This window comes from Triturus cristatus, chromosome 4_1 (genome assembly GCF_964204655.1).
Source record: "Triturus cristatus chromosome 4_1, aTriCri1.1, whole genome shotgun sequence".
NCBI classification, from domain to species: Eukaryota; Metazoa; Chordata; class Amphibia; order Caudata; family Salamandridae; genus Triturus; species Triturus cristatus.
In genome coordinates, this window is record NC_140585.1 from 848,665,654 (window position 1) to 849,242,369 (window position 576,716).

The window sequence follows — 576,716 nt, forward strand, 5'->3', positions numbered from 1 at the left end:
GACTCAAACCCTTGTCCTGTGAGACCCTTTACAACCGTAGGCACAAGACTTACCTTTGAGCTATAGCTCCTGATGGTCTAAAGTGTTGCAGTAGTAACTATAAGCAACATATAGGCCCTGGTGTCATTGCCTGTGGCTTGTATTGCACATCAAAAGGATGACCATGCTATAGGGACGATTTGATATGCTTCTGACATGGAAACTGGTGTGGTCCAGTGGGTAAGTTCCTGACTTCCATCCAGAGAATCAGGGTTCAAATCCCGGGTTCGGCACCAGATGACCGATGGTGGCGCAGCAGAGGTAAATTGGAGGTGGGCTTAACAGGCCAATTGGTAAGTAAAATGTGTGTGTGTGAGTGTGTGTGTAGGGGGTGTGTCTGTGTGTCCTGTAAGAGTGGAGTCATGCCTGGCAAAGTGGGTGGAGTGAGAGCAAGGGTGTGGCAGTGGAAGGGATAGAGTGAAGAGGATGACTGATGGCAGTGCAGCAGAGGTAAGTTGGAGGTGGGCCTAACAGGCCAATTGGTAAGCAAAATGGGTGTGTCTGTGTGTCCTATAAGAGTGGAGTCATGCCTGGCAAAGTGGGTGGGGTGAGAATAGTGTGGCAGTGGAAGAGAAGGAGGGTAGTGTGAAGAGGAGGTATAGGAGGAGTGCAGGCAGAGTCGGTGGAGCCAGAGAGTCTGGAAAAGATGGATGTGGTCCCAGCGAGGAGGAAGGGGTCAAAGATGGAGGAGGGGGTCTGAACAGATTGGGGCCAAATGTGGGCACTCATGCAGTGTTTCCCTAGCTGACAGATCAGGTGATTACATCAGATGGGGCTTATGGTGAGGAAAACCAGCATTTGATTTTTAATGCACCGCTCTACACTCTCTGATTTAGGGGGGCAGTCAAATTTGGGGTAGCAGTATTAAAAGGGGTTTGGGGGTGCATTATAAAGGGTGAAGGGGTACAGAATGACATGGTTTCTGGGTAATTTTGGGGGGGCTACCCATAGTTTTTATTCCTCCCCTCTTCCATTATGGGGTGCACCCCAAAAAGATAGGGGCAACAGGGGAGCGAAGACATTCCTGACAGATTCTATTACCAACCACAAGGAGGCATCATACAATCTGACTGCGGTTAAGGCCTTAAAATGTACAACAAAGAGGATGTGTTGGTATTTTTCAGAGGGAGCTCCCCAAGATTTTACTGCCTCCTCTCCCCTCCATGCTGCATGTTATATGGACCCTTGGAAAATTTCTATTGAAAACAGTCGGTATAGAGATTCCCGCTATCAAATCTGAGAGCACTAACATTTGCTAAATAAAGGAGGGGGGGCAATGGAGCAGAAGAAAGAGGCAAGGAAAGGGTACCTGTGGCAACTGTTTGGATTGGTCATAGAGAAGATTCATGGCATGCAAACAGGCAGTCAGTCCATAGATTGGCAGTGTCTGTAGAAAGTTTGGCGTGCTCCTCAATTTATTTGTCCTCCTTTCGTTGGGTATGATCCACAGAGGAAAGGCCGGGCCTTACTGTTAGGTAGAACATGTATTTATGATTTAAAGAAGTGTAGTCTGGGTGTCCTGAGAGGAGCTGTAGAGAGCGGAAAGTGCCTGTCTACTAGAGCAATGTGCATTCAACTGGCCACTTGAGACTGAACAGTGACAGTAGCATTTAGGTTTAGTGACGGCATGTAAATGGAGGGCACTTAGGAAGGGTGTTTGTGGTCACGCAAAGGATTGAAACGTGGTTGGTGCGCTACCAAAGCTGGGGTACCAGGATGGAACATTTGAGGGGTAATGAGATGGTGGTATCCGGAGGTCATAAAAGGTGTCAGAGGCACGAGGTATGGGGATCCTGGTCCCAAAGTCAGGGGTTGTCAAAAGTCCCTACTAAAGATTTCTGTCCAACCGTGACCAAATGTTGTGCAGCCTAGCTCCCTCTGTAACTTTTGCCTAGTATCTTTCTTTCCGGCAGATGCCTGGAACAAGTGTCCCAAAGTTTTTCTTGGCTTCATACCCCCAGAGGTGTGCCTGACATTTATGGCCTAAGCACCCTCACAAAGAGTGCGCTACTGACATTCTGGGAAAACCTCATTAAAATTACACATTTATGCACCAAACGTGGCAAATCCTTATACCTGCAAAGCATCATATCGCACTTGTCAGCTTTGAGGAGGTGTGAGTGTTTTCATTTGAGGGAAATATTCATCTGTGCTTCCTCTCCCATCCGAGGACTATGGAGCTGCTGTTCCTCTCTCACGTGTCCCTTCATAGAGACAGGTGTCACACACTCAACCACTCAGCAAACATGTATGCTTTGATACATTCATCTTGCTGTTTACCTTCCAAACATTCCCTCTTCACCACAAATACAGGGCAGCCATTCCTCATGGCTCATTCACTCGGTCATCGCAGTCCTACACTCCGTAGGTCCTGCAAGACCAACATGAACAAGAGTTATGTCAGCAGGCGGAAAAAAAGCCTTGGGGGAAGATTTTTTTAAATGTCACGCAACGTAGCGCAGCACCCTGCGTGGCTGCGCTGCCTTACGTGACCGGGAATGAGCAGGAGAGCGACATATTTTTAAAGATTTGGCTCTCTCCTTGTCTTTCCCTTGCGCCGGCGCTGATTTCAGCTGCCGTGCGCCATGCACATAGCTTATCGCCGCAGCGCTAGGGTGTGTGCATGAGTGTAGCGTAGGTTTTGTACAGGAAGGGTACCTATCCTGTACAAAATACTATGCTAGGCACGATGCAAAGCTTTTCCCACCTTGCATACATGCTGCACAGTGAAGCACGCATGGAAAGCGAGAAAAGCACATAGAAATGAATGCATTTCTCCTGTTTGCACCTCCTTTGAAGGGGCGTTAACTTTTGGCGCAAAACCATGTTTAAAAATCTTTGTCAATATGGTTTTGCATCAAAAAGCATGGGTTGCTGCATGGAAACACCCATGTACCACCCATGTAATGCCCCCTTGGCGCAAAGTTACCCAAAGCAGTGCTTTGCGCTCCTTACAGGGCACTTTCCAGCGCAAAAGAAGTTTTGCGCTAGAAAGAAAATCATAAAAAAGAAAATTTGCGCTAGTTTGTGTCACTATTGTGGAGCTAAACTAGCGCGAAACATATGGAAACCTCCCCCTTGGTGTGCTCTTATGTTCATACTGCTGCCCTCTAGTAACGCTACACAGTAACTGCAGCATAATAGTGGGAATGGGAAGAAGGCTGTCCAATGCAAATATTGTTCTCCCAAGCTACCTTTCTTCTGAGATGGTCGGCGTCTTGTGCCTTGATACCACCTCACGCATATGGTCTTCAGTCAAATTCAAAAGCAGCCTACCTATCTTAGGCTAAGGAGTTTTCCACTCGAAGGCCGCACATGGGGACGTCACCCTCATTTAGCAGGGTCCCAAATTGCCTGCAGTCATCCTCTTTACAGAAGCTGGGCGTTCGTGGGCGTTTCTGGGTGTCCTTCAAAGGAAGGAAGGGGGTGTTTAAAGGCCCAGCCCAGCCCAGCCCAGCCCAGCCCAGCCCAGCCCAGCCCAGCCCAGCCCAGCCCAGCCCAGCCCAGCCCAGCCCAGCCCAGCCCAGCGCTTTGCTTTGCTTTGCTTTGCTTTGCTCTGCCCTGATGCTCCATCCATCCATTCACCTGCTGCAGCAGGCATGATGCAGACCTGCTGAAGCAAAGGGCTGACTCTAACCTTTTCTGTCTCTTGAAGAAAACAACCTTTCTACCTTCTTATTGCAACTAATAAAGGGAGTTTCACTTGCATCAAACTTTACCCATCATTTCATTAGCCACAGCTTATTACTGACCTTTATTCCTAGCCAACCTCATAGGCACCAAACCTCTGATTTGAGAGATTGGCTCACACCAAAAGGAAAAATAACCACCATCCTACCAATTTTCCTATCCGTGTAACACCTTCCTCGCATTCTTCTAATCTGTTAAAGCCCCAGAGGCCACATTTGCGCTCCACATAATACCATATTTAAAGGACAAATAATGAATGCATTGATAAAGAATGATAAGGCGTTGCCCCTATTGCACCTGCTTGAGATAAAGGGGGATTGTTAGAAAGTCATGAGGGAAAAGATTTGTAATTTTGAGGCGCACGTGCCAAAAAGAGTGGCCACTTTTCTCCTCTGTTTTTACAAGTGAAATTAAAATTAGGAAATGAAAATAAAAGATCAGTTTGAAATTTTGCCACCTTATGACACTTTGACAGCATTTGCGGGACTCAAACCCTTGTCCTGTGAGACCCTTTACAACCGTAGGCACAAGACTTACCTTTGAGCTATAGCTCCTGATGGTCTAAAGTGTTGCAGTAGTAACTATAAGCAACATATAGGCCCTGGTGTCATTGCCTGTGGCTTGTATTGCACATCAAAAGGATGACCATGCTATAGGGATGATTTGATATGCTTCTGACATGGAAACCGGTGTGGTCCAGTGGGTAAGTTCCTGACTTCCATCCAGAGAATCAGGGTTCAAATCCCGGGTTCGGCACCAGATGACCGATGGTGGCGCAGCAGAGGTAAATTGGAGGTGGGCTTAACAGGCCAATTGGTAAGTAAAATGTGTGTGAGTGTGTGTGTAGGGGGTGTGTCTGTGTGTCCTGTAAGAGTGAAGTCATGCCTGGCAAAGTGGGTGGAGTGAGAGCAAGGGTGTGGCAGTGGAAGGGATAGAGTGAAGAGGATGACTGATGGCAGTGCAGCAGAGGTAAGTTGGAGGTGGGCCTAACAGGCCAATTGGTAAGCAAAATGGGTGTGTCTGTGTGTCCTATAAGAGTGGAGTCATGCCTGGCAAAGTGGGTGGGGTGAGAATAGTGTGGCAGTGGAAGAGATGGAGGGTAGTGTGAAGAGGAGGTATAGGAGGAGTGCAGGCAGAGTCGGTGGAGCCAGAGAGTCTGGAAAAGATGGATGTGGTCCCAGCGAGGAGGAAGGGGTCAAAGATGGAGGAGGGGGTCTGAACAGATTGGGGCCAAATGTGGGCACTCATGCAGTGTTTCCCTAGCTGACAGATCAGGTGATTACATCAGATGGGGCTTATGGTGAGGAAAACCAGCATTTGATTTTTAATGCACCGCTCTACACTCTCTGATTTAGGGGGGCAGTCAAATTTGGGGTAGCAGTATTAAAAGGGGTTTGGGGGTGCATTATAAAGGGTGAAGGGGTACAGAATGACATGGTTTCTGGGTAATTTTGGGGGGGCTACCCATAGTTTTTATTCCTCCCCTCTTCCATTATGGGGTGCACCCCAAAAAGATAGGGGCAACAGGGGAGCGAAGACATTCCTGACAGATTCTATTACCAACCACAAGGAGGCATCATACAATCTGACTGCGGTTAAGGCCTTAAAATGTACAACAAAGAGGATGTGTTGGTATTTTTCAGAGGGAGCTCCCCAAGATTTTACTGCCTCCTCTCCCCTCCATGCTGCATGTTATATGGACCCTTGGAAAATTTCTATTGAAAACAGTCGGTATAGAGATTCCCGCTATCAAATCTGAGAGCACTAACATTTGCTAAATAAAGGAGGGGGGGCAATGGAGCAGAAGAAAGAGGCAAGGAAAGGGTACCTGTGGCAACTGTTTGGATTGGTCATAGAGAAGATTCATGGCATGCAAACAGGCAGTCAGTCCATAGATTGGCAGTGTCTGTAGAAAGTTTGGCGTGCTCCTCAATTTATTTGTCCTCCTTTCGTTGGGTATGATCCACAGAGGAAAGGCCGGGCCTTACTGTTAGGTAGAACATGTATTTATGATTTAAAGAAGTGTAGTCTGGGTGTCCTGAGAGGAGCTGTAGAGAGCGGAAAGTGCCTGTCTACTAGAGCAATGTGCATTCAACTGGCCACTTGAGACTGAACAGTGACAGTAGCATTTAGGTTTAGTGACGGCATGTAAATGGAGGGCACTTAGGAAGGGTGTTTGTGGTCACGCAAAGGATTGAAACGTGGTTGGTGCGCTACCAAAGCTGGGGTACCAGGATGGAACATTTGAGGGGTAATGAGATGGTGGTATCCGGAGGTCATAAAAGGTGTCAGAGGCACGAGGTATGGGGATCCTGGTCCCAAAGTCAGGGGTTGTCAAAAGTCCCTACTAAAGATTTCTGTCCAACCGTGACCAAATGTTGTGCAGCCTAGCTCCCTCTGTAACTTTTGCCTAGTATCTTTCTTTCCGGCAGATGCCTGGAACAAGTGTCCCAAAGTTTTTCTTGGCTTCATACCCCCAGAGGTGTGCCTGACATTTATGGCCTAAGCACCCTCACAAAGAGTGCGCTACTGACATTCTGGGAAAACCTCATTAAAATTACACATTTATGCACCAAACGTGGCAAATCCTTATACCTGCAAAGCATCATATCGCACTTGTCAGCTTTGAGGAGGTGTGAGTGTTTTCATTTGAGGGAAATATTCATCTGTGCTTCCTCTCCCATCCGAGGACTATGGAGCTGCTGTTCCTCTCTCACGTGTCCCTTCATAGAGACAGGTGTCACACACTCAACCACTCAGCAAACATGTATGCTTTGATACATTCATCTTGCTGTTTACCTTCCAAACATTCCCTCTTCACCACAAATACAGGGCAGCCATTCCTCATGGCTCATTCACTCGGTCATCGCAGTCCTACACTCCGTAGGTCCTGCAAGACCAACATGAACAAGAGTTATGTCAGCAGGCGGAAAAAAAGCCTTGGGGGAAGATTTTTTTAAATGTCACGCAACGTAGCGCTGCACCCTGCGTGGCTGCGCTGCCTTACGTGACCGGGAATGAGCAGGAGAGCGACATATTTTTAAAGATTTGGCTCTCTCCTTGTCTTTCCCTTGCGCCGGCGCTGATTTCAGCTGCCGTGCGCCATGCACATAGCTTATCGCCGCAGCGCTAGGGTGTGTGCATGAGTGTAGCGTAGGTTTTGTACAGGAAGGGTACCTTTCCTGTACAAAATACTATGCTAGGCACGATGCAAAGCTTTTCCCACCTTGCATACATGCTGCACAGTGAAGCACGCATGGAAAGCGAGAAAAGCACATAGAAATGAATGCATTTCTCCTGTTTGCACCTCCTTTGAAGGGGCGTTAACTTTTGGCGCAAAACCATGTTTAAAAATCTTTGTCAATATGGTTTTGCATCAAAAAGCATGGGTTGCTGCATGGAAACACCCATGTACCACCCATGTAATGCCCCCTTGGCGCAAAGTTACCCAAAGCAGTGCTTTGCGCTCCTTACAGGGCACTTTCCAGCGCAAAAGAAGTTTTGCGCTAGAAAGAAAATCATAAAAAAGAAAATTTGCGCTAGTTTGTGTCACTATTGTGGAGCTAAACTAGCGCGAAACATATGGAAACCTCCCCCTTGGTGTGCTCTTATGTTCATACTGCTGCCCTCTAGTAACGCTACACAGTAACTGCAGCATAATAGTGGGAATGGGAAGAAGGCTGTCCAATGCAAATATTGTTCTCCCAAGCTACCTTTCTTCTGAGATGGTCGGCGTCTTGTGCCTTGATACCACCTCACGCATATGGTCTTCAGTCAAATTCAAAAGCAGCCTACCTATCTTAGGCTAAGGAGTTTTCCACTCGAAGGCCGCACATGGGGACGTCACCCTCATTTAGCAGGGTCCCAAATTGCCTGCAGTCATCCTCTTTACAGAAGCTGGGCGTTCGTGGGCGTTTCTGGGTGTCCTTCAAAGGAAGGAAGGGGGTGTTTAAAGGCCCAGCCCAGCCCAGCCCAGCCCAGCCCAGCCCAGCCCAGCCCAGCCCAGCCCAGCCCAGCCCAGCCCAGCCCAGCCCAGCCCAGCCCAGCCCAGCCCAGCGCTTTGCTTTGCTTTGCTTTGCTTTGCTTTGCTCTGCCCTGATGCTCCATCCATCCATTCACCTGCTGCAGCAGGCATGATGCAGACCTGCTGAAGCAAAGGGCTGACTCTAACCTTTTCTGTCTCTTGAAGAAAACAACCTTTCTACCTTCTTATTGCAACTAATAAAGGGAGTTTCACTTGCATCAAACTTTACCCATCATTTCATTAGCCACAGCTTATTCCTGACCTTTATTCCTAGCCAACCTCATAGGCACCAAACCTCTGATTTGAGAGATTGGCTCACACCAAAAGGAAAAATAACCACCATCCTACCAATTTTCCTATCCGTGTAGCACCTTCCTCGCATTCTTCTAATCTGTTAAAGCCCCAGAGGCCACATTTGCGCTCCACATAATACCATATTTAAAGGACAAATAATGAATGCATTGATAAAGAATGATAAGGCGTTGCTCCTATTGCACCTGCTTGAGATAAAGGGGGATTGTTAGAAAGTCATGAGGGAAAAGATTTGTAATTTTGAGGCGCACGTGCCAAAAAGAGAGGCCACTTTTCTCCTCTGTTTTTACAAGTGAAATTAAAATTAGGAAATGAAAATAAAAGATCAGTTTGAAATTTTGCCACCTTATGACACTTTGACAGCATTTGCGGGACTCAAACCCTTGTCCTGTGAGACCCTTTACAACCATAGGCACAAGACTTACCTTTGAGCTATAGCTCCTGATGGTCTAAAGTGTTGCAGTAGTAACTATAAGCAACATATAGGCCCTGGTGTCATTGCCTGTGGCTTGTATTGCACATCAAAAGGATGACCATGCTATAGGGACGATTTGATATGCTTCTGACATGGAAACCGGTGTGGTCCAGTGGGTAAGTTCCTGACTTCCATCCAGAGAATCAGGGTTCAAATCCCGGGTTCGGCACCAGATGACCGATGGTGGCGCAGCAGAGGTAAATTGGAGGTGGGCTTAACAGGCCAATTGGTAAGTAAAATGTGTGTGTGTAGGGGGTGTGTCTGTGTGTCCTGTAAGAGTGGAGTCATGCCTGGCAAAGTGGGTGGAGTGAGAGCAAGGGTGTGGCAGTGGAAGGGATAGAGTGAAGAGGATGACTGATGGCAGTGCAGCAGAGATAAGTTGGAGGTGGGCCTAACAGGCCAATTGGTAAGCAAAATGGGTGTGTCTGTGTGTCCTATAAGAGTGGAGTCATGCCTGGCAAAGTGGGTGGGGTGAGAATAGTGTGGCAGTGGAAGAGATGGAGGGTAGTGTGAAGAGGAGGTATAGGAGGAGTGCAGGCAGAGTCGGTGGAGCCAGAGAGTCTGGAAAAGATGGATGTGGTCCCAGCGAGGAGGAAGGGGTCAAAGATGGAGGAGGGGGTCTGAACAGATTGGGGCCAAATGTGGGCACTCATGCAGTGTTTCCCTAGCTGACAGATCAGGTGATTACATCAGATGGGGCTTATGGTGAGGAAAACCAGCATTTGATTTTTAATGCACCGCTCTACACTCTCTGATTTAGGGGGGCAGTCAAATTTGGGGTAGCAGTATTAAAAGGGGTTTGGGGGTGCATTATAAAGGGTGAAGGGGTACAGAATGACATGGTTTCTGGGTAATTTTGGGGGGGCTACCCATAGTTTTTATTCCTCCCCTCTTCCATTATGGGGTGCACCCCAAAAAGATAGGGGCAACAGGGGAGCGAAGACATTCCTGACAGATTCTATTACCAACCACAAGGAGGCATCATACAATCTGACTGCGGTTAAGGCCTTAAAATGTACAACAAAGAGGATGTGTTGGTATTTTTCAGAGGGAGCTCCCCAAGATTTTACTGCCTCCTCTCCCCTCCATGCTGCATGTTATATGGACCCTTGGAAAATTTCTATTGAAAACAGTCGGTATAGAGATTCCCGCTATCAAATCTGAGAGCACTAACATTTGCTAAATAAAGGAGGGGGGGCAATGGAGCAGAAGAAAGAGGCAAGGAAAGGGTACCTGTGGCAACTGTTTGGATTGGTCATAGAGAAGATTCATGGCATGCAAACAGGCAGTCAGTCCATAGATTGGCAGTGTCTGTAGAAAGTTTGGCGTGCTCCTCAATTTATTTGTCCTCCTTTCGTTGGGTATGATCCACAGAGGAAAGGCCGGGCCTTACTGTTAGGTAGAACATGTATTTATGATTTAAAGAAGTGTAGTCTGGGTGTCCTGAGAGGAGCTGTAGAGAGCGGAAAGTGCCTGTCTACTAGAGCAATGTGCATTCAACTGGCCACTTGAGACTGAACAGTGACAGTAGCATTTAGGTTTAGTGACGGCATGTAAATGGAGGGCACTTAGGAAGGGTGTTTGTGGTCACGCAAAGGATTGAAACGTGGTTGGTGCGCTACCAAAGCTGGGGTACCAGGATGGAACATTTGAGGGGTAATGAGATGGTGGTATCCGGAGGTCATAAAAGGTGTCAGAGGCACGAGGTATGGGGATCCTGGTCCCAAAGTCAGGGGTTGTCAAAAGTCCCTACTAAAGATTTCTGTCCAACCGTGACCAAATGTTGTGCAGCCTAGCTCCCTCTGTAACTTTTGCCTAGTATCTTTCTTCCGGCAGATGCCTGGAACAAGTGTCCCAAAGTTTTTCTTGGCTTCATACCCCCAGAGGTGTGCCTGACATTTATGGCCTAAGCACCCTCACAAAGAGTGCGCTACTGACATTCTGGGAAAACCTCATTAAAATTACACATTTATGCACCAAACGTGGCAAATCCTTATACCTGCAAAGCATCATATCGCACTTGTCAGCTTTGAGGAGGTGTGAGTGTTTTCATTTGAGGGAAATATTCATCTGTGCTTCCTCTCCCATCCGAGGACTATGGAGCTGCTGTTCCTCTCTCACGTGTCCCTTCATAGAGACAGGTGTCACACACTCAACCACTCAGCAAACATGTATGCTTTGATACATTCATCTTGCTGTTTACCTTCCAAACATTCCCTCTTCACCACAAATACAGGGCAGCCATTCCTCATGGCTCATTCACTCGGTCATCGCAGTCCTACACTCCGTAGGTCCTGCAAGACCAACATGAACAAGAGTTATGTCAGCAGGCGGAAAAAAAGCCTTGGGGGAAGATTTTTTTAAATGTCACGCAACGTAGCGCGGCACCCTGCGTGGCTGCGCTGCCTTACGTGACCGGGAATGAGCAGGAGAGCGACATATTTTTAAAGATTTGGCTCTCTCCTTGTCTTTCCCTTGCGCCGGCGCTGATTTCAGCTGCCGTGCGCCATGCACATAGCTTATCGCCGCAGCGCTAGGGTGTGTGCATGAGTGTAGCGTAGGTTTTGTACAGGAAGGGTACCTTTCCTGTACAAAATACTATGCTAGGCACGATGCAAAGCTTTTCCCACCTTGCATACATGCTGCACAGTGAAGCACGCATGGAAAGCGAGAAAAGCACATAGAAATGAATGCATTTCTCCTGTTTGCACCTCCTTTGAAGGGGCGTTAACTTTTGGCGCAAAACCATGTTTAAAAATCTTTGTCAATATGGTTTTGCATCAAAAAGCATGGTGTTGCTGCATGGAAACACCCATGTACCACCCATGTAATGCCCCCTTGGCGCAAAGTTACCCAAAGCAGTGCTTTGCGCTCCTTACAGGGCACTTTCCAGCGCAAAAGAAGTTTTGCGCTAGAAAGAAAATCATAAAAAAGAAAATTTGCGCTAGTTTGTGTCACTATTGTGGAGCTAAACTAGCGCGAAACATATGGAAACCTCCCCCTTGGTGTGCTCTTATGTTCATACTGCTGCCCTCTAGTAACGCTACACAGTAACTGCAGCATAATAGTGGGAATGGGAAGAAGGCTGTCCAATGCAAATATTGTTCTCCCAAGCTACCTTTCTTCTGAGATGGTCGGCGTCTTGTGCCTTGATACCACCTCACGCATATGGTCTTCAGTCAAATTCAAAAGCAGCCTACCTATCTTAGGCTAAGGAGTTTTCCACTCGAAGGCCGCACATGGGGACGTCACCCTCATTTAGCAGGGTCCCAAATTGCCTGCAGTCATCCTCTTTACAGAAGCTGGGCGTTCGTGGGCGTTTCTGGGTGTCCTTCAAAGGAAGGAAGGGGGTGTTTAAAGGCCCAGCCCAGCCCAGCCCAGCCCAGCCCAGCCCAGCCCAGCCCAGCCCAGCCCAGCCCAGCCCAGCCCAGCCCAGCCCAGCCCAGCCCAGCCCAGCCCAGCCCAGCCCAGCCCAGCCCAGCCCAGTGCTTTGCTTTGCTTTGCTTTGCTTTGCTCTGCCCTGATGCTCCATCCATCCATTCACCTGCTGCAGCAGGCATGATGCAGACCTGCTGAAGCAAAGGGCTGACTCTAACCTTTTCTGTCTCTTGAAGAAAACAACCTTTCTACCTTCTTATTGCAACTAATAAAGGGAGTTTCACTTGCATCAAACTTTACCCATCATTTCATTAGCCACAGCTTATTCCTGACCTTTATTCCTAGCCAACCTCATAGGCACCAAACCTCTGATTTGAGAGATTGGCTCACACCAAAAGAAAAAATAACCACCATCCTACCAATTTTCCTATCCGTGTAACACCTTCCTCGCATTCTTCTAATCTGTTAAAGCCCCAGAGGCCACATTTGCGCTCCACATAATACCATATTTAAAGGACAAATAATGAATGCATTGATAAAGAATGATAAGGCGTTGCCCCTATTGCACCTGCTTGAGATAAAGGGGGATTGTTAGAAAGTCATGAGGGAAAAGATTTGTAATTTTGAGGCGCACGTGCCAAAAAGAGTGGCCACTTTTCTCCTCTGTTTTAACAAGTGAAATTAAAATTAGGAAATGAAAATAAAAGATCAGTTTGAAATTTTGCCACCTTATGACACTTTGACAGCATTTGCGGGACTCAAACCCTTGTCCTGTGAGACCCTTTACAACCGTAGACACAAGACTTACCTTTGAGCTATAGCTCCTGATGGTCTAAAGTGTTGCAGTAGTAACTATAAGCAACATATAGGCCCTGGTGTCATTGCCTGTGGCTTGTATTGCACATCAAAAGGATGACCATGCTATAGGGACGATTTGATATGCTTCTGACATGGAAACCGGTGTGGTCCAGTGGGTAAGTTCCTGACTTCCATCCAGAGAATCAGGGTTCAAATCCCGGGTTCGGCACCAGATGACCGATGGTGGCGCAGCAGAGGTAAATTGGAGGTGGGCTTAACAGGCCAATTGGTAAGTAAAATGTGTGTGTGTGAGTGTGTGTGTAGGGGATGTGTCTGTGTGTCCTGTAAGAGTGGAGTCATGCCTGGCAAAGTGGGTGGAGTGAGAGCAAGGGTGTGGCAGTGGAAGGGATAGAGTGAAGAGGATGACTGATGGCAGTGCAGCAGAGGTAAGTTGGAGGTGGGCCTAACAGGCCAATTGGTAAGCAAAATGGGTGTGTCTGTGTGTCCTATAAGAGTGGAGTCATGCCTGGCAAAGTGGGTGGGGTGAGAATAGTGTGGCAGTGGAAGAGATGGAGGGTAGTGTGAAGAGGAGGTATAGGAGGAGTGCAGGCAGAGTCGGTGGAGCCAGAGAGACTGGAAAAGATGGATGTGGTCCCAGCAAGGAGGAAGGGGTCAAAGATGGAGGAGGGGGTCTGAACAGATTGGGGCCAAATGTGGGCACTCATGCAGTGTTTCCCTAGCTGACAGATCAGGTGATTACATCAGATGGGGCTTATGGTGAGGAAAACCAGCATTTGATTTTTAATGCACCGCTCTACACTCTCTGATTTAGGGGGGCAGTCAAATTTGGGGTAGCAGTATTAAAAGGGGTTTGGGGGTGCATTATAAAGGGTGAAGGGGTACAGAATGACATGGTTTCTGGGTAATTTTGGGGGGGCTACCCATAGTTTTTATTCCTCCCCTCTTCCATTATGGGGTGCACCCCAAAAAGATAGGGGCAACAGGGGAGCGAAGACATTCCTGACAGATTCTATTACCAACCACAAGGAGGCATCATACAATCTGACTGCGGTTAAGGCCTTAAAATGTACAACAAAGAGGATGTGTTGGTATTTTTCAGAGGGAGCTCCCCAAGATTTTACTGCCTCCTCTCCCCTCCATGCTGCATGTTATATGGACCCTTGGAAAATTTCTATTGAAAACAGTCGGTATAGAGATTCCCGCTATCAAATCTGAGAGCACTAACATTTGCTAAATAAAGGAGGGGGGGCAATGGAGCAGAAGAAAGAGGCAAGGAAAGGGTACCTGTGGCAACTGTTTGGATTGGTCATAGAGAAGATTCATGGCATGCAAACAGGCAGTCAGTCCATAGATTGGCAGTGTCTGTAGAAAGTTTGGCGTGCTCCTCAATTTATTTGTCCTCCTTTCGTTGGGTATGATCCACAGAGGAAAGGCCGGGCCTTACTGTTAGGTAGAACATGTATTTATGATTTAAAGAAGTGTAGTCTGGGTGTCCTGAGAGGAGCTGTAGAGAGCGGAAAGTGCCTGTCTACTAGAGCAATGTGCATTCAACTGGCCACTTGAGACTGAACAGTGACAGTAGCATTTAGGTTTAGTGACGGCATGTAAATGGAGGGCACTTAGGAAGGGTGTTTGTGGTCACGCAAAGGATTGAAACGTGGTTGGTGCGCTACCAAAGCTGGGGTACCAGGATGGAACATTTGAGGGGTAATGAGATGGTGGTATCCGGAGGTCATAAAAGGTGTCAGAGGCACGAGGTATGGGGATCCTGGTCCCAAAGTCAGGGGTTGTCAAAAGTCCCTACTAAAGATTTCTGTCCAACCGTGACCAAATGTTGTGCAGCCTAGCTCCCTCTGTAACTTTTGCCTAGTATCTTTCTTTCCGGCAGATGCCTGGAACAAGTGTCCCAAAGTTTTTCTTGGCTTCATACCCCCAGAGGTGTGCCTGACATTTATGGCCTAAGCACCCTCACAAAGAGTGCGCTACTGACATTCTGGGAAAACCTCATTAAAATTACACATTTATGCACCAAACGTGGCAAATCCTTATACCTGCAAAGCATCATATCGCACTTGTCAGCTTTGAGGAGGTGTGAGTGTTTTCATTTGAGGGAAATATTCATCTGTGCTTCCTCTCCCATCCGAGGACTATGGAGCTGCTGTTCCTCTCTCACGTGTCCCTTCATAGAGACAGGTGTCACACACTCAACCACTCAGCAAACATGTATGCTTGAATACATTCATCTTGCTGTTTACCTTCCAAACATTCCCTCTTCACCACAAATACAGGGCAGCCATTCCTCATGGCTCATTCACTCGGTCATCGCAGTCCTACACTCCGTAGGTCCTGCAAGACCAACATGAACAAGAGTTATGTCAGCAGGCGGAAAAAAAGCCTTGGGGGAAGATTTTTTTAAATGTCACGCAACGTAGCGCAGCACCCTGCGTGGCTGCGCTGCCTTACGTGACCGGGAATGAGCAGGAGAGCGACATATTTTTAAAGATTTGGCTCTCTCCTTGTCTTTCCCTTGCGCCGGCGCTGATTTCAGCTGCCGTGCGCCATGCACATAGCTTATCGCCGCAGCGCTAGGGTGTGTGCATGAGTGTAGCGTAGGTTTTGTACAGGAAGGGTACCTATCCTGTACAAAATAAAATGCTAGGCACGATGCAAAGCTTTTCCCAGCTTGCATACATGCTGCACAGTGAAGCACGCATGGAAAGCGAGAAAAGCACATAGAAATGAATGCATTTCTCCTGTTTGCACCTCCTTTGAAGGGGCGTTAACTTTTGGCGCAAAACCATGTTTAAAAATCTTTGTCAATATGGTTTTGCATCAAAAAGCATGGGTTGCTGCATGGAAACACCCATGTACCACCCATGTAATGCCCCCTTGGCGCAAAGTTACCCAAAGCAGTGCTTTGCGCTCCTTACAGGGCACTTTCCAGCGCAAAAGAAGTTTTGCGCTAGAAAGAAAATCATAAAAAAGAAAATTTGTGCTAGTTTGTGTCACTATTGTGGAGCTAAACTAGCGCGAAACATATGGAAACCTCCCCCTTGGTGTGCTCTTATGTTCATACTGCTGCCCTCTAGTAACGCTACACAGTAACTGCAGCATAATAGTGGGAATGGGAAGAAGGCTGTCCAATGCAAATATTGTTCTCCCAAGCTACCTTTCTTCTGAGATGGTCGGCGTCTTGTGCCTTGATACCACCTCACGCATATGGTCTTCAGTCAAATTCAAAAGCAGCCTACCTATCTTAGGCTAAGGAGTTTTCCACTCGAAGGCCGCACATGGGGACGTCACCCTCATTTAGCAGGGTCCCAAATTGCCTGCAGTCATCCTCTTTACAGAAGCTGGGCGTTCGTGGGCGTTTCTGGGTGTCCTTCAAAGGAAGGAAGGGGGTGTTTAAAGGCCCAGCCCAGCCCAGCCCAGCCCAGCCCAGCCCAGCCCAGCCCAGCCCAGCCCAGCCCAGCCCAGCCCAGCCCAGCCCAGCCCAGCCCAGCGCTTTGCTTTGCTTTGCTTTGCTTTGCTTTGCTCTGCCCTGATGCTCCATCCATCCATTCACCTGCTGCAGCAGGCATGATGCAGACCTGCTGAAGCAAAGGGCTGACTCTAACCTTTTCTGTCTCTTGAAGAAAACAACCTTTCTACCTTCTTATTGCAACTAATAAAGGGAGTTTCACTTGCATCAAACTTTACCCATCATTTCATTAGCCACAGCTTATTCCTGACCTTTATTCCTAGCCAACCTCATAGGCACCAAACCTCTGATTTGAGAGATTGGCTCACACCAAAAGGAAAAATAACCACCATCCTACCAATTTTCCTATCCGTGTAACACCTTCCTCGCATTCTTCTAATCTGTTAAAGCCCCAGAGGCCACATTTGCGCTCCACATAATACCATATTTAAAGGACAAATAATGAATGCATTGATAAAGAATGATAAGGCGTTGCCCCTATTGCACCTGCTTGAGATAAAGGGGGATTGTTAGAAAGTCATGAGGGAAAAGATTTGTAATTTTGAGGCGCACGTGCCAAAAAGAGTGGCCACTTTTCTCCTCTGTTTTTACAAGTGAAATTAAAATTAGGAAATGAAAATAAAAGATCAGTTTGAAATTTTGCCACCTTATGACACTTTGACAGCATTTGCGGGACTCAAACCCTTGTCCTGTGAGACCCTTTACAACCGTAGGCACAAGACTTACCTTTGAGCTATAGCTCCTGATGGTCTAAAGTGTTGCAGTAGTAACTATAAGCAACATATAGGCCCTGGTGTCATTGCCTGTGGCTTGTATTGCACATCAAAAGGATGACCATGCTATAGGGATGATTTGATATGCTTCTGACATGGAAACCGGTGTGGTCCAGTGGGTAAGTTCCTGACTTCCATCCAGAGAATCAGGGTTCAAATCCCGGGTTCGGCACCAGATGACCGATGGTGGCGCAGCAGAGGTAAATTGGAGGTGGGCTTAACAGGCCAATTGGTAAGTAAAATGTGTGTGAGTGTGTGTGTAGGGGGTGTGTCTGTGTGTCCTGTAAGAGTGAAGTCATGCCTGGCAAAGTGGGTGGAGTGAGAGCAAGGGTGTGGCAGTGGAAGGGATAGAGTGAAGAAGATGACTGATGGCAGTGCAGCAGAGGTAAGTTGGAGGTGGGCCTAACAGGCCAATTGGTAAGCAAAATGGGTGTGTCTGTGTGTCCTATAAGAGTGGAGTCATGCCTGGCAAAGTGGGTGGGGTGAGAATAGTGTGGCAGTGGAAGAGATGGAGGGTAGTGTGAAGAGGAGGTATAGGAGGAGTGCAGGCAGAGTCGGTGGAGCCAGAGAGTCTGGAAAAGATGGATGTGGTCCCAGCGAGGAGGAAGGGGTCAAAGATGGAGGAGGGGGTCTGAACAGATTGGGGCCAAATGTGGGCACTCATGCAGTGTTTCCCTAGCTGACAGATCAGGTGATTACATCAGATGGGGCTTATGGTGAGGAAAACCAGCATTTGATTTTTAATGCACCGCTCTACACTCTCTGATTTAGGGGGGCAGTCAAATTTGGGGTAGCAGTATTAAAAGGGGTTTGGGGGTGCATTATAAAGGGTGAAGGGGTACAGAATGACATGGTTTCTGGGTAATTTTGGGGGGGCTACCCATAGTTTTTATTCCTCCCCTCTTCCATTATGGGGTGCACCCCAAAAAGATAGGGGCAACAGGGGAGCGAAGACATTCCTGACAGATTCTATTACCAACCACAAGGAGGCATCATACAATCTGACTGCGGTTAAGGCCTTAAAATGTACAACAAAGAGGATGTGTTGGTATTTTTCAGAGGGAGCTCCCCAAGATTTTACTGCCTCCTCTCCCCTCCATGCTGCATGTTATATGGACCCTTGGAAAATTTCTATTGAAAACAGTCGGTATAGAGATTCCCGCTATCAAATCTGAGAGCACTAACATTTGCTAAATAAAGGAGGGGGGGCAATGGAGCAGAAGAAAGAGGCAAGGAAAGGGTACCTGTGGCAACTGTTTGGATTGGTCATAGAGAAGATTCATGGCATGCAAACAGGCAGTCAGTCCATAGATTGGCAGTGTCTGTAGAAAGTTTGGCGTGCTCCTCAATTTATTTGTCCTCCTTTCGTTGGGTATGATCCACAGAGGAAAGGCCGGGCCTTACTGTTAGGTAGAACATGTATTTATGATTTAAAGAAGTGTAGTCTGGGTGTCCTGAGAGGAGCTGTAGAGAGCGGAAAGTGCCTGTCTACTAGAGCAATGTGCATTCAACTGGCCACTTGAGACTGAACAGTGACAGTAGCATTTAGGTTTAGTGACGGCATGTAAATGGAGGGCACTTAGGAAGGGTGTTTGTGGTCACGCAAAGGATTGAAACGTGGTTGGTGCGCTACCAAAGCTGGGGTACCAGGATGGAACATTTGAGGGGTAATGAGATGGTGGTATCCGGAGGTCATAAAAGGTGTCAGAGGCACGAGGTATGGGGATCCTGGTCCCAAAGTCAGGGGTTGTCAAAAGTCCCTACTAAAGATTTCTGTCCAACCGTGACCAAATGTTGTGCAGCCTAGCTCCCTCTGTAACTTTTGCCTAGTATCTTTCTTTCCGGCAGATGCCTGGAACAAGTGTCCCAAAGTTTTTCTTGGCTTCATACCCCCAGAGGTGTGCCTGACATTTATGGCCTAAGCACCCTCACAAAGAGTGCGCTACTGACATTCTGGGAAAACCTCATTAAAATTACACATTTATGCACCAAACGTGGCAAATCCTTATACCTGCAAAGCATCATATCGCACTTGTCAGCTTTGAGGAGGTGTGAGTGTTTTCATTTGAGGGAAATATTCATCTGTGCTTCCTCTCCCATCCGAGGACTATGGAGCTGCTGTTCCTCTCTCACGTGTCCCTTCATAGAGACAGGTGTCACACACTCAACCACTCAGCAAACATGTATGCTTTGATACATTCATCTTGCTGTTTACCTTCCAAACATTCCCTCTTCACCACAAATACAGGGCAGCCATTCCTCATGGCTCATTCACTCGGTCATCGCAGTCCTACACTCCGTAGGTCCTGCAAGACCAACATGAACAAGAGTTATGTCAGCAGGCGGAAAAAAAGCCTTGGGGGAAGATTTTTTTAAATGTCACGCAACGTAGCGCTGCACCCTGCGTGGCTGCGCTGCCTTACGTGACCGGGAATGAGCAGGAGAGCGACATATTTTTAAAGATTTGGCTCTCTCCTTGTCTTTCCCTTGCGCCGGCGCTGATTTCAGCTGCCGTGCGCCATGCACATAGCTTATCGCCGCAGCGCTAGGGTGTGTGCATGAGTGTAGCGTAGGTTTTGTACAGGAAGGGTACCTTTCCTGTACAAAATACTATGCTAGGCACGATGCAAAGCTTTTCCCACCTTGCATACATGCTGCACAGTGAAGCACGCATGGAAAGCGAGAAAAGCACATAGAAATGAATGCATTTCTCCTGTTTGCACCTCCTTTGAAGGGGCGTTAACTTTTGGCGCAAAACCATGTTTAAAAATCTTTGTCAATATGGTTTTGCATCAAAAAGCATGGGTTGCTGCATGGAAACACCCATGTACCACCCATGTAATGCCCCCTTGGCGCAAAGTTACCCAAAGCAGTGCTTTGCGCTCCTTACAGGGCACTTTCCAGCGCAAAAGAAGTTTTGCGCTAGAAAGAAAATCATAAAAAAGAAAATTTGCGCTAGTTTGTGTCACTATTGTGGAGCTAAACTAGCGCGAAACATATGGAAACCTCCCCCTTGGTGTGCTCTTATGTTCATACTGCTGCCCTCTAGTAACGCTACACAGTAACTGCAGCATAATAGTGGGAATGGGAAGAAGGCTGTCCAATGCAAATATTGTTCTCCCAAGCTACCTTTCTTCTGAGATGGTCGGCGTCTTGTGCCTTGATACCACCTCACGCATATGGTCTTCAGTCAAATTCAAAAGCAGCCTACCTATCTTAGGCTAAGGAGTTTTCCACTCGAAGGCCGCACATGGGGACGTCACCCTCATTTAGCAGGGTCCCAAATTGCCTGCAGTCATCCTCTTTACAGAAGCTGGGCGTTCGTGGGCGTTTCTGGGTGTCCTTCAAAGGAAGGAAGGGGGTGTTTAAAGGCCCAGCCCAGCCCAGCCCAGCCCAGCCCAGCCCAGCCCAGCCCAGCCCAGCCCAGCGCTTTGCTTTGCTTTGCTTTGCTTTGCTTTGCTTTGCTTTGCTCTGCCCTGATGCTCCATCCATCCATTCACCTGCTGCAGCAGGCATGATGCAGACCTGCTGAAGCAAAGGGCTGACTCTAACCTTTTCTGTCTCTTGAAGAAAACAACCTTTCTACCTTCTTATTGCAACTAATAAAGGGAGTTTCACTTGCATCAAACTTTACCCATCATTTCATTAGCCACAGCTTATTCCTGACCTTTATTCCTAGCCAACCTCATAGGCACCAAACCTCTGATTTGAGAGATTGGCTCACACCAAAAGGAAAAATAACCACCATCCTACCAATTTTCCTATCCGTGTAGCACCTTCCTCGCATTCTTCTAATCTGTTAAAGCCCCAGAGGCCACATTTGCGCTCCACATAATACCATATTTAAAGGACAAATAATGAATGCATTGATAAAGAATGATAAGGCGTTGCCCCTATTGCACCTGCTTGAGATAAAGGGGGATTGTTAGAAAGTCATGAGGGAAAAGATTTGTAATTTTGAGGCGCACGTGCCAAAAAGAGTGGCCACTTTTCTCCTCTGTTTTTACAAGTGAAATTAAAATTAGGAAATGAAAATAAAAGATCAGTTTGAAATTTTGCCACCTTATGACACTTTGACAGCATTTGCGGGACTCAAACCCTTGTCCTGTGAGACCCTTTACAACCGTAGGCACAAGACTTACCTTTGAGCTATAGCTCCTGATGGTCTAAAGTGTTGCAGTAGTAACTATAAGCAACATATAGGCCCTGGTGTCATTGCCTGTGGCTTGTATTGCACATCAAAAGGATGACCATGCTATAGGGACGATTTGATATGCTTCTGACATGGAAACCGGTGTGGTCCAGTGGGTAAGTTCCTGACTTCCATCCAGAGAATCAGGGTTCAAATCCCGGGTTCGGCACCAGATGACCGATGGTGGCGCAGCAGAGGTAAATTGGAGGTGGGCTTAACAGGCCAATTGGTAAGTAAAATGTGTGTGTGTAGGGGGTGTGTCTGTGTGTCCTGTAAGAGTGGAGTCATGCCTGGCAAAGTGGGTGGAGTGAGAGCAAGGGTGTGGCAGTGGAAGGGATAGAGTGAAGAGGATGACTGATGGCAGTGCAGCAGAGATAAGTTGGAGGTGGGCCTAACAGGCCAATTGGTAAGCAAAATGGGTGTGTCTGTGTGTCCTATAAGAGTGGAGTCATGCCTGGCAAAGTGGGTGGGGTGAGAATAGTGTGGCAGTGGAAGAGATGGAGGGTAGTGTGAAGAGGAGGTATAGGAGGAGTGCAGGCAGAGTCGGTGGAGCCAGAGAGTCTGGAAAAGATGGATGTGGTCCCAGCGAGGAGGAAGGGGTCAAAGATGGAGGAGGGGGTCTGAACAGATTGGGGCCAAATGTGGGCACTCATGCAGTGTTTCCCTAGCTGACAGATCAGGTGATTACATCAGATGGGGCTTATGGTGAGGAAAACCAGCATTTGATTTTTAATGCACCGCTCTACACTCTCTGATTTAGGGGGGCAGTCAAATTTGGGGTAGCAGTATTAAAAGGGGTTTGGGGGTGCATTATAAAGGGTGAAGGGGTACAGAATGACATGGTTTCTGGGTAATTTTGGGGGGGCTACCCATAGTTTTTATTCCTCCCCTCTTCCATTATGGGGTGCACCCCAAAAAGATAGGGGCAACAGGGGAGCGAAGACATTCCTGACAGATTCTATTACCAACCACAAGGAGGCATCATACAATCTGACTGCGGTTAAGGCCTTAAAATGTACAACAAAGAGGATGTGTTGGTATTTTTCAGAGGGAGCTCCCCAAGATTTTACTGCCTCCTCTCCCCTCCATGCTGCATGTTATATGGACCCTTGGAAAATTTCTATTGAAAACAGTCGGTATAGAGATTCCCGCTATCAAATCTGAGAGCACTAACATTTGCTAAATAAAGGAGGGGGGGCAATGGAGCAGAAGAAAGAGGCAAGGAAAGGGTACCTGTGGCAACTGTTTGGATTGGTCATAGAGAAGATTCATGGCATGCAAACAGGCAGTCAGTCCATAGATTGGCAGTGTCTGTAGAAAGTTTGGCGTGCTCCTCAATTTATTTGTCCTCCTTTCGTTGGGTATGATCCACAGAGGAAAGGCCGGGCCTTACTGTTAGGTAGAACATGTATTTATGATTTAAAGAAGTGTAGTCTGGGTGTCCTGAGAGGAGCTGTAGAGAGCGGAAAGTGCCTGTCTACTAGAGCAATGTGCATTCAACTGGCCACTTGAGACTGAACAGTGACAGTAGCATTTAGGTTTAGTGACGGCATGTAAATGGAGGGCACTTAGGAAGGGTGTTTGTGGTCACGCAAAGGATTGAAACGTGGTTGGTGCGCTACCAAAGCTGGGGTACCAGGATGGAACATTTGAGGGGTAATGAGATGGTGGTATCCGGAGGTCATAAAAGGTGTCAGAGGCACGAGGTATGGGGATCCTGGTCCCAAAGTCAGGGGTTGTCAAAAGTCCCTACTAAAGATTTCTGTCCAACCGTGACCAAATGTTGTGCAGCCTAGCTCCCTCTGTAACTTTTGCCTAGTATCTTTCTTTCCGGCAGATGCCTGGAACAAGTGTCCCAAAGTTTTTCTTGGCTTCATACCCCCAGAGGTGTGCCTGACATTTATGGCCTAAGCACCCTCACAAAGAGTGCGCTACTGACATTCTGGGAAAACCTCATTAAAATTACACATTTATGCACCAAACGTGGCAAATCCTTATACCTGCAAAGCATCATATCGCACTTGTCAGCTTTGAGGAGGTGTGAGTGTTTTCATTTGAGGGAAATATTCATCTGTGCTTCCTCTCCCATCCGAGGACTATGGAGCTGCTGTTCCTCTCTCACGTGTCCCTTCCTAGAGACAGGTGTCACACACTCAACCACTCAGCAAACATGTATGCTTTGATACATTCATCTTGCTGTTTACCTTCCAAACATTCCCTCTTCACCACAAATACAGGGCAGCCATTCCTCATGGCTCATTCACTCGGTCATCGCAGTCCTACACTCCGTAGGTCCTGCAAGACCAACATGAACAAGAGTTATGTCAGCAGGCGGAAAAAAAGCCTTGGGGGAAGATTTTTTTAAATGTCACGCAACGTAGCGCGGCACCCTGCGTGGCTGCGCTGCCTTACGTGACCGGGAATGAGCAGGAGAGCGACATATTTTTAAAGATTTGGCTCTCTCCTTGTCTTTCCCTTGCGCCGGCGCTGATTTCAGCTGCCGTGCGCCATGCACATAGCTTATCGCCGCAGCGCTAGGGTGTGTGCATGAGTGTAGCGTAGGTTTTGTACAGGAAGGGTACCTTTCCTGTACAAAATACTATGCTAGGCACGATGCAAAGCTTTTCCCACCTTGCATACATGCTGCACAGTGAAGCACGCATGGAAAGCGAGAAAAGCACATAGAAATGAATGCATTTCTCCTGTTTGCACCTCCTTTGAAGGGGCGTTAACTTTTGGCGCAAAACCATGTTTAAAAATCTTTGTCAATATGGTTTTGCATCAAAAAGCATGGGTTGCTGCATGGAAACACCCATGTACCACCCATGTAATGCCCCCTTGGCGCAAAGTTACCCAAAGCAGTGCTTTGCGCTCCTTACAGGGCACTTTCCAGCGCAAAAGAAGTTTTGCGCTAGAAAGAAAATCATAAAAAAGAAAATTTGCGCTAGTTTGTGTCACTATTGTGGAGCTAAACTAGCGCGAAACATATGGAAACCTCCCCCTTGGTGTGCTCTTATGTTCATACTGCTGCCCTCTAGTAACGCTACACAGTAACTGCAGCATAATAGTGGGAATGGGAAGAAGGCTGTCCAATGCAAATATTGTTCTCCCAAGCTACCTTTCTTCTGAGATGGTCGGCGTCTTGTGCCTTGATACCACCTCACGCATATGGTCTTCAGTCAAATTCAAAAGCAGCCTACCTATCTTAGGCTAAGGAGTTTTCCACTCGAAGGCCGCACATGGGGACGTCACCCTCATTTAGCAGGGTCCCAAATTGCCTGCAGTCATCCTCTTTACAGAAGCTGGGCGTTCGTGGGCGTTTCTGGGTGTCCTTCAAAGGAAGGAAGGGGGTGTTTAAAGGCCCAGCCCAGCCCAGCCCAGCCCAGCCCAGCCCAGCCCAGCCCAGCCCAGCCCAGCCCAGCCCAGCCCAGCCCAGCCCAGCCCAGCCCAGCGCTTTGCTTTGCTTTGCTTTGCTTTGCTTTGCTCTGCCCTGATGCTCCATCCATCCATTCACCTGCTGCAGCAGGCATGATGCAGACCTGCTGAAGCAAAGGGCTGACTCTAACCTTTTCTGTCTCTTGAAGAAAACAACCTTTCTACCTTCTTATTGCAACTAATAAAGGGAGTTTCACTTGCATCAAACTTTACCCATCATTTCATTAGCCACAGCTTATTCCTGACCTTTATTCCTAGCCAACCTCATAGGCACCAAACCTCTGATTTGAGAGATTGGCTCACACCAAAAGGAAAAATAACCACCATCCTACCAATTTTCCTATCCGTGTAACACCTTCCTCGCATTCTTCTAATCTGTTAAAGCCCCAGAGGCCACATTTGCGCTCCACATAATACCATATTTAAAGGACAAATAATGAATGCATTGATAAAGAATGATAAGGCGTTGCCCCTATTGCACCTGCTTGAGATAAAGGGGGATTGTTAGAAAGTCATGAGGGAAAAGATTTGTAATTTTGAGGCGCACGTGCCAAAAAGAGTGGCCACTTTTCTCCTCTGTTTTTACAAGTGAAATTAAAATTAGGAAATGAAAATAAAAGATCAGTTTGAAATTTTGCCACCTTATGACACTTTGACAGCATTTGCGGGACTCAAAACCTTGTCCTGTGAGACCCTTTACAACCGTAGGCACAAGACTTACCTTTGAGCTATAGCTCCTGATGGTCTAAAGTGTTGCAGTAGTAACTATAAGCAACATATAGGCCCTGGTGTCATTGCCTGTGGCTTGTATTGCACATCAAAAGGATGACCATGCTATAGGGACGATTTGATATGCTTCTGACATGGAAACCGGTGTGGTCCAGTGGGTAAGTTCCTGACTTCCATCCAGAGAATCAGGGTTCAAATCCCGGGTTCGGCACCAGATGACCGATGGTGGCGCAGCAGAGGTAAATTGGAGGTGGGCTTAACAGGCCAATTGGTAAGTAAAATGTGTGTGTGTGAGTGTGTGTGTAGGGGGTGTGTCTGTGTGTCCTGTAAGAGTGGAGTCATGCCTGGCAAAGTGGGTGGAGTGAGAGCAAGGGTGTGGCAGTGGAAGGGATAGAGTGAAGAGGATGACTGATGGCAGTGCAGCAGAGGTAAGTTGGAGGTGGGCCTAACAGGCCAATTGGTAAGCAAAATGGGTGTGTCTGTGTGTCCTATAAGAGTGGAGTCATGCTTGGCAAAGTGGGTGGGGTGAGAATAGTGTGGCAGTGGAAGAGATGGAGGGTAGTGTGAAGAGGAGGTATAGGAGGAGTGCAGGCAGAGTCGGTGGAGCCAGAGAGTCTGGAAAAGATGGATGTGGTCCCAGCGAGGAGGAAGGGGTCAAAGATGGAGGAGGGGGTCTGAACAGATTGGGGCCAAATGTGGGCACTCATGCAGTGTTTCCCTAGCTGACAGATCAGGTGATTACATCAGATGGGGCTTATGGTGAGGAAAACCAGCATTTGATTTTTAATGCACCGCTCTACACTCTCTGATTTAGGGGGGCAGTCAAATTTGGGGTAGCAGTATTAAAAGGGGTTTGGGGGTGCATTATAAAGGGTGAAGGGGTACAGAATGACATGGTTTCTGGGTAATTTTGGGGGGGCTACCCATAGTTTTTATTCCTCCCCTCTTCCATTATGGGGTGCACCCCAAAAAGATAGGGGCAACAGGGGAGCGAAGACATTCCTGACAGATTCTATTACCAACCACAAGGAGGCATCATACAATCTGACTGCGGTTAAGGCCTTAAAATGTACAACAAAGAGGATGTGTTGGTATTTTTCAGAGGGAGCTCCCCAAGATTTTACTGCCTCCTCTCCCCTCCATGCTGCATGTTATATGGACCCTTGGAAAATTTCTATTGAAAACAGTCGGTATAGAGATTCCCGCTATCAAATCTGAGAGCACTAACATTTGCTAAATAAAGGAGGGGGGGCAATGGAGCAGAAGAAAGAGGCAAGGAAAGGGTACCTGTGGCAACTGTTTGGATTGGTCATAGAGAAGATTCATGGCATGCAAACAGGCAGTCAGTCCATAGATTGGCAGTGTCTGTAGAAAGTTTGGCGTGCTCCTCAATTTATTTGTCCTCCTTTCGTTGGGTATGATCCACAGAGGAAAGGCCGGGCCTTACTGTTAGGTAGAACATGTATTTATGATTTAAAGAAGTGTAGTCTGGGTGTCCTGAGAGGAGCTGTAGAGAGCGGAAAGTGCCTGTCTACTAGAGCAATGTGCATTCAACTGGCCACTTGAGACTGAACAGTGACAGTAGCATTTAGGTTTAGTGACGGCATGTAAATGGAGGGCACTTAGGAAGGGTGTTTGTGGTCACGCAAAGGATTGAAACGTGGTTGGTGCGCTACCAAAGCTGGGGTACCAGGATGGAACATTTGAGGGGTAATGAGATGGTGGTATCCGGAGGTCATAAAAGGTGTCAGAGGCACGAGGTATGGGGATCCTGGTCCCAAAGTCAGGGGTTGTCAAAAGTCCCTACTAAAGATTTCTGTCCAACCGTGACCAAATGTTGTGCAGCCTAGCTCCCTCTGTAACTTTTGCCTAGTATCTTTCTTTCCGGCAGATGCCTGGAACAAGTGTCCCAAAGTTTTTCTTGGCTTCATACCCCCAGAGGTGTGCCTGACATTTATGGCCTAAGCACCCTCACAAAGAGTGCGCTACTGACATTCTGGGAAAACCTCATTAAAATTACACATTTATGCACCAAACGTGGCAAATCCTTATACCTGCAAAGCATCATATCGCACTTGTCAGCTTTGAGGAGGTGTGAGTGTTTTCATTTGAGGGAAATATTCATCTGTGCTTCCTCTCCCATCCGAGGACTATGGAGCTGCTGTTCCTCTCTCACGTGTCCCTTCATAGAGACAGGTGTCACACACTCAACCACTCAGCAAACATGTATGCTTTGATACATTCATCTTGCTGTTTACCTTCCAAACATTCCCTCTTCACCACAAATACAGGGCAGCCATTCCTCATGGCTCATTCACTCGGTCATCGCAGTCCTACACTCCGTAGGTCCTGCAAGACCAACATGAACAAGAGTTATGTCAGCAGGCGGAAAAAAAGCCTTGGGGGAAGATTTTTTTAAATGTCACGCAACGTAGCGCAGCACCCTGCGTGGCTGCGCTGCCTTACGTGACCGGGAATGAGCAGGAGAGCGACATATTTTTAAAGATTTGGCTCTCTCCTTGTCTTTCCCTTGCGCCGGCGCTGATTTCAGCTGCCGTGCGCCATGCACATAGCTTATCGCCGCAGCGCTAGGGTGTGTGCATGAGTGTAGCGTAGGTTTTGTACAGGAAGGGTACCTATCCTGTACAAAATACTATGCTAGGCACGATGCAAAGCTTTTCCCACCTTGCATACATGCTGCACAGTGAAGCACGCATGGAAAGCGAGAAAAGCACATAGAAATGAATGCATTTCTCCTGTTTGCACCTCCTTTGAAGGGGCGTTAACTTTTGGCGCAAAACCATGTTTAAAAATCTTTGTCAATATGGTTTTGCATCAAAAAGCATGGGTTGCTGCATGGAAACACCCATGTACCACCCATGTAATGCCCCCTTGGCGCAAAGTTACCCAAAGCAGTGCTTTGCGCTCCTTACAGGGCACTTTCCAGCGCAAAAGAAGTTTTGCGCTAGAAAGAAAATCATAAAAAAGAAAATTTGCGCTAGTTTGTGTCACTATTGTGGAGCTAAACTAGCGCGAAACATATGGAAACCTCCCCCTTGGTGTGCTCTTATGTTCATACTGCTGCCCTCTAGTAACGCTACACAGTAACTGCAGCATAATAGTGGGAATGGGAAGAAGGCTGTCCAATGCAAATATTGTTCTCCCAAGCTACCTTTCTTCTGAGATGGTCGGCGTCTTGTGCCTTGATACCACCTCACGCATATGGTCTTCAGTCAAATTCAAAAGCAGCCTACCTATCTTAGGCTAAGGAGTTTTCCACTCGAAGGCCGCACATGGGGACGTCACCCTCATTTAGCAGGGTCCCAAATTGCCTGCAGTCATCCTCTTTACAGAAGCTGGGCGTTCGTGGGCGTTTCTGGGTGTCCTTCAAAGGAAGGAAGGGGGTGTTTAAAGGCCCAGCCCAGCCCAGCCCAGCCCAGCCCAGCCCAGCCCAGCCCAGCCCAGCCCAGCCCAGCCCAGCCCAGCGCTTTGCTTTGCTTTGCTTTGCTTTGCTTTGCTCTGCCCTGATGCTCCATCCATCCATTCACCTGCTGCAGCAGGCATGATGCAGACCTGCTGAAGCAAAGGGCTGACTCTAACCTTTTCTGTCTCTTGAAGAAAACAACCTTTCTACCTTCTTATTGCAACTAATAAAGGGAGTTTCACTTGCATCAAACTTTACCCATCATTTCATTAGCCACAGCTTATTCCTGACCTTTATTCCTAGCCAACCTCATAGGCACCAAACCTCTGATTTGAGAGATTGGCTCACACCAAAAGGAAAAATAACCACCATCCTACCAATTTTCCTATCCGTGTAACACCTTCCTCGCATTCTTCTAATCTGTTAAAGCCCCAGAGGCCACATTTGCGCTCCACATAATACCATATTTAAAGGACAAATAATGAATGCATTGATAAAGAATGATAAGGCGTTGCCCCTATTGCACCTGCTTGAGATAAAGGGGGATTGTTAGAAAGTCATGAGGGAAAAGATTTGTAATTTTGAGGCGCACGTGCCAAAAAGAGTGGCCACTTTTCTCCTCTGTTTTTACAAGTGAAATTAAAATTAGGAAATGAAAATAAAAGATCAGTTTGAAATTTTGCCACCTTATGACACTTTGACAGCATTTGCGGGACTCAAACCCTTGTCCTGTGAGACCCTTTACAACCGTAGGCACAAGACTTACCTTTGAGCTATAGCTCCTGATGGTCTAAAGTGTTGCAGTAGTAACTATAAGCAACATATAGGCCCTGGTGTCATTGCCTGTGGCTTGTATTGCACATCAAAAGGATGACCATGCTATAGGGATGATTTGATATGCTTCTGACATGGAAACCGGTGTGGTCCAGTGGGTAAGTTCCTGACTTCCATCCAGAGAATCAGGGTTCAAATCCCGGGTTCGGCACCAGATGACCGATGGTGGCGCAGCAGAGGTAAATTGGAGGTGGGCTTAACAGGCCAATTGGTAAGTAAAATGTGTGTGAGTGTGTGTGTAGGGGGTGTGTCTGTGTGTCCTGTAAGAGTGAAGTCATGCCTGGCAAAGTGGGTGGAGTGAGAGCAAGGGTGTGGCAGTGGAAGGGATAGAGTGAAGAGGATGACTGATGGCAGTGCAGCAGAGGTAAGTTGGAGGTGGGCCTAACAGGCCAATTGGTAAGCAAAATGGGTGTGTCTGTGTGTCCTATAAGAGTGGAGTCATGCCTGGCAAAGTGGGTGGGGTGAGAATAGTGTGGCAGTGGAAGAGATGGAGGGTAGTGTGAAGAGGAGGTATAGGAGGAGTGCAGGCAGAGTCGGTGGAGCCAGAGAGTCTGGAAAAGATGGATGTGGTCCCAGCGAGGAGGAAGGGGTCAAAGATGGAGGAGGGGGTCTGAACAGATTGGGGCCAAATGTGGGCACTCATGCAGTGTTTCCCTAGCTGACAGATCAGGTGATTACATCAGATGGGGCTTATGGTGAGGAAAACCAGCATTTGATTTTTAATGCACCGCTCTACACTCTCTGATTTAGGGGGGCAGTCAAATTTGGGGTAGCAGTATTAAAAGGGGTTTGGGGGTGCATTATAAAGGGTGAAGGGGTACAGAATGACATGGTTTCTGGGTAATTTTGGGGGGGCTACCCATAGTTTTTATTCCTCCCCTCTTCCATTATGGGGTGCACCCCAAAAAGATAGGGGCAACAGGGGAGCGAAGACATTCCTGACAGATTCTATTACCAACCACAAGGAGGCATCATACAATCTGACTGCGGTTAAGGCCTTAAAATGTACAACAAAGAGGATGTGTTGGTATTTTTCAGAGGGAGCTCCCCAAGATTTTACTGCCTCCTCTCCCCTCCATGCTGCATGTTATATGGACCCTTGGAAAATTTCTATTGAAAACAGTCGGTATAGAGATTCCCGCTATCAAATCTGAGAGCACTAACATTTGCTAAATAAAGGAGGGGGGGCAATGGAGCAGAAGAAAGAGGCAAGGAAAGGGTACCTGTGGCAACTGTTTGGATTGGTCATAGAGAAGATTCATGGCATGCAAACAGGCAGTCAGTCCATAGATTGGCAGTGTCTGTAGAAAGTTTGGCGTGCTCCTCAATTTATTTGTCCTCCTTTCGTTGGGTATGATCCACAGAGGAAAGGCCGGGCCTTACTGTTAGGTAGAACATGTATTTATGATTTAAAGAAGTGTAGTCTGGGTGTCCTGAGAGGAGCTGTAGAGAGCGGAAAGTGCCTGTCTACTAGAGCAATGTGCATTCAACTGGCCACTTGAGACTGAACAGTGACAGTAGCATTTAGGTTTAGTGACGGCATGTAAATGGAGGGCACTTAGGAAGGGTGTTTGTGGTCACGCAAAGGATTGAAACGTGGTTGGTGCGCTACCAAAGCTGGGGTACCAGGATGGAACATTTGAGGGGTAATGAGATGGTGGTATCCGGAGGTCATAAAAGGTGTCAGAGGCACGAGGTATGGGGATCCTGGTCCCAAAGTCAGGGGTTGTCAAAAGTCCCTACTAAAGATTTCTGTCCAACCGTGACCAAATGTTGTGCAGCCTAGCTCCCTCTGTAACTTTTGCCTAGTATCTTTCTTTCCGGCAGATGCCTGGAACAAGTGTCCCAAAGTTTTTCTTGGCTTCATACCCCCAGAGGTGTGCCTGACATTTATGGCCTAAGCACCCTCACAAAGAGTGCGCTACTGACATTCTGGGAAAACCTCATTAAAATTACACATTTATGCACCAAACGTGGCAAATCCTTATACCTGCAAAGCATCATATCGCACTTGTCAGCTTTGAGGAGGTGTGAGTGTTTTCATTTGAGGGAAATATTCATCTGTGCTTCCTCTCCCATCCGAGGACTATGGAGCTGCTGTTCCTCTCTCACGTGTCCCTTCATAGAGACAGGTGTCACACACTCAACCACTCAGCAAACATGTATGCTTTGATACATTCATCTTGCTGTTTACCTTCCAAACATTCCCTCTTCACCACAAATACAGGGCAGCCATTCCTCATGGCTCATTCACTCGGTCATCGCAGTCCTACACTCCGTAGGTCCTGCAAGACCAACATGAACAAGAGTTATGTCAGCAGGCGGAAAAAAAGCCTTGGGGGAAGATTTTTTTAAATGTCACGCAACGTAGCGCAGCACCCTGCGTGGCTGCGCTGCCTTACGTGACCGGGAATGAGCAGGAGAGCGACATATTTTTAAAGATTTGGCTCTCTCCTTGTCTTTCCCTTGCGCCGGCGCTGATTTCAGCTGCCGTGCGCCATGCACATAGCTTATCGCCGCAGCGCTAGGGTGTGTGCATGAGTGTAGCGTAGGTTTTGTACAGGAAGGGTACCTTTCCTGTACAAAATACTATGCTAGGCACGATGCAAAGCTTTTCCCACCTTGCATACATGCTGCACAGTGAAGCACGCATGGAAAGCGAGAAAAGCACATAGAAATGAATGCATTTCTCCTGTTTGCACCTCCTTTGAAGGGGCGTTAACTTTTGGCGCAAAACCATGTTTAAAAATCTTTGTCAATATGGTTTTGCATCAAAAAGCATGGGTTGCTGCATGGAAACACCCATGTACCACCCATGTAATGCCCCCTTGGCGCAAAGTTACCCAAAGCAGTGCTTTGCGCTCCTTACAGGGCACTTTCCAGCGCAAAAGAAGTTTTGCGCTAGAAAGAAAATCATAAAAAAGAAAATTTGCGCTAGTTTGTGTCACTATTGTGGAGCTAAACTAGCGCGAAACATATGGAAACCTCCCCCTTGGTGTGCTCTTATGTTCATACTGCTGCCCTCTAGTAACGCTACACAGTAACTGCAGCATAATAGTGGGAATGGGAAGAAGGCTGTCCAATGCAAATATTGTTCTCCCAAGCTACCTTTCTTCTGAGATGGTCGGCGTCTTGTGCCTTGATACCACCTCACGCATATGGTCTTCAGTCAAATTCAAAAGCAGCCTACCTATCTTAGGCTAAGGAGTTTTCCACTCGAAGGCCGCACATGGGGACGTCACCCTCATTTAGCAGGGTCCCAAATTGCCTGCAGTCATCCTCTTTACAGAAGCTGGGCGTTCGTGGGCGTTTCTGGGTGTCCTTCAAAGGAAGGAAGGGGGTGTTTAAAGGCCCAGCCCAGCCCAGCCCAGCCCAGCCCAGCCCAGCCCAGCCCAGCCCAGCCCAGCCCAGCGCTTTGCTTTGCTTTGCTTTGCTTTGCTCTGCCCTGATGCTCCATCCATCCATTCACCTGCTGCAGCAGGCATGATGCAGACCTGCTGAAGCAAAGGGCTGACTCTAACCTTTTCTGTCTCTTGAAGAAAACAACCTTTCTACCTTCTTATTGCAACTAATAAAGGGAGTTTCACTTGCATCAAACTTTACCCATCATTTCATTAGCCACAGCTTATTCCTGACCTTTATTCCTAGCCAACCTCATAGGCACCAAACCTCTGATTTGAGAGATTGGCTCACACCAAAAGGAAAAATAACCACCATCCTACCAATTTTCCTATCCGTGTAACACCTTCCTCGCATTCTTCTAATCTGTTAAAGCCCCAGAGGCCACATTTGCGCTCCACATAATACCATATTTAAAGGACAAATAATGAATGCATTGATAAAGAATGATAAGGCGTTGCCCCTATTGCACCTGCTTGAGATAAAGGGGGATTGTTAGAAAGTCATGAGGGAAAAGATTTGTAATTTTGAGGCGCACGTGCCAAAAAGAGTGGCCACTTTTCTCCTCTGTTTTTACAAGTGAAATTAAAATTAGGAAATGAAAATAAAAGATCAGTTTGAAATTTTGCCACCTTATGACACTTTGACAGCATTTGCAGGACTCAAACCCTTGTCCTATGATACCCTTTACAACCGTAGGCACAAGACTTACCTTTGAGCTATAGCTCCTGATGGTCTAAAGTGTTGCAGTAGTAACTATAAGCAACATATAGGCCCTGGTGTCATTGCCTGTGGCTTGTATTGCACATCAAAAGGATGACCATGCTATAGGGACGATTTGATATGCTTCTGACATGGAAACCGGTGTGGTCCAGTGGGTAAGTTCCTGACTTCCATCCAGAGAATCAGGGTTCAAATCCCGGGTTTGGCACCAGATGTCCGATGGTGGCGCAGCAGAGGTAAATTGGAGGTGGGCTTAACAGGCCAATTGGTAAGTAAAATGTGTGTGTGTGAGTGTGTGTGTAGGGGGTGTGTCTGTGTGTCCTGTAAGAGTGGAGTCATGCCTGGCAAAGTGGGTGGAGTGAGAGCAAGGGTGTGGCAGTGGAAGGGATAGAGTGAAGAGGATGACTGATGGCAGTGCAGCAGAGGTAAGTTGGAGGTGGGCCTAACAGGCCAATTGGTAAGCAAAATGGGTGTGTCTGTGTGTCCTATAAGAGTGGAGTCATGCCTGGCAAAGTGGGTGGGGTGAGAATAGTGTGGCAGTGGAAGAGATGGAGGGTAGTGTGAAGAGGAGGTATAGGAGGAGTGCAGGCAGAGTCGGTGGAGCCAGAGAGTCTGGAAAAGATGGATGTGGTCCCAGCGAGGAGGAAGGGGTCAAAGATGGAGGAGGGGGTCTGAACAGATTGGGGCCAAATGTGGGCACTCATGCAGTGTTTCCCTAGCTGACAGATCAGGTGATTACATCAGATGGGGCTTATGGTGAGGAAAACCAGCATTTGATTTTTAATGCACCGCTCTACACTCTCTGATTTAGGGGGGCAGTCAAATTTGGGGTAGCAGTATTAAAAGAGGTTTGGGGGTGCATTATAAAGGGTGAAGGGGTACAGAATGACATGGTTTCTGGGTAATTTTGGGGGGGCTACCCATAGTTTTTATTCCTCCCCTCTTCCATTATGGGGTGCACCCCAAAAAGATAGGGGCAACAGGGGAGCGAAGACATTCCTGACAGATTCTATTACCAACCACAAGGAGGCATCATACAATCTGACTGCGGTTAAGGCCTTAAAATGTACAACAAAGAGGATGTGTTGGTATTTTTCAGAGGGAGCTCCCCAAGATTTTACTGCCTCCTCTCCCCTCCATGCTGCATGTTATATGGACCCTTGGAAAATTTCTATTGAAAACAGTCGGTATAGAGATTCCCGCTATCAAATCTGAGAGCACTAACATTTGCTAAATAAAGGAGGGGGGGCAATGGAGCAGAAGAAAGAGGCAAGGAAAGGGTACCTGTGGCAACTGTTTGGATTGGTCATAGAGAAGATTCATGGCATGCAAACAGGCAGTCAGTCCATAGATTGGCAGTGTCTGTAGAAAGTTTGGCGTGCTCCTCAATTTATTTGTCCTCCTTTCGTTGGGTATGATCCACAGAGGAAAGGCCGGGCCTTACTGTTAGGTAGAACATGTATTTATGATTTAAAGAAGTGTAGTCTGGGTGTCCTGAGAGGAGCTGTAGAGAGCGGAAAGTGCCTGTCTACTAGAGCAATGTGCATTCAACTGGCCACTTGAGACTGAACAGTGACAGTAGCATTTAGGTTTAGTGACGGCATGTAAATGGAGGGCACTTAGGAAGGGTGTTTGTGGTCACGCAAAGGATTGAAACGTGGTTGGTGCGCTACCAAAGCTGGGGTACCAGGATGGAACATTTGAGGGGTAATGAGATGGTGGTATCCGGAGGTCATAAAAGGTGTCAGAGGCACGAGGTATGGGGATCCTGGTCCCAAAGTCAGGGGTTGTCAAAAGTCCCTACTAAAGATTTCTGTCCAACCGTGACCAAATGTTGTGCAGCCTAGCTCCCTCTGTAACTTTTGCCTAGTATCTTTCTTTCCGGCAGATGCCTGGAACAAGTGTCCCAAAGTTTTTCTTGGCTTCATACCCCCAGAGGTGTGCCTGACATTTATGGCCTAAGCACCCTCACAAAGAGTGCGCTACTGACATTCTGGGAAAACCTCATTAAAATTACACATTTATGCACCAAACGTGGCAAATCCTTATACCTGCAAAGCATCATATCGCACTTGTCAGCTTTGAGGAGGTGTGAGTGTTTTCATTTGAGGGAAATATTCATCTGTGCTTCCTCTCCCATCCGAGGACTATGGAGCTGCTGTTCCTCTCTCACGTGTCCCTTCATAGAGACAGGTGTCACACACTCAACCACTCAGCAAACATGTATGCTTTGATACATTCATCTTGCTGTTTACCTTCCAAACATTCCCTCTTCACCACAAATACAGGGCAGCCATTCCTCATGGCTCATTCACTCGGTCATCGCAGTCCTACAAGACCAACATGAACAAGAGTTATGTCAGCAGGCGGAAAAAAAGCCTTGGGGGAAGATTTTTTTAAATGTCACGCAACGTAGCGCAGCACCCTGCGTGGCTGCGCTGCCTTACGTGACCGGGAATGAGCAGGAGAGCGACATATTTTTAAAGATTTGGCTCTCTCCTTGTCTTTCCCTTGCGCCGGCGCTGATTTCAGCTGCCGTGCGCCATGCACATAGCTTATCGCCGCAGCGCTAGGGTGTGTGCATGAGTGTAGCGTAGGTTTTGTACAGGAAGGGTACCTTTCCTGTACAAAATACTATGCTAGGCACGATGCAAAGCTTTTCCTACCTTGCATACATGCTGCACAGTGAAGCACGCATGGAAAGCGAGAAAAGCACATAGAAATGAATGCATTTCTCCTGTTTGCACCTCCTTTGAAGGGGCGTTAACTTTTGGCGCAAAACCATGTTTAAAAATCTTTGTCAATATGGTTTTGCATCAAAAAGCATGGGTTGCTGCATGGAAACACCCATGTACCACCCATGTAATGCCCCCTTGGCGCAAAGTTACCCAAAGCAGTGCTTTGCGCTCCTTACAGGGCACTTTCCAGCGCAAAAGAAGTTTTGCGCTAGAAAGAAAATCATAAAAAAGAAAATTTGCGCTAGTTTGTGTCACTATTGTGGAGCTAAACTAGCGCGAAACATATGGAAACCTCCCCCTTGGTGTGCTCTTATGTTCATACTGCTGCCCTCTAGTAACGCTACACAGTAACTGCAGCATAATAGTGGGAATGGGAAGAAGGCTGTCCAATGCAAATATTGTTCTCCCAAGCTACCTTTCTTCTGAGATGGTCGGCGTCTTGTGCCTTGATACCACCTCACGCATATGGTCTTCAGTCAAATTCAAAAGCAGCCTACCTATCTTAGGCTAAGGAGTTTTCCACTCGAAGGCCGCACATGGGGACGTCACCCTCATTTAGCAGGGTCCCAAATTGCCTGCAGTCATCCTCTTTACAGAAGCTGGGCGTTCGTGGGCGTTTGTGGGTGTCCTTCAAAGGAAGGAAGGGGGTGTTTAAAGGCCCAGCCCAGCCCAGCCCAGCCCAGCCCAGCCCAGCCCAGCCCAGCCCAGCCCAGCCCAGCGCTTTGCTTTGCTTTGCTTTGCTCTGCCCTGCTCTGATGCTCCATCCATCCATCCATTCACCTGCTGCAGCAGGCATGATGCAGACCTGCTGAAGCAAATGGCTGACTCTAACCTTTTCTGTCTCTTGAAGAAAACAACCTTTCTACCTTCTTATTGCAACTAATAACGGGAGTTTCACTTGCATCAAACTTTACCCATCATTTCATTAGCCACAGCTTATTCCTGACCTTTATTCCTAGCCAACCTCATAGGCACCAAACCTCTGATTTGAGAGATTGGCTCACACCAAAAGGAAAAATAACCACAATCCAACCAATTTTCCTATCCGTGTAGCACCTTCCTCGCATTCTTCTAATCTGTTAAAGCCCCAGAGGCCACATTTGCGCTCCACATAATACCATATTTAAAGGACAAATAATGAATGCATTGATAAAGAATGATAAGGCGTTGCCCCTATTGCACCTGCTTGAGATAAAGGGGGATTGGTGGAAAGTCATGAGGGAAAAGATTTGTAATTTTGAGGCGCACGTGCCAAAAAGAGTGGCCACTTTTCTCCTCTGTTTTTACAAGTGAAATTAAAATTAGGAAATGAAAATAAAAGATCGGATTGAAATTTTGCCACCTAATGACACTTTGACAGCATTTGCGGGACTCGAACCCTTGTCCTGTGAGACCCTTTACAACCGTAGGCACAAGACTTACCTTTGAGCTATAGCTCCTGGTGGTCTAAAGTGTTGCAGTAGTAACTATAAGCAACATATAGGCCCTGGTGTCATTGCCTGTGGCTTGTATTGCACATCAAAAGGATGACCATGCTATAGGGACGATTTGATATGCTTCTGACATGGAAACCGGTGTGGTCCAGTGGGTAAGTTCCTGACTTCCATCCAGAGAATCAGGGTTCAAATCCCGGGTTCGGCACCAGATGACCGATGGTGGCGCAGCAGAGGTAAATTGGAGGTGGGCCTAACAGGCCAATTGGTAAGTAAAATGTGTGAGTGTGTGTGTAGGGGGTGTGTCTGTGTGTCCTGTAAGAGTGGAGTCATGCCTGGCAAAGTGGGTGGAGTGAGAGCAAGGGTGTGGCAGTGGAAGGGATAGAGTGAAGAGGATGGCAGTGCAGCAGAGGTAAGTTGGAGGTGGGCCTAACAGGCCAATTGGTAAGCAAACTGGGTGTGTCTGTGTGTCCTATAAGAGTGGAGTCATGCATGGCAAAGTGGGTGGGGTGAGAATAGTGTGGCAGTGGAAGAGATGGAGGGTAGTGTGAAGAGGAGGTATAGGAGGAGTGCAGGCAGAGTGGGTGGAGCCAGAGAGTCTGGAAAAGATGGATGTGGTCCCAGCGAGGAGGAAGAGGTCAAAGATGGAGGAGGGGGTCTGAACAGATTGGGGCCAAATGTGGGCACTCATGCAGTGTTTCCCTAGCTGACAGATCAGGTGATTACATCAGATGGGGCTTATGGTGAGGAAAACCAGCATTTGATTTTTAATGCACCGCTCTACACTCTCTGATTTAGGGGGGCAGTCAAATTTGGGGTAGCAGTATTAAAAGGGGTTTGGGGGTGCATTATAAAGGGTGAAGGGGTACAGAATGACATGGTTTCTGGGTAATTTTGGGGGGGCTACCCATAGTTTTTATTCCTCCCCTCTTCCATTATGGGGTGCACCCCAAAAAGATAGGGGCAACAGGGGAGCGAAGACATTCCTGACAGATTCTATTACCAACCACAAGGAGGCATCATACAATCTGACTGCGGTTAAGGCCTTAAAATGTACAACAAAGAGGATGTGTTGGTATTTTTCAGAGGGAGCTCCCCAAGATTTTACTGCCTCCTCTCCCCTCCATGCTGCATGTTATATGGACCCTTGGAAAATTTCTATTGAAAACAGTCGGTATAGAGATTCCCGCTATCAAATCTGAGAGCACTAACATTTGCTAAATAAAGGAGGGGGGGGCAATGGAGCAGAAGAAAGAGGCAAGGAAAGGGTACCTGTGGCAACTGTTTGGATTGGTCATAGAGAAGATTCATGGCATGCAAACAGGCAGTCAGTCCATAGATTGGCAGTGTCTGTAGAAAGTTTGGCGTGCTCCTCAATTTATTTGTCCTCCTTTCGTTGGGTATGATCCACAGAGGAAAGGCCGGGCCTTACTGTTAGGTAGAACATGTATTTATGATTTAAAGAAGTGTAGTCTGGGTGTCCTGAGAGGAGCTGTAGAGAGCGGAAAGTGCCTGTCTACTAGAGCAATGTGCATTCAACTGGCCACTTGAGACTGAACAGTGACAGTAGCATTTAGGTTTAGTGACGGCATGTAAATGGAGGGCACTTAGGAAGGGTGTTTGTGGTCACGCAAAGGATTGAAACGTGGTTGGTGCGCTACCAAAGCTGGGGTACCAGGATGGAACATTTGAGGGGTAATGAGATGGTGGTATCCGGAGGTCATAAAAGGTGTCAGAGGCACGAGGTATGGGGATCCTGGTCCCAAAGTCAGGGGTTGTCAAAAGTCCCTACTAAAGATTTCTGTCCAACCGTGACCAAATGTTGTGCAGCCTAGCTCCCTCTGTAACTTTTGCCTAGTATCTTTCTTTCCGGCAGATGCCTGGAACAAGTGTCCCAAAGTTTTTCTTGGCTTCATACCCCCAGAGGTGTGCCTGACATTTATGGCCTAAGCACCCTCACAAAGAGTGCGCTACTGACATTCTGGGAAAACCTCATTAAAATTACACATTTATGCACCAAACGTGGCAAATCCTTATACCTGCAAAGCATCATATCGCACTTGTCAGCTTTGAGGAGGTGTGAGTGTTTCCATTTGAGGGAAATATTCATCTGTGCTTCCTCTCCCATCCGAGGACTATGGAGCTGCTGTTCCTCTCTCACGTGTCCCTTCATAGAGACAGGTGTCACACACTCAACCACTCAGCAAACATGTATGCTTTGATACATTCATCTTGCTGTTTACCTTCCAAACATTCCCTCTTCACCACAAATACAGGGCAGCCATTCCTCATGGCTCATTCACTCGGTCATCGCAGTCCTACAAGACCAACATGAACAAGAGTTATGTCAGCAGGCGGAAAAAAAGCCTTGGGGGAAGATTTTTTTAAATGTCACGCAACGTAGCGCAGCACCCTGCGTGGCTGCGCTGCCTTACGTGACCGGGAATGAGCAGGAGAGCGACATATTTTTAAAGATTTGGCTCTCTCCTTGTCTTTCCCTTGCGCCGGCGCTGATTTCAGCTGCCGTGCGCCATGCACATAGCTTATCGCCGCAGCGCTAGGGTGTGTGCATGAGTGTAGCGTAGGTTTTGTACAGGAAGGGTACCTTTCCTGTACAAAATACTATGCTAGGCACGATGCAAAGCTTTTCCCACCTTGCATACATGCTGCACAGTGAAGCACGCATGGAAAGCGAGAAAAGCACATAGAAATGAATGCATTTCTCCTGTTTGCACCTCCTTTGAAGGGGCGTTAACTTTTGGCGCAAAACCATGTTTAAAAATCTTTGTCAATATGGTTTTGCATCAAAAAGCATGGGTTGCTGCATGGAAACACCCATGTACCACCCATGTAATGCCCCCTTGGCGCAAAGTTACCCAAAGCAGTGCTTTGCGCTCCTTACAGGGCACTTTCCAGCGCAAAAGAAGTTTTGCGCTAGAAAGAAAATCATAAAAAAGAAAATTTGCGCTAGTTTGTGTCACTATTGTGGAGCTAAACTAGCGCGAAACATATGGAAACCTCCCCCTTGGTGTGCTCTTATGTTCATACTGCTGCCCTCTAGTAACGCTACACAGTAACTGCAGCATAATAGTGGGAATGGGAAGAAGGCTGTCCAATGCAAATATTGTTCTCCCAAGCTACCTTTCTTCTGAGATGGTCGGCGTCTTGTGCCTTGATACCACCTCACGCATATGGTCTTCAGTCAAATTCAAAAGCAGCCTACCTATATTAGGCTAAGGAGTTTTCCACTCGAAGGCCGCACATGGGGACGTCACCCTCATTTAGCAGGGTCCCAAATTGCCTGCAGTCATCCTCTTTACAGAAGCTGGGCGTTCGTGGGCGTTTCTGGGTGTCCTTCAAAGGAAGGAAGGGGGTGTTTAAAGGCCCAGCCCAGCCCAGCCCAGCCCAGCCCAGCCCAGCCCAGCCCAGCCCAGCCCAGCCCAGCCCAGCCCAGCCCAGCGCTTTGCTTTGCTTTGCTCTGCCCTGCTCTGATGCTCCATCCATCCATTCACCTGCTGCAGCAGGCATGATGCAGACCTGCTGAAGCAAATGGCTGACTCTAACCTTTTCTGTCTCTTGAAGAAAACAACCTTTCTACCTTCTTATTGCAACTAATAAAGGGAGTTTCACTTGCATCAAACTTTACCCATCATTTCATTAGCCACAGCTTATTCCTGACCTTTATTCCTAGCCAACCTCATAGGCACCAAACCTCTGATTTGAGAGATTGGCTCACACCAAAAGGAAAAATAACCACAATCCAACCAATTTTCCTATCCGTGTAGCACCTTCCTCGCATTCTTCTAATCTGTTAAAGCCCCAGAGGCCACATTTGCGCTCCACATAATACCATATTTAAAGGACAAATAATGAATGCATTGATAAAGAATGATAAGGCGTTGCCCCTATTGCACCTGCTTGAGATAAAGGGGGATTGGTGGAAAGTCATGAGGGAAAAGATTTGTAATTTTGAGGCGCACGTGCCAAAAAGAGTGGCCACTTTTCTCCTCTGTTTTTACAAGTGAAATTAAAATTAGGAAATGAAAATAAAAGATCAGATTGAAATTTTGCCACCTAATGACACTTTGACAGCATTTGCGGGACTCGAACCCTTGTCCTGTGAGACCCTTTACAACCGTAGGCACAAGACTTACCTTTGAGCTATAGCTCCTGGTGGTCTAAAGTGTTGCAGTAGTAACTATAAGCAACATATAGGCCCTGGTGTCATTGCCTGTGGCTTGTATTGCACATCAAAAGGATGACCATGCTATAGGGACGATTTGATATGCTTCTGACATGGAAACCGGTGTGGTCCAGTGGGTAAGTTCCTGACTTCCATCCAGAGAATCAGGGTTCAAATCCCGGGTTCGGCACCAGATGACCGATGGTGGCGCAGCAGAGGTAAATTGGAGGTGGGCCTAACAGGCCAATTGGTAAGTAAAATGTGTGAGTGTGTGTGTAGGGGGTGTGTCTGTGTGTCCTGTAAGAGTGGAGTCATGCCTGGCAAAGTGGGTGGAGTGAGAGCAAGGGTGTGGCAGTGGAAGGGATAGAGTGAAGAGGATGGCAGTGCAGCAGAGGTAAGTTGGAGGTGGGCCTAACAGGCCAATTGGTAAGCAAACTGGGTGTGTCTGTGTGTCCTATAAGAGTGGAGTCATGCATGGCAAAGTGGGTGGGGTGAGAATAGTGTGGCAGTGGAAGAGATGGAGGGTAGTGTGAAGAGGAGGTATAGGAGGAGTGCAGGCAGAGTGGGTGGAGCCAGAGAGTCTGGAAAAGATGGATGTGGTCCCAGCGAGGAGGAAGAGGTCAAAGATGGAGGAGGGGGTCTGAACAGATTGGGGCCAAATGTGGGCACTCATGCAGTGTTTCCCTAGCTGACAGATCAGGTGATTACATCAGATGGGGCTTATGGTGAGGAAAACCAGCATTTGATTTTTAATGCACCGCTCTACACTCTCTGATTTAGGGGGGCAGTCAAATTTGGGGTAGCAGTATTAAAAGGGGTTTGGGGGTGCATTATAAAGGGTGAAGGGGTACAGAATGACATGGTTTCTGGGTAATTTTGGGGGGGCTACCCATAGTTTTTATTCCTCCCCTCTTCCATTATGGGGTGCACCCCAAAAAGATAGGGGCAACAGGGGAGCGAAGACATTCCTGACAGATTCTATTACCAACCACAAGGAGGCATCATACAATCTGACTGCGGTTAAGGCCTTAAAATGTACAACAAAGAGGATGTGTTGGTATTTTTCAGAGGGAGCTCCCCAAGATTTTACTGCCTCCTCTCCCCTCCATGCTGCATGTTATATGGACCCTTGGAAAATTTCTATTGAAAACAGTCGGTATAGAGATTCCCGCTATCAAATCTGAGAGCACTAACATTTGCTAAATAAAGGAGGGGGGGCAATGGAGCAGAAGAAAGAGGCAAGGAAAGGGTACCTGTGGCAACTGTTTGGATTGGTCATAGAGAAGATTCATGGCATGCAAACAGGCAGTCAGTCCATAGATTGGCAGTGTCTGTAGAAAGTTTGGCGTGCTCCTCAATTTATTTGTCCTCCTTTCGTTGGGTATGATCCACAGAGGAAAGGCCGGGCCTTACTGTTAGGTAGAACATGTATTTATGATTTAAAGAAGTGTAGTCTGGGTGTCCTGAGAGGAGCTGTAGAGAGCGGAAAGTGCCTGTCTACTAGAGCAATGTGCATTCAACTGGCCACTTGAGACTGAACAGTGACAGTAGCATTTAGGTTTAGTGACGGCATGTAAATGGAGGGCACTTAGGAAGGGTGTTTGTGGTCACGCAAAGGATTGAAACGTGGTTGGTGCGCTACCAAAGCTGGGGTACCAGGATGGAACATTTGAGGGGTAATGAGATGGTGGTATCCGGAGGTCATAAAAGGTGTCAGAGGCACGAGGTATGGGGATCCTGGTCCCAAAGTCAGGGGTTGTCAAAAGTCCCTACTAAAGATTTCTGTCCAACCGTGACCAAATGTTGTGCAGCCTAGCTCCCTCTGTAACTTTTGCCTAGTATCTTTCTTTCCGGCAGATGCCTGGAACAAGTGTCCCAAAGTTTTTCTTGGCTTCATACCCCCAGAGGTGTGCCTGACATTTATGGCCTAAGCACCCTCACAAAGAGTGCGCTACTGACATTCTGGGAAAACCTCATTAAAATTACACATTTATGCACCAAACGTGGCAAATCCTTATACCTGCAAAGCATCATATCGCACTTGTCAGCTTTGAGGAGGTGTGAGTGTTTTCATTTGAGGGAAATATTCATCTGTGCTTCCTCTCCCATCCGAGGACTATGGAGCTGCTGTTCCTCTCTCACGTGTCCCTTCATAGAGACAGGTGTCACACACTCAACCACTCAGCAAACATGTATGCTTTGATACATTCATCTTGCTGTTTACCTTCCAAACATTCCCTCTTCACCACAAATACAGGGCAGCCATTCCTCATGGCTCATTCACTCGGTCATCGCAGTCCTACAAGACCAACATGAACAAGAGTTATGTCAGCAGGCGGAAAAAAAGCCTTGGGGGAAGATTTTTTTAAATGTCACGCAACGTAGCGCAGCACCCTGCGTGGCTGCGCTGCCTTACGTGACCGGGAATGAGCAGGAGAGCGACATATTTTTAAAGATTTGGCTCTCTCCTTGTCTTTCCCTTGCGCCGGCGCTGATTTCAGCTGCCGTGCGCCATGCACATAGCTTATCGCCGCAGCGCTAGGGTGTGTGCATGAGTGTAGCGTAGGTTTTGTACAGGAAGGGTACCTTTCCTGTACAAAATACTATGCTAGGCACGATGCAAAGCTTTTCCCACCTTGCATACATGCTGCACAGTGAAGCACGCATGGAAAGCGAGAAAAGCACATAGAAATGAATGCATTTCTCCTGTTTGCACCTCCTTTGAAGGGGCGTTAACTTTTGGCGCAAAACCATGTTTAAAAATCTTTGTCAATATGGTTTTGCATCAAAAAGCATGGGTTGCTGCATGGAAACACCCATGTACCACCCATGTAATGCCCCCTTGGCGCAAAGTTACCCAAAGCAGTGCTTTGCGCTCCTTACAGGGCACTTTCCAGCGCAAAAGAAGTTTTGCGCTAGAAAGAAAATCATAAAAAAGAAAATTTGCGCTAGTTTGTGTCACTATTGTGGAGCTAAACTAGCGCGAAACATATGGAAACCTCCCCCTTGGTGTGCTCTTATGTTCATACTGCTGCCCTCTAGTAACGCTACACAGTAACTGCAGCATAATAGTGGGAATGGGAAGAAGGCTGTCCAATGCAAATATTGTTCTCCCAAGCTACCTTTCTTCTGAGATGGTCGGCGTCTTGTGCCTTGATACCACCTCACGCATATGGTCTTCAGTCAAATTCAAAAGCAGCCTACCTATATTAGGCTAAGGAGTTTTCCACTCGAAGGCCGCACATGGGGACGTCACCCTCATTTAGCAGGGTCCCAAATTGCCTGCAGTCATCCTCTTTACAGAAGCTGGGCGTTCGTGGGCGTTTCTGGGTGTCCTTCAAAGGAAGGAAGGGGGTGTTTAAAGGCCCAGCCCAGCCCAGCCCAGCCCAGCCCAGCCCAGCCCAGCCCAGCCCAGCCCAGCCCAGCCCAGCCCAGCCCAGCCCAGCCCAGCCCAGCCCAGCGCTTTGCTTTGCTTTGCTTTGCTTTGCTTTGCTTTGCTTTGCTCTGCCCTGATGCTCCATCCATCCATTCACCTGCTGCAGCAGGCATGATGCAGACCTGCTGAAGCAAAGGGCTGACTCTAACCTTTTCTGTCTCTTGAAGAAAACAACCTTTCTACCTTCTTATTGCAACTAATAAAGGGAGTTTCACTTGCATCAAACTTTACCCATCATTTCATTAGCCACAGCTTATTCCTGACCTTTATTCCTAGCCAACCTCATAGGCACCAAACCTCTGATTTGAGAGATTGGCTCACACCAAAAGGAAAAATAACCACCATCCTACCAATTTTCCTATCCGTGTAGCACCTTCCTCGCATTCTTCTAATCTGTTAAAGCCCCAGAGGCCACATTTGCGCTCCACATAATACCATATTTAAAGGACAAATAATGAATGCATTGATAAAGAATGATAAGGCGTTGCCCCTATTGCACCTGCTTGAGATAAAGGGGGATTGTTAGAAAGTCATGAGGGAAAAGATTTGTAATTTTGAGGCGCACGTGCCAAAAAGAGTGGCCACTTTTCTCCTCTGTTTTTACAAGTGAAATTAAAATTAGGAAATGAAAATAAAAGATCAGTTTGAAATTTTGCCACTTTATGACACTTTGACAGCATTTGCGGGACTCAAACCCTGGTCCTGTGAGACCCTTTACAACCGTAGGCACAAGACTTACCTTTGAGCTATAGCTCCTGATGGTCTAAAGTGTTGCAGTAGTAACTATAAGCAACATATAGGCCCTGGTGTCATTGCCTGTGGCTTGTATTGCACATCAAAAGGATGACCATGCTATAGGGACGATTTGATATGCTTCTGACATGGAAACCGGTGTGGTCCAGTGGGTAAGTTCCTGACTTCCATCCAGAGAATCAGGGTTCAAATCCCGGGTTCGGCACCAGATGACCGATGGTGGCGCAGCAGAGGTAAATTGGAGGTGGGCTTAACAGGCCAATTGGTAAGTAAAATGTGTGTGTGTAGGGGGTGTGTCTGTGTGTCCTGTAAGAGTGGAGTCATGCCTGGCAAAGTGGGTGGAGTGAGAGCAAGGGTGTGGCAGTGGAAGGGATAGAGTGAAGAGGATGACTGATGGCAGTGCAGCAGAGATAAGTTGGAGGTGGGCCTAACAGGCCAATTGGTAAGCAAAATGGGTGTGTCTGTGTGTCCTATAAGAGTGGAGTCATGCCTGGCAAAGTGGGTGGGGTGAGAATAGTGTGGCAGTGGAAGAGATGGAGGGTAGTGTGAAGAGGAGGTATAGGAGGAGTGCAGGCAGAGTCGGTGGAGCCAGAGAGTCTGGAAAAGATGGATGTGGTCCCAGCGAGGAGGAAGGGGTCAAAGATGGAGGAGGGGGTCTGAACAGATTGGGGCCAAATGTGGGCACTCATGCAGTGTTTCCCTAGCTGACAGATCAGGTGATTACATCAGATGGGGCTTATGGTGAGGAAAACCAGCATTTGATTTTTAATGCACCGCTCTACACTCTCTGATTTAGGGGGGCAGTCAAATTTGGGGTAGCAGTATTAAAAGGGGTTTGGGGGTGCATTATAAAGGGTGAAGGGGTACAGAATGACATGGTTTCTGGGTAATTTTGGGGGGGCTACCCATAGTTTTTATTCCTCCCCTCTTCCATTATGGGGTGCACCCCAAAAAGATAGGGGCAACAGGGGAGCGAAGACATTCCTGACAGATTCTATTACCAACCACAAGGAGGCATCATACAATCTGACTGCGGTTAAGGCCTTAAAATGTACAACAAAGAGGATGTGTTGGTATTTTTCAGAGGGAGCTCCCCAAGATTTTACTGCCTCCTCTCCCCTCCATGCTGCATGTTATATGGACCCTTGGAAAATTTCTATTGAAAACAGTCGGTATAGAGATTCCCGCTATCAAATCTGAGAGCACTAACATTTGCTAAATAAAGGAGGGGGGGCAATGGAGCAGAAGAAAGAGGCAAGGAAAGGGTACCTGTGGCAACTGTTTGGATTGGTCATAGAGAAGATTCATGGCATGCAAACAGGCAGTCAGTCCATAGATTGGCAGTGTCTGTAGAAAGTTTGGCGTGCTCCTCAATTTATTTGTCCTCCTTTCGTTGGGTATGATCCACAGAGGAAAGGCCGGGCCTTACTGTTAGGTAGAACATGTATTTATGATTTAAAGAAGTGTAGTCTGGGTGTCCTGAGAGGAGCTGTAGAGAGCGGAAAGTGCCTGTCTACTAGAGCAATGTGCATTCAACTGGCCACTTGAGACTGAACAGTGACAGTAGCATTTAGGTTTAGTGACGACATGTAAATGGAGGGCACTTAGGAAGGGTGTTTGTGGTCACGCAAAGGATTGAAACGTGGTTGGTGCGCTACCAAAGCTGGGGTACCAGGATGGAACATTTGAGGGGTAATGAGATGGTGGTATCCGGAGGTCATAAAAGGTGTCAGAGGCACGAGGTATGGGGATCCTGGTCCCAAAGTCAGGGGTTGTCAAAAGTCCCTACTAAAGATTTCTGTCCAACCGTGACCAAATGTTGTGCAGCCTAGCTCCCTCTGTAACTTTTGCCTAGTATCTTTCTTTCCGGCAGATGCCTGGAACAAGTGTCCCAAAGTTTTTCTTGGCTTCATACCCCCAGAGGTGTGCCTGACATTTATGGCCTAAGCACCCTCACAAAGAGTGCGCTACTGACATTCTGGGAAAACCTCATTAAAATTACACATTTATGCACCAAACGTGGCAAATCCTTATACCTGCAAAGCATCATATCGCACTTGTCAGCTTTGAGGAGGTGTGAGTGTTTTCATTTGAGGGAAATATTCATCTGTGCTTCCTCTCCCATCCGAGGACTATGGAGCTGCTGTTCCTCTCTCACGTGTCCCTTCATAGAGACAGGTGTCACACACTCAACCACTCAGCAAACATGTATGCTTTGATACATTCATCTTGCTGTTTACCTTCCAAACATTCCCTCTTCACCACAAATACAGGGCAGCCATTCCTCATGGCTCATTCACTCGGTCATCGCAGTCCTACAAGACCAACATGAACAAGAGTTATGTCAGCAGGCGGAAAAAAAGCCTTGGGGGAAGATTTTTTTAAATGTCACGCAACGTAGCGCAGCACCCTGCGTGGCTGCGCTGCCTTACGTGACCGGGAATGAGCAGGAGAGCGACATATTTTTAAAGATTTGGCTCTCTCCTTGTCTTTCCCTTGCGCCGGCGCTGATTTCAGCTGCCGTGCGCCATGCACATAGCTTATCGCCGCAGCGCTAGGGTGTGTGCATGAGTGTAGCGTAGGTTTTGTACAGGAAGGGTACCTTTCCTGTACAAAATACTATGCTAGGCACGATGCAAAGCTTTTCCCACCTTGCATACATGCTGCACAGTGAAGCACGCATGGAAAGCGAGAAAAGCACATAGAAATGAATGCATTTCTCCTGTTTGCACCTCCTTTGAAGGGGCGTTAACTTTTGGCGCAAAACCATGTTTAAAAATCTTTGTCAATATGGTTTTGCATCAAAAAGCATGGGTTGCTGCATGGAAACACCCATGTACCACCCATGTAATGCCCCCTTGGCGCAAAGTTACCCAAAGCAGTGCTTTGCGCTCCTTACAGGGCACTTTCCAGCGCAAAAGAAGTTTTGCGCTAGAAAGAAAATCATAAAAAAGAAAATTTGCGCTAGTTTGTGTCACTATTGTGGAGCTAAACTAGCGCGAAACATATGGAAACCTCCCCCTTGGTGTGCTCTTATGTTCATACTGCTGCCCTCTAGTAACGCTACACAGTAACTGCAGCATAATAGTGGGAATGGGAAGAAGGCTGTCCAATGCAAATATTGTTCTCCCAAGCTACCTTTCTTCTGAGATGGTCGGCGTCTTGTGCCTTGATACCACCTCACGCATATGGTCTTCAGTCAAATTCAAAAGCAGCCTACCTATATTAGGCTAAGGAGTTTTCCACTCGAAGGCCGCACATGGGGACGTCACCCTCATTTAGCAGGGTCCCAAATTGCCTGCAGTCATCCTCTTTACAGAAGCTGGGCGTTCGTGGGCGTTTCTGGGTGTCCTTCAAAGGAAGGAAGGGGGTGTTTAAAGGCCCAGCCCAGCCCAGCCCAGCCCAGCCCAGCCCAGCCCAGCCCAGCCCAGCCCAGCCCAGCCCAGCCCAGCGCTTTGCTTTGCTTTGCTTTGCTTTGCTTTGCTTTGCTCTGCCCTGATGCTCCATCCATCCATTCACCTGCTGCAGCAGGCATGATGCAGACCTGCTGAAGCAAAGGGCTGACTCTAACCTTTTCTGTCTCTTGAAGAAAACAACCTTTCTACCTTCTTATTGCAACTAATAAAGGGAGTTTCACTTGCATCAAACTTTACCCATCATTTCATTAGCCACAGCTTATTCCTGACCTTTATTCCTAGCCAACCTCATAGGCACCAAACCTCTGATTTGAGAGATTGGCTCACACCAAAAGGAAAAATAACCACCATCCTACCAATTTTCCTATCCGTGTAGCACCTTCCTCGCATTCTTCTAATCTGTTAAAGCCCCAGAGGCCACATTTGCGCTCCACATAATACCATATTTAAAGGACAAATAATGAATGCATTGATAAAGAATGATAAGGCGTTGCCCCTATTGCACCTGCTTGAGATAAAGGGGGATTGTTAGAACGTCATGAGGGAAAAGATTTGTAATTTTGAGGCGCACGTGCCAAAAAGAGTGGCCACTTTTCTCCTCTGTTTTTACAAGTGAAATTAAAATTAGGAAATGAAAATAAAAGATCAGTTTGAAATTTTGCCACCTTATGACACTTTGACAGCATTTGCGGGACTCAAACCCTTGTCCTGTGAGACCCTTTACAACCGTAGGCACAAGACTTACCTTTGAGCTATAGCTCCTGATGGTCTAAAGTGTTGCAGTAGTAACTATAAGCAACATATAGGCCCTGGTGTCATTGCCTGTGGCTTGTATTGCACATCAAAAGGATGACCATGCTATAGGGACGATTTGATATGCTTCTGACATGGAAACCGGTGTGGTCCAGTGGGTAAGTTCCTGACTTCCATCCAGAGAATCAGGGTTCAAATCCCGGGTTCGGCACCAGATGACCGATGGTGGCGCAGCAGAGGTAAATTGGAGGTGGGCTTAACAGGCCAATTGGTAAGTAAAATGTGTGTGTGTAGGGGGTGTGTCTGTGTGTCCTGTAAGAGTGGAGTCATGCCTGGCAAAGTGGGTGGAGTGAGAGCAAGGGTGTGGCAGTGGAAGGGATAGAGTGAAGAGGATGACTGATGGCAGTGCAGCAGAGATAAGTTGGAGGTGGGCCTAACAGGCCAATTGGTAAGCAAAATGGGTGTGTCTGTGTGTCCTATAAGAGTGGAGTCATGCCTGGCAAAGTGGGTGGGGTGAGAATAGTGTGGCAGTGGAAGAGATGGAGGGTAGTGTGAAGAGGAGGTATAGGAGGAGTGCAGGCAGAGTCGGTGGAGCCAGAGAGTCTGGAAAAGATGGATGTGGTCCCAGCGAGGAGGAAGGGGTCAAAGATGGAGGAGGGGGTCTGAACAGATTGGGGCCAAATGTGGGCACTCATGCAGTGTTTCCCTAGCTGACAGATCAGGTGATTACATCAGATGGGGCTTATGGTGAGGAAAACCAGCATTTGATTTTTAATGCACCGCTCTACACTCTCTGATTTAGGGGGGCAGTCAAATTTGGGGTAGCAGTATTAAAAGGGGTTTGGGGGTGCATTATAAAGGGTGAAGGGGTACAGAATGACATGGTTTCTGGGTAATTTTGGGGGGGCTACCCATAGTTTTTATTCCTCCCCTCTTCCATTATGGGGTGCACCCCAAAAAGATAGGGGCAACAGGGGAGCGAAGACATTCCTGACAGATTCTATTACCAACCACAAGGAGGCATCATACAATCTGACTGCGGTTAAGGCCTTAAAATGTACAACAAAGAGGATGTGTTGGTATTTTTCAGAGGGAGCTCCCCAAGATTTTACTGCCTCCTCTCCCCTCCATGCTGCATGTTATATGGACCCTTGGAAAATTTCTATTGAAAACAGTCGGTATAGAGATTCCCGCTATCAAATCTGAGAGCACTAACATTTGCTAAATAAAGGAGGGGGGGCAATGGAGCAGAAGAAAGAGGCAAGGAAAGGGTACCTGTGGCAACTGTTTGGATTGGTCATAGAGAAGATTCATGGCATGCAAACAGGCAGTCAGTCCATAGATTGGCAGTGTCTGTAGAAAGTTTGGCGTGCTCCTCAATTTATTTGTCCTCCTTTCGTTGGGTATGATCCACAGAGGAAAGGCCGGGCCTTACTGTTAGGTAGAACATGTATTTATGATTTAAAGAAGTGTAGTCTGGGTGTCCTGAGAGGAGCTGTAGAGAGCGGAAAGTGCCTGTCTACTAGAGCAATGTGCATTCAACTGGCCACTTGAGACTGAACAGTGACAGTAGCATTTAGGTTTAGTGACGGCATGTAAATGGAGGGCACTTAGGAAGGGTGTTTGTGGTCACGCAAAGGATTGAAACGTGGTTGGTGCGCTACCAAAGCTGGGGTACCAGGATGGAACATTTGAGGGGTAATGAGATGGTGGTATCCGGAGGTCATAAAAGGTGTCAGAGGCACGAGGTATGGGGATCCTGGTCCCAAAGTCAGGGGTTGTCAAAAGTCCCTACTAAAGATTTCTGTCCAACCGTGACCAAATGTTGTGCAGCCTAGCTCCCTCTGTAACTTTTGCCTAGTATCTTTCTTTCCGGCAGATGCCTGGAACAAGTGTCCCAAAGTTTTTCTTGGCTTCATACCCCCAGAGGTGTGCCTGACATTTATGGCCTAAGCACCCTCACAAAGAGTGCGCTACTGACATTCTGGGAAAACCTCATTAAAATTACACATTTATGCACCAAACGTGGCAAATCCTTATACCTGCAAAGCATCATATCGCACTTGTCAGCTTTGAGGAGGTGTGAGTGTTTTCATTTGAGGGAAATATTCATCTGTGCTTCCTCTCCCATCCGAGGACTATGGAGCTGCTGTTCCTCTCTCACGTGTCCCTTCATAGAGACAGGTGTCACACACTCAACCACTCAGCAAACATGTATGCTTTGATACATTCATCTTGCTGTTTACCTTCCAAACATTCCCTCTTCACCACAAATACAGGGCAGCCATTCCTCATGGCTCATTCACTCGGTCATCGCAGTCCTACACTCCGTAGGTCCTGCAAGACCAACATGAACAAGAGTTATGTCAGCAGGCGGAAAAAAAGCCTTGGGGGAAGATTTTTTTAAATGTCACGCAACGTAGCGCGGCACCCTGCGTGGCTGCGCTGCCTTACGTGACCGGGAATGAGCAGGAGAGCGACATATTTTTAAAGATTTGGCTCTCTCCTTGTCTTTCCCTTGCGCCGGCGCTGATTTCAGCTGCCGTGCGCCATGCACATAGCTTATCGCCGCAGCGCTAGGGTGTGTGCATGAGTGTAGCGTAGGTTTTGTACAGGAAGGGTACCTTTCCTGTACAAAATACTATGCTAGGCACGATGCAAAGCTTTTCCCACCTTGCATACATGCTGCACAGTGAAGCACGCATGGAAAGCGAGAAAAGCACATAGAAATGAATGCATTTCTCCTGTTTGCACCTCCTTTGAAGGGGCGTTAACTTTTGGCGCAAAACCATGTTTAAAAATCTTTGTCAATATGGTTTTGCATCAAAAAGCATGGGTTGCTGCATGGAAACACCCATGTACCACCCATGTAATGCCCCCTTGGCGCAAAGTTACCCAAAGCAGTGCTTTGCGCTCCTTACAGGGCACTTTCCAGCGCAAAAGAAGTTTTGCGCTAGAAAGAAAATCATAAAAAAGAAAATTTGCGCTAGTTTGTGTCACTATTGTGGAGCTAAACTAGCGCGAAACATATGGAAACCTCCCCCTTGGTGTGCTCTTATGTTCATACTGCTGCCCTCTAGTAACGCTACACAGTAACTGCAGCATAATAGTGGGAATGGGAAGAAGGCTGTCCAATGCAAATATTGTTCTCCCAAGCTACCTTTCTTCTGAGATGGTCGGCGTCTTGTGCCTTGATACCACCTCACGCATATGGTCTTCAGTCAAATTCAAAAGCAGCCTACCTATCTTAGGCTAAGGAGTTTTCCACTCGAAGGCCGCACATGGGGACGTCACCCTCATTTAGCAGGGTCCCAAATTGCCTGCAGTCATCCTCTTTACAGAAGCTGGGCGTTCGTGGGCGTTTCTGGGTGTCCTTCAAAGGAAGGAAGGGGGTGTTTAAAGGCCCAGCCCAGCCCAGCCCAGCCCAGCCCAGCCCAGCCCAGCCCAGCCCAGCCCAGCCCAGCCCAGCCCAGCCCAGCGCTTTGCTTTGCTTTGCTTTGCTTTGCTTTGCTCTGCCCTGATGCTCCATCCATCCATTCACCTGCTGCAGCAGGCATGATGCAGACCTGCTGAAGCAAAGGGCTGACTCTAACCTTTTCTGTCTCTTGAAGAAAACAACCTTTCTACCTTCTTATTGCAACTAATAAAGGGAGTTTCACTTGCATCAAACTTTACCCATCATTTCATTAGCCACAGCTTATTCCTGACCTTTATTCCTAGCCAACCTCATAGGCACCAAACCTCTGATTTGAGAGATTGGCTCACACCAAAAGGAAAAATAACCACCATCCTACCAATTTTCCTATCCGTGTAACACCTTCCTCGCATTCTTCTAATCTGTTAAAGCCCCAGAGGCCACATTTGCGCTCCACATAATACCATATTTAAAGGACAAATAATGAATGCATTGATAAAGAATGATAAGGCGTTGCCCCTATTGCACCTGCTTGAGATAAAGGGGGATTGTTAGAAAGTCATGAGGGAAAAGATTTGTAATTTTGAGGCGCACGTGCCAAAAAGAGTGGCCACTTTTCTCCTCTGTTTTTACAAGTGAAATTAAAATTAGGAAATGAAAATAAAAGATCAGTTTGAAATTTTGCCACCTTATGACACTTTGACAGCATTTGCGGGACTCAAACCCTTGTCCTGTGAGACCCTTTACAACCGTAGGCACAAGACTTACCTTTGAGCTATAGCTCCTGATGGTCTAAAGTGTTGCAGTAGTAACTATAAGCAACATATAGGCCCTGGTGTCATTGCCTGTGGCTTGTATTGCACATCAAAAGGATGACCATGCTATAGGGATGATTTGATATGCTTCTGACATGGAAACCGGTGTGGTCCAGTGGGTAAGTTCCTGACTTCCATCCAGAGAATCAGGGTTCAAATCCCGGGTTCGGCACCAGATGACCGATGGTGGCGCAGCAGAGGTAAATTGGAGGTGGGCTTAACAGGCCAATTGGTAAGTAAAATGTGTGTGAGTGTGTGTGTAGGGGGTGTGTCTGTGTGTCCTGTAAGAGTGAAGTCATGCCTGGCAAAGTGGGTGGAGTGAGAGCAAGGGTGTGGCAGTGGAAGGGATAGAGTGAAGAGGATGACTGATGGCAGTGCAGCAGAGGTAAGTTGGAGGTGGGCCTAACAGGCCAATTGGTAAGCAAAATGGGTGTGTCTGTGTGTCCTATAAGAGTGGAGTCATGCCTGGCAAAGTGGGTGGGGTGAGAATAGTGTGGCAGTGGAAGAGATGGAGGGTAGTGTGAAGAGGAGGTATAGGAGGAGTGCAGGCAGAGTCGGTGGAGCCAGAGAGTCTGGAAAAGATGGATGTGGTCCCAGCGAGGAGGAAGGGGTCAAAGATGGAGGAGGGGGTCTGAACAGATTGGGGCCAAATGTGGGCACTCATGCAGTGTTTCCCTAGCTGACAGATCAGGTGATTACATCAGATGGGGCTTATGGTGAGGAAAACCAGCATTTGATTTTTAATGCACCGCTCTACACTCTCTGATTTAGGGGGGCAGTCAAATTTGGGGTAGCAGTATTAAAAGGGGTTTGGGGGTGCATTATAAAGGGTGAAGGGGTACAGAATGACATGGTTTCTGGGTAATTTTGGGGGGGCTACCCATAGTTTTTATTCCTCCCCTCTTCTATTATGGGGTGCACCCCAAAAAGATAGGGGCAACAGGGGAGCGAAGACATTCCTGACAGATTCTATTACCAACCACAAGGAGGCATCATACAATCTGACTGCGGTTAAGGCCTTAAAATGTACAACAAAGAGGATGTGTTGGTATTTTTCAGAGGGAGCTCCCCAAGATTTTACTGCCTCCTCTCCCCTCCATGCTGCATGTTATATGGACCCTTGGAAAATTTCTATTGAAAACAGTCGGTATAGAGATTCCCGCTATCAAATCTGAGAGCACTAACATTTGCTAAATAAAGGAGGGGGGGCAATGGAGCAGAAGAAAGAGGCAAGGAAAGGGTACCTGTGGCAACTGTTTGGATTGGTCATAGAGAAGATTCATGGCATGCAAACAGGCAGTCAGTCCATAGATTGGCAGTGTCTGTAGAAAGTTTGGCGTGCTCCTCAATTTATTTGTCCTCCTTTCGTTGGGTATGATCCACAGAGGAAAGGCCGGGCCTTACTGTTAGGTAGAACATGTATTTATGATTTAAAGAAGTGTAGTCTGGGTGTCCTGAGAGGAGCTGTAGAGAGCGGAAAGTGCCTGTCTACTAGAGCAATGTGCATTCAACTGGCCACTTGAGACTGAACAGTGACAGTAGCATTTAGGTTTAGTGACGGCATGTAAATGGAGGGCACTTAGGAAGGGTGTTTGTGGTCACGCAAAGGATTGAAACGTGGTTGGTGCGCTACCAAAGCTGGGGTACCAGGATGGAACATTTGAGGGGTAATGAGATGGTGGTATCCGGAGGTCATAAAAGGTGTCAGAGGCACGAGGTATGGGGATCCTGGTCCCAAAGTCAGGGGTTGTCAAAAGTCCCTACTAAAGATTTCTGTCCAACCGTGACCAAATGTTGTGCAGCCTAGCTCCCTCTGTAACTTTTGCCTAGTATCTTTCTTTCCGGCAGATGCCTGGAACAAGTGTCCCAAAGTTTTTCTTGGCTTCATACCCCCAGAGGTGTGCCTGACATTTATGGCCTAAGCACCCTCACAAAGAGTGCGCTACTGACATTCTGGGAAAACCTCATTAAAATTACACATTTATGCACCAAACGTGGCAAATCCTTATACCTGCAAAGCATCATATCGCACTTGTCAGCTTTGAGGAGGTGTGAGTGTTTTCATTTGAGGGAAATATTCATCTGTGCTTCCTCTCCCATCCGAGGACTATGGAGCTGCTGTTCCTCTCTCACGTGTCCCTTCATAGAGACAGGTGTCACACACTCAACCACTCAGCAAACATGTATGCTTTGATACATTCATCTTGCTGTTTACCTTCCAAACATTCCCTCTTCACCACAAATACAGGGCAGCCATTCCTCATGGCTCATTCACTCGGTCATCGCAGTCCTACACTCCGTAGGTCCTGCAAGACCAACATGAACAAGAGTTATGTCAGCAGGCGGAAAAAAAGCCTTGGGGGAAGATTTTTTTAAATGTCACGCAACGTAGCGCAGCACCCTGCGTGGCTGCGCTGCCTTACGTGACCGGGAATGAGCAGGAGAGCGACATATTTTTAAAGATTTGGCTCTCTCCTTGTCTTTCCCTTGCGCCGGCGCTGATTTCAGCTGCCGTGCGCCATGCACATAGCTTATCGCCGCAGCGCTAGGGTGTGTGCATGAGTGTAGCGTAGGTTTTGTACAGGAAGGGTACCTTTCCTGTACAAAATACTATGCTAGGCACGATGCAAAGCTTTTCCCACCTTGCATACATGCTGCACAGTGAAGCACGCATGGAAAGCGAGAAAAGCACATAGAAATGAATGCATTTCTCCTGTTTGCACCTCCTTTGAAGGGGCGTTAACTTTTGGCGCAAAACCATGTTTAAAAATCTTTGTCAATATGGTTTTGCATCAAAAAGCATGGGTTGCTGCATGGAAACACCCATGTACCACCCATGTAATGCCCCCTTGGCGCAAAGTTACCCAAAGCAGTGCTTTGCGCTCCTTACAGGGCACTTTCCAGCGCAAAAGAAGTTTTGCGCTAGAAAGAAAATCATAAAAAAGAAAATTTGCGCTAGTTTGTGTCACTATTGTGGAGCTAAACTAGCGCGAAACATATGGAAACCTCCCCCTTGGTGTGCTCTTATGTTCATACTGCTGCCCTCTAGTAACGCTACACAGTAACTGCAGCATAATAGTGGGAATGGGAAGAAGGCTGTCCAATGCAAATATTGTTCTCCCAAGCTACCTTTCTTCTGAGATGGTCGGCGTCTTGTGCCTTGATACCACCTCACGCATATGGTCTTCAGTCAAATTCAAAAGCAGCCTACCTATCTTAGGCTAAGGAGTTTTCCACTCGAAGGCCGCACATGGGGACGTCACCCTCATTTAGCAGGGTCCCAAATTGCCTGCAGTCATCCTCTTTACAGAAGCTGGGCGTTCGTGGGCGTTTCTGGGTGTCCTTCAAAGGAAGGAAGGGGGTGTTTAAAGGCCCAGCCCAGCCCAGCCCAGCCCAGCCCAGCCCAGCCCAGCCCAGCCCAGCCCAGCCCAGCGCTTTGCTTTGCTTTGCTTTGCTTTGCTCTGCCCTGATGCTCCATCCATCCATTCACCTGCTGCAGCAGGCATGATGCAGACCTGCTGAAGCAAAGGGCTGACTCTAACCTTTTCTGTCTCTTGAAGAAAACAACCTTTCTACCTTCTTATTGCAACTAATAAAGGGAGTTTCACTTGCATCAAACTTTACCCATCATTTCATTAGCCACAGCTTATTCCTGACCTTTATTCCTAGCCAACCTCATAGGCACCAAACCTCTGATTTGAGAGATTGGCTCACACCAAAAGGAAAAATAACCACCATCCTACCAATTTTCCTATCCGTGTAACACCTTCCTCGCATTCTTCTAATCTGTTAAAGCCCCAGAGGCCACATTTGCGCTCCACATAATACCATATTTAAAGGACAAATAATGAATGCATTGATAAAGAATGATAAGGCGTTGCCCCTATTGCACCTGCTTGAGATAAAGGGGGATTGTTAGAAAGTCATGAGGGAAAAGATTTGTAATTTTGAGGCGCACGTGCCAAAAAGAGTGGCCACTTTTCTCCTCTGTTTTTACAAGTGAAATTAAAATTAGGAAATGAAAATAAAAGATCAGTTTGAAATTTTGCCACCTTATGACACTTTGACAGCATTTGCGGGACTCAAACCCTTGTCCTATGATACCCTTTACAACCGTAGGCACAAGACTTACCTTTGAGCTATAGCTCCTGATGGTCTAAAGTGTTGCAGTAGTAACTATAAGCAACATATAGGCCCTGGTGTCATTGCCTGTGGCTTGTATTGCACATCAAAAGGATGACCATGCTATAGGGACGATTTGATATGCTTCTGACATGGAAACCGGTGTGGTCCAGTGGGTAAGTTCCTGACTTCCATCCAGAAAATCAGGGTTCAAATCCCGGGTTTGGCACCAGATGTCCGATGGTGGCGCAGCAGAGGTAAATTGGAGGTGGGCTTAACAGGCCAATTGGTAAGTAAAATGTGTGTGTGTGAGTGTGTGTGTAGGGGGTGTGTCTGTGTGTCCTGTAAGAGTGGAGTCATGCCTGGCAAAGTGGGTGGAGTGAGAGCAAGGGTGTGGCAGTGGAAGGGATAGAGTGAAGAGGATGACTGATGGCAGTGCAGCAGAGGTAAGTTGGAGGTGGGCCTAACAGGCCAATTGGTAAGCAAAATGGGTGTGTCTGTGTGTCCTATAAGAGTGGAGTCATGCCTGGCAAAGTGGGTGGGGTGAGAATAGTGTGGCAGTGGAAGAGATGGAGGGTAGTGTGAAGAGGAGGTATAGGAGGAGTGCAGGCAGAGTCGGTGGAGCCAGAGAGTCTGGAAAAGATGGATGTGGTCCCAGCGAGGAGGAAGGGGTCAAAGATGGAGGAGGGGGTCTGAACAGATTGGGGCCAAATGTGGGCACTCATGCAGTGTTTCCCTAGCTGACAGATCAGGTGATTACATCAGATGGGGCTTATGGTGAGGAAAACCAGCATTTGATTTTTAATGCACCGCTCTACACTCTCTGATTTAGGTGGGCAGTCAAATTTGGGGTAGCAGTATTAAAAGAGGTTTGGGGGTGCATTATAAAGGGTGAAGGGGTACAGAATGACATGGTTTCTGGGTAATTTTGGGGGGGCTACCCATAGTTTTTATTCCTCCCCTCTTCCATTATGGGGTGCACCCCAAAAAGATAGGGGCAACAGGGGAGCGAAGACATTCCTGACAGATTCTATTACCAACCACAAGGAGGCATCATACAATCTGACTGCGGTTAAGGCCTTAAAATGTACAACAAAGAGGATGTGTTGGTATTTTTCAGAGGGAGCTCCCCAAGATTTTACTGCCTCCTCTCCCCTCCATGCTGCATGTTATATGGACCCTTGGAAAATTTCTATTGAAAACAGTCGGTATAGAGATTCCCGCTATCAAATCTGAGAGCACTAACATTTGCTAAATAAAGGAGGGGGGGCAATGGAGCAGAAGAAAGAGGCAAGGAAAGGGTACCTGTGGCAACTGTTTGGATTGGTCATAGAGAAGATTCATGGCATGCAAACAGGCAGTCAGTCCATAGATTGGCAGTGTCTGTAGAAAGTTTGGCGTGCTCCTCAATTTATTTGTCCTCCTTTCGTTGGGTATGATCCACAGAGGAAAGGCCGGGCCTTACTGTTAGGTAGAACATGTATTTATGATTTAAAGAAGTGTAGTCTGGGTGTCCTGAGAGGAGCTGTAGAGAGCGGAAAGTGCCTGTCTACTAGAGCAATGTGCATTCAACTGGCCACTTGAGACTGAACAGTGACAGTAGCATTTAGGTTTAGTGACGGCATGTAAATGGAGGGCACTTAGGAAGGGTGTTTGTGGTCACGCAAAGGATTGAAACGTGGTTGGTGCGCTACCAAAGCTGGGGTACCAGGATGGAACATTTGAGGGGTAATGAGATGGTGGTATCCGGAGGTCATAAAAGGTGTCAGAGGCACGAGGTATGGGGATCCTGGTCCCAAAGTCAGGGGTTGTCAAAAGTCCCTACTAAAGATTTCTGTCCAACCGTGACCAAATGTTGTGCAGCCTAGCTCCCTCTGTAACTTTTGCCTAGTATCTTTCTTTCCGGCAGATGCCTGGAACAAGTGTCCCAAAGTTTTTCTTGGCTTCATACCCCCAGAGGTGTGCCTGACATTTATGGCCTAAGCACCCTCACAAAGAGTGCGCTACTGACATTCTGGGAAAACCTCATTAAAATTACACATTTATGCACCAAACGTGGCAAATCCTTATACCTGCAAAGCATCATATCGCACTTGTCAGCTTTGAGGAGGTGTGAGTGTTTTCATTTGAGGGAAATATTCATCTGTGCTTCCTCTCCCATCCGAGGACTATGGAGCTGCTGTTCCTCTCTCACGTGTCCCTTCATAGAGACAGGTGTCACACACTCAACCACTCAGCAAACATGTATGCTTTGATACATTCATCTTGCTGTTTACCTTCCAAACATTCCCTCTTCACCACAAATACAGGGCAGCCATTCCTCATGGCTCATTCACTCGGTCATCGCAGTCCTACAAGACCAACATGAACAAGAGTTATGTCAGCAGGCGGAAAAAAAGCCTTGGGGGAAGATTTTTTTAAATGTCACGCAACGTAGCGCAGCACCCTGCGTGGCTGCGCTGCCTTACGTGACCGGGAATGAGCAGGAGAGCGACATATTTTTAAAGATTTGGCTCTCTCCTTGTCTTTCCCTTGCGCCGGCGCTGATTTCAGCTGCCGTGCGCCATGCACATAGCTTATCGCCGCAGCGCTAGGGTGTGTGCATGAGTGTAGCGTAGGTTTTGTACAGGAAGGGTACCTTTCCTGTACAAAATACTATGCTAGGCACGATGCAAAGCTTTTCCTACCTTGCATACATGCTGCACAGTGAAGCACGCATGGAAAGCGAGAAAAGCACATAGAAATGAATGCATTTCTCCTGTTTGCACCTCCTTTGAAGGGGCGTTAACTTTTGGCGCAAAACCATGTTTAAAAATCTTTGTCAATATGGTTTTGCATCAAAAAGCATGGGTTGCTGCATGGAAACACCCATGTACCACCCATGTAATGCCCCCTTGGCGCAAAGTTACCCAAAGCAGTGCTTTGCGCTCCTTACAGGGCACTTTCCAGCGCAAAAGAAGTTTTGCGCTAGAAAGAAAATCATAAAAAAGAAAATTTGCGCTAGTTTGTGTCACTATTGTGGAGCTAAACTAGCGCGAAACATATGGAAACCTCCCCCTTGGTGTGCTCTTATGTTCATACTGCTGCCCTCTAGTAACGCTACACAGTAACTGCAGCATAATAGTGGGAATGGGAAGAAGGCTGTCCAATGCAAATATTGTTCTCCCAAGCTACCTTTCTTCTGAGATGGTCGGCGTCTTGTGCCTTGATACCACCTCACGCATATGGTCTTCAGTCAAATTCAAAAGCAGCCTACCTATATTAGGCTAAGGAGTTTTCCACTCGAAGGCCGCACATGGGGACGTCACCCTCATTTAGCAGGGTCCCAAATTGCCTGCAGTCATCCTCTTTACAGAAGCTGGGCGTTCGTGGGCGTTTCTGGGTGTCCTTCAAAGGAAGGAAGGGGGTGTTTAAAGGCCCAGCCCAGCCCAGCCCAGCCCAGCCCAGCCCAGCCCAGCCCAGCCCAGCCCAGCCCAGCCCAGCGCTTTGCTTTGCTTTGCTCTGCCCTGCTCTGATGCTCCATCCATCCATTCACCTGCTGCAGCAGGCATGATGCAGACCTGCTGAAGCAAATGGCTGACTCTAACCTTTTCTGTCTCTTGAAGAAAACAACCTTTCTACCTTCTTATTGCAACTAATAAAGGGAGTTTCACTTGCATCAAACTTTACCCATCATTTCATTAGCCACAGCTTATTCCTGACCTTTATTCCTAGCCAACCTCATAGGCACCAAACCTCTGATTTGAGAGATTGGCTCACACCAAAAGGAAAAATAACCACAATCCAACCAATTTTCCTATCCGTGTAGCACCTTCCTCGCATTCTTCTAATCTGTTAAAGCCCCAGAGGCCACATTTGCGCTCCACATAATACCATATTTAAAGGACAAATAATGAATGCATTGATAAAGAATGATAAGGCGTTGCCCCTATTGCACCTGCTTGAGATAAAGGGGGATTGGTGGAAAGTCATGAGGGAAAAGATTTGTAATTTTGAGGCGCACGTGCCAAAAAGAGTGGCCACTTTTCTCCTCTGTTTTTACAAGTGAAATTAAAATTAGGAAATGAAAATAAAAGATCAGATTGAAATTTTGCCACCTAATGACACTTTGACAGCATTTGCGGGACTCGAACCCTTGTCCTGTGAGACCCTTTACAACCGTAGGCACAAGACTTACCTTTGAGCTATAGCTCCTGGTGGTCTAAAGTGTTGCAGTAGTAACTATAAGCAACATATAGGCCCTGGTGTCATTGCCTGTGGCTTGTATTGCACATCAAAAGGATGACCATGCTATAGGGACGATTTGATATGCTTCTGACATGGAAACCGGTGTGGTCCAGTGGGTAAGTTCCTGACTTCCATCCAGAGAATCAGGGTTCAAATCCCGGGTTCGGCACCAGATGACCGATGGTGGCGCAGCAGAGGTAAATTGGAGGTGGGCCTAACAGGCCAATTGGTAAGTAAAATGTGTGAGTGTGTGTGTAGGGGGTGTGTCTGTGTGTCCTGTAAGAGTGGAGTCATGCCTGGCAAAGTGGGTGGAGTGAGAGCAAGGGTGTGGCAGTGGAAGGGATAGAGTGAAGAGGATGGCAGTGCAGCAGAGGTAAGTTGGAGGTGGGCCTAACAGGCCAATTGGTAAGCAAACTGGGTGTGTCTGTGTGTCCTATAAGAGTGGAGTCATGCATGGCAAAGTGGGTGGGGTGAGAATAGTGTGGCAGTGGAAGAGATGGAGGGTAGTGTGAAGAGGAGGTATAGGAGGAGTGCAGGCAGAGTGGGTGGAGCCAGAGAGTCTGGAAAAGATGGATGTGGTCCCAGCGAGGAGGAAGAGGTCAAAGATGGAGGAGGGGGTCTGAACAGATTGGGGCCAAATGTGGGCACTCATGCAGTGTTTCCCTAGCTGACAGATCAGGTGATTACATCAGATGGGGCTTATGGTGAGGAAAACCAGCATTTGATTTTTAATGCACCGCTCTACACTCTCTGATTTAGGGGGGCAGTCAAATTTGGGGTAGCAGTATTAAAAGGGGTTTGGGGGTGCATTATAAAGGGTGAAGGGGTACAGAATGACATGGTTTCTGGGTAATTTTGGGGGGGCTACCCATAGTTTTTATTCCTCCCCTCTTCCATTATGGGGTGCACCCCAAAAAGATAGGGGCAACAGGGGAGCGAAGACATTCCTGACAGATTCTATTACCAACCACAAGGAGGCATCATACAATCTGACTGCGGTTAAGGCCTTAAAATGTACAACAAAGAGGATGTGTTGGTATTTTTCAGAGGGAGCTCCCCAAGATTTTACTGCCTCCTCTCCCCTCCATGCTGCATGTTATATGGACCCTTGGAAAATTTCTATTGAAAACAGTCGGTATAGAGATTCCCGCTATCAAATCTGAGAGCACTAACATTTGCTAAATAAAGGAGGGGGGGCAATGGAGCAGAAGAAAGAGGCAAGGAAAGGGTACCTGTGGCAACTGTTTGGATTGGTCATAGAGAAGATTCATGGCATGCAAACAGGCAGTCAGTCCATAGATTGGCAGTGTCTGTAGAAAGTTTGGCGTGCTCCTCAATTTATTTGTCCTCCTTTCGTTGGGTATGATCCACAGAGGAAAGGCCGGGCCTTACTGTTAGGTAGAACATGTATTTATGATTTAAAGAAGTGTAGTCTGGGTGTCCTGAGAGGAGCTGTAGAGAGCGGAAAGTGCCTGTCTACTAGAGCAATGTGCATTCAACTGGCCACTTGAGACTGAACAGTGACAGTAGCATTTAGGTTTAGTGACGGCATGTAAATGGAGGGCACTTAGGAAGGGTGTTTGTGGTCACGCAAAGGATTGAAACGTGGTTGGTGCGCTACCAAAGCTGGGGTACCAGGATGGAACATTTGAGGGGTAATGAGATGGTGGTATCCGGAGGTCATAAAAGGTGTCAGAGGCACGAGGTATGGGGATCCTGGTCCCAAAGTCAGGGGTTGTCAAAAGTCCCTACTAAAGATTTCTGTCCAACCGTGACCAAATGTTGTGCAGCCTAGCTCCCTCTGTAACTTTTGCCTAGTATCTTTCTTTCCGGCAGATGCCTGGAACAAGTGTCCCAAAGTTTTTCTTGGCTTCATACCCCCAGAGGTGTGCCTGACATTTATGGCCTAAGCACCCTCACAAAGAGTGCGCTACTGACATTCTGGGAAAACCTCATTAAAATTACACATTTATGCACCAAACGTGGCAAATCCTTATACCTGCAAAGCATCATATCGCACTTGTCAGCTTTGAGGAGGTGTGAGTGTTTTCATTTGAGGGAAATATTCATCTGTGCTTCCTCTCCCATCCGAGGACTATGGAGCTGCTGTTCCTCTCTCACGTGTCCCTTCATAGAGACAGGTGTCACACACTCAACCACTCAGCAAACATGTATGCTTTGATACATTCATCTTGCTGTTTACCTTCCAAACATTCCCTCTTCACCACAAATACAGGGCAGCCATTCCTCATGGCTCATTCACTCGGTCATCGCAGTCCTACAAGACCAACATGAACAAGAGTTATGTCAGCAGGCGGAAAAAAAGCCTTGGGGGAAGATTTTTTTAAATGTCACGCAACGTAGCGCAGCACCCTGCGTGGCTGCGCTGCCTTACGTGACCGGGAATGAGCAGGAGAGCGACATATTTTTAAAGATTTGGCTCTCTCCTTGTCTTTCCCTTGCGCCGGCGCTGATTTCAGCTGCCGTGCGCCATGCACATAGCTTATCGCCGCAGCGCTAGGGTGTGTGCATGAGTGTAGCGTAGGTTTTGTACAGGAAGGGTACCTTTCCTGTACAAAATACTATGCTAGGCACGATGCAAAGCTTTTCCCACCTTGCATACATGCTGCACAGTGAAGCACGCATGGAAAGCGAGAAAAGCACATAGAAATGAATGCATTTCTCCTGTTTGCACCTCCTTTGAAGGGGCGTTAACTTTTGGCGCAAAACCATGTTTAAAAATCTTTGTCAATATGGTTTTGCATCAAAAAGCATGGGTTGCTGCATGGAAACACCCATGTACCACCCATGTAATGCCCCCTTGGCGCAAAGTTACCCAAAGCAGTGCTTTGCGCTCCTTACAGGGCACTTTCCAGCGCAAAAGAAGTTTTGCGCTAGAAAGAAAATCATAAAAAAGAAAATTTGCGCTAGTTTGTGTCACTATTGTGGAGCTAAACTAGCGCGAAACATATGGAAACCTCCCCCTTGGTGTGCTCTTATGTTCATACTGCTGCCCTCTAGTAACGCTACACAGTAACTGCAGCATAATAGTGGGAATGGGAAGAAGGCTGTCCAATGCAAATATTGTTCTCCCAAGCTACCTTTCTTCTGAGATGGTCGGCGTCTTGTGCCTTGATACCACCTCACGCATATGGTCTTCAGTCAAATTCAAAAGCAGCCTACCTATATTAGGCTAAGGAGTTTTCCACTCGAAGGCCGCACATGGGGACGTCACCCTCATTTAGCAGGGTCCCAAATTGCCTGCAGTCATCCTCTTTACAGAAGCTGGGCGTTCGTGGGCGTTTCTGGGTGTCCTTCAAAGGAAGGAAGGGGGTGTTTAAAGGCCCAGCCCAGCCCAGCCCAGCCCAGCCCAGCCCAGCCCAGCCCAGCCCAGCCCAGCCCAGCCCAGCCCAGCGCTTTGCTTTGCTTTGCTTTGCTTTGCTTTGCTCTGCCCTGATGCTCCATCCATCCATTCACCTGCTGCAGCAGGCATGATGCAGACCTGCTGAAGCAAAGGGCTGACTCTAACCTTTTCTGTCTCTTGAAGAAAACAACCTTTCTACCTTCTTATTGCAACTAATAAAGGGAGTTTCACTTGCATCAAACTTTACCCATCATTTCATTAGCCACAGCTTATTCCTGACCTTTATTCCTAGCCAACCTCATAGGCACCAAACCTCTGATTTGAGAGATTGGCTCACACCAAAAGGAAAAATAACCACCATCCTACCAATTTTCCTATCCGTGTAGCACCTTCCTCGCATTCTTCTAATCTGTTAAAGCCCCAGAGGCCACATTTGCGCTCCACATAATACCATATTTAAAGGACAAATAATGAATGCATTGATAAAGAATGATAAGGCGTTGCCCCTATTGCACCTGCTTGAGATAAAGGGGGATTGTTAGAAAGTCATGAGGGAAAAGATTTGTAATTTTGAGGCGCACGTGCCAAAAAGAGTGGCCACTTTTCTCCTCTGTTTTTACAAGTGAAATTAAAATTAGGAAATGAAAATAAAAGATCAGTTTGAAATTTTGCCACCTTATGACACTTTGACAGCATTTGCGGGACTCAAACCCTGGTCCTGTGAGACCCTTTACAACCGTAGGCACAAGACTTACCTTTGAGCTATAGCTCCTGATGGTCTAAAGTGTTGCAGTAGTAACTATAAGCAACATATAGGCCCTGGTGTCATTGCCTGTGGCTTGTATTGCACATCAAAAGGATGACCATGCTGTAGGGACGATTTGATATGCTTCTGACATGGAAACCGGTGTGGTCCAGTGGGTAAGTTCCTGACTTCCATCCAGAGAATCAGGGTTCAAATCCCGGGTTCGGCACCAGATGACCGATGGTGGCGCAGCAGAGGTAAATTGGAGGTGGGCTTAACAGGCCAATTGGTAAGTAAAATGTGTGTGTGTAGGGGGTGTGTCTGTGTGTCCTGTAAGAGTGGAGTCATGCCTGGCAAAGTGGGTGGAGTGAGAGCAAGGGTGTGGCAGTGGAAGGGATAGAGTGAAGAGGATGACTGATGGCAGTGCAGCAGAGATAAGTTGGAGGTGGGCCTAACAGGCCAATTGGTAAGCAAAATGGGTGTGTCTGTGTGTCCTATAAGAGTGGAGTCATGCCTGGCAAAGTGGGTGGGGTGAGAATAGTGTGGCAGTGGAAGAGATGGAGGGTAGTGTGAAGAGGAGGTATGGGAGGAGTGCAGGCAGAGTCGGTGGAGCCAGAGAGTCTGGAAAAGATGGATGTGGTCCCAGCGAGGAGGAAGGGGTCAAAGATGGAGGAGGGGGTCTGAACAGATTGGGGCCAAATGTGGGCACTCATGCAGTGTTTCCCTAGCTGACAGATCAGGTGATTACATCAGATGGGGCTTATGGTGAGGAAAACCAGCATTTGATTTTTAATGCACCGCTCTACACTCTCTGATTTAGGGGGGCAGTCAAATTTGGGGTAGCAGTATTAAAAGGGGTTTGGGGGTGCATTATAAAGGGTGAAGGGGTACAGAATGACATGGTTTCTGGGTAATTTTGGGGGGGCTACCCATAGTTTTTATTCCTCCCCTCTTCCATTATGGGGTGCACCCCAAAAAGATAGGGGCAACAGGGGAGCGAAGACATTCCTGACAGATTCTATTACCAACCACAAGGAGGCATCATACAATCTGACTGCGGTTAAGGCCTTAAAATGTACAACAAAGAGGATGTGTTGGTATTTTTCAGAGGGAGCTCCCCAAGATTTTACTGCCTCCTCTCCCCTCCATGCTGCATGTTATATGGACCCTTGGAAAATTTCTATTGAAAACAGTCGGTATAGAGATTCCCGCTATCAAATCTGAGAGCACTAACATTTGCTAAATAAAGGAGGGGGGGCAATGGAGCAGAAGAAAGAGGCAAGGAAAGGGTACCTGTGGCAACTGTTTGGATTGGTCATAGAGAAGATTCATGGCATGCAAACAGGCAGTCAGTCCATAGATTGGCAGTGTCTGTAGAAAGTTTGGCGTGCTCCTCAATTTATTTGTCCTCCTTTCGTTGGGTATGATCCACAGAGGAAAGGCCGGGCCTTACTGTTAGGTAGAACATGTATTTATGATTTAAAGAAGTGTAGTCTGGGTGTCCTGAGAGGAGCTGTAGAGAGCGGAAAGTGCCTGTCTACTAGAGCAATGTGCATTCAACTGGCCACTTGAGACTGAACAGTGACAGTAGCATTTAGGTTTAGTGACGACATGTAAATGGAGGGCACTTAGGAAGGGTGTTTGTGGTCACGCAAAGGATTGAAACGTGGTTGGTGCGCTACCAAAGCTGGGGTACCAGGATGGAACATTTGAGGGGTAATGAGATGGTGGTATCCGGAGGTCATAAAAGGTGTCAGAGGCACGAGGTATGGGGATCCTGGTCCCAAAGTCAGGGGTTGTCAAAAGTCCCTACTAAAGATTTCTGTCCAACCGTGACCAAATGTTGTGCAGCCTAGCTCCCTCTGTAACTTTTGCCTAGTATCTTTCTTTCCGGCAGATGCCTGGAACAAGTGTCCCAAAGTTTTTCTTGGCTTCATACCCCCAGAGGTGTGCCTGACATTTATGGCCTAAGCACCCTCACAAAGAGTGCGCTACTGACATTCTGGGAAAACCTCATTAAAATTACACATTTATGCACCAAACGTGGCAAATCCTTATACCTGCAAAGCATCATATCGCACTTGTCAGCTTTGAGGAGGTGTGAGTGTTTTCATTTGAGGGAAATATTCATCTGTGCTTCCTCTCCCATCCGAGGACTATGGAGCTGCTGTTCCTCTCTCACGTGTCCCTTCATAGAGACAGGTGTCACACACTCAACCACTCAGCAAACATGTATGCTTTGATACATTCATCTTGCTGTTTACCTTCCAAACATTCCCTCTTCACCACAAATACAGGGCAGCCATTCCTCATGGCTCATTCACTCGGTCATCGCAGTCCTACAAGACCAACATGAACAAGAGTTATGTCAGCAGGCGGAAAAAAAGCCTTGGGGGAAGATTTTTTTAAATGTCACGCAACGTAGCGCAGCACCCTGCGTGGCTGCGCTGCCTTACGTGACCGGGAATGAGCAGGAGAGCGACATATTTTTAAAGATTTGGCTCTCTCCTTGTCTTTCCCTTGCGCCGGCGCTGATTTCAGCTGCCGTGCGCCATGCACATAGCTTATCGCCGCAGCGCTAGGGTGTGTGCATGAGTGTAGCGTAGGTTTTGTACAGGAAGGGTACCTTTCCTGTACAAAATACTATGCTAGGCACGATGCAAAGCTTTTCCCACCTTGCATACATGCTGCACAGTGAAGCACGCATGGAAAGCGAGAAAAGCACATAGAAATGAATGCATTTCTCCTGTTTGCACCTCCTTTGAAGGGGCGTTAACTTTTGGCGCAAAACCATGTTTAAAAATCTTTGTCAATATGGTTTTGCATCAAAAAGCATGGGTTGCTGCATGGAAACACCCATGTACCACCCATGTAATGCCCCCTTGGCGCAAAGTTACCCAAAGCAGTGCTTTGCGCTCCTTACAGGGCACTTTCCAGCGCAAAAGAAGTTTTGCGCTAGAAAGAAAATCATAAAAAAGAAAATTTGCGCTAGTTTGTGTCACTATTGTGGAGCTAAACTAGCGCGAAACATATGGAAACCTCCCCCTTGGTGTGCTCTTATGTTCATACTGCTGCCCTCTAGTAACGCTACACAGTAACTGCAGCATAATAGTGGGAATGGGAAGAAGGCTGTCCAATGCAAATATTGTTCTCCCAAGCTACCTTTCTTCTGAGATGGTCGGCGTCTTGTGCCTTGATACCACCTCACGCATATGGTCTTCAGTCAAATTCAAAAGCAGCCTACCTATATTAGGCTAAGGAGTTTTCCACTCGAAGGCCGCACATGGGGACGTCACCCTCATTTAGCAGGGTCCCAAATTGCCTGCAGTCATCCTCTTTACAGAAGCTGGGCGTTCGTGGGCGTTTCTGGGTGTCCTTCAAAGGAAGGAAGGGGGTGTTTAAAGGCCCAGCCCAGCCCAGCCCAGCCCAGCCCAGCCCAGCCCAGCCCAGCCCAGCCCAGCCCAGCCCAGCCCAGCCCAGCCCAGCCCAGCCCAGCCCAGCCCAGCCCAGCCCAGCCCAGCGCTTTGCTTTGCTTTGCTTTGCTCTGCCCTGATGCTCCATCCATCCATTCACCTGCTGCAGCAGGCATGATGCAGACCTGCTGAAGCAAAGGGCTGACTCTAACCTTTTCTGTCTCTTGAAGAAAACAACCTTTCTACCTTCTTATTGCAACTAATAAAGGGAGTTTCACTTGCATCAAACTTTACCCATCATTTCATTAGCCACAGCTTATTCCTGACCTTTATTCCTAGCCAACCTCATAGGCACCAAACCTCTGATTTGAGAGATTGGCTCACACCAAAAGGAAAAATAACCACCATCCTACCAATTTTCCTATCCGTGTAGCACCTTCCTCGCATTCTTCTAATCTGTTAAAGCCCCAGAGGCCACATTTGCGCTCCACATAATACCATATTTAAAGGACAAATAATGAATGCATTGATAAAGAATGATAAGGCGTTGCCCCTATTGCACCTGCTTGAGATAAAGGGGGATTGTTAGAAAGTCATGAGGGAAAAGATTTGTAATTTTGAGGCGCACGTGCCAAAAAGAGTGGCCACTTTTCTCCTCTGTTTTTACAAGTGAAATTAAAATTAGGAAATGAAAATAAAAGATCAGTTTGAAATTTTGCCACCTTATGACACTTTGACAGCATTTGCGGGACTCAAACCCTGGTCCTGTGAGACCCTTTACAACCGTAGGCACAAGACTTACCTTTGAGCTATAGCTCCTGATGGTCTAAAGTGTTGCAGTAGTAACTATAAGCAACATATAGGCCCTGGTGTCATTGCCTGTGGCTTGTATTGCACATCAAAAGGATGACCATGCTATAGGGACGATTTGATATGCTTCTGACATGGAAACCGGTGTGGTCCAGTGGGTAAGTTCCTGACTTCCATCCAGAGAATCAGGGTTCAAATCCCGGGTTCGGCACCAGATGACCGATGGTGGCGCAGCAGAGGTAAATTGGAGGTGGGCTTAACAGGCCAATTGGTAAGTAAAATGTGTGTGTGTAGGGGGTGTGTCTGTGTGTCCTGTAAGAGTGGAGTCATGCCTGGCAAAGTGGGTGGAGTGAGAGCAAGGGTGTGGCAGTGGAAGGGATAGAGTGAAGAGGATGACTGATGGCAGTGCAGCAGAGGTAAGTTGGAGGTGGGCCTAACAGGCCAATTGGTAAGCAAAATGGGTGTGTCTGTGTGTCCTATAAGAGTGGAGTCATGCCTGGCAAAGTGGGTGGGGTGAGAATAGTGTGGCAGTGGAAGAGATGGAGGGTAGTGTGAAGAGGAGGTATAGGAGGAGTGCAGGCAGAGTCGGTGGAGCCAGAGAGTCTGGAAAAGATGGATGTGGTCCCAGCGAGGAGGAAGGGGTCAAAGATGGAGGAGGGGGTCTGAACAGATTGGGGCCAAATGTGGGCACTCATGCAGTGTTTCCCTAGCTGACAGATCAGGTGATTACATCAGATGGGGCTTATGGTGAGGAAAACCAGCATTTGATTTTTAATGCACCGCTCTACACTCTCTGATTTAGGGGGGCAGTCAAATTTGGGGTAGCAGTATTAAAAGGGGTTTGGGGGTGCATTATAAAGGGTGAAGGGGTACAGAATGACATGGTTTCTGGGTAATTTTGGGGGGGCTACCCATAGTTTTTATTCCTCCCCTCTTCCATTATGGGGTGCACCCCAAAAAGATAGGGGCAACAGGGGAGCGAAGACATTCCTGACAGATTCTATTACCAACCACAAGGAGGCATCATACAATCTGACTGCGGTTAAGGCCTTAAAATGTACAACAAAGAGGATGTGTTGGTATTTTTCAGAGGGAGCTCCCCAAGATTTTACTGCCTCCTCTCCCCTCCATGCTGCATGTTATATGGACCCTTGGAAAATTTCTATTGAAAACAGTCGGTATAGAGATTCCCGCTATCAAATCTGAGAGCACTAACATTTGCTAAATAAAGGAGGGGGGGCAATGGAGCAGAAGAAAGAGGCAAGGAAAGGGTACCTGTGGCAACTGTTTGGATTGGTCATAGAGAAGATTCATGGCATGCAAACAGGCAGTCAGTCCATAGATTGGCAGTGTCTGTAGAAAGTTTGGCGTGCTCCTCAATTTATTTGTCCTCCTTTCGTTGGGTATGATCCACAGAGGAAAGGCCGGGCCTTACTGTTAGGTAGAACATGTATTTATGATTTAAAGAAGTGTAGTCTGGGTGTCCTGAGAGGAGCTGTAGAGAGCGGAAAGTGCCTGTCTACTAGAGCAATGTGCATTCAACTGGCCACTTGAGACTGAACAGTGACAGTAGCATTTAGGTTTAGTGACGGCATGTAAATGGAGGGCACTTAGGAAGGGTGTTTGTGGTCACGCAAAGGATTGAAACGTGGTTGGTGCGCTACCAAAGCTGGGGTACCAGGATGGAACATTTGAGGGGTAATGAGATGGTGGTATCCGGAGGTCATAAAAGGTGTCAGAGGCACGAGGTATGGGGATCCTGGTCCCAAAGTCAGGGGTTGTCAAAAGTCCCTACTAAAGATTTCTGTCCAACCGTGACCAAATGTTGTGCAGCCTAGCTCCCTCTGTAACTTTTGCCTAGTATCTTTCTTTCCGGCAGATGCCTGGAACAAGTGTCCCAAAGTTTTTCTTGGCTTCATACCCCCAGAGGTGTGCCTGACATTTATGGCCTAAGCACCCTCACAAAGAGTGCGCTACTGACATTCTGGGAAAACCTCATTAAAATTACACATTTATGCACCAAACGTGGCAAATCCTTATACCTGCAAAGCATCATATCGCACTTGTCAGCTTTGAGGAGGTGTGAGTGTTTTCATTTGAGGGAAATATTCATCTGTGCTTCCTCTCCCATCCGAGGACTATGGAGCTGCTGTTCCTCTCTCACGTGTCCCTTCATAGAGACAGGTGTCACACACTCAACCACTCAGCAAACATGTATGCTTTGATACATTCATCTTGCTGTTTACCTTCCAAACATTCCCTCTTCACCACAAATACAGGGCAGCCATTCCTCATGGCTCATTCACTCGGTCATCGCAGTCCTACACTCCGTAGGTCCTGCAAGACCAACATGAACAAGAGTTATGTCAGCAGGCGGAAAAAAAGCCTTGGGGGAAGATTTTTTTAAATGTCACGCAACGTAGCGCAGCACCCTGCGTGGCTGCGCTGCCTTACGTGACCGGGAATGAGCAGGAGAGCGACATATTTTTAAAGATTTGGCTCTCTCCTTGTCTTTCCCTTGCGCCGGCGCTGATTTCAGCTGCCGTGCGCCATGCACATAGCTTATCGCCGCAGCGCTAGGGTGTGTGCATGAGTGTAGCGTAGGTTTTGTACAGGAAGGGTACCTATCCTGTACAAAATACTATGCTAGGCACGATGCAAAGCTTTTCCCACCTTGCATACATGCTGCACAGTGAAGCACGCATGGAAAGCGAGAAAAGCACATAGAAATGAATGCATTTCTCCTGTTTGCACCTCCTTTGAAGGGGCGTTAACTTTTGGCGCAAAACCATGTTTAAAAATCTTTGTCAATATGGTTTTGCATCAAAAAGCATGGGTTGCTGCATGGAAACACCCATGTACCACCCATGTAATGCCCCCTTGGCGCAAAGTTACCCAAAGCAGTGCTTTGCGCTCCTTACAGGGCACTTTCCAGCGCAAAAGAAGTTTTGCGCTAGAAAGAAAATCATAAAAAAGAAAATTTGCGCTAGTTTGTGTCACTATTGTGGAGCTAAACTAGCGCGAAACATATGGAAACCTCCCCCTTGGTGTGCTCTTATGTTCATACTGCTGCCCTCTAGTAACGCTACACAGTAACTGCAGCATAATAGTGGGAATGGGAAGAAGGCTGTCCAATGCAAATATTGTTCTCCCAAGCTACCTTTCTTCTGAGATGGTCGGCGTCTTGTGCCTTGATACCACCTCACGCATATGGTCTTCAGTCAAATTCAAAAGCAGCCTACCTATCTTAGGCTAAGGAGTTTTCCACTCGAAGGCCGCACATGGGGACGTCACCCTCATTTAGCAGGGTCCCAAATTGCCTGCAGTCATCCTCTTTACAGAAGCTGGGCGTTCGTGGGCGTTTCTGGGTGTCCTTCAAAGGAAGGAAGGGGGTGTTTAAAGGCCCAGCCCAGCCCAGCCCAGCCCAGCCCAGCCCAGCCCAGCCCAGCCCAGCCCAGCCCAGCCCAGCCCAGCCCAGCGCTTTGCTTTGCTTTGCTTTGCTTTGCTTTGCTCTGCCCTGATGCTCCATCCATCCATTCACCTGCTGCAGCAGGCATGATGCAGACCTGCTGAAGCAAAGGGCTGACTCTAACCTTTTCTGTCTCTTGAAGAAAACAACCTTTCTACCTTCTTATTGCAACTAATAAAGGGAGTTTCACTTGCATCAAACTTTACCCATCATTTCATTAGCCACAGCTTATTCCTGACCTTTATTCCTAGCCAACCTCATAGGCACCAAACCTCTGATTTGAGAGATTGGCTCACACCAAAAGGAAAAATAACCACCATCCTACCAATTTTCCTATCCGTGTAACACCTTCCTCGCATTCTTCTAATCTGTTAAAGCCCCAGAGGCCACATTTGCGCTCCACATAATACCATATTTAAAGGACAAATAATGAATGCATTGATAAAGAATGATAAGGCGTTGCCCCTATTGCACCTGCTTGAGATAAAGGGGGATTGTTAGAAAGTCATGAGGGAAAAGATTTGTAATTTTGAGGCGCACGTGCCAAAAAGAGTGGCCACTTTTCTCCTCTGTTTTTACAAGTGAAATTAAAATTAGGAAATGAAAATAAAAGATCAGTTTGAAATTTTGCCACCTTATGACACTTTGACAGCATTTGCGGGACTCAAACCCTTGTCCTGTGAGACCCTTTACAACCGTAGGAACAAGACTTACCTTTGAGCTATAGCTCCTGATGGTCTAAAGTGTTGCAGTAGTAACTATAAGCAACATATAGGCCCTGGTGTCATTGCCTGTGGCTTGTATTGCACATCAAAAGGATGACCATGCTATAGGGATGATTTGATATGCTTCTGACATGGAAATCGGTGTGGTCCAGTGGGTAAGTTCCTGACTTCCATCCAGAGAATCAGGGTTCAAATCCCGGGTTCGGCACCAGATGACCGATGGTGGCGCAGCAGAGGTAAATTGGAGGTGGGCTTAACAGGCCAATTGGTAAGTAAAATGTGTGTGAGTGTGTGTGTAGGGGGTGTGTCTGTGTGTCCTGTAAGAGTGAAGTCATGCCTGGCAAAGTGAGTGGAGTGAGAGCAAGGGTGTGGCAGTGGAAGGGATAGAGTGAAGAGGATGACTGATGGCAGTGCAGCAGAGGTAAGTTGGAGGTGGGCCTAACAGGCCAATTGGTAAGCAAAATGGGTGTGTCTGTGTGTCCTATAAGAGTGGAGTCATGCCTGGCAAAGTGGGTGGGGTGAGAATAGTGTGGCAGTGGAAGAGATGGAGGGTAGTGTGAAGAGGAGGAGTGCAGGCAGAGTCGGTGGAGCCAGAGAGTCTGGAAAAGATGGATGTGGTCCCAGCGAGGAGGAAGGGGTCAAAGATGGAGGAGGGGGTCTGAACAGATTGGGGCCAAATGTGGGCACTCATGCAGTGTTTCCCTAGCTGACAGATCAGGTGATTACATCAGATGGGGCTTATGGTGAGGAAAACCAGCATTTGATTTTTAATGCACCGCTCTACACTCTCTGATTTAGGGGGGCAGTCAAATTTGGGGTAGCAGTATTAAAAGGGGTTTGGGGGTGCATTATAAAGGGTGAAGGGGTACAGAATGACATGGTTTCTGGGTAATTTTGGGGGGGCTACCCATAGTTTTAATTCCTCCCCTCTTCCATTATGGGGTGCACCCCAAAAAGATAGGGGCAACAGGGGAGCGAAGACATTCCTGACAGATTCTATTACCAACCACAAGGAGGCATCATACAATCTGACTGCGGTTAAGGCCTTAAAATGTACAACAAAGAGGATGTGTTGGTATTTTTCAGAGGGAGCTCCCCAAGATTTTACTGCCTCCTCTCCCCTCCATGCTGCATGTTATATGGACCCTTGGAAAATTTCTATTGAAAACAGTCGGTATAGAGATTCCCGCTATCAAATCTGAGAGCACTAACATTTGCTAAATAAAGGAGGGGGGGCAATGGAGCAGAAGAAAGAGGCAAGGAAAGGGTACCTGTGGCAACTGTTTGGATTGGTCATAGAGAAGATTCATGGCATGCAAACAGGCAGTCAGTCCATAGATTGGCAGTGTCTGTAGAAAGTTTGGCGTGCTCCTCAATTTATTTGTCCTCCTTTCGTTGGGTATGATCCACAGAGGAAAGGCCGGGCCTTACTGTTAGGTAGAACATGTATTTATGATTTAAAGAAGTGTAGTCTGGGTGTCCTGAGAGGAGCTGTAGAGAGCGGAAAGTGCCTGTCTACTAGAGCAATGTGCATTCAACTGGCCACTTGAGACTGAACAGTGACAGTAGCATTTAGGTTTAGTGACGGCATGTAAATGGAGGGCACTTAGGAAGGGTGTTTGTGGTCACGCAAAGGATTGAAACGTGGTTGGTGCGCTACCAAAGCTGGGGTACCAGGATGGAACATTTGAGGGGTAATGAGATGGTGGTATCCGGAGGTCATAAAAGGTGTCAGAGGCACGAGGTATGGGGATCCTGGTCCCAAAGTCAGGGGTTGTCAAAAGTCCCTACTAAAGATTTCTGTCCAACCGTGACCAAATGTTGTGCAGCCTAGCTCCCTCTGTAACTTTTGCCTAGTATCTTTCTTTCCGGCAGATGCCTGGAACAAGTGTCCCAAAGTTTTTCTTGGCTTCATACCCCCAGAGGTGTGCCTGACATTTATGGCCTAAGCACCCTCACAAAGAGTGCGCTACTGACATTCTGGGAAAACCTCATTAAAATTACACATTTATGCACCAAACGTGGCAAATCCTTATACCTGCAAAGCATCATATCGCACTTGTCAGCTTTGAGGAGGTGTGAGTGTTTTCATTTGAGGGAAATATTCATCTGTGCTTCCTCTCCCATCCGAGGACTATGGAGCTGCTGTTCCTCTCTCACGTGTCCCTTCATAGAGACAGGTGTCACACACTCAACCACTCAGCAAACATGTATGCTTTGATACATTCATCTTGCTGTTTACCTTCCAAACATTCCCTCTTCACCACAAATACAGGGCAGCCATTCCTCATGGCTCATTCACTCGGTCATCGCAGTCCTACACTCCGTAGGTCCTGCAAGACCAACATGAACAAGAGTTATGTCAGCAGGCGGAAAAAAAGCCTTGGGGGAAGATTTTTTTAAATGTCACGCAACGTAGCGCTGCACCCTGCGTGGCTGCGCTGCCTTACGTGACCGGGAATGAGCAGGAGAGCGACATATTTTTAAAGATTTGGCTCTCTCCTTGTCTTTCCCTTGCGCCGGCGCTGATTTCAGCTGCCGTGCGCCATGCACATAGCTTATCGCCGCAGCGCTAGGGTGTGTGCATGAGTGTAGCGTAGGTTTTGTACAGGAAGGGTACCTTTCCTGTACAAAATACTATGCTAGGCACGATGCAAAGCTTTTCCCACCTTGCATACATGCTGCACAGTGAAGCACGCATGGAAAGCGAGAAAAGCACATAGAAATGAATGCATTTCTCCTGTTTGCACCTCCTTTGAAGGGGCGTTAACTTTTGGCGCAAAACCATGTTTAAAAATCTTTGTCAATATGGTTTTGCATCAAAAAGCATGGGTTGCTGCATGGAAACACCCATGTACCACCCATGTAATGCCCCCTTGGCGCAAAGTTACCCAAAGCAGTGCTTTGCGCTCCTTACAGGGCACTTTCCAGCGCAAAAGAAGTTTTGCGCTAGAAAGAAAATCATAAAAAAGAAAATTTGCGCTAGTTTGTGTCACTATTGTGGAGCTAAACTAGCGCGAAACATATGGAAACCTCCCCCTTGGTGTGCTCTTATGTTCATACTGCTGCCCTCTAGTAACGCTACACAGTAACTGCAGCATAATAGTGGGAATGGGAAGAAGGCTGTCCAATGCAAATATTGTTCTCCCAAGCTACCTTTCTTCTGAGATGGTCGGCGTCTTGTGCCTTGATACCACCTCACGCATATGGTCTTCAGTCAAATTCAAAAGCAGCCTACCTATCTTAGGCTAAGGAGTTTTCCACTCGAAGGCCGCACATGGGGACGTCACCCTCATTTAGCAGGGTCCCAAATTGCCTGCAGTCATCCTCTTTACAGAAGCTGGGCGTTCGTGGGCGTTTCTGGGTGTCCTTCAAAGGAAGGAAGGGGGTGTTTAAAGGCCCAGCCCAGCCCAGCCCAGCCCAGCCCAGCCCAGCCCAGCCCAGCCCAGCCCAGCCCAGCCCAGCCCAGCCCAGCCCAGCCCAGCGCTTTGCTTTGCTTTGCTTTGCTTTGCTTTGCTTTGCTTTGCTTTGCTCTGCCCTGATGCTCCATCCATCCATTCACCTGCTGCAGCAGGCATGATGCAGACCTGCTGAAGCAAAGGGCTGACTCTAACCTTTTCTGTCTCTTGAAGAAAACAACCTTTCTACCTTCTTATTGCAACTAATAAAGGGAGTTTCACTTGCATCAAACTTTACCCATCATTTCATTAGCCACAGCTTATTCCTGACCTTTATTCCTAGCCAACCTCATAGGCACCAAACCTCTGATTTGAGAGATTGGCTCACACCAAAAGGAAAAATAACCACCATCCTACCAATTTTCCTATCCGTGTAGCACCTTCCTCGCATTCTTCTAATCTGTTAAAGCCCCAGAGGCCACATTTGCGCTCCACATAATACCATATTTAAAGGACAAATAATGAATGCATTGATAAAGAATGATAAGGCGTTGCCCCTATTGCACCTGCTTGAGATAAAGGGGGATTGTTAGAAAGTCATGAGGGAAAAGATTTGTAATTTTGAGGCGCACGTGCCAAAAAGAGTGGCCACTTTTCTCCTCTGTTTTTAAAAGTGAAATTAAAATTAGGAAATGAAAATAAAAGATCAGTTTGAAATTTTGCCACCTTATGACACTTTGACAGCATTTGCGGGACTCAAACCCTTGTCCTGTGAGACCCTTTACAACCGTAGGCACAAGACTTACCTTTGAGCTATAGCTCCTGATGGTCTAAAGTGTTGCAGTAGTAACTATAAGCAACATATAGGCCCTGGTGTCATTGCCTGTGGCTTGTATTGCACATCAAAAGGATGACCATGCTATAGGGACGATTTGATATGCTTCTGACATGGAAACCGGTGTGGTCCAGTGGGTAAGTTCCTGACTTCCATCCAGAGAATCAGGGTTCAAATCCCGGGTTCGGCACCAGATGACCGATGGTGGCGCAGCAGAGGTAAATTGGAGGTGGGCTTAACAGGCCAATTGGTAAGTAAAATGTGTGTGTGTGTGTAGGTGGTGTGTCTGTGTGTCCTGTAAAATGGAGTCATGCCTGGCAAAGTGGGTGGAGTGAGAGCAAGGGTGTGGCAGTGGAAGGGATAGAGTGAAGAGGATGACTGATGGCAGTGCAGCAGAGATAAGTTGGAGGTGGGCCTAACAGGCCAATTGGTAAGCAAAATGGGTGTGTCTGTGTGTCCTATAAGAGTGGAGTCATGCCTGGCAAAGTGGGTGGGGTGAGAATAGTGTGGCAGTGGAAGAGATGGAGGGTAGTGTGAAGAGGAGGTATAGGAGGAGTGCAGGCAGAGTCGGTGGAGCCAGAGAGTCTGGAAAAGATGGATGTGGTCCCAGCGAGGAGGAAGGGGTCAAAGATGGAGGAGGGGGTCTGAACAGATTGGGGCCAAATGTGGGCACTCATGCAGTGTTTCCCTAGCTGACAGATCAGGTGATTACATCAGATGGGGCTTATGGTGAGGAAAACCAGCATTTGATTTTTAATGCACCGCTCTACACTCTCTGATTTAGGGGGGCAGTCAAATTTGGGGTAGCAGTATTAAAAGGGGTTTGGGGGTGCATTATAAAGGGTGAAGGGGTACAGAATGACATGGTTTCTGGGTAATTTTGGGGGGGCTACCCATAGTTTTTATTCCTCCCCTCTTCCATTATGGGGTGCACCCCAAAAAGATAGGGGCAACAGGGGAGCGAAGACATTCCTGACAGATTCTATTACCAACCACAAGGAGGCATCATACAATCTGACTGCGGTTAAGGCCTTAAAATGTACAACAAAGAGGATGTGTTGGTATTTTTCAGAGGGAGCTCCCCAAGATTTTACTGCCTCCTCTCCCCTCCATGCTGCATGTTATATGGACCCTTGGAAAATTTCTATTGAAAACAGTCGGTATAGAGATTCCCGCTATCAAATCTGAGAGCACTAACATTTGCTAAATAAAGGAGGGGGGGCAATGGAGCAGAAGAAAGAGGCAAGGAAAGGGTACCTGTGGCAACTGTTTGGATTGGTCATAGAGAAGATTCATGGCATGCAAACAGGCAGTCAGTCCATAGATTGGCAGTGTCTGTAGAAAGTTTGGCGTGCTCCTCAATTTATTTGTCCTCCTTTCGTTGGGTATGATCCACAGAGGAAAGGCCGGGCCTTACTGTTAGGTAGAACATGTATTTATGATTTAAAGAAGTGTAGTCTGGGTGTCCTGAGAGGAGCTGTAGAGAGCGGAAAGTGCCTGTCTACTAGAGCAATGTGCATTCAACTGGCCACTTGAGACTGAACAGTGACAGTAGCATTTAGGTTTAGTGACGGCATGTAAATGGAGGGCACTTAGGAAGGGTGTTTGTGGTCACGCAAAGGATTGAAACGTGGTTGGTGCGCTACCAAAGCTGGGGTACCAGGATGGAACATTTGAGGGGTAATGAGATGGTGGTATCCGGAGGTCATAAAAGGTGTCAGAGGCACGAGGTATGGGGATCCTGGTCCCAAAGTCAGGGGTTGTCAAAAGTCCCTACTAAAGATTTCTGTCCAACCGTGACCAAATGTTGTGCAGCCTAGCTCCCTCTGTAACTTTTGCCTAGTATCTTTCTTTCCGGCAGATGCCTGGAACAAGTGTCCCAAAGTTTTTCTTGGCTTCATACCCCCAGAGGTGTGCCTGACATTTATGGCCTAAGCACCCTCACAAAGAGTGCGCTACTGACATTCTGGGAAAACCTCATTAAAATTACACATTTATGCACCAAACGTGGCAAATCCTTATACCTGCAAAGCATCATATCGCACTTGTCAGCTTTGAGGAGGTGTGAGTGTTTTCATTTGAGGGAAATATTCATCTGTGCTTCCTCTCCCATCCGAGGACTATGGAGCTGCTGTTCCTCTCTCACGTGTCCCTTCATAGAGACAGGTGTCACACACTCAACCACTCAGCAAACATGTATGCTTTGATACATTCATCTTGCTGTTTACCTTCCAAACATTCCCTCTTCACCACAAATACAGGGCAGCCATTCCTCATGGCTCATTCACTCGGTCATCGCAGTCCTACACTCCGTAGGTCCTGCAAGACCAACATGAACAAGAGTTATGTCAGCAGGCGGAAAAAAAGCCTTGGGGGAAGATTTTTTTAAATGTCACGCAACGTAGCGCGGCACCCTGCGTGGCTGCGCTGCCTTACGTGACCGGGAATGAGCAGGAGAGCGACATATTTTTAAAGATTTGGCTCTCTCCTTGTCTTTCCCTTGCGCCGGCGCTGATTTCAGCTGCCGTGCGCCATGCACATAGCTTATCGCCGCAGCGCTAGGGTGTGTGCATGAGTGTAGCGTAGGTTTTGTACAGGAAGGGTACCTTTCCTGTACAAAATACTATGCTAGGCACGATGCAAAGCTTTTCCCACCTTGCATACATGCTGCACAGTGAAGCACGCATGGAAAGCGAGAAAAGCACATAGAAATGAATGCATTTCTCCTGTTTGCACCTCCTTTGAAGGGGCGTTAACTTTTGGCGCAAAACCATGTTTAAAAATCTTTGTCAATATGGTTTTGCATCAAAAAGCATGGGTTGCTGCATGGAAACACCCATGTACCACCCATGTAATGCCCCCTTGGCGCAAAGTTACCCAAAGCAGTGCTTTGCGCTCCTTACAGGGCACTTTCCAGCGCAAAAGAAGTTTTGCGCTAGAAAGAAAATCATAAAAAAGAAAATTTGCGCTAGTTTGTGTCACTATTGTGGAGCTAAACTAGCGCGAAACATATGGAAACCTCCCCCTTGGTGTGCTCTTATGTTCATACTGCTGCCCTCTAGTAACGCTACACAGTAACTGCAGCATAATAGTGGGAATGGGAAGAAGGCTGTCCAATGCAAATATTGTTCTCCCAAGCTACCTTTCTTCTGAGATGGTCGGCGTCTTGTGCCTTGATACCACCTCACGCATATGGTCTTCAGTCAAATTCAAAAGCAGCCTACCTATCTTAGGCTAAGGAGTTTTCCACTCGAAGGCCGCACATGGGGACGTCACCCTCATTTAGCAGGGTCCCAAATTGCCTGCAGTCATCCTCTTTACAGAAGCTGGGCGTTCGTGGGCGTTTCTGGGTGTCCTTCAAAGGAAGGAAGGGGGTGTTTAAAGGCCCAGCCCAGCCCAGCCCAGCCCAGCCCAGCCCAGCCCAGCCCAGCCCAGCCCAGCCCAGCCCAGCCCAGCCCAGCCCAGCCCAGCCCAGCGCTTTGCTTTGCTTTGCTCTGCCCTGATGCTCCATCCATCCATTCACCTGCTGCAGCAGGCATGATGCAGACCTGCTGAAGCAAAGGGCTGACTCTAACCTTTTCTGTCTCTTGAAGAAAACAACCTTTCTACCTTCTTATTGCAACTAATAAAGGGAGTTTCACTTGCATCAAACTTTACCCATCATTTCATTAGCCACAGCTTATTCCTGACCTTTATTCCTAGCCAACCTCATAGGCACCAAACCTCTGATTTGAGAGATTGGCTCACACCAAAAGGAAAAATAACCACCATCCTACCAATTTTCCTATCCGTGTAACACCTTCCTCGCATTCTTCTAATCTGTTAAAGCCCCAGAGGCCACATTTGCGCTCCACATAATACCATATTTAAAGGACAAATAATGAATGCATTGATAAAGAATGATAAGGCGTTGCCCCTATTGCACCTGCTTGAGATAAAGGGGGATTGTTAGAAAGTCATGAGGGAAAAGATTTGTAATTTTGAGGCGCACGTGCCAAAAAGAGTGGCCACTTTTCTCCTCTGTTTTTACAAGTGAAATTAAAATTAGGAAATGAAAATAAAAGATCAGTTTGAAATTTTGCCACCTTATGACACTTTGACAGCATTTGCGGGACTCAAAACCTTGTCCTGTGAGACCCTTTACAACCGTAGGCACAAGACTTACCTTTGAGCTATAGCTCCTGATGGTCTAAAGTGTTGCAGTAGTAACTATAAGCAACATATAGGCCCTGGTGTCATTGCCTGTGGCTTGTATTGCACATCAAAAGGATGACCATGCTATAGGGACGATTTGTTATGCTTCTGACATGGAAACCGGTGTGGTCCAGTGGGTAAGTTCCTGACTTCCATCCAGAGAATCAGGGTTCAAATCCCGGGTTCGGCACCAGATGACCGATGGTGGCGCAGCAGAGGTAAGTTGGAGGTGGGCCTAACAGGCCAATTGGTAAGCAAAATGGGTGTGTCTGTGTGTCCTATAAGAGTGGAGTCATGCCTGGCAAAGTGGGTGGGGTGAGAATAGTGTGGCAGTGGAAGAGATGGAGGGTAGTGTGAAGAGGAGGTATAGGAGGAGTGCAGGCAGAGTCGGTGGAGCCAGAGAGTCTGGAAAAGATGGATGTGGTCCCAGCGAGGAGGAAGGGGTCAAAGATGGAGGAGGGGGTCTGAACAGATTGGGGCCAAATGTGGGCACTCATGCAGTGTTTCCCTAGCTGACAGATCAGGTGATTACATCAGATGGGGCTTATGGTGAGGAAAACCAGCATTTGATTTTTAATGCACCGCTCTACACTCTCTGATTTAGGGGGGCAGTCAAATTTGGGGTAGCAGTATTAAAAGGGGTTTGGGGGTGCATTATAAAGGGTGAAGGGGTACAGAATGACATGGTTTCTGGGTAATTTTGGGGGGGCTACCCATAGTTTTTATTCCTCCCCTCTTCCATTATGGGGTGCACCCCAAAAAGATAGGGGCAACAGGGGAGCGAAGACATTCCTGACAGATTCTATTACCAACCACAAGGAGGCATCATACAATCTGACTGCGGTTAAGGCCTTAAAATGTACAACAAAGAGGATGTGTTGGTATTTTTCAGAGGGAGCTCCCCAAGATTTTACTGCCTCCTCTCCCCTCCATGCTGCATGTTATATGGACCCTTGGAAAATTTCTATTGAAAACAGTCGGTATAGAGATTCCCGCTATCAAATCTGAGAGCACTAACATTTGCTAAATAAAGGAGGGGGGGCAATGGAGCAGAAGAAAGAGGCAAGGAAAGGGTACCTGTGGCAACTGTTTGGATTGGTCATAGAGAAGATTCATGGCATGCAAACAGGCAGTCAGTCCATAGATTGGCAGTGTCTGTAGAAAGTTTGGCGTGCTCCTCAATTTATTTGTCCTCCTTTCGTTGGGTATGATCCACAGAGGAAAGGCCGGGCCTTACTGTTAGGTAGAACATGTATTTATGATTTAAAGAAGTGTAGTCTGGGTGTCCTGAGAGGAGCTGTAGAGAGCGGAAAGTGCCTGTCTACTAGAGCAATGTGCATTCAACTGGCCACTTGAGACTGAACAGTGACAGTAGCATTTAGGTTTAGTGACGGCATGTAAATGGAGGGCACTTAGGAAGGGTGTTTGTGGTCACGCAAAGGATTGAAACGTGGTTGGTGCGCTACCAAAGCTGGGGTACCAGGATGGAACATTTGAGGGGTAATGAGATGGTGGTATCCGGAGGTCATAAAAGGTGTCAGAGGCACGAGGTATGGGGATCCTGGTCCCAAAGTCAGGGGTTGTCAAAAGTCCCTACTAAAGATTTCTGTCCAACCGTGACCAAATGTTGTGCAGCCTAGCTCCCTCTGTAACTTTTGCCTAGTATCTTTCTTTCCGGCAGATGCCTGGAACAAGTGTCCCAAAGTTTTTCTTGGCTTCATACCCCCAGAGGTGTGCCTGACATTTATGGCCTAAGCACCCTCACAAAGAGTGCGCTACTGACATTCTGGGAAAACCTCATTAAAATTACACATTTATGCACCAAACGTGGCAAATCCTTATACCTGCAAAGCATCATATCGCACTTGTCAGCTTTGAGGAGGTGTGAGTGTTTTCATTTGAGGGAAATATTCATCTGTGCTTCCTCTCCCATCCGAGGACTATGGAGCTGCTGTTCCTCTCTCACGTGTCCCTTCATAGAGACAGGTGTCACACACTCAACCACTCAGCAAACATGTATGCTTTGATACATTCATCTTGCTGTTTACCTTCCAAACATTCCCTCTTCACCACAAATACAGGGCAGCCATTCCTCATGGCTCATTCACTCGGTCATCGCAGTCCTACACTCCGTAGGTCCTGCAAGACCAACATGAACAAGAGTTATGTCAGCAGGCGGAAAAAAAGCCTTGGGGGAAGATTTTTTTAAATGTCACGCAACGTAGCGCGGCACCCTGCGTGGCTGCGCTGCCTTACGTGACCGGGAATGAGCAGGAGAGCGACATATTTTTAAAGATTTGGCTCTCTCCTTGTCTTTCCCTTGCGCCGGCGCTGATTTCAGCTGCCGTGCGCCATGCACATAGCTTATCGCCGCAGCGCTAGGGTGTGTGCATGAGTGTAGCGTAGGTTTTGTACAGGAAGGGTACCTTTCCTGTACAAAATACTATGCTAGGCACGATGCAAAGCTTTTCCCACCTTGCATACATGCTGCACAGTGAAGCACGCATGGAAAGCGAGAAAAGCACATAGAAATGAATGCATTTCTCCTGTTTGCACCTCCTTTGAAGGGGCGTTAACTTTTGGCGCAAAACCATGTTTAAAAATCTTTGTCAATATGGTTTTGCATCAAAAAGCATGGGTTGCTGCATGGAAACACCCATGTACCACCCATGTAATGCCCCCTTGGCGCAAAGTTACCCAAAGCAGTGCTTTGCGCTCCTTACAGGGCACTTTCCAGCGCAAAAGAAGTTTTGCGCTAGAAAGAAAATCATAAAAAAGAAAATTTGCGCTAGTTTGTGTCACTATTGTGGAGCTAAACTAGCGCGAAACATATGGAAACCTCCCCCTTGGTGTGCTCTTATGTTCATACTGCTGCCCTCTAGTAACGCTACACAGTAACTGCAGCATAATAGTGGGAATGGGAAGAAGGCTGTCCAATGCAAATATTGTTCTCCCAAGCTACCTTTCTTCTGAGATGGTCGGCGTCTTGTGCCTTGATACCACCTCACGCATATGGTCTTCAGTCAAATTCAAAAGCAGCCTACCTATCTTAGGCTAAGGAGTTTTCCACTCGAAGGCCGCACATGGGGACGTCACCCTCATTTAGCAGGGTCCCAAATTGCCTGCAGTCATCCTCTTTACAGAAGCTGGGCGTTCGTGGGCGTTTCTGGGTGTCCTTCAAAGGAAGGAAGGGGGTGTTTAAAGGCCCAGCCCAGCCCAGCCCAGCCCAGCCCAGCCCAGCCCAGCCCAGCCCAGCCCAGCCCAGCCCAGCCCAGCCCAGCGCTTTGCTTTGCTTTGCTCTGCCCTGATGCTCCATCCATCCATTCACCTGCTGCAGCAGGCATGATGCAGACCTGCTGAAGCAAAGGGCTGACTCTAACCTTTTCTGTCTCTTGAAGAAAACAACCTTTCTACCTTCTTATTGCAACTAATAAAGGGAGTTTCACTTGCATCAAACTTTACCCATCATTTCATTAGCCACAGCTTATTCCTGACCTTTATTCCTAGCCAACCTCATAGGCACCAAACCTCTGATTTGAGAGATTGGCTCACACCAAAAGGAAAAATAACCACCATCCTACCAATTTTCCTATCCGTGTAACACCTTCCTCGCATTCTTCTAATCTGTTAAAGCCCCAGAGGCCACATTTGCGCTCCACATAATACCATATTTAAAGGACAAATAATGAATGCATTGATAAAGAATGATAAGGCGTTGCCCCTATTGCACCTGCTTGAGATAAAGGGGGATTGTTAGAAAGTCATGAGGGAAAAGATTTGTAATTTTGAGGCGCACGTGCCAAAAAGAGTGGCCACTTTTCTCCTCTGTTTTTACAAGTGAAATTAAAATTAGGAAATGAAAATAAAAGATCAGTTTGAAATTTTGCCACCTTATGACACTTTGACAGCATTTGCGGGACTCAAAACCTTGTCCTGTGAGACCCTTTACAACCGTAGGCACAAGACTTACCTTTGAGCTATAGCTCCTGATGGTCTAAAGTGTTGCAGTAGTAACTATAAGCAACATATAGGCCCTGGTGTCATTGCCTGTGGCTTGTATTGCACATCAAAAGGATGACCATGCTATAGGGACGATTTGTTATGCTTCTGACATGGAAACCGGTGTGGTCCAGTGGGTAAGTTCCTGACTTCCATCCAGAGAATCAGGGTTCAAATCCCGGGTTCGGCACCAGATGACCGATGGTGGCGCAGCAGAGGTAAGTTGGAGGTGGGCCTAACAGGCCAATTGGTAAGCAAAATGGGTGTGTCTGTGTGTCCTATAAGAGTGGAGTCATGCCTGGCAAAGTGGGTGGGGTGAGAATAGTGTGGCAGTGGAAGAGATGGAGGGTAGTGTGAAGAGGAGGTATAGGAGGAGTGCAGGCAGAGTCGGTGGAGCCAGAGAGTCTGGAAAAGATGGATGTGGTCCCAGCGAGGAGGAAGGGGTCAAAGATGGAGGAGGGGGTCTGAACAGATTGGGGCCAAATGTGGGCACTCATGCAGTGTTTCCCTAGCTGACAGATCAGGTGATTACATCAGATGGGGCTTATGGTGAGGAAAACCAGCATTTGATTTTTAATGCACCGCTCTACACTCTCTGATTTAGGGGGGCAGTCAAATTTGGGGTAGCAGTATTAAAAGGGGTTTGGGGGTGCATTATAAAGGGTGAAGGGGTACAGAATGACATGGTTTCTGGGTAATTTTGGGGGGGCTACCCATAGTTTTTATTCCTCCCCTCTTCCATTATGGGGTGCACCCCAAAAAGATAGGGGCAACAGGGGAGCGAAGACATTCCTGACAGATTCTATTACCAACCACAAGGAGGCATCATACAATCTGACTGCGGTTAAGGCCTTAAAATGTACAACAAAGAGGATGTGTTGGTATTTTTCAGAGGGAGCTCCCCAAGATTTTACTGCCTCCTCTCCCCTCCATGCTGCATGTTATATGGACCCTTGGAAAATTTCTATTGAAAACAGTCGGTATAGAGATTCCCGCTATCAAATCTGAGAGCACTAACATTTGCTAAATAAAGGAGGGGGGGCAATGGAGCAGAAGAAAGAGGCAAGGAAAGGGTACCTGTGGCAACTGTTTGGATTGGTCATAGAGAAGATTCATGGCATGCAAACAGGCAGTCAGTCCATAGATTGGCAGTGTCTGTAGAAAGTTTGGCGTGCTCCTCAATTTATTTGTCCTCCTTTCGTTGGGTATGATCCACAGAGGAAAGGCCGGGCCTTACTGTTAGGTAGAACATGTATTTATGATTTAAAGAAGTGTAGTCTGGGTGTCCTGAGAGGAGCTGTAGAGAGCGGAAAGTGCCTGTCTACTAGAGCAATGTGCATTCAACTGGCCACTTGAGACTGAACAGTGACAGTAGCATTTAGGTTTAGTGACGGCATGTAAATGGAGGGCACTTAGGAAGGGTGTTTGTGGTCACGCAAAGGATTGAAACGTGGTTGGTGCGCTACCAAAGCTGGGGTACCAGGATGGAACATTTGAGGGGTAATGAGATGGTGGTATCCGGAGTTCATAAAAGGTGTCAGAGGCACGAGGTATGGGGATCCTGGTCCCAAAGTCAGGGGTTGTCAAAAGTCCCTACTAAAGATTTCTGTCCAACCGTGACCAAATGTTGTGCAGCCTAGCTCCCTCTGTAACTTTTGCCTAGTATCTTTCTTTCCGGCAGATGCCTGGAACAAGTGTCCCAAAGTTTTTCTTGGCTTCATACCCCCAGAGGTGTGCCTGACATTTATGGCCTAAGCACCCTCACAAAGAGTGCGCTACTGACATTCTGGGAAAACCTCATTAAAATTACACATTTATGCACCAAACGTGGCAAATCCTTATACCTGCAAAGCATCATATCGCACTTGTCAGCTTTGAGGAGGTGTGAGTGTTTTCATTTGAGGGAAATATTCATCTGTGCTTCCTCTCCCATCCGAGGACTATGGAGCTGCTGTTCCTCTCTCACGTGTCCCTTCATAGAGACAGGTGTCACACACTCAACCACTCAGCAAACATGTATGCTTTGATACATTCATCTTGCTGTTTACCTTCCAAACATTCCCTCTTCACCACAAATACAGGGCAGCCATTCCTCATGGCTCATTCACTCGGTCATCGCAGTCCTACACTCCGTAGGTCCTGCAAGACCAACATGAACAAGAGTTATGTCAGCAGGCGGAAAAAAAGCCTTGGGGGAAGATTTTTTTAAATGTCACGCAACGTAGCGCAGCACCCTGCGTGGCTGCGCTGCCTTACGTGACCGGGAATGAGCAGGAGAGCGACATATTTTTAAAGATTTGGCTCTCTCCTTGTCTTTCCCTTGCGCCGGCGCTGATTTCAGCTGCCGTGCGCCATGCACATAGCTTATCGCCGCAGCGCTAGGGTGTGTGCATGAGTGTAGCGTAGGTTTTGTACAGGAAGGGTACCTATCCTGTACAAAATACTATGCTAGGCACGATGCAAAGCTTTTCCCACCTTGCATACATGCTGCACAGTGAAGCACGCATGGAAAGCGAGAAAAGCACATAGAAATGAATGCATTTCTCCTGTTTGCACCTCCTTTGAAGGGGCGTTAACTTTTGGCGCAAAACCATGTTTAAAAATCTTTGTCAATATGGTTTTGCATCAAAAAGCATGGGTTGCTGCATGGAAACACCCATGTACCACCCATGTAATGCCCCCTTGGCGCAAAGTTACCCAAAGCAGTGCTTTGCGCTCCTTACAGGGCACTTTCCAGCGCAAAAGAAGTTTTGCGCTAGAAAGAAAATCATAAAAAAGAAAATTTGCGCTAGTTTGTGTCACTATTGTGGAGCTAAACTAGCGCGAAACATATGGAAACCTCCCCCTTGGTGTGCTCTTATGTTCATACTGCTGCCCTCTAGTAACGCTACACAGTAACTGCAGCATAATAGTGGGAATGGGAAGAAGGCTGTCCAATGCAAATATTGTTCTCCCAAGCTACCTTTCTTCTGAGATGGTCGGCGTCTTGTGCCTTGATACCACCTCACGCATATGGTCTTCAGTCAAATTCAAAAGCAGCCTACCTATCTTAGGCTAAGGAGTTTTCCACTCGAAGGCCGCACATGGGGACGTCACCCTCATTTAGCAGGGTCCCAAATTGCCTGCAGTCATCCTCTTTACAGAAGCTGGGCGTTCGTGGGCGTTTCTGGGTGTCCTTCAAAGGAAGGAAGGGGGTGTTTAAAGGCCCAGCCCAGCCCAGCCCAGCCCAGCCCAGCCCAGCCCAGCCCAGCCCAGCCCAGCCCAGCCCAGCCCAGCCCAGCGCTTTGCTTTGCTTTGCTTTGCTTTGCTCTGCCCTGATGCTCCATCCATCCATTCACCTGCTGCAGCAGGCATGATGCAGACCTGCTGAAGCAAAGGGCTGACTCTAACCTTTTCTGTCTCTTGAAGAAAACAACCTTTCTACCTTCTTATTGCAACTAATAAAGGGAGTTTCACTTGCATCAAACTTTACCCATCATTTCATTAGCCACAGCTTATTCCTGACCTTTATTCCTAGCCAACCTCATAGGCACCAAACCTCTGATTTGAGAGATTGGCTCACACCAAAAGGAAAAATAACCACCATCCTACCAATTTTCCTATCCGTGTAACACCTTCCTCGCATTCTTCTAATCTGTTAAAGCCCCAGAGGCCACATTTGCGCTCCACATAATACCATATTTAAAGGACAAATAATGAATGCATTGATAAAGAATGATAAGGCGTTGCCCCTATTGCACCTGCTTGAGATAAAGGGGGATTGTTAGAAAGTCATGAGGGAAAAGATTTGTAATTTTGAGGCGCACGTGCCAAAAAGAGTGGCCACTTTTCTCCTCTGTTTTTACAAGTGAAATTAAAATTAGGAAATGAAAATAAAAGATCAGTTTGAAATTTTGCCACCTTATGACACTTTGACAGCATTTGCGGGACTCAAACCCTTGTCCTGTGAGACCCTTTACAACCGTAGGCACAAGACTTACCTTTGAGCTATAGCTCCTGATGGTCTAAAGTGTTGCAGTAGTAACTATAAGCAACATATAGGCCCTGGTGTCATTGCCTGTGGCTTGTATTGCACATCAAAAGGATGACCATGCTATAGGGACGATTTGATATGCTTCTGACATGGAAACCGGTGTGGTCCAGTGGGTAAGTTCCTGACTTCCATCCAGAGAATCAGGGTTCAAATCCCGGGTTCGGCACCAGATGACCGATGGTGGCGCAGCAGAGGTAAATTGGAGGTGGGCTTAACAGGCCAATTGGTAAGTAAAATGTGTGTGTGTGTGTAGGTGGTGTGTCTGTGTGTCCTGTAAAATGGAGTCATGCCTGGCAAAGTGGGTGGAGTGAGAGCAAGGGTGTGGCAGTGGAAGGGATAGAGTGAAGAGGATGACTGATGGCAGTGCAGCAGAGATAAGTTGGAGGTGGGCCTAACAGGCCAATTGGTAAGCAAAATGGGTGTGTCTGTGTGTCCTATAAGAGTGGAGTCATGCCTGGCAAAGTGGGTGGGGTGAGAATAGTGTGGCAGTGGAAGAGATGGAGGGTAGTGTGAAGAGGAGGTATAGGAGGAGTGCAGGCAGAGTCGGTGGAGCCAGAGAGTCTGGAAAAGATGGATGTGGTCCCAGCGAGGAGGAAGGGGTCAAAGATGGAGGAGGGGGTCTGAACAGATTGGGGCCAAATGTGGGCACTCATGCAGTGTTTCCCTAGCTGACAGATCAGGTGATTACATCAGATGGGGCTTATGGTGAGGAAAACCAGCATTTGATTTTTAATGCACCGCTCTACACTCTCTGATTTAGGGGGGCAGTCAAATTTGGGGTAGCAGTATTAAAAGGGGTTTGGGGGTGCATTATAAAGGGTGAAGGGGTACAGAATGACATGGTTTCTGGGTAATTTTGGGGGGGCTACCCATAGTTTTTATTCCTCCCCTCTTCCATTATGGGGTGCACCCCAAAAAGATAGGGGCAACAGGGGAGCGAAGACATTCCTGACAGATTCTATTACCAACCACAAGGAGGCATCATACAATCTGACTGCGGTTAAGGCCTTAAAATGTACAACAAAGAGGATGTGTTGGTATTTTTCAGAGGGAGCTCCCCAAGATTTTACTGCCTCCTCTCCCCTCCATGCTGCATGTTATATGGACCCTTGGAAAATTTCTATTGAAAACAGTCGGTATAGAGATTCCCGCTATCAAATCTGAGAGCACTAACATTTGCTAAATAAAGGAGGGGGGGCAATGGAGCAGAAGAAAGAGGCAAGGAAAGGGTACCTGTGGCAACTGTTTGGATTGGTCATAGAGAAGATTCATGGCATGCAAACAGGCAGTCAGTCCATAGATTGGCAGTGTCTGTAGAAAGTTTGGCGTGCTCCTCAATTTATTTGTCCTCCTTTCGTTGGGTATGATCCACAGAGGAAAGGCCGGGCCTTACTGTTAGGTAGAACATGTATTTATGATTTAAAGAAGTGTAGTCTGGGTGTCCTGAGAGGAGCTGTAGAGAGCGGAAAGTGCCTGTCTACTAGAGCAATGTGCATTCAACTGGCCACTTGAGACTGAACAGTGACAGTAGCATTTAGGTTTAGTGACGGCATGTAAATGGAGGGCACTTAGGAAGGGTGTTTGTGGTCACGCAAAGGATTGAAACGTGGTTGGTGCGCTACCAAAGCTGGGGTACCAGGATGGAACATTTGAGGGGTAATGAGATGGTGGTATCCGGAGGTCATAAAAGGTGTCAGAGGCACGAGGTATGGGGATCCTGGTCCCAAAGTCAGGGGTTGTCAAAAGTCCCTACTAAAGATTTCTGTCCAACCGTGACCAAATGTTGTGCAGCCTAGCTCCCTCTGTAACTTTTGCCTAGTATCTTTCTTTCCGGCAGATGCCTGGAACAAGTGTCCCAAAGTTTTTCTTGGCTTCATACCCCCAGAGGTGTGCCTGACATTTATGGCCTAAGCACCCTCACAAAGAGTGCGCTACTGACATTCTGGGAAAACCTCATTAAAATTACACATTTATGCACCAAACGTGGCAAATCCTTATACCTGCAAAGCATCATATCGCACTTGTCAGCTTTGAGGAGGTGTGAGTGTTTTCATTTGAGGGAAATATTCATCTGTGCTTCCTCTCCCATCCGAGGACTATGGAGCTGCTGTTCCTCTCTCACGTGTCCCTTCATAGAGACAGGTGTCACACACTCAACCACTCAGCAAACATGTATGCTTTGATACATTCATCTTGCTGTTTACCTTCCAAACATTCCCTCTTCACCACAAATACAGGGCAGCCATTCCTCATGGCTCATTCACTCGGTCATCGCAGTCCTACACTCCGTAGGTCCTGCAAGACCAACATGAACAAGAGTTATGTCAGCAGGCGGAAAAAAAGCCTTGGGGGAAGATTTTTTTAAATGTCACGCAACGTAGCGCGGCACCCTGCGTGGCTGCGCTGCCTTACGTGACCGGGAATGAGCAGGAGAGCGACATATTTTTAAAGATTTGGCTCTCTCCTTGTCTTTCCCTTGCGCCGGCGCTGATTTCAGCTGCCGTGCGCCATGCACATAGCTTATCGCCGCAGCGCTAGGGTGTGTGCATGAGTGTAGCGTAGGTTTTGTACAGGAAGGGTACCTTTCCTGTACAAAATACTATGCTAGGCACGATGCAAAGCTTTTCCCACCTTGCATACATGCTGCACAGTGAAGCACGCATGGAAAGCGAGAAAAGCACATAGAAATGAATGCATTTCTCCTGTTTGCACCTCCTTTGAAGGGGCGTTAACTTTTGGCGCAAAACCATGTTTAAAAATCTTTGTCAATATGGTTTTGCATCAAAAAGCATGGGTTGCTGCATGGAAACACCCATGTACCACCCATGTAATGCCCCCTTGGCGCAAAGTTACCCAAAGCAGTGCTTTGCGCTCCTTACAGGGCACTTTCCAGCGCAAAAGAAGTTTTGCGCTAGAAAGAAAATCATAAAAAAGAAAATTTGCGCTAGTTTGTGTCACTATTGTGGAGCTAAACTAGCGCGAAACATATGGAAACCTCCCCCTTGGTGTGCTCTTATGTTCATACTGCTGCCCTCTAGTAACGCTACACAGTAACTGCAGCATAATAGTGGGAATGGGAAGAAGGCTGTCCAATGCAAATATTGTTCTCCCAAGCTACCTTTCTTCTGAGATGGTCGGCGTCTTGTGCCTTGATACCACCTCACGCATATGGTCTTCAGTCAAATTCAAAAGCAGCCTACCTATCTTAGGCTAAGGAGTTTTCCACTCGAAGGCCGCACATGGGGACGTCACCCTCATTTAGCAGGGTCCCAAATTGCCTGCAGTCATCCTCTTTACAGAAGCTGGGCGTTCGTGGGCGTTTCTGGGTGTCCTTCAAAGGAAGGAAGGGGGTGTTTAAAGGCCCAGCCCAGCCCAGCCCAGCCCAGCCCAGCCCAGCCCAGCCCAGCCCAGCGCTTTGCTTTGCTTTGCTCTGCCCTGATGCTCCATCCATCCATTCACCTGCTGCAGCAGGCATGATGCAGACCTGCTGAAGCAAAGGGCTGACTCTAACCTTTTCTGTCTCTTGAAGAAAACAACCTTTCTACCTTCTTATTGCAACTAATAAAGGGAGTTTCACTTGCATCAAACTTTACCCATCATTTCATTAGCCACAGCTTATTCCTGACCTTTATTCCTAGCCAACCTCATAGGCACCAAACCTCTGATTTGAGAGATTGGCTCACACCAAAAGGAAAAATAACCACCATCCTACCAATTTTCCTATCCGTGTAACACCTTCCTCGCATTCTTCTAATCTGTTAAAGCCCCAGAGGCCACATTTGCGCTCCACATAATACCATATTTAAAGGACAAATAATGAATGCATTGATAAAGAATGATAAGGCGTTGCCCCTATTGCACCTGCTTGAGATAAAGGGGGATTGTTAGAAAGTCATGAGGGAAAAGATTTGTAATTTTGAGGCGCACGTGCCAAAAAGAGTGGCCACTTTTCTCCTCTGTTTTTACAAGTGAAATTAAAATTAGGAAATGAAAATAAAAGATCAGTTTGAAATTTTGCCACCTTATGACACTTTGACAGCATTTGCGGGACTCAAAACCTTGTCCTGTGAGACCCTTTACAACCGTAGGCACAAGACTTACCTTTGAGCTATAGCTCCTGATGGTCTAAAGTGTTGCAGTAGTAACTATAAGCAACATATAGGCCCTGGTGTCATTGCCTGTGGCTTGTATTGCACATCAAAAGGATGACCATGCTATAGGGACGATTTGTTATGCTTCTGACATGGAAACCGGTGTGGTCCAGTGGGTAAGTTCCTGACTTCCATCCAGAGAATCAGGGTTCAAATCCCGGGTTCGGCACCAGATGACCGATGGTGGCGCAGCAGAGGTAAGTTGGAGGTGGGCCTAACAGGCCAATTGGTAAGCAAAATGGGTGTGTCTGTGTGTCCTATAAGAGTGGAGTCATGCCTGGCAAAGTGGGTGGGGTGAGAATAGTGTGGCAGTGGAAGAGATGGAGGGTAGTGTGAAGAGGAGGTATAGGAGGAGTGCAGGCAGAGTCGGTGGAGCCAGAGAGTCTGGAAAAGATGGATGTGGTCCCAGCGAGGAGGAAGGGGTCAAAGATGGAGGAGGGGGTCTGAACAGATTGGGGCCAAATGTGGGCACTCATGCAGTGTTTCCCTAGCTGACAGATCAGGTGATTACATCAGATGGGGCTTATGGTGAGGAAAACCAGCATTTGATTTTTAATGCACCGCTCTACACTCTCTGATTTAGGGGGGCAGTCAAATTTGGGGTAGCAGTATTAAAAGGGGTTTGGGGGTGCATTATAAAGGGTGAAGGGGTACAGAATGACATGGTTTCTGGGTAATTTTGGGGGGGCTACCCATAGTTTTTATTCCTCCCCTCTTCCATTATGGGGTGCACCCCAAAAAGATAGGGGCAACAGGGGAGCGAAGACATTCCTGACAGATTCTATTACCAACCACAAGGAGGCATCATACAATCTGACTGCGGTTAAGGCCTTAAAATGTACAACAAAGAGGATGTGTTGGTATTTTTCAGAGGGAGCTCCCCAAGATTTTACTGCCTCCTCTCCCCTCCATGCTGCATGTTATATGGACCCTTGGAAAATTTCTATTGAAAACAGTCGGTATAGAGATTCCCGCTATCAAATCTGAGAGCACTAACATTTGCTAAATAAAGGAGGGGGGGCAATGGAGCAGAAGAAAGAGGCAAGGAAAGGGTACCTGTGGCAACTGTTTGGATTGGTCATAGAGAAGATTCATGGCATGCAAACAGGCAGTCAGTCCATAGATTGGCAGTGTCTGTAGAAAGTTTGGCGTGCTCCTCAATTTATTTGTCCTCCTTTCGTTGGGTATGATCCACAGAGGAAAGGCCGGGCCTTACTGTTAGGTAGAACATGTATTTATGATTTAAAGAAGTGTAGTCTGGGTGTCCTGAGAGGAGCTGTAGAGAGCGGAAAGTGCCTGTCTACTAGAGCAATGTGCATTCAACTGGCCACTTGAGACTGAACAGTGACAGTAGCATTTAGGTTTAGTGACGGCATGTAAATGGAGGGCACTTAGGAAGGGTGTTTGTGGTCACGCAAAGGATTGAAACGTGGTTGGTGCGCTACCAAAGCTGGGGTACCAGGATGGAACATTTGAGGGGTAATGAGATGGTGGTATCCGGAGTTCATAAAAGGTGTCAGAGGCACGAGGTATGGGGATCCTGGTCCCAAAGTCAGGGGTTGTCAAAAGTCCCTACTAAAGATTTCTGTCCAACCGTGACCAAATGTTGTGCAGCCTAGCTCCCTCTGTAACTTTTGCCTAGTATCTTTCTTTCCGGCAGATGCCTGGAACAAGTGTCCCAAAGTTTTTCTTGGCTTCATACCCCCAGAGGTGTGCCTGACATTTATGGCCTAAGCACCCTCACAAAGAGTGCGCTACTGACATTCTGGGAAAACCTCATTAAAATTACACATTTATGCACCAAACGTGGCAAATCCTTATACCTGCAAAGCATCATATCGCACTTGTCAGCTTTGAGGAGGTGTGAGTGTTTTCATTTGAGGGAAATATTCATCTGTGCTTCCTCTCCCATCCGAGGACTATGGAGCTGCTGTTCCTCTCTCACGTGTCCCTTCATAGAGACAGGTGTCACACACTCAACCACTCAGCAAACATGTATGCTTTGATACATTCATCTTGCTGTTTACCTTCCAAACATTCCCTCTTCACCACAAATACAGGGCAGCCATTCCTCATGGCTCATTCACTCGGTCATCGCAGTCCTACACTCCGTAGGTCCTGCAAGACCAACATGAACAAGAGTTATGTCAGCAGGCGGAAAAAAAGCCTTGGGGGAAGATTTTTTTAAATGTCACGCAACGTAGCGCAGCACCCTGCGTGGCTGCGCTGCCTTACGTGACCGGGAATGAGCAGGAGAGCGACATATTTTTAAAGATTTGGCTCTCTCCTTGTCTTTCCCTTGCGCCGGCGCTGATTTCAGCTGCCGTGCGCCATGCACATAGCTTATCGCCGCAGCGCTAGGGTGTGTGCATGAGTGTAGCGTAGGTTTTGTACAGGAAGGGTACCTATCCTGTACAAAATACTATGCTAGGCACGATGCAAAGCTTTTCCCACCTTGCATACATGCTGCACAGTGAAGCACGCATGGAAAGCGAGAAAAGCACATAGAAATGAATGCATTTCTCCTGTTTGCACCTCCTTTGAAGGGGCGTTAACTTTTGGCGCAAAACCATGTTTAAAAATCTTTGTCAATATGGTTTTGCATCAAAAAGCATGGGTTGCTGCATGGAAACACCCATGTACCACCCATGTAATGCCCCCTTGGCGCAAAGTTACCCAAAGCAGTGCTTTGCGCTCCTTACAGGGCACTTTCCAGCGCAAAAGAAGTTTTGCGCTAGAAAGAAAATCATAAAAAAGAAAATTTGCGCTAGTTTGTGTCACTATTGTGGAGCTAAACTAGCGCGAAACATATGGAAACCTCCCCCTTGGTGTGCTCTTATGTTCATACTGCTGCCCTCTAGTAACGCTACACAGTAACTGCAGCATAATAGTGGGAATGGGAAGAAGGCTGTCCAATGCAAATATTGTTCTCCCAAGCTACCTTTCTTCTGAGATGGTCGGCGTCTTGTGCCTTGATACCACCTCACGCATATGGTCTTCAGTCAAATTCAAAAGCAGCCTACCTATCTTAGGCTAAGGAGTTTTCCACTCGAAGGCCGCACATGGGGACGTCACCCTCATTTAGCAGGGTCCCAAATTGCCTGCAGTCATCCTCTTTACAGAAGCTGGGCGTTCGTGGGCGTTTCTGGGTGTCCTTCAAAGGAAGGAAGGGGGTGTTTAAAGGCCCAGCCCAGCCCAGCCCAGCCCAGCCCAGCCCAGCCCAGCCCAGCCCAGCCCAGCCCAGCCCAGCGCTTTGCTTTGCTTTGCTTTGCTTTGCTCTGCCCTGATGCTCCATCCATCCATTCACCTGCTGCAGCAGGCATGATGCAGACCTGCTGAAGCAAAGGGCTGACTCTAACCTTTTCTGTCTCTTGAAGAAAACAACCTTTCTACCTTCTTATTGCAACTAATAAAGGGAGTTTCACTTGCATCAAACTTTACCCATCATTTCATTAGCCACAGCTTATTCCTGACCTTTATTCCTAGCCAACCTCATAGGCACCAAACCTCTGATTTGAGAGATTGGCTCACACCAAAAGGAAAAATAACCACCATCCTACCAATTTTCCTATCCGTGTAACACCTTCCTCGCATTCTTCTAATCTGTTAAAGCCCCAGAGGCCACATTTGCGCTCCACATAATACCATATTTAAAGGACAAATAATGAATGCATTGATAAAGAATGATAAGGCGTTGCCCCTATTGCACCTGCTTGAGATAAAGGGGGATTGTTAGAAAGTCATGAGGGAAAAGATTTGTAATTTTGAGGCGCACGTGCCAAAAAGAGTGGCCACTTTTCTCCTCTGTTTTTACAAGTGAAATTAAAATTAGGAAATGAAAATAAAAGATCAGTTTGAAATTTTGCCACCTTATGACACTTTGACAGCATTTGCGGGACTCAAACCCTTGTCCTGTGATACCCTTTACAACCGTAGGCACAAGACTTACCTTTGAGCTATAGCTCCTGATGGTCTAAAGTGTTGCAGTAGTAACTATAAGCAACATATAGGCCCTGGTGTCATTGCCTGTGGCTTGTATTGCACATCAAAAGGATGACCATGCTATAGGGACGATTTGATATGCTTCTGACATGGAAACCGGTGTGGTCCAGTGGGTAAGTTCCTGACTTCCATCCAGAGAATCAGGGTTCAAATCCCGGGTTTGGCACCAGATGACCGATGGTGGCGCAGCAGAGGTAAATTGGAGGTGGGCTTAACAGGCCAATTGGTAAGTAAAATGTGTGTGTGTGAGTGTGTGTGTAGGGGGTGTGTCTGTGTGTCCTGTAAGAGTGGAGTCATGCCTGGCAAAGTGGGTGGAGTGAGAGCAAGGGTGTGGCAGTGGAAGGGATAGAGTGAAGAGGATGACTGATGGCAGTGCAGCAGAGGTAAGTTGGAGGTGGGCCTAACAGGCCAATTGGTAAGCAAAATGGGTGTGTCTGTGTGTCCTATAAGAGTGGAGTCATGCCTGGCAAAGTGGGTGGGGTGAGAATAGTGTGGCAGTGGAAGAGATGGAGGGTAGTGTGAAGAGGAGGTATAGGAGGAGTGCAGGCAGAGTCGGTGGAGCTAGAGAGTCTGGAAAAGATGGATGTGGTCCCAGCGAGGAGGAAGGGGTCAAAGATGGAGGAGGGGGTCTGAACAGATTGGGGCCAAATGTGGGCACTCATGCAGTGTTTCCCTAGCTGACAGATCAGGTGATTACATCAGATGGGGCTTATGGTGAGGAAAACCAGCATTTGATTTTTAATGCACCGCTCTACACTCTCTGATTTAGGGGGGCAGTCAAATTTGGGGTAGCAGTATTAAAAGGGGTTTGGGGGTGCATTATAAAGGGTGAAGGGGTACAGAATGACATGGTTTCTGGGTAATTTTGGGGGGGCTACCCATAGTTTTTATTCCTCCCCTCTTCCATTATGGGGTGCACCCCAAAAAGATAGGGGCAACAGGGGAGCGAAGACATTCCTGACAGATTCTATTACCAACCACAAGGAGGCATCATACAATCTGACTGCGGTTAAGGCCTTAAAATGTACAACAAAGAGGATGTGTTGGTATTTTTCAGAGGGAGCTCCCCAAGATTTTACTGCCTCCTCTCCCCTCCATGCTGCATGTTATATGGACCCTTGGAAAATTTCTATTGAAAACAGTCGGTATAGAGATTCCCGCTATCAAATCTGAGAGCACTAACATTTGCTAAATAAAGGAGGGGGGGCAATGGAGCAGAAGAAAGAGGCAAGGAAAGGGTACCTGTGGCAACTGTTTGGATTGGTCATAGAGAAGATTCATGGCATGCAAACAGGCAGTCAGTCCATAGATTGGCAGTGTCTGTAGAAAGTTTGGCGTGCTCCTCAATTTATTTGTCCTCCTTTCGTTGGGTATGATCCACAGAGGAAAGGCCGGGCCTTACTGTTAGGTAGAACATGTATTTATGATTTAAAGAAGTGTAGTCTGGGTGTCCTGAGAGGAGCTGTAGAGAGCGGAAAGTGCCTGTCTACTAGAGCAATGTGCATTCAACTGGCCACTTGAGACTGAACAGTGACAGTAGCATTTAGGTTTAGTGACGGCATGTAAATGGAGGGCACTTAGGAAGGGTGTTTGTGGTCACGCAAAGGATTGAAACGTGGTTGGTGCGCTACCAAAGCTGGGGTACCAGGATGGAACATTTGAGGGGTAATGAGATGGTGGTATCCGGAGGTCATAAAAGGTGTCAGAGGCACGAGGTATGGGGATCCTGGTCCCAAAGTCAGGGGTTGTCAAAAGTCCCTACTAAAGATTTCTGTCCAACCGTGACCAAATGTTGTGCAGCCTAGCTCCCTCTGTAACTTTTGCCTAGTATCTTTCTTTCCGGCAGATGCCTGGAACAAGTGTCCCAAAGTTTTTCTTGGCTTCATACCCCCAGAGGTGTGCCTGACATTTATGGCCTAAGCACCCTCACAAAGAGTGCGCTACTGACATTCTGGGAAAACCTCATTAAAATTACACATTTATGCACCAAACGTGGCAAATCCTTATACCTGCAAAGCATCATATCGCACTTGTCAGCTTTGAGGAGGTGTGAGTGTTTTCATTTGAGGGAAATATTCATCTGTGCTTCCTCTCCCATCCGAGGACTATGGAGCTGCTGTTCCTCTCTCACGTGTCCCTTCATAGAGACAGGTGTCACACACTCAACCACTCAGCAAACATGTATGCTTTGATACATTCATCTTGCTGTTTACCTTCCAAACATTCCCTCTTCACCACAAATACAGGGCAGCCATTCCTCATGGCTCATTCACTCGGTCATCGCAGTCCTACACTCCGTAGGTCCTGCAAGACCAACATGAACAAGAGTTATGTCAGCAGGCGGAAAAAAAGCCTTGGGGGAAGATTTTTTTAAATGTCACGCAACGTAGCGCGGCACCCTGCGTGGCTGCGCTGCCTTACGTGACCGGGAATGAGCAGGAGAGCGACATATTTTTAAAGATTTGGCTCTCTCCTTGTCTTTCCCTTGCGCCGGCGCTGATTTCAGCTGCCGTGCGCCATGCACATAGCTTATCGCCGCAGCGCTAGGGTGTGTGCATGAGTGTAGCGTAGGTTTTGTACAGGAAGGGTACCTTTCCTGTACAAAATACTATGCTAGGCACGATGCAAAGCTTTTCCCACCTTGCATACATGCTGCACAGTGAAGCACGCATGGAAAGCGAGAAAAGCACATAGAAATGAATGCATTTCTCCTGTTTGCACCTCCTTTGAAGGGGCGTTAACTTTTGGCGCAAAACCATGTTTAAAAATCTTTGTCAATATGGTTTTGCATCAAAAAGCATGGGTTGCTGCATGGAAACACCCATGTACCACCCATGTAATGCCCCCTTGGCGCAAAGTTACCCAAAGCAGTGCTTTGCGCTCCTTACAGGGCACTTTCCAGCGCAAAAGAAGTTTTGCGCTAGAAAGAAAATCATAAAAAAGAAAATTTGCGCTAGTTTGTGTCACTATTGTGGAGCTAAACTAGCGCGAAACATATGGAAACCTCCCCCTTGGTGTGCTCTTATGTTCATACTGCTGCCCTCTAGTAACGCTACACAGTAACTGCAGCATAATAGTGGGAATGGGAAGAAGGCTGTCCAATGCAAATATTGTTCTCCCAAGCTACCTTTCTTCTGAGATGGTCGGCGTCTTGTGCCTTGATACCACCTCACGCATATGGTCTTCAGTCAAATTCAAAAGCAGCCTACCTATCTTAGGCTAAGGAGTTTTCCACTCGAAGGCCGCACATGGGGACGTCACCCTCATTTAGCAGGGTCCCAAATTGCCTGCAGTCATCCTCTTTACAGAAGCTGGGCGTTCGTGGGCGTTTCTGGGTGTCCTTCAAAGGAAGGAAGGGGGTGTTTAAAGGCCCAGCCCAGCCCAGCCCAGCCCAGCCCAGCCCAGCCCAGCCCAGCCCAGCCCAGCGCTTTGCTTTGCTTTGCTCTGCCCTGATGCTCCATCCATCCATTCACCTGCTGCAGCAGGCATGATGCAGACCTGCTGAAGCAAAGGGCTGACTCTAACCTTTTCTGTCTCTTGAAGAAAACAACCTTTCTACCTTCTTATTGCAACTAATAAAGGGAGTTTCACTTGCATCAAACTTTACCCATCATTTCATTAGCCACAGCTTATTCCTGACCTTTATTCCTAGCCAACCTCATAGGCACCAAACCTCTGATTTGAGAGATTGGCTCACACCAAAAGGAAAAATAACCACCATCCTACCAATTTTCCTATCCGTGTAACACCTTCCTCGCATTCTTCTAATCTGTTAAAGCCCCAGAGGCCACATTTGCGCTCCACATAATACCATATTTAAAGGACAAATAATGAATGCATTGATAAAGAATGATAAGGCGTTGCCCCTATTGCACCTGCTTGAGATAAAGGGGGATTGTTAGAAAGTCATGAGGGAAAAGATTTGTAATTTTGAGGCGCACGTGCCAAAAAGAGTGGCCACTTTTCTCCTCTGTTTTTACAAGTGAAATTAAAATTAGGAAATGAAAATAAAAGATCAGTTTGAAATTTTGCCACCTTATGACACTTTGACAGCATTTGCGGGACTCAAAACCTTGTCCTGTGAGACCCTTTACAACCGTAGGCACAAGACTTACCTTTGAGCTATAGCTCCTGATGGTCTAAAGTGTTGCAGTAGTAACTATAAGCAACATATAGGCCCTGGTGTCATTGCCTGTGGCTTGTATTGCACATCAAAAGGATGACCATGCTATAGGGACGATTTGTTATGCTTCTGACATGGAAACCGGTGTGGTCCAGTGGGTAAGTTCCTGACTTCCATCCAGAGAATCAGGGTTCAAATCCCGGGTTCGGCACCAGATGACCGATGGTGGCGCAGCAGAGGTAAGTTGGAGGTGGGCCTAACAGGCCAATTGGTAAGCAAAATGGGTGTGTCTGTGTGTCCTATAAGAGTGGAGTCATGCCTGGCAAAGTGGGTGGGGTGAGAATAGTGTGGCAGTGGAAGAGATGGAGGGTAGTGTGAAGAGGAGGTATAGGAGGAGTGCAGGCAGAGTCGGTGGAGCCAGAGAGTCTGGAAAAGATGGATGTGGTCCCAGCGAGGAGGAAGGGGTCAAAGATGGAGGAGGGGGTCTGAACAGATTGGGGCCAAATGTGGGCACTCATGCAGTGTTTCCCTAGCTGACAGATCAGGTGATTACATCAGATGGGGCTTATGGTGAGGAAAACCAGCATTTGATTTTTAATGCACCGCTCTACACTCTCTGATTTAGGGGGGCAGTCAAATTTGGGGTAGCAGTATTAAAAGGGGTTTGGGGGTGCATTATAAAGGGTGAAGGGGTACAGAATGACATGGTTTCTGGGTAATTTTGGGGGGGCTACCCATAGTTTTTATTCCTCCCCTCTTCCATTATGGGGTGCACCCCAAAAAGATAGGGGCAACAGGGGAGCGAAGACATTCCTGACAGATTCTATTACCAACCACAAGGAGGCATCATACAATCTGACTGCGGTTAAGGCCTTAAAATGTACAACAAAGAGGATGTGTTGGTATTTTTCAGAGGGAGCTCCCCAAGATTTTACTGCCTCCTCTCCCCTCCATGCTGCATGTTATATGGACCCTTGGAAAATTTCTATTGAAAACAGTCGGTATAGAGATTCCCGCTATCAAATCTGAGAGCACTAACATTTGCTAAATAAAGGAGGGGGGGCAATGGAGCAGAAGAAAGAGGCAAGGAAAGGGTACCTGTGGCAACTGTTTGGATTGGTCATAGAGAAGATTCATGGCATGCAAACAGGCAGTCAGTCCATAGATTGGCAGTGTCTGTAGAAAGTTTGGCGTGCTCCTCAATTTATTTGTCCTCCTTTCGTTGGGTATGATCCACAGAGGAAAGGCCGGGCCTTACTGTTAGGTAGAACATGTATTTATGATTTAAAGAAGTGTAGTCTGGGTGTCCTGAGAGGAGCTGTAGAGAGCGGAAAGTGCCTGTCTACTAGAGCAATGTGCATTCAACTGGCCACTTGAGACTGAACAGTGACAGTAGCATTTAGGTTTAGTGACGGCATGTAAATGGAGGGCACTTAGGAAGGGTGTTTGTGGTCACGCAAAGGATTGAAACGTGGTTGGTGCGCTACCAAAGCTGGGGTACCAGGATGGAACATTTGAGGGGTAATGAGATGGTGGTATCCGGAGTTCATAAAAGGTGTCAGAGGCACGAGGTATGGGGATCCTGGTCCCAAAGTCAGGGGTTGTCAAAAGTCCCTACTAAAGATTTCTGTCCAACCGTGACCAAATGTTGTGCAGCCTAGCTCCCTCTGTAACTTTTGCCTAGTATCTTTCTTTCCGGCAGATGCCTGGAACAAGTGTCCCAAAGTTTTTCTTGGCTTCATACCCCCAGAGGTGTGCCTGACATTTATGGCCTAAGCACCCTCACAAAGAGTGCGCTACTGACATTCTGGGAAAACCTCATTAAAATTACACATTTATGCACCAAACGTGGCAAATCCTTATACCTGCAAAGCATCATATCGCACTTGTCAGCTTTGAGGAGGTGTGAGTGTTTTCATTTGAGGGAAATATTCATCTGTGCTTCCTCTCCCATCCGAGGACTATGGAGCTGCTGTTCCTCTCTCACGTGTCCCTTCATAGAGACAGGTGTCACACACTCAACCACTCAGCAAACATGTATGCTTTGATACATTCATCTTGCTGTTTACCTTCCAAACATTCCCTCTTCACCACAAATACAGGGCAGCCATTCCTCATGGCTCATTCACTCGGTCATCGCAGTCCTACACTCCGTAGGTCCTGCAAGACCAACATGAACAAGAGTTATGTCAGCAGGCGGAAAAAAAGCCTTGGGGGAAGATTTTTTTAAATGTCACGCAACGTAGCGCAGCACCCTGCGTGGCTGCGCTGCCTTACGTGACCGGGAATGAGCAGGAGAGCGACATATTTTTAAAGATTTGGCTCTCTCCTTGTCTTTCCCTTGCGCCGGCGCTGATTTCAGCTGCCGTGCGCCATGCACATAGCTTATCGCCGCAGCGCTAGGGTGTGTGCATGAGTGTAGCGTAGGTTTTGTACAGGAAGGGTACCTATCCTGTACAAAATACTATGCTAGGCACGATGCAAAGCTTTTCCCACCTTGCATACATGCTGCACAGTGAAGCACGCATGGAAAGCGAGAAAAGCACATAGAAATGAATGCATTTCTCCTGTTTGCACCTCCTTTGAAGGGGCGTTAACTTTTGGCGCAAAACCATGTTTAAAAATCTTTGTCAATATGGTTTTGCATCAAAAAGCATGGGTTGCTGCATGGAAACACCCATGTACCACCCATGTAATGCCCCCTTGGCGCAAAGTTACCCAAAGCAGTGCTTTGCGCTCCTTACAGGGCACTTTCCAGCGCAAAAGAAGTTTTGCGCTAGAAAGAAAATCATAAAAAAGAAAATTTGCGCTAGTTTGTGTCACTATTGTGGAGCTAAACTAGCGCGAAACATATGGAAACCTCCCCCTTGGTGTGCTCTTATGTTCATACTGCTGCCCTCTAGTAACGCTACACAGTAACTGCAGCATAATAGTGGGAATGGGAAGAAGGCTGTCCAATGCAAATATTGTTCTCCCAAGCTACCTTTCTTCTGAGATGGTCGGCGTCTTGTGCCTTGATACCACCTCACGCATATGGTCTTCAGTCAAATTCAAAAGCAGCCTACCTATCTTAGGCTAAGGAGTTTTCCACTCGAAGGCCGCACATGGGGACGTCACCCTCATTTAGCAGGGTCCCAAATTGCCTGCAGTCATCCTCTTTACAGAAGCTGGGCGTTCGTGGGCGTTTCTGGGTGTCCTTCAAAGGAAGGAAGGGGGTGTTTAAAGGCCCAGCCCAGCCCAGCCCAGCCCAGCCCAGCCCAGCCCAGCCCAGCCCAGCCCAGCCCAGCCCAGCCCAGCCCAGCGCTTTGCTTTGCTTTGCTTTGCTTTGCTCTGCCCTGATGCTCCATCCATCCATTCACCTGCTGCAGCAGGCATGATGCAGACCTGCTGAAGCAAAGGGCTGACTCTAACCTTTTCTGTCTCTTGAAGAAAACAACCTTTCTACCTTCTTATTGCAACTAATAAAGGGAGTTTCACTTGCATCAAACTTTACCCATCATTTCATTAGCCACAGCTTATTCCTGACCTTTATTCCTAGCCAACCTCATAGGCACCAAACCTCTGATTTGAGAGATTGGCTCACACCAAAAGGAAAAATAACCACCATCCTACCAATTTTCCTATCCGTGTAACACCTTCCTCGCATTCTTCTAATCTGTTAAAGCCCCAGAGGCCACATTTGCGCTCCACATAATACCATATTTAAAGGACAAATAATGAATGCATTGATAAAGAATGATAAGGCGTTGCCCCTATTGCACCTGCTTGAGATAAAGGGGGATTGTTAGAAAGTCATGAGGGAAAAGATTTGTAATTTTGAGGCGCACGTGCCAAAAAGAGTGGCCACTTTTCTCCTCTGTTTTTACAAGTGAAATTAAAATTAGGAAATGAAAATAAAAGATCAGTTTGAAATTTTGCCACCTTATGACACTTTGACAGCATTTGCGGGACTCAAACCCTTGTCCTGTGATACCCTTTACAACCGTAGGCACAAGACTTACCTTTGAGCTATAGCTCCTGATGGTCTAAAGTGTTGCAGTAGTAACTATAAGCAACATATAGGCCCTGGTGTCATTGCCTGTGGCTTGTATTGCACATCAAAAGGATGACCATGCTATAGGGACGATTTGATATGCTTCTGACATGGAAACCGGTGTGGTCCAGTGGGTAAGTTCCTGACTTCCATCCAGAGAATCAGGGTTCAAATCCCGGGTTTGGCACCAGATGACCGATGGTGGCGCAGCAGAGGTAAATTGGAGGTGGGCTTAACAGGCCAATTGGTAAGTAAAATGTGTGTGTGTGAGTGTGTGTGTAGGGGGTGTGTCTGTGTGTCCTGTAAGAGTGGAGTCATGCCTGGCAAAGTGGGTGGAGTGAGAGCAAGGGTGTGGCAGTGGAAGGGATAGAGTGAAGAGGATGACTGATGGCAGTGCAGCAGAGGTAAGTTGGAGGTGGGCCTAACAGGCCAATTGGTAAGCAAAATGGGTGTGTCTGTGTGTCCTATAAGAGTGGAGTCATGCCTGGCAAAGTGGGTGGGGTGAGAATAGTGTGGCAGTGGAAGAGATGGAGGGTAGTGTGAAGAGGAGGTATAGGAGGAGTGCAGGCAGAGTCGGTGGAGCTAGAGAGTCTGGAAAAGATGGATGTGGTCCCAGCGAGGAGGAAGGGGTCAAAGATGGAGGAGGGGGTCTGAACAGATTGGGGCCAAATGTGGGCACTCATGCAGTGTTTCCCTAGCTGACAGATCAGGTGATTACATCAGATGGGGCTTATGGTGAGGAAAACCAGCATTTGATTTTTAATGCACCGCTCTACACTCTCTGATTTAGGGGGGCAGTCAAATTTGGGGTAGCAGTATTAAAAGGGGTTTGGGGGTGCATTATAAAGGGTGAAGGGGTACAGAATGACATGGTTTCTGGGTAATTTTGGGGGGGCTACCCATAGTTTTTATTCCTCCCCTCTTCCATTATGGGGTGCACCCCAAAAAGATAGGGGCAACAGGGGAGCGAAGACATTCCTGACAGATTCTATTACCAACCACAAGGAGGCATCATACAATCTGACTGCGGTTAAGGCCTTAAAATGTACAACAAAGAGGATGTGTTGGTATTTTTCAGAGGGAGCTCCCCAAGATTTTACTGCCTCCTCTCCCCTCCATGCTGCATGTTATATGGACCCTTGGAAAATTTCTATTGAAAACAGTCGGTATAGAGATTCCCGCTATCAAATCTGAGAGCACTAACATTTGCTAAATAAAGGAGGGGGGGCAATGGAGCAGAAGAAAGAGGCAAGGAAAGGGTACCTGTGGCAACTGTTTGGATTGGTCATAGAGAAGATTCATGGCATGCAAACAGGCAGTCAGTCCATAGATTGGCAGTGTCTGTAGAAAGTTTGGCGTGCTCCTCAATTTATTTGTCCTCCTTTCGTTGGGTATGATCCACAGAGGAAAGGCCGGGCCTTACTGTTAGGTAGAACATGTATTTATGATTTAAAGAAGTGTAGTCTGGGTGTCCTGAGAGGAGCTGTAGAGAGCGGAAAGTGCCTGTCTACTAGAGCAATGTGCATTCAACTGGCCACTTGAGACTGAACAGTGACAGTAGCATTTAGGTTTAGTGACGGCATGTAAATGGAGGGCACTTAGGAAGGGTGTTTGTGGTCACGCAAAGGATTGAAACGTGGTTGGTGCGCTACCAAAGCTGGGGTACCAGGATGGAACATTTGAGGGGTAATGAGATGGTGGTATCCGGAGGTCATAAAAGGTGTCAGAGGCACGAGGTATGGGGATCCTGGTCCCAAAGTCAGGGGTTGTCAAAAGTCCCTACTAAAGATTTCTGTCCAACCGTGACCAAATGTTGTGCAGCCTAGCTCCCTCTGTAACTTTTGCCTAGTATCTTTCTTTCCGGCAGATGCCTGGAACAAGTGTCCCAAAGTTTTTCTTGGCTTCATACCCCCAGAGGTGTGCCTGACATTTATGGCCTAAGCACCCTCACAAAGAGTGCGCTACTGACATTCTGGGAAAACCTCATTAAAATTACACATTTATGCACCAAACGTGGCAAATCCTTATACCTGCAAAGCATCATATCGCACTTGTCAGCTTTGAGGAGGTGTGAGTGTTTTCATTTGAGGGAAATATTCATCTGTGCTTCCTCTCCCATCCGAGGACTATGGAGCTGCTGTTCCTCTCTCACGTGTCCCTTCATAGAGACAGGTGTCACACACTCAACCACTCAGCAAACATGTATGCTTTGATACATTCATCTTGCTGTTTACCTTCCAAACATTCCCTCTTCACCACAAATACAGGGCAGCCATTCCTCATGGCTCATTCACTCGGTCATCGCAGTCCTACACTCCGTAGGTCCTGCAAGACCAACATGAACAAGAGTTATGTCAGCAAGCGGAAAAAAAGCCTTGGGGGAAGATTTTTTTAAATGTCACGCAACGTAGCGCTGCACCCTGCGTGGCTGCGCTGCCTTACGTGACCGGGAATGAGCAGGAGAGCGACATATTTTTAAAGATTTGGCTCTCTCCTTGTCTTTCCCTTGCGCCGGCGCTGATTTCAGCTGCCGTGCGCCATGCACATAGCTTATCGCCGCAGCGCTAGGGTGTGTGCATGAGTGTAGCGTAGGTTTTGTACAGGAAGGGTACCTTTCCTGTACAAAATACTATGCTAGGCACGATGCAAAGCTTTTCCCACCTTGCATACATGCTGCACAGTGAAGCACGCATGGAAAGCGAGAAAAGCACATAGAAATGAATGCATTTCTCCTGTTTGCACCTCCTTTGAAGGGGCGTTAACTTTTGGCGCAAAACCATGTTTAAAAATCTTTGTCAATATGGTTTTGCATCAAAAAGCATGGGTTGCTGCATGGAAACACCCATGTACCACCCATGTAATGCCCCCTTGGCGCAAAGTTACCCAAAGCAGTGCTTTGCGCTCCTTACAGGGCACTTTCCAGCGCAAAAGAAGTTTTGCGCTAGAAAGAAAATCATAAAAAAGAAAATTTGCGCTAGTTTGTGTCACTATTGTGGAGCTAAACTAGCGCGAAACATATGGAAACCTCCCCCTTGGTGTGCTCTTATGTTCATACTGCTGCCCTCTAGTAACGCTACACAGTAACTGCAGCATAATAGTGGGAATGGGAAGAAGGCTGTCCAATGCAAATATTGTTCTCCCAAGCTACCTTTCTTCTGAGATGGTCGGCGTCTTGTGCCTTGATACCACCTCACGCATATGGTCTTCAGTCAAATTCAAAAGCAGCCTACCTATCTTAGGCTAAGGAGTTTTCCACTCGAAGGCCGCACATGGGGACGTCACCCTCATTTAGCAGGGTCCCAAATTGCCTGCAGTCATCCTCTTTACAGAAGCTGGGCGTTCGTGGGCGTTTCTGGGTGTCCTTCAAAGGAAGGAAGGGGGTGTTTAAAGGCCCAGCCCAGCCCAGCCCAGCCCAGCCCAGCCCAGCCCAGCCCAGCCCAGCCCAGCCCAGCCCAGCCCAGCCCAGCCCAGCGCTTTGCTTTGCTTTGCTTTGCTTTGCTTTGCTTTGCTTTGCTTTGCTCTGCCCTGATGCTCCATCCATCCATTCACCTGCTGCAGCAGGCATGATGCAGACCTGCTGAAGCAAAGGGCTGACTCTAACCTTTTCTGTCTCTTGAAGAAAACAACCTTTCTACCTTCTTATTGCAACTAATAAAGGGAGTTTCACTTGCATCAAACTTTACCCATCATTTCATTAGCCACAGCTTATTCCTGACCTTTATTCCTAGCCAACCTCATAGGCACCAAACCTCTGATTTGAGAGATTGGCTCACACCAAAAGGAAAAATAACCACCATCCTACCAATTTTCCTATCCGTGTAGCACCTTCCTCGCATTCTTCTAATCTGTTAAAGCCCCAGAGGCCACATTTGCGCTCCACATAATACCATATTTAAAGGACAAATAATGAATGCATTGATAAAGAATGATAAGGCGTTGCCCCTATTGCACCTGCTTGAGATAAAGGGGGATTGTTAGAAAGTCATGAGGGAAAAGATTTGTAATTTTGAGGCGCACGTGCCAAAAAGAGTGGCCACTTTTCTCCTCTGTTTTTAAAAGTGAAATTAAAATTAGGAAATGAAAATAAAAGATCAGTTTGAAATTTTGCCACCTTATGACACTTTGACAGCATTTGCTGGACTCAAACCCTTGTCCTGTGAGACCCTTTACAACCGTAGGCACAAGACTTACCTTTGAGCTATAGCTCCTGATGGTCTAAAGTGTTGCAGTAGTAACTATAAGCAACATATAGGCCCTGGTGTCATTGCCTGTGGCTTGTATTGCACATCAAAAGGATGACCATGCTATAGGGACGATTTGATATGCTTCTGACATGGAAACCGGTGTGGTCCAGTGGGTAAGTTCCTGACTTCCATCCAGAGAATCAGGGTTCAAATCCCGGGTTCGGCACCAGATGACCGATGGTGGCGCAGCAGAGGTAAATTGGAGGTGGGCTTAACAGGCCAATTGGTAAGTAAAATGTGTGTGTGTGTGTAGGTGGTGTGTCTGTGTGTCCTGTAAAATGGAGTCATGCCTGGCAAAGTGGGTGGAGTGAGAGCAAGGGTGTGGCAGTGGAAGGGATAGAGTGAAGAGGATGACTGATGGCAGTGCAGCAGAGATAAGTTGGAGGTGGGCCTAACAGGCCAATTGGTAAGCAAAATGGGTGTGTCTGTGTGTCCTATAAGAGTGGAGTCATGCCTGGCAAAGTGGGTGGGGTGAGAATAGTGTGGCAGTGGAAGAGATGGAGGGTAGTGTGAAGAGGAGGTATAGGAGGAGTGCAGGCAGAGTCGGTGGAGCCAGAGAGTCTGGAAAAGATGGATGTGGTCCCAGCGAGGAGGAAGGGGTCAAAGATGGAGGAGGGGGTCTGAACAGATTGGGGCCAAATGTGGGCACTCATGCAGTGTTTCCCTAGCTGACAGATCAGGTGATTACATCAGATGGGGCTTATGGTGAGGAAAACCAGCATTTGATTTTTAATGCACCGCTCTACACTCTCTGATTTAGGGGGGCAGTCAAATTTGGGGTAGCAGTATTAAAAGGGGTTTGGGGGTGCATTATAAAGGGTGAAGGGGTACAGAATGACATGGTTTCTGGGTAATTTTGGGGGGGCTACCCATAGTTTTTATTCCTCCCCTCTTCCATTATGGGGTGCACCCCAAAAAGATAGGGGCAACAGGGGAGCGAAGACATTCCTGACAGATTCTATTACCAACCACAAGGAGGCATCATACAATCTGACTGCGGTTAAGGCCTTAAAATGTACAACAAAGAGGATGTGTTGGTATTTTTCAGAGGGAGCTCCCCAAGATTTTACTGCCTCCTCTCCCCTCCATGCTGCATGTTATATGGACCCTTGGAAAATTTCTATTGAAAACAGTCGGTATAGAGATTCCCGCTATCAAATCTGAGAGCACTAACATTTGCTAAATAAAGGAGGGGGGGCAATGGAGCAGAAGAAAGAGGCAAGGAAAGGGTACCTGTGGCAACTGTTTGGATTGGTCATAGAGAAGATTCATGGCATGCAAACAGGCAGTCAGTCCATAGATTGGCAGTGTCTGTAGAAAGTTTGGCGTGCTCCTCAATTTATTTGTCCTCCTTTCGTTGGGTATGATCCACAGAGGAAAGGCCGGGCCTTACTGTTAGGTAGAACATGTATTTATGATTTAAAGAAGTGTAGTCTGGGTGTCCTGAGAGGAGCTGTAGAGAGCGGAAAGTGCCTGTCTACTAGAGCAATGTGCATTCAACTGGCCACTTGAGACTGAACAGTGACAGTAGCATTTAGGTTTAGTGACGGCATGTAAATGGAGGGCACTTAGGAAGGGTGTTTGTGGTCACGCAAAGGATTGAAACGTGGTTGGTGCGCTACCAAAGCTGGGGTACCAGGATGGAACATTTGAGGGGTAATGAGATGGTGGTATCCGGAGGTCATAAAAGGTGTCAGAGGCACGAGGTATGGGGATCCTGGTCCCAAAGTCAGGGGTTGTCAAAAGTCCCTACTAAAGATTTCTGTCCAACCGTGACCAAATGTTGTGCAGCCTAGCTCCCTCTGTAACTTTTGCCTAGTATCTTTCTTTCCGGCAGATGCCTGGAACAAGTGTCCCAAAGTTTTTCTTGGCTTCATACCCCCAGAGGTGTGCCTGACATTTATGGCCTAAGCACCCTCACAAAGAGTGCGCTACTGACATTCTGGGAAAACCTCATTAAAATTACACATTTATGCACCAAACGTGGCAAATCCTTATACCTGCAAAGCATCATATCGCACTTGTCAGCTTTGAGGAGGTGTGAGTGTTTTCATTTGAGGGAAATATTCATCTGTGCTTCCTCTCCCATCCGAGGACTATGGAGCTGCTGTTCCTCTCTCACGTGTCCCTTCATAGAGACAGGTGTCACACACTCAACCACTCAGCAAACATGTATGCTTTGATACATTCATCTTGCTGTTTACCTTCCAAACATTCCCTCTTCACCACAAATACAGGGCAGCCATTCCTCATGGCTCATTCACTCGGTCATCGCAGTCCTACACTCCGTAGGTCCTGCAAGACCAACATGAACAAGAGTTATGTCAGCAGGCGGAAAAAAAGCCTTGGGGGAAGATTTTTTTAAATGTCACGCAACGTAGCGCGGCACCCTGCGTGGCTGCGCTGCCTTACGTGACCGGGAATGAGCAGGAGAGCGACATATTTTTAAAGATTTGGCTCTCTCCTTGTCTTTCCCTTGCGCCGGCGCTGATTTCAGCTGCCGTGCGCCATGCACATAGCTTATCGCCGCAGCGCTAGGGTGTGTGCATGAGTGTAGCGTAGGTTTTGTACAGGAAGGGTACCTTTCCTGTACAAAATACTATGCTAGGCACGATGCAAAGCTTTTCCCACCTTGCATACATGCTGCACAGTGAAGCACGCATGGAAAGCGAGAAAAGCACATAGAAATGAATGCATTTCTCCTGTTTGCACCTCCTTTGAAGGGGCGTTAACTTTTGGCGCAAAACCATGTTTAAAAATCTTTGTCAATATGGTTTTGCATCAAAAAGCATGGGTTGCTGCATGGAAACACCCATGTACCACCCATGTAATGCCCCCTTGGCGCAAAGTTACCCAAAGCAGTGCTTTGCGCTCCTTACAGGGCACTTTCCAGCGCAAAAGAAGTTTTGCGCTAGAAAGAAAATCATAAAAAAGAAAATTTGCGCTAGTTTGTGTCACTATTGTGGAGCTAAACTAGCGCGAAACATATGGAAACCTCCCCCTTGGTGTGCTCTTATGTTCATACTGCTGCCCTCTAGTAACGCTACACAGTAACTGCAGCATAATAGTGGGAATGGGAAGAAGGCTGTCCAATGCAAATATTGTTCTCCCAAGCTACCTTTCTTCTGAGATGGTCGGCGTCTTGTGCCTTGATACCACCTCACGCATATGGTCTTCAGTCAAATTCAAAAGCAGCCTACCTATCTTAGGCTAAGGAGTTTTCCACTCGAAGGCCGCACATGGGGACGTCACCCTCATTTAGCAGGGTCCCAAATTGCCTGCAGTCATCCTCTTTACAGAAGCTGGGCGTTCGTGGGCGTTTCTGGGTGTCCTTCAAAGGAAGGAAGGGGGTGTTTAAAGGCCCAGCCCAGCCCAGCCCAGCCCAGCCCAGCCCAGCCCAGCCCAGCCCAGCCCAGCCCAGCCCAGCCCAGCCCAGCCCAGCCCAGCCCAGCCCAGCGCTTTGCTTTGCTTTGCTTTGCTTTGCTTTGCTCTGCCCTGATGCTCCATCCATCCATTCACCTGCTGCAGCAGGCATGATGCAGACCTGCTGAAGCAAAGGGCTGACTCTAACCTTTTCTGTCTCTTGAAGAAAACAACCTTTCTACCTTCTTATTGCAACTAATAAAGGGAGTTTCACTTGCATCAAACTTTACCCATCATTTCATTAGCCACAGCTTATTCCTGACCTTTATTCCTAGCCAACCTCATAGGCACCAAACCTCTGATTTGAGAGATTGGCTCACACCAAAAGGAAAAATAACCACCATCCTACCAATTTTCCTATCCGTGTAACACCTTCCTCGCATTCTTCTAATCTGTTAAAGCCCCAGAGGCCACATTTGCGCTCCACATAATACCATATTTAAAGGACAAATAATGAATGCATTGATAAAGAATGATAAGGCGTTGCCCCTATTGCACCTGCTTGAGATAAAGGGGGATTGTTAGAAAGTCATGAGGGAAAAGATTTGTAATTTTGAGGCGCACGTGCCAAAAAGAGTGGCCACTTTTCTCCTCTGTTTTTACAAGTGAAATTAAAATTAGGAAATGAAAATAAAAGATCAGTTTGAAATTTTGCCACCTTATGACACTTTGACAGCATTTGCGGGACTCAAACCCTTGTCCTGTGAGACCCTTTACAACCGTAGGCACAAGACTTACCTTTGAGCTATAGCTCCTGATGGTCTAAAGTGTTGCAGTAGTAACTATAAGCAACATATAGGCCCTGGTGTCATTGCCTGTGGCTTGTATTGCACATCAAAAGGATGACCATGCTATAGGGATGATTTGATATGCTTCTGACATGGAAACCGGTGTGGTCCAGTGGGTAAGTTCCTGACTTCCATCCAGAGAATCAGGGTTCAAATCCCGGGTTCGGCACCAGATGACCGATGGTGGCGCAGCAGAGGTAAATTGGAGGTGGGCTTAACAGGCCAATTGGTAAGTAAAATGTGTGTGTAGGGGGTGTGTCTGTGTGTCCTGTAAGAGTGAAGTCATGCCTGGCAAAGTGGGTGGAGTGAGAGCAAGGGTGTGGCAGTGGAAGGGATAGAGTGAAGAGGATGACTGATGGCAGTGCAGCAGAGGTAAGTTGGAGGTGGGCCTAACAGGCCAATTGGTAAGCAAAATGGGTGTGTCTGTGTGTCCTATAAGAGTGGAGTCATGCCTGGCAAAGTGGGTGGGGTGAGAATAGTGTGGCAGTGGAAGAGATGGAGGGTAGTGTGAAGAGGAGGTATAGGAGGAGTGCAGGCAGAGTCGGTGGAGCCAGAGAGTCTGGAAAAGATGGATGTGGTCCCAGCGAGGAGGAAGGGGTCAAAGATGGAGGAGGGGGTCTGAACAGATTGGGGCCAAATGTGGGCACTCATGCAGTGTTTCCCTAGCTGACAGATCAGGTGATTACATCAGATGGGGCTTATGGTGAGGAAAACCAGCATTTGATTTTTAATGCACCGCTCTACACTCTCTGATTTAGGGGGGCAGTCAAATTTGGGGTAGCAGTATTAAAAGGGGTTTGGGGGTGCATTATAAAGGGTGAAGGGGTACAGAATGACATGGTTTCTGGGTAATTTTGGGGGGGCTACCCATAGTTTTTATTCCTCCCCTCTTCCATTATGGGGTGCACCCCAAAAAGATAGGGGCAACAGGGGAGCGAAGACATTCCTGACAGATTCTATTACCAACCACAAGGAGGCATCATACAATCTGACTGCGGTTAAGGCCTTAAAATGTACAACAAAGAGGATGTGTTGGTATTTTTCAGAGGGAGCTCCCCAAGATTTTACTGCCTCCTCTCCCCTCCATGCTGCATGTTATATGGACCCTTGGAAAATTTCTATTGAAAACAGTCGGTATAGAGATTCCCGCTATCAAATCTGAGAGCACTAACATTTGCTAAATAAAGGAGGGGGGGCAATGGAGCAGAAGAAAGAGGCAAGGAAAGGGTACCTGTGGCAACTGTTTGGATTGGTCATAGAGAAGATTCATGGCATGCAAACAGGCAGTCAGTCCATAGATTGGCAGTGTCTGTAGAAAGTTTGGCGTGCTCCTCAATTTATTTGTCCTCCTTTCGTTGGGTATGATCCACAGAGGAAAGGCCGGGCCTTACTGTTAGGTAGAACATGTATTTATGATTTAAAGAAGTGTAGTCTGGGTGTCCTGAGAGGAGCTGTAGAGAGCGGAAAGTGCCTGTCTACTAGAGCAATGTGCATTCAACTGGCCACTTGAGACTGAACAGTGACAGTAGCATTTAGGTTTAGTGACGGCATGTAAATGGAGGGCACTTAGGAAGGGTGTTTGTGGTCACGCAAAGGATTGAAACGTGGTTGGTGCGCTACCAAAGCTGGGGTACCAGGATGGAACATTTGAGGGGTAATGAGATGGTGGTATCCGGAGGTCATAAAAGGTGTCAGAGGCACGAGGTATGGGGATCCTGGTCCCAAAGTCAGGGGTTGTCAAAAGTCCCTACTAAAGATTTCTGTCCAACCGTGACCAAATGTTGTGCAGCCTAGCTCCCTCTGTAACTTTTGCCTAGTATCTTTCTTTCCGGCAGATGCCTGGAACAAGTGTCCCAAAGTTTTTCTTGGCTTCATACCCCCAGAGGTGTGCCTGACATTTATGGCCTAAGCACCCTCACAAAGAGTGCGCTACTGACATTCTGGGAAAACCTCATTAAAATTACACATTTATGCACCAAACGTGGCAAATCCTTATACCTGCAAAGCATCATATCGCACTTGTCAGCTTTGAGGAGGTGTGAGTGTTTTCATTTGAGGGAAATATTCATCTGTGCTTCCTCTCCCATCCGAGGACTATGGAGCTGCTGTTCCTCTCTCACGTGTCCCTTCATAGAGACAGGTGTCACACACTCAACCACTCAGCAAACATGTATGCTTTGATACATTCATCTTGCTGTTTACCTTCCAAACATTCCCTCTTCACCACAAATACAGGGCAGCCATTCCTCATGGCTCATTCACTCGGTCATCGCAGTCCTACACTCCGTAGGTCCTGCAAGACCAACATGAACAAGAGTTATGTCAGCAGGCGGAAAAAAAGCCTTGGGGGAAGATTTTTTTAAATGTCACGCAACGTAGCGCAGCACCCTGCGTGGCTGCGCTGCCTTACGTGACCGGGAATGAGCAGGAGAGCGACATATTTTTAAAGATTTGGCTCTCTCCTTGTCTTTCCCTTGCGCCGGCGCTGATTTCAGCTGCCGTGCGCCATGCACATAGCTTATCGCCGCAGCGCTAGGGTGTGTGCATGAGTGTAGCGTAGGTTTTGTACAGGAAGGGTACCTATCCTGTACAAAATACTATGCTAGGCACGATGCAAAGCTTTTCCCACCTTGCATACATGCTGCACAGTGAAGCACGCATGGAAAGCGAGAAAAGCACATAGAAATGAATGCATTTCTCCTGTTTGCACCTCCTTTGAAGGGGCGTTAACTTTTGGCGCAAAACCATGTTTAAAAATCTTTGTCAATATGGTTTTGCATCAAAAAGCATGGGTTGCTGCATGGAAACACCCATGTACCACCCATGTAATGCCCCCTTGGCGCAAAGTTACCCAAAGCAGTGCTTTGCGCTCCTTACAGGGCACTTTCCAGCGCAAAAGAAGTTTTGCGCTAGAAAGAAAATCATAAAAAAGAAAATTTGCGCTAGTTTGTGTCACTATTGTGGAGCTAAACTAGCGCGAAACATATGGAAACCTCCCCCTTGGTGTGCTCTTATGTTCATACTGCTGCCCTCTAGTAACGCTACACAGTAACTGCAGCATAATAGTGGGAATGGGAAGAAGGCTGTCCAATGCAAATATTGTTCTCCCAAGCTACCTTTCTTCTGAGATGGTCGGCGTCTTGTGCCTTGATACCACCTCACGCATATGGTCTTCAGTCAAATTCAAAAGCAGCCTACCTATCTTAGGCTAAGGAGTTTTCCACTCGAAGGCCGCACATGGGGACGTCACCCTCATTTAGCAGGGTCCCAAATTGCCTGCAGTCATCCTCTTTACAGAAGCTGGGCGTTCGTGGGCGTTTCTGGGTGTCCTTCAAAGGAAGGAAGGGGGTGTTTAAAGGCCCAGCCCAGCCCAGCCCAGCCCAGCCCAGCCCAGCCCAGCCCAGCCCAGCCCAGCCCAGCCCAGCCCAGCCCAGCCCAGCCCAGCCCAGCCCAGCCCAGCCCAGCGCTTTGCTTTGCTTTGCTTTGCTTTGCTCTGCCCTGATGCTCCATCCATCCATTCACCTGCTGCAGCAGGCATGATGCAGACCTGCTGAAGCAAAGGGCTGACTCTAACCTTTTCTGTCTCTTGAAGAAAACAACCTTTCTACCTTCTTATTGCAACTAATAAAGGGAGTTTCACTTGCATCAAACTTTACCCATCATTTCATTAGCCACAGCTTATTCCTGACCTTTATTCCTAGCCAACCTCATAGGCACCAAACCTCTGATTTGAGAGATTGGCTCACACCAAAAGGAAAAATAACCACCATCCTACCAATTTTCCTATCCGTGTAACACCTTCCTCGCATTCTTCTAATCTGTTAAAGCCCCAGAGGCCACATTTGCGCTCCACATAATACCATATTTAAAGGACAAATAATGAATGCATTGATAAAGAATGATAAGGCGTTGCCCCTATTGCACCTGCTTGAGATAAAGGGGGATTGTTAGAAAGTCATGAGGGAAAAGATTTGTAATTTTGAGGCGCACGTGCCAAAAAGAGTGGCCACTTTTCTCCTCTGTTTTTACAAGTGAAATTAAAATTAGGAAATGAAAATAAAAGATCAGTTTGAAATTTTGCCACCTTATGACACTTTGACAGCATTTGCGGGACTCAAACCCTTGTCCTGTGATACCCTTTACAACCGTAGGCACAAGACTTACCTTTGAGCTATAGCTCCTGATGGTCTAAAGTGTTGCAGTAGTAACTATAAGCAACATATAGGCCCTGGTGTCATTGCCTGTGGCTTGTATTGCACATCAAAAGGATGACCATGCTATAGGGACGATTTGATATGCTTCTGACATGGAAACCGGTGTGGTCCAGTGGGTAAGTTCCTGACTTCCATCCAGAGAATCAGGGTTCAAATCCCGGGTTTGGCACCAGATGACCGATGGTGGCGCAGCAGAGGTAAATTGGAGGTGGGCTTAACAGGCCAATTGGTAAGTAAAATGTGTGTGTGTGAGTGTGTGTGTAGGGGGTGTGTCTGTGTGTCCTGTAAGAGTGGAGTCATGCCTGGCAAAGTGGGTGGAGTGAGAGCAAGGGTGTGGCAGTGGAAGGGATAGAGTGAAGAGGATGACTGATGGCAGTGCAGCAGAGGTAAGTTGGAGGTGGGCCTAACAGGCCAATTGGTAAGCAAAATGGGTGTGTCTGTGTGTCCTATAAGAGTGGAGTCATGCCTGGCAAAGTGGGTGGGGTGAGAATAGTGTGGCAGTGGAAGAGATGGAGGGTAGTGTGAAGAGGAGGTATAGGAGGAGTGCAGGCAGAGTCGGTGGAGCTAGAGAGTCTGGAAAAGATGGATGTGGTCCCAGCGAGGAGGAAGGGGTCAAAGATGGAGGAGGGGGTCTGAACAGATTGGGGCCAAATGTGGGCACTCATGCAGTGTTTCCCTAGCTGACAGATCAGGTGATTACATCAGATGGGGCTTATGGTGAGGAAAACCAGCATTTGATTTTTAATGCACCGCTCTACACTCTCTGATTTAGGGGGGCAGTCAAATTTGGGGTAGCAGTATTAAAAGGGGTTTGGGGGTGCATTATAAAGGGTGAAGGGGTACAGAATGACATGGTTTCTGGGTAATTTTGGGGGGGCTACCCATAGTTTTTATTCCTCCCCTCTTCCATTATGGGGTGCACCCCAAAAAGATAGGGGCAACAGGGGAGCGAAGACATTCCTGACAGATTCTATTACCAACCACAAGGAGGCATCATACAATCTGACTGCGGTTAAGGCCTTAAAATGTACAACAAAGAGGATGTGTTGGTATTTTTCAGAGGGAGCTCCCCAAGATTTTACTGCCTCCTCTCCCCTCCATGCTGCATGTTATATGGACCCTTGGAAAATTTCTATTGAAAACAGTCGGTATAGAGATTCCCGCTATCAAATCTGAGAGCACTAACATTTGCTAAATAAAGGAGGGGGGGCAATGGAGCAGAAGAAAGAGGCAAGGAAAGGGTACCTGTGGCAACTGTTTGGATTGGTCATAGAGAAGATTCATGGCATGCAAACAGGCAGTCAGTCCATAGATTGGCAGTGTCTGTAGAAAGTTTGGCGTGCTCCTCAATTTATTTGTCCTCCTTTCGTTGGGTATGATCCACAGAGGAAAGGCCGGGCCTTACTGTTAGGTAGAACATGTATTTATGATTTAAAGAAGTGTAGTCTGGGTGTCCTGAGAGGAGCTGTAGAGAGCGGAAAGTGCCTGTCTACTAGAGCAATGTGCATTCAACTGGCCACTTGAGACTGAACAGTGACAGTAGCATTTAGGTTTAGTGACGGCATGTAAATGGAGGGCACTTAGGAAGGGTGTTTGTGGTCACGCAAAGGATTGAAACGTGGTTGGTGCGCTACCAAAGCTGGGGTACCAGGATGGAACATTTGAGGGGTAATGAGATGGTGGTATCCGGAGGTCATAAAAGGTGTCAGAGGCACGAGGTATGGGGATCCTGGTCCCAAAGTCAGGGGTTGTCAAAAGTCCCTACTAAAGATTTCTGTCCAACCGTGACCAAATGTTGTGCAGCCTAGCTCCCTCTGTAACTTTTGCCTAGTATCTTTCTTTCCGGCAGATGCCTGGAACAAGTGTCCCAAAGTTTTTCTTGGCTTCATACCCCCAGAGGTGTGCCTGACATTTATGGCCTAAGCACCCTCACAAAGAGTGCGCTACTGACATTCTGGGAAAACCTCATTAAAATTACACATTTATGCACCAAACGTGGCAAATCCTTATACCTGCAAAGCATCATATCGCACTTGTCAGCTTTGAGGAGGTGTGAGTGTTTTCATTTGAGGGAAATATTCATCTGTGCTTCCTCTCCCATCCGAGGACTATGGAGCTGCTGTTCCTCTCTCACGTGTCCCTTCATAGAGACAGGTGTCACACACTCAACCACTCAGCAAACATGTATGCTTTGATACATTCATCTTGCTGTTTACCTTCCAAACATTCCCTCTTCACCACAAATACAGGGCAGCCATTCCTCATGGCTCATTCACTCGGTCATCGCAGTCCTACACTCCGTAGGTCCTGCAAGACCAACATGAACAAGAGTTATGTCAGCAGGCGGAAAAAAAGCCTTGGGGGAAGATTTTTTTAAATGTCACGCAACGTAGCGCTGCACCCTGCGTGGCTGCGCTGCCTTACGTGACCGGGAATGAGCAGGAGAGCGACATATTTTTAAAGATTTGGCTCTCTCCTTGTCTTTCCCTTGCGCCGGCGCTGATTTCAGCTGCCGTGCGCCATGCACATAGCTTATCGCCGCAGCGCTAGGGTGTGTGCATGAGTGTAGCGTAGGTTTTGTACAGGAAGGGTACCTTTCCTGTACAAAATACTATGCTAGGCACGATGCAAAGCTTTTCCCACCTTGCATACATGCTGCACAGTGAAGCACGCATGGAAAGCGAGAAAAGCACATAGAAATGAATGCATTTCTCCTGTTTGCACCTCCTTTGAAGGGGCGTTAACTTTTGGCGCAAAACCATGTTTAAAAATCTTTGTCAATATGGTTTTGCATCAAAAAGCATGGGTTGCTGCATGGAAACACCCATGTACCACCCATGTAATGCCCCCTTGGCGCAAAGTTACCCAAAGCAGTGCTTTGCGCTCCTTACAGGGCACTTTCCAGCGCAAAAGAAGTTTTGCGCTAGAAAGAAAATCATAAAAAAGAAAATTTGCGCTAGTTTGTGTCACTATTGTGGAGCTAAACTAGCGCGAAACATATGGAAACCTCCCCCTTGGTGTGCTCTTATGTTCATACTGCTGCCCTCTAGTAACGCTACACAGTAACTGCAGCATAATAGTGGGAATGGGAAGAAGGCTGTCCAATGCAAATATTGTTCTCCCAAGCTACCTTTCTTCTGAGATGGTCGGCGTCTTGTGCCTTGATACCACCTCACGCATATGGTCTTCAGTCAAATTCAAAAGCAGCCTACCTATCTTAGGCTAAGGAGTTTTCCACTCGAAGGCCGCACATGGGGACGTCACCCTCATTTAGCAGGGTCCCAAATTGCCTGCAGTCATCCTCTTTACAGAAGCTGGGCGTTCGTGGGCGTTTCTGGGTGTCCTTCAAAGGAAGGAAGGGGGTGTTTAAAGGCCCAGCCCAGCCCAGCCCAGCCCAGCCCAGCCCAGCCCAGCCCAGCCCAGCCCAGCCCAGCCCAGCCCAGCCCAGCCCAGCCCAGCCCAGCGCTTTGCTTTGCTTTGCTTTGCTTTGCTTTGCTTTGCTTTGCTCTGCCCTGATGCTCCATCCATCCATTCACCTGCTGCAGCAGGCATGATGCAGACCTGCTGAAGCAAAGGGCTGACTCTAACCTTTTCTGTCTCTTGAAGAAAACAACCTTTCTACCTTCTTATTGCAACTAATAAAGGGAGTTTCACTTGCATCAAACTTTACCCATCATTTCATTAGCCACAGCTTATTCCTGACCTTTATTCCTAGCCAACCTCATAGGCACCAAACCTCTGATTTGAGAGATTGGCTCACACCAAAAGGAAAAATAACCACCATCCTACCAATTTTCCTATCCGTGTAGCACCTTCCTCGCATTCTTCTAATCTGTTAAAGCCCCAGAGGCCACATTTGCGCTCCACATAATACCATATTTAAAGGACAAATAATGAATGCATTGATAAAGAATGATAAGGCGTTGCCCCTATTGCACCTGCTTGAGATAAAGGGGGATTGTTAGAAAGTCATGAGGGAAAAGATTTGTAATTTTGAGGCGCACGTGCCAAAAAGAGTGGCCACTTTTCTCCTCTGTTTTTAAAAGTGAAATTAAAATTAGGAAATGAAAATAAAAGATCAGTTTGAAATTTTGCCACCTTATGACACTTTGACAGCATTTGCGGGACTCAAACCCTTGTCCTGTGAGACCCTTTACAACCGTAGGCACAAGACTTACCTTTGAGCTATAGCTCCTGATGGTCTAAAGTGTTGCAGTAGTAACTATAAGCAACATATAGGCCCTGGTGTCATTGCCTGTGGCTTGTATTGCACATCAAAAGGATGACCATGCTATAGGGACGATTTGATATGCTTCTGACATGGAAACCGGTGTGGTCCAGTGGGTAAGTTCCTGACTTCCATCCAGAGAATCAGGGTTCAAATCCCGGGTTCGGCACCAGATGACCGATGGTGGCGCAGCAGAGGTAAATTGGAGGTGGGCTTAACAGGCCAATTGGTAAGTAAAATGTGTGTGTGTGTGTAGGTGGTGTGTCTGTGTGTCCTGTAAAATGGAGTCATGCCTGGCAAAGTGGGTGGAGTGAGAGCAAGGGTGTGGCAGTGGAAGGGATAGAGTGAAGAGGATGACTGATGGCAGTGCAGCAGAGATAAGTTGGAGGTGGGCCTAACAGGCCAATTGGTAAGCAAAATGGGTGTGTCTGTGTGTCCTATAAGAGTGGAGTCATGCCTGGCAAAGTGGGTGGGGTGAGAATAGTGTGGCAGTGGAAGAGATGGAGGGTAGTGTGAAGAGGAGGTATAGGAGGAGTGCAGGCAGAGTCGGTGGAGCCAGAGAGTCTGGAAAAGATGGATGTGGTCCCAGCGAGGAGGAAGGGGTCAAAGATGGAGGAGGGGGTCTGAACAGATTGGGGCCAAATGTGGGCACTCATGCAGTGTTTCCCTAGCTGACAGATCAGGTGATTACATCAGATGGGGCTTATGGTGAGGAAAACCAGCATTTGATTTTTAATGCACCGCTCTACACTCTCTGATTTAGGGGGGCAGTCAAATTTGGGGTAGCAGTATTAAAAGGGGTTTGGGGGTGCATTATAAAGGGTGAAGGGGTACAGAATGACATGGTTTCTGGGTAATTTTGGGGGGGCTACCCATAGTTTTTATTCCTCCCCTCTTCCATTATGGGGTGCACCCCAAAAAGATAGGGGCAACAGGGGAGCGAAGACATTCCTGACAGATTCTATTACCAACCACAAGGAGGCATCATACAATCTGACTGCGGTTAAGGCCTTAAAATGTACAACAAAGAGGATGTGTTGGTATTTTTCAGAGGGAGCTCCCCAAGATTTTACTGCCTCCTCTCCCCTCCATGCTGCATGTTATATGGACCCTTGGAAAATTTCTATTGAAAACAGTCGGTATAGAGATTCCCGCTATCAAATCTGAGAGCACTAACATTTGCTAAATAAAGGAGGGGGGGCAATGGAGCAGAAGAAAGAGGCAAGGAAAGGGTACCTGTGGCAACTGTTTGGATTGGTCATAGAGAAGATTCATGGCATGCAAACAGGCAGTCAGTCCATAGATTGGCAGTGTCTGTAGAAAGTTTGGCGTGCTCCTCAATTTATTTGTCCTCCTTTTCGTTGGGTATGATCCACAGAGGAAAGGCCGGGCCTTACTGTTAGGTAGAACATGTATTTATGATTTAAAGAAGTGTAGTCTGGGTGTCCTGAGAGGAGCTGTAGAGAGCGGAAAGTGCCTGTCTACTAGAGCAATGTGCATTCAACTGGCCACTTGAGACTGAACAGTGACAGTAGCATTTAGGTTTAGTGACGGCATGTAAATGGAGGGCACTTAGGAAGGGTGTTTGTGGTCACGCAAAGGATTGAAACGTGGTTGGTGCGCTACCAAAGCTGGGGTACCAGGATGGAACATTTGAGGGGTAATGAGATGGTGGTATCCGGAGGTCATAAAAGGTGTCAGAGGCACGAGGTATGGGGATCCTGGTCCCAAAGTCAGGGGTTGTCAAAAGTCCCTACTAAAGATTTCTGTCCAACCGTGACCAAATGTTGTGCAGCCTAGCTCCCTCTGTAACTTTTGCCTAGTATCTTTCTTTCCGGCAGATGCCTGGAACAAGTGTCCCAAAGTTTTTCTTGGCTTCATACCCCCAGAGGTGTGCCTGACATTTATGGCCTAAGCACCCTCACAAAGAGTGCGCTACTGACATTCTGGGAAAACCTCATTAAAATTACACATTTATGCACCAAACGTGGCAAATCCTTATACCTGCAAAGCATCATATCGCACTTGTCAGCTTTGAGGAGGTGTGAGTGTTTTCATTTGAGGGAAATATTCATCTGTGCTTCCTCTCCCATCCGAGGACTATGGAGCTGCTGTTCCTCTCTCACGTGTCCCTTCATAGAGACAGGTGTCACACACTCAACCACTCAGCAAACATGTATGCTTTGATACATTCATCTTGCTGTTTACCTTCCAAACATTCCCTCTTCACCACAAATACAGGGCAGCCATTCCTCATGGCTCATTCACTCGGTCATCGCAGTCCTACACTCCGTAGGTCCTGCAAGACCAACATGAACAAGAGTTATGTCAGCAGGCGGAAAAAAAGCCTTGGGGGAAGATTTTTTTAAATGTCACGCAACGTAGCGCGGCACCCTGCGTGGCTGCGCTGCCTTACGTGACCGGGAATGAGCAGGAGAGCGACATATTTTTAAAGATTTGGCTCTCTCCTTGTCTTTCCCTTGCGCCGGCGCTGATTTCAGCTGCCGTGCGCCATGCACATAGCTTATCGCCGCAGCGCTAGGGTGTGTGCATGAGTGTAGCGTAGGTTTTGTACAGGAAGGGTACCTTTCCTGTACAAAATACTATGCTAGGCACGATGCAAAGCTTTTCCCACCTTGCATACATGCTGCACAGTGAAGCACGCATGGAAAGCGAGAAAAGCACATAGAAATGAATGCATTTCTCCTGTTTGCACCTCCTTTGAAGGGGCGTTAACTTTTGGCGCAAAACCATGTTTAAAAATCTTTGTCAATATGGTTTTGCATCAAAAAGCATGGGTTGCTGCATGGAAACACCCATGTACCACCCATGTAATGCCCCCTTGGCGCAAAGTTACCCAAAGCAGTGCTTTGCGCTCCTTACAGGGCACTTTCCAGCGCAAAAGAAGTTTTGCGCTAGAAAGAAAATCATAAAAAAGAAAATTTGCGCTAGTTTGTGTCACTATTGTGGAGCTAAACTAGCGCGAAACATATGGAAACCTCCCCCTTGGTGTGCTCTTATGTTCATACTGCTGCCCTCTAGTAACGCTACACAGTAACTGCAGCATAATAGTGGGAATGGGAAGAAGGCTGTCCAATGCAAATATTGTTCTCCCAAGCTACCTTTCTTCTGAGATGGTCGGCGTCTTGTGCCTTGATACCACCTCACGCATATGGTCTTCAGTCAAATTCAAAAGCAGCCTACCTATCTTAGGCTAAGGAGTTTTCCACTCGAAGGCCGCACATGGGGACGTCACCCTCATTTAGCAGGGTCCCAAATTGCCTGCAGTCATCCTCTTTACAGAAGCTGGGCGTTCGTGGGCGTTTCTGGGTGTCCTTCAAAGGAAGGAAGGGGGTGTTTAAAGGCCCAGCCCAGCCCAGCCCAGCCCAGCCCAGCCCAGCCCAGCCCAGCCCAGCCCAGCCCAGCCCAGCCCAGCCCAGCCCAGCCCAGCGCTTTGCTTTGCTTTGCTTTGCTTTGCTTTGCTCTGCCCTGATGCTCCATCCATCCATTCACCTGCTGCAGCAGGCATGATGCAGACCTGCTGAAGCAAAGGGCTGACTCTAACCTTTTCTGTCTCTTGAAGAAAACAACCTTTCTACCTTCTTATTGCAACTAATAAAGGGAGTTTCACTTGCATCAAACTTTACCCATCATTTCATTAGCCACAGCTTATTCCTGACCTTTATTCCTAGCCAACCTCATAGGCACCAAACCTCTGATTTGAGAGATTGGCTCACACCAAAAGGAAAAATAACCACCATCCTACCAATTTTCCTATCCGTGTAACACCTTCCTCGCATTCTTCTAATCTGTTAAAGCCCCAGAGGCCACATTTGCGCTCCACATAATACCATATTTAAAGGACAAATAATGAATGCATTGATAAAGAATGATAAGGCGTTGCCCCTATTGCACCTGCTTGAGATAAAGGGGGATTGTTAGAAAGTCATGAGGGAAAAGATTTGTAATTTTGAGGCGCACGTGCCAAAAAGAGTGGCCACTTTTCTCCTCTGTTTTTACAAGTGAAATTAAAATTAGGAAATGAAAATAAAAGATCAGTTTGAAATTTTGCCACCTTATGACACTTTGACAGCATTTGCGGGACTCAAACCCTTGTCCTGTGAGACCCTTTACAACCGTAGGCACAAGACTTACCTTTGAGCTATAGCTCCTGATGGTCTAAAGTGTTGCAGTAGTAACTATAAGCAACATATAGGCCCTGGTGTCATTGCCTGTGGCTTGTATTGCACATCAAAAGGATGACCATGCTATAGGGATGATTTGATATGCTTCTGACATGGAAACCGGTGTGGTCCAGTGGGTAAGTTCCTGACTTCCATCCAGAGAATCAGGGTTCAAATCCCGGGTTCGGCACCAGATGACCGATGGTGGCGCAGCAGAGGTAAATTGGAGGTGGGCTTAACAGGCCAATTGGTAAGTAAAATGTGTGTAGGGGGTGTGTCTGTGTGTCCTGTAAGAGTGAAGTCATGCCTGGCAAAGTGGGTGGAGTGAGAGCAAGGGTGTGGCAGTGGAAGGGATAGAGTGAAGAGGATGACTGATGGCAGTGCAGCAGAGGTAAGTTGGAGGTGGGCCTAACAGGCCAATTGGTAAGCAAAATGGGTGTGTCTGTGTGTCCTATAAGAGTGGAGTCATGCCTGGCAAAGTGGGTGGGGTGAGAATAGTGTGGCAGTGGAAGAGATGGAGGGTAGTGTGAAGAGGAGGTATAGGAGGAGTGCAGGCAGAGTCGGTGGAGCCAGAGAGTCTGGAAAAGATGGATGTGGTCCCAGCGAGGAGGAAGGGGTCAAAGATGGAGGAGGGGGTCTGAACAGATTGGGGCCAAATGTGGGCACTCATGCAGTGTTTCCCTAGCTGACAGATCAGGTGATTACATCAGATGGGGCTTATGGTGAGGAAAACCAGCATTTGATTTTTAATGCACCGCTCTACACTCTCTGATTTAGGGGGGCAGTCAAATTTGGGGTAGCAGTATTAAAAGGGGTTTGGGGGTGCATTATAAAGGGTGAAGGGGTACAGAATGACATGGTTTCTGGGTAATTTTGGGGGGGCTACCCATAGTTTTTATTCCTCCCCTCTTCCATTATGGGGTGCACCCCAAAAAGATAGGGGCAACAGGGGAGCGAAGACATTCCTGACAGATTCTATTACCAACCACAAGGAGGCATCATACAATCTGACTGCGGTTAAGGCCTTAAAATGTACAACAAAGAGGATGTGTTGGTATTTTTCAGAGGGAGCTCCCCAAGATTTTACTGCCTCCTCTCCCCTCCATGCTGCATGTTATATGGACCCTTGGAAAATTTCTATTGAAAACAGTCGGTATAGAGATTCCCGCTATCAAATCTGAGAGCACTAACATTTGCTAAATAAAGGAGGGGGGGCAATGGAGCAGAAGAAAGAGGCAAGGAAAGGGTACCTGTGGCAACTGTTTGGATTGGTCATAGAGAAGATTCATGGCATGCAAACAGGCAGTCAGTCCATAGATTGGCAGTGTCTGTAGAAAGTTTGTCGTGCTCCTCAATTTATTTGTCCTCCTTTCGTTGGGTATGATCCACAGAGGAAAGGCCGGGCCTTACTGTTAGGTAGAACATGTATTTATGATTTAAAGAAGTGTAGTCTGGGTGTCCTGAGAGGAGCTGTAGAGAGCGGAAAGTGCCTGTCTACTAGAGCAATGTGCATTCAACTGGCCACTTGAGACTGAACAGTGACAGTAGCATTTAGGTTTAGTGACGGCATGTAAATGGAGGGCACTTAGGAAGGGTGTTTGTGGTCACGCAAAGGATTGAAACGTGGTTGGTGCGCTACCAAAGCTGGGGTACCAGGATGGAACATTTGAGGGGTAATGAGATGGTGGTATCCGGAGGTCATAAAAGGTGTCAGAGGCACGAGGTATGGGGATCCTGGTCCCAAAGTCAGGGGTTGTCAAAAGTCCCTACTAAAGATTTCTGTCCAACCGTGACCAAATGTTGTGCAGCCTAGCTCCCTCTGTAACTTTTGCCTAGTATCTTTCTTTCCGGCAGATGCCTGGAACAAGTGTCCCAAAGTTTTTCTTGGCTTCATACCCCCAGAGGTGTGCCTGACATTTATGGCCTAAGCACCCTCACAAAGAGTGCGCTACTGACATTCTGGGAAAACCTCATTAAAATTACACATTTATGCACCAAACGTGGCAAATCCTTATACCTGCAAAGCATCATATCGCACTTGTCAGCTTTGAGGAGGTGTGAGTGTTTTCATTTGAGGGAAATATTCATCTGTGCTTCCTCTCCCATCCGAGGACTATGGAGCTGCTGTTCCTCTCTCACGTGTCCCTTCATAGAGACAGGTGTCACACACTCAACCACTCAGCAAACATGTATGCTTTGATACATTCATCTTGCTGTTTACCTTCCAAACATTCCCTCTTCACCACAAATACAGGGCAGCCATTCCTCATGGCTCATTCACTCGGTCATCGCAGTCCTACACTCCGTAGGTCCTGCAAGACCAACATGAACAAGAGTTATGTCAGCAGGCGGAAAAAAAGCCTTGGGGGAAGATTTTTTTAAATGTCACGCAACGTAGCGCAGCACCCTGCGTGGCTGCGCTGCCTTACGTGACCGGGAATGAGCAGGAGAGCGACATATTTTTAAAGATTTGGCTCTCTCCTTGTCTTTCCCTTGCGCCGGCGCTGATTTCAGCTGCCGTGCGCCATGCACATAGCTTATCGCCGCAGCGCTAGGGTGTGTGCATGAGTGTAGCGTAGGTTTTGTACAGGAAGGGTACCTATCCTGTACAAAATACTATGCTAGGCACGATGCAAAGCTTTTCCCACCTTGCATACATGCTGCACAGTGAAGCACGCATGGAAAGCGAGAAAAGCACATAGAAATGAATGCATTTCTCCTGTTTGCACCTCCTTTGAAGGGGCGTTAACTTTTGGCGCAAAACCATGTTTAAAAATCTTTGTCAATATGGTTTTGCATCAAAAAGCATGGGTTGCTGCATGGAAACACCCATGTACCACCCATGTAATGCCCCCTTGGCGCAAAGTTACCCAAAGCAGTGCTTTGCGCTCCTTACAGGGCACTTTCCAGCGCAAAAGAAGTTTTGCGCTAGAAAGAAAATCATAAAAAAGAAAATTTGCGCTAGTTTGTGTCACTATTGTGGAGCTAAACTAGCGCGAAACATATGGAAACCTCCCCCTTGGTGTGCTCTTATGTTCATACTGCTGCCCTCTAGTAACGCTACACAGTAACTGCAGCATAATAGTGGGAATGGGAAGAAGGCTGTCCAATGCAAATATTGTTCTCCCAAGCTACCTTTCTTCTGAGATGGTCGGCGTCTTGTGCCTTGATACCACCTCACGCATATGGTCTTCAGTCAAATTCAAAAGCAGCCTACCTATCTTAGGCTAAGGAGTTTTCCACTCGAAGGCCGCACATGGGGACGTCACCCTCATTTAGCAGGGTCCCAAATTGCCTGCAGTCATCCTCTTTACAGAAGCTGGGCGTTCGTGGGCGTTTCTGGGTGTCCTTCAAAGGAAGGAAGGGGGTGTTTAAAGGCCCAGCCCAGCCCAGCCCAGCCCAGCCCAGCCCAGCCCAGCGCTTTGCTTTGCTTTGCTTTGCTTTGCTCTGCCCTGATGCTCCATCCATCCATTCACCTGCTGCAGCAGGCATGATGCAGACCTGCTGAAGCAAAGGGCTGACTCTAACCTTTTCTGTCTCTTGAAGAAAACAACCTTTCTACCTTCTTATTGCAACTAATAAAGGGAGTTTCACTTGCATCAAACTTTACCCATCATTTCATTAGCCACAGCTTATTCCTGACCTTTATTCCTAGCCAACCTCATAGGCACCAAACCTCTGATTTGAGAGATTGGCTCACACCAAAAGGAAAAATAACCACCATCCTACCAATTTTCCTATCCGTGTAACACCTTCCTCGCATTCTTCTAATCTGTTAAAGCCCCAGAGGCCACATTTGCGCTCCACATAATACCATATTTAAAGGACAAATAATGAATGCATTGATAAAGAATGATAAGGCGTTGCCCCTATTGCACCTGCTTGAGATAAAGGGGGATTGTTAGAAAGTCATGAGGGAAAAGATTTGTAATTTTGAGGCGCACGTGCCAAAAAGAGTGGCCACTTTTCTCCTCTGTTTTTACAAGTGAAATTAAAATTAGGAAATGAAAATAAAAGATCAGTTTGAAATTTTGCCACCTTATGACACTTTGACAGCATTTGCGGGACTCAAACCCTTGTCCTGTGATACCCTTTACAACCGTAGGCACAAGACTTACCTTTGAGCTATAGCTCCTGATGGTCTAAAGTGTTGCAGTAGTAACTATAAGCAACATATAGGCCCTGGTGTCATTGCCTGTGGCTTGTATTGCACATCAAAAGGATGACCATGCTATAGGGACGATTTGATATGCTTCTGACATGGAAACCGGTGTGGTCCAGTGGGTAAGTTCCTGACTTCCATCCAGAGAATCAGGGTTCAAATCCCGGGTTTGGCACCAGATGACCGATGGTGGCGCAGCAGAGGTAAATTGGAGGTGGGCTTAACAGGCCAATTGGTAAGTAAAATGTGAGTGTGTGTGTAGGGGGTGTGTCTGTGTGTCCTGTAAGAGTGGAGTCATGCCTGGCAAAGTGGGTGGAGTGAGAGCAAGGGTGTGGCAGTGGAAGGGATAGAGTGAAGAGGATGACTGATGGCAGTGCAGCAGAGGTAAGTTGGAGGTGGGCCTAACAGGCCAATTGGTAAGCAAAATGGGTGTGTCTGTGTGTCCTATAAGAGTGGAGTCATGCCTGGCAAAGTGGGTGGGGTGAGAATAGTGTGGCAGTGGAAGAGATGGAGGGTAGTGTGAAGAGGAGGTATAGGAGGAGTGCAGGCAGAGTCGGTGGAGCTAGAGAGTCTGGAAAAGATGGATGTGGTCCCAGCGAGGAGGAAGGGGTCAAAGATGGAGGAGGGGGTCTGAACAGATTGGGGCCAAATGTGGGCACTCATGCAGTGTTTCTCTAGCTGACAGATCAGGTGATTACATCAGATGGGGCTTATGGTGAGGAAAACCAGCATTTGATTTTTAATGCACCGCTCTACACTCTCTGATTTAGGGGGGCAGTCAAATTTGGGGTAGCAGTATTAAAAGGGGTTTGGGGGTGCATTATAAAGGGTGAAGGGGTACAGAATGACATGGTTTCTGGGTAATTTTGGGGGGGCTACCCATAGTTTTTATTCCTCCCCTCTTCCATTATGGGGTGCACCCCAAAAAGATAGGGGCAACAGGGGAGCGAAGACATTCCTGACAGATTCTATTACCAACCACAAGGAGGCATCATACAATCTGACTGCGGTTAAGGCCTTAAAATGTACAACAAAGAGGATGTGTTGGTATTTTTCAGAGGGAGCTCCCCAAGATTTTACTGCCTCCTCTCCCCTCCATGCTGCATGTTATATGGACCCTTGGAAAATTTCTATTGAAAACAGTCGGTATAGAGATTCCCGCTATCAAATCTGAGAGCACTAACATTTGCTAAATAAAGGAGGGGGGGCAATGGAGCAGAAGAAAGAGGCAAGGAAAGGGTACCTGTGGCAACTGTTTGGATTGGTCATAGAGAAGATTCATGGCATGCAAACAGGCAGTCAGTCCATAGATTGGCAGTGTCTGTAGAAAGTTTGGCGTGCTCCTCAATTTATTTGTCCTCCTTTCGTTGGGTATGATCCACAGAGGAAAGGCCGGGCCTTACTGTTAGGTAGAACATGTATTTATGATTTAAAGAAGTGTAGTCTGGGTGTCCTGAGAGGAGCTGTAGAGAGCGGAAAGTGCCTGTCTACTAGAGCAATGTGCATTCAACTGGCCACTTGAGACTGAACAGTGACAGTAGCATTTAGGTTTAGTGACGGCATGTAAATGGAGGGCACTTAGGAAGGGTGTTTGTGGTCACGCAAAGGATTGAAACGTGGTTGGTGCGCTACCAAAGCTGGGGTACCAGGATGGAACATTTGAGGGGTAATGAGATGGTGGTATCCGGAGGTCATAAAAGGTGTCAGAGGCACGAGGTATGGGGATCCTGGTCCCAAAGTCAGGGGTTGTCAAAAGTCCCTACTAAAGATTTCTGTCCAACCGTGACCAAATGTTGTGCAGCCTAGCTCCCTCTGTAACTTTTGCCTAGTATCTTTCTTTCCGGCAGATGCCTGGAACAAGTGTCCCAAAGTTTTTCTTGGCTTCATACCCCCAGAGGTGTGCCTGACATTTATGGCCTAAGCACCCTCACAAAGAGTGCGCTACTGACATTCTGGGAAAACCTCATTAAAATTACACATTTATGCACCAAACGTGGCAAATCCTTATACCTGCAAAGCATCATATCGCACTTGTCAGCTTTGAGGAGGTGTGAGTGTTTTCATTTGAGGGAAATATTCATCTGTGCTTCCTCTCCCATCCGAGGACTATGGAGCTGCTGTTCCTCTCTCACGTGTCCCTTCATAGAGACAGGTGTCACACACTCAACCACTCAGCAAACATGTATGCTTTGATACATTCATCTTGCTGTTTACCTTCCAAACATTCCCTCTTCACCACAAATACAGGGCAGCCATTCCTCATGGCTCATTCACTCGGTCATCGCAGTCCTACACTCCGTAGGTCCTGCAAGACCAACATGAACAAGAGTTATGTCAGCAGGCGGAAAAAAAGCCTTGGGGGAAGATTTTTTTAAATGTCACGCAACGTAGCGCTGCACCCTGCGTGGCTGCGCTGCCTTACGTGACCGGGAATGAGCAGGAGAGCGACATATTTTTAAAGATTTGGCTCTCTCCTTGTCTTTCCCTTGCGCCGGCGCTGATTTCAGCTGCCGTGCGCCATGCACATAGCTTATCGCCGCAGCGCTAGGGTGTGTGCATGAGTGTAGCGTAGGTTTTGTACAGGAAGGGTACCTTTCCTGTACAAAATACTATGCTAGGCACGATGCAAAGCTTTTCCCACCTTGCATACATGCTGCACAGTGAAGCACGCATGGAAAGCGAGAAAAGCACATAGAAATGAATGCATTTCTCCTGTTTGCACCTCCTTTGAAGGGGCGTTAACTTTTGGCGCAAAACCATGTTTAAAAATCTTTGTCAATATGGTTTTGCATCAAAAAGCATGGGTTGCTGCATGGAAACACCCATGTACCACCCATGTAATGCCCCCTTGGCGCAAAGTTACCCAAAGCAGTGCTTTGCGCTCCTTACAGGGCACTTTCCAGCGCAAAAGAAGTTTTGCGCTAGAAAGAAAATCATAAAAAAGAAAATTTGCGCTAGTTTGTGTCACTATTGTGGAGCTAAACTAGCGCGAAACATATGGAAACCTCCCCCTTGGTGTGCTCTTATGTTCATACTGCTGCCCTCTAGTAACGCTACACAGTAACTGCAGCATAATAGTGGGAATGGGAAGAAGGCTGTCCAATGCAAATATTGTTCTCCCAAGCTACCTTTCTTCTGAGATGGTCGGCGTCTTGTGCCTTGATACCACCTCACGCATATGGTCTTCAGTCAAATTCAAAAGCAGCCTACCTATCTTAGGCTAAGGAGTTTTCCACTCGAAGGCCGCACATGGGGACGTCACCCTCATTTAGCAGGGTCCCAAATTGCCTGCAGTCATCCTCTTTACAGAAGCTGGGCGTTCGTGGGCGTTTCTGGGTGTCCTTCAAAGGAAGGAAGGGGGTGTTTAAAGGCCCAGCCCAGCCCAGCCCAGCCCAGCCCAGCCCAGCCCAGCCCAGCCCAGCCCAGCCCAGCCCAGCCCAGCCCAGCCCAGCCCAGCCCAGCCCAGCGCTTTGCTTTGCTTTGCTTTGCTTTGCTTTGCTCTGCCCTGATGCTCCATCCATCCATTCACCTGCTGCAGCAGGCATGATGCAGACCTGCTGAAGCAAAGGGCTGACTCTAACCTTTTCTGTCTCTTGAAGAAAACAACCTTTCTACCTTCTTATTGCAACTAATAAAGGGAGTTTCACTTGCATCAAACTTTACCCATCATTTCATTAGCCACAGCTTATTCCTGACCTTTATTCCTAGCCAACCTCATAGGCACCAAACCTCTGATTTGAGAGATTGGCTCACACCAAAAGGAAAAATAACCACCATCCTACCAATTTTCCTATCCGTGTAGCACCTTCCTCGCATTCTTCTAATCTGTTAAAGCCCCAGAGGCCACATTTGCGCTCCACATAATACCATATTTAAAGGACAAATAATGAATGCATTGATAAAGAATGATAAGGCGTTGCCCCTATTGCACCTGCTTGAGATAAAGGGGGATTGTTAGAAAGTCATGAGGGAAAAGATTTGTAATTTTGAGGCGCACGTGCCAAAAAGAGTGGCCACTTTTCTCCTCTGTTTTTAAAAGTGAAATTAAAATTAGGAAATGAAAATAAAAGATCAGTTTGAAATTTTGCCACCTTATGACACTTTGACAGCATTTGCGGGACTCAAACCCTTGTCCTGTGAGACCCTTTACAACCGTAGGCACAAGACTTACCTTTGAGCTATAGCTCCTGATGGTCTAAAGTGTTGCAGTAGTAACTATAAGCAACATATAGGCCCTGGTGTCATTGCCTGTGGCTTGTATTGCACATCAAAAGGATGACCATGCTATAGGGACGATTTGATATGCTTCTGACATGGAAACCGGTGTGGTCCAGTGGGTAAGTTCCTGACTTCCATCCAGAGAATCAGGGTTCAAATCCCGGGTTCGGCACCAGATGACCGATGGTGGCGCAGCAGAGGTAAATTGGAGGTGGGCTTAACAGGCCAATTGGTAAGTAAAATGTGTGTGTAGGTGGTGTGTCTGTGTGTCCTGTAAAATGGAGTCATGCCTGGCAAAGTGGGTGGAGTGAGAGCAAGGGTGTGGCAGTGGAAGGGATAGAGTGAAGAGGATGACTGATGGCAGTGCAGCAGAGATAAGTTGGAGGTGGGCCTAACAGGCCAATTGGTAAGCAAAATGGGTGTGTCTGTGTGTCCTATAAGAGTGGAGTCATGCCTGGCAAAGTGGGTGGGGTGAGAATAGTGTGGCAGTGGAAGAGATGGAGGGTAGTGTGAAGAGGAGGTATAGGAGGAGTGCAGGCAGAGTCGGTGGAGCCAGAGAGTCTGGAAAAGATGGATGTGGTCCCAGCGAGGAGGAAGGGGTCAAAGATGGAGGAGGGGGTCTGAACAGATTGGGGCCAAATGTGGGCACTCATGCAGTGTTTCCCTAGCTGACAGATCAGGTGATTACATCAGATGGGGCTTATGGTGAGGAAAACCAGCATTTGATTTTTAATGCACCGCTCTACACTCTCTGATTTAGGGGGGCAGTCAAATTTGGGGTAGCAGTATTAAAAGGGGTTTGGGGGTGCATTATAAAGGGTGAAGGGGTACAGAATGACATGGTTTCTGGGTAATTTTGGGGGGGCTACCCATAGTTTTTATTCCTCCCCTCTTCCATTATGGGGTGCACCCCAAAAAGATAGGGGCAACAGGGGAGCGAAGACATTCCTGACAGATTCTATTACCAACCACAAGGAGGCATCATACAATCTGACTGCGGTTAAGGCCTTAAAATGTACAACAAAGAGGATGTGTTGGTATTTTTCAGAGGGAGCTCCCCAAGATTTTACTGCCTCCTCTCCCCTCCATGCTGCATGTTATATGGACCCTTGGAAAATTTCTATTGAAAACAGTCGGTATAGAGATTCCCGCTATCAAATCTGAGAGCACTAACATTTGCTAAATAAAGGAGGGGGGGCAATGGAGCAGAAGAAAGAGGCAAGGAAAGGGTACCTGTGGCAACTGTTTGGATTGGTCATAGAGAAGATTCATGGCATGCAAACAGGCAGTCAGTCCATAGATTGGCAGTGTCTGTAGAAAGTTTGGCGTGCTCCTCAATTTATTTGTCCTCCTTTCGTTGGGTATGATCCACAGAGGAAAGGCCGGGCCTTACTGTTAGGTAGAACATGTATTTATGATTTAAAGAAGTGTAGTCTGGGTGTCCTGAGAGGAGCTGTAGAGAGCGGAAAGTGCCTGTCTACTAGAGCAATGTGCATTCAACTGGCCACTTGAGACTGAACAGTGACAGTAGCATTTAGGTTTAGTGACGGCATGTAAATGGAGGGCACTTAGGAAGGGTGTTTGTGGTCACGCAAAGGATTGAAACGTGGTTGGTGCGCTACCAAAGCTGGGGTACCAGGATGGAACATTTGAGGGGTAATGAGATGGTGGTATCCGGAGGTCATAAAAGGTGTCAGAGGCACGAGGTATGGGGATCCTGGTCCCAAAGTCAGGGGTTGTCAAAAGTCCCTACTAAAGATTTCTGTCCAACCGTGACCAAATGTTGTGCAGCCTAGCTCCCTCTGTAACTTTTGCCTAGTATCTTTCTTTCCGGCAGATGCCTGGAACAAGTGTCCCAAAGTTTTTCTTGGCTTCATACCCCCAGAGGTGTGCCTGACATTTATGGCCTAAGCACCCTCACAAAGAGTGCGCTACTGACATTCTGGGAAAACCTCATTAAAATTACACATTTATGCACCAAACGTGGCAAATCCTTATACCTGCAAAGCATCATATCGCACTTGTCAGCTTTGAGGAGGTGTGAGTGTTTTCATTTGAGGGAAATATTCATCTGTGCTTCCTCTCCCATCCGAGGACTATGGAGCTGCTGTTCCTCTCTCACGTGTCCCTTCATAGAGACAGGTGTCACACACTCAACCACTCAGCAAACATGTATGCTTTGATACATTCATCTTGCTGTTTACCTTCCAAACATTCCCTCTTCACCACAAATACAGGGCAGCCATTCCTCATGGCTCATTCACTCGGTCATCGCAGTCCTACACTCCGTAGGTCCTGCAAGACCAACATGAACAAGAGTTATGTCAGCAGGCGGAAAAAAAGCCTTGGGGGAAGATTTTTTTAAATGTCACGCAACGTAGCGCGGCACCCTGCGTGGCTGCGCTGCCTTACGTGACCGGGAATGAGCAGGAGAGCGACATATTTTTAAAGATTTGGCTCTCTCCTTGTCTTTCCCTTGCGCCGGCGCTGATTTCAGCTGCCGTGCGCCATGCACATAGCTTATCGCCGCAGCGCTAGGGTGTGTGCATGAGTGTAGCGTAGGTTTTGTACAGGAAGGGTACCTTTCCTGTACAAAATACTATGCTAGGCACGATGCAAAGCTTTTCCCACCTTGCATACATGCTGCACAGTGAAGCACGCATGGAAAGCGAGAAAAGCACATAGAAATGAATGCATTTCTCCTGTTTGCACCTCCTTTGAAGGGGCGTTAACTTTTGGCGCAAAACCATGTTTAAAAATCTTTGTCAATATGGTTTTGCATCAAAAAGCATGGGTTGCTGCATGGAAACACCCATGTACCACCCATGTAATGCCCCCTTGGCGCAAAGTTACCCAAAGCAGTGCTTTGCGCTCCTTACAGGGCACTTTCCAGCGCAAAAGAAGTTTTGCGCTAGAAAGAAAATCATAAAAAAGAAAATTTGCGCTAGTTTGTGTCACTATTGTGGAGCTAAACTAGCGCGAAACATATGGAAACCTCCCCCTTGGTGTGCTCTTATGTTCATACTGCTGCCCTCTAGTAACGCTACACAGTAACTGCAGCATAATAGTGGGAATGGGAAGAAGGCTGTCCAATGCAAATATTGTTCTCCCAAGCTACCTTTCTTCTGAGATGGTCGGCGTCTTGTGCCTTGATACCACCTCACGCATATGGTCTTCAGTCAAATTCAAAAGCAGCCTACCTATCTTAGGCTAAGGAGTTTTCCACTCGAAGGCCGCACATGGGGACGTCACCCTCATTTAGCAGGGTCCCAAATTGCCTGCAGTCATCCTCTTTACAGAAGCTGGGCGTTCGTGGGCGTTTCTGGGTGTCCTTCAAAGGAAGGAAGGGGGTGTTTAAAGGCCCAGCCCAGCCCAGCCCAGCCCAGCCCAGCCCAGCCCAGCCCAGCCCAGCCCAGCCCAGCCCAGCCCAGCCCAGCCCAGCGCTTTGCTTTGCTTTGCTCTGCCCTGATGCTCCATCCATCCATTCACCTGCTGCAGCAGGCATGATGCAGACCTGCTGAAGCAAAGGGCTGACTCTAACCTTTTCTGTCTCTTGAAGAAAACAACCTTTCTACCTTCTTATTGCAACTAATAAAGGGAGTTTCACTTGCATCAAACTTTACCCATCATTTCATTAGCCACAGCTTATTCCTGACCTTTATTCCTAGCCAACCTCATAGGCACCAAACCTCTGATTTGAGAGATTGGCTCACACCAAAAGGAAAAATAACCACCATCCTACCAATTTTCCTATCCGTGTAACACCTTCCTCGCATTCTTCTAATCTGTTAAAGCCCCAGAGGCCACATTTGCGCTCCACATAATACCATATTTAAAGGACAAATAATGAATGCATTGATAAAGAATGATAAGGCGTTGCCCCTATTGCACCTGCTTGAGATAAAGGGGGATTGTTAGAAAGTCATGAGGGAAAAGATTTGTAATTTTGAGGCGCACGTGCCAAAAAGAGTGGCCACTTTTCTCCTCTGTTTTTACAAGTGAAATTAAAATTAGGAAATGAAAATAAAAGATCAGTTTGAAATTTTGCCACCTTATGACACTTTGACAGCATTTGCGGGACTCAAAACCTTGTCCTGTGAGACCCTTTACAACCGTAGGCACAAGACTTACCTTTGAGCTATAGCTCCTGATGGTCTAAAGTGTTGCAGTAGTAACTATAAGCAACATATAGGCCCTGGTGTCATTGCCTGTGGCTTGTATTGCACATCAAAAGGATGACCATGCTATAGGGACGATTTGTTATGCTTCTGACATGGAAACCGGTGTGGTCCAGTGGGTAAGTTCCTGACTTCCATCCAGAGAATCAGGGTTCAAATCCCGGGTTCGGCACCAGATGACCGATGGTGGCGCAGCAGAGGTAAATTGGAGGTGGGCTTAACAGGCCAATTGGTAAGTAAAATGTGTGTGTGTGAGTGTGTGTGTAGGGGGTGTGTCTGTGTGTCCTGTAAGAGTGGAGTCATGCCTGGCAAAGTGGGTGGAGTGAGAGCAAGGGTGTGGCAGTGGAAGGGATAGAGTGAAGAGGATGACTGATGGCAGTGCAGCAGAGGTAAGTTGGAGGTGGGCCTAACAGGCCAATTGGTAAGCAAAATGGGTGTGTCTGTGTGTCCTATAAGAGTGGAGTCATGCCTGGCAAAGTGGGTGGGGTGAGAATAGTGTGGCAGTGGAAGAGATGGAGGGTAGTGTGAAGAGGAGGTATAGGAGGAGTGCAGGCAGAGTCGGTGGAGCCAGAGAGTCTGGAAAAGATGGATGTGGTCCCAGCGAGGAGGAAGGGGTCAAAGATGGAGGAGGGGGTCTGAACAGATTGGGGCCAAATGTGGGCACTCATGCAGTGTTTCCCTAGCTGACAGATCAGGTGATTACATCAGATGGGGCTTATGGTGAGGAAAACCAGCATTTGATTTTTAATGCACCGCTCTACACTCTCTGATTTAGGGGGGCAGTCAAATTTGGGGTAGCAGTATTAAAAGGGGTTTGGGGGTGCATTATAAAGGGTGAAGGGGTACAGAATGACATGGTTTCTGGGTAATTTTGGGGGGGCTACCCATAGTTTTTATTCCTCCCCTCTTCCATTATGGGGTGCACCCCAAAAAGATAGGGGCAACAGGGGAGCGAAGACATTCCTGACAGATTCTATTACCAACCACAAGGAGGCATCATACAATCTGACTGCGGTTAAGGCCTTAAAATGTACAACAAAGAGGATGTGTTGGTATTTTTCAGAGGGAGCTCCCCAAGATTTTACTGCCTCCTCTCCCCTCCATGCTGCATGTTATATGGACCCTTGGAAAATTTCTATTGAAAACAGTCGGTATAGAGATTCCCGCTATCAAATCTGAGAGCACTAACATTTGCTAAATAAAGGAGGGGGGGCAATGGAGCAGAAGAAAGAGGCAAGGAAAGGGTACCTGTGGCAACTGTTTGGATTGGTCATAGAGAAGATTCATGGCATGCAAACAGGCAGTCAGTCCATAGATTGGCAGTGTCTGTAGAAAGTTTGGCGTGCTCCTCAATTTATTTGTCCTCCTTTCGTTGGGTATGATCCACAGAGGAAAGGCCGGGCCTTACTGTTAGGTAGAACATGTATTTATGATTTAAAGAAGTGTAGTCTGGGTGTCCTGAGAGGAGCTGTAGAGAGCGGAAAGTGCCTGTCTACTAGAGCAATGTGCATTCAACTGGCCACTTGAGACTGAACAGTGACAGTAGCATTTAGGTTTAGTGACGGCATGTAAATGGAGGGCACTTAGGAAGGGTGTTTGTGGTCACGCAAAGGATTGAAACGTGGTTGGTGCGCTACCAAAGCTGGGGTACCAGGATGGAACATTTGAGGGGTAATGAGATGGTGGTATCCGGAGGTCATAAAAGGTGTCAGAGGCACGAGGTATGGGGATCCTGGTCCCAAAGTCAGGGGTTGTCAAAAGTCCCTACTAAAGATTTCTGTCCAACCGTGACCAAATGTTGTGCAGCCTAGCTCCCTCTGTAACTTTTGCCTAGTATCTTTCTTTCCGGCAGATGCCTGGAACAAGTGTCCCAAAGTTTTTCTTGGCTTCATACCCCCAGAGGTGTGCCTGACATTTATGGCCTAAGCACCCTCACAAAGAGTGCGCTACTGACATTCTGGGAAAACCTCATTAAAATTACACATTTATGCACCAAACGTGGCAAATCCTTATACCTGCAAAGCATCATATCGCACTTGTCAGCTTTGAGGAGGTGTGAGTGTTTTCATTTGAGGGAAATATTCATCTGTGCTTCCTCTCCCATCCGAGGACTATGGAGCTGCTGTTCCTCTCTCACGTGTCCCTTCATAGAGACAGGTGTCACACACTCAACCACTCAGCAAACATGTATGCTTTGATACATTCATCTTGCTGTTTACCTTCCAAACATTCCCTCTTCACCACAAATACAGGGCAGCCATTCCTCATGGCTCATTCACTCGGTCATCGCAGTCCTACACTCCGTAGGTCCTGCAAGACCAACATGAACAAGAGTTATGTCAGCAGGCGGAAAAAAAGCCTTGGGGGAAGATTTTTTTAAATGTCACGCAACGTAGCGCGGCACCCTGCGTGGCTGCGCTGCCTTACGTGACCGGGAATGAGCAGGAGAGCGACATATTTTTAAAGATTTGGCTCTCTCCTTGTCTTTCCCTTGCGCCGGCGCTGATTTCAGCTGCCGTGCGCCATGCACATAGCTTATCGCCGCAGCGCTAGGGTGTGTGCATGAGTGTAGCGTAGGTTTTGTACAGGAAGGGTACCTTTCCTGTACAAAATACTATGCTAGGCACGATGCAAAGCTTTTCCCACCTTGCATACATGCTGCACAGTGAAGCACGCATGGAAAGCGAGAAAAGCACATAGAAATGAATGCATTTCTCCTGTTTGCACCTCCTTTGAAGGGGCGTTAACTTTTGGCGCAAAACCATGTTTAAAAATCTTTGTCAATATGGTTTTGCATCAAAAAGCATGGGTTGCTGCATGGAAACACCCATGTACCACCCATGTAATGCCCCCTTGGCGCAAAGTTACCCAAAGCAGTGCTTTGCGCTCCTTACAGGGCACTTTCCAGCGCAAAAGAAGTTTTGCGCTAGAAAGAAAATCATAAAAAAGAAAATTTGCGCTAGTTTGTGTCACTATTGTGGAGCTAAACTAGCGCGAAACATATGGAAACCTCCCCCTTGGTGTGCTCTTATGTTCATACTGCTGCCCTCTAGTAACGCTACACAGTAACTGCAGCATAATAGTGGGAATGGGAAGAAGGCTGTCCAATGCAAATATTGTTCTCCCAAGCTACCTTTCTTCTGAGATGGTCGGCGTCTTGTGCCTTGATACCACCTCACGCATATGGTCTTCAGTCAAATTCAAAAGCAGCCTACCTATCTTAGGCTAAGGAGTTTTCCACTCGAAGGCCGCACATGGGGACGTCACCCTCATTTAGCAGGGTCCCAAATTGCCTGCAGTCATCCTCTTTACAGAAGCTGGGCGTTCGTGGGCGTTTCTGGGTGTCCTTCAAAGGAAGGAAGGGGGTGTTTAAAGGCCCAGCCCAGCCCAGCCCAGCCCAGCCCAGCCCAGCCCAGCCCAGCCCAGCCCAGCCCAGCCCAGCCCAGCCCAGCGCTTTGCTTTGCTTTGCTCTGCCCTGATGCTCCATCCATCCATTCACCTGCTGCAGCAGGCATGATGCAGACCTGCTGAAGCAAAGGGCTGACTCTAACCTTTTCTGTCTCTTGAAGAAAACAACCTTTCTACCTTCTTATTGCAACTAATAAAGGGAGTTTCACTTGCATCAAACTTTACCCATCATTTCATTAGCCACAGCTTATTCCTGACCTTTATTCCTAGCCAACCTCATAGGCACCAAACCTCTGATTTGAGAGATTGGCTCACACCAAAAGGAAAAATAACCACCATCCTACCAATTTTCCTATCCGTGTAACACCTTCCTCGCATTCTTCTAATCTGTTAAAGCCCCAGAGGCCACATTTGCGCTCCACATAATACCATATTTAAAGGACAAATAATGAATGCATTGATAAAGAATGATAAGGCGTTGCCCCTATTGCACCTGCTTGAGATAAAGGGGGATTGTTAGAAAGTCATGAGGGAAAAGATTTGTAATTTTGAGGCGCACGTGCCAAAAAGAGTGGCCACTTTTCTCCTCTGTTTTTACAAGTGAAATTAAAATTAGGAAATGAAAATAAAAGATCAGTTTGAAATTTTGCCACCTTATGACACTTTGACAGCATTTGCGGGACTCAAAACCTTGTCCTGTGAGACCCTTTACAACCGTAGGCACAAGACTTACCTTTGAGCTATAGCTCCTGATGGTCTAAAGTGTTGCAGTAGTAACTATAAGCAACATATAGGCCCTGGTGTCATTGCCTGTGGCTTGTATTGCACATCAAAAGGATGACCATGCTATAGGGACGATTTGTTATGCTTCTGACATGGAAACCGGTGTGGTCCAGTGGGTAAGTTCCTGACTTCCATCCAGAGAATCAGGGTTCAAATCCCGGGTTCGGCACCAGATGACCGATGGTGGCGCAGCAGAGGTAAATTGGAGGTGGGCTTAACAGGCCAATTGGTAAGTAAAATGTGTGTGTGTGAGTGTGTGTGTAGGGGGTGTGTCTGTGTGTCCTGTAAGAGTGGAGTCATGCCTGGCAAAGTGGGTGGAGTGAGAGCAAGGGTGTGGCAGTGGAAGGGATAGAGTGAAGAGGATGACTGATGGCAGTGCAGCAGAGGTAAGTTGGAGGTGGGCCTAACAGGCCAATTGGTAAGCAAAATGGGTGTGTCTGTGTGTCCTATAAGAGTGGAGTCATGCCTGGCAAAGTGGGTGGGGTGAGAATAGTGTGGCAGTGGAAGAGATGGAGGGTAGTGTGAAGAGGAGGTATAGGAGGAGTGCAGGCAGAGTCGGTGGAGCCAGAGAGTCTGGAAAAGATGGATGTGGTCCCAGCGAGGAGGAAGGGGTCAAAGATGGAGGAGGGGGTCTGAACAGATTGGGGCCAAATGTGGGCACTCATGCAGTGTTTCCCTAGCTGACAGATCAGGTGATTACATCAGATGGGGCTTATGGTGAGGAAAACCAGCATTTGATTTTTAATGCACCGCTCTACACTCTCTGATTTAGGGGGGCAGTCAAATTTGGGGTAGCAGTATTAAAAGGGGTTTGGGGGTGCATTATAAAGGGTGAAGGGGTACAGAATGACATGGTTTCTGGGTAATTTTGGGGGGGCTACCCATAGTTTTTATTCCTCCCCTCTTCCATTATGGGGTGCACCCCAAAAAGATAGGGGCAACAGGGGAGCGAAGACATTCCTGACAGATTCTATTACCAACCACAAGGAGGCATCATACAATCTGACTGTGGTTAAGGCCTTAAAATGTACAACAAAGAGGATGTGTTGGTATTTTTCAGAGGGAGCTCCCCAAGATTTTACTGCCTCCTCTCCCCTCCATGCTGCATGTTATATGGACCCTTGGAAAATTTCTATTGAAAACAGTCGGTATAGAGATTCCCGCTATCAAATCTGAGAGCACTAACATTTGCTAAATAAAGGAGGGGGGGGCAATGGAGCAGAAGAAAGAGGCAAGGAAAGGGTACCTGTGGCAACTGTTTGGATTGGTCATAGAGAAGATTCATGGCATGCAAACAGGCAGTCAGTCCATAGATTGGCAGTGTCTGTAGAAAGTTTGGCGTGCTCCTCAATTTATTTGTCCTCCTTTCGTTGGGTATGATCCACAGAGGAAAGGCCGGGCCTTACTGTTAGGTAGAACATGTATTTATGATTTAAAGAAGTGTAGTCTGGGTGTCCTGAGAGGAGCTGTAGAGAGCGGAAAGTGCCTGTCTACTAGAGCAATGTGCATTCAACTGGCCACTTGAGACTGAACAGTGACAGTAGCATTTAGGTTTAGTGACGGCATGTAAATGGAGGGCACTTAGGAAGGGTGTTTGTGGTCACGCAAAGGATTGAAACGTGGTTGGTGCGCTACCAAAGCTGGGGTACCAGGATGGAACATTTGAGGGGTAATGAGATGGTGGTATCCGGAGGTCATAAAAGGTGTCAGAGGCACGAGGTATGGGGATCCTGGTCCCAAAGTCAGGGGTTGTCAAAAGTCCCTACTAAAGATTTCTGTCCAACCGTGACCAAATGTTGTGCAGCCTAGCTCCCTCTGTAACTTTTGCCTAGTATCTTTCTTTCCGGCAGATGCCTGGAACAAGTGTCCCAAAGTTTTTCTTGGCTTCATACCCCCAGAGGTGTGCCTGACATTTATGGCCTAAGCACCCTCACAAAGAGTGCGCTACTGACATTCTGGGAAAACCTCATTAAAATTACACATTTATGCACCAAACGTGGCAAATCCTTATACCTGCAAAGCATCATATCGCACTTGTCAGCTTTGAGGAGGTGTGAGTGTTTTCATTTGAGGGAAATATTCATCTGTGCTTCCTCTCCCATCCGAGGACTATGGAGCTGCTGTTCCTCTCTCACGTGTCCCTTCATAGAGACAGGTGTCACACACTCAACCACTCAGCAAACATGTATGCTTTGATACATTCATCTTGCTGTTTACCTTCCAAACATTCCCTCTTCACCACAAATACAGGGCAGCCATTCCTCATGGCTCATTCACTCGGTCATCGCAGTCCTACACTCCGTAGGTCCTGCAAGACCAACATGAACAAGAGTTATGTCAGCAGGCGGAAAAAAAGCCTTGGGGGAAGATTTTTTTAAATGTCACGCAACGTAGCGCAGCACCCTGCGTGGCTGCGCTGCCTTACGTGACCGGGAATGAGCAGGAGAGCGACATATTTTTAAAGATTTGGCTCTCTCCTTGTCTTTCCCTTGCGCCGGCGCTGATTTCAGCTGCCGTGCGCCATGCACATAGCTTATCGCCGCAGCGCTAGGGTGTGTGCATGAGTGTAGCGTAGGTTTTGTACAGGAAGGGTACCTATCCTGTACAAAATACTATGCTAGGCACGATGCAAAGCTTTTCCCACCTTGCATACATGCTGCACAGTGAAGCACGCATGGAAAGCGAGAAAAGCACATAGAAATGAATGCATTTCTCCTGTTTGCACCTCCTTTGAAGGGGCGTTAACTTTTGGCGCAAAACCATGTTTAAAAATCTTTGTCAATATGGTTTTGCATCAAAAAGCATGGGTTGCTGCATGGAAACACCCATGTACCACCCATGTAATGCCCCCTTGGCGCAAAGTTACCCAAAGCAGTGCTTTGCGCTCCTTACAGGGCACTTTCCAGCGCAAAAGAAGTTTTGCGCTAGAAAGAAAATCATAAAAAAGAAAATTTGCGCTAGTTTGTGTCACTATTGTGGAGCTAAACTAGCGCGAAACATATGGAAACCTCCCCCTTGGTGTGCTCTTATGTTCATACTGCTGCCCTCTAGTAACGCTACACAGTAACTGCAGCATAATAGTGGGAATGGGAAGAAGGCTGTCCAATGCAAATATTGTTCTCCCAAGCTACCTTTCTTCTGAGATGGTCGGCGTCTTGTGCCTTGATACCACCTCACGCATATGGTCTTCAGTCAAATTCAAAAGCAGCCTACCTATCTTAGGCTAAGGAGTTTTCCACTCGAAGGCCGCACATGGGGACGTCACCCTCATTTAGCAGGGTCCCAAATTGCCTGCAGTCATCCTCTTTACAGAAGCTGGGCGTTCGTGGGCGTTTCTGGGTGTCCTTCAAAGGAAGGAAGGGGGTGTTTAAAGGCCCAGCCCAGCCCAGCCCAGCCCAGCCCAGCCCAGCCCAGCCCAGCCCAGCCCAGCCCAGCCCAGCCCAGCCCAGCCCAGCCCAGCCCAGCCCAGCGCTTTGCTTTGCTTTGCTTTGCTTTGCTCTGCCCTGATGCTCCATCCATCCATTCACCTGCTGCAGCAGGCATGATGCAGACCTGCTGAAGCAAAGGGCTGACTCTAACCTTTTCTGTCTCTTGAAGAAAACAACCTTTCTACCTTCTTATTGCAACTAATAAAGGGAGTTTCACTTGCATCAAACTTTACCCATCATTTCATTAGCCACAGCTTATTCCTGACCTTTATTCCTAGCCAACCTCATAGGCACCAAACCTCTGATTTGAGAGATTGGCTCACACCAAAAGGAAAAATAACCACCATCCTACCAATTTTCCTATCCGTGTAACACCTTCCTCGCATTCTTCTAATCTGTTAAAGCCCCAGAGGCCACATTTGCGCTCCACATAATACCATATTTAAAGGACAAATAATGAATGCATTGATAAAGAATGATAAGGCGTTGCCCCTATTGCACCTGCTTGAGATAAAGGGGGATTGTTAGAAAGTCATGAGGGAAAAGATTTGTAATTTTGAGGCGCACGTGCCAAAAAGAGTGGCCACTTTTCTCCTCTGTTTTTACAAGTGAAATTAAAATTAGGAAATGAAAATAAAAGATCAGTTTGAAATTTTGCCACCTTATGACACTTTGACAGCATTTGCGGGACTCAAACCCTTGTCCTGTGATACCCTTTACAACCGTAGGCACAAGACTTACCTTTGAGCTATAGCTCCTGATGGTCTAAAGTGTTGCAGTAGTAACTATAAGCAACATATAGGCCCTGGTGTCATTGCCTGTGGCTTGTATTGCACATCAAAAGGATGACCATGCTATAGGGACGATTTGATATGCTTCTGACATGGAAACCGGTGTGGTCCAGTGGGTAAGTTCCTGACTTCCATCCAGAGAATCAGGGTTCAAATCCCGGGTTTGGCACCAGATGACCGATGGTGGCGCAGCAGAGGTAAATTGGAGGTGGGCTTAACAGGCCAATTGGTAAGTAAAATGTGTGTGTGTGAGTGTGTGTGTAGGGGGTGTGTCTGTGTGTCCTGTAAGAGTGGAGTCATGCCTGGCAAAGTGGGTGGAGTGAGAGCAAGGGTGTGGCAGTGGAAGGGATAGAGTGAAGAGGATGACTGATGGCAGTGCAGCAGAGGTAAGTTGGAGGTGGGCCTAACAGGCCAATTGGTAAGCAAAATGGGTGTGTCTGTGTGTCCTATAAGAGTGGAGTCATGCCTGGCAAAGTGGGTGGGGTGAGAATAGTGTGGCAGTGGAAGAGATGGAGGGTAGTGTGAAGAGGAGGTATAGGAGGAGTGCAGGCAGAGTCGGTGGAGCTAGAGAGTCTGGAAAAGATGGATGTGGTCCCAGCGAGGAGGAAGGGGTCAAAGATGGAGGAGGGGGTCTGAACAGATTGGGGCCAAATGTGGGCACTCATGCAGTGTTTCCCTAGCTGACAGATCAGGTGATTACATCAGATGGGGCTTATGGTGAGGAAAACCAGCATTTGATTTTTAATGCACCGCTCTACACTCTCTGATTTAGGGGGGCAGTCAAATTTGGGGTAGCAGTATTAAAAGGGGTTTGGGGGTGCATTATAAAGGGTGAAGGGGTACAGAATGACATGGTTTCTGGGTAATTTTGGGGGGGCTACCCATAGTTTTTATTCCTCCCCTCTTCCATTATGGGGTGCACCCCAAAAAGATAGGGGCAACAGGGGAGCGAAGACATTCCTGACAGATTCTATTACCAACCACAAGGAGGCATCATACAATCTGACTGCGGTTAAGGCCTTAAAATGTACAACAAAGAGGATGTGTTGGTATTTTTCAGAGGGAGCTCCCCAAGATTTTACTGCCTCCTCTCCCCTCCATGCTGCATGTTATATGGACCCTTGGAAAATTTCTATTGAAAACAGTCGGTATAGAGATTCCCGCTATCAAATCTGAGAGCACTAACATTTGCTAAATAAAGGAGGGGGGGCAATGGAGCAGAAGAAAGAGGCAAGGAAAGGGTACCTGTGGCAACTGTTTGGATTGGTCATAGAGAAGATTCATGGCATGCAAACAGGCAGTCAGTCCATAGATTGGCAGTGTCTGTAGAAAGTTTGGCGTGCTCCTCAATTTATTTGTCCTCCTTTCGTTGGGTATGATCCACAGAGGAAAGGCCGGGCCTTACTGTTAGGTAGAACATGTATTTATGATTTAAAGAAGTGTAGTCTGGGTGTCCTGAGAGGAGCTGTAGAGAGCGGAAAGTGCCTGTCTACTAGAGCAATGTGCATTCAACTGGCCACTTGAGACTGAACAGTGACAGTAGCATTTAGGTTTAGTGACGGCATGTAAATGGAGGGCACTTAGGAAGGGTGTTTGTGGTCACGCAAAGGATTGAAACGTGGTTGGTGCGCTACCAAAGCTGGGGTACCAGGATGGAACATTTGAGGGGTAATGAGATGGTGGTATCCGGAGGTCATAAAAGGTGTCAGAGGCACGAGGTATGGGGATCCTGGTCCCAAAGTCAGGGGTTGTCAAAAGTCCCTACTAAAGATTTCTGTCCAACCGTGACCAAATGTTGTGCAGCCTAGCTCCCTCTGTAACTTTTGCCTAGTATCTTTCTTTCCGGCAGATGCCTGGAACAAGTGTCCCAAAGTTTTTCTTGGCTTCATACCCCCAGAGGTGTGCCTGACATTTATGGCCTAAGCACCCTCACAAAGAGTGCGCTACTGACATTCTGGGAAAACCTCATTAAAATTACACATTTATGCACCAAACGTGGCAAATCCTTATACCTGCAAAGCATCATATCGCACTTGTCAGCTTTGAGGAGGTGTGAGTGTTTTCATTTGAGGGAAATATTCATCTGTGCTTCCTCTCCCATCCGAGGACTATGGAGCTGCTGTTCGTCTCTCACGTGTCCCTTCATAGAGACAGGTGTCACACACTCAACCACTCAGCAAACATGTATGCTTTGATACATTCATCTTGCTGTTTACCTTCCAAACATTCCCTCTTCACCACAAATACAGGGCAGCCATTCCTCATGGCTCATTCACTCGGTCATCGCAGTCCTACAAGACCAACATGAACAAGAGTTATGTCAGCAGGCGGAAAAAAAGCCTTGGGGGAAGATTTTTTTAAATGTCACGCAACGTAGCGCAGCACCCTGCGTGGCTGCGCTGCCTTACGTGACCGGGAATGAGCAGGAGAGCGACATATTTTTTAAGATTTGGCTCTCTCCTTGTCTTTCCCTTGCGCCGGCGCTGATTTCAGCTGCCGTGCGCCATGCACATAGCTTATCGCCGCAGCGCTAGGGTGTGTGCATGAGTGTAGCGTAGGTTTTGTACAGGAAGGGTACCTTTCCTGTACAAAATACTATGCTAGGCACGATGCAAAGCTTTTCCTACCTTGCATACATGCTGCACAGTGAAGCACGCATGGAAAGCGAGAAAAGCACATAGAAATGAATGCATTTCTCCTGTTTGCACCTCCTTTGAAGGGGCGTTAACTTTTGGCGCAAAACCATGTTTAAAAATCTTTGTCAATATGGTTTTGCATCAAAAAGCATGGGTTGCTGCATGGAAACACCCATGTACCACCCATGTAATGCCCCCTTGGCGCAAAGTTACCCAAAGCAGTGCTTTGCGCTCCTTACAGGGCACTTTCCTGCGCAAAACTAGTTTTGCGCTAGAAAGAAAATCATAAAAAAGAAAATTTGCGCTAGTTTGTGTCACTATTGTGGAGCTAAACTAGCGCGAAACATATGGAAACCTCCCCCTTGGTGTGCTCTTATGTTCATACTGCTGCCCTCTAGTAACGCTACACAGTAACTGCAGCATAATAGTGGGAATGGGAAGAAGGCTGTCCAATGCAAATATTGTTCTCCCAAGCTACCTTTCTTCTGAGATGGTCGGCGTCTTGTGCCTTGATACCACCTCACGCATATGGTCTTCAGTCAAATTCAAAAGCAGCCTACCTATCTTAGGCTAAGGAGTTTTCCACTCGAAGGCCGCACATGGGGACGTCACCCTCATTTAGCAGGGTCCCAAATTGCCTGCAGTCATCCTCTTTACAGAAGCTGGGCGTTCGTGGGCGTTTGTGGGTGTCCTTCAAAGGAAGGAAGGGGGTGTTTAAAGGCCCAGCCCAGCCCAGCCCAGCCCAGCCCAGCCCAGCCCAGCCCAGCCCAGCCCAGCCCAGCCCAGCCCAGCCCAGCCCAGCCCAGCCCAGCGCTTTGCTTTGCTTTGCTTTGCTCTGCCCTGCTCTGATGCTCCATCCATCCATTCACCTGCTGCAGCAGGCATGATGCAGACCTGCTGAAGCAAATGGCTGACTCTAACCTTTTCTGTCTCTTGAAGAAAACAACCTTTCTACCTTCTTATTGCAACTAATAAAGGGAGTTTCACTTGCATCAAACTTTACCCATCATTTCATTAGCCACAGCTTATTCCTGACCTTTATTCCTAGCCAACCTCATAGGCACCAAACCTCTGATTTGAGAGATTGGCTCACACCAAAAGGAAAAATAACCACAATCCAACCAATTTTCCTATCCGTGTAGCACCTTCCTCGCATTCTTCTAATCTGTTAAAGCCCCAGAGGCCACATTTGCGCTCCACATAATACCATATTTAAAGGACAAATAATGAATGCATTGATAAAGAATGATAAGGCGTTGCCCCTATTGCACCTGCTTGAGATAAAGGGGGATTGGTGGAAAGTCATGAGGGAAAAGATTTGTAATTTTGAGGCGCACGTGCCAAAAAGAGTGGCCACTTTTCTCCTCTGTTTTTACAAGTGAAATTAAAATTAGGAAATGAAAATAAAAGATCAGATTGAAATTTTGCCACCTAATGACACTTTGACAGCATTTGCAGGACTCGAACCCTTGTCCTGTGAGACCCTTTACAACCGTAGGCACAAGACTTACCTTTGAGCTATAGCTCCTGGTGGTCTAAAGTGTTGCAGTAGTAACTATAAGCAACATATAGGCCCTGGTGTCATTGCCTGTGGCTTGTATTGCACATCAAAAGGATGACCATGCTATAGGGACGATTTGATATGCTTCTGACATGGAAACCGGTGTGGTCCAGTGGGTAAGTTCCTGACTTCCATCCAGAGAATCAGGGTTCAAATCCCGGGTTCGGCACCAGATGACCGATGGTGGCGCAGCAGAGGTAAATTGGAGGTGGGCCTAACAGGCCAATTGGTAAGTAAAATGTGTGAGTGTGTGTGTAGGGGGTGTGTCTGTGTGTCCTGTAAGAGTGGAGTCATGCCTGGCAAAGTGGGTGGAGTGAGAGCAAGGGTGTGGCAGTGGAAGGGATAGAGTGAAGAGGATGGCAGTGCAGCAGAGGTAAGTTGGAGGTGGGCCTAACAGGCCAATTGGTAAGCAAACTGGGTGTGTCTGTGTGTCCTATAAGAGTGGAGTCATGCATGGCAAAGTGGGTGGGGTGAGAATAGTGTGGCAGTGGAAGAGATAGAGGGTAGTGTGAAGAGGAGGTATAGGAGGAGTGCAGGCAGAGTGGGTGGAGCCAGAGAGTCTGGAAAAGATGGATGTGGTCCCAGCGAGGAGGAAGAGGTCAAAGATGGAGGAGGGGGTCTGAACAGATTGGGGCCAAATGTGGTCACTCATGCAGTGTTTCCCTAGCTGACAGATCAGGTGATTACATCAGATGGGGCTTATGGTGAGGAAAACCAGCATTTGATTTTTAATGCACCGCTCTACACTCTCTGATTTAGGGGGGCAGTCAAATTTGGGGTAGCAGTATTAAAAGGGGTTTGGGGGTGCATTATAAAGGGTGAAGGGGTACAGAATGACATGGTTTCTGGGTAATTTTGGGGGGGCTACCCATAGTTTTTATTCCTCCCCTCTTCCATTATGGGGTGCACCCCAAAAAGATAGGGGCAACAGGGGAGCGAAGACATTCCTGACAGATTCTATTACCAACCACAAGGAGGCATCATACAATCTGACTGCGGTTAAGGCCTTAAAATGTACAACAAAGAGGATGTGTTGGTATTTTTCAGAGGGAGCTCCCCAAGATTTTACTGCCTCCTCTCCCCTCCATGCTGCATGTTATATGGACCCTTGGAAAATTTCTATTGAAAACAGTCGGTATAGAGATTCCCGCTATCAAATCTGAGAGCACTAACATTTGCTAAATAAAGGAGGGGGGGCAATGGAGCAGAAGAAAGAGGCAAGGAAAGGGTACCTGTGGCAACTGTTTGGATTGGTCATAGAGAAGATTCATGGCATGCAAACAGGCAGTCAGTCCATAGATTGGCAGTGTCTGTAGAAAGTTTGGCGTGCTCCTCAATTTATTTGTCCTCCTTTCGTTGGGTATGATCCACAGAGGAAAGGCCGGGCCTTACTGTTAGGTAGAACATGTATTTATGATTTAAAGAAGTGTAGTCTGGGTGTCCTGAGAGGAGCTGTAGAGAGCGGAAAGTGCCTGTCTACTAGAGCAATGTGCATTCAACTGGCCACTTGAGACTGAACAGTGACAGTAGCATTTAGGTTTAGTGACGGCATGTAAATGGAGGGCACTTAGGAAGGGTGTTTGTGGTCACGCAAAGGATTGAAACGTGGTTGGTGCGCTACCAAAGCTGGGGTACCAGGATGGAACATTTGAGGGGTAATGAGATGGTGGTATCCGGAGGTCATAAAAGGTGTCAGAGGCACGAGGTATGGGGATCCTGGTCCCAAAGTCAGGGGTTGTCAAAAGTCCCTACTAAAGATTTCTGTCCAACCGTGACCAAATGTTGTGCAGCCTAGCTCCCTCTGTAACTTTTGCCTAGTATCTTTCTTTCCGGCAGATGCCTGGAACAAGTGTCCCAAAGTTTTTCTTGGCTTCATACCCCCAGAGGTGTGCCTGACATTTATGGCCTAAGCACCCTCACAAAGAGTGCGCTACTGACATTCTGGGAAAACCTCATTAAAATTACACATTTATGCACCAAACGTGGCAAATCCTTATACCTGCAAAGCATCATATCGCACTTGTCAGCTTTGAGGAGGTGTGAGTGTTTTCATTTGAGGGAAATATTCATCTGTGCTTCCTCTCCCATCCGAGGACTATGGAGCTGCTGTTCCTCTCTCACGTGTCCCTTCATAGAGACAGGTGTCACACACTCAACCACTCAGCAAACATGTATGCTTTGATACATTCATCTTGCTGTTTACCTTCCAAACATTCCCTCTTCACCACAAATACAGGGCAGCCATTCCTCATGGCTCATTCACTCGGTCATCGCAGACCTACAAGACCAACATGAACAAGAGTTATGTCAGCAGGCGGAAAAAAAGCCTTGGGGGAAGATTTTTTTAAATGTCACGCAACGTAGCGCAGCACCCTGCGTGGCTGCGCTGCCTTACGTGACCGGGAATGAGCAGGAGAGCGACATATTTTTAAAGATTTGGCTCTCTCCTTGTCTTTCCCTTGCGCCGGCGCTGATTTCAGCTGCCGTGCGCCATGCACATAGCTTATCGCCGCAGCGCTAGGGTGTGTGCATGAGTGTAGCGTAGGTTTTGTACAGGAAGGGTACCTTTCCTGTACAAAATACTATGCTAGGCACGATGCAAAGCTTTTCCCACCTTGCATACATGCTGCACAGTGAAGCACGCATGGAAAGCGAGAAAAGCACATAGAAATGAATGCATTTCTCCTGTTTGCACCTCCTTTGAAGGGGCGTTAACTTTTGGCGCAAAACCATGTTTAAAAATCTTTGTCAATATGGTTTTGCATCAAAAAGCATGGGTTGCTGCATGGAAACACCCATGTACCACCCATGTAATGCCCCCTTGGCGCAAAGTTACCCAAAGCAGTGCTTTGCGCTCCTTACAGGGCACTTTCCAGCGCAAAAGAAGTTTTGCGCTAGAAAGAAAATCATAAAAAAGAAAATTTGCGCTAGTTTGTGTCACTATTGTGGAGCTAAACTAGCGCGAAACATATGGAAACCTCCCCCTTGGTGTGCTCTTATGTTCATACTGCTGCCCTCTAGTAACGCTACACAGTAACTGCAGCATAATAGTGGGAATGGGAAGAAGGCTGTCCAATGCAAATATTGTTCTCCCAAGCTACCTTTCTTCTGAGATGGTCGGCGTCTTGTGCCTTGATACCACCTCACGCATATGGTCTTCAGTCAAATTCAAAAGCAGCCTACCTATATTAGGCTAAGGAGTTTTCCACTCGAAGGCCGCACATGGGGACGTCACCCTCATTTAGCAGGGTCCCAAATTGCCTGCAGTCATCCTCTTTACAGAAGCTGGGCGTTCGTGGGCGTTTCTGGGTGTCCTTCAAAGGAAGGAAGGGGGTGTTTAAAGGCCCAGCCCAGCCCAGCCCAGCCCAGCCCAGCCCAGCCCAGCCCAGCCCAGCCCAGCCCAGCCCAGCCCAGCCCAGCCCAGCGCTTTGCTTTGCTTTGCTTTGCTCTGCCCTGCTCTGATGCTCCATCCATCCATTCACCTGCTGCAGCAGGCATGATGCAGACCTGCTGAAGCAAATGGCTGACTCTAACCTTTTCTGTCTCTTGAAGAAAACAACCTTTCTACCTTCTTATTGCAACTAATAAAGGGAGTTTCACTTGCATCAAACTTTACCCATCATTTCATTAGCCACAGCTTATTCCTGACCTTTATTCCTAGCCAACCTCATAGGCACCAAACCTCTGATTTGAGAGATTGGCTCACACCAAAAGGAAAAATAACCACAATCCAACCAATTTTCCTATCCGTGTAGCACCTTCCTCGCATTCTTCTAATCTGTTAAAGCCCCAGAGGCCACATTTGCGCTCCACATAATACCATATTTAAAGGACAAATAATGAATGCATTGATAAAGAATGATAAGGCGTTGCCCCTATTGCACCTGCTTGAGATAAAGGGGGATTGGTGGAAAGTCATGAGGGAAAAGATTTGTAATTTTGAGGCGCACGTGCCAAAAAGAGTGGCCACTTTTCTCCTCTGTTTTTACAAGTGAAATTAAAATTAGGAAATGAAAATAAAAGATCAGATTGAAATTTTGCCACCTAATGACACTTTGACAGCATTTGCGGGACTCGAACCCTTGTCCTGTGAGACCCTTTACAACCGTAGGCACAAGACTTACCTTTGAGCTATAGCTCCTGGTGGTCTAAAGTGTTGCAGTAGTAACTATAAGCAACATATAGGCCCTGGTGTCATTGCCTGTGGCTTGTATTGCACATCAAAAGGATGACCATGCTATAGGGACGATTTGATATGCTTCTGACATGGAAACCGGTGTGGTCCAGTGGGTAAGTTCCTGACTTCCATCCAGAGAATCAGGGTTCAAATCCCGGGTTCGGCCCCAGATGACCGATGGTGGCGCAGCAGAGGTAAATTGGAGGTGGGCCTAACAGGCCAATTGGTAAGTAAAATGTGTGAGTGTGTGTGTAGGGGGTGTGTCTGTGTGTCCTGTAAGAGTGGAGTCATGCCTGGCAAAGTGGGTGGAGTGAGAGCAAGGGTGTGGCAGTGGAAGGGATAGAGTGAAGAGGATGGCAGTGCAGCAGAGGTAAGTTGGAGGTGGGCCTAACAGGCCAATTGGTAAGCAAACTGGGTGTGTCTGTGTGTCCTATAAGAGTGGAGTCATGCATGGCAAAGTGGGTGGGGTGAGAATAGTGTGGCAGTGGAAGAGATGGAGGGTAGTGTGAAGAGGAGGTATAGGAGGAGTGCAGGCAGAGTGGGTGGAGCCAGAGAGTCTGGAAAAGATGGATGTGGTCCCAGCGAGGAGGAAGAGGTCAAAGATGGAGGAGGGGGTCTGAACAGATTGGGGCCAAATGTGGGCACTCATGCAGTGTTTCCCTAGCTGACAGATCAGGTGATTACATCAGATGGGGCTTATGGTGAGGAAAACCAGCATTTGATTTTTAATGCACCGCTCTACACTCTCTGATTTAGGGGGGCAGTCAAATTTGGGGTAGCAGTATTAAAAGGGGTTTGGGGGTGCATTATAAAGGGTGAAGGGGTACAGAATGACATGGTTTCTGGGTAATTTTTGGGGGGCTACCCATAGTTTTTATTCCTCCCCTCTTCCATTATGGGGTGCACCCCAAAAAGATAGGGGCAACAGGGGAGCGAAGACATTCCTGACAGATTCTATTACCAACCACAAGGAGGCATCATACAATCTGACTGCGGTTAAGGCCTTAAAATGTACAACAAAGAGGATGTGTTGGTATTTTTCAGAGGGAGCTCCCCAAGATTTTACTGCCTCCTCTCCCCTCCATGCTGCATGTTATATGGACCCTTGGAAAATTTCTATTGAAAACAGTCGGTATAGAGATTCCCGCTATCAAATCTGAGAGCACTAACATTTGCTAAATAAAGGAGGGGGGGCAATGGAGCAGAAGAAAGAGGCAAGGAAAGGGTACCTGTGGCAACTGTTTGGATTGGTCATAGAGAAGATTCATGGCATGCAAACAGGCAGTCAGTCCATAGATTGGCAGTGTCTGTAGAAAGTTTGGCGTGCTCCTCAATTTATTTGTCCTCCTTTCGTTGGGTATGATCCACAGAGGAAAGGCCGGGCCTTACTGTTAGGTAGAACATGTATTTATGATTTAAAGAAGTGTAGTCTGGGTGTCCTGAGAGGAGCTGTAGAGAGCGGAAAGTGCCTGTCTACTAGAGCAATGTGCATTCAACTGGCCACTTGAGACTGAACAGTGACAGTAGCATTTAGGTTTAGTGACGGCATGTAAATGGAGGGCACTTAGGAAGGGTGTTTGTGGTCACGCAAAGGATTGAAACGTGGTTGGTGCGCTACCAAAGCTGGGGTACCAGGATGGAACATTTGAGGGGTAATGAGATGGTGGTATCCGGAGGTCATAAAAGGTGTCAGAGGCACGAGGTATGGGGATCCTGGTCCCAAAGTCAGGGGTTGTCAAAAGTCCCTACTAAAGATTTCTGTCCAACCGTGACCAAATGTTGTGCAGCCTAGCTCCCTCTGTAACTTTTGCCTAGTATCTTTCTTTCCGGCAGATGCCTGGAACAAGTGTCCCAAAGTTTTTCTTGGCTTCATACCCCCAGAGGTGTGCCTGACATTTATGGCCTAAGCACCCTCACAAAGAGTGCGCTACTGACATTCTGGGAAAACCTCATTAAAATTACACATTTATGCACCAAACGTGGCAAATCCTTATACCTGCAAAGCATCATATCGCACTTGTCAGCTTTGAAGAGGTGTGAGTGTTTTCATTTGAGGGAAATATTCATCTGTGCTTCCTCTCCCATCCGAGGACTATGGAGCTGCTGTTCCTCTCTCACGTGTCCCTTCATAGAGACAGGTGTCACACACTCAACCACTCAGCAAACATGTATGCTTTGATACATTCATCTTGCTGTTTACCTTCCAAACATTCCCTCTTCACCACAAATACAGGGCAGCCATTCCTCATGGCTCATTCACTCGGTCATCGCAGTCCTACAAGACCAACATGAACAAGAGTTATGTCAGCAGGCGGAAAAAAAGCCTTGGGGGAAGATTTTTTTAAATGTCACGCAACGTAGCGCAGCACCCTGCGTGGCTGCGCTGCCTTACGTGACCGGGAATGAGCAGGAGAGCGACATATTTTTAAAGATTTGGCTCTCTCCTTGTCTTTCCCTTGCGCCGGCGCTGATTTCAGCTGCCGTGCGCCATGCACATAGCTTATCGCCGCAGCGCTAGGGTGTGTGCATGAGTGTAGCGTAGGTTTTGTACAGGAAGGGTACCTTTCCTGTACAAAATACTATGCTAGGCACGATGCAAAGCTTTTCCCACCTTGCATACATGCTGCACAGTGAAGCACGCATGGAAAGCGAGAAAAGCACATAGAAATGAATGCATTTCTCCTGTTTGCACCTCCTTTGAAGGGGCGTTAACTTTTGGCGCAAAACCATGTTTAAAAATCTTTGTCAATATGGTTTTGCATCAAAAAGCATGGGTTGCTGCATGGAAACACCCATGTACCACCCATGTAATGCCCCCTTGGCGCAAAGTTACCCAAAGCAGTGCTTTGCGCTCCTTACAGGGCACTTTCCAGCGCAAAAGAAGTTTTGCGCTAGAAAGAAAATCATAAAAAAGAAAATTTGCGCTAGTTTGTGTCACTATTGTGGAGCTAAACTAGCGCGAAACATATGGAAACCTCCCCCTTGGTGTGCTCTTATGTTCATACTGCTGCCCTCTAGTAACGCTACACAGTAACTGCAGCATAATAGTGGGAATGGGAAGAAGGCTGTCCAATGCAAATATTGTTCTCCCAAGCTACCTTTCTTCTGAGATGGTCGGCGTCTTGTGCCTTGATACCACCTCACGCATATGGTCTTCAGTCAAATTCAAAAGCAGCCTACCTATATTAGGCTAAGGAGTTTTCCACTCGAAGGCCGCACATGGGGACGTCACCCTCATTTAGCAGGGTCCCAAATTGCCTGCAGTCATCCTCTTTACAGAAGCTGGGCGTTCGTGGGCGTTTCTGGGTGTCCTTCAAAGGAAGGAAGGGGGTGTTTAAAGGCCCAGCCCAGCCCAGCCCAGCCCAGCCCAGCCCAGCCCAGCCCAGCCCAGCCCAGCCCAGCCCAGCCCAGCCCAGCCCAGCCCAGCCCAGCCCAGCCCAGCGCTTTGCTTTGCTTTGCTTTGCTTTGCTTTGCTCTGCCCTGATGCTCCATCCATCCATTCACCTGCTGCAGCAGGCATGATGCAGACCTGCTGAAGCAAAGGGCTGACTCTAACCTTTTCTGTCTCTTGAAGAAAACAACCTTTCTACCTTCTTATTGCAACTAATAAAGGGAGTTTCACTTGCATCAAACTTTACCCATCATTTCATTAGCCACAGCTTATTCCTGACCTTTATTCCTAGCCAACCTCATAGGCACCAAACCTCTGATTTGAGAGATTGGCTCACACCAAAAGGAAAAATAACCACCATCCTACCAATTTTCCTATCCGTGTAGCACCTTCCTCGCATTCTTCTAATCTGTTAAAGCCCCAGAGGCCACATTTGCGCTCCACATAATACCATATTTAAAGGACAAATAATGAATGCATTGATAAAGAATGATAAGGCGTTGCCCCTATTGCACCTGCTTGAGATAAAGGGGGATTGTTAGAAAGTCATGAGGGAAAAGATTTGTAATTTTGAGGCGCACGTGCCAAAAAGAGTGGCCACTTTTCTCCTCTGTTTTTACAAGTGAAATTAAAATTAGGAAATGAAAATAAAAGATCAGTTTGAAATTTTGCCACCTTATGACACTTTGACAGCATTTGCGGGACTCAAACCCTGGTCCTGTGAGACCCTTTACAACCGTAGGCACAAGACTTACCTTTGAGCTATAGCTCCTGATGGTCTAAAGTGTTGCAGTAGTAACTATAAGCAACATATAGGCCCTGGTGTCATTGCCTGTGGCTTGTATTGCACATCAAAAGGATGACCATGCTATAGGGACGATTTGATATGCTTCTGACATGGAAACCGGTGTGGTCCAGTGGGTAAGTTCCTGACTTCCATCCAGAGAATCAGGGTTCAAATCCCGGGTTCGGCACCAGATGACCGATGGTGGCGCAGCAGAGGTAAATTGGAGGTGGGCTTAACAGGCCAATTGGTAAGTAAAATGTGTGTGTGTAGGGGGTGTGTCTGTGTGTCCTGTAAGAGTGGAGTCATGCCTGGCAAAGTGGGTGGAGTGAGAGCAAGGGAGTGGCAGTGGAAGGGATAGAGTGAAGAGGATGACTGATGGCAGTGCAGCAGAGATAAGTTGGAGGTGGGCCTAACAGGCCAATTGGTAAGCAAAATGGGTGTGTCTGTGTGTCCTATAAGAGTGGAGTCATGCCTGGCAAAGTGGGTGGGGTGAGAATAGTGTGGCAGTGGAAGAGATGGAGGGTAGTGTGAAGAGGAGGTATAGGAGGAGTGCAGGCAGAGTCGGTGGAGCCAGAGAGTCTGGAAAAGATGGATGTGGTCCCAGCGAGGAGGAAGGGGTCAAAGATGGAGGAGGGGGTCTGAACAGATTGGGGCCAAATGTGGGCACTCATGCAGTGTTTCCCTAGCTGACAGATCAGGTGATTACATCAGATGGGGCTTATGGTGAGGAAAACCAGCATTTGATTTTTAATGCACCGCTCTACACTCTCTGATTTAGGGGGGCAGTCAAATTTGGGGTAGCAGTATTAAAAGGGGTTTGGGGGTGCATTATAAAGGGTGAAGGGGTACAGAATGACATGGTTTCTGGGTAATTTTGGGGGGGCTACCCATAGTTTTTATTCCTCCCCTCTTCCATTATGGGGTGCACCCCAAAAAGATAGGGGCAACAGGGGAGCGAAGACATTCCTGACAGATTCTATTACCAACCACAAGGAGGCATCATACAATCTGACTGCGGTTAAGGCCTTAAAATGTACAACAAAGAGGATGTGTTGGTATTTTTCAGAGGGAGCTCCCCAAGATTTTACTGCCTCCTCTCCCCTCCATGCTGCATGTTATATGTACCCTTGGAAAATTTCTATTGAAAACAGTCGGTATAGAGATTCCCGCTATCAAATCTGAGAGCACTAACATTTGCTAAATAAAGGAGGGGGGGCAATGGAGCAGAAGAAAGAGGCAAGGAAAGGGTACCTGTGGCAACTGTTTGGATTGGTCATAGAGAAGATTCATGGCATGCAAACAGGCAGTCAGTCCATAGATTGGCAGTGTCTGTAGAAAGTTTGGCGTGCTCCTCAATTTATTTGTCCTCCTTTCGTTGGGTATGATCCACAGAGGAAAGGCCGGGCCTTACTGTTAGGTAGAACATGTATTTATGATTTAAAGAAGTGTAGTCTGGGTGTCCTGAGAGGAGCTGTAGAGAGCGGAAAGTGCCTGTCTACTAGAGCAATGTGCATTCAACTGGCCACTTGAGACTGAACAGTGACAGTAGCATTTAGGTTTAGTGACGGCATGTAAATGGAGGGCACTTAGGAAGGGTGTTTGTGGTCACGCAAAGGATTGAAACGTGGTTGGTGCGCTACCAAAGCTGGGGTACCAGGATGGAACATTTGAGGGGTAATGAGATGGTGGTATCCGGAGGTCATAAAAGGTGTCAGAGGCACGAGGTATGGGGATCCTGGTCCCAAAGTCAGGGGTTGTCAAAAGTCCCTACTAAAGATTTCTGTCCAACCGTGACCAAATGTTGTGCAGCCTAGCTCCCTCTGTAACTTTTGCCTAGTATCTTTCTTTCCGGCAGATGCCTGGAACAAGTGTCCCAAAGTTTTTCTTGGCTTCATACCCCCAGAGGTGTGCCTGATATTTATGGCCTAAGCACCCTCAAAAAGAGTGCGCTACTGACATTCTGGGAAAACCTCATTAAAATTACACATTTATGCACCAAACGTGGCAAATCCTTATACCTGCAAAGCATCATATCGCACTTGTCAGCTTTAAGGAGGTGTGAGTGTTTTCATTTGAGGGAAATATTCATCTGTGCTTCCTCTCCCATCCGAGGACTATGGAGCTGCTGTTCCTCTCTCACGTGTCCCTTCATAGAGACAGGTGTCACACACTCAACCACTCAGCAAACATGTATGCTTTGATACATTCATCTTGCTGTTTACCTTCCAAACATTCCCTCTTCACCACAAATACAGGGCAGCCATTCCTCATGGCTCATTCACTCGGTCATCGCAGTCCTACACTCCGTAGGTCCTGCAAGACCAACATGAACAAGAGTTATGTCAGCAGGCGGAAAAAAAGCCTTGGGGGAAGATTTTTTTAAATGTCACGCAACGTAGCGCAGCACCCTGCGTGGCTGCGCTGCGTTACGTGACCGGGAATGAGCAGGAGAGAGACATATTTTTAAAGATTTGGCTCTCTCCTTGTCTTTCCCTTGCGCCGGCGCTGATTTCAGCTGCCGTGCGCCATGCACATAGCTTATCGCCGCAGCGCTAGGGTGTGTGCATGAGTGTAGCGTAGGTTTTGTACAGGAAGGGTACCTTTCCTGTACAAAATACTATGCTAGGCACGATGCAAAGCTTTTCCCAGCTTGCATACATGCTGCACAGTGAAGCACGCATGGAAAGCGAGAAAAGCACATAGAAATGAATGCATTTCTCCTGTTTGCACCTCCTTTGAAGGGGCGTTAACTTTTGGCGCAAAACCATGTTTAAAAATCTTTGTCAATATGGTTTTGCATCAAAAAGCATGGGTTGCTGCATGGAAACACCCATGTACCACCCATGTAATGCCCCCTTGGCGCAAAGTTACCCAAAGCAGTGCTTTGCGCTCCTTACAGGGCACTTTCCAGCGCAAAAGAAGTTTTGCGCTAGAAAGAAAATCATAAAAAAGAAAATTTGTGCTAGTTTGTGTCACTATTGTGGAGCTAAACTAGCGCGAAACATATGGAAACCTCCCCCTTGGTGTGCTCTTATGTTCATACTGCTGCCCTCTAGTAACGCTACACAGTAACTGCAGCATAATAGTGGGAATGGGAAGAAGGCTGTCCAATGCAAATATTGTTCTCCCAAGCTACCTTTCTTCTGAGATGGTCGGCGTCTTGTGCCTTGATACCACCTCACGCATATGGTCTTCAGTCAAATTCAAAAGCAGCCTACCTATCTTAGGCTAAGGAGTTTTCCACTCGAAGGCCGCACATGGGGACGTCACCCTCATTTAGCAGGGTCCCAAATTGCCTGCAGTCATCCTCTTTACAGAACCTGGGCGTTCGTGGGCGTTTCTGGGTGTCCTTCAAAGGAAGGAAGGGGGTGTTTAAAGGCCCAGCCCAGCCCAGCCCAGCCCAGCCCAGCCCAGCCCAGCCCAGCCCAGCCCAGCCCAGCCCAGCCCAGCCCAGCCCAGCCCAGCCCAGCCCAGCGCTTTGCTTTGCTTTGCTTTGCTTTGCTTTGCTTTGCTCTGCCCTGATGCTCCATCCATCCATTCACCTGCTGCAGCAGGCATGATGCAGACCTGCTGAAGCAAAGGGCTGACTCTAACCTTTTCTGTCTCTTGAAGAAAACAACCTTTCTACCTTCTTATTGCAACTAATAAAGGGAGTTTCACTTGCATCAAACTTTACCCATCATTTCATTAGCCACAGCTTATTCCTGACCTTTATTCCTAGCCAACCTCATAGGCACCAAACCTCTGATTTGAGAGATTGGCTCACACCAAAAGGAAAAATAACCACCATCCTACCAATTTCCCTATCCGTGTAGCACCTTCCTCGCATTCTTCTAATCTGTTAAAGCCCCAGAGGCCACATTTGCACTCCACATAATACCATATTTAAAGGACAAATAATGAATGCATTGATAAAGAATGATAAGGCGTTGCCCCTATTGCACCTGCTTGAGATAAAGGGGGATTGTTAGAAAGTCATGAGGGAAAAGATTTGTAATTTTGAGGCGCACGTGCCAAAAAGAGTGGCCACTTTTCTCCTCTGTTTTTACAAGTGAAATTAAAATTAGGAAATGAAAATAAAAGATCAGTTTGAAATTTTGCCACCTTATGACACTTTGACAGCATTTGCGGGACTCAAACCCTTGTCCTGTGAGACCCTTTACAACCGTAGGCACAAGACTTACCTTTGAGCTATAGCTCCTGATGGTCTAAAGTGTTGCAGTAGTAACTATAAGCAACATATAGGCCCTGGTGTCATTGCCTGTGGCTTGTATTGCACATCAAAAGGATGACCATGCTATAGGGACGATTTGATATGCTTCTGACATGGAAACCGGTGTGGTCCAGTGGGTAAGTTCCTGACTTCCATCCAGAGAATCAGGGTTCAAATCCCGGGTTCGGCACCAGATGACCGATGGTGGCGCAGCAGAGGTAAATTGGAGGTGGGCTTAACAGGCCAATTGGTAAGTAAAATGTGTGTGTGTAGGGGGTGTGTCTGTGTGTCCTGTAAGAGTGGAGTCATGCCTGGCAAAGTGGGTGGAGTGAGAGCAAGGGTGTGGCAGTGGAAGGGATAGAGTGAAGAGGATGACTGATGGCAGTGCAGCAGAGGTAAGTTGGAGGTGGGCCTAACAGGCCAATTGGTAAGCAAAATGGGTGTGTCTGTGTGTCCTATAAGAGTGGAGTCATGCCTGGCAAAGTGGGTGGGGTGAGAATAGTGTGGCAGTGGAAGAGATGGAGGGTAGTGTGAAGAGGAGGTATAGGAGGAGTGCAGGCAGAGTCGGTGGAGCCAGAGAGTCTGGAAAAGATGGATGTGGTCCCAGCGAGGAGGAAGGGGTCAAAGATGGAGGAGGGGGTCTGAACAGATTGGGGCCAAATGTGGGCACTCATGCAGTGTTTCCCTAGCTGACAGATCAGGTTATTACATCAGATGGGGCTTATGGTGAGGAAAACCAGCATTTGATTTTTAATGCACCGCTCTACACTCTCTGATTTAGGGGGGCAGTCAAATTTGGGGTAGCAGTATTAAAAGGGGTTTGGGGGTGCATTATAAAGGGTGAAGGGGTACAGAATGACATGGTTTCTGGGTAATTTTGGGGGGGCTACCCATAGTTTTTATTCCTCCCCTCTTCCATTATGGGGTGCACCCCAAAAAGATAGGGGCAACAGGGGAGCGAAGACATTCCTGACAGATTCTATTACCAACCACAAGGAGGCATCATACAATCTGACTGCGGTTAAGGCCTTAAAATGTACAACAAAGAGGATGTGTTGGTATTTTTCAGAGGGAGCTCCCCAAGATTTTACTGCCTCCTCTCCCCTCCATGCTGCATGTTATATGGACCCTTGGAAAATTTCTATTGAAAACAGTCGGTATAGAGATTCCCGCTATCAAATCTGAGAGCACTAACATTTGCTAAATAAAGGAGGGGGGGCAATGGAGCAGAAGAAAGAGGCAAGGAAAGGGTACCTGTGGCAACTGTTTGGATTGGTCATAGAGAAGATTCATGGCATGCAAACAGGCAGTCAGTCCATAGATTGGCAGTGTCTGTAGAAAGTTTGGCGTGCTCCTCAATTTATTTGTCCTCCTTTCGTTGGGTATGATCCACAGAGGAAAGGCCGGGCCTTACTGTTAGGTAGAACATGTATTTATGATTTAAAGAAGTGTAGTCTGGGTGTCCTGAGAGGAGCTGTAGAGAGCGGAAAGTGCCTGTCTACTAGAGCAATGTGCATTCAACTGGCCACTTGAGACTGAACAGTGACAGTAGCATTTAGGTTTAGTGACGGCATGTAAATGGAGGGCACTTAGGAAGGGTGTTTGTGGTCACGCAAAGGATTGAAACGTGGTTGGTGCGCTACCAAAGCTGGGGTACCAGGATGGAACATTTGAGGGGTAATGAGATGGTGGTATCCGGAGGTCATAAAAGGTGTCAGAGGCACGAGGTATGGGGATCCTGGTCCCAAAGTCAGGGGTTGTCAAAAGTCCCTACTAAAGATTTCTGTCCAACCGTGACCAAATGTTGTGCAGCCTAGCTCCCTCTGTAACTTTTGCCTAGTATCTTTCTTTCCGGCAGATGCCTGGAACAAGTGTCCCAAAGTTTTTCTTGGCTTCATACCCCCAGAGGTGTGCCTGACATTTATGGCCTAAGCACCCTCACAAAGAGTGCGCTACTGACATTCTGGGAAAACCTCATTAAAATTACACATTTATGCACCAAACGTGGCAAATCCTTATACCTGCAAAGCATCATATCGCACTTGTCAGCTTTGAGGAGATGTGAGTGTTTTCATTTGAGGGAAATATTCATCTGTGCTTCCTCTCCCATCCGAGGACTATGGAGCTGCTGTTCCTCTCTCACGTGTCCCTTCATAGAGACAGGTGTCACACACTCAACCACTCAGCAAACATGTATGCTTTGATACATTCATCTTGCTGTTTACCTTCCAAACATTCCCTCTTCACCACAAATACAGGGCAGCCATTCCTCATGGCTCATTCACTCGGTCATCGCAGTCCTACAAGACCAACATGAACAAGAGTTATGTCAGCAGGCGGAAAAAAAGCCTTGGGGGAAGATTTTTTTAAATGTCACGCAACGTAGCGCAGCACCCTGCGTGGCTGCGCTGCCTTACGTGACCGGGAATGAGCAGGAGAGCGACATATTTTTAAAGATTTGGCTCTCTCCTTGTCTTTCCCTTGCGCCGGCGCTGATTTCAGCTGCCGTGCGCCATGCACATAGCTTATCGCCGCAGCGCTAGGGTGTGTGCATGAGTGTAGCGTAGGTTTTGTACAGGAAGGGTACCTTTCCTGTACAAAATACTATGCTAGGCACGATGCAAAGCTTTTCCCACCTTGCATACATGCTGCACAGTGAAGCACGCATGGAAAGCGAGAAAAGCACATAGAAATGAATGCATTTCTCCTGTTTGCACCTCCTTTGAAGGGGCGTTAACTTTTGGCGCAAAACCATGTTTAAAAATCTTTGTCAATATGGTTTTGCATCAAAAAGCATGGGTTGCTGCATGGAAACACCCATGTACCACCCATGTAATGCCCCCTTGGCGCAAAGTTACCCAAAGCAGTGCTTTGCGCTCCTTACAGGGCACTTTCCTGCGCAAAACTAGTTTTGCGCTAGAAAGAAAATCATAAAAAAGAAAATTTGCGCTAGTTTGTGTCACTATTGTGGAGCTAAACTAGCGCGAAACATATGGAAACCTCCCCCTTGGTGTGCTCTTATGTTCATACTGCTGCCCTCTAGTAACGCTACACAGTAACTGCAGCATAATAGTGGGAATGGGAAGTAGGCTGTCCAATGCAAATATTGTTCTCCCAAGCTACCTTTCTTCTGAGATGGTCGGCGTCTTGTGCCTTGATACCACCTCACGCATATGGTCTTCAGTCAAATTCAAAAGCAGCCTACCTATCTTAGGCTAAGGAGTTTTCCACTCGAAGGCCGCACATGGGGACGTCACCCTCATTTAGCAGGGTCCCAAATTGCCTGCAGTCATCCTCTTTACAGAAGCTGGGCGTTCGTGGGCGTTTCTGGGTGTCCTTCAAAGGAAGGAAGGGGGTGTTTAAAGGCCCGGCACAGCCCAGCCCAGCCCAGCCCAGCCCAGCCCAGCCCAGCCCAGCCCAGCCCAGCCCAGCCCAGCCCAGCCCAGCCCAGCGCTTTGCTTTGCTTTGCTCTGCCCTGCTCTGATGCTCCATCCATCCATTCACCTGCTGCAGCAGGCATGATGCAGACCTGCTGAAGCAAATGGCTGACTCTAACCTTTTCTGTCTCTTGAAGAAAACAACCTTTCTACCTTCTTATTGCAACTAATAAAGGGAGTTTCACTTGCATCAAACTTTACCCATCATTTCATTAGCCACAGCTTATTCCTGACCTTTATTCCTAGCCAACCTCATAGGCACCAAACCTCTGATTTGAGAGATTGGCTCACACCAAAAGGAAAAATAACCACAATCCAACCAATTTTCCTATCCGTGTAGCACCTTCCTCGCATTCTTCTAATCTGTTAAAGCCCCAGAGGCCACATTTGCGCTCCACATAATACCATATTTAAAGGACAAATAATGAATGCATTGATAAAGAATGATAAGGCGTTGCCCCTATTGCACCTGCTTGAGATAAAGGGGGATTGGTGGAAAGTCATGAGGGAAAAGATTTGTAATTTTGAGGCGCACGTGCCAAAAAGAGTGGCCACTTTTCTCCTCTGTTTTTACAAGTGAAATTAAAATTAGGAAATGAAAATAAAAGATCAGATTGAAATTTTGCCACCTAATGACACTTTGACAGCATTTGCGGGACTCGAACCCTTGTCCTGTGAGACCCTTTACAACCGTAGGCACAAGACTTACCTTTGAGCTATAGCTCCTGGTGGTCTAAAGTGTTGCAGTAGTAACTATAAGCAACATATAGGCCCTGGTGTCATTGCCTGTGGCTTGTATTGCACATCAAAAGGATGACCATGCTATAGGGACGATTTGATATGCTTCTGACATGGAAACCGGTGTGGTCCAGTGGGTAAGTTCCTGACTTCCATCCAGAGAATCAGGGTTCAAATCCCGGGTTCGGCACCAGATGACCGATGGTGGCGCAGCAGAGGTAAATTGGAGGTGGGCCTAACAGGCCAATTGGTAAGTAAAAAGTGTGAGTGTGTGTGTAGGGGGTGTGTCTGTGTGTCCTGTAAGAGTGGAGTCATGCCTGGCAAAGTGGGTGGAGTGAGAGCAAGGGTGTGGCAGTGGAAGGGATAGAGTGAAGAGGATGGCAGTGCAGCAGAGGTAAGTTGGAGGTGGGCCTAACAGGCCAATTGGTAAGCAAACTGGGTGTGTCTGTGTGTCCTATAAGAGTGGAGTCATGCATGGCAAAGTGGGTGGGGTGAGAATAGTGTGGCAGTGGAAGAGATGGAGGGTAGTGTGAAGAGGAGGTATAGGAGGAGTGCAGGCAGAGTGGGTGGAGCCAGAGAGTTTGGAAAAGATGGATGTTGTCCCAGCGAGGAGGAAGGGGTCAAAGATGGAGGAGGGGGTCTGAACAGATTGGGGCCAAATGTGGGCACTCATGCAGTGTTTCCCTAGCTGACAGATCAGGTGATTACATCAGATGGGGCTTATGGTGAGGAAAACCAGCATTTGATTTTTAATGCACCGCTCTACACTCTCTGATTTAGGGGGGCAGTCAAATTTGGGGTAGCAGTATTAAAAGGGGTTTGGGGGTGCATTATAAAGGGTGAAGGGGTACAGAATGACATGGTTTCTGGGTAATTTTGGGGGGGCTACCCATAGTTTTTATTCCTCCCCTCTTCCATTATGGGGTGCACCCCAAAAAGATAGGGGCAACAGGGGAGCGAAGACATTCCTGACAGATTCTATTACCAACCACAAGGAGGCATCATACAATCTGACTGCGATTAAGGCCTTAAAATGTACAACAAAGAGGATGTGTTGGTATTTTTCAGAGGGAGCTCCCCAAGATTTTACTGCCTCCTCTCCCCTCCATGCTGCATGTTATATGGACCCTTGGAAAATTTCTATTGAAAACAGTCGGTATAGAGATTCCCGCTATCAAATCTGAGAGCACTAACATTTGCTAAATAAAGGAGGGGGGGCAATGGAGCAGAAGAAAGAGGCAAGGAAAGGGTACCTGTGGCAACTGTTTGGATTGGTCATAGAGAAGATTCATGGCATGCAAACAGGCAGTCAGTCCATAGATTGGCAGTGTCTGTAGAAAGTTTGGCGTGCTCCTCAATTTATTTGTCCTCCTTTCGTTGGGTATGATCCACAGAGGAAAGGCCGGGCCTTACTGTTAGGTAGAACATGTATTTATGATTTAAAGAAGTGTAGTCTGGGTGTCCTGAGAGGAGCTGTAGAGAGCGGAAAGTGCCTGTCTACTAGAGCAATGTGCATTCAACTGGCCACTTGAGACTGAACAGTGACAGTAGCATTTAGGTTTAGTGACGGCATGTAAATGGAGGGCACTTAGGAAGGGTGTTTGTGGTCACGCAAAGGATTGAAACGTGGTTGGTGCGCTACCAAAGCTGGGGTACCAGGATGGAACATTTGAGGGGTAATGAGATGGTGGTATCCGGAGGTCATAAAAGGTGTCAGAGGCACGAGGTATGGGGATCCTGGTCCCAAAGTCAGGGGTTGTCAAAAGTCCCTACTAAAGATTTCTGTCCAACCGTGACCAAATGTTGTGCAGCCTAGCTCCCTCTGTAACTTTTGCCTAGTATCTTTCTTTCCGGCAGATGCCTGGAACAAGTGTCCCAAAGTTTTTCTTGGCTTCATACCCCCAGAGGTGTGCCTGACATTTATGGCCTAAGCACCCTCACAAAGAGTGCGCTACTGACATTCTGGGAAAACCTCATTAAAATTACACATTTATGCACCATACGTGGCAAATCCTTATACCTGCAAAGCATCATATCGCACTTGTCAGCTTTGAGGAGGTGTGAGTGTTTTCATTTGAGGGAAATATTCATCTGTGCTTCCTCTCCCATCCGAGGACTATGGAGCTGCTGTTCCTCTCTCACGTGTCCCTTCATAGAGACAGGTGTCACACACTCAACCACTCAGCAAACATGTATGCTTTGATACATTCATCTTGCTGTTTACCTTCCAAACATTCCCTCTTCACCACAAATACAGGGCAGCCATTCCTCATGGCTCATTCACTCGGTCATCGCAGTCCTACAAGACCAACATGAACAAGAGTTATGTCAGCAGGCAGAAAAAAAGCCTTGGGGGAAGATTTTTTTAAATGTCACGCAACGTAGCGCAGCACCCTGCGTGGCTGCGCTGCCTTACGTGACCGGGAATGAGCAGGAGAGCGACATATTTTTAAAGATTTGGCTCTCTCCTTGTCTTTCCCTTGCGCCGGCGCTGATTTCAGCTGCCGTGCGCCATGCACATAGCTTATCGCCGCAGCGCTAGGGTGTGTGCATGAGTGTAGCGTAGGTTTTGTACAGGAAGGGTACCTTTCCTGTACAAAATACTATGCTAGGCACGATGCAAAGCTTTTCCCACCTTGCATACATGCTGCACAGTGAAGCACGCATGGAAAGCGAGAAAAGCACATAGAAATGAATGCATTTCTCCTGTTTGCACCTCCTTTGAAGGGGCGTTAACTTTTGGCGCAAAACCATGTTTAAAAATCTTTGTCAATATGGTTTTGCATCAAAAAGCATGGGTTGCTGCATGGAAACACCCATGTACCACCCATGTAATGCCCCCTTGGCGCAAAGTTACCCAAAGCAGTGCTTTGCGCTCCTTACAGGGCACTTTCCAGCGCAAAAGAAGTTTTGCGCTAGAAAGAAAATCATAAAAAAGAAAATTTGCGCTAGTTTGTGTCACTATTGTGGAGCTAAACTAGCGCGAAACATATGGAAACCTCCCCCTTGGTGTGCTCTTATGTTCATACTGCTGCCCTCTAGTAACGCTACACAGTAACTGCAGCATAATAGTGGGAATGGGAAGAAGGCTGTCCAATGCAAATATTGTTCTCCCAAGCTACCTTTCTTCTGAGATGGTCGGCGTCTTGTGCCTTGATACCACCTCACGCATATGGTCTTCAGTCAAATTCAAAAGCAGCCTACCTATATTAGGCTAAGGAGTTTTCCACTCGAAGGCCGCACATGGGGACGTCACCCTCATTTAGCAGGGTCCCAAATTGCCTGCAGTCATCCTCTTTACAGAAGCTGGGCGTTCGTGGGCGTTTCTGGGTGTCCTTCAAAGGAAGGAAGGGGGTGTTTAAAGGCCCAGCCCAGCCCAGCCCAGCCCAGCCCAGCCCAGCCCAGCCCAGCCCAGCCCAGCCCAGCCCAGCCCAGCCCAGCCCAGCCCAGCCCAGCCCAGCCCAGCGCTTTGCTTTGCTTTGCTTTGCTTTGCTTTGCTTTGCTTTGCTCTGCCCTGATGCTCCATCCATCCATTCACCTGCTGCAGCAGGCATGATGCAGACCTGCTGAAGCAAAGGGCTGACTCTAACCTTTTCTGTCTCTTGAAGAAAACAACCTTTCTACCTTCTTATTGCAACTAATAAAGGGAGTTTCACTTGCATCAAACTTTACCCATCATTTCATTAGCCACAGCTTATTCCTGACCTTTATTCCTAGCCAACCTCATAGGCACCAAACCTCTGATTTGAGAGATTGGCTCACACCAAAAGGAAAAATAACCACCATCCTACCAATTTTCCTATCCGTGTAGCACCTTCCTCGCATTCTTCTAATCTGTTAAAGCCCCAGAGGCCACATTTGCGCTCCACATAATACCATATTTAAAGGACAAATAATGAATGCATTGATAAAGAATGATAAGGCGTTGCCCCTATTGCACCTGCTTGAGATAAAGGGGGATTGTTAGAATGTCATGAGGGAAAAGATTTGTAATTTTGAGGCGCACGTGCCAAAAAGAGTGGCCACTTTTCTCCTCTGTTTTTACAAGTGAAATTAAAATTAGGAAATGAAAATAAAAGATCAGTTTGAAATTTTGCCACCTTATGACACTTTGACAGCATTTGCGGGACTCAAACCCTGGTCCTGTGAGACCCTTTACAACCGTAGGCACAAGACTTACCTTTGAGCTATAGCTCCTGATGGTCTAAAGTGTTGCAGTAGTAACTATAAGCAACATATAGGCCCTGGTGTCATTGCCTGTGGCTTGTATTGCACATCAAAAGGATGACCATGCTATAGGGACGATTTGATATGCTTCTGACATGGAAACCGGTGTGGTCCAGTGGGTAAGTTCCTGACTTCCATCCAGAGAATCAGGGTTCAAATCCCGGGTTCGGCACCAGATGACCGATGGTGGTGCAGCAGAGGTAAATTGGAGGTGGGCTTAACAGGCCAATTGGTAAGTAAAATGTGTGTGTGTAGGGGGTGTGTCTGTGTGTCCTGTAAGAGTGGAGTCATGCCTGGCAAAGTGGGTGGAGTGAGAGCAAGGGTGTGGCAGTGGAAGGGATAGAGTGAAGAGGATGACTGATGGCAGTGCAGCAGAGATAAGTTGGAGGTGGGCCTAACAGGCCAATTGGTAAGCAAAATGGGTGTGTCTGTGTGTCCTATAAGAGTGGAGTCATGCCTGGCAAAGTGGGTGGGGTGAGAATAGTGTGGCAGTGGAAGAGATGGAGGGTAGTGTGAAGAGGAGGTATAGGAGGAGTGCAGGCAGAGTCGGTGGAGCCAGAGAGTCTGGAAAAGATGGATGTGGTCCCAGCGAGGAGGAAGGGGTCAAAGATGGAGGAGGGGGTCTGAACAGATTGGGGCCAAATGTGGGCACTCATGCAGTGTTTCCCTAGCTGACAGATCAGGTGATTACATCAGATGGGGCTTATGGTGAGGAAAACCAGCATTTGATTTTTAATGCACCGCTCTACACTCTCTGATTTAGGGGGGCAGTCAAATTTGGGGTAGCAGTATTAAAAGGGGTTTGGGGGTGCATTATAAAGGGTGAAGGGGTACAGAATGACATGGTTTCTGGGTAATTTTGGGGGGGCTACCCATAGTTTTTATTCCTCCCCTCTTCCATTATGGGGTGCACCCCAAAAAGATAGGGGCAACAGGGGAGCGAAGACATTCCTGACAGATTCTATTACCAACCACAAGGAGGCATCATACAATCTGACTGCGGTTAAGGCCTTAAAATGTACAACAAAGAGGATGTGTTGGTATTTTTCAGAGGGAGCTCCCCAAGATTTTACTGCCTCCTCTCCCCTCCATGCTGCATGTTATATGGACCCTTGGAAAATTTCTATTGAAAACAGTCGGTATAGAGATTCCCGCTATCAAATCTGAGAGCACTAACATTTGCTAAATAAAGGAGGGGGGGCAATGGAGCAGAAGAAAGAGGCAAGGAAAGGGTACCTGTGGCAACTGTTTGGATTGGTCATAGAGAAGATTCATGGCATGCAAACAGGCAGTCAGTCCATAGATTGGCAGTGTCTGTAGAAAGTTTGGCATGCTCCTCAATTTATTTGTCCTCCTTTCGTTGGGTATGATCCACAGAGGAAAGGCCGGGCCTTACTGTTAGGTAGAACATGTATTTATGATTTAAAGAAGTGTAGTCTGGGTGTCCTGAGAGGAGCTGTAGAGAGCGGAAAGTGCCTGTCTACTAGAGCAATGTGCATTCAACTGGCCACTTGAGACTGAACAGTGACAGTAGCATTTAGGTTTAGTGACGGCATGTAAATGGAGGGCACTTAGGAAGGGTGTTTGTGGTCACGCAAAGGATTGAAACGTGGTTGGTGCGCTACCAAAGCTGGGGTACCAGGATGGAACATTTGAGGGGTAATGAGATGGTGGTATCCGGAGGTCATAAAAGGTGTCAGAGGCACGAGGTATGGGGATCCTGGTCCCAAAGTCAGGGGTTGTCAAAAGTCCCTACTAAAGATTTCTGTCCAACCGTGACCAAATGTTGTGCAGCCTAGCTCCCTCTGTAACTTTTGCCTAGTATCTTTCTTTCCGGCAGATGCCTGGAACAAGTGTCCCAAAGTTTTTCTTGGCTTCATACCCCCAGAGGTGTGCCTGACATTTATGGCCTAAGCACCCTCACAAAGAGTGCGCTACTGACATTCTGGGAAAACCTCATTAAAATTACACATTTATGCACCAAACGTGGCAAATCCTTATACCTGCAAAGCATCATATCGCACTTGTCAGCTTTAAGGAGGTGTGAGTGTTTTCATTTGAGGGAAATATTCATCTGTGCTTCCTCTCCCATCCGAGGACTATGGAGCTGCTGTTCCTCTCTCACGTGTCCCTTCATAGAGACAGGTGTCACACACTCAACCACTCAGCAAACATGTATGCTTTGATACATTCATCTTGCTGTTTACCTTCCAAACATTCCCTCTTCACCACAAATACAGGGCAGCCATTCCTCATGGCTCATTCACTCGGTCATCGCAGTCCTACACTCCGTAGGTCCTGCAAGACCAACATGAACAAGAGTTATGTCAGCAGGCGGAAAAAAAGCCTTGGGGGAAGATTTTTTTAAATGTCACGCAACGTAGCGCAGCACCCTGCGTGGCTGCGCTGCGTTACGTGACCGGGAATGAGCAGGAGAGCGACATATTTTTAAAGATTTGGCTCTCTCCTTGTCTTTCCCTTGCGCCGGCGCTGATTTCAGCTGCCGTGCGCCATGCACATAGCTTATCGCCGCAGCGCTAGGGTGTGTGCATGAGTGTAGCGTAGGTTTTGTACAGGAAGGGTACCTTTCCTGTACAAAATACTATGCTAGGCACGATGCAAAGCTTTTCCCACCTTGCATACATGCTGCACAGTGAAGCACGCATGGAAAGCGAGAAAAGCACATAGAAATGAATGCATTTCTCCTGTTTGCACCTCCTTTGAAGGGGCGTTAACTTTTGGCGCAAAACCATGTTTAAAAATCTTTGTCAATATGGTTTTGCATCAAAAAGCATGGGTTGCTGCATGGAAACACCCATGTACCACCCATGTAATGCCCCCTTGGCGCAAAGTTACCCAAAGCAGTGCTTTGCGCTCCTTACAGGGCACTTTCCAGCGCAAAAGAAGTTTTGCGCTAGAAAGAAAATCATAAAAAAGAAAATTTGCGCTAGTTTGTGTCACTATTGTGGAGCTAAACTAGCGCGAAACATATGGAAACCTCCCCCTTGGTGTGCTCTTATGTTCATACTGCTGCCCTCTAGTAACGCTACACAGTAACTGCAGCATAATAGTGGGAATGGGAAGAAGGCTGTCCAATGCAAATATTGTTCTCCCAAGCTACCTTTCTTCTGAGATGGTCGGCGTCTTGTGCCTTGATACCACCTCACGCATATGGTCTTCAGTCAAATTCAAAAGCAGCCTACCTATCTTAGGCTAAGGAGTTTTCCACTCGAAGGCCGCACATGGGGACGTCACCCTCATTTAGCAGGGTCCCAAATTGCCTGCAGTCATCCTCTTTACAGAAGCTGGGCGTTCGTGGGCGTTTCTGGGTGTCCTTCAAAGGAAGGAAGGGGGTGTTTAAAGGCCCAGCCCAGCCCAGCCCAGCCCAGCCCAGCCCAGCCCAGCCCAGCCCAGCCCAGCCCAGCCCAGCCCAGCCCAGCCCAGCGCTTTGCTTTGCTTTGCTTTGCTTTGCTTTGCTTTGCTTTGCTCTGCCCTGATGCTCCATCCATCCATTCACCTGCTGCAGCAGGCATGATGCAGACCTGCTGAAGCAAAGGGCTGACTCTAACCTTTTCTGTCTCTTGAAGAAAACAACCTTTCTACCTTCTTATTGCAACTAATAAAGGGAGTTTCACTTGCATCAAACTTTACCCATCATTTCATTAGCCACAGCTTATTCCTGACCTTTATTCCTAGCCAACCTCATAGGCACCAAACCTCTGATTTGAGAGATTGGCTCACACCAAAAGGAAAAATAACCACCATCCTACCAATTTCCCTATCCGTGTAGCACCTTCCTCGCATTCTTCTAATCTGTTAAAGCCCCAGAGGCCACATTTGCGCTCCACATAATACCATATTTAAAGGACAAATAATGAATGCATTGATAAAGAATGATAAGGCGTTGCCCCTATTGCACCTGCTTGAGATAAAGGGGGATTGTTAGAAAGTCATGAGGGAAAAGATTTGTAATTTTGAGGCGCACGTGCCAAAAAGAGTGGCCACTTTTCTCCTCTGTTTTTACAAGTGAAATTAAAATTAGGAAATGAAAATAAAAGATCAGTTTGAAAGTTTGCCACCTTATGACACTTTGACAGCATTTGCGGGACTCAAACCCTTGTCCTGTGAGACCCTTTACAACCGTGGGCACAAGACTTACCTTTGAGCTATAGCTCCTGATGGTCTAAAGTGTTGCAGTAGTAACTATAAGCAACATATAGGCCCTGGTGTCATTGCCTGTGGCTTGTATTGCACATCAAAAGGATGACCATGCTATAGGGACGATTTGATATGCTTCTGACATGGAAACCGGTGTGGTCCAGTGGGTAAGTTCCTGACTTCCATCCAGAGAATCAGGGTTCAAATCCCGGGTTCGGCACCAGATGACCGATGGTGGCGCAGCAGAGGTAAATTGGAGGTGGGCTTAACAGGCCAATTGGTAAGTAAAATGTGTGTGTGTAGGGGGTGTGTCTGTGTGTCCTGTAAGAGTGGAGTCATGCCTGGCAAAGTGGGTGGAGTGAGAGCAAGGGTGTGGCAGTGGAAGGGATAGAGTGAAGAGGATGACTGATGGCAGTGCAGCAGAGATAAGTTGGAGGTGGGCCTAACAGGCCAATTGGTAAGCAAAATGGGTGTGTCTGTGTGTCCTATAAGAGTGGAGTCATGCCTGGCAAAGTGGGTGGGGTGAGAATAGTGTGGCAGTGGAAGAGATGGAGGGTAGTGTGAAGAGGAGGTATAGGAGGAGTGCAGGCAGAGTCGGTGGAGCCAGAGAGTCTGGAAAAGATGGATGTGGTCCCAGCGAGGAGGAAGGGGTCAAAGATGGAGGAGGGGGTCTGAACAGATTGGGGCCAAATGTGGGCACTCATGCAGTGTTTCCCTAGCTGACAGATCAGGTGATTACATCAGATGGGGCTTATGGTGAGGAAAACCAGCATTTGATTTTTAATGCACCGCTCTACACTCTCTGATTTAGGGGGGCAGTCAAATTTGGGGTAGCAGTATTAAAAGGGGTTTGGGGGTGCATTATAAAGGGTGAAGGGGTACAGAATGACATGGTTTCTGGGTAATTTTGGGGGGGCTACCCATAGTTTTTATTCCTCCCCTCTTCCATTATGGGGTGCACCCCAAAAAGATAGGGGCAACAGGGGAGCGAAGACATTCCTGACAGATTCTATTACCAACCACAAGGAGGCATCATACAATCTGACTGCGGTTAAGGCCTTAAAATGTACAACAAAGAGGATGTGTTGGTATTTTTCAGAGGGAGCTCCCCAAGATTTTACTGCCTCCTCTCCCCTCCATGCTGCATGTTATATGGACCCTTGGAAAATTTCTATTGAAAACAGTCGGTATAGAGATTCCCGCTATCAAATCTGAGAGCACTAACATTTGCTAAATAAAGGAGGGGGGGCAATGGAGCAGAAGAAAGAGGCAAGGAAAGGGTACCTGTGGCAACTGTTTGGATTGGTCATAGAGAAGATTCATGGCATGCAAACAGGCAGTCAGTCCATAGATTGGCAGTGTCTGTAGAAAGTTTGGCGTGCTCCTCAATTTATTTGTCCTCCTTTCGTTGGGTATGATCCACAGAGGAAAGGCCGGGCCTTACTGTTAGGTAGAACATGTATTTATGATTTAAAGAAGTGTAGTCTGGGTGTCCTGAGAGGAGCTGTAGAGAGCGGAAAGTGCCTGTCTACTAGAGCAATGTGCATTCAACTGGCCACTTGAGACTGAACAGTGACAGTAGCATTTAGGTTTAGTGACGGCATGTAAATGGAGGGCACTTAGGAAGGGTGTTTGTGGTCACGCAAAGGATTGAAACGTGGTTGGTGCGCTACCAAAGCTGGGGTACCAGGATGGAACATTTGAGGGGTAATGAGATGGTGGTATCCGGAGGTCATAAAAGGTGTCAGAGGCACGAGGTATGGGGATCCTGGTCCCAAAGTCAGGGGTTGTCAAAAGTCCCTACTAAAGATTTCTGTCCAACCGTGACCAAATGTTGTGCAGCCTAGCTCCCTCTGTAACTTTTGCCTAGTATCTTTCTTTCCGGCAGATGCCTGGAACAAGTGTCCCAAAGTTTTTCTTGGCTTCATACCCCCAGAGGTGTGCCTGACATTTATGGCCTAAGCACCCTCACAAAGAGAGCGCTACTGACATTCTGGGAAAACCTCATTAAAATTACACATTTATGCACCAAACGTGGCAAATCCTTATACCTGCAAAGCATCATATCGCACTTGTCAGCTTTGAGGAGGTGTGAGTGTTTTCATTTGAGGGAAATATTCATCTGTGCTTCCTCTCCCATCCGAGGACTATGGAGCTGCTGTTCCTCTCTCACGTGTCCCTTCATAGAGACAGGTGTCACACACTCAACCACTCAGCAAACATGTATGCTTTGATACATTCATCTTGCTGTTTACCTTCCAAACATTCCCTCTTCACCACAAATACAGGGCAGCCATTCCTCATGGCTCATTCACTCGGTCATCGCAGTCCTACACTCCGTAGGTCCTGCAAGACCAACATGAACAAGAGTTATGTCAGCAGGCGGAAAAAAAGCCTTGGGGGAAGATTTTTTTAAATGTCACGCAACGTAGCGCAGCACCCTGCGTGGCTGCGCTGCCTTACGTGACCGGGAATGAGCAGGAGAGCGACATATTTTTAAAGATTTGGCTCTCTCCTTGTCTTTCCCTTGCGCCGGCGCTGATTTCAGCTGCCGTGCGCCATGCACATAGCTTATCGCCGCAGCGCTAGGGTGTTGCATGAGTGTAGCGTAGGTTTTGTACAGGAAGGGTACCTTTCCTGTACAAAATACTATGCTAGGCACGATGCAAAGCTTTTCCCACCTTGCATACATGCTGCACAGTGAAGCACGCATGGAAAGCGAGAAAAGCACATAGAAATGAATGCATTTCTCCTGTTTGCACCTCCTTTGAAGGGGCGTTAACTTTTGGCGCAAAACCATGTTTAAAAATCTTTGTCAATATGGTTTTGCATCAAAAAGCATGGGTTGCTGCATGGAAACACCCATGTACCACCCATGTAATGCCCCCTTGGCGCAAAGTTACCCAAAGCAGTGCTTTGCGCTCCTTACAGGGCACTTTCCAGCGCAAAAGAAGTTTTGCGCTAGAAAGAAAATCATAAAAAAGAAAATTTGCGCTAGTTTGTGTCACTATTGTGGAGCTAAACTAGCGCGAAACAAATGGAAACCTCCCCCTTGGTGTGCTCTTATGTTCATACTGCTGCCCTCTAGTAACGCTACACAGTAACTGCAGCATAATAGTGGGAATGGGAAGAAGGCTGTCCAATGCAAATATTGTTCTCCCAAGCTACCTTTCTTCTGAGATGGTCGGCGTCTTGTGCCTTGATACCACCTCACGCATATGGTCTTCAGTCAAATTCAAAAGCAGCCTACCTATCTTAGGCTAAGGAGTTTTCCACTCGAAGGCCGCACATGGGGACGTCACCCTCATTTAGCAGGGTCCCAAATTGCCTGCAGTCATCCTCTTTACAGAAGCTGGGCGTTCGTGGGCGTTTCTGGGTGTCCTTCAAAGGAAGGAAGGGGGTGTTTAAAGGCCCAGCCCAGCCCAGCCCAGCCCAGCCCAGCCCAGCCCAGCCCAGCCCAGCCCAGCCCAGCCCAGCCCAGCCCAGCCCAGCCCAGCGCTTTGCTTTGCTTTGCTTTGCTTTGCTCTGCCCTGATGCTCCATCCATCCATTCACCTGCTGCAGCAGGCATGATGCAGACCTGCTGAAGCAAAGGGCTGACTCTAACCTTTTCTGTCTCTTGAAGAAAACAACCTTTCTACCTTCTTATTGCAACTAATAAAGGGAGTTTCACTTGCATCAAACTTTACCCATCATTTCATTAGCCACAGCTTATTCCTGACCTTTATTCCTAGCCAACCTCATAGGCACCAAACCTCTGATTTGAGAGATTGGCTCACACCAAAAGGAAAAATAACCACCATCCTACCAATTTTCCTATCCGTGTAGCACCTTCCTCGCATTCTTCTAATCTGTTAAAGCCCCAGAGGCCACATTTGCGCTCCACATAATACCATATTTAAAGGACAAATAATGAATGCATTGATAAAGAATGATAAGGCGTTGCCCCTATTGCACCTGCTTGAGATAAAGGGGGATTGTTAGAAAGTCATGAGGGAAAAGATTTGTAATTTTGAGGCGCACGTGCCAAAAAGAGTGGCCACTTTTCTCCTCTGTTTTTACAAGTGAAATTAAAATTAGGAAATGAAAATAAAAGATCAGTTTGAAATTTTGCCACCTTATGACACTTTGACAGCATTTGCGGGACTCAAACCCTTGTCCTGTGAGACCCTTTACAACCGTAGGCACAAGACTTACCTTTGAGCTATAGCTCCTGATGGTCTAAAGTGTTGCAGTAGTAACTATAAGCAACATATAGGCCCTGGTGTCATTGCCTGTGGCTTGTATTGCACATCAAAAGGATGACCATGCTATAGGGACGATTTGATATGCTTCTGACATGGAAACCGGTGTGGTCCAGTGGGTAAGTTCCTGACTTCCATCCAGAGAATCAGGGTTCAAATCCCGGGTTCGGCACCAGATGACCGATGGTGGCGCAGCAGAGGTAAATTGGAGGTGGGCTTAACAGGCCAATTGGTAAGTAAAATGTGTGTGTGTGAGTGTGTGTGTAGGGGGTGTGTCTGTGTGTCCTGTAAGAGTGGAGTCATGCCTGGCAAAGTGGGTGGAGTGAGAGCAAGGGTGTGGCAGTGGAAGGGATAGAGTGAAGAGGATGACTGATGGCAGTGCAGCAGAGGTAAGTTGGAGGTGGGCCTAACAGGCCAATTGGTAAGCAAAATGGGTGTGTCTGTGTGCCCTATAAGAGTGGAGTCATGCCTGGCAAAGTGGGTGGGGTGAGAATAGTGTGGCAGTGGAAGAGATGGAGGGTAGTGTGAAGAGGAGGTATAGGAGGAGTGCAGGCAGAGTCGGTGGAGCCAGAGAGTCTGGAAAAGATGGATGTGGTCCCAGCGAGGAGGAAGGGGTCAAAGATGGAGGAGGGGGTCTGAACAGATTGGGGCCAAATGTGGGCACTCATGCAGTGTTTCCCTAGCTGACAGATCAGGTGATTACATCAGATGGGGCTTATGGTGAGGAAAACCAGCATTTGATTTTTAATGCACCGCTCTACACTCTCTGATTTAGGGGGGCAGTCAAATTTGGGGTAGCAGTATTAAAAGGGGTTTGGGGGTGCATTATAAAGGGTGAAGGGGTACAGAATGACATGGTTTCTGGGTAATTTTGGGGGGGCTACCCATAGTTTTTATTCCTCCCCTCTTCCATTATGGGGTGCACCCCAAAAAGATAGGGGCAACAGGGGAGCGAAGACATTCCTGACAGATTCTATTACCAACCACAAGGAGGCATCATACAATCTGACTGCGGTTAAGGCCTTAAAATGTACAACAAAGAGGATGTGTTGGTATTTTTCAGAGGGAGCTCCCCAAGATTTTACTGCCTCCTCTCCCCTCCATGCTGCATGTTATATGGACCCTTGGAAAATTTCTATTGAAAACAGTCGGTATAGAGATTCCCGCTATCAAATCTGAGAGCACTAACATTTGCTAAATAAAGGAGGGGGGCAATGGAGCAGAAGAAAGAGGCAAGGAAAGGGTACCTGTGGCAACTGTTTGGATTGGTCATAGAGAAGATTCATGGCATGCAAACAGGCAGTCAGTCCATAGATTGGCAGTGTCTGTAGAAAGTTTGGCGTGCTCCTCAATTTATTTGTCCTCCTTTCGTTGGGTATGATCCACAGAGGAAAGGCCGGGCCTTACTGTTAGGTAGAACATGTGTTTATGATTTAAAGAAGTGTAGTCTGGGTGTCCTGAGAGGAGCTGTAGAGAGCGGAAAGTGCCTGTCTACTAGAGCAATGTGCATTCAACTGGCCACTTGAGACTGAACAGTGACAGTAGCATTTAGGTTTAGTGACGGCATGTAAATGGAGGGCACTTAGGAAGGGTGTTTGTGGTCACGCAAAGGAAAGAAACGTGGTTGGTGCGCTACCAAAGCTGGGGTACCAGGATGGAACATTTGAGGGGTAATGAGATGGTGGTATCCGGAGGTCATAAAAGGTGTCAGAGGCACGAGGTATGGGGATCCTGGTCCCAAAGTCAGGGGTTGTCAAAAGTCCCTGCTAAAGATTTCTGTCCAACCGTGACCAAATGTTGTGCAGCCTAGCTCCCTCTGTAACTTTTGCCTAGTATCTTTCTTTCCGGCAGATGCCTGGAACAAGTGTCCCAAAGTTTTTCTTGGCTTCATACCCCCAGAGGTGTGCCTGACATTTATGGCCTAAGCACCCTCACAAAGAGTGCGCTACTGACATTCTGGGAAAACCTCATTAAAATTACACATTTATGCACCAAACGTGGCAAATCCTTATACCTGCAAAGCATCATATCGCACTTGTCAGCTTTGAGGAGGTGTGAGTGTTTTCATTTGAGGGAAATATTCATCTGTGCTTCCTCTCCCATCCGAGGACTATGGAGCTGCTGTTCCTCTCTCACGTGTCCCTTCATAGAGACAGGTGTCACACACTCAACCACTCAGCAAACATGTATGCTTTGATACATTCATCTTGCTGTTTACCTTCCAAACATTCCCTCTTCACCACAAATACAGGGCAGCCATTCCTCATGGCTCATTCACTCGGTCATCGCAGTCCTACAAGACCAACATGAACAAGAGTTATGTCAGCAGGCGGAAAAAAAGCCTTGGGGGAAGATTTTTTTAAATGTCACGCAACGTAGCGCAGCACCCTGCGTGGCTGCGCTGCGTTACGTGACCGGGAATGAGCAGGAGAGCGACATATTTTTAAAGATTTGGCTCTCTCCTTGTCTTTCCCTTGCGCCGGCGCTGATTTCAGCTGCCGTGCGCCATGCACATAGCTTATCGCCGCAGCGCTAGGGTGTGTGCATGAGTGTAGCGTAGGTTTTGTACAGGAAGGGTACCTTTCCTGTACAAAATACTATGCTAGGCACGATGCAAAGCTTTTCCCACCTTGCATACATGCTGCACAGTGAAGCACGCATGTAAAGCGAGAAAAGCACATAGAAATGAATGCATTTCTCCTGTTTGCACCTCCTTTGAAGGGGCGTTAACTTTTGGCGCAAAACCATGTTTAAAAATCTTTGTCAATATGGTTTTGCATCAAAAAGCATGGGTTGCTGCATGGAAACACCCATGTACCACCCATGTAATGCCCCCTTGGCGCAAAGTTACCCAAAGCAGTGCTTTGCGCTCCTTACAGGGCACTTTCCTGCGCAAAACTAGTTTTGCGCTAGAAAGAAAATCATAAAAAAGAAAATTTGCGCTAGTTTGTGTCACTATTGTGGAGCTAAACTAGCGCGAAACATATGGAAACCTCCCCCTTGGTGTGCTCTTATGTTCATACTGCTGCCCTCTAGTAACGCTACACAGTAACTGCAGCATAATAGTGGGAATGGGAAGAAGGCTGTCCAATGCAAATATTGTTCTCCCAAGCTACCTTTCTTCTGAGATGGTCGGCGTCTTGTGCCTTGATACCACCTCACGCATATGGTCTTCAGTCAAATTCAAAAGCAGCCTACCTATCTTAGGCTAAGGATTTTCCACTCGAAGGCCGCACATGGGGACGTCACCCTCATTTAGCAGGGTCCCAAATTGCCTGCAGTCATCCTCTTTACAGAAGCTGGGCGTTCGTGGGCGTTTCTGGGTGTCCTTCAAAGGAAGGAAGGGGGTGTTTAAAGGCCCAGCCCAGCCCAGCCCAGCCCAGCCCAGCCCAGCCCAGCCCAGCCCAGCCCAGCCCAGCCCAGCCCAGCCCAGCCCAGCCCAGCCCAGCCCAGCCCAGCGCTTTGCTTTGCTTTGCTTTGCTTTGCTCTGCCCTGCTCTGATGCTCCATCCATCCATTCACCTGCTGCAGCAGGCATGATGCAGACCTGCTGAAGCAAATGGCTGACTCTAACCTTTTCTGTCTCTTGAAGAAAACAACCTTTCTACCTTCTTATTGCAACTAATAAAGGGAGTTTCACTTGCATCAAACTTTACCCATCATTTCATTAGCCACAGCTTATTCCTGACCTTTATTCCTAGCCAACCTCATAGGCACCAAACCTCTGATTTGAGAGATTGGCTCACACCAAAAGGAAAAATAACCACCATCCAACCAATTTTCCTATCCGTGTAGCACCTTCCTCGCATTCTTCTAATCTGTTAAAGCCCCAGAGGCCACATTTGCGCTCCACATAATACCATATTTAAAGGACAAATAATGAATGCATTGATAAAGAATGATAAGGCGTTGCCCCTATTGCACCTGCTTGAGATAAAGGGGGATTGGTGGAAAGTCATGAGGGAAAAGATTTGTAATTTTGAGGCGCACGTGCCAAAAAGAGTGGCCACTTTTCTCCTCTGTTTTTACAAGTGAAATTAAAATTAGGAAATGAAAATAAAAGATCAGATTGAAATTTTGCCACCTAATGACACTTTGACAGCATTTGCGGGACTCGAACCCTTGTCCTGTGAGACCCTTTACAACCGTAGGCACAAGACTTACCTTTGAGCTATAGCTCCTGGTGGTCTAAAGTGTTGCAGTAGTAACTATAAGCAACATATAGGCCCTGGTGTCATTGCCTGTGGCTTGTATTGCACATCAAAAGGATGACCATGCTATAGGGACGATTTGATATGCTTCTGACATGGAAACCGGTGTGGTCCAGTGGGTAAGTTCCTGACTTCCATCTAGAGAATCAGGGTTCAAATCCCGGGTTCGGCACCAGATGACCGATGGTGGCGCAGCAGAGGTAAATTGGAGGTGGGCCTAACAGGCCAATTGGTAAGTAAAATGTGTGAGTGTGTGTGTAGGGGGTGTGTCTGTGTGTCCTGTAAGAGTGGAGTCATGCCTGGCAAAGTGGGTGGAGTGAGAGCAAGGGTGTGGCAGTGGAAGGGATAGAGTGAAGAGGATGGCAGTGCAGCAGAGGTAAGTTGGAGGTGGGCCTAACAGGCCAATTGGTAAGCAAACTGGGTGTGTCTGTGTGTCCTATAAGAGTGGAGTCATGCATGGCAAAGTGGGTGGGGTGAGAATAGTGTGGCAGTGGAATTGATGGAGGGTAGTGTGAAGAGGAGGTATAGGAGGAGTGTGGGTGGAGCCAGAGAGTCTGGAAAAGATGGATGTGGTCCCAGCGAGGAGGAAGGGGTCAAAGATGGAGGAGGGGGTCTGAACAGATTGGGGCCAAATGTGGGCACTCATGCAGTGTTTCCCTAGGTGATTACATCAGATGGGGCTTATGGTGAGGAAAACCAGCATTTGATTTTTAATGCACCGCTCTACACTCTCTGATTTAGAGGGGCAGTCAAATTTGGGGTAGCAGTATTAAAAGGGGTTTGGGGGTGCATTATAAAGGGTGAAGGGGTACAGAATGACATGGTTTCTGGGTAATTTTGGGGGGGCTACCCATAGTTTTTATTCCTCCCCTCTTCCATTATGGGGTGCACCCCAAAAAGATAGGGGCAACAGGGGAGCGAAGACATTCCTGACAGATTCTATTACCAACCACAAGGAGGCATCATACAATCTGACTGCGGTTAAGGCCTTAAAATGTACAACAAAGAGGATGTGTTGGTATTTTTCAGAGGGAGCTCCCCAAGATTTTACTGCCTCCTCTCCCCTCCATGCTGCATGTTATATGGACCCTTGGAAAATTTCTATTGAAAACAGTCGGTATAGAGATTCCCGCTATCAAATCTGAGAGCACTAACATTTGCTAAATAAAGGAGGGGGGGCAATGGAGCAGAAGAAAGAGGCAAGGAAAGGGTACCTGTGGCAACTGTTTGGATTGGTCATAGAGAAGATTCATGGCATGCAAACAGGCAGTCAGTCCATAGATTGGCAGTGTCTGTAGAAAGTTTGGCGTGCTCCTCAATTTATTTGTCCTCCTTTCGTTGGGTATGATCCACAGAGGAAAGGCCGGGCCTTACTGTTAGGTAGAACATGTATTTATGATTTAAAGAAGTGTAGTCTGGGTGTCCTGAGAGGAGCTGTAGAGAGCGGAAAGTGCCTGTCTACTAGAGCAATGTGCATTCAACTGGCCACTTGAGACTGAACAGTGACAGTAGCATTTAGGTTTAGTGACGGCATGTAAATGGAGGGCACTTAGGAAGGGTGTTTGTGGTCACGCAAAGGATTGAAACGTGGTTGGTGCGCTACCAAAGCTGGGGTACCAGGATGGAACATTTGAGGGGTAATGAGATGGTGGTATCCGGAGGTCATAAAAGGTGTCAGAGGCACGAGGTATGGGGATCCTGGTCCCAAAGTCAGGGGTTGTCAAAAGTCCCTACTAAAGATTTCTGTCCAACCGTGACCAAATGTTGTGCAGCCTAGCTCCCTCTGTAACTTTTGCCTAGTATCTTTCTTTCCGGCAGATGCCTGGAACAAGTGTCCCAAAGTTTTTCTTGGCTTCATACCCCCAGAGGTGTGCCTGACATTTATGGCCTAAGCACCCTCACAAAGAGTGCGCTACTGACATTCTGGGAAAACCTCATTAAAATTACACATTTATGCACCAAACGTGGCAAATCCTTATACCTGCAAAGCATCATATCGCACTTGTCAGCTTTAAGGAGGTGTGAGTGTTTTCATTTGAGGGAAATATTCATCTGTGCTTCCTCTCCCATCCGAGGACTATGGAGCTGCTGTTCCTCTCTCACGTGTCCCTTCATAGAGACAGGTGTCACACACTCAACCACTCAGCAAACATGTATGCTTTGATACATTCATCTTGCTGTTTACCTTCCAAACATTCCCTCTTCACCACAAATACAGGGCAGCCATTCCTCATGGCTCATTCACTCGGTCATCGGAGTCCTACACTCCGTAGGTCCTGCAAGACCAACATGAACAAGAGTTATGTCAGCAGGCGGAAAAAAAGCCTTGGGGGAAGATTTTTTTAAATGTCACGCAACGTAGCGCAGCACCCTGCGTGGCTGCGCTGCGTTACGTGACCGGGAATGAGCAGGAGAGCGACATATTTTTAAAGATTTGGCTCTCTCCTTGTCTTTCCCTTGCGCCGGCGCTGATTTCAGCTGCCGTGCGCCATGCACATAGCTTATCGCCGCAGCGCTAGGGTGTGTGCATGAGTGTAGCGTAGGTTTTGTACAGGAAGGGTACCTTTCCTGTACAAAATACTATGCTAGGCACGATGCAAAGCTTTTCCCACCTTGCATACATGCTGCACAGTGAAGCACGCATGGAAAGCGAGAAAAGCACATAGAAATGAATGCATTTCTCCTGTTTGCACCTCCTTTGAAGGGGCGTTAACTTTTGGCGCAAAACCATGTTTAAAAATCTTTGTCAATATGGTTTTGCATCAAAAAGCATGGGTTGCTGCATGGAAACACCCATGTACCACCCATGTAATGCCCCCTTGGCGCAAAGTTACCCAAAGCAGTGCTTTGCGCTCCTTACAGGGCACTTTCCAGCGCAAAAGAAGTTTTGCGCTAGAAAGAAAATCATAAAAAAGAAAATTTGCGCTAGTTTGTGTCACTATTGTGGAGCTAAACTAGCGCGAAACATATGGAAACCTCCCCCTTGGTGTGCTCTTATGTTCATACTGCTGCCCTCTAGTAACGCTACACAGTAACTGCAGCATAATAGTGGGAATGGGAAGAAGGCTGTCCAATGCAAATATTGTTCTCCCAAGCTACCTTTCTTCTGAGATGGTCGGCGTCTTGTGCCTTGATACCACCTCACGCATATGGTCTTCAGTCAAATTCAAAAGCAGCCTACCTATCTTAGGCTAAGGAGTTTTCCACTCGAAGGCCGCACATGGGGACGTCACCCTCATTTAGCAGGGTCCCAAATTGCCTGCAGTCATCCTCTTTACAGAAGCTGGGCGTTCGTGGGCGTTTCTGGGTGTCCTTCAAAGGAAGGAAGGGGGTGTTTAAAGGCCCAGCCCAGCCCAGCCCAGCGCTTTGCTTTGCTTTGCTTTGCTTTGCTTTGCTTTGCTTTGCTCTGCCCTGCTCTGATGCTCCATCCATCCATTCACCTGCTGCAGCAGGGATGATGCAGACCTGCTGAAGCAAAGGGCTGACTCTAACCTTTTCTGTCTCTTGAAGAAAACAACCTTTCTACCTTCTTATTGCAACTAATAAAGGGAGTTTCACTTGCATCAAACTTTACCCATCATTTCATTAGCCACAGCTTATTCCTGACCTTTATTCCTAGCCAACCTCATAGGCACCAAACCTCTGATTTGAGAGATTGGCTCACACCAAAAGGAAAAATAACCACCATCCAACCAATTTTCCTATCCGTGTAGCACCTTCCTCGCATTCTTCTAATCTGTTAAAGCCCCAGAGGCCACATTTGCGCTCCACATAATACCATATTTAAAGGACAAATAATGAATGCATTGATAAAGAATGATAAGGCGTTGCCCCTATTGCACCTGCTTGAGATAAAGGGGGATTGGTGGAAAGTCATGAGGGAAAAGATTTGTAATTTTGAGGCGCACGTGCCAAAAAGAGTGGCCACTTTTCTCCTCTGTTTTTACAAGTGAAATTAAAATTAGGAAATGAAAATAAAAGATCAGTTTGAAATTTTGCCACCTTATGACACTTTGACAGCATTTGCGGGACTCTAACCCTTGTCCTGTGAGACCCTTTACAACCGTAGGCACAAGACTTACCTTTGAGCTATAGCTCCTGGTGGTCTAAAGTGTTGCAGTAGTAACTATAAGCAACATATAGGCCCTGGTGTCATTGCCTGTGGCTTGTATTGCACATCAAAAGGATGACCATGCTATAGGGACGATTTGATATGTTTCTGACATGGAAACCGGTGTGGTCCAGTGGGTAAGTTCCTGACTTCCATCCAGAGAATCAGGGTTCAAATCCCGGGTTCGGCACCAGATGACCGATGGTGGCGCAGCAGAGGTAAATTGGAGGTGGGCCTAACAGGCCAATTGGTAAGTAAAATGTGTGTGTGTGAGTGTGTGTGTAGGGGGTGTGTCTGTGTGTCCTGTAAGAGTGGAGTCATGCCTGGCAAAGTGGGTGGAGTGAGAGCAAGGGTGTGGCAGTGGAAGGGATAGAGTGAAGAGGATGACTGATGGCAGTGCAGCAGAGATAAGTTGGAGGTGGGCCTAACAGGCCAATTGGTAAGCAAAATGGGTGTGTCTGTGTGTCCTATAAGAGTGGAGTCATGCCTGGCAAAGTGGGTGGGGTGAGAATAGTGTGGCAGTGGAAGAGATGGAGGGTAGTGTGAAGAGGAGGTATAGGAGGAGTGCAGGCAGAGTCGGTGGAGCCAGAGAGTCTGGAAAAGATGGATGTGGTCCCAGCGAGGAGGAAGGGGTCAAAGATGGAGGAGGGGGTCTGAACAGATTGGGGCCAAATGTGGGCACTCATGCAGTGTTTCCCTAGCTGACAGATCAGGTGATTACATCAGATGGGGCTTATGGTGAGGAAAACCAGCATTTGATTTTTAATGCACCGCTCTACACTCTCTGATTTAGGGGGGCAGTCAAATTTGGGGTAGCAGTATTAAAAGGGGTTTGGGGGTGCATTATAAAGGGTGAAGGGGTACAGAATGACATGGTTTCTGGGTAATTTTGGGGGGGCTACCCATAGTTTTTATTCCTCCCCTCTTCCATTATGGGGTGCACCCCAAAAAGATAGGGGCAACAGGGGAGCGAAGACATTCCTGACAGATTCTATTACCAACCACAAGGAGGCATCATACAATCTGACTGCGGTTAAGGCCTTAAAATGTACAACAAAGAGGATGTGTTGGTATTTTTCAGAGGGAGCTCCCCAAGATTTTACTGCCTCCTCTCCCCTCCATGCTGCATGTTATATGGACCCTTGGAAAATTTCTATTGAAAACAGTCGGTATAGAGATTCCCGCTATCAAATCTGAGAGCACTAACATTTGCTAAATAAAGGAGGGGGGGCAATGGAGCAGAAGAAAGAGGCAAGGAAAGGGTACCTGTGGCAACTGTTTGGATTGGTCATAGAGAAGATTCATGGCATGCAAACAGGCAGTCAGTCCATAGATTGGCAGTGTCTGTAGAAAGTTTGGCGTGCTCCTCAATTTATTTGTCCTCCTTTCGTTGGGTATGATCCACAGAGGAAAGGCCGGGCCTTACTGTTAGGTAGAACATGTATTTATGATTTAAAGAAGTGTAGTCTGGGTGTCCTGAGAGGAGCTGTAGAGAGCGGAAAGTGCCTGTCTACTAGAGCAATGTGCATTCAACTGGCCACTTGAGACTGAACAGTGACAGTAGCATTTAGGTTTAGTGACGGCATGTAAATGGAGGGCACTTAGGAAGGGTGTTTGTGGTCACGCAAAGGATTGAAACGTGGTTGGTGCGCTACCAAAGCTGGGGTACCAGGATGGAACATTTGAGGGGTAATGAGATGGTGGTATCCGGAGGTCATAAAAGGTGTCAGAGGCACGAGGTATGGGGATCCTGGTCCCAAAGTCAGGGGTTGTCAAAAGTCCCTACTAAAGATTTCTGTCCAACCGTGACCAAATGTTGTGCAGCCTAGCTCCCTCTGTAACTTTTGCCTAGTATCTTTCTTTCCGGCAGATGCCTGGAACAAGTGTCCCAAAGTTTTTCTTGGCTTCATACCCCCAGAGGTGTGCCTGACATTTATGGCCTAAGCACCCTCACAAAGAGTGCGCTACTGACATTCTGGGAAAACCTCATTAAAATTACACATTTATGCACCAAACGTGGCAAATCCTTATACCTGCAAAGCATCATATCGCACTTGTCAGCTTTGAGGAGGTGTGAGTGTTTTCATTTGAGGGAAATATTCATCTGTGCTTCCTCTCCCATCCGAGGACTATGGAGCTGCTGTTCCTCTCTCACGTGTCCCTTCATAGAGACAGGTGTCACACACTCAACCACTCAGCAAACATGTATGCTTTGATACATTCATCTTGCTGTTTACCTTCCAAACATTCCCTCTTCACCACAAATACAGGGCAGCCATTCCTCATGGCTCATTCACTCGGTCATCGCAGTCCTACACTCCGTAGGTCCTGCAAGACCAACATGAACAAGAGTTATGTCAGCAGGCGGAAAAAAAGCCTTGGGGGAAGATTTTTTTAAATGTCACGCAACGTAGCGCAGCACCCTGCGTGGCTGCGCTGCCTTACGTGACCGGGAATGAGCAGGAGAGCGACATATTTTTAAAGATTTGGCTCTCTCCTTGTCTTTCCCTTGCGCCGGCGCTGATTTCAGCTGCCGTGCGCCATGCACATAGCTTATCGCCGCAGCGCTAGGGTGTTGCATGAGTGTAGCGTAGGTTTTGTACAGGAAGGGTACCTTTCCTGTACAAAATACTATGCTAGGCACGATGCAAAGCTTTTCCCACCTTGCATACATGCTGCACAGTGAAGCACGCATGGAAAGCGAGAAAAGCACATAGAAATGAATGCATTTCTCCTGTTTGCACCTCCTTTGAAGGGGCGTTAACTTTTGGCGCAAAACCATGTTTAAAAATCTTTGTCAATATGGTTTTGCATCAAAAAGCATGGGTTGCTGCATGGAAACACCCATGTACCACCCATGTAATGCCCCCTTGGCGCAAAGTTACCCAAAGCAGTGCTTTGCGCTCCTTACAGGGCACTTTCCAGCGCAAAAGAAGTTTTGCGCTAGAAAGAAAATCATAAAAAAGAAAATTTGCGCTAGTTTGTGTCACTATTGTGGAGCTAAACTAGCGCGAAACAAATGGAAACCTCCCCCTTGGTGTGCTCTTATGTTCATACTGCTGCCCTCTAGTAACGCTACACAGTAACTGCAGCATAATAGTGGGAATGGGAAGAAGGCTGTCCAATGCAAATATTGTTCTCCCAAGCTACCTTTCTTCTGAGATGGTCGGCGTCTTGTGCCTTGATACCACCTCACGCATATGGTCTTCAGTCAAATTCAAAAGCAGCCTACCTATCTTAGGCTAAGGAGTTTTCCACTCGAAGGCCGCACATGGGGACGTCACCCTCATTTAGCAGGGTCCCAAATTGCCTGCAGTCATCCTCTTTACAGAAGCTGGGCGTTCGTGGGCGTTTCTGGGTGTCCTTCAAAGGAAGGAAGGGGGTGTTTAAAGGCCCAGCCCAGCCCAGCCCAGCCCAGCCCAGCCCAGCCCAGCCCAGCCCAGCCCAGCCCAGCCCAGCCCAGCCCAGCCCAGCGCTTTGCTTTGCTTTGCTTTGCTTTGCTTTGCTCTGCCCTGATGCTCCATCCATCCATTCACCTGCTGCAGCAGGCATGATGCAGACCTGCTGAAGCAAAGGGCTGACTCTAACCTTTTCTGTCTCTTGAAGAAAACAACCTTTCTACCTTCTTATTGCAACTAATAAAGGGAGTTTCACTTGCATCAAACTTTACCCATCATTTCATTAGCCACAGCTTATTCCTGACCTTTATTCCTAGCCAACCTCATAGGCACCAAACCTCTGATTTGAGAGATTGGCTCACACCAAAAGGAAAAATAACCACCATCCTACCAATTTTCCTATCCGTGTAGCACCTTCCTCGCATTCTTCTAATCTGTTAAAGCCCCAGAGGCCACATTTGCGCTCCACATAATTCCATATTTAAAGGACAAATAATGAATGCATTGATAAAGAATGATAAGGCGTTGCCCCTATTGCACCTGCTTGAGATAAAGGGGGATTGTTAGAAAGTCATGAGGGAAAAGATTTGTAATTTTGAGGCGCACGTGCCAAAAAGAGTGGCCACTTTTCTCCTCTGTTTTTACAAGTGAAATTAAAATTAGGAAATGAAAATAAAAGATCAGTTTGAAATTTTGCCACCTTATGACACTTTGACAGCATTTGCGGGACTCAAACCCTTGTCCTGTGAGACCCTTTACAACCGTAGGCACAAGACTTACCTTTGAGCTATAGCTCCTGATGGTCTAAAGTGTTGCAGTAGTAACTATAAGCAACATATAGGCCCTGGTGTCATTGCCTGTGGCTTGTATTGCACATCAAAAGGATGACCATGCTATAGGGACGATTTGATATGCTTCTGACATGGAAACCGGTGTGGTCCAGTGGGTAAGTTCCTGACTTCCATCCAGAGAATCAGGGTTCAAATCCCGGGTTCGGCACCAGATGACCGATGGTGGCGCAGCAGAGGTAAATTGGAGGTGGGCTTAACAGGCCAATTGGTAAGTAAAATGTGTGTGTGTGAGTGTGTGTGTAGGGGGTGTGTCTGTGTGTCCTGTAAGAGTGGAGTCATGCCTGGCAAAGTGGGTGGAGTGAGAGCAAGGGTGTGGCAGTGGAAGGGATAGAGTGAAGAGGATGACTGATGGCAGTGCAGCAGAGGTAAGTTGGAGGTGGGCCTAACAGGCCAATTGGTAAGCAAAATGGGTGTGTCTGTGTGTCCTATAAGAGTGGAGTCATGCCTGGCAAAGTGGGTGGGGTGAGAATAGTGTGGCAGTGGAAGAGATGGAGGGTAGTGTGAAGAGGAGGTATAGGAGGAGTGCAGGCAGAGTCGGTGGAGCCAGAGAGTCTGGAAAAGATGGATGTGGTCCCAGCGAGGAGGAAGGGGTCAAAGATGGAGGAGGGGGTCTGAACAGATTGGGGCCAAATGTGGGCACTCATGCAGTGTTTCCCTAGCTGACAGATCAGGTGATTACATCAGATGGGGCTTATGGTGAGGAAAACCAGCATTTGATTTTTAATGCACCGCTCTACACTCTCTGATTTAGGGGGGCAGTCAAATTTGGGGTAGCAGTATTAAAAGGGGTTTGGGGGTGCATTATAAAGGGTGAAGGGGTACAGAATGACATGGTTTCTGGGTAATTTTGGGGGGGCTACCCATAGTTTTTATTCCTCCCCTCTTCCATTATGGGGTGCACCCCAAAAAGATAGGGGCAACAGGGGAGCGAAGACATTCCTGACAGATTCTATTACCAACCACAAGGAGGCATCATACAATCTGACTGCGGTTAAGGCCTTAAAATGTACAACAAAGAGGATGTGTTGGTATTTTTCAGAGGGAGCTCCCCAAGATTTTACTGCCTCCTCTCCCCTCCATGCTGCATGTTATATGGACCCTTGGAAAATTTCTATTGAAAACAGTCGGTATAGAGATTCCCGCTATCAAATCTGAGAGCACTAACATTTGCTAAATAAAGGAGGGGGGCAATGGAGCAGAAGAAAGAGGCAAGGAAAGGGTACCTGTGGCAACTGTTTGGATTGGTCATAGAGAAGATTCATGGCATGCAAACAGGCAGTCAGTCCATAGATTGGCAGTGTCTGTAGAAAGTTTGGCGTGCTCCTCAATTTATTTGTCCTCCTTTCGTTGGGTATGATCCACAGAGGAAAGGCCGGGCCTTACTGTTAGGTAGAACATGTGTTTATGATTTAAAGAAGTGTAGTCTGGGTGTCCTGAGAGGAGCTGTAGAGAGCGGAAAGTGCCTGTCTACTAGAGCAATGTGCATTCAACTGGCCACTTGAGACTGAACAGTGACAGTAGCATTTAGGTTTAGTGACGGCATGTAAATGGAGGGCACTTAGGAAGGGTGTTTGTGGTCACGCAAAGGAAAGAAACGTGGTTGGTGCGCTACCAAAGCTGGGGTACCAGGATGGAACATTTGAGGGGTAATGAGATGGTGGTATCCGGAGGTCATAAAAGGTGTCAGAGGCACGAGGTATGGGGATCCTGGTCCCAAAGTCAGGGGTTGTCAAAAGTCCCTGCTAAAGATTTCTGTCCAACCGTGACCAAATGTTGTGCAGCCTAGCTCCCTCTGTAACTTTTGCCTAGTATCTTTCTTTCCGGCAGATGCCTGGAACAAGTGTCCCAAAGTTTTTCTTGGCTTCATACCCCCAGAGGTGTGCCTGACATTTATGGCCTAAGCACCCTCACAAAGAGTGCGCTACTGACATTCTGGGAAAACCTCATTAAAATTACACATTTATGCACCAAACGTGGCAAATCCTTATACCTGCAAAGCATCATATCGCACTTGTCAGCTTTGAGGAGGTGTGAGTGTTTTCATTTGAGGGAAATATTCATCTGTGCTTCCTCTCCCATCCGAGGACTATGGAGCTGCTGTTCCTCTCTCACGTGTCCCTTCATAGAGACAGGTGTCACACACTCAACCACTCAGCAAACATGTATGCTTTGATACATTCATCTTGCTGTTTACCTTCCAAACATTCCCTCTTCACCACAAATACAGGGCAGCCATTCCTCATGGCTCATTCACTCGGTCATCGCAGTCCTACAAGACCAACATGAACAAGAGTTATGTCAGCAGGCGGAAAAAAAGCCTTGGGGGAAGATTTTTTTAAATGTCACGCAACGTAGCGCAGCACCCTGCGTGGCTGCGCTGCGTTACGTGACCGGGAATGAGCAGGAGAGCGACATATTTTTAAAGATTTGGCTCTCTCCTTGTCTTTCCCTTGCGCCGGCGCTGATTTCAGCTGCCGTGCGCCATGCACATAGCTTATCGCCGCAGCGCTAGGGTGTGTGCATGAGTGTAGCGTAGGTTTTGTACAGGAAGGGTACCTTTCCTGTACAAAATACTATGCTAGGCACGATGCAAAGCTTTTCCCACCTTGCATACATGCTGCACAGTGAAGCACGCATGTAAAGCGAGAAAAGCACATAGAAATGAATGCATTTCTCCTGTTTGCACCTCCTTTGAAGGGGCGTTAACTTTTGGCGCAAAACCATGTTTAAAAATCTTTGTCAATATGGTTTTGCATCAAAAAGCATGGGTTGCTGCATGGAAACACCCATGTACCACCCATGTAATGCCCCCTTGGCGCAAAGTTACCCAAAGCAGTGCTTTGCGCTCCTTACAGGGCACTTTCCTGCGCAAAACTAGTTTTGCGCTAGAAAGAAAATCATAAAAAAGAAAATTTGCGCTAGTTTGTGTCACTATTGTGGAGCTAAACTAGCGCGAAACATATGGAAACCTCCCCCTTGGTGTGCTCTTATGTTCATACTGCTGCCCTCTAGTAACGCTACACAGTAACTGCAGCATAATAGTGGGAATGGGAAGAAGGCTGTCCAATGCAAATATTGTTCTCCCAAGCTACCTTTCTTCTGAGATGGTCGGCGTCTTGTGCCTTGATACCACCTCACGCATATGGTCTTCAGTCAAATTCAAAAGCAGCCTACCTATCTTAGGCTAAGGAGTTTTCCACTCGAAGGCCGCACATGGGGACGTCACCCTCATTTAGCAGGGTCCCAAATTGCCTGCAGTCATCCTCTTTACAGAAGCTGGGCGTTCGTGGGCGTTTCTGGGTGTCCTTCAAAGGAAGGAAGGGGGTGTTTAAAGGCCCAGCCCAGCCCAGCCCAGCCCAGCCCAGCCCAGCCCAGCCCAGCCCAGCCCAGCCCAGCCCAGCCCAGCCCAGCCCAGCCCAGCCCAGCCCAGCCCAGCGCTTTGCTTTGCTTTGCTTTGCTTTGCTCTGCCCTGCTCTGATGCTCCATCCATCCATTCACCTGCTGCAGCAGGCATGATGCAGACCTGCTGAAGCAAATGGCTGACTCTAACCTTTTCTGTCTCTTGAAGAAAACAACCTTTCTACCTTCTTATTGCAACTAATAAAGGGAGTTTCACTTGCATCAAACTTTACCCATCATTTCATTAGCCACAGCTTATTCCTGACCTTTATTCCTAGCCAACCTCATAGGCACCAAACCTCTGATTTGAGAGATTGGCTCACACCAAAAGGAAAAATAACCACCATCCAACCAATTTTCCTATCCGTGTAGCACCTTCCTCGCATTCTTCTAATCTGTTAAAGCCCCAGAGGCCACATTTGCGCTCCACATAATACCATATTTAAAGGACAAATAATGAATGCATTGATAAAGAATGATAAGGCGTTGCCCCTATTGCACCTGCTTGAGATAAAGGGGGATTGGTGGAAAGTCATGAGGGAAAAGATTTGTAATTTTGAGGCGCACGTGCCAAAAAGAGTGGCCACTTTTCTCCTCTGTTTTTACAAGTGAAATTAAAATTAGGAAATGAAAATAAAAGATCAGATTGAAATTTTGCCACCTAATGACACTTTGACAGCATTTGCGGGACTCGAACCCTTGTCCTGTGAGACCCTTTACAACCGTAGGCACAAGACTTACCTTTGAGCTATAGCTCCTGGTGGTCTAAAGTGTTGCAGTAGTAACTATAAGCAACATATAGGCCCTGGTGTCATTGCCTGTGGCTTGTATTGCACATCAAAAGGATGACCATGCTATAGGGACGATTTGATATGCTTCTGACATGGAAACCGGTGTGGTCCAGTGGGTAAGTTCCTGACTTCCATCCAGAGAATCAGGGTTCAAATCCCGGGTTCGGCACCAGATGACCGATGGTGGCGCAGCAGAGGTAAATTGGAGGTGGGCTTAACAGGCCAATTGGTAAGTAAAATGTGTGAGTGTGTGTGTAGGGGGTGTGTCTGTGTGTCCTGTAAGAGTGGAGTCATGCCTGGCAAAGTGGGTGGAGTGAGAGCAAGGGTGTGGCAGTGGAAGGGATAGAGTGAAGAGGATGGCAGTGCAGCAGAGGTAAGTTGGAGGTGGGCCTAACAGGCCAATTGGTAAGCAAACTGGGTGTGTCTGTGTGTCCTATAAGAGTGGAGTCATGCATGGCAAAGTGGGTGGGGTGAGAATAGTGTGGCAGTGGAATTGATGGAGGGTAGTGTGAAGAGGAGGTATAGGAGGAGTGTGGGTGGAGCCAGAGAGTCTGGAAAAGATGGATGTGGTCCCAGCGAGGAGGAAGGGGTCAAAGATGGAGGAGGGGGTCTGAACAGATTGGGGCCAAATGTGGGCACTCATGCAGTGTTTCCCTAGGTGATTACATCAGATGGGGCTTATGGTGAGGAAAACCAGCATTTGATTTTTAATGCACCGCTCTACACTCTCTGATTTAGAGGGGCAGTCAAATTTGGGGTAGCAGTATTAAAAGGGGTTTGGGGGTGCATTATAAAGGGTGAAGGGGTACAGAATGACATGGTTTCTGGGTAATTTTGGGGGGGCTACCCATAGTTTTTATTCCTCCCCTCTTCCATTATGGGGTGCACCCCAAAAAGATAGGGGCAACAGGGGAGCGAAGACATTCCTGACAGATTCTATTACCAACCACAAGGAGGCATCATACAATCTGACTGCGGTTAAGGCCTTAAAATGTACAACAAAGAGGATGTGTTGGTATTTTTCAGAGGGAGCTCCCCAAGATTTTACTGCCTCCTCTCCCCTCCATGCTGCATGTTATATGGACCCTTGGAAAATTTCTATTGAAAACAGTCGGTATAGAGATTCCCGCTATCAAATCTGAGAGCACTAACATTTGCTAAATAAAGGAGGGGGGGCAATGGAGCAGAAGAAAGAGGCAAGGAAAGGGTACCTGTGGCAACTGTTTGGATTGGTCATAGAGAAGATTCATGGCATGCAAACAGGCAGTCAGTCCATAGATTGGCAGTGTCTGTAGAAAGTTTGGCGTGCTCCTCAATTTATTTGTCCTCCTTTCGTTGGGTATGATCCACAGAGGAAAGGCCGGGCCTTACTGTTAGGTAGAACATGTATTTATGATTTAAAGAAGTGTAGTCTGGGTGTCCTGAGAGGAGCTGTAGAGAGCGGAAAGTGCCTGTCTACTAGAGCAATGTGCATTCAACTGGCCACTTGAGACTGAACAGTGACAGTAGCATTTAGGTTTAGTGACGGCATGTAAATGGAGGGCACTTAGGAAGGGTGTTTGTGGTCACGCAAAGGATTGAAACGTGGTTGGTGCGCTACCAAAGCTGGGGTACCAGGATGGAACATTTGAGGGGTAATGAGAAGGTGGTATCCGGAGGTCATAAAAGGTGTCAGAGGCACGAGGTATGGGGATCCTGGTCCCAAAGTCAGGGGTTGTCAAAAGTCCCTACTAAAGATTTCTGTCCAACCGTGACCAAATGTTGTGCAGCCTAGCTCCCTCTGTAACTTTTGCCTAGTATCTTTCTTTCCGGCAGATGCCTGGAACAAGTGTCCCAAAGTTTTTCTTGGCTTCATACCCCCAGAGGTGTGCCTGACATTTATGGCCTAAGCACCCTCACAAAGAGTGCGCTACTGACATTCTGGGAAAACCTCATTAAAATTACACATTTATGCACCAAACGTGGCAAATCCTTATACCTGCAAAGCATCATATCGCACTTGTCAGCTTTAAGGAGGTGTGAGTGTTTTCATTTGAGGGAAATATTCATCTGTGCTTCCTCTCCCATCCGAGGACTATGGAGCTGCTGTTCCTCTCTCACGTGTCCCTTCATAGAGACAGGTGTCACACACTCAACCACTCAGCAAACATGTATGCTTTGATACATTCATCTTGCTGTTTACCTTCCAAACATTCCCTCTTCACCACAAATACAGGGCAGCCATTCCTCATGGCTCATTCACTCGGTCATCGGAGTCCTACACTCCGTAGGTCCTGCAAGACCAACATGAACAAGAGTTATGTCAGCAGGCGGAAAAAAAGCCTTGGGGGAAGATTTTTTTAAATGTCACGCAACGTAGCGCAGCACCCTGCGTGGCTGCGCTGCGTTACGTGACCGGGAATGAGCAGGAGAGCGACATATTTTTAAAGATTTGGCTCTCTCCTTGTCTTTCCCTTGCGCCGGCGCTGATTTCAGCTGCCGTGCGCCATGCACATAGCTTATCGCCGCAGCGCTAGGGTGTGTGCATGAGTGTAGCGTAGGTTTTGTACAGGAAGGGTACCTTTCCTGTACAAAATACTATGCTAGGCACGATGCAAAGCTTTTCCCACCTTGCATACATGCTGCACAGTGAAGCACGCATGGAAAGCGAGAAAAGCACATAGAAATGAATGCATTTCTCCTGTTTGCACCTCCTTTGAAGGGGCGTTAACTTTTGGCGCAAAACCATGTTTAAAAATCTTTGTCAATATGGTTTTGCATCAAAAAGCATGGGTTGCTGCATGGAAACACCCATGTACCACCCATGTAATGCCCCCTTGGCGCAAAGTTACCCAAAGCAGTGCTTTGCGCTCCTTACAGGGCACTTTCCAGCGCAAAAGAAGTTTTGCGCTAGAAAGAAAATCATAAAAAAGAAAATTTGCGCTAGTTTGTGTCACTATTGTGGAGCTAAACTAGCGCGAAACATATGGAAACCTCCCCCTTGGTGTGCTCTTATGTTCATACTGCTGCCCTCTAGTAACGCTACACAGTAACTGCAGCATAATAGTGGGAATGGGAAGAAGGCTGTCCAATGCAAATATTGTTCTCCCAAGCTACCTTTCTTCTGAGATGGTCGGCGTCTTGTGCCTTGATACCACCTCACGCATATGGTCTTCAGTCAAATTCAAAAGCAGCCTACCTATCTTAGGCTAAGGAGTTTTCCACTCGAAGGCCGCACATGGGGACGTCACCCTCATTTAGCAGGGTCCCAAATTGCCTGCAGTCATCCTCTTTACAGAAGCTGGGCGTTCGTGGGCGTTTCTGGGTGTCCTTCAAAGGAAGGAAGGGGGTGTTTAAAGGCCCAGCCCAGCCCAGCGCTTTGCTTTGCTTTGCTTTGCTTTGCTTTGCTTTGCTTTGCTTTGCTTTGCTTTGCTTTGCTTTGCTTTGCTCTGCCCTGCTCTGATGCTCCATCCATCCATTCACCTGCTGCAGCAGGGATGATGCAGACCTGCTGAAGCAAAGGGCTGACTCTAACCTTTTCTGTCTCTTGAAGAAAACAACCTTTCTACCTTCTTATTGCAACTAATAAAGGGAGTTTCACTTGCATCAAACTTTACCCATCATTTCATTAGCCACAGCTTATTCCTGACCTTTATTCCTAGCCAACCTCATAGGCACCAAACCTCTGATTTGAGAGATTGGCTCACACCAAAAGGAAAAATAACCACCATCCAACCAATTTTCCTATCCGTGTAGCACCTTCCTCGCATTCTTCTAATCTGTTAAAGCCCCAGAGGCCACATTTGCGCTCCACATAATACCATATTTAAAGGACAAATAATGAATGCATTGATAAAGAATGATAAGGCGTTGCCCCTATTGCACCTGCTTGAGATAAAGGGGGATTGGTGGAAAGTCATGAGGGAAAAGATTTGTAATTTTGAGGCGCACGTGCCAAAAAGAGTGGCCACTTTTCTCCTCTGTTTTTACAAGTGAAATTAAAATTAGGAAATGAAAATAAAAGATCAGTTTGAAATTTTGCCACCTTATGACACTTTGACAGCATTTGCGGGACTCTAACCCTTGTCCTGTGAGACCCTTTACAACCGTAGGCACAAGACTTACCTTTGAGCTATAGCTCCTGGTGGTCTAAAGTGTTGCAGTAGTAACTATAAGCAACATATAGGCCCTGGTGTCATTGCCTGTGGCTTGTATTGCACATCAAAAGGATGACCATGCTATAGGGACGATTTGATATGTTTCTGACATGGAAACCGGTGTGGTCCAGTGGGTAAGTTCCTGACTTCCATCCAGAGAATCAGGGTTCAAATCCCGGGTTCGGCACCAGATGACCGATGGTGGCGCAGCAGAGGTAAATTGGAGGTGGGCCTAACAGGCCAATTGGTAAGTAAAATGTGTGTGTGTGAGTGTGTGTGTAGGGGGTGTGTCTGTGTGTCCTGTAAGAGTGGAGTCATGCCTGGCAAAGTGGGTGGAGTGAGAGCAAGGGTGTGGCAGTGGAAGGGATAGAGTGAAGAGGATGACTGATGGCAGTGCAGCAGAGATAAGTTGGAGGTGGGCCTAACAGGCCAATTGGTAAGCAAAATGGGTGTGTCTGTGTGTCCTATAAGAGTGGAGTCATGCCTGGCAAAGTGGGTGGGGTGAGAATAGTGTGGCAGTGGAAGAGATGGAGGGTAGTGTGAAGAGGAGGTATAGGAGGAGTGCAGGCAGAGTCGGTGGAGCCAGAGAGTCTGGAAAAGATGGATGTGGTCCCAGCGAGGAGGAAGGGGTCAAAGATGGAGGAGGGGGTCTGAACAGATTGGGGCCAAATGTGGGCACTCATGCAGTGTTTCCCTAGCTGACAGATCAGGTGATTACATCAGATGGGGCTTATGGTGAGGAAAACCAGCATTTGATTTTTAATGCACCGCTCTACACTCTCTGATTTAGGGGGGCAGTCAAATTTGGGGTAGCAGTATTAAAAGGGGTTTGGGGGTGCATTATAAAGGGTGAAGGGGTACAGAATGACATGGTTTCTGGGTAATTTTGGGGGGGCTACCCATAGTTTTTATTCCTCCCCTCTTCCATTATGGGGTGCACCCCAAAAAGATAGGGGCAACAGGGGAGCGAAGACATTCCTGACAGATTCTATTACCAACCACAAGGAGGCATCATACAATCTGACTGCGGTTAAGGCCTTAAAATGTACAACAAAGAGGATGTGTTGGTATTTTTCAGAGGGAGCTCCCCAAGATTTTACTGCCTCCTCTCCCCTCCATGCTGCATGTTATATGGACCCTTGGAAAATTTCTATTGAAAACAGTCGGTATAGAGATTCCCGCTATCAAATCTGAGAGCACTAACATTTGCTAAATAAAGGAGGGGCGGCAATGGAGCAGAAGAAAGAGGCAAGGAAAGGGTACCTGTGGCAACTGTTTGGATTGGTCATAGAGAAGATTCATGGCATGCAAACAGGCAGTCAGTCCATAGATTGGCAGTGTCTGTAGAAAGTTTGGCGTGCTCCTCAATTTATTTGTCCTCCTTTCGTTGGGTATGATCCACAGAGGAAAGGCCGGGCCTTACTGTTAGGTAGAACATGTATTTATGATTTAAAGAAGTGTAGTCTGGGTGTCCTGAGAGGAGCTGTAGAGAGCGGAAAGTGCCTGTCTACTAGAGCAATGTGCATTCAACTGGCCACTTGAGACTGAACAGTGACAGTAGCATTTAGGTTTAGTGACGGCATGTAAATGGAGGGCACTTAGGAAGGGTGTTTGTGGTCACGCAAAGGATTGAAACGTGGTTGGTGCGCTACCAAAGCTGGGGTACCAGGATGGAACATTTGAGGGGTAATGAGATGGTGGTATCCGGAGGTCATAAAAGGTGTCAGAGGCACGAGGTATGGGGATCCTGGTCCCAAAGTCAGGGGTTGTCAAAAGTCCCTACTAAAGATTTCTGTCCAACCGTGACCAAATGTTGTGCAGCCTAGCTCCCTCTGTAACTTTTGCCTAGTATCTTTCTTTCCGGCAGATGCCTGGAACAAGTGTCCCAAAGTTTTTCTTGGCTTCATACCCCCAGAGGTGTGCCTGACATTTATGGCCTAAGCACCCTCACAAAGAGTGCGCTACTGACATTCTGGGAAAACCTCATTAAAATTACACATTTATGCACCAAACGTGGCAAATCCTTATACCTGCAAAGCATCATATCGCACTTGTCAGCTTTGAGGAGGTGTGAGTGTTTTCATTTGAGGGAAATATTCATCTGTGCTTCCTCTCCCATCCGAGGACTATGGAGCTGCTGTTCCTCTCTCACGTGTCCCTTCATAGAGACAGGTGTCACACACTCAACCACTCAGCAAACATGTATGCTTTGATACATTCATCTTGCTGTTTACCTTCCAAACATTCCCTCTTCACCACAAATACAGGGCAGCCATTCCTCATGGCTCATTCACTCGGTCATCGCAGTCCTACACTCCGTAGGTCCTGCAAGACCAACATGAACAAGAGTTATGTCAGCAGGCGGAAAAAAAGCCTTGGGGGAAGATTTTTTTAAATGTCACGCAACGTAGCGCAGCACCCTGCGTGGCTGCGCTGCCTTACGTGACCGGGAATGAGCAGGAGAGCGACATATTTTTAAAGATTTGGCTCTCTCCTTGTCTTTCCCTTGCGCCGACGCTGATTTCAGCTGCCGTGCGCCATGCACATAGCTTATCGCCGCAGCGCTAGGGTGTTGCATGAGTGTAGCGTAGGTTTTGTACAGGAAGGGTACCTTTCCTGTACAAAATACTATGCTAGGCACGATGCAAAGCTTTTCCCACCTTGCATACATGCTGCACAGTGAAGCACGCATGGAAAGCGAGAAAAGCACATAGAAATGAATGCATTTCTCCTGTTTGCACCTCCTTTGAAGGGGCGTTAACTTTTGGCGCAAAACCATGTTTAAAAATCTTTGTCAATATGGTTTTGCATCAAAAAGCATGGGTTGCTGCATGGAAACACCCATGTACCACCCATGTAATGCCCCCTTGGCGCAAAGTTACCCAAAGCAGTGCTTTGCGCTCCTTACAGGGCACTTTCCAGCGCAAAAGAAGTTTTGCGCTAGAAAGAAAATCATAAAAAAGAAAATTTGCGCTAGTTTGTGTCACTATTGTGGAGCTAAACTAGCGCGAAACAAATGGAAACCTCCCCCTTGGTGTGCTCTTATGTTCATACTGCTGCCCTCTAGTAACGCTACACAGTAACTGCAGCATAATAGTGGGAATGGGAAGAAGGCTGTCCAATGCAAATATTGTTCTCCCAAGCTACCTTTCTTCTGAGATGGTCGGCGTCTTGTGCCTTGATACCACCTCACGCATATGGTCTTCAGTCAAATTCAAAAGCAGCCTACCTATCTTAGGCTAAGGAGTTTTCCACTCCAAGGCCGCACATGGGGACGTCACCCTCATTTAGCAGGGTCCCAAATTGCCTGCAGTCATCCTCTTTACAGAAGCTGGGCGTTCGTGGGCGTTTCTGGGTGTCCTTCAAAGGAAGGAAGGGGGTGTTTAAAGGCCCAGCCCAGCCCAGCCCAGCCCAGCCCAGCCCAGCCCAGCCCAGCCCAGCCCAGCCCAGCCCAGCCCAGCCCAGTGCTTTGCTTTGCTTTGCTTTGCTTTGCTTTGCTCTGCCCTGATGCTCCATCCATCCATTCACCTGCTGCAGCAGGCATGATGCAGACCTGCTGAAGCAAAGGGCTGACTCTAACCTTTTCTGTCTCTTGAAGAAAACAACCTTTCTACCTTCTTATTGCAACTAATAAAGGGAGTTTCACTTGCATCAAACTTTACCCATCATTTCATTAGCCACAGCTTATTCCTGACCTTTATTCCTAGCCAACCTCATAGGCACCAAACCTCTGATTTGAGAGATTGGCTCACACCAAAAGGAAAAATAACCACCATCCTACCAATTTTCCTATCCGTGTAGCACCTTCCTCGCATTCTTCTAATCTGTTAAAGCCCCAGAGGCCACATTTGCGCTCCACATAATTCCATATTTAAAGGACAAATAATGAATGCATTGATAAAGAATGATAAGGCGTTGCCCCTATTGCACCTGCTTGAGATAAAGGGGGATTGTTAGAAAGTCATGAGGGAAAAGATTTGTAATTTTGAGGCGCACGTGCCAAAAAGAGTGGCCACTTTTCTCCTCTGTTTTTACAAGTGAAATTAAAATTAGGAAATGAAAATAAAAGATCAGTTTGAAATTTTGCCACCTTATGACACTTTGACAGCATTTGCGGGACTCAAACCCTTGTCCTGTGAGACCCTTTACAACCGTAGGCACAAGACTTACCTTTGAGCTATAGCTCCTGATGGTCTAAAGTGTTGCAGTAGTAACTATAAGCAACATATAGGCCCTGGTGTCATTGCCTGTGGCTTGTATTGCACATCAAAAGGATGACCATGCTATAGGGACGATTTGATATGCTTCTGACATGGAAACCGGTGTGGTCCAGTGGGTAAGTTCCTGACTTCCATCCAGAGAATCAGGGTTCAAATCCCGGGTTCGGCACCAGATGACCGATGGTGGCGCAGCAGAGGTAAATTGGAGGTGGGCTTAACAGGCCAATTGGTAAGTAAAATGTGTGTGTGTGAGTGTGTGTGTAGGGGGTGTGTCTGTGTGTCCTGTAAGAGTGGAGTCATGCCTGGCAAAGTGGGTGGAGTGAGAGCAAGGGTGTGGCAGTGGAAGGGATAGAGTGAAGAGGATGACTGATGGCAGTGCAGCAGAGGTAAGTTGGAGGTGGGCCTAACAGGCCAATTGGTAAGCAAAATGGGTGTGTCTGTGTGTCCTATAAGAGTGGAGTCATGCCTGGCAAAGTGGGTGGGGTGAGAATAGTGTGGCAGTGGAAGAGATGGAGGGTAGTGTGAAGAGGAGGTATAGGAGGAGTGCAGGCAGAGTCGGTGGAGCCAGAGAGTCTGGAAAAGATGGATGTGGTCCCAGCGAGGAGGAAGGGGTCAAAGATGGAGGAGGGGGTCTGAACAGATTGGGGCCAAATGTGGGCACTCATGCAGTGTTTCCCTAGCTGACAGATCAGGTGATTACATCAGATGGGGCTTATGGTGAGGAAAACCAGCATTTGATTTTTAATGCACCGCTCTACACTCTCTGATTTAGGGGGGCAGTCAAATTTGGGGTAGCAGTATTAAAAGGGGTTTGGGGGTGCATTATAAAGGGTGAAGGGGTACAGAATGACATGGTTTCTGGGTAATTTTGGGGGGGCTACCCATAGTTTTTATTCCTCCCCTCTTCCATTATGGGGTGCACCCCAAAAAGATAGGGGCAACAGGGGAGCGAAGACATTCCTGACAGATTCTATTACCAACCACAAGGAGGCATCATACAATCTGACTGCGGTTAAGGCCTTAAAATGTACAACAAAGAGGATGTGTTGGTATTTTTCAGAGGGAGCTCCCCAAGATTTTACTGCCTCCTCTCCCCTCCATGCTGCATGTTATATGGACCCTTGGAAAATTTCTATTGAAAACAGTCGGTATAGAGATTCCCGCTATCAAATCTGAGAGCACTAACATTTGCTAAATAAAGGAGGGGGGCAATGGAGCAGAAGAAAGAGGCAAGGAAAGGGTACCTGTGGCAACTGTTTGGATTGGTCATAGAGAAGATTCATGGCATGCAAACAGGCAGTCAGTCCATAGATTGGCAGTGTCTGTAGAAAGTTTGGCGTGCTCCTCAATTTATTTGTCCTCCTTTCGTTGGGTATGATCCACAGAGGAAAGGCCGGGCCTTACTGTTAGGTAGAACATGTGTTTATGATTTAAAGAAGTGTAGTCTGGGTGTCCTGAGAGGAGCTGTAGAGAGCGGAAAGTGCCTGTCTACTAGAGCAATGTGCATTCAACTGGCCACTTGAGACTGAACAGTGACAGTAGCATTTAGGTTTAGTGACGGCATGTAAATGGAGGGCACTTAGGAAGGGTGTTTGTGGTCACGCAAAGGAAAGAAACGTGGTTGGTGCGCTACCAAAGCTGGGGTACCAGGATGGAACATTTGAGGGGTAATGAGATGGTGGTATCCGGAGGTCATAAAAGGTGTCAGAGGCACGAGGTATGGGGATCCTGGTCCCAAAGTCAGGGGTTGTCAAAAGTCCCTGCTAAAGATTTCTGTCCAACCGTGACCAAATGTTGTGCAGCCTAGCTCCCTCTGTAACTTTTGCCTAGTATCTTTCTTTCCGGCAGATGCCTGGAACAAGTGTCCCAAAGTTTTTCTTGGCTTCATACCCCCAGAGGTGTGCCTGACATTTATGGCCTAAGCACCCTCACAAAGAGTGCGCTACTGACATTCTGGGAAAACCTCATTAAAATTACACATTTATGCACCAAACGTGGCAAATCCTTATACCTGCAAAGCATCATATCGCACTTGTCAGCTTTGAGGAGGTGTGAGTGTTTTCATTTGAGGGAAATATTCATCTGTGCTTCCTCTCCCATCCGAGGACTATGGAGCTGCTGTTCCTCTCTCACGTGTCCCTTCATAGAGACAGGTGTCACACACTCAACCACTCAGCAAACATGTATGCTTTGATACATTCATCTTGCTGTTTACCTTCCAAACATTCCCTCTTCACCACAAATACAGGGCAGCCATTCCTCATGGCTCATTCACTCGGTCATCGCAGTCCTACAAGACCAACATGAACAAGAGTTATGTCAGCAGGCGGAAAAAAAGCCTTGGGGGAAGATTTTTTTAAATGTCACGCAACGTAGCGCAGCACCCTGCGTGGCTGCGCTGCGTTACGTGACCGGGAATGAGCAGGAGAGCGACATATTTTTAAAGATTTGGCTCTCTCCTTGTCTTTCCCTTGCGCCGGCGCTGATTTCAGCTGCCGTGCGCCATGCACATAGCTTATCGCCGCAGCGCTAGGGTGTGTGCATGAGTGTAGCGTAGGTTTTGTACAGGAAGGGTACCTTTCCTGTACAAAATACTATGCTAGGCACGATGCAAAGCTTTTCCCACCTTGCATACATGCTGCACAGTGAAGCACGCATGTAAAGCGAGAAAAGCACATAGAAATGAATGCATTTCTCCTGTTTGCACCTCCTTTGAAGGGGCGTTAACTTTTGGCGCAAAACCATGTTTAAAAATCTTTGTCAATATGGTTTTGCATCAAAAAGCATGGGTTGCTGCATGGAAACACCCATGTACCACCCATGTAATGCCCCCTTGGCGCAAAGTTACCCAAAGCAGTGCTTTGCGCTCCTTACAGGGCACTTTCCTGCGCAAAACTAGTTTTGCGCTAGAAAGAAAATCATAAAAAAGAAAATTTGCGCTAGTTTGTGTCACTATTGTGGAGCTAAACTAGCGCGAAACATATGGAAACCTCCCCCTTGGTGTGCTCTTATGTTCATACTGCTGCCCTCTAGTAACGCTACACAGTAACTGCAGCATAATAGTGGGAATGGGAAGAAGGCTGTCCAATGCAAATATTGTTCTCCCAAGCTACCTTTCTTCTGAGATGGTCGGCGTCTTGTGCCTTGATACCACCTCACGCATATGGTCTTCAGTCAAATTCAAAAGCAGCCTACCTATCTTAGGCTAAGGAGTTTTCCACTCGAAGGCCGCACATGGGGACGTCACCCTCATTTAGCAGGGTCCCAAATTGCCTGCAGTCATCCTCTTTACAGAAGCTGGGCGTTCGTGGGCGTTTCTGGGTGTCCTTCAAAGGAAGGAAGGGGGTGTTTAAAGGCCCAGCCCAGCCCAGCCCAGCCCAGCCCAGCCCAGCCCAGCCCAGCCCAGCCCAGCCCAGCCCAGCCCAGCCCAGCCCAGCCCAGCCCAGCCCAGCGCTTTGCTTTGCTTTGCTTTGCTTTGCTCTGCCCTGCTCTGATGCTCCATCCATCCATTCACCTGCTGCAGCAGGCATGATGCAGACCTGCTGAAGCAAATGGCTGACTCTAACCTTTTCTGTCTCTTGAAGAAAACAACCTTTCTACCTTCTTATTGCAACTAATAAAGGGAGTTTCACTTGCATCAAACTTTACCCATCATTTCATTAGCCACAGCTTATTCCTGACCTTTATTCCTAGCCAACCTCATAGGCACCAAACCTCTGATTTGAGAGATTGGCTCACACCAAAAGGAAAAATAACCACCATCCAACCAATTTTCCTATCCGTGTAGCACCTTCCTCGCATTCTTCTAATCTGTTAAAGCCCCAGAGGCCACATTTGCGCTCCACATAATACCATATTTAAAGGACAAATAATGAATGCATTGATAAAGAATGATAAGGCGTTGCCCCTATTGCACCTGCTTGAGATAAAGGGGGATTGGTGGAAAGTCATGAGGGAAAAGATTTGTAATTTTGAGGCGCACGTGCCAAAAAGAGTGGCCACTTTTCTCCTCTGTTTTTACAAGTGAAATTAAAATTAGGAAATGAAAATAAAAGATCAGATTGAAATTTTGCCACCTAATGACACTTTGACAGCATTTGCGGGACTCGAACCCTTGTCCTGTGAGACCCTTTACAACCGTAGGCACAAGACTTACCTTTGAGCTATAGCTCCTGGTGGTCTAAAGTGTTGCAGTAGTAACTATAAGCAACATATAGGCCCTGGTGTCATTGCCTGTGGCTTGTATTGCACATCAAAAGGATGACCATGCTATAGGGACGATTTGATATGCTTCTGACATGGAAACCGGTGTGGTCCAGTGGGTAAGTTCCTGACTTCCATCCAGAGAATCAGGGTTCAAATCCCGGGTTCGGCACCAGATGACCGATGGTGGCGCAGCAGAGGTAAATTGGAGGTGGGCTTAACAGGCCAATTGGTAAGTAAAATGTGTGAGTGTGTGTGTAGGGGGTGTGTCTGTGTGTCCTGTAAGAGTGGAGTCATGCCTGGCAAAGTGGGTGGAGTGAGAGCAAGGGTGTGGCAGTGGAAGGGATAGAGTGAAGAGGATGGCAGTGCAGCAGAGGTAAGTTGGAGGTGGGCCTAACAGGCCAATTGGTAAGCAAACTGGGTGTGTCTGTGTGTCCTATAAGAGTGGAGTCATGCATGGCAAAGTGGGTGGGGTGAGAATAGTGTGGCAGTGGAATTGATGGAGGGTAGTGTGAAGAGGAGGTATAGGAGGAGTGTGGGTGGAGCCAGAGAGTCTGGAAAAGATGGATGTGGTCCCAGCGAGGAGGAAGGGGTCAAAGATGGAGGAGGGGGTCTGAACAGATTGGGGCCAAATGTGGGCACTCATGCAGTGTTTCCCTAGGTGATTACATCAGATGGGGCTTATGGTGAGGAAAACCAGCATTTGATTTTTAATGCACCGCTCTACACTCTCTGATTTAGAGGGGCAGTCAAATTTGGGGTAGCAGTATTAAAAGGGGTTTGGGGGTGCATTATAAAGGGTGAAGGGGTACAGAATGACATGGTTTCTGGGTAATTTTGGGGGGGCTACCCATAGTTTTTATTCCTCCCCTCTTCCATTATGGGGTGCACCCCAAAAAGATAGGGGCAACAGGGGAGCGAAGACATTCCTGACAGATTCTATTACCAACCACAAGGAGGCATCATACAATCTGACTGCGGTTAAGGCCTTAAAATGTACAACAAAGAGGATGTGTTGGTATTTTTCAGAGGGAGCTCCCCAAGATTTTACTGCCTCCTCTCCCCTCCATGCTGCATGTTATATGGACCCTTGGAAAATTTCTATTGAAAACAGTCGGTATAGAGATTCCCGCTATCAAATCTGAGAGCACTAACATTTGCTAAATAAAGGAGGGGGGGCAATGGAGCAGAAGAAAGAGGCAAGGAAAGGGTACCTGTGGCAACTGTTTGGATTGGTCATAGAGAAGATTCATGGCATGCAAACAGGCAGTCAGTCCATAGATTGGCAGTGTCTGTAGAAAGTTTGGCGTGCTCCTCAATTTATTTGTCCTCCTTTCGTTGGGTATGATCCACAGAGGAAAGGCCGGGCCTTACTGTTAGGTAGAACATGTATTTATGATTTAAAGAAGTGTAGTCTGGGTGTCCTGAGAGGAGCTGTAGAGAGCGGAAAGTGCCTGTCTACTAGAGCAATGTGCATTCAACTGGCCACTTGAGACTGAACAGTGACAGTAGCATTTAGGTTTAGTGACGGCATGTAAATGGAGGGCACTTAGGAAGGGTGTTTGTGGTCACGCAAAGGATTGAAACGTGGTTGGTGCGCTACCAAAGCTGGGGTACCAGGATGGAACATTTGAGGGGTAATGAGAAGGTGGTATCCGGAGGTCATAAAAGGTGTCAGAGGCACGAGGTATGGGGATCCTGGTCCCAAAGTCAGGGGTTGTCAAAAGTCCCTACTAAAGATTTCTGTCCAACCGTGACCAAATGTTGTGCAGCCTAGCTCCCTCTGTAACTTTTGCCTAGTATCTTTCTTTCCGGCAGATGCCTGGAACAAGTGTCCCAAAGTTTTTCTTGGCTTCATACCCCCAGAGGTGTGCCTGACATTTATGGCCTAAGCACCCTCACAAAGAGTGCGCTACTGACATTCTGGGAAAACCTCATTAAAATTACACATTTATGCACCAAACGTGGCAAATCCTTATACCTGCAAAGCATCATATCGCACTTGTCAGCTTTAAGGAGGTGTGAGTGTTTTCATTTGAGGGAAATATTCATCTGTGCTTCCTCTCCCATCCGAGGACTATGGAGCTGCTGTTCCTCTCTCACGTGTCCCTTCATAGAGACAGGTGTCACACACTCAACCACTCAGCAAACATGTATGCTTTGATACATTCATCTTGCTGTTTACCTTCCAAACATTCCCTCTTCACCACAAATACAGGGCAGCCATTCCTCATGGCTCATTCACTCGGTCATCGGAGTCCTACACTCCGTAGGTCCTGCAAGACCAACATGAACAAGAGTTATGTCAGCAGGCGGAAAAAAAGCCTTGGGGGAAGATTTTTTTAAATGTCACGCAACGTAGCGCAGCACCCTGCGTGGCTGCGCTGCGTTACGTGACCGGGAATGAGCAGGAGAGCGACATATTTTTAAAGATTTGGCTCTCTCCTTGTCTTTCCCTTGCGCCGGCGCTGATTTCAGCTGCCGTGCGCCATGCACATAGCTTATCGCCGCAGCGCTAGGGTGTGTGCATGAGTGTAGCGTAGGTTTTGTACAGGAAGGGTACCTTTCCTGTACAAAATACTATGCTAGGCACGATGCAAAGCTTTTCCCACCTTGCATACATGCTGCACAGTGAAGCACGCATGGAAAGCGAGAAAAGCACATAGAAATGAATGCATTTCTCCTGTTTGCACCTCCTTTGAAGGGGCGTTAACTTTTGGCGCAAAACCATGTTTAAAAATCTTTGTCAATATGGTTTTGCATCAAAAAGCATGGGTTGCTGCATGGAAACACCCATGTACCACCCATGTAATGCCCCCTTGGCGCAAAGTTACCCAAAGCAGTGCTTTGCGCTCCTTACAGGGCACTTTCCAGCGCAAAAGAAGTTTTGCGCTAGAAAGAAAATCATAAAAAAGAAAATTTGCGCTAGTTTGTGTCACTATTGTGGAGCTAAACTAGCGCGAAACATATGGAAACCTCCCCCTTGGTGTGCTCTTATGTTCATACTGCTGCCCTCTAGTAACGCTACACAGTAACTGCAGCATAATAGTGGGAATGGGAAGAAGGCTGTCCAATGCAAATATTGTTCTCCCAAGCTACCTTTCTTCTGAGATGGTCGGCGTCTTGTGCCTTGATACCACCTCACGCATATGGTCTTCAGTCAAATTCAAAAGCAGCCTACCTATCTTAGGCTAAGGAGTTTTCCACTCGAAGGCCGCACATGGGGACGTCACCCTCATTTAGCAGGGTCCCAAATTGCCTGCAGTCATCCTCTTTACAGAAGCTGGGCGTTCGTGGGCGTTTCTGGGTGTCCTTCAAAGGAAGGAAGGGGGTGTTTAAAGGCCCAGCCCAGCCCAGCGCTTTGCTTTGCTTTGCTTTGCTTTGCTTTGCTTTGCTTTGCTTTGCTTTGCTTTGCTTTGCTCTGCCCTGCTCTGATGCTCCATCCATCCATTCACCTGCTGCAGCAGGGATGATGCAGACCTGCTGAAGCAAAGGGCTGACTCTAACCTTTTCTGTCTCTTGAAGAAAACAACCTTTCTACCTTCTTATTGCAACTAATAAAGGGAGTTTCACTTGCATCAAACTTTACCCATCATTTCATTAGCCACAGCTTATTCCTGACCTTTATTCCTAGCCAACCTCATAGGCACCAAACCTCTGATTTGAGAGATTGGCTCACACCAAAAGGAAAAATAACCACCATCCAACCAATTTTCCTATCCGTGTAGCACCTTCCTCGCATTCTTCTAATCTGTTAAAGCCCCAGAGGCCACATTTGCGCTCCACATAATACCATATTTAAAGGACAAATAATGAATGCATTGATAAAGAATGATAAGGCGTTGCCCCTATTGCACCTGCTTGAGATAAAGGGGGATTGGTGGAAAGTCATGAGGGAAAAGATTTGTAATTTTGAGGCGCACGTGCCAAAAAGAGTGGCCACTTTTCTCCTCTGTTTTTACAAGTGAAATTAAAATTAGGAAATGAAAATAAAAGATCAGTTTGAAATTTTGCCACCTTATGACACTTTGACAGCATTTGCGGGACTCTAACCCTTGTCCTGTGAGACCCTTTACAACCGTAGGCACAAGACTTACCTTTGAGCTATAGCTCCTGGTGGTCTAAAGTGTTGCAGTAGTAACTATAAGCAACATATAGGCCCTGGTGTCATTGCCTGTGGCTTGTATTGCACATCAAAAGGATGACCATGCTATAGGGACGATTTGATATGTTTCTGACATGGAAACCGGTGTGGTCCAGTGGGTAAGTTCCTGACTTCCATCCAGAGAATCAGGGTTCAAATCCCGGGTTCGGCACCAGATGACCGATGGTGGCGCAGCAGAGGTAAATTGGAGGTGGGCCTAACAGGCCAATTGGTAAGTAAAATGTGTGTGTGTGAGTGTGTGTGTAGGGGGTGTGTCTGTGTGTCCTGTAAGAGTGGAGTCATGCCTGGCAAAGTGGGTGGAGTGAGAGCAAGGGTGTGGCAGTGGAAGGGATAGAGTGAAGAGGATGACTGATGGCAGTGCAGCAGAGATAAGTTGGAGGTGGGCCTAACAGGCCAATTGGTAAGCAAAATGGGTGTGTCTGTGTGTCCTATAAGAGTGGAGTCATGCCTGGCAAAGTGGGTGGGGTGAGAATAGTGTGGCAGTGGAAGAGATGGAGGGTAGTGTGAAGAGGAGGTATAGGAGGAGTGCAGGCAGAGTCGGTGGAGCCAGAGAGTCTGGAAAAGATGGATGTGGTCCCAGCGAGGAGGAAGGGGTCAAAGATGGAGGAGGGGGTCTGAACAGATTGGGGCCAAATGTGGGCACTCATGCAGTGTTTCCCTAGCTGACAGATCAGGTGATTACATCAGATGGGGCTTATGGTGAGGAAAACCAGCATTTGATTTTTAATGCACCGCTCTACACTCTCTGATTTAGGGGGGCAGTCAAATTTGGGGTAGCAGTATTAAAAGGGGTTTGGGGGTGCATTATAAAGGGTGAAGGGGTACAGAATGACATGGTTTCTGGGTAATTTTGGGGGGGCTACCCATAGTTTTTATTCCTCCCCTCTTCCATTATGGGGTGCACCCCAAAAAGATAGGGGCAACAGGGGAGCGAAGACATTCCTGACAGATTCTATTACCAACCACAAGGAGGCATCATACAATCTGACTGCGGTTAAGGCCTTAAAATGTACAACAAAGAGGATGTGTTGGTATTTTTCAGAGGGAGCTCCCCAAGATTTTACTGCCTCCTCTCCCCTCCATGCTGCATGTTATATGGACCCTTGGAAAATTTCTATTGAAAACAGTCGGTATAGAGATTCCCGCTATCAAATCTGAGAGCACTAACATTTGCTAAATAAAGGAGGGGCGGCAATGGAGCAGAAGAAAGAGGCAAGGAAAGGGTACCTGTGGCAACTGTTTGGATTGGTCATAGAGAAGATTCATGGCATGCAAACAGGCAGTCAGTCCATAGATTGGCAGTGTCTGTAGAAAGTTTGGCGTGCTCCTCAATTTATTTGTCCTCCTTTCGTTGGGTATGATCCACAGAGGAAAGGCCGGGCCTTACTGTTAGGTAGAACATGTATTTATGATTTAAAGAAGTGTAGTCTGGGTGTCCTGAGAGGAGCTGTAGAGAGCGGAAAGTGCCTGTCTACTAGAGCAATGTGCATTCAACTGGCCACTTGAGACTGAACAGTGACAGTAGCATTTAGGTTTAGTGACGGCATGTAAATGGAGGGCACTTAGGAAGGGTGTTTGTGGTCACGCAAAGGATTGAAACGTGGTTGGTGCGCTACCAAAGCTGGGGTACCAGGATGGAACATTTGAGGGGTAATGAGATGGTGGTATCCGGAGGTCATAAAAGGTGTCAGAGGCACGAGGTATGGGGATCCTGGTCCCAAAGTCAGGGGTTGTCAAAAGTCCCTACTAAAGATTTCTGTCCAACCGTGACCAAATGTTGTGCAGCCTAGCTCCCTCTGTAACTTTTGCCTAGTATCTTTCTTTCCGGCAGATGCCTGGAACAAGTGTCCCAAAGTTTTTCTTGGCTTCATACCCCCAGAGGTGTGCCTGACATTTATGGCCTAAGCACCCTCACAAAGAGTGCGCTACTGACATTCTGGGAAAACCTCATTAAAATTACACATTTATGCACCAAACGTGGCAAATCCTTATACCTGCAAAGCATCATATCGCACTTGTCAGCTTTGAGGAGGTGTGAGTGTTTTCATTTGAGGGAAATATTCATCTGTGCTTCCTCTCCCATCCGAGGACTATGGAGCTGCTGTTCCTCTCTCACGTGTCCCTTCATAGAGACAGGTGTCACACACTCAACCACTCAGCAAACATGTATGCTTTGATACATTCATCTTGCTGTTTACCTTCCAAACATTCCCTCTTCACCACAAATACAGGGCAGCCATTCCTCATGGCTCATTCACTCGGTCATCGCAGTCCTACACTCCGTAGGTCCTGCAAGACCAACATGAACAAGAGTTATGTCAGCAGGCGGAAAAAAAGCCTTGGGGGAAGATTTTTTTAAATGTCACGCAACGTAGCGCAGCACCCTGCGTGGCTGCGCTGCCTTACGTGACCGGGAATGAGCAGGAGAGCGACATATTTTTAAAGATTTGGCTCTCTCCTTGTCTTTCCCTTGCGCCGACGCTGATTTCAGCTGCCGTGCGCCATGCACATAGCTTATCGCCGCAGCGCTAGGGTGTTGCATGAGTGTAGCGTAGGTTTTGTACAGGAAGGGTACCTTTCCTGTACAAAATACTATGCTAGGCACGATGCAAAGCTTTTCCCACCTTGCATACATGCTGCACAGTGAAGCACGCATGGAAAGCGAGAAAAGCACATAGAAATGAATGCATTTCTCCTGTTTGCACCTCCTTTGAAGGGGCGTTAACTTTTGGCGCAAAACCATGTTTAAAAATCTTTGTCAATATGGTTTTGCATCAAAAAGCATGGGTTGCTGCATGGAAACACCCATGTACCACCCATGTAATGCCCCCTTGGCGCAAAGTTACCCAAAGCAGTGCTTTGCGCTCCTTACAGGGCACTTTCCAGCGCAAAAGAAGTTTTGCGCTAGAAAGAAAATCATAAAAAAGAAAATTTGCGCTAGTTTGTGTCACTATTGTGGAGCTAAACTAGCGCGAAACAAATGGAAACCTCCCCCTTGGTGTGCTCTTATGTTCATACTGCTGCCCTCTAGTAACGCTACACAGTAACTGCAGCATAATAGTGGGAATGGGAAGAAGGCTGTCCAATGCAAATATTGTTCTCCCAAGCTACCTTTCTTCTGAGATGGTCGGCGTCTTGTGCCTTGATACCACCTCACGCATATGGTCTTCAGTCAAATTCAAAAGCAGCCTACCTATCTTAGGCTAAGGAGTTTTCCACTCCAAGGCCGCACATGGGGACGTCACCCTCATTTAGCAGGGTCCCAAATTGCCTGCAGTCATCCTCTTTACAGAAGCTGGGCGTTCGTGGGCGTTTCTGGGTGTCCTTCAAAGGAAGGAAGGGGGTGTTTAAAGGCCCAGCCCAGCCCAGCCCAGCCCAGCCCAGCCCAGCCCAGCCCAGCCCAGCCCAGCCCAGCCCAGCCCAGTGCTTTGCTTTGCTTTGCTTTGCTTTGCTTTGCTCTGCCCTGATGCTCCATCCATCCATTCACCTGCTGCAGCAGGCATGATGCAGACCTGCTGAAGCAAAGGGCTGACTCTAACCTTTTCTGTCTCTTGAAGAAAACAACCTTTCTACCTTCTTATTGCAACTAATAAAGGGAGTTTCACTTGCATCAAACTTTACCCATCATTTCATTAGCCACAGCTTATTCCTGACCTTTATTCCTAGCCAACCTCATAGGCACCAAACCTCTGATTTGAGAGATTGGCTCACACCAAAAGGAAAAATAACCACCATCCTACCAATTTTCCTATCCGTGTAGCACCTTCCTCGCATTCTTCTAATCTGTTAAAGCCCCAGAGGCCACATTTGCGCTCCACATAATTCCATATTTAAAGGACAAATAATGAATGCATTGATAAAGAATGATAAGGCGTTGCCCCTATTGCACCTGCTTGAGATAAAGGGGGATTGTTAGAAAGTCATGAGGGAAAAGATTTGTAATTTTGAGGCGCACGTGCCAAAAAGAGTGGCCACTTTTCTCCTCTGTTTTTACAAGTGAAATTAAAATTAGGAAATGAAAATAAAAGATCAGTTTGAAATTTTGCCACCTTATGACACTTTGACAGCATTTGCGGGACTCAAACCCTTGTCCTGTGAGACCCTTTACAACCGTAGGCACAAGACTTACCTTTGAGCTATAGCTCCTGATGGTCTAAAGTGTTGCAGTAGTAACTATAAGCAACATATAGGCCCTGGTGTCATTGCCTGTGGCTTGTATTGCACATCAAAAGGATGACCATGCTATAGGGACGATTTGATATGCTTCTGACATGGAAACCGGTGTGGTCCAGTGGGTAAGTTCCTGACTTCCATCCAGAGAATCAGGGTTCAAATCCCGGGTTCGGCACCAGATGACCGATGGTGGCGCAGCAGAGGTAAATTGGAGGTGGGCTTAACAGGCCAATTGGTAAGTAAAATGTGTGTGTGTGAGTGTGTGTGTAGGGGGTGTGTCTGTGTGTCCTGTAAGAGTGGAGTCATGCCTGGCAAAGTGGGTGGAGTGAGAGCAAGGGTGTGGCAGTGGAAGGGATAGAGTGAAGAGGATGACTGATGGCAGTGCAGCAGAGGTAAGTTGGAGGTGGGCCTAACAGGCCAATTGGTAAGCAAAATGGGTGTGTCTGTGTGTCCTATAAGAGTGGAGTCATGCCTGGCAAAGTGGGTGGGGTGAGAATAGTGTGGCAGTGGAAGAGATGGAGGGTAGTGTGAAGAGGAGGTATAGGAGGAGTGCAGGCAGAGTCGGTGGAGCCAGAGAGTCTGGAAAAGATGGATGTGGTCCCAGCGAGGAGGAAGGGGTCAAAGATGGAGGAGGGGGTCTGAACAGATTGGGGCCAAATGTGGGCACTCATGCAGTGTTTCCCTAGCTGACAGATCAGGTGATTACATCAGATGGGGCTTATGGTGAGGAAAACCAGCATTTGATTTTTAATGCACCGCTCTACACTCTCTGATTTAGGGGGGCAGTCAAATTTGGGGTAGCAGTATTAAAAGGGGTTTGGGGGTGCATTATAAAGGGTGAAGGGGTACAGAATGACATGGTTTCTGGGTAATTTTGGGGGGGCTACCCATAGTTTTTATTCCTCCCCTCTTCCATTATGGGGTGCACCCCAAAAAGATAGGGGCAACAGGGGAGCGAAGACATTCCTGACAGATTCTATTACCAACCACAAGGAGGCATCATACAATCTGACTGCGGTTAAGGCCTTAAAATGTACAACAAAGAGGATGTGTTGGTATTTTTCAGAGGGAGCTCCCCAAGATTTTACTGCCTCCTCTCCCCTCCATGCTGCATGTTATATGGACCCTTGGAAAATTTCTATTGAAAACAGTCGGTATAGAGATTCCCGCTATCAAATCTGAGAGCACTAACATTTGCTAAATAAAGGAGGGGGGCAATGGAGCAGAAGAAAGAGGCAAGGAAAGGGTACCTGTGGCAACTGTTTGGATTGGTCATAGAGAAGATTCATGGCATGCAAACAGGCAGTCAGTCCATAGATTGGCAGTGTCTGTAGAAAGTTTGGCGTGCTCCTCAATTTATTTGTCCTCCTTTCGTTGGGTATGATCCACAGAGGAAAGGCCGGGCCTTACTGTTAGGTAGAACATGTGTTTATGATTTAAAGAAGTGTAGTCTGGGTGTCCTGAGAGGAGCTGTAGAGAGCGGAAAGTGCCTGTCTACTAGAGCAATGTGCATTCAACTGGCCACTTGAGACTGAACAGTGACAGTAGCATTTAGGTTTAGTGACGGCATGTAAATGGAGGGCACTTAGGAAGGGTGTTTGTGGTCACGCAAAGGAAAGAAACGTGGTTGGTGCGCTACCAAAGCTGGGGTACCAGGATGGAACATTTGAGGGGTAATGAGATGGTGGTATCCGGAGGTCATAAAAGGTGTCAGAGGCACGAGGTATGGGGATCCTGGTCCCAAAGTCAGGGGTTGTCAAAAGTCCCTGCTAAAGATTTCTGTCCAACCGTGACCAAATGTTGTGCAGCCTAGCTCCCTCTGTAACTTTTGCCTAGTATCTTTCTTTCCGGCAGATGCCTGGAACAAGTGTCCCAAAGTTTTTCTTGGCTTCATACCCCCAGAGGTGTGCCTGACATTTATGGCCTAAGCACCCTCACAAAGAGTGCGCTACTGACATTCTGGGAAAACCTCATTAAAATTACACATTTATGCACCAAACGTGGCAAATCCTTATACCTGCAAAGCATCATATCGCACTTGTCAGCTTTGAGGAGGTGTGAGTGTTTTCATTTGAGGGAAATATTCATCTGTGCTTCCTCTCCCATCCGAGGACTATGGAGCTGCTGTTCCTCTCTCACGTGTCCCTTCATAGAGACAGGTGTCACACACTCAACCACTCAGCAAACATGTATGCTTTGATACATTCATCTTGCTGTTTACCTTCCAAACATTCCCTCTTCACCACAAATACAGGGCAGCCATTCCTCATGGCTCATTCACTCGGTCATCGCAGTCCTACAAGACCAACATGAACAAGAGTTATGTCAGCAGGCGGAAAAAAAGCCTTGGGGGAAGATTTTTTTAAATGTCACGCAACGTAGCGCAGCACCCTGCGTGGCTGCGCTGCGTTACGTGACCGGGAATGAGCAGGAGAGCGACATATTTTTAAAGATTTGGCTCTCTCCTTGTCTTTCCCTTGCGCCGGCGCTGATTTCAGCTGCCGTGCGCCATGCACATAGCTTATCGCCGCAGCGCTAGGGTGTGTGCATGAGTGTAGCGTAGGTTTTGTACAGGAAGGGTACCTTTCCTGTACAAAATACTATGCTAGGCACGATGCAAAGCTTTTCCCACCTTGCATACATGCTGCACAGTGAAGCACGCATGTAAAGCGAGAAAAGCACATAGAAATGAATGCATTTCTCCTGTTTGCACCTCCTTTGAAGGGGCGTTAACTTTTGGCGCAAAACCATGTTTAAAAATCTTTGTCAATATGGTTTTGCATCAAAAAGCATGGGTTGCTGCATGGAAACACCCATGTACCACCCATGTAATGCCCCCTTGGCGCAAAGTTACCCAAAGCAGTGCTTTGCGCTCCTTACAGGGCACTTTCCTGCGCAAAACTAGTTTTGCGCTAGAAAGAAAATCATAAAAAAGAAAATTTGCGCTAGTTTGTGTCACTATTGTGGAGCTAAACTAGCGCGAAACATATGGAAACCTCCCCCTTGGTGTGCTCTTATGTTCATACTGCTGCCCTCTAGTAACGCTACACAGTAACTGCAGCATAATAGTGGGAATGGGAAGAAGGCTGTCCAATGCAAATATTGTTCTCCCAAGCTACCTTTCTTCTGAGATGGTCGGCGTCTTGTGCCTTGATACCACCTCACGCATATGGTCTTCAGTCAAATTCAAAAGCAGCCTACCTATCTTAGGCTAAGGAGTTTTCCACTCGAAGGCCGCACATGGGGACGTCACCCTCATTTAGCAGGGTCCCAAATTGCCTGCAGTCATCCTCTTTACAGAAGCTGGGCGTTCGTGGGCGTTTCTGGGTGTCCTTCAAAGGAAGGAAGGGGGTGTTTAAAGGCCCAGCCCAGCCCAGCCCAGCCCAGCCCAGCCCAGCCCAGCCCAGCCCAGCCCAGCGCTTTGCTTTGCTTTGCTTTGCTTTGCTTTGCTCTGCCCTGCTCTGATGCTCCATCCATCCATTCACCTGCTGCAGCAGGCATGATGCAGACCTGCTGAAGCAAATGGCTGACTCTAACCTTTTCTGTCTCTTGAAGAAAACAACCTTTCTACCTTCTTATTGCAACTAATAAAGGGAGTTTCACTTGCATCAAACTTTACCCATCATTTCATTAGCCACAGCTTATTCCTGACCTTTATTCCTAGCCAACCTCATAGGCACCAAACCTCTGATTTGAGAGATTGGCTCACACCAAAAGGAAAAATAACCACCATCCAACCAATTTTCCTATCCGTGTAGCACCTTCCTCGCATTCTTCTAATCTGTTAAAGCCCCAGAGGCCACATTTGCGCTCCACATAATACCATATTTAAAGGACAAATAATGAATGCATTGATAAAGAATGATAAGGCGTTGCCCCTATTGCACCTGCTTGAGATAAAGGGGGATTGGTGGAAAGTCATGAGGGAAAAGATTTGTAATTTTGAGGCGCACGTGCCAAAAAGAGTGGCCACTTTTCTCCTCTGTTTTTACAAGTGAAATTAAAATTAGGAAATGAAAATAAAAGATCAGATTGAAATTTTGCCACCTAATGACACTTTGACAGCATTTGCGGGACTCGAACCCTTGTCCTGTGAGACCCTTTACAACCGTAGGCACAAGACTTACCTTTGAGCTATAGCTCCTGGTGGTCTAAAGTGTTGCAGTAGTAACTATAAGCAACATATAGGCGCTGGTGTCATTGCCTGTGGCTTGTATTGCACATCAAAAGGATGACCATGCTATAGGGACGATTTGATATGCTTCTGACATGGAAACCGGTGTGGTCCAGTGGGTAAGTTCCTGACTTCCATCCAGAGAATCAGGGTTCAAATCCCGGGTTCGGCACCAGATGACCGATGGTGGCGCAGCAGAGGTAAATTGGAGGTGGGCCTAACAGGCCAATTGGTAAGTAAAATGTGTGAGTGTGTGTGTAGGGGGTGTGTCTGTGTGTCCTGTAAGAGTGGAGTCATGCCTGGCAAAGTGGGTGGAGTGAGAGCAAGGGTGTGGCAGTGGAAGGGATAGAGTGAAGAGGATGGCAGTGCAGCAGAGGTAAGTTGGAGGTGGGCCTAACAGGCCAATTGGTAAGCAAACTGGGTGTGTCTGTGTGTCCTATAAGAGTGGAGTCATGCATGGCAAAGTGGGTGGGGTGAGAATAGTGTGGCAGTGGAATTGATGGAGGGTAGTGTGAAGAGGAGGTATAGGAGGAGTGTGGGTGGAGCCAGAGAGTCTGGAAAAGATGGATGTGGTCCCAGCGAGGAGGAAGGGGTCAAAGATGGAGGAGGGGGTCTGAACAGATTGGGGCCAAATGTGGGCACTCATGCAGTGTTTCCCTAGGTGATTACATCAGATGGGGCTTATGGTGAGGAAAACCAGCATTTGATTTTTAATGCACCGCTCTACACTCTCTGATTTAGAGGGGCAGTCAAATTTGGGGTAGCAGTATTAAAAGGGGTTTGGGGGTGCATTATAAAGGGTGAAGGGGTACAGAATGACATGGTTTCTGGGTAATTTTGGGGGGGCTACCCATAGTTTTTATTCCTCCCCTCTTCCATTATGGGGTGCACCCCAAAAAGATAGGGGCAACAGGGGAGCGAAGACATTCCTGACAGATTCTATTACCAACCACAAGGAGGCATCATACAATCTGACTGCGGTTAAGGCCTTAAAATGTACAACAAAGAGGATGTGTTGGTATTTTTCAGAGGGAGCTCCCCAAGATTTTACTGCCTCCTCTCCCCTCCATGCTGCATGTTATATGGACCCTTGGAAAATTTCTATTGAAAACAGTCGGTATAGAGATTCCCGCTATCAAATCTGAGAGCACTAACATTTGCTAAATAAAGGAGGGGGGGCAATGGAGCAGAAGAAAGAGGCAAGGAAAGGGTACCTGTGGCAACTGTTTGGATTGGTCATAGAGAAGATTCATGGCATGCAAACAGGCAGTCAGTCCATAGATTGGCAGTGTCTGTAGAAAGTTTGGCGTGCTCCTCAATTTATTTGTCCTCCTTTCGTTGGGTATGATCCACAGAGGAAAGGCCGGGCCTTACTGTTAGGTAGAACATGTATTTATGATTTAAAGAAGTGTAGTCTGGGTGTCCTGAGAGGAGCTGTAGAGAGCGGAAAGTGCCTGTCTACTAGAGCAATGTGCATTCAACTGGCCACTTGAGACTGAACAGTGACAGTAGCATTTAGGTTTAGTGACGGCATGTAAATGGAGGGCACTTAGGAAGGGTGTTTGTGGTCACGCAAAGGATTGAAACGTGGTTGGTGCGCTACCAAAGCTGGGGTACCAGGATGGAACATTTGAGGGGTAATGAGAAGGTGGTATCCGGAGGTCATAAAAGGTGTCAGAGGCACGAGGTATGGGGATCCTGGTCCCAAAGTCAGGGGTTGTCAAAAGTCCCTACTAAAGATTTCTGTCCAACCGTGACCAAATGTTGTGCAGCCTAGCTCCCTCTGTAACTTTTGCCTAGTATCTTTCTTTCCGGCAGATGCCTGGAACAAGTGTCCCAAAGTTTTTCTTGGCTTCATACCCCCAGAGGTGTGCCTGACATTTATGGCCTAAGCACCCTCACAAAGAGTGCGCTACTGACATTCTGGGAAAACCTCATTAAAATTACACATTTATGCACCAAACGTGGCAAATCCTTATACCTGCAAAGCATCATATCGCACTTGTCAGCTTTAAGGAGGTGTGAGTGTTTTCATTTGAGGGAAATATTCATCTGTGCTTCCTCTCCCATCCGAGGACTATGGAGCTGCTGTTCCTCTCTCACGTGTCCCTTCATAGAGACAGGTGTCACACACTCAACCACTCAGCAAACATGTATGCTTTGATACATTCATCTTGCTGTTTACCTTCCAAACATTCCCTCTTCACCACAAATACAGGGCAGCCATTCCTCATGGCTCATTCACTCGGTCATCGGAGTCCTACACTCCGTAGGTCCTGCAAGACCAACATGAACAAGAGTTATGTCAGCAGGCGGAAAAAAAGCCTTGGGGGAAGATTTTTTTAAATGTCACGCAACGTAGCGCAGCACCCTGCGTGGCTGCGCTGCGTTACGTGACCGGGAATGAGCAGGAGAGCGACATATTTTTAAAGATTTGGCTCTCTCCTTGTCTTTCCCTTGCGCCGGCGCTGATTTCAGCTGCCGTGCGCCATGCACATAGCTTATCGCCGCAGCGCTAGGGTGTGTGCATGAGTGTAGCGTAGGTTTTGTACAGGAAGGGTACCTTTCCTGTACAAAATACTATGCTAGGCACGATGCAAAGCTTTTCCCACCTTGCATACATGCTGCACAGTGAAGCACGCATGGAAAGCGAGAAAAGCACATAGAAATGAATGCATTTCTCCTGTTTGCACCTCCTTTGAAGGGGCGTTAACTTTTGGCGCAAAACCATGTTTAAAAATCTTTGTCAATATGGTTTTGCATCAAAAAGCATGGGTTGCTGCATGGAAACACCCATGTACCACCCATGTAATGCCCCCTTGGCGCAAAGTTACCCAAAGCAGTGCTTTGCGCTCCTTACAGGGCACTTTCCAGCGCAAAAGAAGTTTTGCGCTAGAAAGAAAATCATAAAAAAGAAAATTTGCGCTAGTTTGTGTCACTATTGTGGAGCTAAACTAGCGCGAAACATATGGAAACCTCCCCCTTGGTGTGCTCTTATGTTCATACTGCTGCCCTCTAGTAACGCTACACAGTAACTGCAGCATAATAGTGGGAATGGGAAGAAGGCTGTCCAATGCAAATATTGTTCTCCCAAGCTACCTTTCTTCTGAGATGGTCGGCGTCTTGTGCCTTGATACCACCTCACGCATATGGTCTTCAGTCAAATTCAAAAGCAGCCTACCTATCTTAGGCTAAGGAGTTTTCCACTCGAAGGCCGCACATGGGGACGTCACCCTCATTTAGCAGGGTCCCAAATTGCCTGCAGTCATCCTCTTTACAGAAGCTGGGCGTTCGTGGGCGTTTCTGGGTGTCCTTCAAAGGAAGGAAGGGGGTGTTTAAAGGCCCAGCCCAGCCCAGCGCTTTGCTTTGCTTTGCTTTGCTTTGCTTTGCTTTGCTTTGCTTTGCTTTGCTTTGCTTTGCTTTGCTTTGCTCTGCCCTGCTCTGATGCTCCATCCATCCATTCACCTGCTGCAGCAGGGATGATGCAGACCTGCTGAAGCAAAGGGCTGACTCTAACCTTTTCTGTCTCTTGAAGAAAACAACCTTTCTACCTTCTTATTGCAACTAATAAAGGGAGTTTCACTTGCATCAAACTTTACCCATCATTTCATTAGCCACAGCTTATTCCTGACCTTTATTCCTAGCCAACCTCATAGGCACCAAACCTCTGATTTGAGAGATTGGCTCACACCAAAAGGAAAAATAACCACCATCCAACCAATTTTCCTATCCGTGTAGCACCTTCCTCGCATTCTTCTAATCTGTTAAAGCCCCAGAGGCCACATTTGCGCTCCACATAATACCATATTTAAAGGACAAATAATGAATGCATTGATAAAGAATGATAAGGCGTTGCCCCTATTGCACCTGCTTGAGATAAAGGGGGATTGGTGGAAAGTCATGAGGGAAAAGATTTGTAATTTTGAGGCGCACGTGCCAAAAAGAGTGGCCACTTTTCTCCTCTGTTTTTACAAGTGAAATTAAAATTAGGAAATGAAAATAAAAGATCAGTTTGAAATTTTGCCACCTTATGACACTTTGACAGCATTTGCGGGACTCTAACCCTTGTCCTGTGAGACCCTTTACAACCGTAGGCACAAGACTTACCTTTGAGCTATAGCTCCTGGTGGTCTAAAGTGTTGCAGTAGTAACTATAAGCAACATATAGGCCCTGGTGTCATTGCCTGTGGCTTGTATTGCACATCAAAAGGATGACCATGCTATAGGGACGATTTGATATGTTTCTGACATGGAAACCGGTGTGGTCCAGTGGGTAAGTTCCTGACTTCCATCCAGAGAATCAGGGTTCAAATCCCGGGTTCGGCACCAGATGACCGATGGTGGCGCAGCAGAGGTAAATTGGAGGTGGGCCTAACAGGCCAATTGGTAAGTAAAATGTGTGTGTGTGAGTGTGTGTGTAGGGGGTGTGTCTGTGTGTCCTGTAAGAGTGGAGTCATGCCTGGCAAAGTGGGTGGAGTGAGAGCAAGGGTGTGGCAGTGGAAGGGATAGAGTGAAGAGGATGACTGATGGCAGTGCAGCAGAGATAAGTTGGAGGTGGGCCTAACAGGCCAATTGGTAAGCAAAATGGGTGTGTCTGTGTGTCCTATAAGAGTGGAGTCATGCCTGGCAAAGTGGGTGGGGTGAGAATAGTGTGGCAGTGGAAGAGATGGAGGGTAGTGTGAAGAGGAGGTATAGGAGGAGTGCAGGCAGAGTCGGTGGAGCCAGAGAGTCTGGAAAAGATGGATGTGGTCCCAGCGAGGAGGAAGGGGTCAAAGATGGAGGAGGGGGTCTGAACAGATTGGGGCCAAATGTGGGCACTCATGCAGTGTTTCCCTAGCTGACAGATCAGGTGATTACATCAGATGGGGCTTATGGTGAGGAAAACCAGCATTTGATTTTTAATGCACCGCTCTACACTCTCTGATTTAGGGGGGCAGTCAAATTTGGGGTAGCAGTATTAAAAGGGGTTTGGGGGTGCATTATAAAGGGTGAAGGGGTACAGAATGACATGGTTTCTGGGTAATTTTGGGGGGGCTACCCATAGTTTTTATTCCTCCCCTCTTCCATTATGGGGTGCACCCCAAAAAGATAGGGGCAACAGGGGAGCGAAGACATTCCTGACAGATTCTATTACCAACCACAAGGAGGCATCATACAATCTGACTGCGGTTAAGGCCTTAAAATGTACAACAAAGAGGATGTGTTGGTATTTTTCAGAGGGAGCTCCCCAAGATTTTACTGCCTCCTCTCCCCTCCATGCTGCATGTTATATGGACCCTTGGAAAATTTCTATTGAAAACAGTCGGTATAGAGATTCCCGCTATCAAATCTGAGAGCACTAACATTTGCTAAATAAAGGAGGGGCGGCAATGGAGCAGAAGAAAGAGGCAAGGAAAGGGTACCTGTGGCAACTGTTTGGATTGGTCATAGAGAAGATTCATGGCATGCAAACAGGCAGTCAGTCCATAGATTGGCAGTGTCTGTAGAAAGTTTGGCGTGCTCCTCAATTTATTTGTCCTCCTTTCGTTGGGTATGATCCACAGAGGAAAGGCCGGGCCTTACTGTTAGGTAGAACATGTATTTATGATTTAAAGAAGTGTAGTCTGGGTGTCCTGAGAGGAGCTGTAGAGAGCGGAAAGTGCCTGTCTACTAGAGCAATGTGCATTCAACTGGCCACTTGAGACTGAACAGTGACAGTAGCATTTAGGTTTAGTGACGGCATGTAAATGGAGGGCACTTAGGAAGGGTGTTTGTGGTCACGCAAAGGATTGAAACGTGGTTGGTGCGCTACCAAAGCTGGGGTACCAGGATGGAACATTTGAGGGGTAATGAGATGGTGGTATCCGGAGGTCATAAAAGGTGTCAGAGGCACGAGGTATGGGGATCCTGGTCCCAAAGTCAGGGGTTGTCAAAAGTCCCTACTAAAGATTTCTGTCCAACCGTGACCAAATGTTGTGCAGCCTAGCTCCCTCTGTAACTTTTGCCTAGTATCTTTCTTTCCGGCAGATGCCTGGAACAAGTGTCCCAAAGTTTTTCTTGGCTTCATACCCCCAGAGGTGTGCCTGACATTTATGGCCTAAGCACCCTCACAAAGAGTGCGCTACTGACATTCTGGGAAAACCTCATTAAAATTACACATTTATGCACCAAACGTGGCAAATCCTTATACCTGCAAAGCATCATATCGCACTTGTCAGCTTTGAGGAGGTGTGAGTGTTTTCATTTGAGGGAAATATTCATCTGTGCTTCCTCTCCCATCCGAGGACTATGGAGCTGCTGTTCCTCTCTCACGTGTCCCTTCATAGAGACAGGTGTCACACACTCAACCACTCAGCAAACATGTATGCTTTGATACATTCATCTTGCTGTTTACCTTCCAAACATTCCCTCTTCACCACAAATACAGGGCAGCCATTCCTCATGGCTCATTCACTCGGTCATCGCAGTCCTACACTCCGTAGGTCCTGCAAGACCAACATGAACAAGAGTTATGTCAGCAGGCGGAAAAAAAGCCTTGGGGGAAGATTTTTTTAAATGTCACGCAACGTAGCGCAGCACCCTGCGTGGCTGCGCTGCCTTACGTGACCGGGAATGAGCAGGAGAGCGACATATTTTTAAAGATTTGGCTCTCTCCTTGTCTTTCCCTTGCGCCGACGCTGATTTCAGCTGCCGTGCGCCATGCACATAGCTTATCGCCGCAGCGCTAGGGTGTTGCATGAGTGTAGCGTAGGTTTTGTACAGGAAGGGTACCTTTCCTGTACAAAATACTATGCTAGGCACGATGCAAAGCTTTTCCCACCTTGCATACATGCTGCACAGTGAAGCACGCATGGAAAGCGAGAAAAGCACATAGAAATGAATGCATTTCTCCTGTTTGCACCTCCTTTGAAGGGGCGTTAACTTTTGGCGCAAAACCATGTTTAAAAATCTTTGTCAATATGGTTTTGCATCAAAAAGCATGGGTTGCTGCATGGAAACACCCATGTACCACCCATGTAATGCCCCCTTGGCGCAAAGTTACCCAAAGCAGTGCTTTGCGCTCCTTACAGGGCACTTTCCAGCGCAAAAGAAGTTTTGCGCTAGAAAGAAAATCATAAAAAAGAAAATTTGCGCTAGTTTGTGTCACTATTGTGGAGCTAAACTAGCGCGAAACAAATGGAAACCTCCCCCTTGGTGTGCTCTTATGTTCATACTGCTGCCCTCTAGTAACGCTACACAGTAACTGCAGCATAATAGTGGGAATGGGAAGAAGGCTGTCCAATGCAAATATTGTTCTCCCAAGCTACCTTTCTTCTGAGATGGTCGGCGTCTTGTGCCTTGATACCACCTCACGCATATGGTCTTCAGTCAAATTCAAAAGCAGCCTACCTATCTTAGGCTAAGGAGTTTTCCACTCCAAGGCCGCACATGGGGACGTCACCCTCATTTAGCAGGGTCCCAAATTGCCTGCAGTCATCCTCTTTACAGAAGCTGGGCGTTCGTGGGCGTTTCTGGGTGTCCTTCAAAGGAAGGAAGGGGGTGTTTAAAGGCCCAGCCCAGCCCAGCCCAGCCCAGCCCAGCCCAGCCCAGCCCAGCCCAGCCCAGCCCAGCCCAGCCCAGTGCTTTGCTTTGCTTTGCTTTGCTTTGCTTTGCTCTGCCCTGATGCTCCATCCATCCATTCACCTGCTGCAGCAGGCATGATGCAGACCTGCTGAAGCAAAGGGCTGACTCTAACCTTTTCTGTCTCTTGAAGAAAACAACCTTTCTACCTTCTTATTGCAACTAATAAAGGGAGTTTCACTTGCATCAAACTTTACCCATCATTTCATTAGCCACAGCTTATTCCTGACCTTTATTCCTAGCCAACCTCATAGGCACCAAACCTCTGATTTGAGAGATTGGCTCACACCAAAAGGAAAAATAACCACCATCCTACCAATTTTCCTATCCGTGTAGCACCTTCCTCGCATTCTTCTAATCTGTTAAAGCCCCAGAGGCCACATTTGCGCTCCACATAATTCCATATTTAAAGGACAAATAATGAATGCATTGATAAAGAATGATAAGGCGTTGCCCCTATTGCACCTGCTTGAGATAAAGGGGGATTGTTAGAAAGTCATGAGGGAAAAGATTTGTAATTTTGAGGCGCACGTGCCAAAAAGAGTGGCCACTTTTCTCCTCTGTTTTTACAAGTGAAATTAAAATTAGGAAATGAAAATAAAAGATCAGTTTGAAATTTTGCCACCTTATGACACTTTGACAGCATTTGCGGGACTCAAACCCTTGTCCTGTGAGACCCTTTACAACCGTAGGCACAAGACTTACCTTTGAGCTATAGCTCCTGATGGTCTAAAGTGTTGCAGTAGTAACTATAAGCAACATATAGGCCCTGGTGTCATTGCCTGTGGCTTGTATTGCACATCAAAAGGATGACCATGCTATAGGGACGATTTGATATGCTTCTGACATGGAAACCGGTGTGGTCCAGTGGGTAAGTTCCTGACTTCCATCCAGAGAATCAGGGTTCAAATCCCGGGTTCGGCACCAGATGACCGATGGTGGCGCAGCAGAGGTAAATTGGAGGTGGGCTTAACAGGCCAATTGGTAAGTAAAATGTGTGTGTGTGAGTGTGTGTGTAGGGGGTGTGTCTGTGTGTCCTGTAAGAGTGGAGTCATGCCTGGCAAAGTGGGTGGAGTGAGAGCAAGGGTGTGGCAGTGGAAGGGATAGAGTGAAGAGGATGACTGATGGCAGTGCAGCAGAGGTAAGTTGGAGGTGGGCCTAACAGGCCAATTGGTAAGCAAAATGGGTGTGTCTGTGTGTCCTATAAGAGTGGAGTCATGCCTGGCAAAGTGGGTGGGGTGAGAATAGTGTGGCAGTGGAAGAGATGGAGGGTAGTGTGAAGAGGAGGTATAGGAGGAGTGCAGGCAGAGTCGGTGGAGCCAGAGAGTCTGGAAAAGATGGATGTGGTCCCAGCGAGGAGGAAGGGGTCAAAGATGGAGGAGGGGGTCTGAACAGATTGGGGCCAAATGTGGGCACTCATGCAGTGTTTCCCTAGCTGACAGATCAGGTGATTACATCAGATGGGGCTTATGGTGAGGAAAACCAGCATTTGATTTTTAATGCACCGCTCTACACTCTCTGATTTAGGGGGGCAGTCAAATTTGGGGTAGCAGTATTAAAAGGGGTTTGGGGGTGCATTATAAAGGGTGAAGGGGTACAGAATGACATGGTTTCTGGGTAATTTTGGGGGGGCTACCCATAGTTTTTATTCCTCCCCTCTTCCATTATGGGGTGCACCCCAAAAAGATAGGGGCAACAGGGGAGCGAAGACATTCCTGACAGATTCTATTACCAACCACAAGGAGGCATCATACAATCTGACTGCGGTTAAGGCCTTAAAATGTACAACAAAGAGGATGTGTTGGTATTTTTCAGAGGGAGCTCCCCAAGATTTTACTGCCTCCTCTCCCCTCCATGCTGCATGTTATATGGACCCTTGGAAAATTTCTATTGAAAACAGTCGGTATAGAGATTCCCGCTATCAAATCTGAGAGCACTAACATTTGCTAAATAAAGGAGGGGGGCAATGGAGCAGAAGAAAGAGGCAAGGAAAGGGTACCTGTGGCAACTGTTTGGATTGGTCATAGAGAAGATTCATGGCATGCAAACAGGCAGTCAGTCCATAGATTGGCAGTGTCTGTAGAAAGTTTGGCGTGCTCCTCAATTTATTTGTCCTCCTTTCGTTGGGTATGATCCACAGAGGAAAGGCCGGGCCTTACTGTTAGGTAGAACATGTGTTTATGATTTAAAGAAGTGTAGTCTGGGTGTCCTGAGAGGAGCTGTAGAGAGCGGAAAGTGCCTGTCTACTAGAGCAATGTGCATTCAACTGGCCACTTGAGACTGAACAGTGACAGTAGCATTTAGGTTTAGTGACGGCATGTAAATGGAGGGCACTTAGGAAGGGTGTTTGTGGTCACGCAAAGGAAAGAAACGTGGTTGGTGCGCTACCAAAGCTGGGGTACCAGGATGGAACATTTGAGGGGTAATGAGATGGTGGTATCCGGAGGTCATAAAAGGTGTCAGAGGCACGAGGTATGGGGATCCTGGTCCCAAAGTCAGGGGTTGTCAAAAGTCCCTGCTAAAGATTTCTGTCCAACCGTGACCAAATGTTGTGCAGCCTAGCTCCCTCTGTAACTTTTGCCTAGTATCTTTCTTTCCGGCAGATGCCTGGAACAAGTGTCCCAAAGTTTTTCTTGGCTTCATACCCCCAGAGGTGTGCCTGACATTTATGGCCTAAGCACCCTCACAAAGAGTGCGCTACTGACATTCTGGGAAAACCTCATTAAAATTACACATTTATGCACCAAACGTGGCAAATCCTTATACCTGCAAAGCATCATATCGCACTTGTCAGCTTTGAGGAGGTGTGAGTGTTTTCATTTGAGGGAAATATTCATCTGTGCTTCCTCTCCCATCCGAGGACTATGGAGCTGCTGTTCCTCTCTCACGTGTCCCTTCATAGAGACAGGTGTCACACACTCAACCACTCAGCAAACATGTATGCTTTGATACATTCATCTTGCTGTTTACCTTCCAAACATTCCCTCTTCACCACAAATACAGGGCAGCCATTCCTCATGGCTCATTCACTCGGTCATCGCAGTCCTACAAGACCAACATGAACAAGAGTTATGTCAGCAGGCGGAAAAAAAGCCTTGGGGGAAGATTTTTTTAAATGTCACGCAACGTAGCGCAGCACCCTGCGTGGCTGCGCTGCGTTACGTGACCGGGAATGAGCAGGAGAGCGACATATTTTTAAAGATTTGGCTCTCTCCTTGTCTTTCCCTTGCGCCGGCGCTGATTTCAGCTGCCGTGCGCCATGCACATAGCTTATCGCCGCAGCGCTAGGGTGTGTGCATGAGTGTAGCGTAGGTTTTGTACAGGAAGGGTACCTTTCCTGTACAAAATACTATGCTAGGCACGATGCAAAGCTTTTCCCACCTTGCATACATGCTGCACAGTGAAGCACGCATGTAAAGCGAGAAAAGCACATAGAAATGAATGCATTTCTCCTGTTTGCACCTCCTTTGAAGGGGCGTTAACTTTTGGCGCAAAACCATGTTTAAAAATCTTTGTCAATATGGTTTTGCATCAAAAAGCATGGGTTGCTGCATGGAAACACCCATGTACCACCCATGTAATGCCCCCTTGGCGCAAAGTTACCCAAAGCAGTGCTTTGCGCTCCTTACAGGGCACTTTCCTGCGCAAAACTAGTTTTGCGCTAGAAAGAAAATCATAAAAAAGAAAATTTGCGCTAGTTTGTGTCACTATTGTGGAGCTAAACTAGCGCGAAACATATGGAAACCTCCCCCTTGGTGTGCTCTTATGTTCATACTGCTGCCCTCTAGTAACGCTACACAGTAACTGCAGCATAATAGTGGGAATGGGAAGAAGGCTGTCCAATGCAAATATTGTTCTCCCAAGCTACCTTTCTTCTGAGATGGTCGGCGTCTTGTGCCTTGATACCACCTCACGCATATGGTCTTCAGTCAAATTCAAAAGCAGCCTACCTATCTTAGGCTAAGGAGTTTTCCACTCGAAGGCCGCACATGGGGACGTCACCCTCATTTAGCAGGGTCCCAAATTGCCTGCAGTCATCCTCTTTACAGAAGCTGGGCGTTCGTGGGCGTTTCTGGGTGTCCTTCAAAGGAAGGAAGGGGGTGTTTAAAGGCCCAGCCCAGCCCAGCCCAGCCCAGCCCAGCCCAGCCCAGCCCAGCCCAGCCCAGCCCAGCGCTTTGCTTTGCTTTGCTTTGCTCTGCCCTGCTCTGATGCTCCATCCATCCATTCACCTGCTGCAGCAGGCATGATGCAGACCTGCTGAAGCAAATGGCTGACTCTAACCTTTTCTGTCTCTTGAAGAAAACAACCTTTCTACCTTCTTATTGCAACTAATAAAGGGAGTTTCACTTGCATCAAACTTTACCCATCATTTCATTAGCCACAGCTTATTCCTGACCTTTATTCCTAGCCAACCTCATAGGCACCAAACCTCTGATTTGAGAGATTGGCTCACACCAAAAGGAAAAATAACCACCATCCAACCAATTTTCCTATCCGTGTAGCACCTTCCTCGCATTCTTCTAATCTGTTAAAGCCCCAGAGGCCACATTTGCGCTCCACATAATACCATATTTAAAGGACAAATAATGAATGCATTGATAAAGAATGATAAGGCGTTGCCCCTATTGCACCTGCTTGAGATAAAGGGGGATTGGTGGAAAGTCATGAGGGAAAAGATTTGTAATTTTGAGGCGCACGTGCCAAAAAGAGTGGCCACTTTTCTCCTCTGTTTTTACAAGTGAAATTAAAATTAGGAAATGAAAATAAAAGATCAGATTGAAATTTTGCCACCTAATGACACTTTGACAGCATTTGCGGGACTCGAACCCTTGTCCTGTGAGACCCTTTACAACCGTAGGCACAAGACTTACCTTTGAGCTATAGCTCCTGGTGGTCTAAAGTGTTGCAGTAGTAACTATAAGCAACATATAGGCGCTGGTGTCATTGCCTGTGGCTTGTATTGCACATCAAAAGGATGACCATGCTATAGGGACGATTTGATATGCTTCTGACATGGAAACCGGTGTGGTCCAGTGGGTAAGTTCCTGACTTCCATCCAGAGAATCAGGGTTCAAATCCCGGGTTCGGCACCAGATGACCGATGGTGGCGCAGCAGAGGTAAATTGGAGGTGGGCCTAACAGGCCAATTGGTAAGTAAAATGTGTGAGTGTGTGTGTAGGGGGTGTGTCTGTGTGTCCTGTAAGAGTGGAGTCATGCCTGGCAAAGTGGGTGGAGTGAGAGCAAGGGTGTGGCAGTGGAAGGGATAGAGTGAAGAGGATGGCAGTGCAGCAGAGGTAAGTTGGAGGTGGGCCTAACAGGCCAATTGGTAAGCAAACTGGGTGTGTCTGTGTGTCCTATAAGAGTGGAGTCATGCATGGCAAAGTGGGTGGGGTGAGAATAGTGTGGCAGTGGAATTGATGGAGGGTAGTGTGAAGAGGAGGTATAGGAGGAGTGTGGGTGGAGCCAGAGAGTCTGGAAAAGATGGATGTGGTCCCAGCGAGGAGGAAGGGGTCAAAGATGGAGGAGGGGGTCTGAACAGATTGGGGCCAAATGTGGGCACTCATGCAGTGTTTCCCTAGGTGATTACATCAGATGGGGCTTATGGTGAGGAAAACCAGCATTTGATTTTTAATGCACCGCTCTACACTCTCTGATTTAGAGGGGCAGTCAAATTTGGGGTAGCAGTATTAAAAGGGGTTTGGGGGTGCATTATAAAGGGTGAAGGGGTACAGAATGACATGGTTTCTGGGTAATTTTGGGGGGGCTACCCATAGTTTTTATTCCTCCCCTCTTCCATTATGGGGTGCACCCCAAAAAGATAGGGGCAACAGGGGAGCGAAGACATTCCTGACAGATTCTATTACCAACCACAAGGAGGCATCATACAATCTGACTGCGGTTAAGGCCTTAAAATGTACAACAAAGAGGATGTGTTGGTATTTTTCAGAGGGAGCTCCCCAAGATTTTACTGCCTCCTCTCCCCTCCATGCTGCATGTTATATGGACCCTTGGAAAATTTCTATTGAAAACAGTCGGTATAGAGATTCCCGCTATCAAATCTGAGAGCACTAACATTTGCTAAATAAAGGAGGGGGGGCAATGGAGCAGAAGAAAGAGGCAAGGAAAGGGTACCTGTGGCAACTGTTTGGATTGGTCATAGAGAAGATTCATGGCATGCAAACAAGCAGTCAGTCCATAGATTGGCAGTGTCTGTAGAAAGTTTGGCGTGCTCCTCAATTTATTTGTCCTCCTTTCGTTGGATATGATCCACAGAGGAAAGGCCGGGCCTTACTGTTAGGTAGAACATGTATTTATGATTTAAAGAAGTGTAGTCTGGGTGTGCTGAGAGGAGCTGTAGAGAGCGGAAAGTGCCTGTCTACTAGAGCAATGTGCATTCAACTGGCCACTTGAGACTGAACAGTGACAGTAGCATTTAGGTTTAGTGACGGCATGTAAATGGAGGGCACTTAGGAAGGGTGTTTGTGGTCACGCAAAGGAAAGAAACGTGGTTGGTGCGCTACCAAAGCTGGGGTACCAGGATGGAACATTTGAGGGGTAATGAGATGGTGGTATCCGGAGGTCATAAAAGGTGTCAGAGGCACGAGGTATGGGGATCCTGGTCCCAAAGTCAGGGGTTGTCAAAAGTCCCTGCTAAAGATTTCTGTCCAACCGTGACCAAATGTTGTGCAGCCTAGCTCCCTCTGTAACTTTTGCCTAGTATCTTTCTTTCCGGCAGATGCCTGGAACAAGTGTCCCAAAGTTTTTCTTGGCTTCATACCCCCAGAGGTGTGCCTGACATTTATGGCCTAAGCACCCTCACAAAGAGTGCGCTACTGACATTCTGGGAAAACCTCATTAAAATTACACATTTATGCACCAAACGTGGCAAATCCTTATACCTGCAAAGCATCATATCGCACTTGTCAGCTTTGAGGAGGTGTGAGTGTTTTCATTTGAGGGAAATATTCATCTGTGCTTCCTCTCCCATCCGAGGACTATGGAGCTGCTGTTCCTCTCTCACGTGTCCCTTCATAGAGACAGGTGTCACACACTCAACCACTCAGCAAACATGTATGCTTTGATACATTCATCTTGCTGTTTACCTTCCAAACATTCCCTCTTCACCACAAATACAGGGCAGCCATTCCTCATGGCTCATTCACTCGGTCATCGCAGTCCTACAAGACCAACATGAACAAGAGTTATGTCAGCAGGCGGAAAAAAAGCCTTGGGGGAAGATTTTTTTAAATGTCACGCAACGTAGCGCAGCACCCTGCGTGGCTGCGCTGCGTTACGTGACCGGGAATGAGCAGGAGAGCGACATATTTTTAAAGATTTGGCTCTCTCCTTGTCTTTCCCTTGCGCCGGCGCTGATTTCAGCTGCCGTGCGCCATGCACATAGCTTATCGCCGCAGCGCTAGGGTGTGTGCATGAGTGTAGCGTAGGTTTTGTACAGGAAGGGTACCTTTCCTGTACAAAATACTATGCTAGGCACGATGCAAAGCTTTTCCCACCTTGCATACATGCTGCACAGTGAAGCACGCATGTAAAGCGAGAAAAGCACATAGAAATGAATGCATTTCTCCTGTTTGCACCTCCTTTGAAGGGGCGTTAACTTTTGGCGCAAAACCATGTTTAAAAATCTTTGTCAATATGGTTTTGCATCAAAAAGCATGGGTTGCTGCATGGAAACACCCATGTACCACCCATGTAATGCCCCCTTGGCGCAAAGTTACCCAAAGCAGTGCTTTGCGCTCCTTACAGGGCACTTTCCTGCGCAAAACTAGTTTTGCGCTAGAAAGAAAATCATAAAAAAGAAAATTTGCGCTAGTTTGTGTCACTATTGTGGAGCTAAACTAGCGCGAAACATATGGAAACCTCCCCCTTGGTGTGCTCTTATGTTCATACTGCTGCCCTCTAGTAACGCTACACAGTAACTGCAGCATAATAGTGGGAATGGGAAGAAGGCTGTCCAATGCAAATATTGTTCTCCCAAGCTACCTTTCTTCTGAGATGGTCGGCGTCTTGTGCCTTGATACCACCTCACGCATATGGTCTTCAGTCAAATTCAAAAGCAGCCTACCTATCTTAGGCTAAGGAGTTTTCCACTCGAAGGCCGCACATGGGGACGTCACCCTCATTTAGCAGGGTCCCAAATTGCCTGCAGTCATCCTCTTTACAGAAGCTGGGCGTTCGTGGGCGTTTCTGGGTGTCCTTCAAAGGAAGGAAGGGGGTGTTTAAAGGCCCAGCCCAGCCCAGCCCAGCCCAGCCCAGCCCAGCCCAGCCCAGCCCAGCCCAGCCCAGCCCAGCGCTTTGCTTTGCTTTGCTTTGCTCTGCCCTGCTCTGATGCTCCATCCATCCATTCACCTGCTGCAGCAGGCATGATGCAGACCTGCTGAAGCAAATGGCTGACTCTAACCTTTTCTGTCTCTTGAAGAAAACAACCTTTCTACCTTCTTATTGCAACTAATAAAGGGAGTTTCACTTGCATCAAACTTTACCCATCATTTCATTAGCCACAGCTTATTCCTGACCTTTATTCCTAGCCAACCTCATAGGCACCAAACCTCTGATTTGAGAGATTGGCTCACACCAAAAGGAAAAATAACCACCATCCAACCAATTTTCCTATCCGTGTAGCACCTTCCTCGCATTCTTCTAATCTGTTAAAGCCCCAGAGGCCACATTTGCGCTCCACATAATACCATATTTAAAGGACAAATAATGAATGCATTGATAAAGAATGATAAGGCGTTGCCCCTATTGCACCTGCTTGAGATAAAGGGGGATTGGTGGAAAGTCATGAGGGAAAAGATTTGTAATTTTGAGGCGCACGTGCCAAAAAGAGTGGCCACTTTTCTCCTCTGTTTTTACAAGTGAAATTAAAATTAGGAAATGAAAATAAAAGATCAGATTGAAATTTTGCCACCTAATGACACTTTGACAGCATTTGCGGGACTCGAACCCTTGTCCTGTGAGACCCTTTACAACCGTAGGCACAAGACTTACCTTTGAGCTATAGCTCCTGGTGGTCTAAAGTGTTGCAGTAGTAACTATAAGCAACATATAGGCGCTGGTGTCATTGCCTGTGGCTTGTATTGCACATCAAAAGGATGACCATGCTATAGGGACGATTTGATATGCTTCTGACATGGAAACCGGTGTGGTCCAGTGGGTAAGTTCCTGACTTCCATCCAGAGAATCAGGGTTCAAATCCCGGGTTCGGCACCAGATGACCGATGGTGGCGCAGCAGAGGTAAATTGGAGGTGGGCCTAACAGGCCAATTGGTAAGTAAAATGTGTGAGTGTGTGTGTAGGGGGTGTGTCTGTGTGTCCTGTAAGAGTGGAGTCATGCCTGGCAAAGTGGGTGGAGTGAGAGCAAGGGTGTGGCAGTGGAAGGGATAGAGTGAAGAGGATGGCAGTGCAGCAGAGGTAAGTTGGAGGTGGGCCTAACAGGCCAATTGGTAAGCAAACTGGGTGTGTCTGTGTGTCCTATAAGAGTGGAGTCATGCATGGCAAAGTGGGTGGGGTGAGAATAGTGTGGCAGTGGAATTGATGGAGGGTAGTGTGAAGAGGAGGTATAGGAGGAGTGTGGGTGGAGCCAGAGAGTCTGGAAAAGATGGATGTGGTCCCAGCGAGGAGGAAGGGGTCAAAGATGGAGGAGGGGGTCTGAACAGATTGGGGCCAAATGTGGGCACTCATGCAGTGTTTCCCTAGGTGATTACATCAGATGGGGCTTATGGTGAGGAAAACCAGCATTTGATTTTTAATGCACCGCTCTACACTCTCTGATTTAGAGGGGCAGTCAAATTTGGGGTAGCAGTATTAAAAGGGGTTTGGGGGTGCATTATAAAGGGTGAAGGGGTACAGAATGACATGGTTTCTGGGTAATTTTGGGGGGGCTACCCATAGTTTTTATTCCTCCCCTCTTCCATTATGGGGTGCACCCCAAAAAGATAGGGGCAACAGGGGAGCGAAGACATTCCTGACAGATTCTATTACCAACCACAAGGAGGCATCATACAATCTGACTGCGGTTAAGGCCTTAAAATGTACAACAAAGAGGATGTGTTGGTATTTTTCAGAGGGAGCTCCCCAAGATTTTACTGCCTCCTCTCCCCTCCATGCTGCATGTTATATGGACCCTTGGAAAATTTCTATTGAAAACAGTCGGTATAGAGATTCCCGCTATCAAATCTGAGAGCACTAACATTTGCTAAATAAAGGAGGGGGGGCAATGGAGCAGAAGAAAGAGGCAAGGAAAGGGTACCTGTGGCAACTGTTTGGATTGGTCATAGAGAAGATTCATGGCATGCAAACAGGCAGTCAGTCCATAGATTGGCAGTGTCTGTAGAAAGTTTGGCGTGCTCCTCAATTTATTTGTCCTCCTTTCGTTGGGTATGATCCACAGAGGAAAGGCCGGGCCTTACTGTTAGGTAGAACATGTATTTATGATTTAAAGAAGTGTAGTCTGGGTGTCCTGAGAGGAGCTGTAGAGAGCGGAAAGTGCCTGTCTACTAGAGCAATGTGCATTCAACTGGCCACTTGAGACTGAACAGTGACAGTAGCATTTAGGTTTAGTGACGGCATGTAAATGGAGGGCACTTAGGAAGGGTGTTTGTGGTCACGCAAAGGATTGAAACGTGGTTGGTGCGCTACCAAAGCTGGGGTACCAGGATGGAACATTTGAGGGGTAATGAGATGGTGGTATCCGGAGGTCATAAAAGGTGTCAGAGGCACGAGGTATGGGGATCCTGGTCCCAAAGTCAGGGGTTGTCAAAAGTCCCTACAAAAGATTTCTGTCCAACCGTGACCAAATGTTGTGCAGCCTAGCTCCCTCTGTAACTTTTGCCTAGTATCTTTCTTTCCGGCAGATGCCTGGAACAAGTGTCCCAAAGTTTTTCTTGGCTTCATACCCCCAGAGGTGTGCCTGACATTTATGGCCTAAGCACCCTCACAAAGAGTGCGCTACTGACATTCTGGGAAAACCTCATTAAAATTACACATTTATGCACCAAACGTGGCAAATCCTTATACCTGCAAAGCATCATATCGCACTTGTCAGCTTTAAGGAGGTGTGAGTGTTTTCATTTGAGGGAAATATTCATCTGTGCTTCCTCTCCCATCCGAGGACTATGGAGCTGCTGTTCCTCTCTCACGTGTCCCTTCATAGAGACAGGTGTCACACACTCAACCACTCAGCAAACATGTATGCTTTGATACATTCATCTTGCTGTTTACCTTCCAAACATTCCCTCTTCACCACAAATACAGGGCAGCCATTCCTCATGGCTCATTCACTCGGTCATCGGAGTCCTACACTCCGTAGGTCCTGCAAGACCAACATGAACAAGAGTTATGTCAGCAGGCGGAAAAAAAGCCTTGGGGGAAGATTTTTTTAAATGTCACGCAACGTAGCGCAGCACCCTGCGTGGCTGCGCTGCGTTACGTGACCGGGAATGAGCAGGAGAGCGACATATTTTTAAAGATTTGGCTCTCTCCTTGTCTTTCCCTTGCGCCGGCGCTGATTTCAGCTGCCGTGCGCCATGCACATAGCTTATCGCCGCAGCGCTAGGGTGTGTGCATGAGTGTAGCGTAGGTTTTGTACAGGAAGGGTACCTTTCCTGTACAAAATACTATGCTAGGCACGATGCAAAGCTTTTCCCACCTTGCATACATGCTGCACAGTGAAGCACGCATGGAAAGCGAGAAAAGCACATAGAAATGAATGCATTTCTCCTGTTTGCACCTCCTTTGAAGGGGCGTTAACTTTTGGCGCAAAACCATGTTTAAAAATCTTTGTCAATATGGTTTTGCATCAAAAAGCATGGGTTGCTGCATGGAAACACCCATGTACCACCCATGTAATGCCCCCTTGGCGCAAAGTTACCCAAAGCAGTGCTTTGCGCTCCTTACAGGGCACTTTCCAGCGCAAAAGAAGTTTTGCGCTAGAAAGAAAATCATAAAAAAGAAAATTTGCGCTAGTTTGTGTCACTATTGTGGAGCTAAACTAGCGCGAAACATATGGAAACCTCCCCCTTGGTGTGCTCTTATGTTCATACTGCTGCCCTCTAGTAACGCTACACAGTAACTGCAGCATAATAGTGGGAATGGGAAGAAGGCTGTCCAATGCAAATATTGTTCTCCCAAGCTACCTTTCTTCTGAGATGGTCGGCGTCTTGTGCCTTGATACCACCTCACGCATATGGTCTTCAGTCAAATTCAAAAGCAGCCTACCTATCTTAGGCTAAGGAGTTTTCCACTCGAAGGCCGCACATGGGGACGTCACCCTCATTTAGCAGGGTCCCAAATTGCCTGCAGTCATCCTCTTTACAGAAGCTGGGCGTTCGTGGGCGTTTCTGGGTGTCCTTCAAAGGAAGGAAGGGGGTGTTTAAAGGCCCAGCCCAGCCCAGCCCAGCGCTTTGCTTTGCTTTGCTTTGCTTTGCTTTGCTTTGCTCTGCCCTGCTCTGATGCTCCATCCATCCATTCACCTGCTGCAGCAGGGATGATGCAGACCTGCTGAAGCAAAGGGCTGACTCTAACCTTTTCTGTCTCTTGAAGAAAACAACCTTTCTACCTTCTTATTGCAACTAATAAAGGGAGTTTCACTTGCATCAAACTTTACCCATCATTTCATTAGCCACAGCTTATTCCTGACCTTTATTCCTAGCCAACCTCATAGGCACCAAACCTCTGATTTGAGAGATTGGCTCACACCAAAAGGAAAAATAACCACCATCCAACCAATTTTCCTATCCGTGTAGCACCTTCCTCGCATTCTTCTAATCTGTTAAAGCCCCAGAGGCCACATTTGCGCTCCACATAATACCATATTTAAAGGACAAATAATGAATGCATTGATAAAGAATGATAAGGCGTTGCCCCTATTGCACCTGCTTGAGATAAAGGGGGATTGGTGGAAAGTCATGAGGGAAAAGATTTGTAATTTTGAGGCGCACGTGCCAAAAAGAGTGGCCACTTTTCTCCTCTGTTTTTACAAGTGAAATTAAAATTAGGAAATGAAAATAAAAGATCAGTTTGAAATTTTGCCACCTTATGACACTTTGACAGCATTTGCGGGACTCTAACCCTTGTCCTGTGAGACCCTTTACAACCGTAGGCACAAGACTTACCTTTGAGCTATAGCTCCTGGTGGTCTAAAGTGTTGCAGTAGTAACTATAAGCAACATATAGGCCCTGGTGTCATTGCCTGTGGCTTGTATTGCACATCAAAAGGATGACCATGCTATAGGGACGATTTGATATGTTTCTGACATGGAAACCGGTGTGGTCCAGTGGGTAAGTTCCTGACTTCCATCCAGAGAATCAGGGTTCAAATCCCGGGTTCGGCACCAGATGACCGATGGTGGCGCAGCAGAGGTAAATTGGAGGTGGGCCTAACAGGCCAATTGGTAAGTAAAATGTGTGTGTGTGAGTGTGTGTGTAGGGCGTGTGTCTGTGTGTCCTGTAAGAGTGGAGTCATGCCTGGCAAAGTGGGTGGAGTGAGAGCAAGGGTGTGGCAGTGGAAGGGATAGAGTGAAGAGGATGGCAGTGCAGCAGAGGTAAGTTGGAGGTGGGCCTAACAGGCCAATTGGTAAGCAAAATGGGTGTGTCTGTGTGTCCTATAAGAGTGGAGTCATGCCTGGCAAAGTGGGTGGGGTGAGAATAGTGTGGCAGTGGAAGAGATGGAGGGTAGTGTGAAGAGGAGGTATAGGAGGAGTGCAGGCAGAGTGGGTGGAGCCAGAGAGTCTGGAAAAGATGGATGTGGTCCCAGCGAGGAGGAAGGGGTCGAAGATGGAGGAGGGGGTCTGAACAGATTGGGGCCTAATGTGGGCACTCATGCAGTGTTTCCCTAGCTGACAGATCAGGTGATTACATCAGATGGGGCTTATGGTGAGGAAAACCAGCATTTGATTTTTAATGCACCGCTCTACACTATCTGATTTAGGGGGGCAGTCAAATTTGGGGTAGCAGTATTAAAAGGGGTTTGGGGGTGCATTATAAAGGGTGAAGGGGTACAGAATGACATGGTTTCTGGGTAATTTTGGGGGGGCTACCCATAGTTTTTATTCCTCCCCTCTTCCATTATGGGGTGCACCCCACAAAGATAGGGGCAACAGGGGAGCGAAGACATTCCTGACAGATTCTATTACCAACCACAAGGAGGCATCATACAATCTGACTGCGGTTAAGGCCTTAAAATGTACAACAAAGAGGATGTGTTGGTATTTTTCAGAGGGAGCTCCCCAAGATTTTACTGCCTCCTCTCCCCTCCATGCTGCATGTTATATGGACCCTTGGAAAATTTCTATTGAAAACAGTCGGTATAGAGATTCCCGCTATCAAATCTGAGAGCACTAACATTTGCTAAATAAAGGAGGGGGGGCAATGGAGCAGAAGAAAGAGGCAAGGAAAGGGTACCTGTGGCAACTGTTTGGATTGGTCATAGAGAAGATTCATGGCATGCAAACAGGCAGTCAGTCCATAGATTGGCAGTGTCTGTAGAAAGTTTGGCGTGCTCCTCAATTTATTTGTCCTCCTTTCGTTGGGTATGATCCACAGAGGAAAGGCCGGGCCTTACTGTTAGGTAGAACATGTATTTATGATTTAAAGAAGTGTAGTCTGGGTGTGCTGAGAGGAGCTGTAGAGAGCGGAAAGTGCCTGTCCACTAGAGCAATGTGCATTCAACTGGCCACTTGAGACTGAACAGTGACAGTAGCATTTAGGTTTAGTGACGGCATGTAAATGGAGGGCACTTAGGAAGGGTGTTTGTGGTCACGCAAAGGATTGAAACGTGGTTGGTGCGCTACCAAAGCTGGGGTACCAGGATGGAACATTTGAGGGGTAATGAGATGATGGTATCCAGAGGTCATAAAAGGTGTCAGAGGCACGAGGTATGGGGATCCTGGTCCCAAAGTCAGGGGTTGTCAAAAGTCCCTACTAAAGATTTCTGTCCAACCGTGACCAAATGTTGTGCAGCCTAGCTCCCTCTGTAACTTTTGCCTAGTATCTTTCTTTCCGGCAGATGCCTGGAACAAGCGTCCCAAAGTTTTTCTTGGCTTCATACCCCCAGAGGTGTGCCTGACATTTATGGCCTAAGCACCCTCACAAAGAGTGCGCTACTGACATTCTGGGAAAACCTCATTAAAATTACACATTTATGCACCAAACGTGGCAAATCCTTATACCTGCAAAGCATCATATCGCACTTGTCAGCTTTGAGGAGGTGTGAGTGTTTTCATTTGAGGGAAATATTCATCTGTGCTTCCTCTCCCATCCGAGGACTATGGAGCTGCTGTTCCTCTCTCACGTGTCCCTTCATAGAGACAGGTGTCACACACTCAACCACTCAGCAAACATGTATGCTTTGATACATTCATCTTGCTGTTTACCTTCCAAACATTCCCTCTTCACCACAAATACAGGGCAGCCATTCCTCATGGCTCATTCACTCGGTCATCGCAGTCCTACACTCCGTAGGTCCTGCAAGACCAACATGAACAAGAGTTATGTCAGCAGGCGGAAAAAAAGCCTTGGGGGAAGATTTTTTTAAATGTCACGCAACGTAGCGCAGCACCCTGCGTGGCTGCGCTGCGTTACGTGACCGGGAATGAGCAGGAGAGCGCCATATTTTTAAAGATTTGGCTCTCTCCTTGTCTTTCCCTTGCGCCGGCGCTGATTTCAGCTGCCGTGCGCCATGCACATAGCTTATCGCCGCAGCGCTAGGGTGTGTGCATGAGTGTAGCGTAGGTTTTGTACAGGAAGGGTACCTTTCCTGTACAAAATACTATGCTAGGCACGATGCAAAGCTTTTCCCACCTTGCATACATGCTGCACAGTGAAGCACGCATGGAAAGCGAGAAAAGCACATAGAAATGAATGCATTTCTCCTGTTTGCACCTCCTTTGAAGGGGCGTTAACTTTTGGCGCAAAACCATGTTTAAAAATCTTTGTCAATATGGTTTTGCATCAAAAAGCATGGGTTGCTGCATGGAAACACCCATGTACCACCCATGTAATGCCCCCTTGGCGCAAAGTTACCCAAAGCAGTGCTTTGCGCTCCTTACAGGGCACTTTCCAGCGCAAAAGAAGTTTTGCGCTAGAAAGAAAATCATAAAAAAGAAAATTTGCGCTAGTTTGTGTCACTATTGTGGAGCTAAACTAGCGCGAAACATATGGAAACCTCCCCCTTGGTGTGCTCTTATGTTCATACTGCTGCCCTCTAGTAACGCTACACAGTAACTGCAGCATAATAGTGGGAATGGGAAGAAGGCTGTCCAATGCAAATATTGTTCTCCCAAGCTACCTTTCTTCTGAGATGGTCGGCGTCTTGTGCCTTGATACCACCTCACGCATATGGTCTTCAGTCAAATTCAAAAGCAGCCTACCTATCTTAGGCTAAGGAGTTTTCCACTCGAAGGCCGCACATGGGGACGTCACCCTCATTTAGCAGGGTCCCAAATTGCCTGCAGTCATCCTCTTTACAGAAGCTGGGCGTTCGTGGGCGTTTCTGGGTGTCCTTCAAAGGAAGGAAGGGGGTGTTTAAAGGCCCAGCCCAGCCCAGCCCAGCCCAGCGCTTTGCTTTGCTTTGCTTTGCTTTGCTTTGCCCTGCCCTGCTCTGATGCTCCATCCATCCATTCACCTGCTGCAGCAGGCATTTACATGCCGTCACTAAACCTAAATGCTACTGTCACTGTTCAGTCTCAAGTGGCCAGTTGAATGCACATTGCTCTAGTGGACAGGCACTTTCCGCTCTCTACAGCTCCTCTCAGCACACCCAGACTACACTTCTTTAAATCATAATAACATGTTCTACCTAACAGTAAGGCCCGGCCTTTCCTCTGTGGATCATACCCAACGAAAGGAGGACAAATAAATTGAGGAGCACGCCAAACTTTCTACAGACACTGCCAATCTATGGACTGACTGCCTGTTTGCATGCCATGAATCTTCTCTATGACCAATCCAAACAGTTGCCACAGGTACCCTTTCCTTGCCTCTTTCTTCTGCTCCATTGCCCCCCCTCCTTTATTTAGCAAATGTTAGTGCTCTCAGATTTGATAGCGGGAATCTCTATACCGACTGTTTTCAATAGAAATTTTCCAAGGGTCCATATAACATGCAGCATGGAGGGGAGAGGAGGCAGTAAAATCTTGGGGAGCTCCCTCTGAAAAATACCAACACATCCTCTTTGTTGTACATTTTAAGGCCTTAACCGCAGTCAGATTGTATGATGCCTCCTTGTGGTTGGTAATAGAATCTGTCAGGAATGTCTTCGCTCCCCTGTTGCCCCTATCTTTTTGGGGAGCACCCCATAATGGAAGAGGGGAGGAATAAAAACTATGGGTAGCCCCCCCAAAATTACCCAGAAACCATGTCATTCTGTACCCCTTCACCCTTTATAATGCACCCCAAACCCCTTTTAATACTGCTACCCCAAATTTGACTGCCCCCCTAAATCAGAGAGTGTAGAGCGGTGCATTAAAAATCAAATGCTGGTTTTCCTCACCATAAGCCCCATCTGATGTAATCACCTGATCTGTCAGCTAGGGAAACACTGCATGAGTGCCCACATTTGGCCCCAATCTGTTCAGACCCCCCTCCTCCATCTTTGACCCCTTCCTCCTCGCTGGGACCACATCCATCTTTTCCAGACTCTCTGGCTCCACCCACTCTGCATGCACTCCTCCTATACCTCCTCTTCACACTACCCTCCATCTCTTCCACTGCCACACTATTCTCACCCCACCCACTTTGCCAGGCATGACTCCACTCTTATAGGACACACAGACACACCCCCACAAGTTTTACTTACCAATTGGCCTGTTAGGCCCACCTCCAACTTACCTCTGCTGCACTGCCATCAGTCATCCTCTTCACTCTATCCCTTCCACTGCCACACCCTTGCTCTCACTCCACCCACTTTGCCAGGCATGACTCCACTCTTACAGGACACACAGACACACCCCCACACGTTTTACTTACCAATTGGCCTGTTAGGCCCACCTCCAACTTACCTCTGCTGCACTGCCATCAGTCATCCTCTTCACTCTATCCCTTCCACTGCCACACCCCTTTCTCTCACTCCACCCACTTTGCCAGGCATGACTTCAATCTTACAGGACACACAGACACACCCCCTACACACACAGACACACCCGCACACGTTTTACTTACCAATTGGCCTGTAAGGCCCACTTCCAACTTACCTCTGCTGCGCCACCATCGGTCATCTGGTGCCGAACCCGGGATTTGAACCCTGATTCTCTGGATGGAAGTCAGGAACTTACCCACTGGACCACACCGGTTTCCATGTCAGAAGCATATCAAATCGTCCCTATAGCATGGTCATCCTTTTGATGTGCAATACAAGCCACAGGCAATGACACCAGGGCCTATATGTTGCTTATAGTTACTACTGCAACACTTTAAACCACCAGGAGCTATAGCTCAAAGGTAAGTCTTGTGCCTACGGTTGTAAAAGGTCTCACAGGACAAGGGTTCGAGTCCTGCAAATGCTGTCAAAGTGTCATAAGGTGGTAAAATTTCAATCTGATCTTTTATTTTCATTTCCTAATTTTAATTTCCCTTGTAAAAACAGAGGAGAAAAGTGGCCACTCTTTTTGGCACGTGCGCCTCAAAATTACAAATCTTTTCCCTCATGACTTTCCACCAATCCCCCTTTATCTCAAGCAGGTGCAATAGGGGCAACGCCTTATCATTCTTTATCAATGCATTCATTATTTGTCCTTTAAATATGGTATTATGTGGAGCGCAAATGTGGCCTCTGGGGCTTTAACAGATTAGAAGAATGCGAGGAAGGTGCTACACGGATAGGAAAATTGGTTGGATGGTGGTTATTTTTCCTTTTGGTGTGAGCCAATCTCTCAAATCAGAGGTTTGGTGCCTATGAGGTTGGCTAGGAATAAAGGTCAGGAATGAGCTGTGGCTAATGAAATGATGGGTAAAGTTTGATGCAAGTGAAACTCCCTTTATTAGTTGCAATAAGAAGGTAGAAAGGTTGTTTTCTTCAAGAGACAGAAAAGGTTAGAGTCAGCCCTTTGCTTCAGCAGGTCTTCATCATGCCTGCTGCAGCAGGTGAATGGATGGATGGAGCATCAGAGCAGGGCAGAGCAAAGCAAAGCAAAGCAAAGCAAAGCAAAGCGCTGGGCTGGGCTGGGCTGGGCCTTTAAACACCCCCTTCCTTCCTTTGAAGGACACCCAGAAACGCCCACGAACGCCCAGCTTCTGTAAAGAGGATGACTGCAGGCAATTTGGGACCCTGCTAAATGAGGGTGACGTCCCCATGTGCGGCCTTCGCGTGGAAAACTCCTTAGCCTAAGATAGGTAGGCTGCTTTTGAATTTGACTGAAGACCATATGCGTGAGGTGGTATCAAGGCACAAGACGCCGACCATCTCAGAAGAAAGGTAGCTTGGGAGAACAATATTTGCATTGGACAGCCTTCTTCCCATTCCCACTATTATGCTGCAGTTACTGTGTAGCGTTACTAGAGGGCAGCAGTATGAACATAAGAGCACACCAAGGGGGAGGTTTCCATATGTTTCGCGCTAGTTTAGCTCCACAATAGTGACACAAACTAGCGCAAATTTTCTTTTTTATGATTTTCTTTCTAGCGCAAAACTTCTTTTGCGCTGGAAAGTGCCCTGTAAGGAGCGCAAAGCACTGCTTTGGGTAACTTTGCGCCAAGGGGGCATTACATGGGTGGTACATGGGTGTTTCCATGCAGCAATCCATGCTTTTTGATGCAAAACCATATTGACAAAGATTTTTAAACATGGTTTTGCGCCAAAAGTTAACGCCCCTTCAAAGGAGGTGCAAACAGGAGAAATGCATTCATTTCTATGTGCTTTTCTCGCTTTCCATGCGTGCTTCACTGTGCAGCATGTATGCAAGGTGGGAAAAGCTTTGCATCGTGCCTAGCATAGTATTTTGTACAGGAAAGGTACCCTTCCTGTACAAAACCTACGCTACACTCATGCACACACCCTAGCGCTGCGGCGATAAGCTATGTGCATGGCGCACGGCAGCTGAAATCAGCGCCGGCGCAAGGGAAAGATAAGGAGAGAGCCAAATCTTTAAAAATATGTCGCTCTCCTGCTCATTCCCGGTCACGTAACGCAGCGCAGCCACGCAGGGTGCTGCGCTACGTTGCGTGACATTTAAAAAAATCTTCCCCCAAGGCTTTTTTTCCGCCTGCTGACATAACTCTTGTTCATGTTGGTCTTGCAGGACCTACGGAGTGTAGGACTGCGATGACCGAGTGAATGAGCCATGAGGAATGGCTGCCCTGTATTTGTGGTGAAGAGGGAATGTTTAGAAGGTAAACAGCAAGATGAATGTATCAAAGCATACATGTTTGCTGAGTGGTTGAGTGTGTGACACCTGTCTCTATGAAGGGACACGTGAGAGAGGAACAGCAGCTCCATAGTCCTCGGATGGGAGAGGAAGCACAGATGAATATTTCCCTGAAATGAAAACACTCACACCTCCTCAAAGCTGACAAGTGCGATATGATGCTTTGCAGGTATAAGGATTTGCCACGTTTGGTGCATAAATGTGTAATTTTAATGAGGTTTTCCCAGAATGTCAGTAGCGCACTCTTTGTGAGGGTGCTTAGGCCATAAATGTCAGGCACACCTCTGGGGGTATGAAGCCAAGAAAAACTTTGGGACACTTGTTCCAGGCATCTGCCGGAAAGAAAGATACTAGGCAAAAGTTACAGAGGGAGCTAGGCTGCACAACATTTGGTCACGGTTGGACAGAAATCTTTAGTAGGGACTTTTGACAACCCCTGACTTTGGGACCAGGATCCCCATACCTCGTGCCTCTGACACCTTTTATGACCTCCGGATACCACCATCTCATTACCCCTCAAATTTTCCATCTTGGTACCCCAGCTTTGGTAGCGCACCAACCACGTTTCAATCCTTTGCGTGACCACAAACACCCTTCCTAAGTGCCCTCCATTTACATGCCGTCACTAAACCTAAATGCTACTGTCACTGTTCAGTCTCAAGTGGCCAGTTGAATGCACATTGCTCTAGTAGACAGGCACTTTCCGCTCTCTACAGCTCCTCTCAGGACACCCAGACTACACTTCTTTAAATCATAAATACATGTTCTACCTAACAGTAAGGCCCGGCCTTTCCTCTGTGGATCATACCCAACGAAAGGAGGACAAATACATTGAGGAGCACGCCAAACTTTCTACAGACACTGCCAATCTATGGACTGACTGCCTGTTTGCATGCCATGAATCTTCTCTATGACCAATCCAAACAGTTGCCACAGGTACCCTTTCCTTGCCTCTTTCTTCTGCTCCATTGCCCCCCCTCCTTTATTTAGCAAATGTTAGTGCTCTCAGATTTGATAGCGGGAATCTCTATACCGACTGTTTTCAATCTAAATTTTCCAAGGGTCCATATAACATGCAGCATGGAGGGGAGAGGAGGCAGTAAAATCTTGGGGAGCTCCCTCTGAAAAATACCAACACATCCTCTTTGTTGTACATTTTAAGGCCTTAACCGCAGTCAGATTGTATGATGCCTCCTTGTGGTTGGTAATAGAATCTGTTAGGAATGTCTTCGCTCCCCTGTTGCCCCTATCTTTTTGGGGTGCACCCCATAATGGAAGAGGGGAGGAATAAAAACTATGGGTAGCCCCCCCCAAAATTACCCAGAAACCATGTCATTCTGTACCCCTTCACCCTTTATAATGCACCCCCAAACCCCTTTTAATACTGCTACCCCAAATTTGACTGCCCCCCTAAATCAGAGAGTGTAGAGCGGTGCATTAAAAATCAAATGCTGGTTTTCCTCACCATAAGCCCCATCTGATGTAATCACCTGATCTGTCAGCTAGGGAAACACTGCATGAGTGCCCACATTTGGCCCCAATCTGTTCAGACCCCCTCCTCCATCTTTGACCCCTTCCTCCTCGCTGGGACCACATCCATCTTTTCCAGACTCTCTGGCTCCACCCACTCTGCCTGCACTCCTCCTATACCTCCTCTTCACACTACCCTCCATCTCTTCCACTGCCACACTATTCTCACCCCACCCACTTTGCCAGGCATGACTCCACTCTTATAGGACACACAGACACACCCATTTTGCTTACCAATTGGCCTGTTAGGCCCACCTCCAACTTACCTCTGCTGCACTGCCATCAGTCATCCTCTTCACTCTATCCCTTCCACTGCCACACCCTTGCTCTCACTCCACCCACTTTGCCAGGCATGACTCCACTCTTACAGGACACCCAGACACACCCACACACGTTTTACTTACCAATTGGCCTGTTAGGCCCACTTCCAACTTACCTCTGCTGCGCCACCATCGGTCATCTGGTGCCGAACCCGGGATTTGAACCCTGATTCTCTGGATGGAAGTCAGGAACTTACCCACTGGACCACACCGGTTTCCATGTCAGAAGCATATCAAATCGTCCCTATAGCATGGTCATCCTTTTGATGTGCAATACAAGCCACAGGCAATGACACCAGGGCCTATATGTTGCTTATAGTTACTACTGCAACACTTTAGACCACCAGGAGCTATAGCTCAAAGGTAAGTCTTGTGCCTACGGTTGTAAAGGGTCTCACAGGACAAGGGTTCGAGTCCCGCAAATGCTGTCAAAGTGTCATAAGGTGGCAAAATTTCAAACTTATCTTTTATTTTCATTTCCTAATTTTAATTTCACTTGTAAAAACAGAGGAGAAAAGTGGCCACTCTTTTTGGCACGTGCGCCTCAAAATTACAAATCTTTTCCCTCATGACTTTCCACCAATCCCCATTTATCTCAAGCAGGTGCAATAGGGGCAACGCCTTATCATTCTTTATCAATGCATTCATTATTTGTCCTTTAAATATGGTATTATGTGGAGCGCAAATGTGGCCTCTGGGGCTTTAACAGATTAGAAGAATGCGAGGAAGGTGCTACACGGATAGGAAAATTGGTTGGATGGTGGTTATTTTTCCTTTTGGTGTGAGCCAATCTCTCAAATCAGAGGTTTGGTGCCTATGAGGTTGGCTAGGAATAAAGGCAGGAATGAACTGTGGCTAATGAAATGATGGGTAAAGTTTGATGCAAGTGAAACTCCCTTTATTAGTTGCAATAAGAAGGTAGAAAGGTTGTTTTCTTCAAGAGACAGAAAAGGTTAGAGTCAGCCCTTTGCTTCAGCAGGTCTGCATCATGCCTGCTGCAGCAGGTGAATGGATGGATGGAGCATCAGAGCAGGGCAGAGCAAAGCAAAGCAAAGCAAAGCAAAGCAAAGCAAAGCAAAGCAAAGCAAAGCGCTGGGCTGGGCTGGGCTGGGCTGGGCTGGGCTGGGCTGGGCTGGGCTGGGCTGGGCTGGGCTGGGCTGGGCTGGGCCTTTAAACACCCCCTTCCTTCCTTTGAAGGACACCCAGAAACGCCCACGAACGCCCAGCTTCTGTAAAGAGGATGACTGCAGGCAATTTGGGACCCTGCTAAATGAGGGTGACGTCCCCATGTGCGGCCTTCGAGTGGAAAACTCCTTAGCCTTAGATAGGTAGGCTGCTTTTGAATTTGACTGAAGACCATATGCGTGAGATGGTATCAAGGCACAAGACGCCGACCATCTCAGAAGAAAGGTAGCTTGGGAGAACAATATTTGCATTGGACAGCCTTCTTCCCATTCCCACTATTATGCTGCAGTTACTGTGTAGCGTTACTAGAGGGCAGCAGTATGAACATAAGAGCACACCAAGGGGGAGGTTTCCATATGTTTCGCGCTAGGTTAGCTCCACAATAGTGACACAAACTAGCGCAAATTTTCTTTTTTATGATTTTCTTTCTAGCGCAAAACTTCTTTTGCGCTGGAAAGTGCCCTGTAAGGAGCGCAAAGCACTGCTTTGGGTAACTTTGCGCCAAGGGGGCATTACATGGGTGGTACATGGGTGTTTCCATGCAGCAACCCATGCTTTTTGATGCAAAACCATATTGACAAAGATTTTTAAACATGGTTTTGCGCCAAAAGTTAACGCCCCTTCAAAGGAGGTGCAAACAGGAGAAATGCATTCATTTCTATGTGCTTTTCTCGCTTTCCATGCGTGCTTCACTGTGCAGCATGTATGCAAGGTGGGAAAAGCTTTGCATCGTGCCTAGCATAGTATTTTGTACAGGAAAGGTACCCTTCCTGTACAAAACCTACGCTACACTCATGCACACACCCTAGCGCTGCGGCGATAAGCTATGTGCATGGCGCACGGCAGCTGAAATCAGCGCCGGCGCAAGGGAAAGACAAGGAGAGAGCCAAATCTTTAAAAATATGTCGCTCTCCTGCTCATTCCCGGTCACGTAACGCAGCGCAGCCACGCAGGGTGCTGCGCTACGTTGCGTGACATTTAAAAAAATCTTCCCCCAAGGCTTTTTTTCCGCCTGCTGACATAACTCTTGTTCATGTTGGTCTTGCAGGACCTACGGAGTGTAGGACTGCGATGACCGAGTGAATGAGCCATGAGGAATGGCTGCCCTGTATTTGTGGTGAAGAGGGAATGTTTGGAAGGTAAACAGCAAGATGAATGTATCAAAGCATACATGTTTGCTGAGTGGTTGAGTGTGTGACACCTGTCTCTATGAAGGGACACGTGAGAGAGGAACAGCAGCTCCATAGTCCTCGGATGGGAGAGGAAGCACAGATGAATATTTCCCTCAAATGAAAACACTCACACCTCCTCAAAGCTGACAAGTGCGATATGATGCTTTGCAGGTATAAGGATTTGCCACGTTTGGTGCATAAATGTGTAATTTTAATGAGGTTTTCCCAGAATGTCCGTAGCGCACTCTTTGTGAGGGTGCTTAGGCCATAAATGTCAGGCACACCTCTGGGGGTATGAAGCCAAGAAAAACTTTGGGACACTTGTTCCAGGCATCTGCCGGAAAGAAAGATACTAGGCAAAAGTTACAGAGGGAGCTAGGCTGCACAACATTTGGTCACGGTTGGACAGAAATCTTTAGTAGGGACTTTTGACAACCCCTGACTTTGGGACCAGGATCCCCATACCTCGTGCCTCTGACACCTTTTATGACCTCCGGATACCACCATCTCATTACCCCTCAAATGTTCCATCCTGGTACCCCAGCTTTGGTAGCGCACCAACCACGTTTCAATCCTTTGCGTGACCACAAACACCCTTCCTAAGTGCCCTCCATTTACATGCCGTCACTAAACCTAAATGCTACTGTCACTGTTCAGTCTCAAGTGGCCAGTTGAATGCACATTGCTCTAGTAGACAGGCACTTTCCGCTCTCTACAGCTCCTCTCAGGACACCCAGACTACACTTCTTTAAATCATAAATACATGTTCTACCTAACAGTAAGGCCCGGCCTTTCCTCTATGGATCATACCCAACGAAAGGAGGACAAATAAATTGAGGAGCACGCCAAACTTTCTACAGACACTGCCAATCTATGGACTGACTGCCTGTTTGCATGCCATGAATCTTCTCTATGACCAATCCAAACAGTTGCCACAGGTACCCTTTCCTTGCCTCTTTCTTCTGCTCCATTGCCCCCCCTCCTTTATTTAGCAAATGTTAGTGCTCTCAGATTTGATAGCGGGAATCTCTATACCGACGGTTTTCAATAGAAATTTTCCAAGGGTCCATATAACATGCAGCATGGAGGGGAGAGGAGGCAGTAAAATCTTGGGGAGCTCCCTCTGAAAAATACCAACACATCCTCTTTGTTGTACATTTTAAGGCCTTAACCGCAGTCAGATTGTATGATGCCTCCTTGTGGTTGGTAATAGAATCTGTCAGGAATGTCTTCGCTCCCCTGTTGCCCCTATCTTTTTGGGGTGCACCCCATAATGGAAGAGGGGAGGAATAAAAACTATGGGTAGCCCCCCCAAAATTACCCAGAAACCATGTCATTCTGTACCCCTTCACCCTTTATAATGCACCCCCAAACCCCTTTTAATACTGCTACCCCAAATTTGACTGCCCCCCTAAATCAGAGAGTGTAGAGCGGTGCATTAAAAATCAAATGCTGGTTTTCCTCACCATAAGCCCCATCTGATGTAATCACCTGATCTGTCAGCTAGGGAAACACTGCATGAGTGCCCACATTTGGCCCCAATCTGTTCAGACCCCCTCCTCCATCTTTGACCCCTTCCTCCTCGCTGGGACCACATCCATCTTTTCCAGACTCTCTGGCTCCACCGACTCTGCCTGCACTCCTCCTATACCTCCTCTTCACACTACCCTCCATCTCTTCCACTGCCACACTATTCTCACCCCACCCACTTTGCCAGGCATGACTCCACTCTTATAGGACACACAGACACACCCATTTTGCTTACCAATTGGCCTGTTAGGCCCACCTCCAACTTACCTCTGCTGCACTGCCATCAGTCATCCTCTTCACTCTATCCCTTCCACTGCCACACCCTTGCTCTCACTCCACCCACTTTGCCAGGCATGACCCCACTCTTACAGGACACACAGACACACCCGCACACATTTTACTTACCAATTGGCCTGTTAGGCCCACTTCCAACTTACCTCTGCTGCGCCACCATCGGTCATCTGGTGCCGAACCCGGGATTTGAACCCTGATTCTCTGGATGGAAGTCAGGAACTTACCCACTGGACCACACCGGTTTCCATGTCAGAAGCATATCAAATCGTCCCTATAGCATGGTCATCCTTTTGATGTGCAATACAAGCCACAGGCAATGACACCAGGGCCTATATGTTGCTTATAGTTACTACTGCAACACTTTAGACCACCAGGAGCTATAGCTCAAAGGTTAGTCTTGTGCCTACGGTTGTAAAGGGTCTCACAGGACAAGGGTTCGAGTCCCGCAAATGCTGTCAAAGTGTCATAAGGTGGCAAAATTTCAAACTTATCTTTTATTTTCATTTCCTAATTTTAATTTCACTTGTAAAAACAGAGGAGAAAAGTGGCCACTCTTTTTGGCACGTGCGCCTCAAAATTACAAATCTTTTCCCTCATGACTTTCCACCAATCCCCCTTTATCTCAAGCAGGTGCAATAGGGGCAACGCCTTATCATTCTTTATCAATGCATTCATTATTTGTCCTTTAAATATGGTATTATGTGGAGCGCAAATGTGGCCTCTGGGGCTTTAACAGATTAGAAGAATGCGAGGAAGGTGCTACACGGATAGGAAAATTGGTTGGATGGTTGTTATTTTTCCTTTTGGTGTGAGCCAATCTCTCAAATCAGAGGTTTGGTGCCTATGAGGTTGGCTAGGAATAAAGGCAGGAATGAGCTGTGGCTAATGAAATGATGGGTAAAGTTTGATGCAAGTGAAACTCCCTTTATTAGTTGCAATAAGAAGGTAGAAAGGTTGTTTTCTTCAAGAGACAGAAAAGGTTAGAGTCAGCCCTTTGCTTCAGCAGGTCTGCATCATGCCTGCTGCAGCAGGTGAATGGATGGATGGAGCATCAGAGCAGGGCAGAGCAAAGCAAAGCAAAGCAAAGCAAAGCAAAGCGCTGGGCTGGGCTGGGCTGGGCTGGGCTGGGCTGGGCTGGGCTGGGCTGGGCTGGGCTGGGCTGGGCTGGGCTGGGCTGGGCTGGGCCTTTAAACACCCCCTTCCTTCCTTTGAAGGACACCCAGAAACGCCCACGAACGCCCAGCTTCTGTAAAGAGGATGACTGCAGGCAATTTGGGACCCTGCTAAATGAGGGTGACGTCCCCATGTGCGGCCTTCGAGTGGAAAACTCCTTAGCCTTAGATAGGTAGGCTGCTTTTGAATTTGACTGAAGACCATATGCGTGAGGTGGTATCAAGGCACAAGACGCCGACCATCTCAGAAGAAAGGTAGCTTGGGAGAACAATATTTGCATTGGACAGCCTTCTTCCCATTCCCACTATTATGCTGCAGTTACTGTGTAGCGTTACTAGAGGGCAGCAGTATGAACATAAGAGCACACCAAGGGGGAGGTTTCCATATGTTTCGCGCTAGTTTAGCTCCACAATAGTGACACAAACTAGCGCAAATTTTCTTTTTTATGATTTTCTTTCTAGCGCAAAACTTCTTTTGCGCTGGAAAGTGCCCTGTAAGGAGCGCAAAGCACTGCTTTGGGTAACTTTGCGCCAAGGGGGCATTACATGGGTGGTACATGGGTGTTTCCATGCAGCAACCCATGCTTTTTGATGCAAAACCATATTGACAAAGATTTTTAAACATGGTTTTGCGCCAAAAGTTAACGCCCCTTCAAAGGAGGTGCAAACAGGAGAAATGCATTCATTTCTATGTGCTTTTCTCGCTTTCCATGCGTGCTTCACTGTGCAGCATGTATGCAAGGTGGGAAAAGCTTTGCATCGTGCCTAGCATAGTATTTTGTACAGGAAAGGTACCCTTCCTGTACAAAACCTACGCTACACTCATGCACACACCCTAGCGCTGCGGCGATAAGCTATGTGCATGGCGCACGGCAGCTGAAATCAGCGCCGGCGCAAGGGAAAGACAAGGAGAGAGCCAAATCTTTAAAAATATGTCGCTCTCCTGCTCATTCCCGGTCACGTAACGCAGCGCAGCCACGCAGGGTGCTGCGCTACGTTGCGTGACATTTAAAAAAATCTTCCCCCAAGGCTTTTTTTCCGCCTGCTGACATAACTCTTGTTCATGTTGGTCTTGCAGGACCTACGGAGTGTAGGACTGCGTTGACCGAGTGAATGAGCCATGAGGAATGGCTGCCCTGTATTTGTGGTGAAGAGGGAATGTTTGGAAGGTAAACAGCAAGATGAATGTATCAAAGCATACATGTTTGCTGAGTGGTTGAGTGTGTGACACCTGTCTCTATGAAGGGACACGTGAGAGAGGAACAGCAGCTCCATAGTCCTCGGATGGGAGAGGAAGCACAGATGAATATTTCCCTCAAATGAAAACACTCACACCTCCTCAAAGCTGACAAGTGCGATATGATGCTTTGCAGGTATAAGGATTTGCCACGTTTGGTGCATAAATGTGTAATTTTAATGAGGTTTTCCCAGAATGTCCGTAGCGCACTCTTTGTGAGGGTGCTTAGGCCATAAATGTCAGGCACACCTCTGGGGGTATGAAGCCAAGAAAAACTTTGGGACACTTGTTCCAGGCATCTGCCGGAAAGAAAGATACTAGGCAAAAGTTACAGAGGGAGCTAGGCTGCACAACATTTGGTCACGGTTGGACAGAAATCTTTAGTAGGGACTTTTGACAACCCCTGACTTTGGGACCAGGATCCCCATACCTCGTGCCTCTGACACCTTTTATGACCTCCGGATACCACCATCTCATTACCCCTCAAATGTTCCATCCTGGTACCCCAGCTTTGGTAGCGCACCAACCACGTTTCAATCCTTTGCGTGACCACAAACACCCTTCCTAAGTGCCCTCCATTTACATGCCGTCACTAAACCTAAATGCTACTGTCACTGTTCAGTCTCAAGTGGCCAGTTGAATGCACATTGCTCTAGTAGACAGGCACTTTCCGCTCTCTACAGCTCCTCTCAGGACACCCAGACTACACTTCTTTAAATCATAAATACATGTTCTACCTAACAGTAAGGCCCGGCCTTTCCTCTGTGGATCATACCCAACGAAAGGAGGACAAATAAATTGAGGAGCACGCCAAACTTTCTACAGACACTGCCAATCTATGGACTGACTGCCTGTTTGCATGCCATGAATCTTCTCTATGACCAATCCAAACAGTTGCCACAGGTACCCTTTCCTTGCCTCTTTCTTCTGCTCCATTGCCCCCCCTCCTTTATTTAGCAAATGTTAGTGCTCTCAGATTTGATAGCGGGAATCTCTATACCGACTGTTTTCAATTGAAATTTTCCAAGGGTCCATATAACATGCAGCATGGAGGGGAGAGGAGGCAGTAAAATCTTGGGGAGCTCCCTCTGAAAAATACCAACACATCCTCTTTGTTGTACATTTTAAGGCCTTAACCGCAGTCAGATTGTATGATGCCTCCTTGTGGTTGGTAATAGAATCTGTCAGGAATGTCTTCGCTCCCCTGTTGCCCCTATCTTTTTGGGGTGCACCCCATAATGGAAGAGGGGAGGAATAAAAACTATGGGTAGCCCCCCCAAAATTACCCAGAAACCATGTCATTCTGTACCCCTTCACCCTTTATAATGCACCCCCAAACCCCTTTTAATACTGCTACCCCAAATTTGACTGCCCCCCTAAATCAGAGAGTGTAGAGCGGTGCATTAAAAATCAAATGCTGGTTTTCCTCACCATAAGCCCCATCTGATGTAATCACCTGATCTGTCAGCTAGGGAAACACTGCATGAGTGCCCACATTTGGCCCCAATCTGTTCAGACCCCCTCCTCCATCTTTGACCCCTTCCTCCTCGCTGGGACCACATCCATCTTTTCCAGACTCTCTGGCTCCACCCACTCTGCCTGCACTCCTCCTATAACTCCTCTTCACACTACCCTCCATCTCTTCCACTGCCACACTATTCTCACCCCACCCACTTTGCCAGGCATGACTCCACTCTTATAGGACACACAGACACACCCATTTTGCTTACCAATTGGCCTGTTAGGCCCACCTCCAACTTACCTCTGCTGCACTGCCATCAGTCATCCTCTTCACTCTATCCCTTCCACTGCCACACCCTTGCTCTCACTCCACCCACTTTGCCAGGCATGACTCCACTCTTACAGGACACACAGACACACCCGCACACGTTTTACTTACCAATTGGCCTGTTAGGCCCACTTCCAACTTACCTCTGCTGCGCCACCATCGGTCATCTGGTGCCGAACCCGGGATTTGAACCCTGATTCTCTGGATGGAAGTCAGGAACTTACCCACTGGACCACACCGGTTTCCATGTCAGAAGCATATCAAATCGTCCCTATAGCATGGTCATCCTTTTGATGTGCAATACAAGCCACAGGCAATGACACCAGGGCCTATATGTTGCTTATAGTTACTACTGCAACACTTTAGACCACCAGGAGCTAAAGCTCAAAGGTAAGTCTTGTGCCTACGGTTGTAAAGGGTCTCACAGGACAAGGGTTCGAGTCCCGCAAATGCTGTCAAAGTGTCATAAGGTGGCAAAATTTCAAACTTATCTTTTATTTTCATTTCCTAATTTTAATTTCACTTGTAAAAACAGAGGAGAAAAGTGGCCACTCTTTTTGGCACGTGCGCCTCAAAATTACAAATCTTTTCCCTCATGACTTTCCACCAATCCCCCTTTATCTCAAGCAGGTGCAATAGGGGCAACGCCTTATCATTCTTTATCAATGCATTCATTATTTGTCCTTTAAATATGGTATTATGTGGAGCGCAAATGTGGCCTCTGGGGCTTTAACAGATTAGAAGAATGCGAGGAAGGTGCTACACGGATAGGAAAATTGGTTGGATGGTGGTTATTTTTCCTTTTGGTGTGAGCCAATCTCTCAAATCAGAGGTTTGGTGCCTATGAGGTTGGCTAGGAATAAAGGTCAGGAATGAGCTGTGGCTAATGAAATGATGGGTAAAGTTTGATGCAAGTGAAACTCCCTTTATTAGTTGCAATAAGAAGGTAGAAAGGTTGTTTTCTTCAAGAGACAGAAAAGGTTAGAGTCAGCCCTTTGCTTCAGCAGGTCTGCATCATGCCTGCTGCAGCAGGTGAATGGATGGATGGAGCATCAGAGCAGGGCAGGGCAGGGCAAAGCAAAGCAAAGCAAAGCGCTGGGCTGGGCTGGGCTGGGCTGGGCTGGGCTGGGCTGGGCTGGGCTGGGCTGGGCTGGGCTGGGCTGGGCTGGGCTGGGCTGGGCCTTTAAACACCCCCTTCCTTCCTTTGAAGGACACCCAGAAACGCCCACGAACGCCCAGCTTCTGTAAAGAGGATGACTGCAGGCAATTTGGGACCCTGCTAAATGAGGGTGACGTCCCCATGTGCGGCCTTCGAGTGGAAAACTCCTTATCCTAAGATAGGTAGGCTGCTTTTGAATTTGACTGAAGACCATATGCGTGAGGTGGTATCAAGGCACAAGACGCCGACCATCTCAGAAGAAAGGTAGCTTGGGAGAACAATATTTGCATTGGACAGCCTTCTTCCCATTCCCACTATTATGCTGCAGTTACTGTGTAGCGTTACTAAGGGCAGCAGTATGAACATAAGAGCACACCAAGGGGGAGGTTTCCATATGTTTCGCGCTAGTTTAGCTCCACAATAGTGACACAAACTAGCGCAAATTTTCTTTTTTATGATTTTCTTTCTAGCGCAAAACTTCTTTTGCGCTGGAAAGTGCCCTGTAAGGAGCGCAAAGCACTGCTTTGGGTAACTTTGCGCCAAGGGGGCATTACATGGGTGGTACATGGGTGTTTCCATGCAGCAACCCATGCTTTTTGATGCAAAACCATATTGACAAAGATTTTTAAACATGGTTTTGCGCCAAAAGTTAACGCCCCTTCAAAGGAGGTGCAAACAGGAGAAATGCATTCATTTCTATGTGCTTTTCTCGCTTTCCATGCGTGCTTCACTGTGCAGCATGTATGCAAGGTGGGAAAAGCTTTGCATCGTGCCTAGCATAGTATTTTGTACAGGAAAGGTACCCTTCCTGTACAAAACCTACGCTACACTCATGCACACACCCTAGCGCTGCGGCGATAAGCTATGTGCATGGCGCACGGCAGCTGAAATCAGCGCCGGCGCAAGGGAAAGACAAGGAGAGAGCCAAATCTTTAAAAATATGTCGCTCTCCTGCTCATTCCCGGTCACGTAACGCAGCGCAGCCACGCAGGGTGCTGCGCTACGTTGCGTGACATTTAAAAAAATCTTCCCCCAAGGCTTTTTTTCCGCCTGCTGACATAACTCTTGTTCATGTTGGTCTTGCAGGACCTACGGAGTGTAGGACTGCGATGACCGAGTGAATGAGCCATGAGGAATGGCTGCCCTGTATTTGTGGTGAAGAGGGAATGTTTGGAAGGTAAACAGCAAGATGAATGTATCAAAGCATACATGTTTGCTGAGTGGTTGAGTGTGTGACACCTGTCTCTATGAAGGGACACGTGAGAGAGGAACAGCAGCTCCATAGTCCTCGGATGGGAGAGGAAGCACAGATGAATATTTCCCTCAAATGAAAACACTCACACCTCCTCAAAGCTGACAAGTGCGATATGATGCTTTGCAGGTATAAGGATTTGCCACGTTTGGTGCATAAATGTGTAATTTTAATGAGGTTTTCCCAGAATGTCAGTAGCGCACTCTTTGTGAGGGTGCTTAGGCCATAAATGTCAGGCACACCTCTGGGGGTATGAAGCCAAGAAAAACTTTGGGACACTTGTTCCAGGCATCTGCCGGAAAGAAAGATACTAGGCAAAAGTTACAGAGGGAGCTAGGCTGCACAACATTTGGTCACGGTTGGACAGAAATCTTTAGTAGGGACTTTTGACAACCCCTGACTTTGGGACCAGGATCCCCATACCTCGTGCCTCTGACACCTTTTATGACCTCCGGATACCACCATCTCATTACCCCTCAAATGTTCCATCCTGGTACCCCAGCTTTGGTAGCGCACCAACCACGTTTCAATCCTTTGCGTGACCACAAACACCCTTCCTAAGTGCCCTCCATTTACATGCCGTCACTAAACCTAAATGCTACTGTCACTGTTCAGTCTCAAGTGGCCAGTTGAATGCACATTGCTCTAGTAGACAGGCACTTTCCGCTCTCTACAGCTCCTCTCAGGACACCCAGACTACACTTCTTTAAATCATAAACACATGTTCTACCTAACAGTAAGGCCCGGCCTTTCCTCTGTGGATCATACCCAACGAAAGGAGGACAAATAAATTGAGGAGCACGCCAAACTTTCTACAGACACTGCCAATCTATGGACTGACTGCCTGTTTGCATGCCATGAATCTTCTCTATGACCAATCCAAACAGTTGCCACAGGTACCCTTTCCTTGCCTCTTTCTTCTGCTCCATTGCCCCCCCTCCTTTATTTAGCAAATGTTAGTGCTCTCAGATTTGATAGCGGGAATCTCTATACCGACTGTTTTCAATAGAAATTTTCCAAGGGTCCATATAACATGCAGCATGGAGGGGAGAGGAGGCAGTAAAATCTTGGGGAGCTCCCTCTGAAAAATACCAACACATCCTCTTTGTTGTACATTTTAAGGCCTTAACCGCAGTCAGATTGTATGATGCCTCCTTGTGGTTGGTAATAGAATCTGTCAGGAATGTCTTCGCTCCCCTGTTGCCCCTATCTTTTTGGGGTGCACCCCATAATGGAAGAGGGGAGGAATAAAAACTATGGGTAGCCCCCCCAAAATTACCCAGAAACCATGTCATTCTGTACCCCTTCACCCTTTATAATGCACCCCCAAACCCCTTTTAATACTGCTACCCCAAATTTGACTGCCCCCCTAAATCAGAGAGTGTAGAGCGGTGCATTAAAAATCAAATGCTGGTTTTCCTCACCATAAGCCCCATCTGATGTAATCACCTGATCTGTCAGCTAGGGAAACACTGCATGAGTGCCCACATTTGGCCCCAATCTGTTCAGACCCCCTCCTCCATCTTTGACCCCTTCCTCCTCGCTGGGACCACATCCATCTTTTCCAGACTCTCTGGCTCCACCGACTCTGCCTGCACTCCTCCTATACCTCCTCTTCACACTACCCTCCATCTCTTCCACTGCCACACTATTCTCACCCCACCCACTTTGCCAGGCATGACTCCACTCTTATAGGACACACAGACACACCCATTTTGCTTACCAATTGGCCTGTTAGGCCACCTCCAACTTACCTCTGCTGCACTGCCATCAGTCATCCTCTTCACTCTATCCCTTCCACTGCCACACCCTTGCTCTCACTCCACCCACTTTGCCAGGCATGACCCCACTCTTACAGGACACACAGACACACCCGCACACATTTTACTTACCAATTGGCCTGTTAGGCCCACTTCCAACTTACCTCTGCTGCGCCACCATCGGTCATCTCGTGCCGAACCCGGGATTTGAACCCTGATTCTCTGGATGGAAGTCAGGAACTTACCCACTGGACCACACCGGTTTCCATGTCAGAAGCATATCAAATCGTCCCTATAGCATGGTCATCCTTTTGATGTGCAATACAAGCCACAGGCAATGACACCAGGGCCTATATGTTGCTTATAGTTACTACTGCAACACTTTAGACCACCAGGAGCTATAGCTCAAAGGTTAGTCTTGTGCCTACGGTTGTAAAGGGTCTCACAGGACAAGGGTTCGAGTCCCGCAAATGCTGTCAAAGTGTCATAAGGTGGCAAAATTTCAAACTTATCTTTTATTTTAATTTCACTTGTAAAAACAGAGGAGAAAAGTGGCCACTCTTTTTGGCACGTGCGCCTCAAAATTACAAATCTTTTCCCTCATGACTTTCCACCAATCCCCCTTTATCTCAAGCAGGTGCAATAGGGGCAACGCCTTATCATTCTTTATCAATGCATTCATTATTTGTCCTTTAAATATGGTATTATGTGGAGCGCAAATGTGGCCTCTGGGGCTTTAACAGATTAGAAGAATGCGAGGAAGGTGCTACACGGATAGGAAAATTGGTTGGATGGTGGTTATTTTTCCTTTTGGTGTGAGCCAATCTCTCAAATCAGAGGTTTGGTGCCTATGAGGTTGGCTAGGAATAAAGGCAGGAATGAGCTGTGGCTAATGAAATGATGGGTAAAGTTTGATGCAAGTGAAACTCCCTTTATTAGTTGCAATAAGAAGGTAGAAAGGTTGTTTTCTTCAAGAGACAGAAAAGGTTAGAGTCAGCCCTTTGCTTCAGCAGGTCTGCATCATGCCTGCTGCAGCAGGTGAATGGATGGATGGAGCATCAGAGCAGGGCAGAGCAAAGCAAAGCAAAGCAAAGCAAAGCAAAGCGCTGGGCTGGGCTGGGCTGGGCTGGGCTGGGCTGGGCTGGGCTGGGCTGGGCTGGGCCTTTAAACACCCCCTTCCTTCCTTTGAAGGACACCCAGAAACGCCCACGAACGCCCAGCTTCTGTAAAGAGGATGACTGCAGGCAATTTGGGACCCTGCTAAATGAGGGTGACGTCCCCATGTGCGGCCTTCGAGTGGAAAACTCCTTAGCCTTAGATAGGTAGGCTGCTTTTGAATTTGACTGAAGACCATATGCGTGAGGTGGTATCAAGGCACAAGACGCCGACCATCTCAGAAGAAAGGTAGCTTGGGAGAACAATATTTGCATTGGACAGCCTTCTTCCCATTCCCACTATTATGCTGCAGTTACTGTGTAGCGTTACTAGAGGGCAGCAGTATGAACATAAGAGCACACCAAGGGGGAGGTTTCCATATGTTTCGCGCTAGTTTAGCTCCACAATAGTGACACAAACTAGCGCAAATTTTCTTTTTTATGATTTTCTTTCTAGCGCAAAACTTCTTTTGCGCTGGAAAGTGCCCTGTAAGGAGCGCAAAGCACTGCTTTGGGTAACTTTGCGCCAAGGGGGCATTACATGGGTGGTACATGGGTGTTTCCATGCAGCAACCCATGCTTTTTGATGCAAAACCATATTGACAAAGATTTTTAAACATGGTTTTGCGCCAAAAGTTAACGCCCCTTCAAAGGAGGTGCAAACAGGAGAAATGCATTCATTTCTATGTGCTTTTCTCGCTTTCCATGCGTGCTTCACTGTGCAGCATGTATGCAAGGTGGGAAAAGCTTTGCATCGTGCCTAGCATAGTATTTTGTACAGGAAAGGTACCCTTCCTGTACAAAACCTACGCTACACTCATGCACACACCCTAGCGCTGCGGCGATAAGCTATGTGCATGGCGCACGGCAGCTGAAATCAGCGCCGGCGCAAGGGAAAGACAAGGAGAGAGCCAAATCTTTAAAAATATGTCGCTCTCCTGCTCATTCCCGGTCACGTAACGCAGCGCAGCCACGCAGGGTGCTGCGCTACGTTGCGTGACATTTAAAAAAATCTTCCCCCAAGGCTTTTTTTCCGCCTGCTGACATAACTCTTGTTCATGTTGGTCTTGCAGGACCTACGGAGTGTAGGACTGCGTTGACCGAGTGAATGAGCCATGAGGAATGGCTGCCCTGTATTTGTGGTGAAGAGGGAATGTTTGGAAGGTAAACAGCAAGATGAATGTATCAAAGCATACATGTTTGCTGAGTGGTTGAGTGTGTGACACCTGTCTCTATGAAGGGACACGTGAGAGAGGAACAGCAGCTCCATAGTCCTCGGATGGGAGAGGAAGCACAGATGAATATTTCCCTCAAATGAAAACACTCACACCTCCTCAAAGCTGACAAGTGCGATATGATGCTTTGCAGGTATAAGGATTTGCCACGTTTGGTGCATAAATGTGTAATTTTAATGAGGTTTTCCCAGAATGTCCGTAGCGCACTCTTTGTGAGGGTGCTTAGGCCATAAATGTCAGGCACACCTCTGGGGGTATGAAGCCAAGAAAAACTTTGGGACACTTGTTCCAGGCATCTGCCGGAAAGAAAGATACTAGGCAAAAGTTACAGAGGGAGCTAGGCTGCACAACATTTGGTCACGGTTGGACAGAAATCTTTAGTAGGGACTTTTGACAACCCCTGACTTTGGGACCAGGATCCCCATACCTCGTGCCTCTGACACCTTTTATGACCTCCGGATACCACCATCTCATTACCCCTCAAATGTTCCATCCTGGTACCCCAGCTTTGGTAGCGCACCAACCACGTTTCAATCCTTTGCGTGACCACAAACACCCTTCCTAAGTGCCCTCCATTTACATGCCGTCACTAAACCTAAATGCTACTGTCACTGTTCAGTCTCAAGTGGCCAGTTGAATGCACATTGCTCTAGTAGACAGGCACTTTCCGCTCTCTACAGCTCCTCTCAGGACACCCAGACTACACTTCTTTAAATCATAAATACATGTTCTACCTAACAGTAAGGCCCGGCCTTTCCTCTGTGGATCATACCCAACGAAAGGAGGACAAATAAATTGAGGAGCACGCCAAACTTTCTACAGACACTGCCAATCTATGGACTGACTGCCTGTTTGCATGCCATGAATCTTCTCTATGACCAATCCAAACAGTTGCCACAGGTACCCTTTCCTTGCCTCTTTCTTCTGCTCCATTGCCCCCCCTCCTTTATTTAGCAAATGTTAGTGCTCTCAGATTTGATAGCGGGAATCTCTATACCGACTGTTTTCAATTGAAATTTTCCAAGGGTCCATATAACATGCAGCATGGAGGGGAGAGGAGGCAGTAAAATCTTGGGGAGCTCCCTCTGAAAAATACCAACACATCCTCTTTGTTGTACATTTTAAGGCCTTAACCGCAGTCAGATTGTATGATGCCTCCTTGTGGTTGGTAATAGAATCTGTCAGGAATGTCTTCGCTCCCCTGTTGCCCCTATCTTTTTGGGGTGCACCCCATAATGGAAGAGGGGAGGAATAAAAACTATGGGTAGCCCCCCCAAAATTACCCAGAAACCATGTCATTCTGTACCCCTTCACCCTTTATAATGCACCCCCAAACCCCTTTTAATACTGCTACCCCAAATTTGACTGCCCCCCTAAATCAGAGAGTGTAGAGCGGTGCATTAAAAATCAAATGCTGGTTTTCCTCACCATAAGCCCCATCTGATGTAATCACCTGATCTGTCAGCTAGGGAAACACTGCATGAGTGCCCACATTTGGCCCCAATCTGTTCAGACCCCCTCCTCCATCTTTGACCCCTTCCTCCTCGCTGGGACCACATCCATCTTTTCCAGACTCTCTGGCTCCACCCACTCTGCCTGCACTCCTCCTATAACTCCTCTTCACACTACCCTCCATCTCTTCCACTGCCACACTATTCTCACCCCACCCACTTTGCCAGGCATGACTCCACTCTTATAGGACACACAGACACACCCATTTTGCTTACCAATTGGCCTGTTAGGCCCACCTCCAACTTACCTCTGCTGCACTGCCATCAGTCATCCTCTTCACTCTATCCCTTCCACTGCCACACCCTTGCTCTCACTCCACCCACTTTGCCAGGCATGACTCCACTCTTACAGGACACACAGACACACCCGCACACGTTTTACTTACCAATTGGCCTGTTAGGCCCACTTCCAACTTACCTCTGCTGCGCCACCATCGGTCATCTGGTGCCGAACCCGGGATTTGAACCCTGATTCTCTGGATGGAAGTCAGGAACTTACCCACTGGACCACACCGGTTTCCATGTCAGAAGCATATCAAATCGTCCCTATAGCATGGTCATCCTTTTGATGTGCAATACAAGCCACAGGCAATGACACCAGGGCCTATATGTTGCTTATAGTTACTACTGCAACACTTTAGACCACCAGGAGCTAAAGCTCAAAGGTAAGTCTTGTGCCTACGGTTGTAAAGGGTCTCACAGGACAAGGGTTCGAGTCCCGCAAATGCTGTCAAAGTGTCATAAGGTGGCAAAATTTCAAACTTATCTTTTATTTTCATTTCCTAATTTTAATTTCACTTGTAAAAACAGAGGAGAAAAGTGGCCACTCTTTTTGGCACGTGCGCCTCAAAATTACAAATCTTTTCCCTCATGACTTTCCACCAATCCCCCTTTATCTCAAGCAGGTGCAATAGGGGCAACGCCTTATCATTCTTTATCAATGCATTCATTATTTGTCCTTTAAATATGGTATTATGTGGAGCGCAAATGTGGCCTCTGGGGCTTTAACAGATTAGAAGAATGCGAGGAAGGTGCTACACGGATAGGAAAATTGGTTGGATGGTGGTTATTTTTCCTTTTGGTGTGAGCCAATCTCTCAAATCAGAGGTTTGGTGCCTATGAGGTTGGCTAGGAATAAAGGTCAGGAATGAGCTGTGGCTAATGAAATGATGGGTAAAGTTTGATGCAAGTGAAACTCCCTTTATTAGTTGCAATAAGAAGGTAGAAAGGTTGTTTTCTTCAAGAGACAGAAAAGGTTAGAGTCAGCCCTTTGCTTCAGCAGGTCTGCATCATGCCTGCTGCAGCAGGTGAATGGATGGATGGAGCATCAGAGCAGGGCAGGGCAGGGCAAAGCAAAGCAAAGCAAAGCAAAGCGCTGGGCTGGGCTGGGCTGGGCTGGGCTGGGCTGGGCTGGGCTGGGCTGGGCCTTTAAACACCCCCTTCCTTCCTTTGAAGGACACCCAGAAACGCCCACGAACGCCCAGCTTCTGTAAAGAGGATGACTGCAGGCAATTTGGGACCCTGCTAAATGAGGGTGACGTCCCCATGTGCGGCCTTCGAGTGGAAAACTCCTTATCCTAAGATAGGTAGGCTGCTTTTGAATTTGACTGAAGACCATATGCGTGAGGTGGTATCAAGGCACAAGACGCCGACCATCTCAGAAGAAAGGTAGCTTGGGAGAACAATATTTGCATTGGACAGCCTTCTTCCCATTCCCACTATTATGCTGCAGTTACTGTGTAGCGTTACTAAGGGCAGCAGTATGAACATAAGAGCACACCAAGGGGGAGGTTTCCATATGTTTCGCGCTAGTTTAGCTCCACAATAGTGACACAAACTAGCGCAAATTTTCTTTTTTATGATTTTCTTTCTAGCGCAAAACTTCTTTTGCGCTGGAAAGTGCCCTGTAAGGAGCGCAAAGCACTGCTTTGGGTAACTTTGCGCCAAGGGGGCATTACATGGGTGGTACATGGGTGTTTCCATGCAGCAACCCATGCTTTTTGATGCAAAACCATATTGACAAAGATTTTTAAACATGGTTTTGCGCCAAAAGTTAACGCCCCTTCAAAGGAGGTGCAAACAGGAGAAATGCATTCATTTCTATGTGCTTTTCTCGCTTTCCATGCGTGCTTCACTGTGCAGCATGTATGCAAGGTGGGAAAAGCTTTGCATCGTGCCTAGCATAGTATTTTGTACAGGAAAGGTACCCTTCCTGTACAAAACCTACGCTACACTCATGCACACACCCTAGCGCTGCGGCGATAAGCTATGTGCATGGCGCACGGCAGCTGAAATCAGCGCCGGCGCAAGGGAAAGACAAGGAGAGAGCCAAATCTTTAAAAATATGTCGCTCTCCTGCTCATTCCCGGTCACGTAACGCAGCGCAGCCACGCAGGGTGCTGCGCTACGTTGCGTGACATTTAAAAAAATCTTCCCCCAAGGCTTTTTTTCCGCCTGCTGACATAACTCTTGTTCATGTTGGTCTTGCAGGACCTACGGAGTGTAGGACTGCGATGACCGAGTGAATGAGCCATGAGGAATGGCTGCCCTGTATTTGTGGTGAAGAGGGAATGTTTGGAAGGTAAACAGCAAGATGAATGTATCAAAGCATACATGTTTGCTGAGTGGTTGAGTGTGTGACACCTGTCTCTATGAAGGGACACGTGAGAGAGGAACAGCAGCTCCATAGTCCTCGGATGGGAGAGGAAGCACAGATGAATATTTCCCTCAAATGAAAACACTCACACCTCCTCAAAGCTGACAAGTGCGATATGATGCTTTGCAGGTATAAGGATTTGCCACGTTTGGTGCATAAATGTGTAATTTTAATGAGGTTTTCCCAGAATGTCAGTAGCGCACTCTTTGTGAGGGTGCTTAGGCCATAAATGTCAGGCACACCTCTGGGGGTATGAAGCCAAGAAAAACTTTGGGACACTTGTTCCAGGCATCTGCCGGAAAGAAAGATACTAGGCAAAAGTTACAGAGGGAGCTAGGCTGCACAACATTTGGTCACGGTTGGACAGAAATCTTTAGTAGGGACTTTTGACAACCCCTGACTTTGGGACCAGGATCCCCATACCTCGTGCCTCTGACACCTTTTATGACCTCCGGATACCACCATCTCATTACCCCTCAAATGTTCCATCCTGGTACCCCAGCTTTGGTAGCGCACCAACCACGTTTCAATCCTTTGCGTGACCACAAACACCCTTCCTAAGTGCCCTCCATTTACATGCCGTCACTAAACCTAAATGCTACTGTCACTGTTCAGTCTCAAGTGGCCAGTTGAATGCACATTGCTCTCGTAGACAGGCACTTTCCGCTCTCTACAGCTCCTCTCAGGACACCCAGACTACACTTCTTTAAATCATAAACACATGTTCTACCTAACAGTAAGGCCCGGCCTTTCCTCTGTGGATCATACCCAACGAAAGGAGGACAAATAAATTGAGGAGCACGCCAAACTTTCTACAGACACTGCCAATCTATGGACTGACTGCCTGTTTGCATGCCATGAATCTTCTCTATGACCAATCCAAACAGTTGCCACAGGTACCCTTTCCTTGCCTCTTTCTTCTGCTCCATTGCCCCCCCTCCTTTATTTAGCAAATGTTAGTGCTCTCAGATTTGATAGCGGGAATCTCTATACCGACTGTTTTCAATAGAAATTTTCCAAGGGTCCATATAACATGCAGCATGGAGGGGAGAGGAGGCAGTAAAATCTTGGGGAGCTCCCTCTGAAAAATACCAACACATCCTCTTTGTTGTACATTTTAAGGCCTTAACCGCAGTCAGATTGTATGATGCCTCCTTGTGGTTGGTAATAGAATCTGTCAGGAATGTCTTCGCTCCCCTGTTGCCCCTATCTTTTTGGGGTGCACCCCATAATGGAAGAGGGGAGGAATAAAAACTATGGGTAGCCCCCCCAAAATTACCCAGAAACCATGTCATTCTGTACCCCTTCACCCTTTATAATGCACCCCCAAACCCCTTTTAATACTGCTACCCCACATTTGACTGCCCCCCTAAATCAGAGAGTGTAGAGCGGTGCATTAAAAATCAAATGCTGGTTTTCCTCACCATAAGCCCCATCTGATGTAATCACCTGATCTGTCAGCTAGGGAAACACTGCATGAGGGTCCACATTTGGCCCCAATCTGTTCAGACCCCCTCCTCCATCTTTGACCCCTTCCTCCTCGCTGGGACCACATCCATCTTTTCCAGACTCTGTGGCTCCACCCACTGTGCCTGCACTCCTCCTATACCTCCTCTTCACACTACCCTCCATCTCTTCCACTGCCACACTATTCTCACCCCACCCACTTTGCCAGGCATGACTCCACTCTTATAGGACACACAGACACACCCATTTTGCTTACCAATTGGCCTGTTAGGCCCACCTCCAACTTACCTCTGCTGCACTGCCATCAGTCATCCTCTTCACTCTATCCCTTCCACTGCCACACCCTTGCTCTCACTCCACCCACTTTGCCAGGCATGACTCCACTTTTACAGGACACACAGACACACCCGCACACGTTTTACTTACCAATTGGCCTGTTAGGCCCACTTCCAACTTACCTCTGCTGCGCCACCATCGGTCATCTGGTGCCGAACCCGGGATTTGAACCCTGATTCTCTGGATGGAAGTCAGGAACTTACCCACTGGACCACACCGGTTTCCATGTCAGAAGCATATCAAATCGTCCCTATAGCATGGTCATCCTTTTGATGTGCAATACAAGCCACAGGCAATGACACCAGGGCCTATATGTTGCTTATAGTTACTACTGCAACACTTTAGACCACCAGGAGCTATAGCTCAAAGGTAAGTCTTGTGCCTACAGTTGTAAAGGGTCTCACAGGACAAGGGTTCGAGTCCCGCAAATGCTGTCAAAGTGTCATAAGGTGGCAAAATTTCAAACTTATCTTTTATTTTCATTTCCTAATTTTAATTTCACTTGTAAAAACAGAGGAGAAAAGTGGCCACTCTTTTTGGCACGTGCGCCTCAAAATTACAAATCTTTTCCCTCATGACTTTCCACCAATCCCCCTTTATCTCAAGCAGGTGCAATAGGGGCAACGCCTTATCATTCTTTATCAATGCATTCATTATTTGTCCTTTAAATATGGTATTATGTGGAGCGCAAATGTGGCCTCTGGGGCTTTAACAGATTAGAAGAATGCGAGGAAGGTGCTACACGGATAGGAAAATTGGTTGGATGGTGGTTATTTTTCCTTTTGGTGTGAGCCAATCTCTCAAATCAGAGGTTTGGTGCCTATGAGGTTGACTAGGAATAAAGGTCAGGAATGAGCTGTGGCTAATGAAATGATGGGTAAAGTTTGATGCAAGTGAAACTCCCTTTATTAGTTGCAATAAGAAGGTAGAAAGGTTGTTTTCTTCAAGAGACAGAAAAGGTTAGAGTCAGCCCTTTGCTTCAGCAGGTCTGCATCATGCCTGCTGCAGCAGGTGAATGGATGGATGGAGCATCAGAGCAGGGCAGAGCAAAGCAAAGCAAAGCAAAGCAAAGCAAAGCAAAGCAAAGCGCTGGGCTGGGCTGGGCTGGGCTGGGCTGGGCTGGGCTGGGCTGGGCTGGGCTGGGCTGGGCTGGGCTGGGCTGGGCTGGGCTGGGCTGGGCTGGGCTGGGCCTTTAAACACCCCCTTCCTTCCTTTGAAGGACACCCAGAAACGCCCACGAACGCCCAGCTTCTGTAAAGAGGATGACTGCAGGCAATTTGGGACCCTGCTAAATGAGGGTGACGTCCCCATGTGCGGCCTTCGAGTGGAAAACTCCTTAGCCTTAGATAGGTAGGCTGCTTTTGAATTTGACTGAAGACCATATGCGTGAGGTGGTATCAAGGCACAAGACGCCGACCATCTCAGAAGAAAGGTAGCTTGGGAGAACAATATTTGCATTGGACAGCCTTCTTCCCATTCCCACTATTATGCTGCAGTTACTGTGTAGCGTTACTAGAGGGCAGCAGTATGAACATAAGAGCACACCAAGGGGGAGGTTTCCATATGTTTCGCGCTAGTTTAGCTCCACAATAGTGACACAAACTAGCGCAAATTTTCTTTTTTATGATTTTCTTTCTAGCGCAAAACTTCTTTTGCGCTGGAAAGTGCCCTGTAAGGAGCGCAAAGCACTGCTTTGGGTAACTTTGCGCCAAGGGGGCATTACATGGGTGGTACATGGGTGTTTCCATGCAGCAACCCATGCTTTTTGATGCAAAACCATATTGACAAAGATTTTTAAACATGGTTTTGCGCCAAAAGTTAACGCCCCTTCAAAGGAGGTGCAAACAGGAGAAATGCATTCATTTCTATGTGCTTTTCTCGCTTTCCATGCGTGCTTCACTGTGCAGCATGTATGCAAGGTGGGAAAAGCTTTGCATCGTGCCTAGCATAGTATTTTGTACAGGAAAGGTACCCTTCCTGTACAAAACCTACGCTACACTCATGCACACACCCTAGCGCTGCGGCGATAAGCTATGTGCATGGCGCACGGCAGCTGAAATCAGCGCCGGCGCAAGGGAAAGACAAGGAGAGAGCCAAATCTTTAAAAATATGTCGCTCTCCTGCTCATTCCCGGTCACGTAAGGCAGCGCAGCCACGCAGGGTGCTGCGCTACGTTGCGTGACATTTAAAAAAATCTTCCCCCAAGGCTTTTTTTCCGCCTGCTGACATAACTCTTGTTCATGTTGGTCTTGCAGGACCTACGGAGTGTAGGACTGCGATGACCGAGTGAATGAGCCATGAGGAATGGCTGCCCTGTATTTGTGGTGAAGAGGGAATGTTTGGAAGGTAAACAGCAAGATGAATGTATCAAAGCATACATGTTTGCTGAGTGGTTGAGTGTGTGACACCTGTCTCTATGAAGGGACACGTGAGAGAGGAACAGCAGCTCCATAGTCCTCGGATGGGAGAGGAAGCACAGATGAATATTTCCCTCAAATGAAAACACTCACACCTCCTCAAAGCTGACAAGTGCGATATGATGCTTTGCAGGTATAAGGATTTGCCACGTTTGGTGCATAAATGTGTAATTTTAATGAGGTTTTCCCAGAATGTCAGTAGCGCACTCTTTGTGAGGGTGCTTAGGCCATAAATGTCAGGCACACCTCTGGGGGTATGAAGCCAAGAAAAACTTTGGGACACTTGTTCCAGGCATCTGCCGGAAAGAAAGATACTAGGCAAAAGTTACAGAGGGAGCTAGGCTGCACAACATTTGGTCACGGTTGGACAGAAATCTTTAGTAGGGACTTTTGACAACCCCTGACTTTGGGACCAGGATCCCCATACCTCGTGCCTCTGACACCTTTTATGACCTCCGGATACCACCATCTCATTACCCCTCAAATGTTCCATCCTGGTACCCCAGCTTTGGTAGCGCACCAACCACGTTTCAATCCTTTGCGTGACCACAAACACCCTTCCTAAGTGCCCTCCATTTACATGCCGTCACTAAACCTAAATGCTACTGTCACTGTTCAGTCTCAAGTGGCCAGTTGAATGCACATTGCTCTAGTAGACAGGCACTTTCCGCTCTCTACAGCTCCTCTCAGGACACCCAGACTACACTTCTTTAAATCATAAACACATGTTCTACCTAACAGTAAGGCCCGGCCTTTCCTCTGTGGATCATACCCAACGAAAGGAGGACAAATAAATTGAGGAGCACGCCAAACTTTCTACAGACACTGCCAATCTATGGACTGACTGCCTGTTTGCATGCCATGAATCTTCTCTATGACCAATCCAAACAGTTGCCACAGGTACCCTTTCCTTGCCTCTTTCTTCTGCTCCATTGCCCCCCCTCCTTTATTTAGCAAATGTTAGTGCTCTCAGATTTGATAGCGGGAATCTCTATACCGACTGTTTTCAATAGAAATTTTCCAAGGGTCCATATAACATGCAGCATGGAGGGGAGAGGAGGCAGTAAAATCTTGGGGAGCTCCATCTGAAAAATACCAACACATCCTCTTTGTTGTACATTTTAAGGCCTTAACCGCAGTCAGATTGTATGATGCCTCCTTGTGGTTGGTAATAGAATCTGTCAGGAATGTCTTCGCTCCCCTGTTGCCCCTATCTTTTTGGGGTGCACCCCATAATGGAAGAGGGGAGGAATAAAAACTATGGGTAGCCCCCCCAAAATTACCCAGAAACCATGTCATTCTGTACCCCTTCACCCTTTATAATGCACCCCCAAACCCCTTTTAATACTGCTACCCCAAATTTGACTGCCCCCCTAAATCAGAGAGTGTAGAGCGGTGCATTAAAAATCAAATGCTGGTTTTCCTCACCATAAGCCCCATCTGATGTAATCACCTGATCTGTCAGCTAGGGAAACACTGCATGAGTGCCCACATTTGGCCCCAATCTGTTCAGACCCCCTCCTCCATCTTTGACCCCTTCCTCCTCGCTGGGACCACATCCATCTTTTCCAGACTCTGTGGCTCCACCCACTGTGCCTGCACTCCTCCTATACCTCCTCTTCACACTACCCTCCATCTCTTCCACTGCCACACTATTCTCACCCCACCCACTTTGCCAGGCATGACTCCACTCTTATAGGACACACAGACACACCCATTTTGCTTACCAATTGGCCTGTTAGGCCCACCTCCAACTTACCTCTGCTGCACTGCCATCAGTCATCCTCTTCACTCTATCCCTTCCACTGCCACACCCTTGCTCTCACTCCACCCACTTTGCCAGGCATGACTCCACTCTTACAGGACACACAGACACACCCTCACACGTTTTACTTACCAATCGGCCTGTTAGGCCCACTTCCAACTTACCTCTGCTGCGCCACCATCGGTCATCTGGTGCCGAACCCGGGATTTGAACCCTGATTCTCTGGATGGAAGTCAGGAACTTACCCACTGGACCACACCGGTTTCCATGTCAGAAGCATATCAAATCGTCCCTATAGCATGGTCATCCTTTTGATGTGCAATACAAGCCACAGGCAATGACACCAGGGCCTATATGTTGCTTATAGTTACTACTGCAACACTTTAGACCACCAGGAGCTATAGCTCAAAGGTAAGTCTTGTGCCTACAGTTGTAAAGGGTCTCACAGGACAAGGGTTCGAGTCCCGCAAATGCTGTCAAAGTGTCATAAGGTGGCAAAATTTCAAACTTATCTTTTATTTTCATTTCCTAATTTTAATTTCACTTGTAAAAACAGAGGAGAAAAGTGGCCACTCTTTTTGGCACGTGCGCCTCAAAATTACAAATCTTTTCCCTCATGACTTTCCACCAATCCCCCTTTATCTCAAGCAGGTGCAATAGGGGCAACGCCTTATCATTCTTTATCAATGCATTCATTATTTGTCCTTTAAATATGGTATTATGTGGAGCGCAAATGTGGCCTCTGGGGCTTTAACAGATTAGAAGAATGCGAGGAAGGTGCTACACGGATAGGAAAATTGGTTGGATGGTGGTTATTTTTCCTTTTGGTGTGAGCCAATCTCTCAAATCAGAGGTTTGGTGCCTATGAGGTTGACTAGGAATAAAGGTCAGGAATGAGCTGTGGCTAATGAAATGATGGGTAAAGTTTGATGCAAGTGAAACTCCCTTTATTAGTTGCAATAAGAAGGTAGAAAGGTTGTTTTCTTCAAGAGACAGAAAAGGTTAGAGTCAGCCCTTTGCTTCAGCAGGTCTGCATCATGCCTGCTGCAGCAGGTGAATGGATGGATGGAGCATCAGAGCAGGGCAGAGCAAAGCAAAGCAAAGCAAAGCAAAGCAAAGCGCAGCGCAGCGCTGGGCTGGGCTGGGCTGGGCTGGGCTGGGCTGGGCTGGGCTGGGCTGGGCTGGGCTGGGCTGGGCTGGGCTGGGCTGGGCTGGGCTGGGCTGGGCTGGGCTGGGCCTTTAAACACCCCCTTCCTTCCTTTGAAGGACACCCAGAAACGCCCACGAACGCCCAGCTTCTGTAAAGAGGATGACTGCAGGCAATTTGGGACCCTGCTAAATGAGGGTGACGTCCCCATGTGCGGCCTTCGAGAGGAAAACTCCTTAGCCTTAGATAGGTAGGCTGCTTTTGAATTTGACTGAAGACCATATGCGTGAGGTGGTATCAAGGCACAAGACGCCGACCATCTCAGAAGAAAGGTAGCTTGGGAGAACAATATTTGCATTGGACAGCCTTCTTCCCATTCCCACTATTATGCTGCAGTTACTGTGTAGCGTTACTAGAGGGCAGCAGTATGAACATAAGAGCACACCAAGGGGGAGGTTTCCATATGTTTCGCGCTAGTTTAGCTCCACAATAGTGACACAAACTAGCGCAAATTTTCTTTTTTATGATTTTCGTTCTAGCGCAAAACTTCTTTTGCGCTGGAAAGTGCCCTGTAAGGAGCGCAAAGCACTGCTTTGGGTAACTTTGCGCCAAGGGGGCATTACATGGGTGGTACATGGGTGTTTCCATGCAGCAACCCATGCTTTTTGATGCAAAACCATATTGACAAAGATTTTTAAACATGGTTTTGCGCCAAAAGTTAACGCCCCTTCAAAGGAGGTGCAAACAGGAGAAATGCATTCATTTCTATGTGCTTTTCTCGCTTTCCATGCGTGCTTCACTGTGCAGCATGTATGCAAGGTGAGAAAAGCTTTGCATCGTGCCTAGCATAGTATTTTGTACAGGAAAGGTACCCTTCCTGTACAAAACCTACGCTACACTCATGCACACACCCTAGCGCTGCGGCGATAAGCTATGTGCATGGCGCACGGCAGCTGAAATCAGCGCCGGCGCAAGGGAAAGACAAGGAGAGAGCCAAATCTTTAAAAATATGTCGCTCTCCTGCTCATTCCCGGTCACGTAACGCAGCGCAGCCACGCAGGGTGCTGCGCTACGTTGCGTGACATTTAAAAAAATCTTCCCCCAAGGCTTTTTTTCCGCCTGCTGACATAACTCTTGTTCATGTTGGTCTTGCAGGACCTACGGAGTGTAGGACTGCGATGACCGAGTGAATGAGCCATGAGGAATGGCTGCCCTGTATTTGTGGTGAAGAGGGAATGTTTGGAAGGTAAACAGCAAGATGAATGTATCAAAGCATACATGTTTGCTGAGTGGTTGAGTGTGTGACACCTGTCTCTATGAAGGGACACGTGAGAGAGGAACAGCAGCTCCATAGTCCTCGGATGGGAGAGGAAGCACAGATGAATATTTCCCTCAAATGAAAACACTCACACCTCCTCAAAGCTGACAAGTGCGATATGATGCTTTGCAGGTATAAGGATTTGCCACGTTTGGTGCATAAATGTGTAATTTTAATGAGGTTTTCCCAGAATGTCCGTAGCGCACTCTTTGTGAGGGTGCTTAGGCCATAAATGTCAGGCACACCTCTGGGGGTATGAAGCCAAGAAAAACTTTGGGACACTTGTTCCAGGCATCTGCCGGAAAGAAAGATACTAGGCAAAAGTTACAGAGGGAGCTAGGCTGCACAACATTTGGTCACGGTTGGACAGAAATCTTTAGTAGGGACTTTTGACAACCCCTGACTTTGGGACCAGGATCCCCATACCTCGTGCCTCTGACACCTTTTATGACCTCCGGATACCACCATCTCATTACCCCTCAAATGTTCCATCCTGGTACCCCAGCTTTGGTAGCGCACCAACCACGTTTCAATCCTTTGCGTGACCACAAACACCCTTCCTAAGTGCCCTCCATTTACATGCCGTCACTAAACCTAAATGCTACTGTCACTGTTCAGTCTCAAGTGGCCAGTTGAATGCACATTGCTCTAGTAGACAGGCACTTTCCGCTCTCTACAGCTCCTCTCAGGACACCCAGACTACACTTCTTTAAATCATAAATACATGTTCTACCTAACAGTAAGGCCCGGCCTTTCCTCTGTGGATCATACCCAACGAAAGGAGGACAAATAAATTGAGGAGCACGCCAAACTTTCTACAGACACTGCCAATCTATGGACTGACTGCCTGTTTGCATGCCATGAATCTTCTCTATGACCAATCCAAACAGTTGCCACAGGTACCCTTTCCTTGCCTCTTTCTTCTGCTCCATTGCCCCCCCTCCTTTATTTAGCAAATGTTAGTGCTCTCAGATTTGATAGCGGGAATCTCTATACCGACTGTTTTCAATTGAAATTTTCCAAGGGTCCATATAACATGCAGCATGGAGGGGAGAGGAGGCAGTAAAATCTTGGGGAGCTCCCTCTGAAAAATACCAACACATCCTCTTTGTTGTACATTTTAAGGCCTTAACCGCAGTCAGATTGTATGATGCCTCCTTGCGGTTGGTAATAGAATCTGTCAGGAATGTCTTCGCTCCCCTGTTGCCCCTATCTTTTTGGGGTGCACCCCATAATGGAAGAGGGGAGGAATAAAAACTATGGGTAGCCCCCCCAAAATTACCCAGAAACCATGTCATTCTGTACCCCTTCACCCTTTATAATGCACCCCCAAACCCCTTTTAATACTGCTACCCCAAATTTGACTGCCCCCCTAAATCAGATAGTGTAGAGCGGTGCATTAAAAATCAAATGCTGGTTTTCCTCACCATAAGCCCCATCTGATGTAATCACCTGATCTGTCAGCTAGGGAAACACTGCATGAGTGCCCACATTTGGCCCCAATCTGTTCAGACCCCCTCCTCCATCTTTGACCCCTTCCTCCTCGCTGGGACCACATCCATCTTTTCCAGACTCTCTGGCTCCACCGACTCTGCCTGCACTCCTCCTATACCTCCTCTTCACACTACCCTCCATCTCTTCCACTGACACACTATTCTCACCCCACCCACTTTGCCAGGCGTGACTCCACTCTTATAGGACACACAGACACACCCATTTTGCTTACCAATTCGCCTGTTAGGCCCACCTCCAACTTACCTCTGCTGCACTGCCATCAGTCATCCTCTTCACTCTATCCCTTCCACTGCCACACCCTTGCTCTCACTCCACCCACTTTGCCAGGCATGACTCCACTCTTACAGGACACACAGACACACCCGCACACGTTTTACTTACCAATTGGCCTGTTAGGCCCACTTCCAACTTACCTCTGCTGCGCCACCATCGGTCATCTGGTGCTGAACCCGGGATTTGAACCCTGATTCTCTGGATGGAAGTCAGGAACTTACCCACTGGACCACACCGGTTTCCATGTCAGAAGCACATCAAATCGTCCCTATAGCATGGTCATCCTTTTGATGTGCAATACAAGCCACAGGCAATGACACCAGGGCCTATATGTTGCTTATAGTTACTACTGCAACACTTTAGACCACCAGGAGCTATAGCTCAAAGGTAAGTCTTGTGCCTACGGTTGTAAAGGGTCTCACAGGACAAGGGTTCGAGTCCCGCAAATGCTGTCAAAGTGTCATAAGGTGGCAAAATTTCAAACTTATCTTTTATTTTCATTTCCTAATTTTAATTTCACTTGTAAAAACAGAGGAGAAAAGTGGCCACTCTTTTTGGCATGTGCGCCTCAAAATTACAAATCTTTTCCCTCATGACTTTCCACCAATCCCCCTTTATCTCAAGCAGGTGCAATAGGGGCAACGCCTTATCATTCTTTATCAATGCATTCATTATTTGTCCTTTAAATATGGTATTATGTGGAGCGCAAATGTGGCCTCTGGGGCTTTAACAGATTAGAAGAATGCGAGGAAGGTGCTACACGGATAGGAAAATTGGTTGGATGGTGGTTATTTTTCCTTTTGGTGTGAGCCAATCTCTCAAATCAGAGGTTTGGTGCCTATGAGGTTGGCTAGGAATAAAGGTCAGGAATGAGCTGTGGCTAATGAAATGATGGGTAAAGTTTGATGCAAGTGAAACTCACTTTATTAGTTGCAATAAGAAGGTAGAAAGGTTGTTTTCTTCAAGAGACAGAAAAGGTTAGAGTCAGCCCTTTGCTTCAGCAGGTCTGCATCATGCCTGCTGCAGCAGGTGAATGGATGGATGGAGCATCAGAGCAGGGCAGGGCAGAGCAAAGCAAAGCAAAGCAAAGCAAAGCGCTGGGCTGGGCTGGGCTGGGCTGGGCTGGGCTGGGCTGGGCTGGGCTGGGCTGGGCTGGGCTGGGCCTTTAAACACCCCCTTCCTTCCTTTGAAGGACACCCAGAAACGCCCACGAACGCCCAGCTTCTGTAAAGAGGATGACTGCAGGCAATTTGGGACCCTGCTAAATGAGGGTGACGTCCCCATGTGCGGCCTTCGAGTGGAAAACTCCTTAGCCTAAGATAGGTAGGCTGCTTTTGAATTTGACTGAAGACCATATGCGTGAGGTGGTATCAAGGCACAAGACGCCGACCATCTCAGAAGAAAGGTAGCTTGGGAGAACAATATTTGCATTGGACAGCCTTCTTCCCATTCCCACTATTATGCTGCAGTTACTGTGTAGCGTTACTAGAGGGCAGCAGTATGAACATAAGAGCACACCAAGGGGGAGGTTTCCATATGTTTCGCGCTAGTTTAGCTCCACAATAGTGACACAAACTAGCGCAAATTTTCTTTTTTATGATTTTCTTTCTAGCGCAAAACTTCTTTTGCGCTGGAAAGTGCCCTGTAAGGAGCGCAAAGCACTGCTTTGGGTAACTTTGCGGCAAGGGGGCATTACATGGGTGGTACATGGGTGTTTCCATGCAGCAACCCATGCTTTTTGATGCAAAACCATATTGACAAAGATTTTTAAACATGGTTTTGCGCCAAAAGTTAACGCCCCTTCAAAGGAGGTGCAAACAGGAGAAATGCATTCATTTCTATGTGCTTTTCTCACTTTCCATGCGTGCTTCACTGTGCAGCATGTATGCAAGGTGGGAAAAGCTTTGCATCGTGCCTAGCATAGTATTTTGTACAGGAAAGGTACCCTTCCTGTACAAAACCTACGCTACACTCATGCACACACCCTAGCGCTGCGGCGATAAGCTATATGCATGGCGCACGGCAGCTGAAATCAGCGCCGGCGCAAGGGAAAGACAAGGAGAGAGCCAAATCTTTAAAAATATGGCGCTCTCCTGCTCATTCCCGGTCACGTAACGCAGCGCAGCCACGCAGGGTGCTGCGCTACGTTGCGTGACATTTAAAAAAATCTTCCCCCAAGGCTTTTTTTCCGCCTGCTGACATAACTCTTGTTCATGTTGGTCTTGCAGGACCTACGGAGTGTAGGACTGCGATGACCGAGTGAATGAGCCATGAGGAATGGCTGCCCTGTATTTGTGGTGAAGAGGTAATGTTTGGAAGGTAAACAGCAAGATGAATGTATCAAAGCATACATGTTTGCTGAGTGGTTGAGTGTGTGACACCTGTCTCTATGAAGGGACACGTGAGAGAGGAACAGCAGCTCCATAGTCCTCGGATGGGAGAGGAAGCACAGATGAATATTTCCCTCAAATGAAAACACTCACACCTCCTCAAAGCTGACAAGTGCGATATGACGCTTTGCAGGTATAAGGATTTGCCACGTTTGGTGCATAAATTTGTAATTTTAATGAGGTTTTCCCAGAATGTCAGTAGCGCACTCTTTGTGAGGGTGCTTAGGCCATAAATGTCAGGCACACCTCTGGGGGTATGAAGCCAAGAAAAACTTTGGGACGCTTGTTCCAGGCATCTGCCGGAAAGAAAGATACTAGGCAAAAGTTACAGAGGGAGCTAGGCTGCACAACATTTGGTCACGGTTGGACAGAAATCTTTAGTGGGGACTTTTGACAACCCCTGACTTTGGGACCAGGATCCCCATACCTCGTGCATCTGACACCTTTTATGACCTCCGGATACCACCATCTCATTACCCCTCAAATGTTCCATCCTGGTACCCCAGCTTTGGTAGCGCACCAACCACGTTTCAATCCTTTGCGTGACCACAAACACCCTTCCTAAGTGCCCTCCATTTACATGCCGTCACTAAACCTAAATGCTACTGTCACTGTTCAGTCTCAAGTGGCCAGTTGAATGCACATTGCTCTAGTAGACAGGCACTTTCCGCTCTCTACAGCTCCTCTCAGGACACCCAGACTACACTTCTTTAAATCATAAATACATGTTCTACCTAACAGTAAGGCCCGGCCTTTCCTCTGTGGATCATACCCAACGAAAGGAGGACAAATAAATTGAGGAGCACGCCAAACTTTCTACAGACACTGCCAATCTATGGACTGACTGCCTGTTTGCATGCCATGAATCTTCTCTATGACCAATCCAAACAGTTGCCACAGGTACCCTTTCCTTGCCTCTTTCTTCTGCTCCATTGCCCCCCCTCCTTTATTTAGCAAATGTTAGTGCTCTCAGATTTGATAGCGGGAATCTCTATACCGACTGTTTTCAATAGAAATTTTCCAAGGGTCCATATAACATGCAGCATGGAGGGGAGAGGAGGCAGTAAAATCTTGGGGAGCTCCCTCTGAAAAATACCAACACATCCTCTTTGTTGTACATTTTAAGGCCTTAACCGCAGTCAGATTGTATGATGCCTCCTTGTGGTTGGTAATAGAATCTGTCAGGAATGTCTTCGCTCCCCTGTTGCCCCTATCTTTTTGGGGTGCACCCCATAATGGAAGAGGGGAGGAATAAAAACTATGGGTAGCCCCCCCAAAATTACCGAGAAACCATGTCATTCTGTACCCCTTCACCCTTTATAATGCACCCCCAAACCCCTTTTAATACTACTACCCCAAATTTGACTGCCCCCCTAAATCAGATAGTGTAGAGCGGTGCATTAAAAATCAAATGCTGGTTTTCCTCACCATAAGCCCCATCTGATCTGTCAGCTAGGGAAACACTGCATGAGTGCCCACATTTGGCCCCAATCTGTTCAGACCCCCTCCTCCATCTTTGACCCCTTCCTCCTCCCTGGGACCACATCCATCTTTTCCAGACTCTCTGGCTCCACCGACTCTGCCTGCACTCCTCCTATACCTCCTCTTCACACTACCCTCCATCTCTTCCACTGCCACACTATTCTCACCCCACCCACTTTGCCAGGCATGACTCCACTCTTATAGGACACACAGACACACCCATTTTGCTTACCAATTGGCCTGTTAGGCCCACCTCCAACTTACCTCTGCTGCACTGCCATCAGTCATCCTCTTCACTCTATCCCTTCCACTGCCACACCCTTGCTCTCACTCCACCCACTTTGCCAGGCATGACTCCACTCTTACAGGACACACAGACACACCCCCACACGTTTTACTTACCAATTGGCCTGTTAGGCCCACTTCCAACTTACATCTGCTGCGCCACCATCGGTCATCTGGTGCCGAACCCGGGATTTGAACCCTGATTCTCTGGATGGAAGTCAGGAACTTACCCACTGGACCACACCGGTTTCCATGTCAGAAGCATATCAAATCGTCCCTATAGCATGGTCATCCTTTTGATGTGCAATACAAGCCACAGGCAATGACACCAGGGCCTATATGTTGCTTATAGTTACTACTGCAACACTTTAGACCGCCAGGAGCTATAGCTCAAAGGTAAGTCTTGTGCCTACGGTTGTAAAGGGTCTCACAGGACAAGGGTTTGAGTCCCGCAAATGCTGTCAAAGTGTCATAAGGTGGCAAAATTTCAATCTTATCTTTTATTTTCATTTCCTAATTTTAATTTCACTTGTAAAAACAGAGGAGAAAAGTGGCCACTCTTTTTGGCACGTGCGCCTCAAAATTACAAATCTTTTCCCTCATGACTTTCCACCAATCCCCCTTTATCTCAAGCAGGTGCAATAGGGGCAACGCCTTATCATTCTTTATCAATGCATTCATTATTTGTCCTTTAAATATGGTATTATGTGGAGCGCAAATGTGGCCTCTGGGGCTTTAACAGATTAGAAGAATGCGAGGAAGGTGCTACACGGATAGGAAAATTGGTTGGATGGTGGTTATTTTTCCTTTTGGTGTGAGCCAATCTCTCAAATCAGAGGTTTGGTGCCTATGAGGTTGGCTAGGAATAAAGGTCAGGAATGAGCTGTGGCTAATGAAATGATGGGTAAAGTTTGATGCAAGTGAAACTCCCTTTATTAGTTGCAATAAGAAGGTAGAAAGGTTGTTTTCTTCAAGAGACAGAAAAGGTTAGAGTCAGCCCTTTGCTTCAGCAGGTCTGCATCATGCCTGCTGCAGCAGGTGAATGGATGGATGGAGCATCAGAGCAGGGCAAAGCAAAGCAAAGCGCTGGGCTGGGCTGGGCTGGGCTGGGCTGGGCTGGGCTGGGCTGGGCTGGGCTGGGCTGGGCTGGGCTGGGCTGAGCTGGGCTGGGCCTTTAAACACCCCCTTCCTTCCTTTGAAGGACACCCAGAAACGCCCACGAACGCCCAGCTTCTGTAAAGAGGATGACTGCAGGCAATTTGGGACCCTGCTAAATGAGGGTGACGTCCCCATGTGCTGCCTTCGAGTGGAAAACTCCTTAGCCTAAGATAGGTAGGCTGCTTTTGAATTTGACTGAAGACCATATGCGTGAGGTGGTATCAAGGCACAAGACGCCGACCATCTCAGAAGAAAGGTAGCTTGGGAGAACAATATTTGCATTGGACAGCCTTCTTCCCATTCTCACTATTATGCTGCAGTTACTGTGTAGCGTTACTAGAGGGCAGCAGTATGAACATAAGAGCACACCAAGGGGGAGGTTTCCATATGTTTCGGGCTAGTTTAGCTCCACAATAGTGACACAAACTTGCGCAAATTTTCTTTTTTATGATTTTCTTTCTAGCGCAAAACTTCGTTTGCGCTGGAAAGTGCCCTGTAAGGAGCGCAAAGCACTGCTTTGGGTAACTTTGCGCCAAGGGGGCATTACATGGGTGGTACATGGGTGTTTCCATGCAGCAACCCATGCTTTTTGATGCAAAACCATATTGACAAAGATTTTTAAACATGGTTTTGCGCCAAAAGTTAACGCCCCTTCAAAGGAGGTGCAAACAGGAGAAATGCATTCATTTCTATGTGCTTTTCTCACTTTCCATGCGTGCTTCACTGTGCAGCATGTATGCAAGGTGGGAAAAGCTTTGCATCGTGCCTAGCATAGTATTTTGTACAGGAAAGGTACCCTTCCTGTACAAAACCTACGCTACACTCATGCACACACCCTAGCGCTGCGGCGATAAGCTATATGCATGGCGCACGGCAGCTGAAATCAGCGCCGGCGCAAGGGAAAGACAAGGAGAGAGCCAAATCTTTAAAAATATGGCGCTCTCCTGCTCATTCCCGGTCACGTAACGCAGCGCAGCCACGCAGGGTGCTGCGCTACGTTGCGTGACATTTAAAAAAATCTTCCCCCAAGGCTTTTTTTCCGCCTGCTGACATAACTCTTGTTCATGTTGGTCTTGCAGGACCTACGGAGTGTAGGACTGCGATGACCGAGTGAATGAGCCATGAGGAATGGCTGCCCTGTATTTGTGGTGAAGAGGTAATGTTTGGAAGGTAAACAGCAAGATGAATGTATCAAAGCATACATGTTTGCTGAGTGGTTGAGTGTGTGACACCTGTCTCTATGAAGGGACACGTGAGAGAGGAACAGCAGCTCCATAGTCCTCGGATGGGAGAGGAAGCACAGATGAATATTTCCCTCAAATGAAAACACTCACACCTCCTCAAAGCTGACAAGTGCGATATGATGCTTTGCAGGTATAAGGATTTGCCACGTTTGGTGCATAAATTTGTAATTTTAATGAGGTTTTCCCAGAATGTCAGTAGCGCACTCTTTGTGAGGGTGCTTAGGCCATAAATGTCAGGCACACCTCTGGGGGTATGAAGCCAAGAAAAACTTTGGGACGCTTGTTCCAGGCATCTGCCTGAAAGAAAGATACTAGGCAAAAGTTACAGAGGGAGCTAGGCTGCACAACATTTGGTCACGGTTGGACAGAAATATTTAGTGGGGACTTTTGACAACCCCTGACTTTGGGACCAGGATCCCCATACCTCGTGCCTCTGACACCTTTTATGAACTCCGGATACCACCATCTCATTACCCCTCAAATGTTCCATCCTGGTACCCCAGCTTTGGTAGCGCACCAACCACGTTTCAATCCTTTGCGTGACCACAAACACCCTTCCTAAGTGCCCTCCATTTACATGCCGTCACTAAACCTAAATGCTACTGTCACTGTTCAGTCTCAAGTGGCCAGTTGAATGCACATTGCTCTAGTAGACAGGCACTTTCCGCTCTCTACAGCTCCTCTCAGGACACCCAGACTACACTTCTTTAAATCATAAATACATGTTCTACCTAACAGTAAGGCCCGGCCTTTCCTCTGTGGATCATACCCAACGAAAGGAGGACAAATAAATTGAGGAGCACGCCAAACTTTCTACAGACACTGCCAATCTATGGACTGACTGCCTGTTTGCATGCCATGAATCTTCTCTATGACCAATCCAAACAGTTGCCACAGGTACCCTTTCCTTGCCTCTTTCTTCTGCTCCATTGCCCCCCCTCCTTTATTTAGCAAATGTTAGTGCTCTCAGATTTGATAGCGGGAATCTCTATACCGACTGTTTTCAATAGAAATTTTCCAAGGGTCCATATAACATGCAGCATGGAGGGGAGAGGAGGCAGTAAAATCTTGGGGAGCTCCCTCTGAAAAATACCAACACATCCTCTTTGTTGTACATTTTAAGGCCTTAACCGCAGTCAGATTGTATGATGCCTCCTTGTGGTTGGTAATAGAATCTGTCAGGAATGTCTTCGCTCCCCTGTTGCCCCTATCTTTTTGGGGTGCACCCCATAATGGAAGAGGGGAGGAATAAAAACTATGGGTAGCCCCCCCAAAATTACCCAGAAACCATGTCATTCTGTACCCCTTCACCCTTTATAATGCACCCCCAAACCCCTTTTAATACTGCTACCCCAAATTTGACTGCCCCCCTAAATCAGAGAGTGTAGAGCGGTGCATTAAAAATCAAATGCTGGTTTTCCTCACCATAAGCCCCATCTGATGTAATCACCTGATCTGTCAGCTAGGGAAACACTGCATGAGTGCCCACATTTGGCCCCAATCTGTTCAGACCCCCTCCTCCATCTTTGACCCCTTCCTCCTCGCTGGGACCACATCCATCTTTTCCAGACTCTATGGCTCCACCGATTCTGCCTGCACTCCTCCTCTTCACACTACCCTCCATCTCTTCCACTGACACACTATTCTCACCCCACCCACTTTGCCAGGCATGACTCCACTCTTATAGGATACACAGACACACCCATTTTGCTTACCAATTGGCCTGTTAGGCCCACCTCCAACTTACCTCTGCTGCACTGCCATCAGTCATCCTCTTCACTCTATCCCTTCCACTGCCACACCCTTGCTCTCACTCCACCCACTTTGCCAGGCATGACTCCACTCTTACAGGACACATAGACACACCCGCACACGTTTTACTTACCAATTGGCCTGTTAGGCCCACTTCCAACTTACCTCTGCTGCGCCACCATCGGTCATCTGGTGCTGAACCCGGGATTTGAACCCTGATTCTCTAGATGGAAGTCAGGAACTTACCCACTGGACCACACCGGTTTCCATGTCAGAAGCATATCAAATCGTCCCTATAGCATGGTCATCCTTTTGATGTGCAATACAAGCCACAGGCAATGACACCAGGGCCTATATGCTGCTTATAGTTACTACTGCAACACTTTCGCCCACCAGGAGCTATAGCTCAAAGGTAAGTCTTGTGCCTACGGTTGTAAAGGGTCTCACAGGACAAGGGTTCGAGTCCCGCAAATGCTGTCAAAGTGTCATAAGGTGGCAAAATTTCAAACTTATCTTTTATTTTCATTTCCTAATTTTAATTTCACTTGTAAAAACAGAGGAGAAAAGTGGCCACTCTTTTTGGCACGTGCGCCTCAAAATTACAAATCTTTTCCCTCATGACTTTCCACCAATCCCCCTTTATCTCAAGCAGGTGCAATAGGGGCAACGCCTTATCATTCTTTATCAATGCATTCATTATTTGTCCTTTAAATATGGTATTATGTGGAGCGCAAATGTGGCCTCTGGGGCTTTAACAGATTAGAAGAATGCGAGGAAGGTGCTACACGGATAGGAAAATTGGTTGGATGGTGGTTATTTTTCCTTTTGGTGTGAGCCAATCTCTCAAATCAGAGGTTTGGTGCCTATGAGGTTGGCTAGGAACAAAGGTCAGGAATGAGCTGAGGCTAATGAAATGATGGGTAAAGTTTGATGCAAGTGAAACTCCCTTTATTAGTTGCAATAAGAAGGTAGAAAGGTTGTTTTCTTCAAGAGACAGAAAAGGTTAGAGTCAGCCCTTTGCTTCAGCAGGTCTGCATCATGCCTGCTGCAGCAGGTGAATGGATGGATGGAGCATCAGAGCAGGGCAGAGCAAAGCAAAGCAAAGCAAAGCAAAGCAAAGCAAAGCGCTGGGCTGGGCTGGGCAGGGCTGGGCTGGGCAGGGCTGGGCTGGGCTGGGCTGGGCTGGGCTGGGCTGGGCTGGGCTGGGCTGGGCTGGGCCTTTAAACACCCCCTTCCTTCCTTTGAAGGACACCCAGAAACGCCCACGAACGCCCAGCTTCTGTAAAGAGGATGACTGCAGGCAATTTCGGACCCTGCTAAATGAGGGTGACGTCCCCATGTGCGGCCTTCGAGTGGAAAACTCCTTAGCCTAAGATAGGTAGGCTGCTTTTGAATTTGACTGAAGACCATATGCGTGAGGTGGTATCAAGGCACAAGACGCCGACCATCTCAGAAGAAAGGTAGCTTGGGAGAACAATATTTGCATTGGACAGCCTTCTTCCCATTCCCACTATTATGCTGCAGTTACTGTGTAGCGTTACTAGAGGGCAGCAGTATGAACATAAGAGCACACCAAGGGGGAGGTTTCCATATGTTTCGGGCTAGTTTAGCTCCACAATAGTGACACAAACTAGCGCAAATTTTCTTTTTTATGATTTTCTTTCTAGCGCAAAACTTCTTTTGCGCTGGAAAGTGCCCTGTAAGGAGCGCAAAGCACTGCTTTGGGTAACTTTGCGCCAAGGGGGCATTACATGGGTGGTACATGGGTGTTTCCATGCAGCAACCCATGCTTTTTGATGCAAAACCATATTGACAAAGATTTTTAAACATGGTTTTGCGCCAAAAGTTAACGCCCCTTCAAAGGAGGTGCAAACAGGAGAAATGCATTCATTTCTATGTGCTTTTCTCACTTTCCATGCGTGCTTCACTGTGCAGCATGTATGCAAGGTGGGAAAAGCTTTGCATCGTGCCTAGCATAGTATTTTGTACAGGAAAGGTACCCTTCCTGTACAAAACCTACGCTACACTCATGCACACACCCTAGCGCTGCGGCGATAAGCTATATGCATGGCGCACGGCAGCTGAAATCAGCGCCGGCGCAAGGGAAAGACAAGGAGAGAGCCAAATCTTTAAAAATATGGCGCTCTCCTGCTCATTCCCGGTCACGTAACGCAGCGCAGCCACGCAGGGTGCTGCGCTACGTTGCGTGACATTTAAAAAAATCTTCCCCCAAGGCTTTTTTTCCGCCTGCTGACATAACTCTTGTTCATGTTGGTCTTGCAGGACCTACGGAGTGTAGGACTGCGATGACCGAGTGAATGAGCCATGAGGAATGGCTGCCCTGTATTTGTGGTGAAGAGGTAATGTTTGGAAGGTAAACAGCAAGATGAATGTATCAAAGCATACATGTTTGCTGAGTGGTTGAGTGTGTGACACCTGTCTCTATGAAGGGACACGTGAGAGAGGAACAGCAGCTCCATAGTCCTCGGATGGGAGAGGAAGCACAGATGAATATTTCCCTCAAATGAAAACACTCACACCTCCTCAAAGCTGACAAGTGCGATATGACGCTTTGCAGGTATAAGGATTTGCCACGTTTGGTGCATAAATTTGTAATTTTAATGAGGTTTTCCCAGAATGTCAGTAGCGCACTCTTTGTGAGGGTGCTTAGGCCATAAATGTCAGGCACACCTCTGGGGGTATGAAGCCAAGAAAAACTTTGGGACGCTTGTTCCAGGCATCTGCCGGAAAGAAAGATACTAGGCAAAAGTTACAGAGGGAGCTAGGCTGCACAACATTTGGTCACGGTTGGACAGAAATCTTTAGTGGGGACTTTTGACAACCCCTGACTTTGGGACCAGGATCCCCATACCTCGTGCCTCTGACACCTTTTATGACCTCCGGATACCACCATCTCATTACCCCTCAAATGTTCCATCCTGGTACCCCAGCTTTGGTAGCGCACCAACCACGTTTCAATCCTTTGCGTGACCACAAACACCCTTCCTAAGTGCCCTCCATTTACATGCCGTCACTAAACCTAAATGCTACTGTCACTGTTCAGTCTCAAGTGGCCAGTTGAATGCACATTGCTCTAGTAGACAGGCACTTTCCGCTCTCTACAGCTCCTCTCAGGACACCCAGACTACACTTCTTTAAATCATAAATACATGTTCTACCTAACAGTAAGGCCCGGCCTTTCCTCTGTGGATCATACCCAACGAAAGGAGGACAAATAAATTGAGGAGCACGCCAAACTTTCTACAGACACTGCCAATCTATGGACTGACTGCCTGTTTGCATGCCATGAATCTTCTCTATGACCAATCCAAACAGTTGCCACAGGTACCCTTTCCTTGCCTCTTTCTTCTGCTCCATTGCCCCCCCTCCTTTATTTAGCAAATGTTAGTGCTCTCAGATTTGATAGCGGGAATCTCTATACCGACTGTTTTCAATAGAAATTTTCCAAGGGTCCATATAACATGCAGCATGGAGGGGAGAGGAGGCAGTAAAATCTTGGGGAGCTCCCTCTGAAAAATACCAACACATCCTCTTTGTTGTACATTTTAAGGCCTTAACCGCAGTCAGATTGTATGATGCCTCCTTGTGGTTGGTAATAGAATCTGTCAGGAATGTCTTCGCTCCCCTGTTGCCCCTATCTTTTTGGGGTGCACCCCATAATGGAAGAGGGGAGGAATAAAAACTATGGGTAGCCCCCCCAAAATTACCGAGAAACCATGTCATTCTGTACCCCTTCACCCTTTATAATGCACCCCCAAACCCCTTTTAATACTACTACCCCAAATTTGACTGCCCCCCTAAATCAGATAGTGTAGAGCGGTGCATTAAAAATCAAATGCTGGTTTTCCTCACCATAAGCCCCATCTGATCTGTCAGCTAGGGAAACACTGCATGAGTGCCCACATTTGGCCCCAATCTGTTCAGACCCCCTCCTCCATCTTTGACCCCTTCCTCCTCCCTGGGACCACATCCATCTTTTCCAGACTCTCTGGCTCCACCGACTCTGCCTGCACTCCTCCTATACCTCCTCTTCACACTACCCTCCATCTCTTCCACTGCCACACTATTCTCACCCCACCCACTTTGCCAGGCATGACTCCACTCTTATAGGACACACAGACACACCCATTTTGCTTACCAATTGGCCTGTTAGGCCCACCTCCAACTTACCTCTGCTGCACTGCCATCAGTCATCCTCTTCACTCTATCCCTTCCACTGCCACACCCTTGCTCTCACTCCACCCACTTTGCCAGGCATGACTCCACTCTTACAGGACACACAGACACACCCCCACACGTTTTACTTACCAATTGGCCTGTTAGGCCCACTTCCAACTTACATCTGCTGCGCCACCATCGGTCATCTGGTGCCGAACCCGGGATTTGAACCCTGATTCTCTGGATGGAAGTCAGGAACTTACCCACTGGACCACACCGGTTTCCATGTCAGAAGCATATCAAATCGTCCCTATAGCATGGTCATCCTTTTGATATGCAATACAAGCCACAGGCAATGACACCAGGGCCTATATGTTGCTTATAGTTACTACTGCAACACTTTAGACCGCCAGGAGCTATAGCTCAAAGGTAAGTCTTGTGCCTACGGTTGTAAAGGGTCTCACAGGACAAGGGTTCGAGTCCCGCAAATGCTGTCAAAGTGTCATAAGGTGGCAAAATTTCAAACTTATCTTTTATTTTCATTTCCTAATTTTAATTTCACTTGTAAAAACAGAGGAGAAAAGTGGCCACTCTTTTTGGCACGTGCGCCTCAAAATTACAAATCTTTTCCCTCATGACTTTCCACCAATCCCCCTTTATCTCAAGCAGGTGCAATAGGGGCAACGCCTTATCATTCTTTATCAATGCATTCATTATTTGTCCTTTAAATATGGTATTATGTGGAGCGCAAATGTGGCCTCTGGGGCTTTAACAGATTAGAAGAATGCGAGGAAGGTGCTACACGGATAGGAAAATTGGTTGGATGGTGGTTATTTTTCCTTTTGGTGTGAGCCAATCTCTCAAATCAGAGGTTTGGTGCCTATGAGGTTGGCTAGGAATAAAGGTCAGGAATGAGCTGTGGCTAATGAAATGATGGGTAAAGTTTGATGCAAGTGAAACTCCCTTAATTAGTTGCAATAAGAAGGTAGAAAGGTTGTTTTCTTCAAGAGACAGAAAAGGTTAGAGTCAGCCCTTTGCTTCAGCAGGTCTGCATCATGCCTGCTGCAGCAGGTGAATGGATGGATGGAGCATCAGAGCAGGGCAAAGCAAAGCAAAGCAAAGCAAAGCGCTGGGCTGGGCTGGGCTGGGCTGGGCTGGGCTGGGCTGGGCTGGGCTGGGCTGGGCTGGGCTGGGCTGGGCTGGGCTGGGCTGGGCCTTTAAACACCCCCTTCCTTCCTTTGAAGGACACCCAGAAACGCCCACGAACGCCCAGCTTCTGTAAAGAGGATGACTGCAGGCAATTTGGGACCCTGCTAAATGAGGGTGACGTCCCCATGTGCTGCCTTCGAGTGGAAAACTCCTTAGCCTAAGATAGGTAGGCTGCTTTTGAATTTGACTGAAGACCATATGCGTGAGGTGGTATCAAGGCACAAGACGCCGACCATCTCAGAAGAAAGGTAGCTTGGGAGAACAATATTTGCATTGGACAGCCTTCTTCCCATTCTCACTATTATGCTGCAGTTACTGTGTAGCGTTACTAGAGGGCAGCAGTATGAACATAAGAGCACACCAAGGGGGAGGTTTCCATATGTTTCGGGCTAGTTTAGCTCCACAATAGTGACACAAACTTGCGCAAATTTTCTTTTTTATGATTTTCTTTCTAGCGCAAAACTTCGTTTGCGCTGGAAAGTGCCCTGTAAGGAGCGCAAAGCACTGCTTTGGGTAACTTTGCGCCAAGGGGGCATTACATGGGTGGTACATGGGTGTTTCCATGCAGCAACCCATGCTTTTTGATGCAAAACCATATTGACAAAGATTTTTAAACATGGTTTTGCGCCAAAAGTTAACGCCCCTTCAAAGGAGGTGCAAACAGGAGAAATGCATTCATTTCTATGTGCTTTTCTCACTTTCCATGCGTGCTTCACTGTGCAGCATGTATGCAAGGTGGGAAAAGCTTTGCATCGTGCCTAGCATAGTATTTTGTACAGGAAAGGTACCCTTCCTGTACAAATCCTACGCTACACTCATGCACACACCCTAGCGCTGCGGCGATAAGCTATATGCATGGCGCACGGCAGCTGAAATCAGCGCCGGCGCAAGGGAAAGACAAGGAGAGAGCCAAATCTTTAAAAATATGGCGCTCTCCTGCTCATTCCCGGTCACGTAACGCAGCGCAGCCACGCAGGGTGCTGCGCTACGTTGCGTGACATTTAAAAAAATCTTCCCCCAAGGCTTTTTTTCCGCCTGCTGACATAACTCTTGTTCATGTTGGTCTTGCAGGACCTACGGAGTGTAGGACTGCGATGACCGAGTGAATGAGCCATGAGGAATGGCTGCCCTGTATTTGTGGTGAAGAGGTAATGTTTGGAAGGTAAACAGCAAGATGAATGTATCAAAGCATACATGTTTGCTGAGTGGTTGAGTGTGTGACACCTGTCTCTATGAAGGGACACGTGAGAGAGGAACAGCAGCTCCATAGTCCTCGGATGGGAGAGGAAGCACAGATGAATATTTCCCTCAAATGAAAACACTCACACCTCCTCAAAGCTGACAAGTGCGATATGATGCTTTGCAGGTATAAGGATTTGCCACGTTTGGTGCATAAATTTGTAATTTTAATGAGGTTTTCCCAGAATGTCAGTAGCGCACTCTTTGTGAGGGTGCTTAGGCCATAAATGTCAGGCACACCTCTGGGGGTATGAAGCCAAGAAAAACTTTGGGACGCTTGTTCCAGGCATCTGCCTGAAAGAAAGATACTAGGCAAAAGTTACAGAGGGAGCTAGGCTGCACAACATTTGGTCACGGTTGGACAGAAATCTTTAGTGGGGACTTTTGACAACCCCTGACTTTGGGACCAGGATCCCCATACCTCGTGCCTCTGACACCTTTTATGAACTCCGGATACCACCATCTCATTACCCCTCAAATGTTCCATCCTGGTACCCCAGCTTTGGTAGCGCACCAACCACGTTTCAATCCTTTGCGTGACCACAAACACCCTTCCTAAGTGCCCTCCATTTACATGCCGTCACTAAACCTAAATGCTACTGTCACTGTTCAGTCTCAAGTGGCCAGTTGAATGCACATTGCTCTAGTAGACAGGCACTTTCCGCTCTCTACAGCTCCTCTCAGGACACCCAGACTACACTTCTTTAAATCATAAATACATGTTCTACCTAACAGTAAGGCCCGGCCTTTCCTCTGTGGATCATACCCAACGAAAGGAGGACAAATAAATTGAGGAGCACGCCAAACTTTCTACAGACACTGCCAATCTATGGACTGACTGCCTGTTTGCATGCCATGAATCTTCTCTATGACCAATCCAAACAGTTGCCACAGGTACCCTTTCCTTGCCTCTTTCTTCTGCTCCATTGCCCCCCCTCCTTTATTTAGCAAATGTTAGTGCTCTCAGATTTGATAGCGGGAATCTCTATACCGACTGTTTTCAATAGAAATTTTCCAAGGGTCCATATAACATGCAGCATGGAGGGGAGAGGAGGCAGTAAAATCTTGGGGAGCTCCCTCTGAAAAATACCAACACATCCTCTTTGTTGTACATTTTAAGGCCTTAACCGCAGTCAGATTGTATGATGCCTCCTTGTGGTTGGTAATAGAATCTGTCAGGAATGTCTTCGCTCCCCTGTTGCCCCTATCTTTTTGGGGTGCACCCCATAATGGAAGAGGGGAGGAATAAAAACTATGGGTAGCCCCCCCAAAATTACCCAGAAACCATGTCATTCTGTACCCCTTCACCCTTTATAATGCACCCCCAAACCCCTTTTAATACTGCTACCCCAAATTTGACTGCCCCCCTAAATCAGAGAGTGTAGAGCGGTGCATTAAAAATCAAATGCTGGTTTTCCTCACCATAAGCCCCATCTGATGTAATCACCTGATCTGTCAGCTAGGGAAACACTGCATGAGTGCCCACATTTGGCCCCAATCTGTTCAGAATCCCTCCTCCATCTTTGACCCCTTCCTCCTCGCTGGGACCACATCCATCTTTTCCAGACTCAAGGCTCCACCGACTCTGCCTGCACTCCTCCTATACCTCCTCTTCACACTACCCTCCATCTCTTCCACTGCCACACTATTCTCACCCCACCCACTTTGCCAGGCATGACTCCACTCTTATAGGACACACCCATTTTGCTTACCAATTGGCCTGTTAGGCCCACCTCCAACTTACCTCTGCTGCACTGCCATCAGTCATCCTCTTCACTCTATCCCTTCCACTGCCACACCCTTGCTCTCACTCCACCCACTTTGCCAGGCATGACTCCACTCTTACAGGACACACAGACACACCCGCACACGTTTTACTTACCAATTGGCCTTATAGGCCCACCTCCAACTTACCTCTGCTGCACTGCCATCAGTCATCCTCTTCACTCTATCCCTTCCACTGCCACACCCCTGTCTCTCACTCCACCCACTTTGCCAGGCATGACTCCACTCTTACAGGACACACACTCACACACACACGTTTTACTTACCAATTGGTCTGTTAGGCCCACCTCCAACTTACCTCTGCTGCGCCACCATCGGTCATCTGGTGCCAAACCCGGGATTTGAACCCTGATTCTCTGGATGGAAGTCAGGAACTTACCCACTGGACTACACCGGTTTCCATGTCAGAAGCATATCAAATCGTCCCTATAGCATGGTCATCCTTTTGATGTGCAATACAAGCCACAGGCAATGACACCAGGGCCTATATGTTGCTTATAGTTACTACTGCAACACTTTAGACCACCAGGAGCTATAGCTCAAAGGTAAGTCTTGTGCTTATGGTTGTAAAGGGTCTCACAGGACAAGGGTTCGAGTCCTGCAAATGCTGTCAAAGTGTCATAAGGTGGCAAAATTTCAAACTTATCTTTTATTTTCATTTCCTAATTTTAATTTCACTTGTAAAAACAGAGGAGAAAAGTGGCCACTCTTTTTGGCACGTGCGATTCAAAATTACAAATCTTTTCCCTCATGACTTTCCACCAATCCCCCTTTATCTCAAGCAGGTGCAATAGGGGCAACGTCTTATCATTCTTTATCAATGCATTCATTATTTGTCCTTTAAATATGGTATTATGTGGAGCGCAAATGTGGCCTCTGGGGCTTTAACAGATTAGAAGAATGCGAGGAAGGTGCTACACGGATAGGAAAATTGGTTGGATGGTGGTTATTTTTCCTTTTGGTGTGAGCCAATCTCTCAAATCAGAGGTTTGGTGCCTATGAGGTTGGCTAGGAATAAAGGTCAGGAATGAGCTGTGGCTAATGAAATGATGGGTAAAGTTTGATGCAAGTGAAACTCCCTTTATTAGTTGCAATAAGAAGGTAGAAAGGTTGTTTTCTTCAAGAGACAGAAAAGGTTAGAGTCAGTCCTTTGCTTCAGCAGGTCTGCATCATGCCTGCTGCAGCAGGTGAATGGATGGATGGAGCATCAGAGCAGGGCAGAGCAAAGCAAAGCAAAGCAAAGCAAAGCAAAGCAAAGCAAAGCGCTGGGCTGGGCTGGGCTGGGCTGGGCTGGGCTGGGCTGGGCTGGGCTGGGCTGGGCTGGGCCGGGCATTTAAACACCCCCTTCCTTCCTTTGAAGGACACCCAGAAACGCCCACGAACGCCCAGCTTCTGTAAAGAGGATGACTGCAGGCTATTTGGGACCCTGCTAAATGAGGGTGACGTCCCCATGTGCGGCCTTCGAGTGGAAAACTCCTTAGCCTAAGATAGGTAGGCTGCTTTTGAATTTGACTGAAGACCATATGCGTGAGGTGGTATCAAGGCACAAGACGCCGACCATCTCAGAAGAAAGGTAGCTTGGGAGAACAATATTTGCATTGGACAGCCTTCTTCCCATTCCCACTATTATGCTGCAGTTACTGTGTAGCGTTACTAGAAGGCAGCAGTATGAACATAAGAGCACACCAGGGGGGAGGTTTCCATATGTTTCGCGCTAGTTTAGCTCCACAATAGTGACACAAACTAGCGCAAATTTTCTTTTTTATGATTTTCTTTCTAGCGCAAAACTTCTTTTGCGCTGGAAAGTGCCCTGTAAGGAGCGCAAAGCACTGCTTTGGGTAACTTTGCGCCAAGGGGGCATTACATGGGTGGTACATGGGTGTTTCCATGCAGCAACCCATGCTTTTTGATGCAAAACCATATTGACAAAGACTTTTAAACATGGTTTTGCGCCAAAAGTTAACGCCCCTTCAAAGGAGGTGCAAACAGGAGAAATGCATTCATTTCTATGTGCTTTTCTCGCTTTCCATGCGTGCTTCACTGTGCAGCATGTATGCAAGGTGGGAAAAGCTTTGCATCGTGCCTAGCATAGTATTTTGTACAGGAAAGGTACCCTTCCTGTACAAAACCTACGCTACACTCATGCACACACCCTAGCGCTGCGGCGATAAGCTATATGCATGGCGCACGGCAGCTGAAATCAGCGCCGGCGCAAGGGAAAGACAAGGAGAGAGCCAAATCTTTAAAAATATGGCGCTCTCCTGCTCATTCCCGGTCACGTAACGCAGCGCAGCCACGCAGGGTGCTGCGCTACGTTGCGTGACATTTAAAAAAATCTTCCCCCAAGGCTTTTTTTCCGCCTGCTGACATAACTCTTGTTCATGTTGGTCTTGCAGGACCTACGGAGTGTAGGACTGCGATGACCGAGTGAATGAGCCATGAGGAATGGCTGCCCTGTATTTGTGGTGAAGAGGGAATGTTTGGAAGGTAAACAGCAAGATGAATGTATCAAAGCATACATGTTTGCTGAGTGGTTGAGTGTGTGACACCTGTCTCTATGAAGGGACACGTGAGAGAGGAACAGCAGCTCCATAGTCCTCGGATGGGAGAGGAAGCACAGATGAATATTTCCCTCAAATGAAAACACTCACACCTCCTCAAAGCTGACAAGTGCGATATGATGCTTTGCAGGTATAAGGATTTGCCACGTTTGGTGCATAAATGTGTAATTTTAATGAGGTTTTCCCAGAATGTCAGTAGCGCACTCTTTGTGAGGGTGCTTAGGCCATAAATGTCAGGCACACCTCTGGGGGTATGAAGCCAATAAAAACTTTGGGACGCTTGTTCCAGGCATCTGCCGGAAAGAAAGATACTAGGCAAAAGTTACAGAGGGAGCTAGGCTGCACAACATTTGGTCACGGTTGGACAGAAATCTTTAGTAGGGACTTTTGACAACCCTTGACTGTGGGACCAGGATCCCCATACCTCGTGCCTCTGACACCTTTTATGACCTCTGGATACCACCATCTCATTACCCCTCAAATGTTCCATCCTGGTACCCCAGCTTTGGTAGCGCACCAACCACGTTTCAATCCTTTGAGTGACCACAAACACCCTTTCTAAGTGCCCTCCATTTACATGCCGTCACTAAACCTAAATGCTACTGTCACTGTTCAGTCTCAAGTGGCCAGTTGAATGCACATTGCTCTAGTGGACAGGCACTTTCCGCTCTCTACAGCTCCTCTCAGCACACCCAGACTACACTTCTTTAAATCATAAATACATGTTCTACCTAACAGTAAGGCCCGGCCTTTCCTCTGTGGATCATACCCAACGAAAGGAGGACAAATAAATTGAGGAGCAAGCCAAACTTTCTACAGACACTGCCAATCTATGGACTGACTGCCTGTTTGCATGCCATGAATCTTCTCTATGACCAATCCAAACAGTTGCCACAGGTACCCTTTCCTTGCCTCTTTCTTCTGCTCCATTGCCCCCCCTCCTTTATTTAGCAAATGTTAGTGCTCTCAGATTTGATAGCGGGAATCTCTATACCGACTGTTTTCAATAGAAATTTTCCAAGGGTCCATATAACATGCAGCATGGAGGGGAGAGGAGGCAGTAAAATCTTGGGGAGCTCCCTCTGAAAAATACCAACACATCCTCTTTGTTGTACATTTTAAGGCCTTAACCGCAGTCAGATTGTATGATGCCTCCTTGTGGTTGGTAATAGAATCTGTCAGCAATGTCTTCGCTCCCCTGTTGCCCCTATCTTTGTGGGGTGCACCCCATAATGGAAGAGGGGAGGAATAAAAACTATGGGTAGCCCCCCCAAAATTACCCAGAAACCATGTCATTCTGTACCCCTTCACCCTTTATAATGCACCCCCAAACCCCTTTTAATACTGCTACCCCAAATTTGACTGCCCCCCTAAATCAGAGAGTGTAGAGCGGTGCATTAAAAATCAAATGCTGGTTTTCCTCACCATAAGCCCCATCTGATGTAATCACCTGATCTGTCAGCTAGGGAAACACTGCATGAGTGCCCACATTTGGCCCCAATCTGTTCAGACCCCCTCCTCCATCTTTGACCCCTTCCTCCTCGCTGGGACCACATCCATCTTTTCCAGACTCTCTGGCTCCACCCACTCTGCCTGCACTCCTCCTATACCTCCTCTTCACACTACCCTCCATCTCTTCCACTGCCACACTATTCTCACCCCACCCACTTTGCCAGGCATGACTCCACTCTTATAGGACACACAGACACACCCATTTTACTTACCAATTGGCCTGTTAGGCCCACCTCCAACTTACCTCTGCTGCACTGCCATCAGTCATCCTCTTCACTCTATCCCTTCCACTGCCACACCCCTGTCTCTCACTCCACCCACTTTGCCAGGCATGACTCCACTCTTACAGGACACACACTCACGTTTTACTTACCAATTGGTCTGTTAGGCCCACCTCCAACTTACCTCTGCTGCGCCACCATCGGTCATCTGGTGCCGAACCCGGGATTTGAACCCTGATTCTCTGGATGGAAGTCAGGAACTTACCCACTGGACCACACCGGTTTCCATGTCAGAAGCATATCAAATCGTCCCTATAGCATGGTCATCCTTTTGATGTGCAACACAAGCCACAGGCAATGACACCAGGGCCTATATGTTGCTTATAGTTACTACTGCAACACTTTAGACCACCAGGAGCTATAGCTCAAAGGTAAGTCTTGTGCCTACGGTTGTAAAGGGTCTCACAGGACAAGGGTTCGAGTCCCGCAAATGCTGTCAAAGTGTCATAAGGTGGCAAAATTTCAAACGTATCTTTTATTTTCATTTCCTAATTTTAATTTCACTTGTAAAAACAGAGGAGAAAAGTGGCCACTCTTTTTGGCACATGCGATTCAAAATTACAAATCTTTTCCCTCATGACTTTCCACCAATCCCCCTTTATCTCAAGCAGGTGCAATAGGGGCAACGCCTTATCATTCTTTATCAATGCATTCATTATTTGTCCTTTAAATATGGTATTATGTGGAGCGCAAATGTGGCCTCTGGGGCTTTAACAGATTAGAAGAATGCGAGGAAGGTGCTACACGGATAGGAAAATTGGTTGGATGGTGGTTATTTTTCCTTTTGGTGTGAGCCAATCTCTCAAATCAGAGGTTTGGTGCCTATGAGGTTGGCTAGGAATAAAGGTCAGGAATGAGCTGTGGCTAATGAAATGATGGGTAAAGTTTGATGCAAGTGAAACTCCCTTTATTAGTTGCAATAAGAAGGTAGAAAGGTTGTTTTCTTCAAGAGACAGAAAAGGTTAGAGTCAGCCCTTTGCTTCAGCAGGTCTGCATCATGCCTGCTGCAGCAGGTGAATGGATGGATGGAGCATCAGAGCAGGGCAGAGCAAAGCAAAGCAAAGCAAAGCAAAGCAAAGCAAAGCAAAGGGCTGGGCTGGGCTGGGCTGGGCTGGGCTGGGCTGGGCTGGGCTGGGCTGGGCTGGGCTGGGCCTTTAAACACCCCCTTCCTTCCTTTGAAGGACACCCAGAAATGCCCACGAACGCCCAGCTTCTGTAAAGAGGATGACTGCAGGCAATTTGGGACCCTGCTAAATGAGGGTGACGTCCCCATGTGCGGCCTTCGAGTGGAAAACTCCTTAGCCCAAGATAGGTAGGCTGCTTTTGAATTTGACTGAAGACCATATGCGTGAGGTGGTATCAAGGCACAAGACGCCGACCATCTCAGAAGAAAGGTCGCTTGGGAGAACAATATTTGCATTGGACAGCCTTCTTCCCATTCCCACTATTATGCTGCAGTTACTGTGTAGCGTTACTAGAGGGCAGCAGTATGAACATAAGAGCACACCAAGGGGGAGGTTTCCATATGTTTCGCGCTAGTTTAGCTCCACAATAGTGACACAAACTAGCGCAAATTTTCTTTTTTATGATTTTCTTTCCAGCGCAAAACTTCTTTTGCGCTGGAAAGTGCCCTGTAAGGAGCGCAAAGCACTGCTTTGGGTAACTTTGCGCCAAGGGGGCATTACATGGGTGGTACATGGGTGTTTCCATGCAGCAACCCATGCTTTTTGATGCAAAACCATATTGACAAAGATTTTTAAACATGGTTTTGCGCCAAAAGTTAACGCCCCTTCAAAGGAGGTGCAAACAGGAGAAATGCATTCATTTCTATGTGCTTTTCTCGCTTTCCATGCGTGCTTCACTGTGCAGCATGTATGCAAGGTGGGAAAAGCTTTGCATCGTGCCTAGCATAGTATTTTGTACAGGAAAGGTACCCTTCCTGTACAAAACCTACGCTACACTCATGCACACACCCTAGCGCTGCGGCGATAAGCTATATGCATGGCGCACGGCAGCTGAAATCAGCGCCGGCGCAAGGGAAAGACAAGGAGAGAGCCAAATCTTTAAAAATATGGCGCTCTCCTGCTCATTCCCGGTCACGTAACGCAGCGCAGCCACGCAGGGTGTTGCGCTACGTTGCGTGACATTTAAAAAAATCTTCCCCCAAGGCTTTTTTTCCGCCTGCTGACATAACTCTTGTTCATGTTGGTCTTGCAGGACCTACGGAGTGTAGGACTGCGATGACCGAGTGAATGAGCCATGAGGAATGGCTGCCCTGTATTTGTGGTGAAGAGGGAATGTTTGGAAGGTAAACAGCAAGATGAATGTATCAAAGCATACATGTTTGCTGAGTGGTTGAGTGTGTGACACCTGTCTCTATGAAGGGACACGTGAGAGAGGAACAGCAGCTCCATAGTCCTCGGATGGGAGAGGAAGCACAGATGAATATTTCCCTCAAATGAAAACACTCACACCTCCTCAAAGCTGACAAGTGCGATATGATGCTTTGCAGGTATAAGGATTTGCCACGTTTGGTGCATAAATGTGTAATTTTAATGAGGTTTTCCCAGAATGTCAGTAGCGCACTCTTTGTGAGGGTGCTTAGGCCATAAATGTCAGGCACACCTCTGGGGGTATGAAGCCAAGAAAAACTTTGGGACGCTTGTTCCAGGCATCTGCCGGAAAGAAAGATACTAGGCAAAAGTTACAGAGGGAGCTAGGCTGCACAACATTTGGTCACGGTTGGACAGAAATCTTTAGTAGGGACTTTTGACAACCCCTGACTGTGGGACCAGGATCCCCATACCTCGTGCCTCTGACACCTTTTATGACCTCTGGATACCACCATCTCATTACCCCTCAAATGTTCCATCCTGGTACCCCAGCTTTGGTAGCGCACCAACCACGTTTCAATCCTTTGAGTGACCACAAACACCCTTTCTAAGTGCCCTCCATTTACATGCCGTCACTAAACCTAAATGCTACTGTCACTGTTCAGTCTCAAGTGGCCAGTTGAATGCACATTGCTCTAGTGACAGGCACTTTCCGCTCTCTACAGCTCCTCTCAGCACACCCAGACTACACTTCTTTAAATCATAAATACATGTTCTACCTAACAGTAAGGCCCGGCCTTTCCTCTGTGGATCATACCCAACGAAAGGAGGACAAATAAATTGAGGAGCACGCCAAACTTTCTACAGACACTGCCAATCTATGGACTGACTGCCTGTTTGCATGCCATGAATCTTCTCTATGACCAATCCAAACAGTTGCCACAGGTACCCTTTCCTTGCCTCTTTCTTCTGCTCCATTGCCCCCCCTCCTTTATTTAGCAAATGTTAGTGCTCTCAGATTTGATAGCGGGAATCTCTATACCGACTGTTTTCAATAGAAATTTTCCAAGGGTCCATATAACATGCAGCATGGAGGGGAGAGGAGGCAGTAAAATCTTGGGGAGCTCCCTCTGAAAAATACCAACACATCCTCTTTGTTGTACATTTTAAGGCCTTAACCGCAGTCAGATTGTATGATGCCTCCTTGTGGTTGGTAATAGAATCTGTCAGGAATGTCTTCGCTCCCCTGTTGCCCCTATCTTTTTGGGGTGCACCCCATAATGGAAGAGGGGAGGAATAAAAACTATGGGTAGCCCCCCCAAAATTACCCAGAAACCATGTCATTCTGTACCCCTTCACCCTTTATAATGCACCCCCAAACCCCTTTTAATACTGCTACCCCAAATTTGACTGCCCCCCTAAATCAGAGAGTGTAGAGCGGTGCATTAAAAATCAAATGCTGGTTTTCCTCACCATAAGCCCCATCTGATGTAATCACCTGATCTGTCAGCTAGGGAAACACTGCATGAGTGCCCACATTTGGCCCCAATCTGTTCAGACCCCCTCCTCCATCTTTGACCCCTTCCTCCTCGCTGGGACCACATCCATCTTTTCCAGACTCTCTGCCTGCACTCCTCCTATACCTCCTCTTCACACTACCCTCCATCTCTTCCACTGCCACACTATTCTCACCCCACCCACTTTGCCAGGCATGACTCCACTCTTACAGGACACACACTCACGTTTTACTTACCAATTGGTCTGTTAGGCCCACCTCCAACTTACCTCTGCTGCGCCACCATCGGTCATCTGGTGCCGAACCCGGGATTTGAACCCTGATTCTCTGGATGGAAGTCAGGAACTTACCCACTGGACCACACCGGTTTCCATGTCAGAAGCATATCAAATCGTCCCTATAGCATGGTCATCCTTTTGATGTGCAACACAAGCCACAGGCAATGACACCAGGGCCTATATGTTGCTTATAGTTACTACTGCAACATTTTAGACCACCAGGAGCTATAGCTCAAAGGTAAGTTTTGTGCCTACGGTTGTAAAGGGTCTCACAGGACAAGGGTTCGAGTCCCGCAAATGCTGTCAAAGTGTCATAAGGTGGCAAAATTTCGAACGTATCTTTTATTTTCATTTCCTAATTTTAATTTCACTTGTAAAAACAGAGGAGAAAAGTGGCCACTCTTTTTGGCACATGCGATTCAAAATTACAAATCTTTTCCCTCATGACTTTCCACCAATCCCCCTTTATCTCAAGCAGGTGCAATAGGGGCAACGCCTTATCATTCTTTATCAATGCATTCATTATTTGTCCTTTAAATATGGTATTATGTGGAGCGCAAATGTGGCCTCTGGAGCTTTAACAGATTAGAAGAATGCGAGGAAGGTGCTACACGGATAGGAAAATTGGTTGGATGGTGGTTATTTTTCCTTTTGGTGTGAGCCAATCTCTCAAATCAGAGGTTTGGTGCCTATGAGGTTGGCTAGGAATAAAGGTCAGGAATGAGCTGTGGCTAATGAAATGATGGGTAAAGTTTGATGCAAGTGAAACTCCCTTTATTAGTTGCAATAAGAAGGTAGAAAGGTTGTTTTCTTCAAGAGACAGAAAAGGTTAGAGTCAGCCCTTTGCTTCAGCAGGTCTGCATCATGCCTGCTGCAGCAGGTGAATGGATGGATGGAGCATCAGAGCAGGGCATAGCAAAGCAAAGCAAAGCAAAGCGCTGGGCTGGGCTGGGCTGGGCTGGGCTGGGCTGGGCTGGGCTGGGCTGGGCTGGGCTGGGCTGGGCTGGGCTGGGCTGGGCTGGGACTTTAAACACCCCCTTCCTTCCTTTGAAGGACACCCAGAAACGCCCACGAACGCCCAGCTTCTGTAAAGAGGATGACTGCAGGCAATTTGGGACCCTGCTAAATGAGGGTGACGTCCCCATGTGCGGCCTTCGAGTGGAAAACTCCTTAGCCTAAGATAGGTAGGCTGCTTTTGAATTTGACTGAAGACCATATGCGTGAGGTGGTATCAAGGCACAAGACGCTGACCATCTCAGAAGAAAGGTAGCTTGGGAGAACAATATTTGCATTGGACAGCCTTCTTCCCATTCCCACTATTATGCTGCAGTTACTGTGTAGCGTTACTAGAGGGCAGCAGTATGAACATAAGAGCACACCAAGGGGGAGGTTTCCATATGTTTCGCGCTAGTTTAGCTCCACAATAGTGACACAAACTAGCGCAAATTTTCTTTTTTATGATTTTCTTTCTAGCGCAAAACTTCTTTTGCGCTGGAAAGTGCCCTGTAAGGAGCGCAAAGCACTGCTTTGGGTAACTTTGCGCCAAGGGGGCATTACAGGGGTGGTACATGGGTGTTTCCATGCAGCAACCCATGCTTTTTGATGCAAAACCATATTGACAAAGATTTTTAAACATGGTTTTGCGCCAAAAGTTAACGCCCCTTCAAAGGAGGTGCAAACAGGAGAAATGCATTCATTTCTATGTGCTTTTCTCGCTTTCCATGCGTGCTTCACTGTGCAGCATGAATGCAAGGTGGGAAAAGCTTTGCATCGTGCCTAGCATAGTATTTTGTACAGGAAAGGTACCCTTCCTGTACAAAACCTACGCTACACTCATGCACACACCCTAGCGCTGCGGCGATAAGCTATGTGCATGGCGCACGGCAGCTGAAATCAGCGCCGGCGCAAGGGAAAGACAAGGAGAGAGCCAAATCTTTAAAAATATGTCGCTCTCCTGCTCATTCCCGGTCACGTAACGCAGCGCAGCCACGCAGGGTGCTGCGCTACGTTGCGTGACATTTAAAAAAATCTTCCCCCAAGGCTTTTTTTCCGCCTGCTGACATAACTCTTGTTCATGTTGGTCTTGCAGGACCTACGGAGTGTAGGACTGCGATGACCGAGTGAATGAGCCATGAGGAATGGCTGCCCTGTATTTGTGGTGAAGAGGGAATGTTTGGAAGGTAAACAGCAAGATGAATGTATCAAAGCATACATGTTTGCTGAGTGGTTGAGTGTGTGACACCTGTCTCTATGAAGGGACACGTGAGAGAGGAACAGCAGCTCCATAGTCCTCGGATGGGAGAGGAAGCACAGATGAATATTTCCCTCAAATGAAAACACTCACACCTCCTCAAAGCTGACAAGTGCGATATGATGCTTTGCAGGTATAAGGATTTGCCACGTTTGGTGCATAAATGTGTAATTTTAATGAGGTTTTCCCAGAATGTCAGTAGCGCACTCTTTGTGAGGGTGCTTAGGCCATAAATGTCAGGCACACCTCTGGGGGTATGAAGCCAAGAAAAACTTTGGGACGCTTGTTCCAGGCATCTGCCGGAAAGAAAGATACTAGGCAAAAGTTACAGAGGGAGCTAGGCTGCACAACATTTGGTCACGGTTGGACAGAAATCTTTAGTAGGGACTTTTGACAACCCCTGACTTTGGGACCAGGATCCCCATACCTCGTGCCTCTGACACCTTTTATGACCTCCGGATACCACCATCTCATTACCCCTCAAATGTTCCATCCTGGTACCCCAGCTTTGGTAGCGCACCAACCACGTTTCAATCCTTTGCGTGACCACAAACACCCTTCCTAAGTGCCCTCCATTTACATGCCGTCACTAAACCTAAATGCTACTGTCACTGTTCAGTCTCAAGTGGCCAGTTGAATGCACATTGCTCTAGTAGACAGGCACTTTCCGCTCTCTACAGCTCCTCTCAGGACACCCAGACTACACTTCTTTAAATCATAAATACATGTTCTACCTAACAGTAAGGCCCGGCCTTTCCTCTGTGGATCATACCCAACGAAAGGAGGACAAATAAATTGAGGAGCACGCCAAACTTTCTACAGACACTGCCAATCTATGGACTGACTGCCTGTTTGCATGCCATGAATCTTCTCTATGACCAATCCAAACAGTTGCCACAGGTACCCTTTCCTTGCCTCTTTCTTCTGCTCCATTGCCCCCCCTCCTTTATTTAGCAAATGTTAGTGCTCTCAGATTTGATAGCGGGAATCTCTATACCGACTGTTTTCAATAGAAATTTTCCAAGGGTCCATATAACATGCAGCATGGAGGGGAGAGGAGGCAGTAAAATCTTGGGGAGCTCCCTCTGAAAAATACCAACACATCCTCTTTGTTGTACATTTTAAGGCCTTAACCGCAGTCAGATTGTATGATGCCTCCTTGTGGTTGGTAATAGAATCTGTCAGGAATGTCTTCGCTCCCCTGTTGCCCCTATCTTTTTGGGGTGCACCCCATAATGGAAGAGGGGAGGAATAAAAACTATGGGTAGCCCCCACAAAATTACCCAGAAACCATGTCATTCTGTACCCCTTCACCCTTTATAATGCACCCCCAAACCCCTTTTAATACTGCTACCCCAAATTTGACTGCCCCCCTAAATCAGAGAGTGTAGAGCGGTGCATTAAAAATCAAATGCTGGTTTTCCTCACCATAAGCCCCATCTGATGTAATCACCTGATCTGTCAGCTAGGGAAACACTGCATGAGTGCCCAAATTTGGCCCCAATCTGTTCAGACCCCCTCCTCCATCTTTGACCCCTTCCTCCTCGCTGGGACCACATCCATCTTTTCCAGACTCTCTGCCTGCACTCCTCCTATACCTCCTCTTCACACTACCCTCCATCTCTTCCACTGCCACACTATTCTCACCCCACCCACTTTGCCAGGCATGACTCCACTCTTACAGGACACACACTCACGTTTTACTTACCAATTGGTCTGTTAGGCCCACCTCCAACTTACCTCTGCTGCGCCACCATCGGTCATCTGGTGCCGAACCCGGGATTTGAACCCTGATTCTCTGGATGGAAGTCAGGAACTTACCCACTGGACCACACCGGTTTCCATGTCAGAAGCATATCAAATCGTCCCTATAGCATGGTCATCCTTTTGATGTGCAACACAAGCCACAGGCAATGACACCAGGGCCTATATGTTGCTTATAGTTACTACTGCAACATTTTAGACCACCAGGAGCTATAGCTCAAAGGTAAGTTTTGTGCCTACGGTTGTAAAGGGTCTCACAGGACAAGGGTTCGAGTCCCGCAAATGCTGTCAAAGTGTCATAAGGTGGCAAAATTTCGAACGTATCTTTTATTTTCATTTCCTAATTTTAATTTCACTTGTAAAAACAGAGGAGAAAAGTGGCCACTCTTTTTGGCACATGCGATTCAAAATTACAAATCTTTTCCCTCATGACTTTCCACCAATCCCCCTTTATCTCAAGCAGGTGCAATAGGGGCAACGCCTTATCATTCTTTATCAATGCATTCATTATTTGTCCTTTAAATATGGTATTATGTGGAGCGCAAATGTGGCCTCTGGAGCTTTAACAGATTAGAAGAATGCGAGGAAGGTGCTACACGGATAGGAAAATTGGTTGGATGGTGGTTATTTTTCCTTTTGGTGTGAGCCAATCTCTCAAATCAGAGGTTTGGTGCCTATGAGGTTGGCTAGGAATAAAGGTCAGGAATGAGCTGTGGCTAATGAAATGATGGGTAAAGTTTGATGCAAGTGAAACTCCCTTTATTAGTTGCAATAAGAAGGTAGAAAGGTTGTTTTCTTCAAGAGACAGAAAAGGTTAGAGTCAGCCCTTTGCTTCAGCAGGTCTGCATCATGCCTGCTGCAGCAGGTGAATGGATGGATGGAGCATCAGAGCAGGGCATAGCAAAGCAAAGCAAAGCAAAGCGCTGGGCTGGGCTGGGCTGGGCTGGGCTGGGCTGGGCTGGGCTGGGCTGGGCTGGGCTGGGCTGGGCTGGGACTTTAAACACCCCCTTCCTTCCTTTGAAGGACACCCAGAAACGCCCACGAACGCCCAGCTTCTGTAAAGAGGATGACTGCAGGCAATTTGGGACCCTGCTAAATGAGGGTGACGTCCCCATGTGCGGCCTTCGAGTGGAAAACTCCTTAGCCTAAGATAGGTAGGCTGCTTTTGAATTTGACTGAAGACCATATGCGTGAGGTGGTATCAAGGCACAAGACGCTGACCATCTCAGAAGAAAGGTAGCTTGGGAGAACAATATTTGCATTGGACAGCCTTCTTCCCATTCCCACTATTATGCTGCAGTTACTGTGTAGCGTTACTAGAGGGCAGCAGTATGAACATAAGAGCACACCAAGGGGGAGGTTTCCATATGTTTCGCGCTAGTTTAGCTCCACAATAGTGACACAAACTAGCGCAAATTTTCTTTTTTATGATTTTCTTTCTAGCGCAAAACTTCTTTTGCGCTGGAAAGTGCCCTGTAAGGAGCGCAAAGCACTGCTTTGGGTAACTTTGCGCCAAGGGGGCATTACAGGGGTGGTACATGGGTGTTTCCATGCAGCAACCCATGCTTTTTGATGCAAAACCATATTGACAAAGATTTTTAAACATGGTTTTGCGCCAAAAGTTAACGCCCCTTCAAAGGAGGTGCAAACAGGAGAAATGCATTCATTTCTATGTGCTTTTCTCGCTTTCCATGCGTGCTTCACTGTGCAGCATGAATGCAAGGTGGGAAAAGCTTTGCATCGTGCCTAGCATAGTATTTTGTACAGGAAAGGTACCCTTCCTGTACAAAACCTACGCTACACTCATGCACACACCCTAGCGCTGCGGCGATAAGCTATGTGCATGGCGCACGGCAGCTGAAATCAGCGCCGGCGCAAGGGAAAGACAAGGAGAGAGCCAAATCTTTAAAAATATGTCGCTCTCCTGCTCATTCCCGGTCACGTAACGCAGCGCAGCCACGCAGGGTGCTGCGCTACGTTGCGTGACATTTAAAAAAATCTTCCCCCAAGGCTTTTTTTCCGCCTGCTGACATAACTCTTGTTCATGTTGGTCTTGCAGGACCTACGGAGTGTAGGACTGCGATGACCGAGTGAATGAGCCATGAGGAATGGCTGCCCTGTATTTGTGGTGAAGAGGGAATGTTTGGAAGGTAAACAGCAAGATGAATGTATCAAAGCATACATGTTTGCTGAGTGGTTGAGTGTGTGACACCTGTCTCTATGAAGGGACACGTGAGAGAGGAACAGCAGCTCCATAGTCCTCGGATGGGAGAGGAAGCACAGATGAATATTTCCCTCAAATGAAAACACTCACACCTCCTCAAAGCTGACAAGTGCGATATGATGCTTTGCAGGTATAAGGATTTGCCACGTTTGGTGCATAAATGTGTAATTTTAATGAGGTTTTCCCAGAATGTCAGTAGCGCACTCTTTGTGAGGGTGCTTAGGCCATAAATGTCAGGCACACCTCTGGGGGTATGAAGCCAAGAAAAACTTTGGGACGCTTGTTTCAGGCATCTGCCGGAAAGAAAGATACTAGGCAAAAGTTACAGAGGGAGCTAGGCTGCACAACATTTGGTCACGGTTGGACAGAAATCTTTAGTAGGGACTTTTGACAACCCCTGACTTTGGGACCAGGATCCCCATACCTCGTGCCTCTGACACCTTTTATGACCTCCGGATACCACCATCTCATTACCCCTCAAATGTTCCATCCTGGTACCCCAGCTTTGGTAGCGCACCAACCACGTTTCAATCCTTTGCGTGACCACAAACACCCTTCCTAAGTGCCCTCCATTTACATGCCGTCACTAAACCTAAATGCTACTGTCACTGTTCAGTCTCAAGTGGCCAGTTGAATGCACATTGCTCTAGTAGACAGGCACTTTCCGCTCTCTACAGCTCCTCTCAGGACACCCAGACTACACTTCTTTAAATCATAAATACATGTTCTACCTAACAGTAAGGCCCGGCCTTTCCTCTGTGGATCATACCCAACGAAAGGAGGACAAATAAATTGAGGAGCACGCCAAACTTTCTACAGACACTGCCAATCTATGGACTGACTGCCTGTTTGCATGCCATGAATCTTCTCTATGACCAATCCAAACAGTTGCCACAGGTACCCTTTCCTTGCCTCTTTCTTCTGCTCCATTGCCCCCCCTCCTTTATTTAGCAAATGTTAGTGCTCTCAGATTTGATAGCGGGAATCTCTATACCGACTGTTTTCAATAGAAATTTTCCAAGGGTCCATATAACATGCAGCATGGAGGGGAGAGGAGGCAGTAAAATCTTGGGGAGCTCCCTCTGAAAAATACCAACACATCCTCTTTGTTGTACATTTTAAGGCCTTAACCGCAGTCAGATTGTATGATGCCTCCTTGTGGTTGGTAATAGAATCTGTCAGGAATGTCTTCGCTCCCCTGTTGCCCCTATCTTTTTGGGGTGCACCCCATAATGGAAGAGGGGAGGAATAAAAACTATGGGTAGCCCCCCCAAAATTACCCAGAAACCATGTCATTCTGTACCCCTTCACCCTTTATAATGCACCCCCAAACCCCTTTTAATACTGCTACCCCAAATTTGACTGCCCCCCTAAATCAGAGAGTGTAGAGCGGTGCATTAAAAATCAAATGCTGGTTTTCCTCACCATAAGCCCCATCTGATGTAATCACCTGATCTGTCAGCTAGGGAAACACTGCATGAGTGCCCACATTTGGCCCCAATCTGTTCAGACCCCCTCCTCCATCTTTGACCCCTTCCTCCTCGCTGGGACCACATCCATCTTTTCCAGACTCTCTGGCTCCACCCACTCTGCCTGCACTCCTCCTATACCTCCTCTTCACACTACCCTCCATCTCTTCCACTGCCACACTATTCTCACCCCACCCACTTTGCCAGGCATGACTCCACTCTTACAGGACACACACTCACGTTTTACTTACCAATTGGTCTGTTAGGCCCACCTCCAACTTACCTCTGCTGCGCCACCATCGGTCATCTGGTGCCGAACCCGGGATTTGAACCCTGATTCTCTGGATGGAAGTCAGGAACTTACCCACTGGACCACACCGGTTTCCATGTCAGAAGCATATCAAATCGTCCCTATAGCATGGTCATCCTTTTGATGTGCAACACAAGCCACAGGCAATGACACCAGGGCCTATATGTTGCTTATAGTTACTACTGCAACACTTTAGACCACCAGGAGCTATAGCTCAAAGGTAAGTCTTGTGCCTACGGTTGTAAAGGGTCTCACAGGACAAGGGTTCGAGTCCCGCAAATGCTGTCAAAGTGTCATAAGGTGGCAAAATTTCGAACGTATCTTTTATTTTCATTTCCTAATTTTAATTTCACTTGTAAAAACAGAGGAGAAAAGTGGCCACTCTTTTTGGCACATGCGATTCAAAATTACAAATCTTTTCCCTCATGACTTTCCACCAATCCCCCTTTATCTCAAGCAGGTGCAATAGGGGCAACGCCTTATCATTCTTTATCAATGCATTCATTATTTGTCCTTTAAATATGGTATTATGTGGAGCGCAAATGTGGCCTCTGGAGCTTTAACAGATTAGAAGAATGCAAGGAAGGTGCTACACGGATAGGAAAATTGGTTGGATGGTGGTTATTTTTCCTTTTGGTGTGAGCCAATCTCTCAAATCAGAGGTTTGGTGCCTATGAGGTTGGCTAGGAATAAAGGTCAGGAATGAGCTGTGGCTAATGAAATGATGGGTAAAGTTTGATGCAAGTGAAACTCCCTTTATTAGTTGCAATAAGAAGGTAGAAAGGTTGTTTTCTTCAAGAGACAGAAAAGGTTAGAGTCAGCCCTTTGCTTCAGCAGGTCTGCATCATGCCTGCTGCAGCAGGTGAATGGATGGATGGAGCATCAGAGCAGGGCATAGCAAAGCAAAGCAAAGCAAAGCAAAGCAAAGCAAAGCGCTCGGCTGGGCTGGGCTGGGCTGGGCTGGGCTGGGCTGGGCTGGGCTGGGCTGGGCCTTTAAACACCCCCTTCCTTCCTTTGAAGGACACCCAGAAACGCCCACGAACGCCCAGCTTCTGTAAAGAGGATGACTGCAGGCAATTTGGGACCCTGCTAAATGAGGGTGACGTCCCCATGTGCGGCCTTCGAGTGGAAAACTCCTTAGCCTAAGATAGGTAGGCTGCTTTTGAATTTGACTGAAGACCATATGCGTGAGGTGGTATCAAGGCACAAGACGCTGACCATCTCAGAAGAAAGGTAGCTTGGGAGAACAATATTTGCATTGGACAGCCTTCTTCCCATTCCCACTATTATGCTGCAGTTACTGTGTAGCGTTACTAGAGGGCAGCAGTATGAACATAAGAGCACACCAAGGGGGAGGTTTCCATATGTTTCGCGCTAGTTTAGCTCCACAATAGTGACACAAACTAGCGCAAATTTTCTTTTTTATGATTTTCTTTCTAGCGCAAAACTTCTTTTGCGCTGGAAAGTGCCCTGTAAGGAGCGCAAAGCACTGCTTTGGGTAACTTTGCGCCAAGGGGGCATTACAGGGGTGGTACATGGGTGTTTCCATGCAGCAACCCATGCTTTTTGATGCAAAACCATATTGACAAAGATTTTTAAACATGGTTTTGCGCCAAAAGTTAACGCCCCTTCAAAGGAGGTGCAAACAGGAGAAATGCATTCATTTCTATGTGCTTTTCTCGCTTTCCATGCGTGCTTCACTGTGCAGCATGAATGCAAGGTGGGAAAAGCTTTGCATCGTGCCTAGCATAGTATTTTGTACAGGAAAGGTACCCTTCCTGTACAAAACCTACGCTACACTCATGCACACACCCTAGCGCTGCGGCGATAAGCTATGTGCATGGCGCACGGCAGCTGAAATCAGCGCCGGCGCAAGGGAAAGACAAGGAGAGAGCCAAATCTTTAAAAATATGTCGCTCTCCTGCTCATTCCCGGTCACGTAACGCAGCGCAGCCACGCAGGGTGCTGCGCTACGTTGCGTGACATTTAAAAAAATCTTCCCCCAAGGCTTTTTTTCCGCCTGCTGACATAACTCTTGTTCATGTTGGTCTTGCAGGACCTACGGAGTGTAGGACTGCGATGACCGAGTGAATGAGCCATGAGGAATGGCTGCCCTGTATTTGTGGTGAAGAGGGAATGTTTGGAAGGTAAACAGCAAGATGAATGTATCAAAGCATACATGTTTGCTGAGTGGTTGAGTGTGTGACACCTGTCTCTATGAAGGGACACGTGAGAGAGGAACAGCAGCTCCATAGTCCTCGGATGGGAGAGGAAGCACAGATGAATATTTCCCTCAAATGAAAACACTCACACCTCCTCAAAGCTGACAAGTGCGATATGATGCTTTGCAGGTATAAGGATTTGCCACGTTTGGTGCATAAATGTGTAATTTTAATGAGGTTTTCCCAGAATGTCAGTAGCGCACTCTTTGTGAGGGTGCTTAGGCCATAAATGTCAGGCACACCTCTGGGGGTATGAAGCCAAGAAAAACTTTGGGACGCTTGTTCCAGGCATCTGCCGGAAAGAAAGATACTAGGCAAAAGTTACAGAGGGAGCTAGGCTGCACAACATTTGGTCACGGTTGGACAGAAATCTTTAGTAGGGACTTTTGACAACCCCTGACTTTGGGACCAGGATCCCCATACCTCGTGCCTCTGACACCTTTTATGACCTCCGGATACCACCATCTCATTACCCCTCAAATGTTCCATCCTGGTACCCCAGCTTTGGTAGCGCACCAACCACGTTTCAATCCTTTGCGTGACCACAAACACCCTTCCTAAGTGCCCTCCATTTACATGCCGTCACTAAACCTAAATGCTACTGTCACTGTTCAGTCTCAAGTGGCCAGTTGAATGCACATTGCTCTAGTAGACAGGCACTTTCCGCTCTCTACAGCTCCTCTCAGGACACCCAGACTACACTTCTTTAAATCATAAATACATGTTCTACCTAACAGTAAGGCCCGGCCTTTCCTCTGTGGATCATACCCAACGAAAGGAGGACAAATAAATTGAGGAGCACGCCAAACTTTCTACAGACACTGCCAATCTATGGACTGACTGCCTGTTTGCATGCCATGAATCTTCTCTATGACCAATCCAAACAGTTGCCACAGGTACCCTTTCCTTGCCTCTTTCTTCTGCTCCATTGCCCCCCCTCCTTTATTTAGCAAATGTTAGTGCTCTCAGATTTGATAGCGGGAATCTCTATACCGACTGTTTTCAATAGAAATTTTCCAAGGGTCCATATAACATGCAGCATGGAGGGGAGAGGAGGCAGTAAAATCTTGGGGAGCTCCCTCTGAAAAATACCAACACATCCTCTTTGTTGTACATTTTAAGGCCTTAACCGCAGTCAGATTGTATGATGCCTCCTTGTGGTTGGTAATAGAATCTGTCAGGAATGTCTTCGCTCCCCTGTTGCCCCTATCTTTTTGGGGTGCACCCCATAATGGAAGAGGGGAGGAATAAAAACTATGGGTAGCCCCCCCAAAATTACCCAGAAACCATGTCATTCTGTACCCCTTCACCCTTTATAATGCACCCCCAAACCCCTTTTAATACTGCTACCCCAAATTTGACTGCCCCCCTAAATCAGAGAGTGTAGAGCGGTGCATTAAAAATCAAATGCTGGTTTTCCTCACCATAAGCCCCATCTGATGTAATCACCTGATCTGTCAGCTAGGGAAACACTGCATGAGTGCCCACATTTGGCCCCAATCTGTTCAGACCCCCTCCTCCATCTTTGACCCCTTCCTCCTCGCTGGGACCACATCCATCTTTTCCAGACTCTCTGGCTCCACCCACTCTGCCTGCACTCCTCCTATACCTCCTCTTCACACTATCCTCCATCTCTTCCACTGCCACACTATTCTCACCCCTCCCACTTTGCCAGGCATGACTCCACTCTTATAGGACACACAGACACACCCATTTTGCTTACCAATTGGCCTGTTAGGCCCCACCTCCAACTTACCTCTGCTGCACTGCCATCAGTCATCCTCTTCACTCTATCCCTTCCACTGCCACACCCTTGCTCTCACTCCACCCACTTTGCCAGGCATGACTCCACTCTTACAGGACACACAGACACACCCCCACACGTTTTACTTACCAATTGGCCTGTTAGGCCCACCTCCAACTTACCTCTGCTGCACTGCCATCAGTCATCCTCTTCACTCTATCCCTTCCACTGCCACACCCCTGTCTCTCACTCCACCCACTTTGCCAGGCATGACTCCACTCTTACAGGACACACACACACACGTTTTACTTACCAATTGGTCTGTTAGGCCCACCTCCAACTTACCTCTGCTGCGCCACCATCGGTCATCTGGTGCCGAACCCGGGATTTGAATCCTGATTCTCTGGATGGAAGTCAGGAACTTACCCACTGGACCACACCGGTTTCCATGTCAGAAGCATATCAAATCGTCCCTATAGCATGGTCATCCTTTTGATGTGCAATACAAGCCACAGGCAATGACACCAGGGCCTATATGTTGCTTATAGTTACTACTGCAACACTTTAGACCACCAGGAGCTATAGCTCAAAGGTAAGTCTTGTGCCTACGGTTGTAAAGGGTCTCACAGGACAAGGGTTCGAGTCCCGCAAATGCTGTCAAAGTGTCATAAGGTGGCAAAATTTCAAACTTATCTTTTATTTTCATTTCCTAATTTTAATTTCACTTGTAAAAACAGAGGAGAAAAGTGGCCACTCTTTTTGGCACGTGCGATTCAAAATTACAAATCTTTTCCCTCATGACTTTCCACCAATCCCCCTTTATCTCAAGCAGGTGCAATAGGAGCAACGCCTTATCATTCTTTATCAATGCATTCATTATTTGTCCTTTAAATATGGTATTATGTGGAGCGCAAATGTGGCCTCTGGGGCTTTAACAGATTAGAAGAATGCGAGGAAGGTGCTGCATGGATAGGAAAATTGGATGGATGGTGGTTATTTTTCCTTTTGGTGTGAGCCAATCTCTCAAATCAGAGGTTTGGTGCCTATGAGGTTGGCTAGGAATAAAGGTCAGGAATGAGCTGTGGCTAATGAAATGATGGGTAAAGTTTGATGCAAGTGAAACTCCCTTTATTAGTTGCAATAAGAAGGTAGAAAGGTTGTTTTCTTCAAGAGACAGAAAAGGTTAGAGTCAGCCTTTTGCTTCAGCAGGTCTGCATCATGCCTGCTGCAGCAGGTGAATGGATGGATGGAGCATCAGAGCAGGGCAAAGCAAAGCAAAGCAAAGCAAAGCAAAGCAAAGCAAAGCGCTGGGCTGGGCTGGGCTGGGCTGGGCTGGGCTGGGCTGGGCTGGGCTGGGCTGGGCTGGGCTGGGCCTTTAAACACCCCCTTCCTTCCTTTGAAGGACACCCAGAAACGCCCACGAACGCCCAGCTTCTGTAAAGAGGATGACTGCAGGCAATTTGGGACCCTGCTAAATGAGGGTGACGTCCCCATGTGCGGCCTTCGAGTGGAAAACTCCTTAGCCTAAGATAGGTAGGCTGCTTTTGAATTTGACTGAAGACCATATGCGTGAGGTGGTATCAAGGCACAAGACGCCGACCATCTCAGAAGAAAGGTAGCTTGGGAGAACAATATTTGCATTGGACAGCCTTCTTCCCATTCCCACTATTATGCTGCAGTTACTGTGTAGCGTTACTAGAGGGCAGCAGTATGAACATAAGAGCACACCAAGGGGGAGGTTTCCATATGTTTCGCGCTAGTTTAGCTCCACAATAGTGACACAAACTAGCGCAAATTTTCTTTTTTATGATTTTCTTTCTAGCGCAAAACTTCTTTTGCGCTGGAAAGTGCCCTGTAAGGAGCGCAAAGCACTGCTTTGGGTAACTTTGCGCCAAGGGGGCATTACATGGGTGGTACATGGGTGTTTCCATGCAGCAACCCATGCTTTTTGATGCAAAACCATATTGACAAAGATTTTTAAACATGGTTTTGCGCCAAAAGTTAACGCCCCTTCAAAGGAGGTGCAAACAGGAGAAATGCATTCATTTCTATGTGCTTTTCTCGCTTTCCATGCGTGCTTCACTGTGCAGCATGTATGCAAGGTGGGAAAAGCTTTGCATCGTGCCTAGCATAGTATTTTGTACAGGAAAGGTACCCTTCCTGTACAAAACCTACGCTACACTCATGCACACACCCTAGCGCTGCGGCGATAAGCTATATGCATGGCGCACGGCAGCTGAAATCAGCGCCGGCGCAAGGGAAAGACAAGGAGAGAGTCAAATCTTTAAAAATATGTCGCTCTCCTGCTCATTCCCGGTCACGTAACGCAGCGCAGCCACGCAGGGTGCTGCGCTACGTTGCGTGACATTTAAAAAAATCTTCCCCCAAGGCTTTTTTTCCGCCTGCTGACATAACTCTTGTTCATGTTGGTCTTGCAGGACCTACGGAGTGTAGGACTGCGATGACCGAGTGAATGAGCCATGAGGAATGGCTGCCCTGTATTTGTGGTGAAGAGGGAATGTTTGGAAGGTAAACAGCAAGATGAATGTATCAAAGCATACATGTTTGCTGAGTGGTTGAGTGTGTGACACCTGTCTCTATGAAGGGACACGTGAGAGAGGAACAGCAGCTCCATAGTCCTCGGATGGGAGAGGAAGCACAGATGAATATTTCCCTCAAATGAAAACACTCACACCTCCTCAAAGCTGACAAGTGCGATATGATGCTTTGCAGGTATAAGGATTTGCCACGTTTGGTGCATAAATGTGTAATTTTAATGAGGTTTTCCCAGAATGTCAGTAGCGCACTCTTTGTGAGGGTGCTTAGGCCATAAATGTCAGGCACACCTCTGGGGGTATGAAGCCAAGAAAAACTTTGGGACGCTTGTTCCAGGCATCTGCCGGAAAGAAAGATACTAGGCAAAAGTTACAGAGGGAGCTAGGCTGCACAACATTTGGTCACGGTTGGACAGAAATCTTTAGTAGGGACTTTTGACAACCCCTGACTGTGGGACCAGGATCCCCATACCTCGTGCCTCTGACACCTTTTATGACCTCTGGATACCACCATCTCATTACCCCTCAAATGTTCCATCCTGGTACCCCAGCTTTGGTAGCGCACCAACCACGTTTCAATCCTTTGAGTGACCACAAACACCCTTTCTAAGTGCCCTCCATTTACATGCCGTCACTAAACCTAAATGCTACTGTCACTGTTCAGTCTCAAGTGGCCAGTTGAATGCACATTGCTCTAGTGGACAGGCACTTTCCGCTCTCTACAGCTCCTCTCAGCACACCCAGACTACACTTCTTTAAATCATAAATACATGTTCTACCCAACAGTAAGGCCCGGCCTTTCCTCTGTGGATCATACCCAACGAAAGGAGGACAAATAAATTGAGGAGCACGCCAAACTTTCTACAGACACTGCCAATCTATGGACTGACTGCCTGTTTGCATGCCATGAATCTTCTCTATGACCAATCCAAACAGTTGCCACAGGTACCCTTTCCTTGCCTCTTTCTTCTGCTCCATTGCCCCCCCTCCTTTATTTAGCAAATGTTAGTGCTCTCAGATTTGATAGCGGGAATCTCTATACCGACTGTTTTCAATAGAAATTTTCCAAGGGTCCATATAACATGCAGCATGGAGGGGAGAGGAGGCAGTAAAATCTTGGGGAGCTCCCTCTGAAAAATACCAACACATCGTCTTTGTTGTACATTTTAAGGCCTTAACCGCAGTCAGATTGTATGATGCCTCCTTGTGGTTGGTAATAGAATCTGTCAGGAATGTCTTCGCTCCCCTGTTGCCCCTATCTTTTTGGGGTGCACCCCATAATGGAAGAGGGGAGGAATAAAAACTATGGGTAGCCCCCCCAAAATTACCCAGAAACCATGTCATTCTGTACCCCTTCACCCTTTATAATGCACCCCCAAACCCCTTTTAATACTGCCACCCCAAATTTGACTGCCCCCCTAAATCAGAGAGTGTAGAGCGGTGCATTAAAAATCAAATGCTGGTTTTCCTCACCATAAGCCCCATCTGATGTAATCACCTGATCTGTCAGCTAGGGAAACACTGCATGAGTGCTGAGGAAATATGAATTTTGTGATCAGTTATGTCCCCTATCGTAGACCCCAACGGCTCCATGTACATGCTATAAGTACATGTATGTTCCCTCCTGCTCCAGTTTTGAAGACGCAAATATATGTGCGTCCACCGTCAACATGTCCTCTTTCAGACCCGCCATGAATGGGTCAGATATTCCATTCCTAAGTATGAAAGGCCACCGACTTTATATGGTTCACTTTCCACATTTTACAGATTCAGGCGAGTAGGCCCGAATTCTGTCATCAAGCCTTTTCCTGCCTTCTGCCTCTGAAAGCTCCAGTCTGAGCCTGCATCTGTATCCATGAACTTTGTCCTACTCCCTGCGCGGCTAACGGTGCCTGATCCAGCCTGTTCCCTGCCAAAAACTGTATTTCACCTTCAAGATTATCTGCTTTGCTCCCCATCCGATGCATTCCTGTCTAGTAGTTTAGGTAAACATTCCTCCAGCTACCGTGCAAAGGGGCCAGGCCTCGCTGTCCTCATGCAAGTAATTCATAGCCCCGTTACCATGGAATATTCCTACCCCTTCGCATCTAGTGTAGACACTTAGACGCTTGTACACGCACTAACAGTCAGTATAGAATAGATTCTATCCTAGAGACCTTTCCTTTTGGATAACACAGTTCTTTAAACATAGGATATTAGATATGATTTGGGATTAGGTTGACATAACCCCAGACTTCTGTCTCCACATGTAGAGCTAAATGTCAAGTCCCCTTCACCCTCTAGTTGCACGTCAAACACACGTCATGCGGCTGCGCGCGCATCTCTGCCAAATATTTCTGCTGACATTGCAGGATTCTTCTATGGATCCACCCATTTGTGACATCATGTTTAATGACGTATTTTAGTTACACCCATGTTTACGCCTCTATTGATTACGTATGCACAGTTTATCTGTATTATCAGCTGTTACGCCTCTTGCATCTGTTTCACTGTAATGCATTTTCTATAAAACTGCTCATCTGTCAATAATATATGCTCCCTTCCTTCCTGAACTTTCGTGGTGATGGAATAGAAGGCCCACAATTCGAATTGTGTTCCTTTGTATAGGAATAAAGCTTTTTAAAACCTCTAATACCACGGATTCTGCCTCTTATATTTACTGAGTTATTCTTAATAGACTTTACCGCATAAAAAATAGTACCGGTAACGAAATATTTACCACATAAATTGGCGCCCGAACAGGGACACTTTCTCATCTCACGCGCCGGCGGTGCGTTGCAGGCCCGGTCTCCTGCCACAGCTGAACGGACAAAAACGCGTACCTGCAGGATTTCCTGTATCTCCCTCCGGCCAAGCGGGGGAAACTGAGGCTGCGATCAACACCCAGACGAGGCGGTGAGAAGTGCGAAGTATCCCGACCAGAGCCTAGCTGAGAGAGCAAGATCCGAGGTATACAGAGGCCCACCAGGTTCCGAAGTTCCGAGTCCAGTCGAGTCCAGTCCGGTCCAGTTTCAGTTCCGTTCCGAGGCCTTCCGTTCCGAGCTACCCGGTGAGTACCATTACCGGGGAGGCATTTTACGTGCACATAGTCTGTGCCGGTCAAGACGGGTTTGGGTACACAAATCCGGTCTGCACTGTTTCAGCAGTGTATCTGTACTGTTTAGCAGTATATATAGTATGTCTTGCATATAAATAAGTATTACCTAGTGTCAGTATTATGTCAGTAACTAGTTTTCTATTAGTTATCATTATCCGTTAAAAACTGTTAAATGTTAAATGTTTAAATACGTTCTATACATTGTGGTATGAATGACTGTTCATTGTTGTGTTTACTGTATTAAGTGTGTTCTAATAATAAGATCTAAAAATGCCGCTCTTTTCGAAACTAAGACAGATCAAAACCAGAAAAGGGGTACTCGAAGAAGCTGTTCCCATTCCACCTAGGGATACTCCAGGATACTTTATGTATCATAAGCATGGTCTAGATGCCGTATTATTTCTTGATTTATGGGTGGACTACACCAAAGAATTACCAGAGAGTCAGAGATGGCCCGCAGCGGGGACCTGGGATGCAGATTGCATCATGAGAGTAGAAGAAGAATTATGGAAAAAGAAAGCCAGACAGTCACAGAAAGATGCCATTGAATTATGGCGTAAAGAATCATACAGACGTACAGAAAAAGCACACAGACAGGAAGAGAAAGGTAGAGAGAATTCAAATAAAACTCGAGAAAATCTATTACTTGAGGAAGGTACCCGAGTAAACTCAGAACAAGTAGATAGACAAAGAAACACTCTTATGAATGGTATGTATCCTCTTCTGGCCGAAGGGTTACCTAAGGCTACCCCGGAAATACCAAAAGATTTAACTCCTCCATTACTCCCGATAAAAGCACATCCCAAAACACATCCCAAAACAGCAAAGGACGTTTTCCTTTCCTCCTATTTAGATGACGTAGCTCCCGAGTATGCTAATGCCATACCGCACATACCGCTTGCCGATGGTGTTCAACACCAAGAGCATCCGTCTGTATCCCCGCAACTATCCGTCCGTTCCTACAGTTTTTCCCGCATCCACAATTTCTATCCTACGTCCAACGAATCCTTTCGTGCCTAGCGCCTCAGATGGTGCTACAGGAGGTACGACAGACATGTTTGCCACCCCGCCGCGAAATAAACAGACCCTTAGAGATTTAGCACTCCAACGTACACCCCAATTAGCGACATCCGACATGTTTAAAGAACAGCTTGTGGATTGTAGATACGACCCAGTGCCAGGCAGACAGGATAAATTGCTCATATCATCACTACGTATAAGACGAGCTACATTATATTTAATGACAATACCAGGAATGGGTGAACACCTAGACGAAATATATCGCTTTGTCCACACAGGGCGAGGTCCAGAAAGTATTAACGAAGCTATGGAATATCAGAAAGTGGATGTCCAAAGACAGCTACTACGTTTTTTCATAAATTGTGTAATTAGGAATCAGGACAGGCCCGGGGCAGATCACGATACCATGCAAAGACTTGTCAAATGGGGTCAGAACATATCAGAAGAGAAACACGATAGACAGGCGTGTATAATCGCCATGAGTCGAAAGATCCGCAAGGAAGTAGAACGAATACATAAAGAAAGACGAGAAACAGACAGAGTAGAATCAGAAGAGGAGGAGGAGCAAGAATCAGAACAAGTCGAAACAATAGCTTATGTAGGTAGAGGAAGACCCCATAATAATACTAGAGACTTTAACGACCCGATACGTCCAATACGTCCAGGATATAATAGACATTTTCCAAATCCTATGTTAAATACAAAATCCCCTGAACACCTATTCCAAGCCGTTGATAAATTACTCCGAGATCGAAGAGGGTACCATATGCTCGATTCCATGGACGAACAAGAATTAGCTAGGTCAGCAGTACAATGGGCTGACAGTCCCAGCGAATACAATGATGATGTACTTGCACACACGTTTCTGAATCTTGACCCATACGAACAGCGTTTAGCTAGTATATACATGATTCAACACCTCCTTATATTATATAAAAGCCAACACTCCGATCCAGGACCCTTACCTGACATATTGACAGAACTACTCACGAACATATGGAGAGGGTCAAGTACTGATTTGATTAAAGAAATTCTAGAATTCCGAAACCAATATTTAAATTTCGTATGCCCAGAACACGTTCCAGTTCCCATCATGGGAAGAAAAATGTATCACATAGATAGACAGAACCCGTTACGCGAAGTACACCCAATCAGAGGTGACGGTAATAACTTTACACGCGTGTTTGTGTACACGCCTATAACTAAACTAGAATTATTAGAAATGAAGAAAGTAGTACCCAGCCATGACAAGGACCCAGCAGGTTTCCACCGTGAAATAAAGGACATGTTACTCATGGGAGAGTATACCTACCCCGATATTATGAAAATATTAAAAGTCCTATTACCCTCCGGTGTTTATGAGAAACTTAAAGAAAAAGAATGGGAGGTGGGAGACCAAAAGATAGATTGGACAGCATTAGAAAACGAAGAGAAGGCCCGAGCTGCAGGATCAGGGCTTGGGGAAAAGACTACAGCCCTAGCAGGACTACTAGTGCAGGTACTGCCACGTTTATTAACTACGAAAAAGGAGGACTGGGGTGCAATCTCAGCCTGTAAACAAAAGCCAGATGAAGACACTAGTGATTTCTATTCCCGATTTGAAAAATGTTTTGGTATAAATAGTGGCATAAAAGCCAGTAGTGAGTCATATCCACATCTGTTTGTGACAAAATTAGTTGAAAATTCTCTGCTACAAGTCAAGAATAGAGTATTGAAATTTGAAAGTACCTGGCAAGGTAATACCCCATCACAGATGTTACAGATGTTACAATATCACCACAATAGAATTAAAGAAGAACAAGAACACGAACAAAGACGTATGAAAGATACAAAAATGAAAATGCTTGTTGCTCAGTCAGTTCCAGCCGATGGTCATCAAAAGGGTAATTCCGCAGGTCCTACGAAAGGGACATGTAACTATTGTAAACAACAAGGTCATTATATACACGATTGTCCAGTCCTGAAACATAATATTGCTACAGGTAGAACGCAGGAGAGACCACGTCCACCTAGACAGGATCAGAATCAACAACAAATCCCTCAGCATGCACAACCTAGGTTAGCTCCGCAACAACTAGCTCCGCAACAGGGAGCTCCACAACAGATCGTAGCACCACCACAAGCGCAGCCTATTGCTGCAACACAAGCAACAACACAACAAATGTATCAGTATGCACAAGCAGATTATCCCGATTATTAGCGATATACATGACATAGCCTAGAGAGGGAAGTTGGCTTACCCCTTATTGAGGTTCCTGTAGACCAAGAGGGACCTTATGTACATAGTGAACTATTAGGGGAAGACAGAAAGTTTTTACTTAATACAGGGGCAAGCAGAACAACTATAAGACGCAGTGAAGTTCCAGGGGCACCCCTCTCAGGCTCACAAAATATTTCCCTTGGATTCTCAGGAAAACCTATAATAAATGACGTAACACAACCTCTTCCACTTACGATTGGTCCATTGACACGTACTACAGATTTATTGCTTACTAAATCATGTCCAGAAAATTTGTTAGGTATAAAAACATTGAAAGCTCTAGGAGCTATAATATGTTGTTCTCCGGAAGGAGTACGACTATTTTTACGTGACTTTAAAGGTCACTACGTGTCCAGAGACATGGATCACCGACTGCACAATTTACCTACACATTTATGGGCACGAGGCCCCACTGATGTTGGTTGCATGAATATTACACCATATCGTGTCACACTAAAAACAGGAGTAATACTACCACGAATACGACAATACAAATTACCACCCGATGCTGTTGTGGCTTTACTGCAAATCACTGACGAGCTCATTACACAAGGAGTGGTTGTCGAAACCGACTCCAATGTATGTAATTCCCCGATAATACCGATTCTTAAAAGAACGGATCCAAAAGCACCACCAGTATATCGATTAGTTATTGACCTGCGCGAATTAAATAAATGTATTGTACCACAATACCCTGTGGTCCCAGATATCTCGTCATTACTAACAGCTATTGATTCAGAAGCAACGTTCTTCACTGTAATTGATCTCAAGAATGCTTTCTTTAGCGTCCCAATCGATCCGGAAAGTCAATACTTGTTCGGGTTCAGTTTAAATGGACGAAGTTTTAAATTCACACGCGCACCTCAAGGATTTACAGAAAGCCCTAGCATCTATAGCCAAGCACTGAAACGAGAACTTGACAGTATCCACATGCCAGTTAACACTGCCTTGCTTCAATATGTCGATGATCTGCTGATCACCGCCCGAAGCGAACCTGAATGTGAAACAGCGTCACTGACGGTTTTACAATTTCTGGCCGACAAGGGGCACAAGGTGTCCCCTTCTAAGCTGCAATTCTGTGTCCAGCGAGTTGTTTACCTTGGGCACTCGCTGTCCAAGGAGGGAAGGCAGCTTACACCCGACCGCATCCAGTTAATCGCTAACATGCCACCACCCAAGACACAAAAAGAGGTACGGGCTTTTATAGGCCTCACTTCATACTGTAGGCAGTGGATCCCTCAATATGCATTTCTAGCAAAACCACTCATCCAGTTAACAACACAGGAGGCAGCCACATCGACTGTCCTCCCTTGGACTCAAGAACATACACATGCCTTTGAAAGCTTAAAGAAAGCTTTATGCCAAGCACCTGTTTTAGCAGCACCATGTTACAGTAAGCCTTTTACACTCTTTGTTACAGAACGCGAAGGTACTGCCTTATCAGTACTCGCTCAGGAACAAGCAGGATCACACAAACCATGTGCTTATTTCTCTAGTACATTAGATCCAGTAGCTCAGGCTCTTCCTGCGTGCCTGAAATCAGTGGCAGCAACAGCTTTAGCTATCAGACAAAGCGATGCCATAGTGTTAGGACATCAATTGACAGTACAAGTACCACATGCAGAAGAGGTTCTCTTGAACCGCACACAAACACAACACTTGACTATAGCGAGACTCACTGGTTACGAACTAACATTGTTTCAGCCACACATAGAAATCAGACGTTGTAATACGTTAAATCCTGCCACACTGTTACCAGTGGGCGGAACAGATCCATTGGCACATGATTGTGTCGAAATTATTACTATCACGACGAAACCCAGACAAGACTTGACAGATATCCCTTTGTCAGATCCAGACTTGACATTGTATGTAGATGGGTCATGTATGAGAACAAGTACAGGAGAGTTAGTGGCCGCTTACGCAGTCACAACAGACACTGAAGTCATTGAAACAAATCGTATTAACACTTTGTCAGCTCAAGCAGCAGAGCTCATCGCTCTGACACAAGCCTGTATTCAAGCCGAAGATAAGAAAGTCAACATATACACAGATTCACGTTATGCATTCGGAGTCGTCCATGACTTCGGCGTACTGTGGCGAGAGAGAGGTTATTTAACTTCTCACGGTGCCCACATCCAGCACGGACCCCTCATTCAAACCCTATTAGACGCGATTCATCTACCTACTGCAATATCGATTATGAAATGCAAGGCCCACACAAAAGTTACCGATATCATTTCTCAGGGTAATGACCTAGCTGACAGAACAGCTAAACAGACTGCTCAGAATCAGACTTTCACAACTGACATGACAAAGACAATAGTTCCGACACTAACACATTGCATGACAGTTAAGGATCCCGCCCTTGATGTAATTGACATACAGAAACATGCTACACCAGAAGAAATAAAGAAATGGACTGAATTAGGAGGGATCCAAACGGATCAAGGATGGATGACGAAGGAAAAATCTATATGGTTTCTTCCCGACTCTATGGTCCAAGTCATCATTAACACAATACATAGTCCAGCGCACCTAGGAGAGAAAGCTATGCTAGACAGCATTCAACACATTTGGTTCAACAAACACTTACGAGCAGCAGCTAAACAAAAGGTTTGTACCTGTATGATATGTTGTCAGTTTAATCCAGGTAAAAGCATCCCCGTAGAGCAGGGTGGATTTCAACTTCCCGATCATGCTTTTGAGGTCCTCCAGATGGATTATATCCAGATGGAACGATGTCGAGGATTCAAATATGTTCTCGTAGTTGTCTGTGCTCTTTCCCGTTGGACAGAAGCATACCAGGTTTCAGATTACACTGCTCCGACTACTGCCAAACAGTTAGTTCGAGAATTCTTCCCACGGTACGGTTTACCACGTGTTGTCTACTCAGATAACGGCCAGCCGTTCTCATCCGAACTAATGAAACACGTTTCCCTTTTGTTAGGCTATCAATGGAAATTCCACTGTGTCCGGCATCCCGAGGCCGCAGGTCTCGTGGAACGCCATAATCAAACTCTGAAAATTAGATTGTCCAAAATATGTAGGGAAAAAGGTGTCGACTGGATAGTAGCCTTACCAGTTGCGCTCTTTTACATGAGAATGGTAGCACATTCTCGAACAGGGCTATCCCCGTATGAGGTGATCTTCGGTAGACCACCAAATATGTGGGGGACGCCTATACCTCGCAAAATAACTGATGTTGACTGTAATATGCTGACAGATTACCTGGCTTCCTTGATGTCTGCACTACAATCTTGTCGTTCACAGGTAGCCGCAGCTTTTCCCGATAATACTGAGGTGAAGCCCCATGACGTGGTTCCTGGTGACCTGGTTTTGGTCAGGAATTTCGACCGGAAGACCCAACTGGATCCTAGGTGGAAGTCGCCTAAGTTGGTTCTACTGACTACAAGGACTGCCGTGAAGATTGAGGGTCGCAAAGGGTGGTTGCACTCGAGTCATATCAAGAAATTTTATGGACTACCATCCAGTGTCAATACTGAACCCTGTATTCCCTCACAGACAGACTCAAAGCTCCCCTTGGTTGAAAAATCAAAACCAGAACTTTATAAACTAAAATTGAGGTCTAGCAAGTCAGACAATTTGATTGTTTAAGTCCTCTCCAAGGTGAATCGGTTGAATTTGTCTCTGACATGTATCCTCTAGACCGGAATAGAGAAAGAAATCATCAGATGCAGCTGAAAAAGCATGCGTATTGTAAATCACTTCGTAGTCACTGCACAGTAACATTATTAATTTTGTTTTTTCTAAGTCTTCTGATCATCGTTTTCAGCGTACTATTGCATATGTATTATCCTATTTCTAAACGTGCTTACAATGTAACCGCAGAACATTCTTTTAGTGAATTTCCTCCGCATGAGTTGTCCTATAGATTTGCGCTGCGCAACAACACATTCATTAGTATGTTACATCATTCCCATCAGACCAGCAATGCTACAAATTGTTGGATATGTGGCCGACTCCCTCCTTATCAGAACTATAAGGGAGTTTTGCCCATCTTTCCATATCCGTTCACACACAATGGCTCCTGTGGAGCATGGTTTAGTTTGATTAATTCCTTAGATTCAAATTCCGCAGTTTACCAAGACAACTGGGTATGGGGAAACCTGAACCTAGTTTTACTTAAAGTCTGCTACCCTAACAAGGAGGGACTCCCCAAAAGAACAGGAACTGATCTAGAAAATGAAGTATATGGATTAGGTAATTTTACACTTAACCTCATGATCCTGAACGTTGAATCTGAAGCTACACCAATGTTGCCCGCCATGTCAGTATTCCCAGTAAAAGGGGAATTATGTGTAAAAAAGAATGGTTCCATACACATGGGCCATAGTAAATGCACCACTGTAATAAAATTCAGTGATCAAGGCAAGTCTACATTTAGAGCTTCCCATCATTCCTACTTCATATGTGGCCAGACCGCATATATATGTCTACCTTTAGATTGGGATGGTACCTGTTACATAGCATTCCTTCTGCCACCTGTTTTCCTAGCCCCGCCTGATTATCACAGAAATACCCATTTAGTACACAATAGACAACAGAGAGATCTCCCAATTGTCGATTACACTGAAACAGCATGGGAAAAATACACAGATTTCAATAAAGGATTCTTTCCCTATATAGGTACAGTCACTAATAGTAAGCTGATACGTAGATTAACCAGAACCCTTGAAGCAGTAGTGAACAAAACTATTTCCGCCTTAGGCAATTTAACAGAAGAGCAGTCTGCTATGCGGATTGTTGTGCTTCAAAATCGTCTTGTCCTTGACGTCATCCTGGCCGATAGGGGCGGAGCTTGTAGGGTCATCGGATCAAGTTGTTGCATTTTCATACCAGAAAATTCACCGTCAGTATATAAAGCCATAACTCGCCTTCATAAGATTATAAGCCAGATACACCAGAGTCCAGGCACATGGACTTGGTCCGGTTGGTTCTGGGGCGTGTTGTCAGCCTGGGGATGGAGAATCCTATCCTTCCTAGGTATTGGCTTTCTCGTACTATTCAGTTGCTGCTTATGTCTACAATGTGGGCCAGCGATTTGTGGTCTGTGTGCCACATCGTGTATCCCACCTCCAAGTTTTCATTCAAAATCTCGGAAGAAGAAAGAAGAACAAATGATGCTATATGAACAGATCGATGGATTGATGAAGATCGATATCTCCTGAGGGTCCGTAGGGGACAAGGAGGGAATGAGGAAATATGAATTTTGTGATCAGTTATGTCCCCTATCGTAGACCCCAACGGCTCCATGTACATGCTATAAGTACATGTATGTTCCCTCCTGCTCCAGTTTTGAAGACGCAAATATATGTGCGTCCACCGTCAACATGTCCTCTTTCAGACCCGCCATGAATGGGTCAGATATTCCATTCCTAAGTATGAAAGGCCACCGACTTTATATGGTTCACTTTCCACATTTTACAGATTGAGGCGAGTAGGCCCGAATTCTGTCATCAAGCCTTTTCCTGCCTTCTGCCTCTGAAAGCTCCAGTCTGAGCCTGCATCTGTATCCATGAACTTTGTCCTACTCCCTGCGCGGCTAACGGTGCCTGATCCAGCCTGTTCCCTGCCAAAAACTGTATTTCACCTTCAAGATTATCTGCTTTGCTCCCCATCCGATGCATTCCTGTCTAGTAGTTTAGGTAAACATTCCTCCAGCTACCGTGCAAAGGGGCCAGGCCTCGCTGTCCTCATGCAAGTAATTCATAGCCCCGTTACCATGGAATATTCCTACCCCTTCGCATCTAGTGTAGACACTTAGACGCTTGTACACGCACTAACAGTCAGTATAGAATAGATTCTATCCTAGAGACCTTTCCTTTTGGATAACACAGTTCTTTAAACATAGGATATTAGATATGATTTGGGATTAGGTTGACATAACCCCAGACTTCTGTCTCCACATGTAGAGCTAAATGTCAAGTCCCCTTCACCCTCTAGTTGCACGTCAAACACACGTCATGCGGCTGCGCGCGCATCTCTGCCAAATATTTCTGCTGACATTGCAGGATTCTTCTATGGATCCACCCATTTGTGACATCATGTTTAATGACGTATTTTAGTTACACCCATGTTTACGCCTCTATTGATTACGTATGCACAGTTTATCTGTATTATCAGCTGTTACGCCTCTTGCATCTGTTTCACTGTAATGCATTTTCTATAAAACTGCTCATCTGTCAATAATATATGCTCCCTTCCTTCCTGAACTTTCGTGGTGATGGAATAGAAGGCCCACAATTCGAATTGTGTTCCTTTGTATAGGAATAAAGCTTTTTAAAACCTCTAATACCACGGATTCTGCCTCTTATATTTACTGAGTTATTCTTAATAGACTTTACCGCATAAAAAATAGTACCGGTAACGAAATATTTACCACAGTGCCCACATTTGGCCCCAATCTGTTCAGACCCCCTCCTCCATCTTTGACCCCTTCCTCCTCGCTGGGACCACATCCATCTTTTCCAGACTCTCTGGCTCCACCCACTCTGCCTGCACTCCTCCTATACCTCCTCTTCACACTACCCTCCATCTCTTCCACTGCCACACTATTCTCACCCCACCCACTTTGCCAGGCATGACTCCACTCTTATAGGACACACAGACACACCCATTTTGCTTACAAATTGGCCTGTTAGGCCCCACCTCCAACTTACCTCTGCTGCACTGCCTTCAGTCATCCTCTTCACTCTATCCCTTCCACTGCCACACCCTTGCTCTCACTCCACCCACTTTGCCAGGCATGACTCCACTCTTACAGGACACACAGACACACCCCCACACGTTTTACTTACCAATTGGCCTGTTAGGCCCACCTCCAACTTACCTCTGCTGCACTGCCATCAGTCATCCTCTTCACTCTATCCCTTCCACTGCCACACCCCTGTCTCTCACTCCACCCACTTTGCCAGGCATGACTCCACTCTTACAGGACACACACTCACACACACACACACACGTTTAACTTACCAATTGGTCTGTTAGGCCCACCTCCAACTTACCTCTGCTGCGCCACCATCGGTCATCTGGTGCCGAACCCGGGATTTGAATCCTGATTCTCTGGATGGAAGTCAGGAACTTACCCACTGGACCACACCGGTTTCCATGTCAGAAGCATATCAAATCGTCCCTATAGCATGGTCATCCTTTTGATGTGCAATACAAGCCACAGGCAATGACACCAGGGCCTATATGTTGCTTATAGTTACTACTGCAACACTTTAGACCACCAGGAGCTATAGCTCAAAGGTAAGTCTTCTGCCTACGGTTGTAAAGGGACTCACAGGACAAGGGTTCAAGTCGTGCAAATGCTGTCAAAGTGTCATAAGGTGGCAAAATTTCAAACTTATCTTTTATTTTCATTTCCTAATTTTAATTTCACTTGTAAAAACAGAGGAGAAAAGTGGCCACTCTTTTTGGCACGTGCGATTCAAAATTACAAATCTTTTCCCTCATGACTTTCCACCAATCCCCCTTTATCTCAAGCAGGTGCAATAGGGGCAACGCCTTATCATTCTTTATCAATGCATTCATTATTTGTCCTTTAAATATGGTATTATGTGGAGCGCAAATGTGGCCTCTGGGGCTTTAACAGATTAGAAGAATGCGAGGAAGGTGCTACACGGATAGGAAAATTGGTTGGATGGTGGTTATTTTTCCTTTTGGTGTGAGCCAATCTCTCAAATCAGAGGTTTGGTGCCTATGAGGTTGGCTAGGAATAAAGGCAGGAATGAGCTGTGGCTAATGAAATGATGGGTAAAGTTTGATGCAAGTGAAACTCCCTTTATTAGTTGCAATAAGAAGGTAGAAAGGTTGTTTTCTTCAAGAGACAGAAAAGGTTAGAGTCAGCCCTTTGCTTCAGCAGGTCTGCATCATGCCTGCTGCAGCAGGTGAATGGATGGATGGAGCATCAGAGCAGGGCAGAGCAGAGCAAAGCAAAGCAAAGCAAAGCAAAGCGCTGGGCTGGGCTGGGCTGGGCTGGGCTGGGCTGGGCTGGGCTGGGCTGGGCTGGGCCTTTAAACACCCCCTTCCTTCCTTTGAAGGACACCCAGAAACGCCCACGAACGCCCAGCTTCTGTAAAGAGGATGACTGCAGGCAATTTGGGACCCTGCTAAATGAGGGTGACGTCCCCATGTGCGGCCTTCGAGTGGAAAACTCCTTAGCCTAAGATAGGTAGGCTGCTTTTGAATTTGACTGAAGACCATATGCGTGAGGTGGTATCAAGGCACAAGACGCCGACCATCTCAGAAGAAAGGTAGCTTGGGAGAACAATATTTGCATTGGACAGCCTTCTTCCCATTCCCACTATTATGCTGCAGTTACTGTGTAGCGTTACTAGAGGGCAGCAGTATGAACATAAGAGCACACCAAGGGGGAGGTTTCCATATGTTTCGCGCTAGTTTAGTTCCACAATAGTGACATAAACTAGCGCAAATTTTCTTTTTTATGATTTTCTTTCTAGCGCAAAACTTCTTTTGCGCTGGAAAGTGCCCTGTAAGGAGCGCAAAGCACTGCTTTGGGTAACTTTGCGCCAAGGGGGCATTACATGGGTGGTACATGGGTGTTTCAATGCAGCAACCCAGGCTTTTTGATGCAAAACCATATTGACAAAGATTTTTAAACATGGTTTTGCGCCAAAAGTTAACGCCCCTTCAAAGGAGGTGCAAACAGGAGAAATGCATTCATTTCTATGTGCTTTTCTCGCTTTCCATGCGTGCTTTACTGTGCAGCATGTATGCAAGGTGGGAAAAGCTTTGCATCGTGCCTAGCATAGTATTTTGTACAGGAAAGGTACCCTTCCTGTACAAAACCTACGCTACACTCATGCACACACCCTAGCGCTGCGGCGATAAGCTATGTGCATGGCGCACGGCAGCTGAAATCAGCGCCGGCGCAAGGGAAAGACAAGGAGAGAGCCAAATCTTTAAAAATATGTCGCTCTCCCGCTCATTCCCGGTCACGTAACGCAGCGCAGCCACGCAGGGTGCTGCGCTACGTTGCGTGACATTTAAAAAAATCTTCCCCCAAGGCTTTTTTTCCGCCTGCTGACATAACTCTTGTTCATGTTGGTCTTGCAGGACCTACGGAGTGTAGGACTGCGATGACCGAGTGAATGAGCCATGAGGAATGGCTGCCCTGTATTTGTGGTGAAGAGGGAATGTTTGGAAGGTAAACAGCAAGATGAATGTATCAAAGCATACATGTTTGCTGAGTGGTTGAGTGTGTGACACCTGTCTCTATGAAGGGACACGTGAGAGAGGAACAGCAGCTCCATAGTCCTCAGATGGGAGAGGAAGCACAGATGAATATTTCCCTCAAATGAAAACACTCACACCTCCTCAAAGCTGACAAGTGCGATATGATGCTTTGCAGGTATAAGGATTTGACAAAGATTTTTAAACATGGTTTTGCGCCAAAAGTTAACGCCCCTTCAAAGGAGGTGCAAACAGGAGAAATGCATTCATTTCTATGTGCTTTTCTCGCTTTCCATGCGTGCTTCACTGTGCAGCATGTATGCAAGGTGGGAAAAGCTTTGCATCGTGCCTAGCATAGTATTTTGTACAGGAAAGGTACCCTTCCTGTACAAAACCTACGCTACACTCATGCACACACCCTAGCGCTGCGGCGATAAGCTATGTGCATGGCGCACGGCAGCTGAAATCAGCGCCGGCGCAAGGGAAAGACAAGGAGAGAGCCAAATCTTTAAAAATATGTCGCTCTCCTGCTCATTCCCGGTCACGTAACGCAGCGCAGCCACGCAGGGTGCTGCGCTACGTTGCGTGACATTTAAAAAAATCTTCCCCCAAGGCTTTTTTTCGCCTGCTGACATAACTCTTGTTCATGTTGGTCTTGCAGGACCTACGGAGTGTAGGACTGCGATGACCGAGTGAATGAGCCATGAGGAATGGCTGCCCTGTATTTGTGGTGAAGAGGGAATGTTTGGAAGGTAAACAGCAAGATGAATGTATCAAAGCATACATGTTTGCTGAGTGGTTGAGTGTGTGACACCTGTCTCTATGAAGGGACACGTGAGAGAGGAACAGCAGCTCCATAGTCCTCAGATGGGAGAGGAAGCACAGATGAATATTTCCCTCAAATGAAAACACTCACACCTCCTCAAAGCTGACAAGTGCGATATGATGCTTTGCAGGTATAAGGATTTGCCACGTTTGGTGCATAAATGTGTAATTTTAATGAGGTTTTCCCAGAATGTCAGTAGCGCACACTTTGTGAGGGTGCTTAGGCCATAAATGTCAGGCACACCTCTGGGGGTATGAAGCCAAGAAAAACTTTGGGACGCTTGTTCCAGGCATCTGCCGGAAAGAAAGATACTAGGCAAAAGTTACAGAGGGAGCTAGGCTGCACAACATTTGGTCACGGTTGGACAGAAATCTTTAGTAGGGACTTTTGACAACCCCTGACTGTGGGACCAGGATCCCCATACCTCGTGCCTCTGACACCTTTTATGACCTCTGGATACCACCATCTCATTACCCCTCAAATGTTCCATCCTGGTACCCCAGCTTTGGTAGCGCACCAACCACGTTTCAATCCTTTGAGTGACCACAAACACCCTTTCTAAGTGCCCTCCATTTACATGCCGTCACTAAACCTAAATGCTACTGTCACTGTTCAGTCTCAAGTGGCCAGTTGAATGCACATTGCTCTAGTGGACAGGCACTTTCCGCTCTCTACAGCTCCTCTCAGCACACCCAGACTACACTTCTTTAAATCATAAATACATGTTCTACCTACCAGTAAGGCCCGGCCTTTCCTCTGTGGATCATACCCAACGAAAGGAGGACAAATAAATTGAGGAGCACGCCAAACTTTCTACAGACACTGCCAATCTATGGACTGACTGCGTGTTTGCATGCCATGAATCTTCTCTATGACCAATCCAAACAGTTGCCACAGGTACCCTTTCCTTGGCTCTTTCTTCTGCTCCATTGCCCCCCCTCCTTTATTTAGCAAATGTTAGTGCTCTCAGATTTGATAGCGGGAATCTCTATACCGACTGTTTTCAATAGAAATTTTCCAAGGGTCCATATAACATGCAGCATGGAGGGGAGAGGAGGCAGTAAAATCTTGGGGAGCTCCCTCTGAAAAATACCAACACATCCTCTTTGTTGTACATTTTAAGGCCTTAACCGCAGTCAGATTGTATGATGCCTCCTTGTGGTTGGTAATAGAATCTGTCAGGAATGTCTTCGCTCCCCTGTTGCCCCTATCTTTGTGGGGTGCACCCCATAATGGAAGAGGGGAGGAATAAAAACTATGGGTAGCCCCCCCAAAATTACCCAGAAACCATGTCATTCTGTACCCCTTCACCCTTTATAATGCACCCCCAAACCCCTTTTAATACTGCTACCCCAAATTTGACTGCCCCCCTAAATCAGAGAGTGTAGAGCGGTGCATTAAAAATCAAATGCTGGTTTTCCTCACCATAAGCCCCATCTGATGTAATCACCTGATCTGTCAGCTAGGGAAACACTGCATGAGTGCCCACATTTGGCCATAATCTGTTCAGACCCCCTCCTCCATCTTTGACCCCTTCCTCCTCGCTGGGACCACATCCATCTTTTCCAGACTCTCTGGCTCCACCCACTCTGCCTGCACTCCTCCTAACCTCCTCTTCACACTACCCTCCATCTCTTCCACTGCCACACAATTCTCACCCCACCCACTTTGCCAGGCATGACTCCACTCTTATAGGACACACAGACACACCCATTTTGCTTACCAATTGGCCTGTTAGGCCCACCTCCAACTTACCTCTGCTGCACTGCCATCAGTCATCCTCTTCACTCTATCCCTTCCACTGCCACACCCCTGTCTCTCACTCCACCAGGCATGACTCCACTCTTACAGGACACACACTCACACACACACACACGTTTTACTTACCAATTGGTCTGTTAGGCCCACCTCCAACTTAACTCTGCTGCGCCACCATCGGTCATCTGGTGCCGAACCCGGGATTTGAACCCTGATTCTCTGGATGGAAGTCAGGAACTTACCCACTGGACCACACCGGTTTCCATGTCAGAAGCATATCAAATCGTCCCTATAGCATGGTCATCCTTTTGATGTGCAATACAAGCCACAGGCAATGATACCAGAGCCTATATGTTGCTTATAGTTACTACTGCAACACTTTAGACCACCAGGAGCTATAGCTCAAAGGTAAGTCTTGTGCCTACGGTTGTAAAGGGTCTCACAGGACAAGGGTTCGAGTCCCGCAAATGCTGTCAAAGTGTCATAAGGTGGCAAAATTTCGAACTTATCTTTTATTTTCATTTCCTAATTTTAATTTCACTTGTAAAAACAGAGGAGAAAAGTGGCCACTCTTTTTGGCACGTGCGATTCAAAATTACAAATATTTTCCCTCATGACTTTCCACCAATCCCCCTTTATCTCAAGCAGGTGCAATAGGGGCAACGCCTTATCATTCTTTATCAATGCATTCATTGTTTGTCCTTTAAATATGGTATTATGTGGAGCGCAAATGTGGCCTCTGGGGCTTTAACAGATTAGAAGAATGCGAGGAAGGTGCTACACGGATAGGAAAATTGGTTGGATGGTGGTTATTTTTCCTCTTGGTGTGAGCCAATCTCTCAAATCAGAGGTTTGGTGCCTATGAGGTTGGCTAGGAATAAAGGTCAGGAATGAGCTGTGGCTAATGAAATGATGGGTAAAGTTTGATGCAAGTGAAACTCCCTTTATTAGTTGCAATAAGAAGGTAGAAAGGTTGTTTTCTTCAAGAGACAGAAAAGGTTAGAGTCAGCCCTTTGCTTCAGCAGGTCTGCATCATGCCTGCTGCAGCAGGTGAATGGATGGATGGATCATCAGAGCAGGGCAGAGCAAAGCAAAGCAAAGCAAAGCAAAGCAAAGCGCTGGGCTGGGCTGGGCTGGGCTGGGCTGGGCTGGGCTGGGCCTTTAAACACCCCCTTCCTTTCTTTGAAGGACACCCAGAAACGCCCACAAACACCCAGCTTCTGTAAAGAGGATGACTGCAGGCAATTTGGGACCCTGCTAAATGAGGGTGACGTCCCCATGTGCGGCCTTCGAGTGGAAAACTCCTTAGCCTAAGATAGGTAGGCTGCTTTTGAATTTGACTGAAGACCATATGCGTGAGGTGGTATCAAGGCACAAGACGCCGACCATCTCAGAAGAAAGGTAGCTTGGGAGAACAATATTTGCATTGGACAGCCTTCTTCCCATTCCCACTATTATGCTGCAGTTACTGTGTAGCGTTACTAGAGGGCAGCAGTATGAACATAAGAGCACACCAAGGGGGAGGTTTCCATATGTTGCGCGCTAGTTTAGCTCCACAATAGTGACACAAACTAGCGCAAATTTTCTTTTTTATGATTTTCTTTCTAGCGCAAAACTTCTTTTGCGCTGGAAAGTGCCCTGTAAGGAGCGCAAAGCACTGCTTTGGGTAACTTTGCGCCAAGGGGGCATTACATGGGTGGTACATGGGTGTTTCCATGCAGCAACCCATGCTTTTTGATGCAAAACCATATTGACAAAGATTTTTAAACATGGTTTTGCGCCAAAAGTTAACGCCCCTTCAAAGGAGGTGCAAACAGGAGAAATGCATTCATTTCTATGTGCTTTTCTCGCTTTCCATGCGTGCTTCACTGTGCAGCATGTATGCAAGGTGGGAAAAGCTTTGCATCGTGCCTAGCATAGTATTTTGTACAGGAAAGGTACCCTTCCTGTACAAAACCTACGCTACACTCATGCACACACCCTAGCGCTGCGGCGATAAGCTATGTGCATGGCGCACGGCAGCTGAAATCAGCACCGGCGCAAGGGAAAGACAAGGAGAGAGCCAAATCTTTAAAAATATGGCGCTCTCCTGCTCATTCCCGGTCACGTAACGCAGCGCAGCCACGCAGGGTGCTGCGCTACGTTGCGTGACATTTAAAAAAATCTTCCCCCAAGGCTTTTTTTCCGCCTGCTGACATAACTCTTGTTCATGTTGGTCTTGCAGGACCTACGGAGTGTAGGACTGCGATGACCGAGTGAATGAGCCATGAGGAATGGCTGCCCTGTATTTGTGGTGAAGAGGGAATGTTTGGAAGGTAAACAGCAAGATGAATGTATCAAAGCATACATGTTTGCTGAGTGGTTGAGTGTGTGACACCTGTCTCTATGAAGGGACACGTGAGAGAGGAACAGCAGCTCCATAGTCCTCGGATGGGAGAGGAAGCACAGATGAATATTTCCCTCAAATGAAAACACTCACACCTCCTCAAAGCTGACAAGTGCGATATGATGCTTTGCAGGTATAAGGATTTGCCACGTTTGGTGCATAAATGTGTAATTTTAATGAGGTTTTCCCAGAATGTCAGTAGCGCACTCTTTGTGAGGGTGCTTAGGCCATAAATGTCAGGCACACCTCTGGGGGTATGAAGCCAAGAAAAACTTTGGGACGCTTGTTCCAGGCATCTGCCGGAAAGAAAGATACTAGGCAAAAGTTACAGAGGGAGCTAGGCTGCACAACATTTGGTCACGGTTGGACAGAAATCTTTAGTAGGGACTTTTGACAACCCCTGACTGTGGGACCAGGATCCCCATACCTCGTGCCTCTGACACCTTTTATGACCTCTGGATACCACCATCTCATTACCCCTCAAATGTTCCATCCTGGTACCCCAGCTTTGGTAGCGCACCAACCACGTTTCAATCCTTTGCGTGACCACAAACACCCTTCCTAAGTGCCCTCCATTTACATGCCGTCACTAAACCTAAATGCTACTGTCACTGTTCAGTCTCAAGTGGCCAGTTGAATGCACATTGCTCTAGTGGACAGGCACTTTCCGCTCTCTACAGCTCCTCTCAGCACACCCAGACTACACTTCTTTAAATCATAAATACATGTTCTACCTAACAGTAAGGCCCGGCCTTTCCTCTGTGGATCATATCCAACGAAAGGAGGACAAATAAATTGAGGAGCACGCCAAACTTTCTACAGACACTGCCAATCTATGGACTGACTGCTTGTTTGCATGCCATGAATCTTCTCTATGACCAATCCAAACAGTTGCCACAGGTACCCTTTCCTTGCCTCTTTCTTCTGCTCCATTGCCCCCCCTCCTTTATTTAGCAAATGTTAGTGCTCTCAGATTTGATAGCGGGAATCTCTATACCGACTGTTTTCAATAGAAATTTTCCAAGGGTCCATATAACATGCAGCATGGAGGGGAGAGGAGGCGGTAAAATCTTGGGGAGCTCCCTCTGAAAAATACCAACACATCCTCTTTGTTGTACATTTTAAGGCCTTAACCGCAGTCAGATTGTATGATGCCTCCTTGTGGTTGGTAATAGAATCTGTCAGGAATGTCTTCGCTCCCCTGTTGCCCCTATCTTTGTGGGGTGCACCCCATAATGGAAGAGGGGAGGAATAAAAACTATGGGTAGCCCCCCCAAAATTACCCAGAAACCATGTCATTCTGTACCCCTTCACCCTTTATAATGCACCCCCAAACCCCTTTTAATACTGCTACCCCAAATTTGACTGCCCCCCTAAATCAGAGAGTGTAGAGCGGTGCATTAAAAATCAAATGCTGGTTTTCCTCACCATAAGCCCCATCTGATGTAATCACCTGATCTGTCAGCTAGGGAAACACTGCATGAGTGCCCACATTTGGCCCCAATCTGTTCAGACCCCCTCCTCCATCTTTGACCCCTTCCTCCTCGCTGGGACCACATCCATCTTTTCCAGACTCTCTGGCTCCACCCACTGTGCCTGCACTCCTCCTATACCTCCTCTTCACACTACCCTCCATCTCTTCCACTGCCACACTATTCTCACCCCACCCACTTTGCCAGGCATGACTCCACTCTTATAGGACACACAGACACACCCATTTTGCTTACCAATTGGCCTGTTAGGCCCACCTCCAACTTACCTCTGCTGCACTGCCACCAGTCATCCTCTTCACTCTATCCCTTCCACTGCCACACCCCTGTCTCTCACTCCACCCACTTTGCCAGGCATGACTCCACTCTTACAGGACACACAGACACACCCCCACAAGTTTTACTTACCAATTGGTCTGTTAGGCCCACCTCCAACTTACCTCTGCTGCGCCACCATCGGTCATCTGGTGCCGAACCCGGGATTTGAACCCTGATTCTCTGGATGGAAGTCAGGAACTTACCCACTGGACCACACCGGTTTCTATGTCAGAAGCATATCAAATCGTCCCTATAGCATGGTCATCCTTTTGATGTGCAATACAAGCCACAGGCAATGACACCAGGGCCTATATGTTGCTTATAGTTACTACTGCAACACTTTAGACCACCAGGAGCTATAGCTCAAAGGTAAGTCTTGTGCCTTCGGTTGTAAAGGGTCTCACAGGACAAGGGTTTGAGTCCCGCAAATGCTGTCAAAGTGTCATAAGGTGGCAAAATTTCAAACGTATTTTTCATTTCCTAATTTTAATTTCACTTGTAAAAACAGAGGAGAAAAGTGGCCACTCTTTTTGGCACGTGCGCCTCAAAATTACAAATCTTTTCCCTCATGACTTTCCACCAATCCCCCTTTATCTCAAGCAGGTGCAATAGGGGCAACGCCTTATCATTCTTTATCAATGCATTCATTATTTGTCCTTTAAATATGGTATTATGTGGAGCGCAAATGTGGCCTCTGGGGCTTTAACAGATTAGAAGAATGCGAGGAAGGTGCTACACGGATAGGAAAATTGGTTGGATGGTGGTTATTTTTCCTTTTGGTGTGAGCCAATCTCTCAAATCAGAGGTTTGGTGCCTATGAGGTTGGCTAGGAATAAAGGTCAGGAATGAGCTTTGGCTAATGAAATGATGGGTAAAGTTTGATGCAAGTGAAACTCCCTTTATTAGTTGCAATAAGAAGGTAGAAAGGTTGTTTTCTTCAAGAGACAGAAAAGGTTAGAGTCAGCCCTTTGCTTCAGCAGGTCTGCATCATGCCTGCTGCAGCAGGTGAATGGATGGATGGAGCATCAGAGCAGGGCAGAGCAAAGCAAAGCAAAGCAAAGCAAAGCAAAGCAAAGCAAAGCAAAGCGCTGGGCTGGGCTGGGCTGGGCTGGGCTGGGCTGGGCTGGGCTGGGCTGGGCTGGGCTGGGCTGGGCTGGGCCTTTAAACACCCCCTTCCTTCCTTTGAAGGACACCCAGAAACGCCCACAAACGCCAAGCTTCTGTAAAGAGGATGACTGCAGGCAATTTGGGACCCTGCTAAATGAGGGTGACGTCCCCATGTGCGGCCTTCGAGTGGAAAACTCCTTAGCCTAAGATAGGTAGGCTGCTTTTGAATTTGACTGAAGACCATATGCGTGAGGTGGTATCAAGGCACAAGACGCCGACCATCTCAGAAGAAAGGTAGCTTGGGAGAACAATATTTGCATTGGACAGCCTTCTTCCCATTCCCACTATTATGCTGCAGTTACTGTGTGGCGTTACTAGAGGGCAGCAGTATGAACATAAGAGCACACCAAGGGGGAGGTTTCCATATGTTTCGCACTAGTTTAGCTCCACAATAGTGACACAAACTAGCGCAAATTTTCTTTTTTATGATTTTCTTTCTAGCGCAAAACTTCTTTTGCGCTGGAAAGTGCCCTGTAAGGAGCGCAAAGCACTGCTTTGGGTAACTTTGCGCCAAGGGGGCATTACATGGGTGGTACATGGGTGTTTCCATGCAGCAACCCATGCTTTTTGATGCAAAACCATATTGACAAAGATTTTTAAACATGGTTTTGCGCCAAAAGTTAACGCCCCTTCAAAGGAGGTGCAAACAGGAGAAATGCATTCATTTCTATGTGCTTTTCTCGCTTTCCATGCGTGCTTCACTGTGCAGCATGTATGCAAGGTGGGAAAAGCTTTGCATCGTGCCTAGCATAGTATTTTGTACAGGAAAGGTACCCTTCCTGTACAAAACCTACGCTACACTCATGCACACACCCTAGCGCTGCGGCGATAAGCTATGTGCATGGCGCACGGCAGCTGAAATCAGCGCCGGCGCAAGGGAAAGACAAGGAGAGAGCCAAATCTTTAAAAATATGGCGCTCTCCTGCTCATTCCCGGTCACGTAACGCAGCGCAGCCACGCAGGGTGCTGCGCTACGTTGCGTGACATTTAAAAAAATCTTCCCCCAAGGCTTTTTTTCCGCCTGCTGACATAACTCTTGTTCATGTTGGTCTTGCAGGACCTACGGAGTGTAGGACTGCGATGACCGAGTGAATGAGCCATGAGGAATGGCTGCCCTGTATTTGTGGTGAAGAGGGAATGTTTGGAAGGTAAACAGCAAGATGAATGTATCAAAGCATACATGTTTGCTGAGTGGTTGAGTGTGTGACACCTGTCTCTATGAAGGGACACGTGAGAGAGGAACAGCAGCTCCATAGTCCTCGGATGGGAGAGGAAGCACAGATGAATATTTCCCTCAAATGAAAACACTCACACCTCCTCAAAGCTGACAAGTGCGATATGATGCTTTGCAGGTATAAGGATTTGCCACGTTTGGTGCATAAATGTGTAATTTTAATGAGGTTTTCCCAGAATGTCAGTAGCGCACTCTTTGTGAGGGTGCTTAGGCCATAAATGTCAGGCACACCTCTGGGGGTATGAAGCCAAGAAAAACTTTGGGACGCTTGTTCCAGGCATCTGCCGGAAAGAAAGATACTAGGCAAAAGTTACAGAGGGAGCTAGGCTGCACAACATTTGGTCACGGTTGGACAGAAATCTTTAGTAGGGACTTTTGACAACCCCTGACTGTGGGACCAGGATCCCCATACCTCGTGCCTCTGACACCTTTTATGACCTCTGGATACCACCATCTCATTACCCCTCAAATGTTCCATCCTGGTACCCCAGCTTTGGTAGCGCACCAACCACGTTTCAATCCTTTGCGTGACCACAAACACCCTTCCTAAGTGCCCTCCATTTACATGCCGTCACTAAACCTAAATGCTACTGTCACTGTTCAGTCTCAAGTGGCCAGTTGAATGCACATTGCTCTAGTGGACAGGCACTTTCCGCTCTCTACAGCTCCTCTCAGCACACCCAGACTACACTTCTTTAAATCATAAATACATGTTCTACCTAACAGTAAGGCCCGGCCTTTCCTCTGTGGATCATACCCAACGAAAGGAGGACAAATAAATTGAGGAGCACGCCAAACTTTCTACAGACACTGCCAATCTATGGACTGACTGCCTGTTTGCATGCCATGAATCTTCTCTATGACCAATCCAAACAGTTGCCACAGGTACCCTTTCCTTGCCTCTTTCTTCTGCTCCATTGCCCCCCCTCCTTTATTTAGCAAATGTTAGTGCTCTCAGATTTGATAGCGGGAATCTCTATACCGACTGTTTTCAATAGAAATTTTCCAAGGGTCCATATAACATGCAGCATGGAGGGGAGAGGAGGCAGTAAAATCTTGGGGAGCTCCCTCTGAAAAATACCAACACATCCTCTTTGTTGTACATTTTAAGGCCTTAACCGCAGTCAGATTGTATGATGCCTCCTTGTGGTTGGTAATAGAATCTGTCAGGAATGTCTTCGCTCCCCTGTTGCCCCTATCTTTGTGGGGTGCACCCCATAATGGAAGAGGGGAGGAATAAAAACTATGGGTAGCCCCCCCAAAATTACCCAGAAACCATGTCATTCTGTACCCCTTCACCCTTTATAATGCACCCCCAAACCCCTTTTAATACTGCTACCCCAAATTTGACTGCCCCCCTAAATCAGAGAGTGTAGAGCGGTGCATTAAAAATCAAATGCTGGTTTTCCTCACCATAAGCCCCATCTGATGTAATCACCTGATCTGTCAGCTAGGGAAACACTGCATGAGTGCCCACATTTGGCCCCAATCTGTTCAGACCCCCTCCTCCATCTTTGACCCCTTCCTCCTCGCTGGGACCACATCCATCTTTTCCAGACTCTCTGGCTCCACCCACTCTGCCTGCACTCCTCCTATACCTCCTCTTCACACTACCCTCCATCTCTTCCACTGCCACACTATTCTCACCCCACCCACTTTGCCAGGCATGACTCCACTCTTATAGGACACACAGACACACCCATTTTGCTTACCAATTGGCCTGTTAGGCCCACCTCCAACTTACCTCTGCTGCACTGCCATCAGTCATCCTCTTCACTCTTTCCCTTCCACTGCCACACCCCTTGCTCTCACTCCACCCACTTTGCCAGGCATGACTCCACTCTTACAGGACACACAGACACACCCCCACACGTTTTACTTACCAATTGGCCTGTTAGGCCCACCTCCAACTTACCTCTGCTGCACTGCCATCAGTCATCCTCTTCACTCTATCCCTTCCACTGCCACACCCCTGTCTCTCACTCCAGCCACTTTGCCAGGCATGACTCCACTCTTACAGGACACACACATACGTTTTACTTACCAATTGGTCTGTTAGGCCCACCTCCAAATTACCTCTGCTGCGCCACCATCGGTCATCTGGTGCCAAACCCGGGATTTGAATCCTGATTCTCTGGATGGAAGTCAGGAACTTACCCACTGGACCACACCGGTTTCCATGTCAGAAGCATATCAAATCGTCCCTATAGCATGGTCATCCTTTTGATGTGCAATACAAGCCACAGGCAATGACACCAGGGCCTATATGTTGCTTATAGTTACTACTGCAACACTTTAGACCACCAGGAGCTATAGCTCAAAGGTAAGTCTTGTGCCTACGGTTGTAAAGGGTCTCACAGGACAAGGGTTCGAGTCCTGCAAATGCTGTCAAAGTGTCATAAGGTGGCAAAATTTCGAACTTATCTTTTATTTTCATTTCCTAATTTTAATTTCACTTGTAAAAACAGAGGAGAAAAGTGGCCACTCTTTTTGGCACGTGCGATTCAAAATTACAAATCTTTTCCCTCATGACTTTCCACCAATCCCCCTTTATCTCAAGCAGGTGCAATAGGGGCAACGCCTTATCATTCTTTATCAATGCATTCATTATTTGTCCTTTAAATATGGTATTATGTGGAGCGCAAATGTGGCCTCTGGGGCTTTAACAGATTAGAAGAATGCGAGGAAGGTGCTACACGGATAGGAAAATTGGTTGGATGGTGGTTATTTTTCCTTTTGGTGTGAGCCAATCTCTCAAATCAGAGGTTTGGTGCCTATGAGGTTGGCTAGGAATAAAGGTCAGGAATGAGCTTTGGCTAATGAAATGATGGGTAAAGTTTGATGCAAGTGAAACTCCCTTTATTAGTTGCAATAAGAAGGTAGAAAGGTTGTTTTCTTCAAGAGACAGAAAAGGTTAGAGTCAGCCCTTTGCTTCAGCAGGTCTGCATCATGCCTGCTGCAGCAGGTGAATGGATGGATGGAGCATCAGAGCAGGGCAGAGCAAAGCAAAGCAAAGCAAAGCGCTGGGCTGGGCTGGGCTGGGCTGGGCTGGGCTGGGCTGGGCTGGGCTGGGCTGGGCTGGGCTGGGCTGGGCTGGGCTGGGCTGGGCTGGGCTGGGCCTTTAAACACCCCCTTCCTTCCTTTGAAGGACACCCAGAAACGCCCACGAACGCCCAGCTTCTGTAAAGAGGATGACTGCAGGCAATTTGGGACCCTGCTAAATGAGGGTGACGTCCCCATGTGCGGCCTTCGAGTGGAAAACTCCTTAGCCTAAGATAGGTAGGCTGCTTTTGAATTTGACTGAAGACCATATGCGTGAGGTGGTATCAAGGCACAAGACGCCGACCATCTCAGAAGAAAGGTAGCTTGGGAGAACAATATTTGCATTGGACAGCCTTCTTCCCATTCCCACTATTATGCTGCAGTTACTGTGTAGCGTTACTAGAGGGCAGCAGTATGAACATAAGAGCACACCAAGGGGGAGATTTCCATATGTTTCGCGCTAGTTTAGCTCCACAATAGTGACATAAACTAGCGCAAATTTTCTTTTTTATGATTTTCTTTCTAGCGCAAAACTTCTTTTGCGCTGGAAAGTGCCCTGTAAGGAGCGCAAAGCACTGCTTTGGGTAACTTTGCGCCAAGGGGGCATTACATGGGTGGTACATGGGTGTTTCCATGCAGCAACCCATGCTTTTTGATGCAAAACCATATTGACAAAGATTTTTAAACATGGTTTTGCGCCAAAAGTTAACGCCCCTTCAAAGGAGGTGCAAACAGGAGAAATGCATTCATTTCTATGTGCTTTTCTCGCTTTCCATGCGTGCTTCACTGTGCAGCATGTATGCAAGGTGGGAAAAGCTTTGCATCGTGCCTAGCATAGTATTTTGTACAGGAAAGGTACCCTTCCTGTACAAAACCTACGCTACACTCATGCACACACCCTAGCGCTGCGGCGATAAGCTATGTGCATGGCGCACGGCAGCTGAAATCAGCGCCGGCGCAAGGGAAAGACAAGGAGAGAGCCAAACCTTTAAAAATATGGCGCTCTCCTGCTCATTCCCGGTCACGTAACGCAGCGCAGCCACGCAGGGTGCTGCGCTACGTTGCGTGACATTTAAAAAAATCTTCCCCCAAGGCTTTTTTTCCGCCTGCTGACATAACTCTTGTTCATGTTGGTCTTGCAGGACCTACGGAGTGTAGGACTGCGATGACCGAGTGAATGAGCCATGAGGAATGGCTGCCCTGTATTTGTGGTGAAGAGGGAATGTTTGGAAGGTAAACAGCAAGATGAATGTATCAAAGCATACATGTTTGCTGAGTGGTTGAGTGTGTGACACCTGTCTCTATGAAGGGACACGTGAGAGAGGAACAGCAGCTCCATAGTCCTCGGATGGGAGAGGAAGCACAGATGAATATTTCCCTCAAATGAAAACACTCACACCTCCTCAAAGCTGACAAGTGCGATATGATGCTTTGCAGGTATAAGGATTTGCCACGTTTGGTGCATAAATGTGTAATTTTAAAGAGGTTTTCCCAGAATGTCAGTAGCGCACTCTTTGTGAGGGTGCTTAGGCCATAAATGTCAGGCACACCTCTGGGGGTATGAAGCCAAGAAAAACTTTGGGACGCTTGTTCCAGGCATCTGCCGGAAAGAAAGATACTAGGCAAAAGTTACAGAGGGAGCTAGGCTGCACAACATTTGGTCACGGTTGGACAGAAATCTTTAGTAGGGACTTTTGACAACCCCTGACTGTGGGACCAGGATCCCCATACCTCGTGCCTCTGACACCTTTTATGACCTCTGGATACCACCATCTCATTACCCCTCAAATGTTCCATCCTGGTACCCCAGCTTTGGTAGCGCACCAACCACGTTTCAATCCTTTGCGTGACCACAAACACCCTTCCTAAGTGCCCTCCATTTACATGCCGTCACTAAACCTAAATGCTACTGTCACTGTTCAGTCTCAAGTGGCCAGTTGAATGCACATTGCTCTAGTAGACAGGCACTTTCCGCTCTCTACAGCTCCTCTCAGCACACCCAGACTACACTTCTTTAAATCATAAATACATGTTCTACCTAACAGTAAGGCCCGGCCTTTCCTCTGTGGATCATATCCAACGAAAGGAGGACAAATAAATTGAGGAGCACGCCAAACTTTCTACAGACACTGCCAATCTATGGACTGACTGCTTGTTTGCATGCCATGAATCTTCTCTATGACCAATCCAAACAGTTGCCACAGGTACCCTTTCCTTGCCTCTTTCTTCTGCTCCATTGCCCCCCCTCCTTTATTTAGCAAATGTTAGTGCTCTCAGATTTGATAGCGGGGATCTCTATACCGACTGTTTTCAATAGAAATTTTCCAAGGGTCCATATAACATGCAGCATGGAGGGGAGAGGAGGCAGTAAAATCTTGGGGAGCTCCCTCTGAAAAATACCAACACATCCTCTTTGTTGTACATTTTAAGGCCTTAACCGCAGTCAGATTGTATGATGCCTCCTTGTGGTTGGTAATAGAATCTGTCAGGAATGTCTTCGCTCCCCTGTTGCCCCTATCTTTTTGGGGTGCACCCCATAATGGAAGAGGGGAGGAATAAAAACTATGGGTAGCCCCCCCAAAATTACCCAGAAACCATGTCATTCTGTACCCCTTCACCCTTTATAATGCACCCCCAAACCCCTTTTAATACTGCTACCCCAAATTTGACTGCCCCCCTAAATCAGAGAGTGTAGAGCGGTGCATTAAAAATCAAATGCTGGTTTTCCTCACCAGAAGCCCCATCTGATGTAATCACCTGATCTGTCAGCTAGGGAAACACTGCATGAGTGCCCACATTTGGCCCCAATCTGTTCAGACCCCCTCCTCCATCTTTGACCCCTTCCTCCTCGCTGGGACCACATCCATCTTTTCCAGACTCTCTGGCTCCACCCACTCTGCCTGCACTCCTCCTATACCTCCTTTTCACACTACCCTCCATCTCTTCCACTGCCACACTATTCTCACCCCACCCACTTTGCCAGGCATGACTCCACTCTTATAGGACACACAGACACACCCATTTTGCTTACCAATTGGCCTTTTATGCCCACCTCCAACTTACCTCTGCTGCACTGCCATCAGTCATCCTCTTCACTCTATCCCTTCCACTGCCACACCCCTGTGTCTCACTCCACCCACTTTGCCAGGCATGACTCCACTCTTACAGGACACACACTCACGTTTTACTTACCAATTGGTCTGTTAGGCCCACCTCCAACTTACCTCTGCTGCGCCACCATCGGTCATCTGGTGCCGAACCCGGGATTTGAACCCTGATTCTCTGGATGGAAGTCAGGAACTTACCCACTGGACCACACCGGTTTCCATGTCAGAAGCATATCAAATCGTCCCTATAGCATGGTCATCCTTTTGATGTGCAATACAAGCCACAGGCAATGACACCAGGGCCTATATGTTGCTTATAGTTACTACTGCAACACTTTAGACCACCAGGAGCTATAGCTCAAAGGTAAGTCTTGTGCCTACGGTTGTAAAGGGTCTCACAGGACAAGGGTTTGAGTCCCGCAAATGCTGTCAAAGTGTCATAAGGTGGCAAAATTTCAAACTTATCTTTTATTTTCATTTCCTAATTTTAATTTCACTTGTAAAAACAGAGGAGAAAAGTGGCCACTCTTTTTGGCACGTGCGATTGAAAATTCCAAATCTTTTCCCTCATGACTTTCCACCAATCCCCCTTTATCTCAAGCAGGTGCAATAGGGGCAACGCCTTATCATTCTTTATCAATGAATTCATTGTTTGTCCTTTAAATATGGTATTATGTGGAGCGCAAATGTGGCCTCTGGGGCTTTAACAGATTAGAAGAATGCGAGGAAGGTGCTACACGGATAGGAAAATTGGTTGGATGGTGGTTATTTTTCCTTTTGGTGTGAGCCAATCTCTCAAATCAGAGGTTTGGTGCCTATGAGGTTGGCTAGGAATAAAGGTCAGGAATGAGCTGTGGCTAATGAAATGATGGGTAAAGTTTGATGCAAGTGAAACTCCCTTTATTAGTTGCAATAAGAAGGTAGAAAGGTTGTTTTCTTCAAGAGACAGAAAAGGTTAGAGTCAGCCCTTTGCTTCAGCAGGTCTGCATCATGCCTGCTGCAGCAGGTGAATGGATGGATGGAGCATCAGAGCAGGGCAGAGCAAAGCAAAGCAAAGCAAAGCAAAGCAAAGCAAAGCAAAGCAAAGCGCTGGGCTGGGCTGGGCTGGGCTGGGCTGGGCTGGGCCTTTAAACACCCCCTTCCTTCCTTTGAAGGACACCCAGAAACGCCCAGAAACGCCCAGCTTCTGTAAAGAGGATGACTGCAGGCAATTTGGGACCCTGCTAAATGAGGGTGACGTCCCCATGTGCGGCCTTCGAGTGGAAAACTCCTTAGCCTAAGATAGGTAGGCTGCTTTTGAATTTGACTGAAGACCATATGCGTGAGGTGGTATCAAGGCACAAGACGCCGACCATCTCAGAAGAAAGGTAGCTTGGGAGAACAATATTTGCATTGGACAGCCTTCTTCCCATTCCCACTATTATGCTGCAGTTACTGTGTAGCGTTACTAGAGGGCAGCAGTATGAACATAAGAGCACACCAAGGGGGAGGTTTCCATATGTTTCGCACTAGTTTAGCTCCACAATAGTGACACAAACTAGCGCAAATTTTCTTTTTTATGATTTTCTTTCTAGCGCAAAACTTCTTTTGCGCTGGAAAGTGCCCTGTAAGGAGCGCAAAGCACTGCTTTGGGTAACTTTGCGCCAAGGGGGCATTACATGGGTGGTACATGGGTGTTTCCATGCAGCAACCCATGCTTTTTGATGCAAAACCATATTGACAAAGATTTTTAAACATGGTTTTGCGCCAAAAGTTAACGCCCCTTCAAAGGAGGTGCAAACAGGAGAAATGCATTCATTTCTATGTGCTTTTCTCGCTTTCCATGCGTGCTTCACTGTGCAGCATGTATGCAAGGTGGGAAAAGCTTTGCATCGTGCCTAGCATAGTATTTTGTACAGGAAAGGTACCCTTCCTGTACAAAACCTACGCTACACTCATGCACACACCCTAGCGCTGCGGCGATAAGCTATGTGCATGGCGCACGGCAGCTGAAATCAGCGCCGGCGCAAGGGAAAGACAAGGAGAGAGCCAAATCTTTAAAAATATGGCGCTCTCCTGCTCATTCCCGGTCACGTAACGCAGCGCAGCCACGCAGGGTGCTGCGCTACGTTGCGTGACATTTAAAAAAATCTTCCCCCAAGGCTTTTTTTCCGCCTGCTGACATAACTCTTGTTCATGTTGGTCTTGCAGGACCTACGGAGTGTAGGACTGCGATGACCGAGTGAATGAGCCATGAGGAATGGCTGCCCTGTATTTGTGGTGAAGAGGGAATGTTTGGAAGGTAAACAGCAAGATGAATGTATCAAAGCATACATGTTTGCTGAGTGGTTGAGTGTGTGACACCTGTCTCTATGAAGGGACACGTGAGAGAGGAACAGCAGCTCCATAGTCCTCGGATGGGAGAGGAAGCACAGATGAATATTTCCCTCAAATGAAAACACTCACACCTCCTCAAAGCTGACAAGTGCGATATGATGCTTTGCAGGTATAAGGATTTGCCACGTTTGGTGCATAAATGTGTAATTTTAATGAGGTTTTCCCAGAATGTCAGTAGCGCACTCTTTGTGAGGGTGCTTAGGCCATAAATGTCAGGCACACCTCTGGGGGTATGAAGCCAAGAAAAACTTTGGGACGCTTGTTCCAGGCATCTGCCGGAAAGAAAGATACTAGGCAAAAGTTACAGAGGGAGCTAGGCTGCACAACATTTGGTCACGGTTGGACAGAAATCTTTAGTAGGGACTTTTGACAACCCCTGACTGTGGGACCAGGATCCCCATACCTCGTGCCTCTGACACCTTTTATGACCTCTGGATACCACCATCTCATTACCCCTCAAATGTTCCATCCTGGTACCCCAGCTTTGGTAGCGCACCAACCACGTTTCAATCCTTTGCGTGACCACAAACACCCTTCCTAAGTGCCCTCCATTTACATGCCGTCACTAAACCTAAATGCTACTGTCACTGTTCAGTCTCAAGTGGCCAGTTGAATGCACATTGCTCTAGTGGACAGGCACTTTCCGCTCTCTACAGCTCCTCTCAGCACACCCAGACTACACTTCTTTAAATCATAAATACATGTTCTACCTAACAGTAAGGCCCGGCCTTTCCTCTGTGGATCATACCCAACGAAAGGAGGACAAATAAATTGAGGAGCACGCCAAACTTTCTACAGACACTGCCAATCTATGGACTGACTGCCTGTTTGCATGCCATGAATCTTCTCTATGACCAATCCAAACAGTTGCCACAGGTACCCTTTCCTTGCCTCTTTCTTCTGCTCCATTGCCCCCCCTCCTTTATTTAGCAAATGTTAGTGCTGTCAGATTTGATAGCGAGAATCTCTATACCGACTGTTTTCAATAGAAATTTTCCAAGGGTCCATATAACATGCAGCATGGAGGGGAGAGGAGGCAGTAAAATCTTGGGGAGCTCCCTCTGAAAAATACCAACACATCCTCTTTGTTGTACATTTTAAGGCCTTAACCGCAGTCAGATTGTATGATGCCTCCTTGTGGTTGGTAATAGAATCTGTCAGGAATGTCTTCGCTCCCCTGTTGCCCCTATCTTTGTGGGGTGCATCCCATAATGGAAGAGGGGAGGAATAAAAACAATGGGTAGCCCCCCCAAAATTACCCAGAAACCATGTCATTCTGTACCCCTTCACCCTTTATAATGCACCCCCAAACCCCTTTTAATACTGCTACCCCAAATTTGACTGCCCCCCTAAATCAGAGAGTGTAGAGCGGTGCATTAAAAATCAAATGCTGGTTTTCCTCACCATAAGCCCCATCTGATGTAATCACCTGATCTGTCAGCTAGGGAAACACTGCATGAGTGCCCACATTTGGCCCCAATCTGTTCAGACCCCCTCCTCCATCTTTGACCCCTTCCTCCTCGCTGGGACCACATCCATCTTTTCCAGACTCTCTGGCTCCACCCACTCTGCCTGCACTCCTCCTATACCTCCTCTTCACACTACCCTCCATCTCTTCCACTGCCACACTATTCTTACCCCACCCACTTTGCCAGGCATGACTCCACTCTTATAGGACACACAGACACACCCATTTTGCTTACCAATTGGCCTGTTAGGCCCACCTCCAACTTACCTCTGCTGCACTGCCATCAGTTATCCTCTTCACTCTATCCCTTCCACTGCCACACCCCTGTGTCTCACTCCACCCACTTTGCCAGGCATGACTCCACTCTTACAGGACACACACTCACACACGTTTTACTTACCAATTGGTCTGTTAGGCCCACCTCCAACTTACCTCTGCTGCGCCACCATCGGTCATCTGGTGCCGAACCCGGGATTTGAACCCTGATTCTCTGGATGGAAGTCAGGAACTTACCCACTGGACCACACCGGTTTCCATGTCAGAAGCATATCAAATCGTCCCTATAGCATGGTCATCCTTTTGATGTGCAATACAAGCCACAGGCAATGACACCAGGGCCTATATGTTGCTTATAGTTACTACTGCAACACTTTAGACCACCAGGAGCTATAGCTCAAAGGTAAGTCTTGTGCCTACGGTTGGAAAGGGTCTCACAGGACAAGGGTTCGAGTCCCGCAAATGCTGTCAAAGTGTCATAAGGTGGCAAAATTTCAAACTTATCTTTTATTTTCATTTCCTAATTTTAATTTCACTTGTAAAAACAGAGGAGAAAAGTGGCCACTCTTTTTGGCACGTGCGCCTCAAAATTACAAATCTTTTCCCTCATGACTTTCCACCAATCCCCCTTTATCTCAAGCAGGTGCAATAGGGGCAACGCCTTATCATTCTTTATCAATGCATTCATTATTTGTCCTTTAAATATGGTATTATGTGGAGCGCAAATGTGGCCTCTGGGGCTTTAACAGATTAGAAGAATGCGAGGAAGGTGCTACACGGATAGGAAAATTGGTTGGATGGTGGTTATTTTTCCTTTTGGTGTGAGCCAATCTCTCAAATCAGAGGTTTGGTGCCTATGAGGTTGGCTAGGAATAAAGGTCAGGAATGAGCTGTGGCTAATGAAATGATGGGTAAAGTTTGATGCAAGTGAAACTCCCTTTATTAGTTGCAATAAGAAGGTAGAAAGGTTGTTTTCTTCAAGAGACAGAAAAGGTTAGAGTCAACCCTTTGCTTCAGCAGGTCTGCATCATGCCTGCTGCAGCAGGTGAATGGATGGATGGAGCATCAGAGCAGAGCAAAGCAAAGCAAAGCAAAGCAAAGCAAAGCAAAGCAAAGCGCTGGGGTGGGCTGGGCTGGGCTGGGCTGGGCTGGGCTGGGCTGGGCTGGGCTGGGCTGGGCTGGGCTGGGCTGGGCTGGGCTGGGCTGGGCTGGGCTGGGCTGGGCTGGGCTGGGCTGGGCTGGGCCTTTAAACACCCCCTTCCTTCCTTTGAAGGACACCCAGAAACGCCCACGAACGCCCAGCTTCTGTAAATAGGATGACTGCAGGCAATTTGGGACCCTGCTAAATGAGGGTGACGTCCCCATGTGCGGCCTTCGAGTGGAAAACTCCTTAGCCTAAGATAGGTAGGCTGCTTTTGAATTTGACTGAAGACCATATGCGTGAGGTGGTATCAAGGCACAAGACGCCGACCATCTCAGAAGAAAGGTAGCTTGGGAGAACAATATTTGCATTGGACAGCCTTCTTCCCATTCCCACTATTATGCTGCAGTTACTGTGTAGCGTTACTAGAGGGCAGCAGTATGAACATAAGAGCACACCAAGGGGGAGGTTTCCATATGTTTCGCGCTAGTTTAGCTCCACAATAGTGACACAAACTAGCGCAAATTTTCTTTTTTATGATTTTCTTTCTAGCGCAAAACTTCTTTTGCGCTGGAAAGTGCCCTGTAAGGAGCGCAAAGCACTGCTTTGGTTAACTTTGCGCCAAGGGGGCATTACATGGGTGGTACATGGGTGTTTCCATGCAGCAACCCATGCTTTTTGATGCAAAACCATATTGACAAAGATTTTTAAACATGGTTTTGCGCCAAAAGTTAACGCCCCTTCAAAGGAGGTGCAAACAGGAGAAATGCATTCATTTCTATGTGCTTTTCTCGCTTTCCATGCGTGCTTCACTGTGCAGCATGTATGCAAGGTGGGAAAAGCTTTGCATCGTGCCTAGCATAGTATTTTGTACAGGAAAGGTACCCTTCCTGTACAAAACCTACGCTACACTCATGCACACACCCTTGCGCTGCGGCGATAAGCTATGTGCATGGCGCACGGCAGCTGAAATCAGCGCCGGCGCAAGGGAAAGACAAGGAGAGAGCCAAATCTTTAAAAATATGGCGCTCTCCTGCTCATTCCCGGTCACGTAACGCAGCGCAGCCACGCAGGGTGCTGCGCTACGTTGCGTGACATTTAAAAAAATCTTCCCCCAAGGCTTTTTTTCCGCCTGCTGACATAACTCTTGTTCATGTTGGTCTTGCAGGACCTACGGAGTGTAGGACTGCGATGACCGAGTGAATGAGCCATGAGGAATGGCTGCCCTGTATTTGTGGTGAAGAGGGAATGTTTGGAAGGTAAACAGCAAGATGAATATATCAAAGCATACATGTTTGCTGAGTGGTTGAGTGTGTGACACCTGTCTCTATGAAGGGACACGTGAGAGAGGAACAGCAGCTCCATAGTCCTCGGATGGGAGAGGAAGCACAGATGAATATTTCCCTCAAATGAAAACACTCACACCTCCTCAAAGCTGACAAGTGCGATATGATGCTTTGCAGGTATAAGGATTTGCCACGTTTGGTGCATAAATGTGTAATTTTAATGAGGTTTTCCCAGAATGTCAGTAGCGCACTCTTTGTGAGGGTGCTTAGGCCATAAATGTCAGGCACACCTCTGGGGGTATGAAGCCAAGAAAAACTTTGGGACGCTTGTTCCAGGCATCTGCCGGAAAGAAAGATACTAGGCAAAAGTTACAGAGGGAGCTAGGCTGCACAACATTTGGTCACGGTTGGACAGAAATCTTTAGTAGGGACTTTTGACAACCCCTGACTGTGGGACCAGGATCCCCATACCTCGTGCCTCTGACACCTTTTATGACCTCTGGATACCACCATCTCATTACCCCTCAAATGTTCCATCCTGGTACCCCAGCTTTGGTAGCGCACCAACCACGTTTCAATCCTTTGCGTGACCACAAACACCCTTCCTAAGTGCCCTCCATTTACATGCCGTCACTAAACCTAAATGCTACTGTCACTGTTCAGTCTCAAGTGGCCAGTTGAATGCACATTGCTCTAGTGGACAGGCACTTTCCGCTCTCTACAGCTCCTCTCAGCACACCCAGACTACACTTCTTTAAATCATAAATACATGTTCTACCTAACAGTAAGGCCCGGCCTTTCCTCTGTGGATCATACCCAACGAAAGGAGGACAAATAAATTGAGGAGCACGCCAAACTTTCTACAGACACTGCCAATCTATGGACTGACTGCCTGTTTGCATGCCATGAATCTTCTCTATGACCAATCCAAACAGTTGCCACAGGTACCCTTTCCTTGCCTCTTTCTTCTGCTCCATTGCCCCCCCTCCTTTATTTAGCAAATGTTAGTGCTCTCAGATTTGATAGCGGGAATCTCTATACCGACTGTTTTCAATAGAAATTTTCCAAGGGTCCATATAACATGCAGCATGGAGGGGAGAGGAGGCAGTAAAATCTTGGGGAGCTCCCTCTGAAAAATACCAACACATCCTCTTTGTTGTACATTTTAAGGCCTTAACCGCAGTCAGATTGTATGATGCCTCCTTGTGGTTGGTAATAGAATCTGTCAGGAATGTCTTCGCTCCCCTGTTGCCCCTATCTTTGTGGGGTGCACCCCATAATGGAAGAGGGGAGGAATAAAAACTATGGGTAGCCCCCCCAAAATTACCCAGAAACCATGTCATTCTGTACCCCTTCACCCTTTATAATGCACCCCCAAACCCCTTTTAATACTGCTACCCCAAATTTGACTGCCCCCCTAAATCAGAGAGTGTAGAGCGGTGCATTAAAAATCAAATGCTGGTTTTCCTCACCATAAGCCCCATCTGATGTAATCACCTGATCTGTCAGCTAGGGAAACACTGCATGAGTGCCCACATTTGGCCCCAATCTGTTCAGACCCCCTCCTCCATCTTTGACCCCTTCCTCCTCGCTGGGACCACATCCATCTTTTCCAGACTCTCTGGCTCCACCCACTCTGCCTGCACTCCTCCTATACCTCCTCTTCACACTACCCTCCATCTCTTCCACTGCCACACTATTCTTACCCCACCCACTTTGCCAGGCATGACTCCACTCTTATAGGACACACAGAGTCACAGACACACCCATTTTGCTTACCAATTGGCCTGTTAGGCCCACCTCCAACTTACCTCTGCTGCACTGCCATCAGTTATCCTCTTCACTCTATCCCTTCCACTGCCACACCCCTGTCTCTCACTCCACCCACTTTGCCAGGCATGACTCCACTCTTACAGGACACACACTCACACACACACGTTTTACTTACCAATTGGTCTGTTAGGCCCACCTCCAACTTACCTCTGCTGCGCCACCATCGGTCATCTGGTGCCGAACCCGGGATTTGAACCCTGATTCTCTGGATGGAAGTCAGGAACTTACCCACTGGACCACACCGGTTTCCATGTCAGAAGCATATCAAATCGTCCCTATAGCATGGTCATCCTTTTGATGTGCAATACAAGCCACAGGCAATGACACCAGGGCCTATATGTTGCTTATAGTTACTACTGCAACACTTTAGACCACCAGGAGCTATAGCTCAAAGGTAAGTCTTGTGCCTACGGTTATAAAGGGTCTCACAGGACAAGGGTTCGAGTCCCGCAAATGCTGTCAAAGTGTCATAAGGTGGCAAAATTTCAAACTTATCTTTTATTTTCATTTCCTAATTTTAATTTCACTTGTAAAAACAGAGGAGAAAAGTGGCCACTCTTTTTGGCACGTGCGATTCAAAATTACAAATCTTTTCCCTCATGACTTTCCACCAATCCCCCTTTATCTCAAGCAGGTGCAATAGGGGCAACGCCTTATCATTCTTTATCAATGCATTCATTATTAGTCCTTTAAATATGGTATTATGTGGAGCGCAAATGTGGCCTCTGGGGCTTTAACAGATTAGAAGAATGCGAGGAAGGTGCTACACGGATAGGAAAATTGGTTGGATGGTGGTTATTTTTCCTTTTGGTGTGAGCCAATCTCTCAAATCAGAGGTTTGGTGCCTATGAGGTTGGCTAGGAATAAAGGTCAGGAATGAGCTGTGGCTAATGAAATGATGGGTAAAGTTTGATGCAAGTGAAACTCCCTTTATTAGTTGCAATAAGAAGGTAGAAAGGTTGTTTTCTTCAAGAGACAGAAAAGGTTAGAGTCAGCCCTTTGCTTCAGCAGGTCTGCATCATGCCTGCTGCAGCAGGTGAATGGATGGATGGAGCATCAGAGCAGAGCAAAGCAAAGCAAAGCAAAGCAAAGCAAAGCAAAGCAAAGCAAAGCAAAGCAAAGCAAAGCGCTGGGGTGGGCTGGGCTGGGCTGGGCTGGGCTGGGCTGGGCTGGGCTGGGCTGGGCTGGGCTGGGCTGGGCTGGGCTGGGCTGGGCTGGGCTGGGCCTTTAAACACCCCCTTCCTTCCTTTGAAGGACACCCAGAAACGCCCACGAACGCCCAGCTTCTGTAAATAGGATGACTGCAGGCAATTTGGGACCCTGCTAAATGAGGGTGACGTCCCCATGTGCGGCCTTCGAGTGGAAAACTCCTTAGCCTAAGATAGGTAGGCTGCTTTTGAATTTGACTGAAGACCATATGCGTGAGGTGGTATCAAGGCACAAGACGCCGACCATCTCAGAAGAAAGGTAGCTTGGGAGAACAATATTTGCATTGGACAGCCTTCTTCCCATTCCCACTATTATGCTGCAGTTACTGTGTAGCGTTACTAGAGGGCAGCAGTATGAACATAAGAGCACACCAAGGGGGAGGTTTCCATATGTTTCGCGCTAGTTTAGCTCCACAATAGTGACACAAACTAGCGCAAATTTTCTTTTTTATGATTTTCTTTCTAGCGCAAAACTTCTTTTGCGCTGGAAAGTGCCCTGTAAGGAGCGCAAAGCACTGCTTTGGGTAACTTTGCGCCAAGGGGGCATTACATGGGTGGTACATGGGTGTTTCCATGCAGCAACCCATGCTTTTTGATGCAAAACCATATTGACAAAGATTTTTAAACATGGTTTTGCGCCAAAAGTTAACGCCCCTTCAAAGGAGGTGCAAACAGGAGAAATGCATTCATTTCTATGTGCTTTTCTCGCTTTCCATGCGTGCTTCACTGTGCAGCGTGTATGCAAGGTGGGAAAAGCTTTGCATCGTGCCTAGCATAGTATTTTGTACAGGAAAGGTACCCTTCCTGTACAAAACCTACGCTACACTCATGCACACACCCTTGCGCTGCGGCGATAAGCTATGTGCATGGCGCACGGCAGCTGAAATCAGCGCCGGCGCAAGGGAAAGACAAGGAGAGAGCCAAATCTTTAAAAATATGGCGCTCTCCTGCTCATTCCCGGTCACGTAACGCAGCGCAGCCACGCAGGGTGCTGCGCTACGTTGCGTGACATTTAAAAAAATCTTCCCCCAAGGCTTTTTTTCCGCCTGCTGACATAACTCTTGTTCATGTTGGTCTTGCAGGACCTACGGAGTGTAGGACTGCGATGACCGAGTGAATGAGCCATGAGGAATGGCTGCCCTGTATTTGTGGTGAAGAGGGAATGTTTGGAAGGTAAACAGCAAGATGAATGTATCAAAGCATACATGTTTGCTGAGTGGTTGAGTGTGTGACACCTTTCTCTATGAAGGGACACGTGAGAGAGGAACAGCAGCTCCATAGTCCTCGGATGGGAGAGGAAGCACAGATGAATATTTCCCTCAAATGAAAACACTCACACCTCCTCAAAGCTGACAAGTGCGATATGATGCTTTGCAGGTATAAGGATTTGCCACGTTTGGTGCATAAATGTGTAATTTTAATGAGGTTTTCCCAGAATGTCAGTAGCGCACTCTTTGTGAGGGTGCTTAGGCCATAAATGTCAGGCACACCTCTGGGGGTATGAAGCCAAGAAAAACTTTGGGACGCTTGTTCCAGGCATCTGCCGGAAAGAAAGATACTAGGCAAAAGTTACAGAGGGAGCTAGGCTGCACAACATTTGGTCACGGTTGGACAGAAATCTTTAGTAGGGACTTTTGACAACCCCTGACTTTGGGACCAGGATCCCCATACCTCGTGCCTCTGACACCTTTTATGACCTCTGGATACCACCATCTCATTACCCCTCAAATGTTCCATCCTGGTACCCCAGCTTTGGTAGCGCACCAACCACGTTTCAATCCTTTGAGTGACCACAAACACCCTTCCTAAGTGCCCTCCATTTACATGCCGTCACTAAACCTAAATGCTACTGTCACTGTTCAGTCTCAAGTGGCCAGTTGAATGCACATTGCTCTAGTGGACAGGCACTTTCCGCTCTCTACAGCTCCTCTCAGCACACCCAGACTACACTTCTTTAAATCATAAATACATGTTCTACCTAACAGTAAGGCCCGGCCTTTCCTCTGTGGATCATACCCAACGAAAGGAGGACAAATAAATTGAGGAGCACGCCAAACTTTCTACAGACACTGCCAATCTATGGACTGACTGCCTGTTTGCATGCCATGAATCTTCTCTATGACCAATCCAAACAGTTGCCACAGGTACCCTTTCCTTGCCTCTTTCTTCTGCTCCATTGCCCCCCCTCCTTTATTTAGCAAATGTTAGTGCTCTCAGATTTGATAGCGGGAATCTCTATACCGACTGTTTTCAATAGAAATTTTCCAAGGGTCCATATAACATGCAGCATGGAGGGGAAAGGAGGTAGTAAAATCTTGGGGAGCTCCCTCTGAAAAATACCAACACATCCTCTTTGTTGTACATTTTAAGGCCTTAACCGCAGTCAGATTGTATGATGCCTCCTTGTGGTTGGTAATAGAATCTGTCAGGAATGTCTTCGCTCCCCTGTTGCCCCTATCTTTGTGGGGTGCACCCCATAATGGAAGAGGGGAGGAATAAAAACTATGGGTAGCCCCCCCCAAAATTACCCAGAAACCATGTCATTCTGTACCCCTTCACCCTTTATAATGCACCCCCAAACCCCTTTTAATACTGCTACCCCAAATTTGACTGCCCCCCTAAATCAGAGAGTGTAGAGCGGTGCATTAAAAATCAAATGCTGGTTTTCCTCACCATAAGCCCCATCTGATGTAATCACCTGATCTGTCAGCTAGGGAAACACTGCATGAGTGCCCACATTTGGCCCCAATCTGTTCAGACCCCCTCCTCCATCTTTGACCCCTTCCTCCTCGCTGGGACCACATCCATCTTTTCCAGACTCTCTGGCTCCACCCACTCTGCCTGCACTCCTCTTCACACTACCCTCCATCTCTTCCACTGCCAAACTATTCTCACCCCACCCACTTTGCCAGGCATGACTCCATTCTTATAGGACACACAGACACACCCATTTTGCTTACCAATTGGCCTGTTAGGCCCACCTCCAACTTACCTCTGCTATCAGTCATCCTCTTCACTCTATCCCTTCCACTGCCACACCCTTGCTCTCACTCCACCCACTTTGCCAGGCATGACTCCACTCTTACAGGACACACACTCACACACGTTTTACTTACCAATTGGCCTGTTGGCCCACCTCCAATTTACCTCTGCTGCGCCACCATCGGTCATCTGGTGCCAAACCCGGGATTTGAACCCTGATTCTCTGGATGGAAGTCAGGAACTTACCCACTGGACCACACCGGTTTCCATGTCAGAAGCATATCAAATCGTCCCTATAGCATGGTCATCCTTTTGATGTGCAATACACGCCACAGGCAATGACACCAGGGCCTATATGTTGCTTATAGTTACTGCTGCAACACTTTAGACCACCAGGAGCTATAGCTCGAAGGTAAGTCTTGTGCCTACGGTTGTAAAGGGTCTCACAGGACAAGGGTTCGAGTCCCGCAAATGCTGTCAAAGTGTCATAAGGTGGCAAAATTTCAAATTTATCTTTTATTTTCATTTCCTAATTTTAATTTCACTTGTAAAAACAGAGGAGAAAAGTGGCCACTCTTTTTGGCACGTGCGCCTCAAAATTACAAATCTTTTCCCTCATGACTTTCCACCAATCCCCCTTTATCTCAAGCAGGTGCAATAGGGGCAACGCCTTATCATTCTTTATCAATGCATTCATTATTTGTCCTTTAAATATGGTATTATGTGGAGCGCAAATGTGGCCTCTGGGGCTTTAACAGATTAGAAGAATGCGAGGAAGGTGCTACACGGATAGGAAAATTGGTTGGATGGTGGTTATTTTTCCTTTTGGTGTGAGCCAATCTCTCAAATCAGAGGTTTGGTGCCTATGAGGTTGGCTAGGAATAAAGGTCAGGAATGAGCTGTGGCTAATGAAATGATGGGTAAAGTTTGATGCAAGTGAAACTCCCTTTATTAGTTGCAATAAGAAGGTAGAAAGGTTGTTTTCTTCAAGAGACAGAAAAGGTTAGAGTCAGCCCTTTGCTTCAGCAGGTCTGCATCATGCCTGCTGCAGCAGGTGAATGGATGGATGGAGCATCAGAGCAGGGCAGAGAAAAGCAAAGCAAAGCGCTGGGCTGGGCTGGGCTGGGCTGGGCTGGGCTGGGCTGGGCTGGGCTGGGCTGGGCTGGGCTGGGCTGGGCTGGGCTGGGCTGGGCTGGGCTGGGCTGGGCTGGGCCTTTAAACACCCCCCTTCCTTCCTTTGAAGGACACCCAGAAACGCCCACGAACGCCCAGGTTCTGTAAAGAGGATGACTGCAGGCAATTTGGGACCCTGCTAAATGAGGGTGACGTCCCCATGTGCAGCCTTCGAGTGGAAAACTCCTTAGCCTAAGATAGGTAGGCTGCTTTTGAATTGTACTGAAGACCATATGCGTGACGTGGTATCAAGGCACAAGACGCCGACCATCTCAGAAGAAAGGTAGCTTGGGAGAACAATATTTGCATTGGACAGCCTTCTTCCCATTCCCACTATTATGCTGCAGTTACTGTGTAGCGTTACTAGAGGGCAGCAGTATGAACATAAGAGCACACCAAGGGGGAGGTTTCCATATGTTTCGCGCTAGTTTAGCTCCACAATAGTGACACAAACTAGCGCAAATTTTCTTTTTTATGATTTTCTATCTAGCGCAAAACTTCTTTTGCGCTGGAAAGTGCCCTGTAAGGAGCGCAAAGCACTGCTTTGGGTAACTTTGCGCCAAGGGGGCATTACATGGGTGGTACATGGGTGTTTCCATGCAGCAACCCATGCTTTTTGATGCAAAACCATATTAACAAAGATTTTTAAACATGGTTTTGCGCCAAAAGTTAACGCCCCTTCAAAGGAGGTGCAAACAGGAGAAATGCATTCATTTCTATGTGCTTTTCTCGCTTTCCATGCGTGCTTCACTGTGCAGCATGTATGCAAGGTGGGAAAAGCTTTGCATCGTGCCTAGCATAGTATTTTGTACAGGAAAGGTACCCTTCCTGTACAAAACCTACGCTACACTCATGCACACACCCTAGCGCTGCGGCGATAAGCTATGTGCATGGCGCACGGCAGCTGAAATCAGCGCCGGCGCAAGGGAAAGACAAGGAGAGAGCCAAATCTTTAAAAATATGGCGCTCTCCTGCTCATTCCCGGTCACGTAACGCAGCGCAGCCACGCAGGGTGCTGCGCTACGTTGCGTGACATTTAAAAAAATCTTCCCCCAAGGCTTTTTTTCCGCCTGCTGACATAACTCTTGTTCATGTTGGTCTTGCAGGACCTACGGAGTGTAGGACTGCGATGACCGAGTGAATGAGCCATGAGGAATGGCTGCCCTGTATTTGTGGTGAAGAGGGAATGTTTGGAAGGTAAACAGCAAGATGAATGTATCAAAGCATACATGTTTGCTGAGTGGTTGAGTGTGTGACACCTTTCTCTATGAAGGGACACGTGAGAGAGGAACAGCAGCTCCATAGTCCTCGGATGGGAGAGGAAGCACAGATGAATATTTCCCTCAAATGAAAACACTCACACCTCCTCAAAGCTGACAAGTGCGATATGATGCTTTGCAGGTATAAGGATTTGCCACGTTTGGTGCATAAATGTGTAATTTTAATGAGGTTTTCCCAGAATGTCAGTAGCGCACTCTTTGTGAGGGTGCTTAGGCCATAAATGTCAGGCACACCTCTGGGGGTATGAAGCCAAGAAAAACTTTGGGACGCTTGTTCCAGGCATCTGCCGGAAAGAAAGATACTAGGCAAAAGTTACAGAGGGAGCTAGGCTGCACAACATTTGGTCACGGTTGGACAGAAATCTTTAGTAGGGACTTTTGACAACCCCTGACTTTGGGACCAGGATCCCCATACCTCGTGCCTCTGACACCTTTTATGACCTCTGGATACCACCATCTCATTACCCCTCAAATGTTCCATCCTGGTACCCCAGCTTTGGTAGCGCACCAACCACGTTTCAATCCTTTGAGTGACCACAAACACCCTTCCTAAGTGCCCTCCATTTACATGCCGTCACTAAACCTAAATGCTACTGTCACTGTTCAGTCTCAAGTGGCCAGTTGAATGCACATTGCTCTAGTGGACAGGCACTTTCCGCTCTCTACAGCTCCTCTCAGCACACCCAGACTACACTTCTTTAAATCATAAATACATGTTCTACCTAACAGTAAGGCCCGGCCTTTCCTCTGTGGATCATACCCAACGAAAGGAGGACAAATAAATTGAGGAGCACGCCAAACTTTCTACAGACACTGCCAATCTATGGATTGACTGCCTGTTTGCATGCCATGAATCTTCTCTATGACCAATCCAAACAGTTGCCACAGGTACCCTTTCCTTGCCTCTTTCTTCTGCTCCATTGCCCCCCCTCCTTTATTTAGCAAATGTTAGTGCTCTCAGATTTGATAGCGGGAATCTCTATACCGACTGTTTTCAATAGAAATTTTCCAAGGGTCCATATAACATGCAGCATGGAGGGGAAAGGAGGCAGTAAAATCTTGGGGAGCTCCCTCTGAAAAATACCAACACATCCTCTTTGTTGTACATTTTAAGGCCTTAACCGCAGTCAGATTGTATGATGCCTCCTTGTGGTTGGTAATAGAATCTGTCAGGAATGTCTTCGCTCCCCTGTTGCCCCAATCTTTTTGGGGTGCACCCCATAATGGAAGAGGGGAGGAATAAAAACTATGGGTAGCCCCCCCAAAATTACCCCGAAACCATGTCATTCTGTACCCCTTCACCCTTTATAATGCACCCCCAAACCCCTTTTAATACTGCTACCCCAAATTTGACTGCCCCCCTAAATCAGAGAGTGTAGAGCGGTGCATTAAAAATCAAATGCTGGTTTTCCTGACCATAAGCCCCATCTGATGTAATCACCTGATCTGTCAGCTAGGGAAACACTGCATGAGTGCCCACATTTGGCCCCAATCTGTTCAGACCCCCTCCTCCATCTTTGACCCCTTCCTCCTCGCTGGGACCACATCCATCTTTTCCAGACTCTCTGGCTCCACCCACTCTGCCTGCACTCCTCTTCACACTACCCTCCATCTCTTCCACTGCCAAACTATTCTCACCCCACCCACTTTGCCAGGCATGACTCCATTCTTATAGGACACACAGACACACCCATTTTGCTTACCAATTGGCCTGTTAGGCCCACCTCCAACTTACCTCTGCTATCAGTCATCCTCTTCACTCTATCCCTTCCACTGCCACACCCTTGCTCTCACTCCACCCACTTTGCCAGGCATGACTCCACTCTTACAGGACACACACTCACACACGTTTTACTTACCAATTGGCCTGTTAGGCCCACCTCCAATTTACCTCTGCTGCGCCACCATCGGTCATCTGGTGCCAAAACCGGGATTTGAACCCTGATTCTCTGGATGGAAGTCAGGAACTTACCCACTGGACCACACCGGTTTCCATGTCAGAAGCATATCAAATCGTCCCTATAGCATGGTCATCCTTTTGATGTGCAATACACGCCACAGGCAATGACACCAGGGCCTATGTGTTGCTTATAGTTACTGCTGCAACACTTTAGACCACCAGGAGCTATAGCTCGAAGGTAAGTCTTGTGCCTACGGTTGTAACGGGTCTCACAGGACAAGGGTTCGAGTCCCGCAAATGCTGTCAAAGTGTCATAAGGTGGCAAAATTTCAAATTTATCTTTTATTTTCATTTCCTAATTTTAATTTCACTTGTAAAAACAGAGGAGAAAAGTGGCCACTCTTTTTGGCACGTGCGCCTCAAAATTACAAATCTTTTCCCTCATGACTTTCCACCAATCCCCCTTTATCTCAAGCAGGTGCAATAGGGGCAACGCCTTATCATTCTTTATCAATGCATTCATTATTTGTCCTTTAAATATGGTATTATGTGGAGCGCAAATGTGGCCTCTGGGGCTTTAACAGATTAGAAGAATGCGAGGAAGGTGCTACACGGATAGGAAAATTGGTTGGATGGTGGTTATTTTTCCTTTTGGTGTGAGCCAATCTCTCAAATCAGAGGTTTGGTGCCTATGAGGTTGGCTAGGAATAAAGGTCAGGAATGAGCTGTGGCTAATGAAATGATGGGTAAAGTTTGATGCAAGTGAAACTCCCTTTATTAGTTGCAATAAGAAGGTAGAAAGGTTGTTTTCTTCAAGAGACAGAAAAGGTTAGAGTCAGCCCTTTGCTTCAGCAGGTCTGCATCATGCCTGCTGCAGCAGGTGAATGGATGGATGGAGCATCAGAGCAGGGCAGAGCAAAGCAAAGCAAAGCAAAGCAAAGCGCTGGGCTGGGCTGGGCTGGGCTGGGCTGGGCTGGGCTGGGCTGGGCTGGGCTGGGCTGGGCTGGGCTGGGCTGGGCTGGGCCTTTAAACACCCCCTTCCTTCCTTTGAAGGACACCCAGAAACGCCCACGAACGCCCAGCTTCTGTAAAGAGGATGACTGCAGGCAATTTGGGACCCTGCTAAATGAGGGTGACGTCCCCATGTGCGGCCTTCGAGTGGAAAACTCCTTAGCCTAAGATAGGTTGGCTGCTTTTGAATTTGACTGAAGACCATATGCGTGAGGTGGTATCAAGGCACAAGACGCCGACCATCTCAGAAGAAAGGTAGCTTGGGAGAACAATATTTGCATTGGACAGCCTTCTTCCCATTCCCACTATTATGCTGCAGTTACTGTGTAGCGTTACTAGAGGGCAGCAGTATGAACATAAGAGCACACCAAGGGGGAGGTTTCCATATGTTTCGCGCTAGTTTAGCTCCACAATAGTGACACAAACTAGCGCAAATTTTCTTTTTTATGATTTTCTTTCTAGCGCAAAACTTCTTTTGCGCTGGAAAGTGCCCTGTAAGGAGCGCAAAGCACTGCTTTGGGTAACTTTGCGCCAAGGGGGCATTACATGGGTGGTACATGGGTGTTTCCATGCAGCAACCCATGCTTTTTGATGCAAAACCATATTGACAAAGATTTTTAAACATGGTTTTGCGCCAAAAGTTAACGCCCCTTCAAAGGAGGTGCAAACAGGAGAAATGCATTCATTTCTATGTGCTTTTCTCGCTTTCCATGCGTGCTTCACTGTGCAGCATGTATGCAAGGTGGGAAAAGCTTTGCATCGTGCCTAGCATAGTATTTTGTACAGGAAAGGTACCCTTCCTGTACAAAACCTACGCTACACTCATGCACACACCCTAGCGCTGCGGCGATAAGCTATGTGCATGGCGCACGGCAGCTGAAATCAGCGCCGGCGCAAGGGAAAGACAAGGAGAGAGCCAAATCTTTAAAAATATGGCGCTCTCCTGCTCATTCCCGGTCACGTAACGCAGCGCAGCCACGCAGGGTGCTGCGCTACGTTGCGTGACATTTAAAAAAATCTTCCCCCAAGGCTTTTTTTCCGCCTGCTGACATAACTCTTGTTCATGTTGGTCTTGCAGGACCTACGGAGTGTAGGACTGCGATGACCGAGTGAATGAGCCATGAGGAATGGCTGCCCTGTATTTGTGGTGAAGAGGGAATGTTTGGAAGGTAAACAGCAAGATGAATGTATCAAAGCATACATGTTTGCTGAGTGGTTGAGTGTGTGACACCTTTCTCTATGAAGGGACACGTGAGAGAGGAACAGCAGCTCCATAGTCCTCGGATGGGAGAGGAAGCACAGATGAATATTTCCCTCAAATGAAAACACTCACACCTCCTCAAAGCTGACAAGTGCGATATGATGCTTTGCAGGTATAAGGATTTGCCACGTTTGGTGCATAAATGTGTAATTTTAATGAGGTTTTCCCAGAATGTCAGTAGCGCACTCTTTGTGAGGGTGCTTAGGCCATAAATGTCAGGCACACCTCTGGGGGTATGAAGCCAAGAAAAACTTTGGGACGCTTGTTCCAGGCATCTGCCGGAAAGAAAGATACTAGGCAAAAGTTACAGAGGGAGCTAGGCTGCACAACATTTGGTCACGGTTGGACAGAAATCTTTAGTAGGGACTTTTGACAACCCCTGACTTTGGGACCAGGATCCCCATACCTCGTGCCTCTGACACCTTTTATGACCTCTGGATACCACCATCTCATTACCCCTCAAATGTTCCATCCTGGTACCCCAGCTTTGGTAGCGCACCAACCACGTTTCAATCCTTTGAGTGACCACAAACACCCTTCCTAAGTGCCCTCCATTTACATGCCGTCACTAAACCTAAATGCTACTGTCACTGTTCAGTCTCAAGTGGCCAGTTGAATGCACATTGCTCTAGTGGACAGGCACTTTCCGCTCTCTACAGCTCCTCTCAGCACACCCAGACTACACTTCTTTAAATCATAAATACATGTTCTACCTAACAGTAAGGCCCGGCCTTTCCTCTGTGGATCATACCCAACGAAAGGAGGACAAATAAATTGAGGAGCACGCCAAACTTTCTACAGACACTGCCAATCTATGGACTGACTGCCTGTTTGCATGCCATGAATCTTCTCTATGACCAATCCAAACAGTTGCCACAGGTACCCTTTCCTTGCCTCTTTCTTCTGCTCCATTGCCCCCCCTCCTTTATTTAGCAAATGTTAGTGCTCTCAGATTTGATAGCGGGAATCTCTATACCGACTGTTTTCAATAGAAATTTTCCAAGGGTCCATATAACATGCAGCATGGAGGGGAAAGGAGGCAGTAAAATCTTGGGGAGCTCCCTCTGAAAAATACCAACACATCCTCTTTGTTGTACATTTTAAGGCCTTAACCGCAGTCAGATTGTATGATGCCTCCTTGTGGTTGGTAATAGAATCTGTCAGGAATGTCTTCGCTCCCCTGTTGCCCCAATCTTTTTGGGGTGCACCCCATAATGGAAGAGGGGAGGAATAAAAACTATGGGTAGCCCCCCCAAAATTACCCCGAAACCATGTCATTCTGTACCCCTTCACCCTTTATAATGCACCCCCAAACCCCTTTTAATACTGCTACCCCAAATTTGACTGCCCCCCTAAATCAGAGAGTGTAGAGCGGTGCATTAAAAATCAAATGCTGGTTTTCCTGACCATAAGCCCCATCTGATGTAATCACCTGATCTGTCAGCTAGGGAAACACTGCATGAGTGCCCACATTTGGCCCCAATCTGTTCAGACCCCCTCCTCCATCTTTGACCCCTTCCTCCTCGCTGGGACCACATCCATCTTTTCCAGACTCTCTGGCTCCACCCACTCTGCCTGCACTCCTCTTCACACTACCCTCCATCTCTTCCACTGCCAAACTATTCTCACCCCACCCACTTTGCCAGGCATGACTCCATTCTTATAGGACACACAGACACACCCATTTTGCTTACCAATTGGCCTGTTAGGCCCACCTCCAACTTACCTCTGCTATCAGTCATCCTCTTCACTCTATCCCTTCCACTGCCACACCCTTGCTCTCACTCCATCCACTTTGCCAGGCATGACTCCACTCTTACAGGACACACACTCACACACGTTTTACTTACCAATTGGCCTGTTAGGCCCACCTCCAATTTACCTCTGCTGCGCCACCATCGGTCATCTGGTGCCAAACCCGGGATTTGAACCCTGATTCTCTGGATGGAAGTCAGGAACTTACCCACTGGACCACACCGGTTTCCATGTCCGAAGCATATCAAATCGTCCCTATAGCATGGTCATCCTTTTGATGTGCAATACACGCCACAGGCAATGACACCAGGGCCTATATGTTGCTTATAGTTACTGCTGCAACACTTTAGACCACCAGGAGCTATAGCTCGAAGGTAAGTCTTGTGCCTACGGTTGTAAAGGGTCTCACAGGACAAGGGTTCGAGTCCCGCAAATGCTGTCAAAGTGTCATAAGGTGGCAAAATTTCAAATTTATCTTTTATTTTCATTTCCTAATTTTAATTTCACTTGTAAAAACAGAGGAGAAAAGTGGCCACTCTTTTTGGCACGTGCGCCTCAAAATTACAAATCTTTTCCCTCATGACTTTCCACCAATCCCCCTTTATCTCAAGCAGGTGCAATAGGGGCAACGCCTTATCATTCTTTATCAATGCATTCATTATTTGTCCTTTAAATATGGTATTATGTGGAGCGCAAATGTGGCCTCTGGGGCTTTAACAGATTAGAAGAATGCGAGGAAGGTGCTACACGGATAGGAAAATTGGTTGGATGGTGGTTATTTTTCCTTTTGGTGTGAGCCAATCTCTCAAATCAGAGGTTTGGTGCCTATGAGGTTGGCTAGGAATAAAGGTCAGGAATGAGCTGTGGCTAATGAAATGATGGGTAAAGTTTGATGCAAGTGAAACTCCCTTTATTAGTTGCAATAAGAAGGTAGAAAGGTTGTTTTCTTCAAGAGACAGAAAAGGTTAGAGTCAGCCCTTTGCTTCAGCAGGTCTGCATCATGCCTGCTGCAGCAGGTGAATGGATGGATGGAGCATCAGAGCAGGGCAGAGCAAAGCAAAGCAAAGCAAAGCAAAGCAAAGCGCTGGGCTGGGCTGGGCTGGGCTGGGCTGGGCTGGGCTGGGCTGGGCTGGGCTGGGCTGGGCTGGGCTGGGCTGGGCTGGGCTGGGCTGGGCCTTTAAACACCCCCTTCCTTCCTTTGAAGGACACCCAGAAACGCCCACGAACGCCCAGCTTCTGTAAAGAGGATGACTGCAGGCAATTTGGGACCCTGCTAAATGAGGGTGACGTCCCCATGTGCGGCCTTCGAGTGGAAAACTCCTTAGCCTAAGATAGGTTGGCTGCTTTTGAATTTGACTGAAGACCATATGCGTGAGGTGGTATCAAGGCACAAGACGCCGACCATCTCAGAAGAAAGGTAGCTTGGGAGAACAATATTTGCATTGGACAGCCTTCTTCCCATTCCCACTATTATGCTGCAGTTACTGTGTAGCGTTACTAGAGGGCAGCAGTATGAACATAAGAGCACACCAAGGGGGAGGTTTCCATATGTTTCGCGCTAGTTTAGCTCCACAATAGTGACACAAACTAGCGCAAATTTTCTTTTTTATGATTTTCTTTCTAGCGCAAAACTTCTTTTGCGCTGGAAAGTGCCCTGTAAGGAGCGCAAAGCACTGCTTTGGGTAACTTTGCGCCAAGGGGGCATTACATGGGTGGTACATGGGTGTTTCCATGCAGCAACCCATGCTTTTTGATGCAAAACCATATTGACAAAGATTTTTAAACATGGTTTTGCGCCAAAAGTTAACGCCCCTTCAAAGGAGGTGCAAACAGGAGAAATGCATTCATTTCTATGTGCTTTTCTCGCTTTCCATGCGTGCTTCACTGTGCAGCATGTATGCAAGGTGGGAAAAGCTTTGCATCGTGCCTAGCATAGTATTTTGTACAGGAAAGGTACCCTTCCTGTACAAAACCTACGCTACACTCATGCACACACCCTAGCGCTGCGGCGATAAGCTATGTGCATGGCGCACGGCAGCTGAAATCAGCGCCGGCGCAAGGGAAAGACAAGGAGAGAGCCAAATCTTTAAAAATATGGCGCTCTCCTGCTCATTCCCGGTCACGTAACGCAGCGCAGCCACGCAGGGTGCTGCGCTACGTTGCGTGACATTTAAAAAAATCTTCCCCCAAGGCTTTTTTTCCGCCTGCTGACATAACTCTTGTTCATGTTGGTCTTGCAGGACCTACGGAGTGTAGGACTGCGATGACCGAGTGAATGAGCCATGAGGAATGGCTGCCCTGTATTTGTGGTGAAGAGGGAATGTTTGGAAGGTAAACAGCAAGATGAATGTATCAAAGCATACATGTTTGCTGAGTGGTTGAGTGTGTGACACCTTTCTCTATGAAGGGACACGTGAGAGAGGAACAGCAGCTCCATAGTCCTCGGATGGGAGAGGAAGCACAGATGAATATTTCCCTCAAATGAAAACACTCACACCTCCTCAAAGCTGACAAGTGCGATATGATGCTTTGCAGGTATAAGGATTTGCCACGTTTGGTGCATAAATGTGTAATTTTAATGAGGTTTTCCCAGAATGTCAGTAGCGCACTCTTTGTGAGGGTGCTTAGGCCATAAATGTCAGGCACACCTCTGGGGGTATGAAGCCAAGAAAAACTTTGGGACGCTTGTTCCAGGCATCTGCCGGAAAGAAAGATACTAGGCAAAAGTTACAGAGGGAGCTAGGCTGCACAACATTTGGTCACGGTTGGACAGAAATCTTTAGTAGGGACTTTTGACAACCCCTGACTTTGGGACCAGGATCCCCATACCTCGTGCCTCTGACACCTTTTATGACCTCTGGATACCACCATCTCATTACCCCTCAAATGTTCCATCCTGGTACCCCAGCTTTGGTAGCGCACCAACCACGTTTCAATCCTTTGAGTGACCACAAACACCCTTCCTAAGTGCCCTCCATTTACATGCCGTCACTAAACCTAAATGCTACTGTCACTGTTCAGTCTCAAGTGGCCAGTTGAATGCACATTGCTCTAGTGGACAGGCACTTTCTGCTCTCTACAGCTCCTCTCAGCACACCCAGACTACACTTCTTTAAATCATAAATACATGTTCTACCTAACAGTAAGGCCCGGCCTTTCCTCTGTGGATCATACCCAACGAAAGGAGGACAAATAAATTGAGGAGCACGCCAAACTTTCTACAGACACTGCCAATCTATGGACTGACTGCCTGTTTGCATGCCATGAATCTTCTCTATGACCAATCCAAACAGTTGCCACAGGTACCCTTTCCTTGCCTCTTTCTTCTGCTCCATTGCCCCCCCTCCTTTATTTAGCAAATGTTAGTGCTCTCAGATTTGATAGCGGGAATCTCTATACCGACTGTTTTCAATAGAAATTTTCCAAGGGTCCATATTACATGCAGCATGGAGGGGAAAGGAGGCAGTAAAATCTTGGGGAGCTCCCTCTGAAAAATACCAACACATCCTCTTTGTTGTACATTTTAAGGCCTTAACCGCAGTCAGATTGTATGATGCCTCCTTGTGGTTGGTAATAGAATCTGTCAGGAATGTCTTCGCTCCCCTGTTGCCCCAATCTTTTTGGGGTGCACCCCATAATGGAAGAGGGGAGGAATAAAAACTATGGGTAGCCCCCCCAAAATTACCCCGAAACCATGTCATTCTGTACCCCTTCACCCTTTATAATGCACCCCCAAACCCCTTTTAATACTGCTACCCCAAATTTGACTGCCCCCCTAAATCAGAGAGTGTAGAGCGGTGCATTAAAAACTCAAATGCTGGTTTTCCTGACCATAAGCCCCATCTGATGTAATCACCTGATCTGTCAGCTAGGGAAACACTGCATGAGTGCCCACATTTGGCCCCAATCTGTTCAGACCCCCTCCTCCATCTTTGACCCCTTCCTCCTCGCTGGGACCACATCCATCTTTTCCAGACTCTCTGGCTCCACCCACTCTGCCTGCACTCCTCTTCACACTACCCTCCATCTCTTCCACTGCCAAACTATTCTCACCCCACCCACTTTGCCAGGCATGACTCCATTCTTATAGGACACACAGACACACCCATTTTGCTTACCAATTGGCCTGTTAGGCCCACCTCCAACTTACCTCTGCTATCAGTCATCCTCTTCACTCTATCCCTTCCACTGCCACACCCTTGCTCTCACTCCACCCACTTTGCCAGGCATGACTCCACTCTTACAGGACACACACTCACACACGTTTTACTTACCAATTGGCCTGTTAGGCCCACCTCCAATTTACCTCTGCTGCGCCACCATCGGTCATCTGGTGCCAAACCCGGGATTTGAACCCTGATTCTCTGGATGGAAGTCAGGAACTTACCCACTGGACCACACCGGTTTCCATGTCAGAAGCATATCAAATCGTCCCTATAGCATGGTCATCCTTTTGATGTGCAATACACGCCACAGGCAATGACACCAGGGCCTATATGTTGCTTATAGTTACTGCTGCAACACTTTAGACCACCAGGAGCTATAGCTCGAAGGTAAGTCTTGTGCCTACGGTTGTAAAGGGTCTCACAGGACAAGGGTTCGAGTCCCACAAATGCTGTCAAAGTGTCATAAGGTGGCAAAATTTCAAATTTATCTTTTATTTTCATTTCCTAATTTTAATTTCACTTGTAAAAACAGAGGAGAAAAGTGGCCACTCTTTTTGGCACGTGCGCCTCAAAATTACAAATCTTTTCCCTCATGACTTTCCACCAATCCCCCTTTATCTCAAGCAGGTGCAATAGGGGCAACGCCTTATCATTCTTTATCAATGCATTCATTATTTGTCCTTTAAATATGGTATTATGTGGAGCGCAAATGTGGCCTCTGGGGCTTTAACAGATTAGAAGAATGCGAGGAAGGTGCTACACGGATAGGAAAATTGGTTGGATGGTGGTTATTTTTCCTTTTGGTGTGAGCCAATCTCTCAAATCAGAGGTTTGGTGCCTATGAGGTTGGCTAGGAATAAAGGTCAGGAATGAGCTGTGGCTAATGAAATGATGGGTAAAGTTTGATGCAAGTGAAACTCCCTTTATTAGTTGCAATAAGAAGGTAGAAAGGTTGTTTTCTTCAAGAGACAGAAAAGGTTAGAGTCAGCCCTTTGCTTCAGCAGGTCTGCATCATGCCTGCTGCAGCAGGTGAATGGATGGATGGAGCATCAGAGCAGGGCAGAGCAAAGCAAAGCAAAGCAAAGCAAAGCAAAGCGCTGGGCTGGGCTGGGCTGGGCTGGGCTGGGCTGGGCTGGGCTGGGCTGGGCTGGGCTGGGCTGGGCCTTTAAACACCCCCTTCCTTCCTTTGAAGGACACCCAGAAACGCCCACGAACGCCCAGCTTCTGTAAAGAGGATGACTGCACGCAATTTGGGACCCTGCTAAATGAGGGTGACGTCCCCATGTGCGGCCTTCGAGTGGAAAACTCCTTAGCCTAAGATAGGTTGGCTGCTTTTGAATTTGACTGAAGACCATATACGTGAGGTGGTATCAAGGCACAAGACGCCGACCATCTCAGAAGAAAGGTAGCTTGGGAGAACAATATTTGCATTGGACAGCCTTCTTCCCATTCCCACTATTATGCTGCAGTTACTGTGTAGCGTTACTAGAGGGCAGCAGTATGAACATAAGAGCACACCAAGGGGGAGGTTTCCATATGTTTCGCACTAGTTTAGCTCCACAATAGTGACACAAACTAGCGCAAATTTTCTTTTTTATGATTTTCTTTCTAGCGCAAAACTTCTTTTGCGCTGGAAAGTGCCCTGTAAGGAGCGCAAAGCACTGCTTTGGGTAACTTTGCGCCAAGGGGGCATTACATGGGTGGTACATGGGTGTTTCCATGCAGCAACCCATGCTTTTTGATGCAAAACCATATTGACAAAGATTTTTAAACATGGTTTTGCGCCAAAAGTTAACGCCCCTTCAAAGGAGGTGCAAACAGGAGAAATGCATTCATTTCTATGTTCTTTTCTCGCTTTCCATGCGTGCTTCACTGTGCAGCATGTATGCAAGGTGGGAAAAGCTTTGCATCGTGCCTAGCATAGTATTTTGTACAGGAAAGGTACCCTTCCTGTACAAAACCTACGCTACACTCATGCACACACCCTAGCGCTGCGGCGATAAGCTATGTGCATGGCGCACGGCAGCTGAAATCAGCGCCGGCGCAAGGGAAAGACAAGGAGAGAGCCAAATCTTTAAAAATATGGCGCTCTCCTGCTCATTCCCGGTCACGTAACGCAGCGTGCTGCGCCACGTTGCGTGACATTTAAAAAAATCTTCCCCCAAGGCTTTTTTTCCGCCTGCTGACATAACTCTTGTTCATGTTGGTCTTGCAGGACCTACGGAGTGTAGGACTGCGATGACCGAGTGAATGAGCCATGAGGAATGGCTGCCCTGTATTTGTGGTGAAGAGGGAATGTTTGGAAGGTAAACAGCAAGATGAATGTATCAAAGCATACATGTTTGCTGAGTGGTTGAGTGTGTGACACCTGTCTCTATGAAGGGACACGTGAGAGAGGAACAGCAGCTCCATAGTCCTCGGATGGGAGAGGAAGCATAGATGAATATTTCCCTCAAATGAAAACACTCACACCTCCTCAAAGCTGACAAGTGCGATATGATGCTTTGCAGGTATAAGGATTTGCCACGTTTGGTGCATAAATGTGTAATTTTAATGAGGTTTTCCCAGAATGTCAGTAGCGCACTCTTTGTGAGGGTGCTTAGGCCATAAATGTCAGGCACACCTCTGGGGGTATGAAGCCAAGAAAAACTTTGGGACGCTTGTTCCAGGCATCTACCGGAAAGAAAGATACTAGGCAAAAGTTACAGAGGGAGCTAGGCTGCACAACATTTGGTCACGGTTGGACAGAAATCTTTAGTAGGGACTTTTGACAACCCCTGACTTTGGGACCAGGATCCCCATACCTCGTGCCTCTGACACCTTTTATGACCTCTGGATACCACCATCTCATTACCCCTCAAATGTTCCATCCTGGTACCCCAGCTTTGGTAGCGCACCAACCACGTTTCAATCCTTTGAGTGACCACAAACACCCTTCCTAAGTGCCCTCCATTTACATGCCGTCACTAAACCTAAATGCTACTGTCACTGTTCAGTCTCAAGTGGCCAGTTGAATGCACATTGCTCTAGTGGACAGGCACTTTCCGCTCTCTACAGCTCCTCTCAGCACACCCAGACTACACTTCTTTAAATCATAAATACATGTTCTACCTAACAGTAAGGCCCGGCCTTTCCTCTGTGGATCATACCCAACGAAAGGAGGACAAATAAATTGAGGAGCACGCCAAACTTTCTACAGACACTGCCAATCTATGGACTGACTGCCTGTTTGCATGCCATGAATCTTCTCTATGACCAATCCAAACAGTTGCCACAGGTACCCTTTCCTTGCCTCTTTCTTCTGCTCCATTGCCCCCCCTCCTTTATTTAGCAAATGTTAGTGCTCTCAGATTTGATAGCGGGAATCTCTATACCGACTGTTTTCAATAGAAATTTTCCAAGGGTCCATATAACATGCAGCATGGAGGGGAGAGGAGGCAGTAAAATCTTGGGGAGCTCCCTCTGAAAAATACCAACACATCCTCTTTGTTGTACATTTTAAGGCCTTAACCGCAGTCAGATTGTATGATGCCTCCTTGTGGTTGGTAATAGAATCTGTCAGGAATGTCTTCGCTCCCCTGTTGCCCCAATCTTTTTGGGGTGCACCCCATAATGGAAGAGGGGAGGAATAAAAACTATGGGTAGCCCCCCCAAAATTACCCAGAAACCATGTCATTCTGTACCCCTTCACCCTTTATAATGCACCCCCAAACCCCTTTTAATACTGCTACCCCAAATTTGACTGCCCCCCTAAATCAGAGAGTGTAGAGCGGTGCATTAAAAATCAAATGCTGGTTTTCCTCACCATAAGCCCCATCTGATGTAATCACCTGATCTGTCAGCTAGGGAAACACTGCATGAGTGCCCACATTTGGCCCCAATCTGTTCAGACCCCCTCCTCCATCTTTGACCCCTTCCTCCTCGCTGGGAACACATCCATCTTTTCCAGACTCTCTGGCTCCATCCACTCTGCATGCACTCCTCCTATACCTCCTCTTCACACTACCCTCCATCTCTTCCACTGCCACACTATTCTCACCTCACCCACTTTGCCAGGCATGACTCCACTCTTATAGGACACACAGACACACCCATTTTGCTTACCAATTGGCCTGTTAGGCCCACCTCCAACTTACCTCTGCTGCACTGCCATCAGTCATCAGTCATCCTCTTCACTCTATCCCTTCCACTGCCACACCCTTGCTCTCACTCCACCCACTATGCCAGGCATGACTCCACTCTTACAGGACACACAGACACACCCCCACAAGTTTTACTTACCAATTGGCCTGTTAGGCCCACCTCCAACTTACCTCTGCTGCGCCACCATCGGTCATCTGGTGCCGAACCCGGGATTTGAACCCTGATTCTCTGGATGGAAGTCAGGAACTTACCCACTGGACCACACCGGTTTCCATGTCAGAAGCATATCAAATCGTCCCTATAGCATGGTCATCCTTTTGATGTGCATTACAAGCCACAGGCAATGACACCAGGGCCTATATGTTGCTTATAGTTACTACTGCAACACTTTAGACCACCAGGAGCTGTAGCTCAAAGGTAAGTCTTGTGCCTACGGTTGTAAAGGGTCTCACAGGACAAGGGTTCGAGTCCCGCAAATGCTGTCAAAGTGTCATAAGGTGGCAAAATTTCAAACTTATCTTTTATTTTCATTTCCTAATTTTAATTTCACTTGTAAAAACAGAGGAGAAAAGTGGCCACTCTTTTTGGCACGTGCGCCTCAAAATTACAAATCTTTTCCCTCATGACTTTCCACCAATCCCCCTTTATCTCAAGCAGGTGCAATAGGGGCAACGCCATATCATTCTTTATCAATGCATTCATTATTTGTCCTTTAAATATGGTATTATGTGGAGCGCAAATGTGGCCTCTGGGGCTTTAACAGATTAGAAGAATGCGAGGAAGGTGCTACACGGATAGGAAAATTGGTTGGATGGTGGTTATTTTTCCTTTTGGTGTGAGCCAATCTCTCAAATCAGAGGTTTGGTGCCTATGAGGTTGGCTAGGAATAAAGGTCAGGAATGAGCTGTGGCTAATGAAATGATGGGTAAAGTTTGATGCAAGTGAAACTCCCTTTATTAGTTGCAATAAGAAGGTAGAAAGGTTGTTTTCTTCAAGAGACAGAAAAGGTTAGAGTCAGCCCTTTGCTTCAGCAGGTCTGCATCATGCCTGCTGCAGCAGGTGAATGGATGGATGGAGCATCAGAGCAGGGCAAAGCAAAGCAAAGCAAAGCAAAGCGCTGGGCTGGGCTGGGCTGGGCTGGGCTGGGCTGGGCTGGGCTGGGCTGGGCTGGGCTGGGCTGGGCTGGGCTGGGCTGGGCTGGGCTGGGCTGGGCTGGGCTGGGCTGGGCTGGGCCTTTAAACACCCCCCTTACCTCCTTTGAAGGACACCCAGAAACGCCCACGAACGCCCAGGTTCTGTAAAGAGGATGACTGGAGGCAATTTGGGACCCTGCTAAATGAGGGTGACGTCCCCATGTGCGGCCTTCGAGTGGAAAACTCCTTAGCCTAAGATAGGTAGGCTGCTTTTGAATTGTACTGAAGACCATATGCGTGAGGTGGTATCAAGGCACAAGACGCCGATCATCTCAGAAGAAAGGTAGCTTGGGAGAACAATATTTGCATTGGACAGCCTTCTTCCCATTCCCACTATTATGCTGCAGTTACTGTGTAGCGTTACTAGAGGGCAGCAGTATGAACATAAGAGCACACCAAGGGGGAGGTTTCCATATGTTTCGCGCTAGTTTAGCTCCACAATAGTGAAACAAACTAGCGCAAATTTTCTTTTTTATGATTTTCTTTCTAGCGCAAAACTTCTTTTGCGCTGGAAAGTGCCCTGTAAGGAGCGCAAAGCACTGCTTTGGGTAACTTTGCGCCAAGGGGGCATTACATGGGTGGTACATGGGTGTTTCCATGCAGCAACCCATGCTTTTTGATGCAAAACCATATTAACAAAGATTTTTAAACATGGTTTTGCGCCAAAAGTTAACGCCCCTTCAAAGGAGGTGCAAACAGGAGAAATGCATTCATTTCTATGTGCTTTTCTCGCTTTCCATGCGTGCTTCACTGTGCAGCATGTATGCAAGGTGGGAAAAGCTTTGCATCGTGCCTAGCATAGTATTTTGTACAGGAAAGGTACCCTTCCTGTACAAAACCTACGCTACACTCATGCACACACCCTAGCGCTGCGGCGATAAGCTATGTGCATGGCGCACGGCAGCTGAAATCAGCGCCGGCGCAAGGGAAAGACAAGGAGAGAGCCAAATCTTTAAAAATATGGCGCTCTCCTGCTCATTCCCGGTCACGTAACGCAGCGCAGCCACGCAGGGTGCTGCGCTACGTTGCGTGACATTTAAAAAAATCTTCCCCCAAGGCTTTTTTTCCGCCTGCTGACATAACTCTTGTTCATGTTGGTCTTGCAGGACCTACGGAGTGTAGGACTGCGATGACCGAGTGAATGAGCCATGAGGAATGGCTGCCCTGTATTTGTGGTGAAGAGGGAATGTTTGGAAGGTAAACAGCAAGATGAATGTATCAAAGCATACATGTTTGCTGAGTGGTTGAGTGTGTGACACCTTTCTCTATGAAGGGACACGTGAGAGAGGAACAGCAGCTCCATAGTCCTCGGATGGGAGAGGAAGCACAGATGAATATTTCCCTCAAATGAAAACACTCACACCTCCTCAAAGCTGACAAGTGCGATATGATGCTTTGCAGGTATAAGGATTTGCCACGTTTGGTGCATAAATGTGTAATTTTAATGAGGTTTTCCCAGAATGTCAGTAGCGCACTCTTTGTGAGGGTGCTTAGGCCATAAATGTCAGGCACACCTCTGGGGGTATGAAGCCAAGAAAAACTTTGGGACGCTTGTTCCAGGCATCTGCCGGAAAGAAAGATACTAGGCAAAAGTTACAGAGGGAGCTAGGCTGCACAACATTTGGTCACGGTTGGACAGAAATCTTTAGTAGGGACTTTTGACAACCCCTGACTTTGGGACCAGGATCCCCATACCTCGTGCCTCTGACACCTTTTATGACCTCTGGATACCACCATCTCATTACCCCTCAAATGTTCCATCCTGGTACCCCAGCTTTGGTAGCGCACCAACCACGTTTCAATCCTTTGAGTGACCACAAACACCCTTCCTAAGTGCCCTCCATTTACATGCCGTCACTAAACCTAAATGCTACTGTCACTGTTCAGTCTCAAGTGGCCAGTTGAATGCACATTGCTCTAGTGGACAGGCACTTTCCGCTCTCTACAGCTCCTCTCAGCACACCCAGACTACACTTCTTTAAATCATAAATACATGTTCTACCTAACAGTAAGGCCCGGCCTTTCCTCTGTGGATCATACCCAACGAAAGGAGGACAAATGAATTGAGGAGCACGCCAAACTTTCTACAGACACTGCCAATCTATGGACTGACTGCCTGTTTGCATGCCATGAATCTTCTCTATGACCAATCCAAACAGTTGCCACAGGTACCCTTTCCTTGCCTCTTTCTTCTGCTCCATTGCCCCCCCATCCTTTATTTAGCAAATGTTAGTGCTCTCAGATTTGATAGCGGGAATCTCTATACCGACTGTTTTCAATAGAAATTTTCCAAGGGTCCATATAACATGCAGCATGGAGGGGAAAGGAGGCAGTAAAATCTTGGGGAGCTCCCTCTGAAAAATACCAACACATCCTCTTTGTTGTACATTTTAAGGCCTTAACCGCAGTCAGATTGTATGATGCCTCCTTGTGGTTGGTAATAGAATCTGTCAGGAATGTCTTCGCTCCCCTGTTGCCCCAATCTTTTTGGGGTGCACCCCATAATGGAAGAGGGGAGGAATAAAAACTATGGGTAGCCCCCCCAAAATTACCCAGAAACCATGTCATTCTGTACCCCTTCACCCTTTATAATGCACCCCCAAACCCCTTTTAATACTGCTACCCCAAATTTGACTGCCCCCCTAAATCAGAGAGTGTAGAGCGGTGCATTAAAAATCAAATGCTGGTTTTCCTGACCATAAGCCCCATCTGATGTAATCACCTGATCTGTCAGCTAGGGAAACACTGCATGAGTGCCCACATTTGGCCCCAATCTGTTCAGACCCCCTCCTCCATCTTTGACCCCTTCCTCCTCGCTGGGACCACATCCATCTTTTCCAGACTCTCTGGCTCCACCCACTCTGCCTGCACTCCTCTTCACACTACCCTCCATCTCTTCCACTGCCAAACTATTCTCACCCCACCCACTTTGCCAGGTATGACTCCATTCTTATAGGACACACAGACACACCCATTTTGCTTACCAATTGGCCTGTTAGGCCCACCTCCAACTTACCTCTGCTATCAGTCATCCTCTTCACTCTATCCCTTCCACTGCCACACCCTTGCTCTCACTCCACCCACTTTGCCAGGCATGACTCCACTCTTACAGGACACACACTCACACACGTTTTACTTACCAATTGGCCTGTTAGGCCCACCTCCAATTTACCTCTGCTGCGCCACCATCGGTCATCTGGTGCCAAACCCGGGATTTGAACCCTGATTCTCTGGATGGAAGTCAGGAACTTACTACTGGACCACACCGGTTTCCATGTCAGAAGCATATCAAATCGTCCCTATAGCATGGTCATCCTTTTGATGTGCAATACACGCCACAGGCAATGACACCAGGGCCTATATGTTGCTTATAGTTACTGCTGCAACACTTTAGACCACCAGGAGCTATAGCTCGAAGGTAAGTCTTGTGCCTACGGTTGTAAAGGGTCTCACAGGACAAGGGTTCGAGTCCCGCAAATGCTGTCAAAGTGTCATAAGGTGGCAAAATTTAAAATTTATCTTTTATTTTCATTTCCTAATTTTAATTTCACTTGTAAAAACAGAGGAGAAAAGTGGCCACTCTTTTTGGCACGTGCGCCTCAAAATTACAAATCTTTTCCCTCATGACTTTCCACCAATCCCCCTTTATCTCAAGCAGGTGCAATAGGGGCAACGCCTTATCATTCTTTATCAATGCATTCATTATTTGTCCTTTAAATATGGTATTATGTGGAGCGCAAATGTGGCCTCTGGGGCTTTAACAGATTAGAAGAATGCGAGGAAGGTGCTACACGGATAGGAAAATTGGTTGGATGGTGGTTATTTTTCCTTTTGGTGTGAGCCAATCTCTCAAATCAGAGGTTTGGTGCCTATGAGGTTGGCTAGGAATAAAGGTCAGGAATGAGCTGTGGCTAATGAAATGATGGGTAAAGTTTGATGCAAGTGAAACTCCCTTTATTAGTTGCAATAAGAAGGTAGAAAGGTTGTTTTCTTCAAGAGACAGAAAAGGTTAGAGTCAGCCCTTTGCTTCAGCAGGTCTGCATCATGCCTGCTGCAGCAGGTGAATGGATGGATGGAGCATCAGAGCAGGGCAGAGCAAAGCAAAGCAAAGCAAAGCAAAGCAAAGCAAAGCGCTGGGCTGGGCTGGGCTGGGCTGGGCTGGGCTGGGCTGGGCTGGGCTGGGCTGGGCTGGGCTGGGCTGGGCTGGGCCTTTAAACACCCCCCTTCCTTCCTTTGAAGGACACCCAGAAACGCCCACGAACGCCCAGGTTCTGTAAAGAGGATGACTGCAGGCAATTTGGGACCCTGCTAAATGAGGGTGACGTCCCCATGTGCGGCCTTCGAGTGGAAAACTCCTTAGCCTAAGATAGGTAGGCTGCTTTTGAATTGTACTGAAGACCATATGCGTGAGGTGGTATCAAGGCACAAGACGCCGACCATCTCAGAAGAAAGGTAGCTTGGGAGAACAATATTTGCATTGGACAGCCTTCTTCCCATTCCCACTATTATGCTGCAGTTACTGTGTAGCGTTACTAGAGGGCAGCAGTATGAACATAAGAGCACACCAAGGGGGAGGTTTCCATATGTTTCGCGCTAGTTTAGCTCCACAATAGTGACACAAACTAGCGCAAATTTTCTTTTTTATGATTTTCTTTCTAGCGCAAAACTTCTTTTGCGCTGGAAAGTGCCCTGTAAGGAGCGCAAAGCACTGCTTTGGGTAACTTTGCGCCAAGGGGGCATTACATGGGTGGTACATGGGTGTTTCCATGCAGCAACCCATGCTTTTTGATGCAAAACCATATTAACAAAGATTTTTAAACATGGTTTTGCGCCAAAAGTTAACGCCCCTTCAAAGGAGGTGCAAACAGGAGAAATGCATTCATTTCTATGTGCTTTTCTCGCTTTCCATGCGTGCTTCACTGTGCAGCATGTATGCAAGGTGGGAAAAGCTTTGCATCGTGCCTAGCATAGTATTTTGTACAGGAAAGGTACCCTTCCTGTACAAAACCTACGCTACACTCATGCACACACCCTAGCGCTGCGGCGATAAGCTATGTGCATGGCGCACGGCAGCTGAAATCAGCGCCGGCGCAAGGGAAAGACAAGGAGAGAGCCAAATCTTTAAAAATATGGCGCTCTCCTGCTCATTCCCGGTCACGTAACGCAGCGCAGCCACGCAGGGTGCTGCGCTACGTTGCGTGACATTTAAAAAAATCTTCCCCCAAGGCTTTTTTTCCGCCTGCTGACATAACTCTTGTTCATGTTGGTCTTGCAGGACCTACGGAGTGTAGGACTGCGATGACCGAGTGAATGAGCCATGAGGAATGGCTGCCCTGTATTTGTGGTGAAGAGGGAATGTTTGGAAGGTAAACAGCAAGATGAATGTATCAAAGCATACATGTTTGCTGAGTGGTTGAGTGTGTGACACCTTTCTCTATGAAGGGACACGTGAGAGAGGAACAGCAGCTCCATAGTCCTCGGATGGGAGAGGAAGCACAGATGAATATTTCCCTCAAATGAAAACACTCACACCTCCTCAAAGCTGACAAGTGCGATATGATGCTTTGCAGGTATAAGGATTTGCCACGTTTGGTGCATAAATGTGTAATTTTAATGAGGTTTTCCCAGAATGTCAGTAGCGCACTCTTTGTGAGGGTGCTTAGGCCATAAATGTCAGGCACACCTCTGGGGGTATGAAGCCAAGAAAAACTTTGGGACGCTTGTTCCAGGCATCTGCCGGAAAGAAAGATACTAGGCAAAAGTTACAGAGGGAGCTAGGCTGCACAACATTTGGTCACGGTTGGACAGAAATCTTTAGTAGGGACTTTTGACAACCCCTGACTTTGGGACCAGGATCCCCATACCTCGTGCCTCTGACACCTTTTATGACCTCTGGATACCACCATCTCATTACCCCTCAAATGTTCCATCCTGGTACCCCAGCTTTGGTAGCGCACCAACCACGTTTCAATCCTTTGAGTGACCACAAACACCCTTCCTAAGTGCCCTCCATTTACATGCCGTCACTAAACCTAAATGCTACTGTCACTGTTCAGTCTCAAGTGGCCAGTTGAATGCACATTGCTCTAGTGGACAGGCACTTTCCGCTCTCTACAGCTCCTCTCAGCACACCCAGACTACACTTCTTTAAATCATAAATACATGTTCTACCTAACAGTAAGGCCCGGCCTTTCCTCTGTGGATCATACCCAACGAAAGGAGGACAAATGAATTGAGGAGCACGCCAAACTTTCTACAGACACTGCCAATCTATGGACTGACTGCCTGTTTGCATGCCATGAATCTTCTCTATGACCAATCCAAACAGTTGCCACAGGTACCCTTTCCTTGCCTCTTTCTTCTGCTCCATTGCCCCCCCATCCTTTATTTAGCAAATGTTAGTGCTCTCAGATTTGATAGCGGGAATCTCTATACCGACTGTTTTCAATAGAAATTTTCCAAGGGTCCATATAACATGCAGCATGGAGGGGAAAGGAGGCAGTAAAATCTTGGGGAGCTCCCTCTGAAAAATACCAACACATCCTCTTTGTTGTACATTTTAAGGCCTTAACCGCAGTCAGATTGTATGATGCCTCCTTGTGGTTGGTAATAGAATCTGTCAGGAATGTCTTCGCTCCCCTGTTGCCCCAATCTTTTTGGGGTGCACCCCATAATGGAAGAGGGGAGGAATAAAAACTATGGGTAGCCCCCCCAAAATTACCCAGAAACCATGTCATTCTGTACCCCTTCACCCTTTATAATGCACCCCCAAACCCCTTTTAATACTGCTACCCCAAATTTGACTGCCCCCCTAAATCAGAGAGTGTAGAGCGGTGCATTAAAAATCAAATGCTGGTTTTCCTGACCATAAGCCCCATCTGATGTAATCACCTGATCTGTCAGCTAGGGAAACACTGCATGAGTGCCCACATTTGGCCCCAATCTGTTCAGACCCCCTCCTCCATCTTTGACCCCTTCCTCCTCGCTGGGACCACATCCATCTTTTCCAGACTCTCTGGCTCCACCCACTCTGCCTGCACTCCTCTTCACACTACCCTCCATCTCTTCCACTGCCAAACTATTCTCACCCCACCCACTTTGCCAGGTATGACTCCATTCTTATAGGACACACAGACACACCCATTTTGCTTACCAATTGGCCTGTTAGGCCCACCTCCAACTTACCTCTGCTATCAGTCATCCTCTTCACTCTATCCCTTCCACTGCCACACCCTTGCTCTCACTCCACCCACTTTGCCAGGCATGACTCCACTCTTACAGGACACACACTCACACACGTTTTACTTACCAATTGGCCTGTTAGGCCCACCTCCAATTTACCTCTGCTGCGCCACCATCGGTCATCTGGTGCCAAACCCGGGATTTGAACCCTGATTCTCTGGATGGAAGTCAGGAACTTACTACTGGACCACACCGGTTTCCATGTCAGAAGCATATCAAATCGTCCCTATAGCATGGTCATCCTTTTGATGTGCAATACACGCCACAGGCAATGACACCAGGGCCTATATGTTGCTTATAGTTACTGCTGCAACACTTTAGACCACCAGGAGCTATAGCTCGAAGGTAAGTCTTGTGCCTACGGTTGTAAAGGGTCTCACAGGACAAGGGTTCGAGTCCCGCAAATGCTGTCAAAGTGTCATAAGGTGGCAAAATTTAAAATTTATCTTTTATTTTCATTTCCTAATTTTAATTTCACTTGTAAAAACAGAGGAGAAAAGTGGCCACTCTTTTTGGCACGTGCGCCTCAAAATTACAAATCTTTTCCCTCATGACTTTCCACCAATCCCCCTTTATCTCAAGCAGGTGCAATAGGGGCAACGCCTTATCATTCTTTATCAATGCATTCATTATTTGTCCTTTAAATATGGTATTATGTGGAGCGCAAATGTGGCCTCTGGGGCTTTAACAGATTAGAAGAATGCGAGGAAGGTGCTACACGGATAGGAAAATTGGTTGGATGGTGGTTATTTTTCCTTTTGGTGTGAGCCAATCTCTCAAATCAGAGGTTTGGTGCCTATGAGGTTGGCTAGGAATAAAGGTCAGGAATGAGCTGTGGCTAATGAAATGATGGGTAAAGTTTGATGCAAGTGAAACTCCCTTTATTAGTTGCAATAAGAAGGTAGAAAGGTTGTTTTCTTCAAGAGACAGAAAAGGTTAGAGTCAGCCCTTTGCTTCAGCAGGTCTGCATCATGCCTGCTGCAGCAGGTGAATGGATGGATGGAGCATCAGAGCAGGGCAGAGCAAAGCAAAGCAAAGCAAAGCAAAGCAAAGCAAAGCGCTGGGCTGGGCTGGGCTGGGCTGGGCTGGGCTGGGCTGGGCTGGGCTGGGCTGGGCTGGGCTGGGCTGGGCTGGGCTGGGCCTTTAAACACCCCCCTTCCTTCCTTTGAAGGACACCCAGAAACGCCCACGAACGCCCAGGTTCTGTAAAGAGGATGACTGCAGGCAATTTGGGACCCTGCTAAATGAGGGTGACGTCCCCATGTGCGGCCTTCGAGTGGAAAACTCCTTAGCCTAAGATAGGTAGGCTGCTTTTGAATTGTACTGAAGACCATATGCGTGAGGTGGTATCAAGGCACAAGACGCCGACCATCTCAGAAGAAAGGTAGCTTGGGAGAACAATATTTGCATTGGACAGCCTTCTTCCCATTCCCACTATTATGCTGCAGTTACTGTGTAGCGTTACTAGAGGGCAGCAGTATGAACATAAGAGCACACCAAGGGGGAGGTTTCCATATGTTTCGCGCTAGTTTAGCTCCACAATAGTGACACAAACTAGCGCAAATTTTCTTTTTTATGATTTTCTTTCTAGCGCAAAACTTCTTTTGCGCTGGAAAGTGCCCTGTAAGGAGCGCAAAGCACTGCTTTGGGTAACTTTGCGCCAAGGGGGCATTACATGGGTGGTACATGGGTGTTTCCATGCAGCAACCCATGCTTTTTGATGCAAAACCATATTAACAAAGATTTTTAAACATGGTTTTGCGCCAAAAGTTAACGCCCCTTCAAAGGAGGTGCAAACAGGAGAAATGCATTCATTTCTATGTGCTTTTCTCGCTTTCCATGCGTGCTTCACTGTGCAGCATGTATGCAAGGTGGGAAAAGCTTTGCATCGTGCCTAGCATAGTATTTTGTACAGGAAAGGTACCCTTCCTGTACAAAACCTACGCTACACTCATGCACACACCCTAGCGCTGCGGCGATAAGCTATGTGCATGGCGCACGGCAGCTGAAATCAGCGCCGGCGCAAGGGAAAGACAAGGAGAGAGCCAAATCTTTAAAAATATGGCGCTCTCCTGCTCATTCCCGGTCACGTAACGCAGCGCAGCCACGCAGGGTGCTGCGCTACGTTGCGTGACATTTAAAAAAATCTTCCCCCAAGGCTTTTTTTCCGCCTGCTGACATAACTCTTGTTCATGTTGGTCTTGCAGGACCTACGGAGTGTAGGACTGCGATGACCGAGTGAATGAGCCATGAGGAATGGCTGCCCTGTATTTGTGGTGAAGAGGGAATGTTTGGAAGGTAAACAGCAAGATGAATGTATCAAAGCATACATGTTTGCTGAGTGGTTGAGTGTGTGACACCTTTCTCTATGAAGGGACACGTGAGAGAGGAACAGCAGCTCCATAGTCCTCGGATGGGAGAGGAAGCACAGATGAATATTTCCCTCAAATGAAAACACTCACACCTCCTCAAAGCTGACAAGTGCGATATGATGCTTTGCAGGTATAAGGATTTGCCACGTTTGGTGCATAAATGTGTAATTTTAATGAGGTTTTCCCAGAATGTCAGTAGCGCACTCTTTGTGAGGGTGCTTAGGCCATAAATGTCAGGCACACCTCTGGGGGTATGAAGCCAAGAAAAACTTTGGGACGCTTGTTCCAGGCATCTGCCGGAAAGAAAGATACTAGGCAAAAGTTACAGAGGGAGCTAGGCTGCACAACATTTGGTCACGGTTGGACAGAAATCTTTAGTAGGGACTTTTGACAACCCCTGACTTTGGGACCAGGATCCCCATACCTCGTGCCTCTGACACCTTTTATGACCTCTGGATACCACCATCTCATTACCCCTCAAATGTTCCATCCTGGTACCCCAGCTTTGGTAGCGCACCAACCACGTTTCAATCCTTTGAGTGACCACAAACACCCTTCCTAAGTGCCCTCCATTTACATGCCGTCACTAAACCTAAATGCTACTGTCACTGTTCAGTCTCAAGTGGCCAGTTGAATGCACATTGCTCTAGTGGACAGGCACTTTCCGCTCTCTACAGCTCCTCTCAGCACACCCAGACTACACTTCTTTAAATCATAAATACATGTTCTACCTAACAGTAAGGCCCGGCCTTTCCTCTGTGGATCATACCCAACGAAAGGAGGACAAATAAATTGAGGAGCACGCCAAACTTTCTACAGACACTGCCAATCTATGGACTGACTGCCTGTTTGCATGCCATGAATCTTCTCTATGACCAATCCAAACAGTTGCCACAGGTACCCTTTCCTTGCCTCTTTCTTCTGCTCCATTGCCCCCCCTCCTTTATTTAGCAAATGTTAGTGCTCTCAGATTTGATAGCGGGAATCTCTATACCGACTGTTTTCAATAGAAATTTTCCAAGGGTCCATATAACATGCAGCATGGAGGGGAAAGGAGGCAGTAAAATCTTGGGGAGCTCCCTCTGAAAAATACCAACACATCCTCTTTGTTGTACATTTTAAGGCCTTAACCGCAGTCAGATTGTATGATGCCTCCTTGTGGTTGGTAATAGAATCTGTCAGGAATGTCTTCGCTCCCCTGTTGCCCCAATCTTTTTGGGGTGCACCCCATAATGGAAGAGGGGAGGAATAAAAACTATGGGTAGCCCCCCCAAAATTACCCAGAAACCATGTCATTCTGTACCCCTTCACCCTTTATAATGCACCCCCAAACCCCTTTTAATACTGCTACCCCAAATTTGACTGCCCCCCCTAAATCAGAGAGTGTAGAGCGGTGCATTAAAAATCAAATGCTGGTTTTCCTCACCATAAGCCCCATCTGATGTAATCACCTGATCTGTCAGGTAGGGAAACACTGCATGAGTGCCCACATTTGGCCCCAATCTGTTCAGACCCCCTCCTCCATCTTTGACCCCTTCCTCTTCGCTGGGACCACATCCATCTTTTCCAGACTCTCTGGCTCCACCCACTCTGCACTCCTCCTATACCTCCTCTTCACACTACCCTCCATCTCTTCCACTGCTACACTATTCTCACCCCACCCACTTTGCCGGGCATGACTCCACTCTTATAGGACACACTGACACACCAATTTTGCTTACCAATTGGCCTGTTAGGCCCACCTCCAACTTACCTCTGCTGCACTGCCATCAGTCATCCTCTTCACTCTATCCCTTCCACTGCCACACCCTTGCTCTCACTCCACCCACTTTGCCAGGCATGACTCCACTCTTATAGGACACACTGACACACCAATTTTACTTACCAATTGGCCTGTTAGGCCCACCTCCAACTTACCTCTGCTGCGCGACCATCGGTCATCTGGTGCCGAACCCGGGATTTGAACCCTGATTCTCTGGATGGAAGTCAGGAACTTACCCACTGGACCACACCGGTTTCCATGGCAGAAGCATATCAAATCGTCCCTATAGCATGGTCATCCTTTTGATGTGCAATACAAGCCACAGGCAATGACACCAGGGCGTATATGTTGCTTATAGTTACTACTGCAACACTTTAGACCACCAGGAGCTGTAGCTCAAAGGTAAGTCTTGTGCCTACGGTTGTAAAGGGTCTCACAGGACAAGGGTTCGTAGTCCTGCAAATGCTGTCAAAGTGTCATAAGTTGGCAAAATTTCAAACTTATCTTTTATTTTCATTTCCTAATTTTAATTTCACTTGTAAAAACAGAGGAGAAAAGTGGCCACTCTTTTTGGCACGTGCGCCTCAAAATTACAAATCTTTTCCCTCATGACTTTCCACCAATCCCCCTTTATCTCAAGCAGGTGCACTAGGGGCAACGCCTTATCATTCTTTATCAATGCATTCATTATTTGTCCTTTAAATATGGTATTATGTGGAGCGCAAATGTGGCCTCTGGGGCTTTAACAGATTAGAAGAATGCGAGGAAGGTGCTACACGGATAGGAAAATTGGTTGGATGGTGGTTATTTTTCCTTTTGGTGTGAGCCAATCTCTCAAATCAGAGGTTTGGTGCCTATGAGGTTGGCTAGGAATAAAGGTCAGGAATGAGCTGTGGCTAATGAAATGATGGGTAAAGTTTGATGCAAGTGAAACTCCCTTTATTAGTTGCAATAAGAAGGTAGAAAGGTTGTTTTCTTCAAGAGACAGAAAAGGTTAGAGTCAGCCCTTTGCTTCAGCAGGTCTGCGTCATGCCTGCTGCAGCAGGTGAATGGATGGATGGAGCATCAGAGCAGAGCAAAGCAAAGCAAAGCAAAGCGCTGGGCTGGGCTGGGCTGGGCTGGGCTGGGCTGGGCTGGGCTGGGCTGGGCCTTTAAACACCCCCTTCCTTCCTTTGAAGGACACCCAGAAACGCCCACGAACACCCAGCTTCTGTAAAGAGGATGACTGCAGGCAATTTGGGACCCTGCTAAATGAGGGTGACGTCCCCATGTGCGGCCTTCGAGTGGAAAATTCCTTAGCCTAAGATAGGTAGGCTGCTTTTGAATTTGACTGAAGACCATATGCGTGAGGTGGTATCAAGGCACAAGACGCCGACCATCTCAGAAGAAAGGTAGCTTGGGAGAACAATAATTGCATTGGACAGCCTTCTTCCCATTCCCACTATTATGCTGCAGTTACTGTGTAGCGTTACTAGAGGGCAGCAGTATGAACATAAGAGCACACCAAGGGGGAGGTTTCCATATGTTTCGCGCTAGTTTAGCTCCACAATATTGACACAAACTAGCGCAAATTTTCTTTTTTATGATTTTCTTTCTAGCGCAAAACTTCTTTTGCGCTGGAAAGTGCCCTGTAAGGAGCGCAAAGCACTGCTTTGGGTAACTTTGCGCCAAGGGGGCATTACATGGGTGGTACATGGGTGTTTCCATGCAGCAACCCATGCTTTTTGATGCAAAACCATATTGACAAAGATTTTTAAACATGGTTTTGCGCCAAAAGTTAACGCCCCTTCAAAGGAGGTGCAAACAGGAGAAATGCATTCATTTCTATGTGCTTTTCTCGCTTTCCATGCGTGCTTCACTGTGCAGCATGTATGCAAGGTGGGAAAAGCTTTGCATCGTGCCTAGCATAGTATTTTGTACAGGAAAGGTACCCTTCCTGTACAAAACCTACGCTACACTCATGCACACACCCTAGTGCTGCGGCGATAAGCTATGTGCATGGCGCACGGCAGCTGAAATCAGCGCCGGCGCAAGGGAAAGACAAGGAGAGAGCCAAATCTTTAAAAATATGGCGCTCTCCTGCTCATTCCCGGTCACGTAACGCAGCGCAGCCACGCAGGGTGCTGCGCCACGTTGCGTGACATTTAAAAAAATCTTCCCCCAAGGCTTTTTTTCCGCCTGCTGACATAACTCTTGTTCATGTTGGTCTTGCAGGACCTACGGAGTGTAGGACTGCGATGACCGAGTGAATGAGCCATGAGGAATGGCTGCCCTGTATTTGTGGTGAAGAGGGAATGTTTGGAAGGTAAACAGCAAGATGAATGTATCAAAGCATACATGTTTGCTGAGTGGTTGAGTGTGTGACACCTGTCTCTATGAAGGGACACGTGAGAGAGGAACAGCAGCTCCATAGTCCTCGGATGGGAGAGGAAGCACAGATGAATATTTCCCTCAAATGAAAACACTCACACCTCCTCAAAGCTGACAAGTGCGATATGATGCTTTGCAGGTATAAGGATTTGCCACGTTTGGTGCATAAATGTGTAATTTTAATGAGGTTTTCCCAGAATGTCAGTAGCGCACTCTTTGTGAGGGTGCTTAGGCCATAAATGTCAGGCACACCTCTGGGGGTATGAAGCCAAGAAAAACTTTGGGACGCTTGTTCCAGGCATCTGCCGGAAAGAAAGATACTAGGCAAAAGTTACAGAGGGAGCTAGGCTGCACAACATTTGGTCACGGTTGGACAGAAATCTTTAGTAGGGACTTTTGACAACCCCTGACTTGGGGACCAGGATCCCCATACCTCGTGCCTCTGACACCTTTTATGACCTCTGGATACCACCATCTCATTACCCCTCAAATGTTCCATCCTGGTACCCCAGCTTTGGTAGCGCACCAACCACGTTTCAATCCTTTGAGTGACCACAAACACCCTTCCTAAGTGCCCTCCATTTACATGCCGTCACTAAACCTAAATGCTACTGTCACTGTTCAGTCTCAAGTGGCCAGTTGAATGCACATTGCTCTAGTGGACAGGCACTTTCCGCTCTCTACAGCTCCTCTCAGCACACCCAGACTACACTTCTTTAAATCATAAATACATGTTCTACCTAACAGTAAGGCCCGGCCTTTCCTCTGTGGATCATACCCAACGAAAGGAGGACAAATAAATTGAGGAGCACGCCAAACTTTCTACAGACACTGCCAATCTATGGACTGACTGCCTGTTTGCATGCCATGAAACTTCTCTATGACCAATCCAAACAGTTGCCACAGGTACCCTTTCCTTGCCTCTTTCTTCTGCTCCATTGCCCCCCCTCCTTTATTTAGCAAATGTTAGTGCTCTCAGATTTGATAGCGGGAATCTCTATACCGACTGTTTTCAATAGAAATTTTCCAAGGGTCCATATAACATGCAGCATGGAGGGGAGAGGAGGCAGTAAAATCTTGGGGAGCTCCCTCTGAAAAATACCAACACATCCTCTTTGTTGTACATTTTAAGGCCTTAACCGCAGTCAGATTGTATGATGCCTCCTTGTGGTTGGTAATAGAATCTGTCAGGAATGTCTTCGCTCCCCTGTTGCCCCTATCTTTTTGGGGTGCACCCCATAATGGAAGAGGGGAGGAATAAAAACTATGGGTAGCCCCCCCAAAATTACCCAGAAACCATGTCATTCTGTACCCCTTCACCCTTTATAATGCACCCCAAACCCCTTTTAATACTGCTACCCCAAATTTGACTGCCCCCCCTAAATCAGAGAGTGTAGAGCGGTGCATTAAAAATCAAATGCTGGTTTTCCTCACCATAAGCCCCATCTGATGTAATCACCTGATCTGTCAGCTAGGGAAACACTGCATGAGTGCCCACATTTGGCCCCAATCTGTTTAGACCCCCTCCTCCATCTTTGACCCCTTCCTCTTCGCTGGGACCACATCCATCTTTTCCAGACTCTCTGGCTCCACCCACTCTGCCTGCACTCCTCCTATACCTCCTCTTCACACTACCCTCCATCTCTTCCACTGCCACACTATTCTCACCCCACCCACTTTGCCAGGCATGACTCCACTCTTATAGGACACACAGACACACCAATTTTGCTTACCAATTGGCCTGTTAGGCCCACCTCCAACTTACCTCTGCAGCGCCACCATCGGTCATCTGGTGCCAAACCCGGGATTTGAACCCTGATTCTCTGGATGGAAGTCAGGAACTTACCCACTGGCCCACACCGGTTTCCATGTCAGAAGCATATCAAATCGTCCCTATAGCATGGTCATCCTTTTGATGTGCAATACAAGCCACAGGCAATGACACCAGGGCCTATATGTTGCTTATAGTTACTACTGCAACACTTGAGACCGCCAGGAGCTGTAGCTCACAGGTAAGTCTTGTGCCTACCGTTGTAAAGGGTCTCACAGGACAAGGGTTCGAGTCCCGCAAATGCTGTCAAAGTGTCAGAAGGTGGCAAAATTTCAATCTTATCTTTTATTTTCATTTCCTAATTTTAATTTCACTTGTAAAAACAGAGGAGAAAAGTGGCCACTCTTTTTGGCACGTGCGCCTCAAAATTACAAATCTTTTCCCTCATGACTTTCCACCAATCCCCCTTTATCTCAAGCAGGTGCAATAGGGGCAACGCCTTATCATTCTTTATCAATGCATTCATTATTTGTCCTTTAAATATGGTATTATGTGGAGCGCAAATGTGGCCTCTGGGGCTTTAACAGATTAGAAGAATGCGAGGAAGGTGCTACACGGATAGGAAAATTGGTTGGATGGTGGTTATTTTTCCTTTTTGTGTGAGCCAATCTCTCAAATCAGAGGTTTGGTGCCTATGAGGTTGGCTAGGAATAAAGGTCAGGAATGAGCTGTGGCTAATGAAATGATGGTTAAAGTTTGATGCAAGTGAAACTCCCTTCATTAGTTGCAATAAGAAGGTAGAAAGGTTGTTTTCTTCAAGAGACAGAAAAGGTTAGAGTCAGCCCTTTGCTTCAGCAGGTCTGCATCATGCCTTCTGCAGCAGGTGAATGGATGGATGGAGCATCAGAGCAGGGCAGAGCAAAGCAAAGCAAAGCAAAGGGCTGGGCTGGGCTGGGCTGGGCTGGGCTGGGCTGGGCTGGGCTGGGCTGGGCCGGGCCGGGCCGGGCCGGGCCGGGCCGGGCCAGGCCGGGCCGGGCTGGGCCTTTAAACACCCCCTTCCTTCCTTTGAAGGACACCCAGAAACGCCCACGAACGCCCAGCTTCTGTAAAGAGGATGACTGCAGGCAATTTGGGACCCTGCTAAATGAGGGTGACGTCCCCATGTGCGGCCTTCGAGTGGAAAACTCCTTAGCCTAAGATAGGTAGGCTGCTTTTGAATTTGACTGAAGACCATATGCGTGAGGTGGTATCAAGGCACAAGACTCCGACCATCTCAGAAGAAAGGTAGCTTGGGAGAACAATATTTGCATTGGACAGCCTTCTTCCCATTCCCACTATTATGCTGCAGTTACTGTGTAGCGTTACTAGAGGGCAGCAGTATGAACATAAGAGCACACCAAGGGGGAGGTTTCCATATGTTTCGCGCTAGTTTAGCTCCACAATAGTGACACAAACTAGCGCAAATTTTCTTTTTTATGATTTTCTTTCTAGCACAAAACTTCTTTTGCGCTGGAAAGTGCCCTGTAAGGAGCGCAAAGCACTGCTTTGGGTAACTTTGCGCCAAGGGGGCATTACATGGGTGGTACATGGGTGTTTCCATGCAGCAACCCATGCTTTTTGATGCAAAACCATATTGACAAAGATTTTTAAACATGGTTTTGCGCCAAAAGTTAACGCCCCTTCAAAGGAGGTGCAAACAGGAGAAATGCATTCATTTCTATGTGCTTTTCTCGCTTTCCATGCGTGCTTCACTGTGCAGCATGTATGCAAGGTGGGAAAAGCTTTGCATCGTGCCTAGCATAGTATTTTGTACAGGAAAGGTACCCTTCCTGTACAAAACCTACGCTACACTCATGCACACACCCTAGCGCTGCGGCGATAAGCTAAGTGCATGGCGCACGGCAGCTGAAATCAGCGCCGGCGCAAGGGAAAGACAAGGAGAGAGCCAAATCTTTAAAAATATGGCGCTCTCCTGCTCATTCCCGGTCACGTAACGCAGCGCAGCCACGCAGGGTGCTGCGCTACGTTGCGTGACATTTAAAAAAATCTTCCCCCAAGGCTTTTTTTCCGCCTGCTGACATAACTCTTGTTCATGTTGGTCTTGCAGGACCTACGGAGTGTAGGACTGCGATGACCGAGTGAATGAGCCATGAGGAATGGCTGCCCTGTATTTGTGGTGAAGAGGGAATGTTTGGAAGGTAAACAGCAAGATGAATGTATCAAAGCATACATGTTTGCTGAGTGGTTGAGTGTGTGACACCTGTCTCTATGAAGGGACACGTGAGAGAGGAACAGCAGCTCCATAGTCCTCGGATGGGAGAGGAAGCACAGATGAATATTTCCCTCAAATGAAAACACTCACACCTCCTCAAAGCTGACAAGTGCGATATGATGCTTTGCAGGTATAAGGATTTGCCACGTTTGCTGCATAAATGTGTAATTTTAATGAGGTTTTCCCAGAATGTCAGTAGCGCACTCTTTGTGAGGGTGCTTAGGCCATAAATGTCAGGCACACCTCTGGGGGTATGAAGCCAAGAAAAACTTTGGGACGCTTGTTCCAGGCATCTGCCGGAAAGAAAGATACTAGGCAAAAGTTACAGAGGGAGCTAGGCTGCACAACATTTGGTCACGGTTGGACAGAAATCTTTAGTAGGGACTTTTGACAACCTCTGACTTTGGGACCAGGATCCCCATACCTCGTGCCTCTGACACCTTTTATGACCTCTGGATACCACCATCTCATTACCCCTCAAATGTTCCATCCTGGTACCCCAGCTTTGGTAGCGCACCAACCACGTTTCAATCCTTTGAGTGACCACAAACACCCTTCCTAAGTGCCCTCCATTTACATGCCGTCACTAAACCTAAATGCTACTGTCACTGTTCAGTCTCAAGTGGCCAGTTGAATGCACATTTCTCTAGTGGACAGGCACTTCTCGCTCTCTACAGCTCCTCTCAGCACACCCAGACTACACTTCTTTAAATCATAAATACATGTTCTACCTAACAGTAAGGCCCGGCCTTTCCTCTGTGGATCATACCCAACGAAAGGAGGACAAATAAATTGAGGAGCACGCCAAACTTTCTACAGACACTGCCAATCTATGGACTGACTGCCTGTTTGCATGCCATGAATCTTCTCTATGACCAATCCAAACAGTTGCCACAGGTACCCTTTCCTTGCCTCTTTCTTCTGCTCCATTGCCCCCCCTCCTTTATTTAGCAAATGTTAGTGCTCTCAGATTTGATAGCGGGAATCTCTATACCGACTGTTTTCAATAGAAATTTTCCAAGGGTCCATATAACATGCAGCATGGAGGGGAGAGGAGGCAGTAAAATCTTGGGGAGCTCCCTCTGAAAAATACCAACACATCCTCTTTGTTGTGCATTTTAAGGCCTTAACCGCAGTCAGATTGTATGATGCCTCCTTGTGGTTGGTAATAGAATCTGTCAGGAATGTCTTCGCTCCCCTGTTGCCCCTATCTTTTTGGGGTGCACCCCATGAAGGAAGAGGGGAGGAATAAAAACTATGGGTAGCCCCCCCAAAATTACCCAGAAACCATGTCATTCTGTACCCCTTCACCCTTTATAATGCACCCCCAAACCCCTTTTAATACTGCTACCCCAAATTTGACTGCCCCCCTAAATCAGAGAGTGTAGAGCGGTGCATTAAAAATCAAATGCTGGTTTTCCTCACCATAAGCCCCATCTGATGTAATCACCTGATCTGTCAGCTAGGGAAACACTGCATGAGTGCCCACATTTGGCCCCAATCTGTTCAGACCCCCTCCTCCATCTTTGACCCCTTCCTCCTCGCTGGGACCACATCCATCTTTTCCAGACTCTCTGGCTCCACCCACTCTTCCTATACCTCCTCTTCACACTACCCTCCATCTCTTCCACCGCCACACTATTCTCACCCCACCCACTTTGCCAGGCATGACTCCACTCTTATAGGACACACAGACACACCCATTTTGCTTACCAATTGGCCTGCTACGCCCACCTCCAACTTACCTCTGCTGCACTGCCATCAGTCATCCTCTTCACTCTATCCCTTCCACTGCCACACCCTTGCTCTCACTCCACCCACTTTGCCAGGCATGACTCCACTCTTACAGGACACACAGACACACCCCCACACGTTTTACTTACCAATTGGCCTGTTAGGCCCACCTCCACCTTACCTCTGCTGCCCCACCATCGGTCATCTGGTGCCGAACCCGGGATTTGAACACTGATTCTCTGGATGGAAGTCAGGAACTTACCCACTGGACCACACCGGTTTCCATGTCAGAAGCATATCAAATCGTCCCTATAGCATGGTCATCCTTTTGATGTGCAATACAAGCCACAGGCAATGACACCAGGGCCTATATGTTGCTTATAGTTACTACTGCAACACTTTAGACCACCAGGAGCTGTAGCTCAAAGGTAAGTCTTGTGCCTATGGTTGTAAAAGGTCTCACAGGACAAGGGTTCGAGTCCCGCAAATGCTGTCAAAGTGTCATAAGGTGGCAAAATTTCAAACTTATCTTTTATTTTCATTTCCTAATTTTAATTTCACTTGTAAAAACAGAGGAGAAAAGTGGCCACTCTTTTTGGCACGTGCGCCTCAAAATTACAAATCTTTTCCCTCATGACTTTCCACCAATCCCCCTTTATCTCAAGCAGGTGCAATAGGGGCAACGCCTTATCATTCTTTATCAATGCATTCATTATTTGTCCTTTAAATATGGTATTATGTGGAGCGCAAATGTGGCCTCTGGGGCTTTAACAGATTAGAAGAATGCGAGGAAGGTGCTACACGGATAGGAAAATTGGTTGGATGGTGGTTATTTTTCCTTTTGGTGTGAGCCAATCTCTCAAATCAGAGGTTTGGTGCCTATGAGGTTGGCTAGGAATAAAGGTCAGGAATGAGCTGTGGCTAATGAAATGATGGGTAAAGTTTGATGCAAGTGAAACTCCCTTTATTAGTTGCAATAAGAAGGTAGAAAGGTTGTTTTCTTCAAGAGACAGAAAAGGTTAGAGTCAGCCCTTTGCTTCAGCAGGTCTGCATCATGCCTGCTGCAGCAGGTGAATGGATGGATGGAGCATCAGAGCAGAGCAGAGCAGAGCAGAGCAGAGCAGAGCAAAGCGCTGGGCTGGGCTGGGCTGGGCTGGGCTGGGCTGGGCTGGGCTGGGCTGGGCTGGGCTGGGCTGGGCTGGGCTGGGCTGGGCTGGGCCTTTAAACACCCCCTTCCTTCCTTTGAAGGACACCCAGAAACGCCCACGAACGCCCAGCTTCTGTAAAGAGGATGACTGCAGGCAATTTGGGACCCTGCTAAATGAGGGTGACGTCCCCATGTGCGGCCTTCGAGTGGAAAACTCCTTAGCCTAAGATAGGTAGGCTGCTTTTGAATTTGACTGAAGACCATATGCGTGAGGTGGTATCAAGGCACAAGACGCCGACCATCTCAGAAGAAAGGTAGCTTGGGAGAACAATATTTGCATTGGACAGCCTTCTTCCCATTCCCACTATTATGCTGCAGTTACTGTGTAGCGTTACTAGAGGGCAGCAGTATGAACATAAGAGCACACCAAGGGGGAGGTTTCCATATGTTTCGCGCTAGTTTAGCTCCACAATAGTGACACAAACTAGCGCAAATTTTCTTTTTTATGATTTTCTTTCTAGCGCAAAACTTCTTTTGCGCTGGAAAGTGCCCTGTAAGGAGCGCAAAGCACTGCTTTGGGTAACTTTGCGCCAAGGGGGCATTACATGGGTGGTACATGGGTGTTTCCATGCAGCAACCCATGCTTTTTGATGCAAAACCATATTGACAAAGATTTTTAAACATGGTTTTGCGCCAAAAGTTAACGCCCCTTCAAAGGAGGTGCAAACAGGAGAAATGCATTCATTTCTATGTGCTTTTCTCGCTTTCCATGCGTGCTTCACTGTGCAGCATGTAGGCAAGGTGGGAAAAGCTTTGCATCGTGCCTAGCATAGTATTTTGTACAGGAAAGGTACCCTTCCTGTACAAAACCTACGCTACACTCATGCACACACCCTAGCGCTGCGGCGATAAGCTATATGCATGGCGCACGGCAGCTGAAATCAGCGCCGGCGCAAGGGAAAGACAAGGAGAGAGCCAAATCTTTAAAAATATGGCGCTCTCCTGCTCATTCCCGGTCACGTAACGCAGCGCAGCCACGCAGGGTGCTGCGCTACGTTGCGTGACATTTAAAAAAATCTTCCCCCAAGGCTTTTTTTCCGCCTGCTGACATAACTCTTGTTCATGTTGGTCTTGCAGGACCTACGGAGTGTAGGACTGCGATGACCGAGTGAATGAGCCATGAGGAATGGCTGCCCTGTATTTGTGGTGAAGAGGGAATGTTTGGAAGGTAAACAGCAAGATGAATGTATCAAAGCATACATGTTTGCTGAGTGGTTGAGTGTGTGACACCTGTCTCTATGAAGGGACACGTGAGAGAGGAACAGCAGCTCCATAGTCCTCGGATGGGAGAGGAAGCACAGATGAATATTTCCCTCAAATGAAAACACTCACACCTCCTCAAAGCTGACAAGTGCGATATGATGCTTTGCAGGTATAAGGATTTGCCACGTTTGGTGCATAAATGTGTAATTTTAATGAGGTTTTCCCAGAATGTCAGTAGCGCACTCTTTGTGAGGGTGCTTAGGCCATAAATGTCAGGCACACCTCTGGGGGTATGAAGCCAAGAAAAACTTTGGGACGCTTGTTCCAGGCATCTGCCGGAAAGAAAGATACTAGGCAAAAGTTACAGAGGGAGCTAGGCTGCACAACATTTGGTCACGGTTGGACAGAAATCTTTAGTAGGGACTTTTGACAACCCCTGACTGTGGGACCAGGATCCCCATACCTCGTGCCTCTGACACCTTTTATGACCTCTGGATACCACCATCTCATTACCCCTCAAATGTTCCATCCTGGTACCCCAGCTTTGGTAGCGCACCAACCACGTTTCAATCCTTTGAGTGACCACAAACACCCTTTCTAAGTGCCCTCCATTTACATGCCGTCACTAAACCTAAATGCTACTGTCACTGTTCAGTCTCAAGTGGCCAGTTGAATGCACATTGCTCTAGTGGACAGGCACTTTCCGCTCTCTACAGCTCCTCTCAGCACACCCAGACTACACTTCTTTAAATCATAAATACATGTTCTACCTAACAGTAAGGCCCGGCCTTTCCTCTGTGGATCATACCCAACGAAAGGAGGACAAATAAATTGAGGAGCACGCCAAACTTTCTACAGACACTGCCAATCTATGGACTGACTGCCTGTTTGCATGCCATGAATCTTCTCTATGACCAATCCAAACAGTTGCCACAGGTACCCTTTCCTTGCCTCTTTCTTCTGCTCCATTGCCCCCCCTCCTTTATTTAGAAAATGTTAGTGCTCTCAGATTTGATAGCGGGAATCTCTATACCGACTGTTTTCAATAGAAATTTTCCAAGGGTCCATATAACATGCAGCATGGAGGGGAGAGGAGGCAGTAAAATCTTGGGGAGCTCCCTCTGAAAAATACCAACACATCCTCTTTGTTGTACATTTTAAGGCCTTAACCGCAGTCAGATTGTATGATGCCTCCTTGTGGTTGGTAATAGAATCTGTCAGGAATGTCTTCGCTCCCCTGTTGCCCCTATCTTTGTGGGGTGCACCCCATAATGGAAGAGGGGAGGGATAAAAACTATGGGTAGCCCCCCCAAAATTACCCAGAAACCATGTCATTCTGTACCCCTTCACCCTTTATAATGCACCCCAAACCCCTTTTAATACTGCTACCCCAAATTTGACTGCCCCCCTAAATCAGATAGTGTAGAGCGGTGCATTAAAAATCAAATGCTGGTTTTCCTCACCATAAGCCCCATCTGATGTAATCACCTGATCTGTCAGCTAGGGAAACACTGCATGAGTGCCCACATTTGGCCCCAATCTGTTCAGAACCCCTCCTCCATCTTTGACCCCTTCCTCCTCGCTGGGACCACATCCATCTTTTCCAGACTCTCTGGCTCCACCCACTCTGCCTGCACTCCTCCTATACCTCCTCTTCACACTACCCTCCATCTCTTCCACTGCCACACTATTCTCACCCCACCCACTTTGCCAGGCATGACTCCACTCTTATAGGACACACAGACACACCCATTTTGCTTACCAATTGGCCTGTTAGGCCCACCTCCAACTTACCTCTGCTGCACTGCCATCAGTCATCCTCTTCACTCTATCCCTTCCACTGCCACACCCTTGCTCTCACTCCACCCACTTTGCCAGGCATGACTCCACTCTTACAGGACACACAGACACACCCCCTCACACACGTTTTACTTACCAATTGGCCTGTTAGGCCCACCTCCAATTTACCTCTGCTGCGCCACCATCGGTCATCTGGTGCCGAACCCGGGATTTGAACCCTGATTCTCTGGATGGAAGTCAGGAACTTACCCACTGGACCACACCGGTTTCCATGTCAGAAGCATATCAAATCGTCCCTATAGCATGGTCATCCTTTTGATGTGCAATACAAGCCACAGGCAATGACACCAGGGCCTATATGTTGCTTATAGTTACTACTGCAACACTGTAGACCACCAGAGGCTATAGCTCAAAGGTAAGTCTTGTGCCTACGGTTGTAAAGGGTTTCACAGGACAAGGGTTCGAGTCCCGCAAATGCTGTCAAAGTGTCATAAGGTGGCAAAATTTCAAACTTATCTTTTATTTTCATTTCCTAATTTTAATTTCACTTGTAAAAACAGAGGAGAAAAGTGGCCACTCTTTTTGGCACGTGCGCCTCAAAATTACAAATATTTTCCCTCATGACTTTCCACCAATCCCCCTTTATCTCAAGCAGGTGCAATAGGGGCAACGCCTTATCATTCTTTATCAATGCATTCATTATTTGTCCTTTAAATATGGTATTATGTGGAGCGCAAATGTGGCCCCTGGGGCTTTAACAGATTAGAAGAATGCGAGGAAGGTGCTACACGGATAGGAAAATTGGTTGGATGGTGGTTATTTTTCCTTTTGGTGTGAGCCAATCTCTCAAATCAGAGGTTTGGTGCCTATGAGGTTGGCTAGGAATAAAGGTCAGGAATAAGCTGTGGCTAATGAAATGATGGGTAAAGTTTGATGCAAGTGAAACTCCCTTTATTAGTTGCAATAAGAAGGTAGAAAGGTTGTTTTCTTCAAGAGACAGAAAAGGTTAGAGTCAGCCCTTTGCTTCAGCAGGTCTGCATCATGCCTGCTGCAGCAGGTGAATGGATGGATGGAGCATCAGAGCAGGGCAGAGCAAAGCAAAGCACAGCAAAGCGCTGGGCTGGGCTGGGCTGGGCTGGGCTGGGCTGGGCTGGGCTGGGCTGGGCTGGGCTGGGCTGGGCTGGGCTGGGCTGGGCTGGGCTGGGCATTTAAACACCCCCTTCCTTCCTTTGAAGGACACCCAGAAACGCCCACGAACGCCCAGCTTCTGTAAAGAGGATGACTGCAGGCAATTTGGGACCCTGCTAAATGAGGGTGACGTCCCCATGTGCGGCCTTCGAGTGGAAAACTCCTTAGCCTAAGATAGGTAGGCTGCTTTTGAATTTGACTGAAGACCATATGCGTGAGGTGGTATCAAGGCACAAGACGCCGACCATCTCAGAAGAAAGGTAGCTTGGGAGAACAATATTTGCATTGGACAGCCTTCTTCCCATTCCCACTATTATGCTGCAGTTACTGTGTAGCGTTACTAGAGGGCAGCAGTATGAACATAAGAGCACACCAAGGGGGAGGTTTCCATATGTTTCGCGCTAGTTTAGCTCCACAATAGTGACACAAACCAGCGCAAATTTTCTTTTTTATGATTTTCTTTCTAGCGCAAAACTTCTTTTGCGCTGGAAAGTGCCCTGTAAGGAGCGCAAAGCACTGCTTTGGGTAACTTTGCGCCAAGGGGGCATTACATGGGTGGTACATGGGTGTTTCCATGCAGCAACCCATGCTTTTTGATGCAAAACCATATTGACAAAGATTTTTAAACATGGTTTTGCGCCAAAAGTTAACGCCCCTTCAAAGGAGGTGCAAACAGGAGAAATGCATTCATTTCTATGTGCTTTTCTCGCTTTCCATGCGTGCTTCACTGTGCAGCATGTATGCAAGGTGGGAAAAGCTTTGCATCGTGCCTAGCATAGTATTTTGTACAGGAAAGGTACCCTTCCTGTACAAGACCTACGCTACACTCATGCACACACCCTAGCGCTGCGGCGATAAGCTATGTGCATGGCGCACGGCAGCTGAAATCAGCGCCGGCGCAAGGGAAAGACAAGGAGAGAGCCAAATCTTTAAAAATATGTCGCTCTCCTGCTCATTCCCGGTCACGTAATGCAGCGCAGCCACGCAGGGTGCTGCGCTACGTTGCGTGACATTTAAAAAAATCTTCCCCCAAGGCTTTTTTTCCGCCTGCTGACATAACTCTTGTTCATGTTGGTCTTGCAGGACCTACGGAGTGTAGGACTGCGATGACCGAGTGAATGAGCCATGAGGAATGGCTGCCCTGTATTTGTGGTGAAGAGGGAATGTTTGGAAGGTAAACAGCAAGATGAATGTATCAAAGCATACATGTTTGCTTAGTGGTTGAGTGTGTGACACCTGTCTCTATGAAGGGACACGTGAGAGAGGAACAGCAGCTCCATAGTCCTCGGATGGGAGAGGAAGCACAGATGAATATTTCCCTCAAATGAAAACACTCACACCTCCTCAAAGCTGACAAGTGCGATATGATGCTTTGCAGGTATAAGGATTTGCCACGTTTGGTGCATAAATGTGTAATTTTAATGAGGTTTTCCCAGAATGTCAGTAGCGCACTCTTTGTGAGGGTGCTTAGGCCATAAATGTCAGGCACACCTCTGGGGGTATGAAGCCAAGAAAAACTTTGGGACGCTTGTTCCAGGCATCTGCCGGAAAGAAAGATACTAGGCAAAAGTTACAGAGGGAGCTAGGCTGCACAACATTTGGTCACGGTTGGACAGAAATCTTTAGTAGGGACTTTTGACAACCCCTGACTTTGGGACCAGGATCCCCATACCTCGTGCCTCTGACACCTTTTATGACCTCCGGATACCACCATCTCATTACCCCTCAAATGTTCCATCCTGGTACCCCAGCTTTGGTAGCGCACCAACCACGTTTCAATCCTTTGCGTGACCACAAACACCCTTCCTAAGTGCCCTCCATTTACATGCCGTCACTAAACCTAAATGCTACTGTCACTGTTCAGTCTCAAGTGGCCAGTTGAATGCACATTGCTCTAGTGGACAGGCACTTTCCGCTCTCTACAGCTCCTCTCAGCACACCCAGACTACACTTCTTTAAATCATAAATACATGTTCTACCTAACAGTAAGGCCCGGCCTTTCCTCTGTGGATCATACCCAACGAAAGGAGGACAAATAAATTGAGGAGCACGCCAAACTTTCTACAGACACTGCCAATCTATGGACTGACTGCCTGTTTGCATGCCATGAATCTTCTCTATGACCAATCCAAACAGTTGCCACAGGTACCCTTTCCTTGCCTCTTTCTTCTGCTCCATTGCCCCCCCTCCTTTATTTAGCAAATGTTAGTGCTCTCAGATTTGATAGCGGGAATCTCTATACCGACTGTTTTCAATAGAAATTTTCCAAGGGTCCATATAACATGCAGCATGGAGGGGAGAGGAGGCAGTAAAATCTTGGGCTGCTCCCTCTGAAAAATACCAACACATCCTCTTTGTTGTACATTTTAAGGCCTTAACCGCAGTCAGATTGTATGATGCCTCCTTGTGGTTGGTAATAGAATCTGTCAGGAATGTCTTCGCTCCCCTGTTGCCCCTATCTTTTTGGGGTGCACCCCATAATGGAAGAGGGGAGGAATAAAAACTATGGGTAGCCCCCCCAAAATTACCCAGAAACCATGTCATTCTGTACCCCTTCACCCTTTATAATGCACCCCCAAACCCCTTTTAATACTGCTACCCCAAATTTGACTGCCCCCCTAAATCAGAGAGTGTAGAGCGGTGCATTAAAAATCAAATGCTGGTTTTCCTCACCATAAGCCCCATCTGATGTAATCACCTGATCTGTCAGCTAGGGAAACACTGCATGAGTGCCCACAATCTGTTCCGACCCCCTCCTCCATCTTTGACCCCTTCCTCCTCGCTGGGACCACATCCATCTTTTCCAGACTCTCTGGCTGCACCCACTCTGCCTGCACTCCTCCTATACCTCCTCTTCACACTACCCTCCATCTCTTCCACTGCCACACTATTCTCACCCCACCCACTTTGCCAGGCATGACTCCACTCTTATAGGACACACAGACACACCCATTTTGCTTACCAATTGGCCTGTTAGGCCCACCTCCAACTTACCTCTGCTGCACTGCCATCAGTCATCCTCTTCACTCTATCCCTTCCACTGCCACACCCCTGTCTCTCACTCCACCCACTTTGCCAGGCATGACTCCACTCTTACAGGACACACACTCACACACGTTTTACTTACCAATTAGTCTGTTAGGCCCACCTCCAACTTACCTCTGCTGCGCCACCATCGGTCATCTGGTGCCGAACCCGGGATTTGAACCCTGATTCTCTGGATGGAAGTCAGGAACTTACCCACTGGACCACACCGGTTTCCATGTCAGAAGCATATCAAATCGTCCCTATAGCATGGTCATCCTTTTGATGTGCAATACAAGCCACAGGCAATGACACCAGGGCCTATATGTTGCTTATAGTTACTACTGCAACACTTTAGACCACCAGGAGCTATAGCTCAAAGGTAAGTCTTGTGCCTACGGTTGTAAAGGGTCTCACAGGACAAGGGCTCGAGTCCCGCAAATGCTGTCAAAGTGTCATAAGGTGGCAAAATTTCAAACTTATCTTTTATTTTCATTTCCTAATTTTAATTTCACTTGTAAAAACAGAGGAGAAAAGTGGCCACTCTTTTTGGCACGTGCGATTCAAAATTACAAATCTTTTCCCTCATGACTTTCCACCAATCCCCCTTTATCTCAAGCAGGTGCAATAGGGGCAACGCCTTATCATTCTTTATCAATGCATTCATTATTTGTCCTTTAAATATGGTATTATGTGGAGCGCAAATGTGGCCTCTGGGGCTTTAACAGATTAGAAGAATGCGAGGAAGGTGCTACACGGATAGGAAAATTGGTTGGATGGTGGTTATTTTTCCTTTTGGTGTGAGCCAATCTCTCAAATCAGAGGTTTGGTGCCTATGAGGTTGGCTAGGAATAAAGGTCAGGAATGAGCTGTGGCTAATGAAATGATGGGTAAAGTTTGATGCAAGTGAAACTCCCTTTATTAGTTGCAATAAGAAGGTAGAAAGGTTGTTTTCTTCAAGAGACAGAAAAGGTTAGAGTCAGCCCTTTGCTTCAGCAGGTCTGCATCATGCCTGCTGCAGCAGGTGAATGAATGGATGGATGGAGCATCAGAGCAGGGCAGAGCAAAGCAAAGCAAAGCAAAGCAAAGCAAAGCAAAGCAAAGCGCTGGGCTGGGCTGGGCTGGGCTGGGCTGGGCTGGGCTGGGCTGGGCTGGGCTGGGCTGGGCTGGGCTGGGCTGGGCTGGGCTGGGCTGGGCTGGGCTGGGCTGGGCTGGGCCTTTAAACACCCCCTTCATTCCTTTGAAGGACACCCAGAAACGCCCACGAACGCCCAGCTTCTGTAAAGAGGATGACTGCAGGCAATTTGGGACCCTGCTAAATGAGGGTGACGTCCCCATGTGCGGCCTTCGAGTGGAAAACTCCTTAGCCTAAGATAGGTAGGCTGCTTTTGAATTTGACTGAAGACCATATGCGTGAGGTGGTATCAAGGCACAAGACGCCGACCATCTCAGAAGAAAGGTAGCTTGGGAGAACAATATTTGCATTGGACAGCCTTCTTCCCATTCCCACTATTATGCTGCAGTTACTGTGTAGCGTTACTAGAGGGCAGCAGTATGAACATAAGAGCACACCAAGGGGGAGGTTTCCATATGTTTCGCGCTAGTTTAGTTCCACAATAGTGACATAAACTAGCGCAAATTTTCTTTTTTATGATTTTCTTTCTAGCGCAAAACTTCTTTTGCGCTGGAAAGTGCCCTGTAAGGAGCGCAAAGCACTGCTTTGGGTAACTTTGCGCCAAGGGGGCATTACATGGGTGGTACATGGGTGTTTCAATGCAGCAACCCATGCTTTTTGATGCAAAACCATATTGACAAAGATTTTTAAACATGGTTTTGCGCCAAAAGTTAACGCCCCTTCAAAGGAGGTGCAAACAGGAGAAATGCATTCATTTCTATGTGCTTTTCTCGCTTTCCATGCGTGCTTCACTGTGCAGCATGTATGCAAGGTGGGAAAAGCTTTGCATCGTGCCTAGCATAGTATTTTGTACAGGAAAGGTACCCTTCCTGTACAAAACCTACGCTACACTCATGCACACACCCTAGCGCTGCGGCGATAAGCTATGTGCATGGCGCACGGCAGCTGAAATCAGCGCCGGCGCAAGGGAAAGACAAGGAGAGAGCCAAATCTTTAAAAATATGGCGCTCTCCTGCTCATTCCCGGTCACGTAACGCAGCGCAGCCACGCAGGGTGCTGCGCTACGTTGCGTGACATTTAAAAAAATCTTCCCCCAAGGCTTTTTTTCCGCCTGCTGACATAACTCTTGTTCATGTTGGTCTTGCAGGACCTACGGAGTGTAGGACTGCGATGACCGAGTGAATGAGCCATGAGGAATGGCTGCCCTGTATTTGTGGTGAAGAGGGAATGTTTGGAAGGTAAACAGCAAGATGAATGTATCAAAGCATACATGTTTGCTGAGTGGTTGAGTGTGTGACACCTGTCTCTATGAAGGGACACGTGAGAGAGGAACAGCAGCTCCATAGTCCTCGGATGGGAGAGGAAGCACAGATGAATATTTCCCTCAAATGAAAACACTCACACCTCCTCAAAGCTGACAAGTGCGATATGATGCTTTGCAGGTATAAGGATTTGCCACGTTTGGTGCATAAATGTGTAATTTTAATGAGGTTTTCCCAGAATGTCAGTAGCGCACTCTTTGTGAGGGTGCTTAGGCCATAAATGTCAGGCACACCTCTGGGGGTATGAAGCCAAGAAAAACTTTGGGACGCTTGTTCCAGGCATCTGCCGGAAAGAAAGATACTAGGCAAAAGTTACAGAGGGAGCTAGGCTGCACAACATTTGGTCACGGTTGGACAGAAATCTTTAGTAGGGACTTTTGACAACCCCTGACTGTGGGACCAGGATCCCCATACCTCGTGCCTCTGACACCTTTTATGACCTCTGGATACCACCATCTCATTACCCCTCAAATGTTCCATCCTGGTACCCCAGCTTTGGTAGCGCACCAACCACGTTTCAATCCTTTGAGTGACCACAAACACCCTTTCTAAGTGCCCTCCATTTACATGCCGTCACTAAACCTAAATGCTACTGTCACTGTTCAGTCTCAAGTGGCCAGTTGAATGCACATTGCTCTAGTGGACAGGCACTTTCCGCTCTCTACAGCTCCTCTCAGCACACCCAGACTACACTTCTTTAAATCATAAATACATGTTCTACCTAACAGTAAGGCCCGGCCTTTCCTCTGTGGATCATACCCAACGAAAGGAGGACAAATAAATTGAGGAGCACGCCAAACTTTCTACAGACACTGCCAATCTATGGACTGACTGCCTGTTTGCATGCCATGAATCTTCTCTATGACCAATCCAAACAGTTGCCACAGGTACCCTTTCCTTGCCTCTTTCTTCTGCTCCATTGCCCCCCCTCCTTTATTTAGCAAATGTTAGTGCTCTCAGATTTGATAGCGGGAATCTCTATACCGACTGTTTTCAATAGAAATTTTCCAAGGGTCCATATAACATGCAGCATGGAGGGGAGAGGAGGCAGTAAAATCTTGGGGAGCTCCCTCTGAAAAATACCAACACATCCTCTTTGTTGTACATTTTAAGGCCTTAACCGCAGTCAGATTGTATGATGCCTTCTTGTGGTTGGTAATAGAATCTGTCAGGAATGTCTTCGCTCCCCTGTTGCCCCTATCTTTTTGGGGTGCACCCCATAATGGAAGAGGGGAGGAATAAAAACTATGGGTAGCCCCCCCAAAATTACCCAGAAACCATGTCATTCTGTACCCCTTCACCCTTTATAATGCACCCCCAAACCCCTTTTAATACTGCTACCCCAAATTTGACTGCCCCCCTAAATCAGAGAGTGTAGAGCGGTGCATTAAAAATCAAATGCTGGTTTTCCTCACCATAAGCCCCATCTGATGTAATCACCTGATCTGTCAGCTAGGGAAACACTGCATGAGTGCCCACATTTGGCCCCAATCTGTTCAGACCCCCTCCTCCATCTTTGACCCCTTCCTCCTCGCTGGGACCACATCCATCTTTTCCAGACTCTCTGGCTCCACCGACTCTGCCTGCACTCCTCCTATACCTCCTCTTCACACTACCCTCCATCTCTTCCACTGCCACACTATTCTCACCCCACCCACTTTGCCAGGCATGACTCCACTCTTATAGGACACACAGACACACCCATTTTGCTTACCAATTGGCCTGTTAGGCCCACCTCCAACTTACCTCTGCTGCACTGCCATCAGTCATCCTCTTCACTCTATCCCTTCCACTGCCACACCCTTGCTCTCACTCCACCCACTTTGCCAGGCATGACTCCACTCTTACAGGACACACAGACACACCCCCACACGTTTTACTTACCAATTGGCCTGTTAGGCCCACCTCCAACTTACCTCTGCTGCGCCACCATCGGTCATCTGGTGCCGAACCCGGGATTTGAACGCTGATTCTCTGGATGGAAGTCAGGAACTTACCCACTGGACCACACCGGTTTCCATGTCAGAAGCATATCAAATCGTCCCTATAGCATGGTCATCCTTTTGATGTGCAATACAAGCCACAGGCAATGACACCAGGGCCTATATGTTGCTTATAGTTACTACTGCAACACTTTAGATCACCAGGAGCTATAGCTCAAAGGTAAGTCTTGTGCCTATGGTTGTAAAGGGTCTCACAGGACAAGGGTTTGAGTCCCGCAAATGCTGTCAAAGTGTCATAAGGTGGCAAAATTTCAAACGTATCTTTTATTTTCATTTCCTAATTTTAATTTCACTTGTAAAAACAGAGGAGAAAAGTGGCCACTCTTTTTGGCACGTGCGCCTCAAAATTACAAATCTTTTCCCTCATGACTTTCCACCAATCACCCTTTATCTCAAGCAGGTGCAATAGGGGCAACGCCTTATCATTCTTTATCAATGCATTCATTATTTGTCCTTTAAATATGGTATTATGTGGAGCGCAAATGTGGCCTCTAGGGCTTTAACAGATTAGAAGAATGCGAGGAAGGTGCTACACGGATAGGAAAATTGGTTGGATGGTGGTTATTTTTCCTTTTGGTGTGAGCCAATCTCTAAAATCAGAGGTTTGGTGCCTATGAGGTTGGCTAGGAATAAAGGTCAGGAATGAGCTGTGGCGAATGAAATGATGGATAAAGTTTGATGCAAGTGAAACTCCCTTTATTAGTTGCAATAAGAAGGTAGAAAGGTTGTTTTCTTCAAGAGACAGAAAAGGTTAGAGTCAGCCCTTTGCTTCAGCAGGTCTGCATCATGCCTGCTGCAGCAGGTGAATGGATGGATGGAGCATCAGAGCAGAGCAGGGCAGAGCAAAGCAAAGCAAAGCAAAGCAAAGCAAAGGGCTGGGCTGGGCTGGGCTGGGCTGGGCTGGGCTGGGCTGGGCTGGGCTGGGCTGGGCTGGGCTGGGCTGGGCTGGGCTGGGCTGGGCTGGGCTGGGCCTTTAAACACCCCCTTCCTTCCTTTGAAGGACACCCAGAAACGCCCACGAACGCCCAGCTTCTGTAAAGAGGATGACTGCAGGCAATTTGGGACCCTGCTAAATGAGGGTGACGTCCCCATGTGCGGCCTTCGAGTGGAAAACTCCTTAGCCTAAGATAGGTAGGCTGCTTTTGAATTTGACTGAAGACCATATGCGTGAGGTGGTATCAAGGCACAAGACGCCGACCATCTCAGAAGAAAGGTAGCTTGGGAGAACAATATTTGCATTGGACAGCCTTCTTCCCATTCCCACTATTATGCTGCAGTTACTGTGTAGCGTTACTAGAGGGCAGCAGTATGAACATAAGAGCACACCAAGGGGGAGGTTTCCATATGTTTCGCGCTAGTTTAGCTCCACAATAGTGACACAAACTAGCGCAAATTTTCTTTTTTATGATTTTCTTTCTAGCGCAAAACTTCTTTTGCGCTGGAAAGTGCCCTGTAAGGAGCGCAAAGCACTGCTTTGGGTATCTTTGCGCCAAGGGGGCATTACATGGGTGGTACATGGGTGTTTCCATGCAGCAACCCATGCTTTTTGATGCAAAACCATATTGACAAAGATTTTTAAACATGGTTTTGCGCCAAAAGTTAACGCCCCTTCAAAGGAGGTGCAAACAGGAGAAATGCATTCATTTCTATGTGCTTTTCTCGCTTTCCATGCGTGCTTCACTGTGCAGCATGTAGGCAAGGTGGGAAAAGCTTTGCATCGTGCCTAGCATAGTATTTTGTACAGGAAAGGTACCCTTCCTGTACAAAACCTACGCTACACTCATGCACACACCCTAGCGCTGCGGCGATAAGCTATATGCATGGCGCACGGCAGCTGAAATCAGCGCCGGCGCAAGGGAAAGACAAGGAGAGAGCCAAATCTTTAAAAATATGGCGCTCTCCTGCTCATTCCCGGTCACGTAACGCAGCGCAGCCACGCAGGGTGCTGCGCTACGTTGCGTGACATTTAAAAAAATCTTCCCCCAAGGCTTTTTTTCCGCCTGCTGACATAACTCTTGTTCATGTTGGTCTTGCAGGACCTACGGAGTGTAGGACTGCGATGACCGAGTGAATGAGCCATGAGGAATGGCTGCCCTGTATTTGTGGTGAAGAGGGAATGTTTGGAAGGTAAACAGCAAGATGATTGTATCAAAGCATACATGTTTGCTGAGTGGTTGAGTGTGTGACACCTGTCTCTATGAAGGGACACGTGAGAGAGGAACAGCAGCTCCATAGTCCTCGGATGGGAGAGGAAGCACAGATGAATATTTCCCTCAAATGAAAACACTCACACCTCCTCAAAGCTGACAAGTGCGATATGATGCTTTGCAGGTATAAGGATTTGCCACGTTTGGTGCATAAATGTGTAATTTTAATGAGGTTTTCCCAGAATGTCAGTAGCGCACTCTTTGTGAGGGTGCTTAGGCCATAAATGTCAGGCACACTCTGGGGGTATGAAGCCAAGAAAAACTTTGGGACGCTTGTTCCAGGCATCTGCCGGAAAGAAAGATACTAGGCAAAAGTTACAGAGGGAGCTAGGCTGCACAACATTTGGTCACGGTTGGACAGAAATCTTTAGTAGGGACTTTTGACAACCCCTGACTGTGGGACCAGGATCCCCATACCTCGTGCCTCTGACACCTTTTATGACCTCTGGATACCACCATCTCATTACCCCTCAAATGTTCCATCCTGGTACCCCAGCTTTGGTAGCGCACCAACCACGTTTCAATCCTTTGAGTGACCACAAACACCCTTTCTAAGTGCCCTCCATTTACATGCCGTCACTAAACCTAAATGCTACTGTCACTGTTCAGTCTCAAGTGGCCAGTTGAATGCACATTGCTCTAGTGGACAGGCACTTTCCGCTCTCTACAGCTCCTCTCAGCACACCCAGACTACACTTCTTTAAATCATAAATACATGTTCTACCTAACAGTAAGGCCCGGCCTTTCCTCTGTGGATCATACCCAACGAAAGGAGGACAAATAAATTGAGGAGCACGCCAAACTTTCTACAGACACTGCCAATCTATGGACTGACTGCCTGTTTGCATGCCATGAATCTTCTCTATGACCAATCCAAACAGTTGCCACAGGTACCCTTTCCTTGCCTCTTTCTTCTGCTCCATTGCCCCCCCTCCTTTATTTAGCAAATGTTAGTGCTCTCAGATTTGATAGCGGGAATCTCTATACCGACTGTTTTCAATAGAAATTTTCCAAGGGTCCATATAACATGCAGCATGGAGGGGAGAGGAGGCAGTAAAATCTTGGGGAGCTCCCTCTGAAAAATACCAACACATCCTCTTTGTTGTACATTTTAAGGCCTTAACCGCAGTCAGATTGTATGATGCCTCCTTGTGGTTGGTAATAGAATCTGTCAGGAATGTCTTCGCTCCCCTGTTGCCCCTATCTTTTTGGGGTGCACCCCATAATGGAAGAGGGGAGGAATAAAAACTATGGGTAGCCCCCCCAAAATTACCCAGAAACCATGTCATTCTGTACCCCTTCACCCTTTATAATGCACCCCCAAACCCCTTTTAATACTGCTACCCCAAATTTGACTGCCCCCCTAAATCAGAGAGTGTAGAGCGGTGCATTAAAAATCAAATGCTGGTTTTCCTCACCATAAGCCCCATCTGATGTAATCACCTGATCTGTCAGCTAGGGAAACACTGCATGAGTGCCCACATTTGGCCCCAATCTGTTCAGACCCCCTCCTCCATCTTTGACCCCTTCCTCCTCGCTGGGACCACATCCATCTTTTCCAGACTCTCTGGCTCCACCGACTCTGCCTGCACTCCTCCTATACCTCCTCTTCACACTACCCTCCATCTCTTCCACTGCCACACTATTCTCACCCCACCCACTTTGCCAGGCATGACTCCACTCTTATAGGACACACAGACACACCCATTTTGTTTACCAATTGGCCTGTTAGGCCCACCTCCAACTTACCTCTGCTGCACTGCCATCAGTCATCCTCTTCACTCTATCCCTTCCACTGCCACACCCTTGCTCTCACTCCACCCACTTTGCCAGGCATGACTCCACTCTTACAGGACACACAGACACACCCCCACACGTTTTACTTACCAATTGGCCTGTTAGGCCCACCTCCAACTTACCTCTGCTGCGCCACCATCGGTCATCTGGTGCCGAACCCGGGATTTGAACGCTGATTCTCTGGATGGAAGTCAGGAACTTACCCACTGGACCACACCGGTTTCCATGTCAGAAGCATATCAAATCGTCCCTATAGCATGGTCATCCTTTTGATGTGCAATACAAGCCACAGGCAATGACACCAGGGCCTATATGTTGCTTATAGTTACTACTGCAACACTTTAGATCACCAGGAGCTATAGCTCAAAGGTAAGTCTTGTGCCTATGGTTGTAAAGGGTCTCACAGGACAAGGGTTTGAGTCCCGCAAATGCTGTCAAAGTGTCATAAGGTGGCAAAATATCAAACGTATCTTTTATTTTCATTTCCTAATTTTAATTTCACTTGTAAAAACAGAGGAGAAAAGTGGCCACTCTTTTTGGCACGTGCGCCTCAAAATTACAAATCTTTTCCCTCATGACTTTCCACCAATCCCCCTTTATCTCAAGCAGGTGCAATAGGGGCAACGCCTTATCATTCTTTATCAATGCATTCATTATTTGTCCTTTAAATATGGTATTATGTGGAGCGCAAATGTGGCCTCTGGGGCTTTAACAGATTAGAAGAATGCGAGGAAGGTGCTACACGGATAGGAAAATTGGTTGGATGGTGGTTATTTTTCCTTTTGGTGTGAGCCAATCTCTAAAATCAGAGGTTTGGTGCCTATGAGGTTGGCTAGGAATAAAGGTCAGGAATGAGCTGTGGCGAATGAAATGATGGATAAAGTTTGATGCAAGTGAAACTCCCTTTATTAGTTGCAATAAGAAGGTAGAAAGGTTGTTTTCTTCAAGAGACAGAAAAGGTTAGAGTCAGCCCTTTGCTTCAGCAGGTCTGCATCATGCCTGCTGCAGCAGGTGAATGGATGGATGGAGCATCAGAGCAGAGCAGGGCAGAGCAAAGCAAAGCAAAGCAAAGCAAAGCAAAGGGCTGGGCTGGGCTGGGCTGGGCTGGGCTGGGCTGGGCTGGGCTGGGCTGGGCTGGGCTGGGCTGGGCTGGGCTGGGCTGGGCTGGGCTGGGCTGGGCTGGGCTGGGCTGGGCTGGGCTGGGCCTTTAAACACCCCCTTCCTTCCTTTGAAGGACACCCAGAAACGCCCACGAACGCCCAGCTTCTGTAAAGAGGATGACTGCAGGCAATTTGGGACCCTGCTAAATGAGGGTGACGTCCCCATGTGCGGCCTTCGAGTGGAAAACTCCTTAGCCTAAGATAGGTAGGCTGCTTTTGAATTTGACTGAAGACCATATGCGTGAGGTGGTATCAAGGCACAAGACGCCGACCATCTCAGAAGAAAGGTAGCTTGGGAGAACAATATTTGCATTGGACAGCCTTCTTCCCATTCCCACTATTATGCTGCAGTTACTGTGTAGCGTTACTAGAGGGCAGCAGTATGAACATAAGAGCACACCAAGGGGGAGGTTTCCATATGTTTCGCGCTAGTTTAGCTCCACAATAGTGACACAAACTAGCGCAAATTTTCTTTTTTATGATTTTCTTTCTAGCGCAAAACTTCTTTTGCGCTGGAAAGTGCCCTGTAAGGAGCGCAAAGCACTGCTTTGGGTAACTTTGCGCCAAGGGGGCATTACATGGGTGGTACATGGGTGTTTCCATGCAGCAACCCATGCTTTTTGATGCAAAACCATATTGACAAAGATTTTTAAACATGGTTTTGCGCCAAAAGTTAACGCCCCTTCAAAGGAGGTGCAAACAGGAGAAATGCATTCATTTCTATGTGCTTTTCTCGCTTTCCATGCGTGCTTCACTGTGCAGCATGTAGGCAAGGTGGGAAAAGCTTTGCATCGTGCCTAGCATAGTATTTTGTACAGGAAAGGTACCCTTCCTGTACAAAACCTACGCTACACTCATGCACACACCCTAGCGCTGCGGCGATAAGCTATATGCATGGCGCACGGCAGCTGAAATCAGCGCCGGCGCAAGGGAAAGACAAGGAGAGAGCCAAATCTTTAAAAATATGGCGCTCTCCTGCTCATTCCCGGTCACGTAACGCAGCGCAGCCACGCAGGGTGCTGCGCTACGTTGCGTGATATTTAAAAAAATCTTCCCCCAAGGCTTTTTTTCCGCCTGCTGACATAACTCTTGTTCATGTTGGTCTTGCAGGACCTACGGAGTGTAGGACTGCGATGACCGAGTGAATGAGCCATGAGGAATGGCTGCCCTGTATTTGTGGTGAAGAGGGAATGTTTGGAAGGTAAACAGCAAGATGAATGTATCAAAGCATACATGTTTGCTGAGTGGTTGAGTGTGTGACACCTGTCTCTATGAAGGGACACGTGAGAGAGGAACAGCAGCTCCATAGTCCTCGGATGGGAGAGGAAGCACAGATGAATATTTCCCTCAAATGAAAACACTCACACCTCCTCAAAGCTGACAAGTGCGATATGATGCTTTGCAGGTATAAGGATTTGCCACGTTTGGTGCATAAATGTGTAATTTTAATGAGGTTTTCCCAGAATGTCAGTAGCGCACTCTTTGTGAGGGTGCTTAGGCCATAAATGTCAGGCACACCTCTGGGGGTATGAAGCCAAGAAAAACTTTGGGACGCTTGTTCCAGGCATCTGCCGGAAAGAAAGATACTAGGCAAAAGTTACAGAGGGAGCTAGGCTGCACAACATTTGGTCACGGTTGGACAGAAATCTTTAGTAGGGACTTTTGACAACCCCTGACTGTGGGACCAGGATCCCCATACCTCGTGCCTCTGACACCTTTTATGACCTCTGGATACCACCATCTCATTACCCCTCAAATGTTCCATCCTGGTACCCCAGCTTTGGTAGCGCACCAACCACGTTTCAATCCTTTGAGTGACCACAAACACCCTTTCTAAGTGCCCTCCATTTACATGCCGTCACTAAACCTAAATGCTACTGTCACTGTTCAGTCTCAAGTGGCCAGTTGAATGCACATTGCTCTAGTGGACAGGCACTTTCCGCTCTCTACAGCTCCTCTCAGCACACCCAGACTACACTTCTTTAAATCATAAATACATGTTCTACCTAACAGTAAGGCCCGGCCTTTCCTCTGTGGATCATACCCAACGAAAGGAGGACAAATAAATTGAGGAGCACGCCAAACTTTCTACAGACACTGCCAATCTATGGACTGACTGCCTGTTTGCATGCCATGAATCTTCTCTATGACCAATCCAAACAGTTGCCACAGGTACCCTTTCCTTGCCTCTTTCTTCTGCTCCATTGCCCCCCCTCCTTTATTTAGCAAATGTTAGTGCTCTCAGATTTGATAGCGGGAATCTCTATACCGACTGTTTTCAATAGAAATTTTCCAAGGGTCCATATAACATGCAGCATGGAGGGGAGAGGAGGCAGTAAAATCTTGGGGAGCTCCCTCTGAAAAATACCAACACATCCTCTTTGTTGTACATTTTAAGGCCTTAACCGCAGTCAGATTGTATGATGCCTCCTTGTGGTTGGTAATAGAATCTGTCAGGAATGTCTTCGCTCCCCTGTTGCCCCTATCTTTTTGGGGTGCACCCCATAATGGAAGAGGGGAGGAATAAAAACTATGGGTAGCCCCCCCAAAATTACCCAGAAACCATGTCATTCTGTACCCCTTCACCCTTTATAATGCACCCCCAAACCCCTTTTAATACTGCTACCCCAAATTTGACTGCCCCCCTAAATCAGATAGTGTAGAGCGGTGCATTAAAAATCAAATGCTGGTTTTCCTCACCATAAGCCCCATCTGATGTAATCACCTGATCTGTCAGCTAGGGAAACACTGCATGAGTGCCCACATTTGGCCCCAATCTGTTCAGACCCCCTCCTCCATCTTTGACCCCTTCCTCCTTGCTGGGACCACATCCATCTTTTCCAGACTCTCTGGCTCCACCCACTCTGCCTGCACTCCTCCTATACCTCCTCTTCACACTACCCTCCATCTCTTCCACTGCCACACTATTCTCACCCCACCCACTTTGCCAGGCATGACTCCACTCTTACAGGACACACAGACACACCCCCTACACACGCACATTTTACTTACCAATTGGCCTGTTAGGCCCACCTCCAATTTACCTCTGCTGCGCCACCATCGGTCATCTGGTGCCGAACCCGGGATTTGAACCCTGATTCTCTGGATGGAAGTCAGGAACTTACCCACTGGACCACACCGGTTTCCATGTCAGAAGCATATCAAATCGTCCCTATAGCATGGTCATCCTTTTGATGTGCAATACAAGCCACAGGCAATGACACCAGGGCCTATATGTTGCTTATAGTTACTACTGCAACACTTTAGACCACCAGGAGCTATAGCTCAAAGGTAAGTCTTGTGCCTACGGTTGTAAAGGGTCTCACAGGACAAGGGCTCGAGTCCCGCAAATGCTGTCAAAGTGTCATAAGGTGGCAAAATTTCAAACTTATCTTTTATTTTCATTTCCTAATTTTAATTTCACTTGTAAAAACAGAGGAGAAAAGTGGCCACTCTTTTTGGCACGTGCGATTCAAAATTACAAATCTTTTCCCTCATGACTTTCCACCAATCCCCCTTTATCTCAAGCAGGTGCAATAGGGGCAACGCCTTATCATTCTTTATCAATGCATTCATTATTTGTCCTTTAAATATGGTATTATGTGGAGCGCAAATGTGGCCTCTGGGGCTTTAACAGATTAGAAGAATGCGAGGAAGGTGCTACACGGATAGGAAAATTGGTTGGATGGTGGTTATTTTTCCTTTTGGTGTGAGCCAATCTCTCAAATCAGAGGTTTGGTGCCTATGAGGTTGGCTAGGAATAAAGGTCAGGAATGAGCTGTGGCTAATGAAATGATGGGTAAAATTTGATGCAAGTGAAACTCCCTTTATTAGTTGCAATAAGAAGGTAGAAAGGTTGTTTTCTTCAAGAGACAGAAAAGGTTAGAGTCAGCCCTTTGCTTCAGCAGGTCTGCATCATGCCTGCTGCAGCAGGTGAATGGATGGATGGAGCATCAGAGCAGAGCAGAGCAGAGCAAAGCAAAGCAAAGCGCTGGGCTGGGCTGGGCTGGGCTGGGCTGGGCTGGGCTGGGCTGGGCTGGGCTGGGCTGGGCTGGGCTGGGCTGGGCTGGGCTGGGCTGGGCTGGGCTGGGCTGGGCCTTTAAACACCCCCTTCATTCCTTTGAAGGACACCCAGAAACGCCCACGAACGCCCAGCTTCTGTAAAGAGGATGACTGCAGGCAATTTGGGACCCTGCTAAATGAGGGTGACGTCCCCATGTGCGGCCTTCGAGTGGAAAACTCCTTAGCCTAAGATAGGTAGGCTGCTTTTGAATTTGACTGAAGACCATATGCGTGAGGTGGTATCAAGGCACAAGACGCCGACCATCTCAGAAGAAAGGTAGCTTGGGAGAACAATATTTGCATTGGACAGCCTTCTTCCCATTCCCACTATTATGCTGCAGTTACTGTGTAGCGTTACTAGAGGGCAGCAGTATGAACATAAGAGCACACCAAGGGGGAGGTTTCCATATGTTTCGCGCTAGTTTAGTTCCACAATAGTGACATAAACTAGCGCAAATTTTCTTTTTTATGATTTTCTTTCTAGCGCAAAACTTCTTTTGCGCTGGAAAGTGCCCTGTAAGGAGCGCAAAGCACTGCTTTGGGTAACTTTGCGCCAAGGGGGCATTACATGGGTGGTACATGGGTGTTTCAATGCAGCAACCCATGCTTTTTGATGCAAAACCATATTGACAAAGATTTTTAAACATGGTTTTGCGCCAAAAGTTAACGCCCCTTCAAAGGAGGTGCAAACAGGAGAAATGCATTCATTTCTATGTGCTTTTCTCGCTTTCCATGCGTGCTTCACTGTGCAGCATGTATGCAAGGTGGGAAAAGCTTTGCATCGTGCCTAGCATAGTATTTTGTACAGGAAAGGTACCCTTCCTGTACAAAACCTACGCTACACTCATGCACACACCCTAGCGCTGCGGCGATAAGCTATGTGCATGGCGCACGGCAGCTGAAATCAGCGCCGGCGCAAGGGAAAGACAAGGAGAGAGCCAAATCTTTAAAAATATGGCGCTCTCCTGCTCATTCCCGGTCACGTAACGCAGCGCAGCCACGCAGGGTGCTGCGCTACGTTGCGTGACATTTAAAAAAATCTTCCCCCAAGGCTTTTTTTCCGCCTGCTGACATAACTCTTGTTCATGTTGGTCTTGCAGGACCTACGGAGTGTAGGACTGCGATGACCGAGTGAATGAGCCATGAGGAATGGCTGCCCTGTATTTGTGGTGAAGAGGGAATGTTTGGAAGGTAAACAGCAAGATGAATGTATCAAAGCATACATGTTTGCTGAGTGGTTGAGTGTGTGACACCTGTCTCTATGAAGGGACACGTGAGAGAGGAACAGCAGCTCCATAGTCCTCGGATGGGAGAGGAAGCACAGATGAATATTTCCCTCAAATGAAAACACTCACACCTCCTCAAAGCTGACAAGTGCGATATGATGCTTTGCAGGTATAAGGATTTGCCACGTTTGGTGCATAAATGTGTAATTTTAATGAGGTTTTCCCAGAATGTCAGTAGCGCACTCTTTGTGAGGGTGCTTAGGCCATAAATGTCAGGCACACCTCTGGGGGTATGAAGCCAAGAAAAACTTTGGGACGCTTGTTCCAGGCATCTGCCGGAAAGAAAGATACTAGGCAAAAGTTTCAGAGGGAGCTAGGCTGCACAACATTTGGTCACGGTTGGACAGAAATCTTTAGTAGGGACTTTTGACAACCCCTGACTGTGGGACCAGGATCCCCATACCTCGTGCCTCTGACACCTTTTATGACCTCTGGATACCACCATCTCATTACCCCTCAAATGTTCCATCCTGGTACCCCAGCTTTGGTAGCGCACCAACCACGTTTCAATCCTTTGAGTGACCACAAACACCCTTTCTAAGTGCCCTCCATTTACATGCCGTCACTAAACCTAAATGCTACTGTCACTGTTCAGTCTCAAGTGGCCAGTTGAATGCACATTGCTCTAGTGGACAGGCACTTTCCGCTCTCTACAGCTCCTCTCAGCACACCCAGACTACACTTCTTTAAATCATAAATACATGTTCTACCTAACAGTAAGGCCCGGCCTTTCCTCTGTGGATCATACCCAACGAAAGGAGGACAAATAAATTGAGGAGCACGCCAAACTTTCTACAGACACTGCCAATCTATGGACTGACTGCCTGTTTGCATGCCATGAATCTTCTCTATGACCAATCCAAACAGTTGCCACAGGTACCCTTTCCTTGCCTCTTTCTTCTGCTCCATTGCCCCCCCTCCTTTATTTAGCAAATGTTAGTGCTCTCAGATTTGATAGCGGGAATCTCTATACCGACTGTTTTCAATAGAAATTTTCCAAGGGTCCATATAACATGCAGCATGGAGGGGAGAGGAGGCAGTAAAATCTTGGGGAGCTCCCTCTGAAAAATACCAACACATCCTCTTTGTTGTACATTTTAAGGCCTTAACCGCAGTCAGATTGTATGATGCCTCCTTGTGGTTGGTAATAGAATCTGTCAGGAATGTCTTCGCTCCCCTGTTGCCCCTATCTTTTTGGGGTGCACCCCATAATGGAAGAGGGGAGGAATAAAAACTATGGGTAGCCCCCCCAAAATTACCCAGAAACCATGTCATTCTGTACCCCTTCACCCTTTATAATGCACCCCCAAACCCCTTTTAATACTGCTACCCCAAATTTGACTGCCCCCCTAAATCAGAGAGTGTAGAGCGGTGCATTAAAAATCAAATGCTGGTTTTCCTCACCATAAGCCCCATCTGATGTAATCACCTGATCTGTCAGCTAGGGAAACACTGCATGAGTGCCCACATTTGGCCCCAATCTGTTCAGACCCCCTCCTCCATCTTTGACCCTTTCCTCCTCGCTGGGACCACATCCATCTTTTCCAGACTCTCTGGCTCCACCGACTCTGCCTGCACTCCTCCTATACCTCCTCTTCACACTACCCTCCATCTCTTCCACTGCCACACTATTCTCACCCCACCCACTTTGCCAGGCATGACTCCACTCTTATAGGACACACAGACACACCCATTTTGCTTACCAATTGGCCTGTTAGGCCCACCTCCAACTTACCTCTGCTGCACTGCCATCAGTCATCCTCTTCACTCTATCCCTTCCACTGCCACACCCTTGCTCTCACTCCACCCACTTTGCCAGGCATGACTCCACTCTTACAGGACACACAGACACACCCCCACACGTTTTACTTACCAATTGGCCTGTTAGGCCCACCTCCAACTTACCTCTGCTGCGCCACCATCGGTCATCTGGTGCCGAACCCGGGATTTGAACGCTGATTCTCTGGATGGAAGTCAGGAACTTACCCACTGGACCACACCGGTTTCCATGTCAGAAGCATATCAAATCGTCCCTATAGCATGGTCATCCTTTTGATGTGCAATACAAGCCACAGGCAATGACACCAGGGCCTATATGTTGCTTATAGTTACTACTGCAACACTTTAGATCACCAGGAGCTATAGCTCAAAGGTAAGTCTTGTGCCTACGGTTGTAAAGGGTCTCACAGGACAAGGGTTTGAGTCCCGCAAATGCTGTCAAAGTGTCATAAGGTGGCAAAATTTCAAACGTATCTTTTATTTTCATTTCCTAATTTTAATTTCACTTGTAAAAACAGAGGAGAAAAGTGGCCACTCTTTTTGGCACGTGCGCCTCAAAATTACAAATCTTTTCCCTCATGACTTTCCACCAATCCCCCTTTATCTCAAGCAGGTGCAATAGGGGCAACGCCTTATCATTCTTTATCAATGCATTCATTATTTGTCCTTTAAATATGGTATTATGTGGAGCGCAAATGTGGCCTCTGGGGCTTTAACAGATTAGAAGAATGCGAGGAAGGTGCTACACGGATAGGAAAATTGGTTGGATGGTGGTTATTTTTCCTTTTGGTGTGAGCCAATCTCTCAAATCAGAGGTTTGGTGCCTATGAGGTTGGCTAGGAATAAAGGTCAGGAATGAGCTGTGGCGAATGAAATGATGGATAAAGTTTGATGCAAGTGAAACTCCCTTTATTAGTTGCAATAAGAAGGTAGAAAGGTTGTTTTCTTCAAGAGACAGAAAAGGTTAGAGCCAGCCCTTTGCTTCAGCAGGTCTGCATCATGCCTGCTGCAGCAGGTGAATGGATGGATGGAGCATCAGAGCAGAGCAGGGCAGAGCAAAGCAAAGCAAAGCAAAGCAAAGCAAAGCAATGGGCTGGGCTGGGCTGGGCTGGGCTGGGCTGGGCTGGGCTGGGCTGGGCTGGGCTGGGCTGGGCTGGGCTGGGCTGGGCTGGGCTGGGCTGGGCTGGGCCTTTAAACACCCCCTTCCTTCCTTTGAAGGACACCCAGAAACGCCCACGAACGCCCAGCTTCTGTAAAGAGGATGACTGCAGGCAATTTGGGACCCTGCTAAATGAGGGTGACGTCCCCATGTGCGGCCTTCGAGTGGAAAACTCCTTAGCCTAAGATAGGTAGGCTGCTTTTGAATTTGACTGAAGACCATATGCGTGAGGTGGTATCAAGGCACAAGACGCCGACCATCTCAGAAGAAAGGTAGCTTGGGAGAACAATATTTGCATTGGACAGCCTTCTTCCCATTCCCACTATTATGCTGCAGTTACTGTGTAGCGTTACTAGAGGGCAGCAGTATGAACATAAGAGCACACCAAGGGGGAGGTTTCCATATGTTTCGCGCTAGTTTAGCTCCACAATAGTGACACAAACTAGCGCAAATTTTCTTTTTTATGATTTTCTTTCTAGCGCAAAACTTCTTTTGCGCTGGAAAGTGCCCTGTAAGGAGCGCAAAGCACTGCTTTGGGTAACTTTGCGCCAAGGGGGCATTACATGGGTGGTACATGGGTGTTTCCATGCAGCAACCCATGCTTTTTGATGCAAAACCATATTGACAAAGATTTTTAAACATGGTTTTGCGCCAAAAGTTAACGCCCCTTCAAAGGAGGTGCAAACAGGAGAAATGCATTCATTTCTATGTGCTTTTCTCGCTTTCCATGCGTGCTTCACTGTGCAGCATGTAGGCAAGGTGGGAAAAGCTTTGCATCGTGCCTAGCATAGTATTTTGTACAGGAAAGGTACCCTTCCTGTACAAAACCTACGCTACACTCATGCACACACCCTAGCGCTGCGGCGATAAGCTATATGCATGGCGCACGGCAGCTGAAATCAGCGCCGGCGCAAGGGAAAGACAAGGAGAGAGCCAAATCTTTAAAAATATGGCGCTCTCCTGCTCATTCCCGGTCACGTAACGCAGCGCAGCCACGCAGGGTGCTGCGCTACGTTGCGTGATATTTAAAAAAATCTTCCCCCAAGGCTTTTTTTCCGCCTGCTGACATAACTCTTGTTCATGTTGGTCTTGCAGGACCTACGGAGTGTAGGACTGCGATGACCGAGTGAATGAGCCATGAGGAATGGCTGCCCTGTATTTGTGGTGAAGAGGGAATGTTTGGAAGGTAAACAGCAAGATGAATGTATCAAAGCATACATGTTTGCTGAGTGGTTGAGTGTGTGACACCTGTCTCTATGAAGGGACACGTGAGAGAGGAACAGCAGCTCCATAGTCCTCGGATGGGAGAGGAAGCACAGATGAATATTTCCCTCAAATGAAAACACTCACACCTCCTCAAAGCTGACAAGTGCGATATGATGCTTTGCAGGTATAAGGATTTGCCACGTTTGGTGCATAAATGTGTAATTTTAATGAGGTTTTCCCAGAATGTCAGTAGCGCACTCTTTGTGAGGGTGCTTAGGCCATAAATGTCAGGCACACCTCTGGGGGTATGAAGCCAAGAAAAACTTTGGGACGCTTGTTCCAGGCATCTGCCGGAAAGAAAGATACTAGGCAAAAGTTACAGAGGGAGCTAGGCTGCACAACATTTGGTCACGGTTGGACAGAAATCTTTAGTAGGGACTTTTGACAACCCCTGACCGTGGGACCAGGATCCCCATACCTCGTGCCTCTGACACCTTTTATGACCTCTGGATACCACCATCTCGTTACCCCTCAAATGTTCCATCCTGGTACCCCAGCTTTGGTAGCGCACCAACCACGTTTCAATCCTTTGAGTGACCACAAACACCCTTTCTAAGTGCCCTCCATTTACATGCCGTCACTAAACCTAAATGCTACTGTCACTGTTCAGTCTCAAGTGGCCAGTTGAATGCACATTGCTCTAGTGGACAGGCACTTTCCGCTCTCTACAGCTCCTCTCAGCACACCCAGACTACACTTCTTTAAATCATAAATACATGTTCTACCTAACAGTAAGGCCCGGCCTTTCCTCTGTGGATCATACCCAACGAAAGGAGGACAAATAAATTGAGGAGCACGCCAAACTTTCTACAGACACTGCCAATCTATGGACTGACTGCCTGTTTGCATGCCATGAATCTTCTCTATGACCAATCCAAACAGTTGCCACAGGTACCCTTTCCTTGACTCTTTCTTCTGCTCCATTGCCCCCCCTCCTTTATTTAGCAAATGTTAGTGCTCTCAGATTTGATAGCGGGAATCTCTATACCGACTGTTTTCAATAGAAATTTTCCAAGGGTCCATATAACATGCAGCATGGAGGGGAGAGGAGGCAGTAAAATCTTGGGGAGCTCCCTCTGAAAAATACCAACAGATCCTCTTTGTTGTACATTTTAAGGCCTTAACCGCAGTCAGATTGTATGATGCCTCCTTGTGGTTGGTAATAGAATCTGTCAGGAATGTCTTCGCTCCCCTGTTGCCCCTATCTTTTTGGGGTGCACCCCATAATGGAAGAGGGGAGGAATAAAAACTATGGGTAGCCCCCCCAAAATTACCCAGAAACCATGTCATTCTGTACCCCTTCACCCTTTATAATGCACCCCCAAACCCCTTTTAATACTGCTACCCCAAATTTGACTGCCCCCCTAAATCAGAGAGTGTAGAGCGGTGCATTAAAAATCAAATGCTGGTTTTCCTCACCATAAGCCCCATCTGATGTAATCACCTGATCTGTCAGCTAGGGAAACACTGCATGAGTGCCTACATTTGGCCCCAATCTGTTCAGACCCCCTCCTCCATCTTTGACCCCTTCCTCCTCGCTGGGACCACATCCATCTTTTCCAGACTCTCTGGCTCCACCGACTCTGCCTGCACTCCTCCTATACCTCCTCTTCACACTACCCTCCATCTCTTCCACTGCCACACTATTCTCACCCCACCCACTTTGCCAGGCATGACTCCACTCTTATAGGACACACAGACACACCCATTTTGCTTACCAATTGGCCTGTTAGGCCCACGTCCAACTTACCTCTGCTGCACTGCCATCAGTCATCCTCTTCACTCTATCCCTTCCACTGCCACACCCTTGCTCTCACTCCACCCACTTTGCCAGGCATGACTCCACTCTTACAGGACACACAGACACACCCCCTACACACACACTCACACACGTTTTACTTACCAATTGGCCTGTTAGGCCCACCTCCAATTTACCTCTGCTGTGCCACCATCAGTCATCTGGTGCCGAACCCGGGATTTGAACCCTGATTCTCTGGATGGAAGTCAGGAACTTACCCACTGGACCACACCGGTTTCCATGTCAGAAGCATATCAAATCGTCCCTATAGCATGGTCATCCTTTTGATGTGCAATACAAGCCACAGGCAATGACACCAGGGCCTATATGTTGCTTATAGTTACTACTGCAACACTTTAGACCACCAGGAGCTATAGCTCAAAGGTAAGTCTTGTGCCTACGGTTGTAAAGGGTCTCACAGGACAAGGGTTCGAGTCCCGCAAATGCTGTCAAAGTGTCATAAGGTGGCAAAATTTCAAACTGATCTTTTATTTTCATTTCCTAATTTTAATTTCACTTGTAAAAACAGAGGAGAAAAGTGGCCACTCTTTTTGGCACGTGCGCCTCAAAATTACAAATCTTTTCCCTCATGACTTTCCACCAATCCCCCTTTATCTCAAGCAGGTGCAATAGGGGCAACGCCTTATCATTCTTTATCAATGCATTCATTATTTGTCCTTTAAATATGGTATTATGTGGAGCGCAAATGTGGCCTCTGGGGCTTTAACAGATTAGAAGAATGCGAGGAAGGTGCTACACGGATAGGAAAATTGGTTGGATGGTGGTTATTTTTCCTTTTGGTGTGAGCCAATCTCTCAAATCAGAGGTTTGGTGCCTATGAGGTTGGCTAGGAATAAAGGTCAGGAATAAGCTGTGGCTAATGAAATGATGGGTAAAGTTTGATGCAAGTGAAACTCCCTTTATTAGTTGCAATAAGAAGGTAGAAAGGTTGTTTTCTTCAAGAGACAGAAAAGGTTAGAGTCAGCCCTTTGCTTCAGCAGGTCTGCATCATGCCTGCTGCAGCAGGTGAATGGATGGATGGAGCATCAGAGCAGGGCAGAGCAAAGCAAAGCAAAGCAAAGCAAAGCAAAGCGCTGGGCTGGGCTGGGCTGGGCTGGGCTGGGCTGGGCTGGGCTGGGCTGGGCTGGGCTGGGCTGGGCCTTTAAACACCCCCTTCCTTCCTTTGAAGGACACCCAGAAACGCCCACGAACGCCCAGCTTCTGTAAAGAGGATGACTGCAGGCAATTTGGGACCCTGCTAAATGAGGGTGACGTCCCCATGTGCGGCCTTCGAGTGGAAAACTCCTTAGCCTAAGATAGGTAGGCTGCTTTTGAATTTGACTGAAGACCATATGCGTGAGGTGGTATCAAGGCACAAGACGCCGACCATCTCAGAAGAAAGGTAGCTTGGGAGAACAATATTTGCATTGGACAGCCTTCTTCCCATTCCCACTATTATGCTGCAGTTACTGTGTAGCGTTACTAGAGGGCAGCAGTATGAACATAAGAGCACACCAAGGGGGAGGTTTCCATATGTTTCGCGCTAGTTTAGCTCCACAATAGTGACACAAACTAGCGCAAATTTTCTTTTTTATGATTTTCTTTCTAGCGCAAAACTTCTTTTGCGCTGGAAAGTGCCCTGTAAGGAGCGCAAAGCACTGCTTTGGGTAACTTTGCGCCAAGGGGGCATTACATGGGTGGTACATGGGTGTTTCCATGCAGCAACCCATGCTTTTTGATGCAAAACCATATTGACAAAGATTTTTAAACATGGTTTTGCGCCAAAAGTTAACGCCCCTTCAAAGGAGGTGCAAACAGGAGAAATGCATTCATTTCTATGTGCTTTTCTCGCTTTCCATGCGTGCTTCACTGTGCAGCATGTATGCAAGGTGGGAAAAGCTTTGCATCGTGCCTAGCATAGTATTTTGTAAAGGAAAGGTACCCTTCCTGTACAAAACCTACGCTACACTCATGCGCACACCCTAGCGCTGCGGCGATAAGCTATATGCATGGCGCACGGCAGCTGAAATCAGCGCCGGCGCAAGGGAAAGACAAGGAGAGAGCCAAATCTTTAAAAATATGGCGCTCTCCTGCTCATTCCCGGTCACGTAACGCAGCGCAGCCACGCAGGGTGCTGCGCTACATTGCGTGACATTTAAAAAAATCTTCCCCCAAGGCTTTTTTTCCGCCTGCTGACATAACTCTTGTTCATGTTGGTCTTGCAGGACCTACGGAGTGTAGGACTGCGATGACCGAGTGAATGAGCCATGAGGAATGGCTGCCCTGTATTTGTGGTGAAGAGGGAATGTTTGGAAGGTAAACAGCAAGATGAATGTATCAAAGCATACATGTTTGCTGAGTGGTTGAGTGTGTGACACCTGTCTCTATGAAGGGACACGTGAGAGAGGAACAGCAGCTCCATAGTCCTCGGATGGGAGAGGAAGCACAGATGAATATTTCCCTCAAATGAAAACACTCACACCTCCTCAAAGCTGACAAGTGCGATATGATGCTTTGCAGGTATAAGGATTTGCCACGTTTGGTGCATAAATGTGTAATTTTAATGAGGTTTTCCCAGAATGTCAGTAGCGCACTCTTTGTGAGGGTGCTTAGGCCATAAATGTCAGGCACACCTCTGGGGGTATGAAGCCAAGAAAAACTTTGGGACGCTTGTTCCAGGCATCTGCCGGAAAGAAAGATACTAGGCAAAAGTTACAGAGGGAGCTAGGCTGCACAACATTAGGTCACGGTTGGACAGAAATCTTTAGTAGGGACTTTTGACAACCCCTGACTTTGGGACCAGGATCCCCATACCTCGTGCCTCTGACACCTTTTATGACCTCCAGATACCACCATCTCATTACCCCTCAAATGTTCCATCCTGGTACCCCAGCTTTGGTAGCGCACCAACCACGTTTCAATCCTTTGCGTGACCACAAACACCCTTCCTAAGTGCCCTCCATTTACATGCCGTCACTAAACCTAAATGCTACTGTCACTGTTCAGTCTCAAGTGGCCAGTTGAATGCACATTGCTGTAGTGGACAGGCACTTTCCGCTCTCTACAGCTCCTCTCAGCACACCCAGACTACACTTCTTTAAATCATAAATATATGTTCTACCTAACAGTAAGGCCCGGCCTTTCCTCTGTGGATCATACCCAACGAAAGGAGGACAAATAAATTGAGGAGCACGCCAAACTTTCTACAGACACTGCCAATCTATGGACTGACTGCCTGTTTGCATTCCATGAATCTTCTCTATGACCAATCCAAACAGTTGCCACAGGTACCCTTTCCTTGCCTCTTTCTTCTGCTCCATTGCCCCCCTCCTTTATTTAGCAAATGTTAGTGCTCTCAGATTTGATAGCGGGAATCTCTATACCGACTGTTTTCAATAGAAATTTTCCAAGGGTCCATATAACATGCAGCATGGAGGGGAGAGGAGGCAGTAAAATCTTGGGGAGCTCCCTCTGAAAAATACCAACACATCCTCTTTGTTGTACATTTTAAGGCCTTAACCGCAGTCAGATTGTATGATGCCTCCTTGTGGTTGGTAATAGAATCTGTCAGGAATGTCTTCGCTCCCCTGTTGCCCCTATCTTTGTGGGGTGCACCCCATAATGGAAGAGGGGAGGGATAAAAACTATGGGTAGCCCCCCCAAAATTACCCAGAAACCATGTCATTCTGTACCCCTTCACCCTTTATAATGCACCCCCAAACCCCTTTTAATACTGCTACCCCAAATTTGACTGCCCCCCTAAATCAGATAGTGTAGAGCGGTGCATTAAAAATCAAATGCTGGTTTTCCTCACCATAAGCCCCATCTGATGTAATCACCTGATCTGTCAGCTAGGGAAACACTGCATGAGTGCCCACATTTGGCCCCAATCTGTTCAGAACCCCTCCTCCATCTTTGACCCCTTCCTCCTCGCTGGGACCACATCCATCTTTTCCAGACTCTCTGGCTCCACCCACTCTGCCTGCACTCCTCCTATACCTCCTCTTCACACTACCCTCCATCTCTTCCACTGCCACACTATTCTCACCCCACCCACTTTGCCAGGCAAGACTCCACTCTTATAGGACACACAGACACACCCTTTTTGCTTACCAATTGGCCTGTTAGGCCCACCTCCAACTTACCTCTGCTGCACTGCCATCAGTCATCCTCTTCACTCTATCCCTTCCACTGCCACACCCTTGCTCTCACTCCACCCACTTTGCCAGGCATGACTCCACTCTTACAGGACACACAGACACACCCCCTACACACGCACTCACACACACACACATTTTACTTACCAATTGGCCTGTTAGGCCAACCTCCAATTTACCTCTGCTGCGCCACCATCGGTCATCTGGTGCCGAACCCGGGATTTGAACGCTGATTCTCTGGATGGAAGTCAGGAACTTACCCACTGGACCACACCGGTTTCCATGTCAGAAGCATATCAAATCGTCCCTATAGCATGGTCATCCTTTTGATGTGCAATACAAGCCACAGGCAATGACACCAGGGCCTATATGTTGCTCATAGTTACTACTGCAACACTTTAGACCACCAGGAGCTATAGCTCAAAGGTAAGTCTTGTGCCTACGGTTGTAAAGGGTCTCACAGGACAAGGGTTCGAGTCCCGCAAATGCTGTCAAAGTGTCATAAGGTGGCAAAATTTCAAACTGATCTTTTATTTTCATTTCCTAATTTTAATTTCACTTGTAAAAACAGAGGAGAAAAGTGGCCACTCTTTTTGCACGTGCGCCTCAAAATTACAAATCTTATCCCTCATGACTTTCCACCAATCCCCCTTTATCTCAAGCAGGTGCAATAGGGGCAACGCCTTATCATTCTTTATCAATGCATTCATTATTTGTCCTTTAAATATGGTATTATGTGGAGCGCAAATGTGGCCTCTGGGGCTTTAACAGATTAGAAGAATGCGAGGAAGGTGCTACACGGATAGGAAAATTGGTTGGATGGTGGTTATTTTTCCTTTTGGTGTGAGCCAATCTCTCAAATCAGAGGTTTGGTGCCTATGAGGTTGGCTAGGAATAAAGGTCAGGAATAAGCTGTGGCTAATGAAATGATGGGTAAAGTTTGATGCAAGTGAAACTCCCTTTATTAGTTGCAATAAGAAGGTAGAAAGGTTGTTTTCTTCAAGAGACAGAAAAGGTTAGAGTCAGCCCTTTGCTTCAGCAGGTCTGCATCATGCCTGCTGCAGCAGGTGAATGGATGGATGGAGCATCAGAGCAGGGCAGAGCAAAGCAAAGCAAAGCAAAGCGCTGGGCTGGGCTGGGCTGGGCTGGGCTGGGCTGGGCTGGGCTGGGCTGGGCTGGGCTGGGCTGGGCTGGGCTGGGCTGGGCTGGGCTGGGCTGGGCTGGGCTGGGCTGGGCCTTTAAACACCCCCTTCCTTCCTTTGAAGGACACCCAGAAACGCCCACGAACGCCCAGCTTCTGTAAAGAGGATGACTGCAGGCAATTTGGGACCCTGCTAAATGAGGGTGACGTCCCCATGTGCGGCCTTCGAGTGGAAAACTCCTTAGCCTAAGATAGGTAGGCTGCTTTTGAATTTGACTGAAGACCATATGCGTGAGGTGGTATCAAGGCACAAGACGCCGACCATCTCAGAAGAAAGGTAGCTTGGGAGAACAATATTTGCATTGGACAGCCTTCTTCCCATTCCCACTATTATGCTGCAGTTACTGTGTAGCGTTACTAGAGGGCAGCAGTATGAACATAAGAGCACACCAAGGGGGAGGTTTCCATATGTTTCGCGCTAGTTTAGCTCCACAATAGTGACACAAACTAGCGCAAATTTTCTTTTTTATGATTTTCTTTCTAGCGCAAAACTTCTTTTGCGCTGGAAAGTGCCCTGTAAGGAGCGCAAAGCACTGCTTTGGGTAACTTTGCGCCAAGGGGGCATTACATGGGTGGTACATGGGTGTTTCCATGCAGCAACCCATGCTTTTTCATGCAAAACCATATTGACAAAGATTTTTAAACATGGTTTTGCGCCAAAAGTTAACGCCCCTTCAAAGGAGGTGCAAACAGGAGAAATGCATTCATTTCTATGTGCTTTTCTCGCTTTCCATGCGTGCTTCACTGTGCAGCATGTATGCAAGGTGGGAAAAGCTTTGCATCGTGCCTAGCATAGTATTTTGTAAAGGAAAGGTACCCTTCCTGTACAAAACCTACGCTACACTCATGCGCACACCCTAGCGCTGCGGCGATAAGCTATATGCATGGCGCACGGCAGCTGAAATCAGCGCCGGCGCAAGGGAAAGACAAGGAGAGAGCCAAATCTTTAAAAATATGGCGCTCTCCTGCTCATTCCCGGTCACGTAACGCAGCGCAGCCACGCAGGGTGCTGCGCTACATTGCGTGACATTTAAAAAAATCTTCCCCCAAGGCTTTTTTTCCGCCTGCTGACATAACTCTTGTTCATGTTGGTCTTGCAGGACCTACGGAGTGTAGGACTGCGATGACCGAGTGAATGAGCCATGAGGAATGGCTGCCCTGTATTTGTGGTGAAGAGGGAATGTTTGGAAGGTAAACAGCAAGATGAATGTATCAAAGCATACATGTTTGCTGAGTGGTTGAGTGTGTGACACCTGTCTCTATGAAGGGACACGTGAGAGAGGAACAGCAGCTCCATAGTCCTCGGATGGGAGAGGAAGCACAGATGAATATTTCCCTCAAATGAAAACACTCACACCTCCTCAAAGCTGACAAGTGCGATATGATGCTTTGCAGGTATAAGGATTTGCCACCTTTGGTGCATAAATGTGTAATTTTAATGAGGTTTTCCCAGAATGTCAGTAGCGCACTCTTTGTGAGGGTGCTTAGGCCATAAATGTCAGGCACACCTCTGGGGGTATGAAGCCAAGAAAAACTTTGGGACGCTTGTTCCAGGCATCTGCCGGAAAGAAAGATACTAGGCAAAAGTTACAGAGGGAGCTAGGCTGCACAACATTAGGTCACGGTTGGACAGAAATCTTTAGTAGGGACTTTTGACAACCCCTGACTTTGGGACCAGGATCCCCATACCTCGTGCCTCTGACACCTTTTATGACCTCCAGATACCACCATCTCATTACCCCTCAAATGTTCCATCCTGGTACCCCAGCTTTGGTAGCGCACCAACCACGTTTCAATCCTTTGCGTGACCACAAACACCCTTCCTAAGTGCCCTCCATTTACATGCCGTCACTAAACCTAAATGCTACTGTCACTGTTCAGTCTCAAGTGGCCAGTTGAATGCACATTGCTGTAGTGGACAGGCACTTTCCGCTCTCTACAGCTCCTCTCAGCACACCCAGACTACACTTCTTTAAATCATAAATATATGTTCTACCTAACAGTAAGGCCCGGCCTTTCCTCTGTGGATCATACCCAACGAAAGGAGGACAAATAAATTGAGGAGCACGCCAAACTTTCTACAGACACTGCCAATCTATGGACTGACTGCCTGTTTGCATTCCATGAATCTTCTCTATGACCAATCCAAACAGTTGCCACAGGTACCCTTTCCTTGCCTCTTTCTTCTGCTCCATTGCCCCTCCTCCTTTATTTAGCAAATGTTAGTGCTCTCAGATTTGATAGCGGGAATCTCTATACCGACTGTTTTCAATAGAAATTTTCCAAGGGTCCATATAACATGCAGCATGGAGGGGAGAGGAGGCAGTAAAATCTTGGGGAGCTCCCTCTGAAAAATACCAACACATCCTCTTTGTTGTACATTTTAAGGCCTTAACCGCAGTCAGATTGTATGATGCCTCCTTGTGGTTGGTAATAGAATCTGTCAGGAATGTCTTCGCTCCCCTGTTGCCCCTATCTTTGTGGGGTGCACCCCATAATGGAAGAGGGGAGGGATAAAAACTATGGGTAGCCCCCCCAAAATTACCCAGAAACCATGTCATTCTGTACCCCTTCACCCTTTATAATGCACCCCCAAACCCCTTTTAATACTGCTACCCCAAATTTGACTGCCCCCCTAAATCAGATAGTGTAGAGCGGTGCATTAAAAATCAAATGCTGGTTTTCCTCACCATAAGCCCCATCTGATGTAATCACCTGATCTGTCAGCTAGGGAAACACTGCATGAGTGCCCACATTTGGCCCCAATCTGTTCAGAACCCCTCCTCCATCTTTGACCCCTTCCTCCTCGCTGGGACCACATCCATCTTTTCCAGACTCTCTGGCTCCACCCACTCTGCCTGCACTCCTCCTATACCTCCTCTTCACACTACCCTCCATCTCTTCCACTGCCACACTATTCTCACCCCACCCACTTTGCCAGGCATGACTCCACTCTTATAGGACACACAGACACACCCTTTTTGCTTACCAATTGGCCTGTTAGGCCCACCTCCAACTTACCTCTGCTGCACTGCCATCAGTCATCCTCTTCACTCTATCCCTTCCACTGCCACACCCTTGCTCTCACTCCACCCACTTTGCCAGGCATGACTCCACTCTTACAGGACACACAGACACACCCCCTACACACGCACTCACACACACACACATTTTACTTACCAATTGGCCTGTTAGGCCAACCTCCAATTTACCTCTGCTGCGCCACCATCGGTCATCTGGTGCCGAACCCGGGATTTGAACGCTGATTCTCTGGATGGAAGTCAGGAACTTACCCACTGGACCACACCTGTTTCCATGTCAGAAGCATATCAAATCGTCCCTATAGCATGGTCATCCTTTTGATGTGCAATACAAGCCACAGGCAATGACACCAGGGCCTATATGTTGCTCATAGTTACTACTGCAACACTTTAGACCACCAGGAGCTATAGCTCAAAGGTAAGTCTTGTGCCTACGGTTGTAAAGGGTCTCACAGGACAAGGGTTCGAGTCCCGCAAATGCTATCAAAGTGTCATAAGGTGGCAAAATTTCAAACTGATCTTTTATTTTCATTTCCTAATTTTAATTTCACTTGTAAAAACAGAGGAGAAAAGTGGCCACTCTTTTTGCACGTGCGCCTCAAAATTACAAATCTTATCCCTCATGACTTTCCACCAATCCCCCTTTATCTCAAGCAGGTGCAATAGGGGCAACGCCTTATCATTCTTTATCAATGCATTCATTATTTGTCCTTTAAATATGGTATTATGTGGAGCGCAAATGTGGCCTCTGGGGCTTTAACAGATTAGAAGAATGCGAGGAAGGTGCTACACGGATAGGAAAATTGGTTGGATGGTGGTTATTTTTCCTTTTGGTGTGAGCCAATCTCTCAAATCAGAGGTTTGGTGCCTATGAGGTTGGCTAGGAATAAAGGTCAGGAATAAGCTGTGGCTAATGAAATGATGGGTAAAGTTTGATGCAAGTGAAACTCCCTTTATTAGTTGCAATAAGAAGGTAGAAAGGTTGTTTTCTTCAAGAGACAGAAAAGGTTAGAGTCAGCCCTTTGCTTCAGCAGGTCTGCATCATGCCTGCTGCAGCAGGTGAATGGATGGATGGAGCATCAGAGCAGGGCAGAGCAAAGCAAAGCAAAGCAAAGCGCTGGGCTGGGCTGGGCTGGGCTGGGCTGGGCTGGGCTGGGCTGGGCTGGGCTGGGCTGGGCTGGGCTGGGCTGGGCTGGGCTGGGCTGGGCTGGGCCTTTAAACACCCCCTTCCTTCCTTTGAAGGACACCCAGAAACGCCCACGAACGCCCAGCTTCTGTAAAGAGGATGACTGCAGGCAATTTGGGACCCTGCTAAATGAGGGTGACGTCCCCATGTGCGGCCTTCGAGTGGAAAACTCCTTAGCCTAAGATAGGTAGGCTGCTTTTGAATTTGACTGAAGACCATATGCGTGAGGTGGTATCAAGGCACAAGACGCCGACCATCTCAGAAGAAAGGTAGCTTGGGAGAACAATATTTGCATTGGACAGCCTTCTTCCCATTCCCACTATTATGCTGCAGTTACTGTGTAGCGTTACTAGAGGGCAGCAGTATGAACATAAGAGCACACCAAGGGGGAGGTTTCCATATGTTTCGCGCTAGTTTAGCTCCACAATAGTGACACAAACCAGCGCAAATTTTCTTTTTTATGATTTTCTTTCTAGCGCAAAACTTCTTTTGCGCTGGAAAGTGCCCTGTAAGGAGCGCAAAGCACTGCTTTGGGTAACTTTGCGCCAAGGGGGCATTACATGGGTGGTACATGGGTGTTTCCATGCAGCAACCCATGCTTTTTGATGCAAAACCATATTGACAAAGATTTTTAAACATGGTTTTGCGCCAAAAGTTAACGCCCCTTCAAAGGAGGTGCAAACAGGAGAAATGCATTCATTTCTATGTGCTTTTCTCGCTTTCCATGCGTGCTTCACTGTGCAGCATGTATGCAAGGTGGGAAAAGCTTTGCATCGTGCCTAGCATAGTATTTTGTACAGGAAAGGTACCCTTCCTGTACAAAACCTACGCTACACTCATGCACACACCCTAGCGCTGCGGCGATAAGCTATGTGCATGGCGCACGGCAGCTGAAATCAGCGCCGGCGCAAGGGAAAGACAAGGAGAGAGCCAAATCTTTAAAAATATGTCGCTCTCCTGCTCATTCCCGGTCACGTAATGCAGCGCAGCCACGCAGGGTGCTGCGCTACGTTGCGTGACATTTAAAAAAATCTTCCCCCAAGGCTTTTTTTCCGCCTGCTGACATAACTCTTGTTCATGTTGGTCTTGCAGGACCTACGGAGTGTAGGACTGCGATGACCGAGTGAATGAGCCATGAGGAATGGCTGCCCTGTATTTGTGGTGAAGAGGGAATGTTTGGAAGGTAAACAGCAAGATGAATGTATCAAAGCATACATGTTTGCTTAGTGGTTGAGTGTGTGACACCTGTCTCTATGAAGGGACACGTGAGAGAGGAACAGCAGCTCCATAGTCCTCGGATGGGAGAGGAAGCACAGATGAATATTTCCCTCAAATGAAAACACTCACACCTCCTCAAAGCTGACAAGTGCGATATGATGCTTTGCAGGTATAAGGATTTGCCACGTTTGGTGCATAAATGTGTAATTTTAATGAGGTTTTCCCAGAATGTCAGTAGCGCACTCTTTGTGAGGGTGCTTAGGCCATAAATGTCAGGCACACCTCTGGGGGTATGAAGCCAAGAAAAACTTTGGGACGCTTGTTCCAGGCATCTGCCGGAAAGAAAGATACTAGGCAAAAGTTACAGAGGGAGCTAGGCTGCACAACATTTGGTCACGGTTGGACAGAAATCTTTAGTAGGGACTTTTGACAACCCCTGACTTTGGGACCAGGATCCCCATACCTCGTGCCTCTGACACCTTTTATGACCTGCGGATACCACCATCTCATTACCCCTCAAATGTTCCATCCTGGTACCCCAGCTTTGGTAGCGCACCAACCACGTTTCAATCCTTTGCGTGACCACAAACACCCTTCCTAAGTGCCCTCCATTTACATGCCGTCACTAAACCTAAATGCTACTGTCACTGTTCAGTCTCAAGTGGCCAGTTGAATGCACATTGCTCTAGTGGACAGGCACTTTCCGCTCTCTACAGCTCCTCTCAGCACACCCAGACTACACTTCTTTAAATCATAAATACATGTTCTACCTAACAGTAAGGCCCGGCCTTTCCTCTGTGGATCATACCCAACGAAAGGAGGACAAATAAATTGAGGAGCACGCCAAACTTTCTACAGACACTGCCAATCTATGGACTGACTGCCTGTTTGCATGCCATGAATCTTCTCTATGACCAATCCAAACAGTTGCCACAGGTACCCTTTCCTTGCCTCTTTCTTCTGCTCCATTGCCCCCCCTCCTTTATTTAGCAAATGTTAGTGCTCTCAGATTTGATAGCGGGAATCTCTATACCGACTGTTTTCAATAGAAATTTTCCAAGGGTCCATATAACATGCAGCATGGAGGGGAGAGGAGGCAGTAAAATCTTGGGGAGCTCCCTCTGAAAAATACCAACACATCCTCTTTGTTGTACATTTTAAGGCCTTAACCGCAGTCAGATTGTATGATGCCTCCTTGTGGTTGGTAATAGAATCTGTCAGGAATGTCTTCGCTCCCCTGTTGCCCCTATCTTTTTGGGGTGCACCCCATAATGGAAGAGGGGAGGAATAAAAACTATGGGTAGCCCCCCCAAAATTACCCAGAAACCATGTCATTCTGTACCCCTTCACCCTTTATAATGCACCCCCAAACCCCTTTTAATACTGCTACCCCAAATTTGACTGCCCCCCTAAATCAGATAGTGTAGAGCGGTGCATTAAAAATCAAATGCTGGTTTTCCTCACCATAAGCCCCATCTGATGTAATCACCTGATCTGTCAGCTAGGGAAACACTGCATGAGTGCCCACATTTGGCCCCAATCTGTTCAGACCCCCTCCTCCATCTTTGACCCTTTCCTCCTCGCTGGGACCACATCCATCTTTTCCAGACTCTCTGGCTCCACCGACTCTGCCTGCACTCCTCCTATACCTCCTCTTCACACTACCCTCCATCTCTTCCACTGCCACACTATTCTCACCCCACCCACTTTGCCAGGCATGACTCCACTCTTATAGGACACACAGACACACCCATTTTGCTTACCAATTGGCCTGTTAGGCCCACGTCCAACTTACCTCTGCTGCACTGCCATCAGTCATCCTCTTCACTCTATCCCTTCCACTGCCACACCCTTGCTCTCACTCCACCCACTTTGCCAGGCATGACTCCACTCTTACAGGACACACAGACACACCCCCTACACACACACTCACACACGTTTTACTTACCAATTGGCCTGTTAGGCCCACCTCCAATTTACCTCTGCTGCGCCACCATCGGTCATCTGGTGCCGAACCCGGGATTTGAACCCTGATTCTCTGGATGGAAGTCAGGAACTTACCCACTGGACCACACCGGTTTCCATGTCAGAAGCATATCAAATCGTCCCTATAGCATGGTCATCCTTTTGATGTGCAATACAAGCCACAGGCAATGACACCAGGGCCTATATGTTGCTTATAGTTACTACTGCAACACTGTAGACCACCAGAGGCTATAGCTCAAAGGTAAGTCTTGTGCCTACGGTTGTAAAGGGTTTCACAGGACAAGGGTTCGAGTCCCGCAAATGCTGTCAAAGTGTCATAAGGTGGCAAAATTTCAAACTTATCTTTTATTTTCATTTCCTAATTTTAATTTCACTTGTAAAAACAGAGGAGAAAAGTGGCCACTCTTTTTGGCACGTGCGCCTCAAAATTACAAATCTTTTCCCTCATGACTTTCCACCAATCCCCCTTTATCTCAAGCAGGTGCAATAGGGGCAACGCCGTATCATTCTTTATCAATGCATTCATTATTTGTCCTTTAAATATGGTATTATGTGGAGCGCAAATGTGGCCTCTGGGGCTTTAACAGATTAGAAGAATGCGAGGAAGGTGCTACACGGATAGGAAAATTGGTTGGATGGTGGTTATTTTTCCTTTTGGTGTGAGCCAATCTCTCAAATCAGAGGTTTGGTGCCTATGAGGTTGGCTAGGAATAAAGGTCAGGAATAAGCTGTGGCTAATGAAATGATGGGTAAAGTTTGATGCAAGTGAAACTCCCTTTATTAGTTGCAATAAGAAGGTAGAAAGGTTGTTTTCTTCAAGAGACAGAAAAGGTTAGAGTCAGCCCTTTGCTTCAGCAGGTCTGCATCATGCCTGCTGCAGCAGGTGAATGGATGGATGGAGCATCAGAGCAGGGCAGAGCAGGGCAGAGCAAAGCAAAGCAAAGCAAAGCAAAGCGCTGGGCTGGGCTGGGCTGGGCTGGGCTGGGCTGGGCTGGGCTGGGCTGGGCTGGGCTGGGCCTTTAAACACCCCCTTCCTTCCTTTGAAGGACACCCAGAAACGCCCACGAACGCCCAGCTTCTGTAAAGAGGATGACTGCAGGCAATTTGGGACCCTGCTAAATGAGGGTGACGTCCCCATGTGCGGCCTTCGAGTGGAAAACTCCTTAGCCTAAGATAGGTAGGCTGCTTTTGAATTTGACTGAAGACCATATGCGTGAGGTGGTATCAAGGCACAAGACGCCGACCATCTCAGAAGAAAGGTAGCTTGGGAGAACAATATTTGCATTGGACAGCCTTCTTCCCATTCCCACTATTATGCTGCAGTTACTGTGTAGCGTTACTAGAGGGCAGCAGTATGAACATAAGAGCACACCAAGGGGGAGGTTTCCATATGTTTCGCGCTAGTTTAGCTCCACAATAGTGACACAAACTAGCGCAAATTTTCTTTTTTATGATTTTCTTTCTAGCGCAAAACTTCTTTTGCGCTGGAAAGTGCCCTGTAAGGAGCGCAAAGCACTGCTTTGGGTAACTTTGCGCCAAGGGGGCATTACATGGGTGGTACATGGGTGTTTCCATGCAGCAACCCATGCTTTTTGATGCAAAACCATATTGACAAAGATTTTTAAACATGGTTTTGCGCCAAAAGTTAACGCCCCTTCAAAGGAGGTGCAAACAGGAGAAATGCATTCATTTCTATGTGCTTTTCTCGCTTTCCATGCGTGCTTCACTGTGCAGCATGTATGCAAGGTGGGAAAAGCTTTGCATCGTGCCTAGCATAGTATTTTGTAAAGGAAAGGTACCCTTCCTGTACAAAACCTACGCTACACTCATGCGCACACCCTAGCGCTGCGGCGATAAGCTATATGCATGGCGCACGGCAGCTGAAATCAGCGCCGGCGCAAGGGAAAGACAAGGAGAGAGCCAAATCTTTAAAAATATGGCGCTCTCCTGCTCATTCCCGGTCACGTAACGCAGCGCAGCCACGCAGGGTGCTGCGCTACATTGCGTGACATTTAAAAAAATCTTCCCCCAAGGCTTTTTTTCCGCCTGCTGACATAACTCTTGTTCATGTTGGTCTTGCAGGACCTACGGAGTGTAGGACTGCGATGACCGAGTGAATGAGCCATGAGGAATGGCTGCCCTGTATTTGTGGTGAAGAGGGAATGTTTGGAAGGTAAACAGCAAGATGAATGTATCAAAGCATACATGTTTGCTGAGTGGTTGAGTGTGTGACACCTGTCTCTATGAAGGGACACGTGAGAGAGGAACAGCAGCTCCATAGTCCTCGGATGGGAGAGGAAGCACAGATGAATATTTCCCTCAAATGAAAACACTCACACCTCCTCAAAGCTGACAAGTGCGATATGATGCTTTGCAGGTATAAGGATTTGCCACGTTTGGTGCATAAATGTGTAATTTTAATGAGGTTTTCCCAGAATGTCAGTAGCGCACTCTTTGTGAGGGTGCTTAGGCCATAAATGTCAGGCACACCTCTGGGGGTATGAAGCCAAGAAAAACTTTGGGACGCTTGTTCCAGGCATCTGCCGGAAAGAAAGATACTAGGCAAAAGTTACAGAGGGAGCTAGGCTGCACAACATTAGGTCACGGTTGGACAGAAATCTTTAGTAGGGACTTTTGACAACCCCTGACTTTGGGACCAGGATCCCCATACCTCGTGCCTCTGACACCTTTTATGACCTCCAGATACCACCATCTCATTACCCCTCAAATGTTCCATCCTGGTACCCCAGCTTTGGTAGCGCACCAACCACGTTTCAATCCTTTGCGTGACCACAAACACCCTTCCTAAGTGCCCTCCATTTACATGCCGTCACTAAACCTAAATGCTACTGTCACTGTTCAGTCTCAAGTGGCCAGTTGAATGCACATTGCTGTAGTGGACAGGCACTTTCCGCTCTCTACAGCTCCTCTCAGCACACCCAGACTACACTTCTTTAAATCATAAATATATGTTCTACCTAACAGTAAGGCCCGGCCTTTCCTCTGTGGATCATACCCAACGAAAGGAGGACAAATAAATTGAGGAGCACGCCAAACTTTCTACAGACACTGCCAATCTATGGACTGACTGCCTGTTTGCATTCCATGAATCTTCTCTATGACCAATCCAAACAGTTGCCACAGGTACCCTTTCCTTGCCTCTTTCTTCTGCTCCATTGCCCCCCCTCCTTTATTTAGCAAATGTTAGTGCTCTCAGATTTGATAGCGGGAATCTCTATACCGACTGTTTTCAATAGAAATTTTCCAAGGGTCCATATAACATGCAGCATGGAGGGGAGAGGAGGCAGTAAAATCTTGGGGAGCTCCCTCTGAAAAATACCAACACATCCTCTTTGTTGTACATTTTAAGGCCTTAACCGCAGTCAGATTGTATGATGCCTCCTTGTGGTTGGTAATAGAATCTGTCAGGAATGTCTTCGCTCCCCTGTTGCCCCTATCTTTGTGGGGTGCACCCCATAATGGAAGAGGGGAGGGATAAAAACTATGGGTAGCCCCCCCAAAATTACCCAGAAACCATGTCATTCTGTACCCCTTCACCCTTTATAATGCACCCCCAAACCCCTTTTAATACTGCTACCCCAAATTTGACTGCCCCCCTAAATCAGATAGTGTAGAGCGGTGCATTAAAAATCAAATGCTGGTTTTCCTCACCATAAGCCCCATCTGATGTAATCACCTGATCTGTCAGCTAGGGAAACACTGCATGAGTGCCCACATTTGGCCCCAATCTGTTCAGAACCCCTCCTCCATCTTTGACCCCTTCCTCCTCGCTGGGACCACATCCATCTTTTCCAGACTCTCTGGCTCCACCCACTCTGCCTGCTCTCCTCCTATACCTCCTCTTCACACTACCCTCCATCTCTTCCACTGCCACACTATTCTCACCCCACCCACTTTGCCAGGCATGACTCCACTCTTATAGGACACACAGACACACCCTTTTTGCTTACCAATTGGCCTGTTAGGCCCACCTCCAACTTACCTCTGCTGCACTGCCATCAGTCATCCTCTTCACTCTATCCCTTCCACTGCCACACCCTTGCTCTCACTCCACCCACTTTGCCAGGCATGACTCCACTCTTACAGGACACACAGACACACCCCCTACACACGCACTCACATTTTACTTACCAATTGGCCTGTTAGGCCAACCTCCAATTTACCTCTGCTGCGCCACCATCGGTCATCTGGTGCCGAACCCGGGATTTGAACGCTGATTCTCTGGATGGAAGTCAGGAACTTACCCACTGGACCACACCGGTTTCCATGTCAGAAGCATATCAAATCGTCCCTATAGCATGGTCATCCTTTTGATGTGCAATACAAGCCACAGGCAATGACACCAGGGCCTATATGTTGCTCATAGTTACTACTGCAACACTTTAGACCACCAGGAGCTATAGCTCAAAGGTAAGTCTTGTGCCTAAGGTTGTAAAGGGTCTCACAGGACAAGGGTTCGAGTCCCGCAAATGCTGTCAAAGTGTCATAAGGTGGCAAAATTTCAAACTGATCTTTTATTTTCATTTCCTAATTTTAATTTCACTTGTAAAAACAGAGGAGAAAAGTGGCCACTCTTTTTGCACGTGCGCCTCAAAATTACAAATCTTATCCCTCATGACTTTCCACCAATCCCCCTTTATCTCAAGCAGGTGCAATAGGGGCAACGCCTTATCATTCTTTATCAATGCATTCATTATTTGTCCTTTAAATATGGTATTATGTGGAGCGCAAATGTGGCCTCTGGGGCTTTAACAGATTAGAAGAATGCGAGGAAGGTGCTACACGGATAGGAAAATTGGTTGGATGGTGGTTATTTTTCCTTTTGGTGTGAGCCAATCTCTCAAATCAGAGGTTTGGTGCCTATGAGGTTGGCTAGGAATAAAGGTCAGGAATAAGCTGTGGCTAATGAAATGATGGGTAAAGTTTGATGCAAGTGAAACTCCCTTTATTAGTTGCAATAAGAAGGTAGAAAGGTTGTTTTCTTCAAGAGACAGAAAAGGTTAGAGTCAGCCCTTTGCTTCAGCAGGTCTGCATCATGCCTGCTGCAGCAGGTGAATGGATGGATGGAGCATCAGAGCAGGGCAGAGCAAAGCAAAGCAAAGCAAAGCGCTGGGCTGGGCTGGGCTGGGCTGGGCTGGGCTGGGCTGGGCTGGGCTGGGCTGGGCTGGGCTGGGCTGGGCTGGGCTGGGCCTTTAAACACCCCCTTCCTTCCTTTGAAGGACACCCAGAAACGCCCACGAACGCCCAGCTTCTGTAAAGAGGATGACTGCAGGCAATTTGGGACCCTGCTAAATGAGGGTGACGTCCCCATGTGCGGCCTTCGAGTGGAAAACTCCTTAGCCTAAGATAGGTAGGCTGCTTTTGAATTTGACTGAAGACCATATGCGTGAGGTGGTATCAAGGCACAAGACGCCGACCATCTCAGAAGAAAGGTAGCTTGGGAGAACAATATTTGCATTGGACAGCCTTCTTCCCATTCCCACTATTATGCTGCAGTTACTGTGTAGCGTTACTAGAGGGCAGCAGTATGAACATAAGAGCACACCAAGGGGGAGGTTTCCATATGTTTCGCGCTAGTTTAGCTCCACAATAGTGACACAAACCAGCGCAAATTTTCTTTTTTATGATTTTCTTTCTAGCGCAAAACTTCTTTTGCGCTGGAAAGTGCCCTGTAAGGAGCGCAAAGCACTGCTTTGGGTAACTTTGCGCCAAGGGGGCATTACATGGGTGGTACATGGGTGTTTCCATGCAGCAACCCATGCTTTTTGATGCAAAACCATATTGACAAAGATTTTTAAACATGGTTTTGCGCCAAAAGTTAACGCCCCTTCAAAGGAGGTGCAAACAGGAGAAATGCATTCATTTCTATGTGCTTTTCTCGCTTTCCATGCGTGCTTCACTGTGCAGCATGTATGCAAGGTGGGAAAAGCTTTGCATCGTGCCTAGCATAGTATTTTGTACAGGAAAGGTACCCTTCCTGTACAAAACCTACGCTACACTCATGCACACACCCTAGCGCTGCGGCGATAAGCTATGTGCATGGCGCACGGCAGCTGAAATCAGCGCCGGCGCAAGGGAAAGACAAGGAGAGAGCCAAATCTTTAAAAATATGTCGCTCTCCTGCTCATTCCCGGTCACGTAATGCAGCGCAGCCACGCAGGGTGCTGCGCTACGTTGCGTGACATTTAAAAAAATCTTCCCCCAAGGCTTTTTTTCCGCCTGCTGACATAACTCTTGTTCATGTTGGTCTTGCAGGACCTACGGAGTGTAGGACTGCGATGACCGAGTGAATGAGCCATGAGGAATGGCTGCCCTGTATTTGTGGTGAAGAGGGAATGTTTGGAAGGTAAACAGCAAGATGAATGTATCAAAGCATACATGTTTGCTTAGTGGTTGAGTGTGTGACACCTGTCTCTATGAAGGGACACGTGAGAGAGGAACAGCAGCTCCATAGTCCTCGGATGGGAGAGGAAGCACAGATGAATATTTCCCTCAAATGAAAACACTCACACCTCCTCAAAGCTGACAAGTGCGATATGATGCTTTGCAGGTATAAGGATTTGCCACGTTTGGTGCATAAATGTGTAATTTTAATGAGGTTTTCCCAGAATGTCAGTAGCGCACTCTTTGTGAGGGTGCTTAGGCCATAAATGTCAGGCACACCTCTGGGGGTGTGAAGCCAAGAAAAACTTTGGGACGCTTGTTCCAGGCATCTGCCGGAAAGAAAGATACTAGGCAAAAGTTACAGAGGGAGCTAGGCTGCACAACATTTGGTCACGGTTGGACAGAAATCTTTAGTAGGGACTTTTGACAACCCCTGACTTTGGGACCAGGATCCCCATACCTCGTGCCTCTGACACCTTTTATGACCTCCGGATACCACCATCTCATTACCCCTCAAATGTTCCATCCTGGTACCCCAGCTTTGGTAGCGCACCAACCACGTTTCAATCCTTTGCGTGACCACAAACACCCTTCCTAAGTGCCCTCCATTTACATGCCGTCACTAAACCTAAATGCTACTGTCACTGTTCAGTCTCAAGTGGCCAGTTGAATGCACATTGCTCTAGTGGACAGGCACTTTCCGCTCTCTACAGCTCCTCTCAGCACACCCAGACTACACTTCTTTAAATCATAAATACATGTTCTACCTAACAGTAAGGCCCGGCCTTTCCTCTGTGGATCATACCCAACGAAAGGAGGACAAATAAATTGAGGAGCACGCCAAACTTTCTACAGACACTGCCAATCTATGGACTGACTGCCTGTTTGCATGCCATGAATCTTCTCTATGACCAATCCAAACAGTTGCCACAGGTACCCTTTCCTTGCCTCTTTCTTCTGCTCCATTGCCCCCCCTCCTTTATTTAGCAAATGTTAGTGCTCTCAGATTTGATAGCGGGAATCTCTATACCGACTGTTTTCAATAGAAATTTTCCAAGGGTCCATATAACATGCAGCATGGAGGGGAGAGGAGGCAGTAAAATCTTGGGGAGCTCCCTCTGAAAAATACCAACACATCCTCTTTGTTGTACATTTTAAGGCCTTAACCGCAGTCAGATTGTATGATGCCTCCTTGTGGTTGGTAATAGAATCTGTCAGGAATGTCTTCGCTCCCCTGTTGCCCCTATCTTTTTGGGGTGCACCCCATAATGGAAGAGGGGAGGAATAAAAACTATGGGTAGCCCCCCCAAAATTACCCAGAAACCATGTCATTCTGTACCCCTTCACCCTTTATAATGCACCCCCAAACCCCTTTTAATACTGCTACCCCAAATTTGACTGCCCCCCTAAATCAGAGAGTGTAGAGCGGTGCATTAAAAATCAAATGCTGGTTTTCCTCACCATAAGCCCCATCTGATGTAATCACCTGATCTGTCAGCTAGGGAAACACTGCATGAGTGCCCACATTTGGCCCCAATCTGTTCCGACCCCCTCCTCCATCTTTGACCCCTTCCTCCTCGCTGGGACCACATCCATCTTTTCCAGACTCTCTGGCTCCACCCACTCTGCCTGCACTCCTCCTATACCTCCTCTTCACACTACCCTCCATCTCTTCCACTGCCACACTATTCTCACCCCACCCACTTTGCCAGGCATGACTCCACTCTTATAGGACACACAGACACACCCATTTTGCTTACCAATTGGCCTGTTAGGCCCACCTCCAACTTACCTCTGCTGCACTGCCATCAGTCATCCTCTTCACTCTATCCCTTCCACTGCCACACCCTTGCTCTCACTCCACCCACTTTGCCAGGCATGACTCCACTCTTACAGGACACACAGACACACCCCCACACGTTTTACTTACCAATTGGCCTGTTAGGCCCACCTCCAACTTACCTCTGCTGCGCCACCATCGGTCATCTGGTGCCGAACCCGGGATTTGAACGCTGATTCTCTGGATGGAAGTCAGGAACTTACCCACTGGACCACACCGGTTTCCATGTCAGAAGCATATCAAATCGTCCCTATAGCATGGTCATCCTTTTGATGTGCAATACAAGCCACAGGCAATGACACCAGGGCCTATATGTTGCTTATAGTTACTACTGCAACACGTTAGATCACCAGGAGCTATAGCTCAAAGGTAAGTCTTGTACCTGCGGTTGTAAAGGGTCTCACAGGACAAGGGTTTGAGTCCCGCAAATGCTGTCAAAGTGTCATAAGGTGGCAAAATTTCAAACGTATCTTTTATTTTCATTTCCTAATTTTAATTTCACTTGTAAAAACAGAGGAGAAAAGTGGCCACTCTTTTTGGCACGTGTGCCTCAAAATTACAAATCTTTTCCCTCATGACTTTCCACCAATCCCCCTTTATCTCAAGCAGGTGCAATAGGGGCAACGCCTTATCATTCTTTATCAATGCATTCATTATTTGTCCTTTAAATATGGTATTATGTGGAGCGCAAATGTGGCCTCTGGGGCTTTAACAGATTAGAAGAATGCGAGGAAGGTGCTACACGGATAGGAAAATTGGTTGGATGGTGGTTATTTTTCCTTTTGGTGTGAGCCAATCTCTCAAATCAGAGGTTTGGTGCCTATGAGGTTGGCTAGGAATAAAGGTCAGGAATGAGCTGTGGCTAATGAAATGATGGGTAAAGTTTGATGCAAGTGAAACTCCCTTTATTAGTTGCAATAAGAAGGTAGAAAGGTTGTTTTCTTCAAGAGACAGAAAAGGTTAGAGTCAGCCCTTTGCTTCAGCAGGTCTGCATCATGCCTGCTGCAGCAGGTGAATGGATGGATGGAGCATCAGAGCAGAGCAGGGCAGAGCAAAGCAAAGCAAAGCAAAGCAAAGCAAAGCAAAGCAAAGCAAAGCAAAGCAAAGCAAAGCAAAGGGCTGGGCTGGGCTGGGCTGGGCTGGGCTGGGCTGGGCTGGGCTGGGCTGGGCCTTTAAACACCCCCTTCCTTCCTTTGAAGGACACCCAGAAACGCCCACGAACGCCCAGCTTCTGTAAAGAGGATGACTGCAGGCAATTTGGGACCCTGCTAAATGAGGGTGACGTCCCCATGTGCGGCCTTCGAGTGGAAAACTCCTTAGCCTAAGATAGGTAGGCTGCTTTTGAATTTGACTGAAGACCATATGCGTGAGGTGGTATCAAGGCACAAGACGCCGACCATCTCAGAAGAAAGGTAGCTTGGGAGAACAATATTTGCATTGGACAGCCTTCTTCCCATTCCCACTATTATGCTGCAGTTACTGTGTAGCGTTACTAGAGGGCAGCAGTATGAACATAAGAGCACACCAAGGGGGAGGTTTCCATATGTTTCGCGCTAGTTTAGCTCCACAATAGTGACACAAACTAGCGCAAATTTTCTTTTTTATGATTTTCTTTCTAGCGCAAAACTTCTTTTGCGCTGGAAAGTGCCCTGTAAGGAGCGCAAAGCACTGCTTTGGGTAACTTTGCGCCAAGGGGGCATTACATGGGTGGTACATGGGTGTTTCCATGCAGCAACCCATGCTTTTTGATGCAAAACCATATTGACAAAGATTTTTAAACATGGTTTTGCGCCAAAAGTTAACGCCCCTTCAAAGGAGGTGCAAACAGGAGAAATGCATTCATTTCTATGTGCTTTTCTCGCTTTCCATGCGTGCTTCACTGTGCAGCATGTAGGCAAGGTGGGAAAAGCTTTGCATCGTGCCTAGCATAGTATTTTGTACAGGAAAGGTACCCTTCCTGTACAAAACCTACGCTACACTCATGCACACACCCTAGCGCTGCGGCGATAAGCTATATGCATGGCGCACGGCAGCTGAAATCAGCGCCGGCGCAAGGGAAAGACAAGGAGAGAGCCAAATCTTTAAAAATATGGCGCTCTCCTGCTCATTCCCGGTCACGTAACGCAGCGCAGCCACGCAGGGTGCTGCGCTACGTTGCGTGACATTTAAAAAAATCTTCCCCCAAGGCTTTTTTTCCGCCTGCTGACATAACTCTTGTTCATGTTGGTCTTGCAGGACCTACGGAGTGTAGGACTGCGATGACCGAGTGAATGAGCCATGAGGAATGGCTGCCCTGTATTTGTGGTGAAGAGGGAATGTTTGGAAGGTAAACAGCAAGATGAATGTATCAAAGCATACATGTTTGCTGAGTGGTTGAGTGTGTGACACCTGTCTCTATGAAGGGACACGTGAGAGAGGAACAGCAGCTCCATAGTCCTCGGATGGGAGAGGAAGCACAGATGAATATTTCCCTCAAATGAAAACACTCACACCTCCTCAAAGCTGACAAGTGCGATATGATGCTTTGCAGGTATAAGGATTTGCCACGTTTGGTGCATAAATGTGTAATTTTAATGAGGTTTTCCCAGAATGTCAGTAGCGCACTCTTTGTGAGGGTGCTTAGGCCATAAATGTCAGGCACACCTCTGGGGGTATGAAGCCAAGAAAAACTTTGGGACGCTTGTTCCAGGCATCTGCCGGAAAGAAAGATACTAGGCAAAAGTTACAGAGGGAGCTAGGCTGCACAACATTTGGTCACGGTTGGACAGAAATCTTTAGTAGGGACTTTTGACAACCCCTGACTGTGGGACCAGGATCCCCATACCTCGTGCCTCTGACACCTTTTATGACCTCTGGATACCACCATCTCATTACCCCTCAAATGTTCCATCCTGGTACCCCAGCTTTGGTAGCGCACCAACCACGTTTCAATCCTTTGAGTGACCACAAACACCCTTTCTAAGTGCCCTCCATTTACATGCCGTCACTAAACCTAAATGCTACTGTCACTGTTCAGTCTCAAGTGGCCAGTTGAATGCACATTGCTCTAGTGGACAGGCACTTTCCGCTCTCTACAGCTCCTCTCAGCACACCCAGACTACACTTCTTTAAATCATAAATACATGTTCTACCTAACAGTAAGGCCCGGCCTTTCCTCTGTGGATCATACCCAACGAAAGGAGGACAAATAAATTGAGGAGCACGCCAAACTTTCTACAGACACTGCCAATCTATGGACTGACTGCCTGTTTGCATGCCATGAATCTTCTCTATGACCAATCCAAACAGTTGCCACAGGTACCCTTTCCTTGCCTCTTTCTTCTGCTCCATTGCCCCCCCTCCTTTATTTAGCAAATGTTAGTGCTCTCAGATTTGATAGCGGGAATCTCTATACCGACTGTTTTCAATAGAAATTTTCCAAGGGTCCATATAACATGCAGCATGGAGGGGAGAGGAGGCAGTAAAATCTTGGGGAGCTCCCTCTGAAAAATACCAACACATCCTCTTTGTTGTACATTTTAAGGCCTTAACCGCAGTCAGATTGTATGATGCCTCCTTGTGGTTGGTAATAGAATCTGTCAGGAATGTCTTCGCTCCCCTGTTGCCCCTATCTTTTTGGGGTGCACCCCATAATGGAAGAGGGGAGGAATAAAAACTATGGGTAGCCCCCCCAAAATTACCCAGAAACCATGTCATTCTGTACCCCTTCACCCTTTATAATGCACCCCCAAACCCCTTTTAATACTGCTACCCCAAATTTGACTGCCCCCCTAAATCAGAGAGTGTAGAGCGGTGCATTAAAAGTCAAATGCTGGTTTTCCTCACCATAAGCCCCATCTGATGTAATCACCTGATCTGTCAGCTAGGGAAACACTGCATGAGTGCCCACATTTGGCCCCAATCTGTTCAGACCCCCTCCTCCATCTTTGACCCCTTCCTCCTCGCTGGGACCACATCCATCTTTTCCAGACTCTCTGGCTCCACCGACTCTGCCTGCACTCCTCCTATACCTCCTCTTCACACTACCCTCCATCTCTTCCACTGCCACACTATTCTCACCCCACCCACTTTGCCAGGCATGACTCCACTCTTATAGGACACACAGACACACCCATTTTGCTTACCAATTGGCCTGTTAGGCCCACCTCCAACTTACCTCTGCTGCACTGCCATCAGTCATCCTCTTCACTCTATCCCTTCCACTGCCACACCCTTGCTCTCACTCCACCCACTTTGCCAGGCATGACTCCACTCTTACAGGACACACAGACACCCCCCCACACGTTTTACTTACCAATTGGCCTGTTAGGCCCACCTCCAACTTACCTCTGCTGCACTGCCATCAGTCATCCTCTTCACTCTATCCCTTCCACTGCCACACCCCTGTCTCTCACTCCACCCACTTTGCCAGGCATGACTCCACTCTTACAGGACACACACTCATACACACACACACGTTTTACTTACCAATTAGTCTGTTAGGCCCACCTCCAACTTACCTCTGCTGCGCCACCATCGGTCATCTGGTGCCGAACCCGGGATTTGAACCCTGATTCTCTGGATGGAAGTCAGGAACTTACCCACTGGACCATACCGGTTTCCATGTCAGAAGCATATCAAATCGTCCCTATAGCATGGTCATCCTTTTGATGTGCAATACAAGCCACAGGCAATGACACCAGGGCCTATATGTTGCTTATAGTTACTACTGCAACACGTTAGACCACCAGGAGCTATAGCTCAAAGGTAAGTCTTGTGCCTACGGTTGTAAAGGGTCTCACAGGACAAGGGTTCGAGTCCCACAAATGCTGTCAAAGTGTCATAAGGTGGCCAAATTTCAAACTTATCTTTTATTTTCATTTCCTAATTTTAATTTCACTTGTAAAAACAGAGGAGAAAAGTGGCCACTCTTTTTGGCACGTGCGATTCAAAATTACAAATCTTTTCCCTCATGACTTTCCACCAATCCCCCTTTATCTCAAGCAGGTGCAATAGGGGCAACGCCTTATCATTCTTTATCAATGCATTCATTATTTGTCCTTTAAATATGGTATTATGTGGAGCGCAAATGTGGCCTCTGGGGCTTTAACAGATTAGAAGAATGCGAGGAAGGTGCTACACGGATAGGAAAATTGGTTGGATGGTGGTTATTTTTCCTTTTGGTGTGAGCCAATCTCTCAATTCAGAGGTTTGGTGCCTATGAGGTTGGCTAGGAATAAAGGTCAGGAATGAGCTGTGGCTAATGAAATGATGGGTAAAGTTTGATGCAAGTGAAACTCCCTTTATTAGTTGCAATAAGAAGGTAGAAAGGTTGTTTTCTTCAAGAGACAGAAAAGGTTAGAGTCAGCCCTTTGCTTCAGCAGGTCTGCATCATGCCTGCTGCAGCAGGTGAATGGATGGATGGAGCATCAGAGCAGAGCAAAGCAAAGCAAAGCAAAGCAAAGCGCTGGGCTGGGCTGGGCTGGGCTGGGCTGGGCTGGGCTGGGCTGGGCTGGGCTGGGCTGGGCTGGGCTGGGCTGGGCTGGGCTGGGCTGGGCTGGGCTGGGCCTTTAAACACCCCCTTCCTTCCTTTGAAGGACACCCAGAAACGCCCACGAACGCCCAGCTTCTGTAAAGAGGATGACTGCAGGCAATTTGGGACCCTGCTAAATGAGGGTGACGTCCCCATGTGCGGCCTTCGAGTGGAAAACTCCTTAGCCTAAGATAGGTAGGCTGCTTTTGAATTTGACTGAAGACCATATGCGTGAGGTGGTATCAAGGCACAAGACGCCGACCATCTCAGAAGAAAGGTAGCTTGGGAGAACAATATTTGCATTGGACAGCCTTCTTCCCATTCCCACTATTATGCTGCAGTTACTGTGTAGCGTTACTAGAGGGCAGCAGTATGAACATAAGAGCACACCAAGGGGGAGGTTTCCATATGTTTCGCGCTAGTTTAGTTCCACAATAGTGACATAAACTAGCGCAAATTTTCTTTTTTATGATTTTCTTTCTAGCGCAAAACTTCTTTTGCGCTGGAAAGTGCCCTGTAAGGAGCGCAAAGCACTGCTTTGGGTAACTTTGCGCCAAGGGGGCATTACATGGGTGGTACATGGGTGTTTCAATGCAGCAACCCATGCTTTTTGATGCAAAACCATATTGACAAAGATTTTTAAACATGGTTTTGCGCCAAAAGTTAACGCCCCTTCAAAGGAGGTGCAAACAGGAGAAATGCATTCATTTCTATGTGCTTTTCTCGCTTTCCATGCGTGCTTCACTGTGCAGCATGTATGCAAGGTGGGAAAAGCTTTGCATCGTGCCTAGCATAGTATTTTGTACAGGAAAGGTACCCTTCCTGTACAAAACCTACGCTACACTCATGCACACACCCTAGCGCTGCGGCGATAAGCTATGTGCATGGCGCACGGCAGCTGAAATCAGCGCCGGCGCAAGGGAAAGACAAGGAGAGAGCCAAATCTTTAAAAATGTGGCGCTCTCCTGCTCATTCCCTGTCACGTAACGCAGCGCAGCCACGCAGGGTGCTGCGCTACGTTGCGTGACATTTAAAAAAATCTTCCCCCAAGGCTTTTTTTCCGCCTGCTGACATAACTCTTGTTCATGTTGGTCTTGCAGGACCTACGGAGTGTAGGACTGCGATGACCGAGTGAATGAGCCATGAGGAATGGCTGCCCTGTATTTGTGGTGAAGAGGGAATGTTTGGAAGGTAAACAGCAAGATGAATGTATCAAAGCATACATGTTTGCTGAGTGGTTGAGTGTGTGACACCTGTCTCTATGAAGGGACACGTGAGAGAGGAACAGCAGCTCCATAGTCCTCGGATGGGAGAGGAAGCACAGATGAATATTTCCCTCAAATGAAAACACTCACACCTCCTCAAAGCTGACAAGTGCGATATGATGCTTTGCAGGTATAAGGATTTGCCACGTTTGGTGCATAAATGTGTAATTGTAATGAGGTTTTCCCAGAATGTCAGTAGCGCATTCTTTGTGAGGGTGCTTAGGCCATAAATGTCAGGCACACCTCTGGGGGTATGAAGCCAAGAAAAACTTTGGGACGCTTGTTCCAGGCATCTGCCGGAAAGAAAGATACTAGGCAAAAGTTACAGAGGGAGCTAGGCTGCACAACATTTGGTCACGGTTGGACAGAAATCTTTAGTAGGGACTTTTGACAACCCCTGACTGTGGGACCAGGATCCCCGTACCTCGTGCCTCTGACACCTTTTATGACCTCTGGATACCACCATCTCATTACCCCTCAAATGTTCCATCCTGGTACCCCAGCTTTGGTAGCGCACCAACCACGTTTCAATCCTTTGCATGACCACAAACACCCTTCCTAAGTGCCCTCCATTTACATGCCGTCACTAAACCTAAATGCTACTGTCACTGTTCAGTCTCAAGTGGCCAGTTGAATGCACATTGCTCTAGTGGACAGGCACTTTCCGCTCTCTACAGCTCCTCTCAGCACACCCAGACTACACTTCTTTAAATCATAAATACATGTTCTACCTAACAGTAAGGCCCGGCCTTTCCTCTGTGGATCATACCCAACGAAAGGAGGACAAATAAATTGAGGAGCACGCCAAACTTTCTACAGACACTGCCAATCTATGGACTGACTGCTTGTTTGCATGCCATGAATCTTCTCTATGACCAATCCAAACAGTTGCCACAGGTACCCTTTCCTTGCCTCTTTCTTCTGCTCCATTGCCCCCCCTCCTTTATTTAGCAAATGTTAGTGCTCTCAGATTTGATAGCGGGAATCTCTATACCGACTGTTTTCAATAGAAATTTTCCAAGGGTCCATATAACATGCAGCATGGAGGGGAGAGGAGGCAGTAAAATCTTGGGGAGCTCCCTCTGAAAAATACCAACACATCCTCTTTGTTGTACATTTTAAGGCCTTAACCGCAGTCAGATTGTATGATGCCTCCTTGTGGTTGGTAATAGAATCTGTCAGGAATGTCTTCGCTCCCCTGTTGCCCCTATCTTTGTGGGGTGCACCCCATAATGGAAGAGGGGAGGAATAAAAACTATGGGTAGCCCCCCCAAAATTACCCAGAAACCATGTCATTCTGTACCCCTTCACCCTTTATAATGCACCCCCAAACCCCTTTTAATACTGCTACCCCAAATTTGACTGCCCCCCTAAATCAGAGAGTGTAGAGCGGTGCATTAAAAATCAAATGCTGGTTTTCCTCACCATAAGCCCCATCTGATGTAATCACCTGATCTGTCAGCTAGGGAAACACTGCATGAGTGCCCACATTTGGCCCCAATCTGTTCAGACCCCCTCCTCCATCTTTGACCCCTTCCTCCTCGCTGGGAACACATCCATCTTTTCCAGACTCTCTGGCTCCACCCACACTCCTCTTCACACTACCCTCCATCTCTTCCACTGCCACACTATTCTCACCCCACCCACTTTGCCAGGCATGACTCCACTCTTACAGGACACACAGACACACCCCCACACGTTTTACTTACCAATTGGCCTGTTAGGCCCACCTCCAACTTACCTCTGCTGCACTGCCATCAGTCATCCTCTTCACTCATTCCCTTCCACTGCCACACCCCTGTCTGTCACTCCACCCACTTTGCCAGGCATGACTCCACTCTTACAAGACACACACACACACACACACACACACACGTTTTACTTACCAATTGGTCTGTTAGGCCCACCTCCAACTTACCTCTGCTGCGCCACCATCGGTCATCTGGTGCCGAACCCGGGATTTGAACCCTGATTCTCTGGATGGAAGTCAGGAACTTACCCACTGGACCACACCGGTTTCCATGTCAGAAGCATATCAAATCGTCCCTATAGCATGGTCATCCTTTTGATGTGCAATACAAGCCACAGGCAATGACACCAGGGCCTATATGTTGCTTATAGTTACTACTGCAACACTTTAGACCACCAGGAGCTATAGCTCAAAGGTAAGTCTTGTGCCTACGGTTGTAAAGGGTCTCACAGGACAAGGGTTCGAGTCCCACAAATGCTGTCAAAGTGTCATTAGGTGGCAAAATTTCGAACTTATCTTTTATTTTCATTTCCTAATTTTAATTTCACTTGTAAAAACAGAGGAGAAAAGCGGCCACTCTTTTTGGCACGTGCGATTCAAAATTACAAATCTTTTCCCTCATGACTTTCCACCAATCCCCCTTTATCTCAAGCAGGTGCAATCGGGGCAACGCCTTATCATTCTTTATCAATGCATTCATTATTTGTCCTTTAAATATGGTATTATGTGGAGCGCAAATGTGGCCTCTGGGGCTTTAACAGATTAGAAGAATGCGAGGAAGGTGCTACACGGATAGGAAAATTGGTTGGATGGTGGTTATTTTTCCTTTTGGTGTGAGCCAATCTCTCAAATCAGAGGTTTGTTGCCTATGAGGTTGGCTAGGAATAAAGGTCAGGAATGAGCTGTGGCTAATGAAATGATGGGTAAAGTTTGATGCAAGTGAAACTCCCTTTATTAGTTGCAATAATAAGGTAGAAAGGTTGATTTCTTCAAGAGACAGAAAAGGTTAGAGTCAGCCCTTTGCTGCAGCAGGTGAATGGATGGATGGAGCATCAGAGCAGGGCAGAGCAAAGCACAGCAAAGCAAAGCAAAGCAAAGCAAAGCAAAGGAAAGCAAAGCAAAGCGCTGGGCTGGGCTGGGCTGGGCTGGGCTGGGCTGGGCTGGGCTGGGCTGGGCTGGGCTGGGCTGGGCTGGGCTGGGATGGGCTGGGCCTTTAAACACCCCCTTCCTTCCTTTGAAGGACACCCAGAAACGCCCACGAACGCCCAGCTTCTGTAAAGAGGATGACTGCAGGCAATTTGGGACCCTGCTAAATGAGGGTGACGTCCCCATGTGCGGCCTTCGAGTGGAAAACTCCTTAGCCTAAGATAGGTAGGCTGCTTTTGAATTTGACTGAAGACCATATGCGTGAGGTGGTATCAAGGCACAAGACGCCGACCATCTCAGAAGAAAGGTAGCTTGGGAGAACAATATTTGCATTGGACAGCCTTCTTCCCATTCCCACTATTATGCTGCAGTTACTGTGTAGCGTTACTAGAGGGCAGCAGTATGAACATAAGAGCACACCAAGGGGGAGGTTTCCATATGTTTCGCGCTAGTTTAGCTCCACAATAGTGACACAAACGAGCGCAAATTTTCTTTTTTATGATTTTCTTTCTAGCGCAAAACTTCTTTTGCGCTGGAAAGTGCCCTGTAAGGAGCGCAAAGCACTGCTTTGGGTAACTTTGCGCCAAGGGGGCATTACATGGGTGGTACATGGGTGTTTCCATGCAGCAACCCATGCTTTTTGATGCAAAACCATATTGACAAAGATTTTTAAACATGGTTTTGCGCCAAAAGTTAATGCCCCTTCAAAGGAGGTGCAAACAGGAGAAATGCATTCATTTCTATGTGCTTTTCTCGCTTTCCATGCGTGCTTCACTGTGCAGCATGTATGCAAGGTGGGAAAAGCTTTGCATCGTGCCTAGCATAGTATTTTGTACAGGAAAGGTACCCTTCCTGTACAAAACCTACGCTACACTCATGCACACACCCTAGCGCTGCGGCGATAAGCTATGTGCATGGCGCACGGCAGCTGAAATCAGCGCCGGCGCAAGGGAAAGACAAGGAGAGAGCCAAATCTTTAAAAATATGGCGCTCTCCTGCTCATTCCCGGTCTCGTAACGCAGCGCAGCCACGCTGGGTGCTGCGCTACGTTGCGTGACATTTAAAAAAATCTTCCCCCAAGGCTTTTTTTCCGCCTGCTGACATAACTCTTGTTCATGTTGGTCTTGCAGGACCTACGGAGTGTAGGACTGCGATGACCGAGTGAATGAGCCATGAGGAATGGCTGCCCTGTATTTGTGGTGAAGAGGGAATGTTTGGACGGTAAACAGCAAGATGAATGTATCAAAGCATACATGTTTGCTGAGTGGTTGAGTGTGTGACACCTGTCTCTATGAAGGGACACGTGAGAGAGGAACAGCAGCTCCATAGTCCTCGGATGGGAGAGGAAGCACAGGTGAATATTTCCCTCAAATGAAAACACTCACACCTCCTCAAAGCTGACAAGTGCGATATGATGCTTTGCAGGTATAAGGATTTGCCACGTTTGGTGCATAAATGTGTAATTTTAATGAGGTTTTCCCAGAATGTCAGTAGCGCACTCTTTGTGAGGGTGCTTAGGCCATAAATGTCAGGCACACCTCTGGGGGTATGAAGCCAAGAAAATCTTTGGGACGCTTGTTCCAGGCATCTGTCGGAAAGAAAGATACTAGGCAAAAGTTACAGAGGGAGCTAGGCTGCACAACATTTGGTCACGGTTGGACAGAAATCTTTAGTAGGGACTTTTGACAACCCCTGACTGTGGGACCAGGATCCCCATACCTCGTGCCTCTGACACCTTTTATGACCTCTGGATACCACCATCTCATTACCCCTCAAATGTTCCATCCTGGTACCCCAGCTTTGGTAGCGCACCAACCACGTTTCAATCCTTTGAGTGACCACAAACACCCTTCCTAAGTGCCCTCCATTTACATGCCGTCAATAAACCTAAATGCTACTGTCACTGTTCAGTCTCAAGTGGCCAGTTGAATGCACATTGCTCTAGTGGACAGGCACTTTCCGCTCTCTACAGCTCCTCTCAGCACACCCAGACTACACTTCTTTAAATCATAAATACATGTTCTACCTAACAGTAAGGCCCGGCCTTTCCTCTGTGGATCATACCCAACGAAAGGAGGACAAATAAATTGAGGAGCACGCCAAACTTTCTACAGACACTGCCAATCTATGGACTGACTGCCTGTTTGCATGCCATGAATCTTCTCTATGACCAATTCAAACAGTTGCCACAGGTACCCTTTCCTTGCCTCTTTCTTCTGCTCCATTGCCCCCCCTCCTTTATTTAGCAAATGTTAGTGCTCTCAGATTTGATAGCGGGAATCTCTATACCGACTGTTTTCAATAGAAATTTTCCAAGGGTCCATATAACATGCAGCATGGAGGGGAGAGGAGGCAGTAAAATCTTGGGGAGCTCCCTCTGAAAAATACCAACACATCCTCTTTGTTGTACATTTTAAGGCCTTAACCGCAGTCAGATTGTATGATGCCTCCTTGTGGTTGGTAATAGAATCTGTCAGGAATGTCTTCGCTCCCCTGTTGCCCCAATCTTTGTGGGGTGCACCCCATAATGGAAGAGGGGAGGAATAAAAACTACGGCTAGCCCCCCCAAAATTACCCAGAAACCATGTCATTCTGTACCCCTTCACCCTTTATAATGCACCCCCAAACCCCTTTTAATACTGCTACCCCAAATTTGACTGCCCCCCTAAATCAGAGAGTGTAGAGCGGTGCATTAAAAATCAAATGCTGGTTTTCCTCACCATAAGCCCCATCTGATGTAATCACCTGATCTGTCAGCTAGGGAAACACTGCATGAGTGCCCACATTTGGCCCCAATCTGTTCAGACCCCCTCCTCCATCTTTGACCCCTTCCTCCTCGCTGGGACCACATCCATCTTTTCCAGACTCTCTGGCTCCACCCACACTCCTCCTATACCTCCTCTTCACACTACCCTCCATCTCTTCCACTGCCACACTATTCTCACCCCACCCACTTTGCCAGGCATGACTCCACTCTTATAGGACACACAGACACACCCATTTTGCTTACCAATTGGCCTGTTAGGCCCACCTCCAACTTACCTCTGCTGCACTGCCATCAGTCATCCTCTTCACTCTATCCCTTCCACTGCCACACCCTTGCTCTCACTCCACCCACTTTGCCAGGCATGACTCCACTCTTACAGGACACACAGACACACCCGCACACGTTTTAATTACCAATTGGCCTGTTAGACCCACTTCCAACTTACCTCTGCTGCGCCACCATCGGTCATCTGGTGCCGAACCCGGGATTTGAACCCTGATTCTCTGGATGGAAGTCAGGAACTTACCCACTGGACCACACCGGTTTCCATGTCAGAAGCATATCAAATCGTCCCTATAGCATGGTCATCCTTTTGATGTGCAATACAAGCCACAGGCAATGACACCAGGGCCTATATGTTGCTTATAGTTACTACTGCACCACTTTAGACCACCAGGAGCTATAGCTCAAAGGTAAGTCTTGTGCCTAGGGTTGTAAAGGGTCTCACAGGACAAGGGTTCGAGTCCCGCAAATGCTGTCAAAGTGTCATAAGGTGGCAAAATTTCAAACTTATCTTTTATTTTCATTTCCTAATTTTAATTTCACTTGTAAAAACAGAGGAGAAAAGTGGCCACTCTTTTTGGCACGTGCGCCTCAAAATTACAAATCTTTTCCCTCATGACTTTCCACCAATCCCCCTTTATCTCAAGCAGGTGCAATAGGGGCAACGCCTTATCATTCTTTATCAATGCATTCATTATTTGTCCTTTAAATATGGTATTATGTGGAGCGCAAATGTGGCCTCTGGGGCTTTAACAGATTAGAAGAATGCGAGGAAGGTGCTACACGGATAGGAAAATTGGTTGGATGGTGGTTATTTTTCCTTTTGGTGTGAGCCAATCTCTCAAATCAGAGGTTTGGTGCCTATGAGGTTGGCTAGGAATAAAGGTCAGGAATGAGCTGTGGCTAATGAAATGATGGGTAAAGTTTGATGCAAGTGAAACTCCCTTTATTAGTTGCAATAAGAAGGTAGAAAGGTTGTTTTCTTCAAGAGACAGAAAAGGTTAGAGTCAGCCCTTTGCTTCAGCAGGTCTGCATCATGCCTGCTGCAGCAGGTGAATGGATGGATGGAGCATCAGAGCAGGGCAGAGCAAAGCAGAGCAAAGCAAAGCAAAGCAAAGCAAAGCAAAGCGCTGGGCTGGGCTGGGCTGGGCTGGGCTGGGCTGGGCTGGGCTGGGCTGGGCTGGGCTGGGCTGGGCTGGGCTGGGCTGGGCTGGGCTGGGCTGGGCTGGGCCTTTAAACACCCCCTTCCTTCCTTTGAAGGACACCCAGAAACGCCCACGAACGCCCAGCTTCTGTAAAGAGGATGACTGCAGGCAATTTGGGACCCTGCTAAATGAGGGTGACGTCCCCATGTGCGGCCTTCGAGTGGAAAACTCCTTAGCCTAAGATAGGTAGGCTGCTTTTGAATTTGACTGAAGACCATATGCGTGAGGTGGTATCAAGGCACAAGACGCCGACCATCTCAGAAGAAAGGTAGCTTGGGAGAACAATATTTGCATTGGACAGCCTTCTTCCCATTCCCACTATTATGCTGCAGTTACTGTGTAGCGTTACTAGAGGGCAGCAGTATGAACATAAGAGCACACCAAGGGGGAGGTTTCCATATGTTTCGCGCTAGTTTAGTTCCACAATAGTGACATAAACTAGCGCAAATTTTATTTTTTATGATTTTCTTTCTAGCGCAAAACTTCTTTTGCGCTGGAAAGTGCCCTGTAAGGAGCGCAAAGCACTGCTTTGGGTAACTTTGCGCCAAGGGGGCATTACATGGGTGGTACATGGGTGTTTCAATGCAGCAACCCATGCTTTTTGATGCAAAACCATATTGACAAAGATTTTTAAACATGGTTTTGCGCCAAAAGTTAACGCCCCTTCAAAGGAGGTGCAAACAGGAGAAATGCATTCATTTCTATGTGCTTTTCTCGCTTTCCATGCGTGCTTCACTGTGCAGCATGTATGCAAGGTGGGAAAAGCTTTGCATCGTGCCTAGCATAGTATTTTGTACAGGAAAGGTACCCTTCCTGTACAAAACCTACGCTACACTCATGCACACACCCTAGCGCTGCGGCGATAAGCTATGTGCATGGCGCACGGCAGCTGAAATCAGCGCCGGCGCAAGGGAAAGACAAGGAGAGAGCCAAATCTTTAAAAATGTGGCGCTCTCCTGCTCATTCCCTGTCACGTAACGCAGCGCAGCCACGCAGGGTGCTGCGCTACGTTGCGTGACATTTAAAAAAATCTTCCCCCAAGGCTTTTTTTCCGCCTGCTGACATAACTCTTGTTCATGTTGGTCTTGCAGGACCTACGGAGTGTAGGACTGCGATGACCGAGTGAATGAGCCATGAGGAATGGCTGCCCTGTATTTGTGGTGAAGAGGGAATGTTTGGAAGGTAAACAGCAAGATGAATGTATCAAAGCATACATGTTTGCTGAGTGGTTGAGTGTGTGACACCTGTCTCTATGAAGGGACACGTGAGAGAGGAACAGCAGCTCCATAGTCCTCGGATGGGAGAGGAAGCACAGATGAATATTTCCCTCAAATGAAAACACTCACACCTCCTCAAAGCTGACAAGTGCGATATGATGCTTTGCAGGTATAAGGATTTGCCACGTTTGGTGCATAAATGTGTAATTTTAATGAGGTTTTCCCAGAATGTCAGTAGCGCACTCTTTGTGAGGGTGCTTAGGCCATAAATGCCAGGCACACCTCTGGGGGTATGAAGCCAAGAAAAACTTTGGGACGCTTGTTCCAGGCATCTGCCGGAAAGAAAGATACTAGGCAAAAGTTACAGAGGGAGCTAGGCTGCACAACATTTGGTCACGGTTGGACAGAAATCTTTAGTAGGGACTTTTGACAACCCCTGACTGTGGGACCAGGATCCCCGTACCTCGTGCCTCTGACACCTTTTATGACCTCTGGATACCACCATCTCATTACCCCTCAAATGTTCCATCCTGGTACCCCAGCTTTGGTAGCGCACCAACCACGTTTCAATCCTTTGCATGACCACAAACACCCTTCCTAAGTGCCCTCCATTTACATGCCGTCACTAAACCTAAATGCTACTGTCACTGTTCAGTCTCAAGTGGCCAGTTGAATGCACATTGCTCTAGTGGACAGGCACTTTCCGCTCTCTACAGCTCCTCTCAGCACACCCAGACTACACTTCTTTAAATCATAAATACATGTTCTACCTAACAGTAAGGCCCGGCCTTTCCTCTGTGGATCATACCCAACGAAAGGAGGACAAATAAATTGAGGAGCACGCCAAACTTTCTACAGACACTGCCAATCTATGGACTGACTGCTTGTTTGCATGCCATGAATCTTCTCTATGACCAATCCAAACAGTTGCCACAGGTACCCTTTCCTTGCCTCTTTCTTCTGCTCCATTGCCCCCCCTCCTTTATTTAGCAAATGTTAGTGCTCTCAGATTTGATAGCGGGAATCTCTATACCGACTGTTTTCAATAGAAATTTTCCAAGGGTCCATATAACATGCAGCATGGAGGGGAGAGGAGGCAGTAAAATCTTGGGGAGCTCCCTCTGAAAAATACCAACACATCCTCTTTGTTGTACATTTTAAGGCCTTAACCGCAGTCAGATTGTATGATGCCTCCTTGTGGTTGGTAATAGAATCTGTCAGGAATGTCTTCGCTCCCCTGTTGCCCCTATCTTTGTGGGGTGCACCCCATAATGGAAGAGGGGAGGAATAAAAACTATGGGTAGCCCCCCCAAAATTACCCAGAAACCATGTCATTCTGTACCCCTTCACCCTTTATAATGCACCCCCAAACCCCTTTTAATACTGCTACCCCAAATTTGACTGCCCCCCTAAATCAGAGAGTGTAGAGCGGTGCATTAAAAATCAAATGCTGGTTTTCCTCACCATAAGCCCCATCTGATGTAATCACCTGATCTGTCAGCTAGGGAAACACTGCATGAGTGCCCACATTTGGCCCCAATCTGTTCAGACCCCCTCCTCCATCTTTGACCCCTTCCTCCTCGCTGGGAACACATCCATCTTTTCCAGACTCTCTGGCTCCACCCACTCTGCCTGCACTCCTCCTATACCTCCTCTTCACACTACCCTCCATCTCTTCCACTGCCACACTATTCTCAACCCACCCACTTTGCCAGGCATGACTCCACTCTTACAGGACACACAGACACACCCCCACACGTTTTACTTACCAATTGGCCTGTTAGGCCCACCTCCAACTTACCTCTGCTGCACTGCCATCAGTCATCCTCTTCACTCATTCCCTTCCACTGCCACACCCCTGTCTGTCACTCCACCCACTTTGCCAGGCATGACTCCACTCTTACAGGACACACACACACACACACTCACACGTTTTACTTACCAATTGGTCTGTTAGGCCCACCTCCAACTTACCTCTGCTGCGCCACCATCGGTCATCTGGTGCCGAACCCGGGATTTGAACCCTGATTCTCTGGATGGAAGTCAGGAACTTACCCACTGGACCACACCGGTTTCCATGTCAGAAGCATATCAAATCGTCCCTATAGCATGGTCATCCTTTTGATGTGCAATACAAGCCACAGGCAATGACACCAGGGCCTATATGTTGCTTATAGTTACTACTGCAACACTTTAGACCACCAGGAGCTATAGCTCAAAGGTAAGTCTTGTGCCTACGGTTGTAAAGGGTCTCACAGGACAAGGGTTCGAGTCCCACAAATGCTGTCAAAGTGTCATTAGGTGGCAAAATTTCGAACTTATCTTTTATTTTCATTTCCTAATTTTAATTTCACTTGTAAAAACAGAGGAGAAAAGTGGCCACTCTTTTTGGCACGTGCGATTCAAAATTACAAATCTTTTCCCTCATGACTTTCCACCAATCCCCCTTTATCTCAAGCAGGTGCAATCGGGGCAACGCCTTATCATTCTTTATCAATGCATTCATTATTTGTCCTTTAAATATGGTATTATGTGGAGCGCAAATGTGGCCTCTGGGGCTTTAACAGATTAGAAGAATGCGAGGAAGGTGCTACACGGATAGGAAAATTGGTTGGATGGTGGTTATTTTTCCTTTTGGTGTGAGCCAATCTCTCAAATCAGAGGTTTGTTGCCTATGAGGTTGGCTAGGAATAAAGGTCAGGAATGAGCTGTGGCTAATGAAATGATGGGTAAAGTTTGATGCAAGTGAAACTCCCTTTATTAGTTGCAATAATAAGGTAGAAAGGTTGATTTCTTCAAGAGACAGAAAAGGTTAGAGTCAGCCCTTTGCTGCAGCAGGTGAATGGATGGATGGAGCATCAGAGCAGGGCAGAGCAAAGCACAGCAAAGCAAAGCAAAGCAAAGCAAAGCAAAGGAAAGCAAAGTAAAGCGCTGGGCTGGGCTGGGCTGGGCTGGGCTGGGCTGGGCTGGGCTGGGCTGGGCTGGGCTGGGCTGGGCTGGGCTGGGCTGGGCTGGGCTGGGCTGGGCTGGGCTGGGCTGGGCTGGGCTGGGCTGGGCTGGGCTGGGCTGGGCTGGGCTGGGATGGGCTGGGCCTTTAAACACCCCCTTCCTTCCTTTGAAGGACACCCAGAAACGCCCACGAACGCCCAGCTTCTGTAAAGAGGATGACTGCAGGCAATTTGGGACCCTGCTAAATGAGGGTGACGTCCCCATGTGCGGCCTTCGAGTGGAAAACTCCTTAGCCTAAGATAGGTAGGCTGCTTTTGAATTTGACTGAAGACCATATGCGTGAGGTGGTATCAAGGCACAAGACGCCGACCATCTCAGAAGAAAGGTAGCTTGGGAGAACAATATTTGCATTGGACAGCCTTCTTCCCATTCCCACTATTATGCTGCAGTTACTGTGTAGCGTTACTAGAGGGCAGCAGTATGAACATAAGAGCACACCAAGGGGGAGGTTTCCATATGTTTCGCGCTAGTTTAGCTCCACAATAGTGACACAAACGAGCGCAAATTTTCTTTTTTATGATTTTCTTTCTAGCGCAAAACTTCTTTTGCGCTGGAAAGTGCCCTGTAAGGAGCGCAAAGCACTGCTTTGGGTAACTTTGCGCCAAGGGGGCATTACATGGGTGGTACATGGGTGTTTCCATGCAGCAACCCATGCTTTTTGATGCAAAACCATATTGACAAAGATTTTTAAACATGGTTTTGCGCCAAAAGTTAATGCCCCTTCAAAGGAGGTGCAAACAGGAGAAATGCATTCATTTCTATGTGCTTTTCTCGCTTTCCATGCGTGCTTCACTGTGCAGCATGTATGCAAGGTGGGAAAAGCTTTGCATCGTGCCTAGCATAGTATTTTGTACAGGAAAGGTACCCTTCCTGTACAAAACCTACGCTACACTCATGCACACACCCTAGCGCTGCGGCGATAAGCTATGTGCATGGCGCACGGCAGCTGAAATCAGCGCCGGCGCAAGGGAAAGACAAGGAGAGAGCCAAATCTTTAAAAATATGGCGCTCTCCTGCTCATTCCCGGTCTCGTAACGCAGCGCAGCCACGCAGGGTGCTGCGCTACGTTGCGTGACATTTAAAAAAATCTTCCCCCAAGGCTTTTTTTCCGCCTGCTGACATAACTCTTGTTCATGTTGGTCTTGCAGGACCTACGGAGTGTAGGACTGCGATGACCGAGTGAATGAGCCATGAGGAATGGCTGCCCTGTATTTGTGGTGAAGAGGGAATGTTTGGACGGTAAACAGCAAGATGAATGTATCAAAGCATACATGTTTGCTGAGTGGTTGAGTGTGTGACACCTGTCTCTATGAAGGGACACGTGAGAGAGGAACAGCAGCTCCATAGTCCTCGGATGGGAGAGGAAGCACAGGTGAATATTTCCCTCAAATGAAAACACTCACACCTCCTCAAAGCTGACAAGTGCGATATGATGCTTTGCAGGTATAAGGATTTGCCACGTTTGGTGCATAAATGTGTAATTTTAATGAGGTTTTCCCAGAATGTCAGTAGCGCACTCTTTGTGAGGGTGCTTAGGCCATAAATGTCAGGCACACCTCTGGGGGTATGAAGCCAAGAAAATCTTTGGGACGCTTGTTCCAGGCATCTGTCGGAAAGAAAGATACTAGGCAAAAGTTACAGAGGGAGCTAGGCTGCACAACATTTGGTCACGGTTGGACAGAAATCTTTAGTAGGGACTTTTGACAACCCCTGACTGTGGGACCAGGATCCCCATACCTCGTGCCTCTGACACCTTTTATGACCTCTGGATACCACCATCTCATTACCCCTCAAATGTTCCATCCTGGTACCCCAGCTTTGGTAGCGCACCAACCACGTTTCAATCCTTTGAGTGACCACAAACACCCTTCCTAAGTGCCCTCCATTTACATGCCGTCAATAAACCTAAATGCTACTGTCACTGTTCAGTCTCAAGTGGCCAGTTGAATGCACATTGCTCTAGTGGACAGGCACTTTCCGCTCTCTACAGCTCCTCTCAGCACACCCAGACTACACTTCTTTAAATCATAAATACATGTTCTACCTAACAGTAAGGCCCGGCCTTTCCTCTGTGGATCATACCCAACGAAAGGAGGACAAATAAATTGAGGAGCACGCCAAACTTTCTACAGACACTGCCAATCTATGGACTGACTGCCTGTTTGCATGCCATGAATCTTCTCTATGACCAATTCAAACAGTTGCCACAGGTACCCTTTCCTTGCCTCTTTCTTCTGCTCCATTGCCCCCCCTCCTTTATTTAGCAAATGTTAGTGCTCTCAGATTTGATAGCGGGAATCTCTATACCGACTGTTTTCAATAGAAATTTTCCAAGGGTCCATATAACATGCAGCATGGAGGGGAGAGGAGGCAGTAAAATCTTGGGGAGCTCCCTCTGAAAAATACCAACACATCCTCTTTGTTGTACATTTTAAGGCCTTAACCGCAGTCAGATTGTATGATGCCTCCTTGTGGTTGGTAATAGAATCTGTCAGGAATGTCTTCGCTCCCCTGTTGCCCCAATCTTTGTGGGGTGCACCCCATAATGGAAGAGGGGAGGAATAAAAACTACGGCTAGCCCCCCCAAAATTACCCAGAAACCATGTCATTCTGTACCCCTTCACCCTTTATAATGCACCCCCAAACCCCTTTTAATACTGCTACCCCAAATTTGACTGCCCCCCTAAATCAGAGAGTGTAGAGCGGTGCATTAAAAATCAAATGCTGGTTTTCCTCACCATAAGCCCCATCTGATGTAATCACCTGATCTGTCAGCTAGGGAAACACTGCATGAGTGCCCACATTTGGCCCCAATCTGTTCAGACCCCCTCCTCCATCTTTGACCCCTTCCTCCTCGCTGGGACCACATCCATCTTTTCCAGACTCTCTGGCTCCACCCACACTCCTCCTATACCTCCTCTTCACACTACCCTCCATCTCTTCCACTGCCACACTATTCTCACCCCACCCACTTTGCCAGGCATGACTCCACTCTTATAGGACACACAGACACACCCATTTTGCTTACCAATTGGCCTGTTAGGCCCACCTCCAACTTACCTCTGCTGCACTGCCATCAGTCATCCTCTTCACTCTATCCCTTCCACTGCCACACCCTTGCTCTCACTCCACCCACTTTGCCAGGCATGACTCCACTCTTACAGGACACACAGACACACCCGCACACGTTTTAATTACCAATTGGCCTGTTAGACCCACTTCCAACTTACCTCTGCTGCGCCACCATCGGTCATCTGGTGCCGAACCCGGGATTTGAACCCTGATTCTCTGGATGGAAGTCAGGAACTTACCCACTGGACCACACCGGTTTCCATGTCAGAAGCATATCAAATCGTCCCTATAGCATGGTCATCCTTTTGATGTGCAATACAAGCCACAGGCAATGTCACCAGGGCCTATATGTTGCTTATAGTTACTACTGCACCACTTTAGACCACCAGGAGCTATAGCTCAAAGGTAAGTCTTGTGCCCAGGGTTGTAAAGGGTCTCACAGGACAAGGGTTCGAGTCCCGCAAATGCTGTCAAAGTGTCATAAGGTGGCAAAATTTCAAACTTATCTTTTATTTTCATTTCCTAATTTTAATTTCACTTGTAAAAACAGAGGAGAAAAGTGGCCACTCTTTTTGGCACGTGCGCCTCAAAATTACAAATCTTTTCCCTCATGACTTTCCACCAATCCCCCTTTATCTCAAGCAGGTGCAATAGGGGCAACGCCTTATCATTCTTTATCAATGCATTCATTATTTGTCCTTTAAATATGGTATTATGTGGAGCGCAAATGTGGCCTCTGGGGCTTTAACAGATTAGAAGAATGCGAGGAAGGTGCTACACGGATAGGAAAATTGGTTGGATGGTGGTTATTTTTCCTTTTGGTGTGAGCCAATCTCTCAAATCAGAGGTTTGGTGCCTATGAGGTTGGCTAGGAATAAAGGTCAGGAATGAGCTGTGGCTAATGAAATGATGGGTAAAGTTTGATGCAAGTGAAACTCCCTTTATTAGTTGCAATAAGAAGGTAGAAAGGTTGTTTTCTTCAAGAGACAGAAAAGGTTAGAGTCAGCCCTTTGCTTCAGCAGGTCTGCATCATGCCTGCTGCAGCAGGTGAATGGATGGATGGAGCATCAGAGCAGGGCAGAGCAAAGCAGAGCAAAGCAAAGCAAAGCAAAGCGCTGGGCTGGGCTGGGCTGGGCTGGGCTGGGCTGGGCTGGGCTGGGCTGGGCTGGGCTGGGCTGGGCTGGGCTGGGCTGGGCTGGGCTGGGCTGGGCTGGGCTGGGCTGGGCCTTTAAACACCCCCTTCCTTCCTTTGAAGGACACCCAGAAACGCCCACGAACGCCCAGCTTCTGTAAAGAGGATGACTGCAGGCAATTTGGGACCCTGCTAAATGAGGGTGACGTCCCCATGTGCGGCCTTCGAGTGGAAAACTCATTAGCCTAAGATAGGTAGGCTGCTTTTGAATTTGACTGAAGACCATATGCGTGAGGTGGTATCAAGGCACAAGACGCCGACCATCTCAGAAGAAAGGTAGCTTGGGAGAACAATATTTGCATTGGACAGCCTTCTTCCCATTCCCACTATTATGCTGCAGTTACTGTGTAGCGTTATTAGAGGGCAGCAGTATGAACATAAGAGCACACCAAGGGGGAGGTTTCCATATGTTTCGCGCTAGTTTAGCTCCACAATAGTGACACAAACTAGCGCAAATTTTCTTTTTTATGGTTTTCTTTCTAGCGCAAAACTTCTTTTGCGCTGGAAAGTGCCCTGTAAGGAGCGCAAAGCACTGCTTTGGGTAACTTTGCGCCAAGGGGGCATTACATGGGTGGTACATGGGTGTTTCCATGCAGCAACCCATGCTTTTTGATGCAAAACCATATTGACAAAGATTTTTAAACATGGTTTTGCGCCAAAAGTTAACGCCCCTTCAAAGGAGGTGCAAACAGGAGAAATGCATTCATTTCTATGTGCTTTTCTCGCTTTCCATGCGTGCTTCACTGTGCAGCATGTATGCAAGGTGGGAAAAGCTTTGCATCGTGACTAGCATAGTATTTTGTACAGGAAAGGTACCCTTCCTGTACAAAACCTACGCTACACTCATGCACACACCCTAGCGCTGCGGCGATAAGCTATGTGCATGGCGCACGGCAGCTGAAATCAGCGCCGGCACAAGGGAAAGACAAGGAGAGAGCCAAATCTTTAAAAATATGGCGCTCTCCTGCTCATTCCCGGTCACGTAACGCAGCGCAGCCACGCAGGGTGCTGCGCTACGTTGCGTGACATTTAAAAAAATCTTCCCCCAAGGCTTTTTTTCCGCCTGCTGACATAACTCTTGTTCATGTTGGTCTTGCAGGACCTACGGAGTGTAGGACTGCGATGACCGAGTGAATGAGCCATGAGGAATGGCTGCCCTGTATTTGTTGTGAAGAGGGAATGTTTGGAAGGTAAACAGCAAGATGAATGTATCAAAGCACACATGTTTGCTGAGTGGTTGAGTGTGTGACACCTGTCTCTATGAAGGGACACGTGAGAGAGGAACAGCAGCTCCATAGTCCTCGGATGGGAGAGGAAGCACAGATGAATATTTCCCTCAAATGAAAACACTCACACCTCCTCAAAGCTGACAAGTGCGATATGATGCTTTGCAGGTATAAGGATTTGCCACGTTTGGTGCATAAATGTGTAATTTTAATGAGGTTTTCCCAGAATGTCAGTAGCGCACTCTTTGTGAGGGTGCTTAGGCCATAAATGTCAGGCACACCTCTGGGGGTATGAAGCCAAGAAAAACTTTGGGACGCTTGTTCCAGGCATCTGCCGGAAAGAAAGATACTAGGCAAAAGTTACAGAGGGAGCTAGGCTGCACAACATTTGGTCACGGTTGGACAGAAATCTTTAGTAGGGACTTTTGACAACCCCTGACTTTGGGACCAGGATCCCCATACCTCGTGCCTCTGACACCTTTTATGACCTCTGGATACCACCATCTCATTACCCCTCAAATGTTCCATCCTGGTACCCCAGCTTTGGTAGCGCACCAACCACGTTTCAATCCTTTGAGTGACCACAAACACCCTTCCTAAGTGCCCTCCATTTACATGCCGTCACTAAACCTAAATGCTACTGTCACTGTTCAGTCTCAAGTGGCCAGTTGAATGCACATTGCTCTAGTGGACAGGCACTTTCCGCTCTCTACAGCTCCTCTCAGCACACCCAGACTACACTTCTTTAAATCATAAATACATGTTCTACCTAACAGTAAGGCCCGGCCTTTCCTCTGTGGATCATACCCAACGAAAGGAGGACAAATAAATTGAGGAGCACGCCAAACTTTCTACAGACACTGCCAATCTATGGACTGACTGCCTGTTTGCATGCCATGAACCTTCTCTATGACCAATCCAAACAGTTGCCACAGGTACCCTTTCCTTGCCTCTTTCTTCTGCTCCATTGCCCCCCCTCCTTTATTTAGCAAATGTTAGTGCTCTCAGATTTGATAGCGGGAATCTCTATACCGACTGTTTTCAATAGAAATTTTCCAAGGGTCCATATAACATGCAGCATGGAGGGGAGAGGAGGCAGTAAAATCTTGGGGAGCTCCCTCTGAAAAATACCAACACATCCTCTTTGTTGTACATTTTAAGGCCTTAACCGCAGTCAGATTGTATGATGCCTCCTTGTGGTTGGTAATAGAATCTGTCAGGAATGTCTTCGCTCCCCTGTTGCCCCTATCTTTTTGGGGTGCACCCCATAATGGAAGAAGGGAGGAATAAAAACTATGGGTAGCCCCCCCAAAATTACCCAGAAACCATGTCATTCTGTACCCCTTCACCCTTTATAATGCACCCCCAAACCCCTTTTAATACTGCTACCCCAAATTTGACTGCCCCCCTAAATCAGAGAGTGTAGAGCGGTGCATTAAAAATCAAATGCTGGTTTTCCTCACCATAAGCCCCATCTGATGTAATCACCTGATCTGTCAGCTAGGGAAACACTGCATGATTGCCCACATTTGGCCCCAATCTGTTCAGACCCCCTCCTCCATCTTTGACCCCTTCCTCCTTGCTGGGACCACATCCATCTTTTCCAGACTCTCTGGCTCCACCCACTCTGCACTCCTCCTATACCTCCTCTTCACACTACCCTCCATCTCTTCCACTGCCTCACTATTCTCACCCCACCCACTTTGCCAGGCATGACTCCACTCTTATAGGACACACAGACACACCCACCTCCAACTTACCTCTGCTGCACTGCCATCAGTCATCCTCTTCACTCTATCCCTTCCACTGCCACACCCTTGCTCTCACTCCACCCACTTTGCCAGGCATGACTCCACTCTTACAGGACACACAGACACACCCCCTACACACACACTCACGTTTTACTTACCAATTGGTCTGTTAGGCCCACCTCCAATTTACCTCTGCTGCGCCACCATCGGTCATCTGGTGCCAAACCCGGGATTTGAACCCTGATTCTCTGGATGGAAGTCAGGAACTTACCCACTGGACCACACCGGTTTCCATGTCAGAAGCATATCAAATCGTCCCTATAGCATGGTCATCCTTTTGATGTGCAATACAAGCCACAAGCAATGACACCAGGGCCTATATGTTGCTTATAGTTACTACTGCAACACTTCAGACCACCAAGAGCTATAGCATCTAAGGTAAGTCTTGTGCCTACGATTGTAAAGGGTCTCACAGGGCAAGGGTTCGAGTCCCGCAAATGCTGTCAAAGTGTCATAAGGTGGCAAAATTTCAAACTTATCTTTTATTTTCATTTCCTAATTTTGATTTCACTTGTAAAAACAGAGGAGAAAAGTGGCCACTCTTTTTGGCACGTGCGCCTCAAAATTACAAATCTTTTCCCTCATGACTTTCCACCAATCCCCCTTTATCTCAAGCAGGTGCAATAGGGGCAACGCCTTATCATTCTTTATCAATGCATTCATTATTTGTCCTTTAAATATGGTATTATGTGGAGCGCAAATGTGGCCTCTGGGGCTTTAACAGATTAGAAGAATGCGAGGAAGGTGCTACACGGATAGGAAAATTGGTTGGATGGTGGTTATTTTTCCTTTTGGTGTGAGCCAATCTCTCAAATCAGAGGTTTGGTGCCTATGAGGTTGGCTAGGAATAAAGGTCAGGAATGAGCTGTGGCTAATGAAATGATGGGTAAAGTTTGATGCAAGTGAAACTCCCTTTATTAGTTGCAATAAGAAGGTAGAAAGGTGTGGGCGGGTATGCTCAGACGTGAGTCCCTTGCTCATTGCACCATCAGGATTCAGGCAAGCTGGGCCGACGAAGGCTGTGATGCCAGAAACCGGTCCCCGGAAGCTTGTTTCCTTCCCAGTATAAGAATTGGCTTGGTAGTTTGGTTTGCCCTGTTCCCATCATGCACTGGGACAGGTACAGACTAATTTGCATGTAGCCAGGTTCTGAGCTGGGATGGTGCAGTGAGCTAAAAAACGGTGATGGATTAAAACCATGATCTCTTGACTTGGTAAGAGTATTCTGCATCATTCAGAAACTCTGTCCATCACCACCCCCTTTTTCCCAAATCGTTTTTAACCACACTCAGTGTGGGAGGGTATGCTCAGACGTGAGTCCCTTGCTCATTGCACCATTAGGATTCAGGCAAGCTGGGCCGACGAAGGCGGTGATGCCAGAAACCGGTCCCCGGAAGCTTGTTTCCTTCCCAGTATAAGAATTGGCTTGGTAGTTTGGTTTGCCCTGTTCCCATCATGCACTGGGACAGGTACAGACTAATTTGCATGTAGCCAGGTTCTGAGCTGGGATGGTGCAGTGAGCTAAAAAACGGTGATGGATTAAAACCATGATCTCTTGACTTGGTAAGAGTATTCTGCATCATTCAGAAACTCTGTCCATCACCACCCCCTTTTCCCCAAATCGTTTTTAACCACACTCAGTGTGGGAGGGTATGCTCAGACGTGAGTCCCTTGCTCATTGCACCATCAGGATTCAGGCAAGCTGGGCCGACGAAGGCTGTGATGCCAGAAACCGGTCCCCGGAAGCTTGTTTCCTTCCCAGTATAAGAATTGGCTTGGTAGTTTGGTTTGCCCTGTTCCCATCATGCACTGGGACAGGTACAGACTAATTTGCATGTAGCCAGGTTCTGAGCTGGGATGGTGCAGTGAGCTAAAAAACGGTGATGGATTAAAACCATGATCTCTTGACTTGGTAAGAGTATTCTGCATCATTCAGAAACTCTGTCCATCACCACCCCCTTTTTCCCAAATCGTTTTTAACCACTCTCAGTGTGGGAGGGTATGCTCAGACGTGAGTCCCTTGCTCATTGCACCATCAGGATTCAGGCAAGCTGGGCCGACGAAGGCTGTGATGCCAGAAACCGGTCCCCGGAAGCTTGTTTCCTTCCCAGTATAAGAATTGGCTTGGTAGTTTGGTTTGCCCTGTTCCCATCATGCACTGGGACAGGTACGGACTAATTTGCATGTAGCCAGGTACTGAGCTGGGATGGTGCAGTGAGCTAAAAAACGGTGATGGATTAAAACCATGATCTCTTGACTTGGTAAGAGTATTCTGAATCATTCAGAAACTCTGTCCATCACCACCCCCTTTTTCCCAAATCGTTTTTAACCACACTCAGTGTGGGAGGGTATGCTCAGACGTGAGTCCCTTGCTCATTGCACCATCAGGATTCAGGCAAGCTGGGCCGACGAAGGCTGTGATGCCAGAAACCGGTCCCCGGAAGCTTGTTTCCTTCCCAGTATAAGAATTGGCTTGGTAGTTTGGTTTGCCCTGTTCCCATCATGCACTGGGACAGGTACAGACTAATTTGCATTTAGCCAGGTTCTGAGCTGGGATGGTGCAGTGAGCTAAAAAACGGTGATGGATTAAAACCATGATCTCTTGACTTGGTAAGAGTATTCTGCATCATTCAGAAACTCTGTCCATCACCACCCCCTTTTTCCAAAATCGTTTTTAACCACACTCAGTGTGGGAGGGTATGCTCAGACGTGAGTCCCTTGCTCATTGCACCATCAGGATTCAGGCAAGCTGGGCCGACGAAGGCTGTGATGCCAGAAACCGGTCCCCGGAAGCTTGTTTCCTTCCCAGTATAAGAATTGGCTTGGTAGTTTGGTTTGCCCTGTTCCCATCATGCACTGGGACAGGTACAGACTAATTTGCATGTAGCCAGGTTCTGAGCTGGGATGGTGCAGTGAGCTAAAAAACGGTGATGGATTAAAACCATGATCTCTTGACTTGGTAAGAGTATTCTGCATCATTCAGAAACTCTGTCCATCACCACCCCCTTTTTCCCAAATCGTTTTTAACCACACTCAGTGTGGGAGGGTATGCTCAGACGTGAGTCCCTTGCTCATTGCACCATCAGGATTCAGGCAAGCTGGGCCGACGAAGGCTGTGATGCCAGAAACCGGTCCCCGGAAGCTTGTTTCCTTCCCAGTATAAGAATTGGCTTGGTAGTTTGGTTTGCCCTGTTCCCATCATGCACTGGGACAGGTACAGACTAATTTGCATGTAGCCAGGTTCTGAGCTGGGATGGTGCAGTGAGCTAAAAAACGGTGATGGATTAAAACCATGATCTCTTGACTTGGTAAGAGTATTCTGCATCATTCAGAAACTCTGTCCATCACCACCCCCTTTTTCCCAAATCGTTTTTAACCACACTCAGTGTGGGAGGGTATGCTCAGACGTGAATCCCTTGCTCATTGCACCATCAGGATTCAGGCAAGCTGGGCCGACGAAGGCTGTGATGCCAGAAACCGGTCCCCGGAAGCTTGTTTCCTTCCCAGTATAAGAATTGGCTTGGTAGTTTGGTTTGCCCTGTTCCCATCATGCACTGGGACAGGTACAGACTAATTTGCATGTAGCCAGGTTCTGAGCTGGGATGGTGCAGTGAGCTAAAAAACGGTGATGGATTAAAACCATGATCTCTTGACTTGGTAAGAGTATTCTGCATCATTCAGAAACTCTGTCCATCACCACCCCCTTTTTCCCAAATCGTTTTTAACCACACTCAGTGTGGGAGGGTATGCTCAGACGTGAGTCCCTTGCTCTTTGCACCATCAGGATTCAGGCAAGCTGGGCCGACGAAGGCTGTGATGCCAGAAACCGGTCCCCGGAAGCTTGTTTCCTTCCCAGTATAAGAATTGGCTTGGTAGTTTGGTTTGCCCTGTTCCCATCATGCACTGGGACAGGTACAGACTAATTTGCATGTAGCCAGGTTCTGAGCTGGGATGGTGCAGTGAGCTAAAAAACGGTGATGGATTAAAACCATGATCTCTTGACTTGGTAAGAGTATTCTGCATCATTCAGAAACTCTGTCCATCACCACCCCCTTTTTCCCAAATCGTTTTTAACCACACTCAGTGTGGGAGGGTATGCTCAGACGTGAGTCCCTTGCTCATTGCACCATCAGGATTCAGGCAAGCTGGGCCGACGAAGGCTGTGATGCCAGAAAATGGTCCCCGGAAGCTTGTTTCCTTCCCAGTATAAGAATTGGCTTGGTAGTTTGGTTTGCCCTGTTCCCATCATGCACTGGGACAGGTACAGACTAATTTGCATGTAGCCAGGTTCTGAGCTGGGATGGTGCAGTGAGCTAAAAAACGGTGATGGATTAAAACCATGATCTCTTGACTTGGTAAGAGTATTCTGCATCATTCAGAAACTCTGTCCATCACCACCCCCTTTTTCCCAAATCGTAATCACCTGATCTGTCAGCTAGGGAAATACTGCATGAGTGCCCACATTTGGCCCCAATCTGTTCAGACCCCCTCCTCCATCTTTGACCCCTTCCTCCTCGCTGGGACCACATCCATCTTTTCCAGACTCTCTGGCTCCACCCACACTCCTCCTATACCTCCTCTTCACACTACCCTCCATCTCTTCCACTGCCACACTAGTCTCACCCCACCCACTTTGCCAGGCATGACTCCACTCTTACAGGACACACAGACACACCCCCACACGTTTTAATTACCAATTGGCCTGTTAGGCCCACCTCCAACTTACCTCTGCTGCACTGCCATCAGTCATCCTCTTCACTCTATCCCTTCTACTGCCACACCCCTTTCTCTCACTCCACCCACTTTGCCAGGCATGACTCCACTGTTAAAGGACACACAGACACACCCCTACACACACACTCACACACACACGTTTTACTTACCAATTGGCCTGTTAGGCCCACCTCCAATTTACCTCTGCTGCGCCACCATCAGTCATCTGGTGCCGAACCCGAGATTTGAACCCTGATTCACTGGATGGAAGTCAGGAATTTACCCACTGGACCACACCGGTTTCCATGTCAGAAGCATATCAAATCGTCCCTATAGCATGGTCATCCTTTTGATGTGCAATACAAGCCACAGGCAATGACACCAGGGCCTATATGTTGCTTATAGTTACTAGTGCAACACTTTAACCACCAGGAGCTATAGCTCAAAGGTAAGTCTTGTGCCTACGGTTGTAAAGGGTCTCACAGGACAAGGGTTTGAATCCCGCAAACGCTGTCGAATTGTCATAAGGTGGCAACATTTCAAACGTATCTATTATTTTCATTTCCTAATTTTAATTTCACTTGTAAAAACAGAGGAGAAAAGTGGCCACTCTTTTTGGCACGTGCGCCTCAAAATTACAAATCTTTTCCCTCATGACTTTCCACCAATCCCCCTTTATCTCAAGCAGGTGCAATAGGGGCAACGCCTTATCATCCTTTATCAATGCATTCATTATTTGTCCTTTAAATTTGGTATTATGTGGAGCGCAAATGTGGCCTCTGGGGCTTTAACAGATTAGAAGAATGCGAGGAAGGTGCTACACGGATAGAAAAATTGGTTGGATGGTGGTTATTTTTCATTTTGGTGTGAGCCAATCTCTCAAATCAGAGGTTTGGTGCCTATGAGGTTGGCTAGGAATAAAGGTCAGGAATGAGCTGTGGCTAATGAAATTATGGGTAAAGTTTGATGCAGGTGAAACTCCCTTTATTAGTTGCAATAAGAAGGTAGAAAGGTTGTTTTCTTCAAGAGACAGAAAAGGTTAGAGTCGGCCCTTTGCTTCAGCAGGTCTGCATCATGCCTGCTGCAGCAGGTGAATGGATGGATGGAGCATCAGAGCAGGGCAGAGCAAAGCAAAGCAAAGCACTGGGCTGGGCTGGGCTGGGCTGGGCTGGGCTGGGCTGGGCTGGGCTGGGCTGGGCTGGGCTGGGCTGGGCTGGGCTGGGCTGGGCTGGGCTGGGCTGGGCCTTTAAACACCCCCTTCCTTCCTTTGAAGGACACCCAGAAACGCCCACGAACGCCCAGCTTCTGTAAAGAGGATGACTGCAGGCAATTTGGGACCCTGCTAAATGAGGGTGACGTCCCCATGTGCGGCCTTCGAGTGGAAAACTCCTTAGCCTAAGATAGGTAGGCTGCTTTTGAATTTGACTGAAGACCATATGCGTGAGGTGGTATCAAGGCACAAGACGCCGACCATCTCAGAAGAAAGGTAGCTTGGGAGAACAATATTTGCATTGGACAGCCTTCTTCCCATTCCCACTATTATGCTGCAGTTAGTGTGTAGCGTTACTAGAGGGCAGCAGTATGAACATAAGAGCACACCAAGGGGGAGGTTTCCATATGTTTCGCGCTAGTTTAGCTCCACAATAGTGACACAAACTAGCGCAAATTTTCTTTTTTATGATTTTCTTTCTAGCGCAAAACTTCTTTTGCGCTGGAAAGTGCCCTGTAAGGAGCGCAAAGCACTGCTTTGGGTAACTTTGCGCCAAGGGGGCATTACATGGGTGGTACATGGGTGTTTCCATGCAGCAACCCATGCTTTTTGATGCAAAACCATATTGACAAAGATTTTTAAACATGGTTTTGCGCCAAAAGTTAACGCCCCTTCAAAGGAGGTGCAAACAGGAGAAATGCATTCATTTCTATGTGCTTTTCTCGCTTTCCATGCGTGCTTCACTGTGCAGCATGTATGCAAGGTGGGAAAAGCTTTGCATCGTGCCTAGCATAGTATTTTGTACAGGAAAGGTACCCTTCCTGTACAAAACCTACGCTACACTCATGCACACACCCTAGCGCTGCGGCGATAAGCTATGTGCATGGCGCACGGCAGCTGAAATCAGCGCCGGCGCAAGGGAAAGACAAGGAGAGAGCCAAATCTTTAAAAATATGGCGCTCTCCTGCTCATTCCCGGTCACGTAACGCAGCGCAGCCACGCAGGGTGCTGCGCTACGTTGCGTGACATTTAAAAAAATCTTCCCCCAAGGCTTTTTTTCCGCCTGCTGACATAACTCTTGTTCATGTTGGTCTTGCAGGACCTACGGAGTGTAGGACTGCGATGACCGAGTGAATGAGCCATGAGGAATGGCTGCCCTGTATTTGTGGTGAAGAGGGAATGTTTGGAAGGTAAACAGCAAGATGAATGTATCAAAGCATACATGTTTGCTGAGTGGTTGAGTGTGTGACACCTGTCTCTATGAAGGGACACGTGAGAGAGGAACAGCAGCTCCATAGTCCTCGGATGGGAGAGGAAGCACAGATGATTATTTCCCTCAAATGAAAACACTCACACCTCCTCAAAGCTGACAAGTGCGATATGATGCTTTGCAGGTATAAGGATTTGCCACGTGTTGGACAGGCCACATGAAGGGCTTGCTCCCTCCCCGCATGACAGGGCCCGAGCCCCGGCCCTCCAGGTGTTACCCACAGAAACAACCCGCACCCCGTCTCCAGACGGGACTCCTGCCCCCGGACATCTCTGTATCATGGGGCCGAACCACTACCGGCTCCCTCGCCCGGCCCGGCCGCCATCTTGGACACTGCACCACGAGGCCGCGTGGCCTCAGCTCGACCCTAACCCTGGGCCTGGCCAGGCCCCGACATCCCGGCACCACCATCCACCCAGGAGGTGAACGGACCACTTGGCAGGTCGATGGGAGGAAGAAGTGTCGATGGCTCTCCCCCGCCAGGTGCCGATCGCCCCCCAGCTCCCCCGGGCGCTGGCTCCACCCCCTTGCTGGGTGTCTGGACTCCCTCAGCCCGGACCTCCCGACCTCCAAGTGCGAGGGTCCGGACATCAAAGGGCGCCAGACCTATAACTGGGGCAGCTCCAGAGCAGGAAGGCAGTTGTATCCTGGAGTCGAGAGACACCGAGAAGAACTCATCCTTGACGGACTACCGGCGCTGCCGTAGCCCTGCCTTGTGAACTATCATCCTGCCTGCTGGCGCTGCCGCGGCCTTCTGCATCCTCCATCCTCGTCGGGACCTGCTGGCGCTGCCGCGGACCGTTGTAACTACCACCTTCATTGGGACCTGCTGGCGCTGCCGCGGACCGTTGTAACTACCACCTTCATTGGGACCTGCTGGCGCTGCCGCGGACCGTTGTAACTACCACCTTCGTTGGGACCTGCTGGCGCTGCCGCGGACCGTTGTAACCACCACCTTCATCGGGACCTGCTGGCGCTGCCGCGGACCGTGTAACGACCACCTTCACCGGGACCTGCTGGCGCTGCCGCGGCCCGTCCAGCTAGAACACCGAGCTCGAGGATTGGGAGCTATCCATCATATCATCGCATCTACCAGATTGGTAACAAGACTGTCCCGCTACCCCCTTTCCCAACCAAGAGACTAGAATCGAGGGGACCCCTGAGTCCTGACCTCCTTGTACCATTCTATCGTACCTAAAGATTGCTTATAAAGAACGTTAAACCTTATCTTTGTGTGGTGTACATCTGTGGGGGGGGAGTTACTCGTCTCTACGATCGCTGGAGACGGCTCTCCCCGGAGACCTCTCCCCTTGTCCTCGGCCGACCCCCCCGGTCCGTCTAACACCACGTTTGGTGCATAAATGTGTAATTTTAATGAGGTTTTCCCAGAATGTCAGTAGCGCACTCTTTGTGAGGGTGCTTAGGCCATAAATGTCAGGCACACCTCTGGGGGTATGAAGCCAAGAAAAACTTTGGGACGCTTGTTTCAGGCATCTGCCGGAAAGAAAGATACTAGGCAAAAGTTACAGAGGGAGCTAGGCTGCACAACATTTGGTCACGGTTGGACAGAAATCTTTAGTAGGGACTTTTGACAACCCCTGACTGTGGGACCAGGATCCCCATACCTCGTGCCTCTGACACCTTTTATGACCTCTGGATACCACCATCTCATTACCCCTCAAATGTTCCATCCTGGTACCCCAGCTTTGGTAGCGCACCAACCACGTTTCAATCCTTTGAGTGACCACAAACACTCTTCCTAAGTGCCCTCCATTTACATGCCGTCACTAAACCTAAATGCTACTGTCAATCAATCAATCAATCAATCAGTGACACTTGTAAAGCGCGCTACATACCCGTAGGGTCTCAAGGCACTGGGGGGGGGCAGGGGGGGGTGCCGCTACTGCTCGAACAGCCAGGTCTTCAGCTTCTTCCTGAAGGAGAGGTGGTCTTGGGTCAGGCGCAGGTCGGTCGGGAGGGAGTTCCAGGTCTTGGCGGCCAGGTAGGAGAAGGACCTTCCTCCTGTAGTCGCTCTTCGGATGCGGGGGACGGCGGCGAGGGCGTGGTTGGCTGATCGGAGGTGGCGTTTGGGAGCGTGGAAGTTGACTCGGCTGTTGAGGTAGCTCGGGCCTTGGTCGTGTAGGGCTTTGTGTGCGTGGGTGAGGAGGCGGAAGGTGATTCTTTTGTTGACGGGGAGCCAGTGAAGGTCTCTCAGATGTCCGGAGATGTGGCTGGTTCGTGGGATGTCGAGGATGAGTCTGGCTGAGGCGTTCTGGATCCGCTGGAGTCTCTTCTGGAGCTTGGCGGTGGTACCGGCGTAGAGGGCGTTGCCGTAGTCCAGTCGGCTGGTGACGAGGGCCTGGGTGACGGTCTTCCTGGTCTCGGTGGGGATCCACCAGAAGATCTTCCGTAGCATGCGTAGGATGTTGAAGCACGCCGAGGAGACGTTGTTGACTTGCCTGGTCATGGAGAGGGAGGAGTCCAGGAGGAAGCCCAGGTTGCGTGCATGGTCTGTCGGTTTGGGTGCGGTGCCCAGGGCGGGAGGCCACCAGGAGTCGTCCCAGGCGGAGGGTGAGGAGCCCAGGATGAGGACCTCCGTCTTGTCCGAGTTCAGTTTCAGGCGGCTGGTCGTCATCCACTCGGCTACCTCTTTCATCCCTTCGTGCAGGTTGGATCTGGCGGCGGCGGGGTCGTTGGTCAGGGAGAGGATCAGTTGGGTGTCGTCGGCGTAGGAGATTATGCTGAGGTTGTGTTTGCGTACGATGGCCGCGAGGGGGCTCATGTAGACGTTGAAGAGGGTGGGGCTCAGAGATGATCCTTGAGGGACGCCGCAGGTGACTTCGGAGGCCTCTGACGTGTACGGTGGTAGGCGGACTCTCTGTGTTCTTCCGTCGAGGAAGGAGATGATCCAGTTTAGCGCCTTGTCCTGGATTCCGATGTTGCTGAGGCGCCGTACTAGGGTGCGGTGGCAGACCGTGTCGAATGCCGCAGAGAGGTCTAGGAGGATGAGGGCCGCTGTTTCTCCATTGTCCATCAGGGCTCGGATGTCATCGGTGGCGGCGATGAGGGCGGTCTCGGTGCTGTGATTGGCTCGGAAGCCGGACTGTGAGGGGTCGAGGGATCCGTTTGTCTCGAGGAAGGCGGCCATCTGCTTGTTGACGGTCTTCTCGATGACTTTGGCTGGAAACGGGAGGAGCGAGATGGGGCGGTAATTCTTGAGGTCGGTGGGGTCCGCTGTAGGTTTCTTTAGTAGGGCGCTGAGTTCGGCGTGCTTCCAGCTCTCAGGGAAGATGGTGGTGTCGAAGGAAGAGTTGATGATGTCTCGCAGGTGGGGTGCGATGACAGCGTCGGCCTTGTTGAAGACGTGGTGAGGGCAGGGGTCGGTCGGTGATCCGGAGTGGATGGAGTTCATCGTGCGGATGGTGTCTTCGGTGCTGATCGGGGTCCAGGCGTGGAGGGTGGTGGTGGGGGGTGGTTGTTCGGTCATGGTGTGCGTTGGTTGGTTGTTGAAGCTGTTATGTATGTCCGCGATCTTGTTGTGGAAGTATGAAGCGAGGGAGTTGCAGAGGTCTTGCGAAGGGGTGATGTCGTTGTTTCCTGCGCTGGGGTTGGAAAGCTCTTTCACGATGTTGAAGAGTTCCTTGCAGTTGTGTGCGTTGTTGTCCAACCGGTCTTTGAATGCTGTTTTCTTGGCGGCACGGATCAGCTGGTGGTGTTTCCGGGTGGCAAGTTTGAAGGAGGTCCTGTTGTCTGGTGTCGGTTCCCTTCTCCAGACTTTCTCGAGGGCTCGGCAGTTCTTCTTGGAGCTCTTGAGTTCGTCGGTGAACCATGGGGCCTTCTTGCTGCCGGGTCTGCTAGGCGGGGTCCTCAGTGGGGCGAGTTCGTCCGCGCAGTTGCTGATCCACTTCGTGAGGTTGTCGGCGGCTTGGCTGGGGTTCGCTGAGCTGGCAGGAGGGTGCTGGTTCAGGGAGGTGGCGAGCTGGTCTGCTGTGATCTTGTTCCAGCTTCTGCGGGCTGCCTGTTGCTGGTGTTGGTGGGTCGTCGTTCTCTTGAAGGTGAAGTGGACGCAGCTGTGGTCCGTCCATTGAAGCTCTGTGGCGTGGCTGAAGTCTATGTCTGTGCTGGATGAGAAGACTGCGTCGAGTGTGTGTCCGGCGAGGTGGGTGGGGGTGGACACCAGTTGCTTGAGTCCCAGGTTGGCGAGGTTGTCGAGCAGGGTGCTGGTGTTGCGGTCGTTGTTGTTCTCCAGATGGAAGTTGAGGTCTCCCAGGAGGATGTAGTCGGCGGAGGGGAGGGCATGCGGGCTGACGAAGTCGGCGATGTCCTCGCTGAATTGTGTGCGTGGTCCAGGGGGTCGGTAGATCAGGGTGCCTCTGAGGGTGGTGTTCGGGTTGGTGTGGATCTGGAAATGCAGGTGTTCGGCGCTGGTCAGGGTGTTGTCGGTGCTGGTCGTGAGACGGATGGTGTTCCTGTGGATGATGGCGATGCCTCCTCCCATCTGGTTGGCGTTTCGGTCCCTCCGGACGACCTTGTAGCCCTCTGGGATAGCGATGGCGATGTCGGGAGCTGAAGAGGCGTTCATCCAGGTCTCCGTGAGGAAGGCGACGTCAGGGGCTGTGGCGTCTAGAAGGTTCCAGAGTTCGATGGCGTGTCTGTGGACGGAGCGGGTGTTGAGCAGGATGCACTTGAGGTGGGTGCTGCTGGTGTTCGACTTGGTGGGTGCTGGTGCGAGGCTGGTCCGGATGCAGGTGAACTTGCAGGCGTGGCAGCTGAAAGGTCCGTGGGTACGTCGTGGAGTGGCTTGATGGCATTCTGGGAGTCGGCTGGTGTTGAGAGCGGTGAGGGTGGCGGCGGAGTACGTCAGGCGGGTCGGTCGGGATCTTCGTTGGCCAGGGGTCCTGGCGCTGGGCGCGGTCCGGTCGCGGACGGGCGCAGACGGGCTTACCTTCAATCCTTTGAGTGACCACAAACACTCTTCCTAAGTGCCCTCCATTTACATGTCGTCACTAAACCTAAATGCTACTGTCACTGTTCAGTCTCAAGTGGCCAGTTGAATGCACATTGCTCTAGTGGACAGGCACTTTCCGCTCTCTACAGCTCCTCTCAGCACACCCAGACTACACTTCTTTAAATCATAATAACATGTTCTACCTAACAGTAAGGCCCGGCCTTTCCTCTGTGGATCATACCCAACGAAAGGAGGACAAATAAATTGAGGAGCACGCCAAACTTTCTACAGACACTGCCAATCTATGGACTGACTGCCTGTTTGCATGCGATGAATCTTCTCTATGACCAATCCAAACAGTTGCCACAGGTATCCTTTCCTTGCCTCTTTCTTCTGCTCCATTGCCCCCCTCCTTTATTTAGCAAATGTTAGTGCTCTCAGATTTGATAGCGGGAATCTCTATACCGACTGTTTTCAATAGAAATTTTCCAAGGGTCCATATAACATGCAGCATGGAGGGGAGAGGAGGCAGTAAAATCTTGGGGAGCTCCCTCTGAAAAATACCAACACATCCTCTTTGTTGTACATTTTACGGCCTTAACCGCAGTCAGATTGTATGATGCCTCCTTGTGGTTGGTAATAGAATCTGTCAGGAATGTCTTCGCTCCCCTGTTGCCCCTATCTTTTTGGGGTGCACCCCATAATGGAAGAGGGGAGGAATAAAAACTATGGGTAGCCCCCCCAAAATTACCCAGAAACCATGTCATTCTGTACCCCTTCACCCTTTATAATGCACCCCCAAACCCCTTTTAATACTGCTACCCCAAATTTGACTGCCCCCCTAAATCAGAGAGTGTAGAGCGGTGCATTAAAAATCAAATGCTGGTTTTCCTCACCATAAGCCCCATCTGATGTAATCACCTGATCTGTCAGCTAGGGAAACACTGCATGAGTGCCCACATTTGGCCCCAATCTGTTCAGACCCCCTCCTCCATCTTTGACCCCTTCCTCCTCGCTGGGACCACATCCATCTTTTCCAGACTCTCTGGCTCCACCCACTCTGCACTCCTCCTATACCTCCTCTTCACACTACCCTCCATCTCTTCCACTGCCACAATATTCTCACCCCACCCACTTTGCCAGGCATGACTCCACTCTTATAGGACACACAGACACACCCATTTTGCTTACCAATTGGCCTGTTAGGCCCACCTCCAACTTACCTCTGCTGCACTGCCATCAGTCATCCTCTTCACTCTATCCCTTCCACTGCCACACCCCTGTCTCTCACTCCACCCACTTTGCCAGGGATGACTCCACTCTTACAGAACACACACAAACGTTTCACTTACCAATTGGTCTGTTAGGCCCACCTCCAATTTACCTCTGCTGCACCACCATCGGTCATCTGGTGCCGAACCCGGGATTTGAACCCTGATTCTCTAGATGGAAGTCAGGAACTTACCCACTGGACCACACCGGTTTCCATGTCAGAAGTATATCAAATCGTCCCTATAGCATGGTCATCCTTTTGATGTGCAGTACAAGCCACAGGCACTGACACCAGGGCCTCTATGTTGCTTATAGTTACTACTGCAACACTTTAGACCACCAGGAGCTATAGCTCAAAGGTAAGGCTTGTGCCTACGGTTGTAAAGGGTCTCACAGGACAAGGGTTCGAGTCCCGCAAATGCTGTCAAAGTGTCATAAGGTGGCAAAATTTCAAACTTATCTTTTATTTTCATTTCCTAATTTTAATTTCACTTGTAAAAACAGAGGAGAAAAGTGGCCACTCTTTTTGGCACGTGCGCCTCAAAATTACAAATATTTTCCCTCATGACTTTCCACCAATCCCCCTTTATCTCAAGCAGGTGCAATAGGGGCAACGCCTTATCATTCTTTATCAATGTATTCATTATTTGTCCTTTAAATATGGTATTATGTGAAGCGCAAATGTGGCCTATGGGGCTTTAACAGATTAGAAGAATGCGAGGAAGGTGCTACACGGATAGGAAAATTGGTTGGATGGTGGTTATTTTTCCTTTTGGTGTGAGCCAATCTCTCAAATCAGAGGTTTGGTGCCTATGAGGTTGGCTAGGAATAAAGGTCAGGAATGAGCTGTGGCTAATGAAATGATGGGTAAAGTTTGATGCAAGTGAAACTCCCTTTATTAGTTGCAATAAGAAGGTAGAAAGGTTGTTTTCTTCAAGAGACAGAAAAGGTTAGAGTCAGCCCTTTGCTTCAGCAGGTCTGCATCATGCCTGCTGCAGCAGGTGAATGGATGGATGGAGCATCAGAGCAGAGCAAAGCAAAGCAAAGCAAAGCGCTGGGCTGGGCTGGGCTGGGCTGGGCTGGGCTGGGCTGGGCTGGGCTGGGCTGGGCTGGGCTGGGCTGGGCTGGGCTGGGCTGGGCTGGGCCTTTAAACACCCCCTTCCTTCCTTTGAAGGACACCCAGAAACGCCCACGAACGCCCAGCTTCTGTAAAGAGGATGACTGCAGGCAATTTGGGACCCTGCTAAATGAGGGTGACGTCCCCATGTGCGGCCTTCGAGTGGAAAACTCCTTAGCCTAAGATAGGTAGGCTGCTTTTGAATTTGACTGAAGACCATATGCGTGAGGTGGTATCAAGGCACAAGACGCCGACCATCTCAGAAGAAAGGTAGCTTGGGAGAACAATATTTGCATTGGACAGCCTTCTTCCCATTCCCACTATTATGCTGCAGTTACTGTGTAGCGTTACTAGAGGGCAGCAGTATGAACATAAGAGCACACCAAGGGGGAGGTTTCCATATGTTTCGCGCTAGTTTAGCTCCACAATAGTGACACAAACTAGCGCAAATTTTCTTTTTTATGATTTTCTTTCTAGCGCAAAACTTCTTTTGCGCTGGAAAGTGCCCTGTAAGGAGCGCAAAGCACTGCTTTGGGTAACTTTGCGCCAAGGGGGCATTACATGGGTTGTACATGGGTGTTTCCATGCAGCAACCCATGCTTTTTGATGCAAAACCATATTGACAAAGATTTTTAAACATGGTTTTGCGCCAAAAGTTAACGCCCCTTCAAAGGAGGTGCAAACAGGAGAAATGCATTCATTTCTATGTGCTTTTCTCGCTTTCCATGCGTGCTTCACTGTGCAGCATGTATGCAAGGTGGGAAAAGCTTTGCATCGTGCCTAGCATAGTATTTTGTACAGGAAAGGTACCCTTCCTGTACAAAACCTACGCTACACTCATGCACACACCCTAGCGCTGCGGTGATAAGCTATGTGTATGGCGCATGGCAGCTGAAATCAGCGCCGGCGCAAGGGAAAGACAAGGAGAGAGCCAAATCTTTAAAAATATGGCGCTCTCCTGCTCATTCCCGGTCACGTAACGCAGCGCAGCCACGCAGGGTGCTGCGCTACGTTGCGTGACATTTAAAAAAATATTCCCCCAAGGCTTTTTTTCCGCCTGCTGACATAACTCTTGTTGATGTTGGTCTTGCAGGACCTACGGAGTGTAGGACTGCGATGACCGAGTGAATGAGCCATGAGGAATGGCTGCCCTGTATTTGTGGTGAAGAGGGAATGTTTGGAAGGTAAACAGCAAGATGAATGTATCAAAGCATACATGTTTGCTGAGTGGTTGAGTGTGTGACACCTGTCTCTATGAAGGGACACGTGAGAGAGGAACAGCAGCTCCATAGTCCTCGGATGGGAGAGGAAGCACAGATGAATATTTCCCTCAAATGAAAACACTCACACCTCCTCAAAGCTGACAAGTGCGATATGATGCTTTGCAGGTATAAGGATTTGCCACGTTTGGTGCATAAATGTGTAATTTTAATGAGGTTTTCCCAGAATGTCAGTAGCGCACTCTTTGTGAGGGTGCTTAGGCCATAAATGTCAGGCACACCTCTGGGGGTATGAAGCCAAGAAAAACTTTGGGACGCTTGTTCCAGGCATCTGCCGGAAAGAAAGATACTAGGCAAAAGTTACAGAGGGAGCTAGGCTGCACAACATTTGGTCACGGTTGGACAGAAATCTTTAGTAGGGACTTTTGACAACCCCTGACTGTGGGACCAGGATCCCCATACCTCGTGCCTCTGACACCTTTTATGACCTCTGGATACCACCATCTCATTACCCCTCAAATGTTCCATCCTGGTACCCCAGCTTTGGTAGCGCACCAACCACGTTTCAATCCTTTGAGTGACCACAAACACTCTTCCTAAGTACCCTCCATTTACATGCCGTCACTAAACCTAAATGCTACTGTCACTGTTCAGTCTCAAGTGGCCAGTTGAATGCACATTGCTCTAGTGGACAGGCACTTTCCGCTCTCTACAGCTCCTCTCAGCACACCCAGACTACACTTCTTTAAATCATAATAACATGTTCTACCTAACAGTAAGGCCCGGCCTTTCCTCTGTGGATCATACCCAACGAAAGGAGGACAAATAAATTGAGGAGCACGCCAAACTTTCTACAGACACTGCCAATCTATGGACTGACTGCCTGTTTGCATGCCATGAATCTTCTCTATGACCAATCCAAACAGTTGCCACAGGTATCCTTTCCTTGCCTCTTTCTTCTGCTCCATTGCCCCCCCTCCTTTATTTAGCAAATGTTAGTGCTCTCAGATTTGATAGCGGGAATCTCTATACCGACTGTTTTCAATAGAAATTTTCCAAGGGTCCATATAACATGCAGCATGGAGGGGAGAGGAGGCAGTAAAATCTTGGGGAGCTCCCTCTGAAAAATACCAACACATCCTCTTTGTTGTACATTTTAAGGCCTTAACCGCAGTCAGATTGTATGATGCCTCCTTGTGGTTGGTAATAGAATCTGTCAGGAATGTCTTCGCTCCCCTGTTGCCCCTATCTTTTTGGGGTGCACCCCATAATGGAAGAGGGGAGGAATAAAAACTATGGGTAGCCCCCCCAAAATTACCCAGAAACCATGTCATTCTGTACCCCTTCACCCTTTATAATGCACCCCCAAACCCCTTTTAATACTGCTACCCTAAATTTGACTGCCCCCCTAAATCAGAGAGTGTAGAGCGGTGCATTAAAAATCAAATGCTGGTTTTCCTCACCATAAGCCCCATCTGATGTAATCACCTGATCTGTCAGCTAGGGAAACACTGCATGAGTGCCCACAATCTGTTCAGACCCCCTCCTCCATCTTTGACCCCTTCCTCCTCGCTGGGACCACATCCATCTTTTCCAGACTCTCTGGCTCCACCCACTCTGCCTGCACTCCTCCTAACACTACCCTCCATCTCTTCCACTGCCACACTATTCTCACCCCACCCACTTTGCCAGGCATGACTCCACTCTTACAGGACACACAGACACACCCCCACACGTTTTACTTACCAATTGGCCTGTTAGGCCCACCTCCAACTTACCTCTGCTGCACTGCCATCAGTCATCCTCTTCACTCTATCCCTTCCACTGCCACACCCCTTTCTCTCACTCCACCCACTTTGCCAGGCATGACTCCACTCTTACAGGACACACAGACACACCCCCTACACACGTTTTACTTACCAATTGGCCTGTTAGGCCCACCTCCAATTTACGTCTGCTGCGCCACCAGGGATTTGAACCCTGATTCTCTGGATGGAAGTCAGGAACTTACCCACTGGACCACACCGGTTTCCATGTCAGAAGTATATCAAATCGTCCCTATAGCATGGTCATCCTTTTGATGTGCAGTACAAGCCACAGGCACTGACACCAGGGCCTACATGTTGCTTATAGTTACTACTGCAACACTTTAGACCACCAGGAGCTATAGCTCAAAGGTAAGGCTTGTGCCTACGGATGTAAAGGGTCTCACAGGACAAGGGTTCGGGTCCCACAAATGCTGTCAAAGTGTCATAAGGTGGCCAAATTTCAAACTTATCTTTTATTTTCATTTCCTAATTTTAATTTCACTTGTAAAAACAGAGGAGAAAAGTGGCCACTCTTTTTGGCACGTGCGCCTCAAAATTACAAATCTTTTCCCTCATGACTTTCCACCAATCCCCCTTTATCTCAAGCAGGTGCAATAGGGGCAACGCCTTATCATTCTTTATCAATGTATTCATTATTTGTCCTTTAAATATGGTATTATGTGGAGCGCAAATGTGGCCTCTGGGGCTTTAACAGATTAGAAGAATGCGAGGAAGGTGCTACACGGATAGGAAAATTGGTTGGATGGTGGTTATTTTTCCTTTTGGTGTGAGCCAATCTCTCAAATCAGAGGTTTGGTGCCTATGAGGTTGGCTAGGAATAAAGGTCAGGAATGAGCTGTGGCTAATGAAATGATGGGTAAAGTTTGATGCAAGGGAAACTCCCTTTATTAGTTGCAATAAGAAGGTAGAAAGGTTGTTTTCTTCAAGAGACAGAAAAGGTTAGAGTCAGCCCTTTGCTTCAGCAGGTCTGCATCATGCCTGCTGCAGCAGGTGAATGGATGGATGGAGCATCAGAGCAGAGCAAAGCAAAGCAAAGCAAAGCAAAGCAAAGCGCTGGGCTGGGCTGGGCTGGGCTGGGCTGGGCTGGGCTGGGCTGGGCTGGGCTGGGCTGGGCTGGGCCTTTAAACACCCCCTTCCTTCCTTTGAAGGACACCCAGAAACGCCCACGAACGCCCAGCTTCTGTAAAGAGGATGACTGCAGGCAATTTGGGACCCTGCTAAATGAGGGTGACGTCCCCATGTGCGGCCTTCGAGTGGAAAACTCCTTAGCCTAAGATAGGTAGGCTGCTTTTGAATTTGACTGAAGACCATATGCGTGAGGTGGTATCAAGGCACAAGACGCCGACCATCTCAGAAGAAAGGTAGCTTGGGAGAACAATATTTGCATTGGACAGCCTTCTTCCCATTCCCACTATTATGCTGCAGTTACTGTGTAGCGTTACTAGAGGGCAGCAGTATGAACATAAGAGCACACCAAGGGGGAGGTTTCCATATGTTTCGCGCTAGTTTAGCTCCACAATAGTGACACAAACTAGCGCAAATTTTCTTTTTTATGATTTTCTTTCTAGCGCAAAACTTCTTTTGCGCTGGAAAGTGCCCTGTAAGGAGCGCAAAGCACTGCTTTGGGTAACTTTGCGCCAAGGGGGCATTACATGGGTTGTACATGGGTGTTTCCATGCAGCAACCCATGCTTTTTGATGCAAAACCATATTGACAAAGATTTTTAAACATGGTTTTGCGCCAAAAGTTAACGCCCCTTCAAAGGAGGTGCAAACAGGAGAAATGCATTCATTTCTATGTGCTTTTCTCGCTTTCCATGCGTGCTTCACTGTGCAGCATGTATGCAAGGTGGGAAAAGCTTTGCATCGTGCCTAGCATAGTATTTTGTACAGGAAAGGTACCCTTCCTGTACAAAACCTACGCTACACTCATGCACACACCCTAGCGCTGCGGTGATAAGCTATGTGTATGGCGCACGGCAGCTGAAATCAGCGCCGGCGCAAGGGAAAGACAAGGAGAGAGCCAAATCTTTAAAAATATGGCGCTCTCCTGCTCATTCCCGGTCACGTAACGCAGCGCAGCCACGCAGGGTGCTGCGCTACGTTGCGTGACATTTAAAAAAATCTTCCCCCAAGGCTTTTTTTCCGCCTGCTGACATAACTCTTGTTGATGTTGGTCTTGCAGGACCTACGGAGTGTAGGTCTGCGATGACCCAGTGAATGAGCCATGAGGAATGGCTGCCCTGTATTTGTGGTGAAGAGGGAATGTTTGGAAGGTAAACAGCAAGATGAATGTATCAAAGCATACATGTTTGCTGAGTGGTTGAGTGTGTGCCACCTGTCTCTATGAAGGGACACGTGAGAGAGGAACAGCAGCTCCATAGTCCTCGGATGGGAGAGGAAGCACAGATGAATATTTCCCTCAAATGAAAACACTCACACCTCCTCAAAGCTGACAAGTGCGATATGATGCTTTGCAGGTATAAGGATTTACCACGATTGGTGCATAAATGTGTAATTTTAGTGAGGTTTTCCCAGAATGTCAGTAGCGCACTCTTTGTGAGGGTGCTTAGGCCATAAATGTCAGGCACACCTCTGGGGGTATGAAGCCAAGAAAAACTTTGGGACGCTTGTTCCAGGCATCTGCCGGAAAGAAAGATACTAGGCAAAAGTTACAGAGGGAGCTAGGCTGCACAACATTTGGTCACGGTTGGACAGAAATCTTTAGTAGGGACTTTTGACAACCCCTGACTGTGGGACCAGGATCCCCATACCTCGTGCCTCTGACACCTTTTATGACCTCTGGATACCACCATCTCATTACCCCTCAAATGTTCCATCCTGGTACCCCAGCTTTGGTAGCGCACCAACCACGTTTCAATCCTTTGAGTGACCACAAACACTCTTCCTAAGTGCCCTCCATTTACATGCTGTCACTAAACCTAAATGCTACTGTCACTGTTCAGTCTCAAGTGGCCAGTTGAATTCACATTGCTCTAGTGGACAGGCACTTTCCGCTCTCTACAGCTCCTCTCAGGACACCCAGACTACACTTCTTTAAATCATAATAACATGTTCTACCTAACAGTAAGGCCCGGCCTTTCCTCTGTGGATCATACCCAACGAAAGGAGGACAAATAAATTGAGGAGCACGCCAAACTTTCTACAGACACTGCCAATCTATGGACTGACTGCCTGTTTGCATGCCATGAATCTTCTCTATGACCAATCCAAACAGTTGCCACAGGTATCCTTTCCTTGCCTCTTTCTTCTGCTCCATTGCCCCCCCTCCTTTATTTAGCAAATGTTAGTGCTCTCAGATTTGATAGCGGGAATCTCTATACCGACTGTTTTCAATAGAAATTTTCCAAGGGTCCATATAACATGCAGCATGGAGGGGAGAGGAGGCAGTAAAATCTTGGGGAGCTCCCTCTGAAAAATACCAACACATCCTCTTTGTTGTACATTTTAAGGCCTTAACCGCAGTCAGATTGTATGATGCCTCCTTGTGGTTGGTAATAGAATCTGTCAGGAATGTCTTCGCTCCCCTGTTGCCCCTATCTTTTTGGGGTGCACCCCATAATGGAAGAGGGGAGGAATAAAAACTATGGGTAGCCCCCCCAAAATTACCCAGAAACCATTTCATTCTGTACCCCTTCACCCTTTATAATGCACCCCCAAACCCCTTTTAATACTGCTACCCCAAATTTGACTGCCCCCCTAAATCAGAGAGTGTAGAGCGGTGCATTAAAAATCAAATGCTGGTTTTCCTCACCATAAGCCCCATCTGATGTAATCACCTGATCTGTCAGCTAGGGAAACACTGCATGAGTGCCCACATTTGGCCCCAATCTGTTCAGACCCCCTCTTCCATCTTTGACCCCTTCCTCCTCACTGGGACCACATCCATCTTTTCCAGACTCTCTGGCTCCACCCACTCTGCCTGCACTCCTCCTAACACTACCCTCCATCTCTTCCACACTATTCTCACCCCACCCACTTTGCCAGGCATGACTCCACTCTTACAGGACACACAGACACACCCCCTACACACGTTTTACTTACCAATTGGCCTGTTAGGCCCACCTCCAATTTACCTCTGCTGCGCCACCATCGGTCATCTGGTGCCGAACCCGGGATTTGAACCCTGATTCTCTGGATGGAAGTCAGGAACTTACCCACTGGACCACACCGGTTTCCATGTCAGAAGCATATCAAATCGTCCCTATAGCATGGTCATCCTTTTGATGTGCAATACAAGCCACAGGCAATGACACCAGGGCCTATATGTTGCTTATAGTTACTACTGCAACACTTTAGACCACCAGGAGCTATAGCTCAAAGGTAAGTCTTGTGCCTACGGTTGTAAAGGGTCTCACAGGACAAGGGTTCGAGTCCCGCAAATGCTGTCAAAGTGTCATAAGGTGGCAAAATTTCAAACTTATCTTTTATTTTCATTTCCTAATTTTAATTTCACTTGTAAAAACAGAGGAGAAAAGTGGCCACTCTTTTTGGCACGTGCGCCTCAAAATTACAAATCTTTTCCCTCATGACTTTCCACCAATCCCCCTTTATCTCAAGCAGGTGCAATAGGGGCAACGCCTTATCATTCTTTATCAATGCATTCATTATTTGTCCTTTAAATATGGTATTATGTGGAGCGCAAATGTGGCCTCTGGGGCTTTAACAGATTAGAAGAATGCGAGGAAGGTGCTACACGGATAGGAAAATTGGTTGGATGGTGGTTATTTTTCCTTTTGGTGTGAGCCAATCTCTCAAATCAGAGGTTTGGTGCCTATGAGGTTGGCTAGGAATAAAGGTCAGGAATGAGCTGTGGCTAATGAAATGATGGGTAAAGTTTGATGCAAGTGAAACTCGCTTTATTAGTTGCAATAAGAAGGTAGAAAGGTTGTTTTCTTCAAGAGACAGAAAAGGTTAGAGTCAGCCCTTTGCTTCAGCAGGTCTGCATCATGCCTGCTGCAGCATGTGAATGGATGGATGGAGCATCAGAGCAGGGCAGAGCAAAGCAAAGCAAAGCGCTGGGCTGGGCCTTTAAACACCCCCTTCCTTCCTTTGAAGGACACCCAGAAACGCCCACAAACGCCCAGCTTCTGTAAAGAGGATGACTGCAGGCAATTTGGGACCCTGCTAAATGAGGGTGACGTCCCCATGTGCGGCCTTCGAGTGGAAAACTCCTTAGCCTAAGATAGGTAGGCTGCTTTTGAATTTGACTGAAGACAATATGCGTGAGGTGGTATCAAGGCACAAGACGCCGACCATCTCAGAAGAAAGGTAGCTTGGGAGAACAATATTTGCATTGGACAGCCTTCTTCCCATTCCCACTATTATGCTGCAGTTACTGTGTAGCGTTACTAGAGGGCAGCAGTATGAACATAAGAGCACACCAAGTGGGAGGTTTCCATATGTTTCGCGCTAGTTTAGCTCCACAATAGTGACACAAACTAGCGCAAATTTTCTTTTTTATGATTTTCTTTCTAGCGCAAAACTTCTTTTGCGCTGGAAAGTGCCCTGTAAGGAGCGCAAAGCACTGCTTTGGGTAACTTTGCGCCAAGGGGGCATTACATGGGTGGTACATGGGTGTTTCCATGCAGCAACCCATGCTTTTTGATGCAAAACCATATTGACAAAGATTTTTAAACATGGTTTTGCACCAAAAGTTAACGCCCCTTCAAAGGAGGTGCAAACAGGAGAAATGCATTCATTTCTATGTGCTTTTCTCGCTTTCCATGCGTGCTTCACTGTGCAGCATGTATGCAAGGTGGGAAAAGCTTTGCATCGTGCCTAGCAGAGTATTTTGTACAGGAAAGGTACCCTTCCTGTACAAAACCTACGCTACACTCATGCACACACCCTAGCGCTGCGGCGATAAGCTACGTGCATGGCGCACGGCAGCTGAAATCAGCGCCGGCGCAAGGGAAAGACAAGGAGAGAGCCAAATCTTTAAAAATATGGCGCTCTCCTGCTCATTCCCGGTCACGTAACGCAGCGCAGCCACGCAGGGTTCTGCGCTACGTTGCGTGACATTTAAAAAAATCTTCCCCCAAGGCTTTTTTTCCGCCTGCTGACATAACTCTTGTTGATGTTGGTCTTGCAGGACCTACGGAGTGTAGGACTGCGATGACCGAGTGAATGAGCCATGAGGAATGGCTGCCCTGTATTTGTGGTGAAGAGGGAATGTTTGGAAGGTACACAGCAAGATGAATGTATCAAAGCATACATGTTTGCTGAGTGGTTGAGTGTGTGACACCTGTCTCTATGAAGGGACACGTGAGAGAGGAACAGCAGCTCCATAGTCCTCGGATGGGAGAGGAAGCACAGATGAATATTTCCCTCAAATGAAAACACTCACACCTCCTCAAAGCTGACAAGTGCGATATGATGCTTTGCAGGTATAAGGATTTGCCACGTTTGGTGCATGAATGTGTAATTTTAATGAGGTTTTCCCAGAATGTCAGTAGCGCACTCTTTGTGAGGGTGCTTAGGCCATAAATGTCAGGCACACCTCTGGGGGTATGAAGCCAAGAAAAACTTTGGGACGCTTGTTCCAGGCATCTGCCGGAAAGAAAGATACTAGGCAAAAGTTACAGAGGGAGCTAGGCTGCACAACATTTGGTCACGGTTGGACAGAAATCTTTAGTAGGGACTTTTGACAACCCCTGACTTTGGGACCAGGATCCCCATACCTCGTGCCTCAGACACCTTTTATGACCTCTGGATACCACCATCTCATTACCCCTCAAATGTTCCATCCTGGTACCCCAGCTTTGGTAGCGCACCAACCACGTTTCAATCCTTTGAGTGACCACAAACACCCTTCCTAAGTGCCCTCCATTTACATGCCGTCACTAAACCTAAATGCTACTGTCACTGTTCAGTCTCAAGTGGCCAGTTGAATGCACATTGCTCTAGTGGACAGGCACTTTCCGCTCTCTACAGCTCCTCTCAGCACACCCAGACTACACTTCTTTAAATCATAAATACATGTTCTACCTAACAGTAAGGCCCGGCCTTTCCTCTGTGGATCATACCCAACGAAAGGAGGACAAATAAATTGAGGAGCACGCCAAACTTTCTACAGACACTGCCAATCTATGGACTGACTGCCTGTTTGCATGCCATGACTCTTCTCTATGACCAATCCAAACAGTTGCCACAGGTACCCTTTCCTTGCCTCTTTCTTCTGCTCCATTGCCCCCCCTCCTTCATTTAGCAAATGTTAGTGCTCTCAGATTTGATAGCGGGAATCTCTATACCGACTGTTTTCAATAGAAATTTTCCAAGGGTCCATATAACATGCAGCATGGAGGGGAGAGGAGGCAGTAAAATCTTGGGGAGCTCCCTCTGAAAAATACCAACACATCCTCTTTGTTGTACATTTTACGGCCTTAACCGCAGTCAGATTGTATGATGCCTCCTTGTTGTTGGTAATAGAATCTGTCAGGAATGTCTTCGCTCCCCTGTTGCCCCTATCTTTTTGGGGTGCACCCCATAATGGAAGAGGGTAGGAATAAAAACTATGGGTAGCCCCCCCAAAATTACCCAGAAACCATGTCATTCTGTACCCCTTCACCCTTTATAATGCACCCCCAAACCCCTTTTAATACTGCTACCCCAAATTTAACTGCCCCCCTAAATCAGAGAGTGTAGAGCGGTGCATTAAAAATCAAATGCTGGTTTTCCTCACCATAAGCCCCATCTGATGTAATCACCTGATCTGTCAGCTAGGGAAACACTGCATGAGTGCCCACATTTGGCCCCAATCTGTTCAGACCCCCCTCCTCCATCTTTGACCCCTTCCTCCTCGCTGGGACCACATCCATCTTTTCCAGACTCTCTGGCTCCACCCACTCTGCCTAGACTCCTCCTATACCTCCTCTTCACACTACCCTCCATCTCTTCCACTGCCACACTATTCTCACCCCACCCACTTTGCCAGACATGACTCCACTCTTATAGGACACACAGACACACCTGTTTTGCTTACCAATTGGCCTGTTAAGCCCACCTCCAACTTACCTCTGCTGCACTGCCATCAGTCATCCTCTTCACTCTATCCCTTCCACTGCCACACCCCTTTCTCTCACTCCACCCACTCTGCCAGGCATGACTCCACTCTTACAGGACACACAGACACACCCCCTACACACACATGTTTTACTTACCAATTGGCCTGTTAGGCCCACCTCTAATTTACCTCTGCAGCGCCACCATCGGTCATCTGGTGCCGAACCCGGGATTTGAACCCTGATTCTCTGGATGGAAGTCAGGAACTAACCCACTGGACCACACCGGTTTCCATGTCAGAAGCATATCAAATCATCCCTATAGCATGGTCATCCTTTTGATGTGCAATACAAGCCACAGGCAATGACGCCAGGGCCTATATGTTGCTTATAGTTATACTGCAACACTTTAGACCACCAGGAGCTATAGCTCAAAGGTAAGTCTTGTTCCTCCGGTTGTAAAGGGTCTCACAGGACAAGGGTTCAAGTCCCGCAAACACTGTCAAAGTGTCATAAGGTGGCAAAATTTCAAACTTATCTTTTATTTTCATTTCCTAATTTTAATTTCACTTGTAAAAACAGAGGAGAAAAGTGGCCACTCTTTTTGGCACGTGCGCCTCAAAATTACAAATCTTTTCCCTCATGACTTTCCACCAATCCCCCTTTATCTCAAGCAGGTGCAATAGGGGCAACGCTTTATCATCCTTTATCAATGCATTCATTATTTGTCCTTTAAATATGGTATTATGTGGAGCGCAAATGTGGCCTCTGGGGCTTTAACAGATTAGAAGAATGCGAGGAAGGTGCTACACGGATAGGAAAATTGGTTGGATGGTGGTTATTTTTCATTTGGTGTGAGCCAATCTCTCAAATCAGAGGTTTGGTGCCTATGAGGTTGGCTAGGAATAAAGGTCAGGAATGAGCTGTGGCTAATGAAATGATGGGTAAAGTTTGATGCAAGTGAAACTCCCTTTATTAGTTGCAATAAGAAGGTAGAAAGGTTGTTTTCTTCAAGAGACAGAAAAGGTTAGAGTCAACCCTTTGCTTCAGCAGGTCTGCATCATGCCTGCTGCAGCAGGTGAATGGATGGATGGAGCATCAGAGCAAAGCAAAGCAAAGCGCTGGGCTGGGCTGGGCTGGGCTGGGCTGGGCTGGGCTGGGCTGGGCTGGGCTGGGCTGGGCTGGGCTGGGCTGGGCCTTTAAACACCCCCTTCCTTCCTTTGAAGGACACCCAGAAACGCCCACGAACGCCCAGCTTCTATAAAGAGGATGACTGCAGGCAATTTGGGACCCTGCTAAATGAGGGTGACGTCCCCATGTGCGGCCTTCGAGTGGAAAACTCCTTAGCCTAAGATAGGTAGGCTGCTTTTGAATTTGACTGAAGACCATATGCGTGAGGTGGTATCAAGGCACAAGACGCCGACCATCTCAGAAGAAAGGTAGCAAGGGAGAACAATATTTGCATTGGACAGCCTTCTTCCCATTCCCACTATTATGCTGCAGTTACTGTGTAGCGTTACTAGAGGGCAGCAGTATGAACATAAGAGCACACCAAGGGGGAGGTTTCCATATGTTTCGCGCTAGTTTAGCTCCACAATAGTGACACAAACTAGCGCAAATTTTCTTTGTTATGATTTTCTTTCTAGCGCAAAACTTCTTTTGCGCTGGAAAGTGCCCTGTAAGGAGCGCAAAGCACTGCTTTGGGTAACTTTGCGCCAAGGGGGCATTACATGGGTGGTACATGGGTGTTTCCATGCAGCAACCCATGCTTTTTGATGCAAAACCATATTGACAAAGATTTTTAAACATGGTTTTGCGCCAAAAGTTAACGCCCCTTCAAAGGAGGTGCAAACAGGAGAAATGCATTCATTTCTATGTGCTTTTCTTGCTTTCCATGCGTGCTTCACTGTGCAGCATGTATGCAAGGTGGGAAAAGCTTTGCATCGTGCCTAGCATAGTATTTTGTACAGGAAAGGTACCCTTCCTGTACAAAACCTACGCTACACTCATGCACACACCCTAGCGCTGCGGCGATAAGCTATGTGCATGGCGCACGGCAGCTGAAATCAGCGCCGGCGCAAGGGAAAGACAAGGAGAGAGCCAAATCTTTAAAAATATGGCGCTCTCCTGCTCATTCCCAGTCACGTAACGCAGCGCAGCCACGCAGGGTGCTGCGCTACGTTGCGTGACATTTAAAAAAATCTTCCCCCAAGGCTTTTTTTCCGCCTGCTGACATAACTCTTGTTCATGTTTGTCTTGCAGGACCTACGGAGTGTAGGACTGCGATGACCGAGTGAATGAGCCATGAGGAATGGCTGCCCTGTATTTGTGGTGAAGGGGGAATGTTTGGAAGGTAAACAGCAAGATGAATGTATCAAAGCATACATGTTTGCTGAGTGGTTGAGTGTGTGACACCTGTCTCTATGAAGGGACACGTGAGAGAGGAACAGCAGCTCCATAGTCCTCGGATGGGAGAGGAAGCACAGATGAATATTTCCCTCAAATGAAAACACTCACACCTCCTCAAAGCTGACAAGTGCGATATGATGCTTTGCAGGTATAAGGATTTACCACGATTGGTGCATAAATGTGTAATTTTAGTGAGGTTTTCCCAGAATGTCAGTAGCGCACTCTTTGTGAGGGTGCTTAGGCCATAAATGTCAGGCACACCTCTGGGGGTATGAAGCCAAGAAAAACTTTGGGACGCTTGTTCCAGGCATCTGCCGGAAAGAAAGATACTAGGCAAAAGTTACAGAGGGAGCTAGGCTGCACAACATTTGGTCACGGTTGGACAGAAATCTTTAGTAGGGACTTTTGACAACCCCTGACTGTGGGACCAGGATCCCCATACCTCGTGCCTCTGACACCTTTTATGACCTCTGGATACCACCATCTCATTACCCCTCAAATGTTCCATCCTGGTACCCCAGCTTTGGTAGCGCACCAACCACGTTTCAATCCTTTGAGTGACCACAAACACCCTTCCTAAGTGCCCTCCATTTACATGCCGTCACTAAACCTAAATGCTACTGTCACTGTTCAGTCTCAAGTGGCCAGTTGAATGCACATTGCTCTAGTGGACAGGCACTTTCCGCTCTCTACAGCTCCTCTCAGCACACCCAGACTACACTTCTTTAAATCATAAATACATGTTCTACCTAACAGTAAGGCCCGGCCTTTCCTCTATGGATCATACCCAACGAAAGGAGGACAAATAAATTGAGGAGCACGCCAAACTTTCTACAGACACTGCCAATCTATGGACTGACTGCCTGTTTGCATGCCATGAATCTTCTCTATGACCAATCCAAACAGTTGCCACAGGTACCCTTTCCTTGCCTCTTTCTTCTGCTCCATTGCCCCCCCTCCTTTATTTAGCAAATGTTAGTGCTCTCAGATTTGATAGCGGGAATCTCTATACCGACTGTTTTCAATAGAAATTTTCCAAGGGTCCATATAACATGCAGCATGGAGGGGAGAGGAGGCAGTAAAATCTTGGGGAGCTCCCTCTGAAAAATACCAACAAATCCTCTTTGTTGTACATTTTAAGGCCTTAACCGCAGTCAGATTGTATGATGCCTCCTTGTGGTTGGTAATAGAATCTGTCAGGAATGTCTTCGCTCCCCTGTGGCCCTATCTTTTTGGGGTGCACCCCATAATGGAAGAGGGGAGGAATAAAAACTATGGGTAGCCCCCCCAAAATTACCCAGAAACCATGTCATTCTGTACCCATTCACCCTTTATAATGCACCCCCAAACCCCTTTTAATACTGCTACCCCAAATTTGACTGCCCCCCTAAATCAGAGAGTGTAGAGCGGTGCATTAAAAATCAAATGCTGGTTTTCCTCACCATAAGCCCCATCTGATGTAATCACCTGATCTCTCAGCTAGGGAAACACTGCATGAGTGCCCACATTTGGCCCCAATCTGTTCAGACCCCCTCCTCCATCTTTGACCCCTTCCTCCTCGCTGGGACCACATCCATCTTTTCCAGACTCTCTGGCTCCACCCAGAGATGGAGGGTAGTGTGAAGAGGAGGTATAGGAGGAGTCTAGGCAGGCAAAGTGGGTGGAGCCAGAGAGTCTGGAAAAGATGGATGTGGTCCCAGCGAGGAGGAAGGGGTCAAAGATGGAGGAGGGGGTCTGAACAGATTGGGGCCAAATGTGGGCACGCATGCAGTGTTTCCCTAGCTGACAGATCAGGTGATTACATCAGATGGGGCTTATGGTGAGGAAAACCAGCATTTTTAATGCACCGCTCTACACTCTCTGATTTAGGGGGGCAGTCAAATTTGGGGTAGCAGTATTAAAAAGGGGTTTGGGGGTGCATTATAAAGGTTGAAGGGGTACAGAATGACATGGTTTCTGGGTAATTTTGGGGGGGCTACCCATAGTTTTTATTCCTCCCCTCTTCCATTATGGGGTGCACCCCAAAAAGATAGGGGCAACAGGGGAGCGAAGACATTCCTGACAGATTCTATTACCAACCACAAGGAGGCATCATACAATCTGACTGCGGTCAAGGCCTTAAAATGTACAACAAAGAGGATGTGTTGGTATTTTTCAGAGGGAGCTCCCCAAGATTTTACTGCCTCCTCTCCCCTCCATGCTGCATGTTATATGGACCCTCGGAAAATTTCTATTGAAAACAGTCGGTATAGAGATTCCCGCTATCAAATCTGAGAGCACTAACATTTGCTAAATAAAGGAGGGGGGGCAATGGAGCAGAAGAAAGAGGCAAGGAAAGGGTACCTGTGGCAACTGTTTGGATTGGTCATAGAGAAGATTCATGGCATGCAAACAGGCAGTCAGTCCATAGATTGGCAGTGTCTGTAGAAAGTTTGGCGTGCTCCTCAATTTATTTGTCCTCCTTTCGTTGGGTATGATCCACAGAGGAAAGGCCGGGCCTTACTGTTAGGTAGAACATGTATTTATGATTTAAAGAAGTGTAGTCTGGGTGTGCTGAGAGGAGCTGTAGAGAGCGGAAAGTGCCTGTCCACTAGAGCAATGTGCATTCAACTGGCCACTTGAGACTGAACAGTGACAGTAGCATTTAGGTTTAGTGACGGCATGTAAATGGAGGGCACTTAGGAAGGGTGTTTGTGGTCACTCAAAAGATTGAAACGTGGTTGGTGCGCTACCAAAGCTGGGGTACCAGGATGGAACATTTGAGGGGTAATGAGATGGTGGTATCCAGAGGTCATAAAAGTTGTCAGAGGCACGAGGTTTGGGGATCCTGGTCCCACAGTCAGGGGTTGTCAAAAGTCCCTACTAAAGATTTCTGTCCAACCGTGACCAAATGTTGTGCAGCCTAGCTCCCTCTGTAACTTTTGCCTAGTATCTTTCTTTCCGGCAGATGCCTGGAACAAGCGTCCCAAAGTTTTTCTTGGCTTCATACCCCCAGAGGTGTGCCTGACATTTATGGCCTAAGCACCCTTACAAAGAGTGCGCTACTGACATTCTGGGAAAACCTCACTAAAATTACACATTTATGCACCAAACGTGGTAAATCCTTATACCTGCAAAGCATCATATCGCACTTGTCAGCTTTGAGGAGGTGTGAGTGTTTTCATTTGAGGGAAATATTCATCTGTGCTTCCTCTCCCATCCGAGGACTATGGAGCTGCTGTTCCTCTCTCACGTGTCCCTTCATAGAGACAGGTGTCACACACTCAACCACTCAGCAAACATGTATGCTTTGATACATTCATCTTGCTGTTTACCTTCCAAACATTCCCTCTTCACCACAAATACAGGGCAGCCATTCCTCATGGCTCATTCACTCGGTCATCGCAGTCCTACACTCCGTAGGTCCTGCAAGACCAACATGAACAAGAGTTATGTCAGCAGGCAGAAAAAAAGCCTTGGGGGAAGATTTTTTTAAATGTCACGCAACGTAGCGCAGCACCCTGCGTGGCTGCGCTGCGTTACGTGACCGGGAATGAGCAGGAGAGCGCCATATTTTTAAAGATTTGGCTCTCTCCTTGTCTTTCCCTTGCGCCGGCGCTGATTTCAGCTGCCGTGCGCCATGCACATAGCTTATCCCCGCAGCGCTAGGGTGTGTGCATGAGTGTAGCGTAGGTTTTGTACAGGAAGGGTACCTTTCCTGTACAAAATACTATGCTAGGCACGATGCAAAGCTTTTCCCACCTTGCATACATGCTGCACAGTGAAGCACGCATGGAAAGTGAGAAAAGCACATAGAAATGAATGCATTTCTCCTGTTTGCACCTCCTTTGAAGGGGCATTAACTTTTGGCGCAAAACCATGTTTAAAAATCTTTGTCAATATGGTTTTGCATCAAAAAGCATGGGTTGCTGCTTGGAAACACCCATGTACCACCCATGTAATGCCCCCTTGGCGCAAAGTTACCCAAAGCAGTGCTTTGCGCTCCTTACAGGGCACTTTCCAGCGCAAAAGAAGTTTTGCGCTGGAAAGAAAATCATAAAAAAGAAAATTTGCGCTAGTTTGTGTCACTATTGTGGAGCTAAACTAGCGCGAAACATATGGAAACCTCCCCCTTGGTGTGCTCTTATGTTCATACTGCTGCCCTCTAGTAACGCTACACAGTAACTGCAGCATAATAGTGGGAATGGGAAGAAGGCTGTCCAATGCAAATATTGTTCTCCCAAGCGACCTTTCTTCTGAGATGGTCGGCGTCTTGTGCCTTGATACCACCTCACGCATATGGTCTTCAGTCAAATTCAAAAGCAGCCTACCTATCTTAGGCTAAGGAGTTTTCCACTCGAAGGCCGCACATGGGGACGTCACCCTCATTTAGCAAGGTCCCAAATTGCCTGCAGTCATCCTCTTTACAGAAGCTGGGCGTTCGTGGGCGTTTCTGGGTGTCCTTCAAAGGAAGGAAGGGGGGTGTTTAAAGGCCCAGCCCAGCCCAGCCCAGCCCAGCCCAGCCCAGCCCAGCCCAGCCCAGCCCAGCCCAGCCCAGCCCAGCCCAGCCCAGCCCAGCGCTTTGCTTTGCTTTGCTCTGCCCTGCTCTGATGCTCCATCCATCCATTCACCTGCTGCAGCAGGCATGATGCAGACCTGCTGAAGCAAAGGGCTGACTCTAACCTTTTGTGTCTCTTGAAGAAAACAACCTTTCTACCTTCTTATTGCAACTAATAAAGGGAGTTTCACTTGCATCAAACTTTACCCATCATTTCATTAGCCACAGCTCATTCCTGACCTTTATTCCTAGCCAACCTCATAGGCACCAAACCTCTGATTTGAGAGATTGGCTCACACCAAAATGAAAAATAACCACCATCCAACCAATTTTCCTATCCGTGTAGCACCTTCCTCGCATTCTTCTAATCTGTTAAAGCCCCAGAGGCCACATTTGCGCTCCACATAATACCAAATTTAAAGGACAAATAATGAATGCATTGATAAAGGATGATAAGGCATTGCCCCTATTGCACCTGCTTGAGATAAAGGGGGATTGGTGGAAAGTCATGAGAGAAAAGATTTGTAATTTTGAGGCGCACGTGCCAAAAAGAGTGGCCACTTTTCTCCTCTGTTTGTACAAGTGAAATTAAAATTAGGAAATGAAAATAAAAGATAAGTTTGAAATTTTGCCACCTTATGACACTTTGACAGCGTTTGCTGGACTCAAACCCTTGTCCTGTGAGACCCTTTACAACCGTAGGCACAAGACTTACCTTTGAGCTATAGCTCCTGGTGGTCTAAATTGTTGCAGTAGTAACTATAAGCAACATATAGGCCCCGGTGTCATTGCCTGTGGCTTGTATTGCACATCAAAAGGATGACCATGCTATAGGGACGATTTGATATGCTTCTGACATGGAAACCGGTGTGGTCCAGTGGGTAAGTACCTGACTTCCATCCAGAGAATCAGGGTTCAAATCCCGGGTTCGGCACCAGATGACCGATGGTGGCGCAGCAGAGGTAAATTGGAGGTGGGCCTAACAGGCCAATTGGTAAGCAAAATGGGTGTGTCTGTGTGTCCTATAAGAGTGGAGTCATGCCTGGCAAAGTGGGTGGGGTGAGAATAGTGTGGCAGTGAAAGAGATGGAGGGTAGTGTGAAGAGGAGGTATAGGAGGAGTCTAGGCAGGCAGAGTGGGTGGAGCCAGAGAGTCTGGAAAAGATGGATGTGGTCCCAGCGAGGAGGAAGGGGTCAAAGATGGAGTAGGGGGTCTGAACAGATTGGGACCAAATGTGGGCACTCATGCAGTGTTTCCCTAGCTGACAGATCAGGTGATTACATCAGATGGGACTTATGGTGAGGAAAACCAGCATTTGATTTTTAATGCACCGCTCTACACTCTCTGATTTAGGGGGGCAGTCAAATTTGGGGTAGCAGTATTAAAAGGGGTTTGGGGGTGCATTATAAAGGGTGAAGGGGTACAGAATGACATGGTTTCTGGGTAATTTTGGGGGGGCTACCCATAGATTTTATTCCTCCCCTCTTCCATTATGGGGTGCACCCCAAAAAGATAGGGGCAACAGGGGAGCGAAGACATTCCTGACAGTTTCTATTACCAACCACAAGGAGGCATCATACAATCTGACTGCGGTTAAGGCCTTAAAATGTACAACAAAGAGGATGTGTTGGTATTTTTCAGAGGGAGCTCCCCAAGATTTTACTGCCTCCTCTCCCCTCCATGCTGGATGTTATATGGACCCTTGGAAATTTCTATTGAAAACAGTCGGTATAGAGATTCCCGCTATCAAATCTGAGAGCACTAACATTTGCTAAATAAAGGAGGGGGGGCAATGGAGCAGAAGAAAGCGGCAAGGAAAGGGTACCTGTGGCAACTGTTTGGATTGGTCATAGAGAAGATTCATGGCATGCAAACAGGCAGTCAGTCCATAGATTGGCAGTGTCTGTAGAAAGTTTGGCGTGCTCCTCAATTTATTTGTCCTCCTTTCGTTGGGTATGATCCACAGAGGAAAGGCCGGGCCTTACTGTTAGGTAGAACATGTATTTATGATTTAAAGAAGTGTAGTCTGGGTGTGCTGAGAGGAGCTGTAGAGAGCGGAAAGTGCCTGTCCACTAGAAGTGTAGTCTGGGTGTGCTGAGAGGAGCTGTAGAGAGCGGAAAGTGCCTGTCCACTAGAGCAATGTGCATTCAACTGGCCACTTGAGACTGAACAGTGACAGTAGCATTTAGGTTTAGTGACGGCATGTAAATGGGGGGCACTTAGGAAGGGTGTTTGTGGTCACTCAAAGGATTGAAACGTGGTTGGTGCGCTACCAAAGCTGGGGTACCAGGATGGAACATTTGAGGGGTAATGAGATGGTGGTATCCAGAGGTCATAAAAAGTGTCAGAGGCACGAGGTATGGGGATCCTGGTCCCTCAGTCAGGGGTTGTCAAAAGTCCCTACTAAAGATTTCTGTCCAACCGTGACCAAATGTTGTGCAGCCTAGCTCCCTCTGTAACTTTTGCCTAGTATCTTTCTTTCCGGCAGATGCCTGGAACAAGCGTCCCAAAGTTTTTCTTGGCTTCATACCCCCAGAGGTGTGCCTGACATTTATGGCCTAAGCACCCTCACAAAGAGTGCGCTACTGACATTCTGGGAAAACCTCACAAAAATTACACATTTATGCACCAAACGTGGTAAATCCTTATACCTGCAAAGCATCATATCGCACTTGTCAGCTTTGAGGAGGTGTGAGTGTTTTCATTTGAGGGAAATATTCATCTGTGCTTCCTCTCCCATCCGAGGACTATGGAGCTGCTGTTCCTCTCTCACGTGTCCCTTCATAGAGACAGGTGTCACACACTCAACCACTCAGCAAACATGTATGCTTTGATACATTCATCTTGCTGTTTACCTTCCAAACATTCCCTCTTCACCACAAATACAGGGCAGCCATTCCTCATGGCTCATTCACTCGGTCATCGCAGTCCTACACTCCGTAGGTCCTGCAAGACCAACATGAACAAGAGTTATGTCAGCAGGCTTAAAAAAAGCCTTGGGGGAAGATTTTTTTAAATGTCACGCAACGTAGCGCAGCACCCTGCGTGGCTGCGCTGCGTTACGTGACCGGGAATGAGCAGGAGAGCGCCATATTTTTAAAGATTTGGCTCTCTCCTTGTCTTTCCCTTGCGCCGGCGCTGATTTCAGCTGCCGTGCGCCATGCACATAGCTTATCGCCGCAGCGCTAGGGTGTGTGCATGAGTGTAGCGTAGGTTTTGTATAGGAAGGGTACCTTTCCTGTACAAAATACTATGCTAGGCACGATGCAAAGCTTTTCCCACCTTGCATACATGCTGCACAGTGAAGCACGCATGGAAAGCGAGAAAAGCACATAGAAATGAATGCATTTCTCCTGTTTGCACCTCCTTTGAAGGGGAGTTAACTTTTGGCGCAAAACCATGTTTAAAAATCTTTGTCAATATGGTTTTGCATCAAAAAGCATGGGTTGCTGCATGGAAACACCCATGTACCACCCATGTAATGCCCCCTTGGCGCAAAGTTACCAAAAGCAGTGCTTTGCGCTCCTTACAGGGCACTTTCCAGCGCAAAAGAAGTTTTGCGCTGGAAAGAAAATCAGAAAAAAGAAAATTTGCGCTAGTTTGTGTCACTATTGGGGAGCTAAACTAGCGCGAAACATATGGAAACCTCCCCCTTGGTGTGCTCTTATGATCATACTGCTGCCCTCTAGCAACGCTACACAGTAACTGCAGCATAATAGTGGGAATGGGAAGAAGGCTGTCCAATGCAAATATTGTTCTCCCAAGCTACCTTTCTTCTGAGATGGTCGGCGTCTTGTGCCTTGATACCACCTCACGCATATGGTCTTCAGTCAAATTCAAAAGCAGCCTACCTATCTTAGGCTAAGGAGTTTTCCACTCGAAGGCCGCACATGTGGACGTCACCCTCATTTAGCAGGGTCCCAAATTGCCTGCAGTCATCCTCTTTACAGAAGCTGGGCGTTCGTGGGCGTTTCTGGGTGTCCTTCAAAGGAAGGAAGGGGGTGTTTAAAGGCCCAGCCCAGCCCAGCCCAGCCCAGCCCAGCCCAGCCCAGCCCAGCCCAGCCCAGCCCAGCCCAGCCCAGCCCAGCCCAGCCCAGCCCAGCCCAGCCCAGCCCAGCCCAGCCCAGCGCTTTGCTTTGCTTTGCTTTGCTTTGCTCTGCTCTGCTCTGATGCTCCATCCATCCATTCACCTGCTGCAGCAGGCATGATGCAGACCTGCTGAAGCAAAGGGCTGACTCTAACCTTTTCTGTCTCTTGAAGAAAACAACCTTTCTACCTTCTTATTGCAACTAATAAAGGGAGTTTCACTTGCATCAAACTTTACCCATCATTTCATTAGCCACAGCTCATTCCTGACCTTTATTCCTAGCCAACCTCATAGGCACCAAACCTCTGATTTGAGAGATTGGCTCACACCAAAATGAAAAATAACCACCATCCAACCAATTTTCCTATCCGTGTAGCACCTTCCTCGCATTCTTCTAATCTGTTAAAGCCCCAGAGGCCACATTTGCGCTCCACATAATACCAAATTTAAAGGACAAATAATGAATGCATTGATAAAGGATGATAAGGCGTTGCCCCTATTGCACCTGCTTGAGATAAAGGGGGATTGGTGGAAAGTCATGAGGGAAAAGATTTGTAATTTTGAGGCGCACGTGCCAAAAAGAGTGGCCACTTTTCTCCTCTGTTTTTACAAGTGAAATTAAAATTAGGAAATGAAAATAAAAGATAAGTTTGAAATTTTGCCACCTTATGACACTTTGACAGCGTTTGCGGGATTCGAACCCTTCTCCTGTGAGACCCTTTACAACCGTAGACACAAGACTTACCTTTGAGTTATAGCTCCTGGTGGTCTAAAGTGTTGAAGTAGTAACTATAAGCAACATATAGGCCCTGGTGTCATTGCCTGTGGCTTGTATTGCACATCAAAAGGATGACCATGCTATAGGGACGATTTGATATGCTTCTGACATGGAAACCGGTGTGGTCCAGTGGGTAAGTTCCTGACTTCCATCCAGAGAATCAGGGTTCAAATCCCAGGTTCGGCACCAGATGACCGATGGTGGCGCAGCAGAGGTAAATTGGAGGTGGGCCTAACAGGCCAATTGGTAAGTAAAACGTGTGTGTGTGTGTGTCCTGTAAGAGTGGAGTCATGCCTGGCAAAGGGGGTGGAGTGAGAGCAAGGGTGTGGCAGTGGAAGGGATGGAGTGAAGAGGATGACTGATGGCAGAGCAGCAGAGGTAAGTTGGAGGTGGGCCTAACAGGCCAATTGGTAAGCAAAACGGGTGTGTCTGTGTGTCCTATAAGAGTGGAGTCATGCCTGGCAAAGTGGGTGGGGTGAGAATAGTGTGGCAGTGGAAGAGATGGAGGGTAGTGTGAAGAGGAGGTATAGGAGGAGTCTAGGTGGGGGGAGCCAGAGAGTCTGGAAAAGATGGATGTGGTCCCAGCGAGGAGGAAGGGGTCAAAGATGGAGGAGGAGGTCTGAACAGATTGGGGGCACTCATGTAGTGTTTCCCTAGCTGACAGATCAGGTGATTACATCAGATGGGACTTATGGTGAGGAAAACCAGCATTTGATTTTTAATGCACCGCCCTACACTCTCTGATTTAGGGGGGCAGTCAAATTTGGGGTAGCAGTATTAAAAGGGGTTTGGGGGTGCATTATAAAGGGTGAAGGGGTACAGAATGACATGGTTTCTGGGTAATTTTGGGGGGGGCTACCCATAGTTTTTATTCCTCCCCTCTTCCATTATGGGGTGCACCCCAAAAAGATAGGGGCAACAGGGGAGCGAAGACATTCCTGACAGATTCTATTACCAACCACAAGGAGGCATCATACAATCTGACTGCGGTTAAGGCCTTAAAATGTACAACAAAGAGGATGTGTTGGTATTTTTCAGAGGGAGCTCCCCAAGATTTTACTGCCTCCTCTCCCCTCCATGCTGCATGTTATATGGACCCTTGGAAAATTTCTATTGAAAACAGTCGGTATAGAGATTCCCGCTATCAAATCTGAGAGCACGAACATTTGCTAAATAAAGGAGGGGGGGCAATGGAGCAGAAGAAAGAGGCAAGGAAAGGGTACCTGTGGCAACTGTTTGGATTGGTCATAGAGAATATTCATGGCATGCAAACAGGCAGTCAGTCCATAGATTGGCAGTGTCTGTAGAAAGTTTGGCGTGCTCCTCAATTTATTTGTCCTCCTTTCGTTGGGTATGATTCACAGAGGAAAGGCCGGGCCTTACTGTTATGTAGAAGATGTATTTATGATTTAAAGAAGTGTAGTCTGGGTGTGCTGAGAGGAGCTGTAGAGAGCGGAAAGTGCCTGTCCACTAGAGCAATGTGCATTCAACTGGCCACTTGAGACTGAACAGTGACAGTAGCATTTAGGTTTAGTGACGGCATGTAAATGGGGGGCACTTAGGAAGGGTGTTTGTGGTCACTCAAAGGATTGAAACGTGGTTGGTGCGCTACCAAAGCTGGGGTACCAGGATGGAACATTTGAGGGGTAATGAGATGGTGGTATCCAGAGGTCATAAAAAGTGTCAGAGGCACGAGGTATGGGGATCCTGGTCCCTCAGTCAGGGGTTGTCAAAAGTCCCTACTAAAGATTTCTGTCCAACCGTGACCAAATGTTGTGCAGCCTAGCTCCCTCTGTAACTTTTGCCTAGTATCTTTCTTTCCGGCAGATGCCTGGAACAAGCGTCCCAAAGTTTTTCTTGGCTTCATACCCCCAGAGGTGTGCCTGACATTTATGGCCTAAGCACCCTCACAAAGAGTGCGCTACTGACATTCTGGGAAAACCTCACAAAAATTACACATTTATGCACCAAACGTGGTAAATCCTTATACCTGCAAAGCATCATATCGCACTTGTCAGCTTTGAGGAGGTGTGAGTGTTTTCATTTGAGGGAAATATTCATCTGTGCTTCCTCTCCCATCCGAGGACTATGAAGCTGCTGTTCCTCTCTCACGTGTCCCTTCATAGAGACAGGTGTCACACACTCAACCACTCAGCAAACATGTATGCTTTGATACATTCATCTTGCTGTTTACCTTCCAAACATTCCCTCTTCACAACAAATACAGGGCAGCCATTCCTCATGGCTCATTCACTCGGTCATCGCAGTCCTACACTCCGTAGGTCCTGCAAGACCAACATGAACAAGAGTTATGTCAGCAGGCTTAAAAAAAGCCTTGGGGGAAGATTTTTTTAAATGTCACGCAACGTAGCGCAGCACCCTGCGTGGCTGCGCTGCGTTACGTGACCGGGAATGAGCAGGAGAGCGCCATATTTTTAAAGATTTGGCTCTCTCCTTGTCTTTCCCTTGCGCCGGCGCTGATTTCAGCTGCCGTGCGCCATGCACATAGCTTATCGCCGCAGCGCTAGGGTGTGTGCATGAGTGTAGCGTAGGTTTTGTATAGGAAGGGTACCTTTCCTGTACAAAATACTATGCTAGGCACGATGCAAAGCTTTTCCCACCTTGCATACATGCTGCCCAGTGAAGCACGCATGGAAAGCGAGAAAAGCACATAGAAATGAATGCATTTCTCCTGTTTGCACCTCCTTTGAAGGGGAGTTAACTTTTGGCGCAAAACCATGTTTAAAAATCTTTGTCAATATGGTTTTGCATCAAAAAGCATGGGTTGCTGCATGGAAACACCCATGTACCACCCATGTAATGCCCCCTTGGCGCAAAGTTACCCAAAGCAGTGCTTTGCGCTCCTTACAGGGCACTTTCCAGCGCAAAAGAAGTTTTGCGCTGGAAAGAAAATCAGAAAAAAGAAAATTTGCGCTAGTTTGTGTCACTATTGGGGAGCTAAACTAGCGCGAAACATATGGAAACCTCCCCCTTGGTGTGCTCTTATGATCATACTGCTGCCCTCTAGCAACGCTACACAGTAACTGCAGCATAATAGTGGGAATGGGAAGAAGGCTGTCCAATGCAAATATTGTTCTCCCAAGCTACCTTTCTTCTGAGATGGTCGGCGTCTTGTGCCTTGATACCACCTCATGCATATGGTCTTCAGTCAAATTCAAAAGCAGCCTACCTATCTTAGGCTTAGGAGTTTTCCACTCGAAGGCCGCACATGGGGACGTCACCCTCATTTAGCAGGGTCCCAAATTGCCTGCAGTCATCCTCTTTACAGAAGCTGGGCGTTCGTGGGCGTTTCTGGGTGTCCTTCAAAGGAAGGAAGGGGGTGTTTAAAGGCCCAGCCCCGCCCTGCCCCGCCCCGCCCCGCCCAGCCCCGCCCAGCCCAGCCCAGCCCAGCCCAGCCCAGCCCAGCCCAGCCCAGCCCAGCCCAGCGCTTTGCTTTGCTTTGCTTTGCTCTGCTCTGCTCTGCTCTGATGCTCCATCCATCCATTCACCTGCTGCAGCAGGCATGATGCAGACCTGCTGAAGCAAAGGGCTGACTCTAACCTTTTCTGTCTCTTGAAGAAAACAACCTTTCTACCTTCTTATTGCAACTAATAAAGGGAGTTTCACTTGCATCAAACTTTACCCATCATTTCATTAGCCACAGCTCATTCCTGACCTTTATTCCTAGCCAACCTCATAGGCACCAAACCTCTGATTTGAGAGATTGGCTCACACCAAAATGAAAAATAACCACCATCCAACCAATTTTCCTATCCGTGTAGCACCTTCCTCGCATTCTTCTAATCTGTTAAAGCCCCAGAGGCCACATTTGCGCTCCACATAATACCAAATTTAAAGGACAAATAATGAATGCATTGATAAAGGATGATAAGGCGTTGCCCCTATTGCACCTGCTTGAGATAAAGGGGGATTGGTGGAAAGTCATGAGGGAAAAGATTTGTAATTTTGAGGCGCACATGCCAAAAAGAGTGGCCACTTTTCTCCTCTGTTTTTACAAGTGAAATTAAAATTAGGAAATGAAAATAAAAGATAAGTTTGAAATTTTGCCACCTTATGACACTTTGACAGCGTTTGCGGGATTCGAACCCTTCTCCTGTGAGACCCTTTAGAACCGTAGACACAAGACTTACCTTTGAGTTATAGCTCCTGGTGGTCTACAGTGTTGCAGTAGTAACTATAAGCAACATATAGGCCCTGGTGTCATTGCCTGTGGCTTGTATTGCACATCAAAAGGATGACCATGCTATAGGGACGATTTGATATGCTTCTGACATGGAAACCGGTGTGGTCCAGTGGGTAAGTTCCTGACTTCCATCCAGAGAATCAGGGTTCAAATCCAGGGTTCGGCACCAGATGACCGATGGTGGCGCAGCAGAGGTAAATTGGAGGTGGGCCTAACAGGCCAATTGATAAGTAAAACGTGTGTGTGTGTGTGTCCTGTAAGAGTGGAGTCATGCCTGGCAAAGTGGGCGGAGTGAGAGCAAGGGTGTGGCAGTGGAAGGGATGGAGTGAAGAGGATGACTGATGGCAGTGCAGCAGAGGTAAGTTGGAGGTGGGCCTAACAGGCCAATTGGTAAGTAAAACGGGTGTGTCTGTGTGTCCTATAAGAGTGGAGTCATGCCTGGCAAAGTGGGTGGGGTGAGAATAGTGTGACAGTGGAAGAGATGGAGGGTAGTGTGAAGAGGAGGTATAGGAGGAGTCTAGGTGGGTGGAGCCAGAGAGTCTGGAAAAGATGGATGTGGTCCCAGCGAGGAGGAAGGGGTCAAAGATGGAGGAGGGGGTCTGAACAGATTGGGGCCAAATGTGGGCACTCATGCGGTGTTTCCCTAGCTGACAGATCAGGTGATTACATCTGATGGGACTTATGGTGAGGAAAACCAGCATTTGATTTTTAATGCACCGCCCTACACTCTCTGATTTAGGGGGGCAGTCAAATTTGGGGTAGCAGTATTAAAAGGGGTTTGGGGGTGCATTATAAAGGGTGAAGGGGTACAGAATGACATGGTTTCTGGGTAATTTTGGGGGGGCTACCCATAGTTTTTATTCCTCCCCTCTTCCATTATGGGGTGCACCCAAAAAGATAGGGGCAACAGGGGAGCGAAGACATTCCTGACAGATTCTATTACCAACCACAAGGAGGCATCATACAATCTGACTGCGGTTAAGGCCTTAAAATGTACAACAAAGAGGATGTGTTGGTATTTTTCAGAGGGAGCTCCCCAAGATTTTACTGCCTCCTCTCCCCTCCATGCTGCATGTTATATGGACCCTTGGAAAATTTCTATTGAAAACAGTCGGTATAGAGATTCCCGCTATCAAATCTGAGAGCACTAACATTTGCTAAATAAAGGAGGGGGGGCAATGGAGCAGAAGAAAGAGGCAAGGAAAGGGTACCTGTGGCAACTGTTTGGATTGGTCATAGAGAATATTCATGGCATGCAAACAGGCAGTCAGTCCATAGATTGGCAGTGTCTGTAGAAAGTTTGGCGTGCTCCTCAATTTATTTGTCCTCCTTTCGTTGGGTATGATTCACAGAGGAAAGGCCGGGCCTTACTGTTAGGTAGAAGATGTATTTATGATTTAAAGAAGTGTAGTCTGGGTGTGCTGAGAGGAGCTGTAGAGAGCGGAAAGTGCCTGTCCACTAGAGCAATGTGCATTCAACTGGCCACTTGAGACTGAACAGTGACAGTAGCATTTAGGTTTAGTGACGGCATGTAAATGGGGGGCACTTAGGAAGGGTGTTTGTGGTCACTCAAAGGATTGAAACGTGGTTGGTGCGCTACCAAAGCTGGGGTACCAGGATGGAACATTTGAGGGGTAATGAGATGGTGGTATCCAGAGGTCATAAAAGGTGTCAGAGGCACGAGGTATGGGGATCCTGGTCCCACAGTCAGGGGTTGTCAAAAGTCCCTACTAAAGATTTCTGTTCAACCGTGACCAAATGTTGTGCAGCCTAGCTCCCTCTGTAACTTTTGCCTAGTATCTTTCTTTCCGGCAGATGCCTGGAACAAGCGTCCCAAAGTTTTTCTTGGCTTCATACTCCCAGAGGTGTGCCTGACATTTATGGCCTAAGCACCCTCACAAAGAGTGCGCTACTGACATTCTGGGAAAACCTCACAAAAATTACACATTTATGCACCAAACGTGGTAAATCCTTATACCTGCAAACCATCATATCGCACTTGTCAGCTTTGAGGAGGTGTGAGTGTTTTCATTTGAGGGAAATATTCATCTGTGCTTCCTCTCCCATCCGAGGACTATGGAGCTGCTGTTCCTCTCTCACGTGTCCCTTCATAGAGACAGGTGTCACACACTCAACCACTCAGCAAACATGTATGCTTTGATACATTCATCTTGCTGTTTACCTTCCAAACATTCCCTCTTCACCACAAATACAGGGCAGCCATTCCTCATGGCTCATTCACTCGGTCATCGCAGTCCTACACTCCGTAGGTCCTGCAAGACCAACATGAACAAGAGTTATGTCAGCAGGCGGAAAAAAAGCCTTGGGGGAAGATTTTTTTAAATGTCACGCAACGTAGCGCAGCACCCTGCGTGGCTGCGCTGCGTTACGTGACCGGGAATGAGCAGGAGAGCGCCATATTTTTAAAGATTTGGCTCTCTCCTTGTCTTTCCCTTGCGCCGGCGCTGATTTCAGCTGCCGTGCGCCATGCACATAGCTTATCGCCGCAGCGCTAGGGTGTGTGCATGAGTGTAGCGTAGGTTTTGTATAGGAAGGGTACCTTTCCTGTACAAAATACTATGCTAGGCACGATGCAAAGCTTTTCCCACCTTGCATACATGCTGCCCAGTGAAGCACGCATGGAAAGCGAGAAAAGCACATAGAAATGAATGCATTTCTCCTGTTTGCACCTCCTTTGAAGGGGCGTTAACTTTTGGCGCAAAACCATGTTTAAAAATCTTTGTCAATATGGTTTTGCATCAAAAAGCATGGGTTGCTGCATGGAAACACCCATGTACCACCCATGTAATGCCCCCTTGGCGCAAAGTTACCCAAAGCAGTGCTTTGCGCTCCTTACAGGGCACTTTCCAGCGCAAAAGAAGTTTTGCGCTGGAAAGAAAATCAGAAAAAAGAAAATTTGCGGTAGTTTGTGTTACTATTGTGGAGCTAAACTAGCGCGAAACATATGGAAACCTCCCCCTTGGTGTGCTCTTATGATCATACTGCTGCCCTCTAGTAACGCTACACAGTAACTGCAGCATAATAGTGGGAATGGGAAGAAGGCTGTCCAATGCAAATATTGTTCTCCCAAGCTACCTTTCTTCTGAGATGGTCGGCGTCTTGTGCCTTGATACCACCTCACGCATATGGTCTTCAGTCAAATTCAAAAGCAGCCTACCTATCTTAGGCTTAGGAGTTTTCCACTCGAAGGCCGCACATGGGGACGTCACCCTCATTTAGCAGGGTCCCAAATTGCCTGCAGTCATCCTCTTTACAGAAGCTGGGCGTTCGTGGGCGTTTCTGGGTGTCCTTCAAAGGAAGGAAGGGGGTGTTTAAAGGCCCAGCCCAGCCCAGCCCAGCGCAGCGCAGCCCAGCCCAGCCCAGCGCAGCCCAGCGCAGCCCAGCCCAGCCCAGCCCAGCCCAGCCCAGCGCTTTGCTTTGCTTTGCTTTGCTTTGCTCTGCTCTGCTCTGATGCTCCATCCATCCATTCACCTGCTGCAGCAGGCATGATGCAGACCTGCTGAAGCAAAGGGCTGACTCTAACCTTTTCTGTCTCTTGAAGAAAACAACCTTTCTACCTTCTTATTGCAACTAATAAAGGGAGTTTCACTTGCATCAAACTTTACCCATCATTTCATTAGCCACAGCTCATTCCTGACCTTTATTCCTAGCCAACCTCATAGGCACCAAACCTCTGATTTGAGAAATTGGCTCACACCAAAATGAAAAATAACCACCATCCAACCAATTTTCCTATCCGTGTAGCACCTTCCTCGCATTCTTCTAATCTGTTATAGCCCCAGAGGCCACATTTGCGCTCCACATAATACCAAATTTAAAGGACAAATAATGAATGCATTGATAAAGGATGATAAGGCTTTGCCCGTATTGCACCTGCTTGAGATAAAGGGGGATTGGTGGAAAGTCATGAGGGAAAAGATTTGTAATTTTGAGGCGCACGTGCCAAAAAGAGTGGCCACTTTTCTCCTCTGTTTTTACAAGTGAAATTAAAATTAGGAAATGAAAATAAAAGATAAGTTTGAGATTTTGCCACCTTATGACACTTTGACAGCGTTTGCGGGATTCGAACCCTTGTCCTGTGAGACCCTTTACAACCGTAGACACAAGACTTACCTTTGAGCTATAGCTCCTGGTGGTCTCACGTGTTGCAGTAGTAACTATAAGCAACATATAGGCCCTGGTGTCATTGCCTGTGGCTTGTATTGCACATCAAAAGGATGACCATGCTATAGGGACGATTTGATATGCTTCTGACATGGAAACCGGTGTGGTCCAGTGGGTAAGTTCCTGACTTCCATCCAGAGAATCAGGGTTCAAATCCCGGGTTCGGCACCAGATGACCGACGGTGGCGCAGCAGAGGTAAATTGGAGGTGGGCCTAACAGGCCAATTGGTAAGTAAAATGTGTGTGTGTAGGGGGTGTGTCTGTGTGTCCTGTAAGAGTGGAGTCATGCCTGGCAAAGTGGGTGGAGTGAGAGAAAGGGGTGTGGCAGTGGAAGGGATAGAGTGAAGAGGATGACTGATGGCAGTGCAGCACAGGTAAGTTGGAGGTGGGCCTAACAGGCCAATTGGTAAGTAAAACGTGTGGGGGTGTGTCTGTGTGTCCTGTAAGAGTGGAGTCATGCCTGGCAAAGTGGGTGGAGTGAGAGCAAGGGTGTGGCAGTGGAAGGGATAGAGTGAAGAGGATGGCAGTGCAGCAGAGGTAAGTTGGAGGTGGGCCTAACAGGCCAATTGGTAAGCAAAATGGGTGTGTCTGTGTGTCCTATAAGAGTGGAGTCATGCCTGGCAAAGTGGGTGGGGTGAGAATAGTGTGGCAGTGGAAGAGATGGAGGGTAGTGTGAAGAGGAGGTATAGGAGGAGTGCATGCAGAGTGGGTGGAGCCAGAGAGTCTGGAAAAGATGGATGTGTTCCCAGCGAGGAGGAAGGGGTCAAAGATGGAGGAGGGGGTCTGAACAGATTGGGGCCAAATGTGGGCACTCATGCAGTGTTTCCCTAGCTGACAGATCAGGTGATTACATCAGATGGGGCTTATGGTGAGGAAAACCAGCATTTGATTTTTAATACACCGCTCTACACTCTCTGATTTAGGGGGGCAGTCAAATTTGGGGTAGCAGTATTAAAAGGGGTTTGGGGGTGCATTATAAAGGGTGAACGGGTACAGAATGACATGGTTTCTGGGTAATTTTGGGGGGGCTACCCATAGTTTTTATTCCTCCCCTCTTCCATTATGGGGTGCACCCCAAAAAGATAGGGGCAACAGGGGAGCGAAGACATTCCTGACAGATTCTATTACCAACCACAAGGAGGCATCATACAATCTGACTGCGGTTAAGGCCGTAAAATGTACAACAAAGAGGATGTGTTGGTATTTTTCAGAGGGAGCTCCCCAAGATTTTACTGCCTCCTCTCCCCTCCATGCTGCATGTTATATGGACCCTTGGAAAATTTCTATTGAAAACAGTCGGTATAGAGATTCCCGCTATCAAATCTGAGAGCACTAACATTTGCTAAATAAAGGAGGGGGGGCAATGGAGCAGAAGAAAGAGGCAAGGAAAGGGTACCTGTTGCGACTGTTTGGATTGGTCATAGAGAAGATTCATGGCATGCAAACAGGCAGTCAGTCCATAGATTGGCAGTGTCTGTAGAAAGTTTGGCGTGCTCCTCAATTTATTTGTCCTCCTTTCGTTGGGTATGATCCACAGAGGAAAGGCCGGACCTTACTGTTAGGTAGAACATGTTATTATGATTTAAAGAAGTGTAGTCTGGGTGTGCTGAGAGGAGCTGTAGAGAGCGGAAAGTGCCTGTCCACTAGAGCAATGTGCATTCAACTGGCCACTTGAGACTGAACAGTGACAGTAGCATTTAGGTTTAGTGACGGCATGTAAATGGAGGGCACTTAGGAAGGGTGTTTGTGGTCACTCAAAGGATTGAAACGTGGTTGGTGCGCTACCAAAGCTGGGGTACCAGGATGGAACATTTGAGGGGTAATGAGATGGTGGTATCCAGAGGTCATAAAAGGTGTCAGAGGCACGAGGTATGGGGATCCTGGTCCCACAGTCAGGGGTTGTCAAAAGTCCCTACTAAAGATTTCTGTCCAACCGTGACCAAATGTTGTGCAGCCTAGCTCCCTCTGTAACTTTTGCCTAGTATCTTTCTTTCCGGCAGATGCCTGGAACAAGCGTCCCAAAGTTTTTCTTGGCTTCATACCCCCAGAGGTGTGCCTGACATTTATGGCCTAAGCACCCTCACAAAGAGTGCGCTACTGACATTCTGGGAAAACCTCATTAAAATTACACATTTATGCACCAAACGTGGCAAATCCTTATACCTGCAAAGCATCATATCGCACTTGTCAGCTTTGAGGAGGTGTGAGTGTTTTCATTTGAGGGAAATATTCATCTGTGCTTCCTCTCCCATCCGAGGACTATGGAGCTGCTGTTCCTCTCTCACGTGTCCCTTCATAGAGACAGGTGTCACACACTCAACCACTCAGCAAACATGTATGCTTTGATACATTCATCTTGCTGTTTACCTTCCAAACATTCCCTCTTCACCACAAATACAGGGCAGCCATTCCTCATGGCTCATTCACTCGGTCATCGCAGTCCTACACTCCGTAGGTCCTGCAAGACCAACATGAACAAGAGTTATGTCAGCAGGCGGAAAAAAAGCCTTGGGGGAAGATTTTTTTAAATGTCACGCAACGTAGCGCAGCAACCTGTGTGGCTGCGCTGCGTTACGTGACCGGGAATGAGCTTTGCGCTCCTTACAGGGCACTTTCCAGCGCAAAAGAAGTTTTGCGCTGGAAAGAAAATCAGAAAAAAGAAAATTTGCGCTAGTTTGTGTCACTATTGTGGAGCTAAACTAGCGCGAAACATATGGAAACCTCCCCCTTGGTGTGCTCTTATGATCATACTGCTGTCCTCTAGTAACGCTACAAAGTAACTGCAGCATAATAGTGGGAATGGGAAGAAGGCTGTCCAATGCAAATATTGTTCTCCCAAGCTACCTTTCTTCTGAGATGGTCGGCGTCTTGTGCCTTGATACCACCTCACGCATATGGTCTTCAGTCAAATTCAAAAGCAGCCTACCTATCTTAGGCTAAGGAGTTTTCCACTCGAAGGCCGCACATGGGGACGTCACCCTCATTTAGCAGGGTCCCAAATTGCCTGCAGTCATCCTCTTTACAGAAGCTGGGCGTTCGTGGGCGTTTCTGGGTGTCCTTCAAAGGAAGGAAGGGGGTGTTTAAAGGCCCAGCCCAGCCCAGCCCAGCCCAGCCCAGCGCTTTGCTTTGCTTTGCTTTGCTTTGCTTTGCTTTGCTTTGCTTTGCTTTGCTTTGCTTTGCTTTGCTTTGCTTTGCTCTGCTTTGCTCTGCTCTGCTCTGATGCTCCATCCATCCATTCACCTGCTGCAGCAGGCATGATGCAGACCTGCTGAAGCAAAGGGCTGACTCTAACCTTTTCTGTCTCTTGAAGAAAACAACCTTTCTACCTTCTTATTGCAACTAATAAAGGGAGTTTCACTTGCATCAAACTTTACCCATCATTTCATTAGCCACAGCTCATTCCTGACCTTTATTCCTAGCCAACCTCATAGGCACCAAACCTCTGATTTGAGAGATTGGCTCACACCAAAATGAAAAATAACCACCATCCAACCAATTTTCCTATCCGTGTAGCACCTTCCTCGCATTCTTCTAATCTGTTAAAGCCCCAGAGGCCACATTTGCGCTCCACACAATACCAAATTTAAAGGACAAATAATGAATGCATTGATAAAGGATGATAAGGCGTTGCCCCTATTGCACCTGCTTGAGATAAAGGGGGATTGGTGGAAAGTCATGAGGGAAAAGGTTTGTAATTTTGAGGCGCACGTGCCAAAAAGAGTGGCCACTTTTCTCCTCTGTTTTTACAAGTGAAATTAAAATTAGGAAATGAAAATAAAAGATAAGTTTGACATTTTGCCACCTTATGACACTTTGACAGCATTTGCGGGACTTGAACCCTTGTCCTGTGAGACCCTTAACAACCGTAGGCACAAGACTTACCTTTGAGCTATAGCTCCTGGTGGTCTCACGTGTTGCAGTAGTAACTATAAGCAACATATAGGCCCTGGTGTCATTGCCTGTGGCTTGTATTGCACATCAAAAGGATGACCATGCTATAGGGACGATTTGATATGCTTCTGACATGGAAACCGGTGTGGTCCAGTGGGTAAGTTCCTGACTTCCATCCAGAGAATCAGGGTTCAAATCCCGGGTTCGGCACCAGATGACCGACGGTGGCGCAGCAGAGGTAAATTGGAGGTGGGCCTAACAGGCCAATTGGTAAGTAAAATGTGTGTGTGTAGGGGGTGTGTCTGTGTGTCCTGTAAGAGTGGAGTCATGCCTGGCAAAGTGGGTGGAGTGAGAGAAAGGGGTGTGGCAGTGGAAGGGATAGAGTGAAGAGGATGACTGATGGCAGTGCAGCACAGGTAAGTTGGAGGTGGGCCTAACAGGCCAATTGGTAAGTAAAACGTGTGGGGGTGTGTCTGTGTGTCCTGTAAGAGTGGAGTCATGCCTGGCAAAGTGGGTGGAGTGAGAGCAAGGGTGTGGCAGTGGAAGGGATAGAGTGAAGAGGATGGCAGTGCAGCAGAGGTAAGTTGGAGGTGGGCCTAACAGGCCAATTGGTAAGCAAAATGGGTGTGTCTGTGTGTCCTATAAGAGTGGAGTCATGCCTGGCAAAGTGGGTGGGGTGAGAATAGTGTGGCAGTGGAAGAGATGGAGGGTAGTGTGAAGAGGAGGTATAGGAGGAGTGCATGCAGAGTGGGTGGAGCCAGAGAGTCTGGAAAAGATGGATGTGTTCCCAGCGAGGAGGAAGGGGTCAAAGATGGAGGAGGGGGTCTGAACAGATTGGGGCCAAATGTGGGCACTCATGCAGTGTTTCCCTAGCTGACAGATCAGGTGATTACATCAGATGGGGCTTATGGTGAGGAAAACCAGCATTTGATTTTTAATGCACCGCTCTACACTCTCTGATTTAGGGGGGCAGTCAAATTTGGGGTAGCAGTATTAAAAGGGGTTTGGGGGTGCATTATAAAGGGTGAACGGGTACAGAATGACATGGTTTCTGGGTAATTTTGGGGGGGCTACCCATAGTTTTTATTCCTCCCCTCTCCCATTATGGGGTGCACCCCAAAAAGATAGGGGCAACAGGGGAGCGAAGACATTCCTGACAGATTCTATTACCAACCACAAGGAGGCATCATACAATCTGACTGCGGTTAAGGCCGTAAAATGTACAACAAAGAGGATGTGTTGGTATTTTTCAGAGGGAGCTCCCCAAGATTTTACTGCCTCCTCTCCCCTCCATGCTGCATGTTATATGGACCCTTGGAAAATTTCTATTGAAAACAGTCGGTATAGAGATTCCCGCTATCAAATCTGAGAGCACTAACATTTGCTAAATAAAGGAGGGGGGGCAATGGAGCAGAAGAAAGAGGCAAGGAAAGGGTACCTGTTGCGACTGTTTGGATTGGTCATAGAGAAGATTCATGGCATGCAAACAGGCAGTCAGTCCATAGATTGGCAGTGTCTGTAGAAAGTTTGGCGTGCTCCTCAATTTATTTGTCCTCCTTTCGTTGGGTATGATCCACAGAGGAAAGGCCGGACCTTACTGTTAGGTAGAACATGTTATTATGATTTAAAGAAGTGTAGTCTGGGTGTGCTGAGAGGAGCTGTAGAGAGCGGAAAGTGCCTGTCCACTAGAGCAATGTGCATTCAACTGGCCACTTGAGACTGAACAGTGACAGTAGCATTTAGGTTTAGTGACGGCATGTAAATGGAGGGCACTTAGGAAGGGTGTTTGTGGTCACTCAAAGGATTGAAACGTGGTTGGTGCGCTACCAAAGCTGGGGTACCAGGATGGAACATTTAAGGGGTAATGAGATGGTGGTATCCAGAGGTCATAAAAGGTGTCAGAGGCACGAGGTATGGGGATCCTGGTCCCACAGTCAGGGGTTGTCAAAAGTCCCTACTAAAGATTTCTGTCCAACCGTGACCAAATGTTGTGCAGCCTAGCTCCCTCTGTAACTTTTGCCTAGTATCTTTCTTTCCGGCAGATGCCTGGAACAAGCGTCCCAAAGTTTTTCTTGGCTTCATACCCCCAGAGGTGTGCCTGACATTTATGGCCTAAGCACCCTCACAAAGAGTGCGCTACTGACATTCTGGGAAAACCTCATTAAAATTACACATTTATGCACCAAACGTGGCAAATCCTTATACCTGCAAAGCATCATATCGCACTTGTCAGCTTTGAGGAGGTGTGAGTGTTTTCATTTGAGGGAAATATTCATCTGTGCTTCCTCTCCCATCCGAGGACTATGGAGCTGCTGTTCCTCTCTCACGTGTCCCTTCATAGAGACAGGTGTCACACACTCAACCACTCAGCAAACATGTATGCTTTGATACATTCATCTTGCTGTTTACCTTCCAAACATTCCCTCTTCACCACAAATACAGGGCAGCCATTCCTCATGGCTCATTCACTCGGTCATCGCAGTCCTACACTCCGTAGGTCCTGCAAGACCAACATGAACAAGAGTTATGTCAGCAGGCGGAAAAAAAGCCTTGGGGGAAGATTTTTTTAAATGTCACGCAACGTAGCGCAGCACCCTGTGTGGCTGCGCTGCGTTACGTGACCGGGAATGAGCAGGAGAGCGCCATATTTTTAAAGATTTGGCTCTCTCCTTGTCTTTCCCTTGCGCCGGCGCTGATTTCAGCTGCCGTGCGCCATGCACATAGCTTATCGCCGCAGCGCTAGGGTGTGTGCATGAGTGTAGCGTAGGTTTTGTACAGGAAGGGTACCTTTCCTGTACAAAATACTATGCTAGGCACGATGCAAAGCTTTTCCCACCTTGCATACATGCTGCACAGTGAAGCACGCATGGAAAGCGAGAAAAGCACATAGAAATGAATGCATTTCTCCTGTTTGCACCTCCTTTGAAGGGGCGTTAACTTTTGGCGCAAAACCATGTTTAAAAATCTTTGTCAATATGGTTTTGCATCAAAAAGCATGGGTTGCTGCATGGAAACACCCATGTACCACCCATGTAATGCCCCCTTGGCGCAAAGTTACCCAAAGCAGTGCTTTGCGCTCCTTACAGGGCACTTTCCAGCGCAAAAGAAGTTTTGCGCTGGAAAGAAAATCCGAAAAAAGAAAATTTGCGCTAGTTTGTGTCACTATTGTGGAGCTAAACTAGCGCGAAACATATGGAAACCTCCCCCTTGGTGTGCTCTTATGATCATACTGCTGCCCTCTAGTAACGCTACAAAGTAACTGCAGCATAATAGTGGGAATGGGAAGAAGGCTGTCCAATGCAAATATTGTTCTCCCAAGCTACCTTTCTTCTGAGATGGTCGGCGTCTTGTGCCTTGATACCACCTCACGCATATGGTCTTCAGTCAAATTCAAAAGCAGCCTACCTATCTTAGGCTAAGGAGTTTTCCACTCGAAGGCCGCACATGGGGACGTCACCCTCATTTAGCAGGGTCCCAAATTGCCTGCAGTCATCCTCTTTACAGAAGCTGGGCGTTCGTGGGCGTTTCTGGGTGTCCTTCAAAGGAAGGAAGGGGGTGTTTAAAGGCCCAGCCCAGCCCAGCCCAGCCCAGCGCTTTGCTTTGCTTTGCTTTGCTTTGCTTTGCTTTGCTTTGCTTTGCTTTGCTCTGCTTTGCTCTGCTCTGCTCTGCTCTGATGCTCCATCCATCCATTCACCTGCTGCAGCAGGCATGATGCAGACCTGCTGAAGCAAAGGGCTGACTCTAACCTTTTCTGTCTCTTGAAGAAAACAACCTTTCTACCTTCTTATTGCAACTAATAAAGGGAGTTTCACTTGCATCAAACTTTACCCATCATTTCATTAGCCACAGCTCATTCCTGACCTTTATTCCTAGCCAACCTCATAGGCACCAAACCTCTGATTTGAGAGATTGGCTCACACCAAAATGAAAAATAACCACCATCCAACCAATTTTCCTATCCGTGTAGCACCTTCCTCGCATTCTTCTAATCTGTTAAAGCCCCAGAGGCCACATTTGCGCTCCACATAATACCAAATTTAAAGGACAAATAATGAATGCATTGATAAAGGATGATAAGGCGTTGCCCCTATTGCACCTGCTTGAGATAAAGGGGGATTGGTGGAAAGTCATGAGGGAAAAGGTTTGTAATTTTGAGGCGCACGTGCCAAAAAGAGTGGCCACTTTTCTCCTCTGTTTTTACAAGTGAAATTAAAATTAGGAAATGAAAATAAAAGATAAGTTTGAGATTTTGCCACCTTATGACACTTTGACAGCATTTGCGGGACTCGAACCCTTGTCCTGTGAGACCCTTTCCAACCGTAGGCACAAGACTTACCTTTGAGCTATAGCTCCTGGTGGTCTCACGTGTTGCAGTAGTAACTATAAGCAACATATAGGCCCTGGTGTCATTGCCTGTGGCTTGTATTGCACATCAAAAGGATGACCATGCTATAGGGACGATTTGATATGCTTCTGACATGGAAACCGGTGTGGTCCAGTGGGTAAGTTCCTGACTTCCATCCAGAGAATCAGGGTTCAAATCCCGGGTTCGGCACCAGATGACCGACGGTGGCGCAGCAGAGGTAAATTGGAGGTGGGCCTAACAGGCCAATTGGTAAGTAAAATGTGTGTGTGTAGGGGGTGTGTCTGTGTGTCCTGTAAGAGTGGAGTCATGCCTGGCAAAGTGGGTGGAGTGAGAGAAAGGGGTGTGGCAGTGGAAGGGATAGAGTGAAGAGGATGACTGATGGCAGTGCAGCACAGGTAAGTTGGAGGTGGGCCTAACAGGCCAATTGGTAAGTAAAACGTGTGGGGGTGTGTCTGTGTGTCCTGTAAGAGTGGAGTCATGCCTGGCAAAGTGGGTGGAGTGAGAGCAAGGGTGTGGCAGTGGAAGGGATAGAGTGAAGTGGATGGCAGTGCAGCAGAGGTAAGTTGGAGGTGGGCCTAACAGGCCAATTGGTAAGCAAAATGGGTGTGTCTGTGTGTCCTATAAGAGTGGAGTCATGCCTGGCAAAGTGGGTGGGGTGAGAATAGTGTGGCAGTGGAAGAGATGGAGGGTAGTGTGAAGAGGAGGTATAGGAGGAGTGCATGCAGAGTGGGTGGAGCCAGAGAGTCTGGAAAAGATGGATGTGTTCCCAGCGAGGAGGAAGGGGTCAAAGATGGAGGAGGGGGGGGGTCTGAACAGATTGGGGCCAAATGTGGGCACTCATGCAGTGTTTCCCTAGCTGACAGATCAGGTGATTACATCAGATGGGGCTTATGGTGAGGAAAACCAGCATTTGATTTTTAATGCACCGCTCTACCCTCTCTGATTTAGGGGGGCAGTCAAATTTGGGGTAGCAGTATTAAAAGGGGTTTGGGGGTGCATTATAAAGGGTGAAGGGGTACAGAATGACATGGTTTCTGGGTAATTTTGGGGGGGCTACCCATAGTTTTTATTCCTCCCCTCTTCCATTATGGGGTGCACCCCAAAAAGATAGGGGCAACAGGGGAGCGAAGACATTCCTGACAGATTCTATTACCAACCACAAGGAGGCATCATACAATCTGACTGCGGTTAAGGCCGTAAAATGTACAACAAAGAGGATGTGTTGGTATTTTTCAGAGGGAGCTCCCCAAGATTTTACTGCCTCCTCTCCCCTCCATGCTGCATGTTATATGGACCCTTGGAAAATTTCTATTGAAAACAGTCGGTATAGAGATTCCCGCTATCAAATCTGAGAGCACTAACATTTGCTAAATAAAGGAGGGGGGGCAATGGAGCAGAAGAAAGAGGCAAGGAAAGGGTACCTGTGGCAACTGTTTGGATTGGTCATAGAGAAGATTCATGGCATGCAAACAGGCAGTCAGTCCATAGATTGGCAGTGTCTGTAGAAAGTTTGGCGTGCTCCTCAATTTATTTGTCCTCCTTTCGTTGGGTATGATCCACAGAGGAAAGGCCGGACCTTACTGTTAGGTAGAACATGTTATTATCATTTAAAGAAGTGTAGTCTGGGTGTGCTGAGAGGAGCTGTAGAGAGCGGAAAGTGCCTGTCCACTAGAGCAATGTGCATTCAACTGGCCACTTGAGACTGAACAGTGACAGTAGCATTTAGGTTTAGTGACGGCATGTAAATGGAGGGCACTTAGGAAGGGTGTTTGTGGTCACTCAAAGGATTGAAACGTGGTTGGTGCGCTACCAAAGCTGGGGTACCAGGATGGAACATTTGAGGGGTAATGAGATGGTGGTATCCAGACGTCATAAAAGGTGTCAGAGGCACGAGGTATGGGGATCCTGGTCCCACAGTCAGGGGTTGTCAAAAGTCCCTACTAAAGATTTCTGTCCAACCGTGACCAAATGTTGTGCAGCCTAGCTCCCTCTGTAACTTTTGCCTAGTATCTTTCTTTCCGGCAGATGCCTGGAACAAGCGTCCCAAAGTTTTTCTTGGCTTCATACCCCCAGAGGTGTGCCTGACATTTATGGCCTAAGCACCCTCACAAAGAGTGCGCTACTGACATTCTGGGAAAACCTCATTAAAATTACACATTTATGCACCAAACGTGGCAAATCCTTATACCTGCAAAGCATCATATCGCACTTGTCAGCTTTGAGGAGGTGTGAGTGTTTTCATTTGAGGGAAATATTCATCTGTGCTTCCTCTCCCATCCGAGGACTATGGAGCTGCTGTTCCTCTCTCACGTGTCCCTTCATAGAGACAGGTGTCACACACTCAACCACTCAGCAAACATGTATGCTTTGAAACATTCATCTTGCTGTTTACCTTCCAAACATTCCCTCTTCACCACAAATACAGGGCAGCCATTCCTCATGGCTCATTCACTCGGTCATCGCAGTCCTACACTCCGTAGGTCCTGCAAGACCAACATGAACAAAAGTTATGTCAGCAGGCGGAAAAAAAGCCTTGGGGGAAGATTTTTTTAAATGTCACGCAACGTAGCGCAGCACCCTGTGTGGCTGCGTTGCGTTACGTGACCGGGAATGAGCAGGAGAGCGCCATATTTTTAAAGATTTGGCTCTCTCCTTGTCTTTCCCTTGCGCCGGCGCTGATTTCAGCTGCCGTGCGCCATGCACATAGCTTATCGCCGCAGCGCTAGGGTATGTGCATGAGTGTAGCGTAGGTTTTGTACAGGAAGGGTACCTTTCCTGTACAAAATACTATGCTAGGCACGATGCAAAGCTTTTCCCACCTTGCATACATGCTGCACAGTGAAGCACGCATGGAAAGCGAGAAAAGCACATAGAAATGAATGCATTTCTCCTGTTTGCACCTCCTTTGAAGGGGCGTTAACTTTTGGCGCAAAACCATGTTTAAAAATCTTTGTCAATATGGTTTTGCATCAAAAAGCATGGGTTGCTGCATGGAAACACCCATGTACCACCCATGTAATGCCCCCTTGGCGCAAAGTTACCCAAAGCAGTGCTTTACGCTCCTTACAGGGCACTTTCCAGCGCAAAAGAAGTTTTGCGCTAGAAAGAAAATCATAAAAAAGAAAATTTGCGCTAGTTTGTGTCACTATTGTGGAGCTAAACTAGCGCGAAACATATGGAAACCTCCCCCTTGGTGTGCTCTTATGTTCATACTGCTGCCCTCTAGTAACGCTACACAGTAACTGCAGCATAATAGTGGGAATGGGAAGAAGGCTGTCCAATGCAAATATTGTTCTCCCAAGCTACCTTTCTTCTGAGATGGTCGGCGTCTTGTGCCTTGATACCACCTCACGCATATGGTCTTCAGTCAAATTCAAAAGCAGCCTACCTATCTTAGGCTAAGGAGTTTTCCACTCGAAGGCCGCACATGGGGACGTCACCCTCATTTAGCAGGGTCCCAAATTGCCTGCAGTCATCCTCTTTACAGAAGCTGGGCGTTCGTGGGCGTTTCTGGGTGTCCTTCAAAGGAAGGAAGGGGGTGTTTAAAGGCCCAGCCCAGCGCTTTGCTTTGCTTTGCTTTGCTTTGCTTTGCTTTGCTTTGCTTTGCTTTGCTTTGCTTTGCTTTGCTCTGCCCTGCTCTGATGCTCCATCCATCCATTCACCTGCTGCAGCAGGCATGATGCAGACCTGCTGAAGCAAAGGGCTGACTCTAACCTTTTCTGTCTCTTGAAGAAAACAACCTTTCTACCTTCTTATTGCAACTAATTAAGGGAGTTTCACTTGCATCAAACTTTACCCATCATTTCATTAGCCACAGCTCATTCCTGACCTTTATTCCTAGCCAACCTCATAGGCACCAAACCTCTGATTTGAGAGATTGGCTCACACCAAAAGGAAAAATAACCACCATCCAACCAATTTTCCTATCCGTGTAGCACCTTCCTCGCATTCTTCTAATCTGTTAAAGCCCCAGAGGCCACATTTGCGCTCCACATAATACCATATTTAAAGGACAAATAATGAATGCATTGATAAAGAATGATAAGGCGTTGCCCCTATTGCACCTGCTTGAGATAAAGGGGGATTGGTGGAAAGTCATGAGGGAAAATATTTGTAATTTTGAGGCGCACGTGCCAAAAAGAGTGGCCACTTTTCTCCTCTGTTTTTACAAGTGAAATTAAAATTAGGAAATGAAAATAAAAGATAAGTTTGACATTTTGCCACCTTATGACACTTTGACAGCATTTGCAGGACTTGAACCCTTGTCCTGTGAGACCCTTTCCAACCGTAGGCACAAGACTTACCTTTGAGCTATAGCTCCTGGTTGTCTAACGTGTTGCAGTAGTAACTATAAGCAACATATAGGCCCTGGTGTCATTGCCTGTGGCTTGTATTGCACATCAAAAGGATGACCATGCTATAGGGACGATTTGATATGCTTCTGACATGGAAACCGGTGTGGTCCAGTGGGTAAGTTCTTGACTTCCATCCAGAGAATCAGGGTTCAAATCCCGGGTTCGGCACCAGATGACTGACGGTGGCGCAGCAGAGGTAAATTGGAGGTGGGCCTAACAGGCCAATTGGTAAGTAAAATGTGTGTGAGTGTGTGTGTAGGGGGTGTGTCTGTGTGTCCTGTAAGAGTGGAGTCATGCCTGGCAAAGTGGGTGGAGTGAGAGAAAGGGGTGTGGCAGTGGAAGGGATAGAGTGAAGAGGATGACTGATGGCAGTGCAGCACAGGTAAGTTGGAGGTGGGCCTAACAGGCCATTTGGTAAGTAAAACGTGTGGGCGTGTGTCTGTGTGTCCTGTAAGAGTGGAGTCATGCCTGGCAAAGTGGGTGGAGTGAGAGCAAGGGTGTGGCAGTGGAAGGGATAGAGTGAAGAGGATGACTGATGGCAGTGCAGCAGAGGTAAGTTGGAGGTGGGCCTAACAGGCCAATTGGTAAGCAAAATGGGTGTGTCTGTGTGTCCTATAAGAGTGGAGTCATGCCTGGCAAAGTGGGTGGGGTGAGAATAGTGTGGAAGAGATGGAGGGTAGTGTGAAGAGGAGTGCATGCAGAGTGGGTGGAGCCAGAGAGTCTGGAAAAGATGGATGTGTTCCCAGCGAGGAGGAAGGGGTCAAAGATGGAGGAGGGGGTCTGAACAGATTGGGGCCAAATGTGGGCACTCATGCAGTGTTTCCCTAGCTGACAGATCAGGTGATTACATCAGATGGGGCTTATGGTGAGGAAAACCAGCATTTGATTTTTAATGCACCGCTCTACACTCTCTGATTTAGGGGGGCAGTCAAATTTGGGGTAGCAGTATTAAAAGGGGTTTGGGGGTGCATTATAAAGGGTGAAGGGGTACAGAATGACATGGTTTCTGGGTAATTTTGGGGGGGCTACCCATAGTTTTTATTCCTCCCCTCTTCCATTATGGGGTGCACCCCAAAAAGATAGGGGCAACAGGGGAGCGAAGACATTCCTGACAGATTCTATTACCAACCACAAGGAGGCATCATACAATCTGACTGCGGTTAAGGCCGTAAAATGTACAACAAAGAGGATGTGTTGGTATTTTTCAGAGGGAGCTCCCCAAGATTTTACTGCCTCCTCTCCCCTCCATGCTGCATGTTATATGGACCCTTGGAAAATTTCTATTGAAAACAGTCGGTATAGAGATTCCCGCTATCAAATCTGAGAGCACTAACATTTGCTAAATAAAGGAGGGGGGGCAATGGAGCAGAAGAAAGAGGCAAGGAAAGGGTACCTGTGGCAACTGTTTGGATTGGTCATAGAGAAGATTCATGGCATGCAAACAGGCAGTCAGTCCATAGATTGGCAGTGTCTGTAGAAAGTTTGGCGTGCTCCTCAATTTATTTGTCCTCCTTTCGTTGGGTATGATCCACAGAGGAAAGGCCGGACCTTACTGTTAGGTAGAACATGTTATTATGATTTAAAGAAGTGTAGTCTGGGTGTGCTGAGAGGAGCTGTAGAGAGCGGAAAGTGCCTGTCCACTAGAGCAATGTGCATTCAACTGGCCACTTGAGACTGAACAGTGACAGTAGCATTTAGGTTTAGTGACGGCATGTAAATGGAGGGCACTTAGGAAGGGTGTTTGTGGTCACTCAAAGGATTGAAACGTGGTTGGTGCGCTACCAAAGCTGGGGTACCAGGATGGAACATTTGAGGGGTAATGAGATGGTGGTATCCAGAGGTCATAAAAGGTGTCAGAGGCACGAGGTATGGGGATCCTGGTCCCACAGTCAGGGGTTGTCAAAAGTCCCTACTAAAGATTTCTGTCCAACCGTGACCAAATGTTGTGCAGCCTAGCTCCCTCTGTAACTTTTGCCTAGTATCTTTCTTTCCGGCAGATGCCTGGAACAAGCGTCCCAAAGTTTTTCTTGGCTTCATACCCCCAGAGGTGTGCCTGACATTTATGGCCTAAGCACCCTCACAAAGAGTGCGCTACTGACATTCTGGGAAAACCTCATTAAAATTACACATTTATGCACCAAACGTGGCAAATCCTTATACCTGCAAAGCATCATATCGCACTTGTCAGCTTTGAGGAGGTGTGAGTGTTTTCATTTGAGGGAAATATTCATCTGTGCTTCCTCTCCCATCCGAGGACTATGGAGCTGCTGTTCCTCTCTCACGTGTCCCTTCATAGAGACTGGTGTCACACACTCAACCACTCAGCAAACATGTATGCTTTGATACATTCATCTTGCTGTTTACCTTCCAAACATTCCCTCTTCACCACAAATACAGGGCAGCCATTCCTCATGGCTCATTCACTCGGTCATCGCAGTCCTACACTCCGTAGGTCCTGCAAGACCAACATGAACAAAAGTTATGTCAGCAGGCGGAAAAAAAGCCTTGGGGGAAGATTTTTTTAAATGTCACGCAACGTAGCGCAGCACCCTGTGTGGCTGCGCTGCGTTACGTGACCGGGAATGAGCAGGAGAGCGCCATATTTTTAAAGATTTGGCTCTCTCCTTGTCTTTCCCTTGCGCCGGCGCTGATTTCAGCTGCCGTGCGCCATGCACATAGCTTATCGCCGCAGCGCTAGGGTGTGTGCATGAGTGTAGCGTAGGTTTTGTACAGGAAGGGTACCTTTCCTGTACAAAATACTATGCTAGGCACGATGCAAAGCTTTTCCCACCTTGCATACATGCTGCACAGTGAAGCACGCATGGAAAGCGAGAAAAGCACATAGAAATGAATGCATTTCTCCTGTTTGCACCTCCTTTGAAGGGTTGTTAACTTTTGGCGCAAAACCATGTTTAAAAATCTTTGTCAATATGGTTTTGCATCAAAAAGCATGGGTTGCTGCATGGAAACACCCATGTACCACCCATGTAATGCCCCCTTGGCGCAAAGTTACCCAAAGCAGTGCTTTGCGCTCCTTACAGGGCACTTTCCAGCGCAAAAGAAGTTTTGCGCTAGAAAGAAAATCATAAAAAAGAAAATTTGCGCTAGTTTGTGTCACTATTGTGGAGCTAAACTAGCGCGAAACATATGGAAACCTCCCCCTTGGTGTGCTCTTATGTTCATACTGCTGCCCTCTAGTAACGCTACACAGTAACTGCAGCATAATAGTGGGAATGGGAAGAAGGCTGTCCAATGCAAATATTGTTCTCCCAAGCTACCTTTCTTCTGAGATGGTCGGCGTCTTGTGCCTTGATACCACCTCACGCATATGGTCTTCAGTCAAATTCAAAAGCAGCCTACCTATCTTAGGCTAAGGAGTTTTCCACTCAAAGGCCGCACATGGGGACGTCACCCTCATTTAGCAGGGTCCCAAATTGCCTGCAGTCATCCTCTTTACAGAAGCTGGGCGTTCGTGGGCGTTTCTGGGTGTCCTTCAAAGGAAGGAAGGGGGTGTTTAAAGGCCCAGCCCAGCCCAGCGCTTTGCTTTGCTTTGCTTTGCTTTGCTTTGCTTTGCTTTGCTTTGCTTTGCTTTGCTCTGCCCTGCTCTGATGCTCCATCCATCCATTCACCTGCTGCAGCAGGCATGATGCAGACCTGCTGAAGCAAAGGGCTGACTCTAACCTTTTCTGTCTCTTGAAGAAAACAACCTTTCTACCTTCTTATTGCAACTAATAAAGGGAGTTTCACTTGCATCAAACTTTACCCATCATTTCATTAGCCACAGCTCATTCCTGACCTTTATTCCTAGCCAACCTCATAGGCACCAAACCTCTGATTTGAGAGATTGGCTCACACCAAAAGGAAAAATAACCACCATCCAACCAATTTTCCTATCCGTGTAGCACCTTCCTCGCATTCTTCTAATCTGTTAAAGCCCCAGAGGCCACATTTGCGCTCCACATAATACCATATTTAAAGGACAAATAATGAATGCATTGATAAAGAATGATAAGGCGTTGCCCCTATTGCACCTGCTTCAGATAAAGGGGGATTGGTGGAAAGTCATGAGGGAAAATATTTGTAATTTTGAGGCGCACGTGCCAAAAAGAGTGGCCACTTTTCTCCTCTGTTTTTACAAGTGAAATTAAAATTAGGAAATGAAAATAAAAGATAAGTTTGACATTTTGCCACCTTATGACACTTTGACAGCATTTGCGGGACTTGAACCCTTGTCCTGTGAGACCCTTAACAACCGTAGGCACAAGACTTACCTTTGAGCTATAGCTCCTGGTGGTCGAAATTGTTGCAGTAGTAACTATAAGCAACATATAGGCCCCGGTGTCATTGCCTGTGGCTTGTATTGCACATCAAAAGGATGACCATGCTAAAGGGACGATTTGATATGCTTCTGACATGGAAACCGGTGTTGTCCAGTGGGTAAGTTCCTGACTTCCATCCAGAGAATCAGGGTTCAAATCCTGGGTTCGGCACCAGATGACCGACGGTGGCGCAGCAGAGGTAAATTGGAGGTGGGCCTAACAGGCCAATTGGTAAGTAAAATGTGTGTGAGTGTGTGTGTAGGGGGTGTGTCTGTGTGTCCTGTAAGAGTGGAGTCATGCCTGGCAAAGTGGGTGGAGTTAGAGAAAGGGGTGTGGCAGTGGAAGGGATAGAGTGAAGAGGATGACTGATGGCAGTGCAGCAGAGGTAAGTTGGAGGTGGGCCTAACAGGCCAATTGGTAAGCAAAATGGGTGTGTCTGTGTGTCCTATAAGAGTGGAGTCATGCCTGGCAAAGTGGGTGGGGTGAGAATAGTGTGGAAGAGATGGAGGGTAGTGTGAAGAGGAGGTATAGGAAGAGTGCATGCAGAGTGGGTGGAGCCAGAGAGTCTGGAAAAGATGGATGTGTTCCCAGCGAGGAGGAAGGGGTCAAAGATGGAGGAGGGGGTCTGAACAGATTGGGGCCAAATGTGGGCACTCATGCAGTGTTTCCCTAGCTGACAGATCAGGTGATTACATCAGATGGGGCTTATGGTGAGGAAAACCAGCATTTGATTTTTAATGCACCGCTCTACACTCTCTGATTTAGGGGGGCAGTCAAATTTGGGGTAGCAGTATTAAAAGGGGTTTGGGGGTGCATTATAAAGGGTGAAGGGGTACAGAATGACATGGTTTCTGGGTAATTTTGGGGGGGCTACCCATAGTTTTTATTCCTCCCCTCTTCCATTATGGGGTGCACCCCAAAAAGATAGGGGCAACAGGGGAGCGAAGACATTCCTGACAAATTCTATTACCAACCACAAGGAGGCATCATACAATCTGACTGCGGTTAAGGCCGTAAAATGTACAACAAAGAGGATGTGTTGGTATTTTTCAGAGGGAGCTCCCCAAGATTTTACTGCCTCCTCTCCCCTCCATGCTGCATGTTATATGGACCCTTGGAAAATTTCTATTGAAAACAGTCGGTATAGAGATTCCCGCTATCAAATCTGAGAGCACTAACATTTGCTAAATAAAGGAGGGGGGGCAATGGAGCAGAAGAAAGAGGCAAGGAAAGGGTACCTGTGGCAACTGTTTGGATTGGTCATAGAGAAGATTCATGGCATGCAAACAGGCAGTCAGTCCATAGATTGGCAGTGTCTGTAGAAAGTTTGGCGTGCTCCTCAATTTATTTGTCCTCCTTTCGTTGGGTATGATCCACAGAGGAAAGGCCGGACCTTACTGTTAGGTAGAACATGTTATTATCATTTAAAGAAGTGTAGTCTGGGTGTGCTGAGAGGAGCTGTAGAGAGCGGAAAGTGCCTGTCCACTAGAGCAATGTGCATTCAACTGGCCACTTGAGACTGAACAGTGACAGTAGCATTTAGGTTTAGTGACGGCATGTAAATGGAGGGCACTTAGGAAGGGTGTTTGTGGTCACTCAAAGGATTGAAACGTGGTTGGTGCGCTACCAAAGCTGGGGTACCAGGATGGAACATTTGAGGGGTAATGAGATGGTGGTATCCAGAGGTCATAAAAGGTGTCAGAGGCACGAGGTATGGGGATCCTGGTCCCACAGTCAGGGGTTGTCAAAAGTCCCTACTAAAGATTTCTGTCCAACCGTGACCAAATGTTGTGCAGCCTAGCTCCCTCTGTAACTTTTGCCTAGTATCTTTCTTTCCGGCAGATGCCTGGAACAAGCGTCCCAAAGTTTTTCTTGGCTTCATACCCCCAGAGGTGTGCCTGACATTTATGGCCTAAGCACCCTCACAAAGAGTGCGCTACTGACATTCTGGGAAAACCTCATTAAAATTACACATTTATGCACCAAACGTGGCAAATCCTTATACCTGCAAAGCATCATATCGCACTTGTCAGCTTTGAGGAGGTGTGAGTGTTTTCATTTGAGGGAAATATTCATCTGTGCTTCCTCTCCCATCCGAGGACTATGGAGCTGCTGTTCCTCTCTCACGTGTCCCTTCATAGAGACTGGTGTCACACACTCAACCACTCAGCAAACATGTATGCTTTGATACATTCATCTTGCTGTTTACCTTCCAAACATTCCCTCTTCACCACAAATACAGGGCAGCCATTCCTCATGGCTCATTCACTCGGTCATCGCAGTCCTACACTCCGTAGGTCCTGCAAGACCAACATGAACAAAAGTTATGTCAGCAGGCGGAAAAAAAGCCTTGGGGGAAGATTTTTTTAAATGTCACGCAACGTAGCGCAGCACCCTGTGTGGCTGCGCTGCGTTACGTGACCGGGAATGAGCAGGAGAGCGCCATATTTTTAAAGATTTGGCTCTCTCCTTGTCTTTCCCTTGCGCCGGCGCTGATTTCAGCTGCCGTGCGCCATGCACATAGCTTATCGCCGCAGCGCTAGGGTGTGTGCATGAGTGTAGCGTAGGTTTTGTACAGGAAGGGTACCTTTCCTGTACAAAATACTATGCTAGGCACGATGCAAAGCTTTTCCCACCTTGCATACATGCTGCACAGTGAAGCACGCATGGAAAGCGAGAAAAGCACATAGAAATGAATGCATTTCTCCTGTTTGCACCTCCTTTGAAGGGTTGTTAACTTTTGGCGCAAAACCATGTTTAAAAATCTTTGTCAATATGGTTTTGCATCAAAAAGCATGGGTTGCTGCATGGAAACACCCATGTACCACCCATGTAATGCCCCCTTGGCGCAAAGTTACCCAAAGCAGTGCTTTGCGCTCCTTACAGGGCACTTTCCAGCGCAAAAGAAGTTTTGCGCTAGAAAGAAAATCATAAAAAAGAAAATTTGCGCTAGTTTGTGTCACTATTGTGGAGCTAAACTAGCGCGAAACATATGGAAACCTCCCCCTTGGTGTGCTCTTATGTTCATACTGCTGCCCTCTAGTAACGCTACACAGTAACTGCAGCATAATAGTGGGAATGGGAAGAAGGCTGTCCAATGCAAATATTGTTCTCCCAAGCTACCTTTCTTCTGAGATGGTCGGCGTCTTGTGCCTTGATACCACCTCACGCATATGGTCTTCAGTCAAATTCAAAAGCAGCCTACCTATCTTAGGCTAAGGAGTTTTCCACTCAAAGGCCGCACATGGGGACGTCACCCTCATTTAGCAGGGTCCCAAATTGCCTGCAGTCATCCTCTTTACAGAAGCTGGGCGTTCGTGGGCGTTTCTGGGTGTCCTTCAAAGGAAGGAAGGGGGTGTTTAAAGGCCCAGCCCAGCCCAGCGCTTTGCTTTGCTTTGCTTTGCTTTGCTTTGCTTTGCTTTGCTTTGCTTTGCTTTGCTCTGCCCTGCTCTGATGCTCCATCCATCCATTCACCTGCTGCAGCAGGCATGATGCAGACCTGCTGAAGCAAAGGGCTGACTCTAACCTTTTCTGTCTCTTGAAGAAAACAACCTTTCTACCTTCTTATTGCAACTAATAAAGGGAGTTTCACTTGCATCAAACTTTACCCATCATTTCATTAGCCACAGCTCATTCCTGACCTTTATTCCTAGCCAACCTCATAGGCACCAAACCTCTGATTTGAGAGATTGGCTCACACCAAAAGGAAAAATAACCACCATCCAACCAATTTTCCTATCCGTGTAGCACCTTCCTCGCATTCTTCTAATCTGTTAAAGCCCCAGAGGCCACATTTGCGCTCCACATAATACCATATTTAAAGGACAAATAATGAATGCATTGATAAAGAATGATAAGGCGTTGCCCCTATTGCACCTGCTTCAGATAAAGGGGGATTGGTGGAAAGTCATGAGGGAAAATATTTGTAATTTTGAGGCGCACGTGCCAAAAAGAGTGGCCACTTTTCTCCTCTGTTTTTACAAGTGAAATTAAAATTAGGAAATGAAAATAAAAGATAAGTTTGACATTTTGCCACCTTATGACACTTTGACAGCATTTGCGGGACTTGAACCCTTGTCCTGTGAGACCCTTAACAACCGTAGGCACAAGACTTACCTTTGAGCTATAGCTCCTGGTGGTCGAAATTGTTGCAGTAGTAACTATAAGCAACATATAGGCCCCGGTGTCATTGCCTGTGGCTTGTATTGCACATCAAAAGGATGACCATGCTAAAGGGACGATTTGATATGCTTCTGACATGGAAACCGGTGTTGTCCAGTGGGTAAGTTCCTGACTTCCATCCAGAGAATCAGGGTTCAAATCCTGGGTTCGGCACCAGATGACCGACGGTGGCGCAGCAGAGGTAAATTGGAGGTGGGCCTAAAAGGCCAATTGGTAAGTAAAATGTGTGTGAGTGTGTGTGTAGGGGGTGTGTCTGTGTGTCCTGTAAGAGTGGAGTCATGCCTGGCAAAGTGGGTGGAGTTAGAGAAAGGGGTGTGGCAGTGGAAGGGATAGAGTGAAGAGGATGACTGATGGCAGTGCAGCAGAGGTAAGTTGGAGGTGGGCCTAACAGGCCAATTGGTAAGCAAAATGGGTGTGTCTGTGTGTCCTATAAGAGTGGAGTCATGCCTGGCAAAGTGGGTGGGGTGAGAATAGTGTGGAAGAGATGGAGGGTAGTGTGAAGAGGAGGTATAGGAAGAGTGCATGCAGAGTGGGTGGAGCCAGAGAGTCTGGAAAAGATGGATGTGTTCCCAGCGAGGAGGAAGGGGTCAAAGATGGAGGAGGGGGTCTGAACAGATTGGGGCCAAATGTGGGCACTCATGCAGTGTTTCCCTAGCTGACAGATCAGGTGATTACATCAGATGGGGCTTATGGTGAGGAAAACCAGCATTTGATTTTTAATGCACCGCTCTACACTCTCTGATTTAGGGGGGCAGTCAAATTTGGGGTAGCAGTATTAAAAGGGGTTTGGGGGTGCATTATAAAGGGTGAAGGGGTACAGAATGACATGGTTTCTGGGTAATTTTGGGGGGGCTACCCATAGTTTTTATTCCTCCCCTCTTCCATTATGGGGTGCACCCCAAAAAGATAGGGGCAACAGGGGAGCGAAGACATTCCTGACAAATTCTATTACCAACCACAAGGAGGCATCATACAATCTGACTGCGGTTAAGGCCGTAAAATGTACAACAAAGAGGATGTGTTGGTATTTTTCAGAGGGAGCTCCCCAAGATTTTACTGCCTCCTCTCCCCTCCATGCTGCATGTTATATGGACCCTTGGAAAATTTCTATTGAAAACAGTCGGTATAGAGATTCCCGCTATCAAATCTGAGAGCACTAACATTTGCTAAATAAAGGAGGGGGGGCAATGGAGCAGAAGAAAGAGGCAAGGAAAGGGTACCTGTGGCAACTGTTTGGATTGGTCATAGAGAAGATTCATGGCATGCAAACAGGCAGTCAGTCCATAGATTGGCAGTGTCTGTAGAAAGTTTGGCGTGCTCCTCAATTTATTTGTCCTCCTTTCGTTGGGTATGATCCACAGAGGAAAGGCCGGACCTTACTGTTAGGTAGAACATGTTATTATCATTTAAAGAAGTGTAGTCTGGGTGTGCTGAGAGGAGCTGTAGAGAGCGGAAAGTGCCTGTCCACTAGAGCAATGTGCATTCAACTGGCCACTTGAGACTGAACAGTGACAGTAGCATTTAGGTTTAGTGACGGCATGTAAATGGAGGGCACTTAGGAAGGGTGTTTGTGGTCACTCAAAGGATTGAAACGTGGTTGGTGCGCTACCAAAGCTGGGGTACCAGGATGGAACATTTGAGGGGTAATGAGATGGTGGTATCCAGAGGTCATAAAAGGTGTCAGAGGCACGAGTTATGGGGATCCTGGTCCCACAGTCAGGGGTTGTCAAAAGTCCCTACTAAAGATTTCTGTCCAACCGTGACCAAATGTTGTGCAGCCTAGCTCCCTCTGTAACTTTTGCCTAGTATCTTTCTTTCCGGCAGATGCCTGGAACAAGCGTCCCAAAGTTTTTCTTGGCTTCATACCCCCAGAGGTGTGCCTGACATTTATGGCCTAAGCACCCTCACAAAGAGTGCGCTACTGACATTCTGGGAAAACCTCATTAAAATTACACATTTATGCACCAAACGTGGCAAATCCTTATACCTGCAAAGCATCATATCGCACTTGTCAGCTTTGAGGAGGTGTGAGTGTTTTCATTTGAGGGAAATATTCATCTGTGCTTCCTCTCCCATCCGAGGACTATGGAGCTGCTGTTCCTCTCTCACGTGTCCCTTCATAGAGACTGGTGTCACACACTCAACCACTCAGCAAACATGTATGCTTTGATACATTCATCTTGCTGTTTACCTTCCAAACATTCCCTCTTCACCACAAATACAGGGCAGCCATTCCTCATGGCTCATTCACTCGGTCATCGCAGTCCTACACTCCGTAGGTCCTGCAAGACCAACATGAACAAAAGTTATGTCAGCAGGCGGAAAAAAAGCCTTGGGGGAAGATTTTTTTAAATGTCACGCAACGTAGCGCAGCACCCTGTGTGGCTGCGCTGCGTTACGTGACCGGGAATGAGCAGGAGAGCGCCATATTTTTAAAGATTTGGCTCTCTCCTTGTCTTTCCCTTGCGCCGGCGCTGATTTCAGCTGCCGTGCGCCATGCACATAGCTTATCGCCGCAGCGCTAGGGTGTGTGCATGAGTGTAGCGTAGGTTTTGTACAGGAAGGGTACCTTTCCTGTACAAAATACTATGCTAGGCACGATGCAAAGCTTTTCCCACCTTGCATACATGCTGCACAGTGAAGCACGCATGGAAAGCGAGAAAAGCACATAGAAATGAATGCATTTCTCCTGTTTGCACCTCCTTTGAAGGGTTGTTAACTTTTGGCGCAAAACCATGTTTAAAAATCTTTGTCAATATGGTTTTGCATCAAAAAGCATGGGTTGCTGCATGGAAACACCCATGTACCACCCATGTAATGCCCCCTTGGCGCAAAGTTACCCAAAGCAGTGCTTTGCGCTCCTTACAGGGCACTTTCCAGCGCAAAAGAAGTTTTGCGCTAGAAAGAAAATCATAAAAAAGAAAATTTGCGCTAGTTTGTGTCACTATTGTGGAGCTAAACTAGCGCGAAACATATGGAAACCTCCCCCTTGGTGTGCTCTTATGTTCATACTGCTGCCCTCTAGTAACGCTACACAGTAACTGCAGCATAATAGTGGGAATGGGAAGAAGGCTGTCCAATGCAAATATTGTTCTCCCAAGCTACCTTTCTTCTGAGATGGTCGGCGTCTTGTGCCTTGATACCACCTCACGCATATCGTCTTCAGTCAAATTCAAAAGCAGCCTACCTATCTTAGGCTAAGGAGTTTTCCACTCGAAGGCCGCACATGGGGACGTCACCCTCATTTAGCAGGGTCCCAAATTGCCTGCAGTCATCCTCTTTACAGAAGCTGGGCGTTCGTGGGCGTTTCTGGGTGTCCTTCAAAGGAAGGAAGGGGGTGTTTAAAGGCCCAGCCCAGCGCTTTGCTTTGCTTTGCTTTGCTTTGCTTTGCTTTGCTTTGCTTTGCTCTGCCCTGCTCTGATGCTCCATCCATCCATTCACCTGCTGCAGCAGGCATGATGCAGACCTGCTGAAGCAAAGGGCTGACTCTAACCTTTTCTGTCTCTTGAAGAAAACAACCTTTCTACCTTCTTATTGCAACTAATTAAGGGAGTTTCACTTGCATCAAACTTTACCCATCATTTCATTAGCCACAGCTCATTCCTGACCTTTATTCCTAGCCAACCTCATAGGCACCAAACCTCTGATTTGAGAGATTGGCTCACACCAAAAGGAAAAATAACCACCATCCAACCAATTTTCCTATCCGTGTAGCACCTTCCTCGCATTCTTCTAATCTGTTAAAGCCCCAGAGGCCACATTTGCGCTCCACATAATACCATATTTAAAGGACAAATAATGAATGCATTGATAAAGAATGATAAGGCGTTGCCCCTATTGCACCTGCTTGAGATAAAGGGGGATTGGTGGAAAGTCATGAGGGAAAATATTTGTAATTTTGAGGCGCACGTGCCAAAAAGAGTGGCCACTTTTCTCCTCTGTTTTTACAAGTGAAATTAAAATTAGGAAATGAAAATAAAAGATAAGTTTGACATTTTGCCACCTTATGACACTTTGACAGCATTTGCGGGACTTGAACCCTTGTCCTGTGAGACCCTTAACAACCGTAGGCACAAGACTTACCTTTGAGCTATAGCTCCTGGTGGTCGAAAGTGTTGCAGTAGTAACTATAAGCAACATATAGGCCCCGGTGTCATTGCCTGTGGCTTGTATTGCACATCAAAAGGATGACCATGCTAAAGGGACGATTTGATATGCTTCTGACATGGAAACCGGTGTTGTCCAGTGGGTAAGTTCCTGACTTCCATCCAGAGAATCAGGGTTCAAATCCCGGGTTCGGCACCAGATGACCGACGGTGGCGCAGCAGAGGTAAATTGGAGGTGGGCCTAACAGGCCAATTGGTAAGTAAAATGTGTGTGTAGGGGGTGTGTCTGTGTGTCCTGTAAGAGTGGAGTCATGCCTGGCAAAGTGGGTGGAGTTAGAGAAAGATGTGTGGCAGTGGAAGGGATAGAGTGAAGAGGATGACTGATGGCAGTGCAGCAGAGGTAAGTTGGAGGTGGGCCTAACAGGCCAATTGGTAAGCAAAATGGGTGTGTCTGTGTGTCCTATAAGAGTGGAGTCATGCCTGGCAAAGTGGGTGGGGTGAGAATAGTGTGGAAGAGATGGAGGGTAGTGTGAAGAGGAGGTATAGGAAGAGTGCATGCAGAGTGGGTGGAGCCAGAGAGTCTGGAAAAGATGGATGTGTTCCCAGCGAGGAGGAAGGGGTCAAAGATGGAGGAGGGGGTCTGAACAGATTGGGGCCAAATGTGGGCACTCATGCAGTGTTTCCCTAGCTGACAGATCAGGTGATTACATCAGATGGGGCTTATGGTGAGGAAAACCAGCATTTGATTTTTAATGCACCGCTCTACACTCTCTGATTTAGGGGGGCAGTCAAATTTGGGGTAGCAGTATTAAAAGGGGTTTGGGGGTGCATTATAAAGGGTGAAGGGGTACAGAATGACATGGTTTCTGGGTAATTTTGGGGGGGCTACCCATAGTTTTTATTCCTCCCCTCTTCCATTATGGGGTGCACCCCAAAAAGATAGGGGCAACAGGGGAGCGAAGACATTCCTGACAAATTCTATTACCAACCACAAGGAGGCATCATACAATCTGACTGCGGTTAAGGCCGTAAAATGTACAACAAAGAGGATGTGTTGGTATTTTTCAGAGGGAGCTCCCCAAGATTTTACTGCCTCCTCTCCCCTCCATGCTGCATGTTATATGGACCCTTGGAAAATTTCTATTGAAAACAGTCGGTATAGAGATTCCCGCTATCAAATCTGAGAGCACTAACATTTGCTAAATAAAGGAGGGGGGGCAATGGAGCAGAAGAAAGAGGCAAGGAAAGGGTACCTGTGGCAACTGTTTGGATTGGTCATAGAGAAGATTCATGGCATGCAAACAGGCAGTCAGTCCATAGATTGGCAGTGTCTGTAGAAAGTTTGGCGTGCTCCTCAATTTATTTGTCCTCCTTTCGTTGGGTATGATCCACAGAGGAAAGGCCGGACCTTACTGTTAGGTAGAACATGTTATTATCATTTAAAGAAGTGTAGTCTGGGTGTGCTGAGAGGAGCTGTAGAGAGCGGAAAGTGCCTGTCCACTAGAGCAATGTGCATTCAACTGGCCACTTGAGACTGAACAGTGACAGTAGCATTTAGGTTTAGTGACGGCATGTAAATGGAGGGCACTTAGGAAGGGTGTTTGTGGTCACTCAAAGGATTGAAACGTGGTTGGTGCGCTACCAAAGCTGGGGTACCAGGATGGAACATTTGAGGGGTAATGAGATGGTGGTATCCAGAGGTCATAAAAGGTGTCAGAGGCACGAGGTATGGGGATCCTGGTCCCACAGTCAGGGGTTGTCAAAAGTCCCTACTAAAGATTTCTGTCCAACCGTGACCAAATGTTGTGCAGCCTAGCTCCCTCTGTAACTTTTGCCTAGTATCTTTCTTTCCGGCAGATGCCTGGAACAAGCGTCCCAAAGTTTTTCTTGGCTTCATACCCCCAGAGGTGTGCCTGACATTTATGGCCTAAGCACCCTCACAAAGAGTGCGCTACTGACATTCTGGGAAAACCTCATTAAAATTACACATTTATGCACCAAACGTGGCAAATCCTTATACCTGCAAAGCATCATATCGCACTTGTCAGCTTTGAGGAGGTGTGAGTGTTTTCATTTGAGGGAAATATTCATCTGTGCTTCCTCTCCCATCCGAGGACTATGGAGCTGCTGTTCCTCTCTCACGTGTCCCTTCATAGAGACTGGTGTCACACACTCAACCACTCAGCAAACATGTATGCTTTGATACATTCATCTTGCTGTTTACCTTCCAAACATTCCCTCTTCACCACAAATACAGGGCAGCCATTCCTCATGGCTCATTCACTCGGTCATCGCAGTCCTACACTCCGTAGGTCCTGCAAGACCAACATGAACAAAAGTTATGTCAGCAGGCGGAAAAAAAGCCTTGGGGGAAGATTTTTTTAAATGTCACGCAACGTAGCGCAGCACCCTGTGTGGCTGCGCTGCGTTACGTGACCGGGAATGAGCAGGAGAGTGCCATATTTTTAAAGATTTGGCTCTCTCCTTGTCTTTCCCTTGCGCCGGCGCTGATTTCAGCTGCCGTGCGCCATGCACATAGCTTATCGCCGCAGCGCTAGGGTGTGTGCATGAGTGTAGCGTAGGTTTTGTACAGGAAGGGTACCTTTCCTGTACAAAATACTATGCTAGGCACGATGCAAAGCTTTTCCCACCTTGCATACATGCTGCACAGTGAAGCACGCATGGAAAGCGAGAAAAGCACATAGAAATGAATGCATTTCTCCTGTTTGCACCTCCTTTGAAGGGTTGTTAACTTTTGGCGCAAAACCATGTTTAAAAATCTTTGTCAATATGGTTTTGCATCAAAAAGCATGGGTTGCTGCATGGAAACACCCATGTACCACCCATGTAATGCCCCCTTGGCGCAAAGTTACCCAAAGCAGTGCTTTGCGCTCCTTACAGGGCACTTTCCAGCGCAAAAGAAGTTTTGCGCTAGAAAGAAAATCATAAAAAAGAAAATTTGCGCTAGTTTGTGTCACTATTGTGGAGCTAAACTAGCGCGAAACATATGGAAACCTCCCCCTTGGTGTGCTCTTATGTTCATACTGCTGCCCTCTAGTAACGCTACACAGTAACTGCAGCATAATAGTGGGAATGGGAAGAAGGCTGTCCAATGCAAATATTGTTCTCCCAAGCTACCTTTCTTCTGAGATGGTCGGCGTCTTGTGCCTTGATACCACCTCACGCATATGGTCTTCAGTCAAATTCAAAAGCAGCCTACCTATCTTAGGCTAAGGAGTTTTCCACTCGAAGGCCGCACATGGGGACGTCACCCTCATTTAGCAGGGTCCCAAATTGCCTGCAGTCATCCTCTTTACAGAAGCTGGGCGTTCGTGGGCGTTTCTGGGTGTCCTTCAAAGGAAGGAAGGGGGTGTTTAAAGGCCCAGCCCAGCCCAGCCCAGCCCAGCCCAGCCCAGCGCTTTGCTTTGCTTTGCTTTGCTTTGCTTTGCTTTGCTTTGCTTTGCTCTGCCCTGCTCTGATGCTCCATCCATCCATTCACCTGCTGCAGCAGGCATGATGCAGACCTGCTGAAGCAAAGGGCTGACTCTAACCTTTTCTGTCTCTTGAAGAAAACAACCTTTCTACCTTCTTATTGCAACTAATTAAGGGAGTTTCACTTGCATCAAACTTTACCCATCATTTCATTAGCCACAGCTCATTCCTGACCTTTATTCCTAGCCAACCTCATAGGCACCAAACCTCTGATTTGAGAGATTGGCTCACACCAAAAGGAAAAATAACCACCATCCAACCAATTTTCCTATCCGTGTAGCACCTTCCTCGCATTCTTCTAATCTGTTAAAGCCCCAGAGGCCACATTTGCGCTCCACATAATACCATATTTAAAGGACAAATAATGAATGCATTGATAAAGAATGATAAGGCGTTGCCCCTATTGCACCTGCTTGAGATAAAGGGGGATTGGTGGAAAGTCATGAGGGAAAATATTTGTAATTTTGAGGCGCACGTGCCAAAAAGAGTGGCCACTTTTCTCCTCTGTTTTTACAAGTGAAATTAAAATTAGGAAATGAAAATAAAAGATAAGTTTGACATTTTGCCACCTTATGACACTTTGACAGCATTTGCGGGACTTGAACCCTTGTCCTGTGAGACCCTTAACAACCGTAGGCACAAGACTTACCTTTGAGCTATAGCTCCTGGTGGTCGAAAGTGTTGCAGTAGTAACTATAAGCAACATATAGGCCCCGGTGTCATTGCCTGTGGCTTGTATTGCACATCAAAAGGATGACCATGCTAAAGGGACGATTTGATATGCTTCTGACATGGAAACCGGTGTTGTCCAGTGGGTAAGTTCCTGACTTCCATCCAGAGAATCAGGGTTCAAATCCCGGGTTCGGCACCAGATGACCGACGGTGGCGCAGCAGAGGTAAATTGGAGGTGGGCCTAACAGGCCAATTGGTAAGTAAAATGTGTGTGAGTGTGTGTGTAGGGGGTGTGTCTGTGTGTCCTGTAAGAGTGGAGTCATGCCTGGCAAAGTGGGTGGAGTTAGAGAAAGGGGTGTGGCAGTGGAAGGGATAGAGTGAAGAGGATGACTGATGGCAGTGCAGCAGAGGTAAGTTGGAGGTGGGCCTAACAGGCCAATTGGTAAGCAAAATGGGTGTGTCTGTGTGTCCTATAAGAGTGGAGTCATGCCTGGCAAAGTGGGTGGGGTGAGAATAGTGTGGAAGAGATGGAGGGTAGTGTGAAGAGGAGGTATAGGAAGAGTGCATGCAGAGTGGGTGGAGCCAGAGAGTCTGGAAAAGATGGATGTGTTCCCAGCGAGGAGGAAGGGGTCAAAGATGGAGGAGGGGGTCTGAACAGATTGGGGCCAAATGTGGGCACTCATGCAGTGTTTCCCTAGCTGACAGATCAGGTGATTACATCAGATGGGGCTTATGGTGAGGAAAACCAGCATTTGATTTTTAATGCACCGCTCTACACTCTCTGATTTAGGGGGGCAGTCAAATTTGGGGTAGCAGTATTAAAAGGGGTTTGGGGGTGCATTATAAAGGGTGAAGGGGTACAGAATGACATGGTTTCTGGGTAATTTTGGGGGGGCTACCCATAGTTTTTATTCCTCCCCTCTTCCATTATGGGGTGCACCCCAAAAAGATAGGGGCAACAGGGGAGCGAAGACATTCCTGACAGATTCTATTACCAACCACAAGGAGGCATCATACAATCTGACTGCGGTTAAGGCCGTAAAATGTACAACAAAGAGGATGTGTTGGTATTTTTCAGAGGGAGCTCCCCAAGATTTTACTGCCTCCTCTCCCCTCCATGCTGCATGTTATATGGACCCTTGGAAAATTTCTATTGAAAACAGTCGGTATAGAGATTCCCGCTATCAAATCTGAGAGCACTAACATTTGCTAAATAAAGGAGGGGGGGCAATGGAGCAGAAGAAAGAGGCAAGGAAAGGGTACCTGTGGCAACTGTTTGGATTGGTCATAGAGAAGATTCATGGCATGCAAACAGGCAGTCAGTCCATAGATTGGCAGTGTCTGTAGAAAGTTTGGCGTGCTCCTCAATTTATTTGTCCTCCTTTCGTTGGGTATGATCCACAGAGGAAAGGCCGGACCTTACTGTTAGGTAGAACATGTTATTATCATTTAAAGAAGTGTAGTCTGGGTGTGCTGAGAGGAGCTGTAGAGAGCGGAAAGTGCCTGTCCACTAGAGCAATGTGCATTCAACTGGCCACTTGAGACTGAACAGTGACAGTAGCATTTAGGTTTAGTGACGGCATGTAAATGGAGGGCACTTAGGAAGGGAGTTTGTGGTCACTCAAAGGATTGAAACGTGGTTGGTGCGCTACCAAAGCTGGGGTACCAGGATGGAACATTTGAGGGGTAATGAGATGGTGGTATCCAGAGGTCATAAAAGGTGTCAGAGGCACGAGGTATGGGGATCCTGGTCCCACAGTCAGGGGTTGTCAAAAGTCCCTACTAAAGATTTCTGTCCAACCGTGACCAAATGTTGTGCAGCCTAGCTCCCTCTGTAACTTTTGCCTAGTATCTTTCTTTCCGGCAGATGCCTGGAACAAGCGTCCCAAAGTTTTTCTTGGCTTCATACCCCCAGAGGTGTGCCTGACATTTATGGCCTAAGCACCCTCACAAAGAGTGCGCTACTGACATTCTGGGAAAACCTCATTAAAATTACACATTTATGCACCAAACATGGCAAATCCTTATACCTGCAAAGCATCATATCGCACTTGTCAGCTTTGAGGAGGTGTGAGTGTTTTCATTTGAGGGAAATATTCATCTGTGCTTCCTCTCCCATCCGAGGACTATGGAGCTGCTGTTCCTCTCTCACGTGTCCCTTCATAGAGACAGGTGTCACACACTCAACCACTCAGCAAACATGTATGCTTTGATACATTCATCTTGCTGTTTACCTTCCAAACATTCCCTCTTCACCACAAATACAGGGCAGCCATTCCTCATGGCTCATTCACTCGGTCATCGCAGTCCTACACTCCGTAGGTCCTGCAAGACCAACATGAACAAAAGTTATGTCAGCAGGCGGAAAAAAAGCCTTGGGGGAAGATTTTTTTAAATGTCACGCAACGTAGCGCAGCACCCTGTGTGGCTGCGCTGCGTTACGTGACCGGGAATGAGCAGGAGAGCGCCATATTTTTAAAGATTTGGCTCTCTCCTTGTCTTTCCCTTGCGCCGGCGCTGATTTCAGCTGCCGTGCGCCATGCACATAGCTTATCGCCGCAGCGCTAGGGTGTGTGCATGAGTGTAGCGTAGGTTTTGTACAGGAAGGGTACCTTTCCTGTACAAAATACTATGCTAGGCACGATGCAAAGCTTTTCCCACCTTGCATACATGCTGCACAGTGAAGCACGCATGGAAAGCGAGAAAAGCACATAGAAATGAATGCATTTCTCCTGTTTGCACCTCCTTTGAAGGGGCGTTAACTTTTGGCGCAAAACCATGTTTAAAAATCTTTGTCAATATGGTTTTGCATCAAAAAGCATGGGTTGCTGCATGGAAACACCCATGTACCACCCATGTAATGCCCCCTTGGCGCAAAGTTACCCAAAGCAGTGATTTGCGCTCCTTACAGGGCACTTTCCAGCGCAAAAGAAGTTTTGCGCTAGAAAGAAAATCATAAAAAAGAAAATGTGCGCTAGTTTGTGTCACTATTGTGGAGCTAAACTAGCGCGAAACATATGGAAACCTCCCCCTTGGTGTGCTCTTATGTTCATACTGCTGCCCTCTAGTAACGCTACACAGTAACTGCAGCATAATAGTGGGAATGGGAAGAAGGCTGTCCACTGCAAATATTGTTCTCCCAAGCTACCTTTCTTCTGAGATGGTCGGCGTCTTGTGCCTTGATACCACCTCACGCATATGGTCTTCAGTCAAATTCAAAAGCAGCCTACCTATCTTAGGCTAAGGAGTTTTCCACTCGAAGGCCGCACATGGGGACGTCACCCTCATTTAGCAGGGTCCCAAATTGCCTGCAGTCATCCTCTTTACAGAAGCTGGGCGTTCGTGGGCGTTTCTGGGTGTCCTTCAAAGGAAGGAAGGGGGTGTTTAAAGGCCCAGCCCAGCGCTTTGCTTTGCTTTGCTTTGCTTTGCTTTGCTTTGCTCTGCCCTGCTCTGATGCTCCATCCATCCATTCACCTGCTGCAGCAGGCATGATGCAGACCTGCTGAAGCAAAGGGCTGACTCTAACCTTTTCTGTCTCTTGAAGAAAACAACCTTTCTACCTTCTTATTGCAACTAATTAAGGGAGTTTCACTTGCATCAAACTTTACCCATCATTTCATTAGCCACAGCTCATTCCTGACCTTTATTCCTAGCCAACCTCATAGGCACCAAACCTCTGATTTGAGAGATTGGCTCACACCAAAAGGAAAAATAACCACCATCCAACCAATTTTCCTATCCGTGTAGCACCTTCCTCGCATTCTTCTAATCTGTTAAAGCCCCAGAGGCCACATTTGCGCTCCACATAATACCATATTTAAAGGACAAATAATGAATGCATTGATAAAGAATGATAAGGCGTTGCCCCTATTGCACCTGCTTGAGATAAAGGGGGATTGGTGGAAAGTCATGAGGGAAAATATTTGTAATTTTGAGGCGCACGTGCCAAAAAGAGTGGCCACTTTTCTCCTCTGTTTTTACAAGTGAAATTAAAATTAGGAAATGAAAATAAAAGATAAGTTTGACATTTTGCCACCTTATGACACTTTGACAGCATTTGCGGGACTTGAACCCTTGTCCTGTGAGACCCTTAACAACCGTAGGCACAAGACTTACCTTTGAGCTATAGCTCCTGGTTGTCTAAAGTGTTGCAGTAGTAACTATAAGCAACATATAGGCCCTGGTGTCATTGCCTGTGGCTTGTATTGCACATCAAAAGGATGACCATGCTATAGGGACGATTTGATATGCTTCTGACATGGAAACCGGTGTGGTCCAGTGGGTAAGTTCCTGACTTCCATCCAGAGAATCAGGGTTCAAATCCCGGGTTCGGCACCAGATGACTGACGGTGGCGCAGCAGAGGTAAATTGGAGGTGGGCCTAACAGGCCAATTGGTAAGTAAAATGTGTGTGAGTGTGTGTGTAGGGGGTGTGTCTGTGTGTCCTGTAAGAGTGGAGTCATGCCTGGCAAAGTGGGTGGAGTGAGAGAAAGGGATGTGGCAGTGGAAGGGATAGAGTGAAGAGGATGACTGATGGCAGTGCAGCACAGGTAAGTTGGAGGTGGGCCTAACAGGCCAATTGGTAAGTAAAACGTGTGGGCGTGTGTCCTGTAAGAGTGGAGTCATGCCTGGCAAAGTGGGTGGAGTGAGAGCAAGGGTGTGGCAGTGGAAGGGATAGAGTGAAGAGGATGACTGATGGCAGTGCAGCAGAGGTAAGTTGGAGGTGGGCCTAACAGGCCAATTGGTAAGCAAAATGGGTGTGTCTGTGTGTCCTATAAGAGTGGAGTCATGCCTGGCAAAGTGGGTGGGGTGAGAATAGTGTGGCAGTGGAAGGGATGGAGGGTAGTGTGAAGAGGAGGTATAGGAGGAGTGCATGCAGAGTGGGTGGAGCCAGAGAGTCTGGAAAAGATGGATGTGTTCCCAGCGAGGAGGAAGGGGTCAAAGATGGAGGAGGGGGTCTGAACAGATTGGGGCCAAATGTGGGCACTCATGCAGTGTTTCCCTAGCTGACAGATCAGGTGATTACATCAGATGGGGCTTATGGTGAGGAAAACCAGCATTTGATTTTTAATGCACCGCTCTACACTCTCTGATTTAGGGGGGGCAGTCAAATTTGGGGTAGCAGTATTAAAAGGGGTTTGGGGGTGCATTATAAAGGGTGAAGGGGTACAGAATGACATGGTTTCTGGGTAATTTTGGGGGGGCTACCCATAGTTTTTATACCTCCCCTCTTCCATTATGGGGTGCACCCCAAAAAGATAGGGGCAACAGGGGAGCGAAGACATTCCTGACAGATTCTATTACCAACCACAAGGAGGCATCATACAATCTGACTGCGGTTAAGGCCGTAAAATGTACAACAAAGAGGATGTGTTGGTATTTTTCAGAGGGAGCTCCCCAAGATTTTACTGCCTCCTCTCCCCTCCATGCTGCATGTTATATGGACCCTTGGAAAATTTCTATTGAAAACAGTCGGTATAGAGATTCCCGCTATCAAATCTGAGAGCACTAACATTTGCTAAATAAAGGAGGGGGGGCAATGGAGCAGAAGAAAGAGGCAAGGAAAGGGTACCTGTGGCAACTGTTTGGATTGGTCATAGAGAAGATTCATGGCATGCAAACAGGCAGTCAGTCCATAGATTGGCAGTGTCTGTAGAAAGTTTGGCGTGCTCCTCAATTTATTTGTCCTCCTTTCGTTGGGTATGATCCACAGAGGAAAGGCCGGACCTTACTGTTAGGTAGAACATGTTATTATGATTTAAAGAAGTGTAGTCTGGGTGTGCTGAGAGGAGCTGTAGAGAGCGGAAAGTGCCTGTCCACTAGAGCAATGTGCATTCAACTGGCCACTTGAGACTGAACAGTGACAGTAGCATTTAGGTTTAGTGACGGCATGTAAATGGAGGGCACTTAGGAAGGGTGTTTGTGGTCACTCAAAGGATTGAAACGTGGTTGGTGCGCTACCAAAGCTGGGGTACCAGGATGGAACATTTGAGGGGTAATGAGATGGTGGTATCCAGAGGTCATAAAAGGTGTCAGAGGCACGAGTTATGGGGATCCTGGTCCCACAGTCAGGGGTTGTCAAAAGTCCCTACTAAAGATTTCTGTCCAACCGTGACCAAATGTTGTGCAGCCTAGCTCCCTCTGTAACTTTTGCCTAGTATCTTTCTTTCCGGCAGATGCCTGGAACAAGCGTCCCAAAGTTTTTCTTGGCTTCATACCCCCAGAGGTGTGCCTGACATTTATGGCCTAAGCACCCTCACAAAGAGTGCGCTACTGACATTCTGGGAAAACCTCATTAAAATTACACATTTATGCACCAAACGTGGCAAATCCTTATACCTGCAAAGCATCATATCGCACTTGTCAGCTTTGAGGAGGTGTGAGTGTTTTCATTTGAGGGAAATATTCATCTGTGCTTCCTCTCCCATCCGAGGACTATGGAGCTGCTGTTCCTCTCTCACGTGTCCCTTCATAGAGACTGGTGTCACACACTCAACCACTCAGCAAACATGTATGCTTTGATACATTCATCTTGCTGTTTACCTTCCAAACATTCCCTCTTCACCACAAATACAGGGCAGCCATTCCTCATGGCTCATTCACTCGGTCATCGCAGTCCTACACTCCGTAGGTCCTGCAAGACCAACATGAACAAAAGTTATGTCAGCAGGCGGAAAAAAAGCCTTGGGGGAAGATTTTTTTAAATGTCACGCAACGTAGCGCAGCACCCTGTGTGGCTGCGCTGCGTTACGTGACCGGGAATGAGCAGGAGAGCGCCATATTTTTAAAGATTTGGCTCTCTCCTTGTCTTTCCCTTGCGCCGGCGCTGATTTCAGCTGCCGTGCGCCATGCACATAGCTTATCGCCGCAGCGCTAGGGTGTGTGCATGAGTGTAGCGTAGGTTTTGTACAGGAAGGGTACCTTTCCTGTACAAAATACTATGCTAGGCACGATGCAAAGCTTTTCCCACCTTGCATACATGCTGCACAGTGAAGCACGCATGGAAAGCGAGAAAAGCACATAGAAATGAATGCATTTCTCCTGTTTGCACCTCCTTTGAAGGGTTGTTAACTTTTGGCGCAAAACCATGTTTAAAAATCTTTGTCAATATGGTTTTGCATCAAAAAGCATGGGTTGCTGCATGGAAACACCCATGTACCACCCATGTAATGCCCCCTTGGCGCAAAGTTACCCAAAGCAGTGCTCTGCGCTCCTTACAGGGCACTTTCCAGCGCAAAAGAAGTTTTGCGCTAGAAAGAAAATCATAAAAAAGAAAATTTGCGCTAGTTTGTGTCACTATTGTGGAGCTAAACTAGCGCGAAACATATGGAAACCTCCCCCTTGGTGTGCTCTTATGTTCATACTGCTGCCCTCTAGTAACGCTACACAGTAACTGCAGCATAATAGTGGGAATGGGAAGAAGGCTGTCCAATGCAAATATTGTTCTCCCAAGCTACCTTTCTTCTGAGATGGTCGGCGTCTTGTGCCTTGATACCACCTCACGCATATGGTCTTCAGTCAAATTCAAAAGCAGCCTACCTATCTTAGGCTAAGGAGTTTTCCACTCGAAGGCCGCACATGGGGACGTCACCCTCATTTAGCAGGGTCCCAAATTGCCTGCAGTCATCCTCTTTACAGAAGCTGGGCGTTCGTGGGCGTTTCTGGGTGTCCTTCAAAGGAAGGAAGGGGGTGTTTAAAGGCCCAGCCCAGCGCTTTGCTTTGCTTTGCTTTGCTTTGCTTTGCTTTGCTTTGCTTTGCTTTGCTTTGCTCTGCCCTGCTCTGATGCTCCATCCATCCATTCACCTGCTGCAGCAGGCATGATGCAGACCTGCTGAAGCAAAGGGCTGACTCTAACCTTTTCTGTCTCTTGAAGAAAACAACCTTTCTACCTTCTTATTGCAACTAATTAAGGGAGTTTCACTTGCATCAAACTTTACCCATCATTTCATTAGCCACAGCTCATTCCTGACCTTTATTCCTAGCCAACCTCATAGGCACCAAACCTCTGATTTGAGAGATTGGCTCACACCAAAAGGAAAAATAACCACCATCCAACCAATTTTCCTATCCGTGTAGCACCTTCCTCGCATTCTTCTAATCTGTTAAAGCCCCAGAGGCCACATTTGCGCTCCACATAATACCATATTTAAAGGACAAATAATGAATGCATTGATAAAGAATGATAAGGCGTTGCCCCTATTGCACCTGCTTGAGATAAAGGGGGATTGGTGGAAAGTCATGAGGGAAAATATTTGTAATTTTGAGGCGCACGTGCCAAAAAGAGTGGCCTCTTTTCTCCTCTGTTTTTACAAGTGAAATTAAAATTAGGAAATGAAAATAAAAGATAAGTTTGACATTTTGCCACCTTATGACACTTTGACAGCATTTGCGGGACTTGAACCCTTGTCCTGTGAGACCCTTAACAACCGTAGGCACAAGACTTACCTTTGAGCTATAGCTCCTGGTTGTCTAAAGTGTTGCAGTAGTAACTATAAGCAACATATAGGCCCTGGTGTCATTGCCTGTGGCTTGTATTGCACATCAAAAGGATGACCATGCTATAGGGACGATTTGATATGCTTCTGACATGGAAACCGGTGTGGTCCAGTGGGTAAGTTCCTGACTTCCATCCAGAGAATCAGGGTTCAAATCCCGGGTTCGGCACCAGATGACTGACGGTGGCGCAGCAGAGGTAAATTGGAGGTGGGCCTAACAGGCCAATTGGTAAGTAAAATGTGTGTGAGTGTGTGTGTAGGGGGTGTGTCTGTGTGTCCTGTAAGAGTGGAGTCATGCCTGGCAAAGTGGGTGGAGTGAGAGAAAGGGGTGTGGCAGTGGAAGGGATAGAGTGAAGAGGATGACTGATGGCAGTGCAGCACAGGTAAGTTGGAGGTGGGCCTAACAGGCCAATTGGTAAGTAAAACGTGTGGGCGTGTGTCCTGTAAGAGTGGAGTCATGCCTGGCAAAGTGGGTGGAGTGAGAGCAAGGGTGTGGCAGTGGAAGGGATAGAGTGAAGAGGATGACTGATGGCAGTGCAGCAGAGGTAAGTTGGAGGTGGGCCTAACAGGCCAATTGGTAAGCAAAATGGGTGTGTCTGTGTGTCCTATAAGAGTGGAGTCATGCCTGGCAAAGTGGGTGGGGTGAGAATAGTGTGGCAGTGGAAGGGATGGAGGGTAGTGTGAAGAGGAGGTATAGGAGGAGTGCATGCAGAGTGGGTGGAGCCAGAGAGTCTGGAAAAGATGGATGTGTTCCCAGCGAGGAGGAAGGGGTCAAAGATGGAGGAGGGGGTCTGAACAGATTGGGGCCAAATGTGGGCACTCATGCAGTGTTTCCCTAGCTGACAGATCAGGTGATTACATCAGATGGGGCTTATGGTGAGGAAAATCAGCATTTGATTTTTAATGCACCGCTCTACACTCTCTGATTTAGGGGGGGCAGTCAAATTTGGGGTAGCAGTATTAAAAGGGGTTTGGGGGTGCATTATAAAGGGTGAAGGGGTACAGAATGACATGGTTTCTGGGTAATTTTGGGGGGGCTACCCATAGTTTTTATACCTCCCCTCTTCCATTATGGGGTGCACCCCAAAAAGATAGGGGCAACAGGGGAGCGAAGACATTCCTGACAGATTCTATTACCAACCACAAGGAGGCATCATACAATCTGACTGCGGTTAAGGCCGTAAAATGTACAACAAAGAGGATGTGTTGGTATTTTTCAGAGGGAGCTCCCCAAGATTTTACTGCCTCCTCTCCCCTCCATGCTGCATGTTATATGGACCCTTGGAAAATTTCTATTGAAAACAGTCGGTATAGAGATTCCCGCTATCAAATCTGAGAGCACTAACATTTGCTAAATAAAGGAGGGGGGGCAATGGAGCAGAAGAAAGAGGCAAGGAAAGGGTACCTGTGGCAACTGTTTGGATTGGTCATAGAGAAGATTCATGGCATGCAAACAGGCAGTCAGTCCATAGATTGGCAGTGTCTGTAGAAAGTTTGGCGTGCTCCTCAATTTATTTGTCCTCCTTTCGTTGGGTATGATCCACAGAGGAAAGGCCGGACCTTACTGTTAGGTAGAACATGTTATTATGATTTAAAGAAGTGTAGTCTGGGTGTGCTGAGAGGAGCTGTAGAGAGCGGAAAGTGCCTGTCCACTAGAGCAATGTGCATTCAACTGGCCACTTGAGACTGAACAGTGACAGTAGCATTTAGGTTTAGTGACGGCATGTAAATGGAGGGCACTTAGGAAGGGTGTTTGTGGTCACTCAAAGGATTGAAACGTGGTTGGTGCGCTACCAAAGCTGGGGTACCAGGATGGAACATTTGAGGGGTAATGAGATGGTGGTATCCAGAGGTCATAAAAGGTGTCAGAGGCACGAGGTATGGGGATCCTGGTCCCATAGTCAGGGGTTGTCAAAAGTCCCTACTAAAGATTTCTGTCCAACCGTGACCAAATGTTGTGCAGCCTAGCTCCCTCTGTAACTTTTGCCTAGTATCTTTCTTTCCGGCAGATGCCTGGAACAAGCGTCCCAAAGTTTTTCTTGGCTTCATACCCCCAGAGGTGTGCCTGACATTTATGGCCTAAGCACCCTCACAAAGAGTGCGCTACTGACATTCTGGGAAAACCTCATTAAAATTACACATTTATGCACCAAACGTGGCAAATCCTTATACCTGCAAAGCATCATATCGCACTTGTCAGCTTTGAGGAGGTGTGAGTGTTTTCATTTGAGGGAAATATTCATCTGTGCTTCCTCTCCCATCCGAGGACTATGGAGCTGCTGTTCCTCTCTCACGTGTCCCTTCATAGAGACAGGTGTCACACACTCAACCACTCAGCAAACATGTATGCTTTGATACATTCATCTTGCTGTTTACCTTCCAAACATTCCCTCTTCACCACAAATACAGGGCAGCCATTCCTCATGGCTCATTCACTCGGTCATCGCAGTCCTACACTCCGTAGGTCCTGCAAGACCAACATGAACAAAAGTTATGTCAGCAGGCGGAAAAAAAGCCTTGGGGGAAGATTTTTTTAAATGTCACGCAACGTAGCGCAGCACCCTGTGTGGCTGCGCTGCGTTACGTGACCGGGAATGAGCAGGAGAGCGCCATATTTTTAAAGATTTGGCTCTCTCCTTGTCTTTCCCTTGCGCCGGCGCTGATTTCAGCTGCCGTGCGCCATGCACATAGCTTATCGCCGCAGCGCTAGGGTGTGTGCATGAGTGTAGCGTAGGTTTTGTACAGGAAGGGTACCTTTCCTGTACAAAATACTATGCTAGGCACGATGCAAAGCTTTTCCCACCTTGCATACATGCTGCACAGTGAAGCACGCATGGAAAGCGAGAAAAGCACATAGAAATGAATGCATTTCTCCTGTTTGCACCTCCTTTGAAGGGGCGTTAACTTTTGGCGCAAAACCATGTTTAAAAATCTTTGTCAATATGGTTTTGCATCAAAAAGCATGGGTTGCTGCATGGAAACACCCATGTACCACCCATGTAATGCCCCCTTGGCGCAAAGTTACCCAAAGCAGTGATTTGCGCTCCTTACAGGGCACTTTCCAGCGCAAAAGAAGTTTTGCGCTAGAAAGAAAATCATAAAAAAGAAAATGTGCGCTAGTTTGTGTCACTATTGTGGAGCTAAACTAGCGCGAAACATATGGAAACCTCCCCCTTGGTGTGCTCTTATGTTCATACTGCTGCCCTCTAGTAACGCTACACAGTAACTGCAGCATAATAGTGGGAATGGGAAGAAGGCTGTCCAATGCAAATATTGTTCTCCCAAGCTACCTTTCTTCTGAGATGGTCGGCGTCTTGTGCCTTGATACCACCTCACGCATATGGTCTTCAGTCAAATTCAAAAGCAGCCTACCTATCTTAGGCTAAGGAGTTTTCCACTCGAAGGCCGCACATGGGGACGTCACCCTCATTTAGCAGGGTCCCAAATTGCCTGCAGTCATCCTCTTTACAGAAGCTGGGCGTTCGTGGGCGTTTCTGGGTGTCCTTCAAAGGAAGGAAGGGGGTGTTTAAAGGCCCAGCCCAGCCCAGCGCTTTGCTTTGCTTTGCTTTGCTTTGCTTTGCTTTGCTTTGCTTTGCTTTGCTTTGCTTTGCTCTGCCCTGCTCTGATGCTCCATCCATCCATTCACCTGCTGCAGCAGGCATGATGCAGACCTGCTGAAGCAAAGGGCTGACTCTAACCTTTTCTGTCTCTTGAAGAAAACAACCTTTCTACCTTCTTATTGCAACTAATTAAGGGAGTTTCACTTGCATCAAACTTTACCCATCATTTCATTAGCCACAGCTCATTCCTGACCTTTATTCCTAGCCAACCTCATAGGCACCAAACCTCTGATTTGAGAGATTGGCTCACACCAAAAGGAAAAATAACCACCATCCAACCAATTTTCCTATCCGTGTAGCACCTTCCTCGCATTCTTCTAATCTGTTAAAGCCCCAGAGGCCACATTTGCGCTCCACATAATACCATATTTAAAGGACAAATAATGAATGCATTGATAAAGAATGATAAGGCGTTGCCCCTATTGCACCTGCTTGAGATAAAGGGGGATTGGTGGAAAGTCATGAGGGAAAATATTTGTAATTTTGAGGCGCACGTGCCAAAAAGAGTGGCCACTTTTCTCCTCTGTTTTTAAAAGTGAAATTAAAATTAGGAAATGAAAATAAAAGATAAGTTTGACATTTTGCCACCTTATGACACTTTGACAGCATTTGCGGGACTTGAACCCTTGTCCTGTGAGACCCTTAACAACCGTAGGCACAAGACTTACCTTTGAGCTATAGCTCCTGGTTGTCTAAAGTGTTGCAGTAGTAACTATAAGCAACATATAGGCCCTGGTGTCATTGCCTGTGGCTTGTATTGCACATCAAAAGGATGACCGTGCTATAGGGACGATTTGATATGCTTCTGACATGGAAACCGGTGTGGTCCAGTGGGTAAGTTCCTGACTTCCATCCAGAGAATCAGGGTTCAAATCCTGGGTTCGGCACCAGATGACTGACGGTGGCGCAGCAGAGGTAAATTGGAGGTGGGCCTAACAGGCCAATTGGTAAGTAAAATGTGTGTGAGTGTGTGTGTAGGGGGTGTGTCTGTGTGTCCTGTAAGAGTGGAGTCATGCCTGGCAAAGTGGGTGGAGTGAGAGAAAGGGGTGTGGCAGTGGAAGGGATAGAGTGAAGAGGATGACTGATGGCAGTGCAGCACAGGTAAGTTGGAGGTGGGCCTAACAGGCCAATTGGTAAGTAAAACGTGTGGGCGTGTGTCTGTGTGTCCTGTAAGAGTGGAGTCATGCCTGGCAAAGTGGGTGGAGTGAGAGCAAGGGTGTGGCAGTGGAAGGGATAGAGTGAAGAGGATGACTGATGGCAGTGCAGCAGAGGTAAGTTGGAGGTGGGCCTAACAGGCCAATTGGTAAGCAAAATGGGTGTGTCTGTGTGTCCTATAAGAGTGGAGTCATGCCTGGCAAAGTGGGTGGGGTGAGAATAGTGTGGCAGTGGAAGGGATGGAGGGTAGTGTGAAGAGGAGGTATAGGAGGAGTGCATGCAGAGTGGGTGGAGCCAGAGAGTCTGGAAAAGATGGATGTGTTCCCAGCGAGGAGGAAGGGATCAAAGATGGAGGAGGGGGTCTGAACAGATTGGGGCCAAATGTGGGCACTCATGCAGTGTTTCCCTAGCTGACAGATCAGGTGATTACATCAGATGGGGCTTATGGTGAGGAAAACCAGCATTTGATTTTTAATGCACCGCTCTACACTCTCTGATTTAGGGGGGGCAGTCAAATTTGGGGTAGCAGTATTAAAAGGGGTTTGGGGGTGCATTATAAAGGGTGAAGGGGTACAGAATGACATGGTTTCTGGGTAATTTTGGGGGGGCTACCCATAGTTTTTATACCTCCCCTCTTCCATTATGGGGTTCACCCCAAAAAGATAGGGGCAACAGGGGAGCGAAGACATTCCTGACAGATTCTATTACCAACCACAAGGAGGCATCATACAATCTGACTGCGGTTAAGGCCGTAAAATGTACAACAAAGAGGATGTGTTGGTATTTTTCAGAGGGAGCTCCCCAAGATTTTACTGCCTCCTCTCCCCTCCATGCTGCATGTTATATGGACCCTTGGAAAATTTCTATTGAAAACAGTCGGTATAGAGATTCCCGCTATCAAATCTGAGAGCACTAACATTTGCTAAATAAAGGAGGGGGGGCAATGGAGCAGAAGAAAGAGGCAAGGAAAGGGTACCTGTGGCAACTGTTTGGATTGGTCATAGAGAAGATTCATGGCATGCAAACAGGCAGTCAGTCCATAGATTGGCAGTGTCTGTAGAAAGTTTGGCGTGCTCCTCAATTTATTTGTCCTCCTTTCGTTGGGTATGATCCACAGAGGAAAGGCCGGACCTTACTGTTAGGTAGAACATGTTATTATGATTTAAAGAAGTGTAGTCTGGGTGTGCTGAGAGGAGCTGTAGAGAGCGGAAAGTGCCTGTCCACTAGAGCAATGTGCATTCAACTGGCCACTTGAGACTGAACAGTGACAGTAGCATTTAGGTTTAGTGACGGCATGTAAATGGAGGGCACTTAGGAAGGGTGTTTGTGGTCACTCAAAGGATTGAAACGTGGTTGGTGCGCTACCAAAGCTGGGGTACCAGGATGGAACATTTGAGGGGTAATGAGATGGTGGTATCCAGAGGTCATAAAAGGTGTCAGAGGCACGAGGTATGGGGATCCTGGTCCCACAGTCAGGGGTTGTCAAAAGTCCCTACTAAAGATTTCTGTCCAACCGTGACCAAATGTTGTGCAGCCTAGCTCCCTCTGTAACTTTTGCCTAGTATCTTTCTTTCCGGCAGATGCCTGGAACAAGCGTCCCAAAGTTTTTCTTGGCTTCATACCCCCAGAGGTGTGCCTGACATTTATGGCCTAAGCACCCTCACAAAGAGTGCGCTACTGACATTCTGGGAAAACCTCATTAAAATTACACATTTATGCACCAAACGTGGCAAATCCTTATACCTGCAAAGCATCATATCGCACTTGTCAGCTTTGAGGAGGTGTGAGTGTTTTCATTTGAGGGAAATATTCATCTGTGCTTCCTCTCCCATCCGAGGACTATGGAGCTGCTGTTCCTCTCTCACGTGTCCCTTCATAGAGACAGGTGTCACACACTCAACCACTCAGCAAACATGTATGCTTTGATACATTCATCTTGCTGTTTACCTTCCAAACATTCCCTCTTCACCACAAATACAGGGCAGCCATTCCTCATGGCTCATTCACTCGGTCATCGCAGTCCTACACTCCGTAGGTCCTGCAAGACCAACATGAACAAAAGTTATGTCAGCAGGCGGAAAAAAAGCCTTGGGGGAAGATTTTTTTAAATGTCACGCAACGTAGCGCAGCACCCTGTGTGGCTGCGCTGCGTTACGTGACCGGGAATGAGCAGGAGAGCGCCATATTTTTAAAGATTTGGCTCTCTCCTTGTCTTTCCCTTGCGCCGGCGCTGATTTCAGCTGCCGTGCGCCATGCACATAGCTTATCGCCGCAGCGCTAGGGTGTGTGCATGAGTGTAGCGTAGGTTTTGTACAGGAAGGGTACCTTTCCTGTACAAAATACTATGCTAGGCACGATGCAAAGCTTTTCCCACCTTGCATACATGCTGCACAGTGAAGCACGCATGGAAAGCGAGAAAAGCACATAGAAATGAATGCATTTCTCCTGTTTGCACCTCCTTTGAAGGGGCGTTAACTTTTGGCGCAAAACCATGTTTAAAAATCTTTGTCAATATGGTTTTGCATCAAAAAGCATGGGTTGCTGCATGGAAACACCCATGTACCACCCATGTAATGCCCCCTTGGCGCAAAGTTACCCAAAGCAGTGATTTGCGCTCCTTACAGGGCACTTTCCAGCGCAAAAGAAGTTTTGCGCTAGAAAGAAAATCATAAAAAAGAAAATGTGCGCTAGTTTGTGTCACTATTGTGGAGCTAAACTAGCGCGAAACATATGGAAACCTCCCCCTTGGTGTGCTCTTATGTTCATACTGCTGCCCTCTAGTAACGCTACACAGTAACTGCAGCATAATAGTGGGAATGGGAAGAAGGCTGTCCAATGCAAATATTGTTCTCCCAAGCTACCTTTCTTCTGAGATGGTCGGCGTCTTGTGCCTTGATACCACCTCACGCATATGGTCTTCAGTCAAATTCAAAAGCAGCCTACCTATCTTAGGCTAAGGAGTTTTCCACTCGAAGGCCGCACATGGGGACGTCACCCTCATTTAGCAGGGTCCCAAATTGCCTGCAGTCATCCTCTTTACAGAAGCTGGGCGTTCGTGGGCGTTTCTGGGTGTCCTTCAAAGGAAGGAAGGGGGTGTTTAAAGGCCCAGCCCAGCGCTTTGCTTTGCTTTGCTTTGCTTTGCTTTGCTTTGCTTTGCTTTGCTTTGCTCTGCTCTGCCCTGCTCTGATGCTCCATCCATCCATTCACCTGCTGCAGCAGGCATGATGCAGACCTGCTGAAGCAAAGGGCTGACTCTAACCTTTTCTGTCTCTTGAAGAAAACAACCTTTCTACCTTCTTATTGCAACTAATTAAGGGAGTTTCACTTGCATCAAACTTTACCCATCATTTCATTAGCCACAGCTCATTCCTGACCTTTATTCCTAGCCAACCTCATAGGCACCAAACCTCTGATTTGAGAGATTGGCTCACACCAAAAGGAAAAATAACCACCATCCAACCAATTTTCCTATCCGTGTAGCACCTTCCTCGCATTCTTCTAATCTGTTAAAGCCCCAGAGGCCACATTTGCGCTCCACATAATACCATATTTAAAGGACAAATAATGAATGCATTGATAAAGAATGATAAGGCGTTGCCCCTATTGCACCTGCTTGAGATAAAGGGGGATTGGTGGAAAGTCATGAGGGAAAATATTTGTAATTTTGAGGCGCACGTGCCAAAAAGAGTGGCCACTTTTCTCCTCTGTTTTTACAAGTGAAATTAAAATTAGGAAATGAAAATAAAAGATAAGTTTGACATTTTGCCACCTTATGACACTTTGACAGCATTTGCGGGACTTGAACCCTTGTCCTGTGAGACCCTTAACAACCGTAGGCACAAGACTTACCTTTGAGCTATAGCTCCTGGTTGTCTAAAGTGTTGCAGTAGTAACTATAAGCAACATATAGGCCCTGGTGTCATTGCCTGTGGCTTGTATTGCACATCAAAAGGATGACCATGCTATAGGGACGATTTGATATGCTTCTGACATGGAAACCGGTGTGGTCCAGTGGGTAAGTTCCTGACTTCCATCCAGAGAATCAGGGTTCAAATCCCGGGTTCGGCACCAGATGACTGACTGTGGCGCAGCAGAGGTAAGTTGGAGGTGGGCCTAACAGGCCAATTGGTAAGTAAAATGTGTGTGAGTGTGTGTGTAGGGGGTGTGTCTGTGTGTCCTGTAAGAGTGGAGTCATGCCTGGCAAAGTGGGTGGAGTGAGAGCAAGGGTGTGGCAGTGGAAGGGATAGAGTGAAGAGGATGACTGATGGCAGTGCAGCAGAGGTAAGTTGGAGGTGGGCCTAACAGGCCAATTGGTAAGCAAAATGGGTGTGTCTGTGTGTCCTATAAGAGTGGAGTCATGCCTGGCAAAGTGGGTGGGGTGAGAATAGTGTGGCAGTGGAAGAGATGGAGGGTAGTGTGAAGAGGAGGTATAGGAGGAGTGCATGCAGAGTGGGTGGAGCCAGAGAGTCTGGAAAAGATGGATGTGTTCCCAGCGAGGAGGAAGGGGTCAAAGATGGAGGAGGGGGTCTGAACAGATTGGGGCCAAATGTGGGCACTCATGCAGTGTTTCCCTAGTTGACAGATCAGGTGATTACATCAGATGGGGCTTATGGTGAGGAAAACCAGCAATTGATTTTTAATGCACCGCTCTACACTCTCTGATTTAGGGGGGCAGTCAAATTTGGGGTAGCAGTATTAAAAGGGGTTTGGGGGTGCATTATAAAGGGTGAAGGGGTACAGAATGACATGGTTTCTGGGTAATTTTGGGGGGGCTACCCATAGTTTTTATTCCTCCCCTCTTCCATTATGGGGTGCACCCCAAAAAGATAGGGGCAACAGGGGAGCGAAGACATTCCTGACAGATTCTATTACCAACCACAAGGAGGCATCATACAATCTGACTGCGGTTAAGGCCGTAAAATGTACAACAAAGAGGATGTGTTGGTATTTTTCAGAGGGAGCTCCCCAAGATTTTACTGCCTCCTCTCCCCTCCATGCTGCATGTTATATGGACCCTTGGAAAATTTCTATTGAAAACAGTCGGTATAGAGATTCCCGCTATCAAATCTGAGAGCACTAATATTTGCTAAATAAAGGAGGGGGGGCAATGGAGCAGAAGAAAGAGGCAAGGAAAGGGTACCTGTGGCAACTGTTTGGATTGGTCATAGAGAAGATTCATGGCATGCAAACAGGCAGTCAGTCCATAGATTGGCAGTGTCTGTAGAAAGTTTGGCGTGCTCCTCAATTTATTTGTCCTCCTTTCGTTGGGTATGATCCACAGAGGAAAGGCCGGACCTTACTGTTAGGTAGAACATGTTATTATGATTTAAAGAAGTGTAGTCTGGGTGTGCTGAGAGGAGCTGTAGAGAGCGGAAAGTGCCTGTCCACTAGAGCAATGTGCATTCAACTGGCCACTTGAGACTGAACAGTGACAGTAGCATTTAGGTTTAGTGACGGCATGTAAATGGAGGGCACTTAGGAAGGGTGTTTGTGGTCACTCAAAGGATTGAAACGTGGTTGGTGCGCTACCAAAGCTGGGGTACCAGGATGGAACATTTGAGGGGTAATGAGATGGTGGTATCCAGAGGTCATAAAAGGTGTCAGAGGCACGAGGTATGGGGATCCTGGTCCCACAGTCAGGGGTTGTCAAAAGTCCCTACTAAAGATTTCTGTCCAACCGTGACCAAATGTTGTGCAGCCTAGCTCCCTCTGTAACTTTTGCCTAGTATCTTTCTTTCCGGCAGATGCCTGGAACAAGCGTCCCAAAGTTTTTCTTGGCTTCATACCCCCAGAGGTGTGCCTGACATTTATGGCCTAAGCACCCTCACAAAGAGTGCGCTACTGACATTCTGGGAAAACCTCATTAAAATTACACATTTATGCACCAAACGTGGCAAATCCTTATACCTGTAAAGCATCATATCGCACTTGTCAGCTTTGAGGAGGTGTGAGTGTTTTCATTTGAGGGAAATATTCATCTGTGCTTCCTCTCCCATCCGAGGACTATGGAGCTGCTGTTCCTCTCTCACGTGTCCCTTCATAGAGACAGGTGTCACACACTCAACCACTCAGCAAACATGTATGCTTTGATACATTCATCTTGCTGTTTACCTTCCAAACATTCCATCTTCACCACAAATACAGGGCAGCCATTCCTCATGGCTCATTCACTCGGTCATCGCAGTCCTACACTCCGTAGGTCCTGCAAGACCAACATGAACAAGAGTTATGTCAGCAGGCGGAAAAAAAGCCTTGGGGGAAGATTTTTTTAAATGTCACGCAACGTAGCGCAGCACCCTGTGTGGCTGCGCTGCGTTACGTGACCGGGAATGAGCAGGAGAGCGCCATATTTTTAAAGATTTGGCTCTCTCCTTGTCTTTCCCTTGCGCCGGCGCTGATTTCAGCTGCCGTGCGCCATGCACATAGCTTATCGCCGCAGCGCTAGGGTGTGTGCATGAGTGTAGCGTAGGTTTTGTACAGGAAGGGTACCTTTCCTGTACAAAATACTATGCTAGGCACGATGCAAAGCTTTTCCCACCTTGCATACATGCTGCACAGTGAAGCACGCATGGAAAGCGAGAAAAGCACATAGAAATGAATGCATTTCTCCTGTTTGCACCTCCTTTGAAGGGGCGTTAACTTTTGGCGCAAAACCATGTTTAAAAATCTTTGTCAATATGGTTTTGCATCAAAAAGCATGGGTTGCTGCATGGAAACACCCATGTACCACCCATGTAATGCCCCCTTGGCGCAAAGTTACCCAAAGCAGTGCTTTGCGCTCCTTACAGGGCACTTTCCAGCGC